The sequence below is a fragment of the Camelus dromedarius genome, chromosome 1, assembly GCF_036321535.1.
Source record: "Camelus dromedarius isolate mCamDro1 chromosome 1, mCamDro1.pat, whole genome shotgun sequence".
Classification (NCBI taxonomy): Eukaryota; Metazoa; Chordata; class Mammalia; order Artiodactyla; family Camelidae; genus Camelus; species Camelus dromedarius.
Genome location: NC_087436.1, coordinates 118,008,971 through 118,564,124, shown reverse-complemented (window position 1 = coordinate 118,564,124; position 555,154 = coordinate 118,008,971). Strand labels below are relative to the sequence as shown.

Sequence of the window (555,154 nt, the reverse complement as noted above, 5' to 3'; positions counted from 1 at the left end):
GTCTATTTTATGGTTTCAGTGTCCTCTCCCCCTGCCCCACTGGGTTAGGACACTTTGGTTAAGACCCAAAGAGGTGTTGGCTCAGGGTCAGTTATGAGTTTTCTCGAAACAAGGCTAAATATGGAGAAAGGTCAGCAAGGGAAGGTAATGGCTTTTGATGTTTGGCCTTGGCCCATTGGGACTCCCAAAAGGCAACACAGAAGCTCCTAGAAGAGTAAGATTGGCAGCAATAAGGTACCCACCCTGCTCTCAGGAGAGCGCTTCCTGGCTCCCGCATCACCCCCAGCCCATCAGGGGCAGAAGCTGAAGCAGGAGCAGCCGTAACATCCTCCCTCTGAGAGCAACGCCGAAGTGGCCTTTGCCTCGCTCCCAGGTCACAGGGCCACTGTCCAGTCGGCATAACCTGGTGAGGGGGCCAGCACCCCCCTGTCCTACATCAGGTTCCCTGGGACCCCCAGGAGGCACAGTCACAGGGGTCCTGGCAGCTGCAGGACAGACAAGATTCACTTTTTCCTGGAAGCCTGAGCTGCAGCATCCTTTCTGAGGAGTATTCTTTTCATTCATCTCTTGAGATGGTGGGATGGCACTTCAGGGGGAGGCTCTCCATCCTCTCGTTCACTCAGCTGCACCCTTGCTTCCCCTCTGCCGTGTAGCATGGCAGTCACGGGCCCCAGGGGTCAGAATGCGGGTGCCCTGGGGTGGGGGCGCTACTCTGCCACTGCAATAGCCTCAGTTTCCTCCCAGAAGTTTTGTCTTTGACACTTAGGTCCCTGACCCATCTCTCATTAATCCTTGTGTATAATGTAAAGTAGGGCTCAAGGCTCACTGTTTTCCATACAGAATCCGATCGGCCCAGTGCCCTTGACTGAAAAGACCAGACCAGATCGTCTTTTCAACCAAGGGCACTGGGAGGATTAGATGCTCTATGGAGAAAATGCAGCTTTGCCCCATTAAGTTGCAGCGGAGCCTTTGTTGCAGATCAGGTGGCCACAGTGAGCAGTCTTCTCATCCAGTGGTCCTGAGGTGCGCTGTTCAATGTTGGACACCGGGCTGGGCTGGGCTGGAGTGGGAGCCGTTTGTAGTGTCTGCTAACTTCTGTGGTGCAAATACTCTCGCTGTAGCAAACTCCAAGCTACCAACATGGAGCCTGGGAGCTTGCAATCCATACAGTGTGAGTCAGCCCTGGTGTCCCAGTAAGGGCCAGTGCGTTCTCAGTGTCACTGGCCTCATGTTCTCCTCCAGTGATGTCAATTCATGGAGTGAGAGAGCAAGAAAAGGGGACTCCTGAACAAAAAGGACTTCTACCAAGTTGAAATGTCCCTCCTCCCTCCTTCCCTCTTTCCTTCTCAGACACCAGGGTCCGAGCAGTGCCTGTTTCATACCAGACAGCATGCTAGTCAGGGGAATGCGAGGGCTATACATTCCAGCAGGAAGGTCACATAGTAACCAAACTGTTACCCAAAGCATCTAATTGCACACGTGTTAAGTGGGCTATAAAGGAAGCATCTTGCAGCGAGTTGAGAATGTTGACCTTCCTCTCCTCATGTCTCCATAGAGGGAGGGGCGTGCACACTGGGGGAGAAACACAGGACTCTCCTGGCCCCTTGCTCACTCATTCCTCCCCAGGGCAGGAAAAGCACCTGATTTCTCAGAGCTGAGCGTGCCACGTGGCTCCCTACCTCCCTCCACAGAGATGACTGGCCCATAGGAAACACATCTCCTCTGTTGTGAATTTACCCTGAAGTTAATGATGTTCAAGCTTCAGGCCCCTCGTTGCACAGATCCCTCCCTGGGCACCGGGGGCGGGCTTGGTGACAAGTCCGGGGAGTCGGATTTACCTGAGTCGGGGTTAAGAGCACCAGCACCTTCCACTCTCACGTCCCAAGTGTCGAGTGGCCCCGGGAGGCCGTGGGCCTTGCTGGGATCTGGGTTAAGGCAGGTTGAGCTGGATTTAGTGGGGTGGGCATGAGGGCGGTGGAGGTGCTGCTGGCCAGCCCAGGCACAAATGGCCACTCCCAGTGCCAACTCCCCTACATAGCGACAAGGAGTCAGCCAGGAGCCAGGACGCAAATGTGTCCCACGGTGCCCAGCACTGGAAGTGCTCCCAGACCGGAAGTGTGCCCAGCACGGAGGAGAGGGAGTGCTGAGGCCAGTGTGCAGAGTCAGAAGCGGGTCCAGGGGAACCTCCCAGCCGTCAGATGCAAGGAGCAGTGAGGGGAGAAATCAGTGCTAGGACAAACGATCACAGAAGTGGGTCAGGCAATTCATCGATTTAAAAAATTACTTTTTTGGTGAGGAGGAGCTGAGATTTTGTGAAATTCATCAGGCTTTAAAAATATAATTCGATCTGATCTCCTCTCTCATTCTAAATACATATTCACTTTATACCTTCTATAATTTTGTCTTTTATGAAACTCTCCTCCCCAAATGTAGCCCCAGGCCACCCCTCTGGCCAGCCCCCAAGTCCGGGTCCCCTTGCTGCTCCTCTCGGTGTGTTTTGGGGCATTCCCGCTGTGGAGGCTCGTGAGTGGGGCCACGTCTGTGTCTGTGTGGGGGCGGGCAGGTTTGGCTCTGGGGAAGGCATGAGCAGGCTCCTTGTGGACACGGTCCCCCAGAGGGGCCTCATCGGTTACAAAAATGATATGCAGATCTCTGTCTGTCTGTCTGCCTGCTTGGCCTCTATCTCAGCTGGTTCCAGACTTGGACAGGAAATAAAGGAATGCTATTTACCATCCCCTCCCCCAACCCAGCAGCAAAATACACAGATAGTACTAAGAGCAAAAGAGAGGGGGTCGGAGTTAGTTGTGGGGGCAGGGAAGGGTCTGGAAGCTGTGAGCCCTGTTGTTGAGATAGGAACAAGGACTAGGAGCTAATGAGGCAAAAGGGATGGGAGGGTGCGGGGGTGTTCCAAGCAGAAGAATGTCACATACCAAGGCCGTGGTAGGCAGGTGTGACAGAGGCTGCGCGCTGGGTCAGGGCAAGGCCATCAGCTGGGCTACAGAGTGGCCGCTACCAGACCTCACAGGGCCCTGCGGTCTGTGTGAATGATTCTGCTGCTTCTCCTAAGAGCAAGGGAACATCACTGAAGAGCATCAGTCAGAGCTGTGTTTTAGAAAGTGCGGGCAGATTAGAGGAGGCTGGGGCAGGGCAGGAGGGAAGAGGAGCAGCAGTTAGGAGGCTTCTGCAGCAGCAGCAAGAGGTAATGAAGACAAGACAGACCCCAGGCTGGCTGGAGGAGCCCTAGGAGTGTGTTGGCCTTATACATACCCCGTTGACTTCATCCTAGCAGCTCAGATCGGATCAGAGGCTAAATGTGCATTAAAATCAATCCACTAAACTCCTTGCTACATCATCACTCATGATTCCCTCCCATCTTCACCTCCTTCCATCACTGTAACAATTCACAGCCCATAATGAGAACTGGGAACACAACCCCAGCGGAGGGAGGGCGGCTGGGATGTGTCCTCGGGGTCTTCTCGCTGGTCCTCCTCCCCCACCGGCCCTGGGTGTGCTGGGCGCATGCAGCTCAGTCCCAGGCCTGAAAGTCCTCATCCTGGGTGTCCCAGAGCCTGTGCTGATGGTCTGCTGAGTGTCCTGTGGCTTCCAGGTTTATTTTGCCCAAGGAGTGAAAGGGGCCCCTCCACGTTCCTCTCACGGAAGACACAACCCACAAGGATTTATAGAGAATTACGTGCCTCACACTGTGCCAAGCAGTCCAGCAGCTTGTAACATATGACATGTGACATACTCCCTTGGGCTAAGGAGCTGCACTTCGGAAGCAAAGCCACTATCCACGCAAGATGGGTGGACAATGGATCTAAACTGCCTGTTTTTCCAGAGATCCTGGTGCTGCCGGGGCGTCTGCATTTACCAAACTTACGTCCCCAAGCCAGACATTCCCAGCATAGCAGCTGTCTCCCTCCAGAATGCCTCTGTGCAGGGGACCCAAGTGACAAAAGCAATGTCTATGTAAAACAGGTTCTCAAAATACTGCAGCTTGTCCCTACTCTGCAAAATAGTGAAATGTTTTATTTAGCCACAAGAGGGCGCTGTTGGTTAACTTTGGAAAGCCTGCCTGGGGACCAGTCAGGACGAGGATGCTATGTTAAGCATGTCTAACAAATGATGTAACTAGTATGGATTCCTTCTTCTGTTAAGGGGCAACTCTTTCCTGACTAAAGAGAATTTAATCTAGGCTTTAAAAAATAAAAATGCAGATCACAGATGGCCCAGAAAATCCCTGAAACAGGGGCTCCCAGAACCAGGTGCCCCCTCTGTGACCGGCAATTCGTGGGAACACTGAGCTTCCATCCCAGACCTTCCCCAGGGCTGGCACACTTTGACTCAGATCCATGGGTGGTGCCCCTGAAGGAACATCTGGCAGTGTCTGAGGCATTTTTGGTTGTCACAACATTTTGGGGCACTAGGGGGAGTGCTCCCAGCATCTGGTGGGAGAGGCCAGGGACGCTGCTGAACATCCCATAATGCACAGGACTGCCCCACCCCCCCAGACAGAGAGTTGTCACACTCAAGATGTCCAGCGCTGAGAATGACAATCCTTGATTTCAGTGAAACAAGTCATTTTCCTTCCAGGTGGGAAGGGCCTCTCCTGGCAGTGGCTGATCTGGAAGCTTCTGGATATCGTCACCATCCAGGGGACAAGCATTTCTCCTGCGGGGTCGGGGGGCTGCTGTCTGGCAAAAGAACTGATCCCTCCAGGGGGAGTCCAAGGGCTGGGCAGGGCCTCCTTCCTGGCACTTTAAGTGTCTCCAACAGAAGACACAGCTGCAGGTGTCATTACGTCTCTGTGGGTCCTCAGGTCCCCAGGGTGGGTGAGGACAGGCCTGCAGGTCAGGGATTCCATGGTCTAGGTCAGGATCGTGGGGCCCTGAGACTCAGATTCCCACGTCACGACCAGGCCTTAGCTGCTGGCTCAGCCCGAGAAACGAATAGGTCCTGATGAGAATTCATGCAGCCAGTGGTCACGGGACAGAGAGAACGGAGGTGATGGAAATGGAAGAGAAAAGATCTTGGGCCCAGAAAACACCAGCAGCACCTGGAGACCCCTTCACTTCCCGCAGAACTTCACCCGGAGGCTGGGGAGCGGAGGCCCCGTGGCGGGAGTGAGACGACGTCGCGCTCTCGGGGGGCGGGTTCGGTGCAAGCGGGAGGGGCGGGGGCTACAGAGATCCAGGAGGGGGCGGGGTCCCCAAGGGACAGAGCCGTGCCTCGAAGCCAAGGAGACACAAAACTGGAAAAGACCTGTTTCCAACACGGTGGTTTATAACTGACACAGGCGGGAGGGTCCGCCACACTCATTTATGCCTTTTCTCGGACTTTTATATCCATTCTCCACCCCGCACAACAAGCCCGTGCGCAGAGGGGAGACCCCACCGTCCCCCAGGGCGGCTAGGTTTGCCTTCACCAGCTGGGGGAGGGGCAGCCGGCGTTCAGACTCAGTCTCCAGGTTCCATTCCCCCACCAGCCGTGAGCTACAAATTGCTTCTTCTCTTTAGCATCTTCTTGGAATTTTCACCATCCCCAACTGCACTTTCTTGCTGGCTGAGCCTTTTGCTGCTTAAAACAAGGGAGAAATGCAGCTGTTCAGAACTCTGAGCCCAGGTCTGTCCAGATGCAACAACTCATCCACTCTGATCACACGAAAAGGCAGTGACAGGAGATCAAAACAATTTGCATCTGGACATAGATTGCTAAGAAACAAATGAAGAGCCCGGCTTCCCTCTGTTTGGTGGGAGGTCATCTGAGCGCCAGGAGGAAAAAGAAACCCACGCTCAGACGATTGAAAACATATCGGGATGTCCCCCGGACGGATCCACCCGGCCGCGAACCCCAAAGCCTCCGTAGCCGGCGGGGCCCTGGGGAGGCTGGGAATTGCTGGCTCTTCAGGCTGGAGGCTGACGGGCTGTGCAAGTGGGCTGTGGCCAACCTTGCCGAACTGGACAGTAGCAACAGCGATAATAGTAATGCCAACACTGCCCGTTATCCTCCACCGTTTCTTGGACCCAAGTCAGCACCTCCCAGAGGTGCCAGTTTTCCTGCCCAGGCTTAGGTGGCAACAAGCGTCCGCAGACAAGCAGCCAGGGCCCCGCCGCACCTGAGTGATCCCGAGCAGGGTCCTGTGCAGGCAGGGTCCTCGTCCTTGGGCCCTCCAGTGTCCCCTCTCTCCCGGGATGCCGGCTTCCTCCTTTTGGTCTTTAGGGGTTTCTCTGCAGGAGACACGTGAACCCAGACACTGGCTCTGGGACTTTAGGTAAGTGACAGCTTCTCTCGGGCCAAGTGTGCACTCGGTGCCTTGCTGCTCTGACACCCACTTAACTTGGGAGGAAACTGAGGCTAGCAGGGGTGGTGAGTAGGGTGCATTTCCAAGCCCGCACGGCCAGTAGAGGGCAGTGCTGGGACTCAAACTCAGCCGGCCAGGCTCCTGCTGTGTTTCACCACGCCCGGCAGATGGAAGCCTTCGCAGCACTGAGAACCTAAGATCACAGCTCCTGTACCGTAGCTTTTATTTTAATAGCCTTCTGCAATTTCACACACTTTCCTATCACTATCCGGTTAGCAGGATATGACACCCTGTGATGTCACTGAAGTTCCCACTGGCAGTGGCAGAAGGGCTAATTAACCCCCTTTTACAGATGGGGAAACAGAGTCAGAGACGAGAGCTGGCTGGTGAGCAGCAGACCCAGGGATTCGGAATAATCAGAATTATTGAACGTTGGTGAGCCAGGGGCCCAAGGGGCATCCTAGCCAAGCCTGCTCATCTGCAGACAAGGACACATACGCCCAGAGAGGGGAAGTGTGGTGCCAGGAGCCACAGGCTAGTTAGCGGCAGGCCTGGGACTAGAACCCACCCTCCCAGCCCAGAGAGCCTGCAGGGCACCGCCTTCTGCGACTCACCTGACAATCCGCGCTTGTTTGCAAATAGTTTGCTCTCGGCAAGGGGCACCCGGGCCAAGGCCGCCAGCTCTGAGATGAAGCTCTGCTCAGCTTCCTGGATGCGGAGAGAGAGGGTCAGCTGGGCCTCCCCCTGTCCTGCTCTGCCTCTAAGTCCCCTTCCACCAGAATGAGGCTGACACTGAGAGTGGTTGACAGGACTGAGTCCCCGAGTGGAGGACAATCCTGCAAGCAGCACCCGGAGGGGCCAGGAGCAGCAGGGGCAGGTGTGGGGGGGCCTCACCGCCCGTCCTCGCTCACATTGGCCCATTTTACAGGTAAGATCACTGAGGTGAGTGGGGCTCAGGAAGAGCCAGCTGCAGAACCAGGACGTGACCCACCTCTGCCTAACTCTGGAGTTGAAGCCCTCAATTGCCAACACCATTATTCAGACAGACAGACCTTATTCCACAACTCACTCACCATATGACACCGGGCAGTGACACATCTCTGGGACCCTCAGGTTCCTTATCTGTAACTGGGACCCTGAGAGTAACCTGCTCCTTGGCAGTTGGGTTGGGGGACATTGATGGTGCATGTAGAGCTCTCGGCTCAGTGACTGACTACAGCAGACTTGGTAAATAAACGTCAGCCACCATTACTGTCTGATCATTGTCCCAGCTGTTACTGCCACACTGGTGGTGAAGCCTCATAAGGGGCCAACGCTCCACTCAGTGCTTCCATTCTGGAATTTTTTTTTTCTTAAAGGCAGGCACTTTGCGTCACAGCCACATCTAATCTCACGCGGATGAGCCTTTCCTGTGAGGAAAGCTGGGCTTCCTGTACGTTCTGGGTGTGAGTGGGAACCTCGGTCCCAGCAGCCCTGCCTGACGTCGGCCCCGGCCCCGAGGGGCGACGTGGCGGCAATTCCCACCCAGGACGACGCTCCCTCCTCCGGCCCCGCAGACACGCCGAGCAGTGGTCGGGGCCCGGCCCCGAGCTGGGCACCGCAGACGGGCGGGAGGGGGAGGGACCCAACTTCACAGCCCAGCGGCGAGGCTGACGCGTCCTCAGCCAGCGGGGGCCGAGGGGGTCCCGACCCGGGGCGGGTGGTCCTCGCACAGGCTCCAGTGCTGACCTGTGACCACGAGCTTGGCCCTTTCCCAGTGGAAGAAAACTCCGTAAACCACGGCCCGCTTTGCGAGGGCCCATTTCTGAGAGCTGTACCTGTAGCTGGGTCTCAAGCTGGGCTTCCAGATGGTCCAAAACCCTCGCCTCCTGCTTCCGGGCGTCCAGGCGGATCCGCTGGTGCACCGTGAACTGGGCCAGGAACCCTTTCTGCTGCGCCAGCATCCTGGAGGAAGGAACGCAGGGCGTCCGTGCGGCCCTTGCCTCACCTCTCCCCAGGGCCCGCCGCGTCGCGGGAATCGGTGACTGACAGCCGTGCCCTCGGAGCCGGGAGGAAGGCTGGCCACCGCAGGCACGATTTGCAGGACACAGCCTGAGTGCCCCCACTAGCGGCCGACTCACAAAAGCAGACGCCGTCTGGTTAACACCTGGGAGTTTACAGAATCTCGCACACACGTTTTCACTTGCTCCTGGACTGGCTTGCTGACCCCAGCAGGACCGAAAGGAGAAAAGCTTGTGAGAAGCTCAGGGGGACGGGGTATCCCTGAGGCCCTCCAGCTGCAAAATAGTTGAGCAGCAAGTGGCAGCTTCGTATGAGAAAATAATTTTAACCCTGGGTGGTGGCTGGGGGATAGTTTCCTGAAAGGACCCATCTTCACTTAAAATGTCAGAATTGCCCCAGCCCCTCCCTTGTAAAGCAGAAGCCTTGTTTCCTAGGATGCAGAGTCTGAGAAATCCTGAACACGGCAGCCTCGTTACTGCATGTGGCGGAGGACAGAGCTGGGGCTGCAGCTGGGACCTTGACCTACAGAGAGCCCCACCTCCTTCTCAGGAGCAGGGACTCCTCCCCTCCTGTTTTGAATACCCTCCTCTCCCCAGCCAACCTTCCTCTGGTCCTCAGCAAACAGAAATATTCAATACCACCCACTCCATCTCCATTCTTTTCAATCTTTTGTGACTGATTCTCTGAAAGAGGCTGAATGTCTAGACCTGAAGGCAGAAGCCACCTTTAGCATCAACAGGCAGCTGTCCATGGAGTGAACCTGAAGGCACAAAATTCCACTTGCTTTTGCTTCATCCTCTTCCTTCTACCAGTAGTACCATTCCCTTCTTTATCATTGTCTAGCAAACTCCTATTCATCCTACAAGACCCCATCATCCATCACCCATCCATCCATCCACTCATCCACTTATTCATAAAAGTATTTCTGGGCTTCCAGGTGCTATGCTGGGTTTTGAAGACACAGCTGTGAATAAGAGACTCAGTCCCTGGCTTCCTGGGGCCCCACTCGGAGCTGGATGGGGATAGATATTGAACAAACACAGCTGAGGTCAGTGCTCTACAGTACTCTCTCTCACACCCTCAAGGAGGTGGCGTTACTTTCCTGGGGCGGCTCTAACAATGACCACAAACTTGGGGGCTGAGAACAATAGAAATTGATTCTCTGATGAAGAGCCTAGAAACCTTCAGTCAAGGTGTGGACAGGGCCATGCTCCCTAGGGAAGCTCTAGAGGTGAACCTGCTCCTTGCCTCTTCTGGCAGCTGCAGGCAGCCCTTGGCTTGTGGCTGCATCTCTCCAATCTCTGCCTCCTTCTTCACATCATCTTCTCTGTGTGTGATCAAATGTCCCTCTGCTTCCTTGGTCATTGGGTCCAGGGCCCAATGGGACAACCCAGCATGATTGGGTCCTTTCCTCAAGATCTTCAACATAATGACATCTGCAAAGACCCTTTTTTCCAAACAAGGTCACAGGTATACGTTCCAGGGATTAGGATGTGGACATAGCCTTTGGGGCCCCCTTTCAGCCCACTACTGAGGCTGCCTGGTGGCTTCTTGCTGTGAGCAGCCTCCACCCCCTACCTGCTCTGTCACCAGTCCTGGTCACTCCCGGCTGTCATCCTGCTGGTTGGTCTGGCTTCCCCCATGGATTTGGCTCTTGGAAATTCTGGGAGGTGACAGGACTGCACGGCAAGGGCCTGGGGGTCAGGGGTTGGGCTTCACCCTCAAGGCTGGGGGAGCCCTGGGAGGGTCCAGGAGAGTCTAAGACATCGGCTGCCTTGTGTTTCACACAATGCCTGGCTGCAGCGCAGGGAGCAGAAAGGATGGGACCACACAGGGGTCTGGCCGGAGGCTGCAGTTCTAAGCCAGGAGGGGAGTGACAAGGACTCGCTTCCAAAGTTGCACAGACACATGCAACATTGTAAATCAACTCTACTTCAATTTAAAAAACAAAATCTAGTAGCCACCATTAAAAAAAATCTTTCAAAATAGGTATTTTAAAAATATCCATTTCCAGAAGCAGGGAGGTACAGCTCAGTGGTAGAGCGTGTGCTTAGCGTGCACAAGGTCCTGGGTTCAATCCCCGGTACCTCCACTGAAATAAATAAATAATAGACAAATAAATAGAAAAGCTCAATTACTCCCCCTTTCATAGTTAAATTCAAGTTCAAACATAAGGCGTCCATGAGCTTAGGCACCCGTCTAGGTGACTCAGACCCCTACAGCCAGGTCTACAGCCAGTCCCTCCCTCCACAGGGTGCCCCGAGGGGCAGCAGCCCTGAGCCGGGGCAGCAGCCCTGAGCCAGGGCACCACCGGGCGGTCCCAGCACAGCCTCTGTCCTCTGTGAGGACTGTCAGAGCGTGGCTCTCCTGTCCTGGGGCCCAGGATCCGCATGTTCAGCAGGAAAGTCAAGTGAGACGGATGTCCCCAAATCTGAGAACCACTGGACCGTAGTCTGATGGGTGTACGACAGTCAGAGCAAGTCTCAGCCTCAACCCACAGGCAGGGCGTTTGCTGAGGCTGTTAACGGCAGAGGGTCTATGGAGGGGATGCTGGACTCGGCCTGACCTGGAGGATGCCGCGGTTCCTGCTTCCTAAAGGAGCATCAGATGAGGGCGGGGCTTGCACTGCGGTGCGGAGCCCTCCCCTCCCCCCGTGGGGCGGTGGCCCTGCGGCTGCTTCTAGTTGGTGGGATGCTCTACTTAAGCAGGGGACCACCCCCCCGCCCCTGCAGTTGTGGTCCTGCAGCGCCCCTCCTCCGTCACAGCCCCGACGGGGACTTCCCACTGTCTCTGCTTGTCCATTTCTCCCTGCGGGCTGTGAGCTCCTGGCTGGGAGGTGCTGTCCCCTGCCTAGCTCAGGATCTGGGTGTGTGCTTACAGGGACACGCTGGTAATGAGCTCACATCCCCTCAGCCCACTGGTGGCCGTCTGCCCTTCGGGGGACAGATTCCACGTACGCCAATGGTTTCTTACAAGCACCTGCAACCAGGTCTCAGGGCTTCTTCTGGCCACGGGGAGGCGGGTAGGGGCTTGGCTCAAGGATGGCTGGGAGGGCTGGCAAGTTAACACTCCCAGGGCAGACTCTTAGCCAGTGTGGAATGAGGGCTGGTAGACAAATCCCCTATTTCCCTCGCCCTTTGCTGGTGTAATTGGAAGTTGTTCTACACAGAACGTCCAGACTGGGGTTGGGCCTCAGTTGCCATGGAAACCCCTCATTATCACAGGCCTTACAGGCTTTTCTCCCATTGTGGTAGGCCACACAGCGCCCCCCACGGGTGTGCACACCCTAAGCCCTGGACCACGTGAAGATGTTACGTTACATTGCAGTCAGGACTTTGCAGGTGTGATTAAGGTTATCGATTTAAATTCAAGATTAGCCTGGGTCATCTGGATAGGTCTCAATCACCGAAGACCATAAAAGCAGAGAAGTTTCTCCAGCTGGGGTCAGAGAGATGCAGCAGAAGACATTCTAAGTGTGGGCAGGACTTACTGCAGCGAGATGCAGAGGCCGCGTGCAAGGACCAGAGAGAGGCCTCTAGGAGGTCAGGCAGGCCCAGGTGACAGCCACAAGGAAACGGGACCTCTGGATTCTGCTGACAACCTGAACAAGCCTGGAAGGGGTTCCTCCAGAGCCTCCAGTGAGAGCCGAGCCAGCTGACACCTGGACTGCTGATCCGGGAGATAACATACCATGTGGTTCAAGGTTGGTCCTTGTCAGGGCAGCAGCAGGAAACCGTCTTCCTCCTCCCTTCCTCCTCCCTTCCCTGCCCCCTTCCTCCTCCCTTCCCTCCTCCCTTCCTCCTCCCTTCCTCCTCCCTTCCTCCTCCCTTCCCTGCTACCTCACTATGCTTCCTGGGGTCGCCTCCCCAGTAAACGATCTTCCCCTCTGTCCTCAGCTCAGGGTCTGCCTCTGGGGGAACCCGAAGTACAGATGGGAGGGAGGTGCCCTGTCAGGGCCACGAAGAAGACCAAGACCTGGAAACAAAGCCCCCACTGCACCTGGACGTGTGCCCTTGTGCCTGGTCCCTTCTGGGGGCCGCGTGTAGAGGGGGAGCCGGACAGAGGCTCGGGGGCTTCCATGCGAGTTGGGTAGGCAGGTGATACCCAGGTCAACGGCCGAATGCATGCGAGGTCAGAGTGTGACAGAGAAACGTGTGATGCACAGGGGCCGGGGATGCCCGCCTGGGTACCCACAGACAGCAGGGAGACCTCACCTCCGATGCACGGCTCCGGAGGCTCCCTGAGCTCCACCTGCCATCTGGCCCCCTGAGGAAGCGTTGCCGAGTTCTTGCTTTTTCTGCAGCTTGTAATTTTCCATCCTCTCCCCTAGACCATGAAACACACAATGATCAAGGTGCGTGTTTGGAGGATGGACGCAGTGCCAGGTCTGGGCCGGGTGCTGGGGTGCGAGGATCAGCAGGACAAATGGTTACCAGCCCCCGCGGTTCACCCAGGGAAGGGCTTCGTGTGCGTGAGGGTGCCGTGGCTTCCACACACCACATGCCCTGAGGAATGTACCCCGACTCTCCCTGCAACGGCTCAGCCTGGCTTTCTTGTAAGAATCAGGAGAAAAGGGAGCTGAATAAGAGTTAACACTAAGAGGCCACCACAAACACCTCAATCTCCACACCAGAGAGGAAAAGCCACTCACCACGCAGAGCTGAGGCGTGTGGTGAGCCCTGCAGCCGTGGGTGCTTTCCAAGGAGCTGGGATGTTGGGCCTCCCAAGTCCGAGGTGCACTGGCCTGCATCTCAGAACATGCTTATACTTAACTAGCTGCTACACTTACCAAGTTGCATTTAACTAGTTGCCCCACTGACCCAGGTGCGACACCTGCCTAGCAGTGCGGTGTCAGCAGGCCGCTGACCTCCCTGAACCTGAGCCTTCTAGAGCTAACAGAGAGGTTTCACCTGAGGATCCCCAGGGCATGGCTGTCTATAACTCTTAAATAAAAAAGAGTTGCCTGAATTTAAAAAAAGAAAAAAAGAGCTCATGTGATTAAGTTATGTCACTTCAACGCATTTGCTGAGAAACCCCCTCCCTGGAGTTGGGGGATCAAGAAGCAGGAAGTCAGAGCTGGGAGGATGCACGAAGGGAGAGCCCACCCCGAGCCTCACAGATGGGGAAACTGAGGCCCAGAGAGGGGACGTGAACACCCCGGTTCCCGAACGTTCTGCAGAGGCGATCAATCTCGTCTGTCCCCTGCTGAACGCGGCCTTACGTTGGAAAACCACCCTGAAGGATCTGTGGCCAGCTGGCGTATTTCTGGCTTTGCCCCTGATTTTATTTGAATGTAGGGCTTACCTTCCCAGGCAAGGGGAAGGTAAGAGTCGCAGACAGATGCGCTCGCTGAGACGTAATACTCATGGAAGACCGGCCCCAGGACCCACTGGCCGTCCTCCGTCCAGAGACCTCGGACAACCCAGACAAAGCCCAGCAGAGAACGTGGGACCCCACCCTGTTCCAAAGCCCCAGACGTGGGGAGGGATGTTACAAGAAGAGGCCTTAAGAAACTGGCTTTTGTCTGTTACTACACGATGTCCTTGCTGGCCTGGGGATGTCGTCCGCTCCATCTCCCCGGTGGCTCCTTGCGAGACCCCACAGGGGAAAACCGTCTGGGTCTCAGGCACGTTGTGGGCCACCGGGCGGTCCTCACTCACGGTCACTGTGACAGCTTTAATTGAGGGCGTCTCTATCTCTTTGGCCACCAGAAAGCCCAGAGCCCTGTCACCTCTAAGCAGGGATCTGATGACGTCTGTCCCAGACGATGGCCTATCCCTAACTCCATCCCACTGTCCTGTCCTTGTCCTGATTCATCTACTTTGAAAAAACCCTATTTACTCCAGGGACGTGTTTCTGTAAGTGCTTCTTCAAAAGCCTTTTGGGGCCAAGGCAGAGGATAACTACGTACATAAAACAGTTAAAAAATTGAATTCCCCCAGGTAAAATTTGAAACACCTGATGCTTCATTCTGTCCCGAACTAAGAGCACATCTGGCTGCTTGTGGGCAGGGCCGCCGCTGGGGGTACCATACCCTGTAGGGTCTTCAGATGCTGCAGCTTCCTCTCCTCGTGGTCCTGCATGGCCCTCCCAATCTGCTGGTAATACGCGTGCACGAGCTGGCCGACGCCTGCGCTGGTCACGTAGACGCTCTCGGCCGCCGCCTCCATCAGTGTTCCCTGCGGGCAGGAGGAGGACTCAGCAGGGAGGACGCACGCAGAGCTGGCCGCGGCTGACACGGCCCCCTGCCTCCCCTGGCTCTGGCTCCCATATTCCACCCACTCCCAACCTTGGCTGGTCAGGGGCAGGCAGAATGCATGGCTAGTGTCAATGATCTTATTTCCCTTGGGAGGGATGGTCTGAGACTGGCTGTGTGACACAGTTCTGGCCAATGAGATGCAATACTACAAAAAGCCTACTGAGGACCTGCCCTTCCCGAACATTAAGGCAAAGCTTTGGTGTGGATGAAAGACTTTGCTGTTTCTCTCTTCCTGCCTGGAACGCAGACTTGATGTCTGGAGTGGCAGTGGCCATTTTGAGATCATTAGGCAACAAACCAACACCCAGAATGAGGGATCAGAAAGACATCGCCTGGTCCTTGATCACATCACAGAGCCTCTGAGCCAGCCTGGAACCACCTACTTACCCATTTCTTGTAATGTAAGATCAGTAACTTCTATTTATTTGAGTACAAATTTCTGTTACTTGCAGTTATAGGCATTCCTCAATGATACACCTTCAGGCCCAAAGCGAGGAAATGTGGAGACGCCCCATCATCGGGGACATGTGGGCTGTGCACGGGCCAAGTCACCATCTTTTACTTCATAAAGTGATGACCAAAAGGCAGGTTCAGGAGCCCTCATTTCAACAAACACATACTGAATGGCTCCAGGCTTTGGGCAAGGAAAACACCCACTGGTTATCGAGTGGCGGTGCCTGAGTGGCGGTGCCTGAGTGGCTGGTTATGTCCCAGCACTGAGAAATGGGCCCTCATTTGCAGGTGTGGACAGAAGCTGTGGAGGCGAAGAGGGTGGTGGCCCAGGATGCAGAGAAGGTGTGAGCGTGTCTTCTCGCTCCCCTGCTCCTCCCTGACTGTGGCCGGTTCTCCTTCCTGCTCTGTCCACATCCACGTCTGACTCCACCCGCCAAGGACTCTGAGCTGTGGCCTTGCACTTCCAGTCAGGAGCTCCCACGCAGACCCCAGGCTGCTGCTCGGCCCTAAGCTTTCCTCTCGTGCACGCCTGCCCACCCACCCCGCCCCAGTGCCTCTTGTCCCTCAGGCTCCCCAGGCTAGGTTGGCTCGCACCTTGAAGCCATCCGTGTCCTTGGCCCGGCTCCTGGATGCCGTGGTCCTCGCGTGCCCCAGCAGCGCCTGCCCGATGGCTTGCTCTGTGTGTTGCTGCAGGAGCTGCCCGACCCCCTGGGCCTCGGCCACGAGCTGCTGCTGAAGCTGCAGCCGCACCTGCTGCGCCTCCTCCTCCAGCCTGCTGGCCTCCTCCAGGACGCGCGCCTCCTGGAAAGTACAGGGCAGGGAGAGGTGGGTGCCCAGGCTGCGGCCCTGCAGAGATGCTCTGGCCAGGACCATGACCAGGATGTGGGGTCAGCCTTGCTGGGGTTCCAGGGAGACTGGGAAAGGGACGGAGAAGTGGAGGAAAGTGGTGACTCCGGGCTGGCAAAAGCCAGTACGTAGTGGATGAGCCTGGGTATCTTAAAGACCCCCCAACGCATTTATTGGGCATCAATTGTGTGCCCAGTGCCATCTGCGGCTTCTCATATGTACAAGAACTTCCTCATTCTTCCAGAACACAGCGAGGCCTGAACACCAGGAATGATGAGGACATAGAGGCTCAGAGACGTTAAGTAACTTTCTAAAAGTCACACAGAAGAGCTGGGTTTTGAAGTCACATCTGAGTCTGAGAGTAATCTGATACATCATGGAAGCCAAGGCAGGGAAACTGGGGCCCAGAGGTTTCCTTTCGTTGTAGGAATGAGTCGGAGAAGGCGGTGAGGGGAGTCAGAGGCAGGGCAGGAAGTCCTGCGTGCGTCCCCCCAAGCCCTCCTGGGCAGGGCAACAGAGGCTGTGAGCTTGTCCCTCCCCAGTGGGTCAAAGACATCAGCTGCTCCTACAGCTCAGCGGCTCCGTGAGACCTGGAGTCAGCCTGCTTGGGTTAAAATCCCAGCTGTGCAATTTGCAAAGTCTTTCTTTCAATTTGTTAAGACTTTAAAACAGACTACGGAGCCCTTTTCTCCCAACCCCCAATGATGACTCTACCTGTCTGTGCCCTGACTTCATACGCTTTTTTAGTGTAACTCTCATGATAATGTACACTAGAAGCTTTGGGCACAGGTTGTCCCCTGACAGGAGGCTGCCACTGTCCCCACCACACAACAGGGGGGTGGGTGGGGGGCGGGGCAGAGCTGAGTTTCTGGCTGACTGGGCTGGAACCTGGAAGCTGAGGATGCAGCGCTCCTGCCTGGGACGGGCGGGGGGCTGGTGCACATCTTACCAAGGCTCTGAGCAGCTGCCACTGATGCTCGTCCAGACACTGGGAGGAGCCCTGCTCCAGGGCGTGCTGTTCACGCAGCTCCTGGAGAAGGGTCTTCTTCCCGGACAGTCTCATCTGGGTCAGGGTGGTGATGGCGCTGCCGCGGAGAGCCAGCCGCCGGATTGCTGAGCGCAGGAGCAGCTCACGCCCCTGCAGGATGCACTGCGTGGACCTTTGGAGAAAGTGGGTGGGGGAGCCGGGGGTTGGTCATTGCTCTTGGCTTCACTGAGTGTGACGGTTAATTTTATGTGTTAACTTGACTGGGCTCCGGGATGCCTGACGTCTGATCAAACATCATTCTGAGAGATTCTGTGAGGGTTTTTCTAGAGATTAACATTTGAATTGGTAGACTGAGTAGACTGTCCTCCCTAATGTGGTGGGCCTCATCCAATCAGTTGATGGTCTGAAGAGAAGAAAAGCCTTCTTACTCACAAGTAAGAGGGAACTCCTCCTGCCCAACTGCCTTGAATGGGTCGTGGGTTTCTCCTGTCTTTGGACTTAAACTGAAACACTGGCTCTTCTTGGATCTTGAGACTGCTGGCCTTCAGACTGGAGCTTGCACCATCAGCCCTCTTCATTTGTCACGTCTTCAGACTTGGGAGTGAAACTATATATTGGTTCTACTGAGTCTCCATCTGCAGGTCTTGGGACCTCTCAGCTTCTAAATCTCTATCTATATCTACATTTACTGGTTCTTTTTCTTTGGAGAATCCTGACTAATACCTACCAAGAAACACCCCAAACAGTCACAGCCCACAGGGAGCCTTTCCAGAAGTGGTTAAGTTGGAATTATCCTGTCCTCTGCTGACCATCCTCTCAGACATGGGTGCTTACCTCGGTTATATTCAGCAATCTGTTCTTTTATTAATCTTTTCAACCTTATCACATCTGTCCCAAGGTTCAGATGCATATATGCAGCTGCCTTCAGTACATCTCCACTCAAATTTCTTACATAAATCTCAAAATTAATACTTCCAAAACTGAAATCATGAGCTATTTTTGAGTTCCCATCTCCATGAGTCAAGTAGAAAACCTTGGTCCACCAGAGAAGCTCAGCATTTGGTTTTATAATTGCAGTCCTTTCTGACAGCCCAGAAAGCTGAACAGAGCCCTGGCAGTCTGCTTCCCAAGGAGGAGAGACCTGGCAAACACCCCAGGCTTCCAGCTGGGGGCCCGCATCCTAGGAATAAGGAATCGCCCCTTGCAAAGACCTCACTTTGAATCAGATAAATTCACAAATGGAGTGGTTGATCTGCCACTGTCTGAAATCCCTACTAGAAGTAATTCTCTCTGGAGAAAGATTCCATCACTCAAAGTCTTAAATTATCTCCACAATTTTTAATAAGAGTGTGCAGCATTCAATAAAAATGAGTAGATGTGCAAACAGATAAGACCCGACCAAAAATAAACAGAAAAAACAGACAACAGAAACATACCCACAAGATATTGGATAATCAGCTATGATGAACACGTTTAGGAAATTGAATGATAAGATGAATTTTAGCAGATAACTGAAAATGATGAAAAAACTAAAATGGAAATTCTAGAACTGAAAACACAGTAACCAACATTAAGAATTCAGTAGATGGCTTAACAGCAGATAAGACACAGCTAAAGAGAGAGTGAACGGGAAGACAGCTCAAAATAACCATCTAGACTGAACCACAGGGAACAAAAGAATGAAAAATACAGAACAGCATGTAAGAGACAAATGACATAAGGTGAAAAGTTCTCATAAATGTGTAATTGAAGCCCAGGAAAAGTAGGAAGAACACGGACAGAAGGAATATTTAAAGAGATAATGGCTCAGAATTTTCGAAAACTAATAAAAGACAGCAAATCACAGATTCGAGAAGCACTGCAGATTTATTCAAAACAAGCAAGCAATATATGCACACACAAAATAACCCACCTCCAGTTTAAGCATATCATCATTAACAGATGAAAACCAAAGAACAAAAGAAAAATTTTAAAGTAGCCAGAAACAATTGAAATCAAAAGATAAAAGATTATCTTTAAAAGTATTTAAAAGATAACAACTAGACTAGGATTCTATGCCCAATGAAAACATTCCTTAAAAATGAAGACGAGACAGATATTTTCAGATAAACAAAGCCTAAGAGAATTTGTCACTAGCAAATCTAAAACAAAGAGATCCTCCATGCAAAAGAAAATAATGCCAGATGGAAACTTAAAGATACAGCAAAGAATCAAGAGCAACAGAAGGGGTAAATCTAAATAAATACTGATGGCATAAACCAAAAATAATATCTCAGTGAGTTGAAAATAAAGAGAGATGTAAAATACCCAATAAGAAAAGCATAATCTGTGAGGGAGGAATAAATGGAATTAAGGCGTTCTTAGGTGTCTGCACTGTCCTGGAAGAAGGAATATATTAACGTACATTAGATTGTGACACATCAGGGATGCAGTTCAAAATCTCTGAACCATTAAAATCATATAAATAACAAGCCAAAAGAGAGATAAAATAGGAAATAATAAAATAACTAATCCAAAAGAAGGGAAGAGAGAAGAGAAAAAGGAATATAGAGCAGGTGGGACAAACATAAAACAATTAGTAAAATGATAAATTAAAAATCCAAATACATTACCAAGAAGTTTTACATTAAATATAAATGGATTATGTATTACTACAATGAAAAGACACAGGTTTTGAGGCTAGACAAATCTTTTGATTGCTCACTATTGTCCTTAACACTGCTCACCAGTTTTTATTCACTTGTTTTCATCTTCTTCTGATGCTTTCCCTGTATTATCCAATAATATAGCTATCCATCTGCTTCTTGATGTATACAAAAAATAGTTTCCTGGAAAAGGCTGGGCAACTAGAAAATTAGTTATATCAAAATAATTTTTCTCCTATGAAATAAGGAAAATAAGTAAGCTTGCTGAAAAATTATACCATACTAATAACTGTATAAAAACATTTAAAATATATTAAATGTATTAATAAATGGAGAATGATTGAAATGGGCACAAGAGGTCTTTTTTGGGGTGATGGAAATGTTCTAAATTTGGATCACGGTGATCAGTGTAGAACTCTGTAAATTTACTGAAAAGCATTGAATTGTACACTTAATGTATGTAAATTGTACCTCAAAAAATATGTCTAAAAAGTTTTTACAAAAGACAACTCTATGAGGTAGGTATTAGTAGTCCCATTTTATGGTTGAAGAAATTGGGGGTAAGAACTAAGTCATGTGCCCACATCAATTCTGACAGCAAGCTTTCATCCACGGCCTTCTGTTGTCACTCTATTTCACAGCTATAGTTACAATTCGGTTGGTCTCAAACCATGCTGTCAGGGAGGCAGGAAGGCAGTTACAACATCCACCTTACAGATGAGGACACTGAGGCTAGCATGGAGTCTCACACAGGACACAAAGCCCCCACCCTCCAGAAAGCCACACTCACTCTTCACTGAGGCCGCCAAGGTGGCCCAAGACTCGGTGGATGATGCTCTCATGGTCGTCCCGCAGGTGTGCCTGCAGCACAGTGGACAGTGTGTGCTCCTCCATCCACACCTAGACCCCAGGACAGAGGGACAGGGGTCAACTCAATTTCATTTCATTCATCATTACTTTGTTGGATCAAAGTTTTGTTTCTTATTTTTAAAAATCCCCTTCTCCTTTGATTTAATTAAATTCTCTCTTATACTTTCTTCTAAAGTTTTAAAAAATTTCCTATTTGCATGTACATCTTAAAGCCATTTAATATATATTTTCTGTGGCATGAGGAAGGGATTTAATTGTCTCTGGATAAATGGATGCTAATTGTCCCAGCACCATTTATCTTTTTTATGACTGGCCTGTCGACGCCACCTTGTCTGATAGTTTCCATATGTACATGAATCTCATTCCAGACTCTTTTATTCTGTGGGTCTGTCTGTTCATTTCCGTACCAATAACTCCCTGCTTTAATTCCTGTAGTTTATCGCAGGACTTCACCACTGCTAGGGCGAGTCTTCCCAGGTTCTCTTGTACAAAACTGTCTTGGCTGTTCTTGGTTGTTTTTCTATACATGTGAATTTTAGAATCAGTTTATCCAGTTTGGGTAAACAACTCTTGGATTTCCTTGTAATTTGATTGAATTGCTAGATTAATGTGTAGAGAATCGCTGTCTTTCCAAAACTGAGTTTTCCTATCCAAGGGTCAGGCATTTCTCTCAATTCTTTCTTTATCCCTTCAATAACGTTTTATAATTAAGCTCCATCAGGCTCTTATAAACATCAGTCAGACTTATTTTACTGGTCACCATGTAGCTTTTATTCTGAAGAAAATCTTTATTTCACTATTGTCCTCTACTGCTTTGAAAGTTACCTTCTATTCTATTTCTATTCCTTCCATAGTTTTACATTTTTGACATATATTCCTGTCTCCACAAATCTAAAGTTAATCAGCATTTCTTTTACCTTAGGGTTTATGACTGTCAGCACGTCCGAAAATTCCTTATCCCTTATCCCTTTGAATATTATCTCTCCTCCACTCTCTCCATCCTTTCTTCCTAGAATTCCTGAAAGATTGAGGAGGTCCCTCCAGGACCTTCTCATTCTGTTCCTGTCCCTTCACCGCTCACATTCTCTATCTCTTTAGCTCTCCTGCTGTATTCTGGGCCACTCTCTCACACGTAGCTTCTAGTTCACACACTGCGTCTTCAGCCATATTTAATCTGCTGTTTAACTCATCCATTACATTTCTGTTTTCTCAACTATAATTTTATTTTTTTTAAGAATTAACTTACTTTTACTGAAGTATAGTTGATCTACAGTGTTGTGTTAGTTTCACGTGTACAGCAAAGTGATTCAGTTGTACATAAACATATGTGTAGATTCTTTTTCAGATTCTTTTCCATTATAGGTTATTATAACATAGTGAATATAGTTCCCTGTGCTGTACGGTAGGTCCTTGCTGTTCAATCTGTTTTATATATAGTAGTGTGTATTTGTAACAACTATAATTTTCGTTTGCAAAAGCATATGGTTTTTCGTCTGCTTTTTTCAGCATGTCTCGTTTTCATGCTAATCATTCCTTCTGTTGTTTTTTAATGTTTTAAACATAATTCCTTTTTAAGCTCTAACAGTCTCTTCATCTGAATTCCTTGGTGCTGGTTGTGGTCTAAGCTTGGCGTGCGCTGGCCATGCTGGCTCTCACCTGTGGTGTGTTGTTCCTTGTGTGTTTTGTAATTTTGGATGTTAGCTCGTCTTCAGGAGGCTTCACCTGTGAAAATGCTGTGAGGTCCAAGGCCACACAGCTAATACATGAAAACGTGGGGCAGAGACTCAAACTTAAGTCTGTCTGTCTCTAAAGCTCCTCCCTGCCTATCTTGCACCACGAGGAGAAGCAGGCACCTGGAAACATGTAGCTGGCTTGTGTTACACCAAGGACCCAGTCACCAAGAGGAAACTCTCACCTTCCCACATGTGTGGCTTTTCAAAGGGCTCTCCCTCCAGCAGCCTGGAGATGGCCGTGCTGCGTGCAGGTGGAAGGCAGAAGCCCGGACCTCAGCTCCCTGGGCCTGGCGATCATAGCGCTTACACTGAGTCCCACAGGATCACACCGTGCCACCCAGAACTTTTCATTAAACTCAGTCTCTGGCTCCTCTTGGGAGGAGTCTCAATCATCTGTCGAAGTGCTTGGGAAACCGGAACATTCTAGAAAATTCTACACAGTCTAGATTTTCTACAAGGTAAATCAACATTGTCACTAAGGGCCATGAGGGTCTTCGGTGTGCATTTTGAGAACACAGTTAAAAAAACTAGCAACAGGATCCAAAGATGCTGAAGAGGACAGAGATCGTCAGACTGGAGGGCACCTGCCACTGTCACCACCTTCTTCAACATTAAAGAAGGCAGGTTTGTGAACGCTTAAATTCAGAGGCAAAAAGCTGCTTCAGTGGGCTAGAGTGCTGGCCCTGTTCAGTGCTACCGGGTCATTTTGTGGTTTCCAGTATGTTTACTCTGTTTCAAATTTTCACTTACTAAGGAGAGGAAGGGAGAAGGAACCAGTGGTCGGTGCATGGCTGCTACACGCTAAGAGTTTCGAGCACTTTCCTACTAACAGTGTGGATTTACAGGTGGGGCAGGCGGTACAGCCAACAGCTGAGGCAAACACTGGAGGGCTGGGGCAGGGAGGCACTGCAGATTTAAAAGCATGGTCAGAGCAGGCTTCATGGTGAAGGCGGGACAGGAGAAAGACCAGAAGCAGGAAGAGCGAGGCAGGGGCGCCCAGGGAGCTGGCAGAGCACAAGGACACGGGGGAGGCTGGCGTGGAGCGAGCTCGGGGAGACAGCGAGGAGGCCAGAGGACAACCAGGTCCTGACACGCGGGACCGTGTAGGGCACGGCGAGGACGCTGACTTCCACGCTGCATGAAATGAGAAGGGAGTTTCGAGCAGAGAAATGTCACAATGTGACAGTGTCTTTTACCCAATCTAATGTGCCAGTGATTATGAGATGCAGTTATTCTGGGTACCAAGTAGAGACAGAAATCACTGCCAATTAAATTAAGATGCAGCTCAATTTCAGAGACGTTAAAATGTTATTAAAATCTGCATCTTAAAAATGAATGATACAGAATATGTTTTAGAAGTTATCACTCTGGAGCAGGGATTGGCCAAGACGGCAGAAGAGGAAGGCGCCGGGCTCACTCTTCCCACAGGCACATCACATTACAGCTATTTACAGAGCTGTACCCACTGATGAGGAAGACCAGAAGACTAGCAGAAAGCATCAACAGCTACAGGTAAAAAGAAGGAACCACAACGAGATGGGGAACGGGGAGCATCACGGTTAGTCAAGTCCCACACCTGCAGGTGGGAGACCCATGAGCAGGAGGTTGATTACAATTCTAGAGGCTCTCCCCAAGGAGCGAGGGATCCGAGGCCCACACTGGGCTCCCCAGCCTGGCGGTCCTGCACCAGGAAGATGAGCCACCAGGTGTTTGGATCTGAAGGCCAGCAGGGTTTACTTTCAGGAGACCCAGAGGGCAGTGGGAAATAGAAACTCTGCCCTTACAGGGTGCACACAAAATCTCACACATTCCAGGACCCAGGGCAGAAGCAGGAATTTTTTTTTAAGATTTTTTTTTCTGTTTTTGTTTTTGGGGGGGGACGTAATTAGGTTTACTTATTTTTGAAGTGGAGGTACTGGGGATTGAACCCAGGACCTTGTGTGTACCAAGCACGCACTCTACCACCAAGCTATACCCTCCCCCAGAAGCAGTAATTTGAAAAGACCCACCTGTTAATCTTGGAGAGCTTCCCAGAGAGATAGCAGGCAACTGGAGCACAGCCCGGGACACAGACACTGGCAGAAGCCATTTTGGGAGCTCATTCTACCAGGCGGACACTGGTATGGGTAAGCCCCATTCTGGAGGCCTCCCTTCAGCCCACCAGCTCATCAGCACCAGGGCTGGGACACTTCGGGCCAAGCAGCAGCGACACAGCCCCACCTACCAGCAGGCCAACTGGCTGAGGACTCCCTGAGCTCCAGCTGGCCCAGGACCCGGCCACCTAAGGACTCAGGACCCTGCCTCACCCACCAGCAGACCAACACCCACTCAGGGACCCCCGGGGCCCTGCAGCCAGAGACCCCAGGACAGGACCTGGCTCTGCCCACCAGTGGTCTTAGGTAATTTTTTGGATATGTCTCCTCAGGCAAGGAATACAAAAGCAAAAATAAACAAATGGGACTAAATCAAACTAAAAAGCTTTTGCACAGTGAAGGAAACTATCAATGAAATGAAAAGGCTGCCTACTGAATGGGGGAAGACATTTGCAAAGGATATGTCCCATAAAGGGGTTCATATCTAAAATATACAAAGAACTAACATAAATCAACATCAGAAAAACAAACAACCTAATTAAAAAATGGGCAGAGGATCTGAAAAGACATTTTTCCAAAGAAGAAATACAGATGACCAACAGGCACGTGAAGAGATGCTCAGCACTGCTAATCATCAGGGGAATGCCAAATCAAACCTGCAGCGAGGTGCCACCTCGCACCTGGCAGAGTGGCCATCATCAAAGAGACAACAAATAACAAGCATTGGTGAGGATGTGGAGAAAAGGGAACCCTCATGCATTACTGGCGGGGATGTAACTTAGTGCAGAAACTGTGGAAAACACTATGGCGATTGCTCAAAATATTAAAAATAGAACTACCTCTGCAATCCAGCAATTCCACTCCTGGGTGTTTATCCACATAAAATGAAAACACTGATTTGAAAAACTATCTGCATCCCTATGTTCACTGCAATCTTATTTACAATAGCCATGATATGGAAGTAAACTCAGTGCCCATCTATAGAAGAATCGATAAAAAAGATGTGATATATGCATATGCATACACACACACACACACACACACACACACACACAGTGGAATACTACACAGCCATTAAAAAGAAATGAAATCTTGCCATTCATGACAACATGGACAGACCTAGAGGGTATTACACTAAGTGAAGAAAGAGACAGAGAAAGACAAATATGGTATGATTTCACTTATATGTGGAACCCCAAAACAAAACAAATGATCGAATGTAATGAAACTGAAACAGTGATAGATTAAGAGAACAGGTGGCTGACAGAGGTGACAGGTGAGGGAGATTAAGAGGTACAAACTTCAGCTGCAAAATAAATGAGTCACAGGTATGAAATGTACAGTGTAGGGAATATAGTCAATAATTAATGTCTTTGTATGGTGACAGGTTGTAACTAGACTTACCATGGCAATCATTTTGAAAGGTACAGAAATATCGAATCACTACGTTATGTAACAGGAAATAACAGTGTTGTAGGTCAATCACACTTCAAAAACAAAGAAGCAAACCACCTTATAATAAAAAGACACCAGATTGCGGTCACCAGAGGTGAGGATGGGGGAAGGAGGAACTGGATGAAAGCAGTCAAAGGATGCAAGCTGCCAGCTGTAAGGTAAGTAATGCTAGGGATGTAATGTGCAACACGATAAATGTAATTTGAACCACTGCATGTTATATATGAAAGCTGTTAGAAGAGTAAATCCTAAGAGTTCTCATCACAAGGAAAACAATTTTTTTTCCTTTTCTTTAAATTTGTATCTACAAAGATGATGGATGTCACTGAACTTATTGTGGTAATCGTTTCATGACGTATGTAAGTCAAATCATTATGCTGTATGCCTTACACAGTGCTGTGTGTAGATTATATCTCAATAAAACCGGAAGAAAAAAAATTTAGTGACAGCATCACTCTGGCTAGGGGTTAGGAATAGACTTCAAGGGGTCAGTGGATTCAGAGACACCAGAGTGCCAGCTGTCATAGAGATCCAGACGAGAGGTGTGGTGGCATTGACCAGGATGCTCAGAGTGGAGGTAATGGAAAGAGGTTACAGTCTGGATCAGACTGAAGGTAGAATCATGCAATTCCCTGTCAACTGGATAGAAGCTGTGTAAGAAAGAGGAGTCAAGGATACCTGAGGTTGTCTGTCCAGCCGAATGGAAAGATGGAGAAAGACAGTGGGCAGAGCAGGAAGGTCAACAGCTCTGTTTCAGACACACTCAATTTGCCTGCCTATCAGTCATCTAGATGGAGACCACATTAGAGAGCTGAGTTCAGGAACGGATTCTTAGCTGGGGATATAAATGTGGGCATTGATGGTCCTCGGTCCAACAACCCTGGAGGAACTGAATCCTGCCAAGAACCACAGAGCAGGCTTGGAAGCCACTCTTCCCTGGTCCAGCCTTTGGATGAGACCCCAGCTGCAGCCCTGACTGCAGCCTGTGAGATTCCCCTAGGAGAGAACTCAGCTGAGCTGTGCCTGGATTTCTGACCCACGGAAACTGGGACAGAAGAAGTATGTGTTGTTTGTTTTAAGCTGCTAGTTAGGCAGGTTGTTACGCAGAGAGTGTGCAACTGGGTGAGATCACCAAGAGACTGCACATAGGCAGAGAAGAGGACCACGGATTGCATCCAGGGCTCTGGTGTCTGGACATGAGGGCGATGAGAAGTAATCAGCAAAGGAAACTGAGAAGAAGCCACCACTGAGGAGGCAGGACAAGCAAGACAGTCCAGCGAGGGTTTCAAGGAGGAGGGGAGCCCAGTCTGCCCAACGCTGCTGCCGAGGGCTCAGCACAGGTGAGATGAGGCCGGGCGAGGGCGAGCTGCCTGGAGTGGGCTCCAGAGAGCGCGGGAGGAGTGTGAGGAGGGGAGCCAGGCTTCAAAACCTGCTGGACGGACTCTAGCGTTGGCGTTCTTCACCTTCATGCCACAGACTGCATCACCTGCTGCACTCCTTGTTACAAATGCAGACTTTTGTGTGGTGGTGCGTGAGTTTCCTATTGTTATTGTAACACATGACCACAAACTAAGTAGCTGAAAACAATGCAAACGTATTATCTTAGAGTTCCGGAGGTCAGAAGTCCAAAATGGTGCTCAAGGCGGGTAAAATCCAGGTGTCATTGGGTCTACATTCCCCTGGAAGCTCCAGGGCAAAATCCCTCTCCTTGCCTTTCCAGCTTCGAGAGGCCACCTGCATTCCTTGGCTTGTGGCCCTTTCCTCCGTCTTCAGATCCAGCGATGGCTGGCTGAGTCTTTCTCACATCGCATCATTCTGACACCACTTCTCCTGCATCCCCTGTAATGACCCTGGGCCCACCTGCATAATCAGGACAATCTAGCCATCTCAAGACTCTTAACTTACTTCACATCTGCAAAGTCCCTTCTGCCACGTAAGGTAACATATTCACAGCTTCTGGGAATGAGGATGCGGACATCTTTGAGGGGACGCTGAGCATCCCTCTGCCTAACTCAGCAGACTGGGGAGAAGCCCAGAAACCTGCGTTAGAACTGATCACACTTTGAGAATCAGCATTCTACAACTTATTCTAATTGTGTGACTGATAAATTTCACAAAATTTAACAACTTTCCTGAGTAACAGGATATGAAATCATCAAGGCCTTTTGGATAGAAAATACATGGAAAATGCAATTCATTGGGTGTGTGTTTGATTTTCCGTGAATAGTTTTGTTGGTGCTTTTCTTCTCATGACTAAATATTCCTCTGACCCACAGAAAGTTCATCTCTCATTTGTACTATCAACGAGAAAATATGGAAAGTAAGAGAGAATATGGATCTCTAAGTACCGTGTGGTAATTTAAGGCAATTAAACAATCAATCAGTAAATTAACTATGACACACACACTCTGAGAACCAGTCTTGGGTCATACTTATTTAATCAGTTGATGAGGCCATTAACTTTCCTGCTTGCTTCTTGCATGCAGAACTGCCCTGGAACTTCTGCACCAGCAAAGGAAAATTAACCCGCATGCATACACTCATAAAGTAAGTAAATAAATAAAAAACCTAGAAGTTATGAATCGTCTGATATCTGCTTAAAATAAGACTCATAACTAGAGGGTTTTAGATGAATCATGGGTGTTTGCCTAATAATTTATCAGAAATGAAACCCTGGAGTTTTTCAATGTCAATGTCATTAAGCGATTAAACAGATACTGTGCAATCGGTCTTAACCTGCATTATCCCACAGCCCCCGTTGGGTATTTTAATCTCTATTTTTCACATGAAAGCTGAGGTTCTGAGAAATTTAGCAAGTTGTGCAAAATCAAAGTTGTGGGTCAGTGAACTGGCTAAAGTCACCCAGTCCTTTAATGGAGTTGCTCTGGTTCAAACCCAGGTGATCAGTTTCCAAGGCTAGAAGCCCGTCTGCAAACCACAGCTGTCTCTAAAAGACCTCACTCCATTTGAGGAGCCAACATCAGACTCACTTGGTGAATTTTCCAAATCACCGAGGCCCAGGTTCCCCCTCTGTTCCCAGAAACTAAATTGTATGGTCTGGGGCCCCGGATTGGTATGAATCACCTTCATTTACATCCCTGGGTAGAATACAGGGTCAAGGTAACCCTGCAGTAATTTCCAAAGTTGCACCATTGTTGCTGGAAAGGCAGCCAAGTTTTTCTGAGCATTTGCTATAACCCAGTTACTGGGCTTTGAATGAGGAAGTGAAAATAAGAGAAGCAGGGCTGTTGTCCTCCAGAACATACAGCCAAACGCAGGGGACCACGGGCTACCGATGACAGGGCAACACGATGCCGCCGACGGAGGACTGGAATTAACTAGAAGGAGGTCTAACAAATCAGACAGGCAGGAAACTAGGCCCTGTGCCTGCCCCGCGGCTGGGAATAGCCCAGTGTTTGCATGAGGCTTTCCTTTATTTATTGGTACTTTGGACAGCTCCCATCTGTTCTGTTCCGTGCATCCGTTGTGTATCTTTTGTAACTAACTGAACACTCAGCGTAAAGAGACAGGGTGTTTCTTATAACAAGCACCCAGGGCTGGGCAGTCCAGGGCTGGGCAGTCCAGGGCTGGGAAGTCCAGGGCTGGGACAGTCTGCCTCTCTGCCCCCACCCCGGGCACATCAGCCTCTGTTCTGCATCCTGTTCTGCCTGTAAGTCAGGAAGGCAGGCGCACCTCCAGGCCTCCTGTACGTGCTCTAGGCAGGAAGAACGGGAATGCTGGTGAAGAGGATTTCTCCTAGCAGCACCCGGCCCTTGTAACAGGGGAGAGAAGCCCTGTGCAGGCACCACACCTTGTCTCACAGCCAGAACTGCATCACTCAAAACACCGACAGATACCAGGATACTGACCATGTCACTTCTAGAGCCTCTAGCGTGCAGGAAAGCAAGAGAGATAGGAAATGCGGGCACTTTTGTGTGTCACATTTGGAATTTTGACAAGTTTCAGGATTTTAAGAATAAAGTTGACATGCATTAATTTCCTGTAATACATTGCCACAAACTGTGACTTAACACACATTTATTATCTTACATGTAAGTTCTGGAGGTCGGACGTCTGAAGTGAAACGGAACAGGCTGTGCTCCTTCTGGAGGATCTGGGGGGGATCCATTCCTTGCCTATTCCAGCTTCTCAAGGCTGCCTGCGGTCCTGGGCTAATGTCCGCATCACTCCAGCCTCGGCTTAGGCCATCACACCTCCTTTTCTGACTCTGACCCTCCTCCTTCCCTCTTAAAAGGACCTTTGTGATTATAGTGGGCTTACTCACATAATCCAGAACACTCTCCACATCTCCAGATCCTTAATGTAATGGCACCTGCAAGGCCCCTCTTGCCCTGGTAGGTAACATATTCACAGGTTCTGGGGACTAGGATGGGGGCATTATTCTTTTGGGAGCATTATTCTACCTACCGCGTATGTACATGGTTTTAATAATGGAATAGACTTTCACTGAAAAACAGGAGTCCTGTGTGTGCAGCTCCTCCCCGAGTCCACTCCCCTGAGAAACGCCTTCTGTCGTTTATTTCTATTGTTCTCAAGCACAGACTTTGCTGCCTTTGTTGGATCAGCTGAAGGCATTATCTACTGACTTCCTATCCCACCAACCTTGGTGGGCGGTTGTGAAAAGTTGGCTACCAGAATCTTGGCAAAGCCCCTAGCACAGGCACTAGGGGATGCTCAGAGGGGAAACCTCTCATTATTCTTCCTAAGTTAAAAAAAAAAAATGCAGACTCAAGACCCACGTTTACAAAATGCCGCACCTGCTTCTCTTGCTCCAGGAGGTCTTGGAAGAGTTTCCACTGCTGATTCCGGAAGCGATCCGACTTCCCCAGCTGCCGGGCGGCGTTCTCCTGGGCCTCCTGCCTCAGGTATTCACACTCTGCCTGGGAGAGGTTGGTCATGCGGGGGAGCGTCTGAAGGAACAGGGCGTCCACGAACTTCTGGAACGTTTCCATGGTGCTGCGGTACAGCTCCTGAAGGATGGAGTTATAAGTCATGTCCTCAACCCGGGCAGGGCCGTGGGCTTCCAGCAAGACACAGAGGAAATCCAGGAAAGGAAATTCTCAGATCACGCACACACGCGCGCACGCGCACACACACACACACACACACACACACACACACACGGAGTCGCTGCCTTCCAGCCCTCTCACCCCCACCCAGTCAAGCCCCAGCCCCAGCCCTGCCCTCCTGCCCCAATGAGCCCTCCATCACTGGAGTCTCCTCTAAGCCTCCACCCAGATTATTTTCACAACCCTCACTGGTCCCTCCGCCCCCCTCGGCCCCCTTCATTGAGGCGAGCTATCTGCACAAGCACAGAGCTTTGGGTTCCAGCTCAGTAACTTGGAAGGTCTATCTTTCCATCACAGTCAGAGTGCCTCCCAGGGTTTCCAGATGGTCCTGCCTCGCTTCTCTCCATTCTTTTCCCTTCAGCCCACTGCCCACACTCCATTCTCTTTCTAAAATTGTATTTTTTTTTAATCATGAAAACCAAAAACCCATAAATAATAATATATTAAACACCTCTGAATCCACCACTCAGTTTTCCATTTCTTTTTCAGATTAAAACAGTAAACATTATAGATTAAGTTGGAATCCTTTGTTTTCCCTCTGCTATTCTTTTCCATTCCCTCCCAGCCTCCTCAGAGACAGCCATCTCCATGAATTCATCATCTCTGCTTCCAATTTGGATTTCTATACTTTCACCGTATTTTTTGTCCATAAATGTGGTTTCTGATGTTTGTGTTAATTCACATAAATGACATCTCATTGCACGTTTCATTATAGAGATGCTTTTTCAAGCCTCTCCCCTGGCCCCACCTCCAGGCACTTTCATACCTTAAACGGACTCCTCTTCACCCTGCAAAACCCCTGCAAAATAACCCATTCTCTGTGAAGTCCTGCCAGGGCTTCTCAGACTAACATGGGCATTTCTGACCCGGGCTTCCACAGCTCTTTGGTTTGCCCCACCAGGGCATCAAAACTACAATTTATCTGTCATCCTTTCCGGACCACAACTAACCCAGAGCAGAGGCTGCATCATACTCAGATCTGCATCCATGTCTCATATCCTCCTGGACCAAGCACCTGGTGGCAGTTTCTGAAAGCATCATGCAGCAACATGATACAGAAGGCCCACTCCCCCGTCTCCATCAAGGACCTCCCCACACATGTTCCAAACTCAACTTGAGGTCTCCCCTTCTGGGAAGGCCTCCTGACCACATATATTTTTGTGGTCACTGGCTGTCTGATTGTCCTTTTCATGGACTAGACCATGAGGTTTCTTAAAAACAAAGTCTTATTACATTAGCATCTGTAGGGCCTAGAAAAGCACCTGGCAAATATCAGGTGATAACATTGTAATTGTTAATAATTACAAATCCTTACTGTGCGCCAGGGAGTGTGATAAGCACTTTTCTTGTATAATCTCATTCATCCTTCTAATAGTCCAATGAAGATGTTCTATTATAATTACCATTGTTCTACAGATGAAGAAGCTAAGACCCAGAGAAGATCAGTAACTGGACACTTGTAGAGGGTGGGTCCTGGCTGTTAGACTATATTGGACTCATGCTCTTAACCTGTATGCTCCAAGGACAATAGTTCTTTTCTGGGAAAAAAAATTCTCAGCTTTTAGCTTGGCATACCTAGGTCAGAGCTGGTGTGCTCAATGGATGTAAGTTAAACTCAAATCAATGTTAATTAAACCCGATGGATGCCAGGCTTTAAAAAGCTCACGACCAAGCTGAAGTTTGCTCAGGGTAAAGTGATCATGATGGGGCACAAGGACACACCCACTTTTAAAGGGTTTAGAGATCCCACGTTTGATAGTGGCCAACCAGGTAATTTGAACCCATTCTTCCCACTGAGGATGAATTTTTTTTTTCTTAAAGCTAGACAAAATGTTTATTAAATCATCATCAAAGTCCCGAAGAGCTAACAAGGTAGTGTAATAGGGAAGAACAAATCTGACTCCATATTAGCTCTGTTCCTTTGGCTCTAACCCTGTGATCTGTTTCCTGGGCTCAGTCATGCTGGTTTGGCACCTTTTGTAGAAGAATCTTACCTAGAGCTTGAAATATACAGGCAAGCCCATTCTCAAGGCTCTGACCTTTAACGGTATTAATACTTTCCTATTCATATAAAGATAAAAAGTTGCAGAATAGAAAATAACATTTGCCTTGTTAGAGGTTTATAGGGACACTATGACCCGACCCACGTGGACAGCTGCAAGAACAAAGGATTCTGACACCAAGAAGTTTGCACCAACCAACCAACCACAGCCTGTTCCTTTTTTAGAATAAAAGGAGCCTGAGCTCTGACTTGGGGAAGATGGTTCTCCAGGATGTTAGTCTCCCACCTTCTTAGTCTGCCAGTCTTTCTGAATAGTTTCGTTATTCCTCGCCCCAACACCTCGCCTCCTGATTTACTGGCCTGTCGGGTGGCGAGCAGAATGAGTCTGGACTTGGTAACAGTAGTGCAAGTGCAGGGGCCAAGGTCTCAGAGAAGACATAAAGACAGAAATGTGTGCAGCCCTTGGGCTGCATGAAGGGGTGGGGGTGGGGGTGGGGTCAATCCAGAGGACAGCTGCACGGCTGAGTGCACTTCTGACCGCCTCCAGCAGCTGAAGGGCCAGAAGGTGGAGCTCATGGCTCCCCGTGGGTTGGGGAGCCCACGGCTGGAGCCCAAAAAGCTGCAGCAGAGAAACATGAGTGAAATGGAAGAAAACTAGTTCAGACTGGTTTAAATGGACTGCAACTTGGAGTCTGTTCATGTGGAGATCCATGATATTTCAAGTCCTGACCTTGAACTAAGGTGACTCTGGATCATGAGAGACCCAGTCACCTAGCAGAAGCAAAGGAAAATTCTCTTTGGAGGAAGAGAACATAATTCTACGTTTGAAAATGATTTTACAAAGGAATATACAAATGTGAGATAAGGCATACAATAAAAAATAGACAGGTACATGAGGAGACAAGAACACAAACAACAGGCATGAAAAACACGCCCACAGGTGGTCCAGAGAGTGCAGTTACAAGACATGGACTTTGAAGTATTGACGCTTACTGTGCTCAAGAAGTTAATAGCCACTCTTAACCCTTAACGCAAAAAGCTGGGAATTATAAAAAAAGCAACACTACTTAGTTAAAAAAATAATTAGAAATTCTGGAATTGAAGGACATTGTCCGATAATAAGAACCTAACGTATAGATTTCATTGTAGTTTAGATGCAGCTGAAGAGAGAATTATTGCTGGGAGATAGATCAGGAGCAAATCCAGGACAAAGTCAGGAGACACTGAAGGATGGGAAATATGGAGGAGATAAAGCTAAGATACAGTGAGCAAGTTCGACAAGTTCAACTGGATTCCCAGGAGGAAAGAAGGCAGAGTCCAGGCAGAGTAATATTGGAAGTGATAAGACAGAAATGTATCAAAACTGATGAAAGAAATACAGAGATGAGGAAAGTGAGGCTGCACCCGGACGTGGAGAAGAGAGGTAAGTCAGCTCACTCTCGGGGCCCTGGCGGTCAGGCTCCGGGTCTCATGATGTAACCAGGATGCTCTCTGGTAATTTTTTTTTTTTAAACAAAGAACAAATGAATGAGAGTATCACCAGGACCTAATAAACACAAGCTCATTCTGTGTTACATTAATAGCAGATAAAAGTCTCTAATGAAGAAAGCACTTTTAGGGATTAAGGGAATCAGTTCACGGTACCAAAAGGTTTAATTCACCAGAAAGATGCAAAGGTTCTCAACTGTAGGCACCACATGGCATTACCCAACTGATGCAATCTGTCATGCCAACAGAACAAAGCAGAAAAATATCTGATGATTTTGTGAATAAATGAGAAAAAAGTCTTTTACAAAATTTAATTGCCATGCATAAGACACACACCTGGCCAAACAGGAATGGAAGGAAACTTCCTTAATCTGAAAAAACAAACAAACAAACAAACAAAAAACCCAAAAAACTATAGCAAGCATTATACCTAAGGGCGGAAACTACGAAACAATAGTAAGAAAAATTAGTAAGACCTAAGTAAATGTAGAGATATACCATGTTTCTGGATTGGAAGATTTGATATTGTAAAGGTGTCCATCCTTATAAATTCAAAATACTAACCAAATTGGTGTTCATAGCAACAGTGATGGAGGATGCGGACTGAAGGTACACACACCCTTTAACCCAGCAATTCTGCCCCTTGCTACACGCCCGAGAGGGACACGCACGCGTGTGTCTCAAACACCATCTGCAAGAAAGCTCCTATCAGCAGAAAGGGTAAATGGTGGCATGCTATGCAGGGAGATCCTACAGACCAATGAGCAAGAATGAACTACTGCTACACACAACACAGTACAACAGTATGTATAAAATTGAGAGACGGACACCTGACCTACAAAAGCGCATGCTATATGATTCCATTCATATAAAAGCAGGGACTTGAGTTCCACATAAGCCAGGATATGGCTCCTGTGAGCAGTGAGGGGAGGGGGGTTGGGAGGAGGTGTGAGGGGGCTCCCGAGGTTCTGCCATGATCTCTTTCTCAATCTGGATGGTGGTTACACAGGTGTATTTTTGCCTCTAGGGACATTTGGAGGTGACGGTCCCGAGCATCTCAGAAACGGAAGAGGCCTCAGATACGACCTGGTTTCTGCCTGGGTCACTCAGACAAAGTGTGCCAGGGTCTCAGGGTCCCCAGCCCAGAAGGATGTGAGGTTCTCACGCATGCCCAGATCCTGGGGTTTCTCAGCCGATCCCACCTGGAGGCCACGTACCTGGCAGAGCGCGGCCGCGGCCTCCGTGGCTCTGACGTTCTCGTCCTCCTCCAGGCCACTCTGCTCCAGCCTCTGCCTCTCCAGGACCTCGTGAAAAGCCTGGGAGCAAAACAGGATGCTGAATCTGGTAGAAAAATGCTGACTTATTCTTTCCCCAGAAACACCTCCTCCACTGACTCTGCCTCTCAGACTGGAGGGACGTTCACCCTTGATTTGTACACAAGGAAAATGGGGTGCGGGGGGTGCCACATGACCTCCACTTGCAAATTGTAGCCAAGGCCAGGACCAGTGAACCTGACCTCCAGGAAAGCCAGACTATTCCGTTGTCCACCCGTCATGAAGAGGTGCCACTGGCCCCCTGTCACCCTTCTCTCTTGGCCACAAGCCACCCAGACCTCATTCTCTGACTTCAGCTGCGGGGGACCACCACCCAGGCCGTGGGAGGCCCGCCCAGTGGAGCCCGAGCCTGGCAGGGGCCACTAAGGGTCAGTGTGGTCAGTGGCCACCAGGCCTCTGTGATCACATGGCGAGGCCCTACCCTGAGGAGCCCAGCAGAGTGACAGGGAGGTGTGCACCTGATGCCCCAGACACAGTCAGAGAGGCCAAGAGCACAACCCCCCGGGGCGGACTTCCCTTAGGGGCAGCGTCCCCGTTGCTGGGGAAGCATGTAAGCCAAGTCTTAAAGGACCAGGAGGGGTCCCTGGAGGGCAGATGGGCCAACACACTCTCCTTCCAGGCTCAACAGGCAACAGCAGCAGGACCAGGCAGTTAGAACCCTCTGGCCTCGGTGGGGGCCGGGCGGGAGGTAAGCAAGGGGGTGGGGTGCAGGGACCAGAGAGGGAGGGGCTGGTGCAGGGCCAAAGTCCGTGTTTATTCACTCATTCTATTTTTTCTTTCTTTAACACGGAACCTTCATGAATTTGCATGTCCTTCCCGCGCAGGGGCCATGCTAACCTCTGCATCGTTCCTGTTTTAGTACACCTGCGGCCGAGGCGAGCACCACCCACTCGTTCTTTGTTCATTCGGCCGTTTATTTGTTGTTCGTTCGTTCTTCATTTAATCATTCAATTATTCGTCCTTTTGTGTACACCATCCATCCATCCGTTCATTCACTCTTTTGGCTCTCACGCAGTCATCTGCTGCTCGTTCATTCATTCATTCATTCACGCATGCTTTGCTCAACCCTTCCTTCCTTGGTCCCATGTCTCCTGAGCACCAGTGTGTGCCGGGCTGTGCTGAGATCCTGGGTCACAGAGCTGATGCTGTCACGTCCTCCACACTCAGGATTTGCGCTGAGCAATGTGACGTCAGGGAGAAGGGCCTGGAAATCTCACGGAGAGCTGTATAATCATATCTTTCCACTCTCATTTCAAATGTATCTTCCCAAGACAGAAACAGCCCCCACCCCACTTTATGACAAACCCCAGAACCCCCAGGCGAGGGCCGTGCAGGGAGGCTCTGCGGGTGGGGTGGGGGAAGGGCACTGGACCAGGGACCCAGGGATGTAAATGCCTCTCCTCTTCTTGGGGGACCCTCTGCTGGCTCGTCACTGGGGTGTTGCTGCCGTCACCACCACGCTTGCCCCCAGGGAGCACCTGTGCCTGTGCTCTGGGCTGAGCCTGGACCCAGATTCTGTCCTGCCATCCCCTCGGCAGAGCTGAGACAACGTGTTCCAAATGCTAACTCAGAGCAGAGGGGCCCAGAGAAACAGTCGGGTTGTGGCTGCCCCTTACTGGCTTTGGCCGAGTCCTAAGAACCCTGTATCACCCAGATGAGAAAGCCAGAGGGTTAGCCACGTGCCCAAGGTCACTCACAGCGGCAGACTCACGTCCAAACCCAGGTCCCGCCGCCCCAGCACCCAAATGCGTCACTCCCATGGGGGATGCCCAGGACAAACAGCCCCTCCCCCAGCCTCCCCGCCACCCCGCAGGACAGGCAGGGGCAGAGATCTGTCCTCTCGCCCTGACAACTGCAAGTCCTGGGCCTTCCAGCCTGTGCTGGCGCCAGCGCATTCTTTCCCCTCAAGCAGGGTGACTTCTTGCTTCCTGTCCTCCTGCAGGTCTCCTTGACCCCTGCCCAGTCCAGACCAGGACGGCTGTCCAGCTGGTCCTCTCTGGTCCTGCCCACTCAGCTCCACAAGCCGGCTCCTCCCCTGACTCGGCACCTGTCCCAGCAAGGGGCCCCATCCCCTTGTGAGAGCCTGCCTCACACCTGGGACATGCCAGTCCCTTCGGGTCCACATTCCCCACTGGCTCCCATGGTAGGTAGGGACCCCGTGGCGCGCCTCGCTGGCCCCTCCCACTCATCTCTCCAGCAGCCCGGTGAGGACGTGCTGCTTTTATCAGAAGCAAGATGGGACGCAGAACTCAAGGCACTTGTCTAAGGTCACTGGGCTGACAGGTGGGAGGTGAGGAGAGACCTCCTGTCTGCTGGATGCTGAAGCCTCTGGCTTCTCAAGCGCAGTAAGAGGGACCAGACCACCCCGCTCCGCCCACACGGCTCTCCCAGGACGGCCGCGCCTGAGGACGTGGGGGCGATCGGGAGCAGGGTCACCTGCAGGAACTCCTCAGGGTCGGCGGTCCGCGGCAACTCGGCCAGGAAGCACCTCCGTTCCTCCTCTTGAGCCAGCGTGAGCTTTTCCGTCCTCTCCGCCTGGCGAACCTGGGAGGCCTTGACCAGGTCTTTGCCTCGCTGGACAAAGTCTGAAACCGACATAGAACAGGGACATCGCCAGTTGCTCTCCTGGCAAAGCGTCCACTGGCTGCGTGAGGAGCGTCAGACACTCAGGGGCAAGTCCCATTTTTATTTTCCTCTGATCACTCAGGCACAATGGCTTCCCAAAGTCTGGTATTAGGAGCCCCTGGCCCCTCAAAGCCCATGGGTCCCCGTCATTTGAAGGGAACCCCACTTTCCCTTGGGCCGAGGGCCCAGAGGTTTTGTGGAGCTGCGGTACAGGGCCGGGCCAACCTGACCAGGAGATAAACAAACGGGTGTTTTCCTGGGGAAAAGAGTGTAGGGGACAAGTAAGTGGCATGGGAGGGACAGAGGACAGAGAGCCCGGGTCTGCAGGAAGATGGTGACATTTCAGACTGGAGTTGAGACTTGAAAACTTCGAGGGTGAATTGTTAGATCAGCAGAAGAGGAGGAGGGTGAACCCAAGGGCAAGGCCCCCTGGTGTAGGGGAGGGTAAACTCGACTGGATCTAAAACAGCCCCTTAGCACACCCAGGTCACAGCACTGGGGGCTGGGGTCTACCCGTGAGCAAGATCCAGCCCAGATCTCAAGATGTTCCTGGTCCAGGGAAGAGGAGAAACGTGGAAGGAGAATGAATTATGAGCTGGATGAGGGTTGGGGCAGGGGGAGGTGCAGGATGAGGAGCCGGCAGCATGGGACCCCAGAGACGGCTCCCGGGAGTAGAGCTGATGAAGAAGTCGGCCCGATTCTGCTCCCTTGGGTTTTGAGGAAGATGCTGTGTGAAGAGGCTGGAGAAGCAAGTGAAGGCCAGGTCACAAGGGGCTTCTGCCCTTGGCGACGTTGGTTTCAGCATCTCCCCACCCCCCTCTTACACCCACACACGTCAGAGTGCCTTCTGCACGTGTCATAATGCAATCACACTTCCTTGGGTTTGATCTGAGGATCTGTTTAGCCTCCAGCACCAATGGAAAGAGTGTGTTCAGGTGCCCAGGAGAGACCAGAGTCTTCCCTCTGCCCCTGACTGTCTCCTTGCCTCCCCCGTCTTGTCCAAGATTAACAGACTCTGACCAATGGGCACCGTTTCAGCATCCCATCCCAGCCACTCTCTGCTCCTGGGGACTCTTTCCACTAGTCAAGTCCCGGCCACCGTGTGTGATGACCCTCGAGCCCAGATGCAGTCAGATTCTACATGGTCCAGAATTTCAGTCAACAGCAGACTTCCATATGGTCACAGAAGCCATAGCGACAAGTGACACAGACATCTGTGGAAGGGCCTGGCTGGAGTCCTGAGGTCCCAGGATTAAACGACTGTCCCCTGGCCCCATCTCCAAAGGGCAGCGGACAGGCATGGCAGAGGGGACGTGAGCAAGCATAGAGGACCAGGTCTTTGGCTGCAATGGAAACCTGGTGCCAGGGACCGGACTGTGTCCCTCCGAATTGATGTGCTGAAGTCTGAAACCTTGCGTGACTGTCTTTGGACATGGGGCCTAGAAGGTTAAGTGAGGTCAGAAGGATGCAGCCCTCATCCCACAGGGCTGGTGCTTTATCAGAAGAGGAACAATGCAAGAAAGCTTGCTTTCTGCCATGGAAAGAGACTGCGAGAAGGCGGCCCTCTGACAGCCCTCACCAGGAACGAAACCGGCTGCACACTGATCTTAAACCCCCAGCCTCCAGATCTGTGAGAAAGAAATGTCTGTTGTATGAGCCCCCCCGTCCGTGGTACCTTGTTAGGCAGCCCCAGCAGACGAAGGAGGCCCAGACTCTACTTCCACTCAGCCCTGGCCACACGTGCAGCCTTGGGTCAACACTGATGGGCTCTCCTGCCAAGGGTGTGAGGAAGCTGGTGCAGAGGCGGTACCCACCCTGCAGGTGACAGACCTGGGTTTCTCAAGGGTCCCACCAATGGTGTGACCTGGACCAAGTCTCAGATGCCCTTGACGTCTTGAGCCCTGACCCTCCCATCTCCCAGGGTCAGCCCCGGGGGGCAGTACCCTACGTGGGAAACAGCCACGCCGGGTTCTGTCCCGTCCCGCGGGCCCGACCACTGCCCACCGTCGTCGCCCACCCGCAGCTGAGCAGGACCTCATGACTTCGTGCCCGGCTTCTGGGTGTTTCCACCCCTTTGCCCTCTGCACGTTCCAGGTGGTTCTCGGTCAGCCCGAGTCACCGGTGACTGCGTGGAGCAGGCAGCCCCAGCTCCGAGGCGGCGGCCCTGCTTACCTCTGCTTTATGGGAAGGCAAGCGAGGCTCAGAGGAGTTAAGTGACGGGTCCCCCAAGGCAGACCTGGTGCGGGTCCTATAGGGGCCGCTCCACGTCTCCTGACACCTGCAAGTGCGGCCACGCGCCCCGGCCCCGATGCCCAGCAGCACGGGGGCCCAGAAGGATGGCGCCCTGGCCCGCTCGCTCACCTCGGCGGAAGCGCTCAGCCTCCTCCCAGAAGGCCTTGTGCTGCTGGGTCAGCAGCTCCTCCTTCTGTCGCCCCGAGAGCTTGCCCTCGACGGCCAGCAGCTCCAGGCCGCGGGAGATGGCGGCCAGCCGGCACTTGGTCTCCTCCTGGATTTGCAGCTTCAGGAACTCAATGGTTTTGGCCATGTGCGCCCGCCCCATTGTTCTCTCCAGGGTGTCCTAAGAAAAGAAACCCACAGGACAATTGGCTGGGACACCGTGGGTCAGCACTTGGCCGTGAGGTCTGTAAACAGCAGTGGACTCCGTCCCAGGGCCCCCACCTCCCAGTGAGCAGAGCTCAGATGAAGCTGCTCTCCTGAGCCTCCTGTGTCTGCTCCTCGGATGGGGACAAAATCGCCCCTCAGGGACGGGGCGAGGCTGACACTGGATAACACACGGAAAACGCTTGCTACATAGTGAGTGTCTACAGAGGGCTCTCTCTTCCGGGAAGGAATCTAATAAATGCACACGATCAGAGAGGAAGGTCCACCTTTCCCATAGTCATCCCTCCCCACTCACTGGGGCCTCTGGCCTCCACAGCCCTGGAAAAGCAACACCAGGAGAAATAAAGGTCACAGGACTTTCTGGCTTTTGAGCCTCAGAGAACCTGTGTCCTGGGGATGTAAGATATTTTCCAGGTCGGATTTGTAACAGGGGACAACAAACCTGACTCCGCATTAGCTCTGCTCCTTTAGCTCTAACCCTGCGCTCTGTTGCCTGCGCTCAGTCACGCTGGTTCCGCACCTTTTGTAAAAGAGTGTTCCTGTAGCCTGAAATGCACAGGAGAGCCCCTTCTCAAGGCTCTGACTGTTAAGGGTAGCACCCTTTTCCATTCATACAGAGATAAAAAGTTGCAGAACAAAGAACATTTGTCTTGTTGGAGGTTTACATCGCGACCCGACCCAGGTGGACAGCTGCAGGAACAAAGGATTCGGACACCAAGACGTTTACAACAACCAACCACACCCCTCCCCTTTTTAGGGTAAAAGGAGCCTGAGTTCTGACTTGGGGAAGATAGTTCTCCAGGACATTAGTCTCCCATCTTCCTGGTCTGCTGGCTTTCCAAATAAAGTCATTTTTCTTTGTCCCAACACCTCATGTCCCGATTTACTGGCCTGTTGTGCGGCAAGCAGCACGAGCTGGACTCCGTAACAGACTGACGTGGAGGGTTATCCCAGCCATCAGACTTCGGAACAGGCCCACCTGCCCTACCACGTGCTCACTCACTTGGGATAGAACTCTCGGATGAGATGCCTCCCCGTGCAGGAAATGTCAACCAGAGACAGAGGCAGACCCTGTAGGTGTCCATCCCTTGTCCTTATGTCTCAGAGAGCAGCTGCTCAAGGATCGCGTTAAAGATGCAGGTCCTGCATCTCAGAGGAAGGACATCTTTCCCCCTGGGGATGGCCCCACTGGCCCCAGGCATAGTACGGTGGAGCCTGGAGTCAGCCTTAGCCCCTCTCCTCCACCACGCCTGCTCCTGCCCCCTGCACATCCCTCCTCTCCGTTTCCTCCTTGTTGGCCCACAGCCATTCCCAGCTCAGGCCAGATCACTTCTGCCCTGGGCTACTGCCTCCCACCAGTCTCCCTATGCTCCGGCCCCACCTGGCAGACAGGGGGCTTTTCTGCGGTGCAGTCTTGGCTCTGTCATCCCCTGGTCCAAACCCCGCGGTCACTGCCTCCAAACCGAGTCTCTGCTCCTGGGCGCAGTGCATGAGGCTTCTTTGGTGGCTCAGTCTCCAGCCTCATCCCACATTCCTCCTTGCTCCTGGCTGCCCAGCACGCCTGACTCTCAGCTCCACTGGGCCTTTGCACACACAAGGCCTCGCACCTGGAACCCCCTCCCAGCCTCCTCTCACTCCCCTGCCTGGCCAGGTCCTACTCATCCTTACAGGCTGTGCAGTGTCTTCCCAGACCTTCCCCAGCCCCACAGTCCCCTCCTCCAGGCTCCACGGCTCCTGTGCCTCTGTCTTTAAGGAGCTAATCATGAGGGACAGTCCCAGGCTGGACTGAGAGCCCTTGAAGGCAGGGGCCGCACCTGAGCCATCCACTAACCTGCCCTGGGCCTCACTGTTTGCTGAGCCACAGTGGACTGTGTTCTGACAATGTGTGAACAGATCTGGGACAATGCTTCCCCAGTTACAGACAAGAACGCTGAGGTTTATTCTGGAAGGCCACCTAACTAGCCCAGGGACAGTGGCTCTGAACCTTCCTCTCTTCCAAGTTAGCCCGGCAGCCGTCAGCGGGCCCACGACCAGTAGGGGGCACAAGAGGATAAGCGCTCAGAGCGGGTGTGGGTGGCCAGGGGCCTGGGCACCGGGCGAAGGGGTGAGGGGCGGCGCCTGGCAATCAGAGCAGCCACCTCCCTGGGCAGCACCGTGAGGCCTCCAGGCTGCGTAGTGACAGTGCACCCTCTGCATTTATATTCAGGGAAGAGGAGTGGAGAGAGGTGAGCAGGGGTGGAGGGACTTGGATGGGAGGTGACGGGGCATTGCTGGCTCTGAGTGTAGCCAGTCCTCAAGCGTGCCCAGGCTCAAACTTGGCTCCAGACCTGCACGACCCTGGGCACCATGTCCTCACCTACACCCAACTTACAGAATGGACGCGAGCATTAAATAAGTTAAAATATGCGAAACACTTAAAATAGCAGCCAGAAGATGGTAAGTGCTCTTGAATGCAAGCTGTTGTCATAATTATCCGCAGCAGGTCCCCACACCTCTCCTGCCATCTGCTTTCTCTTGAACATCCCTAGAGACGGACTCTGATGACGTCTGGGGCCCTTTCCAGGGCTCCTGCGGTTCTGATACTCAGCAATACCACGTGATGCAGTCCAGGTCCAGCTGCTGAGAATTTAAATTCTTCTGGGGTTCATCAACAACATATTCCGACATAAAGAAGCTACATTTTTTTCTTCAGTTCATGGGATGCAGGCAGAGCTAACTCCTCCCTCGACTGTGTAAATAAATACAGGCTGTTGCCCTTTCCACACAGCATTACAATGACTTGTTAATGTCTATTTTGCTGCTGACACATGGCCTGCCAGAGTCTAATCACTAACATACTGAGCGTCCCCTGTGCCAGGATCTGTCCTAAAGGCCGTACATGTTGTCTACTTTCTAACACTCTCAGAGCTGATGTTATTCTGATTCCCATTTTAGAGACGATGCAACTGAGTTACAGAGAGGTTACGTAACCTGCCCAAGGTCACACAGCTAATAAGAGGTAAGACTATAGCATGAGCTCAGGTTTCTAGCTGGAGCCTGCAACATTGTTTCGCTAACAGAATGTGGCACAGAGTAGGTGCTCATTAAATGCTGACTGAAGAAAGGGCGTACCGAAAACCTGGATCATCCTTTCCCTTCTTCCTCTTTGGAAGTGACTGACTAACACTGTGGCCAGTGTCAGCTAAGGTTACATTTTTTTCCTGCATCAATATCTTGCTGATGGAACAATAATAAATACCTAGGAAAAAAGAATCAAAGGAAAAAAGTCTTTCTCCTTTGATGAGCATTAATACCTGCAGCCTTATCAAATTAAAATCCAATTTAAAGGGGCTTGGGTGGCAAACCAGGAAGTGTAGGGGGGCAGGCTGAGTGATGTCATTAGACAGCACGGAGGTCCTAGATGAGTCACTTAGCTGGCTCCTCTGCTCACAGGGAGGGAGATATCAGCAGTGCCTGTCTTTCAGCAGTGCCGAGTAGGGTACACGATTCTGCATTTCAAACCAGCTCTTGGGTGATGCTGATGCCACGAGTCTGCAGACCACATTTGGAGGACCAGAGCAGTCTGCGTAGAAGCAGTAGGGATCCGCTCAGCTCAGCAGGGCCTTCTCCTCAGGTCTGAGATGCTGAGGCTCTGAGGTAAGGCCCCTGCAAGTTTGTGAGACAGGTATTACTTGGGTGGATGCACGGGTCTGAAATATAATCCACGAGTCCTCGAGGTCAGAAGAGGACACGGGTGCGTAGTGCCCTGGGCTTTGCATACAGCAGGGAGAAACCATGGCTGATCCCCACGGTGACTAGGGTGTGGCAGGTCACCAAGCACTTCCCCAGCACTGCCTGCGGCAACTCCTGAAATCAATTTTTTATAAATAGAGTAACTGAAGCTCAGAGGGGTGAAGTAACCTGTTTGAGATCACACAGCTCCAAGTGGCTCAGCCGAGTTTCAAAGTTGGATTTGGATTTGTGGATTCCTGTGCGCCAGGGCCTTGTACACCCAGCTATACATCAGAATCGTTTGGGGAGTTTTGAAAACAGCAGCGCCAGGGCCTCCACTGCAGACCAGGCAGACCGGGTCCCTGTGCGGGAGGCCCCAGGCGCAGCACAGGCACAGTTTCAAGCTCCCAGGTGACTCACGGGGCAGTCAGGAGACAACCGAAGTTCCATGGCTGTCAACCATGACTGCTCAGTGTGGTCGCCTGGAACCTTAAAAAGCCCAGACTTGATTAAGTCAGACTCTCTGGGGCGGCGGCTCATCTTGGACCCAAGCATCAGTACTTCTGCAGCCTCTTCAGGTAACTTCAATGTGCAGCCAGGATTGGAAACCAAGGCTCTAGGCCGTAATAACATGGAGCTGGCCAGCATCTCCATTAACGGGAGGGAGGGAGGGATGGATGGATGGACGGACAGCTGCACAGATGGATGGACTCACTGCTTTTCTCTGGCTTCTATATCCTCATCTACAACATGCAGGTGTTCAACCTAATGGTCCCTACAGCACGTCAAGCTTCCAGAATCCACATCCCTACTTTGAATATCACGTTCCCTCCCCGCCCCCTCCAGCGTTACCAGAGCCTGCAAATCCTGGGAGTCACGCAAGAGCCCTTCGGCTGCAATCATTCTTTCTGTCAGAGTCGTCAGGAGCTGTCGGGCTTTGGTGCTGGAACACTTCAATTGGTCCACAAGAAAGTGCTGGATGTTTTCCATCTGTTTCCAGAAAGCTTCCATCTGTGAAATGAGAAACAAGAGGTGGGGTGGGGGTGGGGGAAACTTACTTAAGAAAGCTACAAAGCTGCGCGGTTCAGCTTGGGAACTACTATTCACGCCTTATCACACACCGAGATTCTAAACAACTCTCCACCTCGAGCCCGTTTATCTCAGCAATAATCGCGTTCTCCTGAGGTTCCTCCCAGTCCCACTGTGGGTGCCTGTCGGTTTCGAGGTGGCTTTTCAGCCAGCACCAGTGCGCTGCTGATAAGGAAGGAAAAGCACAATGAGATCATTCAGCTTACACAGCTTAAAGTCTCTTAAACAGGCCGTTACTGCTGCCTGGAGGGGTGCAGGAAACTCAACAGTGTGCTCCTGGAAGCTTCCAGATCTTTGAAAAAGATTAAATGCATCCTGGCAATACAAGCAGGAATGGCCATTTAAGTATTAGTTATTGTCCTAAAAGTACAAAAGGGCATCATGGCAGAGATGAGGATGACCATGAAAACATTTTGCTTTAAAATCTTTCCCCTTTCTGCCCCGTCTTCTCAGGAGCAGAGTAGGGAATCACCAAGGGGTTGAGCAGGTTAGGGCTGTGTTTTTGTCACTGCAGCCTCTCAGAGCTCTGGAGAATAACGATGCCGAAGTCATAACAACTTTCCTTTATGTGTGTAGTTTATATGCCAAGCTCTGTGCTCCACACATTTTATTTCTAGATAAAATATCTATCAGAGCTGTCTCCGTTATTGGAGGTCACCAATACTTTAGAGAATCTTATGAGAACAATGAATCCTGTGCCTGAAAGATGCAGACACGGACAAGATGCGCCACTGCTTTAGGGAGTCCCTGGACCACTGGACTCCCGGGTGAGCATCCGCCCTTAGTCATCTCATCCTAAGAATATCCTCGCTCTCCGCTGACCTACCTGAGCTCCGTCAGACTCCATCTCCAGGCATCTCTAACTCAAGCCAGAACACACCGTCTCCCCTCCTAACTTGTTCTCATTCTGGGGTCCTTATTTCTGTAGAACTGATCCTCTACACCCTCTTCTTTTTTTTCCATTTTCAAAAATTGAAGTATAGTCAGTTTACAATGTTGTGTCAATTCCTGGTGCACAGAGTAATGTTTCAATCATACATATACACATTCCCTTTCATATTCTTTTCATTACAGGTGACTACAAGATATTGAATATAGTTCCCTGTGCTATACAGTAGAAACGTATTGTTTATCTATTTTACATACAGTAGTGTGTATCTGCAAATCTCAAACTCCCAATTTACCCCTTCCCACTACCTTTTCCCCCATAAATTTGTTTTCTATGTCTGTGAATCTGTTTCTGTTTTGTAAATAAGTTCATTTGTGTCCTTTCTTTGAGTCCATATATGAGTGACATCATATGGAATTTTTCTTTCTATTTTTGGCTTACTTCACTTAGAATGACAATCTCCAGGTCCATCTGTGTTGTTGCCAATGGCATTATTTGATTCTTTTCTATGCCTGAATGGTATTCCATTATATATATTTATTTATATATATATATATATATATATATATATATATATATATATACACACACATATATATATACATACACATACATATACACACATACACACATATATATATACACATCTCATATCTTTATCCAGTCATCTGTTCACGGACATTTAGGTTGCTTCCAGGTCTTGGCTATTGTAAATTGTGCTGCTATGAACACCAGGATGCATGTATTTTTTTGAATTAGAATTTCCTCCAGGTAGATGCTCGGGAGTGCACCCTCTTCTTCCCACCACCACCTCCCCATCCACCACCCTATCAGCGCTCCCATTTTTTCTTATCTCCCCATCCCTATTATAGCAATTGCCTTCATGAAATTCCCACCGAACTAGCATAAAATCTCCTAACAATGCTCCACACAGCAGCCTGGGCAGTTCTTCTAAAACAGAACGAGGCCAAGCCAACCTCTGCTGCTTCAGTGGCTCTCATCTCCCTGGCATGAGATGAAAACCCTCCAGGAAGACCTCTGGCTTTACTTGCTCTGCCTGCGTCCCAGCCCTGGCTCCCTTCTCTGCCCACCTACCGGCCAACATCCATGCACACTTCTCTCCAAAAGCCTCTTGATGTTTCTTTTTTCCAAGAAGACTTTTGTAACCCTGGGGTAAAATGAATTCCTCTCTCCACTGTGCCTCAGTCTTCCCACATTTTCCTCTGTCACGGCACTTGTAACCTACAATGTCCTCAACTGCTCACCTGTTGGTCCCCCCACCTGCCTGGCCTGAGCATCTTCCCTGAAGAGCCAGGTCTAAGTTCATTTGGAATCCCCAGTTCCCAGTCCAACACCCGGCTGCCAAGAAAATATTTGTTTAATTCGTAACATATGAACAGGGGGGCAGCAGAACCCCAAAGCAAAATAGAGAATTGGAGGGAAGCCATCCTCTCTGGAATTTAAAACATGCTTTTATGAGTGATGCCTGGAGTTTGAGAAGTTAGCAGCTAGCAGCTGCTCTAACCCGCAGGGTGGTAATGACACAGAAGGTTAGAGCAATCTTTGCTTTGAATGATAAAAAGATCAATCTAAAATTTGAGCAAGGAGAATTCATTAAAAAAAAAAAAAAAGACTCCTTCCGTAAATCTTGGCCCCTTAATTACACCTTCTCTATAGCTTAACTTCAGAAACCGGATCCCTGGCTCCAGGGCAGAACGTGACAGGCAGGGAATTCGAGTATTAAACATGCTTCTAGGTAGCATCTCTTTAATCTCACCAAATGAACTGTCCCAGAAACCACGGTTTTCATACAGAAAAGAAAATCCATCACATACGTTATCTATTAGCTGCTCAGAATATTCCCGCTCTTTCTTTTCCACGTCTGCCAGGGTGATGTATTCTGAGTCACCAGCCCCCAGCATCTCCGTGTTTGAGAGTCTGACTTGAAGTCTCTTTTCCAATTCTTCCAAGTCCTGGAGAAAAAAAGAAAAAAGCAAATAAAAAAAAAAATCTAATTGTATCTTAAATTTTAGAAAAGAGATGTTTTTATTTTCCCCACTTTATCGTAAAATATTTCTTAACTGTAATGAAATGCTTTGGGTGTTATCCTACTGAAGGTTTGATGATAGAAATTGATTTTTTTCTCATTAAACACAGAGCCTCAGAATAATGGATCATGTATTTCCTTATATATTCTTCTTTTCCCCTACTCCCCCCAAATAGGCCATACTTTAAAAACAATGAAATAGTATTTTCCAATCTTTATGAAGTTTGGGAAAATGTCATGACACCTGGGGTGTTGGGACGGAATGTTTCTTCCCCACTCCTCTGGTTTCTATGGGGAAGGATTACCTGGTACACCCCAGGGAGGAAGTGATATGTATTTGATTGGCGGTTCAAAAGCAGGAAGTGAGCACAGCCCCTAGCTTGCCCAGCTTCCTCCTCCCTGGGATGGACCATTCAGGGGAAGCCATTGCTCTGCTGTGGCCTCAGCCCAAAGGGAGCTGGACAGCAAAGGTCCTGCTTCTGTGTGGGGAGGCCTGAGGTGGCTCAGCTTTGCCAGTAAGTGATTTGGCTAATCCTAGGACTCAGTATTAGGAAGCCATGACTGCTATGCATCTAAGCCACCTCCTCTAGGCTGGCCCCTCCCAGTAATAAAGCTGACATTTCTCTGTCTCCCCAGCCCTTTCTCTTCATTAATTCAGAATGTGGAAGGAAGAGGGGAACCCTATGTAGGGAGTCCCACAAACCCCAACATGGAGTGTGAGTGGCAGTTCTGTTTTCTCTAGAACTGTGTGCACTGACATGTAATCATCACTGGTGTGGGTCCAGGTTCATTAGGAAAAATAACATCGATAAGAAGTGCTATTGATTATCCAAGCCAAGGCCATCTGTGACTTCTAGTTCTCACAGCATCTCTACAAAAGAGAAATGTTTCTTTTCCAGATGAGGAACCTCATTACAGGAAGCTGAGACATTTTGTCCAGAGTCTCCCAGCAGGAAGTGGTGTGCTGGGCTGGGCTTGTCCCTGAGGCCACTGCTCCAGAGCCCCGCTCTTCTAACTGCAGGAATCATGGTGCTTCTCTCCAAAGCAGCTACCCTTTCTGAGCACTTCTCATCCTCTTCTAGAAGTTTTGAGGCTGTTGTGAGCATTAAATGAAAGTACGCATTTAAAGTACTTGCCCAGACTAAGTCCAATGAATAGTAGCCACTTCCGTTAATTAAGATGCTCTGTAAGTGGTAGCAGTGGGATTTGATTCCAGGCCTACAAACACCGAAGTGCTTATTCTTTCCATAAGACATATAACACTGTTTCTTACTAGTATAATTATGAGTGTCACAACCATTATCATTATTTTTGTCATTGGAGAGTCATTTAAACTCGTTGTGCCTCCATTTCCTCAGCTGTAAACAGAAACAATTATGACCACTCGCAGGGCTGTTGTGAAGATTAAATGAAATAATGCACTGTGTGCATTGCCTGAGGATGGTGATCATGGTGGTGGTGACACCGAGAATGATGAGAACGATGATGATGGAGAAGATGTAGCACCTTCTCCTTGGGATGGAGTGATTAATCCTCTTCCATGGAATAGAAGAGTGAGGAAGCATTCCCTCCCAATCCCCCAAACCTCATAGTGATGGTGACAAGGATGATACCAGTGACTATGATGAAGATGACAGTGGTGGCAGCAATGAGGAGGATGAGGATGACATGAGAAGGAAGATGAAGGTAGTGATGGCAGTAGTGAGGGTGATGAGGAGGACGGTGGAAGTGGTGATGGTGGTGGTAACAAAGATGATGATGACAATATGGAGACGAGGATGATGGTGGCAATGGTAGTAACAAGAACGATGGCATCAATGATGGTGGCCATGATGAAAATGATAGTTGTGGTGGTGGTGATGAGGAGGAGGATGGAGATGGTGGTGGTAATGAGGATAATGAGAATCATGACAAAGAGAATATAATGGTGGTGATGGTAATAATAAGAATGATGATGACAATGATGACAATAATAAAGATGGTGATGGTGACAATGATAGTGGTGGTGATTGTGTTGTTAATAAAATGATAATAATGGCGATGATAATGATGATGATGAAGATAATGGTTGTGGTAGTGATGGTAATGGGGATGATCACAGCTTTCATGTAACCGTTGGGGTCTAACTGTTACTTTGCTAGGTGCCTCATATGCATTTTTCTTATCATTTCTGTAATCCTGCAGGACAGGAATTACCATCCCACTGCACAAAGACCCCAGGATTCTAAGAGTTTGTGAAAGACAGAACCAGGGTATCAAACTCCACCACTCTGACTCATAAAATAATATAAAGTTTGTATAAAAGATTGAAAAGAGAAGTATGCAAACTAGCATAAGGAGTTATAACCAATAAACAAATTGCACATTTAAAAATACCCCAAACTTGTACAGACAATAACATCAAAAGCGGTTCTCTTAGAGGAGTGGATACGAGCCAACATTCTCTTTTTTTCTATTTCCAATGTTTTTCCACATTTTAATAATACATTGTTATTTTTGAACTTGTACATACTTTTATTTATTTATTTTTAAGCATTGCTTTTTTAAGGTTTTTTTTTTTTTTTTTTTTTTGGAGTGGGAAGTAATTAGGTTTATTTATTTATTTATTTATTTGTTTGTTTGTTTGTTTTTTAATGGAGGTGCTGGGGACTGAACCCAGGACCTCGTGCCTGCTAAGCATGCGCTCTACCACTGAGCTACACCCTCCCTCCAGTACATATATTTTTATATATCATTATTTTGTATTGAAAACTGTATATTGTAATAAGCTTTTAATACATAAAATCCAAAATACTTTTATATCATAATATTATGTTTTATGTATTTTAATAAACTATTTTTAAGTTACCTCAAAATATATGTTGAAGACTTACATTTTCTTGTTTTGAAAGAATTTTCTGGTATAATTCATCATCAGACTTCTTTTTAGGAAGAAGGTCAAGGAGGCACATCTTAAAAATGTGAATAAACATCTATTGCCAAAAAAGAAAACAACAAAGAGAAAGATATAAACAATGGTATCTTCCTCCCTCCCTCCCTCTTCTTCCTCCTCCCTCCTTACCTGTCCACACACACACACTCACAAATACACACATACACACAAATACACACACACAAACTTTTTGTCTTGGAAAAGACCTCAGATTAAAAATCATGACAATGGCCTATAATAGACTGCATTTTCTTAACCTTCCAAAGAAAAACGCTTCATTTCTTCTTTGTTCATTTATTCAGCAAAAATTCATGAGGTGCCTACTCTGAGGGAGGTCCCCCACGTTCTCCATTTTTATGTGAGTCAAGGACACAGACAAGGCAAAGGTGGGAGTGCTTCTTTGTGGAAAAAAATCAGAGGGACAGTTGTATGGAACCGGGATGTGTAAAGTCATCCACCCCAGGCCTCTGTCTCCATAGACAGACATGTCCTCTAAACCACTCCGTGAGCAGGGACACCCTGGCAAGTCCAAGCGTGCCAACTCCATAATTTGTTTAACCATTTACCTCCTGCAGGATGTCTGAATATCTTCAGTTTCAGGCTATTACAAAGCTGCTATAAACTTTGATGTACAGGGCTTTTATTTTTTAATTCTTATTTTTTTATTGAAGTGTTGTCGACTTACAGTACATACAGGTTTTTGAGTGAACACGTTTCTCTGGGATGAATGCCCAAGAGCCCACTCACTGGATCTTCTGGCAATGGCATGTTTAGTTTTATGAGAAACTGCTGAACTGTGTTCCAAAGGCATTTTACATTCCCACCAGCAATGTCTGAGTGACCCAGTTTCATCACATCTTCACCAGCATTTGGTGTTGTTGCCATTTTTATTTTAGTCATTCTGACAGGTGTGTGGTCCTACCTCTCTGTGGTTCTGATTTGCATTTCCCTAATGGTTTAATGGTCTTGAACATCTTTTTATGTGCTTTTGTGTGTGTTTGCTTGCTGACAATACATTCTTTTTGATGAAATATCTGTTCATGTCTTTTGCTCATTCTCCAACAGCATTGTTTACTCATTTCTATTGAGGTTTGAGAGTTTCTTATATGCTCTAGGTACTAATTCTTTCTTACACTGTGGTTTGCAAAATATTGCCTCAGTCTTTTCCTTCTGCCCCTGTGCTAAGACATTTTTAATGCAGAGGTTAGAAAAAGGTTTTTGCTGAAAATGTCCACATAGTAAATATTTTTGGGTTTGCTGGCCACACTATCTCTTTTGCAACTACTGAATTCTGCTGTTACAGCAGGAAGGCAGCCATGGGCGATAAGTTAAAAAGACAGGCGTGGCTGGATTGGCCCAAGGGTCATGGTTTGTGACCCTTGTTTTAAGGTCTGATAAACACTCTTCAGTGCCAGACTAACATATATATTATCTCAGATGATCATCATAGCACGCGGGAGGTTGGTACAACCTCTCCCATTCTACAGCTAAGGAACTCTCAGCCGAGAAATCTGGACAAATGGCCTCATGTCACAAGGGACATCCATGAGGAACAGAACCCTTCACCAGACATCAGCATGCTTGCCAACACTAACGAGCTCTAAGAAGACAAACGTCGTTTTGGCCTTCTATCCATTGACGTCTAAAGCTAGTGAAAGTGACATTCTTTTCTCAAGATGTTAGTCTCAAATCCATTTTCCTTCTGACCCTAAATGGAATTGGTAATGTTTACAAGTCTTGTTACATTCCTGTCCACTTTTAAAACTTTTAAATTTGGAATAATTACGGACTTACAGGAAGGGGCAAATCATACAGAGTTCTATGTGCTTTGCCCCCAGGGTTGATACCTCACATCACTGGGGCTCAGTACCAAACCTGGAAACTGACATAGGTCCAATACAGTGCACTGCGGACCTTACTCAGTTTTCACTCATTTTATATGTCATTTGTGTTTACATGTGCGTGTGGTTCTGTGCAATTTTCCCCTGCCACAGATTCATGGAACGATGGCCACAATCAAGATAGAGAATCTTCCAGCACCACGAGAAACCCCCTAGTCCTAATGCTCCTCTTATGTTAGCCTCCCCCAGCATCCCCTCCTCTGTTCTCATCTCTGCCCTTCTGCTTTAAAGGTTACAACTGTGGCTTCTCTCCATGTCCTAGACAAGTCCAGCACTGGTGCCGTCTTTCTCAAGAGCCACCAGTGAGCTCTAAGCTTCTGGGCTGCTTGATGGTCACATCTGGTCTGAGTCACTTCTGAACCCTGACCTGTGATGACGGACCTCTACCAGAGAAACAAAATGTGAAGTCTTTTGTGTCACGTGGCTCCCACCTGCTCCCCGAGTTTCTATAGATCCTGCACGCAACAAAGCCATGCTCTGCAGTGAATGAAAGGCCATGCTTAGAAAGCAGCTCTCCCAGGACGGGGCCGCCGTCAGCCGGACCCATTTCTACAGAGCACTGTTCTAGGCTCTGAGGATACACAGAACTTGCACTCAGACAAACCTCATTTGGGTTCTGCCATTTACCAGCTGTGTGACCTTGGGCAACTGACTCGACCTCTCTGAGCCTCAGGTTCCTCATGAGTGAAACAGCAGTGAGGGTTTCATGAGATCCGACATTTAAAGCAGAGTACCTGCACTTAATAAATGGTGTCATGGTGATGCTGGTCACATAGCCCAACAGAGCCCAGAGCTCTGCCCACAGAGATCTTTCAAAGAGGGACAACTTAACTTCCTAGTAGTTCTATGGAGTGAGTGTTAGAAGTGTATTATTTTCACACCTTTCCTAAAGTGGCTCAGAGAGGGGAAGTAACTTATGCAAAGTCACACAGCTCATAGGTGTCAGAGGTTTCTGACTCCTAATCTGGTGCTCCTGGAACTTTCCTAGGTTCCAGTTTAAGTGTCTCCCTCCAGGGAAGTGCTTCCACCTCCCTGAAGCCTCCCTCACTCAGGTCCTCTCTTACACACCCTCACAGTGCTCCATCGCTTGCTGTGTCGTACATTCTGCCTCTGTGTATTCTGGGCTGTCTGCTGACTGCCATCTCTCCCCTGGGCAGTGGGATCCATAAAGGCATGGTTGTTCCCAGTACTATGTCCAGCAGGGCGGGGAGGCTGCCCACAGGGAAGATGGGCAGATGAGTGACGATGAATGCTCTCTCCACGACAGCAGGCTGCTTCTCTGTGGGCACTGACTGGCTGCTCCGGGGGCAAGGCCAGCCAGGACCACATCACTTGTTAGGTGGATGGGGCTCTGAGCACAGAAACAATCACCCTCCAGGGAGCAGAGCCTTTGAGGAAATGGCCAGGGCCACCTGCCCCCAAGCAGGACAGGTGTGGCGGAATGAAAGCAGGCTGTGGCTGCAGGTGGGCTGCTGCCTCACGTCCCTGGCCCTCTGCAGGGGCGGGGTCCAGGGAGCTGCAGGAACAGGCTCTATTTCTGGAATCCTAGGATGATTTATGGTTTCAGATACTGGCACCTGTTTATGAGGCCCATTCTGCTCACACAGAGCAAAATAACCTTCTGCTGCATCCTCAATTTAACATTCTTTTATTTCTCTGGTTTATAACGAAGCCCCTGTGGGATATCTGTCTGCGTCTGCTCCTACCCCGCTGTCACTCTTTTCATCTGCCCCTTCCCGTTCTCTTCCCAACAGGCCTTCTCTCTCCTCCCTTCTCCCTGTAGGTCCCCTCCCTCACTAGAGGATGTGTCTCAGGGAGAAGTACTTCCTCTTTTTTAACCCCAGTGGTCTTGATGGCTGGCTAACTCCACGGGGTCCTGTAGCAACCGAGGGACTCACCCCCCTGACTTCCTGGGTCTTGGATCCAGTGTTGATTCCCTCAGAGACCATGTGCCTCCGGCAGAGACCAAACTTGTTTCCCGCTGTCCGTGGTCCTGATTCCTCCTTCACTCACTTAGAGAACCCACGCCCATAAAAAGGTGCTCAACTTCCCGTCTCAGGTCCAACTTAGAGCTTTGTGACTTGGGGCCAGTCCGCCTCTCTGTGCCTCAGTTTCCCCATCTGTAAAGTGAAGATAATAAGGGCCCCCACGTGGCTGGGTTGTGTGAAGTTTAAAATGCCCACCTGTGTTAACACCTTCAGTGCCCAGTACGTAGTAGGCACTCAATAAAGTTCGTGCTCATAGATATGATTCTCACTATTATCATTCCTCCAAAAATACCAGCAGGTGCTCAGCTTTTTGCTTAACCCCCACGGCTCTGGGCATAAATAAGCATTGATTAATACTTATGCTGCACCCTGTCTACGGGCAGGAATCCCTCTTCCATTCTGTGGTCTGATGCCTAATGCCACTCTACTTTCCTCTTGTGGCGGCTCCGTTGTCACTGATACCCGTTTCCCCAGGGTCTCTGGAACCCCGTGCACATGGAGAGCCTGACCCTCAGGTCCTGACCTCTCCACCTACCAGGTGCTTCTCCTGCCTCAGCGCTGCGTCCAGATGCAGTAGATCTTTCAAGTGAAGGTTGTAGATGCACAAGTCAAGGTCCACACTGAGAAGTTCAAAGAGAAACAGAAGAGACTTTCAGAGTGTTTGAAGTGAGGGGTGAGGTTACTGAGTTATAAGTACAGCCCTGCTCAGGACAAGACTCCAGATTTTAAATTCTGCAGCCTGCAGAGATTGCAAACAGCCACTCAAGGCACAAAAGGAGGAATCAAGGGAGCTATTTGAAACCCATTTGTGATCAGAAGGAACAGCTGCCTGAGACATCACAGACAGAACACAGGAAGAGATAGAAGGTGAGAGAAAGAAAAATAACAACCTCCCCCTGCCTCTGGCATTTTCACATCTAATGTCACGTGTCACCCTTCCTCTCTGCCCTCATATACACATTCTCATGCCCATTTTACAGATGAGAAAACTGACTCAGGAAATCAAGGGTGAGAGAAATCAAGTAGCGGTCACACGGTCACTGAGGCAGGTAAACAGCAGGGTATAAATAAACGCCTATGACCTTTTCTCCTACAGAGGCAAATGCACTTAAATGACTACACTCCCACTGAACTGTTACAAGTCCTCTCCATCCGAATGCTCAGAAACATCCCTTCCCAGCCAGGCGGGCGAGCCAAGAAGGCTGCAGTTCAATGAAGCCCCTCCTTCCGGGGGCCACCTGCAGGGCCAGTACCATGCGCAGGGTTCTGAGCTCACTCTTTCCCCAGCCCTGAGCTGGGCTGTGCCCGGTTCATCTTACCCAGGACCCCTTGGACTCACGCAGGTTCACAGCCGAGAGGCCTGAGGACCAACACACACACCTGATGGGTAGTTTCTTGAGCACTTACTGCATGCTGAGCCCTGCTCTGGCCTAGATAGTGTGGGGATAGACAGCATGGGCTGCAAGATCAGGTGGCATGTCAAACCCAGCTCCATCACGCACATGCTGTGTGACCTCGGGCAAGTCACTCAGCATCTCTGTGTCTTGTTATTTTCTTTGTAACATGAGGGCAATATTAGCCTCTACTTTACAACCTTAACAACCTAGGGCTGTTAAGAGAAATGAATTCACTGACTGATTAAGACTTATTCATCACTGCGCCTGTCCCAGGCTCCCACTGGGCAGTAAAACAGTGGTGACCAAGACAGACCTGGTCCTCGTGTTCATGAGATAATGAATCCCTGTAAAGTGCTCAACACTGCCCTGAACACCAAAGGCACTTAACCAGAGCTAGCGGCTGCTGTGTGATGCCCGGGGCACATCAGTGATAAAGGAGGCCCCATGACTTCTCTCCCCAAGGCTCAGGCCTGGCTCCCTAGCCCCGAGGCTGGCAACACCACACGATCAGCGTCAGCTCTGACACTGGGTCTCTGGGTGTCCGTGGCTGAGTCCTTAACCTCTCTGGGCCTCCATGTCCTTTGTTGACAATGACACAGCCGAGCGGTCTCCATCCCACCCCCACCTCACCTCTCACAGGTCAGCGCCTCGGGGAAGCTGCTCGCCTGGAGGAAGGTGCGGCCGAGGAACCTGTCGTCGCTGGTGGCTGAGTGGATGCTGGACGAGGAGCTGCAGTCGTCCTTCTCAGCCTGGCTCAGGCTCCCCAGGCTGCTGGAAGGGGACGCCTCCACCGGCTGGTTCGGCAAGACTGCCTGCTTTAAGTTTTCGTGCAGAGATGGGTTGGAGGAACCGTCGGCCAGAGGCTGGGGTGGCAGAAGAGAAAGCCCGTTCTCAGTCCACGTGACCTGTCATGCGTGTGTTTCCACAATTCCACCAGTGACACGTGATGGTGGCTCCCAGGCAGACCAGACTGGGGAGGCCTGCGAGTGGACACCTTAGAGCTTCTGTCCCAGGGTCACGGCCACACCCACACACTTGTGCCCCAGGGACCTGTACCACAGCTCCTGGCACATCAGTTGTCCCGGAGGCCAGCCCCTCGGCACCAGGCTCCTCCCCCCGCAGCAACTAGCCTCCGTGTCTTCCCCAGTGGCCCCCTGCACCCACACTGCTGCGGGCTCTGACCTCCTCCACAGCAGCCTGCCTGCCCTGCCCCCTCTCTCTCTGTGTTCTCAGACCCCCGGGCCTGCTCTGCCCACTAACCTGCCCTCCAGAGGATCGGGGCCTTTATTAAGGAACTGAAGCCCCACGCACCGCCAGGACCACATGACATCACAGCTGGAGGGCTCAGCGAATGTCTGTCGCCCCTGTGTCCAGTCTCATCCCCTGTGGCTCCCCGAGGCGCATGCCCAGGTGGTACTGAGCTGGTGGTCAGCTCCAAACTCTCACCATCCTTCCATGCTTCTGCGCTTTCCCAGACTCTGGTCCCCCGCCAGAACCCCCCTCACTCCTCATCCGCGGGGCTGAAGCATCCTTCCCTCCAGACACAGACCCTTGAGTTCTCCTTCCCTGGTACCCAGGCCCAGCCCACACTGTGCTCCACAGGTCCCCGGTCACTTCTGTCCTGCCTGTTATCATGGGCCATCCTGCAATCTGCCCCAGCTGTGAGGGCCTCCGGCGTGAGGACAGTGCTTTCCTGACCACTGGCTAATCCTCAGTGTTCACTGCAGAGCCTGCCCGGCAGGGGTGCTGACGGTGAGTAATCCCCTGGTCTGGGAGCTCTACCCCTTCACCCACCCACCCGATAGTGAAGGAAGTGGTTCCCAGCGTGTGTTCTGGGGAGCAGTTCCATGAACTGTCACCAGTGACTGCTCGCTGCAAGGGTTCCACAGAAAAATTAGTTTGGGAAAGTCTCCGTAACAAGGTAGAATCATCTCTCTGGGGCAGGAATTCTCAGAGCCTTTGATATGGTCTGGCTGTCCTCAAAAGCAAGTAAGAATTTCAAAACCTGAACAGGCATTGAGTGCTGAGACATCACACACTGTTCTAAGCCCCCTGTCTATCACCCCATATAACCCTCCAAATAGCTCAGTGAGGCAATAGGGCCCTTTACCCCCATTTTATAGATGAAGAAACTGAGGCCCTGAGAAGTCAAGGAATGGTCAAGGGTTAAAGGCTGAGATGGGAGTTGGGTCTGAGTCTGTGACACAAGAGCCTGTCCTCTTCACGGCCAGGAGAGCAGGCAGCACCTTCCTCAGCTTACTTGACCAGGAAACTTTCTTTCCTGGAGCATCTCATAGGTTGCGGGTTCCCTGAGCATCAAGGAACACACCGCTCTCTGCAAAACTCCCGGCCGCAGGTGTGCACTCCTGGCTTCAGGTGTAAGACCTGAGGGCTTGACTCTGCCCTGCCCCTTCCAGCTGTGTCACCTTGGGCAGGTCATTAGCTTCTCTGGGCCTCAGTGGCCTTATGCATTAAGTGGAGATAACAATATCGTTTACCACAGAGGGTTGTGGCGAGGAATATCGAAATGCCAGTGCGAGACGAGCGCTCAGCACCGCCCCAGCCCCGCGAAGTGTTCAGTGTCAGCTGCTGGCATAGTCCCGGCCGGTGAATGAGGGTTAATGTTGGGAACTTGTGTCAGCATCAGTATTTGTAATAGCGTTAAAAGAGCAGGGCATAAAACGTACATACATATATAAATATATGAATCTATATATAATAATTGGGTCACTATGCTGTGCACCAGAAACACCGCATTGTAAATCAACTATACTTAAAAAAAAAAGAGCAGGGCAGATGTTGCCCTACTGTGCTGTCAACTGGTGTCCCTGGGGATACCTGGCTATACCATGGGCATACCCTGTCCCTGACAACACTGTCATCAAATGGATTAACCTTAAAGTTCTGCTCCATTACAAAGCCACAAAATGATCCTATTAAAATGACTTGCCATAAAGTCCTCAAATAGAACCCCAGATTTACACACTGAAACCCTCTTCTCCTACCCCGACCTCAAGCACATTACTGGATAACTGGATCTCAAGACAGAGCTCAGGAGTCTCACCCGGAACTTCTGATTGATGGGATAGACGACTTTTGCCTTCAGTGCAAACGCTGTGATATTGCTGTTGAAAGACGGGTCACATTCCTGGGAAGGAAGAAGAACAAATGGCATGGGGGAGCTTTCTGTAAAATGAAGGACAAACCACCAAGAGTTTCCAAAATGCTACATGCCACTTGCAACAGTGGCTTTGGGAAGGGACCGTAATAGGCATATTTAGATCCAAGTAAGTGCTCACTTGCTAGAAGGATGGGTGGATGGAAACTCGGGTGGATGGAAACTCGGGTGGATGGATAGATGGATGGGTGGGTGGGTGAGTGGACGGATGGATGGATGGATGGATGGATAGATGGATAGAGAAATGGAAAAACAGGTGAATGGATGAATGGATGGATAGGTGGACATATGAATGGATGGGCAGGTGGATGGATGGATGGACAGAAAAAAATGCATGAATGGATGGACTGATAAGACATATGAATGGACAGATAGACAGGCAGGTGGATGGATAGGTGGACAGACAGGTATATGAATGGATGCAGGAGGGAGGGATATACAGATGGGTGGATGGATGAATGAACAGATGTTAAATAGCACATTCTCCACTTAATTCCAAGTCTTCCACTTTGGGAGAACTAAGGATTTAAATAATATAATACCAAAAAATTTCCTAAAATTGTGAACTGCCTTCTGGTGGAATAAGAAAACACAGAATAATTTTAGCACTCCCAGGTGTACAAACACATCCATGTGGCAATATTCATGCAAGACTTTCTATTACACCCTTCAATGAAAAGAAGTGGTTGGGCAGATCGTTTCACTTTTCTGAGCCTCAGTTTCCCAGAGAGTAAGCAGGCAGTGTACCCGCCCTCAAAGATGGCGCAGATAAAGCCCCCGCAGAGGTGCCAGAGCAGAGGAGAAGCAAGGCAATGGACGGCTCTAAGTCGCGGGAGGAAAGAGCCACCCCAAACCGTGCTCAGGCACCACCTCCCCTGGCCACAGCGGGACGGATGGTCCACATCCCCACCTCTCTGCATCCTTAGGGCTGCCCCTGCCCTTCACACGGTTGGTACAAACAACCAGGAAGTGGATGCAGGTGAGCAGGCAGACGGGTCAGGAGCCTGGCACCCTAGACAGTGAGGAATCACTGCTCAGCGACTCAGAACAGACTGCCAGGTGAAAACCACACCTACGTCAGGTCTGCTGCTCCCAGTGAAATCCTAAAGAAACCGCTGTCACAAAGGCCCGGTTTCTGACTGCTGAGCAGACCTTGGACTCACACAGCCTGTTGGGGGGATGCGGGAGAATGTGTCACTCCCCCACGAGATGCGGTGTTCAAACAGCACCTGAGCCTGCAACGTGGCCCACCTCCCTCTCCTGAGGGGGTTTCGCTGTGATCCCTCTGAGGAGGGCGGGCGGAAGCCATCTGGCCAGGGACCCAGTTCTGCCATTTCTCTCTCTGTCTTACGACTTAGAATGCGGGAAGACCACCAACTTACGCTACCTCCTTAAATTTCCAAGGACCTTGCCATTCCCAGCTGGGGAAGATGACACAGAGAGGTTCAGCCATGCGCCCAAGGTCACACAGCTACTAAATGCCAGAATCAAGATTTGAACTCAGATTCCCCGGCTCCGGAGTTCCTCCTGTTTAGCTGACACCATTCTGTCTCCTTCAACACGACACAAATAAGAACAAGAATAAGAGCCACGCGATTAAAAGGGGAGTGGGAGTCAGTGGAGAAGGCCCGGGCTCGGCTCCACCATGCCCCAGGGACACAAGTCAGACCCCGAGATGCTCTGCCACTCCCACTCCCCACCTGCCACGTCCCATCAACCACAAATCCCACCAACTTCACCTCCTAAATATCTCTCAAATTCACAGCCCTGGCCCAAGCCGCCATCATATTTACCCTAAAGACCTGCAACAGCCTCCTAACTGGCTCCCCTTCCATGTCTCGAGGGCCTACTATGTGTTAAGCGCTTTACGCACGGTTGTTCATTAAATGATCCCACAGCAGTCCGCTTGGGGAAGTTCACGCTTTTATGATCGTGCCCATTTGATAGAAAGACAAAGCGAGGCTCAGAGATGGACACCTTCCAATCCATTCTCCAGGTGGCAGTCAAATCACCTTTTCAACATACAATTCCCATCGCATCCTGGCTTCAAAGCCCTCCTGGCAGACCACCGCCTGCGCCCGGCCCCCGGCTTGAGTCTTTGCCAGAGGACAGTTATAAAAACGCAGCGTGGCTGTGAGATTAAAAAGGGTGACTTCAGAACTGGTGATGTCCTCTTTGGGGCCCAGTGCAACATGAAAGCGGTCGGGGAGGTCTTACGCAAAAGTGATTCAGAACTTCAAGACATCAAGGTCAAGAAACTAGGGGGAAAGGGTTACCGGGCAAGGGAGACACCCCGATGAAGCCAGCCCCGGCTGGTGTCCAGTGAAGACATACTTTTTCAAGGAAAGACGCAAAAGCAGGGAGGACATTGTGCATTTCTAAACTTCTTCCAAACAGAGGTGAAAAGAAAGGACAGAATGAAAGGGGTAGAAAGTGAGAGGAAGGCTTGGTCTCTGCCTTCATCTTCAAAAGTTGGAGAGTTCATCTTCAAAAGGGAAGACACCAAACCAACATCGCTCTTCAGGTGACAAACGAAATACATGAAGAAAAGGACACTGACGCAGGCCCCCCTGAGCCGTAAGGAAGCAGACACTGAGGGTCGGGAGCCTGGCCTCTTTGTAGTTTTCACAGCTCTTCTAACTAAATTCGGTGTCCTCCACGTTCTGATCATCCAACCATAGTAATAACAATTATTCAGCAAATTGGCTGCAGTGCACATTTACAATGTAAAGCTTCCTCAGCTGAAGCAATGCCATCACTCAGAAAAATTAGTTAAAATATAATTGGAGGAAGAGAAAAGCCGTCTCACCCACGGACAAAAGGTGCTCTTTTTAGCCAATGCACACACACACCCTTAGGGGAGCTATGCCCGCCCCCTCCAAAGCCAAGGGATGGGAGGAGGCTGTGGAGTAGCATGCCTCAGAGCCTTCTGGAATCTGCTGTTTGGTTTTGGCCGACGTGAGCTGTTTATCAACAGAGTTCATGCAAGGAGCGGCATGAACCCCAAATGCCTTGGTTTTCTGTGCATCCGAGGACATCGGGGTTACAGTACAACTCAGCCTGTCGAGATCGACCCTGCCCACATTCTTTGACAAGCTCGCACTGCAGAAGGCAGGGGCGTTTTGGCGAGCCAGTCACCGGAACGGGCAGATCTGTAACTTAACTCTTGGCAATTATTAGCTTGATAATGGGCATGGGTGAGGCACAGCTAAATAGTTAACAGGTAAAGCATGCAGAAGAAATGGGTTAGCCTTCCGGGGAGGCAGAGAGACTTGTCTCTCCCACAAACAAGGGCCCTGAGCACTCACCCTATGGTATAAATGTTCGCAGAGTTGATTCATGGGTGATCCCAGGGAGTGGCAATCATTACTGTCATCATCAAGCTGAGAACCCTGAGGCTCAGAGAGGCTGTGTTTCTTGCCCACCATCACACAGCAAACAGACAGAGCTGGCCCTGGGTTCCAGGATTCTGGATCCGAAAACAGTGTTGTTTCCATCCTCTCTGAGGCTACCAGCTGTCGGAGCAGGGCTTTTAAGAATAGCTTTATTGAGATGGAATTCACGGAGCATGCAATTGAACCATGTAAATTGTACCATTTAATAATTTTTAGTATATTCACAGATATGTTGACTTTAGAATATTTTTATCATCTCAATAAGAAACCCCAAAACCTTTAGCTATCACCCCTAGTCCCCCTGTTCCCATCCCCAGCCTGAGCAACCACCAATCCACTTCCTGTCTCTGAAAGTGTACCTGTTCTGGACATTTCTGATGAATAGATCCTGTAACATGTGGTCTTTTGAGACAGGTTCTTCCAGTGAGTGTACAATTTTCAAGGTTCATTCATGCTGTTTTTATGGCTGAATAGTATTCCACGGTATGGACAGACCATTCTGTTTATTCCATCAGCTGGTGGACATTTGAGTCTCTGCGTTTTGGCTATTGTGAAATGGGCTGTCGTGAACATCTGTGTACACATTTTTATGTGGACATATGTTTTCATTTCTGTGAGCAGGGTTTTAATAAGATGTCATGATGGGAACAGAAAGCTTGAGGCCAAGTCTGAGTAACAGAGGAACGAATGCCCGATTCGGGCTGGAGCGACGCTGCCCCGGACTCCCCTCCTGGGCCTCCAGGAGCTGCCCTCAGTTTCCTTTCATAAAGGAGAGCGGTTTCCCCAGTCTCCCCTCTAATAAACTGATTTCTCATGGGAAAAAAAACCCTCAAAACTGTCACTGTCAGACAGGTATACACAGGCCCACAGAGATGCATGCGGAGAGAGACACCAAAAAAGATAGGCTCACAGAGAGATGCACTGATACACCCACACAGACGTGGACACACGGGAGAGACAAGCACCTAGAAACAGAGAGTCCAAGAGTAAGGGCCAGAGACACAGAGCACAGACGAAGTGCCGACTCATCTCCGGGAAGCCACCACTCTGGACTGCCGGGCACTCTCGCTTCCTTGCCAGCTCCCCACGTCGGCCCCGGGGAGGGCGGCCAGTCCCTCCACGGGGACTGCCCAGTGTGGGCAAGGGAAGCCCTGTCTCCAGAATCCTTGTGAAGCAGCAGCAGCAGATGACTGTCGAAAATGATTTTTCAGATCGCTAGAAGCTTCCCTTACTGATTTCAAACTTCCTTGTGAAATTCGTTTTAAAACACCCAGCCCACTTTCCGCCCGTGGTAAGCAGAGGCTGCAGACCAGGACTGAAATGTCAGAGGCGGTAGGCGGTGGGGAGGGCTGCCCTCCCGGGCAGGGGCTGACTGGACCCAGGTCCAAATCTCAGCCACGGGACTCGGGACAGTGACCGAGCTCCCTGAGTCTTGGCTTCCTCATCTGGACAATGGGTGTATAAGCCAGGCCATGGGGTGCTGAGAGGACTGCATGAAAACAACTCACGTGCGTGTTCACATCACTTAAAAATGACACACGTGAAAATGCCTGGAATTCAGCAGGTGCTAAACAAGAAACTTAGCTCAATCTTTCCCCTTTTCCCAGCATCTCTCTCCCTCTTTCTCTCTACCTACCTACCTAGATACCTGTATTCACCTTTGGACAATTGAGGCAGACTGACGGTTGTCTGTGGTACTTTCAGGGGCCAGGAAGTGACCGGGAATAACACATCTCTGGAGGAAACCCCTCCTCACCCATGGAGCTCACACAGGAGGTGACGCCCTAGGAACCGGCTCAGGCTGGACAGAGAGCAGAGGGGACCATAAGGAAGGTACAGGGGCCAGCTACCTTTTAATATCGCCTTCAGAGGCCCAGAAGTCCCATTCTAGATTTTAACTTAAAAGAAATAAAACAAAGAATGAAACAAACTTATACACAAACGTTCCCAGAAACCCCACACTGTGTGCACATTCCCACAGTGGATGGAGCGAGTCAAAGAATCACTGATGAGTGAAACAAGGACACGGACAAGCAGGCACAAGGAAGCATATGCTGGCATTTACAGAAGCTTTGAGAAGAGCAAAACCAGTCTTGGAGATGGAAATCACAACAGCGGCTGCCTGTGGAAGGGGCGCTAGAGAACTTTCCAGAGTTAGGAACATTCCTGATTGGGGTCTTGGTTACAAAGGTGGAAACATTTCTCATTCATCAAACTGTCCACTTCAAATCCGTGCATTTTATTACATGTAAATTACACCCCCAAAAGAAGCCTGTTGGGACATGAGATGCCAGTGGGTTGTCTGGACGCCATGCAGGTAGGACACAGGGACACCCAATAGGAACCTCCTCCAACACCCCCGACACCCAGCTTACATCCAGAGCCTCCTCGTCCTTGGACGTTGGCACTTCTCTCTTCCTCCTCTGGGATGGGGAGCCAGTTTCCGACGGGGTCTGTACGTTAGACTCCAAATTCTTGAGTAGGCTCTGAGTGTCGTCTTTCTAAAATCCAAAGGCGGGGCAGGATGGGAGAGCACATTGAATCGGTCAACCATGGGGTCATTGCAACTTTAGCCATCAGCCCCCACCCCCAGCAGTCATGTCTGCTCATCTCCAGGCCAGTGCCTGGACCTCTCTGTGCAGTGCTCCCATGCCCACCTGTGGTCAGCTACATCCTTCAAGACTGTCCAGGTGTCCCCTTCCTGAGAAACCCCCCAAAGCCCCATCTCAGTGTGTCCTCAGGGCCTGGGGGCAATACTTGGAACGAAGCTCATTCCATTGTTCTTCTGAGTTGGTGCCCGAATCTACCCCCCACCCCCGCCACCCCTGGAAGCCTGTGAGCGCCTTCTGGGGCGGGGACAGGGTAACAGCTCAACATGGAGAATGACCCAAACATATTAATACTCTTGTTATTTCCAATAATGGCATTGCATGATTTTTAAGAAAATACTTTAGGTAACCTTAAACTATAGGATGGCCTCTAGGGTGAACTATAGTCGATCCTCATTATTTGTGGACTCTGTATTGGCAAGTTTGCCTACCTGCTATAACTTTTGGCCACCCCCAAATCAGCACTTGTGAGCTGCTGTGGTCATTCCTGGACATGAGCAGAACTGTCAAAACTTTGAGTTGCCCAACATGCGATTTCCAGCTGAGTTTGAACAAGGCAATGCTCTGGTTCTGCCTTCTTGTTTTCAGCCCATCCTGCAAGCAAGCGTCCTTTCCAAGTTCGATTTAGTGCCATTCCTTTTTCACATCTCTGTGCTTTTTGTGGATGATTTTGTTGTTTAAAATGACCCCTGAAGTGTGCTGAAGTGCTGTCTAGTGTTTCTAAGCACAAGAAGGCTGCAATGTGCTTTATGGAGAAAATGCATGTGTTAACTGGCTCTGTTTGGGCGTGTGTTACAGTGCTGCTGGCATGAGTTCAAGGTTAATGAATCAACAATACGTTAAATAAGGTGTCTTTCAACAGAAATACATATAAAACAAGGTTACGTATTGATGGATTAACGAAAAGGTTATGACCATAATCTTATAGAAGCCCCACCCTGCGTCTCCCACAGGAGCAATGCTTCCGTATCTGTTCTGTAAAATCACTTGCAGAATTATCAACTGTATTTAAAATCCTATTATGCCAGAGACACTTCTCAAACCTCTCCTTGGCCACTGGCTGCTTCTGGGTATGAAGAAATATCACCAGTTTGTCACTCTGTTAAGCAGCAACTGCCACACAGCATCTATTCAGTGCCAAGCGTTATTCTATTGCTGGGAATAGAGTAATGAACAAAATGAGTAAAGCCCCTGCCTTCAGGGATTTTACATTCTAGAGACAGAAGACAGGCATAAGCAAACAAAGAAATAAATATATAGTATGTCAGAGGCGGTAAGTGCTGGTACTATAGGGAAAACTAACAGAAGATGGGGGAATGGAGAGTGATGCGAGGGGAGGGCCTCTTGGACAAGGCGGCATTTGAAAAAAAAAAAACTTGAAGGAAGTGAGAAAGCAAGTAAGCCATTCAGGTATCTCAGGAACAAGCATTCCAGGGCAAGGGCACAGCAGGTGCAAAGGCCCTGAGGCAGGGGCATGCTTGGCACGTCCAGGGAAGTCCATGTGGCTGGAGCCGTCTGGGGTGAGGTAGACAGGGTTAGATGATGAAGCCAGAGATTTAAGGGTTGTTTGTTTGGTGGTTGTAGCTGACCAGTCCAAGGCGTCTGCAGGGAAGAACTCAGTCACATCACCCTACAGTAAAGACTCCAGGAGAAAAACCTCATTCACCTTGTGGGGGAGAATCAGGTTTCTGCTCCCCAGTTAAAAAGGACCAGGAGGTCAAGGGTCACCAGCCATTTGAGGACAGACTCCAATATGAAAGACAAACCCCAAAACAAACAAAAGGAAAAAGCAAGCAGAAAATAGACACTGCATGGACCCCCAATGTGTCCAAGAAAACTGAAAACGAACAAAAGTAATGTCCTCAGAGAGATAAGAAGAGATACCACATTCACAAAATAAGAACAGGATAGTGTAAACATAGAATGTTCTGAGGACAAATAAGAACTCTTGAAAATTAAAAATGTGAAAAACTCATTACAAGTATAAAGTTGAGAAAAGTCTCCCAGGAAACAGTGTAAAAATGTAAGGAGATGGAAAACAAGCAGAAAGAAAACTTCAGAGGCCCAACTCAGCCAAAAACTGATAGGAGTTCCTGAAAGAAGCAACAGAACATTTAAAAGGAAAAGAGTCATCAAAGAATCAAGAAAATGAGTTTCTAGAACAAAAACAGAATGCACAGTACAATGGACGGCATTCGACTACCACCAAGACCCACCCTGGTACACTTCACATACTGGGAGCAAAGCCAGAATCTTTTAAGATTCTACAGAGGAGCAAAAGAAAAAAAAAAAGATTCCATGCAAAGTATTAAGGATCAAAACACAACCCAATTTCTTAACATCAACAATGGAAGCTCTAAGATAGTGAAAAATGTTCAAAATTCTGCAGAAAGATTATTTTCAACCTGGAGAATTAAGTATAAAGACAGAAGAACATAGATATTTTCAGACACAGAAATTCTCAAAAGAACTTCTATTCATCTTTTTCTCAGAAAGCTACTAGAGGATGTGCTGCAGCTGAATAAGGAAATTACCCAAGAAAGACAGTGGAGGGGATCCTGAAAGAGGGTCCATCCCAGGAGAGAGGTGCAGAAGTTTCCACCCAGTGGCCCTGAGAAGTCCCAGTGGTGGCAGCAAAAGCCTACAGCGGCTGCTTCTCGAAATTCAGGAACAGAAAGGTCACGGGAGAGCTTGTTAAACTCAGCTTGCTGGACTCACCTCCAGAGATTCTCATCGGTGAGTCTGGGGTGGGGCCCAAGAACTAGTATTTCTAACAAGTTCCCAGGGGATGCTGATGCTGCAGGTCTGGTCCACACTGAGTGCAGCAATGGTCTAGACGCAACCAGCTGAGATGGGAGAGGTCAGAAGCTTTTTGGAAGAGAAGTTTTTCTAAAAGATAAAACTGATCAAATACCTAATGTCTTAAGAGGAGATGTAGACGAATAGGGAAGAGTTTATTGTGAAATGAACGGTAAGTATATAGAATCTAAGGAAATGAAAAAACTGGGTAATTATTAATTTCAGAGAAAACAAAATATTGTGCAAAAAAAAGAAAGTAACCATAATTACAGCTAATCCTTGACTTCCAGTGAATTAAGTTTACAAAATTGGAATAATGAAAACACCAAATACTGATTTAACCAAAATTACCCTATAACCACACAGGGAGGTGGAGGTTGCAGTGGTGGACAGTGGGAGGGGGATATAAATATGAAGGAGGGGAGAAAAGAAAGCAAAATCACTCCCCACTTCCATAGTGGGAAGTCAAGCAGCCATGTAAACAAGTTATTCAGAAATGGAAAGTAAATGACCAAAATAGCCAGCTGAACAAGAATTGAACAAGGTGGCTTCGCAGAAGTGGGAAATGGGTGGGGTGAACATTTTAAATTACATGCATGTGTCACTTTGATGTCAAAAAAACGTTTCAATGATGAAATAAAGAAAACTAATAAAATAAAACAAAAACCGCAAAAGGAAAGTGGTCCAAGATAGAATTGTGAGCTGGGTGACTTGGACCAGAGGAGGACAGAGTGTCCAGGACCCATGAGAGAGGAAGTGCTTGATCTAGCCTGAGGGTTGGGACACTTTCCTACGTGGATTTCTCTCTGGGTCCTGAAGGATGAGCGGGACGAGAGGACAAGAGGACGAGAAAGGTTTCGGCTGGCAGAGAACAGATGAGCACAAGTGCAGAGGCATCTGGGGACCAAGGGGACTCTGGGTGGCTGGATGCCCCGGGGACGGTAAGCCACCTGATGCACCATGCTGGGAAAACGGACATGAGCTTGAGTGGGCAACCAGGAGCCAGTGGAGCTTTTTAACCAGGACAGTCATATTGTTGGATGTACATTTTGTAAATGGAGACTAGAGGCAGGAGATGAAATAAAGGAGGATACGTAGGAAAAAAGAGTTGCCAAGGTCACATCCACACCATCAGAAAATCCCACCAGCCCCACCCTTGAGCCAGAGACCCCCCTCATGGCTACAAGCCTAGTCTGAGCCACCACCACCTTCAGCTGGACTAGTGTAGCTGTTACGGACCAGCTGTGCAAACCCAGGCAGCTTGTGAGCCTCTGGGCTACCACTAAAGTCTGAATGTTTGTGTCCCGCTGTCCCCACCCCACCCCACCCCACCCCGGCTGGCTTCTTATGTTGAAATCCTAATCCTCGACGCAATGGTATTGGGAGGTGGAGTCTCTGGAAGGTGATCAGGTCGTGAGGGTGAGGTCCTCATGAATGGGATTACTGCCCTGATAGAAGAGGCCCCTGCAATCTCCACTGCCCCTTCTGACTTGCGAAGACACAGAAGTCAGCTTTCTGCAACCTGGAAGAGGACTTTCGCCAGAGCCCAGCATGCTGGCACCCTGACCTTGGACTTCCAGCTCCCAGAACTGTGAGAAATAAGTTTCTGCTGTTCAAAATCTACCTAGTTTATGGTATTTTTATTATCACAGCCTGAACAGACTAAGACAGATACCACGTGCCGCTTCAGCAGGTAGCAGGTGGTTAAAAGCTCTGACTTAGGGGTTCAGACAGGCTGGGCTTGAAGTCCACCCCCCCTGCTCACCCCTTGTGTGCCCCTGGACAAAGAACAGCCTTCCAGAGCCTTGATGTCCTCACTGGAAAATGAGGATAACGACAGTCAACACGCAGAGGCTTGGAGTGAGGATCCAGAAGCAAATGCCCACAAGCACCTGGCCCGGGGCCTGGCACCCAGGAAAGACTCTGACGTGTTACTTCCCTCTTCACACAAGGAGCCTGTCTCAATCACCAGCAGGATGCGACAACCTCAAACCTACCTACAAGCACCTTGCACGTGGTTAGTTTCAACCTATGTCGCACGAACTCCGGAAGTCACCTGCCAGGTGAGAGAGCCTGGCTTACCATTGCTGGGTTCATCTCCTTCTCACGTGGGCCAGGAGTAGGGGAACAAGACCATACTACCTTATCCCAGATCCCACCACACTTTCTGCTTCTATGAGGTCAAAGCTGCAGGGTCCTAAAACACTGATCATATCACCGTTGATCGAATGACTGTCGGATGCTCCACATCTCCACACAACATCTGATTCTACAACAGCTGTATGAAGCATCCGTTAATTCCGTCAGGTGGCCACCTGTGACCCATTCCCTCCACCTCCAGTATGGTGGCTTTGGGGTTAGACACACACCTATCCTTTTGGCAAGTTATTTTAACTTCTCTGTGCCTCAGTTTCCTCATCTGAAAAATGGGGACATTAATAGCACAAGCTCACAAAGCTGTCTTGGAGATTCAGTGAGATCATTCAGGTAGAGGGTCAGTGCCTGGCATACAGCCAGCATTCAATAAATGCTAGTATTTTTCATTTCCCCATCACAGAACTCATCAGGCTGTTATAATAAAATGTTTACTTGGAATCTGTCCATCTCTGTCTCCCTCTGAAGGCTGTGAACCTCCAGGGGCAGGCGCAGGGTCTTCCCCGCACATTGATGGGGCGTCTAAGCCTAGTGGCAGGCAGTAGAAGGTGCTCAGCAAACTTTTGGGTAAGTGTTGAGCGCATGCTGATGTAGCAGCGGGGGCTCCTGAGGGGCTAGCTGGGTGATCCACACAGCAAGGAAGCAGAACGGGCACCCAGGGGTGGGAATCCCCAGTCCTCCTGTCCACCGCGCTGAGCGGGACCCACCAGTCCAAATCCTTGCTGTTACAGACGAGGAGACAGGCTCCCGGGCGTTCAGGGGCTAACGTCATCCAGCGCTGTTGGATGGTGCAGACACCTCTGGGGTACCCCAAGCCACAGCCTTCCCTCATTTGGCCGCTTCCCTCTGAAATCACAGTCTCCAGCCGCCTCTGGAGCACCCGGGGAACCCTGCCGCACAGGGCCCATTGCGCACGATGCCCGCGAACACGCTCAAGTGGACGCAGAGCCGGGGCTGGAGCCCGGACCCCAGAGCCCGGACCCCAGAGCCGAGGAGGACCGCGCCGCGTGCACCCTCACACCCCGGCCTACCTGGTGCCGAGGCCGCGGGCGGGCGGCGCGGCAGCCCAGCCAGAGGCCGAGGCCGAGGCCGAGCGCGGCGCCCAGCAGCACGGCGGGGGCCAGCAGGGCGGGCGCCGGCCGCACCGCGTCCCGGCCCAGCAGCAGCCGCGCGTCGCTCCCGCAGGTCGCCGCGCCGCGGGCCATCGGGGGCGCTCAGGCGGCCCGCCCGCCGCATCCTGCCCGCCGCCGCGCGCTGCCCGGGCCCGCCGCCCGGGGCACCATCCCCGCCAGGCCCGCGACGCCGGATAGGGCCCCCCACCGTGGGCCAGGGGCGCGGGGCGCGCTCCGCCGACTTCTCCGGCCTGCGCAGCCTCCTTCCTCCCGCTCCTCTCCCCCTGCCCAGCGCGGCCCCGCGCAGGGCGGAGCCTGGACCCGCCGCCCAAACTTTGAGCCACCCCCGCCCCAGCCCTGCCTTTCCACTGAGCATGCCCCGCGGCGAGGGGCGCTTCTCAGCGAGGAGGGCCTTCGGGCAGGAGTCTTGTTTTGCATCGGCTTCTTGACTTCCAGCGGGGAAGGGAACCCCAGCTACGGAGGAGGGCGTTGCTCAGTTAAGTTGCGTGCTTACGCTTTGTTAAGCTGTTAGCCTGACGACCTGAGTAACTTTAAAAAAAATTTTTTTTTTAATTTTGGGGAGAGGAGATAATTGGGCTTATTTATTTATTTTTAATGGAGGTACTGGGGATTAAACACACGCATTCTACAACTGAGTTTTGCCGTGTCCCTACTCCCCCCACCCCCCTTTCTTCACAGCCTTCTGAGATGGGTACCATTTATGCACCCATGCTCAGGGTCAGAGCTAAGTGACCCAATCAGGTCTGACTCAGCCTTACTGCTGACCTCTACTGATTGGCCATCCTTGGGCCACACAGCCTGTAAACTTGTTTGCCTGAAAAACTCCTGTTTTAATACTTTTTTTTTCCAGGGATAGTCACTGCTTTCTCCTAAGACAATGCATTTGGAGACTGTTACACCCAGCCCCTGCTGGAGACACTGCCGGGTCATTCCTTCACTCAGCATTTACACAGAACCTACTGTTTGAACCAGCATCAGGCCAGTGACCAATCAGACAAGGCCCAGGCAGTGAGGAGCTGACGGCTCTGTGGGGAGATAGTCAGATGAGTTCAGCATCTCTTCTGTCTTTTAGCAAATTTACTGATGCAAGCTCTTGTTCTGGGTCCTGGCGTACGTACACACACACACACACACACACACACACACACACACACCCTCCTACCATTTGGAGCTTAATTTCCTACAAGGGCCAGAGCATGGGGATCTGTTTCAACAGAGAGGGTTTTTGTGTTCTTAAACTGGACGTCCAGCTCAAGTTTCTGGGTTTTTTTTTTTTTTTCAATCATTTCCTCAGCAACTCTTCCAAGTTGGCAAGATGAGAACATCACATAGATTTACTCTTTATAGATGAAGAAGCTGATAACTAGAGAGGAGAACGGCTGACTCAGTATGGTGGTAGGAAGTGGGACAGATAGATGCACTCACACCTGTGTTTGTCTGGCTTCACACTCTCTGCCACACTGTGCTTCTTAGATGTTTCCTTAGGCACATCTTCAAGGCTCCGGGGAATGTGTATGAGGGCAGTAACCTGAAGTTCTTACTTTATGACAGCGATTTCTTTGGATGCTCAAGCTTCAGTTTTAAAAATGTAGTGTTCTTTGCATTTTTCTTTATTATAAAGCCGTTTGAATATCGAAACCATCCTTTAAACTACTCACTAATAGAATTCGTGCTCCAGCAATATGCCAGCATTTAGCCTTTGGTCTTATCTCACTCCTGGCCCACTGCTTAGTACCCCCAGTGTACCCCACATGGAAAGCTTGGCTAATAAGTTCTCAGATTCCCAAATCCCATCGTCTTGTCCCTGTTGAGTCAGGGAGTCAGAGAAGGCCTGTCCTTGGAGGGACAGGGGAAAAAAAGGCCGATAGGTGCCAGGCTTCCTGGCCTGAGGCTGCCGACAGTATAACAGGCCCCGTGCAGGAGGCTGAAGAGGTGTCAGCTGTCACTGTGGGCCCAGGGGACTGACAGCCCTACCCTATGGAGAGTTCAGGGAGTTTGCGGAGCTGCTGCCTGCTGGCTCAGGAGGCCAGGTTCTGCAGAGAGGTCTCACAGTGCCCGGACTGACTCCCTGCTCTCCTCCACCCTCCCGCTCCCAGGGTGGGGGTAGGTTCTTGGGCAGGTGCAGGGGCGAAGCCATAGCAAGGGCTCAGGCAGTGGGAACCTGACTGGGTTGAACTGAACCCAACAGGACACGAAAAGTGGCCTTTCTCTCTGGCATCTGAGCTTCCAGTTTCCCTCCCAGCCCAGCTGCTCGCTGTTCTGTACCCTCAGGGCCCTCCAGGACACGCGGCACTGCCTCTCCAAAAGTTTCTCAGTTATTTAATCGGGGGCTGGTGGGCCTGGGGAGATGCGCGATTCAGCCCGGTGTGTCTCAAGGAAGGCTTGCTGGAAGAGGTGAGTCTGAGTTGAGACTCAGAGAACTGAGTAGGCAGTACTGGAGAGGCACTGGGAGCTCCTAAAGTCTTTGGGAGCAGGAGTCACCCGATCTGATTTTGGGAGTGTCCCCGGATGGGGCGCGAGCAAACCGAAGTGCGGCCGCGCCAGCCTCGCTCCCTCCCTCCCGCGTCCGTCTCGGTCCCGGGCCGCCTCCGGGCCCGCCAAGCCCAGAGGCCGGAGTCTGTTCCAGAAAACTTTCCGCGGAGGCTCGCACTGAGCATGCTCGGCGGCGGGGCGGGCCTGGGGTCCGGAAGCTGCCCCGACTCCGCCTGTACCCGCGAATTTGGGGGTCGCTGGTCCCCGGCGGGCGATGGGCACCCGGGGGCGCGCCACGTGGGTGCTGGCCGGGGGCCTCCTGGCCGCCGCCTCGGCGCTGCTCGCGGAGCCCGAGGACCGAGGACGGCCCCCCGCGGGCCCAGGCCCCTTCCGGCGCCCCCTCGGCGCGCAGCCTCCCGCGGGTGCCCCCGCGGCTCCCGGGGCGGGGCCCGAGCGCAGCGCGCAGGTGAGGAGCGCCGGCCCCCCCATCTCAGGTCTGACTCGGGCGTTTTGGCTTCACCCACACCGGGGGCGGGGAGGCCCCGTCGGGTGGGGAAATTACCCGAAAGGGAGGGCGGGATCCGAGGATGCGTCGCATGTTCCTTAGTGGATCCCGCTTTGGGCCGGAAAACTCCCCGGTTGGGCGGAGACAGCGATGTGGCAACTGCGGGCTTGGACTTTGTTGGCGGCCGGTTCGAGCCCGCTCTGCAGCCCGAGGGCTCTGTGACCTCGGGCAGGTCGCTTCGCTTCTTGTACCTCGGTACCCTGATCTGTAAGCCACCGCAGGGCCTCCCCTGGAGGGTCAAGGTGAGAGTTTAGAGGAGTTCATGCGTGTTGAGCAGCTTACACAGGTCAGTGCCCCACCAGAGTGTAGCGGCTGACAAAAAACAGCTGGACTGTTGGCCGGAGTTCTATGTGACTGCAGATTTAACCTCTTTCCCCTTCACCCTGCCCCTGCCTCTGTGGTCCCTTACTGGGAAGGCTCAGAGCTCTGGCTGTCACCCTAGATTTCCCCTCCTCCTCCACCCAAAACTGGTCACCAGTCCTACTGCCTTTTCCTCTTAATCAGCTCTGATACCTGCCCCTCCCCCTCCTCCACTGCATCCCTAGGTTCACTCCCCACCCCTCAGCCTCTGGCCTTTGAGGTTGGTTCCTATGGGTCGCCCCCACCCCCTAATTTGTGCTTTTTTCCATCCATTTCCCCAGGCCTCTAGGTGACTTGTCCAGGGCGTACACCTGACTGCTTCCCTCCCCTGCTTACACACCTTGCACCCTGACCCCTGTAACAAACCCAGGCTTCTGTTCCCGGGAACATCTGTCCAGCGATCTGGCCCATCGCTTCCCCAGGGTCCTCCCTCCCAGCCCTCCCCGAGGGCCTGGCTCCTCTTGTCCTGTTGAGTTCTCTACCTTTAGCCCCAGTACCTGCTACCCTTGCTAGAGGTTTTTTAGGTCTCTTAAATGAAATTTCCCCTCACTTTCTATTATTGTTAGATTTTCAGTAGACAAGGCAAAATAATAATACTCTGTCAATTTACTGAGCTTTTATAAAGCTCACGACTGAATATTTTCACAAAGTCCTTTCACCTACTCCTGTCCAGTGAGGTGGAAAGTATCTGGCCCATTTTGCTGATGAGAAGACTAAAGTCCAGGGGGCCTGTCCGGTTCTTTCCTTTGGGAAGCCAGTGCCAGTCCTTTCTGGTGAATATTTGTTGCTAGGCTCTTCAAGACAGTGCTTTGAACACCAGAACACATATGCTCATGTCAACATATTATCTATCCTCTCCTGCAAAGGGGGAGCCAATAGCCAGTTACAGCCATCTCCCAGATGTTCTAAAAATGCTATGACCAATACAGGAGCCCTGGCCACGCTGTTTCAGGTCCTCCAAGGCCCCGTGTGCTGGCAGCTGCCGTATTGGACAGCCCAGACCATAGAGCGTTGCCAGGGTTGCAGGAAGTCCTATTGGAAACTCCTTGCAAGGAGAGAAGCAGTGAAGGGTTGAGTAGACAAGAGGTTTCTGAGTGTTTATGGAAGGCCCTGTGTGTCCCAGACTCTCTTCTGGGTGCTTGAGATAGAAGAGAACAGGCAGTCTCTGTTCTTAAGGAACCTGCACTCGCGGGGCAGGAGGAAGACGCTAACGGCATTAACCTGTAGTGTGGCAGTTGTGGTTCAGGCTGTGGAGAGAAATGCGTCGGGCAAAGTGGGCTGAGAGAGAGGGCCTTGGTCCAGACGGGGTGGTCGTGGAGGATGCTTTGAGGAGCTGACAGGTGAGCAGAGCCCTGGATGGAATGATGGAGGGGCTTGGGTGCTGCTGCGAGAAAAGCATTTCAGAGTGAGATGGCAGTGAGGACAAAAGGATGTGCTTCGTGGGGTCCAGGACCAGCCAGGAAGCTGGTGTGGTAGGGGCAGAGGGTGGGGTGGGGGGGAGGGGAGGGGGAAGTGCTGAGGCCAGAGGGTAAGGAGGGGCCAGATCAGGAGGCCCGGTGGGTCATGTTTAAGACTGGTTGTTATTTTGAATTAGATGGAAGCCAGGGATGGGTTTTGAGCAGAAAAGTGACCGGCTCTGAGTCATCTTTTTAAAGCATCCCTGTGGCAGGTGTGAGGACAGAGGACAGAGGTAGAAGTAAAAACCGAGAGAGGAGGCAGGTAGGGGACCAGGCAGACAGTGGAGATGAAGAGGACCAGGGAGATTCGTGGAGAGAGCTGCCGAGAAGTTGTTGAATTTGGGGTATATTGTGAAGGCAGAGCCGGGGGAGTGTGCTGGGATTGAATGTGAGTTGAGAGAGAGAAAGAGAAGTCAAGGATGAAACCAAGGACTTGGGCTTCAGCAGATGGAAGAACAGAGATACCATTAACTAATATGTGGAAGCCTCGGGGAGGCAGCCAGGAATTCTTATTTGGTCCTGTTGAGTTTGACAGGCCTGTGAGGCATGGAGGTAGGGGTGCACAGGAGGGTGGTGGGTGAGTGAGTCTGGATCTGGGGGAGAAATCTGAGCTGGAGAGCTGCTATACCGGGGAGTGGTCAGGGTACATGCCTTTAACCCCGGAGGGCCTGGCTGAGTTCCCTGGGGGTAAGTATTGATTGGGAAGACTGAGGTCTTTGGACAGGGCCCTGGAGAGCGCCTGGGCTGGGCTAGGCCAGGAAGAAGAAAAGATCGATCGAACAAAGGAGATGAGAAAGTGTGGCTGATTTTGCAGGAAGGAAACCGAGGCTGTGACCCACAGGTCAAGGGAGGAAGGTGCTTCAGGGAGAGGGGCTCGCAATAGGCAGCACAACGGCTCCCCTACCTCCTGACCCCTGGAGCCTGGGAACGTGTCACATCACAGGGCAAAGGGAGACAAACGTTGCAGATGGAGGCTGCTAATCAGCTGACCTTATCACAGGGAGGTTACCCTGGGTTATCCTGGTGGTCCCAGTGTAATCCCAAGGGTCCTTACAAGTGGAAGAAGGAGGCAGGAGAGAGTCAGAAAGAGATGTGAGATTAGAAGGTCAGAGGGATCCAATGTGAGGCCTCAACCTGCTGCTGCTGGCTTTGAAGATAGAGGAAGGGCCATAAGTTAGGAGTGCAGGCTGCCTCTAAGGCTGGAAGAGGCTCTCCCAGAATGCAGCCCTGCAGACACTTTGATTTTAACACAGTGAGAGCCACGTTGGACTCGTGACTTCCAGAACAGTACAGTAATAAACGTGTGTTGGTTTTAAGCCACTCGGTCTGTGGTGGTTTGTTACGGCAGCTGTGGGATGCTAAGACACTCACACATCCAGGGCTGCTGGTGGTGAGTCGTGTGCAGTAAGAGTGGAGACCTGGCCATGACATGAGGCCTTATAGACGTTATGGTGACCTTGTCAGGAGCTGTGTCACCCTGGAGAGAGGGATCACCAGGAGGGGAAGGCTGGACACTGGAGGATGATGTTGACTGGCAGCTGGCATGGTCTCTGTGGGAGCAGGCGGCTCACGGTGGCCAAGGAGCCCCCGGAGAGGCACCCTCAAGCTAGTGACCGCTAGGAACCTGTGAGACCTCAGGGAGCCACAGCCAAGTGTCCCTGGCACTAGGGCCACCAGGGGGCTCCCTGGGAACCTGGGATCCTGCCCCTCCCCCTCGAGTAGAACCTTCTGTCGGGAAGGAGGCCTTTGTCCCTCTGGGGGTCTGGGCAGCGTCTGCTTTGCTCACCACGTGGTGCCTAGCACAGAGCCTGCTGTGCGTAAGATGCTGGGTGAAAAAATGGATGGAAAGTTCCAGGGGCAGGGGCGGCACAGGTGGATGGTTGTGTGGGGGCGGGGTGCACCATGGCGCCACCGTTCACCCCAGAGACCTCACAAATGAATTTTAGGTGTTTGTTTTTTTGTTAACAGATTTCAGTTTTTAGAACAGCTTTAGATATTAGAAAAATTGTACACATGGTAAAGAAAATTCATATGTATCCCCTCCAATGCACACAGTTTCCTTTATTATTAACATCTTACATTAGTAAAGTACATTTATTGCAGTTAATGGTCTAACTGATTGATATAATTGATATATTATTGTGAAAGTCCATAGTTTATTTGGATTTCCTTAGTTTTTTTTTTTTTGCCCAACGTCCTCTGTCCCAGGGTCCCATCCAGGACATGCATCCCATGTAGGCGCCTCTCGGCCGGGACAGTTCCTCAGACTTTCTTGTTTTGATGACCTTGGCAGTCTGGAGGAGGACTGGTCAGGGATTTTGTAGGGTGCCGTCTGCTGGAATTTGTCTGAGTATGTGCTAGCAACCTGATTCATTACTGTTGGTGTTGACCTTGAACTCTTGACTGGACTAGCATTTCTCCACCATGAAACCAGCCTGCACTGTACTTGTTAGAAGGAGGTCAGTGTGTTAGAAGGAGCAGCCTGGATGGATGTTCTTAAGATTTTTTTCCTGCCAGATGGCAGCAAAAACATATTCCATCCACATCAGTGTCTGACACGCAGCATTCTTCTTCTGAAGAAGAGGCACCTCTTTCTACCTTGTGGAAGACTATAGACTAGTGGTTGTCCTGGCCACACACACCTGTTCCAGAAGGACTTGGGGACAACGTTTGCATTGGGCATGAGGGACCTGGGAGACCCCAAAGGAACAGGCATGACTCCCATTGTTACCCTAAAAGAGGAAGGAAAAAGACCTCAGTTTTTGTCTTACCTGAAAGAGAAGAATTCAGACGGGAGCAAAAGATTTTAAAGGTTTTCTTAGCAAAGGAGGAGTACGCCTCCAAGAACGGGGTGCGGGCTGATCCAGGGGCCGACGGCAGTGGTCTTTGTTTGGCCCCCTGTCTTGTACCCTCGCTTAGAGGTGGTCTCTTGGTTGATTGGCAGCTCTTGCCCCTGGAGTGCTTGGTCATGATCGTCCCGTTTGGTGCATGTCCTTACCCATGATGCACATAGGAAAGCCCACAAGGGGGCCCAAACCGCCATGCTAATTACATTACAGTGAGCATTAGGTCATGTCCGGTTAGGTCCTCAACGCTACTGCACAGTGAGGGCTTTCGGGTTCTAACCAGTTTCTTGCTGGCACTCATTTAGTGGAAGTAAAAGTTCCTTTATGCTGAAGGTAGGCATACTGCCATCCTCCAGACCATCCTCCCTGACCTCCACCTATCTGCCCGGTGCCCCCACTTATCTAACTACCTGACACCATCACTTAGTCTTTGTTATTATTGTTGTTGCAATGACGCATGGGTGTGATTCTCCTCCTGCCAGAAATGAAGCAATACGGGTGGCCTGCAGGCAAGGGAGTCTCCAGCCGCTGGCTGCTCACACCCTCGTTCCCCAAGGTCCCCAAGGCTAACACTTCAGCGTACACCTTGCTAGGCTTTTAAAAATAAGTTATGATATATGATATTATATTTTATACTGTTAAATATGTAATTACTTATTAAATGTATAACTAGTATTAAATATGTTATTAAATATCTATATACATCTTCCAAATTATTAAATACATAAACACATAAGTATATATAATAAAGTAACTATAAACAAATGTGATTTATATGAAAAGTATGTGAGATAAATACATAATATATAATTGTAAATGTATGCTAATATATTCAATGTATAAAAATGCCATTTTTCTTAAACAGCATCATATTAGTCATAATTTTTCAACCTACTGACTTCACTTGACATATGTTAGAGTTTCCTCTAGGTAAACATAGATCTGCCACATTTGTTTATTTGCTTATTCATGTTTGTAAGTGTGGTAAAATGCACATCACAAAATTGACCACGGTAACCGTTTTTAGGCGTGTAGTTTAGCACCGGTAAATACATTCACAGTCCTGCACTCGCATCTCCAGAGCTCTTTTCATCTTGTGAAACTGAAGCTCTGTCCCCCTTAATCAACAATCCCCCATCCCACCTCCCCCAGTCCCTGGCAGCCGCCATCCTATCTCTGTCTCTGAATTTGACAGACCTCCCGCAAGCGGAGTCATACACTCTGTCTTTTTGTGACTGGCTTATTTCTCTTGGCCTGGTGTCCTCAGGTTTCATCCTTGCTACAGCAGGTGACAAGATTTCCTTCCTTTTTAAGGCTGAATCATAGTCCCTTGTATGCCTGGACCACTTTTGCTTATCCATCTATCCTAGGTTGCTTACACCTTTTGTCTTTTGTGAATAATGCTGCTGTGAACATGAATGTACAAATAGCTCTTTGTGGCCCTGCTTTCAGTCCTTTTGGGTAAGTCCCTACATGCTGTAAGGAATAATCATGTAGCTTAAATGGGGTGTTTTGATGATCAGTCAGGTGTGGAGACAGAGTAACACCCCGAAGAGGCGCACGAAAGTGGAAGATTGATTACATCCACCACGCCTAAGGCATACTACACCCGGGGCCAGGGCGGGGCTGGGGGTTGCTCAGCCAGGAGTGGAGGCAGCTGGAGGACCTGTGGGCCGGCGCCTTTATCGGGGGTCAGGGGAGTGTGTAAGCAAAGGGCAGAAGGGTGTTTCCCTGGTGCCTTCGTCACGAGACCGCAGTCAAGAGGGCAGGAAGGGGAGCTTGTGGCCGGACCCGCCTTCTCACCCTGGTGCCGCTGGGCATCTGGGAGGGGGCTCATGATCTGATCGTGGGGGTGTCAGGGCAGCAGGAAAATGTGAACTTGTGTTTATTTATTTATCTATTTATTTATTACTATGATTACACATATTATATATTATTTTTATTTTACTATGTATTGATATATTAGGAATTATTTCTTATTTCTTATGTAATATGTTACTACGTTATTTAATTTTATTTTTATTGTTATTTATGTCATGTCTTATATAATATTTTATATTATATTATTTATATCATATAATATGCAGTATTTTATTATGTTATTAATATTATAAATATTATGTATCATTAAGTTATTCTATATATTTATTTATATACTTATTTATTCAAAGTTTTAAAAAAGTGCAGTACACCCTGGAAGGGGACTTGCTGGATCATACCACTTCTTCCTTTTTAGCAGCTGCATAGTACTCTGTAGGAGAATTCACTCTTTTAAATAGGATTCTTCAGGCTGCCCATCCCAGAAGCACCATATGAACGAGCTGAGATCCAAACTCTGGCTCCGTAAACTGGGAGTCCTGGGTGGGTTCAGGGCATGACTGGCTGGGTTTAGCTGCACCCTCCTCCTCCTTGTTCTCACCTTAGGCCTGTGTCCTCACCTGTGTGTCCCGTCACTCCATCTGCGTCCCTCCAGCAGCGGGTGTCATATTCCAGCCCTGTGGATGGGCCTGGTCATGCAGCTGGGAAAGCTGCTTTCGTCAGCCCAGCAGAGTGGCCTTGGCTGGGGACAGTCCAGGGACTGGGGGCCTGTGAGGATCCGGCCAGAGCACAGCCACTCTGTGGCCAAGGGGACAGGCTTACTCAGACCACGAGCAAGGCCGTGGGGAAAGCTTTCTAAGCAGACAAACACAGTAGCGCAGAAATTCCCTTTCAATCCCACAGAATCTCGTGCTTTCCACAATGTCTGACCCCCTCTAAACATCGGCCACGTGAATCGGCATCGGAACCAGACCCAAAGCCAGGCCTGAGCATCCCCCTGAGCTCTCACCATCTTCCCTGCCTGTGTGCATCCTTTCCCCTTCCATTACGTAGATCCAGCATGTCCAGAACCAGGTTGTCTGGGTTCAAGGCTAGTCTCCACCACCTACTACCTGTGGGACCTGGAGTGAGTTGTGAGACTTTATCATAAAATGAGGATGACACGCCACTGGGTTATCACGAAGATCACTGGTAATTCACCTGGAGTGCACGGTGCTGGGCCGGGCCCATTTCAAGGGCCCTAGCCACGGCATCCTAATGGTGATGATGATTACTGTTATTATTGCCATTTTGTGGTGGAGGGGTCTGGGCCTTTCCAGGGCTCAGTACTGCACCAAGGTGGAGTGGAGGGGTTGGCTGGGTCCCGTTTGGACAAGTTTTCATCATTGGATGAGGTGAAGCAAGCTAGGAGGAGGCTTCGAGGTCCACACTTTTCAGAGGAGGGATCTGAGGCTTGCAGAGGTTGTGAGACTTGGGCAAGGACACACAGCGAGTAAATGGTTCCAGCTGGAATCCAGTTCTCCGGGTCCTCAGGCTAGTGTTTTACGTGCTCCTCCATGAAAACTTGCAGGGAAATTCAGAGCCTGAGGTTCCCCCAGCATCACAGGGTTAGTGAAAAGCAACTGGGGTGCAAACCCAGGTCTGTCTGATTATATGGAATTTCCATGGCTCAGTGCTGCCTCCCTGGACAGTGCCCAGAGATGAAGCTATGTAATCTGTGCTCAAAGCTCGGGGGGTGGTCAACTTGGAAAAATTTACATCAGATTCTGGATAAAAGAGATGCAACTCATCTCCTTTATAAAAGTGACTTTAACCACTTATTACAAGCATGTCTTCATTCATGCCTTTGTGTCTTTTGAATTATTTTAGGACTTGCCCCCTATGATGTGGCCCAGTGTGGAGAGCTCTCACTTTAAGACGACAGGTAAATTCTCCCTTTGGTTGATTTTTCGTTGTTTTAGCAGGACAAGGGGATGGAGGGAGAAGCTTCCGGGCACATGGCTGCCCTGAAGCGAGGGAATGAGGGTGCATCCAAACACTTGGGCAAACATACAGATGACCCGTGTGACAGTGGTGCTGGAGGGGAGGCCGCTGAGTGATGACACAGTGGCTGGTGAAGGGCACTTTACAGCTTGACTTCCTTCTATACTGACAGCAGGGCCTGCCCTCCTGCAAGTCTTCATCAGAGGCTATGGCTGGGCCTTCTGAGGGCCTGGAGGAGCCTGGGGCATAGATGCCCCAACCAGAGGTAACACCTGTACTGACCTTGAGATTTTACATCCATGTGCTGATTGGACAGCATTTGTCCCCTAGCCTGAGCGGCTGGGCTGTCCAGAGGCGGGCGTCCAGTCCTGCTTATGCGATTGACCGAGACAATCCTGACTGAGCAGCTGGCCTGGGAGGGCACCTGCCTGTTTCCATGGCGAAGGCTGTCAGTCCCTCCATGCTTACCTTTGTCCCCATTCCGACGTCCTGAGCGGAATCAACCACAGATGATATTCTAGGGAAAAAGATGTTGATTTTATCTAGGATTCAGTTCCGTGTCTTTTTTTTTTTTTTCAAATTTTAATTTTTTCTACACATATTTAGAAACTCTGTAAAGAAGGTTTCAAAAGCACTTCTAAAGACCTTGCTATCAATATGCTGTGTGAGAAAGACTGAAAAATAGACTTCATGCTCAGTCAACATACAATTTGTATTTGGATAGAAGAGAAACGTCGAAAAGGCACAGCTCCACAACTCAGGTCCCTTCAAAGCATACATTTCTAGCTTTATTTTTTTTTTTAATTAAAGTTTAGTCAGTTTACCATGTTGTGTCAATGTCTGGTGTACAGCATAATAGTTCAGTCATACATATACACACATGTATTCCTTTTTATTATGGGTCATTTTAAGGTATTGAATACAGTTCCCTCTGCTACACGGTAGAAACGTGTTGTTTATCTATGTTATATTTCTGCAAATCTGCAAATCTCGAACTCCCAATTTATCCCTTCTACCCTCTTTCTGCCGGTAACCATAAGTTTGTTTTCTATGTCTGTGAGTCTCTTTCTGTTTTGTAAATAAGTTCATTTGTCTCATTTTTTTTAAAGATTCCACATATAAGTGATAGCATGTGGTATTTTCCTTTCTCTTTCTGGCTTACTTAACTTAGTGTGATGATCTCCAGGTCCATCCATGTTGCTGCACATGGCATTATTTTATTCTTTTTATGGCTGAGTAGTATTCCAGTGTGTGTGTGTATCACAACTTCTTTATCCAGTCATCTGTCATTGGACATTTAGATTGCTTCCAGGTCTTACACATAGTGATGCTAGAAACACTGGGGTGCTTGTGGTTTTTTGAAGGAGAACTTCCTCCGGATAGATGCACAGGAGTGGGACTGTCTAGTGTTAAGCATTTAGTGCTCATAAGCACTTTCACACACAGTGTGTCATTTCCCTTCTCCTTAGGCTGCCCTGTCTGATGGATGTTTTCACCACATTCCCAGTGAGGGAAACTGAGGCTCAGAGCACTCAGCTGACCTGCCCAGGGTCACACAGCTGATTAGCATTAGAGCAGCTTTCACTCAGGACAATGCCTAACACCCCAGCCAGCACCTCTTAAGCGACATTTCTGTGCTACACATGGTGCTTATGAATTTTCAAAATTCTAGAGGAAGCAGTCCACATGGGGTAGTTCAGCAGGCGCTGTGTCTGGCAGTGGTCAGACCCTCCTTGTAGTAATGATCAGTGTCACTCGCAGAAGAGACAGGGCCTCCGAAGGACAAAGCAAGGTAAAACTTACCGTTCTCTCCACTGTGGAGTTAGGGAAACTGAGGCCCAGAGGGGTTAGCTGGCTTTCCCACCGACACAGCTGGGGAGAGGCAGAGCCAGATTCGAACCCAGGGCTGTCTGATGCCAGGTGGGTAAGAATCACCCAGGACACCTCCCTTGCCCAGTGGTTCTGATTCGGCAGGTCTGGTGTGGGACCCAGGACGGACATTTCAGCATACAGCCCAGGGAAGGAGCGCACACTGGGAGTGACATTCTCCTTAGTCTCTAAGCCTCCCAGTGAGAACATCTCATTTCCTTGGCAGAGAAGTGGTAAGGCATTCATTCATTGACTTCCTCCGCCAAGGTTTTCCCAGCGCCTTCTGCGGGCCGTGCGGTTTGCCTCTGGCGTTGAGCCGCTGCGTCGCCCTGCCAGTCTGCGTTATATAATACAAGTTCATTGCTCTTTGCAGTGGACGCACCATTTGGACTGAAATTCAATAAGAAAATTGAGGTCTCGACCCCACCCAGGACTTCTGCAGCCACCAGTGGGTTGTGGCTTCATCCCGTGTTTGCTTTTACAGCCTTCCTGCCCAGGAAGACCTTGTTTAAAAGAGAGTCTGCTGTAACACATCTCTTGGTAAGTAACATGTTCGATACTTTAAAAAAGACATATCAAGTTGTAAAGAAGCCAATTTTGTTCCAAAGATGTAGAGAATGTCACAGGCTTTTGTTCCTCAAGAAAAGCTATTCTTTCACTGAATACAGTTATTAGGAGGGAGCAAATCCATTTTTCTTTCGGGAGAGCTGCAGTTTCTGCACAACGTACAGCATTTTGCTGGATGGGACGTGTGAATCTGATCGTCAGGCGGCCTCGCCTGCTGGTTCTAAAGCAGGGTGAGGGGCTGTGCTCTAACCAGATGGAGTCACCAGCGCCTGTTATAAAAACGCTGCTACCAGTGGTCGTGGCGAGGGTTTAACAAATACTTCCAACTCGCCAGGCACGGGGCTTCGCACTTTCAACGCGTGATCTCATTGGAGCCTCATTGCAAGTTCTGAAGCAGGTACTATTTTTGCTCCTGTTTTACTGACAGGAAACTGGAGATCGGAGAGATTAGGAGGCTTGTTCCGGGTCCCACAGGTAGAGGTGGCGGAGCCGGGGTTTGGAGCCCCTGCTCGACTGCTGCTCCTGAGGCTGCTCGCATTCTGTGTGATGTGCTGGCTCCACGTCGGGCTGTCTCTCACCTACGCTTCCATGACTTAAAAAGGCTTGAGAACCACTGAGTTCAGCCAACAGGCTACCATTGCTACAAGCCCCTTCTTGGCCGCCGGCTAAGTGTTTGTACTAGTTTCCTAGGGCCGTGTAACAAATTACCACCAACCTGGTGGCTTCAAACAATGACATTATTCCCTTCCAATTCTGGAAGTGGAAGTCCAAAGTTAGGGTGTTGGCAGAGCCACGCTCCCTCCGAGGGCATGTCGGGGAAAATCCATCTTTGTTTCTTTCAGCTTCCGGTCATGTTCCTGGCTTCTGGCCGCATCACACCAATCTCTGTATTAGGATTCTCCAGAGAATCATAACCAGCAGGATGTGTGTATATACACGTGTTTACACATTCACACACGCACACGTGCACGTATATATATATGCGCATATGTGAGGGAGACAGCGGGGGAGATTTATTTTAAGAAATTGTTCATGTGGTGATGGGGCTGGCAAGTCCAAAATCTGCAAGGCAGGCCGATGTTGCAGCTCAAGTTGGAACGGTGTCTGCCACTGAGTTCCCTTTTCCTCAGGGGACCTCAGTGTTTTTTTGTGAAGTCCTTAACTGATTGGGTGAGGCCCACCCATATTATAGACAGTTATCTGCTTTGCTCAAAGTCCACTGACCTAAATGTTGATCTCATCCAAAGAGCACATTCACAGTGACATCAGGACGCATTTGACAGCCAGCTGGCCCTAGCCGCTCACTCTCACACTCTGTTTCCGCCTTCTCATGGCCCCTTCTCTCTGTGTGTGTTTTGTCCTTTTTTGTCACTACTAAGGACCCCTGGCATTGCATTTCTGGCCTGCCTCAATCCAGCCCACCTACATCCAGAATGATCTCGTCTTGAGAGCCTTTGCTTAATTACATCTTCCAAGACCTTCCAAATAAGGTCACATTCTGTTCCCAGGTTCTGGGATTCAGGATGTGGAGTAGCCACTCACCCCACCAAGGCGGTCCTCTTATTCTGTCCAGTCCTCTCCTGCGACAGGTGGCGCAGCCCCTCCCACGGCAGCACCTCTGTGCCCCATCACCCTCCTCTGTCTGTTCAATGGCTGTGCTTCTTCAGTTGTTGTTTGCAGGATGCTGTGTGGGGACCAGAAGGATAGAAAGCCAGATCTCTGTTCTCAAAGACTCATCAGGGTCCTGGCACGTCAGAGCATTAGGGTGGGGTGGGGGCCAGAATGCTCAACCGGAATCAGAGGCCCGGGCAGCTCGCGCTGCTGTCTGTGGTCAGCGTGTTCTCGGGAATATCACTTCCACTCTTTGTGTCTTCGCTCATTTCTGTCCAATGAGAGGCTCATGCTTTGGGGAGGGGATGTGCGCTGTGGAGGAACCACAGGATATGGAGACACACTGGTGGGGATGGAGTCCAAGCTTCCTGCCTGTGCAGCCTTGGGCTAGTGACTTAACCTTCCCGAGCCTTAGTTTCCTCATCTGTAAAATGGGAGAAATAGAATTCATGTGTGTACAGGGATGGGCATACGCCTTGCACTTGGGAAAGAATTGCTGTTGCTCTGATTGTCGGTATCACTGAGAGCTGCTGTGGTCTGTGATTCAGAGGTGGGGGTGGGCGGGCAGAGAGCGGGGAGGCGAGGCAAAGGGAAGCCTCCTCGGTGAGATTAGGGTCCTGCCTGGTTTAAATGGTGTGTCTGTACCGCAGCACTGGGATCTCAGGACACACGGCAAGGGCAGAAAGGAGCCAGCATCCGTTGTGATTACAAGGGGCCGCGGGAGCTAGGCCAGCCCTGGCTTTCTGTTGATACCCCTCCAGGGCAGTCATCACAGGGTTGGAAGAGGCCAAACCCAGATTCTCCATTCACTGATGGTGGATCCAGCTCCCAGGAGGCTCCCGGACGTGCTGGGGTCCATGTTCCTCTGTCCCCACTGTGTGGCTGATATGCTCCGGCAGTGACAGCCAGGGGACACACAGGATCTGTGAGTGGTCATTAAAGGGTTTTTCCATAGCTCTGCAAACACGCTTCTTACTGAAATGTAAGCCCTGGTTTGCTGAGTCCCTGTGACAACAGTGTCCTTTACCCAGGAGCAGGACATAGCCCCAGTGTCAGCACAGGTCCACATCCTTCTTTCCTCATAGGTTTTAAGTTCCAGTCCTTATACACTCTTTTTGAAAAAATCTTCAGGATTGAAGAAAGTTACTGTACCAGCAGAAGCAACCCTGCTCACCCTGCTTTTAAAAGCTTTATAAGTGTAGCATGAAATATTTTTCATTTTCTAATAATTTCTGTATTTGATTGTAGTATGGGGACATTTCAAGAGACATTCAAGGAACTTCTGAGAATGGAGTCATTTTTCAGAAATGTGCAGTGGTAAGTGTTCATGGGTGGCTTAGACTTAAAGAGGAAATAATTGAATTTGCCCAAATCATGTATTAGCTGGGAGCTGGCAAGTCACGTGGTTATCCAGCCACATCTGAGCACGGGTGAGGAGGGGCTGACCCGTAGGGACCTTATATTTTATATGGCAGCACCAAGACTGAGATTTTTTGGTAACAGTATAATTATTGTGAGTGAAAATCCTCTGTCATTGTTTAAAATGGGAAAGAGAGTGTATATTTTCTCTGAGATTTTAACATTTATATGATGCTTGACAGCTTAAAAATGTATTTAATGTCTTTTAGGTCTTTGATCCTTACTAATCTCATGAGATGGCTTTCACATTGTCCTTGTGTTGGGAGGTCCCTAAGACCACCCTCAGGTTCAGTGGCTCCTTCAGAGGACTCAGCTCAGAACAGCTGATGTCGCAGTTACAGTTCATTACAGCAAATGACGTAAAGTCAGCAAAGTGAAAGGCACATTAGACAGAGCTCCGGAGACGCCGGCCCAAGACGGCCCTGTCTCCTCCTGGCGGAGCTGCAGGGGCAGCATGTAGGTTTCCCAGCAGTGACATGTGACATAACTCGGGGCGCTCTCCTGAGCTGTGGAGTCCAGGGCTTTTACTGAGGACCAGTCACGTTGGTGCGGAACGCCCATGTCGCTGACCTCGGTTATTCAGTCTCCCTTCCCTCCAGAGGTCACGCTGGGCCCAAGGCCCCCACCACGAATCACACTGTTAGCGTAGACTCCTGGTGTGGCCCAAGGCCATGGGTATATGAAGACAATCTCACCAGGTAGGACGTTCTGAAGACTCTAGAGGTCAATCTCCCAGGAGCTGGTCCAGGACCAGCCCTCATTTTGGGATGCGCAGCGTTTGGACAGTCCCAGCCTGCTGAGTTAACCCTTTACTGCACAAACGTCATTTTCTTTTCTTTTCTTCTTTTTTTCTTTCTTTCTTTTTACTGAAGTTTAGTTGATTTACAATGTTGTGTCAGTTTCAGGTGTACAGCAAAGTGATTCAGTTACATATATGCATATATATAAACCTATTCTTTTTCAGGTTCTTTCCCACCATAGGTTATTACAAGATATTGAACATAGTTCCCTGGGCTGTACAGTCAGTCCTTGTTGGTTATCTATTTTATATATAGCAGTGTGTGTCTGTTATTCCCAAATTCCTAACTTATCCGTCACCCCTTTTCCCCTTTGGTAACTGAAGTTTGTTTCCTGTGTCTGCATAACCCTCACTTTAACCCAGGCTCTCAGCTGTCTGGCTCCCCTCCCTGAGTACAGTTGGTGCTACCAGTTTCTCGTGTCCTGGAGCTGTTTTCTGGCCCATGCGTGCAGTTACGAGCATGTGTGTGTACATGCGTGTAGATGTGTGTACATGCACACGTACATACACGTACTTTTTTCTTCCCCTTTTCTACACAGGTGCCCGTGCATCCTGTACACCAAGTTCTACAACTTGCTCTTTTCACTATTACATTTCAAAGCTCACTCCCCTTGGGACATGCGTGGCTTCCCTCTCTTAGCTCCTGCATCTCTTTCAGCAGAACTGGGGTGAAGAAGGGGCAGGAGAGCTGGGAGATGTGGCCTAGAGAGAGGGGGCAGGGCAGGGTTGCAGAAGCCTGTTGGGGAGCCCAGCGGCTGGACCCCTGGATGGCTTCCACCAGCTGAGGTACTCGAACACATGGCCGGGCAGAACCTGGATGGGGGAGACTGGCTTGGAGGCTGGAGTCCAGCTTGGGACCTGCGGTCCTGGAGATCAGATGGCAGTCAGAGGCCCTGACCTGGCTGGGGCTGAATCTTCAAAAGAATAGAGTAAGAGGGAGCCACTGTTTGCTTTCCTTGGTGACCCCAGTTGTCAGTTTCCCCAGCCTGCCTGTGGGTCTGTGCTCGGGTGCTTTTTCTTCAAAGTTACTCTGGGGTATGATTTCGCTGCATTTCAGGGCCCTGGTTTCTGTGAAACAGCTTGGCAAGCAGAAGTCAAAACTCTCCTGGGGCCCTTGAAGTCAGACCTGAGAAATCCTCAGAACCTTTGTGAGACCATAATCCTCCTGCCCTTTAAAGATCTAACGGGCGCAAGTCAAGCCGGAGACTCATTTTGGGAAGTTGGGTTTGCCGGCAAGTCTGGCCTCACTTCACCTCCTGTCTTGGGTGTCCTCGCAGAGCGAGTGGCCGGTGGCCCACATACAACTGCTGGTGAACAACACCAGGACGCCCGCGGCCGCCAACCTCTCTGATCTGCTCCTGTTGGACAACATCACTGGCCTGACCGTTAGGGAATCGACTGGTAACCAGACCTCAAGAGGGTTCCAGGCTTTCAGGAAGAAGTTTCTGCAAGGTAAGAGCGCCATGTACAATGTCAGGGGTGGAAAATGCTGAAAATACGCACCGATGCTCGCAGAGCGTGGGAGATGTGGCCAGCATAGCCTTAGACACATGACGTGTTCACACAGTGCATCCTCACAACGGATGCTGCTCTCGGGGTGTCAGAGGAGACTGCTGCTCAGTGTCTGCAGCCAGGAAACTGGGTTTGTCACTTAAGTTAGAGGGAGGTGGGATTTGGGGGAAGAGTTTTAAAAATAGATATACTCAATATTTATTATGAAAAATTTCAAACATACACTAAGATCGAGTTCATAGTGCATGCCGGCATATCCATCACCCGATGACCAAAATCTCCATCACTCACTCAAAGGAAGAGCTTGTTTTGGGGAGTGCTGGACAGAGGGGTTTGGCATCGGCCCTGGAAGCTCGCTCATGACACGTCCAGGCACTGTCAGGAGTGGTCACAGGAGCACCTCCACTGCTGATTTGTTGCCTTTCAGAGCATGATGCTGTCCCTGGTTGGCTTTCGGAGGTGTGTTTCCTGAGGCGAATTGTCATTATTTCATTAGGAAGACTTAAAACCAATTCTGGGATTCAGTTGTTCCTCTGTCTCTAGAGCTGTCAGTTTTTCTGGGAAGGTGAGACTTCTTTTATTCTGAGGGGGTACCTCGTCTACAGATGAAAAGACCCAAGCGGTGAGGAACTTGCCTGAGGCCATCGGGCTGGCAGTCAAGGCTGTTTCAGACTCAGACAGTCTGGCTCCCCCATCCAGGCCGTGACCATTACGTATGGTGGATCTCACATCTCACGTGCCGAGGACTCGCTCCGACCTCCCCGCTTCCACACGTGTGGCCCACGCCGCTCATCAGTCCCGCCACTCTTTCTCTCTGAGCCTAGACGAAGCCTCAGAACCCTTCTTAACACCACCTTGTTGACGGAAGCTGCCAGTGGAGTTGGCCCACAAGTGGCGATCTCTGCTGGCTCTGGTTTAAGCAGTGTCAGAATGTTTCCCAGCTAAGTGATCTTTAGTGCCTTTCTTTTCAATGATGTCAAAATAAATCCCAGCCCCCAACTCTTAAGGTAGTATTGGCCTTTAGAAACCACCTAATTTCTCTGACCTCCGGGTGTCACACGTGATAATGAGAACCAGCACTTTCCTCCCTGAACCCCTGAATTTGGGATAAGGGAGTTTATTCATGCTTTTTTCAGTTTTTTTGTTTTGTTTTTTTGGCGGGGAGTAATTAGGTTTCTTTCCTTTTAGAGGAGGTACTGGGGATTGAACCCAGGACCTTGCACGTGGTAAGCCTTCGCTCTGCCACTTGAGTGATACCCTGCCCCAGAGAAAAGCACCGTTGCAACACGATCTGGCCTCTGTAAAGTGCTGCTGAGTCAGAGGCTATTCTGTTGTGATTATTTTTATGTGTGTGTGTGGTAAAAACACACATAGCATAAGAGCTGTCGTCTTAAAAACTTGTAAGTGTGCAGGACGGCATTGTTAGCTGTACGCCTGTGCTCAGTGGAGCTGCACAACTTTTCCATCCTGTGTAACTGAAATTCTCTCCCCACTGAACAGCAACCCCGTCGCCCCTTCTCCTAACCCCCGGCAACTGTTTTCACTCTTACTACCGTATTATAATTGCTACGTATGCCCGCATGCCTCTGCCTCCAAGGCTCTACGTGCCCTGAGGGCAGGATCCCAGTTGTGTTCGTGAACTCACCAGGATCTCAAGGGATCTGACACTGGTTTTCAACTTAGTGGGCAGGAAATTTTTTCCCAAAGGATAAGTATAGAAGTGTAGCCTCAGATGACCGATCCGACCCCAGCCTGTTGACACTCTGGCAATATTGTCATCCTCATCATGGTCATTTGCTTTTTTTTATCAGAGTCATGGTCATTTAGAGAAAAGATGACAGGCCCAAGAGGGTAGGGTGGCTTCCCACTTGTTTACTGGGTGACCCTAAGCGAGTCACTTCCCCTCTCTCCGTCTCACTTTCCTTTTGTGTCCGCAGCAGGAAATACTGTAATCTCCGTCCGTCTCAGGGCATGGTTTGGAGACCAGCTGGGCTGACGTCCTGCAGATGCTTTGAGGGTGATAGAGTCTCACGCCAGGGAGAGGTCTGATGAGTGGCCTTCGCCTGTGTTATCGCTTCATCAGCTTTGTCTTTATCACCGTATCTTTATGATCCTAGCTTTTATCGTTATATAAAAATAAAATGTAAATGTTGAGGACGTTTAAAACAAAAATCCTAAGGATTCCATAGCCTAGAGTTCTGGGTGGGGGCAGAGGGGCAGGTAAAGCTCCTTGCACCTGCTGACACCCCCTCCTAGTGAAAAAGGAGGGGGTGAGCATGCCTGCCCAGTTTATTCTGCCTGCTTATAAGTATGTGAGTCAGAGGGGCCTCGCTGCGCCGTCGGCCGCGACACGGGCCTCCTCTGCGCGGCTGTGTCTGGGGTGTGACTGGGGCCCCTCTCCTCACCCGCATGTGCTTTCTCTCTGAACAGTCGGGGACTCCTTTTCGGTCAGCTACACAGCCTCGCTGGAGGTGGAAGACGTCGAGGGTGGAGAGGTCCTGATGCTGCCTGCCCGGCTCTCCTTCCAGACTTCATCCCCGGTATTGCCTTTGTTCCTCTGATTTCTGTCCTGCTGCTTTAGAAACTGTGGGCACAGTATCTGCTAGTTCATTCTTTTTTTCCTCCCTTCCTCCTTTCCTTCAGTGATACCGAATTCTAGAAGTGCACGGGCTCTGGGACCTCACACACTTTACCGTGAACCAGGCTCCCTCGGAGCTCCTGGTGACCTTGAGTAGCTACGTACCCTCTCTGGGCCTGATTATGAAGATGCGTGATCACTAGATGTGAATTTCTCAGCACTGTGTCCCGTGCATGACGGGCACTCAACCAGGAGTTCCCATTGGTGTTGGTTCGCTCAAGCTGCCGAGGCACCGTGGACCAGGTGGCTCAAAACGCCAGAAATTTGTTTGTTCACCATTCTGGGGGCTGGAGGTCCAGATCCAGGTGGGGGCAGGGTTGGCCCCTTCTTGAGGCCTCTCTCCTCAGCATGTAGACGGCCGTCTTCTCCCTGTGTCCTCACGTGGTCGTCCCTCTGTGCGTGTCTGTGTCCTGGTCGCCTCCTCTCAGGAGGACCCCGGTCAGATGGGATTAGAGCCCACCCAGCCTCTGATCATGTCTGTAAAGGCTCTGTCACGAACACAGTCACATTCTGAGGTTCTGGGGGCCAGGGCTTCAGCATACGGGCTTTAGGGGACGTTATTCAGCCTGTAACACTATTACTGTTAGCACCTTCATTTTCCAGTCCGCTCTCTGTTAATCCATGTGGGCGGTGAGTGTGGTTGGCTGTGTGGCCCATGCCCGGCGCTGTGCCCTCCTGGGGATGCAGAGGAGGAGAGCCGTCCTCGTCTTAAAGGCGCTCGTGCTCTAGTTACTGGGGCCACGTGGTTCCGACTTCAGCCTCTGGGGAAAGTACCTTTTAATAGATCAGGAAAATGAGGCTCCGAGTGTGACTGCCCCAGCCACGTGACAGAATCAAAATCGGACCCCCCAGTGGCCACAAGGCCGAAGGGCCTGTGTGTGGCATTTCTGCTGCCGTAAGAAAAGAATTCTGGATAAAATTGAATAAAATGAAAAATACCACAAAGATGAAGACCAGATACAAGAAAACTATACAAAACTGTCAGAGAAGACAAATGTCTCAGAAAACGATTAAGTGTGGAGTGAAGAACAGAGGACAAAAAAGGATTTAAAAAATGGAGAGAAGATGGCCCAGAAGAGATACCTAACTGGTTTCAAAGGACAGGAAACTGAGTATGTTAAAATCAGACTTTAGGATAAGGCACCAGTCAGAAACCAACAGCGAGAAACTCAGGAACCCAGTGGCACCGGGAGCCTCCACCTCCTCTCAGGGGCATGAGGACGTCGGGCCAGGGTGGCCGCACGCCTCCCAGAGGTGCCTGGTGAGGCTGCTGGGGCAGCGGGAAGCGTGCGGTCCAGGAGCCCCTCACTCACGCCAGGGCGACCTTCCCGGCATCCCGCCCTGACGGCTCCTGCCCATTGCTTTGCTTGGTGCCTGTCTGTGTCTATGGACTCCATCCCCTGGAGCCCCCTGCTTCCCACTGGAAGGTCGCTCCGTGAGACCAGGGACCTCGTTGGCCCTGTTCCCAGCTGTGTTCTCAGCGCCTGAAATGGAGCCCCGCACACGCTAGGTGCACAGTGAAAATGTGCTGAGTGAAAGAATGAACAGATCTGTGAACTAATGATTCTTGGGCAGGTGTGCTTTCTCTTTTTTAACTTCTCTGAGCCTCAGGTTTCTTATCTGTAAATGGGAAATTGTCTCATAATGCCTCCAGTCTTTTGTGGGCATAAGAGAAATGATTTTCTCTTTGCAAATGGACTGCATTCTCCTTCCCCCTCCAAGCCTTCAGGGGCTCTCTGGGCAGTTCTCTGGACAGAGTGGAGGGTCCCCTAGCCCCCCTGGAGTTTCCAGAGCTCCAGGCTTCATGGCATGTGTTCCAGGCTCCTGCCTGCCTGCCCGTAGAGCGTCAGCGTCTCCCTTCCTTTTGCTGCTCAGCAGCAGCTCATGGGAGGCCAGCGTTTGCTGAGGGGTAAGTTTAGGTGACAGTGAGCGCTCCCGTGCCTCATTCTCTAATCGGTTCACCCGGTTGGACTTCGGTTTCCTTGAGGGACCCGCAGGCCTTCCTACATGATGACAAGAAGGCCAGGTGTGTTTGGGGCTGAAACTGGTCAGACCCAAAGTCTGAGTGAGGTTCATGTCCACCCCAGGTGAGAACCCTGGTCTGCCCTGCGTGGCGGTCAGCCGTGCAGAGGCTCACACTGCAAATGGGAGAATAAAGGAGCTATTTAAAACTACAGGTGCCCAAGGGGATGAAATCCTCCAAGTCGGTGTGTGGAGGTGTCTGGGATTTCAGGGGTGGGAGCACTGCCCTGGTGTATTATCAGAGGCAGTTCCACATCTCTGGGCTTCAGTAACCCAAACCCGAAAAAGAGAGGAGTGAGAAGACCCCCCCCAAATCTCTTCTTGTTCTGACAGCTTAAAACAACGTGAGAGCGGTGGAGAGGCAGTAAAGACAGTGGCCCCTGACTCATCGCCAGAGCAGGAGGCGGTACCGTCAGAAGTGCCCTGTGTCGGGTCTGGAAGCTGCTTTCTCACACACATGTGCACAAGTGCAGACCTAGATGCACGTGGACATGGACACATACATACACACGCACACACGCACGCACCTCAAATTCATACAAGGTTAGAGGTCGAGAAGGAAAAATCTAGAACATTCGTCTCAAGTTTCTTACAATATATTGTAGCAACCGCACGCCCACCTTATGAAACCATCACTGTGTCTCACATGGCCCGTGGCTTCTGACTCCAGGCTGTCGTCTGAAACATGTTTCCCGAGCCTGGAAGTTTATGTAGGAAGCAAGGGGCTGAGGATTTAGGTTTTGTAAAGAGGTGGAGACAGCTCTGTAGATCGCTTTCGGCCCCTCTCGGCTTAGACCCTGGGAGTCAGTGAACGCAGGGAGGAGGGACCCAGAGGCAGGAGAGAGCAGCAGAGGCAGCCGAACACGGGCCTCGGTTTGCGGGTCAGGAGAGCCTGGAGCTCGCAGGGCGCTGTGGACGTTCCGAAGCCCCGACAGCTCCGGAGCAGAAGGGGCCAAGCGGTCGCTTCCTAGTTGTCTCTTCTTTAAAGGCTTGTTTTGTTTTTTGTTTTGAATTTCCATTTCCCTCCTGGAACAAAAAAGAAGCTGGTAGTAGTTTGATTTCCTTCTGGAGCCTCCCTTAGCTTGTCCTGCTGGCCCATGATGCGTCTGGGATACTCCAGTGTTCCCAGTAGCAACTGCAGGGCATGGATCTGGGGTTTCCTACTGGTCCACCAGGGCCCATCAGGTTAGGGGAAAATGCCCTGGAGTGGCCATGATAGGATTACACGGGGGGTGCCTAGCCCACTGGATGTCCAGTTGCAAGTCCCCCGGCCAGGTTATCTGCAAGGAGAAGACCGCCACCGCCACCGCTGCTGCCGCTGCCACCACCGCCACCGCCATCTACACCAATAGCAGTAATACTTTCATAGCACTGCCCCCTATGTGGGAACTCTTCAAATGAATTCTCACAGCCACCCTAGAGTTGAATACAATTCCCATTGTACAGATGAAGACACTGAGGCCCAGAGAGGTCAATACCTTGTCCAGAGACAGAGCGCTGGTGAGTGACGGGCCAGCCCTGACCTGGGCAGTCCGCTCTCAACACAACCCTGCATGGCTTTTCGGTTGCAGGACATTCTGCCTCCACGCGTGGGGAGAAGTGTGTGCTCCCAGTGGGCCTCCTCAGACCACCCGGTCGGACAGATGGCAGTCACAACGCTCACCCCGTGTTTCCTGAGCAGGGGCGGACTGGAAGCCCCGCCTGACCCCAGCCCCGTGTGTTTCACCCCAGGGGCCCACTGCCCGTGCTGTCTTGGCAGTGAGGGAAGCTGCTGTTTGGATTTCACACGTGCCTCCGGGAGAGAAGGAGGCATCACAGTCACATAGACCTTTCCCCCAAAGGGACTCTGAGGCCCCAGCAAGCCCCAGCCCCTCAACAGCCAGAGGCCCGCTTAGCTCCAGGCACGGGGGGCGGAAACACACCAATACTGCCCGTGTGCCCCATGCCGAGACCTGCTGACTGATGTGCTTTCTTTTTTTCTTTTTCTAGAATAGAATACAGCTAGAAGCCCTTTTCACCATAACAACAGAAGAAAAGGTAACGGTAAGAGAAAGTGTGTGACCCGGATGCCCGCCTCTGCCCCTGGCGTGTCTCTTTCTGCCAGTGATGTGTGGCCTCTCACTGCTCTCGGAGCTGAGGGGAGGGGCCCCCGCTGGCCTTAGACTCCAGGTGCACATGGAGGCTGGGGTCCCCTGGCCCGAGACCGCCCGGCTAGTTTCCCGGGTGCCCCCTTCATCGGGGCGGGCCGGGTAGGTCAGCGCCCAGACAGGCTGAGGCCCTGCCCACCCACCTGTGCGCCTGCTCAGCTGTTTCTGCCTGCCCTGCAGTGTTCGTTCCGGGGCCAGTGGGTGGTCACGCCTTGTCTTCCCAGAGTTTCCCAGATCTTCCCAGGGCCGTCCAGGGGCAGCCACGCTTCCTCTGCTGTTCACCATCAAACTTCTCCATCTTTGTTCACCATTCGATCACCCGCGGCTCGTGCCTTCACTCATTTGCTTGCTCATCAAATGTTTATTCACCAAATGATCACACTTCACATTTCTTAAGTGCCCTCTCGCTGCCGGCAGCCTAAGCAAAGGACACAGGCTGAATCATGTCGCCTTCAGCACAGTCTTGGGGGACAGATTGTACTTTTAAATCCCCTCCATTTCGTGGATGGGGAAGCTGAGGCACACCTAGTTCAGGTAGTCTGCCTGAGGTCACATGGCTAGTGTGTCAGGGTTCCCAGACCACCCCCAGGTTCAGTGGTTCCCCAGGAGGACTCACAGGACGGCACGCGTGGTTGTACCAGGCTGGTTTATCACAGAGAAAGGATGCAAAGCAGAGTTGGCAAGAGCACAGGCACATGGGGTGAGGTCTGGAGGGTACCAGGTGCAGGCTTCCAGAGTCTTCTCCCAGTAGAGGCACGCAGGACATGCTTCATTCCTCAGGCGTCAAGTTGTGACAACATATGTGAAGTGCCATTCCATTCCCAGGGAAGCTCAGGAGAGTCCCCAGGATTTGTCCTGGGAGCTGGGCGCGAGGGCACCCTCTGCCTGGCACATCCCAGGACTCCAGACTCCCCGAAGGACAGCAGGTGTTCAGCGTAAATCACATCGTTTGCACAACAGTTTAGGCCTTGTGAGCTGCTTTTATGGGGATGGTGGGAACCCTTCGAAATTCCGGTTCCCAGATGCCAGCTAAGACCCAGCCTTGGGAGCAGCCCCTTCAAGGGATGGAAGTCTTGAGCCTGCTGTGTGAGTCTTTCTGCACAGGTAGTGTTAGAACAGGATTTAACCCAGGCGCTTTGGCTCCAGTGGGCCACACTCTCTCCCAGAGAGTCGATTTCTTGCCCAGAAAAGGTGGGAACAAAACCAGAGTTAAGGACACAGGCAGACGATTCTCCTGGCTGATCCGGGAGCTCCTGCCGGGTGGGACCGTGTCTGATTCATTCCTACGACCCCCTCTGTGCCTGACACTGTGGGTGGCACGCGACAGGTAGAGATCCCTTGATTGAGTTGATTGTCATCAGTGTCATCAGTGATTGCCCTGCAGTGGAGGAGATGGCTGGTCACTGCGTGACTGCAATAAAGGTCAGAGAACGTTCATTTAATTAGTATTTATGAGCCCTTCCTCTGGGCCCCAGACCCCCTCACGTAGATAGAGACAAACCATTCCCAGGACTTTGGGGTGTCTCCAGCTCGCACACTGCCTGCAGAAGAACAGGAATAGGTTTCTCTGGGCTGCGGACCCATGGGTGCAGGGTTTGGCAGTGGAGCAGTGGGCTGGATGTGAGCCCCATTGGCCCCTGGGCCAGATGACCTCTGCCTGTGGACCATGTTCAAGGAGGTCACTGAGGGGGAATTTTTGTGTGTGATCTTGGGCACGGTGCTTACCTCCGTGGGTCTCAGTTTCTTAGCTGTAAAATGAGAATAATAGTAGTTCCCGTTTCATAGGGTGGTCGTCAAAGTCAAAGGTGCAGGTAAAGCACTCAGCACAGGGCCTGGCCTCCTGTGAGTGCTCCGTAAACGTCGCCGGTATTATTACACAAGTGCACAACACCGCTGTGCGAGGGTTCCGTGTGAATTGTGAATGAACGTTATGTATCAGGGCCTCAAGCCCAAGTTCCCTTGGGGGCCGCACAGGTGCTCCCAGTGTGGGAGTCAGGCCCAGGCAAGATTCTAGGGCGTTGTGGAGTCTGGGGCAGCCTAGAGACTCAGCTTGCCCATCACCCACCATTCCTCCCCCAACACTGAGACGTTAAACCAGGGGAAAAAAGGCCAAACAGTGCACATCAACTGTGGCTGAATTTGTGAGGTTGTGACCCAACAAATAACCACAGGTGCTGGGGATACTGACAAGAGAGACGGGCTGCTGGGTGGGCTGGCTGGATGGCAGGCCTCCTGGAGGAGGTAAGAATTCAGCTGGATCTTAAAGGAAGGACTTCATTAAAACGGAGGAGAGATGTGTGTAACTGCATTGCTTTGCTGTACACATGAAACTAACACAAATAGACTGTACTTCAGTGAAAAATAAGAATTAAAAAAAGATGAAGGAGAGGTTCCTGAAATACGCAGCTGAAGATCTGACATCAAGGTTAAGCCTATTTGACTGTGGGTTGGACATGAACCGAGATAGACTGGACGCATGCACAGTGCCTAGTACCACTAAGGACACGAAAGGACGCAGCAAGGCCCTTGCCAGCTGTAGCGTATATTCTAGCAGGGCTGACTTGGGCGCCTGCAAAGCTAGCACCATTATGCTAGGGAAGTGTGACAGTGGTGAGTAGCGGGAGCTCGGCGGCAGGGTAGGCACTCCTCTGACACTTTCATCAAGCAGTTAGAAAACACAAAGTAAAGACATTAAGTTATCCATCGTGTAAATTGGGGTCTGCAACACTTGGAAGAGACCCCATCATCTCCTTGATTTATTATTAATTTCCTGCCAGCGAAAGTGACGTATGTCCACTAAGGCCCCAAAAAGTCTTCTTACCCTTTCTGTCTCCTGGATGAATGGAGTCTCTTTGAGAGGAAAATAATCTCTCCACCTCTTGCTGGACATTGAATTCAGGCAGTCCGGGGAACTGGACTTCCCTCCAGCTGGGCACTGTGCCAGGTACCAGGGAGAAGGCCGTCATACTCCGCTACAAGGATCTGGATCTAATCAAGAGAGGGACATTTAAACCAATTGTTGCGTCACCCAGATTCATTTAGAATGTAGTTCCAGTAATAATCATAGTGGAATTTTGCAGAAGGATGTGATCAAATCATAGTTTCACCTGAAAATATAAACTTAGGAAGCTAGTGAGACCATTTTGAAACAAAGAGTAACGTGGAAGGATTTGCCCTAGCAGATTAAAAAAATCAGAAAGCTACATTAATGCTGTATGTATAATGGTCCCGCAAGAAAAGTCAGACCAGTGGAATGAAGTAGAATGTCTACATGTATGTATGTGATAAAATGCTATTTCAATCAATGGGAGGAGAATGTTTCACTCATAAATTTGGAGGCAACTGACTGGATCTTTTGAAAGAAAAATGAAGATGAATTCCCTAAACAGATTTAAATCTAAATAGACAAAACAGTTTGTGGAAAGTAAATATTGGTTAATACGCTATGAAAAAAAACCATGGAGGAAAATCATGGATTTGAGGACACAAATAGTTGAAAACTTTACATTTGAAAACAGCATTGGGAATGAGAAGTGGCAAACTTGGGAAACTATTTGCAACACACATTAAAAAGGATTAAAGTCTTTAATATAGAAAGATCTTGTATTAATTACTAAGATAAAGAATGCCTCAGTACATAACTATGTACGGTATGAGAATTTCTCAAATACGAGGATTTACAATGTGTGCCCTTGAGCACAGTGGAGAGAGCATGTAACTCTGTGGGCGGAAGCATGTGGCTTTGAGTTTGACTCGCAGGATGGGAGGCATGTGGTCACATATCACATTTGCCTTCTCGGGGTCACGTCTTGTTTGGATGAGTGCACCAGCCTCCTGCCCGTCCAGCCCTGCTCCCCTCCAGCCCATTGTTCTCACTGCAGTAATCTTTTTGAAGCACCAACCTGCTCACTTTCTGTTCTGGAGGGGCTCCCTATTGCCTGCTGGAAGAAGGATTCAGTGTCCACCAGGAAAGGGGGCCTCTGCTGGCTCCCTGGGCTGTGGGATTCCAGTGTTTTCCACGTCGCTCTGATCTTCTCTTACTTGTCCTCTGGGCAGCTTGTAAACATCCTGCAGGACCCTGACCAACTTTCTTCACTTCTGATTGCTCTGCATCCCCAAGGCATGCTCCTGGCACCTCTTGCTGGAGTCCCATGACATTGGGACATCTGATATACCTTGTCACTCTGTGATACTGAGATTATTCCCCTGGTTGACACTTAATACATTTTGTTGACCTCAGAATAGAACTTTTGCCGAGGGAGAGACTTTAAATATACAGTTTTACTTCCTCCTTTGAGAGTAAAACACCCAGGTCCTTAGAGACTCTGGGAACTGGCCAAGGTCCTGAAGCTTGGTGACAGCATTGCGGAATGGAATCCTGCTGTACGGTTTGTTCTGTAATCCAAGCCTTGTTCACTAGGTTGTAACTTACCAGCTCTATTAGTAAGTGTGATTGTCTCCACCGGTGGTTAACTCCAAGCTCTCGCTCTTGCTGGAACTGTCCATCTCTGCCCTCAGAGCTGCCCTTCAAAGGCTGTGGGACAAGGGTCAGCAAGTCACTGACCCTTCTGCTTCTTCAACAAGAATTTCAGCTAAATTGCTCCTAAAATCTCTTCCAGGGAAGTCATTCTGTGTGATGTCCCCTTCAAACTCTTCCTGTTTGGGAAGGGGTGAGATTTAATATATGTCCATGTGGACATAAACAGCCTCTCTAAACACAGAGACAGACAAAATAGCATTACCTCATGTCCCCACCTCCAGACAGAACAGTTGCTAACACGATGGTTTCTTGCCTTCTGCAAGTCTATGAATATATTTATTACATAGTTGAAGCCAAACTGTATAAACAATTTCTCCTCATGTTTTTGTAACTTGTTATTGGATTTTAAGCATTTAAAGCATTTCTTTTGAAAGTTTTTTTTTTTGGTCTGGCATCACTCTTCCTAAACTCAGTGGTGGAACTCATCAAAGGAATCTGCTACCAGCTAATGTGTGATTAAAGGGGTGGTAGTGACGGCTGAGTCTTTTTCAGAGACAAGAGGGAAAGTTAGCCAGGGGCTCTGAGGATAAGAAAGCTGGGGTCCCTGATCCCCCTTCTTTTTCTTTATTCTTAGATAATGAAATTTAAGATAAATGGGCTCTTTGAAATCTGTACTTACAATGATTATCAGTGGAATTCGTCTGCAAGATTTTTGCCCTCATTTTACAAATGAGGAAACTTCAGCTTAGAGAAAGGAAGGCTCGGGGTCCCGCAGTGTGGTAGGGGGCAGAGCTGCGAGCTGAACCCCAGCTAGAGCCTCAGTCCATGGTCTTTACGAATATGTCCTACTGCTTCTGACAGCCTTGTTTCTTGTCTTCGTCATTTCTCCCTTGGCTGTGACATCCAGGGTTATCCTCCAGACTGAAGTCACACAGTAGCCAGATTTCTTTTTCTAAAATACTGGTGTTACTGTGTTACTTCCTGGCTTAGAACCTTGCAGTGATCCCCGCCTCCCCAGCCTCCTCTTGAAAGCCCTTTGGGACTCAGGCTGTGTCTCTTGCCACCTGCAGGTCCCATTCACGCCATTTCCTCTGCTTGGCTGACCCTCCTCTTGGTCTGGCTTGTTGTCCTCTGCCCATGGGTCACCTCTTGGAAGGTCTTCTTTGTCCTTTGAGCCAGTTTAGAGGTTGCACATCCTCCCACCTTAATCCTCGGGCATCCCCCTCACCCCAGCCTCATGTCACCCCAGCCTGCGTGCCTAGCCATTCCTCCGCAGGATGCTGAGCTCCTTGGAGCAGAGTCCAGGTCTCTTTCCTCCTTGTCTCTCCCACGCCTGGCACTGGGCTCATCGAATCCATGAATTAACTTGATGTCACAGAAAGTCACAACCACACGCAAACATCAAGTCAAACCTGCGAGCCATTGTGATGTAGCCACTTAATAGAGTTTCAGGCAGAGGGGATGATAGAGAAGCTTGGTTTTGCACACGTGAAGTGTGAGTTCTGAATTTAAAGCATAGTTTGAAAGATCAAAAAGGAAGTACTTGTCCTCTGGTGAAAGTTCGATAAAAATGTTGATAGTTAAACAGTTTTGATGGGACTGTGAAGGCGTTTGGCCAGAGACTCAGGAATTCTAAAACTCTGCCCTGCTAGTCACTCACCACAAAAGGGTGAGTGGTGTGCTCAGGGTGGGAACCAAAATGTTCACGGTGGCACCGGCGCCTGGTGGGCCCATGCAGGGCAACAAGTAAAAGGCCAGGCTGGAGTCTGGGGAGGCAGCTGTGGCGTGGAGGCTGCTTGCCTGAACTGCTGGGTGTGAATCCTGGGTCTGCTACTTAACAGCTCTGTGGCCTTGGGCCATCTGTTTAATTTATTTGTACTTTGGCACAATAATTTGAAAGTATGGATTGAAATAGTGCCCACTTTATAATATGGTCACGGGGAGTAAATGGATAATGTGTGTAAAGCATGGCAGACACCCGGTAAACACTCCTGATTAAATAGATGAGCCGAGCTTTGCACGGGGCCCCTCCGCCTCAGGGTGTGGTTTAATCTCCTTGCTGTGGGGTATTTTTAGCCCCATATTACAGATGAGAGAACCGAGGTTCCCAGAAGTCAAGTCAGTTGCCCAGAGCATCGCAGCTATTTGATAGAAGAGGCATTTGCATTCAGGTCTAAATGATTTGCAATGCAGAGCTGTTTTTATTTTTGCTCAAAATGTCTTTGGGAGAATTTAAGGAGTTGATTGTTGTGAAAGCGTCAACCCAGGGGTTCTCAAAGTGTCTGGTTCCCAGACAAGCAGACAGCAGCATCCCCTGGCAACTTGCCAGCAACGCCACTTCTCAGTTCCTGCCCTGGGTCTAGTGACTCAGAAACTCCGAGGGTGGGCCCGGCGATTCATGTTGCCACAGACCCTTCGGATGACTGTGGCGTGAGCTCCAGTGTGAGCCCACAGCCTGACCCATCCCGAGTGCTTAGCAAAATGGCAGCTGCTGCCGTCATTGGCACCACGTTCCAGATCCCCCAGAACTGGTGGAGGGAGGGGCAGATGGGGAGTGTCTAGAGCATCTTGCTTCTTACAGTTGTTTTTTGCTGCCAGCCACTCCTGGCCCATCCGTGGACTCACACTAGGCCCAGGCTGTCGCTGATTGGGGCCCAGAGGAAGCCTTCGAGGAGAGGGAAGTAGGCAGGGCACATCAAAGTAAGCTCATGTGAGCTCTGGAGTCCACCGTGCCTCGTCGTTCATTGGGTTGCCTGGCAGCTGGCCTGCCTCCGCCTGTGTGGTGCTCCCCCCACCACGTGCATCCTTCAGAGTGATCCTGAGGTCCAGAGTGGGCCACACCTCCCAGGGCAATAGCATCTGCAGATTTCTGCCCGACTCGAAGTATTTCACAGATACTTCATGCTGCCTTAGGTTTGTTATGTATTTGAGTTGGGAATTTAACCTTCCTGAGTGCCTGTGATGTGCCAGCCTTGGGGTGGATGGTCCTACTGTATGCATGCCTCCATGTTCAGCTCCTTGAAGTATTTGCCCCATTTAGCTCAGGCCCAGAGAGGTCCAGTGATGGTCTCAAGGTGACCAGCTAGTAGGTGCCAGAGCCCAGTCCAAACCCAGGTGGGTCTCGCTAACTGTTTGTTCCACTCTCCCTTAGTCACAGCTTGATTTGAGAGATGGAAGGCATGACCACGAACAAATCTCTCTCTGCCTCTTATCCCCGTAGGTCCTGCCAAACCACGGCCTCCACGCGGCCGGGTTCTTCGTGGCCTTCATCCTCTCCCTTCTGCTGACCTGGACTGCGCTTTTCTTCATGGTTCGATATCGGTGTTTGAAGGGAAGCCTGCTTACCAGACATCAGGTGGGAATCCATCTGCATCTTCTTCCTGGCGGGTGGTTGGCTGGTGGTAGACATGGGGTGGAAGTTTATCCTTCAGTTCGGTGTGTTTCAAGTCTGGACAGATGCCGGAATCCCCGGGGGAGCCGCGGAGGCACGCTCAGACCCAGGTCCTCCTGCAGAGGTCTGACCGCTTTGTCCTGGGTGCATCACCATCCTTAGTAGTTTTTAAAAGCTCCCTGGATGACCCTAATGTGACCAGGACGGAGAATCCCTGCATTCTGGCCGAATCACTGAGCACCCACCTGTGTGGCCCACTTTGTATTCATGCCACATCCTAATTCAGGCCCTGGTCCACACTGTCCTCTGAAAAGACTTTGAAGACTCACTTCATCCTCAGGGTGAAGCCCAGACTCCTTAGCACAGCTCATAAGGAAAGCCTCCCGTGGTCCAGCCTCACATGTCAACATCCCGCTCTACCCATGACTGGGTGTCTCCGAGACCCCCGAGCTCTCCACACTCACCTCGGATGCTTTTTCGATCCTCTCTGTTCATCAACAAGCAGAACTCTGACACATCCTTTAAGACTCATCTTGGACTTTGCCCCTCCCTGGACATCATTACTGGCCATCTCCTGGCTGAGTTAGGGGCCCTCTCTCTGGGTCCCTGCGCTAGCTTCCGGACCCCACGCAGCATTTATCCTAATGTATTAGGCCCATCTGTGAACTCCTCGATCTCGGCTTTCCTGTCTTGCTCTGGGTTCCCACAGAAGCACATCCTGAGACCAGGATCCACATACAAATAGTTCCTATGGGGAAGTGATCCCAGGAAATAATGAGAGGGGTGGGGGAGTGAGGCCGAAAGGGAAGGCAGCCAATCAAGTCATGACTGTGGGCACCCGAGCTTCATCCCCCATGGGAATGGAACACTGGGGCCAGTGTCGATCTAGCTTTGGCATCAGCCCGCCTAAAGGGAGATGGAGCTGGGGCACTCAGCCATCAGATCCCACTGGTCATTGGTTGAGGACAAGAGGGCAAGGGGGCCAGGCCAAAGGGTGATGTTATTTCCCCGGCATGGGTTCTGAAGGCCAGCAGGAGCCTTCAGGGAAGGAAGCGTAGGTATTGGCTGGTGGATCTTGGGTGAGAGGGCACTGAGTGGCGAGGGTGAGGGGACATGGTTGGAGGATGAATGGTGGCTGCGATATTCCATCACCTGGTACAGAGCCCTGTGCTTAGAAGGCATTCGATGAATGTGTGAAGGAATGAATGCACCCTCGGCCAATCAGTAATGGACAGACAGAGGAAGGTGAGAAGGCACTGAGGGGAGTGAGCCCCTGGTTGGGCTGTTCCGTCCTGCAGGGCCACCGGGGCTCAGCTGCTGCGATGCAGTGTCACCCAGAGGTCCAGCACCGCCTTGAAAGGAACATCTGTTATCTTCCTCCCTCCCTGGATGGTGAGGGAACTGAAGCCCCTGAAGTTAAACAACCTGCTTCAAGTGTGAGCGTAGGCTGGGACCTGGCTTCTGAGGAGCCCCCGCCTCCCTGGAGGCTGGCAGTCCTGCCCTCACCGTTCCTTTTGCCTCTGCTTCCTGGAGGAGAGAATTGTCATTTCAAAATGAGGTCAGGCCACCCTCTCCTGGGCAGGCAAAAGGCTTTGAGAAGGAAAATGGCCCAGCTAATGAGACATCCTGCTTCCTCTCCCAAAGCTGTTATCGATCACAGAACAAAACTCACCCTGCTGTTTTGATGAAGGAACAAGGATTCATTGCTCGGAGATTAAAGTCTGATTGTTACAACCGTGGGAGGAAAGCAGAGTATGAATCTGATTTCAGGTCTGAAGACCCTTGTAGTATTTTTTTTTTTTCCTGCATCACAAAATGAACTCTTTTCACATTTAAAAGAATTTTTCCACTGCGGTGGTGATCAGTGGGGCCACGTGCTGTAAAACAGAAGATAGCCTTTAGAGGTAGGTAGACTTGGGATCAAACACCACCGAGGCTCTTTATGGGCTGTGTGAACTCAGATGATGTCATTTCATCAGTCTGAGCTGCAGTTTCCATACATGTAAAGCGGGGGCGTCAGCACTTCTTTTGCGTGACAATTTCATGATATAACACATACAAGGCACGGGGACAGGAATTCTTAAATGTGAGTATAATTATCACCCATTTCTGCAGAGTTAATGATGTTGGTGCAAAACAGGCACATCGTCCATCCGGTCGGAGGGTTGAGCTTAATTATCTCTGATGGCACTTCCATCTTCCACATCTGTATTTTGATTAGAAACCCAGTCAGATCCATGATGTTGAAGTTCATCTGCCAAATGTAATTTTCCCCTGCACGACGATGGGGATGCTGTTGGGGATGATCATGATGGTGATGGTGATGATGGTGGTGGTGATGATGATGGTGATAATAAGATGGCGGTGATGATGATGAAATATTTTTATTGGGTCTTTATAGTTACGAAGGTCTTTCCAGCCATTGCTTTGTTTTAGCCACACAACAAGCTTGTGCACGGCTACCAGAATTGTGATCCTATTTCTCTGACAAGAAAATGAGGCTCAGCAAAGTGTCTTGCCTGCTCACCAGTGCTGGGGCCAGCTAGGTTCTCTGCCTGGGGATCCATGACTTTCCTCCATGACTTTCCCAGCCCGTGACCTTCAGAAGAAGAGCCACTCAATTGTTGTTTCTGAAATTCTCCTGCAGGGCCAGCATCACGAGAGCAAGCTGGAGCACTCCCAGTTCACAGCGGATGGTGTGAATGAAGACCTTGCTCTGAATGACCAAATGGTAGACATTCTGTCTTCAGAGGACCCCGGGAGCATGCTCCAAGCCTTGGAAGAGTAAGAATTCCAGGTCCCATTATACTTTCACGGATATGATGAGTGTTCTAATGACAGCAGTAGGAGAGCAAACACTGAGTGCGTTTCATCCTTTAACTCACTCCAGGGATCATTCATGTGTCATCAGCAGTCATAATCGAGTAACTGCCACGCACTGAACACTATGCTTGGTATCTGAGAAAAAAAGATAAGACATGGTTTGGGCTAGGAGGTGATCTGACCTAGTGAGAACACATGAACAGAAGTGACCACACAAGTCTGATGAATACCACGGTAAGACTGGGGCTAGCTGAGCCCAGGAGAAAAAGTAATTACCTCTGAGCTGCTCGTGGAAATGCTTCCCAGAGGAAAAGAGATTTTCACTAATTCCTGAAGCATGAGCAGAAGCTTTCCCAGTAGATTAAGGGAAGGGAGGCTTTTCGGGGCAGATCCCAAGATAGGAAATGAGCAAGACACATACATTTGGCAAAGTGTAAGCAGCTCAGTACGACTGATGTGTGGGTTGGGGTGTTGAGTAGGACAGTGAAGTAGAGAAAGTGACACCTGGAGAGAGAGGCCAGACCAGGAGATGTGATTTTGGCTAAACTGAATTCAGTTCTTTTTAATTTTAATTTTTTGTCTATTTATCTGTTTACTTTTAAGGATCATGATCTGAATGTTTTTATTTTATTTTATTATTATGGGGGCAACACTGGTTTATAGCATTATGTAAGTTTCACGTCCACAACATTATATTTCTACTTCTGTATCCCCTACACTGCGCTCACCACCAAAAATTTAGTCTTCATTGGTTACAGGGCAGATGACCCCCTTTACCCATTCATCCCTTCTCCCCACCCTTTCTTTGGTACCCACTATTCTGTTCTCTGTATCTACATGTTTGCTTTTGTTTGGCTTGGTTTATTCATTTATTTTGTGTTTTCGTTTGTTTTCTGTGCTCCACATATGAGTGCAGTCATGTGGTATTTTCTTTCTCCATCTGACTTGTTTCACTTACTAATACTGTCACAGTCCATCTATGTTGTTGCAAATGGCAAGACTTCATCTTTTTATGGCTGAGTAATATTCCATTGTGTATATACATTTCTTCTTTATCTTTTGTCCGTTGATGGGCACTGAGGTAGCTTCCATAGCTTGGCAATTGCAAATAAAGCTGCAGTGAGCATAAGGGTGCATATATCTTTTCAAATTAGTGTTTTCACATTCTTTGGATAAATACTCAGAAGTAGGGTATATATATCCAGTAGCTGGATCATACGATAGGTCTAGTCTTATTTTTTTGAGGAATCTCCATAGTGTTTTCCATAATGGCTGCACCAACTTACATTCCCACCAACACTTGTTATTTCTTGCCTTTTGGATAATAGCTATTCTAACAGGCATGAGGTGATACCTCATCATGGTTTTGATTTGCATTTCCCTGATAACTAGTGATGTTGTTTTTGTGTGCCTGTTGGCCATCTATGTGTCTTCTTTGGAAAAATGTCTGTTCAGCTCCATCTATTTACTGATTGGGTTGTTTCATGTGGTTGTTGTTGAGTTGTATCAGTTCTTTATATATTTTTGGATATTACCACGTATCAGATATATTATTTGGAAATACCTTCTTCCAGTCAGTAGGTTGTCTTTTCATTTTACTGATGGTTTCCTTTGCTGTACAGAAGCTTTTTGGTTTGATGTAGTCCTATTTGTTTATTTTTGCTTTTGATTCCTTTGCCTGAGGAGACATATCTAGACAGATACTGCTGAGACCTGTGACCAAGGATGTATTGCCTTTGTTTTCTTTTAGGAGTTTTATAGTTTCAGGTCTTACAGGTAAGTCTTCAATCCATTTTGAGTTTATCTTGGTGTACGGTGTGAAATAGTGGTCTAGTTTCATTTTTTTCATGTGGTTGTCCAGCTTTCTTAACACCATTTATTGAAGAGACTGTCATTTCTCCATTGTCTATTCTTTGCTCCTTTGTTGTAGATTAATTGCCCATATATGCATGGGTTTATTTCTGAGCACTCAGTTCTATTCCATTGATCTGTGTATCTGTTTTTGTGCCAATACCATGCTGTTTTGATTACTATGGTTTTGTAATATAGTTTGAAATCAGGGCATGTGATACCTCCAGCTTTATTATTTTTTTTCTCAGGATTGCTTTGGTTATTCAGCGTCTTTTGTAGTTCCACATAAATTAAAAATTTTTTGTTCTCTTTCTGTGAAAAATGCCCTTGGGGTTTTGATAGAGATTGCATTGAATCTCTAGATTAGGTAATATGAACATTAAAAATACCTCATTCCATCCATTAACATGGGGTATTTTTCCATTTATTTGTGCCTTCTTCGATTTCTTTCAGCAATATTTTATACTTTTCAGCATACAGATCTTTCACCTCTTTGGTCAGATTCATTCCTAGGCATTTCATTTTTTTTTGTTGCAATTGTAAATGGAATTTTTAAAATTTCTCTTTCTGGTAGCTCATTGCTAGTGTGTAGAAGTGCAGCAGATTTTTGTAAGTTGATTTTGTATCCTGCAACTTTACTGTTTATTATTTCTTTTAGTTTTTTTGCTGGAGTCTTTAGTGTTTTCTATATATATACTTATGTCATCTGAAAATGGTGACAGTTTTAATTCTTTCTTCCTAATTTGGATACCTTTAGTTTTTTTTTTTTGCCTAATTCCACTAGCTAGGACTCCAATACTGTGTTGAATAAGAGTGGTGAGAGTGGGCATCCATGTCTTGTTCCTGATTTCAGAGGGACAGGTTTCAGTTTTTCACTGTTGAAGATGATGTTAGCTGTAGGTTCATCATATGTGGCCTTTATTATGTTGAGGTATGTTCCCCCTACACCCATTTTATTGAGAGATTTTATGATAAATAGATACTGCGTCTTGTCAAATGCTTTTTGTGCATCTATTAGATGATCAGATGATTTTTATCCTTCATTTTGTTAGCGTGGTATATCAGTTTGATTGATTTGAAGATGTTGAAGCATCTTTGCCTCCTTGGAATAAATCCCACTTAATATGGTGTATGATTCTTTTAACATATTGTTTATTCAGTTTACTAATATTTTGTTGAGGATTTTTTCATCTATGTTCATGAGAGATACTGGCCTGTAATTTTCTTTTTTTGTGTTGTCTTTGTCTGCTTTTGGTATTAGTGTGATGTTGGACTTCTAAAGTTAGGAAACATTCCCTCCTCTTTTGTATTTTGGGAGAGTTTGATAAGATAGGTATTAAATCTTCTTTTAATGTTTGATAGAATTCACCTGTGAAGCCATCTGGTCCTGGACTTGTGTTTTGGAGGCTTTTTGATCACTATTTCAATCTCTGTACTAGTAATTGATCTATTCAGATTTTCTATTTCTTCATAATTCAATTTTGAAAAGTTGTATGATTCTAAGAATTTGTCCAATTCTTCTTTGTCAAATTTGTTGTACACTGTCCATAATATTTTCTTACAATCCTCTGTATTTCTGTGGTGTCTGTTGTTATTCCTCTTCTTTCATATTTGATTTTATTTATCAGTGCTTTCTCTCTCTCTTTTTTAATCTAGCTAAAGGCTTGTCAATTTTACCTTCTCCAAGAACCAGCTCTTAGTTTCATTAATTTTTGTCTTTTTAGTCTCTATTTCATTTATTTTCACTTTGATGTTTATTTCTGTCCTTCTACTGACTTTGGGCTTCATTTGTTCTTCTTTTTCTAGTTCCTTTATGTGTATAATTAGATTGTTTATTTGAGATTTTTCTTGTTTCTTGAGGTAGGCCTTATTGCTGTGAATTACCTCTTAGGGCTGCCTTTGCTGCATCCCATAGATTTTTTGGTATGTTGTATTTTTGTTTGTCTTCGGGTACATTTTTTAATTTCTCTTTTGATTTTGGCATTGACCCAATAATTGTTCAGTAACATGTTTTAGTCTTCAGATATTTGTGATTTTTCCAACTTTCTTCTTGTAGTTGATTTCTAGTTTCATACCACTGTGTTCAGAAAAGATGCTTGGTATGTCCTTAGTCTTCTTAACTTACTGAGAATTGTTTGTGTACCAACATATGATCTGTCCTTGAGAAAGTTTCATGTTCACTTAGGAGAATGTGTGTTCTACTGCGTTTGGATGGAATGTTCTGTACAAATCTATCAAACCCATCTGTTCTACTGTTTCCTTTTTGACTTTCTGTCTCCATGATCTATTCATTGATGTAAGCAGGGTGTTAAAATGAATCTCTCATTATTATTGTGCTGCTGTCAGTTTCTCCCTTTAGGTCTGCTAATACTTGTTTTATATATGCTGGTGCTCCCGTGTTTGGTGCATGTATATTAATAGCTGTTAGATCTTCTTGATGCAGTTTCCCTTTTATCATTATACACTGCTCATTTTTGTCTCATTACCTTTTTTGGCTTAAAGTCTGTTTTGTCTGATATGAGTTTGGCTACACCCCCCCTTTTTGGCTGCCATTTGCTTGGAGTATCCTCTTCCGGCCCTTCCCTTTCAGCCCATATTTGTCTTTAGAGCTGACAGGCAGCATGCAGTTGGGTCTTAATCCATTCAGCCACTCTGTGTCTTTTGATTGGTGAATTCAATCCATTTACATTTAAGGTTATGATTGATAGATGAGGACTTAGTTCTACCATTTTGTCTTTTTTCTGGTTGCTGTATATGTCCCTTTTTATTTCTGGTGTTTCTATCTGCCATTTTGATTTGATGGTTTTCTATGATGTTTTTCTCAGTTTCCTCTTTTTTATGTTTCATGTCTTTGCTCTAGATTTATAATTTGTGGTTACCGTGATGCTTGTATAAAACTTTTCAGATAAAATAGTCCTTTTTCTGCTGATAGCATCTTATCTTCATTTATGTGTACAGAGTCCATCTTTTTTTTTCTTCCCCTTTTGTGTTTTTTTCCCCTCAAGTTATCCATTTTTATGTTGTGAGTTACCAGACTGAAGTAGTTACCAGTATTTTTTCTGCTTTTTTCCCTCTCTCTAACTTTTATGTTATAATAAAGTGTTTTAAAACCTATTCTGGAAAAGAGTTACAATTTTCTGGTTCTGTCACCTTACTCAAACTTTTGAGTACTTTTCCTTTCTGTTTCTGGTAGAAGAACTCCTTCCAGCATTTCTCATAAGATAGGTCCAGTGGTGATGAACTCCCTCAGCTTTTGTCTGTTTGAGAAAGGCTTTATTTCTCCTTCAACTCTGAATGATAACCTTGCTGGAGAGAGTATTCTTGGGTGACATTTTTTGTCTTTCAGTATTTTGAGGAGGTCATTCTGCTCCCTCCTGGCCTTTAAAGTTTCTTTGGAGAAATCTGCTGAGAGCCTAATGGTGGTTCCTTTGTAGGTTACCATCTTTTTTCCCTGGCTGCCTTGTCATTGACTTTTGACAATTTGAATATAGCGTGTCATGGAGATCTTTTTGCATTGGGGTAATTAGGTGTTCTCTTAGCTGCATAGACTGTGTATCCAATTCCTTTCCCGGGTTTGGAATTCTCAGTTATTATTCCTCAAGATAAACTCTCCACTCCTTTTTCTTTCTCTTCTCTGGGATACCCATTACCCTAACGTTGCCCTTCCTAAAAGAGCTGGATAGCTCTTGTAGACGTTCCCCATTTTCTAATATCTTATTTCTTTTCCCTCTTCTACCTGTGTCATTCCTAGATCTCTGTGTTTGAGCTCGCTAGTCCTCTCCATAGGGGCTGCTCTGTTTCCAATGTTTCCCAATGCGTTCTTTACCTCCTTTATGAGCTCTTCAGCTGCAGAATTGCAATTTGGTTCTTTTTTTGAGTTTCAATTTCTTTGATAAAGTATTCCCTCTATGCATTCATTTTATTCCTCAGCGCATTGAACTGCTTTTCTGGGTCTCCTTGTAGCTGGCCAAGTTTCTTCCTGACAGCTGTTTTGAATTCTCTATCAGTTAGATCTCAGTATTCCATGGCTCGAAGCTTGGTTTCTGGAGAATTGACATTTTCTTTTTGTGGTGCAATGTTGCTGTGGTTCTGCATGACGCTCGATGAAATGTCCCTCTGCCAGTGCACTTGTAGTCTTGAACACCTTTCCGCTTGATTCTGAGCTGCCTCTAGTTATATTCAGGAGCTGGCACTTCCCATCCTCCATTGCCGCTGTCAGAGGTGTGGCTCCGTGCTCTCATTATCGCTTCCTGTGCCTCTGAGTTTGTTGGTACCTTGCTGTCGCCATTGTCACTGGTGTTGCTTCCTGGGACACCAGGATGGAGGGCTCGTCTGGAAACCCCTGAGTTGCAGGCTCTGTCACCACAGGGGAAGGGGGAGGGTGGGGGGAGCTGGCTTCATGCAGGCACCTCTACCATGTCCAGTGTTGTGAGGTTCATGGGTTCATCTGCTGGGAGTGGGGAGCAAAGTTGTGGGTGCCTCAGTGGCTGGAGAACAGGGTTCGAGACCCCACTGCCACTGCTGGCCAGTTACTTATGGCTAAAGGCTCTGCTGCGGCTGGAATATCAGAGTCTTGTGCATCCCCTCCCCCTGCTGCTACTGGGATGTTTGGGGCTGGGGGCTCATCTGGCATGGCTTGGGGGGCTAGGACTGCAGGCACCGTCTCTGCTGTTCCCCCAGTTCTGCCTCCACTATGTGTGCCAGTCTACTCACCTTTAGATGTACAAATGTGTGGAATTTTCTGGCATCCTGTTAGGCAGGGGCCCCTTTGTTGTACTGTGGGTGTTTTACTGGTTATGGATTAAAGGAGGAGACAGAGAGGATGTCTCACTCCACCATGATGCTGATGTCCTCCACTATACCCATTCTTTTTATGTATTTAACAAATACTTATAATTTCTATGTATGTGTAACAGAACATAGAGCCAGATGTGGTTCTGAGAACTTTACAAATACTTACAATCTTCTTAACAACCCTAGGAAGCAGGTACTGCTGTCTTTACCATCCTACAGATGAGGACTCAAGGTTAAGGAGCCTGCCCCAGGGCACACACAAGTAAATGAGAGAGCAGGTTTCAGACCCACGTAGTGTGGCTCCGGGATACATGCTCTTGGTCAGGGTCCTGCGCTGACCGTGGTTTCTCCTGCCAGGCACATGGCTCACAGTCTCCTGGTTGTCACTCTAAAATTCATCATTTTAGCTTTTCCCTCTTTCAGTTCACAAATGTTGACAGATGACTTCTTTATGTTTCCCTTTTTCAGTTGCTGCCAAAATTCTCAATCTCATCTTTTGTTTCCTCAAACATATTAAGCAGAATTATTTTTATGTCTCCATCTGAAAACTTGACTGTGTTTACCCCTGTTTGGCGTCTACTACATGTTGTTCCTCTTAGTTTGTGATCATACTTTCCTGTCTCCTTGTATGCCTGTGTAGTTTTGATTGTGTCCCAGACATTGTAATGAAAACTGAGAAGACAGTTTGAAGACTAGGATGCTGCTGCCTTCTTCCAGGTGGTTAAGGGTGTGCTTGTGGGTTACCTCGATCTAATCAGAGATGGAGTTCGTTCAAAGTCGGGCTTCATTTCCTTCAAGGTCTGGTCTGTTTCTGGTACATCTTTACTCCTGAGGTATGAATACCAACCAGAAGGCCAAGGGATTTCATCATGGTGATGTCTCCTCAGCAGTGTTTGAACTCCAGGTTTCATCTTCGGAAATTCTGCTCAGCTTTTCAGCCCCTGCCTCTTCTAGATCTACCAGATGCTCTTAGGAACAGTGTCCCCAAATATGGGACTCTCTGAGCTTCCTGGTGCTCCTAGATCTTGACTTCATGTTTATTTACTGCCTTGTTAGCCCTCAGATACTTTCAAACAGATTTTGTTTCTGTCCAACTTTTCTAATTGTTTTCAGTGGGAGAGTTTGTCAAATTTACCTTGGCCACCCTCAATAGGAACAGATCCCATCTTTGTGTAAACCGTCCTCTGGGCAATGAACCAGATTCAGTCCTTGCTGTCAGTGGCAGCGTATGACCCTGTGTTTTCCAATGTAGATGTGGAAACAGGCATGGCTTAAAATAGCATAAAGCAACAGGGCCACCAAGTGCATTGGTTAAGACCATGGTCCCTGGAGTTAGATCAGGGTTTAAATCTGGGCTGTGACACCATGTGGCCTTGGTTAAGCTACTTAAGTGAAGGCTTAGGATGGAGAAGAGGAGCAGGGTCACAGAGATTTCTGGATGTCAGACTCCACAGTAGGTACTGGAGACCCAGGGAATTTTTTTTTCAATATGAGTAGATTGTGTTTTAAAAAACTACTCTGGATGCAAATAGAAAATGGCTTAGAAGGGAGAGTGGGGAGACTAGGGTCGGGGATGTCGAAGTGTGATGTAGGGTGGGAACGGTGGACTTGAAGGGAAGGGAAAATCTCAGATGACTCCCCAGGGTTCTGGGTTTTGTTTGTTAGTTTATTGATTTATTTTTGAGGGGGAAAGGTGGGGGCACCCAACAGTTCCAGCCTCTCAGTAGATCCCGAGATTGCAGAAGTGTCCAGGAGCATGGAGGACAGAGGGGGTCCACCTTCATGACAGCAGTTAGATGCTGAATCTGGGGCACAGATCTTTGGAAGATTATGCCAAATACACCATCTGAAGGGACTGGATTCTCATTTGGTTATAGCAGCATTTCGTTTTTACCTTTTTTGCTTTCTTATTATTAATAATGGGACCATGTTGGAACCCTTCAGACTGGATGCCATGTACAACAAACTTTTCCTGATTCTAGAGTCAAGGTGCAGAGCGTCTTCTGCCCACTTCCCCCTGGGGAGTCATTGCCGTGAATTTAGAGTCATCAGCATGCTGATAAGCTCTAATGCTTTATATTTTTGTGTATTTGTGCAGCGTATAAAAATGTACAATCTCTTTCCCATGCCATAGTTAACCTGGTCCTTACACTGATGCTCTATTGCACATCTAGCTTTCAGTATTGGATAGTTGAAGAATCTGCTGCTCGGCTAAGTCGAGAGGTTTATCTGTAGTCACGCATCTAGTAAGTGACAGAACAGGACTTGAGCTTTCTCAGTATTTAACATCGGGCACACTGGATTTTGCAAATATTCTCTGAACCTCAGTTTCATTATTGCTTATCTGGGGAAACTGTGACCCACCGCCGGGGGACACTGTAAAGTGTAGCGATACAAAAGAGACGTATGATAGCGTCCTTACAGCAACGTTGCCTCTGGGTCAGATTTAAAGGGAGATGAGCAGATCCCAACAAGAAGCGTTCAAGACGATCAGCACTTCCTTGAGTCTTTCTCCAGACCGTTGCAGGCAGCAGCTGAAAATGGAGGCGCTCCAGAGGCAAAGCTGAGCAGCCCTGTGACCCTGTTTCCTGGAACCTGCTAGCGGTGTCCTGCGGTGAGGAGAGACAGGCCCAGGTTAGAAGCAGAAGCAGAAGCAGAGAGTGGCCTCCTCTTCAGAGGGACTGCTCACCGAGCTGGAGGGGAGCTCCGCTGTGTCTGGCTCACAGCGCCTTGTGAGCCGAGCGGGCGTTCTCAGCAGAGAGGGCCTTTCCTCCTGCTTGGAAGGGGGCTCCTTCCCAGCTGAGTGAGCGCCTCTAGGCAGGGCCAGCCCGTCAGCTTTGTGACTGCCTTGATGACCTCGCACCCAGCTGGGAACCGGGCCTGTGAATCCATTTCTGGGTGTCAGGCTTCTGTGGTCATTCAGGTGTGATCCTTCATTTTAGCTTAATTCCCTAATCACAATGCCAAGGGTGACAAATTAAAATTCACTGCACTGTCCGAGAGGGCGAAGGAAGGACAGGCGGGTGGGGGGGGGGGGGGCGGCTGCTTCCTGGTGGGGAGTAATAAATGTTTCCAATGATAGTAAGTGGTAGGAGCAGGGGATCACCAACGTATTTCGTAGCTAAAAGTTTGTTTTCTTCCAATACTTGGAAATGAGTAATAAAGTGAAAGGACTTGATTTGTGTGATCAGCACCCAGGTATTTAATTTGCAAGAAGGCCATGCCCCATCACCTTCTGACCTGCGTCGTTAGTGCTGTAAAATAGGAAAGTGTTGGTCATCCCGGCTTTGTTTTAGACTCAAGAAGTGATGACCTTTGAGAAGCACATCTTCCTTTCTCCCAATGTTTTATGAAATTATTCTCAGCCGCTGCCATTTGCTGGTTTTGGGCTGTGAACGTGGTTCAGGAAAAAGGGGGCTGAGAGGATGGCTGTGTCCCAGGTGTCCCAGGTTTCCCAGGCGAGTCCCTGGGACCACTGCGTCCAGCCAAGTGAGTTCCTTGGCTTCTCGCAGGGAAGAACTCAAGAGCAAGCCAGAGCAGAGTGAAGGCAGATTGATTCGGAGAGATGCATACTCCACAGACCAAGTGTAGGCCCTCTCAGAAGGCCAGAGAGGCCACGAGGCGTGGGGGTAGGTGTTTGGTTTAAAGTGAAAGTAAATACACTGTCCATAGACAGAGTGAGGGCCATCTCAAAAGGCGGGAGAAAGGCCCGAGGAGGTGTGAGGTTGTTGGTGCTTATGAGTGCGGTTATTTCATATCCTAGCAAGGGGGAGGGTTATTCCAGCTGCTTTGGGGAAGGGGCTGGGATTCCTAGGAATTGACCCTTATGGTCAGCCTCTGAGCCGTCCTGGCACCTGTGGGAGGGCCATTTGGCAGCTACTGTATTACAATGAGCCTATAATGAAGCTCAAGGTCTCCTGGGAGTGGAATCGTCTGCCATCTTGGTGCTAATGGCTGTGTCATTCTTTTAATCCTTGTGCCCTGCCCCCTGCCCTCCTATCTCAAATGCGATAAGGATATTAAGCTTCACCAAGATTTTATCCTTGCAAATCACTTAGTAGCTCTGGCTGGAATTTTGTATTTATTTCTTCTTGGGAACCAATTGTATTTTGCCTGAAGAGTGTTGCACAATGATTACCATGCATGATCTGAAAGCCCCCAGCTGGAGAGCTAAGGGTCCTCCTCCCTTCCCCTCTGCCAGCTCCTCCCTACCCCCCGCCTCATCCCAACACTCAGTATTTATTGAAAACCAGCTCTGTTTCAGGCACTGTGGTTGGATGCTCATTTGGGGACTGGGTGATGGTTTGAAAAATTGTAGCACTGTCAATTACTTTTAATCTTTCCATCTTGACTTATGTCAGGTGTAGAAGCTCCCAGAAAGAACCTGTCATTCAGAGTGTCAGGAGCTTGGGACTCTGTGATAATCTCCCCACCAAAAATAGCACTTTTCTCTAGAAAATAATGGATCCCATTTGTAATTCTTCCATTAGGTTTAGCTGGGATTCTAAACATACCATTTGGTGATTTGATTGTCACCTCATTTCCGAGACCCATCAGAGCCGCTGCTCTGCCCTGTCTTGCTGATTTATTTTTGACAGAGCATTTCCTTGGTTTGCCAGGTTGTCTGTCTTTTACATCGTTTATTCATGGGCTGCCTCTTATGGACAGGATTTGAGGAAGGAGTATTTCCTTTGATTTCTGTCAGACTCCCTCCCTGTTGCCCTAATGGAAGCGGCTCAAGCCCCAGGCGTGGGGGGAGGAGGGAGGAGCAACAGGGCACTGGCTGGTCCCGGAAGCTTCTGGAGGCACGGGATGCCGCAGGGTCTTAGCTCCGGTCTTGCTCTGGCCCTCACGCCCGCCGAGTATGTCGCGCCGGCCATCTTATTTCATTCTCTCAGCAAGTTTCCCAAGGAAGCTGGTGTTCAGGAAGGTTCATTGGTTTTGCCTGAGGTCGTACAAGTGGTCGTGGACTTGGGTCCAGGCCTGAGCGCTTTCAAACAACTTTTTAAAGATTGAGCTTAGATTTTCCTAGAGAGGGAAAGAAAAATAAGAAAGGCCAGCCTGTGTTTACTTTCTCTGTGATTAAAGGTGGGCTCATTGCTGTCTTTTGATGCTACCAACATCGCCTTGTAAACGGCCTCAGAATTATGTTTTGTACAAGGTGGGTGTTCAAAGAGTATTTGTAACATTGAGGCTTTTGTTTGTTTATTTTGGGGGGAAGGTAATTAGATTTATTTATTTAATTATTTTTTTAAATGGCAGTGCTGGAAATCGAACCCAGGACCTTGTGCATGCTGAGCACGCACTCTACCACTTGAACTATACCTTCCCCCCGAACTGAGGCTTTTGCATTCTTGTCCGGGTACACCTAGGAGATAGTGTAGGCTTGCTTCCAGCCACCACAGTGCAGTGAGTCACATGAATTTTTTGGTTTCTCAGTGCATGTAAAAGTTATGTTCATATTATACTGTAGTCTGTTAATTGGACAGTGGCATTGTATCTAAGAAAACAACATTTATACCTTAAAAATAATTCACTGCTAAATATACTTTTTCTTTAAATTGAAGTGGAGTTGATTTACAATATTGTGTTAGTTTCTGGTATACATCATAGTGATTCAGTTGTATATATATATATATATATATGTTTTTTTTTTTTTCAGACTCTTTTCCCTAATGGTTTATTACAGGATATTGAGTATAGTTCCCTGTGCTCTACAGTAGGGCCTTGTTGTCTATCTATTTTATATACAGTAGTTTGTATCTGCTAATCCCAGTCTCCTAATTTATCCCTCCTGCCCTTTCCCCTTTGGTAACCATAAGTTTGTTTTCTGTGCCTGTGAGTCTGTTGCTGTTTCATAAATAAGGTTTTTTGTGGGCTTTTCTTAGATTCCACATATAAGTGATATCATATGATATTTGTATTTCTCTGACTTACTTTGCTTTGAATGATAATCTCTGGGTCCATCCATGTTGCTGCAAATGACATTATTTCATTCTTTTTTATGGCTGAGTAGTATTCCATTGTGTATCTATACAGACCATAATTTCTTTATTCAGCCATCCGTTGATGGACATTTAGGTGGCTTCCATGTCTTGGCTCTTGTAAATAATGCTGCTATGAAGATAAAAAATGCTTTTGATTTAAAGTGAGAAATGTGTAACTCTTCCTCTCACTTGAACATGTAAAGGCCACTTTGGGGTTATTAATTGGCCTCATTTCAGTGTTGTGTCTCAGGAAATAGAGAGGCTGGAGGAGAGGGAGCAGGTAGGACACACAGCATTTATCGGTTAAGTTTGCTGTCTTGTATGGGCACCGTTTGTGGCACCTGAAAACAGTTATAATAGTATCATCAGAGGTCACTGATGACAGAGCATCATAACAATTATAATAATAATGAAAAAATTTGACAGATTGTGAAAATTACCAAAGTGTGACGCAGAGGCAGGAAATGAGCAAATGCTGGTGGGAAAATGGCGCTGAGCGACTTGCCCGACGCAGGGCTGCCATAGACCTTCAGTTTGTTAAAAACACAGGCTCTGTGAAGCTTGGTCAAGCAAAGCAAAATAAAACGAGGTCTGTCTATATTGAGTAGTTTTTTTACAGACCCACCATATAATATATTTTTTCCAACTTCTGTTGGTTAATTTGATAACAAAGATTAGGAGAAGGTGCACTGTTACTCAAACTGGACCCCCTGGGATCCAGGTCTGTCCGACATCCATCCTGCAGGCTTCATATGTGTGTGTGGAATCAAGGAATGAATGAGGGAGATTCATCAGGACCTGCCGATGGTTTGGGAGTTGGGTATGAGGGAAAAAAGCCATTAAGGATGGTGCCTACATTTCAGCCTGAGCAACGGGGAGAATGTGGCGTGAATTCCCAAGATGATTGCGTTTTGAGGAACAGATTAGAAGTTAGTTTTGGGCCTGGTGACTAAAATATGCCTTTGAGACACCAGCATGGAGGGGTAAAGCAGGCAGGCAGATGTGCAGGTCTGTTATCAGGTGAAATCTGGGCTGGAGATGCTGAGCAAGGCAGGGGTTGGTGCGGGAGCCCAGCTCTTCTGACACCAAGGCTGGTGTCCCCGGTGCTTCCTCGTTGTCTGCAGACCATTTGATGGAGATTCTTCTTGGACTGAGCAACGGGAGGGAGAGGGGCCCCGTCCAAGTGGGGGCGGCCTTGCTGTGACTGGGGCAGCTCGCCCGCTTCCCTCAGAGTGAGTGGGGTGAGGGGGCGGCCGGCAGGGGCAGGGGCTCGGGAAATACTTGTGGCCTTGAATAGTTTCACCTGGGGACCTGGTGCTGCGTGTTGCGCTGGGGACTCGTGGGGCGGTGGCAGGTTTGGGAGGCCAGTAAATAACTCCCGGCTCTTTTCTCCCCCAATTCTGAGTGACTCTGAGGAGGCCCTTACCTCCCCCTCCCTCTCTTCCGTCTTCCCTTTCTCTTCTTTCATTGTTCCCTTTCTGTATTGACTACGCACCTGCTATGTGTCAAGGACCCTGCGACACCGTGGGGACACAAACGAGAGTCCCGCGTGCCCTTGTCCCTGGGCCTCCACGGGCCCTCACCACGTGGTTTTGCGACGCTCAGGTTGTGAGTCTGTTTCCACGTCAGACCGTGAGCCCTGGGGCAGGGGCGGGTCTGGCAGCACTAGGTGAGCGTCTGTGTCCGTCTTGCGAACGGACGAGCGGGTGAAACTAGAGCTGGGTGTTGGAGGGTCACAGGGACATTGTCGGGAAGTGGGTGGATGGGGGTGTTCTCGGCAGGGGAGCGATGTGTGTGGGTGTGGGTGTGAGAGGGAGTGTGATGGCCTCACCAGGCGTGGAGAGACTTCAGGAGGCTGGACACACAGGAAGGAGTTGGGGAAGAGGCTCATGGGCCCTCCCTTCCCTCCTGACCCCAGCCCCCCGCACGGCTAACTCATGTCTAGGCTGTTCCCAGATTTCTGGGAGGATCAAGTTCACCTCGAGCACCAAATGGCCAAGCATCGTGCTATACAGGCCACCTGAGCAGCCTCACCCCTGTGCGTCGCTGCTGGGTTCCACCAGTGCCTGTCAAGCTGGTGCAGGGTTTTTATGATGGACACAAGGAGACAGCTGCCAAGCAGTGCAGAGTGGCGATAACGCCAGTCTGGTTTCCATGGCAGCCCGCACTCATCTTCTCAGCAAGGTGAGGGTTTGTTGGAGAAGTTCTGTGTCCAACAAATGCCTTCTGTCAGCAAGTGTTTACCGAGCTCCCACTGAGTACTTGGCGCCGTGCTGGGTGAGATGCTGGAGAGGAAGCCAAGCAAAGCGAGGACCCAAGATGCCCACGGTCTGCTGGGAGGAACAGCTCTCACTCAGCGCAGTGAGATGGTGCAGGTGGGATGATCACGGAACAGCACCCCCACTGAGTGGTCCCACGCCCACCATAGCGCCCTCTGTGTTTGGGTGACTTGTAGTGGTCCATTTAACCTTCACAGGATGTGACGGCCATGCTCACTGACCCAGCGCCTCACCTTCCCCACACAACCTTCCAGACCACAAGGTTCAGGCATCCTCTTAGGAATTTCTTAGACATAAAAGGAATCATCTCAACAGTTGGATGTATCAGAGGGGTCTGTAAAGAGCTCCCATCTCCCCCCACCGAGTTCTGAGCCAGCTGGCAAATCAGACATACATCAGGCATCTTCTCCAGACCAGCCTGAAAAGTCACCCATCACGTTTGTTACTTAGAGAAGCCAGGCTGGAGGGTGTGGCCTTATCTGGAGGCATAACCAGCCCCAGAGTTGGACACGGCGGGCCTCTTCCTGACACTGACTACAGGGAATCCCTGCTCCAGGTCTGAGGTCCCTCCCCCAGTCCTCCATCACTCCCACTCCCGGAGCCTCCACTCAGGAAGGGCCATCAACAGAGGGAAGACGCATGTGGTCCCTCCCCAGCCCTGGCCACTGAGATCAGTCAGCGTCAGTGATGGACACCAGTCACAAACAGGAAGTAATATGTGCGTGCTGGCAGGTGAGCTGGGCCAGCTGCTCTGGGGGTGATGGTGCTTCTCGCAGACTTTTTTGGCCCTGTCTTGGGGTACCGTCTTGACGTCACTGTACACATTGGTCTGGCACCAGCCACAGAGAGCAGCCAGAAGAGGGTTGTCAGAAGCAGCCCAGAGACTCATTCTGTCCCAGACTCTCAGAATGCCCATGTTTGCTGTTTTTTTTTTCTGTTTCTTGACTCAATTTTCTGAATAGTAAATAGTCTACATGGCAAAGAATTAGAATGACATAAAAGTGGCATAAAAGGCCATACCGTGGAAATCACGTTGTCTTCTCATCGCCTGGGGTTGTCATCCCCGAAGGCAAAGGCAGTCCATCACCCATGTCGTGTATCCTTTGGAGATCATCTCTGCCCATAAGCAAGTTTACACGTAGGCTCCTTTATTAGAATGCAACATGACGGCTACTTCACTCACTGTTTGCTCCCTTCCCTCCCACTGTGCTACCGTCCTGGAGATGGTTGAACATCTTTACCTACAGGACTACCTTGCTCTTTTAAGTGGCTGCCTAACATTCCAGTAACACTGATGATAACTGCAGTTTTTGAGAGCTTAATGTAAGTGAGACACTGCTCTGATTGTTTTATCTACATTAACATATTTGCTCCTCAAAGCAGCCTCTGAGTTAAGTGCTATTTATATGCAAGGAAACTAAAGCAGAGAACTTGTCACTTGCCCGGGGGTCACAAGGCAAGCGGTGGGGGGCCGACAGGATGTGAGTTCAGGGCCCAGAGCCTCCACCACCGTGCTGCACAGCCCCTCACTGGAGGGGATGGGTCGTGTCCAGCCCTTTGTCCCCTCGGACGATGGTGCTGCAGGGCTTATCTGGGCCCATTATGCTCATGTGGGAGGTCATCCGTAGCATGAATTCTTCCAAGTCGCATTGCTGCATTAATGTGTATTTTAAAAAATTTTTGCCCGCTGCAGAGGCCGGACACCCCCAGTGCACGGGAGCCTCTCTTGCCCACGCCCTGGTCGTGCGGACTGCTGATCTTTCTGCCTGCGTCAGTCTGATGGGAAACCGCGGCCCCTCCCTGGAGCTTTCTTTCTGCCCTTTTCTTCTAATGTGTGTCTGACAGCTTCTCCTGTGTTGAAGAGGCAACTGTGGTTCCTTGTCTGGTTGGCAGAGGAGGTGGCCGGGCTGAGCGCTGGACCGCTTGTGTTGCAACGCTCTCCCCCAGGGCTTGGCTCTGTTGCTTCATCATCTGGTGACCTTGACCGCCCCCGCCCCTCCCCGTGCCTCGGTGTCCTCATCTGAACGTGGAGATGACGCCGGTGCCCAGCCCCCGGGAGGCGAGATTTCACGAGCTCACACGCCCGGGCCTGAGAACAGGGGTGCTGGCTCATCGTGAGTGTTTCACCCACTTCCGGTCACTTTAGCTCTTGACTCTCTTCTGCCCTTTGAGCCCCATGGTTTCTTTCCGTGGCTCAGCTTCCTGGATTTTGCAGAAATGGACAGCAGTTCCTCGGTGACTCCCGACTCCTTATTCCTTGCTTGGCCCATGCATGCCCTGCAGGTGTTCAGTCCACAGTAGGTGACGAGGGGCTGGAAAGGCGACTGGGAGCCCAGCAGGCCGGGTCCTGCCCCTGGGGTTTATATCCTAGTAAGGGAGAGGGGCGTTCATCAGAGAATCCCATGGAAAAATATGTGATTACATACCGGGCTGAGCACCCTGAAGCTGCGTCTCCTTGCCCTGAGCACAGTTTCTGCCCTGTAATCAGCGCCCGTCCCAGGAAGTGGAGAAGTGATCCCCAGTGCTCAGTCGGCGTCAGAGACCAGCACCGTGGATCAGCACCGTGACTGTGTCCAGTGCACATAAGGCAAAGAGGACAGAAGTCAAAAGTCTTCAACTCTCTGCAGGTGTGATGATAAAAAGCCCAGAAGTTCATTCACCCCCTGAAACGGTGATGGCTGCTCTCGTGAGGAGCTGGACTTCCCTTGGGGCTCCCAGGATGATGGACCTGGGAGGTGGTCATCCTGAAATGTTGGGTTGTGGTGAAGGTTAAACAGGAAACGAAGGGCACATTTTATTTGTACGCATCAGTGAGTGGAGGAGAGACCTTTTTTGGTTATGTAATAGTACACCCTTGTAAACCGGGGGGAAGAACAGACATGGGATGAAAACCATTTTCACAAATTGCTTATCATCTGTTAGCTAACTCCAAGTATAGTGTGATTCCTGCTTTCCTGGGAGAACCGAATCTTAGACTCTTAATGCTACAAAGGCTCTTAGAGGTCATCTGGTCTAAATTCAGGGCCAGAGAATTATTCTCTCTAACACACACAATAAGTGGTCAACCCATTTCTACTCGGATATCTCATTGACAGTGAGGGATTTCCATTCTTGGGAGATTGCTGTTATGGCTTGAGTTTTGTACCCCTCCTAAAGATATGCTGAAGTCCTGTCCTGAGTACCAGGGAATGTGACTTTACTGGGAAATAGAATCTTGGCAGATGTAATTAAGTTAAGATGAAGTCATTCAGATGGGCCTTCACCCAGCATGACTGATGTCCTTGTAAGAAGAGGGCAATTTGGACACAGACAGACATCACATGAAGACAGAGGCACAGGCTGAAGTGATGCATCTACAAGCCAAGGGAGGCCAAGGGTTGCCGGCAGCACCAGAAGCCAAGAGAGGTATGGAGTGGATTCTCCCTCCTGGTCCTCAGAAGGAACCAACCCTGTGGACACCTTGATTTTAGACTTCTGGCCTCCAGAACTGGGAGAGAAGAAATTTCTGTTGTTTTAAGCCACTCAGGTGGTGGTACTTTGTCAAGGCAGGCCTCAGAATTCCTTCTGAGGAGTTCCCATTCCTTCTGAAGCTAAGTGAGTAGTCCTGGGAAGATGCATTTTAATATGACTTGGAGTCATTCTGGTCATTCTGATGCCTAATAGTTTGAGAACTTCTGCTGGAGACCAGTGTGCCCAAATCGTGCGTCCTCTAGTTGGTTCTGGGCTGACTCACAAAGTCACAAAGGTTGTGTGAAACTGCAAACCCTCCAGCCTTCTGTCTCTGGACCGTTCGTCTGCAGCTCTAAGCCTTCACCAGCGGAAGGATGCTCTTGAGAGCCTTAATCCCCCGGCACTGCTTCCTGCCTCTTGCGTGGCCCAAAACCTTGATCCAGAGCCCTGGCCTCCAGAGCTGCGACACTACATTTCTGTGGTCCTGAGCCATCCGGTTTGTGACACTTTGTTACATTAGCTCCAGGAAACCAGTACCTCGTCCATCTCCATGTGGGCAGCTTGTTGTCCTTGAAAGGTCCTCCTCATCTTTAACCAGGAATCCTCATTCATAGTCCCCCGTGTGCAGGCAAATGGCCAGGTGAATTGTGGGCGGCATCCTGACACTTCCTCTCCTCAGGGTCTCTCATCTCTCTGTCCTGGGGTTCCCATTTTCTGTCTCACCAGCACCACACAAGTCCAGCCATCACCATGTCTCCACTGGGCACCTGTGCTCACCTCACGTCCATCCCTGACCCTCGGTCCTCTCTCCACACACCAGCCAGAGGGCTTCTTAGGGACCCTGACTGGAACACTTGTTGCTGAAGCCCTTTGCCAGCTTCCTGCTGCTCATGGTAAACCCTGTCATCTGCCCCAGATTGGAGACAGTTCGTGCATGGGCTCACAATTGTCAGACATCTGTAAGATCGTCACGAAGAAGGTGGTGGAACTTGGGACAATGATGGGAATTTTAGGAAGGTGGCTTTTAGCTGATTATGAAGAAGGCTTTTCAGACAGTCAGACTGTCAGAGCTCACCTGCTTCCCCCTCAGTGGAGACCCTGCCAGAGAATCAGGTAGCCCCCCATCACCGTGGGTGTGCAGAGTTGAGGCTGGACGCCCCCCTCTCCGGGCAGGAAAGATATTGAGGAAACCTGAGCACTGGGTGGAAAGATGACTTAGCTGCCATCCAAGGTTTATCTCATTTCTGAAGTCATCTTTAAATATTCCATCTTATAGTTTCTTTCCTATTACCTTCATCTAATCTCCAGACGGAGCAAAATCTATCTTTTCAAGTAAGAGTTTTAAATGTAATCCATCTCTAATCCATCTCTTTATCTAGCCATTCATCTATCCACGTGTTAATGTTTCCTTTGCATTTTCTTTTCTTTGCTGCAAAGAATAACACCAAGGATGACCATGATGGCCACAACCACGACAACAGCAGTGTGGAGTGTAATATTTTTGGGGCATCTCTTCTGTGTGTGTTAGTGTGAGACAGTGGGACAGAGTGTAGAGCAATGGCCCTGAAGCCACATGTCATGGCTTCAAATCCCACTTCTGCCACCTAATAGCTACGTGACTTTCAACAAGGTACTTTCATTTTTCTGGGTCTCGGTTTCTTCACCTACCTTATGAAATCATCATGGTAATTACATGGCTTGATGTATATAAAGCTATTAAAACAAAGGCTGTGCATAAAAGTCACTGCTGTGAATCCTCTCAGTGACCTTCATTTGACATGAGTGATAATATTCTCATTAACCAATTGGGAAACTAGGCTCAGAGACATCAAAAAACTCGCCTGAGTCACCCAAGGCTTGGCTGGGGGAAGCTGAGATTGGACGTTCAGTTGGTGTGGCTCCAGGCTCATCGCGCCTTCAGATGTCACGAAACACTGTCTTCTTGGGAAATGGCTGTTAGCGTGTGCTTAAAAGGGAATTGGGAAGAAAGTTCAGGGAGGATCTGAAGTGGGGAGAGGAACTCTCCCTTCTCTTTTTGGTCTATTCCGGAGCTGACTGTCCCATTGGGGTCTGAGTGGGGTGGGGAGTGGGCAGTGATACGGAAAGGCCAGGGCAGGAGGGGTTAACGAGCCTCCGTCAGCATCTGTGCTCAGGAGCAGCTGAAGCCTGGAGAGAGAGGGCCCCGTCTGACTCCTAAGCAAAGAGACTTTTAAGAGGAAAAATGTCAGACAAAGATGCAGACTGCTGACCTTGTATCTGACAGTCTATTTGAGTTTATGCCAGAAAACTCAAGGCCGATCATAATTTCACCTGGATGTTTCATATGTATGTGTATATATATTTAACTCTGATTTAACTTGATTTTGACAGTGGAGATACTAAGGAGGTATGTTCCTCTAGATTCCCATGGTCGAGGCCCTCAAATTGACCGGCTATAAATGCGATCTATAGCCCCGCATGGAACCTTGCTGCAGTAAGAGTCCGTGGAAATGGGCTCCCATGAGGAAGAGTTTCGGTGTCACTAATGTTCGCTTGGCTTGTGTGGGTCTGTTACGCTTACAGCAGCTGACTTGAAGATGTCGGGTTATAATGTAAAGTGTCCGTGGCCACCGCGTTTCCCTTCGGATTAATTACCCTCCATGTTAGCGCGTCCTCCTTCACATTCAGGGGAACACTTACTGCCTTGTGTATCCAGTCCTCTCCTAATTTCATTCTGACACCTTGCTTGCCATGTGGTGAGAACATGATTAATTTTTATATGAAATGAATAAAGGAAAAGACATGTCTTTCTCTCACTCTCTCTTTTTTTTTTCGCTCTCTTTTTTATCATCGGTTGCTAATCAAATTATTAATCCATTCTTGGATAATTTAAACTGTGCAGTTTCTTTTAGAAAGATGTTGTGCTGGGCAGGCCTACTAATAAATGTTCATGGCTCACGTCTGTGAAGTGCTTCCTCTGGGCCAGCCTTGCTCTGACTCCTGTGTGAAGTCACACAATGGCAAGAGGGCTGTGGCTTGTACAGGAGGTATCTGCAGCCAAACCGGCCTAAGCAGATACAGTCCTCTCTAAAGTGCAGCGACGATATTTGGGGGGAGGGCACAGCTCAGCGGTAGAGCACGTGCTTAGCAGGCACGAGGGCCTGAGTTCAGTCCCCAGCCCCTCCATTTAAAAAATTAAGTAAATAAATAAAGTGCAGTGAGAAGATGACATTCCTGTGACCGGAAAAAAAGTGAAATGTTCCCTAGGAAAGCAGTGTTTGAATCTTGCAAACGTGTTGAAATAGTGAAGAAGCTGAAGAATCCGAGTGCAGCTCAGAATGTCTCTGTCTCATAGAGGCTTTAGGGACTGTTTGGAGGGCTGGGAGGTGGGAAAATATATGTATTTCATTGTTGTCTAAATAATTAAAAATGCCATAGGGGCAATGAGAATTTCACCAGTGGATGCAATCCTGTATGCAGACTCTGCCTTCTTAATGTGCATTTTGTTCTTCTGTGGCCATTTGGGAAATTAACAGATGATGGCTTCATTAACTGCATGGTATTTTAATTGGTTTAAAGGGACATTTTCCTTGCTTTTGTGGCTTTGGAACACCCTTACAGTTTTTATTGGTTGCCGCTTCTGGCAGTTTTATCCATGACAATTAACATTAATACTATTAAAACAGAAAGTACGTAGGAGCTTGTGTTCCCAGGCACTGCAGCCAGTTTGAGGGGAGAGAGAATAGGAAAGATAAGGAAACACTGTGATCTAGAACCAGCAAAAGCCAGGTTCCACGCCGTGCCTTTTCTGCTTCTTCTCCCTTCTAACCCTGAATGACTGCCTGAGAGGATGGCCTGCTTCTATGTGGTGGCAGGGTGGGTGGGGTGGGGGGACGACCAAATCCTTTCCTGACGGCCCTTAAGCTGGGAAATGGTTTGACAGCCCAGAACTTACAGAAACTTCCTCCTGTTCATTTCAATCCTCATGTACCCAGTGAAACACTTGCAGTTTACCCAACAGTCAGCCACATGTTTTCTTATGCAAGTTAATGAATGAATGAAGACTAGAGTGGCCAGGAAGGGTGTATGAGTTTTGTATTCAGCTGTGACAAATGACCACAAACTTGGTGGCTTAAAACAACACAAATTGTATTACCTTACCATTCCAGAGGTCAGAGGCCAATGAAAAGTCAAGATGTCAGCTATGGGGAGAACCCATTTCCTGGCTTTTCCAGACCCCTGAGGCTGCCCACATTCCCTGGCTCATGGTCCCTTACTCCATCTTCAAAGCTGACGATCCATCACTCCTGTCCCGCCTCCTTTGTTGCATCTCCCTCGGATTCTCACTCCTCTCCTGCCTCCCTCTTGCACTTTAAAGACCTTGTTATTAATCGCTGCTGTAGGGCGGGCTGCTTAGCTGCCTGAACTCCATCTGCAGCCTTGTTCCTCCTTGGCCACGTACCCTAACAGAGTCACGGTTTCTGTGGATTCTGATGTGAATTATTCTGCCTACCACTAAAAGCTTCATTAAAGGTGTGGAATCTGTTTTGTCTGTCTCAGTAGAGAAGTCCTTTTTTCTGAGCCTGTGGACCATAGTTTGGTTGGGTCCTTGGGTACTGAACCAGGCACATGCCACCTTGAGGCATCTCTTGTGCGTCTTTCTTGCTTTGTAACCTGCAGAAAGCTCTCTGCACCTGCCATGTTCAGTAAGAACTTGTTGAGGAAATGAAAGAATGAAATGGATGAGCTGTTTAAAACTAGACTAATTTGGTTGTATCTAAGGCCACAGGGGCCGTGTTGAGCTCAGATGGTAAAATTTGGGCATTAAAAAGAATAATGGCTGCAACTGATTGAAACCCAACAACTATATTAAAAAGCCGCAACTTGAGAGAGATTCTCTGCAGAGGCAGGGGGGCTTCCTAGGCTCAGTGCAACATTTGGACTCTTAACAGTCCCACAGGCCACACTGGACCCCATCTGTGCGAAAGGGTTGAGGGTGGGAACGCAGTGCGCTTTTTAGACTTTCTTCTGTGGTTGCCCTTGCCTCAGGTCACACCCGACCTACAGCTGTCCAGGAGGTGTCTTACCCCCAGGTCACACAGCTCTGGTGCAAGGAGATGCAGTCCACATCAGGCCGGTGCGGGAGCCTTCCTGGCTTAGAATCTTCCTACCCGGCAGGGGCTGACGTCACAGGCACAGCCTCCAGCATCGCCCGAAGGGACATGCGCAGGTTCAGAACCACTGCACTCAGGGAAGTTTGAAGTACCTTCCTTGTGAGGGATTTATGGTTCCTTTACAGGCCCTCCCATCCAGATGTAATTTACCATCCAGGCGTCATTTTTACCATAAGCTGTGTTGCCTAGTAACACACTTGATGTTCTTGCCCTTCGAAGATTTTCCAGTAAAAGTTAACCAAAGCTCAGATTCTCAGGGAGTCAGGAAAAGTTTTATGAACCTTCTGTTTGCATACCAAAACACAACAAGCAAATAGGCCAGTAAACAAACAGACCCAAAGTCATTTGTTACCGTTGGAGGTTGCGATGACACCAACTCTTTAATTAGCAAAGAATCAAACTTCTCTTATCTCTGAGCTTTATGTTAGAGTAACTGCATTGTTAAAGAGAGAAAGTTCTTTTTGAAGAATTCCAGCTTCAAAAAATGCAGATGAAATGAGAGAAAGTGTGATTTTTCAAACCCTAATGATATTGTGGATCTAGGTAACAATTACAGTGTATACTAAAACCCTTAGGTGAAGGTTGGTAGGAGATTTTATAGTGTAGAGATGATGATGGCACTGTTGAACTTATGATCCATCTTGTATTTACCCAGAGTACAATCCCCCAGGAAGCACATGGTACCACTTATGGTGCATTTCCAAAACAAATCGAATCTAACTCTAGTCAAGACCTTAGATCTAACTAGTAGTTTATGGGAAATATAGAAGATGGAGGAACAGTGAGGTCCCTTGGAAGCAATCAGCCAAATCCAGAACGCGGGACATTCTGCAGGATGAACTGGCCTTGTTTTCCCAACAGGTCAATGGCATGGAAGGAAAAATGGAAGGGTAGAATGATCTAGAAGAAAGTGAACTTAATCAACATTGTGGGATTTTATTTGCTTCTCGAATTAAGCTTTCAATTGTAAAAATCATTTTGGGACTCTTGAGGTAGTTTGGATGACTGAGATTAATTTTTGGAATTATTGTTAACATTTTAAATATGATAGGATAAAATGATGTATCATGTGATAATGACATCAAGGTTGGGTAAAACTGATATACATATAGACATATGTAGATATACATGTGCACTTGTGCGTATGTATGCGTGGACTTGTGTGTGTGTATATATGTGTGTGTGTACACACATCTCCTTAACAGTTAGTGATGCATACTGAGGAAATTAAAGGTAAAATGAAAAACCTGGGATTTGCAGTAAAATGCTCAAACTTTGAAGGGAGTAGCTGTAACGAGACTGGTAAATATTGACAGTTTTCGAAGCTGAGTAATGATTACATTGGGAGTCCTACTAGTCTGTCTACTTTTAAATGCTTGCAAATGTCCGTGATAAAAGTATCTCAGGACCCTTATATTTTTAAATGTCAGATGCCATTTTCTCCTCTGAAATTATCAAAGATGTTTAAACACTGTGAAGGGAGGGGTGAACTAAGGACCCGACTGCATTGCTGGGGAACTTTTCTGGAAAGCAGTTTGGCAGGATGTTCTCAGAGGCTTAAAAATGTCGCTTACATTTGAGCCAGGAAATCACTGTGGATATCAGAAACTCTTTACAAAGATATTTACTTCAAGATATGTTAGATTTGGGGTTTTTCAAGTAAGCCGGACGTGCACCACTGGCATTATGGTGAGCTGAACCATGGCTCTCTGCGTGATAAAGGAAACTTTTGCAGTTTTTTTTTTTAATTTTTAAAAGATTTTAATAGTTTATTAAACTTTTTTTTTCATTTTTCTTTTGGACTTTTTTTTAGGGGGGTAATTAGGTTTATTTATTTATTTTTTTAAGAGAGGTACTGGGGACTGAGCTCAGGACCTCATACATGCTAAGCATGTGCTCTACCACCGAGCTCTACCCTCCCCTCCTTTTACAGTTTATAAATCCCCTGGAAGACGCCTGTTACAATGTGAACCAAAAAAAAGGACAAAATTGTACGTGCATCTGTGTAAACAATGTATATCTATGGAAAAAATATGTGTAGAGAACGAGACTGGAAGAAAGACAACGAAGTGCCTTCATTGGCTCTGACTGAGTGGTAGACCTGTAGTGAAAGAACTCTTTTTCTGTGTTTCTTTATTTTCCAGAGTTTCTGTCATGAATGTAAATTAATTTTGTCCTATACGTCTTTTAATAGTTTTGTAGAGGTATAACTAACGTACCATGGAAATCACCCACATTAAGCGTACAGCCTGATGTCCGTGTGTACGTGTAAGTACATACAGTTGTGCAACCCCCACCACAATCAAGTGTTAGAATCTGTGACCCTGTGACATGTCTCACACAGATTTCTTGAGTAGAATTCACTTTTAGAGCAGTTTTAGATCTACAGAAATATTGAGAAGGTAGTACTGGGAGTTCCCACATACCCTGTACCCAGTTCCGCCTACCATTAATATCTTCCATTACCAAGTACATTCATTACAACTAATGAACCAACAATGATGCATTATTATTAACTAAAGCCCATACTCTATTCATATTTCCCTTGTTTTTACCAGATGTCCTTTTTCTGTTCCAGGATCTCACCCAGGATGCTACACTGCATTTAGTTGGCAGATCTGTAACTTAATTTTTAATTGGAAAAAAAGTAAAATAAACTTCATTTTCAAGTCCTCCAAAAATAGTATTCTATCCATCTTTCTCCTCATTTTCTTCTTCTTGTTGACTTGTTGCTGGTCGACAAAGACCATGTCTTATATTAATTATATTCCTTGTGGTTTCTTTCATGGTACCCTGCAAATTGACTACGATTCTGCTAATTTTGTCACTATCCTTCAGTGAGTGGTTGGAGCAGAAGAGAGAGAGAAAAGGAAGAAAAAGAGGAGAAAGGAACAAAGAAAGACCTTACCTACAAGTAACTTAACACCTCAGAGCGCTAAGGGAACTTTGGTTTCTGCTGTGATTTGATGTAATGGAATTCTCTTGATCTTTGTGCTTCCCAGGTTGGAAATTGCAACCCTGAATCGAGCTGATGCAGATCTAGAAGCTTATCGAACCCAAATCAGCAAAGATATCATTGCCCTTCTACTGAAAAATCTGACCAGCCGTGGTCACCTCTCCCCTCAAGTGGAGAGGAGGATGGGTGCTGTTTTCAAAAAGCAGTTCCTGTTGCTGGAGAAAGAAATCCAGGAGGAGTATGATCGGAAGATGGTGGCCTTGACAGCTGAGTGTGATCTGGAAATGAGAAAGAAGACAGAAAGCCAGTACCAGAGGGAGATGGCGGCAATGGAGGAAGCAGAAGAGGTGCTGAAACGTGTTAGTGAGAGGGTAAGGCAGCTTTGGAAGGAAGGTCTTCACTTGCTTCTCTTTCCTCTTGGGGATTCATCGTTTATCCATCCATCCATCCATCCACCCATCTGCCCACCCATTCCTCCATCCACTCATCTGTCCATCCACCACCCTTATCTACCACCCTTACATCTGTCTGTTCATCTATTCATCCATCCATCCATTTATTCACCCACCACCTATCCACGCATCCATCCATCCAACCAACCTTCAACCTATCCAGCCATCCACCTACCACCCTTCTATCCACCTGTCTATCTACACATTCATCCATCCATCAACCTACTACTCTTCCAGGTACCTGTCCATCTACACATCCATCTATCCATCCAGAATTTATTTAGGAAGCATTTACTGATCACTTACTGTCTAGGCAGTGAAAGTACAGAGAAAAATGAGACATGGTTCTTGCATTCAAGAAGTTCATAGTCTAGTGAAGGATCCTCACATATAACAAATGTGGTGTCATTCAACCACGTTATAATAGAGGTATGTTCACAGTGCGGTGGGAGGTCACAGGGAGCATCGAAAGGCTTCCTTCATGGAGGAACACATCCGTGAGAGCATGTCGTGATGTCAGCGTGCGTGTGTCATGTGATGTCAGCGTGCGTGTGTCATGTGATGTCAGCGTCCATGTGTGTCCATCTGGACTGAACTGAGCTAGGTCACAGTCTCTCCAGCACGGGCTCTGGACTCACATCTAGTACATTCCAGCTCTGCTCCTCAAGGCCTCAAATAGCCTCTGAAGTCTGTGAGTCAAGGCTGAGGGCGTCCTCCTCTCGGGTGGCTTGGAGGAGTGATGCAGGAGCCCCAGGGCCTGGGCTGCAGAAAGTTCTCGTGCACGGTGCCGGTTCTGGGGGTTCTGACCCCTCAGCCTTCCCAGGGCTGGCCTCTTGATCAGAGATCAACTTCCCTTTTTCTAAGAGAGTGTCAGTTGTTGTCTTGAATCGTGCCAGTTTTTTTGCCAAGTGCACCAAATCCACCCTGATTTCCACCTTCCTCCATGAAAGGGATGGCTTGTTCAATCTGTGTGCCCACATATCTTGTTCTGAAAACCTGTCATCCTAGGGAGGTTTAACACCTGCTTAGGAACAAGCTTCTGAACTCCTAACTTCCATCCCCAGACTGGATTCCCCTGGAAGTGAGTGGAGAGCTCCCGGAGTGACAGCTCCTGGCTCTAAGGTGGTCGCCTTTGGCCAGACCGTGGGCTGGGTGGTAAAGCAGAGAGGTGGGACCCACACTGTCTCACCCCCGTCTGCTCCCTTGCACCTGGGCACCCCCTACCTAAACACACATCTCATTTTGGGATGTGACTTTTTCTGTTTGGCTCCTGTATCAACTTCCTGCAGCTGCTGTGACAAACGACCACAGACTGGGTGGCTTCAAACAACAGTTTCTTCTCACCCAGTTCTGGAGGCCAGGAATCCAAAATCAAGCTGTCAGCCTGGCATGCCCCCTCTGAGGCCTCTCGGGGAGAACCCTTCCTTGCCTCTTCCAGATTCTGGGGGCTCCAGCCATTCCTCAGCTTGTGCCTTCATCACTCTGGTCTTGGCCCTGGTCTTCACGTGGCCCCACGACCCTCTCACCTCCTCTTCTGTTTCTATAAGGACATGTGTCTTTTGATTAGGACTCACCCAAATAACCCAGGATGATCTCATGAGACCCTTCATTACATCTGCAAAACCCTTCTCCTAAATAAAGTCACAGTCACAGGTTCTGGGGTTGGGATGTTGGCTGTGTCTTTTGCGGGGAACGAGCCAGCCCACCGCCCTGCCCCTGGCTGACCCCGCCCTCTGATCTCCATCCATGACTAGACTGGTCACACCATGTCTCCTTGAGCCGGGCACTTAAGAAGAATGTATGGCACACACTGTTGAGCGATTCAGCCCTCAAACAACCTCACTCTGTCTCTCTTTCCCCCTTTGATTCCCTAAATTTGTTACGTTTTCTCTCTGGTAAAAATAATACAAGTTCAATGAGGGAGACTTGGGAAGCACTCCAAAGCGGAGTTCATCAAACTAGGATCCATGAGCCCAGTCCGGCCCGGCCTGTTTTTGTCTGGCCCTTGAGTTGGGAACAAGTTTTACATCTTTAAAGGAATGTAAAAAATAAAACAAACAAAAAAGAATATGTGACAGAGATCTGATGTGTCCTGTAAAGGCTAAAAAATACTTACCTGGCCCTTTACTGAAAAGTTTGCTGACTCTTGCTCCAAAGCATGAAAAGAAAAACCCAGGGAAAAAATGGAAACCCAGCCCCTCAGTACTCAGCGGCAGACAAATATTCGTTTGTCCTGTTTATTGAGTTCCTACCGTGTGTCTGAGCCAGCCATGCTAAGGTGCCCCCAGCTCATGTCCTTGGATTCGCATGTATTTGTGTATGTAAAGCATAAACCTTTTGCTTTATACATACATATTTTTTCGACAGAGTAAGGTTTATGCAGTTTATAAAACTATGTCATGGTTGTTTGCACTTACCCTCACAATATAAGCACTTTCTGATTTCATTAAACGCCCTCACACTTACTTAGCGTTCACTGTGGGTGGGGCATTGCTCTAAGCATGTCACCAGGACCTTCTCTTCAAATATTTACACCAACTCAGTGAAGCGGGAACTGATAGGACCCCAAGTTTACAGGTGAGGAAGCAGATGTGGAGAAGGTCACCTGCCTGAGGACACGTAGGCGGACCACGACCCACACCCAAACAGCCCACTCTAACCACTGAGCATCACAGCCACCCCCACACAACGGTGCATCAGAATCCTGGTGGGCTCCACCTGGGCAGAGCCTTGGTTACCAAGACTTCCTGGGGCAGTGCAGTGTTTTAAGTTTTTGCTCATTATTTACACTGGTTGTTGGGGGCGTGGAAAAGGGCTGACAGCACAGAGTGTCTGCGCCCGCTCTGTGCGTGGGAGGGCACCACCGTCCTGGAACTGACAGGCCACCCTGTTCAAAGACAAGTCTGCTTATTTGAGCCAATGTGCTTCCAAAAATAGCATCTGAACTGCAGAAGTGAACTGAGCTCTTTCCTTTCCAGGCTGTGCACACCATTCCATCTGACATAACTTTCGATCACTCTGTGCTTATCCACACATTTATGTCAGTCATCTTTAAATAAAATGCATGGAAGGGTTTTGGCCATAGTATCCCACTGAGAATTCGTTTTTTTAAAAAAAACTAAATGAACAGTATCAGTTTTTAAAGTAAAGTTTAGGGATTCCAGTAACTATTATAGAGGTGAAATGTGTTCCCATGTAAACACCTATATAATCCCGTACAGTTTTCAAGATGTTTCTCCATTAAGAGGCCCTTGGGAGGTCGTGATGACTGTAGACTAATGGCAGGTGGCTTGGGTTTGGATCCTCACTCTGTTCTTCCAGAAAGTGCATTGCTCAGTCTCTTTGGGTCTCGGTTTCCCCATCCTTAAATTGGGGCTAATAATGATGTCTGTCTTAAAGGGCTGTTAATACTTGTCTAGTCCTTAGACCAGCGCTCGGTGGTGTCGGTCCTGTTCTGTCCAGCTTTTACTATGCTTCATCATTTACTGTAATCTTTAAAGAAACCCGTGACATAAAACAGTCAGAATATGAATCCTTTCTACTTTCATTACTGAGTCCAGATTCGTTCTGCTCACTGTACCACAGGTCAGTAAATTGGGAGACAAGGCGTTGGGGCAAGGAATAATGACTTTATTCTGAAAAACAGCAGACTGAGAAGGTGGCAGACTAATGTCTTAGAGAACCATCTTCCCCAGGTCAGAATTCAGGCTCCTTTTGTATTAAAGGGAGGAGGTGTGCTCTGTTGTTGCAAACTTCTTGGTCTTGGAATCCTTTGTTCTTGCAGCTGTCCGGGTAGGTCAGGTCATGGTGTCCCTGTAAACCTCCAACAAGACAAATGTCCTTTCTTGGGCAAATTTTTATCTCTATATGAATGGAAAAGTGTTACACCCTTAAAGGTCAGCTTGAGAAAGGGCTCTCCTGTGTCTTTCAGGCTGTAGGCAACGTTCTTTTTTACAAAAGGTGCAGAACCAGCGTGACCGAGCACAGGCAACAGAGCACAGGGTTAGAGCCAAAGGAGCAGAGCTAATACAGAGTCACATGTGCTCTTCCCTGTCACAGAGTTACTGACACTCTCCTGTAACAGGGGTCTTGAGTTCAGGGAGTGTGGATACAGTAGGACTCAGTGACAGTTTGTCTCTTCCCTCCTCCCCGCCCGCTGGACAGTATAAGGTGCAGGCACCCCAGTAGCCTTTCCTAACCCCTCTGCGCCTCCCTTTTTACACAAATGATCTCCGCTCGGGTCTGATTACTGGCGTTGTTCTCTCCGACCAAGTTAAGAAGGCAAGGTGGTGGAAGTAAGCGTGAGAGCCTGACAGCACAGCAGTCCACTGATGTTCCATTTTGAGAGGTATTTTCAGGCAGTTTGATTTGAAAATTTCCACCTCTGTGGATTTCCTTCTTTGAGATTGTTCTGAAAAATGTTAATAGGGAGGATGGGTTACAACAGCAGCTCCCAGAATTTAGCTGCTTCATCATGGCCTCCTTGGGACATTGTGTGTGTTTGTGCGCACATGTGTACTACACAGGTATGTGTTCCATGTGAGTGTGCACAGACGTGCTTGTGTGTGCGTGTGCACTGTGTGTATGTTGCTGGATGTGCATGTGTGCCTGTATCTGTGTGCACGTGTGTGCACTGTTTGTTGCTTTGTGCATTTCTATGCACTGCATGTGTGTGCATGTGTGCATGTGTGTGTGGTGGTGCAGGTATGTGTACATGTGCTTGCATGCTGCATGCACGTGCCTGTGTGTGCCTGGGCAGCGTGTCACCTCCCACGTGCCACCTCTGCTCCCGCAGTCCGCCGCCGAGTGCAGCGGCCTCCTGCGGAGCCTGCACGGGCTGGAGCAGGAGCACCTGAGGACGTCGCTGGCTCTGCAGCAGGAGGAGGACCTGGCCAAGGCGCACCGGCAGCTGGCCACTTTCCAGAGAAACGGGCTGCACAGCATCTTTTTCACCCAGATAAAAAGCGCTATTTTCAAAGGGGAACTGAAGCCGGAGGCCGCTAAACTGCTGCTGCAAGATTACTCCAAAGCACAGGTAATGCCTCAGATACGGCTCTGCCGGCGGAGTCGTCCTCCTGACCTGTGTCAGCGACCGCCTCCTCTCCCAGATCCGAGTCCTGTCCCTTCTGTGCTGTGTTCCCCTGCACGAACCTTCTCCCTCTTGACGTGGGGGTGCGTCCCAGTACGCAGGGCAGGCGGCGGCTTGAAGCACAGGCCTTGGACTCCCCTGGGCTTGCATCCTAGGCCCACCGCCCATCAGCTCTGTGAAGTTCAGCAGATTGCCTAACCTCTGAGCCTCAGTTGCCTCCCCTGTAAAATGGGGGTGATGGAGTGTCCATGTTACCGAGTCCAGACTCATTCTGCTTGCCACATGTCAGGCCAGTAAATCAGGAGACAATGCACGGGGGCAAGGAATAACGACTTTACTCAGAAAGCCAGCAGACCAAGAAGATGGGGGACTAATGTCCTGGAGAACCATCTTCCCCAGAGTCAGAATTCAGGCTCCTTTTATACTAAAAAAGGGACGGGTTGTGGTCGGTTGTTGTAAACTTCTTGGTGTCAGGATCCTTTATTCTTGCAGCTGTGCGTGTAGGTCAGGTCACGGTGTCCCTGTAAACCTCCAACAGAACACATGTTATTTTCTATTCTGCGACTTTTTGTCTCTATGTGAATGCAAAAGTGTTATACTCTTAAAGGTCAGAGCCTTGAGAACGGGCTCTCCTGTGCATTTCAGGCTGCAGGAACATTCTTTTACAAAAGGTGCGGAACCAGCGTGACTGAGCACAGGCAACAGAGCACAGGGTTAGAGCCAGAGGAGCAGAGCTAACGTGGAGTCAGGTTTGTTCTCCCCCATCACACCCACAGTAAAAGAGGCGTGGTGAAGATTTAATGATCTAACTCATGGAAAGCCAGTGCTTGGCGCAATATATGTTTAATATATACAGCAGTTTACAATGTAAATATGTATGTGTGCATACGCATACGTGTGTGTGCACACGTGTGTGTTGCTGTCTGATCTCTGTCTCCATGTGCTTGGGGGAGTTTGTGTGTGCTTTTGCACGGAAGCTTGTGTGTGAGCGTCATTAGTTCAGACCAAATACATTCGTAGATGACTGGGAAAATCGTTTATGTGAGACGGTCACTATCTCTCACACGGCCTTCCTGAGGCATTTGACCTGCCCGCGTACACACAGAGGGAAATCATTCGTGTGCAGTAATGCACCAGATTTCCGCTGCTGGCCCAGGCCGGTGAGTGAGGGCTGTGAAGGGGCAGGGCCACGCCAGCAGGAGACCAGGTGGCCTTTTGGGAAGAGAGAGCCACTCTCTGAAGGCGCTGGGTGCAAAGAGCAAGCCAGCCTCTACGTCGTGCTCCAGGTTTGTCCCACGAAAACTTCCGGGGAGTAAAGAGGGTCATGATTCTGTCGCATTCCCGGTCAGGTATTCGACTCCGCGGCATCGCTCAGTTGGTAACAGATGTTGCTGTCATTTTACCAACCCCTCACGACGGGCAGTGGCCGATTCTCAGTATTGGAAGGAACACGTGTTGTTGTTCATAATACTTGGGACCAAAAAGGAGCAGCCACGGCGATGATAGTCCCAGAGTGCAGGCTGCACCGGCTGGGGCTGTTGGAGTGTTTGGGGACGCCAGCTCACGGGACGGGCTCGGGTCAGCCCACTCCCGTGACCCAGCTCCGCAGAGGACAGACATCTCACCACAGTGTTCCTGCTCCGTTGAGCCTGCTGCCAGGGGCCCTCAGAGCGAGGCCGGCCTTCAGCACGTGTGCCGGCCCATTCCACTTCTCCCTGTCCGGAGAGCACAGATTCTCAGGTGTTGGAACTGGACATACGATAGCTTTGCTGTGAAAAGGACACTGCTCATGGCATCGTGTGTTCCTTGTTGAACCAAGTGCTGATCTGTCGGGTAACCCATTGCGTGGACGGTAGTTCCCAGATGGAAAAATCCAGCCGAGCCAGTCGGTGGGATAATACCAGCGAGTCTGGTGCTTGAATTACCGCTGGCCTCATGACTGCTGGCCTAATGGCTGCACTGCTGGTTCCGCTGGATTTTGGAGGCAGTCCGCTATGGAGTGAGGGCACAGGCCCTGGGCTTAGACGGCTGAATTCAAATCCCTGCTCAGTCACTTGCCAGCTGTGTGATGTGGACTCAGTTTCCTCATCTGCGAAATGGGAATGACAGTATCCTCTCCCTAGATTAGGAAAGACAAGAAACACTCTGGGTCCAGTGCCAGGCCCAGAAAAACACCCGGTGTGTGCTAGACTGTGATCGTTCTCCTGTGCTTGGTTGGGTTTTTGTGCGTTTTGTAGGTTGTAAGAACGTCATGCTCTGATGTGACTGGGCTCATCCCATGGCCCGCGAGAGTGTGGGAGTTCTGTGGGTCAGAACTGGTGGCTGATTCATCCCAGAACTTCTGCACGTGTCCTGGGGATGGGTTCTGGGGACTCCACAGGTGTGCGTGTGCACGTGGGTGAAGGACACCTGACTGAGTGAAACGTACCTTCCGTTTCTAGGGCAGTGAGGGTGTCTCGATGACTCTTTACCACCTGGGTCTCGAGCGCACTTTGCAAAGCCTGCATTTCTTATTAGTGTGTCATTTTCTTCTAAGCCTTCGTTCAGGGCAGGGACGTTTAAGGCGCTCGTCCTAGTGCTTCTCCCTGTGTGTTCTCTTCGGGAAGGAAATGTAATATTTTAAATGACTAGGAAGAATTTTCTCTAAGTTTAATTAGGAATATTTTCTCGATTTTTTTTTTTTCGTAACAGGAGAATGTAGAAGAGTTAATGGACTTTTTCCAGGCCAGTAAGAGATATCATCTAAGTAAAAGATTTGGTCACAGGGAATACCTGGTCCAGAACATACAGTCATCAGAGACCCGTGTGCAAGGCCTGCTCAGCACTGCTTCTGCTCAGCTGAGCCTCCTCATCCAGAAACATGAGAGGTAAAGCCTGAACCGCCCCCCCAAATGATGCAGAAACATGAGTGGCAAAGCCCGAAGTCCCCCCGCAGATGATGCAGACAGACGGCCTTCCCCTGGCATTCCTCATCCAGGACCACCCCCTTCTGTTCATTCACCCAGTGCCCTGGCTGCTCCTTCCTTATTTCTTCTTGAGAATTCTCTAGTTGCAAGAACCCTTTGCATTCTAGGATTTTAAAAACATACATCATCGTCGAGACAACCGGCCAGTGAGCCACTGTGTGCTCATCATCCAGCTTTAATAGGTACCAGGTTGTGGCCAGTCTTGAGTAGCTGAACATCCCCGCCCTGAATTATTTTCAAGGAAATGCCCAGCATTTCATTGAGAAATCAGTGGTGGAGACTTACATGAACTGTGTGATGGGGCAGCCCACTTAAGCTCCAGCTCGCTGCTGGCTCTTACACTCACCTTTGGAATGAAGTATAAATACACAGGGGCTGACCTTGCGGTCTGCGTGTTTTTTTCTTTCTCAGCAGCCCTGGGGGTGCCGTGCGGTCAGGTAAAGGGTCCTGGTGCGCACGCTCATCCCTGCAGCCTCCGGCTCTGTCCACATCCTTCTCAGCCGGCCTCTGAGGCGCGTAATTGTCAACAACGCAGTTTCTTCTGTTTAGGTTACAGGAAGCTCTAGAACAAACAGCGCCATGACTATAAGGTTGGCTTCCTCAGGATGCGCTGTGATTTTGTGACTTGGTTCTGCTACCTAGGTAATTGTATCAGGGCTTGGCAGCTCTCTTGTCCTATTTAATAAGGATTCTGTAAGGTGTAAATTATGTGAACACTACCCATCCAGAGATGCTAATGAATTTGTCACTGTGGTTGACTTGGCATTCCTGATTCATTTTCACTCGAGTGAAAGAAACAGCTCCTTACCTTGAACTACAACAGCCGACAGCAGCTGCACTGCTGTGAGCAGTTACCAGGGAAATGTGTTTTACCTCTGATTTTTAAATCCCATTTGAAAAGGCTGGCACAGACCTACATTTCTCAAACATATGCCTACCATTCATTCGGTCACCTCTTCATTCCTTCAAGAAGCGTTTCCACAGAGAATCTACCGTGTGCCAAGCAGGGAGCCCAGCCCAGGGATGCAGACAGACTGGGAATGGTAGTGGTAATACTGGTCGTAACACAGTTTAGCAGTCAGGAGCTTCTGGAAAAATAGAACCTATGAGATATGTATGAGGAATTGGCTCTCGTGACTGTGGAGGCTGAGAAGTCCCACGACCTGCCACCTGCCAGCTGGAGACCCGGGGAAGCCAGTGATGTGATTCAGTCCGAGTCCAAAGGCCTGAGAATCAGGGGAGCCAATGATGTAAATTCCAGCCGTAGAGCATGGGAAGTTGAGATGGGATGTCCCCACTCAGCAGTGAGGCAGGAAAAAAAAGGCGGATTCCTTATCCTCTACCATTCCTCCTGGATCAGGCCCTCGGCAGCCTGAGTGATGCCCACTAGCCTTGGGGAGGACCATCTGCTTTCCTGAGTACACCCATTCAAATGCTATTCTCACCCGGAAACACCTTTGCAGACACACTCAGAGGTGATCTTCAATGTGGGCAGCCTTGGCCAGTCACGTTGATACAGAGAACTAACCCTCACACCGAGTTTTCCCTCCATTGACCTCTTGGACTTCACTTGTACCATTCCTGCCGCCAGGAGCTCCTCATCCACCGTCTTTTCTTGGAAGATTGTATCTGTTCCACAGTGGTCCCCTGGGCTGTTGTTTCCTCCCAGCCCTCTTGCCCAGTTTCTGCCCTAATGGGTGATTCATCTTGTTATGTTGAGCTTTCTCTGCACATCTCTAAAAATGCTGACCTTACCCTTCCTGCATTTTAGTGATGTCGCAGCTTCCCATTCCTCTGCTCCTTCTGAGAACGAAGATCTCTCTGATTCAGACCAACTCATGTGGAGACACACATTCAACCACAGTACCGTCAGGCTGCAGGTGAGTCTGGACAGCACATTAACTACGTGCATCTTTCCATCCAGGGCAGGCTACCTGGATGAAGATCAGATGGAGGTGCTGTTGGAGCGGGTTCAGACAGAAGTCTTTTCTATCAAACAGAAGTTGGACAATGACTTAAAGCAGGAAAAGAAGAAACTCCACCAAAAATTAATAATGAAGAGAAGACGGGAGATGCTGCAAAAGGTATATAAGAAATTATGCTGTTTATTCTTTGCAGAACCATTTAAAATAACCAGCAAGGGCCAGGTTCCACGCCAGGCACTGCCACCAGAGGGCGAGGATCTGAAGGGCCACCAGGCCGGCATCACCATGTGCCATCTGCAGTTGATTGGTAGTGACTTTCTGGAATGTCACGGCAAGGCTTCTCCGGGTCCTATCCAGCCTCAGTGAAGCTGAGGGTTGTGGTAGATTAGTAATGTCTGCCAGGGCAAGGGGCAAGGAGTGCAGGCTCGAGTGCATAATGACTGGGGTGGGTGATACCGCATTTACTGAGCATGTACTTGGCAGGGTGCTGGCTGTGTTTATGAGGCACCTTGTTTAATCCTGGCATTAACCCTGTAAGGTAGCTGCTGCCGTTTTCTCTATTTTTCCTAGTGACGACACTGAGGCTGGGAGGGCTTATGTGTTGTGGTCCGCGTGGGCTGCCAGACAAATTACCACAGACTGGGTGGCTTATAAAGAACAAACATTTATATCTCACAGTTCTGGAGGCTGCAAGTCCAGGATCAGGGTGCCGGCGTGGTTGGGTTCTGGTGAAGGCCCCCTTCTGGTTCCAGACGCCTGACTTCTCGCTGTGCCTGGAAGTGGGGAGAGAGCTTGGCGAGTGGGTGTGGGGTCTTTTTCTATCAGGGCATCATCCTTGCTCTTGGATTGGAAAAATTAATATTGTTAAAATGGCCATACTACCCAAAGCAATCTATCTACAGATTTGATGCGACCCCTATCGAATTACCCAGGACATTTTTCACAGAACTTGAACGAGTAATCTTAAAATTTATATCAGGACACCAGTCCCATTCAGGAGGCTCCACTCTCGTGACCTAAGCACCTCACAGAGCCTCCCTGTCCTGACACCATCGCATCGGGTGTTAGGTTTCAGCACACGGGTGTTGGGGGGACACAGACATTCAGAGCCCAGCATTAAGTACTGAGGGCCAGGTCAATAGTGAATGGCAGGCCTGGGATTGAGCCCAGGCCTGTCTGACTCAGGGCCTAAGCCTTGTCCTTGACACAAGCTGCTCAGCTGTTTGCCCACCCCCAGGAGCAGAGACCAACCAGCAACCCTGCAGGGGCACCCACCTGCTTCACACTGCGGTAGTGCAGAGAGGAAGTCACCGTCTCCTGGGGAGGGCGGCCCAGGGCAGGTGCAGCAGAGCCTGAGTCCTGGGGGACAGGCGAGCATTCGGCATCCACAGAGCGGTGAAGCACTCGGGCGAGGATGTGCCGCTGTGTTGGGAGCTCCAGGACCGTGGGAGCTGAGTGTGCGGGGGGCCGGGGGGAAGGGGTGGGGGGAGGCACCCCCTGGGAGCAGCACCACAGCAGTGAGGGCAGCGTGCAAGGCTGGCGGCTTACCTGCATCCCAGGACAGTGGGGAACGTCGTAGGGTTTTCAGGGGGAGAAGTGTTACTGAACGCCAGTTCAATGCACCCTGAGGCCAAAGAAACCGAAACGGAGTTTGGAGCAGAGGAAGGTTTACTGCAGGGCCGAGCAAGGAGGACAGGGTGGCTTATGACCAAGAAAACCCCAAACTCCCTGAAGGGTTTCAGCAAAGCATATTTAAAGGCCAGGTCAGGGAGGGGGTCGCAGGATCTGTGATCAGCTCATGCACAATTCTCTGATTGGCTGATGTGTAGGGAACAGGGCGGTCAACACTGTCAACCCCTGGGCACCAGAAGGTCTGGGGGCCGTGTGCTCTTGATCATCAAGTAGTTAATTTCTTTCCTTTGGTGGTGGTTTTTAGCATCTGCAAAACTCAGGAAATACACAGGAGATACTATTATCTGGGTACCTCAGAGAGGAGCTGCAGCAGAGGATACAGAGAGGGGTCTGTCCCAGGAAGGCCCCACAGGGTCCTGCTCGGTTACAGAAGGAAGATCAGATTTGGGATTCAGGAAGCTCACGTGAGCAGCCCTACAGATAGATCTGGAGAGCCCCAGCGCGTAAACCCATGGGAGGCTCTGGTGCTCGGCCAGGTCAGAACTGAAGAGACCAAGCCCTGAGCACGGAGCAAGGGCAGATGCAGAGCAGATGTGGGATGCTCGGGACGACCTGGGTGGTGGTCTGGTGCCACTCAGGGAGGAAGGCTGCAGAATAACTGAATTGGAATGATAGAAACTCTGCTTCTTACTACCAAGTGTTGTGCTCCCTAGAAAGCCATGATTCTCACCTTGACCGTTAACCTCCACCCCATCTCAGCATCATCTCGTCCACGTCCACTAGCTAAAGGATCAGAACAGCAGGGCCCCAGGACCACTCTTCTCTGATGGTCTGGCCTGGTTCAAGGTTAGGTCTGGAAGGATGGATGCGCTGCAGAGATTCCAGCAGTCCTCCGTAAATACTGTTTCTTCCAGCGGCTTTGTTAAATCCTGTGAAGGGCACAGAGTTCGGGAGTCCCTGCACGATCAGAGGTCTGTGTTGTAGCCCCAGCACTGAGGACACATAGTAGCTCAATGAGCATTTGTAGAATGAAGGAAGTGACACTCTCTGCTCACTCGGACCCGTAAACAGAAGGTAGACCATCCCGTGTTCTCAGAAAGTGGAACCGGGCCATCTGCAGGTGCATCATTATAAATAACAACAGAGCTGACATCTTTGTGCAGGTCAGCTTTTTCCTATCACAGGGCCTCCACACTTACTGCGTTTTCTCCCAGGAAAAGCCTCCCTCCCACCCCCTGTCTTATCCTGATTGAGATATGACCTCATCCCTCAGGTCTCGCTTGGATCTTTTTCCTCAAAAGTCCTGTGACCTCCTCATTTAAATGGTCTCTCAGGGATCTCAGAGGTTTTCCCCTTACAATATCTCGGTTTTCATTTGCCATGTATCCGGGACGTGGTCGTAATACTGGCAGACATTTGTTGATGGGAACCCTGCACCAGGCCCTTCTCTAAGAGCTAGATGTGTGTTAAGCAACTCATTGAGTCCTCACAACTGCTCTATGAAGTAGATCCTGTTATCATGCCCATTTTACAGATTAGGAAGTAGAGGCACAGAGAGAACAAGACACTTGTTTGGCGCTGCTCAGTGCACAAGGGGAGGAGCCAGGATCAGAACCCAGCCGGTCTGCCTCTCGGGCTTTGCTGCCTCAGTAAATCCATGTTCAATAAACGCTGAACAAGTGAAGTTCCCACTACCTACTGTCATTTCCTAACTGTGAGAGCACTGGGGAGAAGACTACCCACATGCTGTGGCTCCCGCAACCAGTTCCCAAAGTGTTTTCCCAAAGAAAGGACACACCGAGTCCTGTGCCCCTTTTTAACTTTCCCTTCTGGGATTCCCGCCAGCACCGGGAGCAGCGGAAGGAGCAGCTGTCCGTCGGCGAAGCCTTTGGCGCGGCCGAGGATGCCGGCCGGTACCTGGGCCGGTGGCGGAGCCTGGTGGCCGAGCACAGCGCCGCCCTGGAGGAGCTGCAGGAGCACCTGGACCAGGCGGCCCTGGACGAGCTCAGGGCCCTGAGCCTCTCGCTGTCCGAGAGGGCCACGGAGGAGCTGCGGCGCCTGCAGACCTCGGCCGTGACCCAGGAGCTGCTCAAGCGCGGCGTGCCCTGGCTCTTCCTGCAGCAGATCCTGGAGGAGCACGGCAGGGACCTGGCCGCCCGAGCCGAGCAGCTGGAGGGCGAGGAGCGGGACCGGGGCCAGGAGGGCGTCCAGGGCGTGAGGCAGAGACTGAAGGACGACGCTCTGGAGGCCGCCACGGAGGAGCAGGCGGAGCTGAGACGCTGGGAGCGCTTGGTCTTTAGGTGAGTTGGGATGTCTGTGTGATTTCATCACTCCCCTTCACCCGGGTTGGGGCGGGATTCTGCCCCCTGCTTATGCAGATGGCCGACCTCGTGCCACCTGACGCTGGACAGGTGAGCCTGACAGCAGTTCATTACTCACTGATGCTCACAGCCCCGGGGAGAGGGACCCGGCATGTCCCCCAGGGCCACTCGGGGGCTGCAAACAACCAGGGCCTGTGGGAGGCAGGCTGTGTAGTAACAAGAGAGTGAGGTGCCTGGTTCCCATGGGAGGATGCAGTGGGCTTGTTTGAAGAACTGTACAGGCTGGCAGGGAGCCGAAACCCACTGCTCTCGGGGAAGCAGGGCGGCACCTGGTCCCCTTGATGGGAGGTGTTCCTTGATGAGAAGCCCTCGTCTCTGGGAGCAGGGTGGGGAGGGGAACTTGTGATCAGGCCACGCGAGGCCCTCCCCGTGTCAGCAGGCGTCAGGGAGCACGTGACGGTGGCCTTACCCCACACTGCACCCTCTCTTCACCTGGCCCCTTCACTCATTGAATTCAAGAACCATGGAAAGACACCCACTTATAAACAGGATGTTGTAGGCGACAGCCAGCCGACACTCTTGCTCTAGTAACTAGAAAAACATGGCTAATGTTTTTAAAGACACCGGAGAGCCGTGGAAGTGATGAGGACAAGTTGAAGTCAATTCCGGAGGGACCAACGTTTGAAGGTCCTTTACTCCCTGCAGATTTGCCAGCTGTTGGTGCAGACTGAGATCGATGCGGCCCAAAATTGGCCTTTAGTTGTGTGATAGAGACCAGCAAAGCTTTGGCAGCCGTTTGGGGCTGGCACATCAGATTGGAAATAGGAGGAACCTCAAACATGGCCCTTATGGGGCTACAGAGAGGGATGGAATGTGGGCAGTGTAGACCGAAACACCTGGGTTTAAATCCCAGCATCACCACCAAGTGTCTGAGTGTAGGCAAGTTACTTAGTCTCTCTGGGCCTCATCTTTCCTGTCTATAAAACATGATGCCAGTACTAAGTCATTTAGGGTGCTTCAGCCGCACATGATACTATCGGGTTGTTAGAAGGTGAAGAAAACATTTTATAAGAAGTCAGGAGGTCCATTTACAGTTTTGATTCCATGACTCAATGATACTACCAAGGATCCAGCTCTCAACATCTTTTTGCTCCACTGTACTCAGTGGGCTGCCTTGGTCTTTAGGCTCATCCCCTCAGGGTTTCAGGATGGCTGCTGCAGCTCCAGATGTCACACCCATCATCTCTTTTTAACATCTGAGGCGTTAATCCTTCCGATCCCACTGGGCAGGACTGTGTCCATCACAAGCCCATGCCTAAACCGTTCACCAGCAAGGAGAGTAAAATGGCCATGATTGTCTTATCCCAGGGGGCACTTCTGTAAAGTGCCAGGTGGTAAACACCGGAGGCTCTGAGGGCTGCATGGCTTCTGTTGCTACTATTTGGCTTTGCTGTTGCAGCAGGAAAGCAGCCACAGACGGTCACAGATGAGCATCACTTTGTTCCAATAAATCTTTATTGACAAAAACAGGCAGCAGGGCCAGACTTGGTCTACAGGTCACAGATTGCTAGTTCCTGCCTCAGACCAATCAGGATTCTCTCTATGGGTCTGCGACAGGTGTTTCTATCCCCGCCGTTGTTGGAGACAACCCCTGTAAACGAAAGCTGAGCTGGCAAGAGGCGAGGAAGTGCCTCTAGGTTAGGGCATCACCCATGTCTAGCAAAATGCCAGCGTCACAGCATTGATGAGGAACTGCGTATTTAAATCTTCTAACATAACCCTTGGTCTGCAATAAGGGGGTGATAGGTGGTAGCTGCCATCGTCACCTCCATCATTCTTGTGCTGGAAGAACTCAGAATATCAGGAGGAAAACACCCCAGAAATAGATGATTGTGAGAAGCGAAGCACAAGCGATTAGCCAGGTAACTGCGTGGAGGACCAGGATCCTTGCCAAGCTCTGCAGGAGGTGCGTTTTGGGTGCCAGCTGCTGACCTGGCACTGGGAGCCAGAGATGAGAGGACTCTGCCCACTGGTGCTTTGCTGAGGGGCGGCAAGACTAGACGGTGGGGAAGCTTGAAGGTCCTTGCCTGGGTGGGACACTGGGAGACCAGTCTCATCGGAAAAAGAACAAAATTAAAAAACCCCACCAACAGCTGACGGTGGAGAGAAACACCATCTACCTTGTCTGTTTGTTTCGAGTGGTAGAAACTGTTTGCATTTAAGGACATAATTGTGCCCATTTGGCAGTAACCTCGAGCCTCTCTTCCCTTTAACCAGCAAACCTGCCAATCGATATCCCTTAAAGATGCTATCCTGTCAACAAACAAACGAACCCAGAAAACCTTATTCAAGCAAAGAAACAAAGCCAAAGCCCTTTTTCTCTTCTTTCCTTGGTATGGACACTCCACAGTTTCATTTGGATCTTGGTCACAATTTAAATTCTGAATCTGTAGCCTTTTTACTGGAAATGGTTGCACCGACATAGGATCGTGAAGGCGATGTTGTGGGTCAAGGGTGGGGCAGAGGGAAGGAGAATGAGTCCTTGTCGGTGTATCTGCTCAGTCTGTCTGTCCCCATCCTTTCTTGACCCCGCATCCTGCTGGCTGGACATCGGTGGTCCTCTCCATCTGAACCCTGTCAGAGACACCAGACATCATTCTGCCCATCCTTTCTTGGTGGCAGTTACATCCGGTGGGAACAGGGTCTTCCTGGCCTCAGCAATGCAGCGCCTCCTCCTGCAAATGCTCTTCCCTGGGGACCGACCTTTCTAACGGGAGGGTAAGTCCCAGGTGTTAGCAGAGTGCGAGATTGTCTCGATTTAGACTATAATCTCTCTCCTCTTCCTCATCTCTCTTTTTTTATGGTTCTGTTCTCGTTTATTTCCCAAACTCTGTGTTTGTTTCTTTGAGCAAACAAGATGCTGTCTTCTCCATGCCCATGAACATCAGATCCTTAACTGCCACTTCTTATTGCCGTGAATTGTTCTCAGCAGTAATTACTCAGCTCAACCTCTGTTCCAACAAAGTGTCTTTACTCACTCCAGCCGGCTTTGGACTCTTCCAAATGAATTTGACCTGACGTTTCCATTCCCAGATGGCCATCTTCCTCCCCTTTATTTGGTTCCATTTTGCAGGGAGTATTACTAAAGCCAACCCTGATTTAGTGGCCAGAGAGGAAAAGAGAAATCTCAGCTTGCTATCAGAAAACTTGATTTTCCGAACGGTTATAGAGGGTCAACTAGCAATACACAAGACGTGAGTCTGCTGATACACGTTGCTTATTTAAGACTCGAAAAGGTTGCAGCCTTTATTTTGAGGCATTAGGTAGAAATGACTTTGCACAGTCATTTTGAGACATATTTTTATAAGCTTCCTGATTGCAAGCAAGATGGAGTTGCTGTAAATCTGGTCCCAGAAAGTAAGAATTAATAAGGATGTGTATTTTGTCAGGGAAAGTGTGTCTTTGAGACTTCTTCCCTAAACTCCTGCCTGGGTTTTAAATTCCTTCCGGGCAGAGACCCCGTGTCCTGTATTTCTACGTCATCTTGACCCGCCTGTGCTATCCCGTATCGCCTACCTAGTGGAGGGTGAAGGCCAGACCACCCGGGGTTGGCCCGATTTGAAGGTGGGCAAGACCAGAGGCTGAGGTTCATTTCGGAGTTGCTCTCACCCGGATTCCATGTAAACGGCAAACACGTGGGGCAGAGGTTCTCCGCCAGAGAAGGCACAGAGGAGCAGCTGCAGCTTCCTGAAGCTGTTTCAGGACAGCCATGGCCACTTTACTGTCCTTGCTGGAGGACGGTTAGGCCTCCACTTGTGATGACGCATAGTCCTGCTGGACAGGATCGGAAGGATCAAAGCCTCAGGAAAACTGATGGGTCCCATGGAACCCAAGACGTAGGCCAGGGGCCTTCTGGTTGGGGGCCCGCTTCAGCCCTGATGGTCTTACTCTGTTTCCATGAAACTTCCTAGCTGAGCCGCAGTCCCACCCACTCACACTGAGATCCGGGCCCGGTGGGCCTGGTAGGCCTGGCACGGCCCTCCCACAATAGTGTCCTGCGGCTGTTTCTGAATTTTAAAGCATCCACAAAGCATATTTTATGCAGCCAGAGCTGACGGAACATTACCGGAATAACCAAATGGATCTCTGCTTGTCTCCGGAAGACATGCTGGTGATCAGCGAACAGACACACATGGCCCCAAGCAGGAAGGAAGGCGAAGGCCTCCCCCTGAAACGCTGGCTCCTGGGTCTGGGAGGATGTTCTGTCCAGAAGTCCCAGCGGGCTTCCCCTTACATGTCCTCGGCTGGAACTAGGTCCCGAGAGGCAGGAAAGTGAGCCTGCGGCCAGTCTCCCCGTAGAGGGGCTGTGGGCCTTGCCTCGGAGGAAGAGGGGGGCGTTCGTCAACGTCCTCATCTATGACTTGGCAGGATCAGCAACGATGCAGCTGAATGTATTGGCTTCCTGAGGCTACCTAACTGGGGGCATCAAAGCACGGGAAGGTCTTCCCTCCCTGCTCTGGGGGCCGGAAGTCTAAATCGAGCTGTTGGCGGGGACGCACTCTGTCCAGAGGCTCCAGGAGAGAATCTGCCCCCCGCCTTTCTCTTCCCTTCTGGTGTTGCCGCAGTCCTTGATGTTTGCTGGCTTGCAGGCTTGTCAGTGTCGCAGGGCCTTCTGCCCGCGTGTGTCTGTCTTGTCTTCTTTTAAGGACACCAGTCATACTGGGTTGAGGCCCACCCTCCAGTATGACCTCATCTTAACTTCCTTCTTAATTGCCTCTGCAAAGACCCTATTTCCAAAGACGATCACATCACAGGTCCCGGGGGTTCGGACTTGAACACACCTTTTTGGGGTGACACAAGGCAACCCTTAACAGTCACTCACTCAGCCTGGTTTCCAGCACGGAATCAGTTTTCTCGAAATGAGAGCTGTTAGTCGTCGTCCTTTAAAGGCCCAGTGCGAGGTCCCCCAGCCCCTGACTTGCTGAGAGGGGCCTCTCTCCTCCGGGCCGCTGGTCCCCCTGACAGTCTGCCGCTGACCAGGCTCAGTGCACAGTCTTGTTTCTATGTCTCTTCTAAAGGGAGACCAGGTTATCTTCAGGCCATGAGTGCTGGGAGGATGGTTGCCTCCTCACAGTCTTGCTCACAGACTCGTCTCATTCAACTGGATTCTCAGCTCCCAGATGACGTTTGTGTCCAACGCAGCAGACATCAGGGGCTCAGATACACTGGTGGAATGAACGCTTGATTAAGGGGAGGCTGGGTTTTTTCCAGATGTGGATTTAACTAATGGAGCTTGAGCTCTGAATTACCGCTCCCCGACCCGGAGCACCTCCCACCCCTCACTGTTCTCTCTCCACAAAACCACATCAACGTTCTTGCTTCACCAGGAAGCTCTGCTCCTCCCCCTTCTCCCTGTCCGAAGAGGAGCTGCTCCGCATGAGGCAGGACGCTCACGGCTGCTTTGCTCAGATGGACAGGACCCTGGCCCTCCCCAGAATCCGGGCCCGAGTCCTGCTGCAGCGATTCCAGACCGCGTGGCGAGAAGCAGAGTCCTCGAAGCTGGACCAGGCCCTGGCCGCCCCTGAGCTGCAGGTAGGATGGGTGACTCGGGGCCTCATGGTGCAGTGGCGGGGCCTCGCAGCTGCTGAGGCTGCAGGACCCGGCCCTGCCCTCAGCTTCCCTCAGCTCAGCCTCTCCTGCCCTCCCCTCCTTAGCTGTGTTGGCCTCGGCTGTGCCTGGGACCACCGAGCTCATGGTGACCTTCAGTCGTGTAGTGGAGACGCGGGGCCTGGGCTGTGCGCTGTCCACCAGCAGCCTCGAGTCTCAGCCCCTCGCGGCTCACAGCCCTGCCCCCTTCCTGGGCGTGACCCTGGGAGGTGGGAGCCATCTGGCCTGGGAGGTAGCTCTCCCTCCTGCTCCCTCCCTCAGCCATAGCCAGTGAGCCGCTCAGGGTACAGAAGGCTGGCCCCTCTGTAAGTGGTGTCAGGAAGATGCTCACCTCAGCTCAGGTGGGTCAGGGAAAGGGTGTGAGGGAAGCCATTCTAGGTTAGGGTAATAGAGTTGCAAAAATTGTGCAGTTACAGTAGCACCTGCTACATTCATTCCTTCAGCAAATCACAGTTTACTGAGCACCTACGACCTCTTCTGAGGCCCCTCTCACCCTTGCTCCGGGCTTCAGGTCTTCAGGGTCTGGCACCCTCTGTGCCCAGGAATTCACACTCCTGGCACCTTGTCACGCGGGGCTCAGTGGCGGGGTCACTCCGTCACATTTGTGAAGAAGCAGGTACGTGTGCAGGTGGAGCACACTGTCACTCCGGGGGCTGGGCTGTGTTAAGCCCTCCGCGCCTGGTGCCTCCTAGGATGGACGCGTGTGATCATCCCTGCAGGTGTTTCCCCGTCCACCCAAAGTAAGGCAGTGCCCTTGTCTTCTGTGGGCTCGCCGACCCTCTGAAATCACCTTCTTCAGTTACTTGTTCTCATGTCTGCGATTGTTTCCTCTGCTGTTTTGTAAGCTTCACAAGGGCGGGGACCTCTTCCATCCTGTGTCCTGCTCAGAGAGGCTGATGGGCAGAGGCGCCCCCGCTGGGGAGGGGGTGGACGCAGGGTGGGTCCGCTGCTGTCTGACCGCAGAGCCCTGGCTCTGCCCGCGAGCGGGCCTCGCCTCCCCCTGCGGCACGGGCCCGAAGGCCCCTGAACGGAGCTCGTGCCAGGCCGGCGTGCGTCTTCCTGCCCCTCTCCGGCAAAGGCGGCTGAGCTGGGCCGAGACCCGCAGGAGCTCCTGTGGGCGCGGGGAGACCAGGGGCTGCATGAACCTGCCGGTCGGCACTCTCCTGCCAATGTCTTCTGCCCCCTCCAGCTGCAGTCCAAGGCCAGAAAGCCGCGCTCCAAGAGCAAAAGCAAGATAGACCTTCTGAAGAAGTGCATTGAAGATAAAATTCAGCTCTTTGAGGAGCAGGCCCCCGAAGACCTGGCTGAAAAGGTCAGTGCTGCCGCCTCACCTGTCACACCTCCTGGCACGCGGCAGGGCTGGCGGCTGCCCTGCATGAGGGCGCACGGAGCCCGGGGTTCCACGGGGAAGCAGCCGCGGGGCGGGCGGGGCGGCCATCTCCAACACGCTGCTGGGTGGCCCACGGTCAGACCCAAGGGGATGTTGTCGGAGGAGGACAAGTTGGGATTTGGTTTGGCGGAAGGAATGGATGACCTAAGCCATGGCCAAGGACACAGTGAGGGCTCTGGGGACCCCAGAGAATCTGCAGCCCCGTGAAAAGGCTGCTTTGCTGAGGTGCTGGGTCTCCCGTGGTAGCAGACTCTCAAGTGCCAGGCTGACAAGATGGGCTGAGTCTCACCACCACCACAGAAGGAGGGGGGACGGGAGGAAGGACTGGGTGAGACGTTTCCAAGATTCCCTGAGCCGGACTCAGCCGCCCACCCTGCCCGGAGCTCTCCTGACCCCACGTCCCGGCCACTCTTCTGGCCGGTCTCCTGTTCAATCCATGATGTGTTGTGACTTCACTAAGAAATAGGAACATTCTCTCCCCCATTGTACAGATGCAGAAACTGAGTCTTAGAGAGGTTCGCGAGTCCACCCGGGGCTCCCGCAGCGGGGGCGGCGGGCGGATCCCGCACTGAAAGCTAAGGCTCTCTCTGTTCTTGGTCTTCAGGGCTGACAGAGAATATTCTCACACGACATGGTTATTTCCCCGAGTTGTATTGATGTGGGACAGACATGCTGAGGCCCCCGCCTCTATAAAATGCGGATTGAGACGAGAACCCTTTGGTCCCTGGGTTTTGTGAGGACCTAATGGGTTGGAAGGGCCTTTTAACTTGGAGGGGGCTCCAGGGCCCGTTTCCCCCTAGTGGAACAGCTCTGGCTGCTCCCCAATCCAGGCTTCACCGAGAGAGGCAGCCGACGGTCATTTGTCAGCTGTGACCTTTGAATGACAGGCTGTCTTCACAAATGGCTATTTCACTGTGGCAAGTGCCAGTAGACTAGGCCCTCTCGAGACAATGGCTTTGATGTTCCTCCCGAAATTGATCGACTGCATCTCTTAGCACCGGAGCGGCAATTGTTCAGAGTCTGTTATCCGCAAGGTACTTGCAGAGCAATGATAGCCCTGGGGGACACAGGCCAGCAGCTGAGAGTTGTTCAGTGGAGTTTCAGGACTGGGACGCCCCTCCAAGCTCATGCAGCTGTCACGACGGAGCTGGGTCTTGCTGGCCAGCGCCCCAGGATCCCTGGGAAAGCCTCAGCCTGGCTGGCAGTGTGCTGTCCCGTGGGGCTGAAGAGCTGGAAGCACCTGCAGGGCACCGCCTTTCTTCACCTCTACCTTTCTTCTGCATTGGATACCACCCCCCACCCCACCCTCAGCTCCAGGCTGATGTGTCTTCTGTCTGGACTCTCCCATCTGGAGGGGTTGGGGTCCCTGAAGTCACGCTGGTGGTGAGAGGCAGAGCTGGGGCTCCACCCAGGCGCATCTGCTTCCATCACCTGTGCGGCTGTCATCACGGTGCTGGGCGGCGAGATGGCTTCAGCCTCCCAGCATGACCGGTGCTATTCCCCACGCCCCTCCCTTCCTTCCCCTTGTTTTCTTTTCCTTGCCCTTCTCAGCTTCCCCCTCCCCTCCCTTTCCTTCACTTCCTCCTTTAGGGAGCGTTTTCTGGCCTGTTCTCTGCGCCAGGCACTGTTCTAGGATCTTGCTCTTGAGACGCTCACTATCGCAGACCAGCAGTCAGTTCTGTGCTTCCGCCACTTGGACCTTGGCATCCTGCTTTTGCAGAGAATCCTGCAGACTCAACCTCAGCTCTGACTTGAATGAGTGATGTGTGACTCATTCGGAAAGAGCTGTATGACTGGTTCTGGGAGGAAAGGAGACAGGCAGAGGGATGAAGGTGGGCTTCCCGCCTGCCCCCCTTCTCTGTCCAGCTGGTGGGTCACTGGGGTGAGGGGTCAGCTCCGGCCAGAGGCAGCCGTCCTGCGTGGCTGGGGTGCGCTGTTGCACCCCACAGACGCCCCGCCCTTCTGCTGGGCTCACTGCAAGTGCACAGATGCTCCATTTTACACCTGGAAGACTCTGCAGGGCATGTATGTTTTAGAATAAGTTAATCAAGTTCCAACATGAATTTCTGTTGTGATTGAACTAAAATCACAGGTTAATTTGACAATTACCTTCCCTCCAAAAAGGTGGAATGTTTCTTATTTTATTTGGATCTTCTTTTAGGACCTTTAGTAGATTTTACATTTGCTTCCATTCAGTAGAGTGAACACACATCTCGATATGCCTGGGACAGTCCCAGTCTCCCCTGTCATCCTCACGTCCCTTCCCATTAACTCTCCCTTTTACCCTCAACTTGGGTGAGAAATCATTTGGCCACTTTATCCACAAGGGCTGCCTCAGGTCTCGGGTGTTCCTTGTGGTGATTCTCGGTACGTTGTAGGTTTGGTTGCAATTGTGAATGATTGGCCTATTTTCAGTGATATCTTGGGCTTTTATGATGCTGGGATAAAGAAATGTTACTAGTGTTTGTGTCTTTCCTTTGTTCTATCTCTGGAGCCAGACCACCGGGTCCAAGCCCCTCACCCTGCCACTTTCTAGCTGTGTAACCCTGAACAAGTTACTTAACCACTCTGTGCCCTTAAGTACTCATCTTTCCAGTGTGGATACTAGACACACCGACCTCTTAGGATCATTGTGAGAATTTGTCTGTTGATTTTTTGCATAGTCAGTCATAATGCCTGCAAATAATCACAGCTTTGTGGCCTCCCTTCTGATCCTTACACTTCATTTCATTTCCTTATCACTGTTTCCATGTCCTTGTCTTCTTATTCCATCATCGCTCTCATGCCCATTGGTTGGTTTTTCTCTGGACCATGGATCACATTTTACTGCTGCTTCGCATGCATGGCGATTTTTGATTGTAGATGTTACATGTTGGGTACGGGATTTTGTGTTTTCTTTAATAGTGTTGTAGTTTGGGCATGTAGGTGTGTTATTCGGGATTCATTTTATCCTTTCAAGACTTGCTTTTAAGCTTTGTTGGGCTGGCTCAAGAGCTACTTTAAGTCGAGGGCTAACGTATCCCCACTGCTGAGACGAGACCCTCCTAAGGACTCTGCCCATACTCGGTGTGTTAAAGGGTCTTCTCATTCTAGGCAGTGGGAGCACAAGCTCTTCCCAGCTCTGTGTGAGCTCCAGAAATTTTTCTGCCTGTTATTTCTGGCTCTTTCCCTAGCCTGGCAGAGGTTTGTTTTTTTTTTTTTTCAAGTATACACAGGACTCAAAGTCTTGAGGGCACCCTTGCAAATCTCTGGGTATCTCTCTGTGTGTGCAGCTCCCTCCTCTCTGGGACTCTGCCCCACAAATTCTAGACTCAGTGGCCTCCCAACTCTGCTTTAGTTTTCTGAGCCCACTGGGCCCGCTGCCCGCCCCCTGGGTTTCTCCGCACCCTGTCGTGGTCTAGGAACTGCCTCCGGGCTGCGAGCCGGGCGCTGTGGGGTCACCTTGTCCATCTCCTTCCTCTCAAGGACCCCATCCCTGTGCTGCCTGTTGTTTGGTGTCCGGAAACCAATGCATCATGTAATTTGTCTAGTTTTCTAGTTGTGGGAAAGTGAATCTGGTTAAAGGGTAAATTTGTTCCCTGTTCCTCTGCCATGGTTGGACGTAGCTTTTAACCTTTCCTTTTGTTACCGATTTTTAATTTTAACGGCTCCTAAAAAAAAAAAAACAAAAAAAAAAACCCTTAGCCTTTTGTTACCGAGTTCTACGTTTATTCTGTTTCAGTTTGAGAACAAAGTACCTACGATGATGATGCTTTGAATTTGCTGAGGCTTCGCTTGTGGCTTTATTTGTCCTCAAAAAGGCTGCACGTTTCTGTTCGGTGCAGGAAAGGAAGCACTTAGGAGGCAGGGGAGACCCAGGTCTTGCGAAGCCTGGAAGGTTACTGTGAGCTGCTCGGAGCTTTTGAGGCAAAACTGAGAAGATCAGGCGCTTCGTAGACACTGCTCGGAGGGCCGCATTCATGAGTAGTTCTGGAAGGCGGTCTCTGTTGTCAGTCCTCCCCTCCTGACCGCTGCTCTCGTTGGCCCTGGGGTTTGGGGGCCGGGGCTCAGTCTGATCTGTTCTTTTCCTTCTGCTTGTAAGCGTGAGATGGAAGTTAAGGAGGCGGCCCCAGCCCCTGTCGAGAGCCAGATTGATTTCTGTGAACTGAGGGGCCCGCGGCCAGACGCCTCAGCTGGAATGAGGACCCAGGGTGGGCTTGCTAGGCAGTCAGAGGTCGCTCTCCACAGTGGCCGGCCAGGTCAGTGCCACCGCCCTCTCCTGGAGGGGAGCCAAGGAGGGCTGCGTGGAGGTGGGGGTCCAGTTGGTAAAGGGACATTCAAACGCCTACCTTGACATCTAGGAGACTCAAGAGCTTGGGTAGTTCGTCGGATCTGCAGGATTGGAAGGCTGCCACTCACAGTGGCCCCCGGCCAAGGGCTTACTTGCTCAATGCCTTGACCGGGACAGAGAAAGTGTCTTCTTCCTCCCGCCTTGATGGGGAAGCCAGTCCACAGAGCAGAGCAGGTGCGCAGCACAAACCGTGAGGCTCATTTTGCTTTCCAGCTATTAGAAATAGATCTGTCTGTCTCTCTACATTTATCTTCTATCTGTCTGTCTGTCTTTCTGTCACCTCTCCTTTTTATTTAACACTGAAACCTGAAGGTTTTCCGTATCGGTTCATCAGAGCTCCCTCACTGCTTTTCCAACAGCACAGCGTTTCACGGTGCACGCGAGCCTTCAGTGATTTAACCAGCCCTCAGTTAATGGACTTTTGGGTTCTTTTCGACCCCTCGCTATCCCGGGTGGTCCTGGAACCTCTGTGTGCGCCCCACCCCCCACCATGGGGAGGCAGGTAGAGCACCTCTTACTGCTTGCAGTTCACAGGTGCGAATGCTGGCACTCAGAAAGGCTGAGGCTTGTCCAGGACCCCGAGGCTCCCGAGTGGTAGGGCGTAAGGCACAGGTCTCTCGATGCCCGTCCCCGCATCCCATTGGCAGACTCTTGTTTGACGGCAAATGAGGGCAGTATTTCAGTTAACCGTGGGTGTGTTCTCTTGTTGTTTTTGCACAGAGTGTATCTAAACTTCGCATCAGTGCTCCTGAGGGACATTTAAATAGAGACGAACTTGACGTGACCGTGTCTTCTGCTCACCGGTACTTCTGGTGTTGTTGTCGTGATGTTGCCCTCCGTCTGGGCGGCACGTCGACCGCATGCCCACTCACCCATCCACTCTCCATCCACTGCTCCCAGGTCTCGCGATCTGCCGTGTTTGCACACCTCATAAGCAATCCTTCCCCAGGAGCAGATCCCCTGCACTGCGATCGACCGCGCGGCTTCTGTTGTGTTGCCTCGGCGGTTAGGCAGGGGCGGGTGGCACTTCTGTCAGAAACAGCCCACCCCTGTCATTTCAGAAGAGACTAGAGTTTAAGGATGCAAATCATGGGCTCATTTTCAGGTGACCTGACAAGAGAGAAAGCTGATGGTACAAATCCTTATAAAGATTAGGGAAGAAGGTACATGGACAGGGAGAGCATTTTAGGAACAGGTGGGAAAATCCGTCCATCCACCTACAAAGACTGGGAAAGCCTCCGGATGGTCCTCTTCCTGTCTGCTCGCGCCCCGGTTTCATCTCTCAAGGCCTACCTGTCAAGGCCATCTCCCTGAAGCCTCGTTCGAAGGGAAGTTTCACAGCTTCCTAAAACCGCAGGCCTGAACAACTCAGTAACCATCTTGTTAGTTTTCTACTCTTTCAAATCTTTTTCTACATTGTGGATTTTTTAAAATTACAAATGAAGAAATTTTTAAAGGAAGAAACAAAGCTCCCCATATTGTAAACTGTTACTTTTATCTCTCTCCTGATCCCAAAGGCAACTCTATTTAACTGATGATAATAATCATAATAAAAATAATAGTGGTAATAGCATGATGCCACTATTTATTGGGGGCTCATTAGATACCAGATGCTATGCTACACGTTGTCTCCTGTCATTTTATTGTTTGCTTTTCTCACACAAAACTGAGACTCAGAGAGCTTAAGACACTTCTCTAGGTCACACAGCTGATGCAGGAGAACAGATGTGGGGCGTGAGAAGGGCCGTGTCCCAGGCTTCGGCTGAGCCCCTGGAACGTGTCCCGCCAAGTGTGGGTCCTTGGCTTCGCACAGGGAAGAATTAAAGAGTGAGCCACAGTTGAGTGAAGGTAGATTTATTCAGAGAGATAACATTGAAAGGCAAGAGAAAGGCCACGAGGTGTGGGGGTTGGGTGCTCAGATTTAAAGTAGGTACATACTCCATAGACAGAGTGTGGGCCATCTCTGAAGAGAGAGAGAGGGGGCGGCCACGAGGCATCGTGTTGCTGGTTTTTACGGGCCTGGTGGCTTTATATGCTAATAAGTGGAAGGACCAGTCTAAGAGGAAGGGGCTGGGATTCCCAGGAAGTTGGCCATTTCCCACCCTTTGACTGCCTGTGGCCAGCCCTGGGACTCCCATGGCGCCTGTGGGCGTGTTATTCACCATGTTAATATATTGGGCGTAGAATGAAGCTCAAGATCTGCTAAAAGTTTAATCTCCCATCATCCTGAGCCTCAAGGCCTCCTGGGGGCTGAATCTCCCACCATTTTGATGTTAATTGCTGTGGCCTTCCTTGAATGGCTGTGCCCTGCCCCCTTCCCTCCCGGCTCACAGCTAGTTAAATGGTAAACGTGTAGATGAGAGATAACAGATCTCCATAAACAAAACAGACAAAACTATGCTGACTCTTAATTTGTTTGAGATTTTTGCACTTTGATTAAATAGATGATGGGGTGGGTGGCAGTGTCTTTCCAGGCACAGAATTCAATTTTTCTATCTTAAATTTAAGCAATAATGACGTTTCTTTAGCAGGGTGCTATTTCATTCAGCAAATACTAACCCAGCACACCTTTACTGAGTCCACGCCCCTCCTGGTGCAGGATGGAGGAGAGGGTCTTAAATTTTGAACCCATCCGGCAAAGCTTGGTTTAAACTGACCTGCCTTTTGGGAGGGCCAGCCACGTGAATACAGCTGGCTGCTTATATTTAAAGAGCGTTTCATCAGCATCTCCTTCCAGCGTTTGGACGAGCTATTCCTGATGTGACTCCTCTCTGCTCATGGGTGACATCCTGGCCTCTCTTCCTTCCTTGCCCACTTCTCCCCAGGGAGGGGGGTATCTGACTGGTGGGGGTAAAGAAGGAACTGGGCGTGCTCAGTGCGGCTCCCGCCTCTCTTTGGAAGCCAGCCTGCCTGCAGGAGGCCCCATTCTCTGCCCAGGATGTGGTGAACCTGCGGGAGGCCTGCTGTTTGGGGAGATGTCTGTTCATTTGCAGACACATCTGAGCCACATGCTCCAACCTAGTTTTCATCAATATTAAAGCTGACGTTTGCCATCTGTCTGGCTCACCCACATATCCAGTTGTATTTGCTTCTAAACTTACACAAGGAGGAGAGGTCTGATGTCTTGAACTTGGAATCCCAGTAACTCTTTGCTGGTGGTCAGGTTGATTTTATGTTTAAAGGACATCACGTTGCAAGTAAGAAACTAGGCCTTCGAAAGGCACAGTCTGTCAGGGAAACTAGCAAGGAAGTTGAACTTCACGTTTAAAATAAGAGTATTTAGCGGCATATTATTTTGCAAACGAATTTTTATTACTTTAGGTAGCTTGAATATTTAACTAAGCCTGTCATTAATACCTCATAGAAATTCAAAGCTGTATCTTCTCCCGGGAGTTCTTTTAGACAAGGACGAAAGCCCTCCTTAGCCTCACGTTCTTATGGTGCGAGAACTAACAAACTAAGCTGCCGAAGGAGAAAGCGATGTTGGAGAGTCTTTTCTTCACTTCACTGTCGGGGTTGTTGTTGCTGCACCTACAAAAGGCTTCACACTTACCCGCATTTTAGGAAGGACGTTGCAGAAATGAAAGGAGCTGTCCCTCATGGCCACCTCCCCCTGCCCTGCACCTCTGCAGGGGACTAGGCTTTACGGGAAGTTTGAGCCACTGCCTGTCCAAGGGTGGGGAAGATAGTGACCACGTGGAGGTAACGTGAAAATCTGAGCTCGTGGCAGGTGTGTCATGAAGGGACTTTGCTTCCATTTCTCGTTCACCTGCCCAGCACACATGATTTCCTCTTAGGATCTTTAATAGACGTGCCGTAGCCCTTTCTGCGCCCTCCAGAGCAGGCTGCCTACTTTCACTTGGCAGCGAGGACCTCTGTGATGTGGTTTCTGTCTGACCTCCATGGCCTTGCCTTCCACTCTTCAGCTTTGGTCTAATTCACTCTCTCACTAACCCTATAGGGACCCCATGCCCTCCTGCCCCAGTGCCTTTGGTTGTGCTGTTCCCTCTGCCTGAACCCCTGGATCCTTCAATACTCAGTTCAAATGCCAATGTCTTCACAACTGTCCCTTACGCCTCTCCCTGCTCCATCCTATAAAATATCATAGCACTATATATGGACCTCCTTATGGCACTGACCATACTCTACCTTTAATAATGAAATTAATACCAACAATAACTGCACTTAGCCATTATTCAGCACTCCAGTGTGGTGGGCACTGGCATAGGCAATTAAAAGAGGTAGATTATTAAGTAATCAAAATAACCCTACTGGGAACTTTTCTTTTGCTTCTGGCCAAGATGGAATTAAAGGGTCAAATTACCCCCTCACATAAAACAAAACAAAGAAAAAAACCAAAAAACAATGAACAAAGTGTATAAAACAATGGTTTTTAAAATATTGGACAACAGTGAAAAGTCCCCTGAGAAACAGGAACCGAATGACATGAGCCTGTGAGTGTCCAGGCCTGAGAAAGTAACAGGCTGTCCTGGCCGTGTCCCAGCGCTGCCAGAGGGTGGGTTCTTGTCGCCTGCGGGGAGGAATTCAAGAGCGAGGCCTCGTGAAGGGACAGTAAGGTTATTCAGGGAGATGCACACTCCATTGACAGAGTGCGGGCCGCCTCGGAAGGCCCGAGAGAGCCACGGCGAGGTGTGCGGTCAGTTCCTATGGGCTTGGTCATTTCATACGCTGATGAGTAGGAGGGTTATTCCAGCTACTCTGGGGAAGGGGCAGGGATGTCCAGGAACTGGGCTTCGCCCACTTTTTGGTCTTTTATGATCATGGCAGCTGTGGGTGCACCGTGAGGCTCCAGGTGACCTGGAAGTCGAATCTTCTGCCGTCTTGGTTGTAACCAGTGCATCCTGTCCTCAGTTGCTGTGTCATTCCTTCAGAGGTTGTGCCCCGCCCCCCTCCCTCCTATCTCATCAGGGAAGGGGGCCAGGCAGAACCTGGCTGACGCCTCAGTGAAGAAGACAAAGCTTGGGATTCGGGGAAGGCAAGTTGCTAGATTTCACAGGACAGAGGACCGGAAAAGAAAGAACCGCACCGAGAGGCAACTCGAGCTATCCACTGGGTCCTCCGAGCTCTCAGCTGAGAACTGCTCTGCCCACATTTGGGAGATTACCCAAAGCCAGGAAAGGGACCACCCTGAGGTTTAGAGGGAAGAGTTCCCAGTACTCACACAGGGCTGGGAACAGTAAGGGTTCCCTCCACCCAGGCTAGAAACCCTCGTAATTCATGAAGCATCTGATACAGTCCTCAGAAAGGTCTTTCTTCATTAGCAGGAATTATTGGACCTAAACGTAACTCTGCTCTGGTCCTACCTAAAAAATTCTTTGAAACATGACCAGAAAAGATCAAACTTTTCAAGTCACTTACCTGCTTCCCAGAACAAAACTCAAGAATTTTCTGTACCATATAGACAGACAAAAATACCCATGACTGACAAGATAAAATTCATAATCCCTGGCACCCAGTTAAAAATTACCAGGAAGGCAACAAAGCAGGAAAATATGAAACCAACCCAGGAATGACACAATGTCAGAATTAGCAGAGAAGAGCATTAGAACAGCCATTATAAACTGTTTCATGTGTTCAAAACATGTTAAGTAGAGGTATGGTAGATAGAAAAGACCAACTCAGACTTACAGAGATGAAAACTATGAATTTTATATATATACACACACACAAACATGAGTGATGTAACATATATATTTCAAATAGGATTAACTGCAGAATAGAGAGTGCAGAAAAAAAAACAGTAGCTGTTGGCTTGAAGACATAGCAATATATATACTACCTAAAATGAAAACAAAAAAATGCGCAGAGCATCAGTGTGCTGTGGGACAACTTCAGGTCACCTGTATACAGCGGAAACTGGATTTGAAGGAGAGAAAAGAGAAGACAGAAAAACATGAGAAGAAATGATGGCCGAAACATTTCCCGAATTTGATGAGAGCTATAAACCCACGATTCAAGAAGCTAAGCACATCCCAGACGTAGGCAACATGAAGAAAGTTACACCAAGATACATGGTGAGTAAGCGAGTAAGTGACCGAGCTGGAATTCACAACCCAGCGTCTGGCCCTGGAGCCCATGCCCGGCAGCCTGGTGCCTACCTCCTTCCCCAGCCCTGAGCTCCTTCAGGATCAGACCCACGTCTGGTTCATCTTTGCCTCCTCTCTGCCCTCTCCCCATCCCCTGGGTGCATCACACACTCCTTTATATTAGACATGTTTGGTGCTCATTAAATTTTTTTTGGATTAATGAACAAAGGTGTAAGTATATTTTCTGTTTGCAAACTTACTGTGAAAAAATGACTGTGGGAAAAGGGAGTTTGCTGGAAGACTGTCAGCATCTGTAAAGCCCTTTAGAGGCAGCTTCCAAGCGTCCCCGTATAGAAGTCAGCAGACACACTGTTGAGTCTCCTTCTCATCGGGCGTTGCCCAGTCTTGCAAGGACCTTGGAGCACCGGTATGAGCTGCGCAAACTTCTTCCTACAAGCTGAGTACCGCTGCGGGCCTTTGAAGAAAGCCCACCATGAAGGCACAGGCCAGTGATCTGCAGTTACCATGGAAACTAATCATTGACTGTCATCTGGATCTCCAAACTAGGGAAAGATCAGGGTCTAGTAGCATCCTTTTGAGAACAAGACTTCATGTTCCCTTTCAAGCCAGGAAGTGAACCTGTTTCTTCCAGAGGCGCTGTTTTCATGCTGTGATTCTGTGCATCGTTGTCTCTGAGCCCTGATGGGGGTGGGCTGTTCTGTGAACCAAATACGCCCACAGCGTGTCTTGGAAGAACTGGCCTCATTTGTAGTTCTTCCTCATTCTCCAAGGCTTGTGGCAAGCACCACCTCTCTGTGAAGCTTTTGAAGGTCCCCAGCAGAATTTTCTTCCCCAGCCAACGACACCCAAAGTGGGCTTTTTGCTTCTTTGGGGCTCTTTTTTGCTTCCTGCTGCGTCCGAGTTTTTCCTCCAAGACAGATCAGAGAGGTTAAGTCTGAGCTTTCCAAACTGGGACTTGCATCCCCCTGAAGTTCACACGATGGGCGCAGTGAAGTGGTGCAGCCGCGGGAGAGCTCGGGCCACCGCCTCCTGCCAGCCTGTGCTTCATGTCAGTATCTCTCCCTGTGTCAATGACACTAAAACCTCTGAATATAAACATGAATCTTAAAAATAGGTTATGTGGCAGGACACAAAATTCCACAAACTTTTTTTTTTCAATTTTTAAAAATTGTGGTAAAAGATACATAACATGAAACGTCTCATCTTAACCTTTGTTAAGTGTCCAGTTCAGGGGCATTAAGTGCGTTCACATTGTGTGCAGCCATCAGCACCATCCACCTCCTGAACTTTTTCATCTTCCCAGCCTGAACCTCTGTCCATGTTAAACACGAACCCCCATTCCCTCCTCTCCCTGGTTGCCCCTGGCAACAACCTTCATACGTTCTGACTCTATGAATTTGACGATTCTAGGGAACTCATGTAGCGGTATCATATAGGATTTGTACTTTCATGACTGGTTGACTTCACTCTGCATAATGTCTTCCATGTTGTAGCATGTTCTTGAATTTCCTTCCTTTTAGGGCTGCATAATATTCCATTCTATAGACCATCTGTTGAGGGGCACTTGGGTTGCTTTGACTTTGGGCTCTTGTGAGTATAATCCCGCAAACCTTTAAACATAAAATGAAAGGCTTCAGTGAGATACTGTGTTTGTGTAAGCTATTCTGGGGGTGGTAGTTTAGCTCCCTATGCAAGGGAGAGGGGTATATGCTTACAGGAACCTGTTTTTAGGGTCTTAGGTGGTGACATCCGAGAAGTGTTAGACTACATCGTTCACGATAGCAAGTTTTCTAGAGAGAGCATTGGAGGTAGTGGAAACAGGGCTGGGAAATGCGTAGATGCCGGAATGAACTATTTAGTTGAGTGAATGAGTGGAGTGAATGGATTCACTCATCTAGAAGCTACGGGACCTTCAGGTGCTGCTCCCCTGGGAGGAGCTCTGTCCTGTCGGGGTAAGCAGTGTGGTACCAGCTGGGGGGAAGAGCGGGAAACAAAGGAAACAGGGAAGTGGGCAGCAAACCTGCAGGGTGAGGATGTTTCAGAGGCTATTTGGGAACCAGAGATCCAAAGGACAAATAGGAGACTTTCAGGAGGACGAGGATGCTGGGAGTTTCAACCACAGCAAAGAGCTCAGACAGTTGACGCAAAAAGCATGGTGCGTATGGCCATGAGCCATCAGGAGGAGCGAAGTCCCAGGCGTGGGGGTGGGGGTGGGGGTGGCAGGAGAACACACCAGACCCTTCCAGCTGTGCCCGAGCTGGGATCTGGGTGGGAGGGCCTCAGAGCCCGTGTTAGGAAGACTGGACTTTCATCCTTTAGGTTGGAGAGTTTCGACGGATTTTGCGCTGGAGAGCAGCACAGTTTGATTTACCTCTGAGAGGGATAAATGCGGAATGAACAGCTAGACTCCAAAAGCCTCGCAGAGCCTTTGTAAGCAGAGATGCCCTTGCGTCTTCAGTTACACACCGTGGATTTCGGTGCTGCTGCTTTGTAACTGAGACCGTCCTCAGCGTCCAAGTTCATAACAGGCACACGGGGGCTGGTTGTAAGCTGTGCGCTCCCTCCTCCGCCTCCCTCCACTCACCGCTCTCTGATCTTGGCCGGCCCCTCCCAGGTCCGAGGAGAGTTGCTCCGGGAGAGAGTGCAGCAGCTGGAGGCCCAGGAGGGGCGCTTTGCCGAGTCCCTCGTCTCCCTGCAGTTCCAGAAGGCGGCCAGGATGGCCAAGACGCTGTGGGCCTACACCGCCCTCCTGACCCTCCAGGACCTGCTCCTGGAGGAGCTGAGCGAGTCGGAGACCCTGACCAAGGCGGCCTGCGCACAGATCCTGGAGTCGCACAGCCCGGTGAGTGCAGGACCCGGGAAGGAAGGGGACGGAGGCCACATCGCATCCCTGGGTGGTTCATGCTTCCATCTCTCCCACTGTCAGATGGGCAGTCAGCTGTCCTGTCTCCGCCGTAGGTCCCGGGGAGGGTTAGGTGAAGTAACTTACACGCGAGCCCGAGGCACTCCGCAGCCGGAGGAAGCTCATGTTTTGAATTTTAGCGTTTTAACATCTGAGAAACCCGGATGCATCTGACAGCCAGCAACAGTATTGTTTCTTTTATCGAGCTCTGAAAAATAGCCATCTAGCTTTCAAATAATGGCACCTTAGACGCAGTGAAGCAGCAGATTACTTTTTATTGTCATAATTCTAATTATTAGCTTTAGTCTCCATGCTGCATTTTTCCCAAGGCATTGAGAGGTATATTCATAAAACAAAAGCTATCGACATAACTGTTTTGAGGACCAATTTTTAGTCCTTTATGTGTAATTTTAGAATCTTATACATTATCATAGTTGCTTCTGTCGAGGAAAGGTAGCTCACGTTTGCTGAGTGCGGCGCGTGCGGCAGGCAGGCACTGGTGCACTGGGAAAGCGTGTACTCCCATTTCAGAGTGAATATTCTTTCCTTAATCATGCATCTTTAAGGTGACCCTTTAAGCATGATTAATTTAGCTTCAGTTTTATGCCGCTTGGCAGTTATGCTTTTTGTCAGACATTATGACGATTAATCACTGAGCCATGCTGTCAAGTGGGTACTGTTCCCGTGCCGTTCTCAGGTGAAGAAATGAGGTTTGGGTGGCAGGTCAAGTTCTTTCTGAGATCTGCGTGGCTAATAAGAGACGGGAGCTAGAAATGCATCTGTTTCTGACTTCAGCCCGCCAGGTCACGTTCACGGGCTGTCCTGGTTGATCTTGCTAACGGGGGTTCCCACGTTTCCTTCGAGAAGTCATAAATGACGTTAGCCGCTGAGAAGTCCAAGGCTATTTTTCCAGTAAACACTGTGCGTCCCGCGCTCGGACAACTGTTCTTAGGGATAGGAAGGAAGGGAGCTTTGTTGATATTCCAGCACAAACATCCAGATGCTGGATAAATAAAAATAAACAGGCTTTTTAGTGCTCTGTGAGTTTGCAAGAGAATGTGAAAATCCCCCAGGGCCAAGGGTAACCTGGAGAAACCTGAACTCACAGAGGGAGAGGAAAGCAAATTCAGGGGCTGAAATCCGAGGGGAAAGGGTGAAACCAAGAACCCAGGGACCTGGGGATTAATTTGAAGGCACAGGAGGGGTTGCTGTGGGATGTCCTGAGGAGACGGATCACCCAGTGAGGGAAGGAGGAGAAAGCCACCTGTGGTCAAAAGCCACCAGGATAAAAGCTGCCCGCGTCCAGCTCTGCTGGGGGCGCTCCCTTCTGTGAATTTGCCATCAAAGCCTCTCCTGACAGGAAGAAGGACTCCAAAAATACATCAGCCCATTCAGTAAGGAAATCTCCAAAGTGATAAATTTAAATGTAAGTGGTTCCAGATTGAATGGCTGCCCCTGGTGCGTGGCTGAAGCTACCAGATACTGCCCAGAGAAAGATATTCTCCATCCGGGTGCTTCAGCATTTCCACAGATTAAGTTCAGCCAGATATGAGTTCTCAGTTAAAATTTAAAAGGTCACTGAACACAGGAAGAAGCCAGGCAAGATGACCTATGCACAGGAGAAACAACAACAAAAAAACCCCAACAGATTAAAATCTTCAAAGACTTTCGCCATCTGAATTATCAGCACAGGATGTATAATGATAACTTAGGAAATTATTAAAGAAATTAAAGACAATGCCAGAATGATGTAACGATTTTATTCCTCCGGGGAGCAGAGTGATTCTAAACTTGCACAGATGTCATAAAAGACCCAAACTAACAAGAAAGAAAAACTGACAAAACAGCAGGGAGAAACCGACAGACCCGCCGTCGTAGCGGGGAATTTCCAGCACAGCTCGTTCTGTGGTTACTTGTTCATCATACGAAACACGAGCGAAGACACAGATGAACCGAATCACACATTTAACAACTTGGACTTAATGGACTTGTGCAGAATCTCACAGCCAACATTTAACAAACATACGTTCTTCTTCAGCACACTGGGACAGTTGAAAAGTAATTGATCGTGCAAAATCACGGTGACCGTCTTTTTGAAAAGGGGCAATTAAGTTTAAATCAGTTTTTTAAAAGATGAAAACATCCATACTTTGGAAGTTGTAGAATATACTTCTGAATAATTCATGGATCAGAGACATCATCACGGAAGTTTCAAAATTCAAAGAACGAAAAATAATGTAGATACAAACGTATCAAAACTTGCAGGATTCAGCTTAGGCAGTTTTTAGAGGGAAATTTTGCCCTTAAACTTATATGAGAAAAGAAGAAAAGCTCACAATTCAAATCATATAAGAAATTAGGGGAAAAACAACCACAAAGGAAGCTTTAGAAAGTAGAAGGCGGAAAGAGTGTAAACAAAATGCAAAGCCTCCTGCAGAGAGAGTCAAGACAGTGAGAAGTTGCATTTCTTGATAAAAGTCTAATAAAATATACAAATATCTGGCAAAGAGTGATCATTTAAAAGAGAAATAAGGGAGAAGGCTAAAAAATAACACAAGGCAGGTACAGTCGAGTTTTAAAAAATAAGAGAATTCTATGAACAATAGTTCTGTGTGGATGAATTTAAACACTGAAAATTTTTCGAAAAAAAATAGCTCGCCAAAACTGACTCAAGTCAAAAAAAAATCTGTGTCGTCCTGTTACGATGAAAGAAACTGATCCAGTAGTTCTGAAATCTTCCGATACACGTGTACAAATATTTAACTTCAATAGTTTTATAGGTGAGCTCCACCAAACTTTAAGGTAGCACATTTTTCCAATCTCATATGCAAATTATTTTTGAACTTTAAAAAAAATACGGACTAGTCCTCATTTCATGAAGCTCAGATAACTTTGACACCAAAAGCAGACACGAATAGTATGAGAAAGTGCAGAGTTCAGTCTTACTTATGAACATAGATGTACAAGTCGTAAATAAAATGTTATTAGCATAATCCAGCGATCTGTAAAAAAAAAGTAATGCAGCACGGCCAGATAGAATTTTCCCCAGGAATATAAGGTTGGCTTAGCATTAAAACACCCATGTACAAAGTTAATCAGATTAACAGATTAAAGAAGCAGCTCCTATGATCACTTCGGTATACACAGAAAAATGTTTTATTGAATTCAGCACGCATCCAATATAAAACTCCTTAGCAGATAATAACAGGAGGAAATCCCTGCAGGGTATTTACCCAAAACCCACAGCAGATCTTACTGCCAGGTGACTGGTGTGGAGGTGAGTGCCTGCCCGGGATTACAGATGAAGGAGGTGAAGGCTTCAGAGGAGGGGCAGGTCCAACGTCAAGTATCAAACAAATTGGGAACAAAATAAGATGCTAGGAGCCTCTGGCCGTCAGTCCACAGTTCATCTCCTCCTCATAAGCGCTCTGAGAAACTCCTGGATGCAGCCCTAAAACACCCAGTTGTCCTTTTCACTTGAGACGACCTTCATTTCTATCAGAAATTCTGTTGCACGCTTACCTTTTCAGTTTCATCTTAAAGCCCTGCCGGGTAACGTCAGAGCTTGTTCATTCTCAAGTGTGTTTAGAATGAAAGAGTTAGTGCCCCAAATTAGAGGCAAGGATAATAAATCAGAGGATGCTGCATTACTGAGTCCCTGGGAAGGCGATGGGTATGTTGCCAGTTTTTCCGCTCGATTTGCATTTAGAGGGAAGACCAACCAACCTGTTGTTTTGCTCCCGGTGTTAGACTTTCATTCTGCGATTTGATCATTCTGTGAAAACCACTTTCCCAGTGGGAACAGGCTTTTAAGCTGCTACACATTCAGGAGAATTTTAAAAAGCATGAAATGAAATGCTTTGGGAGAATGACTCCTAAGAAAGCGATACCAAGTTCCCCTCACCTGGTGAAAGATGTGGGCTCACTTCGTGAAACTGGACACATGCAGGACATAATGGAATTGCTGGGCCGAGTGGCGAGCACGGGCAAGTTTAAATCAGGTGGACTCACTCGTAACAGATAACGTGGCCCCAGACTAACTGTTCGCGCTGTATTTCCATCTCGGTTTAAACTGCTGCATATCCCTTTTTCCAAGCCCGACTGGCTTCTTCCCCTGTTCTCCCCTCTGCTAGTCTGCGAGGCAGCCCGTCTTCAGTTCTGCCTGACTTCTCTCCCTTCTGACGTCTGCTGCCCAGGTTCACTACCCTGACAAGCCTAAACCTGAAAAATAACACACAACTGAGCTCGCATCAGCTGAGCTCTCAGTAAGCCCAGGGCATCGAGTTAAGTTTGTACACCTTCCGTCTCCCTGCTGGTATTTTTATTTCCATTCTACAGATGAAGGACTTGAGGCTTAGGAAGCTTAACTCATTTCACAGGATCCCACAGCTGCAGAGCAGAGCCGACACCCCTGCCTGCAAAGCCCATCTCCTGCCCTAACGTCGGCTTCCACCTGCCTCCCTCTTTCCTGACTCGGGTCTCCCCCACCCTGTAGCCAGAGGAATCATTCTGGAGACTAAAAATGATCGTTGACAGCCCCATTCCCAACTCTGTGTTTTAACATCTCACTTCGGCCCCTGCCTCCCTCAGACCCTGCATGTTAGCCCCCGGGCTGTCTTGCTGCTCCCTGAACCCTTAAGACACATTCAAGCCTCCGCTCCTTTGAAGGGCCTCTGCCTGGGATGCTTCTGCAGCACCTCCTGCAAACTCCTGTCCGAATTCTAAGACAAGCCAAAGGCCGCCTCTTCTGTGAAGCCGTCCGTGATTCCCTTGGGCAGAGTGGGTCTCTCCCAGCTCTGTGCTCAAAGGACCCTCCATTGCAGTTCCCTGAGATAGCAGATGACAGCTGTTGCCTGTCACTGTGACTGTGTTTGCACAGCGGTCTCCCACACTAGACTGTGAGTTTCTGGAGTCTAGGGACCTTGTCTCTTTGCCCCACAGTCCCTTGTGCCCAGTAAAAGGCCTGAGATTGTCTGTCTGTCTGTTTGTCTTTCCGTCTCCGTCATCAGCATCGGCATCATCTAACCCATCTATTCATTCATTCGCCAGATGCCTACAGAGCACTTACCAGAGACAACAGAACCAAGAAATGGGCCCAGAGTCAGAGAAACCTGAACTCACTCCTCCCCGGGGCTCTTGCCCTGCTCTGGGACTTCCAAAGATTTATTAACACTCTCTGCGCCTCAGCTTCCTTATCTGTAATACGGGATATTAGCAAATTTTCTTACTCTGTGCTGTTTTGTGAAGATTAAGTAAATTAATTCATGCAAAGATGCCCTGAATCGAATCTAGCACCGTGTAGGCATTCAGTGCATGCTGACTGCCGTTATCATTACTAATAATAAGATGATAGTGACTACTGTTACGTCCTCGACAACCCAGCCTCCGAATCCCTGCTGGGGAGAAGGGTGAACAAGACAGTCCCAGAGTCGTGAATAGAGCAGACATGAAGGAAGACAGTTCTAGAACCAAGTCTTGGATCCCAGTGGTGCTAAGTGGCAGGAAGCTGCAGGGGTGCGGCCAGGACTTGGGGGACAGGACTGACCTTTGGGAGAACCTGCCACCTGCAGCTTACAACCTGCAGGAGACTTTCGTTCCCACCTGATTTCCTGTTCCTAACCAGGGTTCACCTGGTCTTGGAAAATGAATGTGACCCGCCAGCTCTCTGTGCTCTGCCTGTTTGGTGGACGCTGGCAGGTGAGGGTTTGAGCCTTCCCTCCCCGTGCGGTGGGCTGGGGCCGACATCTTGGTGGAGGTCTGGTCCCAGACCAGGCTCCGGGCACACAGACAGAACATGCTGCTGGAAACTCACTAGCGCTGTTGGAAGCGCTTTGGTTATGTTTCCATGTGGAGCGCAGTGATGAGGAGGATGGTCGTAATCAGACACCTCAGCGTGCTGGAAGTCCGTGCTCAGAGCCCCAAGACTGCCGCAGCCCTGGGGGCGAAACCCACGCGCCACCCACACTATGACTTCATTCGCCCTCCAGCTGTTCTCTCCTGTCCTGGTTTTTTGAGCAGTGTCTCTGGGCCTTGGGGGAGCTTTGAGATGCTTCTGAGAATCTGAGGCCAGCTTTGCTCCTCTGCAGAAAGGCAGACTGTTTTGCACAAAATTTAGGAGGACCAAGGACCACCGTCTCCTGAGGATGCTTGGACAAAGCCTGTTGGGATTAAACCCCACCCTCACTCCAGCCCCACGCAGAACGCTGGCCAATCTGGTGGCTAACGGATTCAGCATCTCTGCATTTTATGAGGCCTGGGACCTTCCTGCCAGTTTCTCTTATGTACTCACCTAAGCGGGCAGCGGACAGGCTCTGGCAGCCAGATTCTCTGATCCTGGTGGGCTCGGAATGCACGTTTCTTCTCTTTGGCCAATGAGAGGCCGCATAGCCTGGGGGTGAAGGACACAAACCTGGAGCCCCCTGGCCTGGCCCCCTATTCTGGCTCTGCCACTCAAAGAATTGCATGACCTGCAAATGACTTTGTCTCTCCGCCTCAATTTCCCCATTTGTAACAGAGAAAGTAAATATGTATTCGGCACAGTTGGTATAAGGATTCAGTGAGTTGAATATATGCGGAGCCCTTAGAGTGGAGGCGGGCACGGTCTGAGTAGGCTCGGTGTTAGGTGTCATCCCCAGGCGCTGCTCCAGCACAGCCTTCATCGTGCGGGATGCGAGCTGACACCCCACGGATGGCAGCGACAGGTGCAAGCTGCCAAGCGTGATGCTACGTGCTGCAGGTGGGGTGATGGAGACACAGCCTGCCCCCCTGAGAGGTCACACTCCTGCTGCTGTATCCAAGTGCTAGGGACTGCACGGCTTAAATGACAGACATTTCTGTTCTCACAGTTCTAGAGGCTGGGAAGTTCAAGATCAAAGTGCCGGCCAATTCTGTTTCTGGTGAAGAATCTCTTCCTGGCTTGCAGACGGCCGCCTTCTCACTGTATCTTCACCCGACAGAGAGAGGGAGCTCTGGTCTCTTCCTCTTCGTAGAAGGGCACGAATCCCATCATGGGGTCCCACCCTCATGACTTTATCTAAACCTGAATACTCCCCAAAGCCCCCACCTCCAAACACCGTCCCACGGGGGATTAGGTGTTCAGCATGTGGATTGTGAGGGACCACAAACGTTCAGTCTGTAGCAGGCAAATACGAGCGGTGGTGAGTGGACAGTTGAGTCTGCATCTCCCAAGGGACCGAGGGACTCTGTGGTAAGCGCCTGATGGTTAGCTCTTTTGATTGTGATGTAAGTGCCTGGCATTCAGCTTTTAATTGCGGAGGCATCTATTTCAAAGACATCCATCTAAATAAACAGGTTGCCAACTAGACAGCCCCATAAAGCCAGTCTGCACCATCTGTGAAGTCCCTCCTTTTGGAAAGCTCTGGTTGACCTACTTACCTGACCGCTTGAGTGACCTTCTTTTCTCTCTCTGAACCTTAATTCCTCTTCTTACGATTTAAATTCAGCATTTCAAAGTGACCCAGTGAAACCCCAGACACCCGACCCTTGACTCCTAAAAAGGCAGAGCCCCAGGTCCGTGTTCTCTCTCTCTACTTGTGACCCTGCTGTGTGGCCTGGCTGTGCCATGCACCCTCCAGGACATGTGAGTAATAAACCTGGTTTTCTCAAGGTCCTTGATGGTTGTTGCTGGGGCAAGTCTTGCCATCATAAGGAGAACCACAAGGACCAGTCCAACCTCAATGGTGGCAGGTGGGGGAAATGTCTGTGGGGGCTGCCACAAGGAGTGTGGGCCCAGGTGAGCACCCCCTGGCATCTCCAGCCAGTAGCATCATGGTCCGTAGGCTGGGACCAGCACAAAACAGAGCCTTTTCCTGAGGAGTTTCTTCTAAAGCCAGCGCTTGAAAGAAGACTCAGAATTGGCCAGGCAAACAGGGAAGGGCTCTGCAGGCGGGGGCCCAGCACGTGCAAAGGCCCGGAGGTGTGAGGCCCTGGTGCAGCCTCATCGCAGTGTTTGGCACAGCTGGATGGCGGAGGCAGGCAGAGGAGGTCCTGCCGGGCTTCCAGTGCCGCGCTGAGCAGGGCGGATGTCATCCTGCCGCCCACCTGCCGTGTGCTCACCTCCTGTCCCTCTGTATGCAGGAGCTCCAGGAGCTGGAGAGGAAGCTGGAGGACCAGCTGGCACACCAGGAGGCAGCCCAGCTGCAGCGGGCCCTGGCCAGCCGGCAGCAGTGGGCGGGCGAGGGGCCCGGGCTTCTGCAGGAGCCGGAGGAGACGGACTCTGAAAGGCAGGTCTCCGCGGTCCTGCGGCGAGCCCTGAGCAGGGGTCAGAAGTTACTGGAGCACCACCAGCAGAGGTGAGCGAGGGCCCGATGGCACCGTGTGGTGTCGGTCCCTGCGGGCCTGGGGGCGCCTGGCCTCTCAGACTCAGCGGGACAAGGCCCACCTGGGCTGTCGTGCTCCCATCTGGCTGTCATCCCAGCACCTGGGCACGAGCTGCCAACTTCATAGCATACTTCTTCCCTGACATCTTTCTATACTTGATTTTTTTAAATCTCTATTTGATATTGATTCCTTTTTAATATTTAACATTGAGGTTTCACAGAAGATTATATTTTTCAACTTTCTTATTTTGAAATCATTACAGACGCACAAGAAATTTAGCACAGAGGTTCCATGGGCCCGTCACCCAGCTTCCCCCAATGGCACCATCTTACATGGTCGCAGCACGTGAGGCAGACTGGGGATCAACACTGGGACCAGGCAGTGAATACAGGACTTACTCAGGCCTCACCATAAACATAATATTTTATATCCTGCTTTTGTAAATTATAAAACAGACAGAGCCTCAATCTTTGTTCTTGTTTTTGGCCTCCTTTTTCAATTAACATTAGATAATTAGCCTTTACATCATGGCATTAAGAGCTCTTGAAAACATAAATTTTCCCCTTTATAGAGCCTAAGTCTCTTTATTTTCGAGTTATGATTAACATACAAGATTATATTAGCTTCAGGTGTACACCATAGTGATTCAGTATTTTTATACACCATGAGGTGATCACTGAGGTAAGACCAGTTACCATCCATCACCATACAAAGTTGTCACAACATTACTGTGTTCCCTGTGTGTCCATTGCATCCCCCTAACTTCTTTGTTTTAGAGCTGGAAGTTTCTATCTCTTAATCTTCTTCACCCATATGAACTATCCTTCCACCCCTTGTTTCCTCTGGCAACCACCAGTTGCTTCTCTGTATCCATGAGTCTGTTTCTATTTTGTTTGATTGTTTGTTTTGGTTTTTAGATTCCATATATAAGTCAAGTCATGCAGTATTTGTTTGTCCCTGACTTATTTCACTGAGCATAATACCCTCCAAGTCTATCCACGTTGCCCCAAATGTCAAGATTTCATTCTTTTTTACAGCTGAATAATATCCCATTATATCTACACCTACACCACGTCTTCTTTATCCGTTCATCTATGGATGGACACCTAATTGCTTCCACATCTTAGCTATTGTAAATAGTGCTGCAATGGATGTAGGGGGTCACACATCTTTTGGAAAACCTAATTTTTAACAGCTTCATAGTTTCCTACTGTGAATATAATATTGATGTGTAAAGGATAGGGTGCATGATTCCATTTTTGAAAACACACACAAATTAATTGGAAGAATATAGGCTAAACTGTAATAGATGTGATTTCTGGGAGGTGAGAATACAGGTGATTTTAACGTACTTAATGTAATGCTTTTCTGTGCAAAGACAGCATCAAAGTGCAGTTCTGTTTAACTGAAATAATTGTGTAAAGGACTGAATCTGTTTGATCAGAGCTCAGAGAAGCTGACTTTATTTAGACCCGATTGAGGATTTTAGGGTATTTTCTACCCTAGTATATTCCATACGTCATGGAGGAAATTGCTGATGATCAAGCTACTTACATGAAATGTACCTGCAGAGGGTTTGGAGTGTATTCACCAGCGAGAATGCAGGATGGATAGCCCGGGACGCCAACTTTAATCGGCCAGGTGATCGGCCGAAGACCCCCTGTGGGGGAGTCGGGAAACCGATGGAGACCTCATGTAACAAGGTGTCACCGGCCCCTGTGCAGAGCCAGGTCCACCCCTGGGAGGTGGTTCTGGGCCCACTTCAACAAGGGCCCATGGTGGACAAAGCCCCGGATCTTGGTCTTCTTGAGCACAGGCATGGGAGCTAAAGTGGAGAGTTTAAAGTAGGATCACTGTTGGAGGGCAGAGGGGACGAAAGTGCCCACCGGACTGAGAAGGCATCTTGAGACCAAAAAACAAGGCGGGCAGCTCCACGTAACCGATGGCTCTGTTTATTACAGGGTAACTTACAGGGTGGGGTCAGGCAGATGGCAATCCGGAAGCACTCACAGCTGCCCCCAACGCCGCTGAGGAGCCCCTGGGACAGGTTGATAGTTAACCTAGAGTAGGTGCTTAGAAACAGGACGCACATTCCTAAGTCAAGACTTGTGAATGGGTCACCAGCCTCAGGGGCACTAAGACTACTCAGGGAAGGATTCGTCACTGGGGACTAACAGAGCACAGAGGCCAGCAGGTCCGAATGATTATCAAACAGTATCTATTAACTACAAAGCCCTTGATAACGGAGAAGTGATTCACAGCACCATCCTGGGCGGGTCAGCAAAGGAGCAGGAGAAACTGTGAGCACCCAAGATGGCCTCAGTCATGCTAACAGCCACACAGGTCACAGGTTGCCCTGCAAAGCCACAGGAAAGTCTCCCCACGGCTCCTACAGAGCTCCTCACTTCGAGGAGCACTGCGTCCTGTGGGCCCTGCCTCATCCATTATTTGCAAAGTAATCTGGGGAAGAAGAGGTACAAGCTTCTTCTGGCTATAACGTTTGACGGATTTAAAAAATATATATTGTAGATTAGATTTATGATCCTCTGTTATTTAAGTAGCTAGATGATCTGCTCATCGGGTCACTTTACAACAAAACTGGACGCATACAGACTCTGTTTTCACCCTAGTTTGAGAGAGGAGCAAGAGAGCAGTGTTGTGCTTGAAGACCTGCTGGAGAATATGGAGGCCGACACCTTTGTGACCCTGTACGGCCAGGTGAGACCACGTTAGCCACGCCCTGGCTCCACCCCTTGCCAGCACGTCACTTTACCTTTTTCTCAGAGTCCACATTTCCTCACCTGCCGGACGGGGATGAAAACACGAATCTTGGGAGCTGCCAAGCAGATGGGTGAAAACCCCGGCCCGGGGCCAGCACGTAGAGGACATTCGATCAGGGGTCACGGCAGCTGCAGTGACCACGATGATTATTGCCCTGGTCAGTTTCTTTTCTGTGATGGACAGGCACCCAAACCTTCTTCCCAGTCTTAAGTAAGTTTAATACAGAGAAGGATCCCCCAGGAACAAAGTTGGTCACTGAAATCTGGGCCATGTAAAGGGGCCTATGAGATTGCACCCACCTTTCAACTTTTCTGTGTTGAGCCCGGAGGTTCTGGCTCATTCTTGGCCAGAGCTGCAGCAGCTCTCGCCTCCCTTCCCGAGGCCGAGCCCCAAGGCTGTGCTCACAGAGCCACATGCAGGACTACTTACCTACGTCTGCTACTAGCTGTGTTTTCTGTGCATCCTAAGGTGGGCTTCCTGGTCTCTGTGAATCCCAGCAAACGTGATTTGTGACAGTGGCTTATGCTAATCACAAGCCGTCTGAAGGTGGATGTCACTGACCTTGCTTCAGTTCAATGACATCATCGTCACACTGTGATTCTTCCCAGCTTTCCTTCTTAGAGTTCCAGCCACCGTGTCTGTGTTCAGGTCAAGAAGGTATAAGTAGACAGTAACCCTGCTGTCTTTCCTTTCCAAGGAAGTACATGCCCTGAAGTCCCTGAAGTAAATTTTTCTCGTGTCCTGAGGAGCCCTGGCCCGTGGACCCCCTGCCACTGGTCAGGGCCTGCAAGACCAACACGTCCTCCTCAGTCTCCAAAAAGAGGGCCAGCAGGGAGCAGGGATGGGGGCGCCTTCAGGTGTCCAGCCAAGCAGAATCGGCCAGGCTGTCCACAGGCACACACAGCTTGCCACTTGTATTAACTTCTAGCAGAAGTATCAGCAGAAGCTGCTGTAATAAATTACCACCCGAACACAAATATATTATCGTACGGCTCCGTAGGTCAGAAGTGTTACGTGGATTTTGCCAGACTAAAACCCAAGTGCTGGCAGGGTCGCACTCCTTCTAAGGCTCTGCGGAGAATCTGTTTCCTGCTCATTCAAGTAATTGGCAGAATTTGGTTCATTGTGGTTGTAGGACTAAGGTCCCCATCTCCTTGCTGGCTGTCAGCTGAGAGCTGTTCCCAGCTTCTAGAGGTGCTTGCATTTCTTGGCTCATGGCTCCCTTTCTTCATCTTCAAAGCCAACAAATTGCATCTCTCTGATGCTTCTTCCATTGTCATCACATCTCTCTCTGACCTACCACACTGGGAAACGTTCCCTGCTCTTGAGGACTCAAGTGATGATGAGGTTGGACACACTTAGATAATCTAGGGTAATCTCGGCTCAAGATCCTTACACTCAATCACCTCTACAGAAAGTCCCTTTGCCGTGGAAGACAACGTATTCACAGGTCCTGGGCATGGACATCTTGGAGACCCTTATTCTGCCAATCACACCAAACAGGAAGCCAAGATCAATGCCAGAAGTGTGCAGGTCACTGGTGAACCTAATGTGGCTCTTTCCTCTTTGACATGAGAGCTGATCTGGGCTTTCTAGATACTGGCAGCGAGGGAGCGCCTACCCAGGACGGGACCCAGGAGAGTACTTGCCCCTCATCTCACCATCTGGCAGGTTCTCCCATAACCTCCTCACAAGCAGGTCACGCAGAGGGGAAATTACTGCTGCAGTTCACACTGAGGGGCCAGGTGGAGCTAGGATTGGAGCCACGTTCTTCCTCCCCCACATCTGCTACAGAATTACCTGAGCTCAAAACGGGATGGGGGAGGGAGCTGAAGTTTTCGGAACACCTGCTGTGCTCTGAGTGTCGTCCCAGCCCTTGTGTCTGTTATTCACTTACTCCTTGCAGAAAGCTGGGACCTGGGGACTATCTTTTCCATTTTAGGAACAGAGAAACCAAGGCGTGAGGGCACCAGGGCTCATCTCCGACCCTTGGAGCTCAGGATTCAGCCTGGAGTTGGTGACTACACAGGGTGTACTCTTCCTGCTCGGTTTCCCCGCCGAGCAGATAAGGCCCCTGGCCTGGGGCTCTGTGCGAACTGAGCCACCTCCCACCCTCACTTCGGTTACCCCTCTCTTTCTTCTTCATTACTAAGAGACTTGACAGATGGTCAAAGTGTCACACGTGGAATTTCATCCAGGTTCATTTCTAGTTTGTTGGCTCTTTTAAACCGTGAACTCTGCTGAAGAATTGGTCCTATAAAGATTAGATGCTGCTGGCGTGGAAGCCCTGGACCGCAGGGGCCAGTCAGGGGGTGGCGACTCTTCTCACCGCCCTGTGCCTTTTATAGTCCCCCCAGCAAAGTCTAGTCAAATGTATTTCTTTCTTTCCAGGCCCTGTGTATTACTGAGGGTTTTCTAGAGAAGCAGAACCACAAGGACTTGGGTGGGGGGTTGGAGAAAGAGAAGGGGGAGGGGGTGAGAGAGAGAGAGAGAGAGGTTTATTTTAAGGAATTAGCTCATGTGATTATGGAGACTGGCAAGTCCAAGAGGCTGGCAGGGTAGACCAGCAGGCTGGAGACCTAGGGAAGAGCCAGTGTTGCAGTTTGAGTCCAAAGCCCCGCTACTGGCAGAATTCCCTCTGGCTCAGAGGTCAGTCTTTGTTCTATACAGGCCTTCACCTGATTAGATGAGGCCCACCCACAATGTGGCGGGCAATCTGCTTTAAGCCCACTAATTCAAATGTTAATCTCATCCAAGAGCTCCTTCACTGAAATATCCAGAATGTCTGTCCAACTGTCTTGGCTCAGTGACCCAGACAAGTTGACATATAAAATTAACCATCACCCTCTATGTGGATTAGTCCTGTATTTTGCCTGTTTCTTTTTTGTATCAGGCAAAAGAATAACCAGGGAAGCCCAGTCCTCCCTCCCTCTCTTCCTGCTCCTCCTAATCTTTCTCATTCCTCCTCCACCTTCTTCTCTCTCTCTCCTTCTCTGTCTCCTGATTTATTTCTTGATGATTACAGTGCCTTAGGGACAACATAGTTTGAATTACAAAATTTGCATGAAAGATACTTTCCACATTAGCATCCATGTCTTCATATTTATGCAACTTTGCCAGCTCCTTTTTTTGCATATTTATGACGATATCAAGATAACACTCTGAAAGCCTGCTCTGTGCTAGATACATCACACATCATCCTGGTTAATGCTCACTGTTGCTCTGGGGACCCTGGCGGTGGGGAGCGCCTCCCCCAGGCACTGCTGTACATCCATCAGCCTTTCTGTGATGGTGATGGTCCCAGCGGCAGCTGATATTAGCCCACTGATGACAAAAGACATGGAGGGGACCATGACTTGACAGATGAAGAAACTGAGGGTCAGAGAGGTGATGTGACTTAACCAAGGTCCCAGTCAGTGGTGGAGCTGATTTTAAATCAACTTTTCTTCCTTTAAATGCTCTGCTTCACTCCACTTCAGGCTACTGCACAATTCCCTTTGAAGCAAAGTATTTCCTAATTGCTTCATGAATAAAATGGGCAGGGTGCTCATTTAAAAATGAGTGGTACTAACTCAGCAAACGAGAAGCTTCCCTGTGCTGAGTTAGGGAGAGGCTGGACCCCCTCTGTGCTCCTCCCTGAACTCATCTCCTTTATTCCCTCAAGGCTCCAGCATGACTGTGGCCACTTGTAGACAATAGAGTGGAATTCTTTTTTAACCACATAAGGTGTGACTTGGAGTCAGCTTAACTACAAAGACTCCGACATCCTCTGAAGAAGCTTTGTTCTTACGTAAATGTTTACTCTGTTCCTAGTAAGCGGCAAGGGCTACCCTAGGCACCGGGACTTGAGCAGCAAACAGAAAAGATGCAGTCCCCGCCCTCGGGAGCTGACATGCTAGTGGGAAGGGCAGGCAGTCAACAACACAGATACATAGACTGAGCAGTGTTTTATGGGGATTATGATCTCATTTTTATAGTTATGCCCCTCCGTCCATCAGTCCATCTGTCTGTCTATCTGTCCATCCATCCACCTACCATCTATCTGTCCATTCATCCATCCATCTATTTACATATATGCCTAGAAAGAGTCCTGGAATGTAGTGTGCCTAATTTTACTGATAATTATTTCTGGATAATGGCACTTGGAATAATTACTTTAACATTAATCTTTGTGCTTTTCTGCATTGTTTGGATTCCTTAAAATAAGTAGTATTTCTTAAAAATAAAGACAAGGATGAAATATGCCAAGATACACTCAGACGATGATAATCTTTGCCGAGTCCCATGGTGGTGAAGCAGAGCAGGAAAGAGGGACAGGCAGGGCCTGCTGGCAAGTGTGATCTTCCTGCCACCCTCCTCTGCGTGGACATCTGGTTCCCGTGTTCCTCTGTGATTCATTTCAGTCTCTAGAAATGGCTCCGGATCTTTAAAGCAACGTGGTCCACACAGATGCTTTCTGTGTCACCGCCTTCGGGAAGACTTGACCCAGTGACATGGGCTGAGGATCATTGGTCAGTAAACTTCCGGGCTGGGAAGGCCATGGCCATGAGCCTGTGGCTCCCCACATTCACCGGGGGGAACCCCAGCTATGCAGGGTTAGCCTCTGCCTCAGGGAATCTGCAGGGTGTTTATGAAGTCAAGGTTTATCCATCATTTATTCGACACACATCTGTTGATCTCTTTCTCTGTACCAGAAACTGGGTCAAATGCTGGAGATAGAGGCATATGATACTGACTGCATCCTGAAACCTCACTGGAGACACACATAAGAAATTGTACCGTTGTAGTTGAGTTGATTAAAACCAATGAGAGATCAGAGGAGAGGCACTGTCCTAGCATGTGGGGTCAGGAAAGGCTTCCAGAAAAGCCAACACTCACGCAGAAACTAGAAGAATGAGTTTGAAGAGAGCCAGGCAGAGAGCAGTGTGGGGAGGAGGGTGTTCCAGGCAGAAGGAAGCGCGTGGATGGTAAGGAAGGAGGTTTGGTACTTATAATACACCTTTCCCCAACACTTCACTAAAAACATCGGTCAAGCTCATAAGCAGCGCCATGCTTCCAAATCCAGGGGTCAGGTCTCTGTCTTCTTCTTTCTTGACCTCTCTGGCACTTGGCCGGCCGCCCTCTTCTTGGGTATGTTCCTTGGCTTCTGATACCAGAGACACCTGGTCTCTCCCGGCCCCAGGTTGCCTGTGGCCAGGCCCCCCGTTGGATGCTGCTCTGCGTCATGGCCTTTAGATGCTGGGGTCCTGAGGACTTGGTCCTTTACCTCCTTTCCTCTCAGCTACATTCACTCCCCTGCTGGCGCCATCAACATACCGGTCACCATCTAACCCCGCCTCCAGACGCCTGCCCTGCACGTGAGACGACATCTCCACTAGGGCACCTGTGAAACACGTGACATAACCTGTCCAAACAGAGCTACAAGTGACTGAGGGTTCTCTCCCCCAAACGTGCGCCACCCATCTCACCAAATGGCACCTCTGTTCACCCAGCAGCCCACGTGAGAGGTGGTGGCGTCATCCTCTATTCTCGTCTTTCAGTGAAGCTTGCTGGCTCTGCCGTCTTAGTGTCCCCCTCCCGTCACTTCCCACCACTCCCTCCGTCATTCTGGCTCAGGCTGCCAGCATCTCTTGCCCGAAATGCCTCCGTCCTGCTGCCTCTCTTTTTGCAGATGGTCCCCTGTCCCTGTGTCATCAGAGTAGTCTTTTAAAAATGAAAATCAGCTCATGGCATTCCTGCTGCTTAAAATCCTGCAGTGATTTCCCATCTCATCGTGAAGACAAGCCAAAATCTCGCTTAGTGAAAAGGTCCTGTATAATCTGACCCCAAGCCACCCGTCCCACCTTATCCCCTGTCACTCTCCTTCTCACGCCGGCCACACAGGCCTCCTTTGCTCTCCATCAGACGTGCCGAGTCATCCTCGCCTCAAGTCTTTGCTCTTGCCTCCTCTGCCTGGAAGGTTCTTCTCTTCCATGGGCGTGTGGCTCCTCACTTCATCCAAGTCCCTGCTTAGACGACACCTCTCAGAGGAGCCTTCCCTGGCTACCCATCTCAGACATCAGCCACCTCCACCCATCACCCTCTGGCTCTTTCTCTTGCCTTGTTCCCATCCTGACACCCACGTACCGCTACCTGATAGAGCCTACCTGTAGGTTTACCATCTGTCTCACCTGTGAGCCTTGTGAAGGCAGGGACTTTGTGTCACTTACTGCTCTGTCTCCAGTGCCTGGAACAGGGTCTGGCCCCCAGTAGGACTCCATCATAGTGTTAATTGAGTGAATAAATGAATGTGTCCTCATCATTTGGCATAATGGCCCACCAAACAAGTCTGCATCCTAATTCCGGGAGCCTACGAATAGGACCTTTTATGGCAAAAGGGACTTTGCAGATGTGATCGTGGATTTTAAGATGGGGTATTAGCCTAGACGACTGCCGTGGGCCCTCAGTGTAGCCGCAAGCAGCCTTAAAGAAGGGAGCAGGAGGAGTCACAGTCTGAAGAGAAGGCCACGTGGCAATGGCAGATGCAGGGACTGGAGGAAGCACTTTGAAGACAGGGAGGGGCCATAAGCCAAAGAACGCAGGTGGCAGTGAGAGGCTGGAGGTGCCCAGGAAACGGATTCTCCCCGGAGCCCCCAGAAGGAGCCAGCGTGGCTGACCCCTGGACTCTAGCCCAGTGCCACTGATTTCAGTCTTCCGGCCTCCACAGCTGCAGAACAAACGTGTGTTGTCTGAAGCCACTGCGTGTTTGTGGTGATGTGTTACAGCCGCAGCAGGAGGCTCATAGAAATACCATAACAAAAGCAACAACCAGCACTCGCTGAGTGGCCACGATTTGTTGAGCGCGGCGCCTCGGTGTCTTGTAAAGTCAGAATTCTTTTTAGGTGAAAGTAACAGAAATTCATTTCAAATGAGTCTGAGCATAAAGGGAATGGATCGATGCCCTGATTGTTCTCCAAAAGAGCAGGGCTGAGCTCTAGGGGCCCAAGTGACAGAGGACACTTGGTGGGTCTCTGCTTCTCCGTCTCTCTCCCGTTGCTTTGTGTCCACTAGTAAGCTGCTTCCCCACAGGAAGGGACGTGGTAACTGGCAGCCTTGAGCTGATGGCCCTTCAGCATCCAGCTCTCCTGGCTTTGCTGTAAAAGTGCTTTCTGTGTTGTATCTTCCTAGCGTGGAACAGTTTTACACCCCCCAGTTCATTTTGTCCTTCAAAAACCCTTTGACGCAGGTATTATTGTTACCCCATTTTACAGATGAGGAAGTTGAGGCACAGAGGAAAATAAAGGCACTACCCAGAGACACACAGTTCTGTGCAGCGGGGCTGGGAGCCAGCGCAGGTTTGGGGGAGTGGAGAGCCTGCACTCTCTTTTTCTAACCATTAAAAAAAAAATACTTTTAGATTCACACGAAGTTGCAAAGCTAGCATCGAGAGTTCCAGTGCCCCGATCCGTTTCATGGTTTCCCCCAGAGGTTGCATCTTACAGAACTCTTGTACAATATCCAAACCAGGAAGCTGACAGTGATGTAAAATGTATGTACAGTTCAGTGTCATTTTATCACATGTCGTTTCATGTAACCGACACCACAGTTAAGATACAGAACTATTCAGTCGCCACAGAGATCTGCTTTGCTCCCCCTTGCTGGTTGTATCCACTCCCCGACTCCATTACCACCCTCCCCAATGTTGTCAGCTCTGGAATGTTATTCACATGGAATCCTACAGGGTGTGGCTGTGGACGCTGGCTTTTTTTGTGCAGTGTGATGCCCTAAGGATCCTCCAGTTCTTTCTTTTCATCACAGACAGGTGTCCCATTTCTTTAACTGTCCACGGGTTTAGGGACATTTCAGTTGTTTCCAGAGCCTGTGCTGTGTCCCCTGAGCCCCATCGCCTCACGGAACATGAGTAGGAGGAGGGAAAATTACTAATCGGCCCTGCTGCAGGCCAGGGCTTTAGCTGTGACGAGTGAGTCGGAAGGGATGGGTGAAGGCTTTGAGATCACCATGGGAACCGAGGCTGCTGACCAACTAGGGTTTTTTTGACAGCTCTGTGAATTTGGGAGCATGTTTTCAAGACTGAGCCACTAAAATATTTATCTCCCTGGGACAAAAAGTCCTAAGACCTTAATCCCCGAAAACTTGTTGTCCATCAAGGTTAGAGCGGTGAGGCTCTGAGCTCCCTGTGTTAACCCCTCTAGGAGCTGAGACTGGCCTCCTACCTGTCGAAGCTGACGATGGTGCCGGGGGGCACGCTGCGCCGGCTCCTGAGCGTGGCTCTGCCCGCAGCCTCCCAGCCTGAGCTGCTGGCCGTGCTGGACTCCATCGGCCAGAAGCATCAGGACCACGTGGTGGAGAATGATGGCGGCGGGGTGCAGACCGACCTGGGCAGGAGGCGGTGAGTGCAGGGTCGGGCTGCCTCTGGAAAACAGTGAGTGAGGTCCCATAAGGAGAACGGATGGGGGAGGGAGCAGGACCCCGAGGGCACAAGCACACGCCTTCCCAGGGGAACTTCGTTACAGCATCCAAGAGATGGCGCAGACAGCATCCAAGTCGCCATGAATCCGCTTTAAGTCGCAGTAGCCCAAGTATTTTGCCCACAGCTTCTCTTTTCATCACCAATTGATTCCTCCAGTGGACTTTTAAGAAAATAAGTGTCCCTGAGCTGTAAATATGCCATATGCGCACAACAAGTACATAAAGGAAAAAGAAGACAGAGAAACAGCCATGGTTCTATCAGCTGGAGAAAACGGCTGTTAGCATTTTGTTACAATTCTTCCTCCAGAATGTGTCTGCTGAGTGTGTGCTGCGTGCGTGTGTGTGTGTGTGTGTGTGTAGGAGTCCCAGTACATACAACCTGACAGCCTGCTTTTCAGAACCTCACAGCAGAAGCAAGTTTGCATGTTACCTTTCAACTCTTTTTCATGTGTAAACGTCTTTCTCATTATCACACTATCTAGACTATATTTCAGCTGTTTTTATTAACAATTTAAAATTCATACTTTTGAAACATCTGCATAGATACTATTTTTAATGGCTGCCTGTTATTCCACTAGGTGTGTAGGATAGTGTATGTACCTGCTACCCTGTTACTGGACATTTAGTTGGGTTCATTTTTCCTCAATTACGGGTAATGCTGGAGAGATGCTTTCCTTAGGGTCAAGTTCCAGGTGTGAATTTGGGCAGTAAAGCCTCTTTGCAAAGAAAGGCAGGAAGTGGGGCTGTGGACAAGGTGGGTTTGGGGCAGCCAGCGGTACCACTTGAGAACAGATTTTGGCAGCGGGAGGGTTACCAGGACAGCCACGACCAGACCTGAAAGTGCAGAAGGCCGGGCAGTGAAGCCGGCGCCTCAGCCAGGATCCAGGGGAGGCTGGGGATGGGCGTCTCGGAGCCCAGGAGTCTGTTGAAACTGCGTGATTGCATCGATAAGTGTATATGTACGTTATTTTTCCTGACCCATAGGGGTCCCTGACTCAGAAAGGTCAGAAGCACTGCTGAGGGCTGAGAGTGGTCCGGGCTGGTGCAGGTGTGAGAGAGCTGGGTGAGGGCGTGGTCAGGGCAGGTGTGGGCGTGGTCAGGGGCAGCAGGGCGTGGTCAGGGTGGGTGTGGTTGGCGCTGGGTGTGGGTGTGGCCAGGGCTTTTGTGGGCAAGTCAGAGTTACAAGTCTCAGCCTGGTCTCTCCCAGTGCACAGTCAGGGAAGAACATGCTGAGGGCAGGTATTGGAGTTGACCCTGGAGCTGGAACATGTGTGGTCACAGGGAAGCCACCTGTGCCCGAGAGCCACTCATGGGGACCTTGTTTATGGAGTTCCCCTTTGTTCAGTTTAGTTTGGGAGGCTGGTGAGCCGGGATGGGCAGGCTGCTGGGGGACAGAGCAGGAGCACCCAGGTGGCTTGTCACCATGAGCATGACACTCCCTTTCTTTGCCCGACCGCATGGCCAAGTGGGCTGGATGACTTCTGGGTCCCAGGCCACTCGCCATAGTAACTGAGGGCACGGCTGTCACTACTCTAGTGTCCCAAGTGCCTGGTGCCTGGTCACACCATCAGTCCAGGGTCTTGGGTTTCAAGCAGCAGAAACGACTGACTAAGCAAGAAAGGGTGAGTGAGGGGCCCGTCAGAATCCAGGAAAAGCTGGACGCTGGGTCCCTGGACAGGCAGGACCGGGACAGGATGAGGGCCTTCCTCTCTGGGTGTGCCCTTCAGAGGACCAGCCTCCTTTGCCCAGGAGCTGGACTCCTGGGACAGAGAGCCTGGCCCAGCCTGTCTACCACCAGGCAAGGCAGAGTATGAACTTGGCCAGAGCTGGGCACAGACAGGACTCTCAGTCCCACTCTGTCTTACTGACTTGAGTCCAATCCTGTGAACATCTCCCCCCTCCCTCTCCACTAGGATGTCCCTTCTTCATTCTAGAATCACACTCCATCACGTGGCATTAGGGCTCCCTGCCTTGCCCACCTTCCAAGCTTCTACTGTGCTTCTCAACTTTCTTATTCTTATATTTGTAAAACACTTGCTGAGCTCCTTATATGCCACTGTCCTGGGCGCTAGTGTATGTGGGAGAGTGAGGGACAGTCCTGCCGCGCGGAGCGTCCCCTCCAGTGGGAGAGCTGGGCCATACACAAGCCAGCGCGTAAAGCCCATTCCTTCACGTAGGCTGCCTGCCCTCCCTCCGCTGGGACGCCGGGACTCAGTTCAAGTGTCCTCACATCTAGGGAGCCTTCCTCTATCTGACTGATGTCACCTGGTACCTGTCGGGAACCCCTGGACTGGGGACCCCTTGCGGGCAGAGATCGTGTCTTGACTAGGCTGCTAGATCAGTGTTCATGGAGTGAGTGAGGGAACGAACAGTGAAAGGTCAGGGTTAGGGTTTCTCCTGTCACCGAGAAGAGAGAAGTCCCCTAGGGCTTTTTAGGATTACACATTGCTTGGAGATTCTATTCTTTTTGAAAATATAAGCACACTCCCTTCTCACCTTCAGGAAACACCAGGGCTGGTGGCAGGACTTGGAGAGCAAACTTCGAGGAGAACTGATAAGCAGAGGATTAGAAAAGATGCTCTGGGCTCAGGAGAGGAAGGAGCGGTAAGGAGGGCGTCTGCTGGGTGGGCTGGGAGGGGTCAGCCAGGCTGCCTGTGAGCCTGAGGGGAGGTGGGGGGGCCGCGAAGGGAGGGTTACTGCAAACTCACCAACGACACTCCTTCCCTAAGGACCACAATCTTTATTCAAAGCAGGCTTTGTTTAGAAGCTGAAGATAAGCCTCTGGCTGTCAGTGGGAGCAGATTCTCCTGATTTTTATTAGCATTTTAATTGCGGGATTTATTTTAACTAATGGCTCTTTTTAAATGGGCTCCCATTAGATGGAGAATAATTCTTTATAGATGTGCGGACTCCATAGCTGACAGAGCCATCTCCTGTCTCGCCGCATGGAGCCTCCCCGCTTTCCAGAAAGTGGGGAAGGTCCCACCGCCACTGTTCCCCAGCTCAGAGCAGCCCGAGGCAGAGGCCCAGCCTGCAGGCGGGAAGTCGTGGCCTTACGTCCCCGCTCTTGTCCCTCAGTTTCCTCTGCCAAGTGCCCTTCTCTGTTAGCTTTGGTTGCTGCACATCTGGAGAACAGAGGAAGGTGAGAGGCAGGGTGGCTTCAGCTCGCTACAAACACGAGACCAAGCAACTCCCCCGTTTCCCCGTAGAGGGGACTTGGAGGAAGAGTCACATCAGGCAGATTGGGAATAGGTTAAAAAGTGATATCCAAAGGGTGCTCTGGACACAGCCGATGTCCAAGGGAAGTGTCTGATCCGAGTCCTGCCCCTTCCAAAGTGTCTCAGAGCTCCGGTGAAGGTGCTAAGACCAAACTTCCTGAACCGTCCACGATTAAAGTCTAGGAGCCATTGATCACAGTAGGCTGGGAATCAGAATTTAGTCCCAGAGAAATTAGATGCGGTTGTTGAGCACAAAGCAAGACAGTGAAATTCAAGCCGTGTAAATGTGAAGCGCTCCACCGAGGAACGGAGGTCAGCTGCTCAGGGTGGAGGTGGGGACGCAAAGGCGGTCCTGGGCGCACAGGCGTCAGCGGCGCGGGTACAGGCCAGGGGGGCGCTGGCCGCACCGTCCCGGTTCCCTGTGCTCCTGGCAGTGTCCTGCTCTCCCTCCAGGCCCTGTGGACGGATGGTGGGAGGAGGAGAGTCTGTGAATCCTTACTCAGATTCATACCCGCTGCAGAGGCAGGAGTCAGTGGTGGTGGCGGTGGAGCCTGATCCGCTACGTCTGTTCAGGAAGAGCCCACAAGCCCTCCAGTAGCCTCCGGCAGATCGGCCCCCAGTGACCTGGCCCCGTCCCGCACTGCTTGGGCAAACAACCCTGTGGCTTTCAGGCTGTCCAGGGCTCTCAGAGGGAGTCAGAGCCGTTAGCAAGTGCAGCCGGGATCTAGGGGCTGGACCGCTCACGGGCAGGATCACGGCCGTCCTTTCTCGGGATATTTCCAAAGCCTGTCACTCTGTTCTATTTCCAACACGTTTTACCTAACTTCTGACTGGGCTTTATAATCAGGTTCTATCCATCTGCTTTGAGTGGGAGGCCCACGGGCAGCAGTGTCATAGTAAATGTTTCACACTCGTCCAGGACGGTGGGGGAAGAGAGGAGCTCTGATCTGTAGCTCTTGCCAACTTCCATCGTGTGAAACCCTCCCACCCTGGCTGGTTCCAAGCTGCTGACAGGTTCACAAAACTCTGGAAAAGTGAACAGTCCTGAGTCGGTGAGCGCTGTCTGCAGCACACCACAGCCACAGGCTTCAGCTCATCCCGGGGCAACCAAAGGGAAGAACCTTTATTTAAAATGACACTTGACTGAGGACCTAGGGACCCAAAGGGGTTTTCCTTGAGGAAGTTTTTGGGACACTCGGTAGGGTCAGTTGCCAAAAATGTCGAATCTGATCTTCTGTTCTTTCTTTAGCATATTAAAGAAGACGTGTCCCACTCTCAGAGAGAGGATGGCATTCTCTGGAAAAGGAAGTTGGCCGCACCTGTCCCTGGAGTCCGTCGGCGAACTGGCCCCAGTGCCCATTGTAGGGGCAGAAACCATTGATTTATTCAACACCGGCGAAAAGCTCTTTATCTTCCGAAATCCCAGGGAGCCGGAGATCTCACTGCATGTCCCCCCCAGGAAAAAGAAGAACTTTCTAAATGCCAAAAAGGCCACTTGGGCCTCAGGCATGAACTAGCCCAAAGGAGTCTGAAGACAGATTTGCTTTCTCCTGCCCGTGTGTGTGTGTGTGTGTGTGTGTGTGTGTGTGTGTGTGTGTGTAATGTACAACCTGCAGATGTAAACTGCACGTGCAGAAGACACAGACACCCCCCAACCCTCGCCTTCCCTCCACGGCTCTCAGTGACTCAGTTTAATCTGGTCTTGTGCGTTCCCAGATGGGCCACTCTCTTCAGCATCACAAGGGACATGAAGAGACAGAGGCCCAGCCTGTGAACGCTGGTTGCTTTCAGTCCCACCTCGCCGAGGGTCTGGAGGAGACCCCAGCCCCCACTCACATCCCCGCAACGTCTGCCTGCAGGTTGGGCTGTGTGTCAGAGGCCACGCTCTCCGTTCTTACGTTGTATGTTTCTTACATGTTCTTTTTTTATCAAGGGAACTTCTGAAAATAAATGCATTTGATGCAAAGCTCTTCTCGGTGAAGCTCGTTTTTGCTTTCTGTAGGGACTGTTCATTTTTAATCACTTCTTGTGTTTTGGCCCCACACTGTGGTATTTGACAGAGATCTGCTCTCTGTGTTTCCAGTGGCCAGAAGATGTGCAGGCCACAGGGCGGTACCATCTCCAACCCACATCACAAAACTCAGCGGCTTAAGAAGGTGAGGTGATTAGTGCGAGATCATAAAGCCAATAAGTTAACCAAGAAGGACTCCCACTATAGCCCCAAACTCCTGTGCCTTCTCCTGCTCCATCAGTGGACACTCCTGTCCTCACCCGTTTGCCAACAAACTGACTACACACAGGTCCTCATGTGTCTCAGTGCTTTCCTGTGCCCTGACCCTCATCATCCTCACGGTGGTAGTTGAGCCAATGAGGTCCCACTGGGGCTGGACCGGATCATGGTCTCAGCTTTCCTGAGAGCCAGGCAAGGAACACAATCACAGCAGGCCTTTCCTGAGGACACAAGGTGATTGGGAGGGGAATCGGGTCACCAGGGAGAGGAAGGCAAGGAATCCTGATGAAGCACGTGTTCCTTGAGAGCGGCTGCTAGACCCTTCCAGCTGCTTTAACCCGCATCTTAATCCTCATCAACCCCCCAGCAGGTGGGGGTCACGACTCCCATTTTACAGCCAAGGAAGCTGAGACTCAGAGTTTAAGTAACCTGCCTGTGATGGCACCATTAGAAAGGAGGAAGTCTGGCTTTGAGTTCAGGTGTCCTCACTTAAAACCCTTCTCTGCCACGACTCATCCCATTGCTTTTGGCAACCGGAAGGTCAGGTCTTATTTGCGGTTTCCTACCAGCAGGCACGCAGCGCGGTGAGCGGGGACCTCTTCTGAGGATCGCATTTCTTCTGGGAGGTGGCCGTGTACCGTCTTAAGGCTGCCAGTGGGTTGTATGACTGCATTAGCAGATATGTACAAACAAGAAGTTCAAATCCAAGAAAGAAGAGCGGTCAGTTTTCCCATCTGAAGGTCAGAGTGAGCAGAGAGAGGACAGGAAGAGCAGTGATTTTCACACACAGGATCGTGGAGTGGAAAATGCATGGTCTTTGATGTAAGTCAATTTAAGTTCGGGTCCTGCTTTCTTGCTTGTGAGCTGTGCTTGCTAGGCAAGTCACCTGACCTTCCTGAGCTTCAGTTTCCTCATCAGCAAAATGGTGGTGAGAACCCCTTGTTAGGAGGATTGGATGAAACTGGGTCCATAAAGCGCTTGGTGCAGGTGTGGGCTGCCCACGTCTGTGTCCTTACGTGGTCCTTGAAGGTGACCCACCTGCCTTTCTAATGATTCCCTGGTGCTAGAATTATGTACAGTTGAAAGTAGACTGCACACAGATTTCAAAAAATAACTCAAAATTATGGGCTGAAGACTGATTGAATAGACTATTCACAACAGCGGGAGGTGCTCAAGCTGTTCAAAATACAGCATCTGAACCTAATTATAACTCCCTAAGTTAACAGACAGGAGTCCAGCTACTGATTTAATTCTCTAAACTCACCACACGAGAAACACGAAGACGTGTTGGGGAAAGCCTGTGCTTTTGGAATCAGGTAGCTTGGGTCTAAATCCTGGCTCTGCAACTTTTGAACAAGCCCCTTTACCACTCTGAACCTCAGTCTCCTCATCTGTAAAACAAGAATCCTAATACCTGCCTTAGAGGAGGGATGGCAAAGAGTGACGACATTGGATACTGTGTCCACAGAGTTCAGTAAAAGGTTGGTTGCTGATTTATGAATGAACGTTGCTGATTTACTTATTATATTTCTACGTCTTCACAAAATTCAGCTTTGTGGTCCAAACAGTGACCCTGCTACAAGGGCTGCACCTGCCACAAGACACAGACGCCTATTTGTGAGAGAGAAGCTCCAGGGAACTTGAACTGAAAGGACCTGAGCTCAAATTTGAGCTCTAATTTCTTCTTTTCCAGGAGTGACTACTTTCAGTTGTTTAGCTGTTTCTGTGCCATTAACATTTATATTTTTTGGAACATACTGCAACTTCTCAGTGCTGTATTATCCATAATATATATAAACTTTCTAGTATAGAAGATGTGAATTTAGCTGTCTTAGACACACATACGCACATACACACACAGACACCACACGCCCTTCCTCTCCAGTTATGTAATGCGATTAAAACACAAATTCCAGTAAATACTCAACATTTTTATTATTATAACTACTAAAATTTTATGTGGAGCTGAGTCATGTAGGCCATTTTAATTAATTTCTTTATTGTGTGTGTAACTTTTTGTTTTCCCTAGAATTAATAATTGGCTAGAACTGTATAGTTATGTTTAAAAAAGAGAGACTCCATTATCTTTTGGAGAAACATACTGAAATATTTATGGAAGAAATTATGTGCTGTTAGAGATTTGCTTCAAGATAATATGGAAGGGCTGCTGGCCATGATAAGGTAACAGAGACTGAATTTAAACTCCCAACTTAAACAACCAGAGAGCTGGCCGACACATAGGCAAGAACTACCTTCAGACACTGAGCAGCAGGCGGCACGAGACGCTGACACCTGAAGGAAGGGAAGTAAGTGGAGGGCCCCCCCCCCCCCACACCTGCCTGCACTTGGTGCCTGGAGGCAGTTTTAAGGCCGCCGATCAGGGAGGGGAAACCCAGACAGAGCCCAGCAGTCTCCTTGAGTTGAGGAGACAGAGAACAGAATTCAGGGAGACTGAGGCAACTGGAATTTATGAGGCAGAATATGGAGAGGAAGGAGAGACACAGAAAGGGGGGCAGAGACAGAGAGAGAACAAGCCAGTATGGACAGAAGGGTCCCCTTAAGTCTCTTGTCTGAATACGGAGCTGTGTGCACAGGAGGGAAAACTGTCAGGGGGAAGAAAGAACCACCAGAAAGAATTTCCAAACAATTCCCAAAGCTTCCCAAGGGCTGAGAACAGGTCTCACTCCCACCAGCCAGAGGGTGATGCGTCAGCTGGTCCTCTGATGGGCACTGCCTTGGTAATGGGAATAAATTACCCGCTCTGTACTCACCAGAACAAGGCTTAAAAGCAAGTCTCAACATATCTGTAGAGAAAGAAAATAGATTAGTGGTCGCCTGGGGTCTGGGGGGATGGGCAGGAGCATGGGGATTATGGAGAGTAATGGCTGATGGGTACATTTTTCGGCAATGAAAATTTTCTAAAATTAGATTATACTTATGCTTGCACAGCTCTGTAAATACAATAAAAACACAGTGAACTGTATACTTTAAGTGGGTGAACTTCATGGTATGTAAATTCTATCTTGATAAAGCCTTTAAAAAGAAAAAAAAAGAAGAAAACAAGCCTCAAACAATTTAAACTGATCTCAAGTGACTTAACAATATGCCAGAACAAAGTCCAAAGCCACTTAAAGGAATACAATAAAATCCAGCGCCCAGTAAATGTAAAATCACCAATGTCTGGCATCCAATCAAAAATTACCAGGCATGCAAAGAAGCAAGAATATAAGACTCATAAACATGAAAAAAAAAAAAAACCCAATCCATTGAGACTGACTGAGAAATGACAGATATGAAAGAATTAGCATATTAGGACATTAAATCAGCTATTATACATTCCCTATATGCTCAAAATAAAGAAGGAAATATGACGTGAATAACAGAAATGGAAAATATAAAAAGTGTTCAGAACACGTCTAGTTTCAGTTCAGACACATAAAGAGCTTAGAAGTCAGAACGTCTGTATTTCTAACAAGAAGAAAAGCTGAACAAACTGGAAACCTTTGTCTTTTCTGGGGCCCTTCAGAGACCTGAGGTCACAGGGCAAGTCCCCACCCTGAAATCTGGAGGGACAGGCCAACCGAGAGAGTTTAGCCAAGACCCGAACTCAGACAGATGCTAAGCACAGGGATGGAGACAGACATTCCTTGTGGTTTGTACTGTAGAGCACTGGGAAATATCTTCAAGATCTTGCAGTAGCTCGTGGAGAAAAAAGAATATGAAAATGAATATATGTATAGTCATGTATGACTGAAAAATTGTGCTGTGCACCAGAAATTGACACAACAGTGTAACCTGACTATAACTCAATTAAAAAAAAATTTTTTTTTTAGAGAAAGCTGGAGCTATACAACCTGAAGCAAATCAGACTTCAGAACAAAAGAAATCATTATGGATAAAGAAGACATTATGTATCAGTAAACAGGTCAATTCTGCAGGAAGATATAGCAATCCTAAATATATATGCACCTAACAATAAAGTGTCAAAATACATAAGGCAAGAATGATAGAGCTGCAAGGAGAAATACACAGTTTAATAGCCGCTGAATATACATTCTTCTTAAGTTCACATGCAAAATTCGCTAAGGTAAACCACATTCTGGGCTGTAAAACACAACTGAAAAATCTAAAAGAATAGAAATTATTCAAAGTATATTATCAGACCACAGTGTAATTAAACCAGAAATAAAAAAACAGGGAGACAGCTGGAACACCACACAAGTATTTGATATTAAACAGCACACATCTAAATAACACATGGGTTAAGAAGTCTCAAAACATTTTAAAATATTTTGAGTTGAATGAAAATATAACTTAACAAAATGTATGGATGCAGCAAAAGCAGTATTTGTGGAGAAATGTATACCGTTAAATGCACGTAGTAGGAAAGACAAAAGATCTAAAATCAACCAACCAAGTTTCTGCATTCGGAAGCTGGAGAAGGAAGCGCATCGCCTGAGACAGACCTGGATTAGATGTGAGGCCCCTCAGTGCCCCTGCTGAACTGTGGGATTGTGGATGCGTCTCTCAGCCTCTGCACTACTCATTTTACTCACCTGTAAGTACAAGGGTGTGACCTAGTGCCTGTCTCACAGGTGCTGTGAGGGTGAGAGGACAAAGCAAACCCCCGTGCCTGGCATGTGTTCAGGGCCCAAGAAATGATGGCTGGTGGAGCTGTAATGATGCTTCTGCAACAGTGTAAGGTTAAGTGCTCTGTATTTGTTTTATTGTTCCCATTCAGTTGTGTAGTGGGGTTGATGAATACTTAATGACATGGGAGAGCTTTAACAAATAATGTAAGCTAAAAGACGCAGACTTAAATGAGGTAACAGTGTTCAGCATTCAATCAATGTTTGTTCAGTAAATAAGTTAATCGATTAATTAATGAAACAGGAAAGAAGGGAGGGGGGAGGAAGGAAGGAGAAAAGGAAGGAAGGAAAGAGCCTTGTTTTTCAAGTGAATATATAGAAATATGAAAAGAACTTGAAGTAAAGCAAACTGTTAACATTACTTACCCCTGGAGAATTGATTACAGATGATTTTCTTTGATTTTTCCCTCTATGCTTCTCAGTAGCTTCCAAATCTGTTAAAATGAATCTCTATTGCCTTTGTAATCAGATAAGAGCACAAAATGATATCTAAAAATCAGAGATTTGACATAAAGAAAATAATTTTTATAATTTACCTTCTAATCATAGTTCTGGTTTAGGAGTATCTAAAACCGACTTCACATAACAATAGTAAATCATAAAGTTAGTTCTTCTTACCAGTTTTCTGCTGAGCTGTGATTGGGTAGATGTGAGTGATCTGCAGACACTTGTAGTTTCAATTAGAGATTGCCTCCTGCTGCCTGTAACAGAAGAATCAGACATTAGTGGGGAAAATAAGAGAGGAGCTTTATTCTCTCTCACATGGCACACAATCTAGAAGTGGCATTTGGACATTGTTCCTGGGTGTCGCAGACACCAAACCTGATCGTCAGACCCTTTGGAGAGTGGGCAGTCTGGGAGGTCTCTAATGTTTTTAAAGCGGTGCTGGGAGGCCCACTGGGTATTACTCATTATTTAAGGCTTGTCAGGGAGGAGACGCATTTGAAAGTTGCAGCATCTTCACAGCTGACCAAAGCAAAAGAGGGAGACAACTAAGAAAAATAATTCTTTCTTGTTTTCTTCAGAGCATGGAGACGAGAGAAAGTAAAAGCATCCTGCTAGGGACACCCACCGTTCTCTCTGTTCATGTGAAAGGAATCCAGCGTTTTCTATATACCAGATGCTGCGCGAAGTGACCGATCTCTATGAGACACAGGAAGAAAACCAGGACAGCAAAACTCTGCGGCCAACGGAGTCACCAAAACCAATAAAAACCTTCATCACTCACTGCAGTCGCGTCTGGAAAATAATTCCACACAGGCTGCACGGGGTGAGATGTTTGCAGTTACTGAACATGAAGCCCAAACATGTTAATTTGATAAATTAGCAGGATGCGATTCTATGCCCCACTTCCGACAAGATCACAGGAAATTTATTAGCCCAGAATGACAATCTAAGGAAGAAAAATTCCCAGAAATGATCTTTAACCCCTTAGTCCCCATTGCTATGAGTTAGGTTCTCCTGGCCAAGCCTTTATTATTATTTTTTTATTGAAGTATAGTCAGTTACAATGTGTCAATTTCTGGTGTGCAGCATCACGTTTCAGTCATACAGATACATAGATATATTCTTTTTCATTGTAGGTTACTACAGGATATTGAAAATAGTTCCCTGTGCTGTACAGTAGAAACTTGTTGTTTATCTATTTTATATATAGTAGTTAGTATCTGCAAATGCTCAAACACCCAATTTATCCCTCCATCCTCTCTTCCCCCACTGGTAACCATAAATTTGTTTTCTATGTCTGTGAATCTGTTTCTGTTTTGTAATTAGTTCATTTGTGGCTTTATTTTTTAGATTCCACATATAAGTGATATCATACGGTATTTTTCTTTCTCTTTCTGGCTTACTTCATCTGCAGATCCATCCATGTGGCTGCAAATGGTATTATTTCATTCTTTTTTATGGCTGAGTAGTATTCCATTGTATGTATACACCACATCTTCTTTATCCAGCCATCTGTTGATGGACATTTAGGTTGCTTCCATGTGACGATGTTTAGGGTGTACTTTCGGCAGGAATGAGCACACAGTCTAGCTGGGTTCACGTGTCTCACAGCATACACGTCGGAATGTAAATAGTGAGTTGCTACCGAGATTCACAAGTGGGTAAGATCACTGTGTGCTGTAGAAATAAGAGAAGACTTCTTTGGGAAGGTGAAAATTAAGTTGAATTTTATCGTGACAAATTTGTGGTTATCTTGGAGGCAAAATAACACCCAACTTTGAATTAACTAAGACGCAGGCTTGTGCCAGATGGAGATGAAAGCATAGGCTTTAAAGGCTGGACTGGTCCCTGGACCCGACCTGAGTGGCCGCATGGGTGACCTCCTACTTTACTCCCTGTTAGGCAGACTGCCTGCCCCCATCACAGTAAGTCACACATCTGAGATGAGTTCAAATCTAACCCAGACCGTCAGTGGGGCTGTTCGACAGGGCACACCGGACAGCTCACTGAGAAGGGGGGTCTGAGGCGAGCACTCCCAGCTCAGCGACGAGGCAAAGAGAGCTGAAGTCTCCGCTCTCGTGACTTTTCCTCCCTGGGAGTGGGATGGACATTCTCTTGCCCTTATGGAAATATGAGGAGTAGGGAATAAACTTCTCCTTGCAAAGTCATGGCTGGCTGAAGTTTAGACTGACTCGGAAACCTGTAACAGAAGGAGTGACTTCACAGGTCTGTGAGCACCAGCACCATCAGCATGTCAACAACAACAGTAACGGTTCCAGCAGCACCTCAGCAACAGAAGCCGCAGCCCCGCCACCTCCGGCCCTAGGGAGCTGCGCAGCGTGTTTACTTAGCCTGCATCATCTCACTGAGCCCTCCCGGGATTTGCCCGAAGAGCTGGGATGAGGAGAGGCTGGGTGAGACCGCATCCCTAGGATGTTCGCCACCCAGTAAGAAGGAACTCATTTTTGAGGTCTGGGTTCTTTCAGTACCTGAACAACCTCAAGCAAGTTCTGTCACCTCCCTGGATTTCAATTTTTCAGTCTCTAATGGGGGAAGAAAATGACTCCCACATTTGTTGTGAGGACGGAGGAAGGTAATGTGTGAGGAGCGGGGCCCCCTGGAAGGCGTCTTGTCAGATCAGACTGTAAGGGGAACTACGGGGGCTGAGCTCCCCGCTCAGCCCCCACCCCCCTTCTCTCGCGTCCTTTACCTTTTCATCATTTCGCCTCGTCTCAGCTGGGAGCCGTCAGGAAAGGCAGAAGGATGGGAAAAGGCAGCTTTTATCCACTACGCTTGTCATCTTCCGCTTTTCACTGATGCTCAGTTCTGTTTTCTTAGGAAAGATTTAAAAAAACCTTCACAAACACAAAAGCATCAAAACAAAAAAACACCTACTTCTTCAAGGCAGACTGTCAGAAGACAGAGGGAACTGGACCTCTCTCCAGCTGAGAGCCTTGTTTGTATGTTGGCCTCTGCTCTTTGTTTCCAAGAGAAGTGACACAAAGAAGGATGCTCAGGGGACCTTTGGGTTGTGGGCCACCTGCCATTGAACATCCGCCCACTTCCTTTAGGCGCCACACCTGAGGGCAGATCAGTGCATTTGAGAAGCAGGCTGGGAGTGGTCCACGGAGAATGCGCATCTTTGGAAGATGGCTGAAGCAACCCCCACCTTTGGCCAAGAGTCGTGAACACAGGCGTTCACCCTCCCTCAGTCCCAGCAATGGTCACTGAGTCTGCCCAGGAAGCTCAGAAGGCTAAAGGATTATTCCCAACACCTACCACCACGCCAGTCTTAATCAGTGGTGGGAGAACAGTCTCAGGATTGTCTGTCTCAATTGGCCGTTTAAATTTACTGGTAAGAGACTGGTTAATGATAACAATGCATTGTAAAACCTTCAGAAGGAAAGGAGAACGCTTTGTGGACCATTTCTTTTGGGTGTGGCAGTTTTAAGTTACTAGTTTTTAAAATCAGTACTTTTTAATGGCAACAACTTGACCAAAAATCTGTCACAGAGTTTTGAGATCCATTAAAATGAAGTTTAATGCAAAACAAAAAACAACACCAACCATCAACGTCCATCAACAAAATCACCCTTCTCAGCCGGCTTCCTGAAGTCAGGGACGCATTGTTTGGTTCACCGCATTCCTCATGACTGTTTTCTTCGCTTGGACCAGATTCTGATCGCAGGTGAAGCGCCAGCCGCAGCCACCCCCCTAGAGGGGGTGCTGAAGCAGACTCCATCTCAGGGGTGCCCCGCCCCAGCTGAAGGTACGGGCTTTTATATTCCCTGACTGGTGGGTTATTGGCTCTGGGGTGAGGGGTGGAAATGGCCAGGGGAGAGTTCTCAAGCTCTTCTAGCAATCTGTGCCAACAAGAAGGCTCCAGTGCCCAGGGGCTAGCCTGTGACAGTGACAGGGGCAAACCTGTGACAGCAGAGCACACAGGCCAGAGGATCTAGGGATGGATGCACATTGCTGGCGAGGGGCTCTGAGGAGGTGGGCTGGGCACAGGAAGGAATTTAGTGCTTTTCTGTGTATGGGAAGGTGCAAAAGTCTGGGCTCACTGAGATCATTTCTTTCATACGCACCTTAGCTGTCCAGGGCCGGTATCCAGTGCTTTCCCATCCTGAGTCCCCTCAGGTCACCGCTGGGGGTGGCTGCAGGGGCTAATGGCTTGATGGCAGCACCACTGGGGGCAGCTGCAATGTGATGACTTGATGGCCGCAGCATCCTTTGTTTACTACTGATGTGGCAGGCAATGGTGTTCACTCACAGCACCCACTGTGAAGGAAGGAGAGGGCAAAGGGGGTTCAGGGCTGGACTGAGGCCTCAGTTTCCTCATCTGTGAAGTCGAGATCCTAGCTGCATCCATCTGACCGGGCTGTGAAGGTTCCGTGTGTGCCCACGCAGGGTAGATCGCTCAGCGCGCCTCGCTGTTCCTGTTACAATTATTGCCCTTGTGTGTGTCAGCCTCATCATCTGATTTCGCTCTTATTCTCTTCACTCTCAGTTCTGTGACTTGTCTTCCACTTGCTGCTCCAGGCCTCTTCTTGCATTTTACATTTTGGCAATGATTTTCACTTCCAGGAACTCTTTCATTTTCTCCCTCCTCTTTTCAGAATAGCTTGTTCTGTTGTTTTATGGCTGTAATATCTTCGCAGATCCCTCTGAGAATATGGATTCAATCTTCCAAAGTTCTCTTCTCTCCCCTGAGCCAACTATTTCCTTTGGGGAGAGTTGTCTGTGCTAATCCTGCCCCGCTCCTCGTGATCTGCTTTTCCCCAAGGTTTGCTTGTCCTGGTCTGTTCTTATGGTTTGTCAATAAAGGACCAGACTGATGGTCGAGGTGGCTCAGTGGGTTTCTGCCAGATCTGTGTGATGCTGTTTGATCTCTTGGCTTCCCCACAAAGGAAGGCTGACATGGGCTTTGACCTGTGGATGGGGTCTGTCAGCCAGTGGCTTGACTTCAGCCTGTAGGGCTGGTACAGACAGACAGAGTGCCCCTCCTCCAAGAATAGGATTCCAATTTTGGTCTTGGAAAAAAAATGCAGCTACTGCTGGGGTCGGGGTTGGGGAAACAGTGTTGGGAGGGCAGATATCCAGCTCTTCTGCAGACATATTTAAAAAAATTTTTTTAAGATACATGCACCCCAATGTTCATAGCAGTGTTATTTACAGTTGCCAAAGTATGGAAGCAGCCTCAGTGTCCATCAACAGATGAATGGATAAAAAAGATGTGAGATACACACACACACACACACACACACACACACACACACACACACACTTTGGAATACTACTCAGCCATAAACAAGGATATTTTGTCATTTGCAGCAATGTGGATGGACCTGGAAGGCATTAAGCAAAGTGAAATAAGTCAGACAGAGAAAGACAAACACTGTATGATATCACGTATATGTGGAATCTAAAAAATACAACAAACTAGTGACTAAAACAAAAAAGAAGCAGACTCACAGATAGAACAAACTAGTGGTTACTAATGGGGAAATGGAAGTGGGGAGGGGCAATATAGGGGTAGGGGATTAAAAATAAAGCATTATCATGGGATTATATGAAATCATATGTGTGCAACTTTTGAAAACTGTAAAGCACTACAGAATTTCAAAAAAATAAAAAGAATTTTAAAAACCTCTTCATTTTATAATAATTTTAGATTTACAGAAGAACTTCAAAGACAGCATGGAAGAGTTCCCACAGATCAATCATTTACCTCTCCCAGTGTTGACCCCTTACATACCCACAATACATTTATCAAAGCTAAGAAATGAACATTAGTGCATTACCATTAGCTAAACTCTAGACTTTATTTGGGTTTCACCAGTTTTCCCACTACTGTCTCCTCTCTGTTCCACGAGGCCACCCAGAAGCCTCATTCATTTAGTTGTCATATCTCCTTAGTCTCCTTGTAATCTGTAAATTCAGTTTTCCATGTCTTCCGTGGTTCTAATAATTTGTTGAGTCAGGTCAGGAACTTAGAGTTGAGATTTGTCCAATGTTTTCCCACGACTCCACTGGGGTTGTGGGTTTGGGGGAAGCACACCGCAGAGAGGTAGGGCCTCTCTCATCACATCTAACTGTGGGCACATGCCATCAACATGACTTTTTACTGGTGGTGTTAACTTTGATCACTGGGTTAGGTGGTGTCTGTTAAGTTTTTCCTCTGTAGCATACTGTCCATCCATTTCCATATTCTGTCTGTTAGACATGAGTCACTAAGTCCTGTCCACAAGGTTCTGGGATAATTGTCACGCTATTCCATGAACCCCCCACCCCGGCCACTCTTCACTGGTGGATGAATTGGTATCTCAACCAATTGTGATGCATTCTCTGGGCCTTTGCATTTGGGAGATACAGAAGGTCAGGGCAGTCTTTCTCACCACCTCCTGATTCAGAGATTCCTCCCCTCTGACCACCCTCCCTCTCCCCTCTAGAGCAAGGGACCACAAGCAACCAATGGACTGGGAAGTCTTTTAAATCCGGTTCACAGCAGCAGGTAAACAGCATGGAGCATCACTTAAAAGCTGGAGGCTGGCTGCTGTCCCCACAAGAAGTTTCTCTTTCAGGTGCTTTTCCTGGTGGAGGACAGAGTTTCCTTGTAGTGACAAGGGGCAGGGTGGCTCCAGGATCTCTATAGAGCAGGGACACAGGGCGCCAGCCTGGCTTGGAGGGATGGGGGGAGCGGGAGTGGAGAAATTGCCTTAAAGCTGCTTTCGTTAAGCAGCACCCTCTGCTTCGTTAAAGAGCTGGGTTTGTGATGCTGAGACAATTCGGGAAGGGGGCCCCCAAGACAACAATGCGGGGTCACTATTATGTAATAGGAAGTTCATGAAATTTGGATCCTGGCAGAAGTTTCAAATCTTGACTCTCCCACAAAGCATCTGGGTGGCCCCAGGCAAACTGTAGGTCATCTAAGAAGTTAGTCTTTCTCGTCTCTAAAATGTACACACTCCACAGAACGGAAACCGTACCAAGTTCCTTCCTGGCAGAGAGCGGGCCCGGAATGAGGGAGTTTCCCTCCCTCTTGTTCCTTCTAAGCTCTGGCCCCTCTTGGGACTCCAGGGGGAGGAGCAGGCTGGGCATTGCCCACTGGGCTCCCTCCATGCCTGGCCTTTGCAGTGGCTTCTGGGAAGGTCACTGGCAGCTGTTTGACCTGAAGCCTGAAGTTGGCTGAGGGAGGAGGGGCAGGGATGGAGGGCTTACGGAGGGGGACGCGGTGGAGACTGCTTTCTGTAGAGATCAACTCGGACATAAAGCTTCCTGAAGCGGGAAGTGATGCCTCGCTTGGTAAGGAGCTCCGGCTCCTTTGCTTTGCACAGAGCCCCACGCGTTAACATGTGCACTCACGTGTAGCCCTGAAATTGACCTTCATAACTGCTCCGTGGAAAAGAGAGAGACGGAGTTAACCAGACCCCGCTCATGGCTGTGGGAACTGACACTCAGAGATGTGGGGACTTGCTCAGAGCCTCCCAGTGGGGCCACGTGGTGCATGGTGGGGCTGTGATTTGAAGCCAGGTCTCCCACTCCAAAGTCAACTCTCGCTGGGCCAGTCTCAGACTGGGCGGGCTTGTGCCCGTTCCAGAGAGGACCAGTGTACCCAGAGGGGAGCAGCCTCCCAGCCATCACTGGAGACTTGGGCACGTGGAAGCCACTGCAGGCCTCATGTGCTGGCTGCGTGCTGGCTGCGTGCTGGCTGCTTGCAGGCCGAGGACCCTGGAAGGGGAAGGGGACCAACCCATGACTGGAGCAGAGGTGACTCTGATGGACGGAGTCCCTAAAGGAAGCTGAGAGGCAAGTCCTGGCATGGAGGCTGGGAAGCATCAGGAGGCAGGGACCCCAGGGTCAGTGTCACAGCATGGAACCCTCCCAAGACCAGCCCTACCTCGTGCTCAGGTGCTTTGAGAAGGTGAGGGAGGAGGCATAAAGGAAAGAACTGAGTTGTCTGCAGCTCAAGAGCTCTGGGTTGGATCCACCATTAAAAGAGATTATAACAAGTCAAAGCTGTGTCCCTAATGGCTGGAGAGAAAAAAAAGGGGTGGAGACAGACACCTGGAGGTAAGGGTCACCGTTCATGGTGGCCAGGAACCACGATGGTCAACACAGCAGAAGAATGACAACAGCTGTGGGCACTCAGCTTCATGGGGCGCCACTTTTCCCCGCCAGTGGGGACGGGGACCTTCTGGCTAACATGAAAGTGCGCTGCAGTTACTCAGGTCATGCAGCTTAGCGTTTACTATCACTACAAATGTCAACCCTTTTTAGTTACTGGCATGAGAAGCCAGATATATTTTGGTGGAGACAGGAAAGCCCTATTGATGTCACCAATTTCCAGCTTCTCTTGTTGCACCTGAATCCCACATCAGAAGGCGAATCCTAATGCAGATTCTTGCTTGGGTACATATTTCTTTAATCAGATTGCTTTTTCGACAACAAGACTAGGACTATGCACTCTGGGAATGGGGGTTGGATGAAGGAGAAGGGAAAACTCATTTGGAACTTGGGACTCAGGAGATATAGCTCTTAAGGGGGTGGGTGGGGACTGGGCACTTCTTTGGTGGGTGGGGAGAGGCAGCCTTTGGGAAATCACTGAGACCAGAAAAGAAAAAAGGTCTGGGAGTGGCGGTGGGGCCACAGGGGATCCTGCCAAAAGGAAGTTTCACCCACTCAGAGGCTCTGTGCTGGGCTCACTCTCATCTAGTTCATTCAAAATAGATTACCCCTCATGAGCCAGGCACCGTTAGGACTGGGAGACAGGAGTGGGAGGAGGAGACAGACGTGAAGATCTGGCTTCTCTTAGGAGTTTGGAGGCAAGGAGGGCAAGCCATGGGCAAAAGTAACCTTGCTGTGCAGTTGGCAGCAATCAGAACCATGAGAAGTTTACAGAAAATGCATGAGCGAGTACATGGAGGAGATCCCACCTGGCTTGGGCTAAGGTTACCAGGAAACCCGGAAGTCTTCATGGAAGAGGTGGAATTGGCCCATGAGAGGCACATATTTCGACATGTAGAGATGGGAGATGAAAGGCAGCTCAGGTAGGGAGGGCTGGGTGGGTAAAAGAAGGGAGGCGGCAGGTCAAGGCATCTGTATAGTTACCGTTCATCGGCACCCATGTGTGTGCTGTATGAAGGCTTGAGTGGTAACTTGAGGAAATTTTAAGTGTTTTTCCTTAGGTGGAGAATTTTCTGTATTTTCCTCTATTGAATAGATTGTTATCTTTTCAAGTGTAAAATAATGATGATGATGATGGTGGTGATGATGATGATGATGGTGGTGGTGGTGATGATGGCGATGAGGATGAGGATGACAATAATGGTGATGATGATAATGACGGTGGTGGTGGTGACGGTGATGATGAGGATGAGGAGGACAATAATGGTGATGATGGTGATAATGATGAGAATGATAATAACAAATTATGATCAAGTTGCATAGAGCCTTGAATTGCCAAGTTTGGTTTTATTCTGTGGGCAAAGTAATCACATCGCTGACTTAGACCCTGCCCCATGTCTGTATGTTTTTCATTACACTTGATTCTTGACTCTAAGGGTACATCGCCCATCCCACCCAACCCTGAATAAGAACAAAGTTGTGAAAAGGAATGTCCAAGAAATAGTTTATTCTGAACAAGGAACAAGGCTGATTTGAACAGAGCCAGGAAATCCAGCATCTTGGGCCACTTCCAGCTCCTGCCCCCAGATGCATGAACTCAGCCCACTGAGGGATCCTAAGTGCTGCCAGCGTCACAGTGAAGAGAGAAGCAGCCCCGTTATTTCCTGGAGGAGACAGGATGGTGCCAACAGCAACAAAGGATGAAAAGTGTGCAAGACAAGTAGACATGTGGGCAACACCAACTAGAAACAGCCTTGGTTGAAGGAGGAATAATGATAATTTCTTTCCTTTTTTCAAATAAAAATATAAAACCAAGTGGCACATTAAAAAGTCTCTTAAGAAATCTAAGAGATGGCACTGAGAGTCCCTAGGGTTGATTTATGATGTGAGTTGAACTTTCACAGGAACGTACAGACATCAGAGACTCCAGGAAGGAGAGTTCAAAGAATCTTAAACACCAGGCTTGTTTCTACAGAAAGCTGATTCACCAAGTGAGTAAAACAGGAAGGTTTCTTCAAATGATGGTGATGACGATGTTGACGAAAAACCGCTACCGTTCACAGAGCAGTATTTGCTGGGTGCATAACACACGGGACCCTAGTTAGCTAGTTTCATGATCCCCGTTTTAAAGCGTGGAGACAGACACTCAATTACGTGATTTGCCTGAGATCTTCTGGTTCGTAAACAGCAGGGCTGGATTCTGAACACAGTCCTGATTCCAAGTCTAAGCTTTATCCCTGATAGCATCTCCCAATTCAGACAAAGGGCTCCCTGAACAGACCATAAAGTAGCTTGCTCTGTGTGAGCCCACCGTCCGCCTCGAGCAAACTGTCTAACCGCCGGGGCTTCCAAGCTTATCCACGCGGGGCTGCCTTGCTCATGGCAGCTGGAGGTCCTCTTTGAGACAGTGCTGAGATGACTTCTCACCCTTCCAGAAAAGAAAACGTGGACAGGGACGGCTGTGGGAATGCGTTTTGGGAGGAACTCTGATGACACTCTCTGAGACTGACTGATGGTCCCGCCACCCCAGCACCGGGCGTGGGAGTGGGGCGGGAATGGAGACCTGCTGAAATTGGAGGTGCATCAGGGGAGCAGTGTCTCTGCTGCCCCAGGACCTCGGGGACCAGGCTGGTCTGCAGGCCACACCACCTTGGAAGGTCAGAAAGACTGGCCTGGCAGAGGATGCGAATGAAGACACTTCCAGTTTTGCTCCAGGACTGGGGAATGGTGTTCCCACAGGCTGAGCAAACACAGCAGATGCTGAAGGGCTGTGCTTTCAAAAGTACTGTCTTAAGAGCCAGGATGGACCGAACTGCGACGTTGTGATGGTCTAATTGCTTTGGGAGATGGGAGTGCCTTTCAAATATTAAGGTTATATTTTGCATGTGTAAACAATTGTACACATGTCAAAGGTTTTGCAGGTCTGCTACCCAACTGGAGTCTTCCAATAACCATGCGATCAGAGGTGGGGCAGAGAGCTGGTTCACCCCTCTGGCAGATGTGGCATATGGAGGCACGGAAAGGGCAAGGTGTCCACCGTCGTGCAGGGAACCAGCCAGGCAGCTGGGACCGGAATCCAGGCTCCCCAGCTCCAGGCTCAGGACTCTCTGCATCTGATGTTACTGGGGGTGAGACAGGGCCATCACGGCACAGAGAGGGGCTTTGGGCGGTCAGGGCAGAGATGCTGCCATCTTGCCGGGAGCTGCAGCGGCGGCTTAGCTGCTGCAGCCGCGGGAGCAGGCGTGGGCGAGGATGTTGTTGTTGCGCCCGTCCTGGAGCTTGCCCTGGGCCTGGCTCCCAGCTCGGCCTTCTGTGTCCAAGAGCTGGCCGCCCTGGCCCTGCTGCCTCCTCAGCCTGCAAACAAGCACAGCACAGCCCGGAGTTAACGACGCAGAGCGGGGACGTCCAGGGACACGGCCGGCCAAGCAGAGTGACGGGGGAGCCCTCCGCCCACGCCCCCCGCTGGCTGGGGAGGCACACCCTGTGACCGGAGCCAGGCAGGCTGGGGTCGGCGCCCAGCTCAGCGGCCTCTGATGAGCCACTTAACACACGGAGCCTCGATTTCTCCATCTGTAAAATGGAGCTAATCATTCCTACCTCATGGCTGCTTGTGAAGTCTAGGCGATCATGTTTGTAATCTGCCTAAGTTCTCCCAGCGGGTAAAGGGGTGCGCCCCCATCATCTGTTCATATGACACTGAGGACCAGCTACCGTGCCAGGGAGCAGAGGAAACCCTGGAGAGCAAGACAGTCAGGTTTTCTGTGCTCATCGAGCTGACGGGGCAGACGGACACTAATCAAATTATCCCACAAATAAATATCCAAACAGAATGAGCCCCCAGGTTAGAAAATACCCCATGACAAACTGCTGAAGGAGTACGAGTCTGAGCACTGCGTTTCCTAACAGCCGGCCGCTTGGCCACCTCCCACCTGACAGCAGCTGTCAGCACCCCTCTCCCTCTGGTTCTCGAGGTCAGGCCTTGCGCTGCCCCCCCGTGCCCCCACCGCTGTAGCTGCATGTGGAGGGTGCAGGCAGAAACTGAAACTGAGTGTTTAAGGAGGCAGTGAGGCGTCTGAGAAATGGGAGGAACTCAGCTGAAACCCTGGCTCTCGGCACCAGCCACTCGGGTCAGGGATCAAGGGGCTTCTGAGCCTCAGTTTCCCTAACGTTGGGGAAGATGTCCATCCCTTGGCAGGAGGCTGAGGGGAATCAGAGTGTGCATGAAATGTCTAGTCGAGGGCCAGAAATAAATAATATTTCTCCAGTTTCTGCTTGTTTTGAAAGACGCGTTTCAGCTGGAATGTGCTTTTACATTAGTAAGTTCTGTTCAGCAGAGCGCAGGCCTACTGCCTGGCTTAGAAGAAAGAGCCGTTTTACCCCACAAACATCCGTGTGTGCTTGTCACGTGCAGGGCGCCGTGGACGATCCCCAGATGCATACAACACAGTCCATGGCCTCGGATGGATCACAGCTGTGTGTATGCATGTGTGTGTGTGCGTGTGCACGGGGGGGATGCTTGTGTGTGTGTGTGCCTGTGTGCACGCGTGCATGCACGTGGTGGGGAAGTCTGCTGTTTGGGACTGTGCCAGCATCTGAGCGAGTCCTTCAGGTGATGCTGAAACACCAGCAGCAACACAGTGTAAGACAGTGAACTTGGTGGCCACTGGCCCATGTCCTTTGTCCACTCAGAGGGACTAGGCCGAGGTGTGCAGTCCCTCTGCCTCTGAGGCTTGCAGCTGCCCGGGTAGGGGAACTGGGAAACGTGGCCGTGGATAAAATAGATGACATACATCATCCTAGAAGAGGATGGGCTAGGACCCAGGAGAGAGCAGGGATCCAGAGGACCAAGCGTGCGGGGCGGGGAGAGGCTGGGATGAGGGAGGAGGTATGGGGCTCCCCAGGCAAGGCTGGGACTGCCTGGGGATCTTGTTCCCCTGTCCCTTTACTCCTTCCCTTCCATTCTAAGGACTCTCTCTGGCACCTCTGGAGAGAAAATCAAATCAAAAGTAGGGACAACTCAAATGACTAAGAAGCCTATGGGAGCGAAAGGGCAATGCTTTTACTTCCAAAGCAGGACGCTGGCGTTTGGCTCACAGTCCGTAGCGCTGCATAATTCTGTGGGTATACTGCAAGATAAAGGTGAATGCCTTCACGGGTTTCTTTTAAAAGCCCAAGCACAGCACAGATAGCACGACTATCTCTAGACTTCTGTTCTTCTCTGATGATAACGCAAAATAGAGTTTCAAAAGCTGTATAATAAAGAGTGGAGCAAAGATGAGGGAGTCCCAGTGAGGCAGAGATGGATTCTGAAATGTTGTATAGATGTGTAGATCTGGGAAGGCTTCCTGCAGGAGGCAGCATTTGAGCTGGCTTTAAGGATTGGTATGGAATGTGGGTAGCTGGAGGGAAGGAGGAGACTTGAAATGAAGGGACCAGAGTGAGGTAAGGGCAGGAAAGTCACAAAGAATATTGCAGGGTGGATCAGAGGCCTTTCTGGAGCCAATAGTTTGAGCCACTTCAGCTCCTCCTTTTGGCCAAAGCTATTTTAGAGTAGAGCTAGCTGTTTCGGGTCTCCCCGCCTCTGCGGAGGGTCGTGCATGGAATACCGTGACCACGAGGACTGGAGGCCGAGAGCAGTGACTCCTTATAACTTACCACCCGGCTCAGCATGAGCCAAGGAGGCAGAAGCAAAAAGGAAGGACCTCTCTAGGGAGCCCCTATCCACCTACAGGTCTAGAAGACTGGATTCTAATCTAGTTCTGGGAGCCTCCAAAGCATTCTTCGCACTACATCAGCTCACTCAGCCACCCACCAACCACTCACATCCAGCCCCCATCCATCCATTTCCTATCTGTCTATCCATGTATTCATCCACTGACACAGCCGTTCATCTATCCCATCCATCCATCCATCCATTCCAATATGTCCAACCATTTGTCCCACCCCCACCCCTCCTGTCCATCCCTACTCACCCACCCGTGCACCCATTATCCATTCATCCACCCACCCACCTCCCATACACACAACCATCCATCGACCTCATCCATTATCCACCAACCATCAGTACCTCCCTCCACCCACCCATCTACTCCTCAGTCACCTGATTATCCACTTACTCACCTCTTCACCCATCCATTTCACCTATTCACTGTCCACCCATCATTCACACCTCCATAGACCCCCTATTTACCCAGCCACCTGCACACCTATCCCCCGCTATCATCTATTCATCTACTGTCCATCCACCCATCCACCCATCATCCACCCACCACCCTTCCGCCTATCCATTCTTCCATCTATTCCCATCCCTCCATCCAGCATTCTACCCAGCCATCTGATCAGTGCCCACCCACCCCATCCGTCCCCTCCCCTTCCACTCATCCTTTCCACCAGCACTATCTGTGTGCTGGGCTCTATGTGCCAGGCTCACCGTGAAGGTTTGGGAAGAAGGACAGAGAGCAAACAGTGAACATCCCCTGTCCTGAAGTCTCTGCAGGAAGGACTCAGTGTGGCACAGCCTTCAGGGCCTGAGCTTAGAGCCAGGCTGTCTGGGCCTATCCCTGCATCTGCCACCGACTAGCCTTGTCACTCTGGGAGGCTGGGTTCAAACCCAGGGCTGTCTGTCTCCAAGACCCCTGCTCTTTCCACTGAATCCTATGGCATTCAATCATTTCCTAGAAGGAAGAGAGGATGGAATGACTTTTAAACTCTCTGAAGGGATCAGAAAGGCTCATTTTGCTCAGACAGGAACACAAACACCCAGACAATGCTATGAAGCCATATGGTTGGCCCCAAGAGCTCACTTCCGTGACTCGCCCAGAGCCCAGTTATCTATAATTCAGGAGGAAATGGAAAAAGGTTTTACATATCTCACTAGACGTAGCCCAAGCCTACGGATGCAAATTGGCGCATTATCTCCCCGATGGCAGGGACGTTTAATCTGCTTGGCCAGCTTATCAAATTAGTTGTCAGCTCTGTGACGGGAATTCTGAGCGACGGATGTGAACACGCTCACCCTCCCGAACTCAGGCACTAGACATCGGGAGGAAGCGCCCTGTGATGGAGAGCCCCATCAAGGAGAGCAGGGCGCATTAAAATTCCTAATAAATCGGGCTGGAGGCACTTGCAAAGGCCAAGCACGACACAGGAATAAAACAAAACGGTGAGCAGTCAAACGAATTTCAAACAAGCTATTTCACACACCGAGGATGGAGTCAGTTTAACTCTGACATCGATCTGTAGCCATCAATCTGGAGGTGAAGGCTGGCCTCCTGGACGAGACAGACCAGCTTTCCTTTGTGCTGCGTGCTTTACGAAAGGAAAACATTTCAAGCTTTCACACCTATTCAGATCACTTCACTGGTTCTTCCTTGTGCATCTCCTGAGCTGGGTGGCATCACTGAGTGACACTGTGGCCTGTGGGGAAATGCAGGCTTTGGAGTCATCTGGGATTCATTCAGGACCCCAGCTTTGCCGTCACTGGCTGAGTGGTCTGGGGGAACTCACACAACTTCTTGAAGCCTCTCTTTCCTCAGCCACCTCATGGCCCCAGCATCACCTTCTTAAAGGAGAAGATGAACTAAGACGCGGTATCCAGGGGCCTTGTGACAGGCACCTTCACCTTATGAAGGGCAGCCATCTTTAGGATGTTGATCAGTGTGGAGGTACTCCCATTCCACAGATGGAGAAACTGAGGATCAGGAAGTAAAGCTTAACTTCCTGCCATAGTTCTGATGAACATCTCCCAACAAGGAGGCTACCAGAGATGATTCTGCAGAAAATCAAGGCATAAGATCCTGCGGAGTGAAGGGTACTAGAATGGGGTAGACATGAAGTGGCCGAGCCAGAAGTGGGTGAGACAGGACAAGAGGCTCAGGGGGCGGGAATCCAGCCCCACAGGTCACGGCGGGGTCCACAGGGGTCTGCAAGCCAGGGAAGGCCAGGGCATGGAACTGAAGACTGGAACTAGGTCTCTGGCCTGGTTACTGGTCTCTCCTCCTCTGGGCTAGGGCCACAGTGTGTTGTCTCCGGCTTCATGGCAGCCAGCCCGGCGGCCAGCCTTGAGCAGATGCACAGCCACAGTGTGCTGGAAGGATGGGCAGATGAGAGCAGGGGTGAATGCCCAGGCACGTGTCCACCGCTCATTGGCAGCATGTCTGCACAGCTTGGCAGACTCTGTCTCAGCCCACTGAGGGGAAAGGATGCCGGCCCCAGTGAAATGCGGTAACAGGTGTCCGCGCTGGGCAGAAACTGGGTGACCACTGGTGGAACTGGAGAGCTCACAGCCCTTGTGGATGACAGATTACGTGAGTCAACACTCAGGGAGCTTTTCTCTTGTGGCTAAGGGAGGTGGGATGGGTTGTTATTTGGTGTGTACCTGTGCATGTGTGTTGGTTAAAAAGTTAAGGCAAGCTGATATCTGACACGGCACTTAATTGCCATCATACCCCACTGGTGTGCCAGCCGCGTACGTAGCTACCACTACTGGCAAACACCTGGGCAGTGCTGACTGACCACGGAGCAGGGGCTGCTAAGTGCTTAACACCTGGTGACTCAACGGTCCTGACAGCAACCCGCTAAAGTAGGTTTTAACACCCCATACTACAGATGAGGAAACTGAGGCACTAGTGTGAGGTCCGAGGTCACAAAGCGAGCATGGATTAGGATTCAAAACCAGAGGCTGTGCTCTTAGCTGCTATGTATACTGCCTCTCTATGGTCCATAAAAAACCAGAGTTGAAATTACCGGGAAGTTCTGGAAGGGCACACACCAAATGGAGCGATGGTTGTCTGGCTGGGGATGGGGGTTGGATATTGAAGAGAAGAAAGCCAACGGTCCCCCGCTCTACCTGTTCGTACACTGCAAGAATCCCTTCTCTGGCACCACAGCGTCTTGACCCAAAACCCACTGCCCACCTCCCAAGACAGCCCCCTTCATGTGGGAACTGCTCACATCCTTAGAAAGTTCTCCTTCATATAGAATTGGGACTGAGAAATCTGCTGCCCGACAGCTCCTCCCCACTGGCCTTCGGTGTGCTTCCCGTAATTATTCAGATGATTCTAATTCCTCTCTCAAGGGACACTCCTTCAATTCTTAGAAGGCCCCTGAGCTGACCATCTTCCACTGTTCCCCAGGTCGGCTCTCCGCCGCTCTCCGCCTGCTCCCCTGCCTGGGAGTCTGACTTGTAGGAATCATATCAAGGGCTCCCAAGCCCTTGGGCTCCCAGCTGGGCGTCTTGGTAGAAATCAGGAGCAAGAGCGGTCAAGTTTGGGCAGCAAGTCCGCAGCCTCCTCCTCGCACTGTTGGCCTGAGCTGCTGGGAACGCTGGAAGGTTCCTGCTCCGATAAGGTAGCCTCCTTGGATGGCCTCCCTCTCCTCGTCTCTTTCAGCCTCCAGGTGGGAGCACCTTGCCTTCGCTGAAGCCCCAGTGTACCGTACAAACCTCTATAACGCCCTTATACCCGCAGCTTTGTAAGCCAAATGCCCTTGGAGCGTTTCTTCTGCAGCTCTGACCGACACGACAGCTTCCTCGTCTCCCGTGAGATGTCTCCTCCTTAAGTCGAGACACAGGATGACGGGCTGTTCCACTTTCGAGCCTCATCACTTACTGGGAGATCACGTTGTACGCAACACTTATCTCACACACTCAGTTACAGCCTTTGGCCAGGAGCATTCCAGTTCTGTCTGTTTTATCTGCTGTTGCCTGGAAGGAAACCTAGCCGAGGGGACTCTCCGGGTGGGCTTGGCTCCACCACGGTGCGATACAGCAAACCGCAGAGGGTTATCTCACTGAGCGCTCCTCTCCCTCCTACACCCGTGTGCAAACAGATGAGCTCTGCAAAACAGGAGAGCCGGCAGCCCCAGGTTTCTGAGCGACGGCGGCTGAGCTTTATGGACTGCGTTCCCACTCAGCACCTCCTCACTTAATACGTACGCCCACCCTTCCAGATGGAAAGTAACAACGCCCATCCTCAGGGCGAAAGAGGGTGAGTAATGGTGGTAGGTCACACAGCCTTTGTGAAGGGAGTCAGACCCAAATGGGGGGCTTGGCTTTCCCTGCTTCCCCAGCTCAGTGTGCCTCCCGCCCGCACGGGCAGACTTCTCTCTAGAAGCAGAGGTGAGGCCTTTTCTGTCTGGGCGAAGGATGAGGCTTGCTGGGCCCTCACTCATGAGAGTGGGGGCCTGATGGGTGGGTCGTCACTAAAGGTGTTCACCACACATTCTGATGTGCCCCTCCGTGGGCACCCGGCAAGACCACGCTTCCTGGCTCCCCAGGACTAGGTGGAACCATGGGACCAGCTTTGGCCAATGAGTGAACGGAAGTGCTGCCATCAGGCTGGAGCACTGCCCCTGCAAGGTTCTCCTGAGGTCTCGTTCCCTCTGTCACGGTCACTGCGGTGTTCCAGAGATGCTCCTTCAGTCTGGGTCCTGGAGAGAGGAGGGGGGTGGGGGGGGGCAGCGCCCCCTGGCTGACCTGTGGACACACAGTGTGAACAGGAAACAAACCTTGGCTATTGTGAGCCACCAGCACTGGGACGTTTGTGCCTATTTAGGCTCAGAGAGGGGAGTGTGGAGGTCCAGACACTGGTCTGTTGGTGAATAATGGCCTCAGGCCAGTTCTGGGCCAGAGAGATCCATGGGGAAACCCTGTGGCTGCAGATTGGAGTGAGCTCTTTGACGGCCAAGGGGCCTGAGTCAGAGTCCACTTCGGCGCTGGTACCTCCACACCTGGGCAGGTAGCCCTCCCTGTCCCCCGTGCCCATCCCCGTACTGATACCATGGTCCACCTGCCCAGAGGAAGAGAGGTCAGACAGGAAGCCAAGAGGGACCACCTGCCTTTTCCTTATTAGCCTCCCCCTGCCCTCAGCTTCTGCCACTCCCTCTCCTGGACTCTAGTTACTTACGTCCTCACCCTCACTTTCCAAGTGGAGGGGAGTGGACTGTCATTATATTGCCTTTTCAGTGTTTTTATAAACCTTATCTCCTTCTCATAGCTACTGATTGGTCTAATGACAGGCACATGACCCAAGCAGCACCTGAGTTCTCCAATAGCCAGATTTGATTGGTCCAGGGAAAAGCACATGACCCAAGCTGGACCAATCAGAGCCATTTCCTGGGATACTTGAATTTGAGATCAGGAAAACATTCCCCTTCTTGTCTTTTCCTGTTTTATCTACTTTCTTGAGTTAGTGGCAAAGCGGGTCGACTCTGGAGCTCTCAGTACCCACATCTTCCACTGCGTAGAAAGAACTGGTTTTCAGTAAAAGAAAATGACTCTGGTGAGCAGGGAAGAAAGACATGCCAGGAGAAAGAAGGAAGGAAGGTTTCCAGCCCGGGGCCCAGGCACTCTGGGGCCACATCGCACCCCAGCACTTCCTGTGGGTGCACGAGCCCCCCAGTAAGCTCTCATGTCACTGAGGCTGTACGCTTGTCGTTTCCATCCCTGCAGCCATGACAGTCTCAGGGGCTCACTATTTACGCTGGTATCTGTCTCTCCAGACCCCTAGAGCCACAGCTTGTGCAGATTAAGCCACAGGACGCAGGTGTACGTTACACACACACACACACACACCCCCGATAAACCTCTTGTAAGCTAAAAATATTCTAAGTTGAAAATGCATTTAACACACCTAACCCATTGAGTATCACGGCTTAGCTTAGCCTACCTTAAATGTGCTCAGAAAGAACGCCTGCATCAGTTCTACTTGGACAAAATCATGTAACACAGAGCCTATTTTGTAATTAAGTGTTGAAATACCTCATGTAATGTATTGACTATTGTCCTGAAAGTGAGAGAGCAGAGTGGTTTCCGGGTAGGTGCCCTGGTTGTTTCCCCTCCTGACCGCGTGGCTGACTGGTGACACCCGCAACCCCGACGCAGCACCACGGGAGTGCTGGACCGCATGGTCAGCCTGGGTACGGACCGAAAGCCGAAATTCGAAATACGGTTTCTACTGAATGCGTATCGTTTCACACCATCATAAAGTCAAAGAAATCATGAGTCAGCCATCGTTAAGTCGGAGACCGTCCCCATGTATATGTATATGTGAGCAATGGGGTACAAGCACATTATCACTCAGTTCATTAAACTGCCACTAATGTATTTATGTAGCAATCGTCAATACTTTGAAAATGAGTATAATTTTGTTTTGCATTATTTATTTGTAAAATAGCTTTTCTGAGAACGATAGGCAGGCTTACACTTTGGTTAAAATTTGAGCAAAATCAAGAGCTGGATGAAGCGCCAGCACGGCCAGTCTCCCGGCGCGTGGACCACTCACTGGTCCCTGGCAGGCGTCTTCACTTCCCAGGGCCACCTGACGAAGTACCACCAACCAGGTGGCTTAAAACCACAGAAACTTATTCTCTCGTGCTTCTGAAGGCTGGAAGTCTGAGACCAAGGTGTCAGCAGGGCTCTGGGGAGACAACCTTATCGGCCTTTCCCTGTTTCTGGTGGTGGCCTGCAATCCTTGGTGTCCCTTGGTTTTTGGCAGCGTCACCCCGACCTCTGCCTCCATCCTCACATGGCCCTCTTCCCTTGGTCTGTCTGTCAACCTCCCTCTCCTTACAAAGACACCAGTAATTGGATTTAGGGTCCACCCTAATGCAGTGTGACATCATCTTAACTTCATTACTGTTGGAAAGACTCTATTTCCAAATGGGGCACACTCATAGGTACTGAAGGTTAGGACTTCAACATACCCTTCGGGGGGACACAAAGCACCCCGCAACAGGGGAGTCTCCGGCAGAGAACCCAAGGCTTTCTCATAAGAAGCCTGGGTGTAAGTAAGATTACAGCTGGACTAAGCAGTGGAAATCCACGTTAAGGACCAGAAGAGAAGTCACCAATTGTCCCTAAGCACTTATTTCAGGGCATCATACTGTTTATCTTCCACTTTTTACACACATTTCTAGAAATACCATTTGTTCACTTCACTTGGATAATTGAATAAAAGGCTCTAGGTTGGGACAAAGCTAAAATCGAGAGTCGGAGTGGTACAGTAGACAGAACATGGGCTGGAGAACCCCCTAGCGTGGGGTGGAATCCCTGCTGTTAATAAAACACCGACTGGTGGCCTCAGGCAAACGACTTCTTCTCTGCAGAAGTTAATACTTACAAATCAACGTAGTAGAGAGGATTTACTTTAGATAAAATGTAACTGTATATAAAGCTCCAAGCAGAGCGGATGGCATGTAACAGGTTTTCAATATACTGAAAAAAGACAGCCCTATTTCATTTAACTGGCAAGCAATGAGTTTTATATGTAACAGGGAGAAAATCAGACCACGACCACCACCCTCCAAAACAGACCGTTAGATCCTACGTATAATGTTCAAATTTGCACACAGCCTCATTTCACAGAGGACTTAGGAAGGCCTATAAATACTCACATAAAAAATCACGGTCCCTCTTTTTTGCTAGAGAAAACTGAAGGGAAACAAAGATGGGCCTTTCAGTGATGTAAGCCTGACAGGCCAATGACAGCAGGTGCTTCTTAGACAAACAGGGTTGCATCCACTCGGGGTGACCTGTCAGGGTCTGCATGTCTCCCTCAGTCTACTGAAAACCAGCAGCATTTTATTTTCTGTGTCTTTTGTTGGCCAAGATGAGTATGTCAGAATCAGCCTGCTTTTTAACCTGGCTGCCATTTCCTTTGATTGAGACCCGAGAGGCATTGACAGAGGATCCTGATTCCCGTGTGATTTGATTTAGAGTTTTCATGGAGCTAGAATTTTCACGAGGCCACGTCCACCTGGGGCTGAAATTCTTCCTGCTGTTCCGGGTGACTGAGCTGATTTTCCCCGGCCCTTTTCAGCTACTTGGGAAAAGCAGCCTGGCTTTGCGTATCAGGGTTTCCAGAAGGCAGCCTGGCCTCTCCCTCCTGCCTGCCTGGGAGACACCACTGCAGTCAGAGTTTTGTTTTTTTTTTCGAAATCAGTTTCCCAGACTGCAAAATGGGCATGAAGACACCTTCCCATAGACCAGTGATGAGAGTTGGGTGAGGCGACGCCCCGACGCCCAGCACACAGAAGGTGCTCTCAACTGTTAGCTGTCGGCCCTGTTTACCTTCACCTCTAAAACTGAGGTCTGCACCACACCTGGAATCTCGGAGACTGGAGGGAACGTAAATGTGCTGGGCTTGATTTCAGAAGCTGGATTCTGGGAGTTGGCGGAAAAAGCCAGTAGGAAAGGTTCTCCCCATTTTACAGATTAACCTGGGAAAAGTGAGCGTAACCCCTTCCTTCTATTCCTAAGGGTCGCTGATGAGCTAAGAAGGGTGTCAGAGTTCTTTGCAAGTGGCACAGACTCTGGTAAAATCAAGAAGCCACTGAAACACAGCCTGGCCTTTGATGGCACAAATAAGGAACCCAAGGCTCCAGGGGGCTGGGACCCCGCCAGGATCCCCACCAAGAGTGGCAGGACCAGGACCTGCCCCATCCACCTGCTTCCCAAGCCTGAGATGAATGGAACTCTTCTGCCTCTTTGTTCCCAGCTCTCAGTGGCTCCAGGGCACTGTGGAGGGTCCCTATGTAACTACCTGGGGACCTCCAAGGCTGGCATCCTCCAGGGAACCACCTGGGCAGGTGGAGTCAGCAAACTTTACGTTTTGATTGTTGGCCTCGTCATGGTCTTTGTCTAGAACCCCCACCCCCATCCTCAGCTGAGTGTGGCCATGGCTTGCTGCTGCTGTGTTTCTTTGGAGGAGTGAGGACAGACTGGGTGTACCATCCTGCACCTGCAATGTCCAGGTTCACCAACAGATGGCGTCAAAGGGGCCGCGGTTATTCTCCGCCCAAAGTTTAACATGCGCAGGGAGGGGCCGTTTTGCGTTTTGATGCCGTGCTTGGGCTCCAGAGCCAGACTGTGTTTCCCCACCCTCCCTGCTGCCTCTTAGCCCAGTGCTGTCCACCCACTCTGTGCCTGCCCTTCTTCGCCTGCGAAGGGAGGGGATAAAAGTAACTGGCTCACAGGACAGATGCTCAGACTGAATCTCATCAAGCAGGGGCCCAATAAAAATGAGCCCTGATGACCGTCTGCTCTGTGCAAGCCACTGCCCCACCAGGAGGCACTGGAGAGAAACCCCAAAGACACCACTGTGGAAAGAACTCCTTCCTTCATCTCACAGAGTTCTTTCCACCAAAATGGGAGCCCCATGAGAATGGGGGCCTTGCTCCCACTGTCCCCTGGTACCCGACCCAATGGGGATGCTGAATTAGCACCTGCTGAACAACAGGGGAACACACGGAGTAGTCAGAGCCAATAATCCAGGGGATGGAAGATTAGCTTCCAAGTCCTTCATATTCCAAGTAAGGGCTGCAAGAGCTTGGGAACGGCGATGATGGTGGTAATTCTCTCAGGGAAACATGGTGAGTTAGGCGGATCAGAGCAGCAGTTCTCAACTGGGGTGACTTGCCTGCTGGGGAACACTTGGCAGTGTCCAGGGTCATTTTTGGTGTCAGAACTCTGGAGGTGCTACTGGTACCTAATGAGCAGCGGACACAGATTCTGCCAAACACCCTACAATGCACAGGACTTTTCCCACATCAAAGAATTGATGTCAGCAGTCATCAAGTGTCAATAGCGCCGAGGCTGAGAAACCCTGGATTAAAGGAACGTGCTCTAAAACCATAAAAGCAAGTACGATTAGCGTTAATAGTATTATTAACTATGACACATGCAGTATTTGAATTTTAAAAGGTAATGTTTTTAAGGGCTCCAAAAGGTAGCGTTCATGTGAGTTTTAAATGTTTCTATTTCTTTAAGAGAGGACACGGATATAAAATTCAGCTCCTCAAACCCCTTTCTCACCAAGGGCTTTTTATGTTCGGCAAAACTTTTGTCACGTCTGAGAAGACCTTTTGGAAAAATCATCCCAGCTCAGATCTTTGGCTGAAAATAGGAGGTCAAGCCCCACGGTGCATTTCTCAAATGGATGGAAACTCAGCTGCGCAGGTCTTGGAAGTCCCGGCCAGTCTCTGGAAGCAGACATTCCACCTGGCTCGGTGGCCTTCTGCCAGTTGAGACCATTAGCCAATAGCTGCACTTCCACAAAATCAGGCAGAGCTCATTTTAATTTTGTTCTCTGTTTAGAAACTGACGTCCAGAGAGGTCAGACCCAGGGTATCTCCTTCGCGTCCCCACAGTGACCCGCGCATGTCTGCATGCCAGCATCTCCTCTGCAGGCTGCAGGCACCCCGAGGACACGGGCCCAGCTAGATCCACTTCTGTGTCCCCAGGCCCCCGTCCAGGATTATGACACCTGTCAAAGGACTGGATGAGAATCTTCTATGGGAGCTGACGCAGAAGTTGTCCTGCCCCGTCCCCTTGGCACTTCACCCCTGCGGCAGCTTCCACGTCCCGTGGGAGGAGGGGAACCTTTTCTTTGCTCAAGAGCTTTCTCTAGTTGCAGAAGCACACTTGGTCCAGGCAAGACACATGTCGCTGTGTGGGGAAGGGGCAAGTAGGAGCCTTCAGTAGCATCCTTCAACCCAAGAGGGCCTGGAATTGTAGATGAATGGTCCAGGGCAAAGGGGAGGAAGTGCTGAAGGGTTTGCAGTTCGTCTGGCTGTTAGCACAGCAGACACCATCTTGGGCCCATTCAGCTCCTCCTGTCCTCCCACTGACCCTGCCTGGGGCTGTACTGTGCCATGAATCTCCTCTCTGTCGTCAGGGGCTTTGCAGTTAGTAGATACTCTTTAATGACCACCAGGTCCAGATAGCTTCTATGCTCTGTTAGTCTCCAGAGAATGTTCAGGACCTTCACTGACGTACTCCTGGCACCCATGAGACAAGTCGCCCATCATAAACCAGATAGGGCCTTGACTTAGAAATGCAATCCCCATCTCTAAGCACGCACCCCCATACCTTAGGTTAACTGTACAATTATCCGCATGGCCCCTCGGAGGTGCAGAGTTCAGCTGCAGACGCTGCCACGTTGCCTTATGCCCCATCCGAGCCGCGTGTAAGTCACCCACAACACACATCATGTTGCCTGCCCTGTTTTTCAGTCTCAAGGCACCTTCTCAGTTCGGTGGGCACGTTTCGTTCCCTCGGTCCTCGGGCACAGTTTTAGATGAGGATTCTTGTGACTCAGCCCAGGACCAACCAGCGGATACAAGGTTTGGGCACACTGGTCTCCGGCAGAAATTCTCAAACTTTTGGGCACCAGAACTGCTTGACAAACATGTGAAAATGCAGGTCCCCACGCCCATTCTTGCAGCTTCTGATTCAGAAGGAGGCTGTACTGGTTTCCCAGGGAGGCTGTGACACAGTACCACCAGCCAGGTGGCTCACAACAACGGAAGTGTATTGTCTCACCGTCTGGAGACCAGAAGTCTGAAATCAAGGTGTTGGCAAGGTTGGTTCCTTCTGGAGGCTCTGAGGGAGACTGTCCCAGGCCTCCCTCCTGGCTTCTGGTGGCTGTGGGCCACCATTGATGTTCCCTGGCTTGGAGATGCATCGCTTCAGTCTCTGCCTCCCTCGCCCTGTGTGTCTCTTATCTTCTTAACAGGACACCAATCATGTCGGAATAAAGGCCCCCTGCTCCACTATGACCTCATCTTAGCTAATTATATCTGCAACAACCCGATTTCCAAATAAGGTGCAGTTCCGTGGTACTGGTGGCTAGAACTTCAGCATATTTTGGGGGGGCGGACATGATTCAATCTGCGACAGACATAGCAACTCTAAATGCTAACGACTCCTGCCCACAGGAGATTCTCATAGGTACCCTTGTGACCACTGACTTCCTTCCAGTCCATCTTTGCTGCACCCCCTGCAGAGACAAGCAGGACCGCACACTGGAGCGGGACCACTCTGTTGCCAATTGACGGCCAGGCGAGTGGAGAATGAAAGGAGATGGAACTGCAGGAGGATGCTGGGAGAGGGCAGCGTAGTCCCCCGGAGCAGGAAGAGAAGCCTGGCTCAGCGTCCCGCATCCCCCACTCTCATCCCACTGGCTGCGTGGCTGATGTCGGAAAGAAGATACTTGACTTAATTTTCCCAGATACTCAAGTGCCAACACAGCAGGTGCTTCCAAAACAGGATTGCAGAAAGGAGTGCAGGATGAACAGTGCCTACTTTTTTCCTGGTTTTAAAGGAAAACACTTGGTTTCAGGCAGATCATGCCTCATGCACTGACGTCTCATAGACATTTTTGCAGATGAGAATCCGCAGCAGGGAGGGTTATGGGTGGATGCACTGTGGTCCCTTCCCGTGGACATCGTGGAGCAGGGATGGGGTTTGACGTGGAGGGGTCGACGCGATGCTCAGACCAAGCCCTCCACCTGGATACTCTTATATGGCAGGTGGGGAGAGGCTGGGGGACAGGAGAGGCCTGTCAGCCTCAGGGCCACCGGGGAGTATCTCAGGTGAGCAGAGAGGCAGGGACGAGAAAGCGGGAACCACAGTCCGACCCACGCACAGCTCCCACCTTGAGCGATTTTCTTCCCTGCCTCCTCTTTTCCATATGCTGATCCCTGACCCCCCAGACTGGAATACGACTTCCACCCTCTCTCTTTATTTTGCTAACTCCTGTTAACTGTGCCAGCCTCACTTCAAAATCCACGACCCCAGATCTCAAAGGGGTCCTCAGCCGGCTGGGCAGTCCTACTACATTTCCCTAATCAGTTCACTTTTCCACGCGAGAAAGAAAATCTAATTGGCTGAAGCCACTGCAGAGTGGTGCTTCTGCTGAAGGCAGCCAGATGCAGCCCCTGAACGACACAAGGCGGGGGGTATCTCTCATTTTCATTTTCTTTGAAAAGGAAGCAACTTGGATTCTTCTGATTCCAAGTGGAAGCATCTCCTGGCGTGCAGCCCAACGCGCAACGCAGTCGCTACTGCCTGGGTTCCTCGCCCGTCTGCCTTTTCACGCGCTCACGTTTGCTACCCAGACACTCTCTGAGGACCCTATGGACATGCCTGAACTGGTGAAGGACCCCAGGCAAGGCTCCCTGGAGCCCACCATCACTTTGGTCCAAAGCACCCAAGCTGATTTGGGCAGAAGTTCCCAGGACTGGGTATCCATGGCAGGGAAGGAAGGGACGTGAGCGTCAGAGAAGGCAGGACCACAGAGAAATGGCGATGAGCTTTGAAACCACTCCCCACGTAAGCCCTCGCCTGCCCCAAGTTGGACGGGCTGTGTCACAGAGGCCCTTTCCGTTCTGCTGGCCAGAGTGGGGACCAAGGAGACGTGGTCTTCCAGTGGCTTGGTGCGTGTGTCTGGGCCAACTGGGCATCCAGTGGCCCTTGAACCATAGCCGCCCAGGACAAAGGACAGGCCGCCACCTCCCTCACTGCGAATGCAGTGCTGCCCTGCCCACCAGCCCCGGGGCCAAAATCTAAATAACCCCGTCCCAGGTCCTTCACCTCCTGTGCCCACCTCCACGCATGCTTGGGAATTCAAACTTCTTAATCAGCTGTTGGTCCCTGCATCTGCCCAGCCGTCTCACTCCTCTGTGTATTGTCCTTGTTCCTGGACCACCACACCTTGCCCTCCTCGATCCTCAGGACTCAGCTGGGCATGACGCTTCTAGAAGCTTCCCTGACACCCAGGCTGAGCCTGGCGCCTGCTGTGGGAGCCACTGCCTGGGCTGCCCTTTTCCATGGCACACATCCCCTCTGCTGCTAGAAACCGGAAACGGTGGAACACTGGTGACTGCCTAAGGGTCAACCCGGCATCTGTCCGTCTGGCCCTCCTGGAAGGAGGGACGCGTATCTGACCATCTCTGCAAGGCCAAGGCCGAGTTGAGTGTTGGCCCAATGGGGCTGATCTGCTGTCAGTCCTGCCCGCAGGGCTTCAGCGCCTGCTGCACAAGCCCACCGCTGCCCCTGCCTCTGCCCTGACTAACCAGCCTCAGGCAGATGGGCTCCCAGATACTAAGGGCGGCTGGGACCAAGCCTGGGCCTTTGCTTCCTTTGCTGGGCAACCCCTGGAAGGGCAGCGGTGCGGCCAGGTCAGAGCCCCGAGGAGCCCCTCGCAACACAGCATCACCCTGTCTCCTGCCTGCCCGTGATGCTGGGGTCCTGACACAGCCCACACCACCTTCCCTCATTAAATAATAGCAACAATAATAATAATCCTTTCCATGAGTACTCCTACTGCCGGGCATTGTATCAACAGCCTCGTTTCATCTTTTTTTTTTTTTAAATGGAGGTACAGGGGATTGAACCCAGGACCCTGTGCCTGCTAAGCATGTGCTCCACCACTGAGCTATCCGCACTCCCAGCCTCACGGAATCTTACAAAAGCCACACTGCAAGGGAGCGATTTCCATTTGGTCACTGCTGTACATGGGGCTCAGTGACATTAACTAACTCGCCCCAGGCCACTCTGGCAGCGGCAGAGCCAGGACTTGGTCCCGGGTAGTTCCACTCTGGGGCTCGGCACGCAGCCATCTGCGGGCCTGCCTCTGCGCCTGCACCGTGAGGGCCAGCTCCGTCCTGCCGTGGCCGCCCACCGCCCACTTCCCGGGAAGCCCCTGCGGCCCAGAGAGGTGAAGGGAGCGCCTTGCTCAGGCCGCGTGGCTGACGCAGGGTTAGAACAGTGGGGGCCGCCTGCTGCTTCCCTCCCAGCGCCACAGCTGGCTTCGTGGGGCGGGGGCCAGGGACCCCGATTCTCCCGGGGAGACCTTCTGCTCGTAGACGGGCTCTGCCCAGCGGATGCCAGTGGAGGGACTTACTTCTCTCTGTTGAATATGATGAATTCCTTCCGCACCGTCTCCAAGCACTGCTGGAGGTGTCCGTTCTGTCAAAGAGCAGAGAGGGCACTGTCAGTGACAGAGCATCATCCAGGGGATGTCAAGGCACAGAGACTGACCTATAGGGGACCATGGACGCTTGGGGCTGGGGACAAGATAAGTGGCTGGGACAGTCCTGATCATACGGGCAGCTATGCCATGGGCAGGGCCGGGGGGGCTGGCAGACAAAGACATTTTTCTCCATTTTAAGCCATTAAATCCAATTGAAAAGCCATGTTAAAATGGAATATGAACGGAAAATCATGACCTTGGTTTCCTGATCACTAATTAAGAAGCATAGTGGGGGAGGGGGAGAACGTCAAGACTATCGTGCAAAGATGCTCATTCTCTTCAGAGCAGGTGCCGAGGCCCATCAGTCTCACAGACGCTCCGTAACACACGCCTCGGAAGCCGCCTGGATGCTGGGCGCGTACCGCTCGCCTGGGCAGGACCCCCGCCCTCTTGTGCGCCCTGATGAATGTGCACCCAGGCTTCTGCCTTAGTCTCCACAGGCACAGTGGAGGGCCCCCGATACTTTCAGGGGCTACAAAGATGTTTTCATTTCTCTCACAGTCGGAAAAAAGTGAACAGTGAGCGCTGAAAGTTACATTCAGTACGGTGCACCTTCGTATCCATGTCACCAGAAATGATCGTTTTTAATGTATTTTTTTATGGAGGAAGGGGCAGTCGCGGGCTGAACTGTGCCCCTCAAAAGGATATGTAAAAACCCTAACCCCGAGACCTTAATTGGAAACAAGGTCACTGCAGGTGGAACTAGCGTAGATGAGGTCACACCGGAGAAGGGTGGGCTCTAAATTCAGTGACTGGTATCCTTAAAAGAAGGCCACGTGAAGACGGGGCAAGAGACTGGCCGCTGCAGCTGCAAAGGATGCTGAGGGCTGCTGGCCACCACCAGAAGCCAGGGGAGGCCAGGAAGGGCCTTCCCTACAGCATTTGGAGAGAGCAGAGCTCTGCTGGTACCTTGATTTTGAACTTCTGGCCGCCAGGATTGTGAGAGAATACACATCTGTTGTTTTAAGCCCCCAAGTTTGTGACACTTTGTGATGGCAACCTGAATTAATGCAGCGACCCACAGAGGCTCAGGTGCCCAGAGCCCCTCGAAAGTCCCTGCCCCCCTCAGCATAAAACCTTTGCAAAGGGCACTGGGGGCTACTTGGCACAGAGCTGAGGTCACGCAGCGCTGTTTCTTCTGCTCCTGCTTAGGGATACGGAAGCTCCTGCACTAGGAACAGTGCTACTATGAACGGTGAGAGCTCCATACGTCCCTCTCCAGTGATGCTTTCACAGTGTTGTGCTATGAAAGACCACTTGTTCCACAGATGCATCTGATTTACTGCAAATGAAGGTGTTTGGGAGGGCGAGGTGACAAGCCCCCATTGGGCAAAGCAGCAGCCTCGCCCAGCCTCATCTACTGCACATCGGATTCCCTTCACTGGGGTCTGCTCCCACGACGGCTCTCACCAGAGGACAGCTGTCCTTCGTGCCGTCTTTGGACCTGTTCTTGGCCAACCTCTTCTTCTTTTTGTGAAGTGGTTTGGATTCGAGAATCATTTCTTCAAGTTCAAATGTAGGATCGCAGTTCAATCTTCCTTTCTGAAAAGAGGTGGAAAAGAAAACATGGCGTGTCTTTGTTCTGCCGGTCACTGAATTGTACTTTCATCCATTCCTTCAATCACTCCTTCAACAAGAAACAATTAACTACCCCCCGGGACACGTCAGCTACATTCTTTTTTCCCTGATGATGAACAAAGATGCGTCCTCGCTGCCTACGTCAGTCATTCCTTGACCCCCATGATCCCCGCCCACCTGCCCACCTTGGGCAACCCCGCCTGTGATCATCCGTTTCCTTAATCTTCTTATGTATGTTCATTTCAGGAGGTGGAGTTCAGTTTCCCAATCTGGTATTTCCACTTATTTTATTCTACACCCCTTCTTATGTCATTCCTAGCTTTTATAGAAATACATTTTTAACAATTCCATTTAAAGACGCCATTTCTGTCCCAGATCTACCCAATTCCCCATTCTGGCTCCCTGTTCCCCTGCAGCTGGGGTCAGCTGACCCCCAGGCCCGGCCCTGCTCCAGCCCGGGCTCCAGCCACTCTGGTCAGAAGCAATGTGGGACTCCCTGACTTGTCCCAGGTGGCCCTTCCCCCCCGGAGACCCAGCCCAGGACGCCAGACCTCTCAGGCAGTTCAGTCTCGTGATTGTAACGTCAACAGCTCTGAAGGGGCACAGAGAAAAAGCCCAGTTCTGCTTGCTGACCTTGGACAAATTCTTTATTTCTTTGGGACTCAGTTCACCTTCCGTAAAGTCTGGGTAAGAAGTCCTCCCTCTTGGGAAATCAGACAAATGAATAAAGCCCTTCACGTAGGGCCAGGTGAGGAGTGAGTCCTTGAGGGGATGTCCCCGCTCCTGCTGGGATGGGAGCTGGGGAGGAGGGGGCTGGGCACAGCCCTGAGGACCAGCCAGCCTTGCCACTGAGTCCTACATCCTCACCTTTCACCTGTGTGGCTTTGAGGAAGACGTAGAACCTCTCTCTGCCTCAGTTTCCCCAGCTGTGTAAAACGCAGCAGGCTCAGAGCACTGATGAGTGTTAACTGAGTACCTGTGAAGCTTCTGGCACAGGTCCTGCCTGGTCCCTGGCAGGCCTGCAATGACTGGCCATTCCCTCTGCGGCCCTGCAGTCCCAGCCGTCTCCCGTCGGAGCCCTGGTCTTAAACTCCAACTGAGAAGCGAGGGTCTTGCTACCTGCAATCAAACTTGCCTTGGCCAGCCTGCCCCACCCCCGGACATGAGCCAGTCCTGTCACGGCCGTGGCAGGAGGAAGAAGGAGGGCTTTGCAGACAGAACTGGGGCGCGGCCTGGCTGCTCCGCTCACCACCACGTCACCCCGTCTCTCTGGGCCATAGTTTCCATAACTGGAGAATGAGAGAAGTTCTGCAAGCGTATAGCTCTTAGGCCAGGCCCTGCCCTGGGGGCACCACCAGCTGTTAACCGCGGTGATTATTATTGCTGTTTACTTCGTGGGCTGCTGGGGGCAGCACTACGTCCTTTCCCCTTTCCTTTCTTCACCACGGAGAGAGGTCCCAGCAGAACGGCCCCCACGGGTGTGTCAGAAACGACAGCCGCCTGCCTGCGCTGGGCTCCCCCCAACACCAACCTCTGCAACTCAGCTGGTGTTCCCCTTTCCCCCGGGGGCACATCTGTTCCCCACCACTCACCCTCTCCCGATGAACAGGTCAGATTTCAGGCCCCTGTCTTTCCTGGCCTGATTTATCTGCCATTCATTCATTCATTCATTCCACCTCAGGCTCCAGGTCCAGACTGACTGAGGTCAAGTCCTGGCTCGGCCAGTTTCTCCCTGAGTACTGGTGGGCGGTCACCCACCCCAACACTGTTCAGCTAAGCTGAGAATACTAACAGGACCCCCTTCCCTGCTGTGGGGCTTATATGAGGAGTTTTGGAACATGCTCAACCCTGTTGACTATTATCCTCAGTTCATCCAGACCCACGTGACAAGCACACACTGAGGGCTTCGAGTGGCTTCTAGGGTCACCCATTGCTCTAGGGTCTCTCTCAGCCCACGCTGCATGGCCCCTGTTCTCTGCAGCTCTCCGGCAGATGGCAGGTACATTGTAACAGAATGGCACTGGCTGCTAACGTAGACCCGGGCGCCTGTCCTGGGGAACCAGCGAGGCTGTGATTCACTGCAGGGAAGGAGCCAGAGGGGCTGCCCAGGAAGGTGCCCAGAGGAGGCAGCATCTGAGCTCGCTCCTCATCCAGAAGGCAGCTACCAAGACCCTCCCCTGGACCGGCCGCTGTGTTTTATGCTGAGTCTGGAAAGAGGTGGAGGAGATTTCCAAGCGGACAAGGAGGGCGTCCTTGGAAGGAGAAGCAGTGTGTGCGAAGATATGGAGGTCAGAAGCAGCGCGGCCAGAGGGGACAACTGTCAGCATCTGGGTGTGGCTGGGTGTGGGCCCAGTGCACGCGTGTGTGTGTGTGTGTGTGTGTGTGTGTGTGTTGAGTGGAGCGAGAGAGGGGCAGCAGGGGATGGCTGCAAACGCAGGTAGCTGTCCTAAAAGATAATGCCACGTGTTGGCTCCACGTGTCCCCCAGGACATCTGCACACAGCCTTGGGGAGGCTGAGACGAGGTAGGGGGAAGAATTCATTAGACAGTTTGCACCAAGATCCCTGGGCTTCATCAGTCTGCCCTGAGCTTGGCAGAAGAGCACACGGAGAACGCAAGCATCTCTCTCTGCACATCCAGAGTGTGCATTCCGCATGAAGTCAGCGAAGGGAACTGAGAACAGCCCTCCAGTGGGTTTGTTAACACAGCAATGGCCCAGGTGGCATTTACTGAGGCTCACAGTGTGTCAGGCCCCGTTTGGAGCCTCTGGAAGCCCCTGGGCAGTTGCTCCTCCCAAGATCCGTGAGGGGACCCCATCTTCTCCCCAGTTAACAGGCGACGAGCCTGCTCCTGGAGCCTGTGCGCCGGGGATCCCAGAGGCAGCGGAGGGGACCCAGCCTCCAGCTGCTGCAGGCCTCCTAGGACGCAGCCCTGGTTTATTACACGTGTCTTTGTACGGAGGGGATACTTGGCAATGTCTGGAGACACTTTTGGTGTCACAAGTGGGAAGTGCTCCTGTCACCTCGTGGGCAGAGTCCTGGGATGCTGCTTAACAGCCTCGATGCACAGGACAGCACCCATCACAATGAGCTGCCCAGCCCTGACGCCCGCAGAGCACCCGTGAGGGGCCCTGCTCCGGCCTGCAAGCTCCCTGACAACTGGTGCTGTGACTTTTCACTACCAGGGATTCACCGGGTACTGTGCACAGCGTCTGCATATGCACATGCTCCGCGAGCACAGGCTGCACGGGCGACACACCCCGCACAGAGAGCCCACAGCTGGCCAGGCAGAGCCCCCGAACTCCTACAGTGGGAAGAGGGGAAAGGGCCGTAGCTGAGCAGCCACTTTGTCACAGCCTCGGGCACCCGTCTCCACACAGCTGTCCAAGGGGCTGTGAGGAGGCAGGGAGCCCCCTGAGGCGGACAGAGGCAGCTCTGGGTTGGGGACTCGGAGAAGGCAGGCTTCCCCTGGTCAGAAATATGCACTGGGGTCACAGCACAGAGGTGGCGGCGCTGGACTGTAGCCCAGGACTTCTGTCCCACTGATCGCTCCTCCTTCAGTGCGTTCTGCAGACTCCCGGGGAAATGCAAGACCAGCGCCCACCCCAGCCCCCAGCTCCCCTGCCCCCGCCCCAGACCTGTTTCCCACGGGGTTTCACCTCCCCGCAGACAACAGTCCGGTGTTTGGAGGACATAGTCTGAAATCCTTATTCCGGCCTCTGGAAGCCTCCAGGGTACGGGCTGTGGCCCCTCCCACCCTCATTCCCTATTATTTTCTCTCTATTTTATTCAGCTCCTGCCATAAAACCTTTTCACTGTTCCTTGAAACCCAAGCTTTGGCTGCCCTGAGGCGGCATGTAATCTTGCTGTTCCCTCTGCCTGGAAGGCTCGGTCCCGTCCCCGTCCCCGTAAGCCTGGTTCCCTCGCCAAGTTCAGATCTCTGCCAACTCTGCCTCAGAGCAGCCCTTGCCTCTTCAGCCTTCATCCTGGTCTCGTTTGTCTTAGTTCTTCTGTGCATGGTAATCACCCACATCACTACCTGGAGTCAGGTTATACACTTACTGGTGGCCCAATGTCTTTCTCTACTGGACAGTTGGCTCCATGAAAGCAGGGCTCACTCTGCTCCTGCCAGCCCCCCTCCCCCCGGGGCCTGGACCTGTGTGCATCATGGATGTGATTCAGTAAGAGATGGGAGGTTCTGTGCCCACGAGGACCTGCTCCAGGGAGAGAAGCTGCCCAGCTGGACATCAGAAATCAGGTTCAAATCCATCTTGAATCTCAGTGAAACTCACCCCTCTGGTGCTCAAGTGACCATGACCAGTAAGGGCCCCACTGGCCAGCTTGTAGGCTTTTCCTGCACGCCCAGGCGGGGGACCCTGCAGAGGGCAGCATGCCACCGGACGGGACCTCACTCACATTGGGCACAAAGCCAGGTGTCAGCGCCTTCTCAAACACCGCATCCCAGTTCATGTTGGCCAAGTAGGGTGTGCTCTGGACGTCACCGAGACTGGACAGGCGGCTCTCGGGGTCCTTGGTCAGGAGCTGCAGGCAAAGGGCAAACGTGTTAGCTTGGGCGGTGCACCCCCTCCCTGAGGTTAGCGGGGACTCGTGGGAAAATGAAGGTGCCCCTACTTTTCACGTTCCATTAATGTCATGCCCTGTCTGGGCTGCTGTGGTTGGAAGCGTCACCTACACCCATCTCTGTACAGCCAGGAACTGAGGGGTCAGGCTGCTTGCCCAAGGTCATCCAGCCAGGGGCTCTTAGGCAGGGACCAGATTTTCAACCACTGTGCTCCCTTCAGGGACTCACACCCTGTGACATGTCACCTCTCACTGATGTCTGCAGAGGCTTCCAATTAAAAATAAAAAGAATTAGCCACCTTGTTTTAGGACTTTCAGCTCAGTAACGGGATACACAAAAGCATTATCAAATTTATCCCTGAACAGCTCTGAGGTGACCTCTGCAGCCTGATGGAGTGGCCCTCATTTGTAGCCAAGGGGACAATTTTAGCCTCTCCTCAAATAGAGTTTCTGCTAACAACCGGTGATGCTGTTAAGAACACAAACAGCTATACAATATTCTCCTGCATCCAGAGGGGATTATCCGGTGCAAAGAACACCTGGGCTAAAGATGAAAGCTGGGGTCCAGCCCTGGGACGGCCACTTGGTAGCCAGGTGAGTGGCTGCTCTGCGCGATTCCTCCTCGGAAAGCCGGAAGAGTAAAGGTAACTCTTCCACCTCCAGCTCATGACTCGGACGAGACCCGACGGGGACTGGTCAGCACCCGGCATGTGGTAAGGCAGGATGCCACACCCAGCTGCTGGCAGGTGCGGGCCAGCATCAGGACCCCCTACCAGTCTTCTCCCTCCTATCACTGCAGCCAGGGGGCTGGAGTCACACCACGTGAGGGACACCGGGCAGGGTCCCACCTGCTGATGATCCTGGTGGCCTCTCTCTAGGGGCTGCCCCAGGATGACAGATGCAGATTCAGAGATGCCACCTCAGTGCCCTGGGCAGGGTGGGGGGTTTCACCTTTCAGGGCAGCAGCTAGTTCCCTGACTCTCTGGGTGAGCGGGAGGGGAAGGTGTTAGCATGTGTAGGGACTCCAGATGATTCCATTAGCAGCTGGAGTTCAGGACCACTGACGGCCAAAACCCAAGCGCTGAAACTCCTCTATAGCAATTTAACTCAGGAGTAATCCCACAAGTCATCCACAGTGGTGCAGGGATTAAGAGCTGACATCCGCAGTGTGGAGAGCTAGGATTCAGTTCCTCCCCTGCCCTCTAACAGCCCAGTGTTCTAAGCCGCAGCGTTCTCATCTCTGCTAAGGGGGTAATGACAGCACTCCGCTCGCAGGGCTTACTGAGTGAGCAGAGCCGCCGCGTGGCCCGGAACTTAACGTTCCCCCAACCAGTGCTGGCGGCTGTCATTCTTTTATTAAAGGTGACTGGTGCCAACCACATGCAAGGCTCGACCCTGTGTCTTGAAAGGTTCCGAGCGAGTTTAGCTGAACACCAGCCTCAGAAGGAGGGCGCCACGACCCATGGCCTGTGGGAACTCCAGCCCGCCCTAGGACCTAGGACCACCCGGAGAGCTTATCAGAACACAGACAAGCGGCCCGCCCCAGTTTGTAATTCAGAAGGTCTGCAGATTCCAGATGAAGATCTGCATTTCCGATAAGCTCCCAGGTGATGCTGGTCCAGGAACCACACTTGGAGAACTTCTGCTTTATTCTAACAGCAATAGTTCCTGGAAAAAGTCAGGAGATGCCCAATTTCTTAAAGCTCAGTGAGTTAAAAGACTATAAAATTTTTAAGGAACCACGTGCATTAAGTATTTCTAATTATTCAGAGCTTGGAGCAGAGTGAAAAGAGCCTGAGGGCTTTGTCGCCGACAGGACGCCACGCCACACCCCACTGTCCAGCAGGGGCTTTGCGGCCTTCCTGCGAGACGGTGAGAGCAGACAATGAGGCGATGAGGCGCCAGAGCCCTGCTTCCTTTATCATTTCCACTGCTGTCAGGCCATTCGTCCTCTCACTCCTTAATTCGCTGGTGTGCCTGTTTCTGCACCCGGGGACCAGCTCCCTGGCCAGGTGGGCTGGCGGCTGCCCTCTTACCTTCTTCAGCAGGGCGACCATGCCCTTGCACCACGTGGACGAGTAGTGGACACGCTCCACCTTGAACATGTTGAGGACCTCGTCGATGGGCGTGGCCGAGTGGATTTCATACGGTCTCTGCAACCCAAGGACAACAGGTGGTATCAGAGAGAGCGTGCGCAAGTGGAAGAGGCCACCGACGTGGTTAAAGCTGTCATTACCCGGCATGATTTGTTCTTCCCCTTCAGGTAACAGGGGTATTCCTCTTACATGGCTGATCCCTCCGGCCCCAGGAGGGTAGGTGACCTGGCAAGGTCACACAGGCTGTAACCGGCGGAGACAGGACCCACACCCTCAGCCTAGCCCGAGTCCCCACTCCACGCCCAGGCTCTCACCATCCACAGCCCCCCACCTACCGGCGGGCCTTAGCTGTACCTTCCCTGCCGGGGCCGGGGCCGAGGCAGCCCGGAGTGAGCAGGGCCGGGTCGGGGGAAGGGCATGGGGAGGCTGGGTCTCTTCCTCCTGCCATCCCCTCTCCCCTCCGGGGAGGATGCATAAGCCCTGAAGCCCTGTTCTCTCCCAGTTCCCCAGCTCGGTACAATTCCCCAGCTTGGCAGAGCATTAAACCTTCTGAAGAGTTCTCCTGACATTGCCTCGGGCAGTTTCTTGCTTGTAAGCACCTCTCAAAGCTCCGGAAGACTTTCTTGACCGGGACCCTGGGGAAGAGGCTTGGACAGTGTCTGCACGTCGCCTCACTCCCTCCGACACTCCCTCCCCCCCCAGAACACCTGGCTGCGTGGTCCGAGATGCTCTCAGGTTTGCACCGTGGTCACACGACTCAGGGCGAAGGCAGGAAGTTGTTTCCTAAGCAAGTGTGTTTCAACAATAAACTGATCCTGGAGAAATCTGGAGGACTGAGCTCACTGTTAACCCACATGAACTTACTCTCTGGTGTGGAATTCCTACTGGGGACCCCTGAAAGGTGGGACTATATCACCCCACCTCTGTGTTCTCAGGACCCCGAGCAGTGTCTGCCATCCAGCAGGTCCCAGAGCACAACAGTGACACGGATGATGGCCAGTCCACCCACAGCTGTTGACTGAACGCTGACCATGAGCCTAGACGCCATCTGGGCTCCCGCGGTGTGTAAGGTGCCAGCTCCAACCTCATGGAACCTGGACTCCCACGGGGCTGCTGTGAAGAGGAGGGGCCAACCCAGGGAGGTGAGGCAGTTTTGAGCCCTGGGTGGGCTACGATTCCCAGGAATGAAGGAGCATCTTTATCTGTACCCGGGGCCACCACCCACCCCCTGGGCCCACGGAAGATGCCCGCCCACACGGGTGTGCCTGTGCCTCCCGAAAGGGGCCTTTTCCTGAGGGGCAGTTCCTCCCTCATCTGTTAATTGAATCGGGCATCCCCCTTCTGCCCAACATGCAAACCCCAAAACTGTGGGCTCCCTAGAAAGTCCAATTAGCTTGATACGCTAACATGCTTTAACGATTTCTGCAAACATCTTTTCATTTAATGAGAAGTGGAGTATGGTTTCAGTTTTAAAATGTTCAAATTTCCGCCCAGAGCTGCTGCCTGCTTTTGTATGTGCGAGATCCCTTCGCATTCCACCAGTAACAACAACCGTGACCAGAAATCAGAGTGAACGTGCATTGACAGTGCTTAGCGCGAGGCCCAGAGCTCCCGCGTCTTCCTCAGTTCGCTACCATGAGTATGACTTTACAGAAGACGAACCGGCGCCCCAGAGCTGGGATGTGGTTGTGGTAGCACCGAGATGAAAGCTCAGGCAGCGTGAACCCCCAGCTCGCCCGACCACTACCGTCATGGGCGTATCATCTCCCCCAAATTCGTGTGAACCCCAGCACCTCCAAATGTGACCTTACTTGGAGACTAGAGTGTTTACAGAAGTAATCAAGTCAACATGAGGTCACGAGGGTGGGTCCTGATCCAGTGTGACTGCGGTGCTTATCAACAGGGGAAACCTAAAATGGGGACCGAGGACATAAGGGAGATATGTAGAGGGGACACCCCACAAAGAGACACAGGGGGAAGATGGCCGTCCACACGCAGAGACAGCCTTCAGAAGGAATCGACCCTTGGACAGCTTGACCTTGGACTTCCAGCCCTCAGAACCGTGAGAGAACAAGTTTCTGTTGTTCAGCCACCCGGGCTGTCGCGTTTTGTCTCAGCAGCCCCAGCAGGCTCCTACAACCCCCACCCCCCCGTGCCGTCCACACAGAGTTCTGATCAGAGGTGTCTGATTCCCACGTCGCTCCTGGGATGTGCTAGTGTCCTCTGTAGACTGCGCCCCCGGTGCGAGCAAAACAGCAGAGGCCCTGCCCACCTGGGCTCGCTGCCTTGAGGGAGACAGCAGTACGAGGCTTCGGGTGCGGGCTGGGTGCTGGGAGGCACTGTCGGGGGTTTAGGGCGCAGCGCAGGGGAGGATGCTGGGTACCAGGGCTTGGCCAGCACCTGAAGACAAGCCGGGGGCTGAGACGTGGGTGTCTGAACCACTCAGGATTGCTTCTTATCATCTTTTTGCCTCTCAAAAGGCCATTTCTCTGACTCCCATCCCAGCCCCGCCCTGGAACACAGTGACCACAGGTGGAGGGCTGTTGGGAGATGACGCAGGCTCACCTATCTAATTTGTTTGTTTGTTTGTTTATTTGTTTATTTATAAGTCTATTTTTATTATTTTGGGGGGAGGTAATTAGGTTCATTTATTTATGTTTGGAGGGAGCATTGGGGCTTGAACCCAGGACCTCGTGCACGCTAAGTACGCACTCTACCGCTTGAGCTATCCCTTCCCCCTTCAGCTTTTCATTTTAAAGTTTGGGAAACTGAGGCTGGGAGATGAAAAGCGACTTTCCCAACGTCCCACCAAGACCCAGATTCTCCTCCTCTGCCCTTCCTACCAGAGCCCGGGAACCCAAGCACCCCACTGGAGAACCAGCTAGCTACACGTGTGAAGACGTTTATCATTTCCGTCTCATTCTCTGTTTCCTTCTTGGTTACTTCCAGGCATCCGCGAATTCTGCTTTCCCATCCGACCCTCGCATCACTCTCTGCCTCTCTGTGGTTCCCTCCAGAGGTGGAGAGAACCAGACTAATAAAAATAACCACGACGATGATAATGGTAACTATAATAAGCCATGAGGCCGACGGAGCCCTAATCCATTTGGAAATGGACTTGGAACACTATGGTTAAAACCAGCCCTGCCCCTTTAGGCTCCAGGCTCAGCCTTGACCTCTGTGGGTGGCTGTGGAGAAACCCAGGTCCTTCTACAAGAACACCAGCAAATGTGAGGATCGATACTCCATCTGCTTGTGGTAGAGAATTCTGCTGATGCTTACTTCTCACTGACTGGCCTTAGGATGTGTTGACTCAGAAAACCAAGCGATACTCATAAGGTAAAGAGACTACACGTCCTGCGGTGAAAGCGGCTTCGGCAGCAGGGCAGCGGGCGCACCCATTACGCGCTGCGGGCGTCTCACTATTCCGGGAAACTCAGTTTACAGAACAATTGCCAATTTACCAAGAAATAGAAGAAAGAGGACAAGGACTGCCACAGACCTGTACTTTTAACTGTTAGAGCTGAGCTGGGCCTGGGGGACCATCTCACCCAGTGTTTTTTCTCCCCAAATCATTTTCCCCAAATCCCAAACACAGAATGGATGAAAGGGAAGAGCAGGTCCTCAGGCTATTTATACCCCCAAAGTCTGGAGAAATATTTCTTCCCCATGAATCACCCCCTGCAGGGTCCTGAAGTTTCAAGAAACATGGCTTGAAAAATTGAAAACCCTTCCCAAATGCAGACAGCCAATCTGGAGGAACGAAATCACAGAGTTCACGTCCATCCTGGTTTCTGACTCCTGGCACAGTGTTCTACCAAAGATCAATCAGACAGTGCTCAACCCCAAGGCCGCTCCTCTCCCTTGGCTGGGCTGATACACAGACTCCTTGTCCCTGTGGTTGAGCCCGCCACCTGGCATGAATCCAGCACCCTTAGTTCTGCCCTCCGCCTCCAGGAGCTCTGGACACCTTCCCTCTACTACCCACCGGCCTCTCCACGCCCCCACCTCCTCTGTCTGCCCAGCCCTAAGGACAGGCGTTGACTGAGGTCAAAGGCAAGGGTGACACCAGGTGCGGGAGGTGGCTGGGGAGATGCAGAGGCGGTAGAAGTCCTGATGGCACCACAGTGCTGGCTTTCAGGGCTCCACCACCGTCCGCATGAAAACTACACTCTGCAAGGTCACGGGCCGGTGGCCTGACGTCCAGGATCTCCTTGAGTCACCTTGATTGCTCTATGACAGTGGTTCTCAAGTGGGGATAATTTGTCCCACAGGGGACATCAGGCAATGATTGGAGACATTTTCGTCATCATAACTGTGTAGGGGCCATTCCTACTGGCATCTAGTGGGTAGAGGCTGGGGACACTGCTCAACATCCTATAAGAAATGGGCTCACCTCAGCCAAGCTAGGATTTGGCCCCCGAAACATGTGATTCCAAAGCCCAGCCTCTCACTTAACCTCCCTGCTGATGCTTCCGTGGACGGCACCGCACTACGTATGGCGTGAAGCCAAGTGTCTCCAGCTGACCTCAGGGTCCTCCCTAGACAGTTCCCCGACTGTCCTTCTGACAGCTGGTCAGTCTAAAGCGTTGGCTGTGTTGGCCTCAGCTGCTCTTCCCGATCTCTCCTCACACGGTTCCCTCCAGCAACTCATCTGTGACCCCACATAAATGCTTCCTCCCTCCCAGAAATTCTCCCCTGCTCATCTAAGAATGCCATCAGCACTTTCTGTGCATCTGCCTGTCTCAGAATCATCCCCATGTGCCTGTTTATTGAGAGGTCAGCATGCCTCCGGGGTGCGGGCGCCGCCTGTGCACTGCGCACGTTCGCTCCCATAATCCCCCATGTAATGACCCGCGGGCCGGCCTCATCGTCCCCATTTTATGAAGGAGGCAAACAGGGCTTAGATGAGTTGAGTGACTAAGGTGCACGGAGTGTGGAAGGGAGCCCAGACCTCTGCTCACCGGGCCCTAGGACCTCCCCACTAATGGTCAGCAGCCAGGCATGACTCAGCCTCCACTCCTAGGACCTGCCTCCAGCTTGAGAGACGCTGGGTTGGAAAGGATGCAGGCCCTCGGGGTAGGCATCAGAGAGACCAGGGGAAGGCAGCCGACAATGACCAACTGCTGACCGTTTATCAGTCCCGGTGCTGGGTTCCCATCATGACTTTCTTTCACCTTTGGGAGTTGAGGAGCCCCCTGGATCCTGAGGGAAATCAAGGAACAGATGGGTGATCACCTGTCAGGGATGCTGTCACAGACATGATGGAGGAATTTCAAGGATGAAGGATCATTTTCATATAGTCCATGTATAAATATGAGTGTTTTTCAGTTTAGCTTTTTGACTAAATGGGATTGCTTCTGGCATTAAAAACAGAACCAACTACCTGCATAAATCCATACTTCAGCTGAAGATTAACAGACCAAGACACCTGGGAGTAAGACACACCAACACTGACCCCGAGCAGGCATTCCTGTTCCTTTGTCCCCATCCCACCACATGCCCCGCCCTCTTCCACTGACAGTGGCATTTGGATCCTTGAGCAGAAAACTCAGATAAATTAAAAATGAAACATTTTATCTTGAAGCCCCTGGGGCTTTTTGCCAAGTCATCTTTGGTCATTCTGACCCGGGAGGAACGACAGAGAATATGCTTTCTGCTGGCAAACGCCCAATCATGCTCAGGTCAGCTGCTCGCCAGGGTCACTTGTATGACTGATCATGTAAGATGAAGAGCGTCTGGTGATGTCTGCGCCCTCTGGTTCATACAAATATTCTGCGGACCCTCGTGTTCCGTCCTCAAGCGTGTGTGTCAGGGAGGCAGCACACGACAAAGCGACCAACCAGGAAGAGGCCGGCCTGAGGGAGAGGAGCCGTTTTCATTCAGTGCCTGAGAAAACTCACAGCTGTCACTCATTCATTCATTCATTCATTCATTCCCGCCCATTGTCTCCATGCACTGGGAACCCCTGCCCTCAAGGAGCACTGTCTCCCCGCCCTGAATACGCAGATGACCCTGCGGCAATGTTAAAACTGCAGCCAATGGGAGGAGCTAGCTCTCTGCCGGCTGTGTGCTGGGCACTGGAGCTAGAAGGTGAGTTACATGCAAACTGTGCGTCCCTCTCCCGGGCCGCAGTAATCCCATGATAATGTCAGCTCCCCAGAGCAGGCTGAAAGGAGGTTAGTCGCCCCACTGTACCGAAGGGGAAACCCTGCTCCTGAGAGGTTAAGTGGCATCATTTTCAAATGATACTTGTGTGTAAAGAAGACATGCCTCAAAATTAGTTTGTCATCATTCTTTCTGTTAAAATAAAACTGTGAGTTATTAGTTGCCAAATAGCCCTGTTAGTCAACTTCGGCTATCAAATTTAAATGAAACAAAACAAAATTATGTTGTACTGAATGCCCCATTTTTATAGGACACTGAGCTACATACTGGAGGAAGACTGGAACAAAACCCAAACCAAACAAAAAAAAGAAAAATCCAGCTGGAAAGTCACACACGGGTGCACTGTGTTGTGGGTGGGAAAGAGGTCAGTGTCTGAATTCACAGGACCAAGGGGCCTTGGGTGTTTGAGCTGCCACTGATCGGCTGCTGGGCTTTGTTCCAGACCCTTCCTCTCCAGACATCCCTTTCCCCACGAATAGAATGAGGGCTGGATCGGAAGCTTGCTAAGACCTTCCTAATGCTCAGGACTTTGGACCTGGCACACAGGCAATCAGGACTGACATCTGGGCTCCTGTCCGACACGGTGCGCGGACCCAGAGGCGAGGCCGGCTGACTCCACCCACGCCTGGTAGGACCTGAGCCCCGCCCCCACAGCCCCGGCGTTCACCACGCAGGTGCGCGTCTTACCCAGCCCCGCAGCAGCTCGTAGGCCGTGACGCCCAGAGACCACCAGTCAACGGGGTATGAGTACCCGGGGCCTCCGTCCACGTACACCTGGAACACTTCCGGAGCTGCCAAAGACAGGACAAAAGAACATCACTGTACACCTCACTTTCCATTCATTGCCCATTGGAGAGAGGATACGGGGCCTGGGACCCCGCATTTTGGATGGCAAGGCCAGTATTCCGTCCACTATGCCATGTGGTTCCTGCCCTCCGTAAGCCACGAGCCAGCTGAGAACAAGATGCAGGCATGAGAGGAGACACCGGTGTGACACCTGGGGCAGAATGCAGAGCATCCCGAGGAGGGTTCCACGAGGAGAGTCAGGGAAAGCCCAGGAGGACGTGGGTTTGCTGGACCGTGAGTCACGGTCAGCAGAGGGTAGGTAACATCTGAGTTAAGATGAAGAAACTGCGCCCCTAAGGGGTTTAGAAACTTGACAAATGTCCCTCTGGCTCTGGTACCGACATGGGATCAGACGTCCTGACAGCCAGGATGGTTAGAGCCCTCTGTGCCTGGCGCCTGACTCAGAAACAACCTTATTTTAGCCCAGGTGGCACCTAATAGGAAACACCCAGAATAAGAAATTCCACAGAGACAGAAGGCGGGTCAGGGCTGCCAGGCCTGGGGGAGGAGGGGATGGGGAGTGACTGCTCACTCGGGTTCCCCTCGGTGATGAAAATGCTCTGGAACTCGACAGAGGTGGTGGTGACACAACACTATGAATGCACTAGAGCCACTGTGTTCATTTCAGAACAGTTCATTTTACATTATGTGAATTCCATCTCAATTATAAAACAAATGGAGGGTGGAGGCCAGGGTGTGGTGGACACTCCCACTTCAAGGGACCGCCGTTGTCCTGGGGGTCTCCTGGCCCTGCCGCATCCTAAGCTGCTGGGTGGTGGTTCATCTCACTGCCTCAGCCCCAACTCCTCAGGCAGGAGCGCATCCCAGGCTCTGATTGCTCACACTGGCTTCCAGGAAAGTTTTGGGAAATGTGCTTAATTTCTAGCAAGTTAATTTGTAGACATACTTCCCTTTCACAGGCGTCAGAGCAGCCAAACTGCCTCAGAGAACCAGGACACGTTGTGATTAAAGATGTCTTGACTCAGTTTTCAGACAAGCATTCGGATGGCATGGGAGCAGGACGGGTCAGACAAGGCTGATGAGGGTGGACGTGGATGCTCGAATCTGGACTCTGGATTGGCACCTGGACACTTGAATCCAACGGATGGCCAGATCTCAGCTGCCCTCCAGCGACCCTCTCCACTGCCTTTGTATTTTATAGCACATTCACCCGAGGGTTCTCCTTTCCTCTTCTCAACAACCTCAGGGTCATATTTTCATTGGACCCATTTCACTGAAGAGGTTCAGAGAGGGACAGCAGTGTCCAGGAAGTCACACAGCAGGGAGGAGCAAGGCTGAGGTGTGCCTTACACACTGGCCGAACCCCAAGGTGAAATAGGTTCGTAGCAACATTTAAGTGCAAAAACATCCTCAGTCTACATCAGGGGGACGTTGGGACTGGGAGTTGGAGGAAATATTTCTTTGGATTATTTGAATCTCACAAAGAAAGCAAGATGTTGTGCTGGGAACCAGGAAGGTCAGTGTGGCCAAAGCTGAGTGAACAAGCCTCTTTGCCTCAGTTTTGTAAAATGTGAGCAATAGTAACAGTTTATTCACAGGGTTCTTATGAGGATGAAGGAAAAAATGCATGCTGAGCGCTAAGCCCGGTGCCTGGCTGGTCCACAGTGAATGCTCCAGAAATCTTGGGCCTGGTTTTAGTAGCAGAATTATCATTCAAACCTCACCTTCTTAGCATACTTGGCCTCCCCACGGTCCACCCAGGCAGCCTAGGCATCAGCCAAACTTCATCCTTCTCAGCCTCCTGACCTGTCAGTCTTCAGACCCGCTGAGTTTCGCATTTCCAACACCTTTTTGTCCATTTCTTCCCATCCATCCTAGATCAACCTGAATTCAAGGGTGGTGAGCGTATCTGTTCATTAAACACCCGGTGAGCAATCTGCACCAACATGGATGGACCTAGAGATCATCCTACTAAGTGAAGTAAGTCAGACAGAGAAAGACAAGTATCGCATGTTATCACTTACATGTGGAATCTAAAAAGAGAAGCCAAATGAACTTGTTTACAAAACAGAAACCTACTCGCAGACAAGAAAACAAACTGATGGTGACCAAAGGGGAAAGAGGGAGAAGGGATAAATTAGGAGCTCGGGATTAACAGATACAAACCACTATACATAAAATAGATAAACAAGGTCCTGCTGCACAGCACAGGGAACTATATTCGATGCCTTTTAATAAGCTATAATGAGAAAGAATACGTACACACATGTATAACTGAATCACCATGCTGCACACCAGAAACCCGCACAACACTGCAAATCAACTAAACTTCAATAAAAAGAAAAAAAAACACCCAGTGAATAAATACTTGATTTCCTAGCATGCTCTGGGTTCTGAGCTGGGCTATTTTGCATCCCACGGAGCCCGAGGCTGAGCTCCAGCCTAGAAGGGCTTCCTTCCCCGCATCACAATCTGCGCACTTGTCCTTCCCGCTGTGCTAAGGGTTCCGCGAGAGAAGGAGGCGCATCGTGCTTGACAGCTGCGGGCCCAGCCCCCGGCTCACACAGCGCAGCAGGCAGGGACGCGCCCTCGAGTGCAGGGGTGGCGGTGTGCCCGGGTGGTCCCCATACATCCTTGTCATGCCTGGCAGCCCCAAGCCCATTTGGAACTCAGGGTAGAAGCGGCCACTGAGCCCTTCTGTTCCGGCTGTCATGACCAAGTGAGACCTGTCTGCAGCCTGTGACCACACTCCCCGAGGGGGTGACAGCTTTTCCTCTGCTATACACTTAGGGCTGAGAGAACACCAACATTTATGTCATAATCCCTATGCCACCAACACGACGGCTTTGGTGGCCCGGATCACAGTGCTTACGGGAGAGGGTATCATACAGGTTTGGAGCTGGAAGGGCCGGTGCCGGACACATATCTGTCGCCATCAGTTCACATATGGATCAGAGAGTGTGGAGACTGCATTGGGCAGGTGCGGTGTTAGGGACTTACTTTATGCACACTACCCTCTTCATCCTCCCAGTCAGCCAATGAGACAGGCACCACAGTGCTCTCCACGTTTCGGACGAGAAGGCAGACATGTGAAGTGGGGATGCAGTGGGTGACGAGTGTCCCCAGAGGCCATGTCCAAGTACTAAGCCCAGCACCTGTGGATGGAGCCTTATCTGGAAACAGGGACATTGCAAATGTAATTAAGTCAAGGACAAGAGATAAAATCATGCCGGATTCCTGGTGGACCCAAAATTCAATGGCGGATTGCTGTATCAGAGAGAGAAGAGGGAGATCTGAGACGCAGGGGCGGCTGTGGGAGGAGGCAGAGCCTCGAGGGTGGTGGCCACGAGGCAAGGAAGCCCTGGAGCCCCAGAAGCTGAAGAGCAAGGAAGCCTCCTCCCCGAGAGCTCTGAGGGGGCCTGGCTCTTGGGCACCTGGATATTGAACTTCCGGCTTCCAGAACTGCAAGAGAATTAATTTCTACTGCTTCAAAGCCACCACGTTCGTGGGACTTTGCTGTGCAGCCCTAGGAGACCAGCGAGAGGGGCTGGGAACTTGCTCCGGGTTGTGCAGCTGGGATGGCAGAGCTGGGATTGGCCTCTCTCGGTTTCTGACTCCCAAGTCCCTTCTCCCACACTGAGGGGACGGCCGGGGTGATGGACTTACCTGGGGTGGGTCCTGACGCACTCTTCCACCCTCCTCTCCTCCATCCCGGGGCCCCACTACACAACAGACACCTAATCAGCACATGTCAAGCTGCACGCCAGTTTCACCCTTGCTGCCACAGAGCTGGTCCAGCTCAGCACTTGTTGGCTTCAGAAGTACACGGCCTAGGAGTGCCAGCTGGGCAGAGGTGCAGGGTCCCTTGGAACCATCACGTCCTCGTCCCTCTGTGTTAGGACTGGCTGCCAGGCTTGAGGGACAGGAGGGGTCTGCCTTGGTGACCACTCACCAACCCTGGGCTCATGTCAGAACACCCGGTCCTGACTCCCAGGTTTCAGGGAGTTCCCATTATTGTAACAGTTAAATTCAGTCATTGATGCCAGTTGACCCTACCTCCTTATTAACTCCTGTACCCTCTTCTTCCTCTTCATTGACATGGCCTGCGTTCAGGTCCCCATTCTTTCCTCCTGGTCTCCTGTACCAGCTTCCCTACCAGTCCTCTGGCCTCCAGAGTCCCTTCCTCCAGTCTGTCCTTCTGGCTACTGACGGGGAAGTTACCTTTCTGATACGCAACTCAGATCACAGCAGTACCCTGCTTAAAGATCCTCCTCTCATGATGGCTGTTTCACAGTTCGTGCCCCCAGGAATGCTGCCAGCTCTGTGTGAGGCTGATAGATTCTGGTGGAGAAAGGATCCTGAGGTCAAACATGTCTGGGAAATGATGAGGTTCAACTATATTCTTTCTTGCAGACGCCTCAGGGTCTTTAATGACTCAATAGCAAGCATGGCTTGGAAACTGACTTGACTTGATCCTGGAATCTTTCCAATTTCTCAGTGGACCAGTACCAGGTAGCAGGGCTGGAAACCCATGTGGCCTAGAGGGTGGTCTAAATTCTGTGGTCCAGCACTCAGGCACCTCAGCCCCTGCCTGCAGATCTTCCAAGCTGTTACCATGGCCCTAGGCTTGCCCATGGCCACCCTGGGCTCCAGCTGCACATGGTCTTTGCTGCTCCTAGAACCCCCTGTCTGTCTGTCTCTTGCTTTCTCCCTTAATCCACCAGGCTCTCTCACAAAGGGTGGATCTCCAGAGTCAGATCTTCCAGGAACTGACTGTGTACCAGATACTCTGTGTGCTTTTTTTTTAACTGAAGGATAGTCAGTTACAATGTGTCAGTTTCCACATGTGTCTTGATGTGTGTCATGTACCCCTAAAAATACATCTCCACTATTATTATCTCACAATCCCCTCCCTCCTGATTAGAATAGGGCTTCCTCTTTACTCCCAAATTCCCCTGGCACCTCTCCACGGTACACTCCTGCTGCATTTTTGCTTATTTGTCTGCTTCTTGCTAGACTCTGAGCTCCTTGAGGGCAGCGACTGTCATGTTCTGCCTGGCGCCCCCAAGCCTTGTCTGGCATGAAGACGTAGGAAAGGTTTGTTGACTGACTAAAGAAATGAATGATCATAAAAAAAATAGCGCCCCTGCAAAGTGCCAAGCACTATTCTAAGCTCCTGAGCCTCTGCTGCTAAGAACCGCTCAATACCAGGCATCTGTCGTGAGCCAAACCTTGTTTTAAGGGTTTGGCAAGTATTAACTCATTTAATCTTCACAATGGCATGGAATTTGGGCCAGCTGCTGCTGAGTCTCGCCGAGGAAGGAACCAGGATGCTCTGGGCCGACGCTGTTAAGTCTAGGACTGGGGGTCCCCGGAGCAGAGTGAGGGATGAGGGCTCTGAAGGGGGAGCTCTCACTGCCCAGAACAGTAAATGACAAACCAAGTAGATAGTTGAAGTCAGCTATGGCCATGCCCAGAAAGGATGTTCAGGGTCTCAGGTCTGGGTACACCTGCAGGGGTAATGGATGAATGAAATTCTCCAAGGTCTTCCAGAAAAAAAGCAAACAAACAAGCAAACAAAAACTTTTGCAATGCCCTCGTGGCCGAAGGGCCAACCCTGAATCTATTTTAAGTCACTGGAAATGCCAACTGTAACTGCCATCATCTTGCACCAAACAGTCGTGGAGCTTTCAAGGGCACGGAGACTCCTTTAAACCACCCCACCCATCCTAGGCCCCAGATGACAAAACGGAGGCGCACAGAGGTCAAGGGGCAGGCTCAGGGCCGGCAGTGAGAGGAACAGTGTGGATGGGATGCTGTTCTTACAACTTTTAGGCAGGGGCTCAACACAGCTGTTCCATTATTGTCACGAGCAATGGCTTCATTTATGACACCAAGAGTTGCAATATTAATGCGGCCATTTATTAAACATCTACCGTGTGTGAGAAGCTCTTTAAGCTTCTTTATGCATATAACTTACTGGTCAGGAAAGCCAACACTTACAGAGCCCTTACCACAGTGTCCCGTGTATTACCTCATTTTATCCTCAGAAGGACTTTGTGAGGCAAGTACAATCATTACTTCCATTTCAGGGAGCCAGGCTTGGAGAGGTTAAGGGACATGTCCAGGTGACGCCGTTACCGAGGCTCTCAGCCTCATCTGAACCCTGGCCTCCCCTATTCTCCAGTGTCACCCAAAATGACAATCAGAATCGTGCTCTCCTTCAAAATTCAGATTTTCTGCCAAGTTATACCAGCTTTGTGAAGATGCTGAAAATATAAATAATGTATCAAAATATATATATATATATATATATACACACACACAATATACACTTTATATGTCTTGTATTCCAAAATCTCTCTAGGGTCAATATATTAAATCTGCGAACTCAATTGGAACCCAAATCAAGTGTATTTATGAAGGTCCAGTAATTCTACATTTGAGGAAAGGTTTTGACATCATCCAAAAGAGAAAAATGTGTGGTCCGCCATTAGGATGCCCATTAACAAGAGGGGCCCTCCAGTCACACTCCCCGGCAGCTCTGCTTCCCTCCCCGCTCCGCCCCCGGCACCCTCGCTGGCCGCCGCACACTCCTAGGCATACTTGTGAGCCCGCGAATGCCTATGCTGGGCTGGGCGGACACCCGGCTCAGCGGGAGCTGCCTCCCCAGCCCCGCCCAGTGAGGTGCGCAGATCAGCCTCATCACCCGCTGATCTTTTCCACCAGGAGCCAAGCAATTCTGCAGATGCAGGTTTTAAATGGAAAGTGAGTCTTGATATCAAAGCACATCACAGAATTGGCCTCCCAGAAAAGCCAGAACGTGGGGCGTCGACCAAAAGAGATGGCGATACCGCCCTGAGGAAGTGTAAGTACACATTTGCTGGAATTTGCCACCTTCTGCTCAGCAGAGTTTATGTCCTCTTTAGACGAAAAATATGGGGAGAAGCGCACGGAAACCTCCTAAGAGTGATTATTAGCCTGCCGCTTTAGTCCTGTGATTACCCTGAAGGCTGTGATTGCCGCAGCAGAGAGCGACCTGCTATTCCACGTCTAGCTTTCAAGCTGACTGGCTTGCAGGATGGGTCTGCATAGCGAACGCCTCCCTCGGGCCCGGGAGTGCAGCATTACCGCGTGTCAGCCTGCAGGGTAATTTCCTTCCCACCTTACATTTTGTAGGTGAGGAATCTGAAGCCGCCAGGATCAGTGACTTCCAGCCCAGCTGGGGCCACAGCCCAGGTCTCCTGCCCACTGAGCCTGTCTTCATGGCAAGATCCGTCTCCAGCTTGCCCAGCCCGGCTGGCAGGATGGCCAGATCCGTGCAGCCAGCCACCTCCTGGACACCTCCAGCTGGAGGCCCCACAGGCATTGCATATTAAGTCCGTCCAAGCCAACTGCCCCTGGTCTCCGCTGTTCAGTTTCTCAAGTCAGAAACCTGGGAGTCTCATAGACTTTGTCCCTCCCTCAGACCCTGCTCTTCATCATTCGATTGATTCTCAAGACTCATCATCTTTCCCTTCCAGAATCTTCCTCTCCTCTCTGGTCCTTTTTCATCACTGCCTCCACTCATGACAGGCCCCCACCTACGCCAGCCCGGGGCTCTTTAATCCCGCTGTACCTGCTCCTGAGATAGCATTCTAAGTCAGTAGCATCAGTGAAACGGAGGGACTGAGTGTGGTGACGATTCAGACCTGCAGCTTAACCGCAGCGCCGGGGCAAGCTGCCTATCCTCTTGCTGGTACCTCGGTTTTCCTCATCTGTGAAGGGGAATAGTAACGTCTGCTACACGATGTTATCGTGAAGAGAAAACTGACATTCTGCATGTTTTACTGAGCACAAAGTTCTCAATAAATGCAATCTAACGTTGTTGCATTATCATTCACATGTTCACATCACTTAATTAACATCACTCCAAATTTTTCTACTTACTGTAGAATAAAGTTCAAACTCCTTAGCGTGAAAACTTCCCAAAGCCAGGCTCCAACCTTCTCATATTTTGGCCACTGTCATTATTATGCCCATTGGGCCAACCTCAAATAATAGGGCATGCTTTATTTTTCATCTTCTGTGACTTGCCTGGTAGTCTTTATCCTAGTCTTTATATTCATGAACTCCTACTCATACTTCAAAATCCAGTCCAAATTTTCTGCCCCCCTGTGGAGTGCTCATCAAGTCCGCTCCTGTTCCTCAGCTCTCCTATTTTCCCCTCTCCTGACCAAGTACATCCATCTATGTTCTCAATTCTCACCAAACCCTGCCTGTTCCTCCCCTGCCGCCCTGATCATGCCATATTGTAATCAAGGATGCACATGTCTGCCTTCCTCACTGGACTGTGAGCTCTTTGCACAGGGATATGACTAGGTCAGGGCCATAACCTCAGGGATTAGCATGAAGCTGGTCTAGAAGTAGGTGCTCAGGGGATCAGAGTAGCCGAGGCTGAAGTCACAGAGTCCTGGCATTGGGTCTCAGTGGCTCCCTTTGCTGCTGACCCCTGGGCAAGCACTTAACCTCTGCAGAAGTCTCAGAATTCATGGAATAATAATAGCACCCACCCCATAGGGAGATAATGTACATGACTCAATTAAAACATAGACTGATGTATTTAGCAAGGTCCCAACAGATGTGAGCAAGTTATTATTATATCAATTCATTATTGAAGGAGAAATGAAATGCACACACAAACCGAAGCCCAACTCACAGAGGTACGTGTTTGTATATGTTCCTCCGGATGATTTAAGAGCTCTCTCATCATTCTTTGCATTAAAGATGTGCTGAAAAGCCGTGGGAGCAGGGATCGGCAGCATGCCTAGCCTCTGTCTGGACCCCTTGGGGGGAATTCATGTTTCTTTGGCTTTATATCCTGGTAGGTGAACTCAGGTGTCACACACACATTCATCTGAGATGAAATGAAACTGCTGCATCAGTCTGACAATTTCTCTCTCTCAGGGGATGCTAGTAGCATTAATAGCAACACAAGACTCATTTCATTAAGGTATATAAGACACTGCTCAGGTGTGGATCAGGAGGACCTCACATGTCTGCATGGGAAGAGGAAGAACAGGGGAAGTTTATCTTGTTGAGTAAATACAGAGGCTCTGATGAGGTGCGGAAGCAGCAACTGATGCACCAGCACCAGAGAACTACTCCAGACTACATGCCAGACTAACTTACCTGATTTTTTAAAAAAGACCTTTGCATACTAAGTAAGTCAGAAAGAGAAAGAAAAATACCATATGGTATCACTTGTATGAGGAATCTAAAAAAATAAGACAAATGAACTTATATACAAAACAGAAACAGACTCACAGATGTATTCTGGAGATTCCTCAAAAGAGTAAAAATAGACTTACCATATGGTCCAGCAATCCCACTCCTGGACATATATCCAGAGGGAACTTTAATTCAAAAAGATATATCCACCCTAATGTTGATAGCAGCACTATTTACAATGGCCAAGACATGGAAACAACCTAAATGTCCATCTATAGATGACTGGGTAAAGAAGCTGTGGTATATTTATACAATAGAATACTATTCAGCCATGAAAAAGAATAAATCAGTGCCACTTGCAACAACACGGATGGACCTGGAGACTGTCATTCGAAGTGAAGTAAGCCAGAAAAAGAAAGAAATATACCCTCCCCTGGATGTCCAGTTTTTAACCAAAAGTTACAAGACACATGACAAAGCAAAAGGAAAAACAAAAACCCAATGTGAAGAAACAAAGCAACCAGCGGAAATATACTCAGAGAGGGACTAGATATTAGAACTAACAGACAAGGAATTAAAACTATATCAAAATCTCTTAATGGAAAAGGTGGGCAACATGCATTAAAAGATGGGGATCTCAGCAGAAAATGGAAATTATTTTTTAAAAAAAGGTGTAAATGTTAATTAAGAAAACCCAACGTACTGCCAGAGAGGGGGCATGCCTTCAACAGGCTCATCAATAGACAGTAAAGAAAAGGAGTGAACTTGAAGATAAATCCAAAGAAATGACCGAAAACGGAGCATTGAGAGAAAAAAGTGAAAGAAAGAGAAACACACAGAGCATCCAGATGCTGCGGGAAGATATCAAAGGTCTAAATTATCATAATTGAAACCCCCAAAGTGGAGGGAAGAAAGAGAGAGAGGGAGAGAGAGAAAGAGAGAGAGAGAAGTATTTGCAGATAATGACAAAGAATTTCCCAAAAATGAGCCACAGATCTAAGCTCAGAGAACATCAATCAGGATAAACATCAAAAAGAAAGAAAAACAACACACTTAGGCACATCTATCTAAAACAAAGGGAGACAGAAAATCCTGAAGGCAGTTGAAGAAAGAAGGTCTATTACCTACAGAGGAACCAGGGTATTACAGCAGATTTGTTGTTGGAATCAATGCAAATGTGGAGTGACATATTTAAATGCTGAAAGAGAAAACAGCTGTCAACCCAGAATTCGCTTAAAATATCTTTTAAAAATGTAAGGCAAATAGAGAATTTTTTCCCCAACAAATACAAACATGAAAGAATTTATTGCCGGTAGCCTCTCCCTGCAAGAATCGCTCAAGGAAGTCCTTTGGGTAGAATGACTACGATATCAGATAGAAATCAAAGCTACACAAAGAAATAAAGAACACTGGAAATGGGTAAAAGGAAGTTCATATAAAATCAATTTTTCTTATTTTTAACCACTGCAAGATGTAACTGACTGAAGCAAAAAGAAAAGTAATTAATTATGTATTTATAGCACAATAAAACAAAAGATGGATTGCAAGACTTGGGAGCATATTACTATAACATTCTCACATCACACATGAAGTGGTCTGATATTTCAAGGTAGATTCTGATTAACTGAAGATGTATATTATAAACATAGGGCAACCTCTAAGCTTATAAAAAGTATAAATACTAAACCAATAGAGAAGTTAAAGCAGAATCATAAATGATGATCAACTAATCCAAAATAAGGGAAAAAAGAGGAAAAAAACCCCAAATAGAACAAATAGAAGAAAAGAGTGAGATGATGGACTTAAATCCAACCACGTCAATAATTTTATCAAGTATAGATGGTCTCAATCTCAATGGAAAGAGAGACTGTTGGACTAGATAAAAAAGACTGCCTACAAGACATGTACATAAAATATACAGATACAGATGGGGTAAAAATAAGGGGATGGAAAAGACCTAATCAGGTTTTGCTAGAAAGGCCTATACTGGTTCATAAGGGCAGACTGAGAGCATCTCTTCCCCACTCTGTGTTCGATGATGTCCCATTCGTAACTTGAAATCAGCCATGATGAAAGTACTTCCATCATGAAAGTCAGCAGAATCTGCAAATGAGGGCTTTATTTCTTATTTATCAGATTGCTAGTTATTAAACATTCCCCAGCACACTGCTGGATGCACTGTGTGAACGCTAACCAAAAGAAAGCTGAAGAGGCCATATTCATATCAGACAAAGTAGATTTCAGAGCAAGGAATGAGCTGGACATTATATAATGATAAATGAGGCAATTTATCAAGAAGATGTAACAATCTCAAGTGTGTATGCATCTTAAAACAGAGCATCAAAATATGTGAGACTGAAATGCAAGCAAATATGGACAAATACCCCCAACTACAGTTGGAGATTTCAACACACTTCTCTTAGTAATTGATGTAACAAGTAGACATAAAATCAGTAAGAATGCAAACAAGACCTGAACAGCATTATCAAGCAGCCTGGCCTCATTGACATTTACAGAACACATGCCAGATGAGAACAAACAGGTGCCTTGCAAGTAAATATGGAATATTCACCAAGATAGGTCATTTCTAGGCCATAAAACAAACTTTACCTATTAAAAAAAGAAAATAAATTATACGGGGTATTTTTCTGACCATCACAGCATTAAGCTGGACATCAACAACAGAAAAATACACAGACAACTCCCGAATATTGTTGGAAATCACAGAATACATGTGTAAATAACCCTGAGGAAGTCACAGGGAAGTTAGAAAATGTTTGTAACGTAATGAAAATGAAAACATACCAAAATTTGTGGGATACGCTAAAGCTGGACTTAGAACAGAATTCACAGCATTTAACACTTTTGTTGGGAAAAAGAAGTTTCAAATCAATGATCTAAATTTCTTCCTTAAGAAACTGGAATAAGAAGAATTAATTAAACCCAAAGTAAGCAGAAGGAAGGCAGAAATAAAGGTAAGAACAGAAATCAATAAAGTAGAAGATAGAAAAATAATAAAGAAAAATCAATGAAGGTGAAAACCTGTTCTTTAAAAAGGTCAATACATTAGATAAATTTCTAGCCAGAATGACTAGGAAAACTCTAGAGGAAATCCAAACTACCAGTTCAGGGATGAAAGAGGGAACATCACTGCAAAATCTATACTCACTAAAAGGTTAATAAGGGGTTTTACAAATAACTGTAACCGAAGTCCTTGAAAAGTGAAGTGAAACGGAGGAATTCCTTGAAAGATATAAATGACCAAATCTTACTTAAGATTTGTTGACTTTTTCTTGTCTAAGAAAAAAACAAGTAAACAGAATTGACCCATGTTTATTAAAGAAATTGAATTCATAGTTAAAAACTTTCCTGCAAAGAACCCCAGGCCCAAATATCTTCAGTGGCCAACTCTACCAAACATGTGTTAGAAAAAATGCCAATCTACACAGGCTTTTCTGCAAAGTAGAAGAGGAGGGAACATTTCCCAACTTACAGTGCCAACATTACTCTGATACCAAAACCACACAAAAATGTTAAAAGAAAACTACACATTTCCTCATGAATGAAGGTAAAAATTATAACTGAGATGTTAGCAAATTGACTCCAACAGTCCATAAAAAGGAGAGTACATTATGACCAAGTGGGATTTACTCTGGGAATATAAGGCTGGTTCAACATTCCAAAATCAGTGTATTTCAAGGGACTATGGAAGGGAAACCATATAATTATCTTAATAGACGCAGAAAAGATATTTGACAAAATTCAACATTCATTTATCATGAAAAACCTCAGAAAATTGGAAATAGAAGGGAACTTCCTCACTCTGATGAAGAACAACTACAAAACTTGTAGCTAATATCATACTCAGCAGTAAAAACAAAACAAATAAACAAACAAAAACCGAACTGACTTCTGGCTCAGATCAGGATCAAGACCAAGTAAATGAAATGTTCTAGCCTGGGGAACAAGAAAGGCATGCAAGATTGGAAAGGAGGAGATAAAGCTGCCTCTATTTGCAAACATGATTGTCTACATAGAAAGCCTAAAGAATTTACTAAAAAAACTGATAGAACTGATATGTGAACTTAGCAAAATTACAGGACAATACAAGGCCAATACACAAAAATCAGTCATATCTCTATAGATTAGCAATTAATAACTGGTAACTAAATTTTTAAAAAATGTACCACTTGGATAGCACCAAAAATTCGTACGACAGATATATATGTAACAACGTATTTTCAAAACTGATTTGCTGAAAATTATAAAGCACTGATGAAAGAATCCAAAATAACCTAAATACATGGAGAGAGGTTCTGTCTTCATGGATTGCAAGAGTCAACATTGTTACGATGTCATCTCTCCCTAAACTGATCTATAGACTCAGTTCAATGCTAACAAAAATCCAGAGGGATCTTTTTTAGTAGAAATCAACAAACTGATTCTAAAATTTATGTGAAAAAGCAGAGGATATAGAAGAGCCAAAATAATTTTGAAAAGCAGAAAAAAGCTGGAGGACTCTCACTACCTGACTTCAAGTATCAGTGAAGCTACAGGAAAGTGTGAGATCAGCTAAAACATACACAGACAGATCAGTGGGAACGAACAGCATCCAGAAACACTCCCGCACGTTTATGGTCGATTGAGTTTTGATGAAGTTGCAAAAGCAGTGCAGTAAAGAACAGTCTTTTCAACAAATGGTGCTGGAACAGGTGTACAGTTTTTGCAAGTAAATGAAGCCTCTCTTACACTTCACACCATGATCAAAAATGAACTCACAATGGACTATAGCTCTACATGCAAAACCCAAAGAAAACAAGAGGAGAAAATCTCTGTGACCTCATGTGAGGAGAACCTGTTTAGATACGCCCACCCCCCAACCCAAGGTTAATAAATGAAAAAGGAAAACTGGGGTTCGCTAGAATTTAAAACATCTGCTTTTAAAAAGACTCCGGTAAGGTAAGTCAGTGACTGGTGAAAATATTTGCAAAATACATGGACTTATTCCCAGGATGTATAAAGAATGATCAAAACTTGATAATCAAAAAGACAGTCCAATAAATCAATGGGCAATGATTTGAACAGATACTTCACAAAGAAGGTGTGTGGATGGCAAATAAACAAATGAAACTATGTTCAACACTTTGTCAGATTCTTAGAAAGTTAAATGTACACTTACAAATGACCCAGGAATCCCTCTTCTACGTAATTATTCTAGAGAAGTAGAAGTTCATATAAAATGAAGTTTGAATTAAGTTCATATAAAAATCTGTATGCAAATGGATTATTTATAATTTTATAAGACTAGAAATAACTCAAATCTCCTACAGCTTCTGATGGGGAAGCCAACGGTGTCTCCTCATCCCACGGAGTTCTGGCCAGCAATCAAAAGGGAAGCTACTCACCCGCACCACACGCCTAAATTTCAAAAGCGTCATTCTCAGTAAAAAAAACAGATTCAAAAGGTTCTCAACACTATGATTCTGTTTTTTAGACTTTCTGGAATAGTTAGAAGTATAGGGGTAGAAAATTAATTACTGGCTGCCAAGGACTGGGATGAGGGCGTTTTGGAGGTGATGGAACTCTTCTGTATCTTCATTATGGTGGTGGTTATAATGACTGTATATGTTTGTTCAAATTCATAGCACTATACACTAAAAGAGTATATTTTACTGCCTGGAAATTGTTCTTCAAAAAATAAACATCTCAAACTATGTATTTATCAGTTTGATGATTTGTAAAGTGATTGTCTCCCTTGCAAACAGCTATACCAATAAGGGCAAGAATATTTCCTGTTTGTTCAAAGATGTATCAATAAATCTCTGTTGAGTGGAAGGAAGGATGGATGGATGGATGGATGGATGATTGGCAGGTTCTAAGGAAAGACACTGGGCCCTGGAGCCTCACTGCCTGGGTCTGAAAGCTGGTTCTGTCGCTTTCTCTGGCACGGAGGGCAGCAAGCTTCACTTTGCTTAGCCTCCATCATTTCTGCAAGGAAAGTCCATGCAGGGCCACCCATGGTGTCTCCACAACCATCCATGTTTGCTCACTGCAGCATCCTGGGGAGAGGACTCACATTTGGTGAGTACTGACAGGGCACCAGTGCCATCTGTACCCGCCATCCCCAGTCAACCCAGATCCTATCACGAACTAGGATTTGTTTGGGGGTCTGGTTCCGCGACTAGACTGTGGGCTCCATGACGCAAGGGAATAGCAGACTTGGCTGTGGGCTCCAGTGCTTGGCTTAAACCAAATCATCAGTCATCCAAATAATAACAACGGCAACAATAACAACAATGATAATATCAGCTACCAGCTGGGTGCATCTCCCAGGGGCCAGGCTTTACATCATGCACCTTCCACAGTCATGTCACAGATGACCTTCTAAGGCAGACTGAATAAACACTAATGCCATTTCTCAGAGGAGAACACCGTCGGGTCGGGTGGTCTGGCGTTCACCATGCTGGGCACCTCATGTGCATTACGGTGGGTACAGAGATCCACCTGAGTTCACCCAGCGGAGATGTGGAAGACACTCACGTCTCCCCATGCTTCACCAGGACCCATTCGTGGATGTCCAGTTACCCATTTGCTTCTCCAGGGCCACTCATGAGACCAACCCTGCAAATCTGATCACCACCATCTCCCGCACTGAGCTTTCTGCTGTTCAAAGACCCCTGGTGCTTTGGCCAGCCGGCCTCACCCTCCTGCCCGCCCTCTCTTGCTCTGTAAGCCATAAAAACGCGGAGCTGCTAGAGTCCCCGGCACACGGTGCTGGTTCACTCCCCTGTGCCTTTGCACGGGCTGACACGGTCTCTCATCCCCACACGGCAGGTGAGCTCCCAGTCTAACTCAGGTGGTCACTTTCTGGGGCATCCGTTTTGACTGGGACCTGTGTGTATCCCTGCCTGCACAGCTGTCCGCCCTGCAGATGCTGCGCTCCCGAGGCCCGGGAGGGCATCGCTCCCCCCTGCACCCCAGTGCCTGGCTCTGGGCCCCGCCCCCCATAACACTCCAGGGTTTGCTGAAAGGACACTCCAGCTCTTCACTTCACCTCCGATGAACAAACTCTGAAGCCCTGGGCGGCTGCTGGAACGCCTCTGACTTCTAATCTGGCACCTTGCAGGCAGATCTCTTCCCCCTGTTTGTGAATTCCATCTGCTCTTTTAATTAATGAAAATTCAATTCTGTGCAAATGTTTCTTCTGGGATCATCCTTCCTGAGCAACCTGTGGGAGCTTACTCATCAACCCGTTCCCTGAATCCATGTTTGGAACATTCTGGGAACTTGTTATTGGGCCTTTGAACTGAGCAGCTCAAGTGAACGAAATCAGCACGCCTGTCACTTGGCATCAGGAACTGACAGCCTGGGATCTGCAGGATGTGACTTTATCGAGAAGGCGCCCCTCAGCCCCGTCTTCCCCCACCAACCTCCCGCTGCCTGGCACTGCCAGCCCCTATAGTCTCTGAAAATATATCCATTTGATAAACTGGTTGTGCCCTCTAAATCCCATAAAAATCTCTCTGGTGCATTAGTTCATTAATTCTGTACTGAAGCTCCTTGAATTAAAAGGACACCAGAAGCTCTCAATCCTGGGTACAGCTGAGACAATACACTTTTTTATTGTTTGAGAAATATGGCTTTCTGATACAAGAACTAAGTGTTAAAAAGGCAGCTTGGCATAGTGGTAAGATCCTGGACTTTGGACCCAAAAAGACATGGCTTCAAATTCTGGCTCCTTCATGTGCCAGCTGTGTGACCCTAGGAGGTTAACTAACCTCTCTGAGCCTCAGATAACTCATACATAAAGTGAAAGAGATGTAGATACATCACGTGGATCTTCGCATTTAATCCAACGCAATGACAGATGTGGTAGGGTCTCAATACATGTTGGTTTTCTTCTCTTTTTTGAAGGTGGGACCACTGAGGAGAATGGCCAACTGGGTCACCACTGGCCTGCTTTCCCAGAGGCTAAGAGCCAGGATAGGGCTGCCTCAGACATCAGTGGGAGGCCAGGGCATGACACTGAGGCAGTCTGGGAGAATCTGCAGCGCATGGTGGCAAAGAGGGGCAAAAAGGTCAGGGCTGGGGAACGCTGTCTTGAATTTCTCCAGTGGTCCAGACCCTACTTTCCTGGAGATCAGTTTGCTTTTTAGAAACAGCCCAAAGGCAGCTGGAACAAATGCATAGGCTAACGGAGGAAACTGCAAATGGGAGAGCGGCCCCCGCCTTCCCTCTGCAGGTGATGACTCTTCCTGCCTCTACCTGTCCCTCCTGGCGAGGCGCTCCTGGCTCAGAATCGGTGCTCTCCTCTCCTGTGTCCGCCCTGGGGGGTGCTGTCGCTGCCATGGCCTTGCTGCATCTCTGTGCTGGCAACTTCCCAGTGCACAGACCCGGTCCACATCACCCTCCAGATGCTGGAGTGCACCTGACTACTCTGAAGCTCCTCCAGGCACCTCACATTCAAATGCACCCCCCTCCCACCACCCCCCACCACCCGCTGCTCCTGCGGTGTCCCCTACACAGAGAACACCACTGGGACCCACTCCACGGCCCCACCCAGAAGCCTGGAGGCGACCTTATCCCCTCCTTCACGCCCATTCTCCATCTCCGAGTCCTGCCCATCTGATCTTGAAATCATAAAGCAGTGACCTCCACGGATGGAACTACCCCAACTCTGGATCCTTCTGGAAAGGGGTTTCAGAAAGATCATCAACAGTGAAAGCCTTATCGGGGTCTGTATTCAGCATCCCAAGAGGACTCGAACAGACCCACTCGTGTGTGCGCCCTCTGGTGTTCACACGGACCTGGGCCTTTCTCACCACCGGCGTCAACCTGGGCGGGTCACCCAGCCGGTCTCCTCAACTCTAAAATGAGAGTAAATAATTGTGCCGACTTCGTGTTTGCAAGGATTAAATAAGGTTATGGGTAGAATGCCTGGCATAATGTAAATACTAAAAAGTATTGTTTCTACCATTATTCACCGCCAAACTTCATTCATGTAACTTGGTAAGTTAAAGATGAATGACACCTTTATGATGCTGTGGAGTCTGGGGAGATGATGACATAGTCTTTGAATCTCCACAATCCACACACTGAAAACTGGCGGAGCAGGTACATGGCTAAACCAAAATCCACAGGTGACACTCACTACAAAACCAAGTCATCCCCCCAAATCCCCAGATATAAGCAGGTGGGGACAAACCAGCAACAGTGACAAGTGCTCCATAGCGGTGATTTCTGTACAGAAGGAAACAGGAAAGACAAGGCAGCATGTGCTGGACCAGAGGACCAAGAACTGCGAGACAGCCAGCGGGCATTAACTGGGAAGCCAGCTGGCCAACCTGAGAATGGTGGCTGGGACCAGGAAGCACGTGTCCAGGCCCACCCCAGGAGAGAGGAAAGGGCCCTTGGTGAGCCCTGCAGGGGCAGGAGAGTCTGCGACACAAAATCCCTTCCATCAACCCAGCCGGTGCTTCCTTCTAGGAAAGATCCCCAGGAGAAACTGTTGAGACTGAAACCAAAATTGACCAAGACGGGGACCCTACAGGTCAAAGAAAGAGGAGGTCCAGGGAGAAGCGGGCAAGTGGAACCGGGCCAGGAGCTCCCAGGTAGCAAATTGCCTTGGGTTGTGATCCTTCACATACAGAACAGAAGAGGCAAGTCTGTTAAGTTGGCAAAGCCACCCCGAATGACACCATCTTCCAAAGGTTTAAGAAAACTAGTATTACATGAAAATGAGCAACAGCAAAGTTTCAGGAAAGTATCAAAGAGAAGGGAGAAGAAAAGAGCAGAGTAACAGTGTACAATGGAAGTGCATCAGAAAAGACAGTGCGGTGGACTGTTTTGTTAATGGCTCCCCAGTGGATCAGGCCGACTGGTATCCGTGCCCAGTGCAGTCCCCTCCCACGTGGTCCCTGGTCTTCATCATGTGACTTGCTTTGGCCAATTAGACGTCAGGAAAGGTGAAGCAAGCAGAGGCTTTATAAGCTTGTAGGAGCTGGGCTCTCCCTGAAACTTCTGACACCATGTAAGCAAACCCACTCTGGGCCCCTTGAGGATGAAGGACCACACAGAGAGAGGGGCCCGTTCATCACAGCAGTCCTGGCTGGTCCAGCAGCTGCATGCGCGGGCCCAGCCAAACCCAGCAGAAGAACCGCTCTGTCAAATGGCAGAACTGTGATGAATAATAGATTGCTATTATTCTAAGCCACTAGGTTTTGATTTGGTTTGTTATGTAACAACTGATAACTCATGACATGAAAGAATACATCCATTATAATTTAAAAACGCAGAAATATGGCAAGAGAAACAAAGGTAAAATTATTTCAGTAATAAATACTTTGCTAGAAAGCACGCAAAGCAAATAAACACAACAGATAACGCTTTAAAATAAAGAGAAGGAAAAAACTGCGAAAAATTTAAACAGATGAAGAAAGAGATATGGAAGATTTGAAAATGCCAAGTACTGAAGATGGGCAAAGAAGATCCAACATTCAGGTAGTAGGCATCCTTAACAAAGAAAACTACAGTAAGGGGACAGACTGTATGCTAAAAATGACATTTTCATCAAAAGTTCTAAAGAGAAACAACCTGAAACCACACATTGGAGGATCACTGTGTACCTAAGATATAAATCCCAAATGACCAACACCAACATTATGTTCCCACAACACTATAAGACTTTAAAGAATAAGGGTTTATTGTTTGTTTGTTTTTTTCCTAAGTTGGAGCCAACTTTTCTGGCTGGGTAGGAGTCCTCTAGAAAACACAGGAGAAGGTCCTCCTGGCAGGAGAGACAGACTGGGTGAAGGTCAAAGGTGTGAGAGAGCATGGTACAGACAGGGCATGGCTGGAACCTGGTGAAGGGGTGGGACTGGGTGAGTGAGGGGTGGGATGATAAAGCAGAAGAGGAATGCTGAGGCCTGAGGGGTCCTGGAACACTCACCCATGTAGGGCTTGGTCCCGGCCATGGAGGAAGCCTTTTCTGCTCCTTTCACGATCGTTGCTATGTTGAAGTCTGTGATGTGAACGTGCCCTGGAGATAGAGCAGAAACAGCAGTTAGCAAGAGCTGCAGGCAGATGGGTGACTTTCTTGCCTGATTTAAAGCTGTGGTTTGTGAGGGTGGGTACAGGACGAAAATACCGCAGCTTCTATTTACACTAGCATGTTATCAGATACTTTCAAAGTATCTATTTTTGGCAGCATCATTCACAGTAGCCAAGCAACAGAGACAACCTAAATGTCTATCAACAGACGAACAGACAAAGAAAATGTGGTACGTATATACAATGGAGTATTACTCAGCCATGAGAAAGGCCATCCTGCTATCTGGGACAAAGTGGATGGACCCCGAGGGCATTATGCTATGTGAGGTAAGTCAGAGAAAGAGGAAGACTGCATGGTATCACTTCTATGTGGAGTCTCAAAAACCGTCAAACTCATAGAAACAGAGAGCAGAAAAGTGGTTGCTGGGGCTGGGGGTGGGGAAGTAGGAAAAGGCTGGGAAAAGGCAACAAACTTCCAGCTCTCAGATGAAGAAGGTTCGAGGAGCTAGAGTAAAACATGCTGACTATACTTGATAACACTGTATTGTATCATTAAAATCTGCTAAGACAGTAGAACTTAAATATTCTTACCCTCCAAAAAAATATACATACATATGTCAGATGAAAAATACCTATTTTATGTGCAAATTTTATAATGTAGATTTTTGGTGGTACATGCATGTTATTAATAAACAAATAGACTTACACTGAGGACATAATAAAATGTTCATTGATTATAGTTTAGAGGCACTGGACCAGAGATTTAAAAAAGCTCCTGATAAATAAAGACAGGTGAGTCCAGTGGAGGGAGGGTATAGCCCAGTGGTGGAGCACGTGCTTAGCCTGCACCAGGTCCTGGGCTCAGTCCCCAGTACCTCCATTATAAATAAGTAAATAAGAACCTAATTCCTCCCGCCCCACAAAAAAGGCAGGTGAGTCCAGAATCCCTGTCTTAGGGAAACACTGGGTTGGGGGAGGGGCATGAAGCGAGGGTTCTCATGCTCTGAGGACATCCTTGTTCTGTGGTCTGTCTGCTCTTCCGTGGGGGCCATAGTTCTGTCTCTGATAAACTGAGTGGTAAGTGGGCTTAGAGGTTGAGACCCGTCTTTCACCCAGCCTAAAGTAATGGCTGCAGATGAGACATGGATAGACTGAGTGTACCTGTAAACAGGTGCTCAAACAACCTGAGAGGGAAGGAAGAGGGACAGAGAAGAAGGAAGGAGACAAGGAGATGTGAGGGTAAAAAGAAAAAGTGACACAGGAGGGTGAGAGGTGGGGGCGGGGCGAATCCCAAATGGGCGGTACTGGCTCTCTGGGGGAACTTATTTGATATAAAAAGAGCTCTGCCCATCAACAGATGAATGGATAAAGAAGGTGTGGAATATATATATACATATACATATACATATACATATACATATACATATACATATACATATACATATACATATACATATACACAATGGAATACTATTCTGCCATAAAAAAGAATGAAATGTTGTCACTTGCAGCAACATGGATGGACTTGGAGGGCATTATGCTCAGTGAAAACAAGTCAGAAAGAGAAAACAAATACTGTATGATGTCACTTGTATGTGGAATCAAAAAAATACAACAAACTGGTGAACAAAACAAAAAAGAAGCAGACCAGATACAGAGAACAAACTAGGGGTTACCAGTGGGGAAAGGGAAGGTGAATGATATAGGGGATTTTTTTTAAAAGGTTATTACGGGGTTATATGAAATCATGTGTGTGCAACTTTCGAGAATTGTGAAGTACTATAGAATTAAAAAAATAAACAAAACAAAATAAAATAAAACCAGCTCTCTGAGACCCTTGAATACCTGATATACATGCATTCACATTTCTTTCTGTTTGTCATCACATCATGTGAAAATGGTTGGATTTTCATCATATCTGAGAGTTGTGTTTGGGATGGCAGGACTTAAATACATAGAGGGGTGGCATATACAAAACTGGAACATTGGGAGGCCCTGGAGGGCACCTCCAAGAGATGGACAGACCGCCGCTGGAGCAGCTGTAATGAGGCTGTCTGAGCGTCTCCCGGGAGAGGCTGCCTGATGTGATCGGTCACAGTGGACAGAAAAAGCACCAGCAGTTTCATGTGCAAATCTCAAATCTCAGGCTCAGCTGCCAGCACTAACGTGTGAGCGACCTGCTCTGCCAGGCGCTCTGTCCAGTGCCCCCAGGTGAGATGCAGCAGGAGGTACTCAGTGATGATTTGCAGTACCTTTTAGGTACTTGCAGATAAAGCTTAAGTCATTGAGCCAGGACTTTGTTGGGAACTCTTTCTGGCCAGACACACAATGTCCCCACCCAGGTAGCATCCCTACAAACACCCAGCCTGCTCCAGCCCCTGGGGCTGGGCTGAGCATCCCTCCCACTCAGGAACCCGCGGTCCTGACGGCAGAGAGGCAGCGCGGCGCAGGAGCTGGGTACACAGACGCTGAGTCACACTGCCTTGGTCTGGGTCTCAGCTTTGTCATGACCAGTTATGTGACCTTGGGCAAATAACTTAATCTCTTTGGGCTTTGGGTTTCTCATCTGTAAAATGGGGACGATGACATAGCAAAATGCCCAACTCAGAGGGCTGTTGGGGAGTTAACACACCTGAAATGGTTAGAGCATATCAAAACACAGGCATTAGAGGATTTCTTACAAGTATTTGCTCTTAGCAGTACTGTCTTGCCAAGGTGTGCTTCCGATCTCATTTTCTTCAGCCAGGGCCAACCCACCCCTTCACCCTCTCATTTCCTCATTTCTTCTTCTCCTTTTTTATTTTTCAAATTGAAGTAGTCAGTAACAATGTGTCAATTTCTGGTATACAGCAGTGTCCCATTCATATATATACACATATTTGTTTTCATGTTCTTTTTCATTAAAGGTTATTATAAGATATCGAATATAGTTCCCTGTGCTATACAGAAGAAATTTGTTTTTTATCTATTTTTATATATGGTGGTTTTAATAGGGGGAGAAATGACAGAAAACCAAATAAATGCCACATTCGAAGATTGCAGAACCCACTCCCAGTGGTGCTGCTGTGTTTGGGAATGTACAGGTGTGGGATGCAGATGTGACTCAGATGTCCACCTACTCTCACATACATCACAGTCTAAAACAAGACTGCGAATTTATTGGAATGTGGTGTTTACTTGGTTTTTATCATTTCTCCCCCTCTTATAATTTTTAAAAATATTTGCAGTATGAAAGTAATGCCAGCTCATTACAAGTCACAGAATCTAAATGTGTTTGAATCTGTCCTTTCAACTCCCCAGCGTCTCCTCTCCTCGCCATATGCACTCACTGATCCACTCAATCCTCCGTTATTTCTCCCTTTGCTTATGCAAATTACATCCACATATGCTGGGACTCTAGTTTGTTCTTACAATAAAGAGATTATATTCCATGGGTTATTCTAAAAGTTACTTTTGCATTTAACCGTTTATCAAGGACATATTTCCAAATCAAGATACATAGGTCTACCTATGAGACCCACAATCCCTTATCCTGCATTCTAAATCCAAATTTTTTCTTTGTTGTCATTCCCTTGGTGATAAACCTGACCGAGAACTTCTCTTCATAACTCTGTTGATTCTTAGGGTGAATATTCATCTTCTGCTATAGAAATATTTATATATTTGATTACAAGATGTTCCCTAAGCCTTGATACATGGTATACAGTATATATTACATTATACATGGTATACATTATTTAAAATATTATTATATATTAGACACTTTATTTTCAGATTATTATGATATAGTATTTAATGTAAGTATATTTTCAAATCTGAAAACTTCTGAGTTGTGAAAGCATGTTTGGCCCCAAGAATTTCAGGTAAGAAACTGTGGCCCTGTACTCGCCAGTGTTCCACAGTGCGACTGTATCATATTTTATTCAACAATTCTCCTATTACAGTGCTCAGGCTGTTTCCAGCTTTGTTTGCTTGTTTGTCTTGTTCTTATAAAATATGCAGCAATAGCATTCTTGAGCATATCTTTATATACTGGTACTTTTATTTCCTGGATAAATTCCCAGAGGAGGGAGTGACAGATCAAAGTGTATGCATTTCATGTTCCAAAAAGTGACTATTGATGGTACTGTAAACAGAATGTAAGAGTGTTCTCTGCACTTTTACCAACACTATCAATAATCTTACTTGTTGATTGTTAGCAGATGGTGAGAGATGGTATCTCAGTGCTGATGAGGCCTCACAGTTTTCATGTGACCAGTATCCCTGTGAACTGTCTAGAATCCTGGTCAGTTTTTAATCAGAGCTCCTTGTCCATTCAGTACATTTGCCCTGTTCTCTGCTTCATCTCCAGCAGATGCAGTCTCCTAGCTTACTATCTGTTCTCTGACTTTGTCTGTAGGATCTCTCCCATACGAAAGTTTAAAAAATTCAAACAATATATTATGTTCATAGTTCCCAAGTATTATTTTTCTTAAAACTTTCCAGTTTCCAGAAACCTATTCCACTTCCAAGATTTTACATATTCTTTGATATTTTCTTCTAATATGTATGTAATTTGTCTTTTATACTTAAATCTTTCAATCATATTTTTCTATATATTATGATAGAGCATTCTGATTTTATTTCTTCCAAAAAGATAGCCATTTGTCTCAACAACATTTATTGAAAAATTCATCCTTTCTCAATAACTGTGATGTGATCTTCACTTTACATGAAGTCACACATACATGTGGATCTGTTTATAGAGTCTCTCCTCTGTTCCACTGACCTATGATTTATTGATGGACCAGAACTATTTTCACTCACTTAATAGATGTGTAGTCCATTATAATATTAGATGATAGTTTTTTTTTCAGTGTTTTCTTGGTAACTCTCCGATATTTATTTGTTGGAGATGAATTCTGTCCAGCTTTAGGAAATACTTCCATTAAGATTCTGATAGGAATTAACTTTGTTACACATCTGTGTGGGAAGCGTGGACACGTAATCCACCCAGGGTCATGCTCTGCCTTTCATTTAATCCTTGCTTTATTCCTTCAGTGTATGTTTGGTGTTCTCTTCATTTAGACCTCGTAAATCCCTGGGTAAGTTTCTCCCTAGGTATTATATAGTTTTGGTCACTTTTTTTTTTCTATCTAGTTGTTTTTACTATAATAAAAAGTTATTAAGTTTTGCTTATTTATCTCAGATTTGGCTATCTATTAATCTTCCATAGCAGAAGCTGTTAGTTATCTCCCAATATCTCATCTCCCCTTCTCAGACAGTAAATAAGATTTTTATCTAAGTCCATGGCTAAAGACTACATTTCCCAGCCTCCCTTAGCAGCTGGCTATGGTCATATGACCAGGTTCTGACCAACGCGATATGAGAAGAATGGTACCTACAACTTCCTGGCTACTTCCTTAAAGGGCATGAGAATTCCCTCCTTCCCCCACCCCTCCCCCACTCTGTTGCCTGTTATGTGGACTTGGGGGGATATTTTAGGCCACACAGATGAGAAGCAACAAAACAGAAGGAGCCTGGGCCACAGTAAACGTCCATGAGGAGAAACTGGACTTTAAGAGAAAAAAACTTGTGTCGAAAAAAATTTTTTTGAGTCTTTGAAAAGCAGTTAAAGCTTGTCTCTCAATCTTTACAGCCGCCTCTTAATTTGCACGGCTCTTTCAGTTGAGCCTTTCGGCACTTCTGGGCTTAGGAGAACATCATGTGCATACAATAACGGTGCACTTGCCCCAGCTGAGAGGCTTGGAGCAAGGTGGTTAGAAACATCGCCTTTAGGGTCAGATTGCCCTGGGACAAACAGCTGTGCTACTGCGGAGGCCATTTGCTGCTTGTGGCCACTCAGATTCCCTTACCTTAGCAACTACTCATCTCGGCACCTCTGGCTTTGGGCTGGGGCACGTGGCTCCAGCTGGGGCCAGCCAGGCTAACCTCACCCCTTGGCTCTAACAGTTGGCTCAGGTTTGGGCATACGACCCAATTGGGACCAATGAAAACCGGGGAGGTGATTTTCCAGGGGGGTTAGGGAATGAAGAGTTTTCTTTCTCTTTCCCCCTGGGAGCTACCTGAAGCGATATTCTCTGCCTTTGGCCGATGTGATGTGGGGTATGACCCCCCAGCACTGCAGAAGGCATTGGCTACCACAAAGAAAGGCAACCTCAAGTTGAAGGCTATCCTAGGATAAGGCTGAGACTGGTGCCTGATCAAACCCTGTCTGAAGCCGCAGTCCCCTGGGCCAAAGCGATTCAAGCTGAAAAACACCCTGTATTGCTTGTGAGTATTTGGGGTGGGCTCCCTGCTCCTTGCCACACACCACTGGTGTCCTGGTTGATGCAGCCACTTACTATGGGATTTGGACAGTTATTTCACTCTATAAGCCTCTGATTCTTCCGATGGAGAATGGAGCTAATATTACTAAGTACCTTGTAGGGTGGTTGTCAGCATTAAACAGTGTGGTTAGGGACTGAGGATGTGACCTGTGAGCAAAGACTTGAAGAAGAGAGGCAGCAAGCGGTGGGGAGGACTGTGGACGATGGCAGAGGGAGCCGGTGGGGGGATGAGGGGAGGACAGCGGTCCTGCCAAGGACCAGTCAGGCGCCGGGCAGACGGAGGAAGAGGGAAAGGGGCTCAGATGGCTTTCACTCCAGTGAGAGGGTTCTGAGAAGGAGAGGCATGACCCGACTCACTTTAGAGAATCACTCTGGCTTGTGAAGATCACGAAGATCATGCTGAGCCTTGAAGCACTCTTGTCAGGAAGGTATAACTACCGCCCCCACCCCCACCCCCTTTTTTTCTAACAGAAGAGTAGCCTGAAGTTCCAGAGACTGAGACAGGAGAGCAGAGGGCAGGGCACAACCATTAAAAGAATGACACAGCCATTAGCACCAAGACGCAGAAGATTCAACTCCCAGGAGACCTTGAGCTTCAATATACGCTCATTGTAATACAACAGCTGCCAAATGGTACTCCCGTAGGCGCCAGGACAATTCTAAGGCTGATCATAAAAGGTAAAAAGGTGGGCGATGGCCTAATTCCTGGGAATCCCAGCCCCTTCCCCACTTGTTAGCATGTGAAATTAGCGAGCCCATGAAAACTGTTGGCTCCCTCTTCTGAGTGAGGACACTATCTATGGAGTGTGTATCTATTAAGCACCCAACCCCGACACCTCCTGGCCTTTCTCTTGCCTTCTGAACCAGCCAGCACTCTGTCTATGGAATGTGTATCTTTGAATAAATCTACCTTTACTCCACTGCGGCTCTCTTGTGAATTATTTCCTGCTGGAAGCCAAGGACCCGCTTTTGGCGGGGTGCTTCCCAGGGACTCAGCCGAGGCCTGGGACACGACCATCCTCTCACCTCACATTCATTTTTCCTGTATCAAGACCAGAGAGCCGTCCACCGTCAGCAGCGGACACCTGGGGAGCTGTGTTTGTCTCCAGCCTCTCCGGGCCGGGCACTTCCCTCCCCCTGCTGTCCCCTTCAGGCCCTTGGGGACGGAGGCTCTGGGGCAGTCCTGAAGCAGCCCCACTGGTGGACACGCAGGCGTTCACGTACAGCAGGTGCGCCAGACAGCGGAGCCCCACTCCTGGGGTCTGTCCCGGCTAGCTGATGAGCTGTAACTTCCCGGTGTGCCTCCTTTAACGGTTGAGTCAAGATGTGGGAAAGTGAAAATTAGTGCCATACAAGGTCTCCTCTGAGTTCCTTCTCAGGAGAGTGGAAATTTACTACAAAACGTGCAACTACGAACTGAATTTTCGGCGCTTTGCTTTCCGTATCTGTAAAACGTTCAAAACTCAGAGGGAGAAGGTGCCCAGGATATTGCATGAGGCCCATTAGTAGAAGTTTTAATGAGTGTATCAATAATCAATAATCAGCCCTGCTGATACATCCTGCCCTCCAGCCGTGCTTCCCTCCTTGCTCTGAACACATGGAAATTCATCACACCTCCAAGACTTTGGCACCATTTAGAATGCTTCTCCCTCTCCTCTCACTGGCAGACCTGTTCTTTCTTCAGAACCTGGCCGGAGAGTTGTATTACTGATGAATGAACATCTAGCCTTTGCTTGCTTCCAGTGACAGGAAACTCACTACCATGATGGGTTTGTCCCAGCTGGCTCGGCCTGCCAAAACAGAATACCCTAGACTGGGTGGCGTAAACATCAAACATTTATTCCTCACAGTCCTGGAGGCTGGAAGTCCAAGATCAAGGTTCTAGCATGATCGGGTTCTTGGTGAGGGCCCTCTTCCTGGTTTACATGGCAGCCTCCTTATTGTATCCTCACATGGTGGAGAGAGAGAGAGACCTCTGGTCCTTCATCCCCTTACGGGGCAAAATCCCATTATGGGAGCTCCAACCTCATCACTTCTTCCAAACCTCTTGACTTCCTAAAGGCCCCAGCTCCAAGTGCCATCACACTGGGGGCTAAGGCTTCAATATATCAATTTTGGTGGAGACACATTCAGTCCATGGCAACCTGACTGGTCTAGGCTTCTCCCCTGGGCCCCCCACACCCCAATCCCCTTCCACTGTCATTCCCAGCCTTGCATCCATCCACCACGGATTCCAGCACGGGGTCCTTAGGACTTTAAGACATCACACTGTGCGGGATCCTTTCCCTCCCAGCAGCCTTCAGAAAGAACCTCATTACAACCCTCCCAAGGACACCAGAATAGCATTAAACCACATCCCTATCCCTTATCCTTAAGCTCCTGGAATCCCGTCTAGAATAATGACACCTGCTCCCCAGGCTCAGCAGAAACAGCTCTGCCCCCCACGCTTGCCCGGGCGGCCTTCTCCACGTCCTCCTCAGCTGCCCCAGTCCCTGCATCAGAAGCTCTGGAAACAACACATGCCGGACTTGCGCATTTCCCGGAGCCTCTTGCCGGCGTGGTGGAGACGGCACAGACAGTGTTTTGACAAAAGAGAAGGGGGTGTTGCTGCTGCTGGCCTCTGCGATTCTGGGGGGCACTCATCGCATTTATCAACAAATATGTTAGCGACAGATGGAGAGACAATTCTTTGAAATACCTCCAGCTAATAAGGGCTCTGAAATAAAGTCTGTTCATAGAAACTTTGAGGGACAGTAAGACCAACAGATTAGGAGACAATTGCCTTGGAGAAGAGAGTTACTCACAGATCCCAAGAGGAGAGGGCACATCACGCTGTGTGGGGGCCACCAGGGGAGGCACAGGGGTTGGTCATGAGACAGAGGGAGAGGGAGAAAACTGGGGCAAGAACTTTCTGGTGGTTTTTGTGAGAAGGAGCAGGTGGGGTAGGGCAAGCAGGCTTAGGACTGGCTAGTCTGAATAATTTCAGGGGTTCTGGGCACAGGAACTGTCCCTGGGTGTCTGGTGCCTGGGCCTGGCACTGGGGGTGATTAGGGCAGGTGGATAGTGGCCTGAAGTGTGCAGAGATCAAGCATCAGAATATATAAAGTAGAAGACACGGTTAATATAACAAGAAAACAAATTCGTTCTGCTGGCCTGGCTGTGGGTCACCTGATCCACAGGTCAAGTTTACGATCCCCAGGTGTCCATCCCAAGGCCATGAGAAAAGAGTGAGTTCTATACTTCACAGCGAGCTATGAAATAGTCAAAAACGTGTGGGGTCCTCATGGCTTCCTGCCAGAGGAGCATCTCACTTGCCCTCTGGGATGCTCTGCTCCCCAATGCTGCGTTGAGCCCACTCAGGCTGCCGGATCCAGGAAGCCCTCCTGCCCTCCCCCTGCCCTGGCCTTGCTGCCCTTCTGCTATTACACAGCCTCACCCCGGCCCATCCCAGCACTGACCCCACTGGGTTGGAATCACCTGTTTCATTTTCTGACCCTCCCTCAGCCCTGGCTCCACCTTAGAACCACCTGGCTTTTAAAAACTTTAAAAATCTCCCCCACTGAGTACATTCTCCTGCAAGATGAGTCAAACCTCTGCGGATGACCCCCCGGCTTTGGCACTTTTTCCAGTTCCTGGTGATGTGCAGCCGTGGCTGAGAACCGCCACCCTAGACCACGAGGCCCTTGACCACAGGGGTTCTGTGTCCTTCAGTCCCTGGTGCAATGCCTGGCCTGTGGCAGGTCTGCAAAACTGAAGGAATCATTCCTGCACATAGAAGAGGACAGAGCCACAGGTGTCCTGTGGTACCTGCAGGGGATTGGTTCCAGGACCCACGCCAACACCAAAATCTTTGGATGCTCAAGTTCCTTATATAAAACAGCATAGTATTTTCACATAACCCACACACGTCCTGAATACTTGCTTCTAATACCCAACACAATGCAAATGCTACATAATAGTTGCAAATACACATGTACATGCTGTGTAAATAGTTGCGGGCATGCAACAAATTCAAGTTCAGCTGTTTGGAACTTTCTGGAATGTTTTCTCCCTCTAAATGTTTTCGAGCCGAGGTTGGTTGAATCTGAGAACATGGAACCCCCAGATACAGAAAGCTGACAGTACCTGGTCAGTGAACTTTGGGCTAGGGCCCTCAGTGACACACAGGGCAAAACGCAGGCACTGCCCTTCTGTCTCTCTCTCCTGGCTCTCTGCCCATCTTTGGGGAAGTCGATCTCCCCACGTGGAAAAGCCAGGCCCTCCCCCAGGCAGGCCCAGGTGACCCCGGAGGCTCCCCGAGGCGCCCTGCCTCAAGGTGAAGTGGCTGAATTAGTCCTATTCCTGGTGTTCCTGCCTTAATCTTGCTTCCGAAAAGCTGCCTGGGGCCTGAAAGGTCTTTGTCTGAAAGTCTCTCTCAGTCACTAGGCAGGGCGCTGAGGGCTCTGCCCAGAACCCTGCCCACCAGCGCCCTGGATTCGGGGACTGCCCTGCCACGGGTCCTGCAGAGCCCAGCCTGTGCCTTCTCCCCCCTCCATGTCACCTGCTTCTGTGACCTGAGCAGAGAAGGGACAGGAGAAGCTGAGTAACATAAGCCAATATTAGCCCATCCTGAGCACCCTTCATGTCCCGGGGCTGTGACAGCAGAAGACCTTCATCGTCCTGTCTCAGACCTTCGCCACCCTGTGAGGTGGTGATACTTCTGTTCTGCAGCTTGCCTGAAGACTCACACCTCGTTGGGGGGTCAGCTGAGATCCAGGCCTGGGGATCCTGACTTTTAGATACACACTGGGGACCTTGATTGGCATCCTCAGCCCTGCCCAGTTTCCCTGGCGCCCTGAGGCCACCCTTTCAGGAGCAGAGATCCCGACGTCAGGGATTTCAGCTCACTGCTCCAAGCGCTCCGTCTGGCTTCAGCCCCTGGCAGGAGATGGGAGCTCAGATGGTCCCAAGCAGCACTCCGACCCTGCCTCCCAGTACCAAGGGGTTTACACAATGAGTAGGACTCCCTGAGACACACTGGTGACACACGCAAGTCCTAGGAAGGCTAGGCCGTGAGCAGGAGCCACGGCCTCAGCCCGCGGGGCCTAGGGGAGGGAGGTCCAGGGGAACCACACAGAAGAGGCGGCAGACTCACCCCGAACGACTCAGCAGCACTCAGCTTTCAGAGAGATCCCCACCCGCTCACTCCAGCCCCCACTCCCCAAAGCCCTCGGGGCACAAGTCCCTGAAGCAACGCCAGCGACTGTAGTCTTCAAGGCTGCCTGGTGGTTGTCGGCAAAGCTGCCGCTGGCATGGGCGGCAGTGACGGCCAGTCATTGCTGGGCTGCGCTCCTGACTCAGTCCTGACTTGGCTGGGTACCGTGTCCCGGGGACTGACCCAGAGCAGAGGCCCAAGTGTTCTGAACAGGACACGGTCTGGCCTCTGATTCTCACCAAGTGCCCCAGGAGATCCCAGCAAGACCAGAGTCGGGGAGCCCCTGACACGGAGCTTCTCCAGGAACCAGCCGTCTCAGCCTCATCCGGGAGCTGCCAGAAAGGCAGAACCCCAGGCCCACCTCCAATCTGCTGAATCAGGGAAAGAAGCCGCCAGACCCCACCTGCCCCTGGCAGCTTGGCAAGCCTGGCTGAGGGACGGCTCCGCAGATTCCTGACTACTGATGTCTGGTTTGCCAAGCACGCACTATCTCATTTGATCCCCGTGACGATCTGGAAGGTGGGCACCATTTCCCCTGTTTCACAGAAGATGACACTGAGGCTCAGAGAGGTCAGTGCCTTTTCTGAAGCCTTGGGTTCACAGGTCAGGGAGCTGGGGGTGGAGACTCGGAGCTTCCCAGCCCTCCACTCCCGCTTGTGCCCGCCCGTCCCCCCACCAGGACGTGAACAGTGTGACGTCTCCAGATGTGACACCTTCAAATACGTTAGACTCGACTCACGGCAGCAGAACATGGGCCAGAAATTCACACGGGTGTTCATTCACCAGGATCGAAATCCAAAAAGGCTCTCTCATCACCCGACAATCCAGCTCCCCAGGACCCCCGCTAAATTCCCGGAGCCTCAGCCTCCCACTGAAAAGCACTCACAGCAGGCTTACCGTGTTCATCGAGCAGTATGTTGTCTGGCTTGATGTCTCTGAAAGAGAAAACAAAGAAGCTGAAAATGTGAGTCCTGGCGCCCACTGAGGAGAACATGACACGCACGAGCACTGGGGACAGACGCCTGCCGACGCTCGGCGAGCTCGTCTCTTCCCTGGCGTGAGGGCCCAGACAGAGAGCAGGAGAGTAGTTCTTACGCTTGTGGAGCCCGAGTTCTTACTTCCTTTGCCTTTCCTTTTCCTGGAACTGCAAGTGGATTGTGTGAATCTTTTTTTTTTTTTTTCTGGAATGTTCTTTTTTTTTAAATCAAAGTATAGTTGATTTACAATATTGTGTTAATTTCAGCTGTAGCGCACAGTGATTCCGTATTTTTGCAGATTATACTCCTTCCAAGACGATTATAAGATAACAGGCGCACTGCCCTGTGCTGTGTAGTCCGTTTTTGTTGCTTATCTGTCTCATGTATAGTAGTTTGCACCTGTGAATCCCGCACCTCTAACTTGTCCCCTCCCCCTTTTCCCCCTTCTTCGGTAACCACAAGTTTGTTTTCTACATTGCTGAGTCATTCATTTGTAAAATATTTATTATCCGGTCCTTTAGAAGTTTGCTGATCCCTTCTTAGGGTAACACAGTGAGCCACAGGCAGCAAAATGTGAGCTGGGGAGTGTCTCGAAAGTTCTACTGTATGTCACCACTATAGCAAAAGGCTCCCAACTCCAAGCTGTAATGTTTAAAGGCAGGGGCTTTCCTTTCCTCACCTCTGCATCCCCAGCACGGTGCCCATCATAGCAAACACCATCAAAGAAAAACCAGAGCTGGACAGTACTTAAAGCGGTAAAAAACAGATTTTATTCAACTGCAATCACCAAAGGCAAAGAGACCTCAGTACAGAACCAGGCTCAATTCTGAACACAATGTGGGCAAGTGGGGTTTTATAGCCAAAGAGCAGGTAGGGATCAGTGGATGGAAAGTTACTAAGAGGAGACGTCAGAGGCGAGGGGGGTTCTAGCTGAACCAGCCTAGCAGGATTCTTGCTGGAGGCTGTCCAGGGTGATCAAACCATCCAGGGATGAACAACCTGATCAAAGGGTGATCGGGTCTGGAGGATGGGGGGCTCTGGCTAAACCGACTTCGCAGGTGCTTGCTAAGATCAGACAACGCAGAGACTGATACTTTTGAAAGTCCAAAAGATGAGGTCCAGTTTCAAAAGAACTCAGAAGAAGCTGAGTAGAGTTTGGTGGAGAGGAGAGTCTTTGTCCACACACAGGAAACACGGGAGAGAGAGGGACAGAAGAATGACCGTGAAAGAGGCACAGCGGTGAAGAAACTCAATTCACATCTTCAGCCCTGATTTGCGCCTCATTAACATGCACACACTTCCCAAAGCTTCATATTAAGATCACGGATTTTACTTATGTATTTACATACATTTTCAATGATGTTTGTATTTATTTATTTTTAATTGAAGTGTAGTCGATTTACAATGTTGTGTTAGTTTCTGGTGTACAGCATAGTGATTCAGCTATATATATATATGTGTGTGTGTGTATATATATATTCATTTTCCTATTCTTTTTCATTATAGGCCTTTACAAGGTATTGATTGTAGTTCCCTCTGCTGTATGGTAGGACCTTGTGGTTGGTCTATTTTGTATATAGTAGTTAGTACCTGCAAACCCGAACTCCCAATTTATCCCTCCCCACACTCTTCCCTCCCCTGCCCCGTACCATAAGTTTGCTCGTAAGTTTGTGGATTTGTTTCTAAAACCATGGATTTTAAAACTGCAAGCCCCTCACTCATTTGCAGTAAATGCCAAATCGTTTGAGACTGATGACAGCTTTCTTGGACATAAAAAGCGCTTGCTCCTGAGCTTATCACATAGCAATTCTACCTGAACACATTACGGTTCTTTGTAGCAACATGAGGCAATGTCTCTGGCTTTGAGGATGAAAACAACACTCAAGTCATATATTTAAATGTTCATTTTCACTGTGACTTTTCGAGCCCATGAATATTGACAAGCATTAAGCAAATAGACCCCCGCTGCCAAGTTCACAAACATCCACGGTGAACAGAGATTGACTGTTGGCGAGCCCCCTGGGGAGGATGAACTTGAGAGCTGACACAATCAAAACAAGAGGAAGAAGTCCCAGAGTCGAGTGTTTGTGGGTCAGATCAGCAGACACTTGGCCCCCATCCAGGGCCTCTCCCAGGAGGGTTTCTCCAGAAAAGGTGAAAAAAGGGAAATGAAAACTTGTCAAGGATGAAAACACAGCAGCCAGTGCTAAAGCACACCCTTTCTTCCGGGTGTCACCAGGACTGGGATGACCTTGTCTGGGGCATAGGGATCCTGAAGGAGGTGGCCGTGGACCAGGAGCAGGAGCCCAAAATGACTGCAAGGGCCTTGGCCTGAGCTGCCACTTCCCCTGATGCTGAAAGTGCCCTGCCTCGGGTTTTCTCTGTCCCCTGCCTTTTCCCTCTGGGATGTTACTCAAATGCTTCCTCCTGGCAGGTCTGGGCAGAGAGCTGGAGTTGCAGATGCCCGGGACATAGTCCCTCCCCTCCTGAAGCTCAGAATCAGTGGAAGACAGAGACACAGGTGGGGTGGCACAGGTGCCACAGGGCAGGGGACAGTTGGCTGTGGCATCTGGGAGTGGACGGCCAGCCGGAGACTGCAGGGACCAGAGGGGAGCAAGCTGTCGGAGCCAATAAAAGGTGGGGTGGTGGTGGCAGACCTAAGGAGAGGTGGCCTTGTGTAGTGGAGTGAAGAGTGTCGTCTCCCCCCTCCCCCAAATTCATGTCTACTCAGGACTTCAGAATGTGACTTATTCGGAAACAGGGTCTTTCCAGATGGAATTAGTTAAGGATCTCAAGAGGAAGGCATCCTGGGTTTGGGAGGGTCCTAAATCCAATACCTGCTGTCTTTGTGAGAGAAGGGAGATGGAGGTTTGGACACAGACACGAAGGAGAGAAGAGGCCACGTCATGACAGAGGCAGAAACTGCAGGGATGCGGCCACAAGCCACAGAGAGCCAGGAGCCACCAGAAGCTGGAAGAGGAAGGAAAGGGCTCTCCCCCCAGAGCCTCCGGAGAATCCTCGCCTTGCTGGCATCTTAACTTCAGTCCTCCGGCCAGAACTGTGACGTAATAAATTTGTGTTGTCTGAAGCCACCAATTTTGTGATAATTTGCTACAACAGCCCCAGGAAGCTCACGCACCTGGCGGAGCAGGAGGGCTAGTGGAGGAGGGGGTAAGGGTCAAGGGGCAGCCAAGGTCCCCACTGACCACGGTGTGATCTCGAACGGTCCTGTGGTCCATCCGAGCTTGTGTCCCCATCCGAAAGGTCCCCCCCAAACCCGTTCATGGTCTCTCATGTCATGAGGACCAAACAGGGCATGGATAAGAGTGGCTTGGTAAACCAGATCCCCGGCTCCAAGGAAAGAGGCTGTCTTGCCCTGGCAAGTCCACTCAAACAGACTGTCTGAGTTCCCACCCCGGCCCCTCCCCTGCCGCCAGGGCTCCCCTCCCTGTGCCCTGGCTTCCTTTGTGGTGCGGACTAAACATCTGACCCACGCCTCTGGGTCAGCTCTGAGCACGGAGGGGAGTCAACGATCCTTAGGCATTTGGGGGGTGACCCCTCCACAGTCACCAGGGCCACGCAGTGAACAAGGCAGACCCCGCCAGGTGGAGCTTGTTTCTAGGAGGGGACACAGGCCAGAAAGCACACGAATTCATGACCCGATCTCAAGCAGCGACAAGAGCTCTGAAGAGTACGAATCAAGGTCTGAAAGAGACCTGTTTTTGGTAGGTGGCCATGGAAGGACTTTCGGAAGACATGACATTAGGCTGGCATCAGAATGACAAGAAAGAATCTGTCCTAAAAATCCCGGGAGCAGGCTCTCATTTTGTAGAAGAGGCCACAGAAGGCTGGAGGGTGAATGGTTTGACCTGCGATACGCTTCTAGCCAAGGGAACACGACAAAGGTGGCTGGAGTCATTCCCGTGATCACAGCCTATCAGATGCTGTCCCAGGGGGCTGGAGTGAGGGAGCCTCCCTTGCTGGCTGTCCCATAGGAATGGGCCATGGAGCAGGGACGGGCAGGCACCTCCAGGAGCTGAGCTCCAGCAAGGAAACAGTGACTTCATCCCTGAAGCCACAAAGGGCTGAATTCTGCCAACAGCCAGGACAGCACTGATCCAACCAGATCCAGATAGGTCCATAAAGGAATGCAGCCCAGCGAGCACCTGGGCCACAGCTTTGTGACACCCTGAGCAGAGGAGCCAGCTAAGCTGTGCCCAGACTTCTGACCCACGGAAACTGTGAGGAAGTAAATATGACTTGTCTTAAGGTGCTAAGTTAGTGGGAATTCATCATGCAGTGGTAGAAAACAGCTATGATAGCTACATGATCTTGGGCAACTTACTCTGAGTCTCATTCTCATCTGGAAAATGGGAATGATGGTCCCTATCCAGCTGTGACTGGGAGGATACAAGGAGGTGTTACCATGCAAGGCTCAGCAGGGCTCCCGGTGCATAAGAAGCACTGAAATAAATGATGATGAGGGTTCTATCACTGCTCTCAAAAGAAGCAGCACTATTTACAACAGCCAAGACATGGAAGCAACCTAAATGTTCATCAGCAGATGACCAGATAAAGAAGATGTAGTGTATACATATAATGGAATACTATTCAGCCATAAAAAAGGATGAAATAATGCCATTTGCAGCAACATGGATGGACCTAGAGATGATCATACCAAATAAGTCAGACATAGAAAGACAAATACCATGTGATATTACTTATATATGGAATCTAAAAAAAGGAGACAAATGAACATATTTACAAAACAGACAGACTCACAGACATAGAAACCAAAATTATGGTTACCAAAGGGGAAAGAGGTGGAAGAGGGATAAATTGGGAGTTCAGGATTTGCAGATACAAACTACTGTACAGCACAGGGAACCGTAGTCAATATCTTGTAATGACCTATAATGGAAAAGAACCTGAAAAAGAATAGTTATATATATAACTGAATCACTTTGCTGTACACCTGAAACTAACACAACATTGTAAATCAACTAAACTTTAATTTAAAAAAAAAGAGCTAAGGAGGACTCGGGGCTTCTTGAGCTTTTAGCAAAGTGAATTAGATCTCTTTCATAGGAGACTCACCAGGCAGACTCCTGCGAAGCCGTACAGAGGAGATGGGGAGCCTGAGTCATCGGGATTTAATAAGAATGGCATTTTATGGGCAAGCATCCCGTCGGCGCCTCTGGGTTCATGGGCCCACGACCACTCTCTCCGGTTCTACTCTTTGCATTGGTCGTATCTCCGCTCAAGCACATCATTTTGCCGAAAATGGGTCCATGTGTTCAGAAATGGCATTAGGAGCTTTGTGAGGATGGGCAAGTCTGTGATGATGTTTTCTGAGGACAGGCCCATAATTTTGGAGCCAGGCAAAATGACACTTTGATGGGAAATGTGCCTGCAAGGCTATAAAATCTGGTTCTGCTTTTGAATTATTCTTTAGCCCCCAAATAAAACAAAGCATAAAATGTCAGCTGGGGTATTTTAAAAAAACAGCCCAGATATGGCTGTGGTCCAGACTGAAAAGCAGGGCCGTGGGGACATTTCTGCCTGAGTCTCTTTGCAGGGGTTTCTGAGTGTTATACGTCTACAATCTTACGCAGCAATAAAGACAAATAAAAACCTTGTGGGAAAAGTGCCACATCTGTGAAATGAAAATCTGTGGATATTTTACCCCGACAGAGAGACACGCTGCTGGCATCACAGAGGTGTCAGGAGAAGGTGGACAAAGACAGACACACCGAGGCTGCACTCCAGTCCTGAGTCTGCTGCCCTGCGGGCACGGCACACCGCCTGGTGTGAACGCCGCTTCCTCAGCTGTGAAGTGGGCAATAGCACGTGCTCTGCGTCACTGCGGTGAGGGTATGTTTCAGTCATCTTTCCTGCTCGTTGCTAAAGCACCTGCACCTACATCATAACTATTACAGGGAATTATCTTTATCACGTCCTGAAGCACAAATTCGATGGTGTCAGTTGTCTGATCCAGAGACATCTACAGCTCCCCACCCCTCATCTGGTAATTGCATGTATGGCTTTACAGGCACGACTGGGGAGAGGATTAAGAACGGCCAGCTCGGAGAGGGTGTGGAGAAAAGGCAACCCTCCTGCACTGCTGGTGGGAATGTAAATTGGTGCAGCCACTAAAGAAAACAATATAAAGAGCCCTTAAAAAACCAAAAATAGACCCACCATATGATCCAGCAATCCTACTCTTGGGCATATATCCAGGGAAAAGTTTAATTTGAAAAGATACATGCACCCCAGTGCTCACAGCAGCACTATTTACAATAGCCAAGACATGAAAGCAACCTAAGTGTCCAACGACAGATGACTGGATAAAGAAGATGTGATACATACACACACACACAATGGAATACTACTCAGCCATAAAAAAGAATGAAATCATGCCATTTGCATGGATAGACTTAGAGATTATCATACTAAGTGAAGTAAGTCAGAGAAAGACAAATATCACATGCTATCACTTACATATGGAATCTTAAAAAATGGCAAAAATGAACTAATTTAGAAAGCAGAAACAGACTCACAGACCTAGAAAACAAACTTAGGTTACCAAAGTGGGAAGGGGTTGGGGAGGGATAAATTAGGAGTTTGGAATTAGCAGATAAAAACTACTATATATAAATTATAACAGATAAACAGCAAGGTCCTACTGTACTGCACAGGGAACTACATTCAATATCTTGTAGTGGCCTCTAATGAAAAAGAATATGAAAAATAATATACATATGTGTGCGGAATCACTTTGCTGTACACCAGAAACTAACACAACATTGTAAATCAACTACACTTCAATTAGAAAAAAAAAAATAAAAAAGAACGACCAGCTCCAAGGCTGGAGAAGGCGGGTAGTGGCTTCTGGAGGAAGGGAGACGGGTTTGGCCAGGTGGGATGAGACCCCTTGCGAGGGGCTGTATTTGATCACGGAGCCCACTTCAGGTGGTTAGACTTAGGAAGCAACCCTTGGGATTTTCTTCCAGGCTGGCTGAACAGTAGACAGTGCTGTCTAATTTCGGTGAGGATTTATGAGAGCAGCCAGCACAGCGCCAGGCCCGCAGGACGCTCCTTGTTATGAATAACAGAAACAAAGGTGGTTCGGTACTGAGGCCGAGCTCACAGAACGGGCCCTGGAAGGGAAGGCTGGAGACAGTGACTGAGCTCAGGGCTGGACTGGTGGGATTCAGCTTGGCCACGGAGCGCGTGGCCAGCCCGCACCCACCCAGCAGCAAGCCGATGTGGGACTGGAGGCTGCTGAACTCAGGGCTCATGTTTTGGAATCTCTCACCTTGTTGGCATGGACTCTTCTTCCAGGAACTGGGTAACGATTCTGAAACCACACATCATTACTACGGGTTAGACATCACTTCCTTCTCCTGTCTCTTTCCTGCTTCTGATGGAGGATGGGGACCACGGACTAACTCCAGCCCCCAACGCGATGCCCCAGAGGCAACAGAAGCAGTGGAACTATTAGCAGCTGCCCTTCCCTGGGTTCCGGCTGGAGCCAGGCACCAAGCAGGCAGGTCGCGCGGGCTTCACGAGAAGGGTGGCCACTCTGGGTCAGGGGTTACTGAACTAGATATGTCACCTCCCTTCATTTATGTGTCACCTCTCTCAGTTCTGACACAACTCTTAGAGCTTGCTACTCCCATTTTATTGATGAAGAAAGAACTCTTTATAGAAAGTAGATTAACAAGTTTATTCTGTATCGCACAGGGAGCTATATTCAGAATCTTGTAGCAACCGCTAATGAAAAAGAATACACGTATGTGTATGTACGACTGAAACATTGTGCTGTACACCAGAAATCGACATATTATAACTGACTATACATTTAAAAAAGCTATTTTCAGAAGGTCAAAGGTCACATGTTAGCAAATGAGACCTGCTCTTGCCTCTAGATCAACGAACATTCCTTGCCTGGGGGAAAAACTCAAGAAGAAAATGAATTAGAAAAAAAGATTCACCACTTTGAAAAAAAAAAAAAAAAGAAAATGAATTAGAGTTCCTGGAATCTAAATCAGGCAGTTAATAATTCGAGGAGCACGCTTACAATAAATATCTGATTTGATAAACAAAATTATGCTACTTGTATTTCAGGGTGTGTTTCTTTATTACAACACCCACATACAAGGTTTCATTTCTTTTAAAATATGATCCGAATGCCTTTCCGAAGCATGAATCTGTTCCTTCTTACGTAAATCCCCTTAACGGCCCTCTGGTGCCTACAGCGCTGGTGGCCAGAACTCTGGGATTCCGTGTTCTAACATAATCTCAGAAACTGCAAGTGAACACCGAAATGCGGTTGTCAACTTTTAAATCCATCAGCTGAGGGCATCGAAGAGAACTACCAAGTCCTACCACTGGACTTGAGCAAAAGGATTGGGAAAGAGGCATTTTAGCCCAGAAGCAGCATGAGGACACAGTTTCAGAAGAAGGCACAGTGGTCACTGGCCCCAGGCACGTTCCCAGACGAATGTTCAGAAGCACTAATCAAAGGCCAGAGGCCTTAGGGCCCTTCCTGCTCCCGCCGGCCAGCCTGGCCCCTACACGCTCTGTGCTCCGGGCACCCCAGCCGTCCCCGGCCCCCGGCTTGCCAGCAGCACGTCCGCCTCCCTCTGCTAAATCTTCTGATGCAGGTTTTGGGACACAGCTCAGTTACAGTCTCCTCCTGAAATACTGTAGTGGGTCGAGCAGCATCTCCCCAGATTCATCCTACGCAGTACCTGTGAATGTGACGTCCTCTGGAACCAGCATCTTTGCGGGGGTAATTAAGAGGAGGTCGTACTCAGGAGCGTGAGCCCTGAATCCAATGACTGGTGTCCTTACAAGAAGAGGGGGAGAGACACAGATCCCCGCAGGGAAGAAGGAGGTGAAGACAAAGCAGAGATCTGAGTGATGTATTTGTAAGAAAAAGAAAGACTGCCCGGAGCCACCAGCATCCTGCAGAGGGCTCTAGGATGGATTCTCTGTGAGAGCCCCCAGAAGGAACCACACATGCCAACACCTTGATTTTGGACTTCTGAACTGGGACAGAACGCCCAAATGTGGTTTTAGGCCCCCAGTTTGTGGTGTAAGTGCCTCCTCTGGCCCCACGGCCTGTCTGCTTCCTTGTGACCTGGCGGAGGTCACAACTTGGCAGTATTCATTTATCTCCCCGAGGGCTCCAGGCCCTTTGCAGGAGCTCCTTCACTGATGCTCCTGGGACCTGAATCAGGTTCCCAGGGCTGCGCTAACAAGTGACTACAAACTTAGTGACTGACAACAGCTTTTTTGCTTACAGTTCAAAATGAGTCTTGAGGGGGGGAAATCAAATGTCAACAGGACTGAGTTCCTTCTGGAGGCTCTCAGGGAGAATCTGCTTCCCTGCCTTCTCTGCTTCCAGAGGTGCCTGTACTTCCTGACTGAGCATCCCTCCAGCCTCCTGCTTCTGTGGTCCCATCTACCGCCGACTCTGACCCTCCTGCCTCTGTCATATAAGGACACTTGCAGTGACACTGGACCCACCTAGATCGTCTGGGATAATTTTCCTGTCTCATAATCCTTAACTTAATTACATCTGCAAAGTCCCTTGGGCTTTGTGAGGTATCGTGCGCACAGGTTTGGAGGGGTTTGGACTTGGCATCATGGGGGGGCCATTATTCAGTTTACGTTGTGTCTCCCGTAATTACATATGCCGAAGTTCTAAGCCCCAGTACCTCAGAATGTGACTGTATCTGGAAAGATGATTTTTAAAGAGATAATTAAGCTCAAAAGAGGTCACGAGTTTGGGCCCTGATCCAGTCTGACTGGTGTCCTTACAAGAAGAGGAGATCAGGACAGAGACACACACACAGAGACACGTGAGGACACAGGGAGAAGGCGGCCATGCGCGAGGGGAGAGGCCTCAGAAGAAAGCAACCTTGCTGACACTCTGACCTTGAACTTCCAGCTTCTAGAATCATGAGAAAATAATTTCCGTTGTTTAAGCTACCCACTCTGCGGTACTTTGTATGCAGTCTGAGCAAACTCATACAGGTAGGCAATATTATTAGCCCTATTTTACTGGACAATAAAACTGAGGCTGCGAGCAGTTAAGCATCTCCCCGAGGTCATAGAATCCATAATATCCCAGTTAGAGGCCCATGGCTTGATTTAAAGACATGGAAGCAATTTTTCAAATGTACACACAGCCTCGTAAGTTAGTTCTTTCTTACATCTGGCCTCCAACCCCATGCTGCCACCCAGATCATTTTCCTCTCGCTTTAACTTTGGGGGAGAGAGTGCATCTGGTCAAGCCATGCTCCAGGCTTGTTGGTTTTTCTTTAATCCTACAGAGAACAAACATCAGCACGGTTGACACTGATTAATTCAGTTCAAACGCCATGTTTCTCCATGGGGGCTGGATGTCAACTTGGTTACTAAGGAAATTGCATTCAGCTAATTATTCCCAAGTACATCTCGTGGAGATTTTGAAGCTTTCAGGATTCACAAACATGTTCAGGGATGCACAGGGTTCAGTGAATTCCTTCAAGGATGGGTTAGCCCAACAACACAGAACAAGGTGGGTCACCTTCCCAGGCAGGTCGGATAGGGTCTGTGAAGGCCTTGCAGACTCCCCCAGCCCAGGTTTTTTTTTTTTCCAGTTGCTCTAAGAACACTGAATCTCAAAGATCTGTCCATGGGTCAGTCTGTGAACTCCCCAAGGCAGGAGCCACTGCCCAGTGCATGGAAAACAATAAAAGTGTTGTTTTTATCCTTGGGACAGGATGGGAATGATGGGATGCTTGCCCACACCCCGAAGTGACTGCAGCACAGCCTGTGATGATGGATAAAGCTTTGAAGCCATTCACACCTGAACTCAGTTACTGCCTGGGGCTCACTTTTCCTCATCTGTAAAATGGGGATGAAATGAAATAATACATGTAAAGGACCTAGCTCGGTTCCTAGCATACAGTAGGTGCTCAATAAATGGTGACTATTTCCCCCACCTTGACCGGCCCCCACTTCCCAGAGAATTTAGAGGAAACAGGAGGTAGAAGAAAGGAAGATGGAAGAGCTGGTCCAAACGGTGATTATGACCATCCTTCACACGTGTGCGATCTGACAGTTCACGAGCCCCCTTCCAGTACTGCAACTTGTTGAATTCACCTGACAGCCCAAGAGAACCAGCGTTGTCTTCTTTTTATGGACAAGGAAAGTGAAGCCTAGGGAGGTGAAGGGACTTCACATGGTCTGAGTTAAAAGAGGCAGCCATGGGATTTGAACTCAGCTCCCCTGATGCCCCGTGTGCTTTCCTTTCCATCCTGGGTGGGGCAGAGACGTTGGGGGCAGAGCCACTCGACCAACTGGCCCTACCTCAACTGCCCCCAGTCCCCGTGTCTGTGTGCACACTGTGCCCCGTGCCTGGGGCGCTCCCCCTCCGCCTGCTCAGCCCCCTGCATCTGGTAGCTCTTGCTTGGCCGTCCCTCCCTCTGAGAAGCCCTCCTTGACGTCCTGGATGGCCCAGGCTGCGGCCCTGCATTTCCCCGTTCCTGGAACTTCACTGTCACAGCAGTGACCTCAGGCTGGGTGTGGGTTTGTGTGACCATCTGAGCAAGGCTCTTCTTTCCTAACAGGCTCTGAGTTCCATCGAAGGGGTGCTCCTGCCTAGACGCACAGCCCAGCATGGTGCTGAGCACACGTTACATTTCAACAGCTGATTCAGCTCCTAAATCTGTAAACTCATTGTGAGGCACCGGGTAAACGCGGGCCAGACCCCTAACATTGGAGCCCAAAGGTCCTGAGAGGACCAGGTGCACACAGCCACTTAGTGTCAGGTCCCCTTTGGGGTTCAGGCAGGGCCCCCCATGCCTCTGGCTTCCTCAGAGACTGTGGCTGAGCTCTTGTTTAATTTCACTCAGTTTCGGCAGCTTGCAGATTGCCACAGTGATATGGTCTTGCATTTTCCTCCTGGATTCTGTAATCGTGGTGGGCTCTGCATGGCTGCGCCGAAGACGCAGTCGCTCTTCACGAGCCCCGTGTCCCCTCCCCCAGCTCCCAACTCTTTGCATTTCCCTTAAGATGCTCAGACAATGGACCTACTTTCTGGGGAAAATGCTGGAAAGAGTAAGTCCATCTCAAGGTCTAATCTTATTCTATCCATGTAATCCTACTGGAATCTGAGAGCACGGGGCGGGGGGAGGCCTGACGCACCTCAGGAATAATTCTGTCATTTTCTAACATTCAGAAGAGGTGAGTGACTTCCTTGGGTCACCTGGTAAGTTAGCCTCAGAGCTGGGACCTGAATTTTGCTTTCTTAACACCGTGGGTTTTACTGAGTCAGCGAGAAAGGTACCGCACAGCTGAAAGGGAGCCGGGAAGTAACCGCGTAGCTCCCTCTCTTTAGCTGGCTGCAGGTCCGGTACGATCTTTCTCCGTGGCCGGTGCTCTTCCTGCCACCGAGAATGCGTCTTCCTGCCTCTGCTGTTTTCCTCTCACCGCCTCCCTCTGGACCACAGTTTACCTTCGCGCATCACGCAGGGGCTCTGGGCTCACATGGGACGAAAGTTTTTTCAGGCATTCACTGCACGTTTACCATCACCTCCCCTCTGCTAGCAGTGGTCTAGGTGCTGAGTCAGGAGAGGGGACAAATAGGCAAAGATAAGAACGGATGAGCCTATGGGAGGGAGAAATACAGGGGAGTGATGGAGGGTGCTATTTGAGAGAGAGGATTGGGAGGGGGCCCCCGGAGGACACCAAGGTCCTTGAGGTCAAGAAGCCCAGGGGGACAGGGAGGGGAGTGCACGGAAGAGGGGAGAGTGAACGGAACCTTGTGCATTTACTCTAAGTGGGATGAAATGTCCTGGGGATCCTGGAGGAGAAGCTGCGATCTGATTACACGTCACAGCTTGTCTCCACCATAGCCCTGGGTGAGTGCAGTTACTTCCACTTTCTAGGTAAAGAACCCAGAACCTAATAATGTTCAGTAACTGGCCCAGAACAAGGTCGGTCTCTGGAAAAATCCCCCTTCCCTGACATACTCACCCCCATTTGCAGGAGTGAAGAGGGGGCCTCAGAACTCCTGGAAAAATGCCGCTCCCCACCCCTTCCAAGACTCCCAGCTCATCGTCATGGTTACCTGCCTTGGGACCACTGCCCTTTATCCCTTTTCCGTTGGGTGGGCCCAGGATGCTAGCCATCTCTCATCCCCTGGAATCTAGTCCCCTACTCTGATCTCCTCCTCAGCCCCCAGTCCTTCCCACTGTCCCTTCTGGAATTCACGGCCAGGATCAGCTCCCCCTCTTTGAACATTCCCTCACCTCTCGCTCTAACCCACACTTAGTTGTGCTCTGAGGACACCATGGTACCCCCATCCCAGCCCTCTCTAGCGGAGACTTTCCCATCACTCCTGGGAGCTCCAGGCAGAAGGAGGGCAGATATCTCCTTGCTCCCCACTGCCCTGCCCCACCTTCTGCCTAAACTCCACCACCTTTGATGATGGGCAACACTGTCTCCTCCCTGCCTGGCTGCAGTCCCCTGTGGATGCCCAGGACAGAGCCCCCACGCCTGGAGGACCTCGGCTCTCCCTGCAACCTACTGCAGGCTTCGTGTCAGTGAAGCAACAGCACATGCCTCGGCACCCGGCCTCTGTGGTACTTGACCTCGCTTCCTGCAAAGGTCTCCAACCTCACTCTGCCTCACCTGTTCACTCCCATGGTCACACTTACACCTTGTCCCTTCCAGGGACCGCCCCCTCCCAACGTCTCAGGCACCCCACTCCCAAAACGCCCACAGCCACTGTCCAGCTCACTCCTCCTCCCACCCCGCCTCCGCCCCCACTTCTTCAGCGCTGGTACTCAGATCCAGTGACAACACCCCCTCTTCGCTGCCATCAGTCCCGCACCCCCTCTTCCCCAGCCAGCATCCTGTGGTCCCTCATCCACGTCGCTTTCCCACGCCCTCAGCGCCTTTGTGCATCTTGCCAGGCAAACCCAAGCGCGGGTGAAATCCTGCTTTCTGAGGACCCCAGTCCTTCCCCGACGCAGCTGAAGAGAAATGCAGCGCCAGGAGTTCCGCTTGGTCCCCGATCCTGACCACTAACAGCGTTCCAGCCCCGAGGGCCCCGCGGTGTGCCCCGCCCACGGCCTCCTCCTGGCCCTTCACTCTCGCTGTGTGTCTTCTCTCTTCAGACTCCCTACACCCTCTGCCCGAGACTCCTGTCCTTTTCACACTCCACATCCAACTACTTCTTCTCCCTTCAGACTGTTTCCACCCCTGGGTCCTCCCTTCCCTCCGGGTCCTGCTCATCACAGCAGCCAGCGGGGTGGCGCTCCCTGCTCACAGCTCTCTCGTGACTTCTGCGGCATGAGAGCCACCCACTTACAGAGACCTCCTTGCCCGAGATGGGGGGGCGGGGGCTGCCACCTCCCACCCTCCCTGCACTCACTCCGCGTGGCCACGCTGGTCCCTGTGCCCAGCAAGGTCCCCTCCACAGCCTTGGCCTGCTGCCTGGGAGCCCACTCCCCACATCCACGTGACTCCCTCCCTCGTTCTGACCCTCACCCTCCTCACCACCTGGCGGCTTACTTGGTGATGCGGTCTCCCTCCCCAGGTGAGGCTGCAGACCCCACGACAGCAGGGATGTTCCCCGCCACATGCAGTATTACCAGGACCCGGAAGAGTGTCTGCCACCAGATATTCAGTAAGACTGGCTAGTTGGATGGATGAAGGCCAAGCATCCATACTGCCTGCCTCTGTGATTCCCCTTCATCTATTTCTCAGGGTCGGTCCACAGCCTACCTCTGAGCCATGCAGCTTCTCAGGCCCCTCCCCGCCCCAGTGTCTGTGAGCAAGGCCTGGGAACCTGCATTCTGACACGCCCCAGTGGGATTCAGATGCTGCCTGGGGTTTGAAAGCCCTGCTCTGTTTTAAGTGGCAAGAAGGATATCGGAGTTGGCTCACCCTGGGAGGCTGAAGTCAGGAGAGGAATTTTCCAGAATTCTTCGCCTCCATCCCCTGGCACGTAGGTGTCGCTTCATTAAAACACAGGGTTCTGGGCATGGGCTCTGATTCCTCTGGGAATCAGTTAGGATGATTGTGTTATCGCGGCTGAGTCCCGTGGCCCCCCTCAGGGGCAGGTCCCCTCAGTTTGATTGGCATGATGGTGCGAGGAGAGAATCACCTCAAGTGTCGCAGCCTGGACGTGTGTGCAGGAGAGAGATAAGCAGGCTCCATTTAGAGGCGTTCTGAAGCAACCAGACATGGCAGGTGCTGACCGGCTGGCACAGGAAAGCAGCAGTCACCTCCTGACACCCACCCACCCTCGGCTGGTGGCAGGGCCCAGAGTGGAACCACAGAAGGAGGGACTTCACTAGGAATGCGGGAGGCCTGGTTAGAAAGCAGAGTCTATGTGGAGCAGTATTACAATGAATTAATATTTTAAGAGTTGCTATTTTTAAGACCTGATCTCCCTGGGAGTATTTTATCCGAGGGAGCAAGCTGCCAAAACGTGTCAGAGTCACAGAGTCTCAGCCTGTCAACTCCAGAAGGGATCTAAGTCTGTCTGAAACAAACTAGCCTGGGTCTTGTAGCCTCTCTGAGGCTCAGTTTTCTCATCTTCAAAGTGGGATAATCATCACATCCACCTCCAAGCGTTGTTGTGAAGATTCAAGGCAATGATGCATACAAAAAAAATTAGCCCACGGCTGGCATATGGTGAAGTCTTAGTTAATACATCAAAGAATTTAAATCGCTTAATTTAGAAATAAGACGACCTTGGTTGGGAGAAGGGAAATGCCATAGAAGGCAGCAGAATGGGGACCAGGATGAAAAGCTGGGGCCTTTTGCCTCCAGGTTGTTAAGAATGACACTGTTAGGGCAGCCTTAGGAAGAGAGCATGGTGAGGGACTGAGGGGTCCTCTGTCATGACTCCTTCTGTTCCTTCCACTCAAGGGAAAGGAAGACAAAGTGAGAGGGAAGCTTAATAAGATTTGAATAGAAGGCCTGCATGTTCATTTTGCGCTGGACCCCTCTAATTATGTAGCTAGTCCTGCTTTTAACTCCTATCATGTAATTCCTACAATATTCTGCAAGGTAGCTTAGTATCTTCATGATGTGGTAAAGAACTTGAGACTCACAGAAGTCAAGAAGTCTGCTCATAGTCCAATAGGTCATTGGTGTCATCACCACCACAACCAACATCATCACCACCACCATCATCGTCATTCTCACCATCATCACCACCATCAACACCATTACCATCACCACCATCACCATCGTTGTCATCATCACAATCATCACCACCATCAACGTTATCACCACCATCAACATCATCATCCTCACCACCATCAGCATCACCATCACCATCATTGTCATCATCACCATGTCCACTAGCCTTCCCCACCCCCAACTCTCTGTCCTGTCACCCAGGACACATCTTGCACAGCAACACAATATGAATGACTATATTTATCATCTGTTTTCTTTTCACTCTTTGTCTCTCCCTATTGGGATGTAATCTCCATGAGAGTAAGCACTTGCCTGCATTTGGTCCACTCTATTCCAAGTAGGGAGCAGTGCCTAGCACACAGTCAACTCTGAATACGCTGTGGAAGGAACTGGTGATGATTTCCCAAGATTCTGTTGCCTGCCAGAAACTGTGCTGTTACTTTACGTCATTTATCTTAATTAATCTTTCCAGCTACCCCTAAGGAAGGACAACTGTTCCCATTTGATGGGTAAGGAAGCTAAGACAGAGCATTTAAGTCCTCGGGTCACACTGCTCATTAGTGGCAGAGCCAGACTTTGAATCTGAGTCTCGCTGGGGCCATTGGAGGGAGCAGTTGCCCATGGTGTCCTTGGCCAACTGGGGACCACAGACAGCAGCAGCCTCTCATCTGCAGTATGAGCACAAACCCCATACCTCTGTGGGGTTTCACATTAAATGAGGTGATGTGTGTGTGGCATTGGTGCCAGGCGGCATGTTAAGAGGTGGTCAACACACGCTAAGTGTGGACCACCTCTGCCCCCACACCCGCCCACCATCCTATACGGGGCTCTATTACCTCTTGCCTGCTCTGCCCAGTGGTGGAGATTTCAGGAAATAGCACATGGAGTATTTATAATAAAATTCTTTTTCTGGAAGATGCTCTGACCCGCCGGCCTGTGCCTTATTCCTCCCTCATGTCCTCTAGGCATGGTGATGGGCACGGGTTCGGGCAGCAGGTTCTGGGTGTGAATCCTGCTTTGTCACTCATGAGCTGGTGCGGGGGCGAGAATGACACTCCCACCACCGACACCCCCTGCACCCATATGGCCCCGCACCGTCCACGGCCCTTTCCACCTGTGATCTCATTGGATTCTCACGGTGGTCCTGCGTGGCAGAGGTCTTATGTCATCTCATTTTATAGATGGTAAAACTTCACAGAGACTTTGAGTGACTAGCCCAGGATTACCCCGTGTGATGATTAATTTTATGGATCAACTTGGTTGGGCCATGGTATCCAGACAGTCAGTCAAACATTATTCTGGATGTTTCTGCGAGGGTGCTTTTGGATGAGATTAACATTTAAATTAGTGGAACTTGAGCAATCAAGCAGATGACCCTCCAAGATGTGGGTGGGCCTCCTCTAATCAGTTGAAGGCCTGGTTTGAACGAAGACTGTCCCCTTCAGAAAAAAGAAACTGCTTCAGATGGCCCTCAGACCTGAACTACAACTCTTCCTGGGTCTCCAGGCTGCTGGCGCACCCTGGAGATTTTGGACTTGCACCTCCACAGTCATGCAAGTCAGTTCTGTAAAATAACTCTGTTGTCCTCATCTTAAACATGAGGCTTTTCTTTTGATAACATCTATTCACAAAATTAGACAGAGCATCAGTACAAGCCCTGTATATTTCCCAAGCCACACCCTTCTACTTTCTAGCATGATTTCAATACAGAAGTTTAGCCTTTTGAGTTTCCTTGGGTAGCATCGAAGAGGTTTGGGAGGGGAGCCGGGAGGGAAGTGAGGACCCTGGATTAGACCTAGGGAGGAGGAGGGGTGTACACGGCCACAGGACCAGGGTTACTATGATACAACCCACTCCATTCCATTTTCTTTTTTATCTGTTGAGTGAAGAGATAATGAAATAGCTCGCAGCCAGCTGCAGGATAGGTCTTGGGGCAGCATCAACAGAATAATAAACATATTCAGATTGTCCCCGGGAAAGAAGCAGTAGGCTGAGCAGATGCCCTGTGCACGGGATGTGGCCCTGTGATTCTGGCAGCCTCACGTGTGTGTGGTTTCATCACGTCCTGTCTTGGACGCTGGTGGCTCCAGCTGCAATCCCGGCTGCACTGACGCAGCAGCCCCGGGGCATGCTCTGCACTGTTCTCAGCATCAGTCACCTCCGGGATGACCCAAAAGTTTCCTCTTGTGCACAAGGAGGAGAGTACGTGTTCCCTGCCTCCTTGGAGGAAATGACCTCAGGCACCTGGCTTTAGGTGGGGCTGGGATCCAGGGGTTGCTGGGGGCCCCAAGGATGCACCGGAAGGACCATCAGCCCTTTGTATAGTCTGCTTGGGCTGCTGTGACAACACACCGCAGAGAGGGCAAGGAGGGGGTGCTTAAAAACCAGGAATTTACTTCCTCATAGTCCTGGAGGCCACAAGCCCAAGACGAAGGTGTGGGCACAGCTGCTTTCCTCTGAGGCCCCTCTCCTGGGCTTACAGACAGGCGTCTTCTTGCTGCGTCCTCGGATGGTTGTCCCTCTGTTCACGTCTGTGTCCCAAGCCTCCTCTTCTTGTAAGAACACCAGCCATACTGGGTTAGGACCCACCCATACGACCAGTCCGTCTCCTCTATAAAGGCCCCATCTTCAAATGCAGTCACATTCTGAGGTACTGGGAGTCAGGATTTCAACATATGAATTTTGAGGGACACAATTCAGCTCACAACTCCTCTCATGGAGTTACGTGAAGAGAAGAGAAGCGTCTTGAGCTCTGAGTGGAACAAAAGATGATCTGCCTCCTCTGGGAACTGTTACAAGGCAACAGAGGTCCAGGAAGAGCCAGGTTCCCTGAAGTCAGAAACGATGTATGTGGTCAGCACAAGGATGAGATGTCAGAGAGGGAGGACCCAGTGATGGAGTTCAAGGATGTTGGAGAGAGGGAGGACCAACTGATGAGTTAAGAGATGTTGGAGAGAGTGAGGACTGAGTGATGGAGTCACGGGGGCCCTAGAAAAAGGTCTGGGAAGAAAGGGAATGGGGTTGGGGCACCCAGGGGCAGCATAGAAGCTACTGGTGCAGGTCTTGGGGACCTGGGTTTGAATCCTGCTCTGCCAACTACCTCATAAGAAGTACAGGAATATCCATTTACAGAATCTCAATAACTGGTTACTCTCAATCTCGCCATTATCACTTACCAGAAAATGTGGGGAGGAGGGAGCTCAGTTCAGGGCTAAATCCTGAGGTTTCTTCCCCCTGATGCTCCCTTCTCCCTACGCTCTGTATCGACCCCTGAGATCTCTCCAAGCACTCACTATCAGCATGGCCCCGAGCTGCTCAGGGGCTTTACCTCTCTCTACAGAGCCGTCATCAGCCATCAGCCACAAAGGCCGGGCAGAGCTGTCGCTGCTTTTGCAGAGTAAGTGTCTTCTGCACAAGGAAAGGGAGTAACGTGCCAAGGTCATGCCAAGATCAACAAGCTAGGGAGGGTCAGAAGCACGAATGAAGCCTGGAGCTTCGGGATGGGCTCCATGAACACTTGCAGTCCCAACCCCACGTGCTAAGCCAGCATTTCTCAAAGAAGTCTCCACCAACTCCATCATCAGCACCACCAGCAGCGTGCTTGACTAAGTAAAAATGCAGACACCAGGGACCCAACCCAGGCAGGAAATCAGACTTTCAGGGCACCTGGCTGGTGGTCTGTTCTGTTGGTGTTGACTTGAACCCTCAAATTTGAGGACCATTATGGTGACCATTTGTTTCATGCCCCATCCACCAGTTCCTTCCACGCCCATGTTCCTTTCTGCTCAGCCAGGGCTTCACAGAGCATGTGCCATCACCCATGGGGTGCTCCCTGGACAAGAGGACACTAGTGGACATTTCACTTCCGTTTTAATTATCCAAAGTCAACCTGATACGTCTTGCATCTCTCTGACACTTGCTCATCTTTTAATACAAACAGAGGAGGGCCCAGTTCAGACCTTTGGTAGGGCTCTATAATATAATTTTGTTTTCATTTCTTTTTCTTTACAGTTACCCTCTATTTAAAGCAAGTGATATTAGTTTCCCACTTAAAGGAGGACTGCTGTAAAGTTCTCCTTGAAAATAAACACATTAAATGAAAGAAAAATAAATTGACAAATAAAAATAATAAGGAGGCATTTGGTTGGTGGGGTGATAAGGCAAATATTCTGAGGGCTCTTCGTGGATCTGAAGTTGGGGCCCATTCCCCTGTTGACTGGGCTGTCTGTCTGTTTGGAAAGCAAGCTGAGAAGCTGAAGTTTATGAAGATAAGTTCTTCATGTTTTACCCCTTGGGTTGCTGTTTTAGATTTGAGCTCTTTGCTATGCCTAAATGAAAAAATATGAATTTCCACGGTGAAACATCAGGCATCAGGGTCAGGGACTTTTCAGTCTGAGGGAGTCTGGAGATACAGCACATCATATGGACACCCAGTGACCCCCTCAGATCAAGACTGATCTGGTAGACGGAGCGGTCCTGTCCTCTCAGTCAGCATAAAGATGCCGAGAGCCGGCGGGAGGCAGAAGGGCCAGGGGTGCAGGGGGCAGGAGCCCCTTCTTCAGGTGGGAGGACTCAGAGCAGACCTCCCGGAGCTGAGAACCCACTAGGAGCAGGGGGGTCAAGGGGCTCTGGGCAGGCGGGACACACCAGGGAGCCCAGTGCGGGGGGGGGGGGGCATGGTGGAGGGGGAGGAGGGTGCAGAGGGCGGGATGGGCGGGGTACACGAGCTAAGTTGCGGGCCAGCAGCAGCTGGTTATGAGGAACGAGGCCCCTGAGCCTGAGTCTGGGCTTTCTGACGAGACTGGAGGAGAAGACACTGGAGAATTTCTGACACAGTCGCAACTTATTTATTTAGCATTTGAAAAAGACTGTGCTGGACAGAGTGTGGAGGATAAAGGGGGAGAGAAAGAAGGCGGGAGACCACTGGGAGGGCTGTCAGTGAGATGGGTGAGAAGTGGGTGTGTGGGTGGGTGGGAGAGGAGGGGACAGACACTGAGGGGTGGAGCTGGTGGGGGAGGGGGAGGGAAGGGGAAGAGGTTAGGAGGGGGAGGTGAAGAGTAGAGGAGGGTGGGAGGTGGTGGGGGAGGGGGAGGGGAGGGGAGGGGTGGCTGCAGATTCTGACCAATAACTTTTGAAGGGGCTAAATGTGCCCTGGGGGCCTCTGCTTCTTCCCACCTTATTTTTAATCAACCTGAAGCTGACAAACAGCCACATTTGTGTCAGTTCCCCAGGATCCGTGAGCCCTCACAGAGGAGAAAAGAGGTAAATCTCTCTAAGCGTTGGCCTTTCTAAGACAAGTAGGATCCCAGCTGGCTCCTGGGCCTTGCCAGTGCTCTGAGTGGTCAGTTCCTGTCTGTCTGCTCTGACAGATGGTGAGAGAGAGAGAGAGAGAGAACACGGCTCCGTGCCCTCCTAGGCACACAGGCTCTCATGAGAAGGGAGAGAGGTGGGAGCCAAGGGAACGTGTGATGTCCAACATCCCCCTGGAACCCAGCTAGCTTCTCTCGCTCACTTTGTGACCCGACCTAACTTGATGGTTTGAACTTTCTAAGTCTCACTTTCCTCATCTGCAAAGTGGAGGCAACGATTTCTGCCTCCAAGGAGCCCTGTGAAGCTTAGTGTGATCACAAATAAAAAGAGGACAGCACGTGCTGGTGGGGCTGAAAGTCAGGCGTGAGGATGCGGGAGCTTGGAGAGGGTTTAGGGGAGCATCAGGGTGCACTCCGGCCGGGGCGAGTCTAACTGCAGTGTGGGGGTCCTGCAGGGGCTTCCACTAGGGGTGGGACATGGTCTGACTTACATTTTGTAGAAGACGGTTTGACACTTTCTAATAAACATGGGGGCCGGCAAGGTGCGTGGGGAGCACAAGAACGTGTGCTCCAAGCGGACAAGGGTGCTGGGTTTCTGCTCCTCGCTTTGGAAGAGCACCTAGCACAGGGTGAGCGATCAGTAAGTATTCATTCGGTGACTGAACGAGTCCCCGAGCCAGACAAGGAATAAATATAGTATGAACCACTGGGACAAAGAGACCCAGACACTTCATACCAAAGGATGAGCTGTCATCCCATGTTTAGAAAGCAAAGCAGTGGGGGAGGGTACAGCTCAGTGGTAGAGCGTGTGCTTAGCATGCATGAGGTCCTAGGCTCAATCCCCAGTACTTTCATTAAAATAAATAAGTAAATAAATAAACCTAATTACCCCTCCAAACAAACAAACATATATAAATTAATTAATTATTAAAAACATTTAAAAAGCAGCAGAGCAGGCGGAGGAGGTGATGGAGGAGCAGGAGGAAGCTCTGATGTCAGTGCTCCCGGAGAGGAGCCCAATGAGCTGGTCACGCACAGAACCTGGGAGACTGTCTGGCCATGGAAGGACCGGGGCCACTGAAGCTGGGCTGCGCTGGGAGCCGGGGAGCCTACCCTCTGCACCTGGAGCAGGTGGAGCGCAATCCACTCCCAGCCCTGTGCTGTTGGGGCTCCCACAGGGGGCGCAGAAGTGGGGAGGGGATAAATGAGGGTCTGATTCATCGACTCCTGAGTCCTGGCCCGCGGCCCATCCTCAGAAGCCAGGCCAAGGTGAACATCACTTATGAGACCGAGGAGGCCCCAGAGGGAAGCCTTACAGACACTGACACGGCCTGGTCGTCCCCCGGCTGACCCTCTCCACCAGCTCTCGCTGTCGGATGCTCCGCTGTGGGGCCCTCCACCCCAGCACCGACCAACCAGCTTTTACTGCCTCCGTCTTCAATATCAGTGAACAGTCATCAATGATCAGTAGCCATCTGAGAAAAACCTTCAAACTGAAAAGCAGACGTAAAATAAAAATATAAAGGGACCCCAGAGGAAACAGAAACAAATGAAGGGAAGAGAAAACTTTAGAATAACTATAATCAATATCCTCAGAGAGGCAGGAGAAGATATTGTGCCCAGAAAACACAATAAGGTGCTATGAAAAAGGAACAATCCGAAAGGAGAAACAGCTCTTGGAAACTGAATATCTGACAACTGAAGAAAAAGAGAAAAGAATCAAGAGAAAGGTGGGGGTGATGAAGTCAGGGCAATTTCCCCGAAATTAGAATGAAAAGTCCCAGAGATGGAAAATAAGAACAAATTTAAAACCATAGGGGGTCATTCTAGCAAATCCAATATCCAAACAAGAGAGTTCCAGGAAGAGAGCACACAGACAGCACGGGGGTTCGCGCTTTCCTGGGAAGGATGTGCGGACACTTGCCAGGGGGCCTGGGTGTGCAGAGGCGCGGTGCTGCAGGACAGAGGGCTGTCCCCGGGAAGCTGCAAGTCAGTTAGGAGGGCAGACAGGTCCAGTGTGAGCGGAGGGAGTGTGGGCGATGAGGCTGGACAAGCAGGTGGGGGAGGTGGAAGGGCGTGACTAGCAGGCTGAGCGAGTGAGCCTGGAGCTCCGGGAAGTGAGACCCTGAGCACCACAGCGGGTGGGCGGTGGCTTTAGGACATCCACACGACCTCTTCCGGTCTCACTGGACCACAGAAAGAGGAAGTTAGTCTCTATAAATTCCTGTACAGTCCTTCTAATCAGGTCAGAGAGGTGTCTCCTTTTGCGTCTCGTATCTCTTTAACAATGGACACTTGCGAATATCCCTTTTAACAAAGAAAGAGCAGAAAGCGGGATGCGCACCTTTGACAAGGGGAACATCATTCTGATTTCACTACATCCACGCTCATGGGCACCTTGTATCTACGACAAACAACACTGTAAACAGGAGTATATCCTCTCACAGTTCAGGAAGCCACAAGTCCAACGTCAGCAGGGCCAAACTCCCCCCGAGACCCTAGGGAAGAGCCCTTTCTTGCCTCTTCAGCTTCCGGGGGCTCCAGTTCCTTGGCCCCTGCAGCACGCCAGTCCCTGCCTCTGTCTTCGTGGCCTCCTCTCTTCTCTGTCTCTGTGTGTCCTTTCTGTCCCTTATAAGGACATCAGCCGTTGGGTTGAGGGCATGTGAAGGTCAGTTTTATGTGTTAACTTGACTGGGCCACGGGGTGCCCAGATATCTGGTGAAACACTGTTTCTAGGCGTTTCTGGATGAGGGCAACGTTTAAATTGGTGGACAGAGGAGAGCAGACTGCCTTCTACAGGACGGGTGAGCCTCAGCTAATCAGTCAAAGTCCCAACTAGAATAACGACTCACCCCCCGGCCCTGAGGGAATTCTGCCAGCGGGCTGCCTTCAGGCCCAGCCTGCGACACCGGCTCTTCCCTGGGTCTCCACCCTGCCAGCACATCCAGCAGATTCTGGACATGCCAACCTCCATAACTGCAGTGGCGAATTCCTGCACAGAAAGCTCTTTGTCTGAGAGCGAGCGCGCGACCTTACTGATTCTGTTTCTCTGAAGAGCCCTGAGTCATCGTGACGGAAGTGGGTAGTACTGGATGTGCTTGGACTTTGGGAGTTTGGGATGCTGGCGAGTTGGAAAACTCTGAATATCTGGCTTGAGCACTTGCCACTGTCCTCCAGCTTCTTGAAGCTTCTCTCCGCGTGTGGCTGCGTGCCGGCGGGGCTCTCTCACCGCTGCCTGTTCTCATTCCTCCGCTGTCGCTCTTTCTGCTGCGCTCCAGGCGAAGGGGCTCGGGTCAAGGCTTGGCTCTGGCCCTCTGATTTTCCTTTTAAACATTTCCTCCGCCATTCTGTGAATCTTCTTTCCTCTGATTGCCTTGAATTTTTGATTTCCAGAGTTGAACCCTTACTAACTTACTAAGTTGTTAAGTTAACTTACGGGGTCTCTGAGCAGATGTCTGCTAAGCAGCACCTACTACTCCCACCTGGACGGTGAGCACTTCGGGGAATAATACAGCAGAGCAGAGCTAGGGGCCAGCCTAGCATCTTTGCCACGGGTAGAGGTTACGCTGGAAGATGAGGCTTAGCGGGAGGGCCGAAAGGGCCTAGGAACAGAAGACCCACCCACACAGTCTTGGGTAACTCAACCAAGGAAGGTCCCCCCACAGAGAGAAGACCTGCTCGACTGAACGGAGAACACAGAGAACAGAAGAGCACGCATGCTCTGTGGGCAGAGCTGAGCAGGCCACGACCAGTAAATCTTTCCAAATTACTAATCAGATGAGTCACTTGACATTGGAGTCCAGAGGCTCAGAGAGATTATGAGTGACACGAGCTAAGCCCCCTCTGGAGGCAGAAACATCAAGGCTGAGGGAAGACTAGGCCCACCGATGCCCTGATGCCAGTCAGCTGTCCCGACATACATGCTGTCCCCTCTCTGCCCAGCTGCTGTCTCCAACAGTCTCAGCTGTCACTGGTCAAAATTCCAGATCAACCCACAGACCAGCCACCCTAGTGGGAACGATGAATGGGTGGTGTGATGGCAATTTTAATGCATCAACTTGACTGAGCCACGGGGTGCCCAGATACTTGGTCCAGTGTTATCCTGGGTGTGTCTGTGAGGATGGCTTGGGATGAGATTAACCTCTGAGTCAATGGACTGAATAAAGCAGATTGCCCACCCTAGTGTGGGTGGGCCTCACCCATCAGTTAAAGGCCTGGAGAGAACCAAAGGGCTGACCTTCCTTCTTGTAAGAGAGATTGTTTCCTGCCTGCCTTTGACTTTGAACTGAAGTATCAGCTCTTCCTGGGTCTCCAGCCAGCTGGCCCTTGGACTGGTACTTCCACTGGCTCTCCCGCATCTCCACCTCAAGGACTCGCCTGCAGATCTTGGAACCTGCTCAGCTCCACAGTGAAGTGAGCCAGTTCCATATGCAGGTGGTCCCCCACTTACAGCGGTTCAACTTAACGATTTTTTGACTTTACAATTGTGTGAAAGCAATTCGTATGCAATAGAAACCCTACTTCGAAGTTTGGATTTTGATCTTTTCCCAGGCTAGCGGCATGCAATCTCCTGATTCTGGGCATCCGTGAGCCACAGCCACCAGTCAGCCAAGCGGTCTGATGTCAAACAACTGAAGCGCTTACAACCGTTCTGTACCCAGACAGCCACTCTGTTTCTCCCCCCAGTACAGTATGCAATAAATTACACGAGCGACTCAACACTTAATTATAAAGTCAGCTTTGTGTTGGATGGTTTTGCCCAGTTGGAGGCTAACAAGTGTTCTGAGCATGTTTAAGGCAGGCTAAGCTAAGCCATGATGTTTGGTAGGTTAGGTGTATTAAGCGCATTTTTAAAAAACTTTTTTTAAGGCTTTTTTTATTTTGGGGGGGGATTAGGTTTATTTCTTTTTAATGGAGGTACAGGGGATTGAACCTAGGACCTCGTGCAAGCTAAGTATGATTCTACCATTGAGCTATACCCTCCCCCACAAATGCATTTTTGACTTAAGATGGGTTGATCAGAACATAACCTCATCATAGCTCGAGGAAGATGTGTGTATCTATCCTTTTGGTTCTGTTTCTCTGGAGAACCCTGACTAACCCGAATGGTAAAGCTGAACCCATGAGGACTCAGACACTGCGGCTTCATCCTGTTTCTCTGGTTTCTGGGTGACTCCTGCTCATGCTCCAAATCTGCCTCCTCCCAGAAAGCTTCTCCTGGCTCCACAGGCTGATCCCCCGCCACTGAGATCACATCTTCCAATTACTGTGAACAGAGTGCTGGACTCCTCGTCAGCATCCAGCTAGTCTTTGTCGGCCTCAAGCAAGTGAAATGAGGATTCACCATTAGGGCCGTGGGTCTCACATCTTGAAGGGCCTCTGCCGTGCTGAACCCAATCTTAGACTTTATCACGCTTATGGCAGAAAGCTCAGCTTTCCCAAAAACCAGTGTGAATTCAGGGAAGAGGTACAGATGTGTGGTGCAGAGGAAGAGCGGGGAGCATCAGGCTGGTAGGATCCACTTTCTCCTGCTGAGGTCTTGAGCACAGAGTGTGTAGATGCAGTTATTATTGTAATGATAGGGATGAAGCCGAAATCTTATTAAATAGTCCACTGACCCAGAAAAGATGAGAGCAGAGCTGTCGTCTTCTCCTTTTTAAAAATTCTGAATTTTTTGGTCTAGCGTAGGATGAAACATGGGGTTACTGACAATCTCCTTGGTAGGATGCCAACACGGAACAGAAATGATGATGTCCAGAATGCAGAACCCGAGCTAAGGGGAGCCAGACACCAGGAGTCCTGGCCAGGCTGGTGCTTCAAGGCCCCTGGAGGGAATAATGGACGGCATGGTGTTCTCAGTGGATTCTACGAACAACCCGGCTGGACAGAGACGGCAGGAACGAGGGGGCCCAGGTCTGTGGCACCCCCTCCACCCCCCAGCTTCCACATTTTCTAGTCTCTTGCTGGTTACTCTGGTCCCCAATCCTTTGTCTGTATTTCCTTAAACGTAAGCCGTTCCAACTCCTTGGCTCCTCTCTCTTTCACAGGGTCAGCCTACTACTGGGTAATTGTATTGTGTTTTCATTCTGGTCCATCTGCTACTGTCTGCAGGGATGAGTGGGGTCAACTCAAGTGCAGCCCACATCCTGGCCTGTTTCCAGGGGTGAAGTGGAGAAATGGCTTGTGCCCCCAGGAGGACAGCTCTGTGTTCGTCTGGGTGTGTCCTGCACAGAGGGGCTCTCCTCCCCATTAGATAATGCCACCTCCTGGGACCCCACCCCTCCCTGGTCTCCCTGCCCCAAGTTCCATAGACCAGCATCTTGGGAAGGTCACCCACAAAAATGTATTTGAAAATACTATATCCACTGTATTCCAAAAAGGTTTGCAATGCAGCTCACACTGAACACACACTACCACTGGACTATGAAGGAAATCATAGCTGATAGTGTGAGGCAAATGGACCGCAAGCCCTATGAAACCTGCACCCCCAGCCTACTCGGCACTTTTGCGTGGACTGGACGAGACGCCCCTCCAGATGGAGGTCACCACCTATGTCTCAGGCACAAATCCAAATCTTTTTGTAAATGACGTTTCACTGTAATGCAGTCACCCCGCTCGCTGATGCACTGTCTATTCCTGCTTTCACGCTACGAGGGAGGAGCTGAGCAAAGAGACGAGGACCCCATGACCCACAAGCGTAAAACATGCATTAACTGGTCCTGCAGGTAAACATCTGCACAGCGAGCTGAGCGCAGCCAGGGCCGGATTCCGGCTTCCCCTCTCTCCGTCTGTGGCCCTGCCTCGTGTTGTTTTCACAACAACTCTGCAAGGGACTTAGGACAACAGACAAACTCAAGAATGACAAAGACTTGGCCAAACCTCAGACAGGATCCTCTGAGCCCCCTTTTTGCCCGGAATTCATCCCGGGGCCCTCTCTTTGGCATGCCAAGTTTTATTTTAGGGAGAATCCTGCAGCTACATTGGTTCAGGGAGAAGACCCCTACTCTTGACATTTCCTTCTAGCAGGCTCCCCTCTGCCATCCTCCATTCTGCTCCTCGGCAAGAGTCCCCGCTTGTCTTTGCTGTACTTAGATCTGACCTGATCTCTCTCCTCTGTGGCAGTGGTCTTGACCCCACTGCAGTGGTCCTGAATAAAGTCTTCCTTACCATTCCAGCAAGTGTCAAACGATCTTTTCTTTAACAGAGGTGAACACCTCACTGGAAGTTCCATCAGTCAGTGATGGCACCAGGGCTCCAGTCCCGGCCCTGTGGCAGCCAGCCCAGCATCTTGGCCCTGTTGCACCTGACTCTCCAGGGGGGAATCCAAGCTCAGGTGTTGCTTGTACACGCTGAACTCCGGACTTGAGTTTGGGGACCCCTTTGCTTGAATAAAATATTATTTCTTATCTCAGAAGTGTAAACACACCTCTGATTCAGTCTCAATCATCATCTTTACCCACTGATGCCATTAGTCACTCTTCAGAATTAAACTCTCTCAAAAGGGCTTCCAAAGAGTTCATTCATTCGTTTATTCATTCAAAAACACGGCGCTCCTCCAATGTGGCAGGCGTTGAGTCAGCCAGTGAGAATCCCACAGGGAACATGAAGCTGTCTGCAAGAACCTTATGACTGGTGAACTGGTCCAATCAACCCTGGTTAATGTGCTTGTTCATAGCTACTTGGCCCATTTGGCTGGTGTCTAGGAAACACACCTAACAGGATCATGACTGAGATCTCCACGTGGCCTGAGAACTGGCCACCAGGTCCAAGAAGTGGACTCAGCAAGTGTGGGCACAGTTGGTCTGACCTCCAGCTGCCTTTGCACCCCGCCCCCCAAATCCTCATATAGGAAGACGGGTGAGGGTAGATAGTGAGACCCCTCACGCATGACATGCCAGCTTGGAGAAGGAGCCCACGAACATGGGAAGAGGTGCCCCTATCTTCTGAAGCCAAGAAAGGGCCCAGGAGACCCACAGCAGAGATCAGAGCTGCCTGCAAGAACGGGTGAACGAACGGCATTTTGGTGCCCTGGTTGCAGGTCTGCTCAGACAGTGAGCCTGCTTCTTGCCCTTGTGCTGACCTGAACAGGGGCAAGAATGAGAGTGAGAGACATGGACCCATTAGCTGGATTTAGGTTTGGCCCCTAGATAATGATGGCTGGACAAAAGAAAGAAGTTTCTTTCTCTGCCGTGTAGAAATCTAGAGGTAGGCGACTGAGAGCCAGCACAGCAGCTGGGCGTCGTGAAGTCTCTGGGGAACCAGGTTCTCGGTAGCTCCCCACTCTGTCACCCCCAGGGCGTGGATTTCCATCCCCTAGGATGGGGCTCCAGGTGTCCTGTCTCCATCAAAGCAGCCAGGTGGAAGAGAGGTGGAGGAAGAGGCAAAGAGTGTCAACTGGCTCATCAGAAGGTTCCTGGAAGTTGCCTTTGATATTTCTGCTCACATCTCATTGGCCAGCGCCCAGTCCCATGATCACAGCTAACACAAGGCAGGCAGGCAACGTGGTGTTTGTTTGGAACAGCCACGTGCCCAGCTACCACTGAACGCCGTGGGCCACGGGAAGACCAGACACTGGGCACAATTTACCGATTTTGCCACAGCGGGAAAGAGGAAGAGAATAGTGGGCGGGCAGCCCTCTCCCTCCCAGCGTCTAACACAGAAAGGATGCGTGAGTCTCCTGTGCAGTGTCCCCGGGGGACACCAGCAGTGAGTTTTGGGAATGCCCTTCAGAGGACAGGAACAGAAGGAGGGGGAAGAAGGAAGGGCTGCTCTGAAACTCCCATGTCAGGGCCCTGCCAGACCCTCCAGAGGGACTCACTCATGCCCATGGGAGACGAGGCCACCTGCCACCAGGCCGGCCTGGGTCACCTCCCTTCTGACCTTGGGCATCGTGCTGCGCCTCTGCCTGAGTTTCCTCATTTATAACTTGGGGATAATGACAGATCTAATTGAAGGGGGTGTTGTGAGCATTAAGTAAGTTCTTGAATGCAAATCCCTTAGCACCCGACCTGACCCGTGGTGAGCCTGCTGTGGTTATTATTAGGCACCTCCATGGAAGGAGGGCCCATGGCCAGTCAGCGGACAGCAAAAGGACTAGCACAGCCAGTCAGTCCCTTTTTATCCCCCTCTTCTCTGACCTGATGCACCGGAGAAGTGAGAGACTTCAAAGAGCGAGGAACTGGGGGTGAGCATCTCCACACTCACATGCCACGGGGAGAGACAGGACAGAATGGAGAGGGCATACAAGCCCCTCCCCACCTAAGCATCCGGAGCCATACCTGGACAGCGACTGAGGCGGGGAAGCCTCTGGACCTTAAATGAGATGAGAGTTTTAAACTGGACTGTATTGGACTTTTGATTCCCAAAGTTTCCTAGAATGTGATGGGATCTACCCCAAACGGGATCTGCTATGCAACAGAGAAAGATCACTCATCACGGCACAAATGGGCAAAGATTACAGAAAATGGAAATAATTTGATTTAAACAGCCCAACAAGCAGAAGTAACACAATAAACTAGTCATGCTCACATTTCCCTCCTAAAAGTTGACTTGTCCTTGGCCAAGCGTAGCATCTCCACAGTTGGTTCAAGTGTGACGTGACTAGGCTGAAGGAGTTTCCATGCTGGTGCAGGGGAGCTGCCAGCCCTGCAGCCCGCTGCTCTGTCCCTGGATGCGTCCTCTCGCCAGCATCCTGTTCAGCGGTCCTCCAGCCTCCACTGAAAGGGGGTCCATGAAAGGCAACTACTCAGTGCCTGGCTAGGCTGTTAGCCACAGGTTGGACAGCTCTACATGCTTCTTCACGTGATGGACACCAGCCTCCCCATCACATCCACCCCTCTGCCCTCCGGGACCACACAGTTTAAGTACCTTTCCTCTTCCATTTGACAAATCAAAAGGCATAAAGAGCTTTTCCCAGAGCTGCCCTGGAGCATTTCTGAATCCTGAAGAGTGAACGGCCTTTCGTTGTGCATTGACAAAGGAATCGTTAATGTCTTATTAAAAAAAAAAAAACCCATGTGTTACATTTCTCTCTTAGCTTAATTCTAGGGAGAAATGTGAATTCTTTCCAGGTGATAAGGGTGTTTTCTTTTTTGCTTCTGAAGTTAAAATCTAAACGTAGAGCGAAGGGACAGGGGCAGGACACTGAGGTCTGCAGATGTGGGCTGAAACTCCTCCCACCTCTTCCTGTCCTCATAAATCCCACAAGTGATTGAGCCTCCTGGGCTAGCGGTGAATAATACCTAACGGACCTGATGGCTGTGAGGATTAAATAGTGTGCATAATGCGCCCAGCTGAACCCTGTGGCGAAGCAGGCACGCCAACACTGGCAGCGATCGTCAGGGCCACAGTGGGTAGTATTCACTCCAATTTGCCTTTCAGACTTAGTAGTCCAGTAGTTTGGCACCAACTTCAACAAAGACGAGGTCAGGATTTGGACCCAAGTCTATCTCTGTGAAATGCCAGGTGCTTCTGCTCAACGCAAAACATTACAAAGAAGCCACCAAGAGTCCAGGTACGTCGATACCATTGGAGTCATCACCTGGGACGGGTGACTGGGCCATTCATGCCTCCTGACGAGCAAGTTTCCTTTTCTCCCACACACTTCGGCACCTCCCTGGCACCGAGCATCTTCTTATACGCTATTTCACCCCATCTCCACCATCACCAATGAGTGACATATACTCATCTCATTTGAAAGATGAGGAAAGTGAGGAATCGAAGAGATTAACCGGCTTGTTCCAGTGACTTAGGGAGCAGGTGGCAGAGCCAGGCTCCAAACTCAGTTTTATTTAATAAATATTTCACTCTGTTTTAATTTCTCTGCCTTGTTAAATCCTTCAGGAAGGTAAGAGGTGGGTAGATGTGACAAATGTATAGAGGGACTGAGAGGACACACTCAAGGCTTGGCACTCTTGGACATGCTCTCTTTATTCTGCACAGGATCCTTGTGGCTGTCATCACCACCCCGATTTCTGAGGAAGAAAACTGGATTGAGGCTCAGGGGAGTGAAGCAACTTTCCACCGAGAGCATGGCTAGGGATTCTATCTCAGAACCTGGACTCTGGGCTCACTGCCTTCCATGCCCTCAGTCTATTAATGTCATCCCAGGTCCTTTTGGAAGTAGATCTGGGGTATCCCTACATCTCAGAGAAATACACACTAAGCAGGGGGGACCTGTCTAGCGTCTGCTCAGCTGTGAGTTGCCCACAAATTTTCATGCACATCTGCAGACATCACTGAGCGCAGCAGTGCCAGGCCACAATTCTAAATCAGCCCCTGTAACACTGCCCTTTAAAATCCCTAGCCCTCAGCCATCTGATTCACAGCAGCACACCTTTGCAGCACACACACACGTACACGCACACACACACACTCACTCTTGAGAACTTCCTCTTCCCCAGTGACTCACTAATCAGTCTCTTTTGAAAAATGAGTAATATCGACACCGAAGACAGCTCCCCAGCTGACTTTTCACCGCCCCGCAGGGAAACGTGTGCCGAAACATTAAGAAATACCACCCGCTGCCAACCTCAATAGAAACTCGCTGTGTGTTCATACAATTGGTGAGGCTGAAGGTTTTCAAACACGAACATCTCTTCTCCAGCCCAGCATCTAATTTCACTGCTATAGAACAGAATCTTACTTGATATGCAGCTTTTTAAGAATGCAGGGAAACAGGATGAATGCTGAAAACAAGTACAGAATTTTCAAATAGGAATGAAACCAGGTATACTTCGGGTTTAATTTAGAGAACGCTTAGAGGTCCTTATTATTCAACTTAGTCACTGCTTTGAGATATGTCAAGAACCCACTGTGTGCCAGGCACCGCGTTAACCCTTAAAGGGAGCAAGATGCATCACAAGAGGCACATGAATAAACCCACAGTCTGGGGAAGGAGGTAGAGAGGACAGGCACTTCTACGACTGGAGTTGCCCAAGTTCAGCGGAAACACAGACCGGGAAATAACTGTACCGTTACGAAGGAAGGCTTTTCAAGGAAGGAAGTATATTTCCCAGGAAGAGCTGATAAGAGAGTGGTACTCAGGCAGACAGCACACGGAAAGTATGGAGGCCTAAAAGGGTTCGTGTGGGCGCCGACTAGAGCAGCGTGCTTTTTTCTACTCAGCAGTTTTCTGCCTCCTTCTAGCTCCTTTGGGGAACCCTTCCCCCATCATGAGGGTTGTCCATGGGGCTCAGACCATGGGTACCACAGCTCAAGTATCAATTAGACTATTTCATTCTTCTGCCTATAGGAATTCAGTCAGGAGAGCCATGTGACCTGAGCAAACCAATCAGAAGTGTCTTGGGGATAGTCACGTGATTCAAGCAGAACCAATCAGGGGTTTGTCTGGGACAGTCATGTGACTCAGCAGAATCAACCAGGCTTCTCTGGGGTTGATCTGTGAGTCTGGTGAAGGACAGGACCTGCTTCCGCTGTGGTGGTCCAGCTGGGCACAGGGCAGCGTGGGGCTGCTGGCAGCCACAGTGCTCACCCACTGGAGAGAGCTTGTTTGCCAAATGAAGTCGGCAGACAGCTACAAAACAAGACCTACCTTTCTCTCTCTCTCCCTTTCTCTGAGACAGAGCTTCAGCCATATCAGATATGCTCAACTTCTAAATTTTTTAAGTTAAAATTCCTTCCTTCTTAAACTGGTTCAATTTGAGCCTCTATCACTCTGAATTGATCTAAACAACTGTGACAACTCCCGACAGCGTGGAGGGACTAGTGGGCAGAGTGAGAATTAAGGGTCAAAGTATGAACAACAGGGCAAAGGCATTCAGACTTTGTTCTGTGGGCAATGGGGAGTCAGGGAGCATTTTTAAGAAGCAAAGTGACATGGTTTGTTTTGTTTTAGAAAGATGTCTCCATCCAGGGAATGAGTCAGGATGTCTTCCATTCATTAGTTCATGCAAATATTACAAGAGCTTCTACTGAGTGGGAGTGGAGAGAAAAGGATGCGTGTTTTGAAACTGATAATTTCATCTGAATATGCCAGGAGGCAGTTTCCCTCTTTAGTAACTAAGAGTATTCAATTAGCGATGAATATTGAATTTTTCTACGTCAAACAATGGAGTAAACACAGGAACATCTCTCACAGAGCCAAAACCCCCATAGGTACCAGGACACGTGTCACGATTAGCTAGCACATCAATAAATTAAGGGACACAGGAACAGCCACAATAGGGAAGCTGGCCAAAAACGTCTTTCCACATCTAATTCTTTGGCTGGTCAGCGCAGCTTTGCTCTGGATAATATCTTCATAGCCCTGAACTAAAAGTCATTCTGTTTTGGTAGAAGCCTCCACCTCTGACAATTCTTATAATACCTAAAAGAAGCAATGCCAGGCAGCAGGGCGCAGTAACCGAGCAGAGGCCGCAGGGCGAGCACAAGGCTGCAGTCTGCCTTTGGTGTGCAAGTTCTGCCCAGAGCCCACAGGAGAAGCATCACTCAGGCCTCGGTCTCTGAGCCCGAACACCACCAACAAGACCTGCTTCCAGCCCTGGCTGACCCTGCCCCCTTAACAAGTCACAGCCTCTCTCTGAACCTCCATTTTCTCCATCTATAAAATAAGTAGACCCATAAGATACTGTCTATACTAAAGAATTGTTGCATGAATTATATGAAACAATACAAGACTCTCTAAAGTTAAAATGTTTGAATTTCAAAATATTTATGTAGAAGATGTATTTATACAAAAGATGTATAGTATAATCCTGTAATCGGGGAGAACAAATCTGACTCTGGATTGGGTCTGTTTCTTTTACTCTAACCTGTCTTCCACCGCTTTTGCTACAAGTTCATCCCTAAAGGGATGCTGCCGTGAGCTTAAATGATACATAATGGCCCATCTCCGGGAACCCTGCCTCCCAGAGTTTAAATGATACACAGTGGCCCATCTCTGGGAAGCCTGCCTCCCAGGTAATGAGCATTAAGCTAAAATACCTTTGTGTAGCTCACAGTAAACACCCTTAGCAGGCCCACCTGTGACTGACCGCAGGCAGGAAGAAACTAACACATCCCTTCCAGAGGCCGATGGGAACCAAGAAATGTCTGCCTTTACTCCCTCCCCTTTTAATATAAAAGAAGCTTGAATTCTAACTCAGGCAAGATGGTTCTTTGGGACACTGGCCCATCATCTTTTCGGCCTGCTGGTTTTCCGAATAAAGTCACTATTCCTTGCCCCTACAACTTGTCTCTCGATTTTCTGGCCTGGTGCGTGGCAAGCAGCATGAACTTGGATTTGTTAACAATATTACAGGCATTCCATGGTCACCTGTCAAATGGTCTTGACAGGCCCTGTGTTACAGGCACTGGGACTGAACTGATGATGATAACATGGTTCCAAGTTTGTAGGGACTGAAATCAAGTGGGAGAAATATACTAACTGAAGACTACAGGGATGGCCGCTGTGATAGTGGAGGTCTGTATGAGGTACTTCAGTGGCGGAGAGGACAAAGCATGGAACGCTAACATGCTTCCCTCTGAAGTCATAGTAGCCGTCACGGGGGGGGGGGGGGGGACAGTGCTGGAGCTGGCAGTGACATCACAACAACAGTGTTACAGGGAAACCACCAGGAAGGACGGAGGTTGGAGTGATGGAAGCCCGAAGCATAACCAGCTAGACCAGGAGGCTGTGCCCACCACGTGCCTGTTGGCGGTCTGCTCCACTTCCTGTTCTTTTCTGTATCACAGGGACCACATGTCCTGGGTATCCTTGTCTTCTGCTTTCCAGCTGGTTTGGCCCTATGGCGGAAGACTGGAGGGTGGTTGTTGGGAGAAGCGAGGATGTTTCTTTGGGTGGCACCCCTGGCAAGGCTGCATCTTCTCCATGTTGTTATTCTGACTTGTATCACACAGTCCCTGCCTCCACCTTACTGCCCAGCTCCAGCTCTCACTGAGCAGATCCTCTGAGGGTTTAGCTCCACTGCAGGAACCTGGCTCCACAACTCCGTGACATCCTGCTCCCTACTTCCCTGCCCCCGTGTCCCTCCAGCTCTGGGTATGTAGCAGGTACCTGCTGCTGCTATCTCTTTGTTGCTTTATCATCCCTTATTTGCTCCTCGATTCAGAAAGCATACATTCACGTCATCAATTCCTTGTCATCTGCCTGCACCCTGGCCTATATATAAAGGCCCATGACTTAGTCCAAGTGAGAGACGGTGATGGATGGAGGCAGAGAGATGAACCAGGAGGATTTTGAACTTCAATGGATGTGGGACTAAAAGGAGATTTGGGGGATGGTTCCCCAGATGACAGGACCTGGCAATTTGCAAATAGATCATAAGTGCATAAGGGCTTAAATTTATTCATTCCATTCCTGGGGTTCAGCTGACTGTCTGTAATTTGTTTGTGTCTTCAGATCTGCAATTCCAACCTGAAGTCAAGGAATGGATGTAAAATTTCCACCTCAGCACTAAGGAGAGTTCCTGCAATATGTAATTTTTATTGCTTTTTCGAAAAAATAATTAACAGTGTTCTATATATCTTGATGTGATTTAACCTTTCATATTAAAGAAAGCTTGTTTACTTTTGAGAAAGAAAGTTGGTTTCTGCATTAAAATATTCAGAATTTGCAAGTGCCTCCCATGGTGGTGGAAAGGAAGCAAACTCAATTCGTGTGAGTACTAGAGGTTAATTCTAATGGTTAATATCCTCCAAACTAAAATACTGATCTCAATCTTTCCTTGTAAATTGGTATCACATGACATTAACATCTGTAGCCGTCTCCCAATTGGCTGCCTTGATCTATACCTCTGCCCCTTAGAATGCCTGCTGTGTAAGGATGCTATATGTTCTCTTCTGAGAATACGCTTCCCGTGGTCTGCAGAAGAGTGTGAATTCTTTAGTCCATCAGTTGAAGTTCTTCAACATAAAACTCTAGCCCAGGCAGTTCCTCAAAAAATTAAAAATAGAATTATCACAGGACCCAGCAATTCCACTCCTGGGTCTGTGCCTCAAAAAATTGCTTACAGTAGCATCCACCACAATATCCAAAAGGTGGAAGCCAACCAAATGTCCAGAAACATATGAATGGATAAACAAAATGTGGTTTATACAGACAATGGAATATTATTGAGCTTTAAAAATGAAAGAAATTCGGACACGGGCTACAATATGGGTGAACCTTGAGGATATTATGCTAATAAGCCAGTCATAACAAGACAAACACTGTAGGGGTCCACTGATGTGAGTTTCAGTTTGGGAAGATGGAAGAATTCTGGAGACTGGCTGTACAACAATGTGAATGTACTTAGCGTGACTGAACTGTACACTTACAAATGGTTAAGGTGGTAAAGTTCATGTTATGCGTACTTCAACACACACACACAATAAACAACTCTAGCTCAGCTTTTCCAGCTTCATCCTCTCCATCAGCTGTGGGGCTAGCAAGGTGATGTCTACCCAGCATACCTGAGCTTCCTGCACATATGATCAGGCTGGGCCCTGCATCAGTTACGCCTTCCCATGCACAGCAGCTGCAAGGATTAGAAAAGGCTAGCCCCTCACAGCAGAATACACACCCCTCCTAATGCACAAAGGGTCCTCTAATGCCTCCTGGCACCCCCTCCCTAGGGCGGGCTCACAGTGCCATTGCCCCTCACTTGGGAATTTTTCCCTCAAAGTATGTGGGGCTCTCTGCTCTGTTTTACTGTCATTTGTAAGCATACCTGATCTCCTCTCAACTGGGCATGGAGTGCTCTGAAGATTGCTATGGTTCCACCCCAATCATGTTACTCCAGAACAAAGCATTGGATCTGGCACCTTGCAGTGGAATTTGTCAAATGGGCAACAAGTGATCTTTGAGTCTCTTTCCAGGTAACTGAACTGAGGTTGGTTTGGCCAAAAGAGGTACTAGGGCAGGTTATCCGAGTTTCCATCGAAATGTTTCTCTGATCTCCAGCAAAAGCCTTGGCTTCTCTTCATCTGTAGAGAGAGGAAGCCCCTCCCTCCTCCTCCCGCCTACAATCCATCTTCCGCACAGCAGCCAGAATGACCCTGTGGGAAGCAGCCAGTGTGCACCTCTATTGAAGCCATAGATCAAATCATGTAACTCCTCTGCTGAAAATGGGGCAATAGCTTTCCACTCTGTCAGGGTAGAAGCCGAAGACGATGAATCCCTACTGCCCTCTGTCTCATCTCTCCCCTGGCCTCACCTCCGCCCCCTCCCAGATGCTCACGCAGCAACAGCCACGCTGGTCTCCTCCCTCTTCCTGAGACACGCCGAGCACACTCCCATCTCGGCGCCTCTGCACCTGCACCTGGAAGGGTTGCCCTGAGATAGCCACGTCCCAGCCCTCATGTCCTCCAGCTCTGCTCACAAGCCCCTGAATCAGAGAGGTCTTTCTCTGACCACTCTCCATAAAGCAGCAGCAAGCCAGACCCCCGCCTCTGGTCCTCCCTATGTTGCCACAGAATCTGACACTTATCATCCCCTAACATATTATGTACACATCTGTTTGTTGTCTTCCTCTCTCTACTAGAATATATGCACCAAGAAGGCAGAAGCTTGATCTGCTGTTCACTGCTGCATCCTTAGCCTGAAGTGATGTAGGTACCTGGTAAGTCACTACTGAGTGGTTGGATGCATGTGTGCATAGATGGATGGATGGATGGATAGATGGGTGCACGGATGCACAGATGGAGGGACGAATGGACAATGAATGAATGAATGACTGCAGAGGTATCACATCCAGCCCAAGGAAGCTAATGCAGAGAGCCACAGTAGGTCTCACCAACCTGGAAATATGCAAAACCTACACCACCTTCCTCTCTTCTTTCTTAATCTCAACCCCCAACTGACTTCAAGGAATTATTTCAACAATCCTTGTCACAACTGTCGTAAGAGAAAGCCCAGGTTTAACACCCTTGGGCTCAAAGTCCTGCCCAAGAAGACCTGATGCAAGCCGACCCTGTTCTGGTGTCAACCCCCCCTGCTGGAAAAATGTTCTCCACCACCCGTGCCTGTTAAAATGCCATTCGGACTCAAAGCCCAGCTCCTCCGTAAGCCCAGGCAAGGCATGAAGCGTCTGACCTCTCATTTCTCAGAACTATCGGAGTACTTTGTGCCCCCTCCCTCTCTCATGATTCATATTCTTTCTAGCCCTGTATTTCCTTCACTTGCTAAAAGGCAGGGGGAGGGGAGGCTGCACTGCATTGTAATAAGATGTATACATCTTACTACATCTTATATATATCTCTGCAACTGTGCTTATAGATTTGTAAATATATATAGCACTAAATATGGTATTGCTTCTCTCACCAGGAATAAGGTCTTGAGTCGTTTTACTGTCTTAATGTGTCTGTCCTTAATGCCCAAGAGTTGAAATTTCTCCGTTATTGCGTATTGAATGACTTCATGAAGGAATAAAGGATTCTTCTCAGGGAAGGGATTCAGAGCTGGAGGGAACAGCTTGGGAATAAGGCTTCAAAAACCTTCGTGTTCTCACTGCAGGCTGACATTTCTGGAAATGTCGACCCGATTTCCTGACACTGCATTCATTGTCTTCCTTTTGAACATCTTCTGTAAAACAGCCTCTAATTTATTGGATCCTTTCAGAGATGTGTTTTCTGCTTTCAAATTCGGCTCCCAGATTTCATTCTAGTTTCTTTGACGTTAAGTTGAGACCCAAGTCCTTATTTCTAAAATTTATTATCTAACATAAACACTCTCCACCCAACTGCAGGAGTAATTTATACCCTGGAGATGGAACAATCCCTTTAAGGAATAAATAGGATTCTCTTGTGTCTCACTTTTTTTATCATCACAAAGCCATAAATTCTCAAAATGCTTGCCCGTAACAGAAGGGAAAGCAAGCTTTGTGCTTAGAAATAACGAAGTTACTCCTGAAATTGAATTGGAATTTCCATCCTAAATGACACTTTTGCATGTCTTCAATTTTTTTTCCCCATCTGAAACTTCCTTTCTCATTGCTATGACCCTGGTCCCAAGGGGAGCGGAGAAGGGTTGCTGAAGTGTTTCTTCTTTAACCTGATAAGAACTGGCAGTTTATTCTGGGCGCAGCGTTGACAGAGAGGGGTGTGGAGGATATTTGCAATACAAAAATAGGTCTTATCAGTTTTAGCCTTTCTTTATTAATTATCATTATTTCATTAGGGCTCTCACTGAAGGCTTAGGATGTGTGAGGCAGGCATTACGCTCTGAGTGCTACACGGGTCATTTCATCCCTTCTCACATAAGTCCATTTCAAAGATGACAAAACTGAGGACTGAGAAGACAAACTTTGCTCAGCTCTCACATTTGGCTTAAGTGGTGGCATTAGGATTTTCCAATCCAGGCAGTCCAATCTCAAGCTCATGTTTTATAGACCAATTGTAAGTCTAAAGCACCAAAATTTAGGACGATGTTAAAGTGATGTTTATAGCCCTGATTTTTAATCAAATGTTTTTGCTTTTCTAAGATACTTGCCCCCCACAACCCAACTATATAGTTTTCAACAAATATCTAGAAAAACATATATAAGGGGAACATCAGCTAATTTAAATCAGTATTAAAAACACACTAATTTCTATAGAAAATTACTAAATTGCACATCTGAATATACAAATGCTTATGGATGTAGCCATAAAGAAAACAGCACTATTATAAAAAAGTCAAAATTAGCAAAAAACAAAGTCAAACACCTTCCCTTTAGAGAGAAAGTTATGCTTTGATTTTCTTCATTAAAAGGATGACATGCTCATTAAAGAAACTTTCAAACTAGAAAAAAAGGAAAGGAAAATCTCCCTCCAATCCCAGTGCGTTGGAAAACTGAGTCTTTTTTGTTTTCATAAACAGACATTTCTTTACATAGTCATGCAATTTTATAAGCTATAATTTTCTTACAAGATCATAAAAATAACCCCTTTTAATACTACAGGAGTTTCATAGTGAGACCTATATATGTGCGTGTATCATAGTCTCAAGTCTCTTCAAAACAGGTATACAACTGGCTGAGCCGATTTCCTTCCTTTAGCTTTTTTCAAAACTATCGGTTACCATAAGCGATGCTGTAATAATGTGTCTTCATGCGTAGAATTTTTTATGCCGGCCGGACTGGAGCCTTCTAGTGCATTCCAAGAAGTGAAACCAGTGGGTCAGAGTGTCTGAATGTTTTAACAGTACTTGATTCTTATTGCCAAATATCTTTCCAAAAGGGTTCTCACAATTCCTACTGCTGCCGGCACACACATTCACAATGCCCAGGGAACATTCTTCTAGAATGCTCTGTCTTGGGGACTCTCCCCTTCTCCCCAGAGCAACGTCCAACCTAGAAGCTACATTTCCCAAAAGCCTGAATGATCCCGAAGCCAGTTTTTATGACTCCTTTATGTTCCCTATCACTTTATTTTGTTTTTATTTTTCTTTTTTTGTCCAGGGGTGTGGGGGGGTAGGTAATTAGGTTTATTTATTTATTTTTAATGGAGGTACCGGGGATTGAACCCAGGACCTTGTGCACGCTGAGCACACACTCTACCACTGGGCTCTCCCCTCGCCTCCAAGTGTACATGTGAGTGGAGAACTTGACTGCCACTTATTATCAGCACGGAGACAGTGAGAGCTTGGTGACTTGCGGTGTCCACTTACTGTTCGCGCCCAGGCAAAGTCTCACCTGTAAAGCGGGGCTGATAACAGGCCCCGCCTCCGCTGGCTGCTGTTGGGATTGGAGGAGATCACACCTGCCGAGCACTTAACACAGAGCCTGGCACATGCCGAGCGCTCAGCGAAGGTCAGTCTCCATCACGGGCGCAGCATCTTACAGACAGGGTGATTTCTGTTAACTTCCAATCACAGATTCCAAATATGGGGACGATGCTCTGCATTTAAATTCTTACTGCACATAAATATGCACAAAGCTCAGTTCCAAGCCCTGCCCTGGGGAGTGCTCCGCTCCTCACACTGGTCCCACCCAAGGATTTAAAGGGTCCCAAATGTCGTGTGTGTGTGTGTGTGTGTGTGTGTGTGTGTGTGTGTACTTGCATGTGCATCATTTACTTTTTATATGTTAACATTTTAGAATTAAATTGTCCACAGGGAACACAAAGGGTGAATTCAAAGGGGCAGTTTGAAGCATCTGCTTTCAATAAGTGAAAATATTTAAATTTATAAATATTAAATTTCAATATTTAAGTATAAAATTTATCTCCTCAAAATAACGGGAGGATCAGCACTAATTTTCCCCTTACACACCTTCGAACGTTTTTAACTTTACAGCATGTACACATACGATCTACTAAAAATTAAGGTCTGGACTTAACTCTATACTTCATAGCAAAAAAATTATTACTTCTTTATTTTCTCAGTGTATGCAATAAAGTGCTAAAAATGATCAATTTTATAAAACTTAGCATTTGTATACTTATCTTTTAGGCAATTTGTGGTGAAATGAGACGGGACTTTGAGAAGCTTGATCTTCTCATAGAAAACGCTACTTTAAAGAAATTGCCTGCTAGTGTTTCAGGATTAAACTATTATTGTTCCTAAAGATAGAAAGGGGAAAAAATCGATTTCTGACAAAGTTTATAGAGAAACCGCCCTCAAATAAAATTTATAATTAGCTTTAACGATAGAGCTTCCCGAATACCGAACTCATTAAGCAGACATTTTCTCCAGGCTGAATACTTTCAATTAACAACTCCAAGGCAAAGCTGTAGCTGTTTCTCGTCTATCTGATGAGATTCCTGCCTTGGAAAGGAAGGTTGTGAGGCCAAGGCAGTGAAGGATCACTGGGACCACAAACCTTTGAGACTGTGAGCTCATTTACATGGGATGCAAATTCAGGGCTGGAAGCAAAAGAACGTGCGCTATATAAATAACCAGACTTCATTGCCAGATCTTCCCGCGGGAGTAAAAGACACTGCCCGCGGGGTTTCAGGCATTTTCAGACCACAGTTTGGTAGAAATAACCTCACTGCTGAAAATTTTTTCCAAGAGACGCTTGAAAATGTTGCCCCAAACCCACTCCAATTATCATTTAGAGCTCTGCTCTGTTCAAAACAGTGAACAAGCTTGCTGTTTAGAGGCTCATATTTATGTGATTGGATTGGATCTAAAAATAAGACGAAGGAGAGGATGGCTGGTGCCCTGAACCTCACCTGAGCCGTGAGCTCTCTTCCAATCAGCCCATTTTCCCTAAATTGTCAGATGTAATGCAGCCGTGCCTGCCACTGACCAAGGAGACGCCAAGAAGCCTTCATTGTTCCTTTATTTCCTGATGAAATGTGGTTCCTCAAAGCACACCTCATGTACCAAAACAGTCAGGACTCTGTACTGGAGGGGGATGCAAAGCTCTGAGACATTTTTAACATCCCACATGAGATTTCAAGGGAATTTCATGCCTGTGGCAGGCTGCTTTGGGCCCCCCGAGAAACCGTCAAGAGGCTGACTCCTCAGACATCAAGGGAAATTTGGCAGACAAGTTACAGGAGGCAGTGCAAGACACGGGTAGTGACTGATGGAATCTGAACTCGTGTTTTCAGGTCATTTCAAGTCAGGCCTGTCTTTCCTTTCTTCCTTCAGTGATTCGTTCTTCACTGACTCAAGGAGGGGTCTGGAGCAGTTACTCTGGGCCGGGCAGTACGTCAGGTGTGAACTTGGGCGGCGGGCGTTACTGCCAGAAGCCTGCTTTCTTCCTGCCCTCTGCTGGGATAGAGCCTTCCTCGGGGTGGTTGTGAGGAGTCCAGGAGGTCCATCTGTGCTTATTTTTCTGTTCAGGTGCGCAGGCAGACAAGCGCTTAATAAGCAGTTCAATGCACTTACGCATTCGAATGATAAGAAAGCCAGGACAGCGCGTGCGCACCGGCAGGGACCTGGTCTTGGTGTGAAATCCGGTTCCGTGACCAGCCCGCTGTGCGCAGATCACCTGATTGCTCTGAAAAAACGGCGATAATTATAGCACCTAGCCCACTTTTTTTTTTAAACATTTTTTATTGATTTATAATCATTTTACAATGTTGTGTCAAATTCCAGTGTAGAGCACGATTTTTCAATTATACATGAACATATATATATTCATTGTCACATTCCTTTCTCTGTGTGCTACCATAAGATCTTGTATATATTTCCCTGTGCTATACAGTATAATCTTGTTTATCTATTCTACAATTTTGAAATCCCGTCTATCTCTTCCCAACCCCCACCCCCTTGGCAACCACAAGTCTGTATTCTATGTCTATGAGTCTATTTCTGTTCTGTATTTATGCTTTGTTTGTTTGTTTTTAGATTCCACATATAAGCAATCTCATATGGTATTTTTCTCTTTCTGGCTTACTTCACTTAGAATGACATTCTCCAGGAGCACCCATGTTGCTGCAAATGGCATTATGTTGTCGGTTTTTATGGCTGAGTAGTATTCCATTGTATAAATATACCACATCTTCTTTACCAGTCATCTGTTGATGGACATTTAAGCTGTTTCCATGTCTTGGCTATTGTAAATAATGCTGCTATGACTAGACCACTTTATTGATGTGAGAATTAAATGAGACACTGCTTGTGTGTGTGTGTGTGTATAAATACACACACACGTGCATATAAGTGCACACACATAACACGTGTGTCTATGTATGTATATAAATACAGTTTAAAGTAGCACAGACACGTCAGTTTAATAACACAGATTCACCACCACTGTTGCTATTCTGATCTGATTTTGTATGACCAGCCCCTCTGGGGTCCTAGTCCGTCCAGGGACCCGCTCTGGCTGAAGGGCCCTCTGGGGAGGTGTCTTCAGGAAAGGTCATTCTCGATTACCAGTTGGATCACATCACTCCCAAGCTTCCACCGATCAATGAGCGACAGGAGCAAGGGTCTCAGGACGTGCTCCCCGCCACCCTGACCCACGCAGGCCCCGCCCACCCAGGCCGCTCACGCAGGAGCCCCTCTGCCCAGTGCCGCCCGAGCTCCTCTTCTCTGGGATGACTGCTATTTGTCCTGCAAACCACAGATGCACATCCCATAGGAAGCCTCGCCAGCCTCCTGTGTCCCCGCCCTGCCCCTGCCTCAGTCAGGGCTGGGTGTCCTCCTCAGAGCCCCCGCCGGCCGCTGTGCACTGCCCCGGCTCAGGTCCTCACCCTGGACTGCAGTCATTTGGCCTCTAGAGTGGTTGCCGCTTCCAGCCGAGGACCTGTGCACATGCAGGCAAGGGTGCCATCCATCGTTTTCTTCCCAGGGGCTGGCATACTTCTGGCCCAGAGTGTTTTGAAACAATGAAAGGCCAACTCGAGTGCTCTAAAAAGTAAGCCCTTCTAATTGCTTTACAACAATGATTTATTTTGAACCCACTATGGTATTTCCCTGCGCGGGCACTTTCAAACTCACCTGGCTGTACTCTGGAGTAGCTTTTATTCTCTACAGACCTACAACACTACCCTCAGAGGATGGAGATTTTGTCACCGCTGAGTATAAATAAACACCTGGTTTCAAAGTCAATTCCGCGAGATGAAAGAAAGCGGAATGAGGGACTTCAACGGCCCTGGGCACAGGTAAGTCCTTTATGAACTTTTTCTCAGGGAATCTGCATGGTAGCCCAGTAAAGGGGGTGTCATCAGGCTTATTTTACAGATTAGGAAACAGAGGCTCAAAAAGTTAAGCAGGTGAAGCTGAGTAACATTTCCAAGTCCAGCAAGATGGAAGACAGAAATTCTCGGCAAGCCAACTCAGGCTTGCACTTGTGAAATGATCCTGCCACTTGCCAGCGTGGCTACTTTGAAAGAAGCAACATTCATCTGTCTGTATAAAATACGGCATTGACAGTGTCGTGTACACATGCAGCGGGGGGCTTCTGAATTCAGCTGTTGAATTAAGGCAAAACATTGCATAGCACTGTCATATACCCCTATGCACCACGTGTACAGACACACATAATTTCAAGTCTGTACCCATAGACACAATGAAAAAGATTTATTGAACCATATGGGAGGGAAAGAAAGCCCAACTCAAACCTCTGCCAAGTGTGCAATGTTTGAAATGGTAAGGGAATTCCATTTACTTAGTGGATTTTTAAAAATTCCCCTGTATTGTGGGATAGCTCTCGTTCTCCACAGCAGATCTAGAATCCAAGGGCCAAAGGCCCCACATAGAGCAACTTAAAAACCTTTGTTGAATATAATGAAATGGTTCCAATCATCATGCTTTTATGGGACATTTAGTTCCATTTTCTGCCTGGCCTTTATCTCATCAATGTCCCCATGACTCAGGGTCTGGGGGGATTTGGGCAGGTCATCTACTGCACGCCAGTGGAGGAGCGACCATGGTAACTGATGAATGACGCTCGTGCCATGGATCGGTACAGAGCTCGCTCCTTCCAGCACCTTCAGAGAAGCCCAGCCAGCCCCCAGAGGCTACTCTGGTATGGGGTGACCTTCCTTAACAAATGGCGCACAGAGCTCACAGACCCAGATGGCAGAAGCTAGTCAGCGGCGGTGTGAACCAACGTGGGCCGTCGGGAAGCAGCCTCTGGGTTACGCTGAGCTCGCTCCCACCTCCTGCTGCTCCTACTGCTGCTGCTCCACGGTCGGCACTACTGCTGTTCCCGCTCCGGACGTTACACTTCCTCCTCCCCCCACCTCCACGTTCTACTTCTTCCTCTCTTTCTCCTCCTCCTCAGTTTTCTTTTTCATTTTGTTGTGTTTGTCCTTATTTGTGTCAAAACTATACGTGCAAACAACTCGGAGCATCAAGCCGTCCTGAACGCGTTGTGACAGTGTAGCCACAGTCCCTGTCACTTTCTCCCCCATTTCTCCCTCTCCACCCGTTCATCTTTCTCACGCTACAACTTTGGTGTTTAGCTCCTTTTCTTAAAATGATAGATGTATAGGACTCCTGCATGTTTCAATTTCTGGCTCTGTCTGTTGGCTTCCCACTATGGGAGAGGAGGGCGTGCTGCAGTAGGCAGAGGGTGGATATGAGCAGAGGAACGGGAGCACGGGGCAAATGGCGGGAAACCGTACATCATGTAACAACTGGTGTTCTTGGGCAGACAGAGAAAAGCAGGAACCTCTGGACTGGTAAGAAATCACACATTTTGGGGTGACAAGTGTCCTAGAGGCAGGCAAAGAAAGGTGGGAAAAGGCAGGAATCTCCAGTGTCTGAATGTAACCTTTTGCGCCTTATGCCCTCATCACAATAAAATTAGCCTTGCAGATTAGAAGCACCCATCACGCACTGATGCCATGACACTCCAGATCCAGACTAAATAAGGACAAAAATCCCTCCTCCCTTCAGGAAGGTAGAGCAGGGATGAAAATCAGGGAATATGACTCCAACCCCCTTCCTCCCCGATGAATATTCCACCCCTTCATTTTTTACACCCTCTGTAACCAACCTCCCAAGAACTTCAGTGCAGCCGCTCACCCGAGCCCGCCCGCTCTCCCCTTGAGGGTGGACTATCTGCCCCTTAATACATCCTCACTTTACTCCAGGTCTCATCTCTGAGTTCTTTCTCCATGAGACACGAACCTAAACGCTGGCAACATACGTACCAGTCTTTCCTTCTCCCTCTCCCCCGAGACACACTCACCTGCCCATCCCCTCATTTCCCCAAGGGGGTATTATTGCATTTTTGCTTAGGTCAGTTTTCAGGGTTTAGGTGATTAAGTATTGCTATGTAGAGACGATGCATGTAATAAACTACTAGACACAGCGTCCTGTCCAGCCCTTTTATTCCTTGGAGTTAAAAATCACCTTGTATTTATTGTTGAGTCTCCCCCCCCCAAACTTCTCATCAGTTCAACTTCACATTCTTACCAACTAATAAACAAATCTCTCAAGGTGTAATAGGGAAGGACAAATCTGACTCCATATGTTTCTTTTACTTAAACCTTTGTCTTCTACTGCTTTTGTTACAAGGTAATCACTAAAGGGATGTTGCCTATAAGCTTACATTATGCATAATGGCCCATCTCTGGGAACCCTGCCTCCCAGGTAATAAGCATTAAGCTAAAATACCTTTGTTTAGCTCACAGGAAAACACCCTGACCAGGCCCACCTGTGACTGACTGCAGGAAGGGAGGAATGAACACATCCCCTCTGGAGGCTGATGGGAACCAGGAAAATGTCTGACTTTACTCGCTCCCCTTTTTGTGTAAAAGATGTCTGAATGCTAACTCAGGCAAGATGGTTCTTTGGGACACTAGTCCACCATCTTCTCGGTCTGCTGGGTTTCCAAATAAGTCTCTATTCCTTGCCCCAACACCTTGTCTCTTGATTTATTGGCCTGGCGTGTGACAAGCAGCCTGATGCCTCAGGAATTCAATCAGCTCACCCTTCCTGGAGAAGTCTCTTCCAGAGTCTTTTGATCCAACTCCAGTTAGAACTGGTCATGGTCCCACCTTAGGCACAACTGACACCCTGAACCTCCCATCACCCTGGAGATTTCCTCTTCCTCTCTCGCTCCTCTGCCAGAGCTCCAGCTTTCCTATTCCACTTCTTCCTCCTTGATTTACTCTTTCATTTAGTGGAGGCCATCTCACTTTCTAATAGCTACTCAAGAAAAGGTATATGAGAGGTACCTTGTTTAAGACCTTGAACTTGTGAAAGCATGCATCTCACATTTGATGGATTAGCCTGTCTCCGCTGCCTTCTAACGTATGATAATCCAGAACTGTTCTGATTCCTCAGCCTTTGTGTCCTGCTGTTCTTCTGTGGAAGCTTATCAGATCTGAAGTGTTCTCTTGGTCTGGTTTTGGTTTGGATGTGTGCCTGTTTCTAGTCGTTACCCTGCATCCTGGGCAGAGCCTTCACCTTGGAAGTTCATGTATTTCAGGCCTGGGAGATTTTCCTTACTTCACTGATGCTTTCTTCTCCCGTGTTTTCTCACTCCTTTCTCTCCTTTTTCCTTTCTTTCTTTTTCTTTCTTCCTTCCTCCTTCCCTTTCCTTTCCTTCCTTCCCCCTTCTCTCTCTGATGTTGAATTCACCGTACTGGTCCTCTAATTTTTCTTCTATTTTCTATTTGCCTTTTTATTCTCCTGTATAAGGGATATCCTCAACTTTATCTTCCATAACATCTGTTGAATTGTTCATTTTTCCTTTCATATTTTTTAATTTATAAGGCCTCTGATTTGATGTTTGTTCTCTGAATTTTAAGTAAACATAGTATTTCTTATTTTACAATTGCCAAAATCTCTTTATCCCTCTGAAAATGCTGATCACGGTTGACTCTGTCAAACCTGGCAGAGTCTCTGTTTATTCCAAGCTTTTTTTTTTCTTTCTCCATTTGACTGTGCAGCTCTCGCTGTCCATGTTAGAAGGTTTCTCTGGATGCCTGACGAGCTTTGGTGGGTACTTACCCTAGTTGGGAGCTTACAGCAAACGAGCAGGGCTTGCTGAGTGTGAACTACACTCCAAGGGTCTTGGGGAACCTCAGATGTCACAATCTCTTTCCTCCCGGCTCAGCCACACCCCTACAGAAATCATTCCAGTCTCCAGACTGGAGGAGGAAGGCCCGGAGAGGCCGTTTCCGGAGCCCAGCTGGAGTAGGGAGGGCGTGTTACTTCAGCACCTGGTATACATGTGTCTAGTCGGCCTTGCTCTTTTCAGTCCCGTATCCCAACTCAAGAGGCTTGCTGTCCTTCAGTCCAGATGCTCTCTTCAGGGGACAAACATTCTGTCTTCTGCTTGGAGGAGGAAGGGACAGCCCTCCAGTCACTCAGGATGGGCCAGCAGATCTGTTCTCCAGACTTCTTAAAAGGTTTTCAAACAATACACCTCATTTTAGCCTCTTTTTTTACCCCCTCTTCCTCCTTCCACAAATGTTGATGGCTGTCAATTCCTGAGCCTTTGGGGGATCCTCCAGTGTATGCCAGCCCTTGGTTCTCCCTAGTGATGACTTAAAATCCAGTTTCTGGTGTCCTAAGCCATTTACTACTCTGCCTCTTCTCTCTAATCTCCCCTCCCCCATCATGTTTTGCTATAGCCTCCTCTTTACTTTTCCCCATCCTTGTGAATTTACCATTTTTCAAACATTCCTTACTGTTATTTTATGGAGATTTTAGAAGGAAGGGAATGTAAGTGTGTGTGTGTGTGTGTGTGTGTGTGTGTGTGTGTGTGTGCACACGCGTATGCTTAATCTGCCATCTTTACCTAGAAGTTCTAGTCCCTGTCTCTCCCAAGTCTTCCAAAACCGTGTAAGTCAGAAGAAGACCGGCTAGACCCAGCGCACAACCACGAGTGAACAAATTACAAGTCATTCACACCAACCCCCTCCTCTGGGGTCCGTGAGAAGACCTCATTAACAGCACCACTGCTTTCTGAAGCCTCTCGCTGGCCCCCTGACTCTGCAGTCAAACTCACCTTGCTCACCTGGCTGGCTGTGGTGGTGCGGTGCTCAGAGAAGGAGAAGCCAAGGCCCCGAGGAGGCAGCAGAAACTCAGAGCCTGAACCCGAAGCCCAGAGCCAGCTCTGAAGCTTCCCAAGAGGAAGAAATCCTCCAGGGTGCACAGCACTGATTTCAAAGTATGGAAAAGAAGAGGGTAGAATCCTTCACATTCCCAACTAACGCCACTGTGACCTTTCAGCCTGAGACTGGAGGGTCAGGACACTCCAGCCTCCCTCAGACACACTGGAATGGAAAAGTGAAGGGCAACCACCAGCCACGTCGCTAAGCAGGGGGTGGGTGGGGGTACCAAGAGAGGTGCGGACACAGGCAGTGGGAGTATTCCGCTTGCTGCAGGTAACAGGGGAGTATGCTGTCCGGAGAGAATGTAAAAGCAATAATAAAGTTGTTCTCCACGCACGGCCGCTTCTAAAGAATGTCAGTGAGAAAATACTCTCCCCAGCAGACTCCTGCTGCTCCCTGCGCCCAACGCGCCCCTGTCCCCAGGCATCCCGCCAGCAGCCGGTTACCTGTGGATGATGTGGTGCCTCTGCAGGTACTCCAGCGCCAGGGCCAGCTCGCAGATGTAGAGCTTCACGGCCCCCTCCGTGAAGTGCACATTCTGCTGCAGGTGGTAGCGCAGGTCCCCTCCCAGCAGCAGGTCCACCACCATGAACATGTCCTCCTCGTCCTGGAAGGAGTACCTAGGGGCACCGAGGGGCAGGGGAAGTTAGGGATGGAGATGGCTCCAGTGTCTGCAAGACAAATGCCCCCAGACCAATGCCCCCACTTTACAGAAGAGCAAACTGAGGCTCAGAGAGAGGCGATGATGCTGCCCAAGTCACAGTGGTCCTCAGGCTCTGGCTGACAAGTGGCATTTTAATCAAAACTAGACTCCAACATATTACTTTGTTTTTAGTACTTAGTTTAATTCGATGTTGCCAGAACTTCAGCACCTCGTCCCCTCAAGCTGCAGCCCCTCCTTAGTGACGCCCCTGTTCTCCACATGCGGGGCTTGCTTCCCTTCAAGGCAGCAATGTTCTGGCAAGACACACCCAGGCTTTATGCGTACTAGCTATTTCTACTCACACTGCTTCCTGGAACCTGGCCAGAGCCCAAGCCCTGTGGAGAGGCCATGAGAAGGAAAACCAAGGCGCTCTGCTCAACAGCCCCAGCTGAGCGCCCAGGGACAGCCAGCACCAACCGGCAGCCGTGACAGCGAGCCATGCTGGGAACCAGGATATTCCGCTGCAGCCCCAGCTGACATCACGCAGAGCAGAACAACTGCCCCACTGAGCCCAGTCCACCCGCAGAACATAAGATAATTAAATGGTGGTGTTTTGAGCCACTAAGTTTTGGGGTGTTTTTCCCCCAAAGTAATAGCAAATGCACCTGAGGCTTTTAAGGGCAGAAGAGCCAACCTATAAACTCTGAGAATGATGTTAAACAACTGTAAACCAGAACCGCAGCACCACAAAGTGCTGTCACATTCCACACAGAGCCACGGAACACAAGAAGGGCGTCACGGAAGCTCAGATCTGTGTCCCGGATCCTGGACTGTCAGACCTGGGCCAGGCGGGCCACTCCCCTCACTTGGCAGACGAGGGAAGAAGGAACTCAGTGGGTCAGTGTCAGGGAGGGACAGGCACCTGGAGCCCCGGCTCTCACAGTGCTCTTAGGACGACACACCGCTGGGATGCGGCTGTGGTGTGCACGCGCTGTGTTTCCCTGACGGCCCCGGGGAGGGAACCTGACTGGGCCACAGGAGAGGTGACAGACCATGTGCTCACAGGATGAGGAATTCCAGGGGTGGAAGGAACCTCAAGTGCCATCTAGTCTCGTCAGCCCTGTTATTACAGATACTGGGATCCAGAGAGAGAGGAAATGGCCGCCGCAAAGTCACAGTCCTGGTACATCTCAGCCACCGTTTCTATGTGTTCAGAATCAAGGCACGGGGGAGGGGGGCGGTTTATTGTGACCCTGAACTGTCAATTGACCAGATGTGTTCAGAGCACCTGTTCTGTGACACACTGGGCTGTGTGCTGGGGACACTGGGACAAAGCAATTGTCCTCCCTCTGAAGGAGTACACAGTCCCAAGAGAGGAAGGCAACATGCACTGGTCACGCAAGGGCACACGTGCTGTAGGCATCTGTACGGAACGCAGTGGGGTGTGTGGAGGGAGGAACTCAGCTCTCCAGCAAGAGAAGGGCGTGGAAAGGTCTCTGCAGACGAGCGGCACACTGGGTCTGGAACACACAGGGACTGTGAATCAGACAGAGGATGGTGTGAAGCTTCTGGTGCTTGAAGTCCAGGACTATAGGGTCTTGGGGACAGCATCTCTCATCTCCCATTTTGAGCATCTTAGCCAATGACGATCCAAAGGTGGTGACCCAGACTGGCTTCTCCCCTCCTGTCTCAGCCTCACTTCAGGGGTGGAGGAGTGTCTACCTGCTCAGGCAGGAACGAGGTGCTGCAGGGGCTCGTGGGGTTGTCCAGGGTCACCTGGAGGGCACCCGCTGGACTTTATGTCTGTTTCAGGGCAAGTGTATGCTGAGTCTGCCACGTGATCACTGCTTCAAGTGACGCATCCCAGGAGTGGCTGGATGCCAACGAAGCTTGCCCAATGTCGGCTCACAGGCTGGCGGTACTGGCCTTTCCAAACAGGGTTGTTCCTGGTGGGTCCGTCTGAGTGATGCTTCTGGGCCCACAGAATGCCAGAGAGAATCAAACAAGGAAGTTCCTGACACACTAGAGCCTGGAGCAGGAGACCAAGGGCCTCCACAGCTGATAGCGTGAGCACCACGCTTCAAACCCTTCTTTCAACATGGTCATAGCCATCTGCGTTGGTTAATCTTTACTCTTTCATGGAAATTTTAGAATAAATGTATTTGGTGTCTTAAAAAACTCTGCTTTGACTTTTGTTTGGAATTATGTTGAATTTACAAGTGACAGAGAATTAGTATTTTTATAATGCTGAGCTCTTCCAGCCTTTCCATGAACATGAAATATCTGCTTGTCCTGGTCTTTTTATGTTTGTCATTATAGTTTTATAATTTTCTCCTTAAAGGCCTGGCATGCATGCATTTTTATTCTGATATTGTAACATAGATTCTATTGCTATGGTGAAGGTAATCTTTAAAGGAAGCTGTACTAAATGGTCCTTGCTTGGGGAGAAGCGCGCTCCAGAACTGCTTATGTTTGACTTAAATCCAGCAACTTGGCAGATCTCTTAGTTATTAGTTCAGATAACTTTTCCACCGATGCTCTGGGCTTGCTTATCATACGAAGATGATTGTATCTTCTACAAAAAACTGCTGTGTTTACATTCTTCCCATCCTTATGCCTCTTATTTCTTTTTCTTGTTTTATTGTACTATCCAGGGCCTCCAGTAAAGCATTCATTATAAGAGGTGGTGATGGGAATTTTAAATCTTGTTCTGGAATGTAATAAACTTTCTCCATTAAATAAATAGTTTGCTGTAGATATTTGGTGGGTATCATTTATTCAGTTAAGAAAACTGCTTTCTACTTTTGCACAGCAGAGGAAATCAACAAATCGAAAAAACAACCTGCTGAATAGAAGAAAATATTTGCAAATGATATGACTGGTAAGGGATTAATATCCAACAAATACAAATAGCTCATACAGCTCAACATCAAAAAAACAAATTACCCAATTATAAAATGAGCAGAATTGAATAGACATTTTTTCTCAAGAGGAAAAGCAGATGGCCGACAGGCACATGAAAAGATGCTCAACATCACTAATCATCAGGGGAATGCAAATCAGAACTACAATGAGGTACCACCTCACACCTGTCAGAATGGATGTCATCAAAAAGAACACAAAAACAAACATTGGCGAGGACGTGGGGAAAGGGAACCCTTGTACACTGTTGGGAATGTGAATCGGTGCAAACTAAAACTAAAAATAGGACTACCATATGACCCAGAAATTCCACTCCTGGGTACATATCCAAAAAACAAAGCAAGGCAAAACAAAAAACAAAAACACTAATTTGAAAAGATACATGCACCCCAATGTTCATAGCAGCATTATTCACAATAGCTAAGATACGGAAGCAACCTAAGTGTCCATTAACAGATGAATGGATAAAGATGTAGTGAATATACACAATGGAATATTACTCAGCAGTAAAAAAGAAAATCTGCCATTTGCAGCAAATAGGGGGACTTGGCATTGAGCTAAGTGAGATGAGTCAGACAGAGAAAGATAAACACTGTATGACATCACTGATATGTGGAATCTAAAAAATACAACAAACTAGTGAATATAACAAAAAAGACACAGACTCACAGATAGAACAAACCAATGGTTACCAGTGGAGAGAGGGAAGGGGAGGGGCAATGTGGGGGTGGGGGAGGGGGAGGCACCAACTATTGGGTGTAAGATAGAATCAAGGATACATTGTGCAACACGGAGAATAGAGCCAATATTTTGTAATAACATCATAAATGGAAGTTAACCTTTAAAAACTGTATAAAAATTTTAAAAATTTAAAAAAGGAAAGTTGCTTTCTAGACTAAGAATTTTTATCAAGAGTGGGTACAGAGTTTTTTTGTTTTTTAAATATTAAACCGTCTTGACGTTTCCAGACAAAACCCCTCCTGGTAGATAATATGTATCATGTACAATAAACATACATATATTTCTACTGGATTCAGGTTGACAAATTTCATTTAGGATTTTTGCATCTAATGTTCCAAGCGACACTAGCGCATATTTTCCTACCTACCACTGTCCTCACCCCGTTCTGGTGTCCTGGCAATGCTGACTTTGTATGATGAAGCGGGTTTTTTGGGTTGATTTCAAGAAGAGTGGCCGAGAGGCGTCACTTGCTTGTAGAAAGTCTGGTCTCAAAACGCTCTCCGTCCTCCCGTTTCTGATTCATTTTGGATTCTCCCTCCTCATTTCAGGTGGCCCTGTTGGAGCCGCCTGATGATTCCTGCTCCTCCTTCTCCACAAGGAGATGAGAAAGTGACCAGGACGTGCAGGCACCTCCCCTGGCCACTGGTGTTGGTTCACCAGGACCCCTGGGGCTGTTCCCAGAATCAGTGTGTAGATGCTGAAAGTAAAATCTCTTCCTCTGGGTGCGCCAGGCTAGAGGCTGCAACTAAGGGCTGTCTAGACCCTGCTGCCCAACGTGAAGATAAGACGCATCTGGAGAGTGAAGATGCAGGAAGTCAAGCAGGGCTGAGAGCTCAGAACACAGAGAGGCGCTGCCGGAGTGAGGGCTCCAGTCTGGGCAGAAGGGTGCTCCGTCCCTGAACTGCATGGGCAATGACTGTATTTTTTGATGGAAACTACTTAACATTGTATTTCCGTCCCTTGGAACTGAAACAGTCATCCGATACATCTTTCCACACATTTGCTCCTGGAGACAAGGATTCAGATGCTCAAAAATAAATGACAGGAATCAGTTATAATAGGCCACCTACAGATGCTCAATTTGTGCTCTAACAGTTGATGGACTATTGAAATGTTATGTTAATAACCAGTGAGTTCTGCACCCTCCATGCGCAGCTCAATATTCCATTAGAACACTTTGGAGGAGAATACGAATCTTCAGGCGAGAAAGCTGCAGACCAGGATGAATTCTAAAGAGGAAATCCAAAATGCAAAGAGAACCACAATGTAAACAATAACTTGGGTTATGGCTTTTTTTTCTTTTTTTTGGCTACAGATCTGTTTTCGCCCTGGGCCGTGGACTCTACACTCCCAAGGAGACTCAATGTTATCGTTGGAGAACAGAGAAGGACCCTGCACGTATCCGTCTGTGGTTGGGGCCGCTCCACAGCTCTGTGCCATTGTTCTTCTTGCTTCTTCTTGGACTGGAATTGTAACTATGTTCTCATGATAATGCGGCAAATTGTCAGGGGAAAGATGGAGATCATGAATGAGCAACCTACACTCAACTGCAGTAACACTGATCATGGAGAAATCTGGGTAATTAGGCTCAACGTGCAGGACCAAAGAAGGACCGGAGCTGGGGAGGCACCACTGCTGGCCTGGATGTTGAAATAGGCCACCATGCAGAACTCAATGTCTGTTACGTTTTTTAAAAAGATGTATTAATTTCCTACCTTATTCCAAAAAGGTTTAAAAATGACTTGCAAAATATATATAACACACTACAATCAAAAACAAGTAAGCCACAGATCAAGTCAAAGAATAAAAAAGGTATTCAGGAAAGTGGATGCAGGTAAAAACACCCCAATTCAGGCCCAAAGAACTTGCCTGCTTGCCTGACGTCGGCCATCAAGGTGTCTCTAATCTTTCCAGCAACCAGAGCAAAGTGAGAGACACAATCAGCTTTAGGATTCAAGGGTCAATGTGAAAAAAACAAATCAATTGTTCATTTTTATGTTTAATATGTTTCTTGCTGACGTAGAAGCCAGAGGGAAATCTCTCCCACGGGATTCTTTAGAGATGGCATTCTGCAACGTGAACAATGAGCCAGAGGAAATAGCTCTGAATAGAGTCATGCGTTTAACAGGGGATTTTTGTATGATGTTCCCGAAAGCAGACAGAATGCATCAAAGTCCAACTCCAGAAAAGCGGTGCTTCATGGGGCAACAGCTAAGTGGTCTGGACATCATGTTCCCAGACGAACTTTCTTAATAAAAGGATAAATTTAGAGAACGCTGGCGAATGCCCTCAGGGGCGACGTCAGAAATGCAGTTAGTCGCACGTGCACACACCAAGGAGCACCCTGTTGGCTTCCCGCGCACCCAGCCCAGTGCCAGAAGCTGGAATCCAGGGGGAGAAGTTGCCCCACACAGTTCAAGGGAGTTTGGGACAATCATAAGGGCTGGAGTTTGATGTCCTGTGCCATGACAAGTGGCCCGGACGATCCACTCCTGAAGATCCTCTTTTGCCCCGGGCCCCGGACCCTACATCCCCAAGGAGACTCTGTTGTCACTTTCTTACCCCTACCTGCTCACCCATGATGTCCCTAGTCCCACCTCTACCCTGGGCCATCATCCCCTTCTTGGATTAGAGCAGTGGTTTCCAACCAGGGGCAACTTTGCTTCCATAGGGACATTTGACCATGTCTGGAGACATTCTGGTTGTTATAACTGGGTGGGGGCGATTCCTGCTGGCACATAGTGGGCAGAGGACGGGGGCGCTACTAAATATCCGGCAGTGGTCAGGACGCTCCACCACAAAGAATGATCTGGCTCAGGTGTCCACGGTGCTGAGGCTGAGCAACGCCGGAGTAGTGGGTGCTCCTGCTCCTAGGAGCCTTCCCCAGCTCTGGAGTACTGAGCTGGGTGACCCTCTTTTTGTTCCTTTGCGCCCTATAGCAGTTATCACCGATGTGGGGCCCACCGCATGCCAGGCACTGCTCTGCGTGCTTTGTGTATGTAACTCGTTTCAGCCTCCCAGCGGCCCGCCGCGGTAGGCGTTACCATGACCTGCCTTTGATCGATGTGGACACTGAGGTTCCGTGAGGCGACAGAACAGCTCCCAGGTAACAAGACAGCCCAACTCCGGAATCTAGAATTCCCGCACGAGGCTCTGGGAAGCACTTCCTCATGGCACAAGGGACCCTCTCTCTCCTGCTCTCTTCTCTCTGCCAGGCAGCCAACGGTCGGCCACAGGGACCCGGCTTGTTGAGTTTTGTCCCCCCTGCATTTAGCACAGACCCACTCAGGAATGAAGGGGTCACAGACACCCAAAATACCCCGTCTGTGTCGGTCTGTCAATCTGCAGGGCTGAAGGGTGGAGGAGGGGAAGGTAGCACACAGAGGGAGACGGGAGGTGAGGGTTGACGGGGAGCGAAGCCCTGCGTCGGTACCGGGTCCGCATGCTGTTCATGCTACTGCTTCCAGGAGCTTCCTTTGTCTCTGCCCTCTTGTCACAAAGACCGTGCTCTCCCATTAGCTGACGGTGCCTCTGGTAGACTCTCTCCACAGCTGTCTCACTCCCGCGCAGGAAGCAGGTGTGACCTATGTGACGAGCACGGGGAAGGAGTTGTGAGTGTGCTCAGCTCGGCCCCTCTGCTGTCCCTCCGGGCTTCCGGATCTGCTTTGCCTCTTGCCAAGCCAGGGGCCAGATTGTAGAGTGGGGTCCTGCGGGTGTCCCCTATTTCCTTGGGGGTGATTCCACTTCAAAGCTGAAGTGTTAGCAAGCCCTTCTGGATGCAGAACTAAAGCCAAGTCTATATATAAACGTATGGAATATATTATATACTACTCAGCCACAACGTGAATGAAATAATGCTGCTTGCAGCAACACGGCTGGACCCAGAGGTTACCACGCTAAGTGAAGTCAGTCACACAAAGAAAGATAAGTATCACATAACATCACTGGAATGTGGAATCTAAAAAACTGATTCAAATGTACTTATTTACAAACTAGAAACAGACCCACAGACACAGAAAACAAACTTTTGGTTACTGGGGGTGAGAGGGAGTCGGGGGTGAAGGGAGAAATTAGGAGTTTGGGGTTAATATACACACACTACTACATATAAAGTAGATAAACTACAAGCACCGACTGTATAGCACAGGGAACTATACTCAGTATCTTGTAATAACCTATAATGGATAAGAATCTGAAGAAAACATAAATATAATGTATACACGTCACTGAATCAGCATGCTGCACACCAGAAACTAGCACACCGTTATAAATCAACTATCCTTCAATAAAAATTTTTTTCAGAAATACATAAAAGCTGTATTTATGCTTGATAAGCTTTCCAGTAATAATATAAAAATGTGCTTCCACAGCAAAGAACTAAAGCCAAGGTCGTCAGTAACTGTGCCAGCAACAAAACTGACACTCTGACCTCCATGACCCCCACGTCTGTCTCTCAACTGGTTCCAAACTCACGTAGGAAAAAGACGTGCCATTTGGAGACCCCCACCGCGGGCCCTCCAGGCGTATCCCTGGGAGGGGGACTTAAAGGACACCGAGGCCAAGAGAGGCTGACTTGTCTCCAGTCACCAGGTCAGGTCCCTCCTCCCACAGTGCGTCACGTCCTCTGACACCAGCCTCGGGAGGCGCACACTACAGGGCAGCCACGTTACCCAGGCGTGAAAACGCAGGTGAGCACACAGGAGAGAGGTGGTGTGTACGTGGGGAAACATCCGAGTGAGGACACAGCACTCAGTGCCCCCTCGCTTCACCTCACCTTGCCCAGCGCCTGGACCCTGGAGACCTTCAACCAGCTGCATGCTGTTAATGGCGGGGGAGGCTTGGAAAGCAAAGGGACCTTCTGCAGGAAACCCCAGACCTTTCTTAGTCTTCCTGCACTGCGATGCCACTTGACCATTTAAAACATATGCCTTTCTCCACTTCTTAAGACAAAGGAGCCAAGTGCCCAGAGATGACTCTGTGGGACAGTCATTCTGGAAGCCCTTGCGGCAGGACAAGCCACATGTCTGATTCGTCTCCCTGAGTCCTTACTGTGTCCACCCACAGGGACAAGGAGCCAAGCATCTCCTGAGACCATTTCCTGTCCAATTCGATCTCTGATGGGGAGCAGACAGAGAGTGGTCCCCTCACCATGCTCACTTCCAGTGATTCTCAGAGACTTAACACCCAGCAAGAGAGGAGCTAAAAACACTCTCTTAGGCTATGGAAATCCAAGAATGGGCTGCCGAGCCTTCCATCAGCTCACAGCAGACAAATAAAAAGGAATTTATCAAACTTGAATTGTGCTTCATACATATGCCTTTAACAACATGCACAACAATAAGCCAGGTTTTTTATTATTATTATTCGATTTGAGCTACAAGAGTCTTCAAGCCATTCCAACATGCTGACCCTCGGTGCTCTGGCTCTGTCTCTGTCTCTGCCCAGGAAGTCAAATGTGGCTGGTTGGCTTCCATCTGCCTCCCACAAGCCAAGTACCAGGAAGGGGAGACTCTCACATGCCATCCAGCTCTCCAGGAGGTTTAGGGCAGGAGAAATCACAGGATGATGCAAAGGCAAGATGCAAGTCCACGTCCCTCCCCATCTGCCAGCTACACAGCAGGTTCTGCAGACTCTTAAGTGCCACCCCTCTGCAGAAATGCTGAGCACTGTTCTTGTGGCTTGTTTCATTTAATTTATAAATTAAATTTACGCTTGCTTCTGCATACCTCTAAAGGTTTTGCAGTGTCTAACTAATGAAGACAGATGGAAGCGACGGAGAGGAGAAACGCGGAACAAGGGAGAGGTGAATGTTTTGTTCATGTGGACAAGCTGATTGCGAGCACGGAGCAGTAGCTCCGACCTTCTGTGCAGGGCAGAGAAGGCTGTACTTGTGACAGATACTGGCCTGCAGTTTCCTTTCATTGCACTGTCTTTAATCTGCCTTTGGTATCAGGGTAACACAAGTGTCATAGAATGAACTGGGAAGTGTTCACTTCTCATCTGTTTCCTGAAAGAGACTATTGAGAATTGGTGTTAATTTTTAAAATATCTGTTAGAACTTTCTAGTGAAACTATCTAGACACAGAATTTCATTTTTCTGGAGTTCTAACTTTGAATTCAATTTACATAAGTTACAGGATTATTTAAGTTAATTTTTTCTTGGTTAGGTTTTGGTAGTTTCTAGATTTTGAGGAATTGGTCCCTTTCTTCTAAGCTATCAAACTTATGAGTATAAAGTTGTTCAGATAATAATTCCCATATTATCCTTTTAAGGCTGCATAATCTGTAGTGATAGCCTCTGTTTCACTCCTGATTTTCATAGTTTCATAGTGTGTTCTCTCAGTTTATATCTGTCAGCCTTGTAAGAGTATTATCCATTTTTTTTTTTTTTTGGAAGAACCAGCTTGTAGTTCCATTGATGTTTTTTCTACTGCTCTCCCATTTTCAGTTTCATTGATTCTACTCTATTTCTTTCTACTAGCTTTGAACCAGTTTATTTTTCTCATTTTTCAGTTTTTTGAGATCAAAACTAGATTAATTTGAGACATTTCCCCTTTTCTAATGTAAGCATCTGGAGCTATAAATTTCCCTCTCATCACAGCTTTAGCTGAATTTGAACCTACACATTTTGATATGCTGTATTTCCATTTTCATTCATGTGTATGCATTTTATTTCTTTTGAGGCTTATTCTTTAACCCAAGGATTATTAGAAGTTTGTTTAATTTCCAAGTACTTGAAGATTTTCCTGTTCTTCTGTTACTGAATCCTAGTTGGGTTCCATTATGGCCAGAGCGCAGACTGTCACGATTTCATTTTTTTCAAGTTTGTTGAGGTTTGCTTTATGAACCAGGAATTGATATATTTTTGTGAATGTTCCATGGACACTTGAAAAAAAAAAAGAAGTTCTTTCTGCTGTTATTTGGTGAAATGTTCTTTAAATGGCAATTGGGTAGTTCAGTTCTTTTATATCCCTGCTGACTTTCTGTCCAGAACTTCTATCAACTGCTAGTAAGTCCCCAACTATAACTGTGGATTTTTTTATTTCTTCTTTCAGTGCTATCGATTTTTATTTCATTTATTTTGAAACGGCAGTGATTGAATCATGTATGACATATTATTTGAATCATTTTAATACAGTATCCTATATCATATCATCATGTATACATTTTATTTAATATTTACAAAGTTTATCTATCTCTTACTGAGTCTCATCATGGTTGTTTTTACTTTTCCCTTGTTGTAAGTCATGCTGCAGAGACTCTCCAGATATTTCTTCTTGTGCTCACATGTGCAGGATGGTTTATTAAACAAGTATTCACTGAGCACCAGCCATGTGTCAGACTCTGGTCTAGGGGCTTCAGTTACATAAGTAAACAACAGAAACTGTGTTCCTGCCTCTGTGGGATTATCTAAAGTGAACTCTGCAACTAGCACAGTGGGCCGCACATAGGAGGGGTTAAGGCATGCTGATCATAAGAATGAGAAGCTACATGAATAAAGCTCACCTGCTGATGTTAAACATACTGAGTGATTAACTTGTATCACATCCTTACTCTTACAATACTTGCAACAACTCCAGGGGAGTACACAATTATACCTATTTTGCTAAGGCCTAAACAGGCACCTAGAGAGCTTAGCTAACTTAAAGTCATGGTTCTGCGCCAGTTGTACATCCATGTGGAGAAAGATGAATTCTCACTAATACTGCATATCACACACACCTATCAATTTCAGATGGATTATAGATCTCAATGTGTAAAGTAAAACCATGAAGCCTCTAGAAAAAAATAAAGGCAAAGATTTTCATGACTTTGGTGGAGACAATTTCTAAAAAGTATATTAAAAGCACTAATCATAAGAATGCATTGCTAAATTGTATTTTATTAAAATTAAGAACTTCAGTTCTCAAAAATACACAGAATAAAAATGGGGTTATAATGTTAACAACTGGATCTATGTTTAAAGCATATGCAATTCTTCATAATATTTTTGCAATTTTTGTAACTTTGAAATTATATCAAAATAAAAATTGCCAGCAGACACACACACACACACACACACACACACACACACACACACAAATGAGACTGCTTTAACTTAAAATTTTAATTATTACCCTCAGGGCAACAAGTAAGAAATTAACTCAAAGATATAATAAAAGAAGTAACAAGGACATTAAAAGAGTATGCTAGAAAGTATTGGTTTTACACAAATGATGGAGGTAATGGAGGAATAGAGGGGAAAAAACATAAGACATTTAGAAAAAAAATAGCAAACTGGTACATGTAAATACTATCTTATCAGTAATTATATTAATGCAAACAGACTAAACAATACAATTAAAGGGCAGAGATTGGCAGCATGGATTTTTTTAAAAAACGATCCAATGACATGCTGTTGACAAGAGACAAATTTTAGATTCAAAGAAATAATTAGGCTTAAAGTAAAATAATGGTAAAAGTTTAAACATACAAACAGTAATCAAAAGAGAGTTGTAGTGACTATACTGTACCAAAATAGACTTTAAGATTAAAATTGTTTCTAGAAACAAAGAAATATATTTTATAATGATAAAACTGTCAATCATTCAGGAATATATATATATATATATATATATATATATATATATATATATATATATATATATAAATATGTATACACATATGTGTATATATAACATTACAGATATATATGTACCTAAAAACAGAGCCCCAAAACACATGAATCAAAAACTGACAGAACTGAAGAGAAAAATAAGCAAGCTGACAGTAATAGTTGGAGACTACAACACTCCGCATTCAACAGTGGATGCAAAGACTAGGAAAAAGATAAAGGAATAGAAGACTTGAATTACTTTACACAGCAGAAAACCAAAACAAGCAAGCAAGCAAACAAAAACACTAACATCTATAGAAAACCCCAAATAATAATAGCAAAATACACATTCTTCTGACATAAACATGAAACGTCTGCCAGGATAGACCATATGTTAGACCACAAAACAAGTCTCAACAAGCTTAAAATGACTGAAATCATGTAAACTATGTTCCCTGATGACAAAGAAATAAAGTAAGGTCTCAATAATAGGAGGAAATTTTGAAACTTCATCAATATGTGGAAATTAAATAACACAATTCTAAACAGCCAGTGGGTCAATGAAAAAAATCCCGAAGGAAATTATTTTTAAATTTATAAAAATAAAACATTTTGAGGTGAATGAAAACAAAGCTGCAACGTATAAAAAGTGGATAAAGCTCAAGTAGTGCTTAGCTATAAACACTTGTATTTAAAGAGAAGAAAGATCTCAAATCAACAGCCAAACCTCTACTTTAAGAAAACAGAAAAAGAAGAGTGAAATAAACACTAAGCAAGCAGGAGGGGAAAAAATCATTTAAACATTTAGAAATAAATTTAACAAAATAAGTACAAGACTTTTACACTGACTATTACAAAACATCATTGAAAGAAATTAAACAAGACACAAATAAATGGAAATGTTCATGGATCAAAAGACTAAATACCAAGAAAACAATACTCCTCAAGTTCATCTGGAAATTCAGCACAATCCCTATCAATAGTCCAGCTGCAGGTTTTGCAGAAATTGCAAACATACTAAAATTTACATGTGAATGCAAGAAACACATAATAAGCAAAACAATCTTTCCAAAGAACAAAGTTAAGGGATTTACCCTAACATTTTCAAACTTATTATAAAGCTACAGTAACCAAGACAGCACAGTACTGGCACGAGAGACACATAGATCAATGTAAGATAATTGAAACTCCAGAGGAAAAAACCCTTTACATTTATGATCAATTGATTTTGATAAGAATGCTAAGATAACGCAATAGGGGGAAAAATAGTCTCTTCAATAAATGATGCTGGAACAATTGAATATCCACACGCAAAAGAATGAAACAACCCTTACCACACACAAAAATTAACTCAAAATAGGTCACAGACCTAAGTGTAAAGATAAAACTTTAAAACTCAGAAAAAGCCACAGGTATAGATCTTCATGATCTGATCACTGGATTAGGCAAAGATTGCTTAGATATGACACCAAAAGCACAAGTAACAACAACAACAACAAAATAGATAAATTGGATGTTATCAAAAGTAAAAGCTTCTGTGCCTTGAAGCATACCATCAAAAAACTGAAAAGACAACCCACAGAATGAAAATTATTTGCAAATCATGTATCTTATTAAGCACATTTATTCAGAATAGAGAACTCTTACAATTCAACAATAAAAAGACAACTCAGTTTAAAAATGGGCAAAATATCTGAACAGCCATTTCTCCAAAGAAGATATAAAGATGGCCAACAAGTACATGAAATGATGGTATTAGTAGTCATGAGGGACATTTAAATCAAAATCACAAGAAGATACAGTTCCACACTCTTTAGAATGGTTACAAAGAAAAAGATGGATAATAGGACACATTGACAAGGAGATGGAGAACCTTCATACGTTGCTGCTGGGAATGCAAATGGTGTTGCCACTGGGAATAACAGTCTGGCAATTCTTCAAAATATTAAACATAGAGTTACTGCATGACCCAACGCTTACACTCCTGGATATGTGCCCAGACAACTGAAAACATAGGTCCATCCACACAGAAACCTGTACACAAATGCTCAGAGTAGCATTATTCAACATAGGCAAAAATGGAAAAAAACCAAATGTCCATCAATGGATGAACGGATAAATAAAATGTAGTCAATCTACATAATGGAAGGCGAATCAGTCATAAAAAGGAATGAAGTATTGACCCATGTCACACTATGGATGAACCCTCAAGTATTAGGCTAAATGAAAGAAGTCGGTCACCAAGGCCACATATTGTGTGGGTTCCATTTTTATGGAATAGGCAAGTCCATAGAGATAAAAAGCAGATTAGTGGTTTCTAGGGACCAGGGAGAACCGGAACTAAAGACTGACGCTTAACAGATATAAGATTTCTTTTAGGGGTGATAGAGATGTTCTAAAATTAGATATGTGTTATATATATATACATATAAAAATCTCTGGAATTATATTCACAAGACCGATGACTGTTATCTGGGCAGGATCACCAGATGGCCTGGTTTCAGGACCAAAAGAAGGAATTTTCACTACATACCCTTTTGCTTTATGAGCCATATGAATACATCCCTTCAAAAGTGAATAAAATTATATTAGGTTCATCCATTTAAACTGAAAGAAAAGTGAGCAAGAGATTTGAAGAGGTGCTGTGCATGTGTGTGTATATATAAACACACACACATGTACACAGTGTTCAGTCTCATGAGAGAATGCAAATCAAAATGAAAATGTGATTTCTCATCATACTCAAAACAAAAAAAAGGCTAAAATAAGAACTACTGACAATGTTAGGAGTTGCTGAAGGTGTGTATCAGCCTTGACTCTCATACATTACTGGTTGGAGTGTGAACTGGCCAACCACTTTGGAAAAGTATGTGGTAGTTTATCTACTCAGGCTGACGTATGTATGCCCAATTATCCAGCAATTTCTTTCCTCTGTATCTACCCAGCAAAAATGCTCACCAAAATACATGCAACAAAATATTCCTACCAAGAGTATTTGATTGTGAGTGCATGAGTTTGCAGGGATACCTTAACAAAACCCCATAGATAGGGTGGCTTAAACAACAGAAATTTATTCTCTCATAATTCAGCAAGGTTGGACGTCTGAGATCGAAGTGTTGGTCTGAGGTCTCTCTCGTCGGCTTGCAGATGACTGCTTTCTCCCTGTGTCCTCACATGGTTGTCCTTCTGTGTGTATCTGTGTCCAAATTCCCTCCTTTCATAAGGACACCAATCAAATGGATTAGGATCCACCTTAATGACCTAATTTAACCTTGCTTACTTCCTCAAAGACCCTATCTTTGAAATCAGTCACATTATGAGGTACTAGGGGTTAGGACTTCAATACATTAATTTTGAGTGGACACAATTCAGTCCAAAACAATGAGTAAGGCTGAGGATTTATCCACAGATCCATTTTCCACTTGGGCCTTGTCCTCTGTGCACTGCTAGTTCTTATTTATTGTCCATTCATGTATAGGGCTGTTTGATCCTTTGTTAGTTATTTGTAAATGCTATTTATACATTGGAGACTAACCTTTTGACATTTTTATATCCTGATAATACCTTGTCCAATCCAGTGCTCTGACTGTTCATTTGGTTTCATTCAGAGTTCTATTACCCTGCATCAGCTTAAACTAGTTAATTGAGTCTTACTTACTGTCCCTTTGATCTGTCTCCCCATTAGAGAGGTGTGAGTCTCTCACCATATATTTGACTTATTTTCCTTATAATTCCAGCAATTTTTAAAAACATTTTTTAATTGAATTACAGTCATTTTACAATGTTGTGTCAAATTCCAGTGTAAGCACAATTTTTCAGTTATACATGAACATACATTCATTGTTACATTCCCTTTCGCTGTGAGCCACCACAAGATCCTGTATATATTTTCCTGTGCTACACAGTACAATCTTTTTATCTATTCCACATTTTGAAATACCAGTCCCTTCCCACCCCCAGTCCCGTGGCAACCACAAGTTTGTATTCTATGTCTACGAGTCTGTTTCTGTTTTGTATTTATTATTTTTTTTAGATTCCACATATGAACGATCTCATACAGTATTTCTCCTTCTCTTTCTGGCTTACTTCACTTAGAATGACATTCTCCAGTAACATCCATGTTGCTGCAAATGGCGTTATATATTGTCAGTTTTTATGGCTGAATGGTATTCCATTGTATAAATATACCACATCTTCTTTATCCAGTCATCTGTTGGTCCTTCTTCTTAAAGTGGGTCTCTTGTATGCAGCATATGGAAGGTTCTTGTTTTATTATCCAGTCTGCCACTCTATGTCTTTGACTGGAGCATTTAGCCCATTAACATTTACAGTAATTAATGATGTGTGTTTATTGCCATTTTGAACTTCTTTTTGCATTTAATTTGGTATTTCCTCTTTGTTCCTTTCTTCTTCCTTTTGTGGTTTGGTAATTTTCCTTTGTATTATCTTGGATTTTATTTAGTTTTTGTGACTAACTTGTAAGTTTTTGGCTTGTGGTTACCCTTTTTTTGTAAGCCTATTAACCTATTACTATAACTGTTTGTACTAAACAGATAGTAATATAATCTCAAACCCATCCTACCGAGAACAAAAAAATTAAAAAAAAAAGAAGAAAAAAAAATTCCATATTTTCTTGCTTCCATCTCCCACTCTTAATGATTTAGATGTCTTCTTTTACAATTTTGTGTTTATTCTATTTGTAATTCATGGTAGTTATCAACTTTCCAGTTACGAGTTTCTCATTTTTGTAGCATCCTGCTTCATTTCTATTTATAGTAGACCTGTCAATATTTCTTTTAGCATGGGTTTAGTGTTGCTAAACTCTTTTTAGTTTTTGCTTGTCTGTGAAGTTCTTTATTTCTCCTTCTATCCTAAAGGATAGCCTTGCTGGATAGAGTATCCTAGGCTGCATCTTTTTTTCATTCAGGACTTTGAATATATCTGCCACTCCTTTCTGGCCTGTAGTGTTTGTGTAGAGAAATTAGCTGAGCGCCTTATGGGGGTTCCCTTGTAACCCACTCTTTGTTTTTCTCTTGCTGCCTTTAGGATCATTTCTTTATCCTTGACTCTTGCCATCTTGATTATGGTATGTCTTGGTGTGGGTCTGTTTGGGCTCTTCCTGTTTGGGACCCTCTGAGCCTCCTGTACTTGGATATCCGATTCCTTCTTTAGGTTTGGGAAGTTTTCAGTCATGATTTCTTCAAATACCTTTTCAATCCCCTTTGTTCTTTCTTCCCCTTCTGGAACCCCTATTATGCGTAGATTGGCATGCTTTATATTATCCCATAGGTCCCTTATATTGTTTTCATTGTTTTTTATTTGTTTTTCTCTCAGCTGTTCTGATTGGGTGCTTTCTGTTGTCCTGTCTTCTAGGTCACTTATTCGTTCCTCTGCATTATCTAGTCTGCTTTGTACAGCCTTTAGGTCAGCTCTCAGCTCAGCCAATGAGTTTACCAATTCTACTTGGCTCTTCTTTATAGCTTCAATTTCATTTTTGACATATTTTATATCTCTAAACACTCTCTCTTTTAGTTCCTTCAGTACTTTGATCAGTCCTTTTTTGAAATCTTGATCTAGTAGGCCATCAATGTCTATTTCATTGATCGTTCTTTCAGGGGATTTCTCTTGCTCTTTTAATTGGGAGTGGTTCCTCTGCTTCTTCATACTGCTCATATCTCTCTGGCACTGTGGCTTAAGGATTATCAGTTATCTATTGTGGTCCTTAAGCAGTTTATTTATTTACCTATCTAAAGCCTATGCGGGAATAAAACTTTAAAAAAGAGAGAGAGAGAATTTTAAAAGAATGGAGGAAAAAAAGGTTTGAAAACAGTGTACGATCAATAATAGAAGAGCAAGTTGAAGTAGAATAGCAACTGAGTTGAGACGTCTTTTAAAAACCTTTAAAAAAGGAGAAAAGATCAGAAAACAATACTTGAGACCTACGTATAATCAATAACAGGAGATCAAAACCAAGAGAAATAAAAATGAAACGAGGTGGATTTTTAAAAGTAATAAAAATAAAAATATTTTAAAAGAAAAATTTTAAGGGATTAATACTGGAGACATATACATTGTTTACAAAGTAAATTTTTAAAAGGTAATAGAAAATAAAACAGATAAAAAAAAATTAAAAAAAAAAAAAAAAGGATGTGTTCTCCTGGTGACTGTGCGCCTTAATGTTTTATCGAGAAGTCTTTCTGTCTTAGCCCTGTTTCCCGAACTCAGCTTGCTGTTTCCAGAGGCCCTCCATTGGTGCCCTGGTCTGTGCTGCTCCCAGTGGCTGTCGGCAAGCAGATCGCGCCCCTTCCCAACACTGGGTCAGGTGCTGCTCTCCTTCATGGTGGGTGGGTGGGTCATTCCCCCTCCTGATACCACAGTCATGCTGCGCTGGGGGGAGGCAGGCGGGTGGATCACGCCCCCTTCCAGCACCACGGTCAGGTGCTGAGTTCCTGCCAGGATGGCAGGTGGCTGCCCACCCTCTCCCGGCGCCTGTCGCTCCGCTGCTCTGTGCAGCTGCCCGCTCTGCTTCGGGTGGGCGCTCTGAAGGCGGGCTCGGGGAAGACTGCAGAACGGCCCCGCCCCTGCTCCGGGCCAAATCTCAGCTCCTTGTTTGTCTTGGCAGCTCAAGTTCTCTGAGGTGCCAGGGCAGAAAGATCCTATCTGCCTGGGGCTGTAAACATGTCTCAGTCCTGCCTAGGAGGTTGCGGAGCCCCCGGGTGCGGATTCAGGGCTTGGCCCCACCCCCGCCGCAGCACTGCGCACAGGAAGAGATGACGGCTGTGGCTGCGCCCTGCCTCTCTTCTCGGGGGAAGTGGCAGTAATGGCGCCACGGGTCTGAGGAGACAAAGGCTATGGCGCCCCTCCCCCCAGGGCACACCAGCAGTGTTGCTTTGCTTTTTCCCCGTAATTTATGGGGGGCCCAGGTTGTTCTGCTCTGTATCCCCTCCCAACCACGGCACGCAGCACCCTGCAGTCCCCCCGGGCTGCCTCAGTGCAGCCACCTCAGTCCTCCACTTGGCTTGGGCAGCCTGTCCCGGCCCCCAGCTGCCTGCTCGTGTCTCAGGCTGGGTGTCGCAGGGACCCTTTGTGCCCATTTAACTTGGTTCTGTCGGTCAAGGGGTTTTCCATACAGATCCAAGCCTCAGAGGCTCCCCCTCCGGTCCTGCACTGTTTTGCCTTTTCTTCTTTCTTTTTCCCTTTCCTCCTACCAGATTTTTGGTGTTTTTGTCTTTCAAAGAGGGCGAGGTTCTGTTGGAGTTCGGCAGGTGCTCTGGTTGGCTGAGTGGGTCCGTAGATGTGAATTTTGGTGTATTTGTGGGAGAGGGTGAGCTACGAGCGTCCTTCTACTCCACCATCTAGCTTCTCTCCAGCAATTTTTGCTTCATGTATTTTTCAGTCTTATATCAGCATACAAATTCAGAAATGAGAATTTTTCTTACTTATCATTTTGTAGTTATTCTCATAATCCTGAATTTTTTTTTTTTGCTGTGACATCAATTTTATCCTATGTTCTTTTCCTGGTCTACCTTTTTACAACTCATTATGTAAAGTTTTTCACTATCTTCATGGTTTTTGCTGTGACTTTTGTAAACAGGCTATATATAGGTTTTGTTACTGAAGTATAGTCAGTTACTATGTGTCAGTTTCTGGTGTACAGCATAATGTCCCAGTCATACATATATACACATATATTTGTTTTCATATTTTTTTCATTAAAGGTAATTACAAGAAATTTAATATAGTCAGAAAGCACTGTACACAAAGATTACAATAATTCAAAATATATCAGTTGCTGTAAGTATAAACATATTGAATTTACTAGAGTATCCAACTCTCAGTTTGGATATTTTAAAAATCTTTATATAAATAATCTTTGTAATCTTTGTGTACAGTGCTTTCTGTCTATGATGCTTTTTTCCTTCTCCCCCTTCATACCTGCTTTCAGGTAAGTTGATTAAGTTTCTTCAGTTCTGCTCTTGGCTATGTATTCTATTTCTAAACTTTTAGTCCTTACATTTAAATTTTAACATCTATACCTTACTTACAAGGCATTGAACAGTATTTCTACTTTCTTTTTTAAAAACATACAAGTAGTATTTTACTATGATCACCCCTTCTTTTTATCCTTTATGTTATTGTTACCTAGTGTATTTTAAATCTGGTTTTTAGAATTAAATTTTATTTATCTTAATCTTGTTCAATTTTTTTGTCATTTAAAAATATTTTGAATAAGAACTAATATATATATAATATACACACACACACATACACACATATACATATAAAACATGTGTACCTGTGGTTTGTAATTAATAATTAAATACACTCTATAGCCACTATGTAACTTAGTAAACAGAACCTGACTCTGGGAAGGCAGTGGAGTAGGAAGCACCAGGAATCTCTAGTCCCATCTGGACAACAACTGCACTGGCAGAATCTGTCTGATATAATTATTCTCGAAGTCTGGAGTCTGATGAGGGCTTATAACTTCCAAGGAAAGGTTTGGATGGTAAATTGAAGTTAATTGTGGTCAATTTCAGCTCTTAGTACAGTGGTAGCTACCCATCCCTCACCCTCAGCCCCAGAGCAGGCAGCTGCGCATGTGTTCCAGGAGCAGCTGGCACACAGCTGGTAGGAGTTGGGGCAGGGGGTTGCCAAAAGGACGCAGTCTTCCAGATAGTGAAGATCTGTGATCTGATTGCTAATTGCTGCTTCTGATCACAGAGGTGCAGACAAAGAGGTGGGTGGCCATTGTTGCACCTCCCCCAATTGTTGTGAGCCCTTCCCCTATAGGCTGAAGGGATTTTTAGGGGAATTAAAGGGCCAATGCCCATTCCCCGCAACCCCTGCTTCATTTTTTTTTTCTTTTTCTCTTTTGGAGCCAGACATTAAAGACTAGTATGTTTAAAACCACATATGTGGGGAAAATTAGAAAGTCACCATGCATGCACAGGAAAAAGCTCAGGCTCAGAAAAAGAACTTGAGAAGACCTTAAGTTTATACCTCAGGCTGATCCTTGGCACAGAGACAATGTACAATAGCAAAAACAAAAACAAAAACAAAAAGCAGCAAATCCTGAGCAAGGAAAAGAATCTAATTCCAGAGTTACCATATTATTAGATTCAAATATCTAGCTTTCAACAACAAAATCACAATACACACAAAGAAACAGGAAAGTATGGCCCATTCTAAGGAAAAAAAAATAAACCAACAGAAACTATCCCTGTAAAAAGAGCTGATGGCAGATTTACTAGACAAACACTTTGAAATAATGGTCTTAGAGATGTTCAAAGAACTAAGGGAAAATATGGAGAAAGTCAAGAGAATAATATATGAACAAAATGGAAATAACAAGAAAGAAGTAGCAAATCTAAGGAAAAAAACTCAAAAAGATATTCTGCAGCTGAAAAGTATAACTAAAACGAAAACTCACTAAAGAGATTCAAAGGCAGGTTTCAATACGCAGAATAAAGAATCAAGCAAACTTGAAGATAGACAGTGGAAATTATTGAGGCTGAGGAAAAAAAAGAGTTGAAGAAAAGCAAACAGAGCATCAGGGACCCGTGAGACACCTTCGGGTAGAGGGATATACACATCATAGGAGTCTTTGAAAGACAAGAGGGAAAGAGGCAGAGAGAATATTTGACTATATAATGGCTGGAAACTCCCCAAATTTGACCAAACACAGGAATATAAACATCCAAGAAGCTCAATGAACTCCAGTAGGATGAACTCAAAGAGACACACACTGAGACACATTACCAGCTGTGAGAAACAAAGACAAAGAGAGAAACTTGAAAGCAGTGAGAGGCAACTTGTTACACACAAGGGATCCTCAATAAGAGTATCTTCAGATTTCTCATCGTCAGCTTTGGAAGCCAGAAGTCAGAGGGCTGATACACTCAAAGTCATCAGGAAAAAACAAACCAAAAAAACCTGTCAACCAAGAATCCTATATACAGCAGTCTTTCAAAAGTGAGTGAGGAAATAAGACATTCCCAGATAAACAAAAGCTGATGGCATTCATTACCTCTAGACCTTTCCTGTAGAAAGTGCTCAAGGGAGTCCTGCAGTTTGAAACAAAAGGACACTGGACAGTAACTTGAAGCCATAGGAAGGACTACAGATCTCAATGAAGGTGGATACTTGGGCAAGTACAAAAGCTAGTATTGTTATAACAAGTGTGTAACCCCATTTTTCATTTTCTATAAGATTTAAGAGATTAGTAATTTTTTAAAAAGCAATGATTAATCTAAAGTTAGTATTATAACTTTTGTTTGTAACCCCATGTTTTGCTTGCTACCTAATTTAAGAGAACAACATATTTTAAAAATATTAGTTAATATTCTTAGACACACAATGGGTAAAGATGCAATTTTGGGGCATCAGCACCTGAAAGGAGTGGGAATGGAGGTGTAATGGAGCAGAGTTCCGGTGTGTTATTTAAGTTAAACTGGTATAAATCCAAATTAGAGTGTTCTAATCATAGGATGTTAAATTTAAACCCCCATGGCAACCACAAAGAAAACAGCTACAGAACACACACAAGAGGAATAAGACAGGAACTTGAACATCTCACCACAAAAAATTAAACACAAAGGAAGACAGCAATGAAAGAAATGAGAGACAAAAAGCTCTAAGGTATGAAAACACATAGAAAAATGACAGAATGGAGGACCACCTTGTTAGTCAGCCTTAAAAAGGAAGGAAATTCTGATTTATGTTACAATGTGGATGAACCTTGAAGACATTACGCTAAAGTGTGAAATAAGCCAGTCGCCAAAAGTCAAATACCCTATGATTCTGCTTTTAGGAGATACTTAGATTGGTCAAACATAGAGACAGAAAGAAGAATGGTAGTTCCAGGGTTGGGGGAGGGGGCAATGGGAGTTGTTATTTAATGGGTATAGATTTTCAGTTTTGCAGGATGGAAAGAGTTCTGGAGATGGACGGGGTGATGACTGCACAACTATATGAATGTACTTAATACCACTGAACTGTACACGTCATCATGCTTACAGTGGCAAATTTTTATATACGTATTTTGCCACAATAAAACAAATTTTAAAAAATCAGAATCTGACCAACAGCACCTAGGTCTTTGCATACCTCTCTTCAGTTACATCCTCCTCCATCCCCCAGATGGAACCACTATCTTTTTACTTTTTATTTATCCTTGTCTTACTATTTTATAGATTTAGTACAGTTGTGCATGTACCTAATACGTGTTGCTTGGTTTAGCAGAATTTAAAATGTATACAGTGGTGTTTCTTATACAGCAGTACTTCTCTGTAACAATACTGGTAATACGTAGTCAAGACCCAGCCCTGGTGAGGCGTATACTTGAGATTTAAAATTCACATGTGAAATTTTTTTTTCTTTCCAGAGCCCATCAGAGACTTCCTTGTTGTCTCCTTTGCTCATGGACAGATTTTTTTTCCTGGTTGACTTCTCAATGATGGCACAGCCTTCAGAAGGTTCCCAGTTTATGTGGAAGACTCAGTTCATACTCCCTGTCTCGCATTTGCCCACGGTCTAATCTTCTACCCCTGTGGGTGCTGAACCCCAAGTCCCAGTGGAACTGAGACCAGTGTCCCCATCTGCCCCTGGGCAGCTGTAGTGCCAGCTCACATCTTTCATGCTCTGGTTGTCAGCGGCTGCCTTATTCCTCACACGTGAAAATTTTCATTTCTTTCAAATTAAGTTCTGTACTTAAAATAATTTTTAAAATCCGTTTTGTCCTGCGTTTCTCAGTGTTTTTATTGGGAGGCTTTTCATGTCCTTTATTAGTGCATTGCCTTGCCTTAAGGAGAGACCGCCATGCCATCTTGAACAGCAGCCTTTTTTCTGGTCACTCACCACCCCTGGGACCCTTTGTCAGTCACCTCATCTGCCTCATCACTGGCCCGCAGCAACAGGCACTGCAAAGTGTGGCTTCTTGATCAGTCTTTCTCATGCAGGGCATCCTAGAGACGGTGGATATGTGGCAGGGTGTCACATCAAGCTTAGAAACAGTCCCTAGGTCACTCACTCATTAACTCACTGAAGAAACAATTAAAGAATACCTCAGTGACGGGCAAGGCTTAGTGTGGCCAGAAATACTTTTATTGATGGTGAAAGAAATGTTAAAAAGGCCCCAATTACAGGTTGTCCATACCATACCATCTTTAAAAATCTGTCTGTGCATCCTTTTCAAATATGAAAGGATAAATACAATTTAAAAGCTCCTAAATAATTTGGCCATCTGAACACTAAAAGACCATATATGGGTGCGCTACAGAGATATAAACTATGAGGTGCAGCCCTTTATATCATTTTTTTTTTGAGTGAGTAAAACACCTCCCTTTAATTTTCACATCACAGCCATGGAGGCAGGTGGAAACAGATTTATCCACTCGCTACAAATGGAGGCAATGGGTCTGAGAGCGCACTTATAAGTAAAGGAAGAATCAGGCTTCAGTGTCTTGACATCTGTGTTAGCTGATCCACTGGCACTGAACTAAAATTGCCTCTGATTGTGTTGCTCTAAGTCTTCTACGGCAATTTTAAGAGAAAGAATTGGCTGAGTAAGAAAAAAATGCTCCAGACAGCTTTCTTGTTCTAGAAATGACTTATTCTTTAATAGTTCCTCCACTGCCCTGTACTGAAAATTACAAGGGAGATTCACACTTGCACAAATAATGATTCAAATGAAGTCGGCATGTTGAAGTCCATCCTGCCCAGATGGGCACTGAGTCTCTGCCCTCTGCCATCTGCAACACAACCGTCCTGTAGTGCAGAACTGAACATGCTTGCTATACACTATCTTTAAAAAGAAACAACAAACAAGGACAAAAGCAAACAAACCTGTCTGGCTCTCGAATGCTCCATGTTTACTACAAGGATTTGGAATGGGGGAGAACAAACTCAGTGAGAGAAGGATCATCTGGAGCAATCCAAAGTCTGGCACTCATACTCACTGGGAACTAGTCCAAACGAATGGCAATTAAACACGTATTTATAGAGTACCCTCCATATGAGTCAATCAGTGAGGGAAGTGGAAAACCCCACAGGCTCCTGCTCTCACTGTGAGGCCACGTGGTTCTGCAGAAAAACACCAGAGCTGGGGATCTGGACATAGCAGAGGTGGAGACCACGTGCCACCACGTGCCAGCTGTGCCTCTCCGGGGAAGTGTTTCAAGTCTTTGAGCTGCACTTCCTTTCTTTGTGATACGATTACTGTAAAAATAATAGCACATCGCTAAGTATATGAGAAGATGCATGGGGAAGTAGTTTGAGAAATAGATGCAACCCCTATTCCATTAAAATAATACATGAAAGGGAAAAATCTGCCTGTCTTTTAAGACGTTTTGTTTTCTTCTCAGCAAAGAAGCTGTTACATGATGTACAACAATCCTTTCAGTGAATTCCTCCAAGATTTGACATCAGAGACCCTGGAAACATCAAATTCTCTGCCTTCAAGGGGCAGCCCAGGGGATGTACTTGCAATGGATCCTTTGCTTGGCAAGGGCGGTGTATCGAGAGAGGGGCCCTCGCTGAACTCCCCAAGGTAGGATGTGCATTCTAATAAGTCTGTATACTTTTTAAAGGAATCAAAAGTTGATAAAAATTCCTTTCAAATGTGAGCTGTGTTCTCACTTTGTTCTTAGGTGGAAAGAGATGCTTTGGGGTACGTACAACAGATGATAGAAGTGACGTGCTGGGGCATCTGGAAGCGTAGGGGAGACTGATGCGTGGCTGAAAAGTAGGTTCTGTTTAAAATGCTGAAAATTCTTCACGAGGTTCTCCCTGACTTCTCAAGTGTGGGCCCTGCCTTTTCTTCAAGCCCACCTTTCTCTTCACCCCACCAATGACCCGGGTCCCAGCCGTGCTCAAAGTGAACAGCTCAGTGGTGCTTCTTCCCAAGGCGGCTCGCCCAGAACATCTCAACTCAGCCCTAAAGCCCCATTCATCCCTCCACGCATTCGTCCAACGTTTCCAAAGCACCTACTGGACAGCAGCTGCTGCAGAAACTGATGAGTATACAATGGTAACAGCCACAGAGACGACATCGTAGCTACAGTGAGTTAGCAAGGGAAGGATTCGTGGAGGGTTTGCAGGGATGGCAAAGCGGCAAAGCAATCTTGGGAGCGAGTGCACCTCCTCCGAGAAGCCTTTTTCTCATTCCCCTCCCACCCAGACATGAAGAGAGTCAGAGAGCACCAGACAGGAACCACAGGAAGAAGATATCTGCATCAACGTTGATTAGTGGCAGTTTTAAATAAAATGAAAACAACAGACTCTTGAAATCATGGCTAAACATAATTATCATAAAATATGATGACAAACTGGAACAGGATCAGTTCACTCTCATGATAATGAAAGAACACGAAGGTTAGACAGGCAGTGACTAAGGTGAAACCACGTCACTATTTAATGTTACATAATCGGTGTATTTGTTTTACCTGAATATAGTCCACCCCCTCCCATTAGAAGGTTACCCATGAGAACAGAGGTCTTGTCAAAAACCAACTGACCATATACTTGTGTATCTATTTTTGGACTTTCTATTCTATTCCATTGATTTGTCTGTGTTGATACCAACACAGTGTGTCTTGATTCCTGTATATTTGTAAGTCTTGAAATTAGTTTTGTAACTATGCTCTTAATTTTTAAAGTTGTCTTGGCTATCCTAGGTGCCTTCCATTTCCACATATATTTTAGAAGCAGTTTGTCAATTTCTACCTAAGAGCTTGCTGAGGTTTTGACTGAGATTGTGTTGAATCTGTGGATCCATTTGGCAAGAATTGACACCTTGGCAATACCGAGTTTTAAGACCCATGAGGAAGATCTATCTCACCATATATTTTTAGTCTTCTTCAGCAATGTTTTGTGGTGTTGGATGTATATGTCTTTTACATGTTTATTCAGATTTATCCCTAAGTATTTCATATTTTTGATACTATTATAACTGGTATTTAAAAATTTTTTAATTTCTAAATGTTTGCTGCTAATATATAGAAATATGATACATTTTTAATTGATCTTGTCTGGAAGGATCCCTACTAAGTTCACCTATTAGGTCTAGTAATTTTTATGTCGATTCTATCAAATTTTTGATATAAACAACATAATCTGTCACTTGCAAATTAAGAGTTGTTTTCAATCTTTCCAATCTGAATGCTTTCTATTTCTTTTTCTTGCCTTATTGCACTGGCTAAAACCTCCAGTATAATGTTTAATGTAAGTAGTGAGAGTAGATATTCTTGTCTTGTTCCACATTTTAGGGGGAAACATTCAATTATTCTCCATTAAATACAATATCTATAGATTTTCTATATATGCCCTTTTTGGAGGTTGAGGAAGTTCCCTTCTACTCCAAGGTTGTTAAAAGTTTTGTTTGTTTGCTTGCTTTTTTTTTTTTAACCAGGAATGGATGTTGGATATTGTTAAATGCTGTTTCTGCATTTCCTTTTCAGCATTCTTATATGGTGAGTTATATTGGTTGCTTTTCAAATGTTAAACCAATTTGGAATCCCTGGGATAAATATCACTTGGAAATTAGGTATTACCATTTTATGTATTACTGAATTTGATTTTCTAAAATTTTAAAATAATTTTTGCATCAGCATTCCTGAGAGACATTGGTCTGCAATTTTCTTTTCTTGTAATGTCTTTGTCTGGTTTTCACAACAAGGTAATGTTAGACTCAAAGACTAAACTAGGGAATATTCCCTCTACTGGTATGTCTTCAAGTTCACTAACCATTCTTCCTGCAATGTCTAATGTGATATTAATTCTATTCAGTATATTTACAACACAAACAGTTTAGTTTTCAATTCTAGAAGTTTGATTCAGGTCTTTTTCTTTTTATATTTTCCCTGTCTCCACTTTGAACTTATGGAATACAGTTACAATAACTTTTAAGGTCCTTGTATGTTTCCTATAATTTTTCCTTTCTTTGGTTGTTTCAGGCAGGAAGATAAATTTGGTCTCTCTCACTCTATCTTGGTCAGAAGTAGGAGACTTTATCCTGCATTCTGGATGGAATTCATGACTATGGAATGTTCTAGGTGCTAGGAATGTATAGTGAACAGGGTAGAAGGACCTCTGCTCTCATGACTTTAGTCTAGTGGGGGATGACAGCCAACTAACATAAAGCAAAAAAAAAAATACATAAATGAGACAATTTTAGATAGTGTTAGGCAAATGAGAGTGATCAACAGGGACTGAAAAGGATCTTACAGAGACTGGTCAGGGAATGCATCTCTGAGGAGGAGGGGATCATGCAGAGGTCCTGGGGAAAGGCACTGCAGGCAGAGAGATTCAAGCACAAAGACCTGAGCGGGGAGTGAGCTCAGCACACTGCAGTGCAGAACGAGAGCCGGAGTGACTGGCAAGCAGCAATAGAGAGAAAGGCAGGCAGGGGCCAGATCAGATAGCGTCTTATACGTCAGAGGCGAGGTGTGGAGCAGAGTGGGGAAATGGTACTCAAACACACAGAGATATCCATGTGAAACTTTCTTTACTTTCCTCTCTCTAGAATGAAGAACGACAAACATTAGAGAAATTGGCTCACTCTTCCTTGCATCTATCTGCAGAGTGTGTTCAGCCCACAGGCTGCTGGCAATCTGGACGGAATGGCTCCTGAACCTACTGCTGTCCTGCACCTAGTCCAAGGCATCCTCCCAGCGTCACACCCCAGGCCTTGCTGGCAAGCCGCTCCCGTGGAGCCCAGCCATCCTCCTCACTCTCTCGCCCCAAAAAGGGAAACGACAGAGCTGCAAGCTGTTTGGTGGCTGCCACCATTTCCTTCCAGAGATGATGGGGCACAGAAATGGATGCTGGATTCAGATGTTTTCTTTCCACGACAAAAAGCAGTACACACAGTATCTCTTTGGAGTGGGTTGCCATTTACAATAATAAGCGGAACCATTTTTCAGTTTCCTTCCCCCACATTCTGGTGTAATTTGTTCTCTCCACATTTGGCTGTGAGAAGTGCATTACCAGACTACTTGGATGAACTTGATTTCTGTCCCAGCTGTGTGACTTGCTGTGTGATGGTGGGCAAGTCATTTAATCTCCCCGAGACTTTGTTTCCTTTCCTGAGATAGGAGGAAGCTCTCATCTTCCCACTCTCTCCCAGGGGAGCTGCTGTTAGCCATGTCAGTGATACAGTAGCCCTTCCCTCCCCAGACATCAGTCTTAGGCACACACAATCCCCTCCTTGTCAAAGAATTGGGCCCTCTGCTGAGAAACCTATGGAAAATGGTGAGTGCGAAGAAATCAAGGTCACAGTCTGTAATAAACACTTTTATTCAACTTTAAAAATTAAAGATTGGACTGAATTTAAGAGAACGTCAGTGGCGTTGCACCCACTGACTCAGCCATAATGGATACTGGACCATTCATTCCTGTTTAGTACCTACTACTCACTGGGAATCTTTCAGATCTTCCTCACTCACAGTTTCAACAAGATGATTAAAAACGTGGTTTGCTCTTTAGCAAACAAAACACATTTTCTGTATAAAGTCCTCCATCCAGGCATTCTACGCCATCTTGGCTTCATGGTTCAGGAACCTATCTCTTAGGTCCCATCTTGGTCCTATGGACCCCAGAGAATTTGGGCAATTGAGATAGGGAGCTCTCTGCTTGGTCTTTATTTTCTCTAAAGTGGGCAAAATATATTTAAAACTATAAAGTCAAAGTTCATAAAAAGATGCCAGGGGTTGAAAAAAATTACAAGCAAAGTAACTTTAGAGTTGACCAAGCAGTTTCACCTTCCTCCTGTTATTTCACTGTGCAAAGTCAGTATAACCATTACCCGCAGTGTACAGACAGGAGGCTGAACCCCAGACAGGTCAAAGGGAATTGCTGGAGGTCACAAAGGTGGAGGGAAGGTCCGTATACCCAGATTGCCGTTCCAGACTCAATGCTCCTTTAAGCAAACCATGCTAGAAGAGAGCTGTGACTGGGGCAAAACACTGTATTAATATATGAGATCAAATTATTCTGATTCGGACTACTGCACATTTTCACTTTCACTCTGTGCTCCTTGGCGATTGCAGCGGAGTTCTTTATCTAATTTCTTCACCTTTTCCCAGAGTTCACACCACCTCCCAGTTGAGTCCCATCTGTCAATTTAATTAACCAGCAGCTGTCCCAGTCTTCCAGATCATTAATTAAGATCTTCTTTGAAGCCAGACCTAACCCTTTTACCCTCAGGTCCTCCCTGGAGAGCTTCGTGTGGCTCTGAAGATAACTGTTTACGTTAACCCCACATTATATGCTCAGTTTGCAAAGAGAGTTTTGTAACTGTACTATCTCAAAAAGTTAATTTCTCCGGGGACAGACTTGAGCCAGCTCTGAATATGTTTTGTCAAAATCCAAACACAATAAGCTGTCTCCAAATATTGTTGATGTCTTTGTTATTATTGACATTAAGTAATTAAAAATTATTAATAAAATTCACTGTAGCATCTTTGGTTTAAATCTAAAACCCGCTGAATGCATATGTATTATCAGGGGACTACACGTGTATCAGCAGACTAAAGTAGCCATCTGTCTATCCTTCCCCTGCAGGAATCCAAGAATTAGGAAGTTGCCCTACAGAACTAAGTCAAAATAAGAAAAAAAATGTTTATGTATAAAGGTGCTCATCATTTTATATATTATCAAACATTGGAGCTGATCTTATTGTCTAACAACAGGAGAATGGGTAAGTACATTTTGGTACATCCACATTATGGGATATAATGCTGCTATTAAAACTGACACTATGTAATTACAGGGAAGGCACTTGAGATATACTGTCAAGCGGAAAATAAAGAGAACAAATATGCAAAGTCTAGGACAGTCACTCCACACAGAAGAAGGTCTGTATGGGCACATACTGCAATGAACAGGAGCAAAAAAATATCAAAAGTCAATTTGGAGTTACGAGATTGTGGGGAAATTTGATTGCACATTCAATTTTAAGTTAATACGTGCCAAGACACCTTAGAAGCACCTCGATGATCATGGTGCGACTCAGGATGTTTGCACTATAGTTCTCTAGTAAATGTGTCAATGCTCACCTGTAAGCCTTGGGTCCTTCCATTTCAATTAGTCATGAGGTACTTCTAATGGCCAGTATCTGTACTTCTATGCCTAAGAACAATGATCTGGACCTGCAGGAGGCCATGTGTACAGCAGACTGGAAGATCCAAGAATGAACACTTTCTTAGAAGCAGCCTTCAACTACTCTTATGAGTCACACAAACATTCTCACTTTTCAGGTGGTATAATTTTGAGATGGTAGCTTTGCACCATCTCCCAGATTCTAACAAAGAGCCAAAGAAAGTCAGTGGAGAAAGGAAAGTTTTTCAACATTTAGGGCTGGAACAACTGGTTTTCCATACGAGATAAAAGAAATATCAATCACTACCTCACACCATACATAAAAGATAATCTGAGGTAGATAGTAGAGCTACACATTGAATGTATATTCTAGAAGAATCCCGGAAAACTCTCTGTGATCTGCGGCAAGGAAGAATTCTTAGGGGATAAAAAGCAATGAACATAAAGAAGGAAAGCTCCTCAGCTGCAGTTCATCAAACTGAACTCTTACTCATCGTTAATACTAAATGGAAAATAGAAAGCAAGTCACAGACTATGAAAAAAATATTGGCAGTGTATAACTGACCAAGACCTCCCATCCAGAATTTATTAAAGAACATTTATAACTCAATGATTTAAAAAAACAAATAACTCAATTTTAAAAATGCAAAAGACTTGGGCAGACACTTCACACACAAAAAAGAGAGCTATAAATATGAATAAGTAGATGAAAAGTTCCCAACATCATTAGTTATCAGAGGAAAGGAAATTAAAGCCATGAGGAAATACCAGCACACACGTGCCTAGAACAGCTACAGTTAAGAAGACTGATGACGCCAAATGTTGAAAAGGACGTGGAACAAGCAGAATGCTCATAAACGGCCACTTGCGGTCGTCAATTCACAACGTACGTAAGTCAAGTCAGTATGATGTGCACCTTCAACACTCAGCGTTGCAGACCAATTACATCTCAACAAAACTGGGGAAAAATTGCCACTAGTAGTGACAAATTTTACAGTAACTTTGGAAAACTCTTTGGCAGCTTCTTATAAAGTTGAACGATTCAACTCCTTCCTAAATGTTTACCCAATAGAAATGAAAGCATATGTTCATGAAAAGACCTTTACAAGAATGCTCAAGTAGCCTTTCTCATAATAGCCCCAAACTGGAAACAGCAAATGTCTCTCAACAGAATAATGGACAATCGAGTGTGGTATTTTCGTACAGCAGAACACTAGACAGTAACAAGAAGGAATGAACTACGTTACACACCATGATATGACTGAATCTCAAAAGCATGTTGCCTGAAAGAAGCCAGGCACAAGCTTTCCGTTCATATGAAATTCTAGAATAAGCCAAACTAAACTATGGTGATAGAGAAAAGAACAGTGATTTCCTGGAAGGTACTGATGGAGATTGACAAGGGAGGTGCATAAAGAAATCTGGGGGTGATAGCAATGTTCTGTATCTTGATAAGAGTGTGGGCTACATGGGTACCTTTGTCAAAACTAATTAAACTTATTAAGGCATCAAAATCCAACAGTACACTTAAGATATGTGCACACTGCTTCAGAAAAAGAAAAGAACAAAGCCATCCCATATAAAGACACGCTCTCGTGACCACTGTTTACTCTCCGTGGCGTGGTGATTCGCAGGCCAGGGGATCTTGCACAAAGGGATGGAGGTGAGCTCTGTGGCACTTGTGTTTTGCGGCTAATAAGTAGAACATCTTCTGCATTTCTCTGAGGGGACAGACATCATTGATGCTGCAACAAACGCTGACATGTCACAGAGTTCCGCAGGGAGAGACGGATGGAAATGCACCAGCTGAGATCCCCGCCCTGACCTCAGGAGACCGAGTGGAATGAGGTCTTCTAATCATCTAGGGTGACTGCCCAGTGAGAAGCAAAGCCAAGTATGAGATACACCCTGATGATACATACGAAACAGATGAGCCCGTGTTGATCCAAGTGGGTCCAGTGAGACGGCTCTCCTTCCTCACTGCCTTGGTGAGCATCAATTCACATCAGTAAACATCTTCTGAGCCCCTAGTCGTGTTGACACTGCCCTTCAGGAGCTCACTGTCCAGTAGAACAGGGCTCCACCAACCAGGTTAATAAAGTGCTAAAACAGAGGTGTGGGCAGGAGACCACCAACTCCTTAGGGCTGGTGGGGAGCGGCCAGGGAGGGCTTCAGAGTGGGGCTGACATTTGTGCTAAGTCTTCACAAAGGTGTAACTCGATGGCTTTGCTCTGATGATTAAAGTAATAGAGGTTCATTGTGGAAAAAAATTAGAAAATAGAAAAGCACTGAGTATTAAGTGAACCCCAACCTAGAACCAATCATTCAGAGATGAGCTCTGTAACCATTACGACTGTGTCTTTCCCGCCAGACCTTCCCATGCTAAGTCCTCTCTAGGCATCTTCCACGAAGGTGGGATCCTGTTACACATGTTGTTCTACAGGACGTTTTCTTTAATACTTAACCATGTATCCTTGCCAGCTCTTCCTGCGTGTCTGAGTCCACGTAGCCATTTTTAACATTGTAAGTTGTGTTCTACATTTAACCGACCTTCTCCTGGAACGTTCACCATCGTGTTAAGTTGTTTACAATTGTTACAAGTGTTTAACCACGTCTTAGAGAGGGAGGAGCTTCCACGAAGATGAGGGAGGGAGAAAGGAAGAGATGACTGCAGGCACGAAGGTCAGGGGAAAGAGCACGAAGAATTTGGGGAATGCGAGCAATGCTGAGAGGCTGGGGCACAGGCTGCGTGCAGAGCCAAGACAGCAGAGGGGAATACGGTCAGACTGAAAGGGTCTTCTCGGCCAGTCGAGGGATTTGCACCTGAGCCCCAAAGTCTTGGGGAGCAAATTAAAAGCCTGAATCAGCAGAGTGACACCAACAGATCTGTGTTTGTGAAAGGCCACTCTTCCCTTGCTGAGCATTCTGTTGCCTTGGTCATTCTCATCTTGGGTATCTATTCCTACCGGTTCAGGAAGCACATTCCCACCCAAGACTGCAGGGGCTGAACACAAGCCAGAGGCGGCAGGCGAGCCCCTTCGCCGAGTTCTGTTCCCTGTGGACACCTCAGCCTTGAAGAGCTCTCCTCTGAGGTGCGGCGCAGACTAGTCCTCCTCTCAGGTCTGAGCCCCAGCTTCTGGATGGCTTGCTTGGCTTAGGGACACATTGCAGGTTTGGGTGTATGTGGTTTTGACCGACATGCTCTAGTTTAGGGGCCAAGAGCTGCCAGTAAGAAGTCTACTGACATGAAGAGAGTCTGGGGCACCGAGGTGAAGTGGGGTGAACTCTCTCGCACTCCAAGGATGTGAACATTCTGGATAAAAGACAACCAAACGATCTAAATCATCTACCCAAGCTCAAGTGGGGAAAGGAGATGGGGGTTGGGCCCAAGATAAGCGGGAGAAGAGGGAAGTGAGTGCTCCACGGATGCAGACTGAAATGACTGGCAGACAAATGAAGGCGTGAACCGAGGCAGCTCTGGCCCCCGGGTGCCCAGCGCAGGGCCTGACACACAGCGGCCGCTTAGTGCTTGTTCGAGAAGACGATTCTCATTTTCCATGAGCAGCACCATTTGTCGGCAAAAGAGAGAGGACACCAAGTTCTCCGGCTGCTCCTGCCCGCCAGCCCCAGGCAGGCTGCGGGGTAGCTCCTCTTCTGAGCCAAAACCAGACTCATCCTGGCTCTGAGAGAGTCCAGCTAATTAGGCTCTTGTCTGCCAACAGAGAGCGTGGACGATCGCGGCGTGGAAATCGTTAGCGGCGAAGAGGAGGAGAGGGCGGGAGCGGGGGGGCGGGGCGGCAGCAATTTGTTAGAGGCAATGAAACGGAGCGAGCGGCTATGCCTCCCGCTAAATTACCATGTGTGCTAAGTGTACATGCACCAGTAATTGTTGGCTGCTGCTCATTTACATTTGATTAGTATATTTGCGGTTTTTAATTGCATTTGAATATGTCTGCCCCTGACACTGTCAAGACCATCGCAGCTGTCAGCAACCCTCGGTGCTTTTTCTGCTCATAAAATGCAGATCTGCTGCCCAGGTCTTCGTCTTATCCAGATAATGACGGTGGTAGCCATGACAAGAACAATTCTGATGACTCCTGTTCCGAGCATCCACTATGTTTTGGAGGCTGTTCTAGGTGCAGAATTTTAAGTTGGATAAAATTGGGTTTCATTCCTGGTTCTTTTCTTTACCACTGTGTGATTTCAGGCAAGTTTCTTAACCTCTCTGATCCCCAGTTTTATCCTGTGTAAACATGCCTGCTTTGCACGAACTGCTGTGAAAGCTGACGACGACGGGTTAAGGAGCCTGGTGCGCGGCAGGGGCTGTGTCCGTGATGACTGTTATTACTCTCGTTTACCAGAAAATCTCCTCTGTCCCCACTGCGATCTTTGCCACAGGCCTCATCACTGCTTACCTGGACTGAAGCAATGGCTCCCCTAACGGATCTGTCTGCCTCCAACCTCTCTCCTCCAGCTGCTCCGCACACACGCAAATCTGACTGCACGTCTTGTCCATGTTCACAGATTGCGGATGGCTCTTTGAAGCCCGCAGGACAAGTAAGTTCCAAGCCTCATAAAAAGACACACAGAGTCTTCATGTAAAGGGTCAGGCTACAGTGACGGAAGCTGTGGCCCGTCACCTAGACCCCTGAGCAAGACTGCAGGCTCACTCTTCAGCGGCCGGCAGAGCTGAGGGTGGACAGCCCTCAGACATCAGCTGCTTATAAAATTACCTCAGCTTAAGAGAGCTGCCTTGGCCAAGGTCACCCGCCTCTTCCTGGGCAGCCCACAGCCACTGCCTGGCCAACCTGGGGGTCGAAACTCCTGGCCCTGTCACCTCAACTCAGGATAACTCTGAAGAGCTGGCCAGCTTCAAAATGCCCCCGGGGCCATCTGAGGCTTCCCTGAGACTCCACCAGGACCAGCACTGCCTCCTCCCTTCTGCTCCCTTCTCCAGGTGCTGGTTCCCAGGGCACTCCCTAATGAGGCGCTCCCTACTCACCACACCCCCAGCTTGCTAATTCCCACTTCCTGCTTCCCAAGAAACCAACCTGCAACCCAGGCAACCTCTCTAGATCGGGCCCCCACCTCTCTCACATGTCTCACATATGCCAGATGTCCTTCCTCCCTCTAGGTCATCCACTGACCCAGCTCCCTGTTCCTACTCTCACTTCTCTCCCTTTCTAGAAGGTCCTTTTGAACTTGGCAGCCTAGAGAGCTCCTACTCCTTCAGCAGGTGCAGAGTGAACGGCACCTCCTCCAGGAAGCCTCTCCTGATTGTCTGGGGGCAGAATTCGGGTGTGGGTCCTCTGGGCCCTGAGAGGCCTGTCAGTCTCTGTACGTGCAGGTTGCACTGTATTCTAATCGCCTGTTTGGTCTCTGCTCCCTACCAGCTGTGCTCCTTCAGGCCACATCTGGGGCCTCTCAGTGCCCCTTCAGGCCATATCAGGGCTCAGCCAGGATCTGGTACATGGCAGGAGCTTAGCAAATTTCTGTTTAATGTATGGAAATCCCACCATGCCCAGGACTGGGCACTAGCAGACATTGGTAAGGGTGTTGTTAATAGCATTGTTGTCCTTTGAGAGGAGCTGTTTCAGGAGAGGGCCCAGAGCTCAGCTTACACATGGGAAGTCTGACACGGGGAGGTAGGGTGCGGGTCCTGTAGCCCTGTTGGGGTATGGAAGCTAATAAAATAAACACATGCCAGCAACATTTACTGAGACCTAAGTGTGTGCTGGGCACTTCAAATTACATTAATACATTCAACCAGGTGATTCTCTCAAAACCTACAAGCTACAATGATTCTCCCAACGCACTATGAGGAAACTGAGGCTGAGAAAGGGTCCATAACCTGCCCAAGGTCACACAGCTGGCGAGCGGCAGACTGGGACATGAGCCCAGCACTGCACGGTCTGCACTTTTAACCCCAAGGCTGAGTCACTTCTCAATAACATCTTCATTTTTGTTTCTGTTCCCTGACTTGACCATCACAACACTAATACTGACTTTATTAAGTACTGACTCTGCTCTGCCACTGCTCTCAATGCTCCTTATGAACCGACTCACCCAGTGTTCTCCACGAGCCCAGCAGTGGGCACAGAGATGTGAAGCGACTGAGCAGAGTCACACAGTCAATACAGAGGACCTGGGATCTGGACTCAGGAAATCTCACCCCACGACCCACACCCTTTCCTACTGTAGTGTTAAAATGAGATGGGAGCCACTGAAAGATTCTGAGCAGAGAGTAACAGAGTAAGCATTCAAAGTGTCCCCCTGGCTGCTGTGTTGAGAAGAGACCGCAGGGGGCCAAGGATGGGAGAAGGAGATCACTGAGGGGAAAGATGGTGGTGGTCAGAGGAGAGCCATTAAGGTGAAGTGAAGAGGAGCTGAAGGGTTCCGGGCAGAAGTCTGCATTCATTCACTCACCCATTCCTTCATTCACCCACCCATTCATTCATTCACTCACCCATTCATTCATTCAGTCACTCATTCATTTCCTCATTCACTCACTCACTCATTCATTCATTCACTCATTCCTGGAGTGCCTCCTTTGCATCTTTCATAGAGGCAGCTCCATCCTCCCCTGTGTGAGACCCCAAGCAAGATGCCGAGAATCCTGGGTTCGAGGCAGGCACAACCCCCACCTTCAAGGAGCTCAGCACCTCACCAAGAAAGGAGACAGCAAACACAAGACTGCACAGCGCATTCTGAATGACAAGGTGGGGCTTATCTCAGAGGAGCCCATCCGCTGTGTGCCCAAGCCGAGCTCAGCTCACGCAAGGCTGCTGGAACCCAACGAGAGAGCCAGTCACTCAGGGGACAGGATGTCTGCCCTGGACCTCAAAGTTAGAAAAGTAGTGAAAGGAGGCTCAGACAGACGGAGAGAGCGGCGTAAACATACACTTGGCTAGCGTTCAGAGAACAGTGGTGCTCGAAGTCTGTGCCGAAGGACGCAGCTGTGCCACTTCACGGGGAAGCAGCAAAGGGCTGGGGCGGCTCGGCCTGGGGAGGGAGGGCCTCTGACGGAGGCTGGCCTTGAGCCTGCTCTTTCAGGTGCCGTCCCCTCCCGGCTCTGTGCTCTGGCCCGCAGAAAACCCTAGGTCCTCCTCCTGGGAGTGCAGCCTGGGACACCCTGCCTGCAACAAAGCGTTCCGTCCATTAAACTCCACACGCGCTCTGAAAGAGAGCCTCTGGCTTAAAAGACATGCAGTTTGTAAGTTCCAAGTGTGGTCCCAGGAATAGCACGTCCTGCCTCTGGGTTCAGTGTCTGCGTCTGTAGCAGATGGGAAGACCCGATGAGCTCAACTCTAGAGCTCAGAGCCCACGATTTCCTTCTAATCTCAGGGTAACCACCAACCAAAGCAGCCACTTACAGGCAGCACAGCCCGGGATTTGCGACATCCTTGCACACTTTATGTTCCCTGTATGTTATACTTCAGTGCCCCACGAGGGGCAAACTGCCCGGACACGTGAGAGCATATGTTCACCACAGACAGGAGTATTCCTAGCAGCCTTGTTAATAATGGCCCCAAATTATAAGCAACCCCACTGTCCATCAGCAGCAGAATGATTAAGCAAACTACAGTATATTCAAATAGCAGAATGGTACACAGCAGTGGTACACTTCTGAGTGTACACAGCACAGCAACTTCTGAGATACAACAGAAGAATGTCAAAGGCCCTGTTAAATAAAAGAAGCCAAACATAAGAGTATTTATTCCATTATTCCGTTCATATAAAGTAAAAAGAGACCACACAGTCTTCTAGGGACAGAGACTGGAAGAGCAGTAACCTCTTAGTGGGGCACTGACCAGGAAGGAAGGAGCATGAGAGAGTCTTCCAGGGCACTGACAATGTCCCATATCTTGATTTGGGTGGCTGTCCCTAAGGTATATACACATATAAAAATCTGTTTACCTGTACAGTTAAGATTTATGCACTTTTCTATATGTATGTTACACTTCAATTTAAAAATAAATTTAAAAAAATCTTATGAGGTCAGTTATTAATTAAGGGAAGGAGAAAGTCAGATGACTGTGATGGTGTCAAAATAACACAAGGACTTTGCTGATGCAAGACATTCATCTCGACCTTTAGACACCAAACCCCATTAGCTTTCTACATACACCGACAACTTGATATGTGGGTAACAGACGTGCCCCGCTCTAATCCTGAACAGGCAAGATCCCTTAGGTATGCGATCTCAGAGAACTTGCCTTCATTTTCCTCAGGGCACTTATCTCAGTTTAAAATAACACGCTGTTGCACTGAGTATTTGATTAATGTCAGTCTGCCCCACTGGGCTGTGAAACCCGGAGTGGTGTCTGAGTTTACTCACTGTGGAATCGCCAACATTTAGCTAAGTGCCGACTGTGCAGAAGATTCTCAGTAAATACTTTTTAAGTGAATGATGGCAACTGGTAATAAACTAGGAATTTTCTATATGGAATGTTTATTGATGCTTGAGGATAACTCAAAAGAAAAACCAAGACCATCACATCCACGTCATCTGATAAGCGTTTACCTTTGTTTTTTGTAATCTTCTAAAAAATGAGCAAAATTTCACAAACTGCATCAAAGAACATGACACACATGAAGTTCGAAGGTAAGACCTAACTGAGGATTACATTTTGGTTACAGTTAAATTAAGCTAGATCTTAATCACAAAATGTTAACTAGAAAATCCCCAGATGTTCGGAAATTTAAAAATACACTTCTCAAAAACTAATGAGTCAAAGCAAAAATTACCATGGAAATTGGAAAGTAATTAGAACTGGATGATAATGAAAATATGCTGTATTAAAGTTTGTGTGATTCAGATAAAGCCATGCTTTGAAGAAAATTGTAGCTTTGAAGAAAATTGTAGCTTTAAGTGCATTGTGAGAAAGAAAAAATAATGCTGGAAATTAATGATGCATGTATACATCTAAAGAAATTAGAAAAAAATTTTAAATTGCAAACTAGGAAGTGATTTTTAAAAAGTGCATAATCAATGAAACAGAAACAAGTGTACAATATGGAAAACCAGTAAAGCAAAAGTTACTTCTTGGAAACCTCTAATAAAGTTAATAAACCCCGGTAACGTTGATGAAGAAAATAAGGAAAGACACAAAGTCAGGAGCAGAGAGGCATCATTACAGATCCTAGAGACAACCCGGCTATAAGAGGTACGGTACACTGATTTATGACAACAAATTTGAAAATTTAGATGAAGTTAAAAACTCTAGACAGGCCTGGCTTACTACATCTAGCACATGTAGAAACAGAAAACCTGAGTGATCCTATAGCTGTGAAATAAATTACAGGGATGTGCCAGGTTCTGGGGATTCTGGATGAATACGCCACCACCCTTGCCCCAACACTCAATCTCAACAACATGTCCAGTTGGAGCACCAGGCGTGGGTTTAATGTAGGCTTTCTTCAGGCAGAGGTGGAGGGGTGCTCCCTCTAGGCAGAGAAGAACAACGTAAGTCTACCCAGGAAGCCACAAGGCAAGTGGATGAACCCTGTGTTCCTGGAGCCGGAGGCACTGGGGGCTTTCCAGGAGGCAGCACTGCAAAGGGATGTTAAGGCCAAATTTTGTAGCCAGAGTGAAGAGTCTAATTGTTCCAGTAGGTGTTACGGAGCTTCTGGTGATGTATAAACGTGGAAAAGACGAGGAAAGGGTAAAAGACAATTGACACAGATGTTTCTAAACCAACGCTAGAAGGAAGAGAAGAAAAAGGAAACAAGATTCCTGGCCGCAGACCAGGTGTTTTCATATATGCTGGCTGATCGGGTTCATTCCATCAGGAGGATGTCTGTGATGCCCATCACCGTCTTCAGAGGAGACAAGTGATGCTTAGAGAGGTTAACAGAGAAGTGACAAGGGCCACCTGTTGCGTGAGCAGCAGAGCTGGGACCAAGCAAATGTTTACATGGCCGTAAGTCCTGTGCGGTTCCTTCATGCCACGGGCAAAAAGACACTTTGAAACAGACAGATTCAGTAACAGTCCCTTTTGTTTACACTTCCTTCTCCCTACGCCCTGAGGAAGGCCCCTACAAGGACTCCCAGCCCTGTGACTCACACTGGCCAAGGTGACACCAGTGAACACGAGGATGTGCGACGTGCAGCACGCCTGCGCTCCGGGGCTTACCCTCCTGCTGCTCTGAGAACCTGGCACCGCCCCGGGAGGGAGGCTGAACCTGCGGTGGATGATGGGAGACACAGGGGTCAGTCTCCCAGCCGACAGCCAGCCAACCCCAGGAACCAGAGCCACTTGGCTGATGGGTGGCTGATGGCAAACACATGAGAGCCCAGTGGAAACCAGCAGAGAGACAGCTCAGTTGGCTCAGCCCCAAATTCTGACCCACCCCAAGAATCATGAGCTAAGTAAACGGTAACTGTTTTAAGCTGTACAGTCAGGAGGGGTCTGTTCTGCAGCAAAAGTTAACGGTGACACACGCAGGAGCTCTGCCGGCTGAACTGCCAAAGTGTATAGATTTTGAGTCCTTGGAAAATCCTCCCCTGTAATTTGACATTCTGGATAAAATTTGACTTTGGAAGTTTTTCAGCAGTGTTTTGAGAAGCAATCTAGTTGTCTAGGCAGAAAGGGGTGAGCCCTGTCCTGGTGATCTGAGAGAATTCTATCTTCCCAGCCCGGGGCTTGCTTTGCCTGCAGAGCTGATGCCAGGTGGATCGTGGACCATGGACCGTGGACCATGGACCGTGGATCCTGAAGAGCCCTCAGGGCCTCTTGTGAGAGAGGATGCTCTGACAGATGGGCAGTACCCCCATGCTCACTAAACCACGGTGAAGCTCCGCACGTCACCCGCATAGAGCTGCTTCCAAGTCTAGGAGCGATTTGATTAACTTTTTATTTCCCAAGGAGTCTGAGACATCACAAAGGTTTGATCAAGTCACCATACCCTGTGGTCTGTAGCCGGTCTCCCTCTGCAGCCCCAGGGCCTGGCACACAGTAGGTGCTCAATAATTGCGGGGTTTCATAGAAATCACTTCTGCTCTCTGAGCCTCTGTTCCCTTATATGGAAAAAAGGATAATAATAATGATTATAATAATAATAATGACGTTTATACCCCGAGAAGATTTTAAAGAGAAGTAAGTGAGGTCAGTGTGTGTGAAACAGCCCACATAAGGGTTATTTCCAAAGTGATGCACACCAGCTGTTATTTTTAATATTTTAATAGGGAAAGGAGAGGGCACAGGGGGGAGATAGACCTGGTTTCAAATGCTGTTTCTCTCACTTAATACCTGTGTGTCCTCAAGCAAGTCCCTTAAACTTTCCTCTCCTGTTTCTTCAAATATAACACGTGAAAGGCAATACCCAATGAGCAGAAGTGTCAGAGGGTTTAAAGACAATGTGTACAAAAGGTGAGGGATAAATGTAAATGAAAACCTCACACCCATGAGGATGGCTCTGATCAAAAGGAAAAACAACAAAATACAGTGCTGGTGAGGAAGCGGAGAAACCAGAACCCTGCGCGCTGTCGGTGGGAAAGTGAAACGGCGCGGCTGCCGCAGAAAGCAGCGCGGTGGTGCCGCAAAGCATTAGGAACAGAAACACCCATGACCCGGCAGTTCCAGTCCTGAGTAAACAGCTGGTATCCGTGGGGGGCTGGTAATGGTTCCAGACTCCCCTCCCAGATACCAAAACCCACGGATGCTCAAGTCCCATAAATAAAACATCACAGTATTTGCATTTAACCTACACAAATCCTCCTGCCTACCTTAAACCACCTCTGAATTACCTCTAATACCTAATACAATGTAAATTCTACGTAAATAATTGTAAATACAATGTAAATGCTATGTAAATAGTTCCTGGTGCCCGGCCAATTCAGGTTTGCTTTTTGGTACTTTGTGGAATTGTTTTTCACATATTCTTGATCTGTGTTTTGTTGAATCCAAGGCCCTGGACCCTGTGGATGCAAAAGGCTGACTATATGTCCAAAAGAATGGACATCAGGGTCTTGAAGGGATGTTTGCACATCCATGTGCCCAGCAGCCTTAGTCACAATAGCCAAAGGTAGAGACAACCCAAGTGTCCGTCAAGGGACCGATGGATAAATGAAATGTAATCTATATATGCAACCAAATATGATTCAGCCTTTAACACGAAGGAAATTTTGACACATGTTACAACACGAATGAACCTTAAGGACATTATGCTCAGTGAAATAAGCGAGTCACAAAAATACAGCTGCTTTGAGTCCACTCATATGAGCTCCCTGGAGCAGTCAGATTCATAGAGACAGAAAGCAGCATGGTGGTTGCCAAGGGCTGGGGGCAGAAGGAAAGAGGGACTTAGTGTTTAATGGGGACAGAGTTTCATTCCCAGTGTCCAGTTTCACCAGAGGAAAAGAGTCCTGGAGGCTGGCTGCACACCATTGTGAATACAGTGGACAGTACTGGACTTTACACTTAAATATGACTGAGATGGTAAGTTTCATGTTATGTGGGGGGTTTTTTTCTTATCACAATTAAACAATCAAAAATCTAGACACAGTGCCTGGCTCACATAGGTGCTCTGAAGTTGCTTATTAAAGAAAGAAAGGAAGGCAGGAAGGAAAAGAAAGAGGGAAGGAGAATAACACCAGGTCACTTACAATTCATTCATTAATCCATGTACTCAACAAACTTTTTTGAGTCTCAGCTTTGACTCTTATTAGCTGTGTGACCTTAATAAAGTTAATCAACCCCTCTGGGACCCCTTCTGCACATCTGCTATGTTTAGGTGCCACTACCCAATGTCCAGAATTCTAATGAAGGTAGAAGCCTTCTGTAAACCACAAATTCAGTAAGCGTCTTGCCCACAGCAGCAGCAGGGGGAGGCGTGGCAGCAGTAGTGGTTTTACACTACAAAATACTGGTATGAAAAGACACGGTATTTTTATATTCGTATTTAGGAAAGCCTCTAAATGAAGCCATTGAAGAGTATTCCAGTGGTAACTCTCATTACGTGAAAGGCTGTGTCTCTCCCATGACTAATTCAGCTGTGAGCTAAACGAAGCTGACCAACACAGTTCTGCAGTAGTGGTCCTATGTTTGGAAAGCAAAAAGAAAAACACGGCAAGGGTCTCTGTCTTACTTAGCAAAGTAAGGAAGATTTCCGTAAGATACACGAGGCTACACTGTCTCCAGGTCCCTTTCTTTGTAACCTGTGAGCTCCAGAAAAGCATCGCAGCTGCCCTACTGACGAGCCTGAGGCTGAAAGCTTGGGGTATCTGCACCTTTGAGCTCCTCAACGTGGAGACCAGCACCCATTAGCGAGGGCTGGGATTTTGGAGACTCAACTGCGTGAGTCTGAATTCCGGCCTCCCGCCCCGACTCACTGGCTGTGTGACACTGAACAAGGCTCTTCGTGTCATCTTCGGGCTCATTTTCTCACCCGTAACATGGGCTCACTGGGACCTGCCTTTTCAGTGATAAGGCAGGTTGCATGTCCCGAGCACCCCCGCGACACTTCCCTGGAAACGCTAGGGAAAATAAACCCAGTCCCGTCTGAGGCTGCCAACAACACAGAGGGCGGAAAACAAGAGAGCCTGCCCTGGGCGCCTCTGCTGGGGCATGTGCTTCAGTCGCCCGAAGCAGGGAAAGGGGGCACAGAGGAAAATCCCTCCTTGGCCAGGGCTCTAGAGGAGGGAAAAAAGGACTTCTAACCACACACCTGCCCTCCTGCAGTTTCATCCCACCAGCATGATCTCAGAACCCCATCCTCAACAGTCAACTTAGAGTTGCCCCAAGTCGTTTGAACACCCTGGTGCCTGTCAGAAGAAAGGAAAAACATCTTTTGAAGGGATGAATGATAAAGAAAATTAGAATTGCAATTTACGTAAGTTTTTGTAGAAGGAAATAGTGAAATATGAGCGACCAACCCTCAAATCTTTTCATGAGACTGGTGTGATCCTGATACCAAAGCCCAGATAAGTGCAGGCTTATTTACAGTTAACACAAAGCTCCTGAAACAGACATCAAAAATAGCAGTGTATAGAAAAATAACACATCAGGAACAAGTTGCGGCTTTCCTAGGTATGCAAAGATTGTCTAATATTAAGAAAAATCCATCCATGTAATACACTACAGTAGTGGAACAAAAAAGAAATAACTATGATATAGGTTTTTTTTCATACCATATTTCTTTTGTTTTATTCTTTTAAATTGAAGTATAGTTGCTGTATATATTATATGTTACAGGTGTACCATAGCATGAGTCACAATTTTTAAAGGTTATACTCTATTTATAAGCACGATAAACCATTGGCTATACTCCCCATGCTGTACAATATACTCTTGGAGCTTATTTTATACCTAATAGTTTGTGCCTCTAATGCCCCTACCCCTACATTGCCCCTCCCCGCTTCCCTCTCCCCACTGGTAACCACTAGTTTGTTCTCTATATCTCTGAGTCTGCTTCTTTTTTGTTATATTCGTAATTGTATAGTTTTAATAGATGTAGGAAAAAATTTGTAAGATTCCACATTCATTCATAACAATAACAAACTATACACTAGGAAGTCACCCAACAAACAACATTGTCTGAAAACCTACAGCAAACATATTAAAAACATTCCCTTTAGGATTAGGATGAAGACATTGTACCGAAGACCCCAGCCAAGGCAGTGACATGAGAAAGAAAAATGAAAACTATAAAGACTGTTAAAGACGAGACGAACCATCCTTACTTGCAGATGATATGACTGCTTAACTAGAAGAATCCAAGAGAATCCAATACAAACTACAAGAATATCTCTGCATATAAGATCCATAAGCAGAGTGCACTGCATTTATCACCAGCAATGAACAATTAGAATGCATGATTTTTAAAAGATACAAAATAAGTTACCTTGGAATAAATTCCACAACTGATGTACAATTGTTCATGGACAAAATTACAGCGCTTCGATGACAGGCATTACACAAGACCTAAATAGGCAGAGAGAAGCACCATGTTCCCAGATTCAATACCATAAAAATGTCAGCTCTCCTAAAATTAATCTATAAATTCAATGTGTTTCCCGTCAGAGCGCAATAGTTTTAATAGACCTTGACAACTTACGCAAAGCCTGTATGTACGAACAAAGAGTAAAGATATCTAAGATAAATTTTGAAGATGAACAGGATGCAGACTTACCAACCAGAACCTAAAACTTACTATAAAGTTATAATTAAAGACATACTATATTGGTAGAGGGCTAAACAAAGAGATGAGACCAGAGAAACAGACTGGAGAGCTTAGAAACAGACCCAATGGAAACATGACAAATGACAGAGGTGGCATCAGTGAAGAAAGATGCAAAAAATTACAACTACAAATGAGAAGACTGAGAAATCTATTTTAAAACTAAAACTTCTCTGTGTCAAAACTCATTGTTAAAAAGTAAAAAGATATGCCACAGACTTGAAAAATTTATTTCCAATGTATCTGACTGATAAAATATTAATATCCAGGTTATATAAAGAACTCCATGTGTTAATAAAAAAAAAAAAGCAATGGGCAACTATATATGGCAACTATAAACATACCAAAAAAAGTCAAGGACATCCTCTTTCTGGTGGGGTATGGAAGGTCACGAGAGACTTCTCTCAACCCAACGATCAAGAATAATCCATGAAATTTTCTGCAATTTATCTTTTAACAAGGTTAATATGTTAAAATGTATGATAAGTATTAAAAAGACGGACTGCTTACTTACTAGAGATAAAATTACAAGGCAGGAATTCATTTGATTATTGGGTCCAAGAAATGTTATATAATAGCTCAGCAAAATGTCTCCACTTCACTTTTCTCTCTTTCTTGATGGATATAGTTACAAACTCGCTTCTCTTGATCTCATTATTTGTACACCTCAATAGAGTGTCATTCCCACAAATTACAACCCAGTTTCAGACTTGACTCATTCTGCAAATAAATAGCGTAAGAGAATTTACAATTAAAATGGAAGTTGACAGTCTTGTTAACCAGCCTCCCACTCAAGGCAGAAATTCACTGGCAGAAAGTCATCCAGCCCAGAGTTATACCCTCTAGACACAGACTCACTCCCAGCCCAGGGAAACCACTCCTGCCCTGGGCTGAGGTGCCTGCGAGAAGATTCTTTCTTAATCTGAGACGAAAGATGCTCCTGATTAGCAGAATGCCATCACTGCGTTTAGTTATTTATTCATTTATAACCTTACTTCCTCACTTCCTGATTCACCCACATATTCAAAAACATTTACTGAGAACCTAGGCTCAAATCACCGCTTCAGTCACAAAAGTAAGTCCCGGTCCCTGGCTCCAGTGCACTTCGAGTCCAGGGGGTTAGAGAGAAGTAGACAAACAATTTCCTTTGCATCTGCTAAGTGCTGTGATGGAGAGAAGCACCCATCAAGAGGGGAGCACAACTGAAGCATCTGGGACGGCCGGGGTGTCAGGGCAGGCGCTCCACGAGGAAGTGAAGACTGGGCAGGAGGTGACCTTGCGGAGATGGGGTGTCCAGGCGCAGGGAACAGCTGAGATAAAAGTATGGAGGTGTGATGGAGAACGGTGCATCTGTAACAGACCACGCTGTTCATATTGCTGGGACCAGATGTGCAGTTGGGGGATGAAGTTGGAGGAAAAAAAAGAGACTTTCAACATCAGTCAGAAAAAGAGTAAAATCTGCTTTTTATTTAATATAGTCAAAAGAATATTTAACGTGACAGTTAACACTCATCTGCTTATCTTACTTTTGAGTCTTTTTACAGCACCTGCCTCACCCCCTCTGGACATCTGAGAATGGGCGCCGCCCGCAGGCTCAGCCCTGCCTGGCGCCTGAGCGGACAGGAAGCCCTGCACATGCGCAGCACCTCCATCTGGAGTGCCCCCACATCAGCCTCACTCTCCAGACCGCCCACCTTCAGCACGCTTAGCGGGACGCAGAGCCTGGTACTTCACTCTGGCCACACCTCCCCACGGGGGCTGGATCCTGTTACCCATAACCATCCCCCCACCCCCAGGCTACAAGCCCAGTACTGCCGGGTAAAGGACACATCATCTGGAAAGATGTGATAACTGCCCTCCTGCCCCCAATTCTGTCGGTCACTTGACATCCATCCGTCCCCTGGTAACCCTGCTTCTTAACCCCAACCCACTCCAATCCGTTGTTCACCCAGTAGCAGAGAAATCCTTCTAAAAGAAAATGTGATCTCTCCTTGCTAGTTAAAACCTTTCACTGGCTGCCCAGAATAAAATCCAGACAGCTGCCCCTGCTCGCCTCTCTCACCGCTGCCTCTATCTCCCTGTATCGGCGCTCAGCTCCAGTAGCACCCGCCCTTCGCTGTGCTGTCATGCTGGGTCTGCCACCTGCTGCTCCTGCAGCTTGGCATGCACCCCCATCCCCAAATGCCTCCTCTGATTAATCCCTACCGCTCATCTTCAAGATTTAGGATAAACATCATCTACACCGAAATCTCTCCAAAAGCACTAAGCAGTTCCTTCCCTATGATCCACAGTATCTTTTTCATTCTCTATCATAGCACTCAGTTTACTGCTTTGTACTGATCTACGCATCCATATTCCCCTATAGGCTCTGAACTCTTGAGATCAGAGATGCTGGCATGTGCTTATCTGCGCCCCTTGGTGCTGGCACAATCCCTGGCATACATTTGATGCTGAGGCCACAACTGTTGAGTGGATGAATGAATGAATGACTGGTCATGGCCCACCTTCCAGATGCTACCTTTTCCACTTGCCTAAATCACGCTTGAATCTGTGCCATCCAGTGGCACATCAGGCACCACCAGGACCATGCTGCACAGGGGTCCACTTCCCCAACCCCATCTCACCCGGGCCTGCTTTCTGCTCCTCGCACTGGTCTACGAGGCTGCCCTGCCCACAGACCAGGTGTTCTGGTCATCTCCATCCCATTATCATAGTATCCTGACTAACCTTGGTCCTCTCTTACTAAAAGAGAGGCTTAGATTTCTTGGACATAATTTGTAGCCCCTCATCACCCTTTACTCTCCTCTCAGTGCAGTGCGCTGACACAAGGCTCCCTGGAGTTGACCCCATTACCACCATGATGGTCGTACAGAGCAGAACCCTGTAGGATAGTCACTGACCTTGGTCTGTCTGCCACTCCCCCACCTCCTCCCCAGGAGGACTGATGCCTGCCTCCTCTGTGCACAGACACTGTGATACGGAAGAACAAACCTGACTCCGTGTTAGAGCTCTCTTTTGGCTCTAACCCTGTGCTCTGTTTCCCATGCTTAGTCATGCTGGTTTTGCACCTTTTATAAAAGAATGTTGGCTATAGCTTGAAACTTACAGGATAGTCCATTCTCAAGATTCTGACTTTTAAGGGTATAACACTTTCCCATTCATATAATGATAAAAAGTTGCAGAACAGAAAATAACATTTGCCTTGTTGGAGGTTTACAGGGACACCATGACCTGACCTACGTGGACAGCTGTAAGCACGAAGGATTCCAACAGCAAGAAGTTTGCAACAACAAACCATACCCTCTCCCCTCTTTACTATAAAAGGAACCTGAATTCTGACTTGGGGAAGATGGTTCTCCAGTACATTAGTCTCCCATCTTCTCGGTCTGCTGGCTTTCTGAATAAAGTCGCTATTCCTTGCCCCAAAACGTCATCTCCCAATTTATTGGCCTGTCGTGCGGTGAGCAAGACGAGTCTGGACTCAACAGCAAGATGAACCCTCACGATGCCTCCTGCAAACATCAAATGCAAATGTATGCTGCCTTGTCTGTATCCACTCCTAGACCAGTCTCCTTAATTCAATATTCAGCCAACAAACCTTGTTGAATGCTCCCCACCACCATGGCAGGCAAGAACCGCATGTAATTCCCTCTTCTTTCTCCGTAAGCTTGCCCAATGTCTGGCACAAGCTGGTATCAGAACATATTTATTCATTGAATGAGTGGATAACCACTTACACACAATGATGGTGGGTGCCAATTTTTTGGTCAAATTAAACGTTTTATGAACTGTTGCCAAGTCAGGTCTTCCCACAATTTTCTGAGTAATTAATTGTTTGATTCTAAATGCTGAACTTTCTATTTATCAGAATAAATTTCAAATTGCCAGGTTTGAACCCAGGATGTAAGCCAAAACAGATAAAAGGAAATCGAGATTTTTGCCATCCACAGTTTGAGCAATCCCTTTAAAAAGGATGTCACTTAAAACGTTTGTAAGAGGTTGAATGATGGCACCCCAGAAGACGTGCCCACTTGGAATCCGAAAGTGTGAACTCAGGTGGAAAGAAGAGTCTTTGCAAATACAGTTCAGTTAAAGATCTCACAGTAAGAGCATCCTGAATCAGGGTGGGCTCAGAATCCAACGAAGCATCCTCAAGAGAGACAGAAAAGGAGAGAGTAACAGAGAGAGGACCACGTAGGAGGGAGGCAAAGACTGCAGGGACGCAGCCACAAGCCCAGGAATGCCTGGGGCCACCAGAAGATGGAAGAAGCAAGGAGAGATCCTCCCTCTAGAGCCTTCAGAGGGAGCACAGCCCTGCAGACACCTTGACTTGGGACTTCTGTCCCCAGTCCAGAACTGTGAGAGAACGCATTTCTGCTTTTTTTTTAAATTGAAGTATAGTTGGTTTACAATGTTGTGTTAATTTCTGGTGTACAGCATAGTCTTCTTTTAATTCTTATTTTATTCTTATTTTTTGTTGTTTTTGTTGTTTTATTTTAGGGTAGGAAATTCAGTTTTTCTATTTATTTAAACTTTTTTTATTGAGTTATAGTCATTTTACAATGTTGTGTTAAATTCCAGTGTAGAGCACAATTTTTCAATTATACATGAACATACATATATTCATTGCCACATGTTTTTCTCTATGAGGTACCATAAGATCTTGTGTATATTCCCCTGTGCTATACAGTATAATCTTGTTTATCTATTCTATATTTTGAAATCCCAGTCTGTCTCTTCCCACCCCCGCCCCCTTGGCAACCACAAGTTTGTATTCTATGTCTATGAGTCTGTTTCTGCTTTGTATTTATGTTTTGTTTGTTTTGTTTGTTTGTTTTTGTTTTTTTTTAATTCCACATATGAGCGATCTCATATGGTATTTTTCTTTCTCTTTCTGGCTTACTTCAGTTAGAATGACATTCTCCAGGAGCATCCATGTTGCTGCAAATGGCATTATGTTGTTGGTTTTTATGGCTGAGTAGTATTCCATTGTATAAATATACCACCTCTTCTTTATCCAGTCATTTGTTGATGGACACAACCTTGTATATTTTTTAACTCACTTATTTTCAAATAAAAAACCTAAGACATAGAAAAAGGAGTATTTTTTTTGGAGGCAGGGGAAGGCCTCTACCTCTGATTTGGACCCAGGTATTATGATTCTCTTTCCATCTTCTCATCTAAGTCAGTGTTGAATATTAGTGAGAGAGGACAAAAGAGTCCAGTGGTCCTTTACCAGAAAGCCCACTTTAAATTTCCAGTGTCAACAAACACAATGTCTCTCCTGGCAGTGGAGACGTCTAAGGTAGACTTCGCCTTGACACGCTCCTCTCTGGGGGAAAGGGCGAGTGTGGCAGTGACGTGTCCTTGGGTGATGACACGCTGCTACCTGCTTCTCCCCTTGGTCACACGCCATCCTTCTTGTGGTCCACTCTTGGTAAGGGTCACATTCCTTTCCAGCTCGTATTTCTTTTTTCTTTTTAGTAAGTCCTTTCCATCATCCTAGATTTGTTGTCTTAATATTTCTGTTAAGTCCTTGGAGAAACCATCTGCACGCTCTTCATTCCGCAACAATTCAATCCAGCTGGGCCCACAGACCTCACTGAAGATGCCAGATTCTTTCTTATGATTAATCTTCTGAGTGGGAAAAACTCTTCACAATCATGGATGAAATGGAAGCAGGACATTAATAACTGACATCTGCAGATGTTTCCCTTGTTTGCACAGCATTTTCACATCCAGTTCCTCATGTGATGCTCCCAGTGGTCCCCCAAGCAGCAGCCTCGGGCAGGTGGAGAAAGGGAGGGGCACCCTGGCAGTCTGATGCCACAGTTCCTGTGACAGGAATGGTCTGGCCACCCAGCATAGTTGCCTTTTAGCCTTTGGCTAGATGCTCACACAGAGGAGCAGTCTTCCCTCCCAACAGGACTGTCTACCACCATGTCCCACCCCTGGCAGAGCAGTAGGGAGCCTGCATGACAGCCAGGCTTCCTAGTCAGATGGTCCCATCCCCCTGGTCACAGGGAGTGGCTCAGGCACCTGACCAAGCCTGACCACAACACCCTTTGAGGGGTTGCAGAATTGAGACTTAACTCAGTCCCAATGACTCCTGGAGGTTCTGGACAATCCTTTCTCTCCTTCTCAGTCACATATTCCAGCTCTCCTACAAATCTAGTTCATCAGAGAGCTTCCTACGCAGCGCAATCAGTAACAAATGTGTGAGGAGGAGATGGTGCTGGTATAGATGCTTTGGCAAACGGTTGGACAGTATCTATTCAAACTACATGCGAGCATTTCACCTACGCGCTGTGACCCCGTAATTCCACACCCACGTTTACACCCAGCAGAAGTGTGCATATGTTGACACCAAAAGCCCTGCAGCAGAATGGTCATAGCACCACTGTTTTTTATAGCCCCAAACGAGAAGTAACTCAAAAGCCCAGCAGCAGCAGAATGAACTAGGAAATGTGGTGAATTCACACAAGGACTCCGGCTCCGTCTGGGGTGCGTTTAATCTACATCTCATACTTACTGTTTGATTGCATTTATACAAACACAAATGCAGGCAAAGCCAATCTATGTTGTTCCAAGTTGGGATAGTGGCTACTTTGGGGGATAAAGACTGAAGGGGACCGTGGGGGTGCCGGTATGTTCTGATTCTTGTTCTGGGTGCTGGTTCATGTGCACTTTTCTGTCTGCATTTAATTTTTCTAAAAGCTAAACGATTGTAAAGAAAGAACAAAGGCTATTCATCCAGGAAAAGAGGAGACTTGGAGGGGAGGCACAACTGTAGATCTTTATAGATAGTGTCTGGGAGCAGAAGGCGTGGAGTCCAGAAGACGGACCCTGGAACAAGGGGAGAATGACCAGGAGTGTCCAGGTGATCTTTTGGAGAATTAGAACTTCCCCTTGAAGCTTCACCTCTGGAAGATGGTCAAAAGGCCCAAACTTCCAGTTATGAAGTAAGTCAGTCCTGGGGATGGAACACGCACGATGCTGGCTACAGCGCATAATACTGGCTACAGCGCATAATACTGTGTTGTAGATTTAAAAGTTAAGGTAGTAGATCTTGAAAATCCTCATCACAAGAAAGAAAAATTGTAACTCTGTGTGCTAATGGACGTCAACTAGGCTTACTGTGATCATCATTGCACAATATATAAAAACATCAAACCTTTATGTTGTAAATCTGAAACTAATATAATGTTACGTTTCTGCTGTATCTCAATAAAAGAGGCCACATGTGGCTTCATCACGGAGAGGGAAGGGGAGTATCGTAGAAGGTAAAAGTGGAGAAGTGAGCAGGGACTGAACTGTCTGTGGCTTCATGGGTCATGTTAAGGATTTTATGCCATCTTCTAAGAGTAATGAGAAGCCCCTGGACGACGTTAACCCAGAGAATGATGTCAGAAGGACTGCCTTTAAAGCATTTAACCATGATAGCAGTGGGGGAAATGAACAGAAGAGGGGGTTAAGCATGCGTACGACAAAAATCACTTAGTGGGGATGCTGTGGATGGATGTTCAGTTGACAGAGAATGAGAGCTTGGACTCAGGTGATGGTAGTGGATGTGGAGGGAAGTGGAATGACCAGAGGTATGTTTTCCAGTAGGGTAACAGGACTTAGTAACAGATTGCATGTGATGGGTAAAGGTTACGGAAAAGATGTGAAGGGCCAGTGAGGGCAGGTCACGACCTGCCTAGCCATCACTGCATCCCTGACATTCAGCGCGGTCCCCGATACACCGCTGACACACAACAGGTGTGTGTCGAATGAATGAACAGGCGTGCCAGTGGGCGAGCTGCTGTCCTCTTACGGACCTAGGAAACTGCAGAAGAAAGATTTAGAGGCTAACACCAAGAATCCAGCGTTAGACGTAGTGAGTTTGAGACGCGTCTCACTCACGAAGAAAGAACTGTAGGCCCTGCAGCTTCGAAGATCAGGTCTGCCCTGGGGAGCCCCGCGTGGGCACTGGCGGCACGTGCGAGGGGAGGGCAGCAGAGGAAGAGAGGGAAGGTGTTAGAATGAGAGCGAGGGGGGCCCGGAACCCCAGCCCTGAGGGACGCTAGCACTGAAACCTCAGGCACAATCTGCCTCCAGTCTCCAGCACATTTTTCTGAGAGTGAATTATCTTGTCATGCTGGCTACCTCAAAAACTTTACATGGAAGACTATTTTTGTGTTATTAGTGAGCATTTATTGAAAATCTTCCTTTTCTCAGATAACCTCTTAGGTGCTGGAGGTACAAACCTAAGGCATATTCTCTGCCTCTGAAGAGCTTAGTGATTTAACCGGCCATGTGATTACGTCCTGAATTGCTCTACACCCTACGATAGCCAAGAGGAAGTAGCCAGGATGAAGCATTTTCTGCCGTTATCGTAAGGAGTGCTCTGGGCTTAGCTATAGAAAAATGAATTTTATTTCCAAGGAGGGCAGGAGAACTTTCCTAGTACAAGCCAGCCTGGGAGGCAGTGCTGTCCAACACAGCGCAGCTGACTGCCAGGAAGAGTCCAGACACTCCCACAAACTGCCCCCACCGTCACCCCACCCCGTCCCGGTTCTCCCGGCACCTAATTCCGCCCCGTCCCCTCCTGCAGGTCCCCTGGCAGCAGACGCTCAGTTTCACCTTGTTTGTTGAAGAGCTGGTCAGTGACAAGGACAGGACTCCAGCCCAGGTCTGCCTGCCAGGTAGCCCACCTTCCTTCCTCTGCGTCCCGCCCCTCTTTCCTCACTTCTGCAGACTCACTCTAGGGAGGAGGAAGTTATACCCAGGACCTGCTGTTGTCAGCCTTGTTAAGAATCTGAAGTGCTGTTGGGTTCAAAGGTTCCAATTGAAGATTCTATTTTTAGCCAAATGAGATTGGAGTAGACTGTTCTCAACAGAATCTCTTCCTCAGTGACAAATACTTTATCCCATAAAAATAACAAGTTGTGTTATAATTTGGATTTGGTAAATTATGATGCCAACTTGTCCAATGTAGGCAAATTTCTGACATATCTGACATATCTTAAATTGTCTTCACAGGGACAAGATCTTGGATAAAGTTGCTGGGTTGAGTTTGACATGCAATCTGGGATGAATAATCTAAAGAAGGAAGACAAGGTTCTTCCTGTAGACACATGTTCAAAATTCTTCCTAGCCTCTGAATGGTCCAAAAAAACCACACCATGTACAGTGCTGTAGGAAAACCTTTCCAAGGAGAGGGGAAGCCTTGAGAAGAACAGCAGTGACTTACAGAGCACGTCCCCCCACCTGCACTGTGCGAAGCACTTGCTGCATCCCACCCTGGTCCACCTTCCCCGTAACACTGAGAGGGACACGCACTGTCGTTCCCTTTCTGAAGAAAGGAAACCAAGGCACAGGGAGATTAGGTAACTGACCCCAGGTCACACAGCCAGTAAAGGATGGAGCTGAGATTCCGAACCAAGTATGGAGGGGAGCAGGGGGGACCTCGGTGGTAGAGCGCGTGCTTGGCAGGCACAAGGTCCTGAATTCAATCCCCAGCACCACCTCCATTAAAAAAATCAAGTATTCAGGTCCACCGGGCTGTGCCACCCAGCAACCACCGGGTGCTAGACACGGTACACAGCACTTCGCACAACCACCTTGTGCGGCAGACAGCAAAGAACCTGCTCTGTACGTGAGGAATCTAGAGTTTATGCGGATGGAGCTTCTTGCCCAAAGCTACCCACTAGTAAAGGATGGAGCAAGTCTACTTCATCTCCAAATCCACACATGACAGGGACACACCTCCATCCTTCTCTGGCCCATCTCAAGCAACCACGTGAAACTGTGCACACGGCATCCAGTTACTATTTGATGAATGAGTGAGTGAGTGAGTGAGTAAGTGCATGAATGAACTCTCACCACCCTTACGATGGGCTTCGTCTGCTCGTGTCTCTGTTCTCTCTCTCTCTGCTCTTTCGTCCCAGCACAAGGTTCTGCTAATCCTTCCCCTGGAAACAGATATCCTCTCTGGTCCCTACATCCTCATGGGGCTATTTTTTTTAAACTTCTTTTTTTTAGGGGGGAGGCAATTAGGTTTATTTATTTGTTTATTTAATGGAGGTGCTGGGGATTGAACCCAGGACCTTGTGCATGCTAAGCATGCACTCTACCACTGAGCTACACCCTCCCCCACCTCGTGGGGCTGTGAATCCCCACTGATTCCTCTTTGATTCTTCACAGCCAGGTTGCTTTAAATATATGTTTACAAGTGTTTCTTCTCCTCCCTCCCTGACTATCAGTCTTCAGCCCTTTGTAATCTGGTTTCTCTTTTCCACCCACAACCAGTCCTTTGGGGACTACCCTTTCTAAGGTCACATCCAGTCATTCATTTAATCAGTCAATATTTATTGAGTGTCTACTGTATGTGAGGCACAGCAGCCAGAGCACGGAAGAAGTCGTTTATGAGCTGTTTACCTCCTGGAGCCCAGGGAGGCACAATTAAAACAAGTAGTTACAAGTGTGATAAGGAACAGGGCAGAAGGGCAGAAGTTCCTCGTGAGAGTCACAGCGGAGTTTCTCGCTCCTGGCGGTGACCTTCCCCACTGCTGCACAACCCGACAGGGAAGCCTGGAGGACCCAGGACACTGTACCTACCTTAGCAGGCTTGCCTGATTATCTCCTTTTGTCTTGTATCTGTCTCCAGAAGTTTCCATGGAGCGTTCCATAGACTCTGCCATAGACTCAGGTCTGCTGGCAGTTTCCCACCCATCACTATGACAACCACTCTTTTTTTTTTTAAAGATGTTTCTCTATTTTAAAAAAAAGTATTAAAGTGTAGTTGATTTACAATGTTAGTTCCAGGTGTACAGCAAAGTGATTCAGTTATACATATACATACATACATGTATTTTTTTTCTTTTCAGATTCTTTTCTGCTGTATGTTATTACAAGAAATTGACTAGTTTCCTGTGCTCTATAGTAGGCCCTTGTTGTTTACCTATTTTCATGTCTGTTCACCTCCAATCCCTAATTTATCCTTCCCTGTCCTTTCCCCTTTGGTAACCATAGTTTGTTTCCTATGCCGGTGAGTCTGTTTTTGGTTTGTAAATAGCATTTGTATCATTTTTTTACATTCCACATATAAGTGATATCATATGATATTTGTCTTTCTCTGACTTACTTCTTGTGATAACCACTCTTTCTCAATTTCCTCTACCTCTGCTGTTCCTGTAACTTCTTTTTTTTTCCAATTACAACTTTTTAAAATTGATGTACAGTTGACTTGGAATATTACTCAGCTGTAAAAAGATGAAATAATGCCATTTGCAGCAACATGGATGGACCTAGAGAGGATCATACTAAGTGAAGTAAGACAGAGAAAGACAAATCCCATTCGATATCCCTTATACATGGAATCCTGTAACGTCTTGATAATCCATCTCTTTCTTAAATATTGGTGTTCCTGAAGGCTCCATCCTGGCACTCTCCTCATCGTATTCTTCTCCTGGGGAAGTTTTCCGTAGATTCCGGTCTGCTCTGTAATAACAGCAGCTAACGTTTCTGGAGTGCTCTGGGCCAGAACCTGCACTCGGTGTTTCACATGTATCCATGTGCCTCCGTGCTCTTTTACACAACATCACTAGCTCAAATAAGCACCCTAAGCTCTGCACCAGTGGTTCTCAAAGTGTGCTCTTTTAAGGATCTCCAAGACTTTCTCAGGGTGTCCACATGGTCAAAATTATCTTCATACTATTAAGTCTTGATTCGCCAAAAACCTTCATACTCTCAGGAGTGGGTAGTGGAGTTTTCCAAAGGCCGCATGACATGTTACCATGTCAGATTAAAATGGAATGTACGCTTGTATATTCTTATGTTGTCTAGAGCTTTCTAAGGCAGCAGGCTTGAGGTATACATATGTGCACTTTCAAAGGTGATCTCAGTTTGTTCTCAGAATTTCCACTGTGTTCTTATTAGCCATCTTTGGTTACATCTTGCTTAACATCTGTAACCTCATTATCACCCAATAAATTGTTCATTTGCAATCCTGAAGTTCTCCTCATTCTTACTCAGAAACATAAAAACTATTCTATGTTGTCCTGTTTTGCAATAATATTTAGGAAATAATTTCAAAATGATTTCTAGAAAATAAAGATTAACAATTTAAAATCTTATCTAAAACTTTTGTTATTTTATAACTTAGTAATATTTTACTCTCATGTAAATGAACATTTATATTTTTCTTATGTTTAAGGATAGATCGTCAGCTTAACAGATTTAGACAATTCACCTCTTCGCCCCGCAGCTGAATCATTTCTGACTAACATTGCTGAAGAAGACGAAACTGACATATCAGACTATTCTGACTCATGGAAGAGAGGACTCTACTCCAGAGAAATTAAGTAAAAATACAAACAGAACAAAGGAAAACAAACAAAACTACTTTAGTTCCCTCAGCTTCACAGATGTTAATAATTTATCTTACTGTGCTTTACGGAGTAGAGCACTTTAGAATTAAACTGTGGTTCCCATTAAATTATGGTACCAACATTCTGTAACTAAATCATTCAGAGTCTAAAGAGAAAGGAACTAAATATTTTAAACAGACAAAACAAGTTCTTTAAAAGGCAAAAAATAATTTGTTTGTTACAGGTTTTCACGGTATAAACGTAAAAGCCACTCAAGCATGTGACAGGGTAAGTCGCTACATTTCATTGGCTGAGGGAGCAGAAATGATAGCTCAGAGGCAGAAAAAGCCTTGTACCTCTGACATTGCTGAATGTCTGCTGGATGGCAAGCCAGCAAAAGAGATCACAGCATTGCCAGGTTCCAACAATGCAGTAACCTTTTGAGTTACGGTGTTGGTTGCAAACACGAAGACCGAGTGAGCCAATCAACCGCAGAATTGTAATTCTGTCTTACAAATGGATGAATCTGCAGACATGGCTGGACTTGCAGCTCTGCCTGTATTCCTCTGGTATCAGCACCAACCAATCATCAAAGAAGATCTTTTATGTAAATGCCTTGCAATGGTCGTGCTGAAATTTTCCAAGAGCTGACTGGCTTTTGAATCTTGGAATGTGTTCTCACTGACAGGGCAAATTCAATGATGGGTAACACAGGTAGCACCTTTGCACGAATTACAGAAGTGGCACCAAACCGTACCAGTGGTCACTGCATTTCTCACTGCCACACACTCACAAATAAAAATCAAATTCACTTAAGAGTGGCATTGATGACACTCCTACACTGCTGGTAGGAATGTAGTTTAGTGCAGCCATTATGGAAAGCAGGATGGAGATTCCTCAAAAAAACTAAAAATAGACTTACCATATGATCCAGCAATCCCACTTCTGGGCATAATGTCTGGAGGGAACTCTAATGTGAAATGATACATGCACCCTAATATTCATAGTACCACTATATACAGTAGTCAAGACATGGAAGCAACCTAAATGTCCAGCAACAGATGACTGGATAAAGAAGTTGTGGTATATGTATACAATGGAATACTACTCTGCCATAAAAAGAATAAAATAATGCTATTTGCAGCAACATGGATGGACCTGGAGAATGTCATTCTAAGTGAAGTAAAGTGAAGTGAAGTGAAGAAAGAGAAAGAAAAATACACATAATATCACCCATATGTGGAATCTTAAGAAAAAAGGACACTATGAACTCATCTACAAAACAGAAACATTTGCAGACTTAGTAAACAATCTTACGGTTACCTGGAAAGGGGGTGGGAAAGGATAAATTTGAGAGTTTGAGATTTACAAATGCTAGCCACTATATATAAAAATAGATTTTAAAAAATTTCTTCTGTATAGCACAGGGAACTATGTTCAGTATCTTGTCATAATCTCTAATGAAAAAAATATGTAAACGAATATAAGTGTGTATATGCACAACTGGGATACTGTGCTGTGCACCAGAGATTGAAACATTGTAACTGACTGTACTTCAATCAAAAAACTAAAGAATGGCACTGATGAAGCAGGAAAAAAACTTTATTAAATTCATATCCTTTCTTTTTGATATTCTGTGTGGCAAATGGGAAATTTGTTTAAAGCACTTCTCTCCAGAAAACAAACCAACTTTTTGCAGTTAAATCATAAGCAGAACTAAACATTTTCTTCATGGGATGCCATTTCTACTTCAGAGGTTAACCAACCTACAAACCTGAAGAAGAATGAAGTAAGCCTGTCATTTCAAGAAAAAAAAATCTGTATTTGTTGTTGATAATAAAATTTGAGTTTTCAAGTAAAAAGTAGACTTTTAGGAAACTTACGTCTGTCATATGAGTTTGACAGCTTTCTGACACTTACAGATGTTTCTGATGAGTTTGGCAGTGATATTAGTGAGTGTGATTTAAAAATATTATATAACGGAGTGTGTCAACACTTAGAAGGGCTGAATAAATCAGTGACTATTTTCCAAATGACTGATGTATTATGTTACAAAATAATGCATGAGTAAAATATCCACTTATATTTCAAGGGAGACTAAAGGATTTTAAGGTCACAGAATATGAAAAGTTCATTGACATGGTTTCAGATTTCATACCACAACTGATCTTTAAGGAAATGCCACTCATTTGGTTTTGAAATAGTATCAAAGAAGAATATCCAACATTATCTGTAAAAAAAAAAAAAAGGCTATCAAAGTACCCCTCCCTTCACCAACTACACACTTGTATGAGACTGGATTTTCTTCATATACTTTAAACAAAGCATCACATTGCAATAGACTGACTGTAGAAGCACGTATAAGGATACTGCTTTCAATAAAACCAGATATTAACAAGATTTGCGAAAATGTAAAACAGTGGCATTTTCTCACTTTATTTTTGTTTTGGAAAAAATGGGTATTTTTACTAAAAATGCTATTTATGTTAAAATGTAGGAGATCTATTATTGTCTTTTAAAAATACACTTATCATAGAAAAGCAAAAAATAAAAATGCATTTATAAATCAATCTTTTTTAATATCCCAGCTTTCATTCTTAAAATTATAACTGTAAGTAGATATGACCCACATAAACAAAATCTCTTTAAATGTCCTCAGTAATTTTCAAGAGTGTAAAAGGGAACCTGAGACAAAACATTTTGAGAATGACTGAATGGTCTATTTGATATCCACCTGGATGAGAGTGGCCCCCTCAAATAAACATTTCTGAAATCCCAGTTTAAAAAACATATGAGCCAACAGTTCTTGAATGTTGACTATGTGCCAATCATTGCAATAAAGTCCATCATAAGTATTATTGTATTTAATCCTCACAACTCTATGATGTAAGTATTATTAATTGCTGCTCTCAGTCTTCATTTTGGTTCTCCAGAAACAGGCCCTGAGATGAGGATTTGTCTGAAAGTGGTTTACTACTAAGGGTTTCTAGGAAAACCAGTCAGGGAGTAGAGAAGTGGGACACAGAACAAAAGGGGCCAAGGATAAACGTGAGATGAAGCAAAGTACCAGGCGCGCTCCCAGGGAAGCCCAGGAGCCTGTGAGAACCCCTCCTCAGATGCCCCTGATTGAGTACAAGGGAGCTGGAAGATTCACACCTCTGCACCGAGGTATCTCCAGGAGGATATAAATTCCTAGGCAATTCGAGCAATATGTGCATCGGCAAAGAAGGTTCTGGAAGGCTGAGAGCAGCCCAGCAAAAAAGACATGTCGGTGCTGGTAAACTGCAGGGAAGTACGCTGGGAATCAACAAGTGGTAAAGGGATCCAGTCAGGCACGGGCAAGGGCAGAGCCCCGACAGCATCTGCTACATGCCCATATCACAGGTGAGGTAAGTTATCTTCCTTCCCACCGAAATAGGTCTTCTGTATTACCCATCTCAGTAAACAACACCACCCTTCCAAGCCTGAGTCACAGGTACTACTAAGATTCCTCCTCTTAACTCCTCTCTCTTGTAGGAATTGGGTAACCAAGCCCTGCCAATGTCACTTCCTTAACATCTCAGGAATGCACACCCATTAAAAATATGGGATGCATTTTATTGCTGTAAAGTTGGGTGAAGAATACAGCTTATTCTACTGGTGAAATCAGAGACAACATCTCCTACCTCCTTCCAACATCAGGTGCTGGAACCTCAAGAGTTGGATCTATAGAGCAGATCCTTAACCCACCATCCTAGTGGATGCAGGAAGTAACAAATAGAAGGACGTGAGCTACTCCTAAGCAGGACATCCCTGAGGCACAGAGGGCCAGGCACCCTCAGAGGAACACTCACCTTCAATACGCCAATTATTTTCCATAGAGAAAGGAGGTGAAAGTGATGTTATATATCCAATCACTCAGAAATCCAATAAAGTTACGAGAAGCATGAAGAAGTGACAACAGCTTATTCTCTAGTAATTTTCTTGAACGATGGACTGGGGATTTTTTAGTAGAAATTCCTATTTGAGGTGTCAACTTGATAAAGAGGAGAGGGCAGAAATGGTTCTCCACTGCCACTGTTTTAGTTGATTACTGCAACAGAGACTTCACTTGCTTCTCTGTCTCCGCTCTGTCTCCATTCAATGCCACACAGAAATCTAGCCAAAGTATAAATCATTTTCTGCCCCCACTCCCTCCTTAAAACCCCGTGTCTCCTCCACTGCCTCCAGATGAAATCCAAATTCCTAAGCCTAGAACGTGATGTTTTCGGTGATCTACTCCCTGCCTTTTTAGCCTAGCTGCAACTCTAGTTGTTTAACATTTTGCATTTTATGTTTCTGTTACTGTAATCTGTTTATGCATGAAATGCCTTCTCGTAGCCTCACACTAACCTGCAACCTGTCACTCACTGTTCAGTATTCAGCTCAGAGATCAGCTTCACCAGAAAGCCTTATCTGACCTCAACAGGCTGACTTGGCCTTTCTATCTTAGCACTCATCACCCTGTCCTGGGATTTCTTGCATCCTTGTTAATCATCACAAAAGGACTGTGTGCTCATCGAGAGCTGGAACCCTGTCCTACAGGTCTTTATACTCCCAATGCTTATAGCCGTGCCAAAGCCAGAGGTCTTTGGATGGATGAACAACTGAGTGATGCTTCAGGACCCTGGACAGTTCCCAGAGGGCGCCTTTGTTCTGATGGTTCCTGAAGCCATACCGAGTGAGGATTCTGAGGTTAATCCCAGCTTCTCTTTGAAACTCTCAACTGTCAACGACCCCTCACATCCTCTAGGCTGTCCTTTGTAGTTCTTACCCTCGAGACACAATCCATTATCTGGCTCTACACTCAAAACGTATCTCAAATCCATCTACTTTCCATTTATTTATTACAAGCTTAATCCAAGACACTTTTATCTCTTTCCTGGGCCACCACAAAAGCCTCCTAAATAAGCTGTTTGCTTTCTCACAATCTATCTTCCCCACAGAAGTCAGAATGAACTTTTAAACATACAAATCAGCATGGTGGAATAGAGGTAGATACCAAAATCTTTGCCACTGCTCCCATCAAAACGTGTAATCTACTTATTACTTCCTTTGAGTCTGTACTGGTCAGTGGCTTGTGTTAACCAGCAATGCAGCAGAAGTGTCTCTCTGTGACTCCCAGGGCTGGGTCCTGAATAACAGTAGCAAAGATTTAAGCCGTTTATAGAGCCCTGAAAGGCTGATAACGAGGCACCAGACCTACGGATACATCACATGGGAAACAATAACAACGCCAATAGTAACAGCGATCACAACAGCTTCCACTTAAGAGGAGTCCTTAGAAGGCCTGAGACCTTCTTAGAGACATAAATCTCACTGTGTCTTATGGTCCTGTGAGGCTGGTAGTACTATCTCTGTTTCTCAGATGAGAAGACTGTAGTTCAGCAGACTAATTTGCTCAATAAGCCAATAGTCAGCATTCAAACCTAACCTAACTGATGCTGACACTCTTGTTCCTTGCTGAAGTTGAACTCCTCGAATCATCTTTCCTCTAGATTTGGGGACTATGACAAATGCCCTTCCCCAAGTACAGATACTATCATTAAGGGACAAGTCCAATCAGAGCTGAGATCTTATTTTCCCCCAATTATTAGAACAATCAGTCAGATGGCTCTCAGATGCCACACTCTATCACTATGATATCTGTCCTGCCCTCAGAAACTCCCCTTAAGTACCAGGACTAAGTCCTGTAATTGAAGCCATATGTTATCTAGTGCCCTGAGCTTCTTTGCACGTTTCCTCCTTCCAAGTTCCATCACTCTTCAAAACACACTCAGGAGGTAGAAATGGACTAGCGCTCCTCCATCATCGCTCCAATGGCAGCAAAATCCGTGATCAATGCCACTTTCCCACCAGCTTCCCACCCCCTTCACCTTCGCAGCTCCCACCCGTTTCTCCTAGAATGCAGAATGACCTACTGGCAAGGGAGAATTGAAAATATTTCAGTTCTGTAGATCAGAGGTTTTTTTATGAACCTTAAATTAGATCAATCAATCATAATCTTGCCTTTAAGTCAAAGAATGCAAAAGTGTGCCTCCTCCAAACCAATTTAATCTATAATTTAAATTACTGTCTGCTTAAGGGGGCCAGTGCCACGGCATTATTCACAGGGCCATGCAGTCAGCCTCAAGGAAGCCAAGCGTTGGCAGTTTTATGCTACTGTATAAGCTGGGTTTGCTGTGCCTAAGCTATTTATTTCCAGTGTCACTGGGGTACACACACATACACAGAGATGTCCTAAAAAGCTGTAGTGTTCAACACATGTGTTCAACACATGTGTACACACACACATACGCACACATGTACATGCCCATCCACCACCTGGAGCACTCACTATGCACAAAGCAAAGAGCATGTAAGCATCCCCCAGCGTCTACAATGTCAGGCACTGGAAACAGAGCCAAGTAAGGCTCAATTTTATAAATTAGTAAATCAATTTTACAAAAAATTGAGTAGTTATTTGTAATTAATTTTATTAAAAAACTAGTAAATTGTATTAACAAAACAAACTTCACACCCACTGCACCTGGTTTAAAACCCCATGGGGTTTTAATGGTTTCTTATCGACCTTGGGATGAAAACAAAATGTTTTAAGCTAGTTCAGAAAGCATCTCCAACTCCTCCAGCCCGTCCACCACACTGGCTGACTCTCTGAATCTCATATGGACTGTGCTGTTCATCTTTGCCCTACCTGTGCCCTCTCATGGACTGACTCTTCCTCACTGCTCCATCTTCCTTCTTCTGCAATCTATATTTCAGCTCACAGCTCAAAAATGACCTCTGCAAGGAGTCCTCCCCGACTCTGACCCATTAACTGGATGAGGTCCCCCCTTTATATTCTCCGAGTTCCCAACCTTTCCCTGTCATAACTCATGTTTTCAGCAACTTCCGCTGGACCAGAAGTTCCCTGAGGGTAAAGGCTGTGCCTATTTTATTCACTTATTCACTCATTATTTTATTCATTTATCCTTGGCAGATAACAGAATGCCTAGCACTTAGATCAAGGGATGCTATTGGTCTTTCGCAGAAGTTCTCCAAGTGTGGTCCCAGACCAGCAGCATGAGATCTCCTGGAGATGTGATAGAAATGCAAATTCTCTGGCCCCAGCTCAGACCTACAGAATCAGAAACTCCAAGGTAGGGCTGGAAGCCTGAGCTTCAGCAGGCTCTCCAGGTGATTCTCATGTGCACTGGAGTTTGAGAACCGCTGGTCTTTAACACTAAGGCGCTCACACTCTAATAAGCAAGACAAAATTAACACTGCGCCACCACAAAGTGCAAGACTAGAACCAATGGGTGGATATTCTTTGCAGGCTGGTTTCGAATAAGGGACTGAAGGGATTTCTCGTCACTGGGAGAGTTCTGTAACAGAAAGCACTTGAGAAAGTGAGCCAGGCATAGCAGGAACCTAACCATGCAGGCCCATTTTCAGGCTTAGAGTTACCACTCAAAAAGTGTTGACTTTCATGCTGGCAGAGAGATTCCTGAGTCAGGTAAGACTAGCTGTTACGTTCCCATTCATCTCTAAGGCTCTCGCAGACACCACAATTGCGCAATTGAAGTTGTGTAATGAAGCTTGGAGAGGCTTAGGTTAAAACAGCATCTAATGTTGAATAAATATAGCAAAACCCATAAACAGTCCTCTACCCCACTCCAGGAGAAGCCAAGCAATGAGGATTTTATAAATGGCTCTAAATTTAAAAAAAAAAAATTAAATCCAAACGGGAAGCTGTCTGACAGAACAAAGGCAGCCCATTTCCAGGAGACCTGAACGGGAGAAGCTGCCTCTTTTGGAAATCAAAAGGAACGCGTTCCCTGTGAAAGTTGCTCTGCATTTACACACGGTCTCTTAATTGAAGCTGACTGAATAGATAATCATTTGGAGAGGAAATGGTGTCGGAAGTCCTGCAGTCAAATTAGAGAAAGATGTAAATCTGATTGAAGTGACTAACATCTTTAAACACCTCCCAACAACAATCAACACACCAACTCCCTATTTAGAAATTGCATCACACCATTTCCCATACAGACTGCAGGATGGCTCCCATTTGAGTTAGAACTTAGTTATTAACAGCCTATGTTCTCCACAGTTCTTCACTCTGGAAGGCTCTTGATTGACACCACAGAAGGGAAAGGATTCCATGTATATTTGTGTCATTGTTCCCGAAATAAATAGTTCAATGATGATCCCATGTAATAAATGTCTTGCTTCTGTCTAAAGGACCTGAAAAATGATGGTTAGACTTTTCATGCATCCATCATTCCCAGATGTCTTTGTGTCACAGTTTTGAATGGATGATCTAACTCTTTCCATATATTGTTACAGTTCATTCATCAACAAAAAAAGAACTATCAAGAGGGTAGTTTAGAGACACAATATCTTTCTTGATTTCTCCCAAGATGAAATGTTTTTTCCCTCTTAAAATTTTAACACTTTGTTCATACCTCTCTCATAATAAAAACAAATTTGGAGCATTTACCAATATGCATCAAAATATAAGAAAAAAATGAAAATTTCTTCCTTATAAGGAAGCAATGAAAATTTAAATCTTTAAGGGTTACAGATATTAAGGAAAAACAAAAATGGTGTTAAGGAAAAATGAGATTTCTTATCTGTATACACACACAGTCTCTCCTGAACATATAAAGATAGGCTTAGGCAAAAGACTAAAGGAAAATGTCAAATTGAGACAGATAGTCTTTAATTGATAGTATCATAAGAGATTTAAAATTTCTTCTTAATTTTCTCGTATTATTATCAGGTTGTCACAATATATACAGTGTGACTGTGGTGCAGGGTTGGACAAACAGACCATTGGAACAGAAAGACAAGGCAGAAACAAACCCGCAGGTATAAGAAAATGATATATGACTCTGCGGGTCATCAGAGAAAGGGGGGTAACTCTATCCCTGCAGGGCTACAGTAGTGATGCTACAATAGTGGGTTCTCAATAAGGAGCAAAATAAAACTGGACCCAGATATCACCGCATACAAAAGTCAACACCTCACACCATACATAGAAACCTCTGGGATTTAAGAATGAAATGTGAAAAGCCAAACTTAAACCACTAGAAGAAAATATGGGGAAATCTCATTAGGACCTGGAGATAGGAAAAGAGTTTTCAAAGCAGACATAAAATACATTAACTTTACAAAGGAAAGATTGGAGATTGGTCATTTAATTTAATAGCCTATATATGCCTATTCCTTAAGATAAGTTTAGATAAAAGAAGAATCTAGAGCAAGAAAATCACACATTGTAATAGATATGTAATTGGAGCATACTGCTCACTCTTTCAGTAATGAAACCATGCTTACCCAGTGGCATACTGCTTGAAGCTTCAGCTGGGTGGAGACCACAGGGCTGGAAACTGACCAAGTGTGTGACAGCATGTATGTCTTCTAATATCTCTAAAAGCTCATAGTAGGATAAACTTGGGCTTCTCAAAAAAAAAAAAAAAAAAAAAGACTAAGACCATTTTACCAGAAGTCATCATAACATGTAAATATAAGCTACAAATTGTAAGATATTCAACATATATATATATACCACCCCCCCAAAATCAATAAGGAAATAGACAATCTTATTAAAAATGAGCACATGGCATGCTTATAGATGGGAGAGTGGCAGCCTGAAACAAGAGACAGAGAAGGCTTCCCTGAGAAGACCACACTTGTGATTTTAATGAGACAGGCTTCTATAAAGGGGGAGAAAGTTCACTTAAAGGGGGCAGTACTGAAGCCCACTCGTTAAGGAGACCAGGGCTCTGTTCCTCCACCACCTCTTTATCAGTAATAAACATGATACCCGCATCTTCGCCAGACACACTTCTGGGATCATTTCTCAGTTGGTTCCAAGCTAGGGCGTGTAAAAGAGAGGGAATGCCATTATTTCTTAGACTCAACTCCCAACAGAAAAGAACTTGGATTTTATTCTGGATGGTTTTGAACAAGTATGACATGACCTGACTTCAGTTGTTTCTTAAGTTCCTCCCGGTGGCTCTACGGAGAACAGACTGTAGCAGCAGAGATGAAAGCTGAAAGATCATTAGTTGACTTTCACCAAACCCAGGACAGACATGAAGGTGGCCTGGGGACAGGAGTGGAGGACTAATAAGCTGTCAGAGCCAACGGGGGCTGCTGCCGTACGGAATGGGGGAGGCGGAGGACGAGAGGGGACCAAGCACGGGCCCTAGAAGTAATCAGAGTGAAAAGAAATAGTGGATATGAAGGGTCTTGAAGACAGCGGTGCTAATTCACAATGGCTTTTCAAATATATATGTATATATGTTTATTACATATTACCAATAATATAAAGGGGACATTCGTATAGATACATGTATATGCGTTTTAAACAAGTGAGTGACATTCAGAGCAGGAGGATGGAGGGAATAAATTTTGCAGAAACGAGATAAGAAAGTGCAAAGAGGACAAACACTGGCTCTAAAGAGCACAAGACGGCCTTCTGCCTGCAGCGGTCAATTTGTCTCTGCCTGGGTCACCGAAGCTGCCTTCCTCTCACTCGCGAAGACCTCCTGTAGGTCTGCTCATCACACATGCACATTTCACCCTTACAGCCAGCAGCCCCACCCTAGTGCAAATACGACATTTATGTCCAAATGCAATGTGCATAGAATGTCATCCTACCCTCGGCCCACCACAGCAACTCCCAGTTATATCATGTTTTAAGGGACAGTGACAAATGCAGGGGAGATCGCCTTGTGGCCTTTGCTAAAATAACAAAATTGGAACCTTGGGACTGAATCGCAGCACGTTGAGGGCATTCTGACTCCAGGGAAGCCAGCTAACTTCGATTAAGCAACCACTGGGTGGCTGCTTCAGAGGGACCCTGGGGGGCTGAGGGTCACCCACATCTTCTATACCCTTCAGGGTCCACACAGTCACTGTCCAGCAGAAAATCATAAGTGTGTCCTGAGAGCTCTTTATTAAGCTGATAGCTAGGCCACAGGCTGTGGGGAAGGGACAGCTGTTTGTGAGGTGTCACATCTGAGCGTTACTTGGCCATATAACCCGGGCTGCCCACGACTGGACCCTGCCACTGGAAGCTGCATTATTTCAGACAAGTTCTTCTGAATCTTGTGCTTCAGTTTTTCCATTTGTTAACTGTGAACACTAACCCCCTCCACTTCCCTTCTAACTGTGAGGATTAAAAATGATGACCTGTATAATTTACTATGTCTTAAGAGAAAGACAATTATGGCATGATATCACTTATATGCAGAATCTAAAAAATGAACTTATTTACAAAATAAAAACAGACTCACAGACATAGAAAACAAATTGTGGTTACCAAAAGTGGAAGGAGGGGGAGGGATAAATTAGGAGTCTGGGATTAACAGATACAAACTACTACCTACAAAAAAGATAAACAACAAGGACCTACTGTGTAGTACTGTATAGTATATTCAATAGTTTGTAATAACCTATAATGAAAAAGTATACACATATGTACACACATATGTATAACTGAATCATTTTGCTGTGTACCTGAAACTAACACAACATTGTAAGTCAATTACACTTCAATAACTTTTTTTTTTAATTTTAAAAATAAAATTAAAAACACAAAATAAAATACTATGTCTTAGTCAGCTCCGGCTGCTATAACAAAACACCACAGATTGGGGGCTTAAACTACAAACTTTTATTTCTCTCAGTTCTAGAGACTGAAAGTCTGAGCTCAAGCTCCCAACAGACTCAGCGTCTGGTAAGCGTCTGCTTCCTGGTTCACAGACCGTCTCCCTGCTGTGTCCTCACATGGCAAGGGGCGAGGGAGCTCTCTGGGGTCTCTTGTATAAAGCACAGATCTCATTTATCACCTCCTAAAGACCTCACCTCCAAACACCATCACACTGGGGGTAAGGTTTCAATATGTGAATTTGGGGGGATACAAACATTCAGTCTACAACCTGCCAGAACACCGCCTGATGTGCAATTACAGTAATGGAGACTAGAGGTAAATACGGTCTTTCAACAGAATCAATGTATTACTGTATGTGGCACACAGCAGGTAAACAATCATTTGTTGTGAGGATTTTTTTTATAACAGGAGAGCTCTAAGAATTTGGGGGGGGGGCGGTAATTAAGCTTATTTATTTATTTATTTTAATGGAGGTAGTGGGGATTGAGCCCAGGACCTCGTGCGTGCTAGGCACATGCTCTACCACTGAGCTATAATCTCCCCCGTTGCAAGGATGTTGAATGGATGATCATTATGCCCTCAGCTTCAGTTTCCTCCTTGGTAAAAGGGGAGAGTAATGTTAACTCCCCAGGTTGTCACAAGAATGAAATAATATGGCAGATTTCAAATAAATGGTTGATATAATGAACTTCAAAAGCTCCCTTCACTGAACTAAAAACAAAATCGGAGAGACTGGCCACTTGTTTGTTCTGATTCACAGTTTAAGATGCAAGTTTGTTTACTTTTCAAATGAACAGATTTGCCTTTTACACTGTGAAACAAGACTGTTGGTTTGTTTTTGTTTATTTCTCTCTGGGAGGGACCGATGCCTAATTCATGGGGTCAACATGCAGAGTGAGTGAGTTCACATAAAGGAAGCCTGGCCTGTAGGAGGTGCTCCATATCTGTCAGTATCCCCTTCTCTAAACAAAAAAAACAAACGTCCCCCAGGCAATCACAGCTGTCAATCTCCATCTCCCTCCCTCTCCTGCCTGAATCCCATCAGCCAACGGACACATGGCCCCCAGCTCCTCCCTGGGCCCTCCTGGTGACCGACCTCCTGTGGTCTGAGCTGTCACTGGAGGGGAGGTAGTTCTTCCTGTCACCCCACTGTTGATGAGGCCCATTTATCTGCTGCTGAATGCCCGCCAGTGGCTCCTGCAAGGCTGCGCATGTGATAGTGAACTCCACACGGGGTCTCTGCCTTCACGGAGTCTGAAGTCTAACAAGGGAAAGACTGACAAGCCAGTAAACCACGAGTCGAGTGCATATAACACACACCTCCACGGATGCAGAAGAGCAACACTGCAGGCTTAGTCTGAGGCGAGGGCAAGAAAAGCCTCCGCGGAAAAGGTAGGATTTGTCATTTTGATGACTGGCTGAGGTTTGAACGTGCAGAGATGGGTGGAGCAGAAGGAACAGCACAGACAAGGACAAGAAGGCTGGAGACCACGGGCCCAGGTATCATGCAGGCACGAGGTGGGGCAAGGTGAGAGGCAAGGTGTGGGTGATGGGTCAGGGCATCCTAGGGAAAGCCTCGATGAAGATGAAGAGGAGGGGAGGAGGAGAAGGGGGAGGAGGAAGGGGAAGAGGAGGAGAAAAGCAGCTATTTTGCACTTGTCCTGTAACCATAACGACAAAGTACTTCTACTGCCATGTTTGTACCCCCACTTCATTCTAGCCCCTGGAACTGCCGACATTTCAGATTCTGTTTAGACCTCCCAAGAACCCTATGAGGTAGGGAATCCAACCCCTGTGGCTTAGCGAGGTGGTTAAGAGCACAGGCTTTGAAAGCAGAGAGACCTGGGCTTAAACCTGGCTCCACCACCCACTGGCTGTGTGACATTGGGCAGTTTGCTTAATTTCTCTGAATCTCAGTCTGTAACCTATCCCCTGGTCTTGCTGGGACCTGACAGACATATGGAAAGTGCTTAGCCATGTACCTAACACTTTGTAAGTACTGGCTAAACATACCCTGATTGAAGAAACAGAGGTCCAGGGAGCCTGAAAGATTTGCCTGAGGCTACACAGTTAATATGTGATCAAGTGGACATTTGATCTGCAGGCTGCCTGACTCCTAAGTCAGTGATCAGCTCATAGTGAACTTATTGCACTGTGACAATGACAATGATAATAAACAACTAATATTCACTGAGTGCTGGCTCACTGCCCTGAGCACCTCATGTATTAATTTACCTAACCTCTGCAACAACCCAAGGAAGCAGTACAATTATTACATCCATTTAATAGATGAGTAAACTGAGGCCCAGGATGGTCAGATGACTTGAAAAGCCCAGAGGCACCCATCTTCCTAAAAAGAAGGAAATGGCTCATTGCAGAGTGATCCAAGGGCCGCCCCAGATTCATCTGTACTGAGCTACAGTGCAGAATTGGCCCCTTGTGTTGGTGCCACATGTCTGGAGCTATGGAGGAGGGGATGCCTCAGCCTTCAAACTATTGGTCCTGACCAGACTCCATTCCTTTCCTCAGATGCACTTGGAGAACATGCATTTGCATACGTAGGCTGGAGAGTCAGTCTGCGACATTACGCCTTTGTAACAAGGTGCTCTTTTCAAGGAGATGGCTGCGAGATTACATATGTGCTGAGCTGTGGGTGTGTGTCTGACATTTTCACTTTCCAATGGAAGTGCTTCGATGATGCATAATTTAAGTCTTCTAGGAATTGTGCTGTTACATCCAAACCAGGCAGTCAGCCTCTAAAAATTCACAAAATTGACCAAAATTCCTTGTGTCGGCAACTTGAAACATATTGTCCTTGGAGAAGTAATGGCATTGATGAAATGGTCTGGATTTTGGAGGCAGACAGCTGGGGGCAAGGGAGCACATCTTGATTCTATTTTCTTTTCAGCTTTGCAACTTTGGACGAGTCTTTAAAGTTTCTAACTATTTTCTCCTCTGTAGGAGAGGGTATTGTAAATGCTTCCTAGGGGTTTAGGATAATCAGGTAAGATAATGTAGATGAGGAATACAGCATCGAGACGAGCATATGGTAAGTGTTCAGGATAAACTGAGGCTACCATGATTATTATGTCATCATCATTAGTTCAGTTCAGGTTACCAGCTAGGTACCGAGTGCATGGTCAACTACGTGTCCGGCAGTCGGTTCTCTAAAAAGTCAAAAATACGAGAGACAAAGAGTTAGAAAAGGCTGGTCCCTGCCTCCCTGAACACAGGAATGGGTGGGGTAAAGCAATGTCATGAGCCGATTCTCTTGCGCACTGTTACTCCCCTCACTGTCTTTAGAATTTTGACTGTTGATTGCCCCAGTCAAGCAAGGTAAACTTCACTTCCAGATACACAGTCTCCCAATCTCTCTCTCCTCCCTCCATCCATCTTACCGTCAATGTCTTAAGTCCAGATTTGCATCCTCTCTGTCCTCAACCTCTGCGTCTACAGAAACACTGGAGGGTGGAAGCTGGGAGAAAGATGGAGCTCGCTGAATAAGGAGGAGGGGCCGTGAGGAGGATGGGCGCCCAGCTGGGCAGAACTTTGAAAATCAAACAAAGACATTTGGGCTTTTTCCGAAAGGCAATCAGGAGTCATGAATGAAGCTCACAGAGGGAAGGAAGTGGTTTCTGAAGATGGAGTTTAATGAAGGTTGCTTGTGAGGCATTATGATAAGTTATCAGACATTGGACGCAGCAATCGTATTTACCAGATGGGACTGATCTGGGTGAATCAAGCTGGGATTAGTCTCTCTCATCTCTTCCCTACCCACCACCAGGTGATCAGTGAGTTCTCCTGCCCCACGTCAGTGACCAGTGGCTGGAAGTCACAGACAGGAATCCAAAGCCAGAGCTAGAGCAGGGAGGCTGGGAGCCCTTGGAGCATCGTGGACAGAGCTCCTATTCTGAAGCCAGAATCATGCCTGCAAATCCTACCAGCTGAGTGACTTTAATGAAGTCAGTTAGTCTTGCTGGGACTCAGTTTTCTAACCTGTAAGTGGGAAAATTTCTCATGACTGGTGTGAAGATCAACTGTCATAAAAACTACACAGTGTTGTGTATACAGTAAGAACTCAATAAATCATATACGAGACCCAGTTCTCCAGAGAACACATAGTGGTTTGTTCTTACTTCTCTCTGTATCACCAGTGTTTGATTATCATTCATTCTACTCAGCAATATCCGGTTCTCCTTCCTACAGGCTGGATGTACTGCATACAGCATGAACAACAGACAGACTTTTGCTGTTTTAAGCCCTTGAGAATTGGGGGGCTGTTTGTTACTGCAGCATAACTTAGCCCATCCTGACCAATACAGCAGTGCTTGTAACATAACAGCAACTCAAATAATGTTCTCTTTTTTAATAAATGTACATTAAAAGAATTGGGAATTAGAAAGTAGGAGGTGGGCAGGAGAAAAAGGAAAAGGATGAAAGGAAGTATCCAGATAAAGGACAACAAACGTATGTCAAATTCCACATGGCTGTTAGTCACATGGCTAGAAAAATACAAGCCTATTTCCCCTCCAGGGTCTACTCCCACTAGCTTGGGCTGGGATAAGTGGCAAGATCAATCTGGGGCAAATCAAAAGAGGTTTTAATCCTCTAGGAAGTTGGAGAAGATGGAGACACAGTGGGGGATGACAGGGGTCAGGACAGGTGCTGTGGGGTAAATATTTTAGGCACTAAGGGCCATACAACCCTGCTACAATTACTCTGCCTTGTCATGTGACTACAGCCAGACCTGATCCCCAAAGAAATGAGCAAGGCTGTGTTCCAATAAAACTTTATTTACAAAAACAGGAGGCATGCCAGATTTGGTCCATGAGCCATAATGTGCCAACCCCACCAAGACTGAAAACCAGAAATATCTAAAGCAGTTCAGAATTAAGTGGGTCAAGAAGGGATTGAGTCTACAATGGCACCTTGACCCACGTAGTAGCCAGCATGAAAAGAATAAAATAAAGGGAATTACAGAGAAAAGAGCAGAAGAATTCGTGGAAGCAGAGAGAAGGGAGCCCAGCCCCCAGCCCCACGCTCTCCCTGACCCGTGGCTCAGGCTCCTACCCGTACGTGTGCCTGTCCTCGTGGGCGCAGGATAGTTCTGGCGGATGCTGTCTCGTTTCCGCAGAAACAGATCTGGGCTTATGCAAACACTCCACAAATGGGCCTTCCACATCCCCCTCCACAGCTGCTCCCCTCCACTCTCATGTGCATGACTCATCCTCAGTCATCTCAATTACCAAGCCCTCCACTTGCCGGCCCCTCCATCTGCCGGTGCTCTTCCTCGCCAGGCCACCAGCCGCCACCACTGAGAGGCAGTGACTCAGTTATCAGCTCCAGGACTAGAGAATTGTGTGATCTCTCCCAGCCATAACCGCCATCGACTACTGACCGTGTTACTGTTTCTAAGAAGTACGGCAGCTCTGTGGAGGAGCAGCCAGGAAGCGGGGATACTGAAAATGTTGATTTTATTTTTTTTATGGAGGTGCTGGGGATTGAACCCAGGACCTCATGCATGCTAAGCATGGGCTCCACCCCTGAGCTATACCCTCCCCCTTGAAAGTGAGTATTTAAAACGATCTTCCTGCAGATCCACTTAGACGGAAGCTGCTGCCCGCCCCACTGTGAGGGCCATCCTCTGCTGAGGGAAGTCAGGAGTCAGAAGGAAGGTTCTGGTGAATTACTACGAGAGAGAAAGTCACCGCTTTCACTGGTGTGGAAGGGAGTTTGCTTGATTTTTTGCTTTTCTGCTAGGCATGCTGCCATGGGAAGATATCTGACCAGAAACCCTGTCTCTATCCCTGTCACAACTTGAGAAGAAAAAAACACAGGGGACACCCTAGACTAAGTCAGTTGGTTTAACACCATAAAGCTTGCTGACCCAGCCCCCCGCTGGGAAGTCTCGGTCCGTCCGGGACCGGACTGGCTGGGCCTCTGGTGCCAAGGGCATCCTTCTGACTTAGGCAGAGCCGGAATTACAGCTAGCGCAAGCTGCCCTTTCCATCCCTTTGCCACAGGGCTTCACCCCAAACTTGTGTCCCAGTATCTTCTGATGGCGGGAGGAGTGGGGTAAGAGTAAGGAGGGATCCTCTCTATGGCAAGATGGATTCTCCCCAAGGCCCAGGGTAGAGGATGAGTGCTCTGCACAATCCCAGGCTGCCCTAGTCTGAGCCACCCTAGACATACGTGGTCCACCGCCATCACTGCCACCAGCTCCCCCACTGTCATTTCCCCGCTTCAAGCCTGAACCCCTGAAATTACAACTTAAATCAGATGAAAAACTGCCCCGGCCATCAGCAGAGACCACAGAGGCGGGGAGCAGCCAGCCAGAGTGGCCCTCAGGGCTCTGGCCACCCAAAACATAGTCTAGTCGAATCCAATTAGGCCTACGGGCAACATCCCTCCTTCTCCATGTCTCCGTGTGCCCTGGACCCTGCCTTGTATTTGGAGAGAATGAGGGAGTGGAAGCAAGGGAGGAGGAACCTCAAGGGCCCCCAGCCCACCCAAAGCCACCAGTGGTCCACCAAGGAAGAGGAAGAACTGTATTTTGCATAAGAACCCAAAGATGTGGGTTCTTACCATGTCTCTGCAAGCCACCTCCCCTCTCTTGGCCTCAGTTTTCCCATCTGCAGCCCATCATAGTCCCACCAGAGCACAGTCAATAAAATGGCCACCGAAATGAATTGTGGTAATCTCACTAGTTAACCTCCAGGACTCTGTCCAGCTCTAGAGTGCTACACTTCTACCCTTTCAGACATGCACCTTTCTGAGCTGGGCTTTTGCAGACGCAGACCCCGAGATTAGGATTCATCAGCAAGCGATCCGTTGAGCAGTGTTCCTGGGGGGACCAGCAAGATAGGGAAGCAAGGGTGTGATGTCAGGTAACTGCAGCCTCAGTCTGATCCTCAGGGAGCTCTGGATGGCACAGACCTCAGGGCAAGAGAGCTGGGCTCTCACAGTCCTGGGACCATCAGTCACTAGCTACAGGGTCACCTGAGAGGGCTGTGAACTCCCAGGCAGGCACTTCTGGCTGTGCAGTAAGTTGCCAAAGCACTTCCAGGAGCACAAGGACAGCTCTCTGTAGAAGGCTGTAAGTGGTGATCCTTGGAGGTCATGCATAAGGAAGCTGGGCAGTGGGCAGACAGAACTGATAGGAAAGATCAAAAGGGTTCTGGATTGAGAACCACCAGATTTAGTTGTAAATATAAAAATTAGAAATGCAGACACAGAACTTCTAGGTTGCAATGAAAAATTATTGAGACCTACTGTGTGCCAGGCAGTATGTTAGGCACTGAGGATCTAACAGTGAGAACAGAAGAATCTTGTTTCCATCCTCATGGAGTTTACAGTGAAACAGGCAGTGGTCCCAAGCACGGCCCACATCCATGTGAAGTCACGACAGTGCTAAGTGATACAAGTGTGCTTACAGGCGTGTGTCAGGAGAACATGTCAGTGGGGGGACCGGGGGAAGTGGGCGATGAGCTACCTGCCCTTGGAGAGAGGAGACGGCGTTAACAGGCACAGCTGCAGCACGTGGGGAAGGATCAGCGCTGCAGACGGAAGGGAGGGAACGTGCACAGTGTTTATTAAATGGAAGTGAGAGAACGTCAGAAACAAAAACTCCAGCATTTTGATCATTCAGGGAAGAAAACACTAAAAGATAATCTAAAGAGGTGGATCTGGGGAAGACAGGGACACCATCTTCTGTTGAACGCCTGGGTCCCAGGTAGGACACCCGATACGTAAGTTATTTTACGGATTCATCACAGCAACAGAGCCTTCATCTTTCTAGAGAAAAGTGCATTTGAAGCCATAGCTCACATGGATTCCTACTAGAGCCAGGATTCCATTTCAGATTTCCTGTTTGCCAAAGTCCAAGCCCTTTCCATAATTCCATACAGTGGATTTGTTTCCCAAACCAAGGTATATATTTTTTTCCATATGGGGCACACTAAGCAGAGGTTAATTTTTAAAGGCTGAAATTTTGTCCCTTTGACTATCATCTCCCAATCCCCCCCAGCCCAGCCCCCAGCGCCACCATCCTACTCTCTGCTTCTATGAGACTGATTGTTCCAGGTTCCACATACAGATGAGATCATATGTATTTGACTTTCTCTGTCTGTCTTATTTCACTCAGCATAATGACCTCTAGGGCCACCCATGTTGTGGCAATATAGCAGAATTTCCTTCTTTTTAAAGGTAGAGTAATATTCTACTATACGTATACACACATTTTCTTTACCCGTTCATCCATCAATGGTAATTTAGTTTATTTCCATACCCTAACTATTGTGAATAATACCTCAGTGAATATGGGGGTGCAGATACCTCTTCAAGGTCCTGATTTCAATTCCTTTGGATAGATACCCAGAAGTGGGACCACAGGATCACAGTTTTAATTTTCTGAGGAACCTCCGTGCTATTTTCCATAATGACTGTACCAATTTATACTCCCATCAGCCTTCCTCCACGTCCTCACCGACACTTGTTATCTTTTGTTTTTTTAATAACAGCCTTCCTGTGAGAAATGATGTCTCACTGTAGTTTTGATTTGCATTTCTCTAATGACTAGTGATGAACTTTTTTCATATACTTGTTGGCCATTTGTGTATCTTCTTTGGAGCAATGTCTACTTAGGTCCTCTGCCCATTTTTTAAAGTTGAATTATTTGGCTTTTTCTGTTTAATTGTTCCTTAAACATTTTGGGTATTAACTTCTTATTACATCTATGGTTTACAAATATATCCACCTATTCTGTAGGTTGCCTTTTCATTTTGTTGATTTTTTCCCTTTGTGGCGCAAGTGTCTTGTTTTTATGTAGGCCCACATGTTTATTTTTGCTTTTTTGTTGTCTGTGCTTTTGGTGTCGGATCCAAAAAACCATTGCCAAGACTGATGTCAAGGAGTTTTTTTTCCCCTATATTTTCTCTTAGGAGTTTTAGAATTTCAGGTCTTACATTTAAATCTTTAAACCATTTTGAGTTGAGTTTTGTATATTGTTTCAGTAAGGGTCCAATTCTTTTGAGTTGGGATATACATAGTTTCCCCAGTGCCATTTACTGAAGAGACTATTCTTTCTCCATCGTGTATTCTCGGTGCACTTGCCGATGATTAATGGTGTTAGCTGCAGGTCTGTCATATACGGCCAACATTATGTTGAAACATTTCTTCTGTACCAAATCTGAGACTTCTTATCGTGAAAGGATGTTAAACTTTGTCAAATGCATTTTCTGCATCTACTGAAATGATCATATGATTTTCATTACCTTTCATTATGTTAACATGGTGAATTACATTTACTGATTCACGTGTGTTAAACCATCCTTGCATCCCAGGGATAAATATCACTCGATCAGAGTGTATGGTTCTTATAATGGTCTTTTGAATTTCGTTGGCTGACATGTTGTTGAGAAAATTTGCATCTATATTTGTTAGAGATATTGGCCGGTAATTTTCTTTCCTTGTAGTGCCCTTGTCTGGGTTTGGAATCAGAATAATGCTGCCCTTGCAAAATGAGTTTGGAAGTGTTTCCGCCTCTTCAGTTTTTTTTGGAAGAGTTGCAGTAGGATTGGCATTATTCTTTAAATTTTTGGTAGAATTCACCAGTGAAGCCATCTGGTCCTGGGCTTTTCTTTGTTGGCAGGGTTTTTATTACCAATTCAATCTCCTTGCTCATTATTGATCTGTTCAGATTTTTACCTTCATGATTTAATTTTGAAAGGTCATATGTTTCAGGGAATTTATTCATTTCTTCTAGATTATCCAATCTGCTGAGGCACAATAGTTCATAGTAGCTCTTACAATCCTTTGTATCTGCCGTATCAGTCATAACAACTCCTTTTTCATCTATAATTTTATTCATATAAGATTTTTTCCTTTTTCTTAGTCTAGCTAAAAGTTTTACAATTTTATCTTTTAAAACTCAACTCAGTTTCTCTAGTCTCTATTTAAATATTTCTGCTTTAATCTTTATTAGTTCCTCCCTTCTACTAACTTTGAGTTTAGTTTGTTTCTTTTCCTAGTTCCTTGAGATATAAAGTTAGGGTTTTTATTTGAGATCTTTCTTTTTTTCTTAATGTAGACATTTTTCATTATAAACATTCTTCTTAAAACTGCTTTTGCCACATCCTATAACCTTTGATATATTGTGTTTCCATTTTTATCTCAAGATTTTTTAAAATTTCCGTTTAAAATTTCTTCTTTGACCCATTGGCTGCTCAGAGGTGTGCTGTTTAATTTCTGCAAATTTGCTAATTTTCTTCCTGTTATTGGTTTCTAATTTCATACCATTATGGACAACCAAGACACTTGATTTGATTTCAGTCTTCTTAAATTTCTTAAGACTTGTTTTGTGACCTAACTTGTGATCTTCCTGGAGAAGGTTCCATGTGTTTCCTTGGGAAAAAATACATAAGCCAGTTCTGCAAAGAGCCACAGAGCTGGAATTGGGAGTCAACTCCAGCCAAGATAATTTGGCACCAAGCTCAGTTGTCCATTCCCAAGATGAACGTTAGGAGTTGAATTTTGACTGAAGTGCCTAGAGGAGACTCCTGAAATTACAGGCATTGGGAGGAGACGGAACAACCAATAGCTGGGGCTGAAGAGCAGGTACCAAGGCCTGAGGCCACTCTGTTTCAGGGTGCAAGTCCCACATCTAGGGACAGCTCCACGTTTTTTGCTGATCAGCTTAAGCAATGCAAGAAGATGGGTAGTCACACTGGCTTTGCCCCAAAAGCACCCTGCACAGGAGAACTTTGCCTCCTTTCCTCGTCCTTCTCTGTACTTTAAGACTGGGATACAGCTAACTGGGGGGAGGGTACAATTGACGCCTCCACCACTGAGCAGTGTTTGAATATCAAACAGAACTTTTCCTAAATAAAGCAAGATGCTAGGCTGCCAACTTCCTTAGTGGAAACCCACAGAGCTGGGGTCTCCCATCTAGGTAGAATGCAGTAATGCTCACTGCATCCTCAGACGCAGGAGCAAGGGCAGGAGCACAGTTGCCTTTCTGGACAGAAGGGAGCTGCTGCCCCTCCCACTCCAGAATATCTCTAAAAACACTGTTTGTCTCTCTCCCCGCTCACTCACATCTTCCTAAAACGAGAGGAGAGGCCCACCCAGTTGATCAGATCTTGACACTTATTTGCTGAGTCCCAAAAAGCAAACCTATTACAGATTTTCCTGCCAGTTATTCTTCCATCCACAGGGTACCAGGAGGGGTCTGTCTTCTGCTCCCTGCACCCATTTAAACATACCTCCTAGTGCTGAGGGGTTCAGCAGCTCACTAGTTTCAACCCTGGCTGTACCTTAGACTAACCTGGGGAGCTTTCAGACCACTGATGCCTGGGCCTCGGTCTCAGCTCAGTCACACCGAGTGGGGTCCCAGCCCCATAATTGGCAAAGTCATGCAATGATCTGATGCTCAGTAAAGTCTGAACCAATGAGAGGCTATGTGGTTAAGTACATTTGGGGTTTGCTGGCCACAACTCTTCTTAGTTCTGAAACCACATCTGGGCTCATGAATCCCCACATCTAGCTTTCAGCTGGAGGAAAGAGGGTTCCATTGTGGCCTCAAGTCCAAGCTGAGCTTTCCAAACTTGCTTTCTGCAGAATCATGCAATGAAGCCTAGCAATTTTGCCAATATATTAGTAAGACCGCCCTCACCCATCTGGCTCTGCACCCCCATGGATCTGTTGCATCGCCCCAACCTTGGAGGAGAAGAGCAGCGTGGGAGGACCCGGGTGCCATGACTCCCTCACACACGACGTGGGAAAGCTTCAACCACTTTAAAAATAGAATAGCTTAGTTCACGAGATCTTGGCCAGTCCCACAAGTGACTTTAGGTGGCTTCAAACATAAATAAAGAAAACAGAATGGTGATAAAAATAGACAGATTTGAGACCAAGGAATTTTAATGTCAAGTAGAAAGCAAAGCAATAAAAAAAAAAGCAGAGAAATGCATATCAGAATGAAGCAGGAAATGAACTTACAAATACACAGTGAAGAATGAATGTCCTTCAACAAGAGAAGAGCTCAGGCACTGTGTCATTTAATAACATATATTTAAAGCCTAAGAACTAGACATTGGTCCCATTTTACAGATGATGAAACTGAGTCCCAGTGGATTATCCCAAGTCCCACAGTCAGTGACTTTAAACTCAACTTCAGGTCTGTTTGTCTAGGGGTTCTTTCTTCTTAAGGCACCATGTAGCTTCTCTAAAATGGTTTAGCTCTGAGCTTCCTTTCAATCATAGTGGAGAGGATAACACAGTCAGACACACAATTTTCATTATCAGAATAAAGATGTATTCCAGTACCTCAGGGAAAGCAAATTTTTTGTCCAAGCACTGTCCAAGAAAGGCATCTCTCAGATGGAATCAAGAAAGGCTTCACAGACGAGCACTGGGCAGGGTTTTGTGGTACAAATAGGAGCTCTCCTGGTGAACAGGAGAGAAAGAAAATTCAGGAAAATGGAACACCCCATGCAAAGACCTGGACAACGGTCTGAAACCACCTGGTATGGGAGCTTGGCTCCAAGGAGTCTAGTATTCGTGGAGCTCAATGTGAGGTTAACTAATTTAATAACGTTGTAAAGTTCAGTCAAGTTGGAAAGCCAAAGAGCAGAGAAGAGAAAATTTAATTTAAAGAAGTAGAACAAAATCTTATTAAGGTAGGCTCCACTAATTTGGAACATGTAGCAATTCAGAGAGGTAAAAACAGTGCATTCAAGGACCTGATTTATAATGTAAGCAAGATTGGAGGCACCAGTTCAAAACCACCTAGGCTATTAATAGGTTTTCAAATATTCGAGAGTACGTGGTCACATAGCAACAAAGATATGCTAATGACAAACACTCAATATATTCATTAAAATAGGTCCCCATGGTATCGCTCCTGTCTACACCTTATTAGACTTTCTATTTCATGTACAATGTTGATGGACACAGACCTGCCTCACTTGAGCTGTTTTTGTGCAAATCACCACCAAGCATCCTTAATTTAAATGACACTCACTGCACGCCCGATGTTTGCTGGACTTGTGCCACCCATCTTCATTTTAATGTCCCATAAAGGATCTCCATAAGGCCCGAGACTCCTTTGAGTTTAACATCCAGACGCAAAACCTGTGACTGGCTCAGGCATTGTCAGAAATCTCATTACTCCCGGTACAGATCTCAAGGGTGCAGACAAAATGGAAATTGGCAGCGTGGTGTAGACCGATTTTCCCTCTCACTGCACCTCATACAGAAGTGCATGATTTGGAGGGAAAGACAAGATTCACCACCTCTGTATAAACGCTGTGCACAACGGGAATTCTAAACCAGCCCAACACCAAGATCTGCCACTGTACCTCCCACCCAAACGCAACGCGAGGACCCGGTGTCTGGACTTGACGTGATGAGAGGGCCAAGCTCTTGCGCCTTTGCTCACACGGTCCCTCCACCTGATTCTTCCTTCTTCCTCTCTTCTGCTTCCTGAAATCTTGCCTCTTCCTCGGGACGGAGTGTGACATCATCACCCCAAGGACTGTCGGGGGAACGTGGACCACGTGGCTGGAGGTGCTGCGATGGAGGTGCATGGGGCCCAAGTCCATCCCTCTCTCCTGCTAAACAGATCACTCCCCTAGAGAATGAAGCACAGTGTCTTTCTTCTACTTGTCTCTCAGGACACAACTCAAGCACTTATTCAAAAGCCTTCACTGAACTAATGCCCAATAATCTTGAAAAAAATCAGTCTTAATGGGACTCAAAGACACAGGTATTAAAAAAAAAAAACAACTAGGTGTGGTGGGTATAGCTCAGTGGAAGAGCACAGGCTTAGCATGCCTGAGGTACTGGGTTCAATCCCCAGTACCTCCATTAAAATACATAACTAAATAAAGCACACATATAGTGCACCAGAAACTGGAAAAAAAAAAAAACCCTATGTGGTACCATCTTGTTTTGCCCATTAAATTAGCTGGTGAAAAGGTGACGAAAGAGGCATTTGTAGAGACTGCTTGTTCAGTGGTCGTATTTTGAAATGCCATTTCATAGTATGTCTCAAAAAAATCTTTTGGTCTAAGGTGTTGATTTCTAGGAATTTATATTTTAAGCAAATAATCAAGGAGGCAGACAAAGTTTTATAATCATAGTAATAGCTAGCTTTGAGATTTAACCCATCGTTGGGCACCACGTCCTCATTTTGCATGGATTTTATGAAGTTCCCACTCTATGAACAGAAATAATCCATCACAGGGCGTGGGCAGGATGACCCGGGATAACACACGTTACAGAGAAACTGACGTGCAGAAAGAGTGTAGTGACTTTGAGACAGCGCTAGGACTGCCACTGCCACTTGCTGAAAACACAACAATACCACATGTCCTGCCACGAAACATAATCAAGTGGGATTTATTCCAGGCAGAAAGAGGCACTGCTGATAAATGTAATAATGTAAGTACCCATACGTCAAGACGAAGGAAACCAAACATCTGAGCACCTTGATGATTCTTCAAGAGGCATCAGATAAAATTCAAAATCAATTCCAAAGACAAAAACTCTTAGGAAAACAAGAATGAAAAGATAACATCCTTAAGGTTTCAACGCAACCAAGCCAAGCAGCTGGTTAGGACGTGTAACTCCTAGAAAAGTCGGTTCACTCTGCATTCACGTACTCACCCATTCTACCAGTATTTCTGGAGTGAATTCTTCGTGATCACGTTACGGTGGCTCAGAACTGAAGCATTCAATTTAGAGGAGGAAGTAAATAAAACTCTACATGAATAGGATAATTTCTGGTGGTGATTTGTGCTATGACAGAAATGATCCAGGGGATTGAGAAACAGACAGAAGGACTGAAGTCACTAGGATCTTCCCACCGCACGTGCTCCCTCACTCCTCCCTGCAGCGACTAAAGGGACTCCACAGAGTTAAGCCTGGAAACCACTGGTCTACCTACCACCCTGCCATGTAGCAAAATGAGGCCAAGAAAATGGCAAGAGATGAGAGACGGTCAGCCCCAGACAGTGTGTGACATGCAGAACTGGGTGCCTCCTATCAGCTCCCCCACAAACCCTGCCCGTAGCATCCCCACAGGGTGACAGTGGGCCAAAGGCCACCAGCAGTCTGCGCTTTCTGCCAGCCACAATCCCGACTGCCCCCTGACATTCCTCACACCCAACCCCTTTCTTCATTTGTTACCTGTCTGCCCCTGCAGGCATTGGAGTTTGGAGTCCTGATCTGGCATGGTTCCCGGTCCCAAGGACCTAAGGGTAAGGGCCATTTCTCAACCCCACCTGCTCACAGGAAGATACCAACTGAGTTCCTGGCAGGCTGGGTATCTGCTGCATCTAAAAAGGTCTGAATGGAGGAAGAGGGGGGTCTTGTCTGCCATGGCGTCCACCATCACTGACAGTAACACTGATCATTGTGACCCAGAGCAGTGGAGCCTTACCTGAACTCAGACTGATTCCTCATTGCCTCCATCCCCCACCTTAATTCTTCCTTTTGTTTTCTCGCTTAGTAATAATATATCTTATCTTGAATTTTAAAAGAATGTGTGTTAGTGGCTTTAAGTAATTTTTGAAATTACTTGAGAATAGAAAAGGAACAGAAAAAAGCAGAGCCGGGGAGGGAAAAAGGAAGAGGAAAAGAACCTTGCAGAGCGGTACCCAGCTCGCGGCAGGCTGTCAGCATCCAGTATCATTGAGGATGTGGGCCGTGTATCACAGATGCTACCAGTGAGGTGACCCAGGCGCCTCTGGCAAGGCATGGAATGCCATCAAATGCAGAGCAAAAGGCCACTCACTTCAATTCCAACTGCATTTCCATCCTGATTACATGGAGGAGAAAGCCTAGATTTGATACTAGCTTCTCTTCCACACTCTCCTGCTACCTGTCCGTCTCCATTTCAAGCAATGAAAGACCTGGTCTCGGATTCACAACCTCGGCAGGCAACAGTATTTAGTCAGAAGTTAATGACACTGTCTAAGTTTCACGGTATAAATTCTTAGGGCTGTCTGCTATGCAAGACAACAGGAGATAGCTTTGACTTTCAGGGTAATACCAAGATGGAGATCTTGTTATTTTTCTGATCTTAATAGACCTGGTTAATCTAAGTTAAAAAGTGAGCTGATATAAAAATTTAGAAGTCCACAATATGCACGTGGTTCACAGATACAAATGACCACGAGGGACCACTGTGGGGCCTCTCCAGCCTCCTTCTCCAAGATGTCACAGAATTGGTTTCTCATCTGGAAAGTGGATGATCACTTTTCAAGGTCATTTCAACATTTTTTAACTGGTTGAAACACGCCCAGGCAGTTCTCGATTGCTAGCCTAAGGAGGAGGACACGGACGAAGAAGGGGTAGCAGCAGAAAGGCTGGAGTAAACACGAATCTGCTAACAAATGCCTTTTAGAAATGCCTCACTTCCCCGCTTCAGTGTGTGCCAACATCCTGAGACCTGTCTTAAAGAACGTACTGGCAAATTAAAGGTACGGCGGCAATCAAAAGGAAAATGCACTCTGTTATGAGTTATGGAGAAAATAATTAGAAATGAAAGCCAAAAAGGATTTCTGAGATCAAGAAGCATTTAAGTGCACCGTTCCACTGCTGGGGCACGTGCATTCGCATGTTAAACCCTGCGGGTTATGGGATTAATTTATCCTCCATGCAAAGTGTGTCTTCCTATGCTGGAAGCTGGGGATGAAGACATGAAAAGGCACCATCATGACCCTCAAGGACCCACTGTGGAGGATAGGAGGCTCCCTATTTCTTCCAAACTCCCCTCCCTCCCTTTTCTTTTCCATTCATTGAGAAACTACTATGTCCCAAGCCATGGACTGGGTGCAAACATCTAATTCAACCTAACAAATACATTATTAAGTGCCTCCCTGTTTCAAGTCCTGGAAATAAACTCAGGAGATAAACTGGACCCTGGCCTCAGAGAACTCATATTCATTCTGGGAAAAGTCTATGAAGAAATGAGCCAGCAAGCTAACAGAGGCAGAAAGGAGCTGCGCTTTATACGTAAAATATGGCAACGTGACAGAGAAAGCCCGAAAGATGGATGAAGCAGGTGGTCCAGGACGGCTTCTGGTGACCCTCTTTCAAGATGCTCAGATGGAACAACGATGGTGCAGACTCTGAAAAGGACCACACCAGAGCACTGGCCACGCACTGGCCAGACAAGCGTGCAGGGATTTCTGTGCTGGATGGGGGTACCCGGCTGGATGGCTGTGGTGTGGCTGCCCTTGTAGGTTTCCAGGTCAAGGTGTCAACAGTCCAGCAAACACACTTGGCTTCTAAGTCAGCAAACGTCCTGAAAGCCCTTCTTGTCTGTATGTCAGGAATGATGCTTCTCCTCTCACCACCTTTCAAGTTTATTTCTCCTAATTGCACAAAGGCCTGATAATGCGGCTGGAAATTTTTTAAAAATCTCATCTATGAAGAAGTCTCTCTGAGAGCTATGAGTGAGTCCGTGCAGGGCAGGAGCCCTGGGCAAGGCTGTTGACACCCCGGAATTCAGAAACCAAGCCAGAAGGGGGCTCATGGGGAACCAACAGGTAGACCTAGGATTCCTGCTGAGAATACACATCAGCTGGACAGCGGCAGAGGCTTCTGTGCAGCTGGGGAGGCCGGGGAAGAGGGTCAGGCTTTGGATCGAGACAGACAGGGGTTAAAACTGATTCCTCAACTTAATGGCCCAATGACACTGTGGAGGTCACTCCACCTCTCCAGGTCCAAGTTTTTCCATCTATAGATAGAGCTAAGGGTGCTCACTGCCTCCCTTCCTCTCACCTTGCACGGGAAGCAGGCTCCTGATATACTGGGGGAAGGGGCTGAGGGTGGAGATGGGGGAAGGAAATCCAGTCTTGCAGAAGCCAAGCAAGTCTTGCAGAATACAAGCAGAGAGCAGTGGCCAACCCACTGTCAAGGTCAGGTTGAGACAGAGTGTCAGGAGTCATGGAGGGGAACGAGGGTCCACAGAGCTCTCTGGGACAGCCAGGAAGGCCCTGGGGACCAGGCTACTGCGTTGCAGGAGAGTGTGGAGATGTGACAGTCCCCTGGGCAGTGAGCACAGCACCGGTCTCCCTGGGGATCTAACGGCAGGATGAATGGCCCTCAATGTCCCTTGTGATTTTTTTTTTTTAAAGAAACTATCATCACTTTGGACTTAGGGACTTGCAAATCCCCAGCCTGGCCTTTGTGAGTAACGCGGCCCTTACACTGATACCGTCACCACCATCTCTCCAACAGTCCTCACAGCAGAAACGCGAGTGGCCATTTATCAGCGAAGCGCACATTCTCGAGAGTCGACAATAACTACGTTGTGTTTCTAGTGTGTCTTTACGGTCCAGACAGAATTCCTGACTTGCCGAGGCGCTGCGAGGCGCTGGTTGGGTGGGGACCGCGTGTGGCGGGGGAGCGTGGGCCGGCATCCCTGCCCGTCTCCTGGCGGGGGGTGTTGCTGGCCTGGGCACAGCAGTTAGCACGGACGTGGAACAGAACATTTTTCTTTCACCGTGATTGCGCTGCCTTTACCTTCACAAGTTGAGATTTATTTTCACATCACCCCATACTGCTTGACATTTGATCACGGAGCCTGGGTCATTCATTCTGCTCTGCTTCTCAGAGTTCGCTGTGCTGGGGCCCAGTTCTCAGTCCACGAAGCAGGCAGGGAGTTGTTAAACCTCAGACTCCCAGAGCAGGAGAGACAGGTCAGGCTACTGGCTGTCAAAATGGTTATACAGCAGAAACCCTTCGTTCAATGAAACCCACTGCAGAATGCTAGGAAACAGGGATGCAGAGTGAGGCGGGAAGAGGCCTGGTCCCTCCGCATTCAGCCCCATCAGCCCTGAGTGACCTCTGAGGAACTCCCTGGACCCTCCCCCCTTGCCCCGCGGCTCCATGGAAACCAGGGGACGACCATGGACAGAGCCTAAGGCCTTAAGTCCACAGCCTAGAAAACTACTGCCCAGAGAAGGGAAGTGTCAAATTTCGAGTGAGAAGATAAGATCCCAATGGCAGGTCTCAGTTTCCCTCATAATTTCCAACAACTTTCATTCAATCAAGCTAGAAAAATGAAGGGGGAACCCTGATCTGGAAGGTGTAGGCTCTGAAGTGACAGGCTGGGAGTGAATCCTGTCCCCACCTTGTTAACCAGTGGTGGGGTCGGGGGCTATACAATCAATCACTCAGCTCCTCTGAGCCTCAGTTTCCCCAGGTATAGTCACACCTGCCATGGGGACCTGCTGTGAATGTTTGGTGCCGTGAAATCCCCAAGGTGCCCCTCACTTGGGGAGCCTCCCTGATGCCATGAAAAGATGCCAAGTGTCCTCCTTCACAGTGTCAGAGTTTCCTGGGCACATGCACTCCTTCCCCAGCACTTGCCAGAATCTTGACTTGTCCATATTTTTGTATTATTGGATTTTTGCCTGTCTCCGGTCCAGACCAGGAAAGGGGACGCTCCACACAGGTGAGGCCATGCCTGTTTTGCTCTGCATGTGTTACCAGCACTTTGGACCATACACCATGCATCACAAGTGCTTAATAGCTCAGTGCTTCCCCAGTGTTCACAGCAGCAACATTTACAACAGCCAAGACACGGAGGCACCTAAATGTCCACCAACAGATGACTGGATAAAGAGTTGTGGTATATATACATAATGGAATATTACTTGGCCATGAAAAAGAATGAAACAATACCATTTGCAGTAATATGGATACACTTATCATGCTAAGTGAAGTAAGTCAGAAAGAGAGAGACAGATATCATATGATAGCACTTATATGTGGAATCTAAAAAAAATGTTACAAATAAACTTATTTACAAAACAGAAACAGACTTACAGACACAGAAAACAAACTTACGGTTACCAAAGGGGAAGAGGGAGAGAGATATATTAGGAGTTTGGGATTAGCAGATACACAATACTACATACAAAATAGATAAACATCAACGACCTACTGTACAGCACAGGGAACTATATTCAATATTTTGTAATAACCTGTAATGAAAAAGAATATTTATATATGTATAATTGAATCCCTATGCTGTACACCAGAAACTAACACAACAGTGCAAATCAATGTACTTCAATTTAAAAAGAGACTAGGGGGAGAAAAATCACTTTACAAAATAAATACCTACTGGCTAAGATCCATCAATCAATCAAATGGATCAATCAATCAGTGCTGAATCAATGAACGCATGAACCCAAAGGCAGGGGGTGCTGGTGCAGACCACTGGCCTGATGTGCGGTCCACTCGTTTATAAGCCACGAACCCCCCTCGGCCTCAGTTGTCCCTCTGCCAAATGGAAAGGCACAGGGCCACTGGACAGGACACTGTGGGCAATAACTAAGATGACCCATGTGGAGCGCCCAGAAGGTACGCAGCCAGCGCTTAATAAGGGTTTGCTATTAGAACCGCCACCACCATCACCCATCAGAATCTAAAAGGTCACTTTCCTTCCTTAGCTTTACAAACTGACGCGGGATCAGAGGTTTGGGGTGGAAACACCATTTGTTCAGATTAGCAAAATACCTTCTGTTGGGCTGGGAAGACTAGAGGGCTCACTTTTGCTTTTAGTTCTGACCGCCACATCAGTGTGGGTCAGCGCAAGCTGGCCGGTTACAGCCTCTGCATATCCTCTGCGGGGCAGAGGACATGGAGTCGGTCAATCATTCATTCAGCAAGCACTTACTGAGCCTCCACCCCATGTCAAGACAGGTTTCCGAGTGCTGAGGAAAGCGGTGAAAATGTAGATGAGTATGCCCTCTGGAGCCCTTCCCTCCTTCACGCATGTGTGTGTGAAGGAGGCATAGAAAATAAACAGGATAAATAAGTGAAATGTATTGCATCTAAAGTGGGGAGGAGGGTTAGTGGGTTGAGACTGCCAGGATGGGGAGGAACTGACCACTTACAATCGGGTAGCCAAGAAAAGACCTCAAACAGCAGGTAACGTCCCCTGCAGGTGCCTAGGGGAAGTTATCCCAGGCAGAGGAAACTCCAGTGCGATGACCAGGGTGGGTGCGTGCCCAGCTGTCAGAAGGACACCGGAGCTGCCGTGCGACTTTCAAAAACCCGAGGAACAAGGGAGCTACAGTCTCCAATTTAATTAAGCTCACCACAGTGGGTATATACTTCCCATTAAAAGGTATGACACTCTATGGCAATTTTTGATTCTCTCTGGGACACAAGCTTAACAGAGAACTGCTCATCGCTTAGCATCCGTCGGCTTTACCTGCAGTTCGCACAGTTACAACCACATTCACTGCCTCCCCCCGGAGATTTCAGGCCCATAAACCATTCATGGGGTTTACAGGCTACGACCCGTGCTTCAGTTCTCCTCAGAAGGAAGTGCAATAAAGTACATCTCACTAACAAATTATCATTTTCACAGAACCTTCATCCACTGGATCCCATTTGATTTGGACTTTCACAAAGCCTGGAAAAGAGGGGGGTATTATCCCTGTTGTATAGACGAGGAAACTGAGGCTTTCCAAGAGCACAGTCCTAGGAAAGGGAAGGAACACTTTTTGCCTGGTATCCAACCACCATATTTCCTCTTTTTAACTGATCTCAAAGCATCACTCTCATTGCTTATCCACCTTCAGGTCTGTGAGGTGTATCCTGGCCCTGGCTCACTGAAGATGGGTTTAGGAAGAATCAAAGCTTCGGCGTTAGATCTGAGTCTATCAGGGTTGTGCTGGAGCTGGCTCCTGTTGCCTCATGAGAATGTCTCAGTTTTCAGAAATTTTGCAAGCAGGCTGACATGCTGTTAGTTTGAAATCAACCATGTCTTCGTCCGCTTATGCTGCTATCATAGAATGCGATGGACTGGGTGGCTTAGAAGCAACAGAAATTTCTTTCTCACGGTCTGGAGCCTAGAAGTCCAAGATTAAGGTGCAAGTGGATTTGGTGTCTGGTGAGCGTCAGCTTTCTGGCTCATAGACAGTTGTCTTCTGGCTGTGTCTTCACGTGCAGAAGGGGAAGGAGTGAGGGAGCTCAGTGGGACCTCTTGTCAGGACACTAATCCTGTTCATGGGGGCCCTACCCTCATGACTCGATCCCCTCCCAAGGGCCCACCTCCTGCTACCATCCATCACCCTGGAGGTTAAGGCTTCAACATATGAATCTGGGGAAGATTCATACCTTCAGCCTGTAGCAGGCCATGATGGGAGAGCTGACACCACGGAAATCGGCCGACTCTACCGGCCAGGGCTTGCTTTCTGTCCCTTGGACAGCTTGTTGTGAAGCATTACTGGCACGTTGTTGCCTCTAGTCCCGATGCTGCCTCTTGTCAGCTACATAATCCCCCACAAGTTACTTAACCCACCAGTCCTCAGCTTCTCCAGCTGTAAGCTGGGGGTGGTAACATCCACCATGGAAGATGGCTCGGAAGACCAATCAGGGTAAAATAGGAAAAGAGCCGTGCACCGTAGGAGATCAGTCAAAGGGGAGTGCTACCAGTACTTTAGGCACTGATGAAGTGTAGGAAGACTTTAATGATTCCCCAAGGACCCAGGAGAGTCCTAATTACAGAAAAAGCATGAGAAGTCAGAGAAATGGGCATAAGAAGGCACTGTGTGGGTGGAAGATGGGGAGGCAGAGCGCTCCAAAGACTGCAGGCGGGTCCAAGGGGGTCCTGGCTTTCCCATGGACGTTGGGCAAACTCCATGCCCTTCCATGGATTTCTGGATTCCCACCCCCATTCACCCGCAGGAATTATCTGATACATGAGGGCCACTGCCGGGCCCAGTTCCACCCTCCCCAAGCCCTGGTTTTTGCACAGCACATTCTCTGGGTCCTCACCCATCCCTTTCCACAGTTCAGGGTTGACCCTCTGGATGTCAGAACGCAGCTGGTACATCTTGTAATCCACACTCACCCGCTTAAGTATAACAAACCTATACCACTTAAAAATAAAATTTGGTGGAGGGAGGTACAGCTCAGTCGTATAGTGCATGTTTAGCATGCACGAGGGCCTGGGTTCAATCCCCAGTACCTCCAGTAAAAATTTAAAAAAAATTAAAATTAAAATTAAAAAATAAAAATAAAAATAAATTAATAATAATAATAAATAAAAATAAAATTTGGGAAACCTGGGATCTTGAAAGCACAAACCTGACAAATCCTGGAATAGTAAGGGATGAGAAAAGGACCCTGGACGAGGCAGCATCACCTCTTGCTCCCTTTTATTAAGGGAGTTACCATGATGATGGAAACATAAGATGATACTAATTGGAATTTGGAAGAACCTCACAAGCATTTCCCATCTCTGAGCCCCACGACATGGTGGATGTTTGGAATCTCTATGTTTTTTAACTTAACCAGGACCCCAAAGGACCGTGACTACTCAAGATGTAAGAAGAGAGCAGGGGTGCAGAATCAACCGCTGGCTGAGGCTGAGGGTCTGTCCTCTCTTATCTGTAAGCTCAGTAGAGATGGCGAGCGACCATCTCACTCACTGTTCTATCACCAGGGCCAGCACGGTGTTTGGCATGTTCTAGGACCTTAACAAACACCGAATGAATTATGTACTGAACAGCAGGTGCTGGGAATACGGAGGTGAGTAGGGCGTGGTCCCATTCCCCAAGCGGCTCCCTGCTAACAGAGGAAACAGACATACAAACAGATAAAAGTGGCCGAGCTGCCTTGTGCTGCGACAGAGTCCAGAAGCAAGCACGGCCAGTGGGGGCCTGGGCAGCCGTCCTGAGGAAGCTTGATGGAGGGGGTGGTGCCTGGTCTGTAAACTCCAAGAGGGCAGGAGCCATACTGATTCTCTTCTTCTCTGTGCCCTTAGAAATTAAGACAGCACCTGGTACCCAGGAAGGCTCCAATCAGTACCTATTAAATGAATGAATACTTGTGGGAGGATGAGTGGAAGTTCTCACCGAAAACCAAGGGGAGTCAGCGTTCCAGGCAGAAGGAACAGCATGTGCCAGGCCTGGCGGGATGAAAACAGCAAGATGAAGTACAGGGGGCACTCATGAGTCAGAACGGCTGGACAAAAATGCAGCAAGATGGTGGCAAGGGTGGGTGTCAGGAGGAGAGACTGACATAATGTCAGGGGTCAGCTCACGGAGAGACATATATTCCCTGGGCCTTGTGGTATTCTACTCAGAGGAGGGGTGGGCTTGGATATGCACTTTGATAAAGTTTGCCCTCCTGTGGACTAAATGTCTGTGTCCCTCCAAAAATTCCTAAAGTGAAACCCTAGTCCCCAGTGTGACAGAGGCAGAGCCTCCAGGGGGTGATTAGGTCATGAGGGTGGGGCCCTCATGATGGAACAAGAGAGAGCTCACTCTCTCTCTCTCTCCCACGTGAGGGCCCAGCAGGAAGACAGCATCTCTACCCCAGGAGAAAGGTCTTCGTCAGAACTTGACCAGGCCAGCACCCTGATCTCAGACTTGCCAGCCTGCGGAACTGTGAGAAATACAGGTCTGCTGTTAAGCCGCCCGGTCTACAGCAATCTATTACAGCAGCCTGACCTGACCTAAGGCACCCCGTGTGGGGCAAACTGGTGCGGCTGAGTGCTGAAAGGTGAGCTGGGATGCTGCAGCAATATTCAAGACCAAAGATGATTATTTTTATGGAAATGAGGCTACTCAGTAACTGGTGATTCTTTGCAAAGGGTTTCTATCCTTCATCAAAGGTTCCCCGAGGGCCTTCCTGTCTCTGTTGTCCCTCAGCTTCCTTTCCTGTCCCCTTGCTTCAGACAGAGCAGCTCCACCTTTCAACACCTTAAATAGTTTTACGTAGTCGAAGTTCTCAATGCTTAAGAAAAATCAGCCACTGGTTTAAGTGGTTCTTTCTTGGCTTAGAGTGTTTCGTAAAGACTTGTGTCTTGAACCAGCCCTTTGCTACTCAGGGAAGGTTCTAGAAACAACACAACACTTGCTATGAGAACTGTTTAAACTGACTGCAGGTATCTGTTCTCATCCCATCCTACCCGATCTCCATTCCCACAGTTACTTCAATGGCAAACTGGGCAGGGGAGGCAATGGACCAATTATAAACAGATCATTTTAACAGCTAGTCTAGCACAGTCAATCTGGTACATGGAATTGGATTTTGAAAATACAGTCTGACCTACCTACCCATTACCATGTAATCAGGATGAAAATCTAGTACTGAAAACTCAAGACATATCTTCCAACAGTCAGCATGTCCTCATGTACACTGCTGGAAGAGGAGAAAACTGGTCCAGCCAGCCCAAGGGGAACCTGAAAGACGAGTGTTACCATGACAACAGCATCAGAGGTGCCGGATCCAGCTGGCGCCCTGCCCGGGACCCTGTGGATACTTGTTATATATGACCCTACTTGGTCCTTAGAGCAACCCTATGATGTGGTCATCTTTTCATCTGCATCTTACACATAAGGCAACTGAGACACAGCACGGAAAATCAAATGACTCTCAAGGCCTCTGTATTAGTCCACCTGGGCTGCCATAACACAAACCACAGCCTGGGGGGCATTAGCAGCAGACGCGTACTTCCGCAACGTTCCCGAGACGGCAAGTCGGAGATCACATCCAGGCGTGGACGTGATCTGGTGAGGACTCTCCTTCTGGTTTGCAGATGGCCACCTTCTTGCTGTGTCCTCACGTGGCAGAGAGACTCACCCTCTCTCCATCTTCTTAGGAGGCCACCATCCTTTGGGATTAGGGCTCCACCCCAACGACTTCACTTTACCTTATTGGCCACTTAAAAGACCCTGTCCACAGACAGAGTCACACTGGGGGTTAGGGCATCCACATGTGAGTCTGCATGGGGTAGGGCTGGGGGATGGAGGAAGCACAATTAAGTCCAGAGCAGCCTCACAGCCGGGGACATCAGACCTCAGAGCTGAGTGTTGAAACTCTCCCCTCCCCATCTCTCCCCTCCTCTCCTCCCCCACTCCCCACCTCTCCAGGGCTCCTGCTAATGTACCAGCCCCTGTCCCTGGGGTGATTTTTCACTCCCTTCTTCCTTTGCCCTGGTATCCTGAAGCCCAAGAGAGCCAAACAATTTCGCTTCAGAACACATGAAAATATTGCACTTGACAACTCAACCTGGATGGTCACAGGCCTGGGAGCACCCATCATTTATTCCTTAGAGGCCAAACTGTCGTGAAAACTAATCAGTGCCTGGTCTTTGCCTCTGCCGGTTATAGAGCATGTCAGCAAAAAAGAAGAATGAGGAGGGGTACAGGCAGGCTTTCCAAGGCTGTGATAATTCACCCTCCGTGTAATGAGATGAAAAGCTGACGTATCATTAATTTAAAGCAGTGGTGTCCTTACGAATCCAACAAGCAATTCCACCCTGTGCTCCCTGCCAGCGGGGTGAGAGGCAGCCAAACAGAAGCCCAGCAGGAGGGGCTCCAGGCATGGAGCAGGGGGTGCAGCTGGCTAAGCAGGGAAGGGCCAGGGCCTTCTCACACAGCTGTGGGAGAGGTGCTGTGAGTGTGGCCCTTGAAGCCAGACAACCTGGGTTCGAGTCCATCTCCACCACCTACTAGTGATGTGACTCAGTTTCCCCATCTGTAAACAGGCATAATGATATTAGGAAGATAGTAGGAAACTAGAGAGGCCATTAGGAAGATTAATAGGAGTTAAAGGAGACACTTACCAAATACCCAATACACGCTGGTGGTCATTTCCCTACAAGAACTGGAAACCTTAGGGCACAGTGGATGGTCTTGAGTTGGAATTGCAATCTCATTGGTTCAGGTACGGTCATGAACTGCTCTGAGCCTCCCTTTCCTCTCGGAGAAAGGGGGCCCAAACCCCTCCTTCTGCAGGCCTGTTATGAAGACTGCAGCATGAGGATATAATGTGCCAATCACGTGGCAGGCACGGTCACTACGGTGCTCTGAAAACAGCTCCCAGTCTCCCTCTGCAGATTCCTGAGATTCAGGTGGGGCCAACCTCCTAGCCCCTCCCCCACTGCTTTAGGAATGGGCACATGACCAGGTCAATCACACCAGTGACCTTCAGCCTCTGCTGGTGCTGTTCAGCTTGTAGGAGGAACAGGAGCAACCAGTGACCAGCATGAGTGACGGCTCTGAAAATAAAGTGAGCACACGGGAGAGCAGGAGATCGAGAGGGAGAGCGAAGTCAGCTGGAGTACTAGGCCTTTTAGTTACAAGCCCCGAGGAACCCCCTGAGGCAAAGTTTAAGTCCCCATAATAAAAAAAATCGTGAGCCATGCAGTATGTAAGGTACTCAGTACCGGCCAACGGATTAAGGACCCTCTCCTTTCCACTTAAAGCTGGAAGGGGCATTATCTATCTCTCTCTCTATCTATCTATTTATCTATCATCCATCTATTGTCATACGTAGGCATACACACACACACACACATAGAAAACCTCTTAGAGTGAATAATATTTTCATTTACAGAAAATACACTTTCATATCTTTTGCTCTCAGTAATTCTCAAAATAGTCCTAGCAGTAAACAAGGTAGTACTATCACCATTAACATGTAAAACACTGAGGCCAGACAGTTTGAGAGGTTCTCTCCTTTCCTGCTTATGACGAGAAGGCAATGCCTTCAGAGGCCAGTGTGTGAAGGGAGTTTTGCTACTGACCCAGCATTTACATGGAATTAAAGGTGGTCTGTCTTTAATCTGTTGGCATCTTAGAGACCATAAACAGCGTCAAAAAGTGGTACCCAAAAAGGGAGGATGCCGACACAGCCTCCCTCCTTCAACACCCATCATAGCCCACATGTCCATCCCATCCCCTTGACCCAATCCAAGCAGTCTCCCCTGAAAGAGCTGAGGCTCGGAGATCTTCATCTCAGCATTATTTACATTGGCAAGATAATCAGAAGCAGCCTGAAATAACCTATGTGACAGGTTCAAGATTAGATGTCTTATTACCCTTCTCCAGAGTGGAAGGTTATGTAGCCACTAAAAATGATTCATAAGAAGTTTGTCATAAGGAAATTATGCTCCTGCCAGACAATTAGTTTGAAAAAGCAGAATCCAACACTGTTATATATGCTGTTTATATCGATTAAATTTACAGTCCTATTGACATGAGAAAAGAAGTACAACAAGAATTACACACCAAAATGTAATCTGGTGCAATGAACATAGGTTGCTTTTCTGATTAGAAATGGTGCAGCCACAGTGGAGAACGGTATGGAGATTCCTCAAAAAGTTAAGGTTATAACTACCATTAGATCCAGCTATCTCATTTCTGAGTATGTATCCAAAGAACATGAAGACACTAATTCAAAAAGATATTTGCAATAGAGGGCCCAGAAATGAACCCACAAACTTTTGGTCAACTAATCTTCGACAAAGGAGGCAAGAACCTACAATGGAGTAAAGACAGCCTCTTCAGCAAATGGTGTTGGGAAAACTGGACAGCAGCATGTAAAACAATGAAGCTAGAACACTCCCTTACACCATACACAAAAATCAACTCAAAATGGATCAAAGACTTAAACATAAGACAAGATACAATAAACCTCCTAGAGGAAAATATAGGCAAAACATTATCTGACATACATCTCAAAAATTTTCTCCTAGAAGAAATAAAAGCAAGAATAAATCAATGGGACCTAATGAAACTTACAAGCTTCTGCACAGCAAAGGAAACCATAAGTAAAACAAAAAGACAACCTACAGAATGGGAGAAAATTTTTGCAAATGAAACCGACAAAGGCTTGATCTCCAGAATACATAAGCAGCTCATGCGACTTAATAAGAAGAAAATAAACATCCCAATCCAAAAATGGGCAAAAGACCTAAACAAGCAATTCTCCAAGGAAGACATACAAATGATCAATAGGCACATGAAAAAATGCTCAATATCACTAATTATCAGAGAAATGCAAATCAAAACTACAATGAGGTGTCACCTCACACCAGTCAGACTGGCCATCATTCAAAAATCGACAAATGACAAATGCTGGAGAGGCTGTGGAGAAAGGGGAACCCTCCTACACTGCTGGTGGGAATGCAGTTTGGTGCAGCAACTATGGAAAACAGTATGGAAATTCCTCAAAAGACTAGGACTAGACTTACCGTATGACCCAGGAATCCTGCTCCTGGGCTTATATCCAGAAGGAACCCTACTTCAGGATGACACCTGCACTCTAATGTTCATAGCAGCACTATTTACAATAGCCAAGACATGGAGACAGCTTACATGTCCATCAACGGATGACTGGATAAAGAAGATGTGGTACATTTATACAATGGAATACTATTCAGCCATAAAAACCGACAACATAACGCCATTTGCAGAAACATGGATGCTCCTGGAGAATGTCATTCTAAGTGAAGTAAGCCAGAAAGAGAAAGAAAAATACCATATGAGATCACTCATATGTGGAATCTAAAAAACAAAAGCAAAAACAAAAATAAAAACAAAAAAAAAAGCATAAAAACGAAACAGAAATAGACTCATAGACATAGAATACAAACTTGTGGTTGCCAAGGGGGTGGAGGATGGGAAGGGATAGACAGGATTTCAAAATTGTAGAATAGATAAACAAGATTATACTGTATAGCACAGGGAAATATACACAAGATCTTATGTTAGCTCACAGAGAAAAAAAATGTGACAATGAATATATATATGTTCATGTGTAACTGAAAAATTGTGCTCTACACTGGAATTTGACACAACATTGTGAAATGATTATAAATCAATAAAAAATGTTTAAAAAAAGATAAGAAAAAAAAGATATTTGCACCCATGTTCACTGCAGCACTGTTTATAACAGCCAAGGTACGGTAATAACCTAAGCACCCATCAGTGGATGAATGGATAAAGAAGATGCGGTACATACATACAACTACTCTGTCATTAAAAAAAAAAAAACATGAAATGTTAGGTATTTTGATTGTGGTGGTAGTTTTCATAGGTGTATACGTGTATCAAAAATCACGTAATTATAATCTGAAATATATGTAATTTACTGTACAGAAAGTATACCACAATAAAGTTGTTTTTAAAAAAAGAAGTTGTGGTATACACACACACACACACACAAATACAATGGACTATTATTCAGCCATAAAAAGAATGAAGTATTGTCATTTGCAGCAACATGGATGGACCCAGAGATTAATACTAAGTGAAGCAAGTCAGATAAAGACAAATATCACATGATATCATTTATATGTGGCATCTAAAAAAAAATGATACAAATGAACTCATTTACAAAACAGAAACAGACTCACAGGCACACAAAACAAACTTATGGTTACCAAAAGGGGGAGGGAGAGAGGGATAAATTAGGAGCATGGGATTCACAAATACACACCTAACTATATACAAAAAGGATAAACAGCAAGGATTTACTGTATAGCACAGGGAACTATATTTAATAGCTTATAATAATCTACAATGAAAAAAGAATACAAAAAAGAATATGTATATGACTTGATCACTATGCTGTACACCTGAAACTAACACAATATTGTAAATCAACTATAGTTCAATAAAAAAAGAAGATGCAAAAAAAGCTAGATGAAATCTTGCCACTTGCAACAACACAGACAGACCTTGAGGGTATTACGCTAAGTGAAGTGAGAGGGAGAGAGACAAATCCTGTGTGATTTTACTCATATGTAGGGTATAAAGAACAAACAAAAAGTAAATGAGCAAACCAAACCAATCAAAAACAAACACGACCATACCGAGACTAGAGCAGTGGCTACCAGAGGGGAAGGGCGGGTGGGGGGAGTGGCAAATGGGTGAAGGGTTAACTTAACATCGGCTGTCTGGTGAAGGACGGAGGGTTAATTTTTGGTGGTGAGCACAATGTGAGGGCTACCGGGGTAGAAACATACTGTGAACATGAAACTTATATAATGTTATAAACCGAATGTTCCCTTGATCAAATATGAATTTAAAAGATTCCCTTGCACAGCAATCAAAACATGAAGGGGCTGAATTCCCCCCAGGGGTTTGGACGGTTGCCTGGAGACACGACGCATGCGCACCTGTTACTCAGACGCCTGTGTACGACGTGCAGTGTGGCTTTTCCCCGTAGAAACACCCGAGTCTGGGGCACCTGTCAGGCGCACCTGGACACCCTCTCCTTGCTCTGTCACCCCCTGTTCACAGAGCGCTTCTGAGTATAAAGGGTCGTCGAAGCCATTGGTGACAGTAGGAACGTGGGCTTGGCTAGACATTCCCATCGCAAAAGATGCGCTTAAATCACAGATCCGGCCGGGTGGGAGGGGCTTTCCCTCCCGGAACCACGGCCCAGTTTGCTCGTAACCTCGCGGAGAAAGCCCAGGCGCTGCTCAGCGCCGCTGACTTCCTCGAAGCCGCGACTGGCCACATTTGGGCACTATGCCAAAGTAGGGCTGCCCCCCCCCCCCCGAGATCCCGGCAGCTACCCAGAGCTTGGAAAAATAGTCCACGGTGCCCAGACTGGTAGCATCAAACAGCTCTCAGTTACAGAAGCTCTGCTGAATGGTTTGGTGGCCACTGAGGTGTGGATGTAGTTCTGTGTTGGTGAGGTTATAGGCAAGCGTGGCGTCGCTGGCTATAATGTCTGAAGACCAATCTCTAACGTGATTATATTCAGTTTATTATTTGAGTGTGATCAGACTGCAGTTTGGATAAAATGTTGTGTCAAAACAAAGATAAAAAATCTGTCAACTGAGATGCAGAATGAGACAGTCAGAATTCATTTCCTAGAACAGCCTGTCCCCTCCCCTTCCACAAAATCCAGCTCAGGAAACACTTATTAAGTGTCTCCAGCCTGTTCGAGACTGCATTAGAACCACAGAAACAAAGGACCAGGAAACAGCCCTTGTATTCAAGGAGCAGGTGACTTCTCAGCCAGGACAGACAAGTAAACCAACAATTCGGGTTCAAGGCGGTGCAGGCTCTGTTGGGTCAAGCACAGGTCGAGGTTGGAGACATGAGGGGCACACACCCAGCCTACGGAGCAGCAAAGGGTCCGGGCTTAAGTACCTTGAAAGCTGAGCCAAAGGAATGCACAGAATTTGGTTAGAGAAAGCGGGGGAAACACAGAGGTGGAAATTTCAGGAAGAGATGGCACAGGCACAAGCACAGAGGCAGGGAAGCGACCAGCAAGGCAGCAGTCAAGGACATAAATTAAAGCAGAGCTGATAGCCGAGGACGGGATGGAGAGAAAGTTCCAGAGCATGGGTCCCAGCGGGCCTTGTGGTCCAGATTCAGAACTTGGAATTTAGCATGTCCACGCTGGGCAGCCATCCAGAGTGGAGTGAAACATCAGCTCTGAGAAATCCTTCTTGCTATCAACACTATGGATGTGATCTTCCAAAACCTTGAATCCCCCACAGAAGACTTTATTTGGAATTGTCCTACAACAACCTGAATGTGTCCTCAAACACCCATGAACCTTCTCTTCTAAATCTATTTCAATTTTGATTCATTAGATAAGAGAGCAGAATTTAAGCACATGCTTAAAGATTTCATCAGAAAATGTGCTCTACAACATATTCATCAGAAAATGTACTCGACGAAATATTCAAAAGAATATTTGAACCTGGAAAATTTCATTTCTTACTCTTTACAGTGTGGAAGCCTCCCTCCAGCAGAGCCGTATTTGCATGTGGCTCCAGAAGAAGGAATTCACAGGAGCCCCGGATGGAATCACTCACCAGAGGTTGACCAGGAAAGGATGCTCCAGTCCCTGCATGATCTGGAGTTCCCGGAAGACGTTCCGAACTTCGTCTCTCTCGATACACTTCTGCTTGTTCATGTACTTCATGGCGTACATTTTCTTAGTGTCTCGCTTCTGCACGATGCAGACCTGAGCAGCAGCCAAAAGGGAGAAGATTCAGGCCAACATTCCAAAGGAAAAAAAAAAAAAAGGCAGCCCATCACTGCGATCCTACTCCTCGGTTCAAGCCCTGGTCCCGAAATCTTGGTAGCGGAGCAGCTCTGGCTAAGCCACAGCCTCCCCACGTCTGCAGAAAGGAGGAGCTGGACCAGGTTCGCCTGTTTATGGAGCATTCACACTAAGTGCTGCCCATGTCCTAAGTGCTGAAAAAGCAGCTGCGGAAACAGGAGACGAAGAGAAGCAGCCCTGCCCTCAAGGAGCTCACAGCCTGGGAGGAAAACAGACAGACGGACCAGTGTCCACAACGCTGGGACATACAGTGTCTGTGCCCACTGCAGCCCTGGCCCTCCCCACTTGCGCGCCCACCTTCCCTCCACCAGCCCTGCTTCTCTTTGGCAAAGGACTCTGTCTTCCAGTAGAACCCGCTCTGCTGTGACAGACGGGCAATGCCAGAGAGCTCAGGCCCACAGAAGCAACCTACGACGGCAGCTGGGACATCCGCACCCCAGCACCCTTGCCCATCCCCGGGTAAGTGTGAGGATCCCAGGGCTCCCGGAGTTTGAGCCTCTGCTCTGCGGGGCTGGGGGGGACTGGCTTGATGGTACAACCTGACCGGCAGCCTCCTGCCTTTCCTTCCCTGACTCACTTTCCAACCCTACCTGTGCTTTCTTCACCTCTCCAGGGCCCTTGGGTTTGCTCCTGGGGAAACCCAAACTAAGGCACACGGGCACTGGGGAAGCAAAGGAGAAGTGGTGACAGCGACAGTGGCAGTTCTTGTCCTGAGCACTTTATTGTGGAGACTGAGAGAATTGTCTTCTCCATGATCCCGTGTGATCCCCACGAGAATCTTGCGAATAAAGCCTCCATCCTCCCTGGAACGCGAGGGAGCAGTTACCCCGAGTGCGCTCATCAACTTGCCCAGAGTTCAGCAAGCCCCTTGGTGTCAGGTTTCAAACCCACAGGAGTCCGACTTCAGAGTGACTCCCTTACTCACGGTGGGGTGGGGGACACGCTGTCAGGAAAGGCTCTCAGTGCTGGAGGGTGGGCATGAAAGGATGGAAAGATGGCAAAGGCAAAAAAAGAGGCTTTTAGGGGAAAGGAATGATGCCAAGGAGGACACGGAGCTTTAGGACACACGGCAAGGAGGACGATGTGGCTGGAAAAATTAGCAGGACGAACAGGTACTGGGTCCCGTCATCCTGCCGGGGTATCGTATTCGTTTCCTCAGGTGGTCATAACGAAGTACCACAAAGCGGGGGCTGAAAACAACAGAAACGGACTGTCTCAGAGTTCCAGAGGGCCAGAAGCTTCCGATCAAGGTCGTGCAGGGATGCGCTCCCTCTGAAGGCTCTGGTGGAGGGACCCTTCTTTGCCTCTTTTAATTTCTGGGGGTCGCTGTCAACCGTTGATGCCCCTGGCTAGCAGCCACATTGCTTGGATTTGGCAAGGGGATACTGCTCCACCCAGCACAGTAACTACTATTACTAGCCTCACTTGACAGACGAAGGAAGGTTTGAGACCTACCTCACAGCTCGGGACTCCAACCCAGCCCTCTGCCTCCCCGGGTCCGGCACCTGACACCAGCGGCACTTCCTCCCCGGGCACAGGGCATGTGACAGAGAACGCCAGGGATACGGTTACAGGCTGGGAGCTGCGGGTTCTCTCTGCGCATCCCAAGTTGCTCTTCTGTCGGAAACTGGACCCCTTTCGGCTCCCACGTGCTGTGAATCTGAGGCAGATTCAAGACAATGGGGAAGAGCCTGAATCCCAACTCCCACTCCAGTTCTTGCTGCCTTTCCAGCCTTGGTCTCAGCACCTGTCTGAATGGAATTAGCCAAGCCCACCTTCCCCACTGGGGAGAAACTAAGTGGGACCACATGAGACCGAGGAAGTGGGAGCACCTGGCAGTGTTAGGACTGGAATCTATTTTCTAAGACATCTTAGAAACACGCTCATGTTTCTCAGGAACACAGAGCTAAGAAGGCTGGACCTGGGGTCAGGAGGCTGGGCCCTGCCCCTGGCCCTCCTGCAGACCAGGAGTAGGGCCATGCACACATCTCTGGCCCTCTGGCCTCGCCTCCTCGTCGGCCAAGTGAGGTGGGTAGCAATGGCTGAATCAACCTGACCAGGAGACAGAGAGGCTAAAATGAAAAACAGACCTAAGAAAAGTCAAAGGCACTGGGTAGAGATGAGGGTCTGCTGGGAAGTCACAGAGATGCAGGAAGTTCGGGCTCTGGGGCCACCCCAACCAGGGCTTCTACTTCAGCTCCACAGTGGGGCCACCCTCCCTGAGCCTCAGTCTACTCATCAGTGAAATGGAGCTAGTATGTTCTTCCTCCGAGGACATGGGAGGGGATGCTGTGAAGGGTGTGGTGCTGTCCCACTGCAGGTACTGAATGCAGGCGCCTTTTCTTTACTTCTCGGGGTTTCAGGCATATGACACTCCCACTATAACAGGCTCTCAGCAAATGCAGTTATTGTGATCACTAGCACCGTCATCACAACCATCATCAAGGACTCGTCTGAAGGAAGGGCAGGGTGCCCGGAGGGACGTCTGCTTCCCAGGACACAGGGTCACAGGTATTCCTGGTCCTATGGCCGGAGCAGGCCTGGGTAGCTGGGGGAGACAGTTCCTACTGACTGGTGGGTGGCTTGAGCCAAGCCCTTCACCATATAGATTCAAGGAAGATTCTTCACCATACAGATTCAAGCTCCCAGGCTCTCTGTCAGGCAGGATGATGGGGGCCCAGGGAGACGAATGCAGAAAACCAAAGAGGAGGGGACGAGCAGGATGCAGTCAGGGCTGAACAGCGCTCCTCAGAAGACACACCCAGGCCTGACCCCCACTGCTGCGAAGGTGGCCGCATTTGGATAAAGGGCCTTCGCAGGTATAATTAAGTCACGGATCTCAAGATGAGTCATCCTGAATTAGGGTGGGCCCTGCACCAACCAGTGTCTCTATAATGAGAGAAAAGAAGGCAGAAGACGCACAGAGGAGCGGGTGGTGTGGCCATGGAGGCAGAGACTGGAGAGACGCTGCATCTAGAAGCCAAGGGAGGCCAAAAATTGTTGCCAGGCCTGTGGCGGATCCTCCCTGGGGCCACCAGAAGAGTGGAGAATAAGCGCCTGCTGTTTGAATCCCCCCAGTTTAGGGTTCTTTGTTACAGCGGCCACAGGAAACTGATACAGTCTGTAAATGCCCATCGTGGGCACCCACCTCTGGCTGACCAACTTAGCCGGGCACCTCTGTGAGCCCAACTGTGCGATAGGTTTCACCTGCCCCCCCGCCAGGTTCGCTGTCAGGTGTGCACGGAGCCAGGGGAGGAGCCTAGCAAGTGCCCGGGAAACGTGGGCAGGCTGGGGGGTGCAGGGCCAACTGGCGCCTGGGACCCAACCCTGAGCCCTGAGCACGTCAACTCCCAAAGCAGTGCCAGGCTCGAGTCTGTGCGTCCCAGACCCCACGTTCCAGCCCAAGCCCCTGGCCTGTGTCCCCTCCACCTGAGCCCGTGACCAGAGCAATCTCTGGTGTGTAGAGATTAGAGCTGGAGATTTCAGAGTCAGGAACATCTCTCTGTAACAGCCCCTCACCGGCCGACGCCACCTCTGCTCCGGTCTCCGCAGACATCATGCCCAGCGGTGCTTCCGAGACCCCGGAGACGTGAGGCCCTACAAGGCTTTCCTTCTCCTCCAGAAAATGTTCAAAGTCCTCCCTGCCTCTGTCACTCTGACAGCATGTGTGTGTGTGTGTGTGTGTGTGTGGTGTGTGCTCACACACCTCAAATATATACACACACACACATACACATCACACACACACCACACACATAGACACACATTCTTATCCCCACACGTAGACACGCCACACATACCACATATATATGTACACATACACACCACACACAAATACACATACCACACGTGAGACACACACACACCCTTCATGCCAGCTACCTCAAAACCCTTAGAATTTCCTTAAAGAGTTTCTCTACCGCACCACCTCTTTCTACCCTTCTCGCCTCCTCCCCGCCCCCTCCCCCTGCCCTCTCCCCCACTAACTGTCTCTGCTGGCCCAGCACTTCCTGTGGGAAGCTCCCCTTTATCTGAGGGCTGCATCAAGCCCCTTCGCAGTGGGCTCCCACAGCCCCTCCATCTCCCGTGTTTCTCCACGACACACCATTAATTCCGTGCTGCTTCTCGCTGGGTCTTCCCTGTTCCTGTCTGACAGTCAGACCCCGGACAACGTGAGGGCAGGAGCCAGGCCACCTGGTTCCTGATCGAACCCCAGGTTTTTAGGGGCTCAGACGTGTGAACTTGGCACCTTGACTCTGGACTCTCAGCACCAGCATGCTCTGTTCCCTCTGCTTAGAATACCCTTCCCACCAGCGGCCCCCTGCCGCACTTCTAGCAGGCATCACCACTCCTGACCTGAGGGCCTCCCTGGCCCTGCCCTCCAGGCCTGAGCTCGAGTCTGCCAAGGAGCTGGAATTTCAGTTACAACAGGGCCCACCAGGCCCCGTGTGGCCGTGGGAAGGGGGGTCCTTGGTGCCTGTACTCAGCAGGAGGTCCCTCCGTTCCTCCCAACTTGAAAGCCTGCGGCAACCACATGACTGAGGGAATCCGCTGACACTACAGTATTATTACGGCCTTCCGAGCTCATGATGGATGTTCTAGAAAGTCCGTCAGCACATCTCACCACCAGGCAGCTCTGCCCAGCTCCCGGGAGCCTCTGAAATAGAAGAGGAGGGTCTGGAGCGGCCCCAGTGTCCTCTGCAGGGCAGCACAGAGCACCCCCCCACCATGAGAAATCACAGTTAATGAGGCAGAGAATGAGCAATTCGGCCAAAGTCACCCAAGTTGCTGACAGGCAAGCACCCAATTAACATTCCTCATTAGTCTGATTCAATTAGGAACTGATGTCATCACTATTAATTACAATTTATTGGGACAAATAAATAAATGCTAGCTAGCGTGGATTGCAGGAGATCTTCCTTAAGAAAGACATGTGTCAAGACACAGGGTGTCAGAAATTTGGGAACTGACTCCAGGTCAGCAAAGAAGGAGGCTGACATGTGTTGAGACCCTAGACCATGCCAGCATCGGGTGGGCCCCAGCCGGACTTCACCTTCAGAACAGTGACGTCAGATCTGCGGCAACCCAGAGGTCTGGGAGGGCCCTGGGATGCTGTACTCTGTAAAAGCTCCTGGGGGAGTCTGATGTGCAGTCAGCTGAGACTCACTTTGCTGCTGGACTGGTAAGGAAGGTCCTTGTCTGGCTGCAGCTTCAGTAACCTTGATGGGCAAGACTGTAACCCCTACTTTTCAGCTCGGGCAAACCAGACTCTGGGGGACAGGTGACCCCAGAATCAGAGAGGCCAGAGCCATGCTGGGAATGCACAGCTCTGCAGGTACAATGGCTGGCGCTGCCCTTCCGTGGCCCAGCCTGGGTGCCCCTTCTTACCTGACTCAGTTGACCGCCACTGCCCACCCCCCCCCACGTGAGTGTGCACGGATTGCATAAACAGCTGTAGTGTGGCATTAAAGGCCACGGGTTATGCTTATAGGAGCAAGAATCTGGGAAACAACCAATTTGGGGAAAAGCAAAATAAATAAATAAATAAATCAGGAATAAATAAGGTCGCTGAAAGAGAGTGATCACGCTGGGTACCATTGTTCAAACATCCTTATCTGACAAGAAGACTGACTTTGGCAGACAATGATGTTAATTACCCAAGTGCATCCTCCCCTTTCTTTCTCTGTAATAGGACAATTTTCTTCCAGAAGGCAAAGTAATCCATTAAATACTCACTTGCAGCCAAGAGTAGCCATAGTTCTGGCCAACAAGATATTAGTCTGCTACTGGCTTGTAAGAAAAGTCTTACATCTAAATAAAAGGGACTAGCTATAGATGGTTCCACTTTTCTCCCTTTCACCATTTTCTGGTCCTTTCTATCTTGAGCACATACGCAATGTCTGGACCTGCAGCAGCCTCTTGTGACCATGAGGTTATGAGAGTCTCAGAGATACGGAACCTGTTATTATGGCACCACCTACCTTCAGACTTCTTGTTATGTGGGAAAAATAAACCCTCCTTGTTTATGCCACTATGATGCAAATTTTCTTTTTCTCACTCCTGAGAACATCACCATTAGAAAATTATATGATCTGACTTTTCCCCCACAGTCCCTTAAAGAGCAAGCACAGGAAGCTCAAACTACTTGGTACTTGATTCTAAAGTACCTGTCCCCAGTCAGCATATAAAAAGAGAGAGCACCATGGGGAGGCATGCCATGACTGGGGCCCAGCCTCACTGCGTGTCCAGCTATGCTCTAAGCTAAGCCAGCCTTTCCTAGAGATGCTGAGAACAGTGCACCCACTCCGTGGACCCTTCATCTCTGAGTTCTGACCTGTATCAGGTGACGCTCACTGGTGTGCACCTGAGGTGTCGCAGGCAGACATCATGGAGATCGTGGGGGAATATGAGACAACAAAGGCGAGTGAGAAGCAGACAACGGATGGCCTTGAATGACATTTTAAAGGGTTGGTGTTGCAGGTTGAATTATGTTTCCCAAACCAGTATGTTGAATCCCTAACCTCCAGTACCTCCGAATATGATGCATTTGGAGATAGGGCCTTTACAGAGGCAATTAAATTAAAATGGAGTCGAGAGAGCAGGCCCAAATCCAGCAGGTGTCCTCTGGCTTCCAACACTGTGAGGCAATCCCTCCTGTGATTTAAGGCCCCAGCCTGTGAGATTTTGCCAGACCAATACAGTTGGCTTTTGTCCTGAGGGCGCTGGGGAGCTACTGTGGATCCTAGGGACACAACGGTGAGGGAATGAATGCATAAAGGAAAGAACATACAAACAAACAACAGGGAAGGTGTGGGCTTTGCAGGAAAAAGAGCTCTTTCTGACAGTGGAGCGGAGGAGAGTGTGAAGGTAATTCCAAGAGGTGATCGTGGGTTTTATAAATAATTTAAAACTGCTTACACACACGGTTTCTCTCTAGAGTCATAATGGACACTGCAGTCAAGAAACGCCAACATGAGTCATGGGGACGAGACCCCAGGACCAGTCCTGGTGCTTCGGACACCCTTAGTGCCAGAAAAGTATCCTATAAGGTAACACAGGTTGGAACCACTCTATAGACATAAAAAGACCTGGGAAGACTCATCCAGAGGATGGAATGAGATCTCACTGTGGGAAGATGGGAAATGCAAATAAGCAGTGACGTCATCAAGCTGGGCAGTGATGGGTCATCTGCTCTGGCTGGTGTTTGAAAGCCATTCGCGAGTGAGCCTGCCTTTCCTGTGATATTTAGCTCTTGATAAAGCAATTCCTGGGAGCCAGCAAGTTCCTTCAGAGTATGCCTCAAGCCAAACACAGCCTAATTAATATGAAAGGAATAAATGTTTCATTAAAAAGAAATGGATTCCACCCTTTATAAAAAGATGTCTGCATGAAAAATAAAAGCATCTAGTAAAAGCATCATGTTTGAAAATTCTAAAAATGAATAATAAAATAATGGCATTTGCAGCAACATGGATGGACATGGAGATTGTCATCCTAAGTGAAGCAAGACAGAAGGATAAAGAAAAATACTATATGATATCACTTACATGTAGAATCTGAAAAAAAAAATGGCACAAATGAACTTATTTACAAAAGAGAAATAGACTCACAGACATAGGAAACAAACTTATGGTTACCAGAGGTGGAAGAGGATGGTGGAGAGATAAATTAGGAGTTCAGGATTTGCAGATACTAACTACTATATATAAAACAGGTAAACAGCAAAGTCCTACTGTATAGCACAAGGAACTGTGTTCAGTATCTTGTAATGGCCTATAATGAAAAAAATATGAAAAGGAATATATATGTATAACTGAGAGAAAAAATTCTAAAAATGATTCTTACAGAAGAATAATAGTTCACTATGGAGACAGAGAATTTAGGCACCTGGCCCAGAGTCACCGGAGGGACCAGAATTCCAACTCAGCTCTGTCAGGCTTTGAGCCGAAGACCCTCTAGCCATTTTGGTATGCACTAATTAACTCTTGCATTGTCCTGAAAAGAGCAAACATATATTCCAAGTCCCTGCCTGCGGTAGACATCTGCGCTATGGCCCCATCATTAACTCAGTCCCTGCCACAGGACCTTTGCATCTGCTGTCTCGTCTGTCTATGATGTTCTTTCCCCTAGATCTCCACATGGTATTTTTCCTTCTTAGCAATCAGGTCTTGGCTTAAATGTCTCCATCTCAAAGAGGCCCTCCCTGTTGCCCTCTGCTCCAAAGAAAGCAGTCCTACCCTTCCAGGTAGTCTTACCCGCCCAAGCACTACACATTTTCTGCAGAGCAATTATCATCATTGAAACCATGTTTGCTTATTGTTCGTATATTTGTCTCCTCAACTAAACTGGCAGCTCTATGGCATCAGGGACCTCGTACATCTTGTTTGCCACACCATCACCAGTACCAAAAACAATGCCGGGACAGAGCAGTCGGCACAAACATTCACTGTCTGACTCTAAAGCCTGGCACGCTTTGCCCCGTAGCTACCCTTCTCCTGGAGGATGGGCAGCTTAAAAAGATGAAAAAGATTCCAAAGACCACATTTTAAAAAACCACCTGCCACATACTCTTTCTTTTTAATATTTAGGGAGTTTCTTTTTTATTTTTTGGGGGGGAGGTAATTAGGTTTGTTTGTTTGTTTATTAATGGAGGTACTGGGATTAAACCTAGGACCTCATGCATGCTAAGCATGTGCTCTACCACTGAGCTACACCCTCCTCACTAAGATTACATTTTTAAGGGGGAAAAAAACACGCTGACAAGTCAAATGTTTCTGAACATTTAAACTTATAAACTTATACATAAAATTGAATCCCCGCTTAATTCCAAAATGGATTTGTTGCAGTCTGGGCACTCAATTGGTTAGTTTGCTATTAATCAATTTTTTTTCACGCTATGGATTCACATGCAGATGTGAAAGTCGGAAACGTGGAACGAGACGGCTAATAATATGCTTGCGTGTGGAAGTGATCACCATAGCATAATAAAGTAGTGTTGGGTCTGGGATTATCATTTGTGCAGCTCTTGCTCGATTTTATCCAGAATCTTCCTTTGAGGGACGTAAAGAGCCATGATCACACAGCCGTGCCACTTTCTGCTCTCTCATGCGCAGACTGCCTCTGGCTAGTCCACGAATTTTAATTAACTCCCTGTTTCTTTTGTTTCAGCCCTATGGCTCTCTAAGCAGAGGGCCCATTGGCTAGTTCAAGAAAGACATCTGAAGCCAAGTTCTCAGAAACTTCTCCCAGAGGTAGCCTCCTCCTTCCCTTGAAAATAATTAAGCCCTGTCGACATCAAAGTTAACTCAGAGGAGAACACTCCAGCCCGGTCTCTCTGCAGGCGCAGAAGCAACATGCCCCCTGGCTCCACCGTCCAAGGGGTCAAGAGGAACCTGTGGAGGATGGAGAGTGAGGCTGGAGAGGGAGGTGGTAATTGAAGAGGCATTTGTCAAAAATGAAATTTTGTAGCAGGGGAGATGGAGAAATTCTTCTCAGGACCTTAACCCAGAGGCAGTCAGTATAAACCAGTCAACTAAATATTATCAGTTGATCAGCTAATTGTCAAGTTCTTCATTCATTTATATAATATTCATTTATTTATATTATATATAGCACATATATCATATGCATCATATATACATGTGCATATATAAATATATGTGAATTTATATACACACACTGCTCAGTGGGTATGCATTTATATGCATATATGTGTATATATGTATAAGCATATATATGTGGAGATTTACACACACACACTGTTTTGTGGACTTACATATATACATATACATATATGAGTGTGTATATGTATTTGTATACCATATGTGTGTGGTGGATATACGTATACATGCCTATACACATAAAATGCATAGTGGGTGTATATATCTGTATATACATACACATGTTTACGTCTGCTATATGTGTGTATGCATATATACATGTACACATGTCTATGCACATACATGTGCTCATATACACTGCTTAGTGTGTGCACGCATATCTATACACTGCTAAGTGAGCTTGTATATGTTCATGCATTATGCATACACGTGTGTGTAAATACACGTGTGTATGTATAGCCCTTATACATACAGAGTTGCTTAGTAGGTGCTCAGGATACAACTGAGAACAGTGAGGAAACACTGCTGCCTCGCAGACCGTGTGTTCTGGTGTGTGAGGCCAACAACCAAGAGGACAAATGAACAAGCATCTAATGGAGTTACGGGTAGTGATGGGTGCTCTGAAGAAAAAGGGACCAGAAAGGGCACAAGGATATGAAACGCCTGGGGTGGGTCAAGTGGCGTTCAGGGAGGGCGCACGGAGGGGACGTTGGACCAGAGTTCTGTACGGTGTGAGTGACCCTGGCAAAGGTCTGGGGGAAGGCGATCAAGGTGGAGGACACAGCAAATATAAAGGTTCTGAGTTAGAAATGAGTTCAGCGTGTTCCAGAGAGGGCTGAACAGGATGAGCAGGAGGACGGAGCGGGGAGAGGGGTGTCAGGAAAATGGGCATGAGCCAGACTGCAGGGCCCTGCGCGCTGGCTCCAACAGGTGGGCACTCATTCTGAACAGGAGGGAAGTGCTGGACATGTGAAGCAGCAGCAGCCCCATGACTGAATTCACGCTTGGTCTCTTCGCCGGCTGCCACGAAGACCCGGGCTTTCTCTGCTTTCTCTCACTCACCCACTCCCTAGGCAGCCTTTACTGAGCTTTTACCACGTGCTGAGCACTGAGCCAGGCGCTGATGAACGTGACCCATCCCAGCCTTTCAGGAATCTCACAGTCTGATGGCGGAGGCAGACAAGCACCCTGAAGACTACCCTTCTGCCAGATGTGCTGTGGGAGATGGCCAGACAAGCTAAGAGGGCCAAGTCTTCCCCCAGCATCCCTCCAGGTGCTTGCCCAAAACTTCCCAGAACCTACAACGTCACCCAGGGCCAAGAAGACACTGGAGGCATTTGAAAAATGTTAACCATATGCCAACTCTGGTGCTGGGGGCTGCATAGTCTCTGCCCCTTATTTTCACAGTAATCCTTTAAGATCAGTCTGTGCATTCTTTTTTAAAAAGTCTTTATTTGCTTTCATTCTGGAAGGGTACTTTTGTTCAGTGTAGAATTCTAGGTTGATAGCTCTCTTTCATCACTGGAAAGGTGTTGCTCCATTGTCTTCGGGCTTGCATGGTTTCCATTTCCTAACACCATGTGTCCTTTTGTTCTCTGGTTGCTTTGAAGATGTTCTCTCAATGGCTTTAAGCAATTTGATGATGCTGTTCTTGGATGATGTTTTCTTTGTGTTTCTCTTGCTTGGGGTTGACTTGAACTTCTTGTATTTGATTTTATCATTTTCACCAATTTTTAAAAGACATTTCAACCATTATTTCTCCAAATACATTTTCTATCCCCCTCCCTCCTTCTGGGCCTCCAATTCCACACGTGGTAAACCACTGCACTGTGTCCCGTAAGTTGCTGAGGCTCTGTTCATTTTTCCCCCTGTGTTTGTTTTGTGTAGTTTCTACTGCTCTGTCTTCAAGTTCACTAACCTTTTCTTCTGCACTGTCTAATCTGCAGTTAAACCCCTCCAATGAATTTTTCATTTTGTATATTGTAGTTTTCACTTCTAGTAGGTCTATTTGAGTGGTTAGCACAGGGGAAGAAGGTGAGGGTGAGAGACACAAAGGGGAAAGGGGATTAACAGGTACAAACTACTAGGTATAAAATAAGTAAGATACAGGGATGTAATGTACAGTACAGGGACTATAACCAATACTTTGTAATAACTTTAAAAGATGTGTAATCTATAAAAATGCTGAATCACTATTCTGTACACCTGAAACCAACATAACATTATAAAACACCTATACTTCAATAAAAACAAGTTAAGTAACTGAGTAAACTTGCAATGTCCAGTATCCAAACTAAATTAGTAGACATGCAAAGAAGAAGTAAAATATGACCCGTAAGCAGGAGAGAAATTAATAAAGAGAAACAGGCCCAGAAATGGCACTCGAGATGAAATTAGCATACAAGGACTTTAAAGGAGTTGTTACTAATATGCTCTATGTGTTCAAGGACTGAAAGGAAAACGTGAACATAGTAAGGATAGAAATGGGCATTCCTGTTTTTCAGAAGAAGAAAAAGACGTTTGCAGAAGCTACATGATTGGTCCAAGACACATGGTTAGAAGCAACAGGACCAGAATCTGAGCCCAGACCTCCCCATCTTGAAAGCTTGTGTTCTTTCTTCTATACTATGCTACTTCCCAAAACAAATGCACTGTGTTGTTGGACACTGATGGACACTCTCCTCTGGACCCTCATGGTTTCCTGATGATACACAGGTGACCTAAAAACAGTTTCAATCTAATTTCTGTATTTGGAGGGACAGGTGGAAACAAAACAGGCTATGTGAGGCAGTGGGGACCTCTCCAGGCTTCTGTTCATCATACATAAAATGAGGATAATAATGCCCAGTACACTGAGCTTTTAGGAGGACAAAGATGCTAAGAGGGGTCCGGTATCTAGGACAATGACTGTGAGTTTCTGACTGGCCAGGACTCTCCAGGTTGCAAATACTGGGAGCCCAATGTGATCCTGCATAAGCAAATCAGGATGCCAGTCCCCGTAGCTGGTATAGCTCATATAACTGGAAGAGAAAAAGGATGGAGGCACTGGTGGTACCTGCCCACGTCCCCTCTTGTACACCTGCACACACCTGAGGCTGCTTACTGTGGACACCTGTGACTCTCTGCTGAGGGTCTTTTTCTGGCCTGAATGGGGCAAGCCCAAGTGCAGGAGGGGTAATGCTGCTTAAAGCAGCCCGCTAGCAATGCTGACTAGGGAACTGTGCATAAAAACATCATCTCTGACCTTCAGCTGCCTTCAAGGCACCCTCCCTATGGAAGTCCCGCAAGGAGGTGAGTCCAGATGCCTGCTGGTGAGTGGTTTTATCAAATGCCCATCGCTGGCTTCCTTCCTTTCTGTATTTCACTCCTTCTCTCTTGCAGGTGATTCCTGGGATCAATTTTCCAAAAAAAAACTGCTTGCACTCAGTTCTTTCAATTTCAGCTCCTGGAGGAACCCAAGCTCAGACAGTGACCAGCAGTGCCAGGAATGGGGTCTGGCAAGTGAGGGGGCAAAATGTAAGGAAGCAATGCTGACCCTGCACTTGGAGGACCCTGGGAGTGATGTCTCCTTAAATTTTGCCCTCCAGGTGCCTCACCTGCTTACCCCAGTCCTGATCCTACCCAGCAGGGCTCCATCCCTCCACCCACCTTTGACATCTGTTTCTGTTTCTTCACTTTGAGCCTCAAGAATATTCTTCCTTCTGCAGATGGACCTTCACCTTCATGAACTGCTGAAGAAAAGGGTCACCAACTCATGCAGACCTGTCTTCTTACAGGACATCATCCATGCGAGGAAGAGAAGAAGCCTTAGACCTCTGACTCCATGGAAGGCTTCTGAATGGCTGGGTTTGACTCACCAGCCAATCCTTGGTCCAAGCATTGGTCTAGCTGAATATGGTCCAAGTGGCTGGCACAGACATGTCACACGCCCATCTCAGAGAGTAAGTGGGGGACACGATGAATGCCCGTCCCCCGTGCCCACATGGGGTAGCGAGGTGTTTTCCAAAGAAAAGAAGATGTTATCGTGATAAGAAAGGGGACCAAAAAGCATGCTGCAGAGTCAAAAACGGCAGCCACCACAGTCACGGTGATTCCCCATTCTCTCTTCTTTTTACAGGTGAGAAAACTAAGCTTCAGGGTGGTTAGTTTCCTTTCCAGGAATCCACAACTAACACATATCAGTCAGCCTGCTTCCCAAGTCCAAAGTGTTTCCACTGGATACGCAGAAATTAATCTGTTGTGCCTCAACTGTCCCAGAATCCAGTCATCAAAGGGTTATAAAAGTGTTCAGAAAATTCCTGCTAAAATCAGTTCACTGCCTGCAGCTGTTTACTTTGGTGCTGCCCTGGCTACGTGCAAGTTCTCCCAGCGTGAAAGTGAAATGAGGTTTCTGTGAATCCACACGTGCTTTTTCCTGATAACCAAGGCTGTTGTCATACCTGAACAATGAAAGGTCTTTCTCGAACACTCGTAATAAATGCCAGATATCAAACTTGACAAAGGCAGAGAGCAAAGCCAAAATAACCATTCAATATTAGGAGGGTGTCTTCCTTCATCCTAGTCCAGCCCAGCTCCACCCTGAGTTTCATAATAGTCACGTAGATTCAGCTACATTTATCACGAAAGGCAGAGAATATTTGGTATTCTGAACAGAACAAAGCTATGTTCGAGTGCCTTGAAGTAAACTAATCTCAGCCTGAATACTAGATGTTTGTGCACACTCTACATGACTTTGGGTGTCATCAAGAAATTGCTACAACCTAAGAGTGACTTAAAAATAGAGCCTCTAACTAAAAATAAACCCACCATATGATCTAGCAATCCCACTCCTGAGTGTATAACCAGAGAAAAATATAGCTCAAAAAAACACACGAACCCCAATGTTCACAGCAGCACTATTTACAATAGCCAAGACCTGGAAACAACCTAAATGTCCATCGACAGATGACTAGATAAAGAAGATGTGGTACATATATACAACAGAATACCACTCAGCCATAAAAAAGAATAAAATAATGCAATTTGCAGCAACATGGATGGACCTGGAGGTCATCATTCTAAGTGAAGCCAGAAAGAGAAAGAAAAATATCGTATGATATCACCTATATGTGGAATCCGAAAAAAAAAAAAAAAAGACACAAATGAACTTATCTACAGAACAGAAACAGACTTACAGACATAGAGAACAGACTTGTGGTACCAGGGATATGAGGGTGGGAAGGGGTAAGTTGGAAGTTTGAAATTTGCACCTCTGGGGAGTGACGGAAATGTTAGGTATCTTTATTGTGGCAGTGGTTTCATAGGCGCATACATCTATCAAAGTTCATCAAACAGTACATCTGAAATATATGTAGTTTACTGACAGAAACTGTATGAAAATAAAGTTGTTAAAAAACACAGAGCCACTAGAAAACTTGCCCTCTTCAAAGCATTCATTACAAACAGAGCTCTAACACATGTATGCTCTGGATACAGGTTCCGAGAGCCAAGCCAGCAGGCAAACAGCAGCAGGTGTGGGCAGAAAAGGAACATGAAACTTTCAAGGATGATGACAGGATATAATCAAATAATAACTCAGGAGGGCACATCCTAACAGGCTTGGCAGTATCCCAGGAAGGGGTGCAGAGGGCTCAGGACCAAAATCATCGTCATGAGGATAAAAGTGAAGAGCTTCTATGTGGTGTCAACTGTGCTGTGGATTAAAAGAGTTGCTTCAATTTTCCTTCTGCTATGAAATCACTCGATATTTTCCTTCTGCTATGAAATTGCTCAACAGAAAACAAAGGATTAGCAGGATTTTAAAATAGTTGTTGTTAAGTTCAGCCACTGTCCATGAGACTACAGGCAAACTTCCTAAATTCTCTGCGCCACAACTCCTCTTCTGAAAAATCTAGAGGAGGGAACCTCAAAGGTGGCACATACACTCTGCCCAAAGCTCTGGCTGACCTGTAAAGGTCACAGGTGTGGAGCAGACAGTAAGCGGTACAGCGAAGAACAAAGAAATGGACAGAGATTTATGTGCCTGCCCAGGGGGGTGGAGCAGGTAGTGTAAATCCAACCAAGTTAACTGCTTGTTAAAAGGATATTTTCAAAGAAATACAATACAACCCAAAGTCTATACAACATAACATTCACAATACCCAGGATGCAACCCAGAACTACTCAACATATAAAGAACCAAGATAATGCGACCCATCCTCAGCGGAAGTGAATCTTAACGAGACCCAGATGTTGGAATTAAGGTAAAGGACATGAAAACAGCTCTTCTGTCCACGACTACACTGCATGGTATAAAGGGCAGCATGCTAGAAATAAATGAAAATACAGGGAATCTCAGCAAAGAGCGAAAACTATTCTTTTTAATTGAGAGTTTCCACCTAGACACATCACACTCAAACTGCTGAAAGTCAAAGATTAGAAGAATATCTTGAAAAGAGAGAGATGAAAATGACACATGAGTACCAGACAATAATGATTCAGTTTAACGACTTCTCATCAGAAAGATCAGTTGACAATGGTACAAAATATTTAAAGTAATGAAGAAAAAACTATGACCCAATCATCTGTACCCAGTAGAAATATTCAAGAAAGAAGGTGAAATAAGCACATTTCAGATAAGATAAAATTAAGAGAATGAATTGACAGGAGACTTGCCCTAAAGGAAATTCTCCAGGATGGATGGAAAGGATACCAGAGGGAAATTCAGACCTTCGTGAAAGGTATGGGTAAATACCAAGGACTATTTTCCTCCTAATTTTTTTAAAAGCCAAAAAACTACACATATTTTAAACTACATATAAATTATACATACATATAATACATATATAAAATACTTTATATTATCATTTACATTATTTTATTTTAAATATTTAACATTTTATGTATATATTATACATGTATATGTTTATATATATTTAAAGCAAAAAACTATAATACTGTAGTAGAGATTTATGATTTAAGAAGCTGTAATACACATGACAACTATAGTACAACGGCTGACAGGGGTGGTAAACAGGCCTGTACAATTGCCCAGGTTTTACATTCTATATGAAGTACAAAATAATAACTCTAAGCAGACTGTGAAATAAATTGAGGATGTTTATCATAATCCCTAAAGCAACAATTTAAAAGCATAATATAAGGAAGTGTAGCTATCAAGTCATTGATAAATTAAATGAGGATTCTAAATATTCAATTATCTAAAACAAAATAGGAAAAGAGAAATAGAAAAACAAAAGAGAGAACAAATAAAACCATGCTAGACCTAAATGAAGCCACATCAGTAATTACATTGACTATGAACGGAATAAAAGGTAGAGATTGCCAGATGGATTTAAAGAGAAGCAAGACCTAATTGTGTGCTATTCTCAAGAGATTTATGTCAAACATAAAAACACAGATAGGATGAAAGAAAATGCGTGGAAAATATATGTCATGTAGTTTGGAATGGCTATATTAATCTCAGAGGAACTAAGCTGCAGAAAGAGATTATTAGCAGAGATAGAAAAGAACATTTCACAATAAGGTCAATTCATCATGAGGCCATAATGACCATAAATCTATATGCACCTGACAACAGACCTTCAAAGTGTAAGAAGCGAAACTGACAGAATTAAAGGAAGAAGAAACAACTGCACAATCAGAGTTGGAGCTTTTACACAACTGTCTCAGAAATGGATAAAAAAACTAGATTGTTAAAATCAGGAAAGACAGACATCAAAATGGCAGTTCAAGATGGCAGCTTGGGGAGATCCTGAACTCTCCTCCTTCTGTGGACACGCAAATGTACATCTACATGTGGAGACGTTCCCTATGAAAAGGGCCTGAAAACCAGCTGAACAGCTCCTCTGCGACAACAGACGAAAGAGCCACACAAGACGGGAAGGAGACGCAGAGGTGTGCTTCCCCCCCAAACCACACCCCCAGCCAGGTGACCTGAAACTGGGTAGGATCTCACAAACACGACGCTTCTTCCTGAGTAGCCAGGGGTTTGTGCCCATGTCAGGCACCCCAACCCTTGGGATCTGTATTGGGTAGATGAGCCCCCAAAATGTGTGGCTTGGAAAACCAGCAGGACTTACATCCGGAAGAACCACAGGGCTGTTGGGAACAGAGAACGCACTCTTAACGGGCTCGCAGGCAGATTCACTCACCCTGGGACCCAGGCCATATGTGAAAAAGATTCATTAACTACTCTTAGCATCTGCTGGAGGGACAGGAATCTGTGGAGACTCTCCCTGGGGATGGAGATGCTGGCCGGTGGCAGTTTTGTATTCTCCCTGTGTCTTGATAGCACCAGCGCTGGCAGGTGCATTTCTGCACTGTCCCTCTCACTTGCCAGCCCCACTGTGCATCCCCCCTCCTCCTGCCACTTCTGCAGCCCTGTCAAAGCCAGTGGGCACATGCAGCCCACCCAGGGGATGCCCCTTGAGTACCTGCTCTGGTGGCCCCATGGTTCTGAAACAACCAGAGAGACTATTCTTAGCAGGCTCCCACACTCTAGTCACTGTACAGACAGCCAACTGCAATGCACCCCAGTCTTCCTGTAAAAAGGCCTATTTACCTGTCTTGGAGCTTCAGCCTGAGGGGCAGGCTTCTGGTGTTCCACACATCTAGAGGTTGTGTAAGTGCTCTCAGGGAACGTGGGCTACAGCTCACTGGTTCCTCCCAGCAAGGAGCTCAAGCACACATCTGAAGCCCCAATTTTTGCAACTATCATCAACAGGACACCCCTAGATCGCCTGCTATGGAGGTCAGCAGGGTTTACAATTGTGGTCCCACGGTACTATATATATCTGCATCCCTTAAAAGCTGCTGCCTGCAGGTCTAGCTTCGAATCAGACGGAAACTAAGGGCTAACAGAGATCCCACCCTCTGAAACATCCACAGGTCTTGGCATAACTTCAACAACTGGGAACTACCAAGAATAAATCAGTGTGCTAAGTAAGACAATCACAAAGGTTCAGGATACAGCCAAGAGCTGGGGTAGGGTTAAACAGTAAGGTTGATCTCCTATAAAAGGCAACTACTTGAAGACTAGGAAAGACAGCTGATTTGTCTAAAACATAGAGACAGACACAGAGAGTCAAGCAAAATGAGGAGAGAAAGGAATATATTCCTAATAAAAAGAAAAGATAAAAACCAGAGGGGGGAAAAAACCCTTAATGAAATGGAAATAACTAATTTACCTGAAAAGGAGTTCAAAATATTGGTCATTAAGAGGCTCACTGACCTCAGGAGAAGAATATATGACCATAGAACTTCAACAGAGACAGAAAACATAAGAAAGTACCAAATATAAGTCACAGAGATAAAGAATACAGTAACTGGGCTGAAAAATACACTAGAGGGGTTCAAAAGCAGACTAGATGAGGCAAAGAAAGAATCAGTGATCCAGAAGACAGGTCACTGGAACTCAAACAGAGCAGCAAAAAGAAAAAAGAATTTCAAACAGTGAAGATAGCTTAAGGAACCTATGAGACAACATCCAGTGGAATGACATAGAGTTCCCAGGAAGAGCAGAGAGAGAAAGGGGTAGATGACTTATTTGAAGGAATAATGGCTGAAAACTTCCCTAACCTGGAGAAGGAAACAGAGCACATTCAGGAAGCCCAGAGAGTTTTAAACAAGATTAACCCAAACAGACCCACACCAAGACACATTATAATTAAAATGTCAAAAGCTAAAGACAAAGTCATAAAGGCAAAAAGGGAAAAACAACTTGTTATGTACACAGGAACCCTCATGAAACTATCAGCAGATTTTTTAGCAGAAACTCTGACAGCCAGAAGGGAGTGGCATGGTATATTCAAGGTGCTGAAATGTGGATAAAAAAACCGAGACCCATCTCTATGCTGCCTCCTACAGACTCATTTCAAATGTAAGAATACACACAGAGTGAAAATGAAGGGATGTACATACTTAGCCATTTGTCATCGCTTTCTGAGTAATGAGGAGCAGACTGGGGCTAAATTGGGGAAAACCCTTTTCTCCTTCTAAAAGTCCCTGCCACCTCCTCATTTTTTTCTATCACCTTTAACCGAGAACAATCAAAGATCACGAAGATTCACTTACCAAAATCAAATGTCAAAACTTCCAACAAAGTAAAGTCCAATAGAGTTGGCTTCACTATATAATTTTACCAAATATGTAAGAAAGAATTAACAACAATTTTCTCAAAGTCTTTTTGAAGAGGAGGCAGTATTTCCACTCGTTTTATGGGCCCTGCATTAACCTGATACCAAAGCTGATACCAAAGCCAAAGACACCACAAGGGGAAAAAATGAAAACTACAAGCCAATATCCCTTGATTATGGATGCAAAATCTTCAAAAAAATACTAGCAAATTGAATCCAATAACACATTTAAGGGATCATAAGCCATAAGTAAGTGGGATTTTTCCCTGGAATGTAAGGATTGTTTAACATATGACAATCAATTAATATGACATACCAAATTAACAGAATAAAGGATAAAAATCACATGATTGTCTCAATAGAAGCAGAAAAAGCATTGGACAAAATTCAACACCCTTTCATTATTTAAAAAAAAAGCCCTCAGCAAGCCAAGAATAGAAGGAAATTAACTCAACACAATATAGGCCATATATGAAAAGCTCACAGCTAACATTATATTCAGTGGTGACAAATTAAAAGATTTTTCTCTAAGATCAGGAACAAAGCAAGAATGCCCATTCTGACTACTTCTATTCATCACAGACTATAAATCCTAACTAGAGTAATTAGCTAAGAAAAAGAAATAAAAGGCATCCAAATCAGGGAGGAAGAAGTAAAATTGCCTCTGTTGCAAATGATATGATCTTGTATATAGAAAACCTTCAAGATACCATAAAAAATTAGAACTAATAAATCAATTCAATATGACTGAAGTGTTGTACACCAGAAATTGACACAACATTGTAAACTGACTATACTTAAATTTTATATATATATATATATATATATATATATATATATATATATATATACACACACACACACACACACACATATATATAAATTAATTCAGTAAAGTCACAGGGTACAAAATCAACATACAACATACAAAATCAGTTGTGTTTCTATATACTAAGAATGAATTATCTGAAAAGGAAATTAGAGAAATCTCATTTATAATGCACCAAAAAGAATAAAACACCTAGAAATAAACTTAACTAAGGAAGTGAAAGACTTGTATATTGAGACTTGTATACAAAACATTGATGAAAAATTAAACAAGACACAAACGGAAAGGCAGCTGTTTCATGGGTTGGAAGACTTAATATTGTCTAAATGTCCATACTACCCAAACTGACCTACAGATTCTATGTAATCCCTAACAGAATTCAATGGCCTTTTTAAAAAGAAATGGAAAAAATAATGCTAATTCATATGGAACCACAAAAGACCACAAATAGTCTAACTGATCTTGTGCAAGAAGAACAAAACTGGTGGCATCACACTTCCTTACTTCAAATTATATTACAAAGTTATAGTAATCAGAACAGTGTGGTCCAGGCATAAAGACTGATAAATAGACCAATGGAAAGCCCAGAATAGAAAGCCCAGAAATAAATCCATGCACATATGCTCAATTGATCTTTGACCAGAATGACAAAATAAACAATGGGGAAAGGGTAATCTTTTCAACAACTGTTGTAGGAAAATTGGATATCAACATGCAACAGAATGAAATGGATCCTCATGTCACACCACACACAAAAAAATCAACTCAAAATGGATTAAAGACCTAAATATTAAGACCTGAAATTTACTGTACACTGCTTAGAAGAAAAATAAGGAAAAAGCTTCATGACATTGGGCTTTGCAATGATTTCAAAGATATGACACCAAAAGCCCAGGGTAAGTGAGGCTACATCAAACTAAAAAGCTTCTGCACAGCAAATAATCAACAGAATGCAAAGGCTACCTGTGGAATGGGAGAAAATATTTGTAAACCACATATCTGATAAAAAGTTAATTTCCAAAATACATAAGGAACGCCTACATTCAACAGCACAAAAACAAACAAACAAAACCTCTAAATAGCCCAATTTTAAAATGGCTATGGCTTAAATAGACATTTCTCCAAAGAAGATGTACAAATGGCTAACAAGTATATGAAAATGTGCTCAACATCACTACTCATCAAATCAAAGTCACAGCGAAATACCACCCCATATCTATCAGGATGACCACTATCAAAAAACAAAAGACAACAAATGTTGGCAAGGATGTGGAGAATTTGGAGCCCTTGCACACTGTTAGTGGGAATGTAAACTGGTGCAGCCACTGTGGGAAACAGTATGGAGAGTCCTCAAAAACTTACAAATAGAGCCACCATGTGATATGATCCAGCAATCCCATTTCTGGGTTCATTCTCCAAAAGAATTGGATTCAAGGTCTCTAAGAGATATTAGCACTCCTATGTTTGCTGCAGCACTATTAACAACAGTCAAGATGTGGTAACAACCTACGTGTCCACTGGCAGATGAATGGATCAAGAAAATGTGGTCTACAGGTACAGTGGAATACTAGACAGCCTTAAAAAAGAAATTCTGCCGTATGCCACAACCTGGATAAATCTTGAGGACATGATGCTAAGTGAAATAAGCCAGTCACAGAAAGATAAATACTGCATGATTCCACATATATGAGGTATCTGAAATAGTCAAATTCATAGAACCAAAGAGTAGAATGGTGGTTGCCAAAGGACTAAGGCGGGGGGTGGGGGGAACTGGGGAGCTGCTAACTAATGGGTATCATTTCAGTCAAGCAAGATGTCTAAGCTCTAGAGATCTGCTGTACAATGTTATATTGATCTATAGTCAATAATAATACGTATCACTTAAAAGTTTAAACAAGTAGACAGTGTGTTAAGTATTCTTCTCACAATCATTTTTTTAAAATAAAATGCCTACATTGCAGGAAAGAGCTGCTGTTGGCCATCACATAAATTCATGGGATTTTTTTCCACTTTCCGTATTTAGATGCTGAAGGAAGAAACAGCATTAGCAATCTTGAAATAATTACCATTGTAATTCACCTAAAGCAGGGCTGCCGTGGTAATTTAATTTTCAGAATGAAATTACAGCGGATCCAAAGGAAACTATTCAGACTTCCTCTCACATTTCACATTTGGCAAATTCGAATCTTTCTGTCAAACAGGAAATTCCCAGTGCCCAGCAACCAGCGCAACAACAAACCCACAAAAGTGCACATCTGCATAAGCCTGGTGGGCGGGGCTTTTATATTTGATGATTGATGTTTTTGTAAAAATCCAGCATTCTTACCTTTCCAAAACTCCCTTTACCAATGGCCCGCAGAATCTGAAAATGGTCAAAGTTGACTGTAAAAGAAAGAAGAGAAAACAAGAACCAAGTCAGATTTGCCAAACCTCGTATTGGTCCTTGAAAGTCCTTACCGGCATACTCATCCATTTATTCCAAATGGCTTCTGGCTTACTGCATTATGTTTGCCATGGTGGCACTCCACCACCGAATGGATACTTCTTGGCATATTCTATTCTTCCCTCTTCCTCCACCCCAAAACCCCCCATATATTTGGCAGTTAATACTTCACCAATAGCTATATAGGAAGAGAAACATCTTCCAGGCCCAGGGGAAGGGATGGCAGAGAAAAACTTGGACACTTCGATTCTCAGATTCTTGTACTTGCTGTGTTTCCTCTGCAGGATGACCCTTCCCTACTTCTGGTCCCTGTCCTGTCCACCAAGCACTCTTACCTTACATGCTCAGACAGCCACAAACCTGTCTCAGTGTCCAAGGAGTTAATCCTTCCTGCCTCCTTTATGGAACCTCTGAACCCCTCAGCGTCATGACCACATACATCATGGTCCTTTCCTGCTTGGACGTCTGTCTGACTCCTGGAATCTGGAGCCCGGAGGTCAAGGATGATGACCTCACACCCTCCTCCTGGTACTGCCCTGCCTCATGCCTCCCCTTCCTGATGCTCCTTGATGGGACTCCCCATTCTTGTTCCTTCTGTTGCCTTATTCCCATATGGCCTCCACCCCATCCCCACAGCACAACAGGCCAACAGTGTAGGGCCATGCCGCTTGAGCCAATGGACACCTTTCTGTCCCCCTTCTGCTTGGCCACGCTCTCTTTTCTGAAACATCTGTTTGGCTTCTATGGAAGTGCACCCTCTCAGCTTTCCCCTTCATGCATCAGCCCTTTTGCACACTCAGCTTCATCCTCCCAGCCACTGAATAGTGGACCATGTCAACCACCCATCCTACGACTTTCCTCTTCTAACTGGCCCCAAAAGCTTCAGCCTCCACCTAATGACCAATGACTTTTCAACGTATCTCTTCTCTGGCCCCAAGGCTCTGTGTATAGATTGATGCCTACCTCACAGCCACTCCTGTAGGCTTCAGAGCCATCTTGAACTCAGTAGGTCCAAAACCGATGAGTGGTTCAACATACATCCGACCTCAAAGCCTGGGACTCACCCTTGACTCCTCTCTCTCCCAGCCCCACATCTCCTCCTCCACTAGGTCGGGTCCTTTCACCTCTTCACTGTCTCTCCCACGTCCTTCCTGTGGCCACCTTCAGTCTAACCCACGTCATCTGTTGCCTGGATAACCACAGTGGTCTTCCAACATCCTCTCTCAGGAAGGGGGTCTTGTTTATCCTTTGCTTACACCCCTCCAGCGCCCCCTCCATTGCTTTTGGGGAAAAGAGCAGTTTCCTCCCGTGGCCACGAGGCCCTACACACCTGGGCCCCTCCTTCTTCTCCTGCCTCACCTCCCACCACGCTCCCCACACCCTCTGAGCTTCAGACACATGAGCTTTCTCTCTGTGCTTTGAACAGCCATTCCCCATACCTTTAATGCTCCTCTCTGGCTCCTACACTTGTGAACTCTGCTTCCTCTGCAGACTTGTGTGTCCGGAGAGGGCTGCCCTCACTGTCCAGCCTAAGCCTGCTCCCCTGTTACATAGTCCCCCAGCACCACAGGACGTTCCTCCCAAAGACATCATTCTGTATGATCGGACACATATTTGATTAAGATCATCGTTCCCCCACTAGACTCTAAGCTCCCTGAGGTCGAAGGCCATGTTTGCTTCTCTCCTGCACCCTGGCAGCTAGGGCAGTGTTAGTGCCGTCAGTGTTGGACAAACACTCATCAGCTAAAGGAATGATCCAAAGCAGATCTCCCCACACACGGTGCCAGACACAATTCCCTCCCAGCACATAATGAGTGTTCCATAAATATTTCTGAGTTAGATTGAATTACGGCCAGTTTCCAGTAACAAGGAAAGACACGCTATTTACAAAAGATGAAGTGAACTGATTAGTTCACTCCATTATGGGAGGGGCGGGTGCGGGATGTGGGGAGGTGAAGAAATACAATTAGTTCCCTGTGTGTTAAACCCAACGATGTGGAGGATAATTGTGTTGAACTGTGTCCCTGCCAAGCCAAAGTCAGAATCCTGTGTACCATCTAACACCTAACGTGCTTAGAATAGAGAGACGGGGTTAATGGTTAACTTAGCAAAACCTTGGTTCCTCGACCTAGATAGGTTTCCTTTGCACATAACTTGCCAGGAAGAGAAATTCCATATTTTTTCTGCTTCCCCGCTCACCAAAGATCAAGGGAGGAGAGGAAAGCAACGGGCTTGGACTGCAATGAGCTAGGAAACGCACACATCCTATCACGAGCCCCCCAGGTCCCAGGAGGCGGGCACCACTGTCGGCATGTGCCCCCTGCCCCCCAGTTAGCCATGAACACCACCACTTCCCTGAAGGCTCCACATGGCTTCACACTGCCTTGTCTCTGCGCTCTTATTTCCCCCGCCTGGAAAGCCGTTCTTCCAACGCCCTTTATTTTGGGGAACACTCCTATCTGGCTTTGGACACATGGCTCACACGTGTCTCTCTCTTACGAAGATTTTCCCCACTCCCAACCAATCACTGTCTCCTTAGTGCGATCTCAGAATCTCCCGCAGACAGCTGTCCAGAGATCAGGAGAACCCAGCCTGCAGTCAGATGGCTTAGGTTCATAAAGCAGCTCTGCCGCAGTCTGAGTGGCCTTAAATGAGTCACTTGGCTTCTATGTGCCTAACTTACCCCATCTATAAAATGGGAGCAATTCTGCCTACTTTCCGTAAGAGTGGAGAATAGTGCTGGGCACAACAGAACCTCTGAGAATGCCTGAACTGTCTGTGCCGGGGACGAGGAGTAAACCTCCCACTCCTCTGGGCTCTCGCAGGAGGGATGTTTCACTGAACATCCTTGGCTTCTTGTTCCACCAAAGGTGGAGTGAGCTGTGGGAGAGCCGAGCTGGAAAGGGAAGTGCACTGGTGTACTTCTGCCTGTCCAGCTCTCTGTCTGTCTGCAGGGAGCAAGCTCTCCCTCTGCTCCTTCTTGCCAGACGCTTTTCAGGGCTGGGCACCGTGCAGAAAGGTCTGCGGGACCCTGAGTTGTTGCCGAACAGGAGGGTGAGCCCGGCTAATTCTCAGCTTTGGAATCAGGAGCGCACGGCGGCTGCCCTCCTGAGTCCCCCTCCTCAACCCTACCTCAATTCCTCCTAGAGGGAAGGCTTGGTTCTCCACTGGCCTCCTTTTTTGTCTTGACTCATAACTGGGAGGGGTATTAATTACCGAGCAACCTGGCAAATGTCAAAAGCTATTACTGTTTTAATAATTAACATTATAATGCTGTAAATAATCTCACTCACCCACATCCCTTAAAGAAAGACGTGTTCATAGGTGGAGGCAGGGTGTGTAACATAACGTACAGGGCAAACAGACACCTGTTTAATGTTTACTTGCTGATTGGACTAGACTGGATTTAAGTGACTGAGCATATGGCCTGTATTTCCCATTTATTTGGAATCTCCCTGAGACTGGTATACTGAAACTTACATAATAGCACCTCCAGGAATACACTTAAAAATATTTTATTTATTGTTTTGGGGGTGGGTAATTAGGTTTATTTATTTACTCATGCATTTTAATGGAGGTACTGGGGGTTGAACCCAGGACCTAGTGCATACTAAGCATGTGCTCTACCGCTGAGCTCTACCCTCCCCACCTCCATGAATACACTGTGAATAAGTGAAGGGTTTACACTTCTTGAGAAGCAGGCAGAAGAGGCCTCAGTTGATGCAAGTGCCAAGCCAAAGGCGGAGCCTAGAAATCGCACTGTCACATGGGGCTGTTGGCCTCCAGCCAGAGGCAGTGGCGGGAGGACGTGAGAGGGTTGACCAGTGGGTTTCTTAGGGTGACATCTTGTCCTGGTTTGACCAGAACCTTCCTGGTCTTAGTACTGAAGATCCTACATCTCTGGAAACCCTGCAGTTCTGGGAAAACCAACACGGTTGGTCACCCAGAGGTTTGGAGATCACTGACCTGACCCACCTGAAGAAGTCACAAGCACCACCAGAGCTGGCGGGGACAGGAAGGTGCATTCCTGAAAAGCAGTGTCTGTTCAGGGAACCAGCTGCTTAGAGAGGGTCACCAAGGGCGACACTGCAACACGTCCACTGTGAAGGCAGAAACAGGCTGGCTAAAAGCAAAGCCAGGGGGTGCCAGCGACCCCACCCAAAACACGAGAGCAGTGACACCTGCCTGAGTGCTGTCACACGGATGATTAAATGACACACGACCCATTGAATAACTGGTTCTCTGCCCAGCCAAGCCCAACTCTCCCCTCCTCCTCGGTAAGGAAACCGCAAGTCCAATAGGGAGCAGTGTGGCCAGCCCCAGCAGTGGGTCACAACGGATCTAAATCCAGTGTGTTCATCAGGATCCCCTGGAGGCCGGTTAAGACAGATCATGGGCCCCACTCCTGAGTTTCTGGGGAGGGGCCAGAGAATGTGCATTTCTAACAAGTTCCCAAGTGATACTGATTGTCCACTGGACAGTTCTGTTCCCCATTCTCCCAGACACTCAGACAGCTGGCAATGACCATGTGACACAGGTCTAGCCAATGAGATCTAAGCAGAAGATTATTTCTGAGAAAGCATTTTTTTTTCCTGATTAAAAAGAGACAGATATACAGCTGGAGTGGCTCTTCTAACCTTCCACCTCTTCCTGCCATGAACGTGGATGTAATGGCTGGAGCTACAACAGCCATCTTGTGATCATAAGACAACAAACACTGTTGTTGGTCTCTGAAGCCATGCCAGCAAACACCTATCTCTGGACCTCTCATTATATTAGAAAAAAGAACAAACAGTCTTATTTGTTCAAGTTACTGTGGGTCACATTTGCTACTACTGGAAGTTAGAAGTACTCCTTTCTGATACACAAAGATAGCCACATAGTAGGAGCTTAGTAAATGCTAATTAGTTTATTGTTGAATTTCTAGTCTCATTTCGACTTTACAGAAAGGCAGAAGAATGAAGTTGTATGGGGTATAAGCATAGGGGCCAGGCTGCCTAGATTTGAATTTTGAATTTCCAACACTCACCAGCTAGGTGACCTTGGGGAAGTCACTTAACCTCTCTGTAACTCAGTCTCTTCACTTATAAAAATGGATAAGCTAAAATACCTACCTGGTATTGTTGTGAATATTAAACTAAGTGAATCCGCATAGGTTACGTATTTAGAACAGCGCGGAGCCTGCCAACACCGGGTATTATTATCATCACTGTTCTGTATGAGTGGCTTTTTCCCATTTTCCACCTTTCACTCAAACACTAGTCTGATTAAACCATGACCAAACATCGCACGGGCAATAAAGCTGGGACTGTATTAGCGCCCATCAGCTACTGATGGTAATTATCACACCGGATAAACGTCGTTGCTCTACCTTGCAGCCACTGGGTTCTTTTCTCATTTCCATCAGGCCAATTATTTCTAACGAATTTCATAGCACTCTTTCAACATGCAATATTCATGAAGCAGTTTATTCAGAGAGCCAAGCGTGGATTCTCAAGATGCCTAGTTACTCTTTAAACAATCTCTGATGGAAAGTAAACCCAATAAATACCCTGCAAAAATACACACATTTGAGCATCATCTGCATTAAGCAAAGAAAGCAAGCAAGTGTCCCCTTTCCTGTCTCCCTAAAAAGCTGAAACCTGGAGTTTGTTCCGTGTCCCATTGGTGCTGCACACAGATTGCACTTGAGCTGATCACGTGTGTAGGAAATTTCACCCCAAAATACTGATTCCTGACATCATTTCAAAAATTAGAAGATCTGCCAAAACTGGCCCCATGATGCCCCCAGAAAACAGGACAACAGTCTTCTCTGATTCACCTCTGTCCGTGCCTGCCCAGCTCAGGTATCTCTCTTTCCTGCCTGATCCCCTGAGTATTTGAGGTTTTGGTCGTTGGACTGCAGTGGAAAAAAGGCCTATCAGATGAGGGAGGTGGTGAGGGGCAGAGGTGGGAGGGAGCGTTTGGTGTCCCACACAGCTATCTTTAAACCTAACCCCACCATTTTTGTCATTGTGAACCTGAGAAAATAAATTAACTGCCTCAGCCTTGATTCTCCCATCAGTAAAATGGGGGTAGTGATGCCTGCCTCCCCAAGTCAGGGTGAGGCCACAGGCAATGACAAGGCAAAAGGCAGACTCAGCAAACAGGAGCCACCAAAGAATATCCATCCACTCAGACCCCTGCTGTAGCTGTGGACCCTGAGCCTGGTCACTGAGCACCTCAGAAGCCAGCTGCCCATCTCTAAAATGGGGTAATGCTCAGCAGGTGGAATTTTCCTCGGGACAGCACTATGCTGTAATCAGCACGCAATGCCGGTGATTATTCGGTTTGGGTTCGGTCCCTCATTAGCACAGAGGTAATGCACGTATGCAGGTGACTCCTTGGGAACAGGCAGGAATGAATGAACTTTGTAGTGAGGTAGGAGATCAGGAAGGGGGCACTCCGGACCCGGGAAATGAGATCATTTTCTTTGCAGGCCATTACTGACCTCCACACGGAAAGAAGGGATGACCCAGGGGCACAGCAGCATCGCCACGAAATGCTTCTGGCAGGTCGCTTCCTCAACACATACTTACTGGGTGAAAAAATTGTGATCTATTGAGTGGATATATACTTCCTGAGGTGACGAGTGAGTGCATGCTATGTGCCAGGCCCGGTTCTAGGTACTGGGACGCAGCAGTGAACAGAGCACAAAATGACCCTCCATCCATTCACGGAGCTGCCATCTTGCCCTCGGCCTGGGGCCTCCTGGCCTCTCCCAGAGCATCTCACTCCCACCCTCAGGTTCAGGGTGGATGTCAGCACGCAGGTAGCAAGGGCCCTGCCTCCACCCCTCCAGCCCACCCAGCAATCGCCTCCTTCTAGCCCTGGGGGCCCAGGATGTAGATATTACACAAAGGTTTCTAAATCCCTTCTCATCTTTTTTTCAAAAAATATTAAAACATAATTTAATAAAGGTCAAACTAGAAGTTATGTATGAAAGCATTACAGTAGAAACATTTAACTTTGCCTGGAGGGATAAAGCTTCACTTTTCATCAAATGTGACATAACAGCTCCAACTAAGAGATGAACAGGTGTCTGCCAGTCAGACACTGTAACCAGCTTACAGGACACCAAGTTTTCTGTGCTTTCTGAACAGTGTAGAACAGCACTTGAGATGGCTAGACAATCACTGAATGCTTCAATAAATAGCTAGAGAAAGGCTGAATGAATGAATGATTTTACAGAGCTTGCCAAAGATTCACAGCAACAATAAGAATTTACATTCTCTCTCCTTTTAGTTTGTTGTTGTTGTTGTTCTTGGCTTCATGCATAGACTGTTTTCCCTTCTTCTCTACGTACTTTTGTATTTAAGAGTATGGGATCCCAGGAGGGAGCATCCCACCATAAAGTCTGTCCATGTTTGGAAAAAAAAAAAAAGATACTTTGGAAACAAAATCGCATCACTTCCATCCTCTTTCTGGGAAAGTGGAATCAAAACTCGCCAGCTCTGGGAGAGGCAGGCTTGGTCACTCTCCAAACCAACTCCCAGCTGTGCGACTTTGGACAAAAAGTGATGCCATGAGGGTGCCTGCTAGAGCCGTGCCAGCTCGCAACACCGTGACTCAGGGAGAAACTCTGCATGACCAGACCGTGAGCACTTCTTCTGGAGATCAAGTGAGCAATTTCTTGATTTTTGAGAAATGTGAAAAAACAATTCCATGAAGGAAGGATGGCCATTCAGTAAATCGTGCTGGAGCAACTGGACACCCACAGGCAAAAAAATAAGCCTCGGCCTAAGTCAAGGCTGGAGTCTTTGGCAGGGGGCTGGGGTCAGATCAGCTCCCGGGACGGGAACAGGACGCAGCCCTGCAGGGAGGTCGGGGAAGAGCTGGGGCAGCCTGGGGGCAGCTCTGCAGAGGTGGTGACATTGATAAGTCTGCAGCAGGGGGTTAAGAAGCTGCCATTTTCACTGTGAAGGAGGAAGAGGGCTCCTTGATGAAGGCAAACGGGGAGGTAGGAGCAGAGGCTCCGGGGAAAGCCTGTCCTACAGACATAAGAAGGGCCTGTATTAGTTTTCTATGTGCTGTAACAAATATCACATACTTGCCAGCTTAAAACAACACCCAGTGATTAACCCACAGTTCTGTAGTTCAGAAACTTACCCTATGATCCAGCAATCCCACTCCTGGGCATACAGCTGGAGGGAACTCCAATTCAAAAAGATGCATGCACCCCAATGTTCACAGCAGCACTATTTACAACAGCCAAGACATAGAAGCAACCTAAATGCCCATCAACAGATGACTGGATAAAAAAAAAAGTGGTACATTTCTACAATGGAATATTACTCAGCCATAAAAAAGAATGAAATAATGCCATTGGCAGCAACATGGATGGACCTAGAGATTATCATACTAAGTGAAGTAAGTCAGACAAAGACAAATACTATATATCACTTATAAGTGGAATCTCAAAAAAAAAAGGATGCAAATTTATTTACAAAACAGAGACACACTCACAGACAGAAAACAAACTTATGGTTACCAGGGGAGAAAAGGAGTTGGGGGAGGTAAATTGGGAATTTGGGATTTGCAGATACTACTATATATAAAACAGATAAACAACAAGGACTTACTATATAGCACAGAGAACTATATGCAGTATCTTGTAATGGCCTATAATGAAAAAGAATATATATATATATATGTACAACTGAATCACTATGCTGTACACCAGAAATTAACACAACATTGTAAATTGACTATATTTCAATAAAAAAAAGGAAAGAAAGAAGCCTGTGTGGGAGCAAGTGGATTCTCTGCTTAGGGTCTCACAAGGCCAAAATCCAGGTGCCGGCCAGGCCGCTCTCACTGGACACTCTGGGGAAGAACAGGATTACTAGCTCATCAAGGTTGCTGACAGGATTCAGCTCCTTGTGGCTGTAGGATGGTGGTCCCAGTCTCCTTCCTGGCCGTGAACCGAGAGTTCTCAGCATCTAGAGGCTTCCAATATTGCATCAGATCCTTCTCATGCGTCAAATCTCTTGTTTTCCTTTCTCTAACTAGCTGGAGAAATCTCTCTGCTTTTCCGGAACTCCTGTGATTAGATTTGCTCCACCTACATAATCTCCTTTTTGCAATATAACGTAACATCATCACAGAAGTGGAGTGGCGGACAGGATGTTCATGGGGCTGTCTTAAAATTCTGCCTCTTACAGGGCCAAATAAATGATGAATTCATTGCTGTGCACTGCCAACGATTAGGGATGGCCCCTAAAACACACACATGCACACATGCACACACGCGCACACACACACGCACACACACATGCACACAAACACACACGCAGGCTCACACACACCATCTTATTCCCTTACTAGCCCAGTGCAAACCAGAACGATAGATGAGAAGCCTTGTTGAAGCTCTTTATATCCATTGCCTGTGGTTTCCCTTTGGGGTTAGAAGATCCATTTATTTTGTATTTCCTTCCTGACCTTCACAGAGATCTGATTCTATTTGATTAGGCCCTGGGCCAGACACAAACCAAACCGGGCCCCAGCCATCCAGGCTTTCCCCTTCACAAAAGCTAGAATGGAGGTAAGCGAGCCCAGGAGGCCTCGGTGGGGGCAGAGCTGGGACTGGCCACCCGCTCCGAGGGCTTCAGGAGGCTCCGGAGCCCAGGAAGTGCTGACGGCTTTAGGAAGAGCTGACATCACACAGCTCTCGACAAGTACAGTGAGGTCCTCTGCTCGCTCAGAGAGCTGGTGAGCTTAGAGATTTCAGGACTTTTCCTCTCTGTCAGAGCCAGATTCCAAAATCCAGAGAAACAGGATGGATTTCCAAGGAGATGGGCTACAGGGCAGCCCCCCGGCCCACAAACCGGAGGGATGATGACTTTTTGGCAGAAACAGGGCATGAGAGAAGGGTTTCTTGAGTAAGCAAAGCGGGGGCTTACCTCACCTCTCTCCCCCTCACTCCTGTGCAGATTAAACGAGGTCATGCATGGAAAGATGGAGGTCAGACATACTAGTCAATCAATGAGTGGTAGTGGGCTGCGGGAGTGATGGGGATGACGACAGAGGTGACATGGCCGGAGATGGTAGTTATGGGATAACCTGTGTCCCCTCAAATTCACATGAAGTCCCCAGAACCTTCGATGGGATTTATTTGGATACAGGGCATCTGAAGAGGTGATTAAGGTAGAATAAGGTCACTAGGGTGGGCCTCAACCCAACGTAACTGGTGTCCTGATAAGAGATTAGGACAAGGCACACACAGAGGGCTGACCCGGGGAGGACACGGGGAGAGGGTGGCCATCCACAAGCCAAGGAGAGGCCTTGGAAGAAACCAACCCTGCCGACTCCTTGATCTCGGACTTTTAGTAACCTCCGGGACCATGAGGAGTCACGTGACCGTTGTTTAAGTCCCCTACTCTGGAGTGCTCGGTTACGGCGGCCAGAGCAGACTCACAGTGATGATGACGATGTTGATGTCACTGGAAAAGCACAGGACGAGGCAACATGAGGGGCCCTGGGTTAGAGAGGGAAATCCCCGTATCCAACCGTCATCCGTGCCCGCGCGCTGCGTTTTTCTCAGCCTTCCTGGCCTCTCTATGTGGCTGGCTGCCACGTGGTGGCCAGGACAAGTTTCCCAAACAGATGTCCGTCCCCTCCCTCTTTATCAGGGACAGCAGTCTTCTCAGCTCTTCCAGAGAGACCCAACCCAGACTTGGGTGCAGGCAGGCCCAGCTCCAGGCTCCACCCCTCCACCCTGCCATGTGTGACCTGAGGCTTCCTTAACTATTCTGGGCCTTTGTTTTCATGTCTGCAAAATGGGGACAGTAACTTCACTACCTCTGAAAGCCACTGGAAAAATGAGAGATAGTTTACAGAAAACATCCAGCATTCTACCTGACAAGAGCTGGCCAGCTCAGGGAACGACGCCCGCCGGAGCCCTTTGTTCTGGGTGTCACTGCTACCTGCACCGTTGCTCCTGGCAGCTGCTGACACTGTTTACTGTCACTGTAATGACATCATAACTACATACGCAGAATCTGAAGCCAGCTCTTCCCCTTACAAGTTGTGGGACCCGCTTCCTCCTCTGTAACAGGGGAATAATAAGAACCTCTACATAATAGGATGTTGTGGGACCAAATTATTTAATATTTGTAAAGTGCTCAGAATAAAGCAGGGCACCAGTTAGATTCCCGAACAATGTCATTGGTCACGTAGTCATTTTGTCACAAACACACAGATCTCAAAAATTCTCATGATTTCATGTTATCTCTAAACATTACCTTCATTCATTCAAGCATCTATCTGTATGCAAGTCTCAGATCTGTGTAGCGATTATGAAATGATTGGATACTGAAATAAATGCACGTGGATGAGGGAGAAACCATTAAAACTTTAAGGAAATAATGGAGTCTACACCCAAAAAAGCGACTTTTATAGCTCCAGTCACCACATCAGATTCAGAACATGAACACATGTTATTTGCAATTTGTTAGCTCACATAGGCTCTTCCCTCCTCACCTTCATAAGCTGAATGCATTCTTTCAGAACTGAGAATGTCCTCATCTAATTTATTTTAAAAATGGAACATTTTGTAACAGAGTCACACAGCCATAATACAAATCACTGAGTGTCTGCTTGGGTTTTGTCAGATTCTTGGAAGGAGATAAAATCTTGAGAACAGAAGTCTGAAAAAACTGACAATATCTGAGAAAAAAAAAAAAGGAAATGATAACCTTCTGGAAATCTGATGCTTGCCACCACCCAGCAGAGGTCCAAAGCACACATTATCAGAAATCTGCTAAGAAAAAGACCAAACCACGTCCTCACTTGCCCAGGTGGAAACTGAAGCTGTCCCAGCCGGGTGTGAAATCTTCCTAGCACCCCGGCAGTTACACACACTCCTGTTCCTTCCATGAGTTTTGCCAGCCGACAGAATATCAATTTCTCATTTCTAACATCAACAGAACTTCGCACACAGGCCACGGCACAGAATGTGCTCGCTAAACTGAGGGAAGGACACCAAAGTCAGTCTGCCTGAGGGGCAGAAGCGCCACCACCAGGAATGCCCACAGCAGGTGATCCCTGCAAGAGGGTGGAAATCGGTTCTGGGGGCAAAATTCTCTTACTCTTTGATGTGTACAGCACAGGTGTGGAGAGAGGGCGTGTACGAGTTTACAATATATCTGAGGTGTCAAAATTCCACCGCAGTCATTCAAACGTCCACAAACAACAAATGCCGGAGAGGCTGTGGAGAAAGGGGAGCCCCCCTGCACTGCTGGCGGGAATGCAGCCAGGTGCAGCCACTGTGGGAAACAGTGTGGAGGTTCCTTAAAAAACTGAAAATAGACTTCCCATATGATCCAGTGTCAAATGAAATAAAATGCACAACCTAAAAGTTAAGAGTTCTGTATTATTCGGCGGACATTTCTGAGGACTCGAACCCCTTGCAGCCCGGGATGACAGCCTCCCAGGTCGCTCTGAGGGACTGCTCCGACGAGGTAGGAGAGGAGCCAGGATGTATAACAGTTTCACAACAAAGACCAGGCAGTCGGAACATTAAAGATTATTGTTAAAGAAAACCAGACATCTCAAGTTGAAACTTTTAGCGCTTTTCTATGTATGGGAGGGACCACATGTCTGGGCTCATTAAAATCACTCCTTTGACAAGCACCCAGCTACTGAGGGCCAATATCCTGTCCTTTCTTATTCTGAGTCCCCTCAGAGGGCACTGAGGTGGCTGCAGAGGCTGGGCTGCCTGCTTGTCTGCACCCTGAGCTCACTATGGGGGGTGGCGGCAGTGGCTGACGACTTGATGGCTTCAGGATTCTTTGTTTACTGATACGGCTTGCAGTATTTTTCATTCACACCAGCAATCCCACTCCTGGGTATATACCCAGAGGAAACGCTAACTCACAAAGTTACATGCACCCTAATGTTCATAGCAGCACTATTTACAATAGCCAACTCATGGAAACAACCTAAATGTCCATCAACAGATGAATGCATATATGCATATATCGATGTGTGCGTGTATACACACACACACACACACACACACACACACACACACACACACACTAGAATATTACTCAACCACAAAAAAGAATGAAATAATGCCATTTGCAGCAATATGGATGGACCTAGAGATTATCATGAGATTATCATAGTAAGTGAAGTAAGTCAGACAGATAAAGACAAATATCATATGATATCACCTATATGTGAAATCTTTAAAAAATGATTTATTTACAAAGCAGAAAGAGACTCACAGACATAGAAAACAAACTTACAATGACCAAAGGGGAAAGGGAGGGGGGCAGGGATAAATTAAGAGTTTGGGATTAGCAGATACAAACTACTTAGATGTGAAATAGATAAACAACAATATAGCACAAGGAACTGTATTTAATATCTTGTAATAAACTATCACCAAAAGGATCTGAAAAAAGAATATCTATATCTATATCTATTAAAAACTAAATCACTATGCTGTACACTGGAAAGTAACACAACACTGTAAATCAACTATACTTCAACAACAAAAAACAACTTGGTGGCTTGTAACAGTAAATGTTTGTCCTGTCACTCACACTGCTTGTCCACGCAAATCGGCTGGAAGCCCTGCCCACTGCCCCACTTCCCCTCCCTCCCATGTTTCCTGGGATCGCCTTCCAAATAAACTTCTAGCACCTGGGTCCTTGCATCAGGGTCTACCTCTAGCAAAACCCAAACTAAGACAAACCCCATCAAGGAGATGCACACACACCGTTTTCTAATAGAGGACCCTGTGTACTTCCTTCCTAGCATATAGCATCTTCTCTCATTTCTTATGTAGTCATTTATTAGCTCACTGTCCGTCTGTAACAAGGGCGCTTGTCTGTCTCTGTTTCCCTTGGGCCAAGTGTGAAGTAGTTGTTCAATAAGTATTTGATAAACATCAGCTGAGTAAACGGATGAAGGACCAACCCTGGACGTGCCTTCTCCTTCTGGACCTCAGCTGCCTCATTAGGAAGATGGGGCCGTGGTGTGTGGCACCTGGAAGGCTGCTTCTGGGTGTCAGATCCTTAGGTTCTGAGACACCAGGGGCTGGCGGAATAATGAAGCACGTGGTCTTGCTGGCGGACAGGCTCTGGGTAGGAACGTGGCTTCAGCCTGCATTGATTTGACAAGGAGGCTGGCGAGAGCACGGCAATTAGGAGGGAAGAAAGAGGGAGAGGGAAAAATCCTCCTTAGCGGTGGTCTTTGGCAGGCTGATGACGGAGAGGAGCCTTGTGCAGAAAGAACACTGGAAGTGTTTGCATATAAATTGCCTTTTAAGGTTTCCATTCTTCAAGACTAATGAGCATTTCAGGTTTAAACATACCTACTCCCTTCTAATCACTGTTTGTTACTCTCCTGTTTTCCCTCCTCATTTCGACTTGCGATTCTACCGGGTAGAATGATGCGTCCACTTCCTAGAATCAACGCCTCTCAGCTTGGGCAGATTGAAGGTTTGCAGGTGACGCTGAGCCTGCTATAGTGGACACAGAAGTAAAACTATAATACTGTACACATGGAAAATAATAATAATGTTGCATTTTAAGAAAAGCAAAGCAAACTGCTGCTCAAAGAAGTGGAGCGATGTTCCCCAGATCACACAGCTAGGAACTGGTAGGTTTGGGCTTTGAATCCAGGGGTGTGTGGACTGATGAATTTTCCATTACCAGATCTGCTAGCCATTTAAGAAACAGTCAAAATTCCCAGAAGCAGAAAAGCTTTAAATTGTAAGCCACTGACTCACAACAGCAGAAAAAGGAAATAAATAAATTAAATCGAAGGCCACTCTCAAGTAAAAAGCAACGTGAATTATTTCTTAAAGAAACATACATGACAACTAAATGCAGTATGTGACCCGGATTGGCTCCTGAACTGTGGAAATGGTTTTCTTATGAGATGAAAGACACTCGTGGAAAAATTGATAAAATATGAATAAGGTCCACTAACTTAATTTTTATTTAATTTTTTTTAATTTTTAAAAATTTTTTTGGGGGAGGGATAATTAAGTTTATTTACTTATTTTTAGAGGTGGTGCCAGGGACTGAACCCAGGATCCTGTACATGCTAAGCAAGCTCTCTACCACTTGAGCTATACTCTCTGACATCCACTAACTTAAAAAAAAAGGATGTGTAATGCCAAATGAACATGAACTTGATTCACTCATTCTGCAATTGACAGACCAAAAAAAGTAAGGAATTTTACAGTTCCAGGTCTTATATTTAAGTCTTTAACACATTTTGAGTTGATTTTTGTGTTTGGTGTGAGGTAAGGGTCCAGCTTTATTCGCTCACATGGGGATATTTAGTTTTCCCAATACCATTTGTTGAAGGGACTATCCTTTTCCTATTGTGTATTCTTGGCACCCTTGTCAAAGATCAGTTGACTTAATATGCATCAATTTATTTCTGGGCTCTCTAGTCATTTCCGTTGGTCTGTATACAGGTAAAGATACAGGTCTTTATGCCTGTATCATACTGTTTGGATTTCTATAGCTTTGTAACATATTTTGAAATCAGGAAGTGTGATGCCTTCAGCTTTGTTCTTCTTTCTCAAGATTGATTTGGCTATTTGTGGTCTTTTGTGTTGATATAACTTTTAGAATTTTTTTTCTATTTCTGTAAAAAATGTCATTGGGGTTTTGATAGGGATGTTATTGAATCTGCAGATCACTTTGAATAACATGAGCATCTTAACATCATTAAGTCTTCTAATCCATGAACAAAAAATGACTTGATATTTTGTTTTTCTTGATATGAGCAGTGGTCACACAGACTACCTCAGGCTGTATATATTAATGATTCATGTAATCATCCAAATGTAAATTATGCTTCAATAAAAGCATTCATAAAAATTAGACTGCAATTTACTAAAATACATGGGCTATATGGAAAACAATGAGCTTATAATTAGCTTTGATAAAAAAAGGAGAGAAACAAAACTCACCAGATGGGTAACATTGGATCTTGCAAAGACACCAACTCCTCTGTAATTTGATAAATAAAGGGAAAGAGTTGTGCAGTTATTCTGCCATTCTATTATGAATATTACTTCCGAGTAACCAAATATCAAAGAGGATAGAGTAAAGTTCTTTCACTTACTAAATACTGAATGAATGGATTAAAATTTACCATTTTGCAATTCCTCAGTTAATAACTGATTCAGACAATGGTCACTGATGAATGGTAAAATTACTAGGTGGAATGCTGATGAGAGATTTTACAAGAATGGAATTGTCATTACCTCAGCCACTTATCAACCTTAGTGCCACTAAACATGAAAACCCAAAATGGGACATGAGGCATCCATGCCAAAAATAAAGTTAAACCTAATCCATACTTTACATCTAACTGAAGATCGACAGGATATATAAGGGCCAAGAGAACAAATTAAATGACATCACAAGGAAGCAGTAATAAAGCCCAGTCATATAAAACAATTTTTAGGAAAACTCACTTCCTTCACAAGTAAACAGCATGAAAAAGTCCTTTTTAAGAGAACCCTTGTTTGGAGCTCAATTTCAACAAACAATCTACAAAAGGCATATTTTAGGCAATGGAGGAAATTTGAATCTGGACTGAAAGATATTACATAATTACTGTTAATTTTATTAAGTCTGGTAAAGACCCCTATCTTCTACCTTAGACAAAAATCTTATTCCAAGTAGGTTATAGATCTGAGTGTAAATGGCAAAACCATCAGTTCTCTAAAGAAAAACTGGGAACATAGTAAATTTCCTTAATATGGTAATAGGTAACAAGTAAAAACTTGAAACAAACATCATTTTTAATGTTGAAATTTGAGAAGCATTTCCACTGAAGTCAGGAATAAGGCAAGGATACACTCTACTACTAATGCTAGTCAACAATTGGAAAAAATGGGCAAAGGATACAAATGGACATTTTTTGCCATTTGAGATATCTTCATGATCTTAGAGTAGGCAAAAATTTCTTAAGCACCAACCTTAAAGGAAAAGAGTAATAAATAAGGTTAAATGTAAGAATATCAGTTCATCAAAAGATTCCCTCAAGAGAGTAAAAATGCACAATACAGAATAGAAGCTATTTCTATCACAGACCTAAAACCTCTTTGGTAAGCTGATACCCAGAGTATGCAGGAACTCCTATCGGTCAACAAGAGAAACTCAACAGAAACACTGGTAAAGAGACTTGAACAGGTATTTTGCAAAAGGGTATATCTAGACGAAAACAATCCTATAAAAAGGTATTCAACATCATTCATGATAGAAAGTGTAAATTAAAACTACAGTGGAGTGTCATTACATACTTACTAGAACACCACAAATTAAAGTGACAGACAATGACAACTCTCAATGAAGATTGGGAGGATGTGGACCAAGGAGGCTCCAAGGGTTTGGACCAAGGTGAGGATCCAAGGACGTGGACCAAAGCAGAAATGTAAACCGGTGCAACTGCTTTGGGAAGTTGAGTGCAGACCTGTCCTGTGACCTAGAAATTTCACTCCAGGGCGTATACCCAAACAACGAGTTTCATTCCATTATCATTATGTGCATCGAGCTCAGAATCCAAAGAGATAATGTAACCCAGTCATACAGTGGAGCAACAGCAACAATGCAAACAAACTAACACTACGTAAAACAACACGGATGAACAGTGCAAGCAATGAGAAGAACGAAGCCAGACCCAGAACAACACAAATTCCTTGATTCTCTTTATATAAGGTTCAAAACCAGGCAGAACCAATCTATCATGTTAGAATTCATAAGAAGGATTACTTTGAGGAGCAGATAGAGGGTAGAGACATGAAGGGTTATGGGTTACTGTTAATGTTCTACCCTTTGATTGGCTCTGTTTACTTTCTGAAAATGTATCAAGCTTTACAGTTTAGATTTGCTCACTTTATATAGGTAGTATTTCAAATTTCAAAGAGAAAACTAGCACCCATTCATACTGCTTTATAAAACTCTTAGTAAACTGGGACTCTAGTGAATTTCATTAACAATCAAAAACCTACAACATGTTAAAACTTGAGAAGCATTTCCACTCAAGTCAGGAATAAGACAAGGACACCACCTCTACTGATGGTATAACAACAACTCAACCTACTGGGAAAAAAACAGGCAAAGGATACGAGTGGGCAACATCTTTTCCCATTTTGGAAACCGGAATGAATGATAAATATTTCAAAGGGGTTCAACTTCACTAGTATATCAGAATATGCAATTTTTAAAACTCACCATACTGGCAAAACTTTAAAGTTTGATAATACCAAGTGCTGGCTGCGTGTGGGCAAGCAGGAACTACCAAGAATTGCAACTGGAAATGCAATTCTTCTCGGGAGTCAGCTGTCACTGACTTCTAATTTCCAAGCTGGCAAAGTCTATGACCCAGCAACTCCACTATTTCTCAGCCTGTGTGTATCCTGTGGAATGTGCCCGGGAATGTGCACATGGGAAGCCAACCAAGAACGCTCACAACTACATTACACCTACATCAAGACAGGAATAAGTCAGTAAACTGTGGCATAATCCTGCAGAACAATGTAAAGCAGTTACAATAAATGAACTGCATCGTAGGAGTAAATACAAAAAATAATGGGGAGTGAGAAAAGCAAGTTGTAGAATGATCTAATTTCACTCGGGGACAGTTTAAGAGTAGGATCTATTGCTCTGGGTATCAAAACATTAGGCAAAAGGATAAAAAACCCAGTGGAAATGTTTGTGGTAATCTCTCGGGAGGGAAAAGGATTATGGTGTGAAAGACAAAGAGACTTCAATTGTATCGAAGATGTTTCATTTTTCAAACTGAGGGAGGATATGCTGGTGTGCGTTATAGCATCTCCATACTTGTCTGTGCTTGACATATTTCATTTTAAAAAATTGTCAACAAACGAGTGACCCTATTCATGACTCCTCACATTCATGAAGGGCTCTGGACGGATCTCTCGCAAGGGTCGGTTGTACCTGGGCAAGCATGAGATGTCACAGTTTCCCCACAACTGTAGAGAGAGCCAGTGGCCAAAATGAGCAACACGTCTCCTGAGTTGGTCAGTGCAGCCAGCCAGCCAGTGGCACCGCGGCAGAGAAGAGCCTGAAATACTTAAGGTACACAATTTAGCAGCTGTGTTTTCTGAGAACTCCTAATCTGTGGTTGCCTGAAGCCGATTTTGTTCCTTCCTCCTGCAGCTGCTCCAGGGGGTATCACTTGCCGAGTAACTTGCCCAGGGTCACAAAGCCATGAGGTGGTTCTATCAGGAAAGGGCAGGGATGTGTCTGTTGTGTTCACCATCTCCTCCCTCTGGGCTTCAAGAGACATTCAGCTTAGACTTCAGCGTTTAAACAGGAAGTGACTTCTTTACCCACCCTCACCAGGATGGAGCCTGCGGGCCTTGAGCTGAATTTGGAGCCTGTTTCTTATTTTTCTTGCCTACTCTGTCCCTCCTCTTTCTTCTTTTAGGCCCTGACTTTTCCATGTTGCATGAGCACCAGAATCGTGCTCCTTCCCACAGTGGAGGCTGGGCCCACCTCCCGCCACCCTCCCTGCCTACCTGTGCCCACAGTGCCACAGCTTAGCTGGCCTGGCCTGGCTCCTCCCCATCTCCCAAGCTGGCAGCCTCCGGCTTTTCCAGGATGCTGGTCCCTCCTCCCTGCCTGCCCTCCATCTTCTTCCCTCTCCCTTCTCTCTGCCTCTCCCAGGCTCCCCTCCATCTGGGAGGCAGAGTGGCTATGGAGGGGCCAGCAGCCCAGGGCACTAAGGTATCTGACTTGACTAGAAAGCTCCACAAAGTGGCTGGCAATTTAGAGGGCCAGCTGAAGCTAGGAGAGTGGTGCCTGCTGCAGGTAAACACCCAGGATTAGCATGACCACACCCTTCAGTGTTAGAACTAGGACACTTTTGATAATAAAAGGAGACATTAAATTGAGGGTACCCTGGAAAAACAGTGCAGTCCTGGAAAAACTGGAGGAAAGTTTACTTTATTAACAAATATCTGATTAATGAACGCAGGCCTTTTCCACTTAAGGGCTGGGATCTTAATCACCACGTAACACTGAGCAAGACATATTTGAGAAACTAAATCGTACTTATAGGGGCATTTGCTGCAAAAGCAGACTCCTCGATGTAAACGTACACCAGTGCCCATCACACAGGAATTTCAGCTGCAGCTTTATCTTTGCACAGCCTGTTATTCAGACCCAGAGCGTAGAAATGCAAAATAAAGAAATGCTTTGTATTAAAAAAAAAAAAATCCCTCAGAAGATTAAGCCATTATCATCCGTAATTGGGGTACAAGATGGGATAAATTTCTATTCTATCAGAGATGACGATTAAGGAATCATTTCCATCGTTTCATTCTTGAAAAAAATAACGGAGTTTCCAATGAAGTTTCCAATCAAAAATGATCTTAATTATCCATCCCCTTTCAGTGAGCCGAATGCCTTTCCTTTCGGCCTAAACAAAAGAGGTAATTTTAGTTTTTCTCTTCTTCTGTTTCTTTCTGCTCCTTCTTTCCCCCCTCCCTTCCCCCCTCCCCACCTCTCTCTTTCAGAGAAACAACTGCAGGATGTAAAGTCCTGAATCAGTGTACCAGATCTCATGCTGTGCAACAGTGCAGACCCTCCGGGAAGCCACATGTCGGGCGCCAAATCTTCCTGGAATTGCAGCTTCGCAGGGTTGAAAGAAATCTTGTCCTTTTGCCCCGTGCTCCTACAGTGCCATCTCGCTGATCAGTGGCCATCGTCTCCTGGCTTTAACACCCTCTGTGGCCCATGACAGTGGCCCATCCACCTCTCAAGAAGATGCTCACTATGGCTGAGTAATTTGGAGCATGTTATCAAGAACCCAGGGATCACTGACAATGCTGGCTGGGTCACTTCACAGCTGTGTGGCCTTGGGCAAGTAACTCAGTCTCTCTGTGCCTCACATCAGAGGTTACAAACAGAAGCCCTCTGATTCCTACATTTCTCTATTCAGTGTGGGTTTTATTTTGTTTTGTTTTTTATAACTGAATTAGACTCTCACTTTTAAAACCTTGAGTACTTCACATAAAGATCCAGATTTCTGGCTTCTGTAGAAAAGCTACCATCTGGCCACCCCTGGAAGAGGTTCCTGCAGGGCAGCAACTTGCTGGAGATGGGCTGTGGCAGCCAACTCTGGCTGGGGCGGCCCCCTCCTGAAAACACAGGAGCCAGCAAGTGGGAAAAGAGGCTCCTCTCTTTCCTGTGACTGCTGCCGCCTGGAGGCAACTGAGCTGGGGACCACGGCACACACTTCCAGCACGGCAGTCATCCTGCTGGTTGTAGCTGTGATTTGGGGTCAGTCCCCTTGCCTAAGATGTTCTCCCAACCCATGTTGTTAACTTTTTGAAATTCTATCCATCCTTCAAGGCCAAGTTCATAGACCACCTCCTCCATCTAGCCCCCCAACTCCCCAATCTGAAGCAACCTCCAACTCTCACTTCCTCTAACTCCTAGACTCAACCCTGCCATGTCCCTTTTCACATCCTGCCTGTTACGCCACTTAACTGTGAACACACCCACCCCCCCCAGACTGTAAACTTCTTGCCGGTAGAGGCCCTAATTCATCTGTGTCCCCCATTGTGGCTGTCTCTCTATGGTGGGCAGAATAATGTACCCCCTAAAATAAAGGTCCAAATCCTAATCCCTGAATCCTGCGAATCACATTACACGGCAAAAGTGGACGAAGGTAGCGGACAGAACTGAGGTTGCTCATCAGATGGGGAGAGTTTCCTGGATTATCCAGGTGGGCCCAGTACAATCACAAGGGTCCTTAACTGTAGAAGAGGGAAGCAGTAAAGACAGAGTCAGAGGGACGTGGTGTGAGAGGGCCTCAACTGGCCATTGGTGGCTTTGGAAACAGAATGAGGCCACGAGCCAAGGAAGGCAGGCAACCCAGAAAAGCCAAAAAAGACAAGGAACAGCTTCCCCCCTAGAGCCTCCGGAGGGAAGCAGCCCTGCTGTCAGCTGGATGTTGCCTGGTGAAACCTGTTCTGGACCTCTAACCTCCAGAATACGAATAGATATGAACTGTGGCAGCAATAATAAGCCCCAGAGATCTGTGGTACAACACTGCACCCAGAGTCAGAAGCAAGGCACTGCACACTAAAAATTCGTTAAGAAGGTAGAACTCATGTTAAGTGCTCTCACAATAGTAAAATTAAACACATACACACACAGGAGTATAACAAAAAGCAGCATTTGTACCATTTTTAATGCATATGCATCCAAAGTCTATCATTCGTTCATTCAGCAAACACTGATGGAGGTGGGACCACAACCACTTAAGGCAGCAATCAGGCAGGCTTCCCTAGTTAGTATAATAACAGTCTGGATGTTCCCTTTCCCGCCCACAACAAAAGTACCCTGGGCAAGAGAGCCAATGTGGCTGAGATGTCATCTCCACAGAGCAGTCAGGACAAGAAGAAACAAGGTAGAACTGGATTGACTGAGGTTCCAATCTCAGCTTTGCCACTTACAAGCTGGGTGATTTCCCTACTTTCTCATCTTCAATTTCATCTTCCCCAGAGCGGGAATAAAAACACTTACCACCTAGGGTCAGCGTGGTGGCTGAATGAGCTTCCACATGGAATGCGGCTGGCACTTAGCAGGAGCTCAGTAGATGTTAGTCCTTTCCCCTTTTACAAATGGCCAACATCATGAAGGTCAATCTTGGTTGCTATGAGAGCTAATATTTGCTCCTAGAATGCTGCCCACTGGCAATCATCGAGGCTCCTTACGTGGCAGTGCAGAGCGCCCATCTTCAAAGGAGGTAGGCATTTTTTAACTGAAGTATAGTCATTTCACAATGTTGTCTTAGTTTCTGGTGCACAGCATCACGTTTCAGTCACACATGTACATACAAATATTCCTTTTCATATAATTTTTCATTATAGGTTTCTACAAGCTATTGAATATAGCTCCCCATGCTATACAGTAGAAACCTGTTGTTTATCTATTTTATATATAGTAGTTAGTATCTGCAAATCTCAAACTCCCAATTGATCCCTTCCCACCCTCTCCCCTCCACCAGTAATAGGTGTATTCCCCTCTCCCAGCTCCCATAATCTCAGGTAAACCTCAACTAGATGTGGCAGTTGCCAAAGACTCCAGGTTTCTAAAAGCTACCAAACAATAAAACACCACCAAGACTCATAGCCTGATAAAAGGAACTCCTCTAACTCAAACTGAAGATCTAAAAATAAAGCAGCCCCTCCATCAGATCCAGGGTGAGGACGGGGGAGGCTAACTGAGCAGGATGTGTGCTGTGACTGCGTGAATGTTTTATCTGTGTTGTCAAAATGCCATCTGGAGCGAAGGAAACCTGGAGATAATTTTCTCAGATTACGTGGTCACTCCCAGCAGCGGGTGTGCAGAAACGCTGATCCCTGCTGGCTCCCCCAGCACCACAAGCAGCTAACCATGCTGAGAAAGGAGCGGATGTTTTATCATTATTATTTTCAATGGGAAAGTCCCAAAATGCTAAAGTGCTAAGACAGTTCTCTTGTTATGCCTCACGCCAGCTGTCTGAAAATTCTAAAAAGATGCTTTAGTGTAGGCCCAAATGTTTGGCTCTTTTAGGAATATTCTAAAGGCATATTAAACAATTTTTTACTGCGTGAAGGCACATGCTCGTTGTAGAAAATATTTCCCTCCTTGGAAAGTGTAGAAAAATAGAGAATGCAATGAAAGTCACTTATAATTTCACCTCCCCATGAAATATATAATTCAATTCCCAGCAGTAATTTTTTTCAATTCATATTTGCAACCAGCTTTTTCACTTAAATCTTAAAAATCTCCCATTAAAATCACCGACAAACATTACTTTGAATGATTAATAACATTTCATCGTATTATGTCCCCTAATTACTTAGCCATTCTATTGATTGATTACTGAAATTATATTATTTCACTGTTATTATATGCGTTCTCTATTATAAATCATGCTGCCATGAAGACTTTTAATCACACAACTGAAGGGCCACGTGAGCAGTGACGGTGTCTCTTTTAATCACCAACATTTTCCCCAAACCAAGTACAGGACCTGGAACAATGCATATTGTTTTAATGGATGAATCCTGTTATATTTTTAGAATATAATTGCTAGTAATATTCTTAAAGCCCTGTCTCCTTAAGCTTAGCATTAATTCACTGTCTAAACCCCAGCCTGGCATCTGAGGTCGGCATGATCTCTTCCCAGAGTGTCCTTGGCCACCTCTGCCTGGACCCCATCACTTATATGCTCTCAGACTGTCCCCTCCTAGTGAAAATGTCCCTAGCCCTCATTCTCACAGCCCTTTTCTCCCAAGCAAAGCTAGTCTCTGCCCATAGGAGCACCTGCCTGAGGACCACGAGACCCACCTTACATGTCTCACCTGCTGAACTGTGACCTCAAAGGAGAGCCTGAGCCTCATTGCTCTCTGTACTCCTGGTACTCAGCTCAGGGCTGGCAGCCAGTGGGTGTGCTGTAAATCCAGGCTGGATGAACTAATTAATTGCAGGACTTGACCTAAGATCGCACCATTGATTCTGAACTAAGCTGGGGTGGAACTAAGTATATGGTTTTTGCTGATTTTTCTCCTTTGTTCTGGCTGTATTCATCAGGGTTCTCCAGAGAAACAGAACCCACAGGATCTTTATGTATAATTTACTATAAGATACGGGTTCATGCAATGATGGAGACTAGGAAGTCTCACAATCAGCTATCTGTAAGCTGGAGACCCAGGAGGACCATGGAGTTGGAAGGCAAGAGAGTTAATGGCATAGATTCCTGAGAACCTGGAGCCCCGGGGACAGGAAATGATGGATGTCCCACTTCAGTAGTCAAGCAGAGAGAGGGCAAACCCTCCCTCCCACCATCATTTTATTTATTCCTCAGTGGACTGGATGATGTCCACTCACACTGGAGAGGGCAGTGTGCTTTATTGTCTACTGATTCAAATGTCAATCTCTTCTGGAAACACCAACACAGACACCCCTGGAAATAAACATTTACCCAGATATCTGTGCATCCCATGATCCATCAAGTTGACACAAAATTAACTATCAAACCTGCTTTATTTTTTACAATACTCTTATTGCAATATAGTTCACATAACATAAATTCACCAACTGAAGATGTCTAATTCATGATTTGAGTATATCACAATGTGTGCAATCACACCTCTACCCAATTCGAGGAAACGTCTATCACCCCAAGGAGCAGCTCGGTACCTGTTAGCAGTCACTCCCAACTCGCCCCCCCTTTACCCATCCTCTAGGCAAGCACTCACCTACTTTCTGTCTGGATGGATTTGCTTATTCTGGACAGTTCAAATAAATGGAAGCACACAAAATGCGGCTTTTTGTGACTGATTTCGTCCTTTTAGCGTACTATTTTCAAAGTTCATCCATGCTTTAGCGTGCATCAGTGCTCCTTTCATTTTACGGCTAAGTAATATTCCATTGTGTGGACAGACCACATTTTGTTTATCTATTCATCAGGTGATGAACATTTAGGTTGTTTCCACTTTTTGGCTATTATGAATAAAGCTTTTATGAGCACTCGTGTACACATTTTTGCGGGAACATGTGTTTACAGTTCTCTTCAGTATAAACCTAGGAGAAGAGCTGCTGGGTCACACTGCAACCCTATGTTTACGTTTTTGAGGAATTATCAAGATGTCTTTGCTCACACCTGCAACATTTTAACATTCCCACCAGCAACTGAAGTTGCCAATTCTCCACATTCTTGTCAACATTTATTATTTTCCATTTGTTTAAAAAAAGTATCATTATACCCATCCTAGTAGGTATAAAATTGTATCTCATTGTGGTTTTGATCTACATTTCCCAAATGATTAATGATCTTGAGCACCATTTATTCCCCATTTGTGTATCTTTTTTGGAGAAATGTCTATTCAAATCCTTTGCCCAATTTTTAAATTGTGTTATCTTTTTAATTTTGAGTTGTAAGAGTTCTTTATATATTCTGTATACTAGATCCTTATCAAATATATGATTTATAAATACCTTCTCCCACTCATGATAGTGTCCTTTGATGCCCAAAAATACTGAGGAAGTCCAACTTCTTTATTTTTTCCTTGCTTGCTTGTACTTTTGGAATCATATATAAGAAACCATTGCCTAATCCAGCTTCACAAGGATTGACACGTGGTTCTTAGAGTTTGAAATTTTAGTTCTTACATTTAGGTCTATGATTCATTTTGAGTTCATTTTTGCATATGCTGTGAGATAGGGGTCCAAATACAATCTTTTGCATATGCATATCCAGTGGTCCCAGCACCATTTACTGAAAACTTTTCTTTCCCCATTGAATGATATTAGCGCTTCTGTCAAAAATGACTTTGTCATAGATGTTTATTTCTGGACTCTCAATTCTATTACATTGATCTATATATCAATTCCTACGCCAGTACCAAACTTCCTTGATTATTGTAGCTCTGTACTAAATTTTAAAGTGGTAAAATGTAACTCTTGCAACTTTACTCTTCTTTTTTCAAGATTGTTTTGGCTATTTCAAGTCCCTTTCACTTACACTAAATTTTAGGATCAGTTCACTGTAGCTCTGTAGTATTGTCTGAAGTCTGGGAGAGTTATTCCTCCAGCCTCTTTCTTTTCCTTCAGTAATGCTTTGGCAATTCTAGGTCTTTTGTGGTTCCATATCAATTTTATTATGATTTTTTCTAGCTCTGTGAAATACGTCCTGGGTAATTTGATAGGGATTGCATTAAATCTGTAGATTGCCTTGGGCAGTGTGACCATTTTAACAATATTGATTTTTCCAATCCAGGAGCATGGGATATCTTTCAATTTTTTAAGTCTTCTTTAATTTCCTTCATCAATGGTTTATAGTTTTCTGTGTATAATTCTTTCACCTCCTTGGTTAGATTTATTCCTAGGTACTTTATTACTTTGGGTGCTATTTTAAAAGGGATTGTTTCTTTACTTTCTTTTTCTGTTGATTCATCGTTAGTGTAAAGAAATGCAACTGATTTTTGAACGTTAATCTTGTAACCTGCTACCTTGCTGAATTCTGCGATCAGCTCTAGTAATTTTTGTGTGGACCTTTTAGGGTTTTCTATATATAGTAACATGTCGTCGGCATATAGTGACACTTTTACCTCTTCTTTTCCAATTTGGATCCCTTTTATTTCTCTCTCATGTGATTGCTGTGGCTAGGACTTCCGGGACTATGTTGAATAGGAGTGGTGATAGTCGGCAGCCTTGTCTTGTCCCAGATTTTAGTGGGAAGCCTTTGAGGTGTTCACCGTTGAGTGCTATGCTGGCTGTAGGTTTGTCATATACAGCTTTTATTGTGTTGAGATAGGATCAGTTTCTCCATTTCTGCCAAAGAGGCAGTTGGATTTTTTTTTATAGGAGTTGCATTTCTCTTGTATATTGACTTGGAAACTATTGCCATCTTAACAGTATTAAATCTTCAGATCTATGAACATGGGATGTCTTTTGATTTATTTATGTTTCCTTTAATTTTTTTCAACAATGTTTCGCAGTTTTCAGTATACAAGTCTTACACTTTATTCCAAAGTATTTTAGTATTTTTGATGGAACTGTTTTAATTTCATTTTCAGGATGTTCAATTGCTACTGCAGAAAAGTAAAACTGACTTCTTATGGATCTATACCATACAATTGTGCTGAACTTCCTATTAACTCTAAGAGCCTTTTTTTGTGGATTTTTTGGAGGTTTCTGGATATGAGATCATGTCATCTGCAAATAGAGACAATTTTACTTCTTCCTTTCCAATCCAGATGCCATTTATCTCTACTTATTTACTCATTTATTTTACATTTATTTATTTATTTGTTGCTTGCCTAAGTGTCCTGGCTAGAATCTCCAGAAAAAGCTGAATAGAAACGGTGAGAACAGGCATCATTTTCTATTCCTAATCTTAGAAGGAAAACATCCAGGCTTCCATCATTAAATATAATGTTACAGATACAATAAAAAAGAGTTACAAACAAAAATGCACTCATACTGTCCTCTGTGTTTAGCTGTGTAGTTACCTTTACTGGTGTTCTTTATTTCTTCATGTGGGTTTGAGTTACCGTCTAGTGTTCTTTCATTTCACCCTTTAGCATTTCCTGCAGGGTACGTCTGCTAGCAACAAACTCTCAATTTTTGCTTATCTGGGAATGTCTCAATTTCTCTTCCATTTCTTTAGGATAGTTTTGCTGGATACAGAATATTTGTCGAGAGTATTCTTTCAGTCACTCTGGATATGTCACCTCACTGCCTCTGGCCTCTTTCTGACGGGAAATCAGCCATTAAGATAACTGAGGCCTCCCTGCCTATGATGATTCCCTTTTCTTTTCTCAAGATTCTCTTCATCTTTGACAGTTGGATTAATCTAGGTGTGACCTTCTTTGAGTTTACCCTATTTGGCATTTGTTTAGCTTCTTGTAGGTATAGAGCAACATTTTAAAATCAAAATTGGTATGTTTTTGGCCATATCTTCAAATACTCTTCCTGCCATTTTCCTCTGTCCTCTGGTTCAGAGGCCCCCGTTACATGCATGTGCTGATGCACCTGATGACACCCCACAGGTCTCTGAGGCTTTGTTCATTTTTCTTCATTCTTTTCTCTTTCTCTTCCTCAGACTGTGTAATTTTAATTGACCTGTCTTCAAGTTCACTGTTTTTAATCCACCCAGTTAAATCTGACATTGAGCCTCTTTAGTTAGTTTCTCATTTTAGTTATTATACTTTTCAACTCCAGAATTTGTATTTGGTTCCTTTTTATAATTTTTATCCCTTTATCAATATTCTACTTGGTGAGACATGGTTCTCATATTTCCCTTTGGTTATTTAGGTGTGGCTTTCTATAGCTCTTTGAACATATTTTAAATACTTGATTTAAAGTCTTTACCCAGAAAGTCCAACCTCTCAGCTTCCTCAGGGACAGTTTGTATTGATTGCTTTTCTTTACCGTGTAGCAACTATACATTATTGTTTCTTTGTAATCCTTGCAGTATTTGGTTGAAAACTGAATACTGAATATTATATTGTGTCAACTCTGGAAATCAGATTCTTCTCCCTTCTCAGGGTTTGCTGCTGTTGCTATTTGTTGTAGCTGTTGGTTTGCCTCATGAGTTTACTAAATTAATTCTGTAAAGTCTGTATTCTTTGTCATGTGTGTCCACTAATATCCCAGTCCCATTAGCTTAGTGGTTGGCTAACAATCAGAAGGAGATTTACTTACACTCTTGGGCAGAAAAACCCTCACTATCTTTGCAGGGGGCTCTGTGAGTACATGGGAACACACTCTTTAACATTCAGCCATGAAGTTGACAACACTGCCTTAGCCTTCACTTCCTGCTGGTACAGACCTTCAAGGTCAGCCAAAGGTGAGATCTTTAAGGCCTTCTCAGGCCCTTTCTTGTGCATGTTCATGACTAGAAATGCATGCGGTATTCTAGATTCCCAGGAATATTTACAAACTGTTCAAAGCCCTTATTATCCAAAGCATCTCATTCTCCAGCCTTCCCACTCAAGATTTCTGGTGAGTCCATTATTCACTCCAACTGTTATCAATTGCCCCATGCAGCAATGACTAAAACATTTTCCTGTAAATAATTTTTACCAACACCCAACACCCAGAACTTGTGCAAGTTCCAAGTCAGGTGAAATAAAGATGAGACTTTCCAGCCAGTTTTCTTCCTCTGGGGAGCCAACAGACAGGTCAAATAATGATGCTTCTTTGTGAATGAGGTCTGGACTGTTCCCTCTTGTACTGGGAACATAAGATGCTGATATCAAGGTTATTGCTGAGGTAGGAAGTGGGAAATGGGTTTAAGGTAAATTAAAATATCACAGAGTTTGCTATTCTTACTAAGATTAAGCTGTCTTTCTTGAGTAAGTGCTCCTTGTGTTTCTACAAGCCTTTGATTAATTTCCAGAGTTCCAAAAAGTTCATCCTGACAGTTTTGGCCAGTTTTTTCAGTATTTCAAAGTTCCTTACTCTGCCACTTTCACTAATGTCCCATTGATGTTTGTTTTAAACATGACTGAGTATGCATTTGAATTTTACAATTTGTTCCCTTAGAATTATTCTGAGCTATGTTTCCAATGTGTGTTCTCCAAAACTCTCCGTGGGGAGACAGCTGGTGCTATATTCTTTGGCGAAATAAGTTTGGGATATGCATGTCAAAGTTCAGCATATTTCCTTACCATAGTGTTACCAAGTCCAAGCTTGTACTACCAGCTGCACGACTGGCCAATAATTCAAGAGACAAGCTGCTGGGGCAAGGAATAGCAACTTTATCCGGAAAGCCAGCAAACTGGTAAGATGGTGGACTAGTGTCCCAAAGAACCATCTTAACTCAGAATAAAATTCAGGCTTCTTTTATGTTAAGGGAAAGGGGAAGCAGGAGGATTCTCAATTAATTGTCCAGTTGTGCAGCAAGCAGTATGAACTTGGACATGGAAACAATAGGATTTTTCCAAATGCACAATATGTTCTCCTAAAGATGCTGCACAACTTCAAGAGAGAAATACAATATAAAACAAAATAGTTGCAGGTAACTTGCAGGCCAGGAACAGTGCTTGATACTTCTATTTATTATCTCATTTGATTCATGCCATCATATAATATTATTCTCAATTCATAGGCAAGGAAACTGAGGCATAGAAAGTTGATAATTGTAATTGCCAGAGTTGGGAATTCAATCAAAGCAATTTCCAGCCTTTGCCCTAAGTCAGTACACCATACTGCAGGATTTCCCTAACTTAATTTGGCCACAGAAACATTTGTTCAGAGAAACTTGGAGAACTAATGTGCCTCAGAATACATTCTGGAAAATGCTGAGCTAAAGCACACTCCATAACTGAGAGACTGATCTGTGCTTTTCTCGACACTTCTGCTGTCATAAATCATGCCACAAACCCTTGCTACAAACATTAAATATTGATTGAAGATGGAACGTGGAGTCCTCCAGCCTATAGATTACCAATACACAGAAGCTTCTGAATTTTAGTGTCTTCTTGAGGGTAGGCATTAAAAGTTAACTTAACAAAACCAAAACCAAAAAATTCTACCCTGAAGCAGGGTTTAACAATATAATGTTATTTTTATAACATTGTAAAAGAACTATGTGAACTGAGTCCACCTTAAAGATTTGTTTTCTTCAGTTTTTTGCACAAGTTATTTTTTCCAATGAAGAAGGTAATTTGTTCTCAGCATAGGAAAATTTGTAAAGAAAATAGAAATATGTAAAGGAACAGAAAATAAAAACCTTAATTCCTTCCACTCAGAAGTAATTTCTGTCTTCATAGCTCTTTCTGGCATTTTGAGTATCTTATTTTCTTTTCATCCTTGGAATCTTGCCATAAATTTTTATTACTGCAATTATTTTTTCATACCATTGCAAGTTTTCATAAACATCTTTTTTTTTTGCATGCCTTCAAAATATTCCATTCCAGGGAAGTAGCATAACTTACTGACTCTTTCCACTCATGTCAACTATTTAGTTTGTTACCCATCTTTCACTATTTTAAATAATGCTGTGAAAAAACAGCTCTGGAAGATACACAAAATGCTAGTGTCCATCTTTTATACAGAGGTTGATCCAGACAGAAGGTACACAGTGAAATAAACATACAGCAGTGTCAACTGACAGGCTACAGTCTCCAGCCACAGTGAAGTGAAGAAAGGATAAATACAACACAGTGAGAGATTTGTGGAAATGAATCCACAAATTCAGCAAAGAAAATTGTAACTAAAATATGAAACATCCAATATAACCGCAAGGATTTAAAAACAGAGTTGAAGGGGCAGCTATTACTGGAAAGCACAGTCTTGTAGAGAGAAATAGGCATGCAAAAGTTCAACAAATCAGGTGACAGGTGAGGAGTGTTCTAGAGCTAAGGAACCAGAATAGACGCTATCCATCCTTTTGCTATTTAAATACTTGATGAATAAACATTGTTCTAATGATTATATCTGTATGTAGTAGACTTGGGGATAATTCTAGTCCTTTATTGCTTCAAATAGTAGTGATGCCCATGTCCACTCACTGATCATGAGCTGTGTGTCAGTGTCTGGGCAAAGGCTATACGTACTTCATCTCAGTTAAGCCCAGCACAAAGCACATACAATTATATGCAATTGACTAAGGCAGAAAATGAGGCTCAAAAGTTGAGTAACTTACCCTACGTCTTTCAGCAACCAGAGCTGAAAACACATCTCAGCCCAGAGCCTGTTACCTGCCACAGGACCAAGTGGCACCTCTGTGACAAACTCCACAAGCAGAAATGAAAACACCTCAAAAAGCATTTGAAGCCAACAGAATACAGATTTCCAAATATACTTTGAAAGGGAAATATTAATTGAAGCTGAATTTTAGCCATCTCAGTTGACAAAATGTTAGAGCCTTAAAACTATTCATACATTGTTTTGACTTTGGAAAATCCAGTCCAAGAAAATGATCTGAAAGGCAGAGAAAGGAACATGCACTAGCTAGGATGTTCCTCACAGTATTATTTATAATAAGAGATAAAATGAATATAATAGAAACAAAGGAAAATAAAGTAAGTTCATTTCATGTAATATTTTGAAATCACTACAAATTTTATGTAAAAATTGTTATCATTACATGAAAAATACAAACAAATCAGAATAAGTAGTGGAAAGGTTGAATGCAAAATTGCACTGTATAATGAATACATTTAAAAAGTACTTATGCAGAGAAGAAAAAAATCACCCCAGGAAATAAAGTAAAACTTAACATTGGTTTCCACTTAAAGTCAGGACTACAGCAGTGATTTTTGAACTCTTTCCATTTTTTTAAATTCCTGTATTAGTTTTATGAAAGAAAAAAATTAATAGGGATTCCAAACAAATAAATGCCAAAAGATCAGGGCAGACAACACACATGTATTCATTCATTCACGTATTAAGGCTGCTACTTACCTTCCCAGCAGGCACTGAGGCTGGGAGTAAAGGGGTGAGTCAGAAAAACAGAAATCCCTGCCTTGCTGTAGTTTAATTTCAATGAAGATGCAAACAACAGTTAAGATAAATAAGTAAACCATATAGTAGCTAGATGGTGGTAAGCACAATATGAAATGTCAAAAGGGATGGAAAGTTTAAAGAAAAAAAGCAGAGAAAGCCTCACTGATAAAAGACATTTCAGAAAAGACCTAAAGGAAGCTAGAAAGCCGGTCATGCAGCTATCTGGGGAGAGAGCATTTGAGGGAGTGGAAGCAGCAAGTACAAAAGTCCTGAGGTCATGTGGAGTGAACACACAGCAGCTCAAGAAATAGCAAGAAGGTAAATGTGGCAGGAGCAGAGAGTTAGTGCCATGGTCCTGAGGCAGGCATGAACCTGGGATACTCAAGGGCCAGCAGGAGAGTGATAGGAAAGTAGAAGATGGTGTCTGAGAGGTAACAGGGGGTCTGATCAGGAAAGGCCTTAGAGAATCTGAGCCTCTGACTTTTTCACTGACCACAGTGGGGAGCCACAGAGATAAGTTACCTGAGTCACAGTTTAATGGGCTGACCCTGGCCGCCCTGCTGAGACCTGGCTGTAGGGCAAACAGTCTGAGGCTGCTGCAATGATTTGGAGAAGATGCCTGGGCCAGGTAGGAGCAGGGGGACGGGTGCAGGAGGGTTTGTTGCACCCAAGTGAGGGATGAGATGGGGAAAAGAAATAGAAATGTCAAGGATGACACCAAATTTTGACTTGAGCATCTGGAAGAATAGAGTACCCATGATCTGTAGGTGAGGGCTGTTGAGGGAGGAAGTTTCAATTTTTGACACATAGCGAACAAAAAATGTGTAAAAATATGCTAGCTCACTAAGCAATAACAATCCCGATGTAAATAATGAGATTAAATATTTGCCTTTTTAATTAGCAAAGATGTAAAACACTCTAACTTTCTTTGCTTGCTAGGATGTGGTAAGCCAAGCACTGGAATACATTTTCTGAAAAGTAATTTGGGGATAAAAATCAAGACTCTTAGCAATGCTCATAAATTTCACCTTGTTAAGCTCCCTTCAAGTAATCTGTTCTAGGAAAACTGCAGAAAGTACAGACGAAGATTTATGTACGCAGTCTACACGTTCTTATTTCTGTAAATAAAAAGCTAGAAAGAGCCCAAAAGTCCAACAGTGGAGACACAGTTAAAATATTATTGTGCACCCACCCACACAATGAAATACTGTGCAGCCAATAAATATTTGTATGAATTGTTTAAAACACAGTTTTAAAAGAAAATGGCAATATAAAATGTAATACAGTGTAATATGGTGTTAAAAAAATGAATACTAAAAAAAAGTTTGGCAAGGAATCACTAAAGCATAACAGTTGTCTCTGGGCGATGAGAATATTTTTTCCTTCTCATTGCAGGTTTTTCAACATTTTAATTTTAACTTGATGAGGAAAACCAACTGTATTTTTAATGAAGATGATTATTCTGCTCACAGGTAGCGATATAAAATGAAAGACCCTAAAACCTGTGCTAACACCAATCCCATTTTTTTTAATTTAAGTATAGTCAGTTACAATGTGTCAACTTCTGGTGTACAGCATAATGCCCCAGTCATACATATATATAGATATATACATATATTTGTTTTCGTATTTTTTCATTAAAGGTTATTAGAAGATATTGAATATAGTTCCCTGTGCTATACAGAAGAAATCTATGTTTTAATCTCTTTTTATATACCAATCCCATTATAATACTCCCTGCTTCGTGCTGGCCCCACCTCTCAAAGGCAGAGAGAGCTGGGTCATCTGGGAGAAGTGGGCGGGCAGGGAGATTCGGAGGGGACTGAGGCCAGTCAGCGAAATTCTGGCCAGCTTGACTTGAGAAGCTGGGAGGTGGAGGATTGCTCCCCAGATCTTCAATATCCTCCCCCCTCACGACAGAAGGCACCCCGGATGATATTTAAGACAGAGTGGACAAAAGCTACCAGGAGATGCCAAATGGAATCTGGAGCTTGGGTAGATTCAGACCTAGGGCCAGGACCTCCAGAATTCCAGACTCCCAGAATTTCCTACTAGACGGCTTATGGGAAAGGCAAGCCCTACTAATGTCATTAACTCCACTGTCATGTGGCCTTGCACTTTACGTGGTTTAATTTTAGCCCCCACTTTTCACATCAGGGCAGATATTTTGTTGGGTTTTTTTTTCTTGTTTTAGGCTGTGGCAGATACTATAGTTTGTCTACACTAATGCCATTCTATCTTCTCCATGGCAAGTTCTCGTTTTCTTTGGCAAGTCCAGGGGAGTGAACCCATGTTGATCCAGCACAAAAACAGCATCCCAGTAATTTTTGGCCAATGATTGGTGGAGGATGAGGACATGTGACCTAGTTACAACCAATAAACTGTGAGAGGAATTCTGTAAGTAACTTCCAGAAGTACAGTTGACCCTTGAACAAAAGGGGTTTGAACTGCATGGATCCACTTATACATGGATTTTTTTTTCAATAAATACACACTACAATACTGAAAGATCCTCGGTTGGTTGATTCTAGGATGCAGAACTAAGGACATGGAGGGCCAACTGTAAAGTTATAAGGTTTTTTTTTTTGTCTTTTATTTTTTATTGGTATGTAGTTGATTCACAACATTAGTTTCAGGTGTACTGCAACTCAGCTATACATATACATACATATTCTTTTCTTATTAGATTCTTTTCCATTATGTTATTATAAGCAGTTGAATACAGTTCCCTGTGCTCTACAGTAGGTCCCTGTTGTTTATCTGTTTTATATACAGTAGTGTGTATATGTTAATCCCAAACCCCTAATTTATCCCTCCCCTGCCCTTTCCCCTTTGGTAACCACAGTTTGTTTTCTATGTCCGTGAGTCTGTTTTTCACACAGGGATTTTTGACTGGAAGGGGTCAGTGCCCCTGATCCCCACATTGTTCAAGGATCAACTGTACTGTCCTCCCTGATAAGAGAAGCAAGAGAAGAAAAAGCCCTCTTTGCTCCTTCACTCCCTTCCCGCTTTGGACAGTGTCACGTGGGGAGATACTGAAGTTGTGGCAGCCATCCTGAGACCCTGAGATGAGCGTGAGGTGGGGGAAAAAATGGGAAAAGGGTGGAGCAGCAGGACGGAAAGAACCAGGGTCTTCAAAGACAGTGTTGCATCCCCAGGCATTCCTGGTCCATTCCCGTCTGTACTTCTGGTTAATCACACAAGCAATGTCTTCACAGTTCAAGTTACTATTTGTTGAGTTTTCCATTACCTGAAGCTGAAAGCATCCTACTGGATACCGACAAAGATTCTCTCCTTGGCCAAGCTCTATTCAGCCTTCTCTGAAATTTTCATCTATGAAAAGTTAAGCTTCCATGTTCATCTCTGCACTGTCCAATTTTAGCAAAAATCCTGTCAGCTGGCTTAGCTAGAATCCCCCATCCTCCGTATCAGATCACCCTCAGTATCCAACTGGGTTCCTCGTCCTCCACCATCCTCCAGGTAATGTCTGCTCACCTTGGCCTGCCTTCAGCAAGAATCCTGTTAGTTCAGTTTATCCAGAATCCCCCCTTAATCCTGATGTTCCTCCAGGTAATTTTCCATCCCCTGACCCCACCTGCTCCTTGGCTTTAAATTCCCACTTGCCCATGCTATATTCAGAGTGTAATCCAAGCTGTCTCCTCCACTGCAAGACCCCATTGCAGTGGTCCCTACACTTATTAAGATGCCCCTCCTGGAATAAAGTCTTCCTTACCATGCTTTAGCAAGTGTTCTTGAGTAATTTTTTTTTCTTTAACAATACAACATCCTGACACAGAGTCTGTCTCAAAGTAGGCTTGGAACTGCCACAACAGTGTGGGTGCTCCAGGGCCCTAAGACACCCTGACGTTAGAAAGGGAACCCAATTTCCTGCCCTCCCGCAGCACCTTTGCTAAGGATCACATGGAACTCAGGTCGTTGTACAAAACTGCCAGATGTCTTAGACAAGGAAACAGGTAAGAGACGATCACTTAGCCTTGGGTGGAAGGAGGGAAGAGGTCTCGGAAAGAGGGCTGGGAGGTGCACCCAGAGGACGTCTGAACAACGGGTTAACCAGGGAGAGGTTTCACCTCCAGCGCCTGCTCTGGTCACTGGAGAGAAGCTGCTGGGGGTGTCTTGGCGAGGACTCTGAAGCTTATCTGGGCTCGGTGGGTGTGGTGCCATTAGTTAGTGCCCTCGCAGTTGATTAGTTTAACTGGCACACAGCAACGTAATATGGGTACTCCTGTGTATTCTGCCATGCCGTGTTCTAGCTGCTGAGTGTACAGAAAGAAACGCGGCGGACAAAGCCCACACAAGTGGAGCTGACAGCCCAGGGATACAGCTCAGAAGGGCGGGAGTCCGCCAGCAAGACAGAGCCACTCACCTTGCGGGCATCACTGCAGATGGCGAGACCTGGGCAAGGAAGCACCCCTTTCTCTCTCCTTGCCTTTCTTCCCCCAGTGCCCTAGCCCTTTCATAACAATTCAAAGGAGAAGACAAAAACCACTGTGCAGTAAAATTTTACAATGAAGGAACAGATTCCCCTTCTGACCCACACCCTGTTACAGAAAAGGTCCAAATACCCTGTGATATCAATATCTCTTCCCATGATTGCTGCCACTGTAGCCGTGGTAAAGATTTACACAGGCAGTTTATCATCATTATCATCTTGTAACTTGTAATTACCATGCACAGGGTTCATCAACTTAAAATTCAACATCTTTTTAGTACATTTTCCCACAGCATTAGCTGCTAAGATACAAAATGCAGATTATGTCAGTCGAGATCAGCCTTGTGAATATGCAGTATTTACTAGTGTGGTGTAAACCCCGACAGTCATTTGGTTGTTTTTATTTTTTCTTTTTTTAATGCAAGTGCCTGACTTTAGGTTTGATGGCTGAGGCATCCACTTCAAAGACGGCTATCTCAAACAAACATACTGCCAGCCACAAGGCTAGATAAAGGGCCAGGCTGCCCCCTTGACTGGGGCCCCTTTGTTCTAGAGATCTTGGTTGATTCTGATAATGGACTGTTTGGGCCACATGCTTCATTTTTTTTCTCTTCCCATACTTTAAACTCCCACTTTTATGTTTTAAACTCACCAACACAGAATAAGCCCGCAAATCCCTAGGCCCCCATCCTCAACTTCAGTGAAAGTGGACCCCCAGGCCCACATGCACTCTCTCTCCCTCCACCTGTGACCCCGCTGCGGGGCCCCACGTGTGCTGTGACTTCCAGGTCTTGTAAGTAATAAATAAGCATTATTCACTACAAAAATAATTTCAATAGTGCACTAGAACTGAACTTGGTTATCATTCAATTTATCCAATGATAATCTTAAAAGGAAGAGAAAATAAAATTAGATACAAGGGTTAATCAGTGAAATGAATTAAAAGCCTATTCAGATACATTTTTAATCAAAAACAGAATGGAAAAAAATGGGCAAATGTACAAAAAGGCAACTTTCATAGAGAACATATAAATAATGAATAAAGACCTGAAAAAAAGGGTTCATCTTTCTCAGGAATTGATATCACAAACATTAATGAAATCCTCAAGTTTCATATCAAATCCATTTAATTAAGAAAACAGACTTATCAATGCTAACACTTTTGGGGAGACGTTCTGGTAGAACTGTTATACTTAAGCTGTGCTGGTGGCAACAAAACTTAAGAAAAATGTTTTGGAATGCCCGTGTCTTACAAGTTACAAAGATATTCACACTCTTTATTTCAATAATCACACTGTTGAAATTTATACTAAATAAATAACTCAACAGTACACAATTGATTTTAACATCCCAAAACGTTCATACAAATTCCCCTCGGAGTCCTGAGTTGACTCCCAAAATGAACGTGGGTTGGGCTGAGACTCCAAGGAGCCCAGCGAAATGACAGATGAAAAACTGAAAGAGGCGAGCAGAAATTTCAGCAACTTTGCAGTGTGCTCAACAGTACAGAGTCTGGAATTCAAGTTAAGCCCAGTAAGAGTAAGTACCGAGTCCCAGAAGCAAAGGCTGCACTCTAGGATGAAAAGCAAAACCACAAGACATCCTGCTGAAGCCCAAAATCAAGACTCCACAGATCAAAATTAATAGCCAGTAATTTATCTTCTTGGTGGAATAAAACTCATACTCTTCAGAGGAAGAAAGCAACCAAGTGGAAAACCTAGAACTGAAAAACACAATACCTGAAAGTAAAAGTTAATTGGATAAAGTGATGTAATATTCATAAACATTCTAAAATAATGCTAGATAATATTTATTGTGCCGGGAATGAATTCAGTGCTGTACACGTGCCATCTTTACAATGTACCATCTACAACGTCTAGCATATAAAGAAAATTACTAGACATGTGAAGAAACAAGAGAATGTTTCCCACGGTCTAGAAAACAACATCCATAGAAACAGACACACATTAAGATGCTGAAATCAGCAGAATTACTAAATAGTGTATAGAAAAAATGAATATAGTGAATATACAAGCATATGAAGAATTTCAAGAGAGATATGGAAAATCTAAAAAAGCAAATGAAGATCCTAGAACTTAAAAATATAGTATGTTGAATTTTTAATTCATTTACTAGAAAGAGCAGACTGGACAATGCAGAAGAGTCTGGGAACCTGAAAACAGACCAATAGAAAAATATTCGGAAGCAAAATGAGAAAATATATTTAATATACACAGAGAAAAAAAATGAAACAGACTCTCCACTAACCTGTGGAAGGCTGTCAAGTGGTCTGACATACATGTTACTGAAGTGCCATAAAAGAGAGAAGGGAGGGGAATACTGGTCCCAAGTTTTCCAAATTTTACTTAAAACAATCCACAATCCAAGAAGTTCTGTGTACCCTAAGCAGGATAAGTACAAAGAAAATTACATCTTGACACATAAGACACAACTATAAAAGTCAAAGATAATACTCAAAGCAACCAGAGAAAAAAGACACATTAAAAACAGAAGAACAATTATTTGAATGATGGCTGACTTATCAGAAACAGTAGAGTCAAGAAGATAACAGAATGATATCCTTAAAGTGCCAAAAAAAAGTCAACTTAGGATTTGTATCCAATGAAAATACCTTTCAGAAATGAAGGTGAAGTAGAGATACTTCAGTTCAATAAAGGCCGAAATGATTTGTTACCAGCAGAACTGCATTACCAAAGGGGTAAACGCAATTTTTCAGGGGAAAAAAAAAGTGATATAAGATAAAATTTTGAATCTACAGTAAGTACATTGGAAATCATATGCATGTAGGTAAATATAACATATTTTTTCTTCAAAATAATTGATATTTAAAGGAAAAATAATAACCACGTACTATGAGTTTTATATCATACATAGAAATAAAACTATATGACAAAAAAGTACAAAAATAAGGGAATGAAATTACACTGTTGTACAATTCTACCATTATACCTGAAGTGGTAATTCAAGGTAGACTGTGATAAGTTAAGAACACATATTATAATTCCTATGGCAACTTTTAAAAACATATAAACAGGTTTAGCTAAAAAGCCAATAGTCAAGATAAAACAGAATATTAAAAAAGTACTAGATTTACAAAAACTCAAAAAAGAAAAAAGAAGCAAGAACAGAGGAAACAAATAGCAAAGTGGTAGGATTAAACCCAGATACATCAAAAATTATATTAAACATAAATGAACTGAATATTGCAACTAAAAGGCAGAGGTTTTCAGACAAAGTAAAAAAAAAAAAGGAAGATTCAACTATATGCTGTTTAAACTACTGCTTAAACTCAAAGACAGAGAAAATTGAAAGTGAAAAGAACAGAAAAAGATTCACCATGCACACAGTAAGCAAGAAAAAGCTGCCGTGACTATATTCATAGCAGCCACGTTGAATTCAAAACTAGCAGTACTTCCAGAGATAAAGATGGTTTCACAATGATAAAAGTGTCAGTTCATCAAGAAGACAAATGCATCCTAAATGTGTGCATGACTATTAATATATTTCAAAATACATACACATGGACAAAACTAAGAAGAATAGAAAGATTCACAATCAAACATACAGACATTAACACTCCACTTTCAGTAACCAATTCAATTTTTCTTACAGCAGCAAAACTCATTAAGGATACAGGGGATTTGAACAAACCTACTTGGTATTAATAGAACACTACACCAATCACAAAAGGATACGTATTCCTTCCAAGAGGATATGGCAGGTTGACCACATGCTAAGATGTAAGTCTCAGTAAATTACAAAAGATGGAAAATAAACAGAACTGGATGTGGAAGCCTGAGACGAATGGCAGAGGTGAGTCTTTGAACCCCTGCTCAGATTTCTCAGTGTCTTGGTACTGAAATGGTAGGCATGAGACATGGGAGGACAGGACAGGAATGGGAGGACTACAGGTAAGAGGGTAGGTGCCAAGTGAAAAGAAAACAAGGGGGACTCCAAAGTGTCGGCCTTCACCACTGGAAGAATGTTATTACTATGGGAAGACGGGAAGGGGCAGGTTTGGAGATGGGGCAGGGGAACAGGAGTCCACCTGGGAGGCACGAAGAGTAAGAGCCCCACCGAATACCCATGTGAACCTCTGGGCTGGCAAGTGAAAATTTAAGTCTGCGGGGCATCGGCTGTGCCTAGGAAAAAAAATGAGGCCGTTGTCAGCATAAAATATACCAGTGGTATTTTAACTAGCTCTTACTTCCAACTCATCTGAAACCAACATCATATCTGAGACCCTGTGCCCTACAGGCCTCCACCAGAAATCTCTGTCAATATGTAACACAAATGTTCCCATTACTTACAAACAGATAAACACATCCAGAAAGATGGGGAGTAGGGACATCTTCCCCAGAAGCAACGCAGAAGCATAAGCCAAAACACAAACCAAACTCACAAACTGCCTACCAGGGCCTGTTTCTTGAGTGTTATTTGCTGGCTAAGAGAGAAAAAGAATCATAAATTATAAGCCTTGTTTCTCTCCCTGTCCTTCACGCCACAGAAATTAAAGGGACTGGCAAACAGAAGCTCTGAAAGATTTATAACCTCAGTTTAAGACCAAGAGACCTCAGGAAGATGAGAAACATTTGTTATTTTCTGGAAGAAATAAAATCCCAAAGCAAATCACTCTCAAATGCATCTCCAAAGCAAGCAGAGATCCGGTTAAGGCGTGAAAGGCGTGTTCTACTCAGCTCCCTCTGATTCTCCAGGGAGACTGATGGAGTAAGTAAACTCTGGAGAGGAGGGTTCGGAACCTGGTGGAACTTGTTAAATACGACATGCAGCAACTTCCTGACTTTGTTTAAAAAGTATGCTTAAAATTAATTACATTTTAAATGGAATTTATAAATATCTTATACCACTTAAGTGAATGGCAGAAAATTCTGCTGTGCTATGATTTTGTGGAATTTGATCAACTATCTTGCTGTAACTGGGAGCTCGCCGGCACTATTCACAGGGTAAAGGGGTTCGCCTGTTTAAATATCAGTAGATACATTTGTGTTTACATGTATATCTATACATAGTGATGAAGGTAACTGTCTACCCGCACGCAAACACACACGCAAATGTACCCAAGTGTGGACACATACACCCCTCCTCCTCTTCTCATGGGTTTTTATACCATCTTCCTAGCCACCAATTTCTCCCCCTGCCAACCCATGCTTCAGTCTGCAGGCACCATGAGCATCCTGATATGGGAACTGGTCGCATCACTCCCCAGATTAAAACCATTAGTGTCGCCTCATCTTCTACTAACGGGGCCGGCTTGCTGGGCAGGCGGTCGTACAGCGCTCTGCGCTCAGAAGGGCCCTGCACTTGGCCGAACGCTCTGGAGGTGCCATCTTCCATCCTGGAAATGTCGCCTTGTAAGGGGTTATAACGGGGCATGCGCGTGAGCAGAGCTTCCACATTCAGTGTGTGTGTCCCTCACTTCCACTTGGCATGTGCAGTGCTCCGTGAGCAAAGGATTCTGGTGGAGGTTCAGCAAGACCCCGGTAAGTGTGTTCTGTCTACACCTGAGTAAGCAAGAGAACTGACAGCCCCTAGGAGACTAAACACTCTCCTCCAACCAGAAGTGACGTGCTTCAGATGCGGGAAGCAGCAACGGTGTTCTCAAGAGACTGCAATGGCCGGGGAACCCTCTCCTTTCCTTCTTGTGTTACTTCCCCGTGTTGCCTAATCACCGATGCTGAAATGATGACATGGAAGAAAAGGCAAAGATGAGAACCCCAGTTCCTCCTCCCCTCAGTCTCTCCTCACTCAGCAGTGAGCTGAGGCGGACAGGCTGGGTAGGCCGTGCACACACCGAGGAGTGAAATGGAAACTGTTGAGTTAATTTTGTGCATTGTTTCCAGTGACCTGGTCAGAACAAAATACGTGTGCATATACATACACTGATGTGTGAACTGTATAATTTCCATGATTCTCCACACAAGTTAAATGCTCTTAATTTGCATTTAAAACTGGCATTGTACAGTATAGAGATGAACAGTAAAATTCTAGAGGATAATTTAAAATTTTAAGTGTTATTTTTCTAGATTGCTATTACATAGCAGATTAAAAAACACCATGACCAACCAAGGAAAAGAGACTATGGAAGAAAGAAAAGCTTTATAGTTTACTATCTTTAATAGCATTTTTCTGATTTTTGAACAAGGGACCCCACTTTTATTTTGCACTGAGTCTTGCAGATGATGTAGCCGGTTCTGACAACTTTGTGAATAAAAATCAAATTCCTTAGTATACAGACATGTGCAGATTTGTGTCCCCCCAAAACCTATATGCTGAAACCCTCGCCCCAAGGAGACGATGGTATTTGCAGGTGGGGACCTGGAGAGGTAGTTTAGATGAGGTCAGGAGGGTGGAGCCCTGAGATGGAATTGGTGCCCTTTAGAGAGGAAGAGGCTAGAGCTTTCTCCCTCCACCCGGTGAAGATACAAAGAGAACACAGCTGTCTGCAAAGCAAGAGAAGGTCTCACCAGCACCGTGATCTTGGACTGTCCCAGAATCCAGGACCGTAAGGAATAAATGACTGCTGTTTAAGCACCCAGTCTGCGGTATTCGCTGTGGCGACCCGGGGGATGAAGATGTGCAGCAAGGCGCTCTAGGCACTGTAATGCCTGGCTCTGCCTAAGTCCCAGCCCCATCTCCACGGCTCTCCTCCCCCTCCTCCAGCACCCCGCTCCCCATTAACTCTGAACCGCCCTGCTCTCTCCACCCATCTCCTTCTGCACCTGCTGCTCCCTCAGCCTTAAAGGGCCTCCCCAGCCCCACCTCCCAGCTCTTTTCCTTCTTTCCCAAGTTACTTCTCTTCAATGCTTCCTGTTCCTTCTGAGGACTGGCCTCAGGAACCGCCCCCTCTGCACACACTTCCTGGATCTGATCTGCAGCCTCCTCTGGAATGCGGCGTAGAAGTTACTACACAATGGTAAAACTCAGTGCATTCATCTCTCAGGGACACCATAACAAAGTACCACCGACTGGGCAGCTTGAAACAACAGAAATGAAACAACAGCTGTGGAGGCTGGAAGCCCAGCATCAAGGAGGCGCCTCTCTCCCAGCTTCTGCTGCACTGCCGGCAGCTTGGGGTGAGCCCTGGCTTGTAGTCCCACCACCCAGCCTTTCCCCTCACGCGCATATGGCACTTCCCTTCTGTGTGTGTGTGTGTGTCTGTCTTCGTGGTCATATCTCTTTTTATAAGATTAGGGCCCACGCCAATGCCCTCTTTTTAACTTAATTACACCTGTGTCTCTAAATAAGGTCACCTTCGGAGGTACTGGGGGTTAGGTTTCAACAGCCTCATTTTCGGGGACTCAACTCAATCCACAACACCAGGCATCCTGAAGTCATTTTCTATTTTTCCCTCAAGTACCTAAGATGACGGACATTTTTTAAAAGGCAGGGGCCCAGTATCTAATTCTCCCTGAAACCCTACTCCAGCTCCCAAGCCCTCTGTAGGGGTTGCCAAGAGATTCAGCAAAAGGACTCGAACGTGCTTGATGCACATCAGTGGCATCAACCACCAAAGTGGGGCCAGCTGCTCCCCGATTGCTGGTTCCCCACAGCTCGCCGGTCAGGCTTCTCAAAACAGGCCTGGCACCTTACTGACACGTAATGAGGGCTCAGGCAAGGAAGCTTGGAGGGCAGAATCTGTCTGAACGGGCTGTTTCCTAGGAGAATGGAAATGAGAAATCCCTTGGGAGAACAGGGGTTGAAAGCAGAAATCACTTTCTTTTTAGGGCTGAATGAAGCAGCAGTCCTCACCTGACTGCCTCATGCTGCCAAGTGTCCAGCCAGGTGCCTTCCTAAGGGCTCGCCACTCAACACACATCACCTCACTCCATTCCCATGGTGACCAGGCCAGACTGCATCCCATCCTCCAGAGGAGGAGACTGAGGCTCAGGAAGGTTAAGGCATTGCTCCACAGTTACCCAGACAAGACAGAGGAAAATCAGGATTTAAACCTGTGTGACCCCAAATCTGTGTTTTAACCTGTCTGACCTTCAGTCGCAAAGTTTAATCTTATTTAATAAACCTCACACAGCACTTAATCTGTGCCAGACTAGGTAGTGAGTATTTTACATACAGTAACTCATTTACTCCTCAGAATCTTTTATGAAGTAAGGGTTAAGCCTCATTTTACAGATGAGGAAACTGAGGGTCAGGGAGGGGAAGAAACTTGCTTGAGGTCACTCAGCTAGTCAGTGGCAGAGCCAGCGTGAAACTGCAGGCAGTCCGATTCCAGCGTCTGGGCTCCTAACCACTGCGCTACGGAAGGGGAATCCCTGCTGGAAGAGTTCATGGTGGACCAGCGGGGGGCCTGGTGTGTCCCAGAGACACACAAACCCTGAAGCCCGTATCTTATCTCTAAGCTGGGCTGGAAAGTGGAGCGAAGATGGAGAGAGAAAGAGAAAGCTTAAAAGAGCGTCAAGCTGCAGCTCCAATGCTGGGAACTAAGTGGGGGGCTCATTTCCCTTCAGGGACCGGTCGTTCCATTCAAGCTCGCATGGAAACGCCTGAGGGCGGCCTGCCCTGCACATCTCCACACGGCCCAAGCCCGCATCCACATAGCGGCAGCCCAGGACCAATGCGAGTTCGGTCATTACAAATCCACCCAAAAAATATCCACTGAGCCAGTCACTGACGAAGGGGCTACAAAAGGTTAACACTATCTTGCGATGCTGAATATCACTGTTTTGCATCTATCTTCCTGTAGCTTGACTTTATCTGTCTTCCTATTTATAGACTTCTTCCTCCATTTTCAATTTAAGCTAGAAATACCAAGTGCCTTTGTAAAAAGTTCTAGTCAAGTAAAATCATTCAAGACAGAGAAAAGTATTAAGTAAACAACTATAGGTAACATGTGGCTATGATAAAAAAAAAAAAAAGTTCTGCATGTGGGATGCAAATGGCTGCATCTTGGCATGAGAGAAAGAGCTTTCCAGTTACACAGAAAGAAGTGAGACCAAGGACCACAATTTTACCACCTAAGAGAAATGAGACCACCTCTCCAAACTCCAACAACCTCGGGTATGAAATGGAGCTAACGTTACCTCTCGTACTCTGAAGTGTTATTCTGAAGACCAAATAAAATTGTGTATGGAAAATGTTTGGCCCACAGTAGGTGTTTCTTAAATAGAATTTGTTTTTCCCTTTCCCCAGTCTCTCTCCTTCAGACGCCAGGAGGGACCCTTTCACAGGTTCCACGGAGATGTTTCTTTGTCTCTTCTGACAGACACTCAAGGACAAGCAGCTACAAGACAGACACTCTGTAAAGCCCTGGGGCCCACGCTAGACGGGACAAGCGGTCCTCAAAGGGACTCTGGTCTCATGGGGGAGACAGACATTAATAGAGCTAACGAAGCACTGAACTACAGCCATGATACGTGCAATGATTAGCATGTGGTAGTTTGAGGGAGGCTCCCTAGGGGTCCTGACCCAGTCTGGGAGTCAGATAAGGCACCTTGTAGAAAGATGAGTCGGGGATAACTAAGACCACTGGGGGGGGGGGGGAGAAGCAACAGGTGATATGGCCCTGGGCAGGCATGCAACTTACAAGACACTGAAAGACTGCTCGTGTGGCTGAAGAGTATATATAGTTGCATTGATTACAGGAAGAATGAGGAGAGTAACTCACCTGATGGGCGGATGACCACAAGCCAGGTACCAGGCTACGAAGTCCAACTGCGCTGTCATTGAACTGGTGCCGTGAATTAAACTCACGCGAGATGAGATTAGCTGGGCGAGATGAGTAATCAAACTCACGCAGGGAACTGAACTCACGCGAGATGAGATTAGCTGGGTGAGATGAGTAATCAAACTCACGCAGGGAACTGAACTCACGCGAGATGAGATTAGCTGGGTGAGATGAGTAATCAAACTCACGCAGGGAACTGAACTCACGCGAGATGAGATTAGCTGGGTGAGATGAGTAATCAAACTCACGCAGGGAACTGAACTCACGCGAGATGAGATTAGCTGGGTGAGACGAGTAATCAAACTCACGCAGGGAACTGAACTCACGCGAGATGAGACGCCAAGGGAGAGACGGGCAGGTTGTAGACCCTACAGGGTCTTGGAGGCCTCGTCACGTTCCCAGTCTTCACTCTGAGAGCAGTGACGCCATTAAGGACCACTGAGCACAGCACGATTGTACTTGTGATTTAAAGCTGTAATTCTGGCGGTTGGATGGAGGTGCTGAAAGGGCAAGGGGGAGCATGGAGACCAGCTAGGAGGCAGCACAGGGGGCCCAGAGGGGCGATGTTTGAATGGAGGTGGCGGCGGTGTGGCTTCGAAGAAAGTGCAGACTGGGGAGATGTTTGGGAGGTAAAGTCAACACAGCCAAGCGCCTGACTGGATTTGTGGGGGTGAGGGAGATGGAAGTATCAAGGAAAATCTGAGACAGTTGGGCTTCTGCAGCTGGGTAATCATGGTACTGTACACTAAGCTGGGAACAATTAAGGAACATGAATTTTACTGAGGTCGTGTTGAAATTTGAGGTATTAATTCTCTTGAGACGTTCGAATGGGAAAAAAATACACAGGAACACAGATTTGGAGCCCGGAGGAGAAACATAAATTAAGGGAATAAATTACTGAGTCACTGTTATACTGGAATATGCACCAATTATTAATGTATCGTCTCAGCTCCAAATCCACTGCTGTGTGACGCTGGACTGGACCCTGTAGACATTTGTTTCCAGCCAGCTTCGTGTTAGGCATGGACAATAGAGGGCGCAAGAGAGACGCTGCCAGACCCGAGTGGGAGGAAGGGACATCCTTTCCTCTGGTGTGCCGTTTTCCACCCTGCAGCAGTAGGCGGGCGTGCAGGCGGCCCTCATCGAGGAGCTGCAGCCAGCGTCCTGCGGCAAGTTTCTGTGCCACCCAGTAGGATGCCTGTCCTGCTGATAACCAGGGCCTGGCCAAACAGATGTGAAATACAGCCTAGGTGGAGAGGGAGCCCCTCTTGACTTCTGAGTTCCTTCCTTGTTCATGCACCCTCAACCCTAGGGAAGCAGCTGTTTTGCCAGAGTTGCTACTTCTGAATCTCCTGAGTCCTGACTTCTTTTCATAGTTAACGTTTTTACTAGATGACAGTTCTTTGTAGTACTTTTTGCCTTTGTAACGCTGCTGTGGCTTTGGTCTCTTGACTGCACTCAGACTGTACAGGGTGACTGAACACGTAGGGGCTGACAGGATCACCTGCGGAGACAGTACAGAGCACTAAGGAACAGGTCCAAGGACTCAGTCTTGAGGAATTCCAAGATTTATTGCAAGGGAGAGGAGGCTGGTCTTACCAGGGAGACGGAGAAGGAACAGCTAACGAACATCATAAAGGATTCAAAAAGGGAAATCACAAAACAGGAGACAATCTTTGCAACGCTTATAACTGACAAAGAAGAGTCATCTAGAATATGCAAAGAACTACAAATCAATCAAAAAAGGCAGACTTCTAGTAGGAAAATTAACCAAGCTATGAACAGGTCCATCACCAAAGCGGGAACTAAATATATGAAGAAACCTCAACCTTGTGGATGAAGGAATGCAGTTTAAAACAACAATAAGATACCATTTTATACTCATTCAATTGGCAAATATGAAAAAGCCCACAACACTAAATATTGGCCAGGAAGTAGAGGTGTGTTGTCCTACAGGGTAGCTGCAAGCCACACGTGTCTTTTGAGCACTTTAAATGTAGCTAGTCCAAATTAAGATGTGCTGTTAAGTGTAAAATCCACACCCAATTTCAAAGGCTTTGTATGAGTAAAAGAGTATAAAATATGTCAATAATTTTGACACTGAAATTATAATACTTTAGTTAGGTTAAATAAGATGTATTATTAAGTTCACATAGTTCTTTTTATCTTTGTAATGTCACTACTAGAAAATTTGAAATTACAAATGTGGCTTGATTTGTGGACTTCATCATATTTCCTTAGAACAGAGCAGATGCAGAGCAATGGAAGTGTCTGTACATGGTTTCTCAGAGTGTAAACTGATACCACCACTTTGGAAAACCATTTGCCATTATCTTACAAAGTGGAACATACACCTATTCCATGACCCATACATATGCTACAGAAATTCGTGCATATGTGCACCAGGAGGCATATACAAAATTGTTCACAGAAGCAGTGTTCATAATAGTCCCAAACTAGCAAGAATACAAGTGTCCGCTGTCAGAAGGAAGGCTAGAATTGATGGTGAAGTCACGTAATGGAACATTATACATTAGTGAAAGTGAAGAGAATGCAGCTATACACGGCATGGATAAATCTTAGAAACTCAATCTTGAGCAAAAACAGCAAATCACAGATGAGAACTAAAACACGGTACCATTTTTGTAAATTTCATTGAGCAGTAACAAGTGAACACTGTGCGGTTAGGAATGACAAGGCGTGGAAAAGTGGGTGGGGTAAGGGAGACATGCCCAGGGTGCTTCCAAAGAACTGGACATGCTCTACTTCTCCACTTGGATCATGGGTTCATGGGTGAGCTCATTCTCTTATTTTCAAGAAAGAAAGACTTACAATCATATGCTAGTTCTAAGAACCAAATGATCACAGTGACTCTAGTCAGAGCTATTTCGCTGAAATGATGAAGCCTGATGTAGTGATTTGAGGCACAGGTTGTCATGAGAATTTGAGGACCCCAAGTGATGACTGCTTTCTCAGGAAAGATGGTCGTGAAAGTGAGGAGGGTTGGGCAGGAGACCTAAGGTGACGTGGGTATCAGGGAGAGCTTATTTTTATTTTTATAATCATAATTTAGTTGATTTACAATGTTGTCTTAGTTTCTGGTGTACAGCATAGTGATTCAGGTATACATATTATTTTTCATAGTTTCATTATAGATTATTATAAGATATTGAATGTAGTTCCCTGTGCTAGACCGTAGGTCCTTGCTTTTTATCTCTTTATATAGTACTTTGTATCTGCAAATCCCACCTTCTAATTTATCCCTCCCTACCTGTCCCCTTTGGTAACCATAAGTTTGTTAGCTATGGCTGTGAGTCTCTTTCTGTTTTGTGTTCATTTGTGTCCTTTTTTTTTTTGATTCCATATAAAAGTGGTATCATACGATATTTATCTTTCTCTGTATGACTTACTTCTCTTAGTATGATAATCTCTGGGTCCATTCATGTTGCTGCAAATGGTATTATTTCATTCTATTTTATGGCTGAGTAATATATATATATATATATGGTATGTGTGTGTGTATATATATATACACCACAACTTCTTTATCCAGTCATCTGTCGATGGACATTTAGGTTGCTCCCATGTCTTGGCTATTGTAACTAGTGCTGCTATGAACACTGGGGTGCGTGTATGTTTTCAAATTAGAGTTTTCTCCAAATATATGCCCAGGAGTGGGATTGCTGGATCATACAGTAGTTCTGTTTTTAGTTTTCTAATAAATTAGGGAAAGTTTGCTTTAAAAATAGAAGTCACTATGTACAGATTAACACTGAGGAGAGGACTTCTGCTTCTGGTCGACTAGAGTGTTTTTGGTCAGCCTTCCTGCTAATAAAAACTAGAATAACTATACAAAATAAATCTTTAGAAAATCTGTCTGAAGGACTCATAGAGCTGTCAAGGGAGTAAGGAACTGCGGGTTGAATATCTACAAAAAAAAAAAAAAGAAAGAAAGAAAAGGGAAAGAGATGGGTCCAGCATTTGGGGTCGCTCTTCCTCAAGAGGCACCTGCCAAATCTGAGAGCAGCTTTCAGGAGGCTGAGAAGCCAAGCAAGGTGTGGAAACCCTCACCGGCTTTAGGGCCAGGACATACACTAACAGCCAGAGCCTCCCAAGGAAGAAGAGGCTTCATAAACCCAATGCTTCTCGTAAGGACCCCCAAGGGCTTCATTCCAGGAGTGACTGTGAAATGGATGAAAAGAGTCCTCACAGGATGTCTGATCATCTCAAGCTCTGTGAAGACTGAGATGAAATGTAACCCCTGGCACTCCAGCTTAGCTATTTACAAAAAGCAAAAGGAAAACATTTCTGAGGAAACAGAGCATCATCCAAAGCCCCAAATTATCTCTATACTGTTTCCTAAATAATGCCCAGCATGTTCAAAAAAAAAAAAAAAAAAAAAAACTACCACCAGGCAAATAAGAAAACAAGAGATGTCTAAAAGGAAACAGATGACAACAGAAATAGACGGTTACCAAATAATGGAGTTATCAAACATGTCTTCTAAGTAAACATGATTGATATGTTTAATTAAAAAGCCAGTTCTGAGAATTTCAGCAGCAGTGGAAAGCCATTAAAATGAACCAAACGGTGGTTCTAGAACTGAAAAGTGCAATAAGCTATGTTAAGAACTTGATAGTTATACTGCATAGCAGACAGACAGGCCTGAAATGATTACAAAAGAAATAGGCTAGAAGAAAATATTTGATCAGAAAGTAAAGAGAAATAAAAGAATCTTTAAAGATACAGAAATACTGTCAGAGCCGCGTGGGGCACAGCGCTAAGGCATACAATACCTGTGCAATTTGAGTTCGACGGTGTGAGGAGAAAGTGTCACAGTGTTACTAGAAGGCTAAATAAGAATCCTGCAAAACCATCAGTGCTGTTCAGGCACAGTCACCAGAAGCATGAGCCACAGCAGAAAGTGGCCGGGACACCACACCTATGCACACTGGAATTAAATTTCTGAAAACAAAATAGAAACTCTTAAAATCAGCTAGATAGATGAAACGTATCTGCTTAGTACTGACAGCTGTCTTTTAATCAGAAACAATAAAAGCCACAAGACAACAGAATTATATCTTCAAAATGCTTAAGGAAAAAGCTGCCAACATAGAACCTGATATCCAGAAGAATCATCCATAAAGTTTAAATAAAGACAATTTCAGAAGAATGGTAAGTGAGAAGACTCATCACCAGAAGGCATACACTAAAGGGAATGCTAAAGAAAGCACTTCTGGCAGAGTGAAAGTAATTTCAATGGGAACTTCTAAGTGAAGGAAGAAATAAAGAACAGAATATGTGAGTAAATATAATCAACGATCTAAGATTCTGTCTCAGAAATCTAGAAAAAGAACATTACATTAAACCTAAAATTACAAGGAGAAAAGTAAACTAACAAATCAGTGAATCATTAGCAAACAAATAAAAATGAACAAAGCCAAGGCTATTTATAAATTTAAAAAACTGATAAACTCAGGCAAGACCAATGAAAATAAAGGAGAGAGAAAACACAAATTACCAAAATCAGTACTGAAAAAGAAACATCACTACAGATCCTACAACCACTGAAAAGATTAAAAGGCTGTTATGAACAAAGTTATGCCACTACATTTGAACTTAGAAATAGTAACAATCCTACACAGACTCTTACAGAGAATTGCAAGCAATGGTATACTTCCAGATTTTTTTAAGGAGAACAATATAACCTTGATACCAAAAAACTAATGAAGACATTAAAAGTGTGCTCTTGCTGTTCTTTGGAAGAGTTTGTGGAGTAGTATTATTTCTAACATTTGGAAGAATTCACGTAGACATGAATTCATGAAGACACCTAGGCTTAGACCTTCCTTCGCAATAAAGTTTTTATTTTTATTACAGACTCAATTCTTTAATAGATACAGAACTACTCTAATATTTAAATTCTTGTAAGTTGTATTTTCCAAGGTAGTTATTTTATCTAAGTTTCAAGTGTATTGGCGTAATGTTTGCAATATCCTCATGAAAAATTTAGAAACAAAATATTAGCAAATCAGATTGAATAATTTACCACTCATGAGAAAGTCAGTTTTATGCCAAGAATGAAAGGTTGATTTAATATTTTAAAATGCTCTAAAATTTTAATTCTTCACCTAGTCAGAAAAAGGAGAAAAACCACATATCATCTCAACAGGTGGAGAAAAATCATTTACTTAAATTCAGCCCTCATTGATAATAAAAACTCTTAAGCAAATCAGGATAGAAGGGAAATAAGGTGATAAAGGTGTCTACAATAACAATACAGCTAACATAACAATGGTAAAATAGCGAACACGTTCTGTCTGAAGAAGGCTGGTTTTGGTAAGTGTGCCAACTAGGACAGACTGTGTTATGCTGCATAACAAGCAGCCCCAATCTCAGTGACTTAAAACAGCAGAGGTTTCTTTCTCACTGATGCCATGTCCCAGATCAGGTTGGCTGGTTGTGGGTGTGGCCTCCATTCCACTCTGGGCTCACTCTGGGAACCAGGCTGAAGTCATTTCTACCCTCCAGAGCACTGTAGTTGCCCAAACAGAGGAGGAAAGAAACAAAGTGACATCTGGTTCTTAAATACTTTTTCCAGGATGTGACACACATCACCTCTGCTGACACTGATCCAAGCAAGTCGCACAGTCCCACATAACTTCAAGGGACAGGGAAGTATAATTTTTTTGTATGCATAGAAATGAGCAGGGACAGGATAGGGGTGAACAGCGGTAAAGTCCCACAGTGAGTGAATGGGATGTTATATCACTGACTTCACAGATGGAGTACTTCTGGGAGATGAACCAGATGCCAAAATCCTCAGTGAATAAAGACACTCCGAGGAGGTCATACAAATTTGGCTACTAAGCCTGATTTTCTCTTGCTGGGTAGTTCTGTTGTGCGAGGCCTCCCTTGGCATCCTGAACTGTTTGTCCCATTGCTGTCTGCATGAGAATATCCCTTTAGGGTGTCAGGACCCTCGCTGCTCTTTCTAGAACACTTTCTCCATCTCTGTGTACAGTTGCTCAGAGCTCAGATTTTAGATAACTTGAGTATTGTTAAGAATATTTTGTTCCTTCCAATTCTCTCAGGAAAATGCCTAAGCTCAGTGCTAGCTTATGCTGTTTGATCCTCCTAAAATACCGATCCTTTTTCCCTCAAAGCATTTAAACCCTTCCCTCAAGACTCAACAGAAACCTGTCGCCACCCTAACACCCTATTCACTCCAGCTCGTAGCATGAGAGCCATCTCCCCTCTCTCCACCCTTTGGCTCTCCCCCGCAAAAGGAATTTTGTCTTTCCCGGAAAGCAGTGGGGAGAAGCTCTGCCTTTTCTCTCACTGGGAAGAGAAGTGATACCCCAGATCACGATCCATAAGAGTCTGATATCCACTGACCATTACAGATTGTCATTTAAAAAAAATGTCTTGGGTGTTCTCTGCGACTGGGAGTCACAATCCCAGAGCCCACTTTACAGACTCAAAGTTCTCTGCCCAGGCAAGTCTCAAAAGTTGAAATGAGGGGGAGGGTATAGCTCAAGTGGCAGAGCACACGCTTAGCATGCATGAGGTCTTGGGTTCAATCCCCAGTGCCTCCATCAAAAAAAAAACCTAAACAAGTAAATAAAACTAATTACCTCCCCTAGCAAAAAGCAAAAAAAAAAAAAAAAAGTTGAAACGAAGGGACAAGAGCAGAAAGGCCATTCTGGACTCAAATCCAAGCCAGTTCTCTAAATCAACTTTACTGGTAAAGAGTCTGAAATTTCTGCATTGGTTTTTCAGTAGCTTCTGAAAATAATGTAAGAATAATGTAAGAAATTACATTACATTACAGAATTACATTACATTACAGAATAATGTAAGAAATCGGCCCCCAATAAGTGATGACTTTCATCTCTCATTCAACAAAGAGCTGCTCTAGGCCTTCCCTGGCCCCATTCTAGGCCATGCAGACACAAGGGTGAAAAGGGAAGGATGACTGCTCCCTAGTGAGCCACAGATCAGTGCGGAAGTGGACATGCAACCTGGCAATTAAATAAAATAAGCTGAAGTGTTCCCACCATGTTTCAAGGAACACAAAAATAACAGGCGCCGGAGAGGACAGCTGTGTTTGCTTTCACCTGCCCGCCCAGCGTCCACGGCCCTTCTTCTAAAGATACCCCAGTGTTCTCTGAGAGTATTCTGCACATACCTCCTTAGTCTAAATGCCCCAAGGGAAGCCAACTCTACACCCTGAATTCAAGGGTGGGCACGTGGTCCAGCCTGGCCAGTTAGAGCTCAGCCTCCCTGGTCACAGCCACTGGTTCAAGACGGGCCCACGACTTCATCAGAACCCATCAGAACTAACCCTGGGATGTTTCCTGCAACAGCAATGAAAAAGATGCTCCCTTTTCCAAACTTGGAGCTGTGAGGTTGCGAGCCGGGGGCTGGAAGGGCCCCCAGAGGAGAGAGCCAGCTGTAGCCACACAGGGGAGGGAAGCCAAGAAGGAAAATTCAGGAACCTGGTTCCACCCCCGGCCAATAAGAGCGACACCTTTGTTCATTCATGTAGCCATTCATCCATCAAAAATCTGCTGGGCACCTGTTACATCCCAGGTGTTCTTTTCGGCCTTGCAGACACAGCAGTGAATAAATCACACCGCATCTCTACTTGAAGGAGCCTGTAATCCCCCTGGGGGAGATAAATACACAAAAAATGACGCCCACTTGAACAAGATTGCTCTGGCTGCTGCACTGAGGTGCCACTGAAGGGGTAAGGGGAAAAGGAAGGTTACTGTAGTAACCTAGGTGAGAGATGTGACCCTGCCTGGGACCAGAATGGAAGTGATGCAGGTGGTGAGAAGTGGCCAAAGCCAGTTCATTCCCTTCAAAGGCACTCATGTCGCTTCCCTGTCACCTGCAGCTAGAGGAGGAGAACATGCCATGTCCTGTCTACTTCCGGATGCCACCCACATCAAATGCCCTGTTACTTCAGATACCACTAAGAAGAGAGAAATGCTACCAACTAATCTGTGATGTGATTCTTTCTCATCCCTTGAAAGCGCTCTAAGTAGGAACAGCTATGACCACATGCAAGCAATAAAACTACATCACAAACACCGCCTTGAACAGCAGTGACCATAAAGCACATCCCGATGTCAAAACCATTAAACCAAGAGAAAACGTGTGCCTTATAATCAGTGAAACAGAACAGTGTGCATACATATGTCTGACGTTACAGAGATGATGGATGCATGTTTTATCCTCACGACATCCATACTTATTTTTATGAGGGTTGAAAGGTATAAACGCAACCTACAATTCATTTCTACTTAACCATCTCAGACTGATTTATGGCCATTTTCTTCATCCCCCATGTACAAGACAAATCAAAATGAATTTTTAAATGAGACATGGATCTTAAAATCTAAGGTTTACCTCCTAGACTCTTGCATTAGACACACACATGCCTCATACAGATGTGGACACCAAGCCCATAAGCCCACATCCCTCACATGGCCACCTCTCTAGCCTCCATCCCTGTACATATTCTAGAGACAAGAGCAAAGCTTATTCAAAGCAATTCTAAGCTTTCTCAGGATATTTTTGGTTTTCACCTTCTGCACAGACCACAAGTGATACAGGTTGGAAAACCAGGTGTAACATGAGTGAGCTTGCCTAAAGTTTCAAAAAGAGTTGAAACAAAGTTGGAAGTGAATCCTGCAGCCTCAGAGATTTCAGCCACTTTGTAAATCACACCGACACAGACACCCTGGGTTCAAAGAACTGTCTCCGAGTAAAGCATGATTGCAACTGAGGGGAGTGATTTTTTCATTTTCATTGCCAGAATACGTGTGTGTGTGTGTGATCTATTTATTTAAACCAAGAAGATGCTTTCACGTTCTAGACTGCACGTGAGGTTACCTGGCCCAGTAACACTTCTTTTTAAGTGCCCCTGTAACCCACAACAATCTGAAATGAAAATACCCAGAGCTGGTTCTGAGGTTGTGAAATCAATATCCTCAAATGTGGACACTGGCCATAAATTGGTAAAATGTTGTTTAAAAAACCCTTTGGAAACACAATTTAAGAACATGTTTCTGGAATCCTAAAAAGTAATCAATCCTTTGATCCACTAATCTTGCTCCTTGCACCTCATTGAAGGAATTCACTTAAAAGAAGAGAAATGCTGTATGTACAAAATTTTCAAACAACTTATAAGGATGAAAAGCTGATCTGGGTGCCTCCTCCAGAAAGAAAAAAGAAAGAAAAGCTGAAAGCAGCCTGCACATCTAACAAGAAAACATTTAAGTAAATTATGATAGTTCCATCTGATGGAGTATTACAGCTCATTAAAATAATAACTGTGAAGACATTATGGCAACATAAAGTACTTAAAATCTGATGCTAAGAGAAAAAGCAGAAATCATTTTATTTGTGGCAAGTGTACTTTTATATAAAAATGTCTAGACGTGGATAAAAACAGGAAAGGAAAAAATAACTTCAAAACAGTTTTGACATGAATCTGGAATGGTAGATAATTTTGTTTTCAGTCCCAGAACTAGTATTTATGATATGACTGCTCAACAAATGTTTTTATTTGCATTCTTTTTTATTGAAGCAGTCAGTTTACAACGTAGTGTCAATTTCTGGCACACAGCATCATGTTTCAGTCACACATGTACATAAGTATATTCCTTTTCATATTCTTTTTCATTACAGGTTACTACAAGATGCTGAATATAGTTCCCTGTGCTACACAGTACAAACTTGTTTTTTATCTATTTTATATTAGTAGCTAGTATTTGCAAATCTCAAACTCCCAACTTATCCCTCCTTACTCCCCTTTATCCCCCAGTAACTGTAAGTTTGTTCTCTATGTCTTTGAGTTTCTCTCTGTTTTGTAATAAGTTCATTTGTGTCTTTTTTTTTTAGATTCCACATATAAGTGATATCCTATGGTATTTTTCTTTCACTTTCTAGCTTGTTTCACTTAGAATGATCTCCAGGTCCATCCATGTTACTGCAAATGGCATTATTTTATTCTTTTTATGGCTGAGCAGTATTCCATTGTGTAAATATACCCCAACTTCATCCATTCATCTGCTGATGGATTTTTAGGTCGTTTCCACATCTTGGCTGTTGTAAATAGTGCTGCTGTGAACACTGGGGTGCATGTATCTTTTCAAATTAAAGTTCCTTCTATCCAGAGTGGGATTGCTGGATCACATGGTAAGTCTATGTTTAGTTTTTTTAAGGAATCTCCACACTGTTTTCCATAGGGGCTGCACCCATTTACATTCCCATCAGCAGCACAGGATGGTTCCTTTTCTCCAGTCTCTCCAGCGTTTATTATTTGCAGACTTCTGAATGATGGCCATTCTGACTGGTGTGAGGTGATAACCTCATTGCAGTTTTGATTTGTATTTCCCTAATGATTAGCAATATTGAACATCTTTTCCGGCGCCTTCTGCAAATGTTTTCTGAAGGTGGTATCTGAGATGCCTGTTGCTAACGACCGAGTGCTGTCAGATGTGTCGTTACCATCTTCCTGTAGGTATCTGCACAAAGAGACCTCCATCAGAGCCTGGTCTGTGTAGTGGTCTCAGTCGGCGTGGTCCTACATATCTGTGAGAGATGCATTTTCCTGTAGGCCTCCAGAGGTGGCACAAGGAAGAGCGTTAGGTGCCAGACACTGGCGTTAGGCAGGCCTGTGTGTGATTCCCAGCTGATCCATACACAGGCCATGGGACCCTGGGCAGTTTTCCTGAGGTCCTCTGTAAACTCTCTAGCAAAATGCAGGTTCTGAGACTTCCCTGGCTGAGCTGTGATATTAATTCCCAGTGAGGTATGAAAAGTTGTCCACAAAGGCATCAGTAAGTTACAGCTGCTGTTAATATTATGTGGATGCAAGTTAAATGTTTGCCGTCAGAATTTAGATGGTCATGGTACAGTTATGCAGTGGCATATTTTCAGCTCTCGTTTAGCTTTAAATTGCTTATGAGACAGATCTCCAGGCAGGTGTCTGCATCATCAGCCACCCAATAACTGGTTTGGGAGAGCGAGTTCTTTCACTGGACCATGTCACTGCCCTGCTTAAAATCCTTCAGTGATTACAGATGCCTATAAAGTCAAGTCCAAACACATGGCCACTGGGCCCTTTCAGGACGGCCCAGCACTCAGTGTTCATCTCCTGTGACTTCCAGCCTTACACTCCACACTGTAGGAGTACTCAAGCCCCTACGATCTCCGCAGTGAGTCATGATGACTCTTTACCATCTGTCTTTGCACATTCTGTTCCCCCCCCCTCAAAACACCCTTCCGCTTCTACTGACGTCTCCTTCCTGGGAACTCTTACCATTTCTACAAGACCTAGTCTAAAAGAAAGACTTCTCAGACCCTCATCTCTGCCCCTGGGTTAGGGCCCCTCCTCTAGGATGCAGGATGCCAGTCGCCCAAGTTCACTGCACTGTCTTGGCTGGCTATCTGCTCTGTGAGCTCCCTGAGGGTTAGAGCTTTACCTTCATCCTCTCTGTATCCCTGCTGCACAGGGGTGGGTGCAGAAAGGATGATCAGTCAACACCTACGAAATCAACGAATCAGTTGGCAGCAAATAGCAGTGTTTTACTTGCACCGGTATTGAGAAAGATGCTGGCAAAAATCAAACAAGTTAATGTTTCACTGAGCTGGAAGCCGGCAAAATGGGAGTCCTAACCTGGTATTTCAACCCGCCCCAAAACAGGTAGTTGACCTTGAGCCTGACCACTCTTGGAATGAGGAACAACAGCAGAAAATCAAAAGGTTGGCTACGCCAGATATAACTATATTGCCAATAAATATGTGAAAGTGTGTATCCTGGGATGAAGGATCGAGACCATTGTCGATACAAGGGAGGCAAATTTCCTCTGCAAATTCAAGACAAAGATGCTAAGAAAGTTACCTAAAGGATGACCTTTGACCCAGGCTGGTACCATGAACCTCTAACACTGGGGCTGGTATATACGTTTGTGCTTTCTTCTGGGAAAGGAGTCCCCGGCTTTCATCAAAGAATCCTGTTACGGGCTGAACTGCGTCCCCTCCAAACTTCAGATATCGGAACTCCAACCTCCAACATGACTATATTTGGAGACAGGGCTTTTAAGGAGATAATTCATGGTCACCAAGGTCATAAGGATGGGGCCCTAATCCTATGGGACTGATGTTCTTATAAAAAGAGGAAGAGTCAGCAGAGCTCTGTCTCCTCCAGTGCACAGGGGAAAGGCCATGGGAGGACCCAAGGAGAAGGGGCTGTCTGCCAGCCAGGAAGGGGGTTCTCACCAGAACTCAACCCTGCTGACACTTTGCTCTTGGACTTTCAGCCTCCAAAACAGGGAGAAAATACATTTCTGTTGTCTAAGCCCCCACCAGCAACAAACTCTGCTTTTTACGCATCTGTGGTATCTTGTTACAACAGCCCGAGCAGACTAATATACATCCCTTCCCCAGAGTAGACAGGAAACCTTTGACTTGCTGAGAACAGAGAATTTCTGGCCAGGTCCTCCTCTCCATCTGTCAATGAGTGTATCTTCTCATAGGGTCTGAGCAACTTGGAATGTAACCGCACAGGACAGAAGTGCTTCAAAAGGGCCAAGCCTGTCCTACATCCACCCCAAGAAGACCATCCCATAGCAGAGCACACATCTGAATACTGATTTCACTGTCAAGATCACTTTGAAGGGGAGGGTATAGCTCAATGGGAGAACGTGTGTTTAACATGCACAAGGTCCTGGGTTCAATACCCAGTTCTTCCATTAAAAATAAATAATAAATAAATAAACCTAATTATCCTCCCTGCACAAAAGAAAAATAAAATAGTAATTAAAAAAAAAAAAGATAACTCTGATTTCCAGAGAGCAGTTCAGGATCACTGTGAACTTGGCTGGGGAAGAGTTCAGCTACATGGTGTCCAAATGCATCCTGTGACACACAGGAGCCTCCACCACCCGTCTACCTCTTCTCTGTCCTCTCCTGGCTCTCCACCTGCCTGTGCTCCAGACTAAACAACCAGGAAGGGCTCAGCCCTCCTTGCGTCCCCAGGTCCCTGCACTGGCCCCCGTCACTGCCCTTATCACCACGAATGGTCCCTGGTGATTCAGTGCCACTAGACTAGGAGCTCCTTTAAGAAAGGACCAAATGGGCCTGGCTTATTGAATTACATTGACTGTATTCAGGTGTCTTTTGAGAGGGACTGCTGGGATAAGCATCTGACTATCACCCTCAGCCTTGGTAGATCTAGAGACCATGATCTGTGCCCACAAACCTATGCCTGGGCACAGAAAGCACTGCCTTCAGGGCAGACTGTCCAGCCTCAAAGCCAGCTCCAACCAGAGCACATCCCTTTCTCCAACTGTAAAAAGGAATAACGAAAGTACCAACCTCACAGATGACCACAGACAAAGCCCTAGAATGGTGCATGGTACCTGGAATACGCTCAGTAGTCCCAGCTCTTGTCTGGGGCACAGCAGAGGCTGGAGAAACCAGTGCAATAGGAAACAGAGCTTTTCGAGGCAAGGAGTTAACAGGTAACACTCTGTGCGGAGCTCTGTACTGATTATATTTACAAGGCACTTCTCGCATGAATTACCAGCGGTTACTAAGGCAGTAGGTGGTATCACACGTCTCATCTCCTGGGTGAAGAAATAGAGGTTTCAGAGAGTTTAAGTAAGCTGCCCACAGACACACAGCGCTGGAAAAGGGATTCTGCTAGTTCAAATAATGAGCTCTACCGACCTGAGCAACCAGGAACCCCAGCTCTGGAGTTCTGATGAGGTTGGCCCGCCTGCACCACTCCTCCACCTGGGAGGCTGCCAGCCGCGGGACGCCTTCCGCCCAGCCACAGAGTTTAACCAAGAAAAGTTTCCTGAGGCCGCCCTGGGCGACTGAGGACAGCAGCATGGAACCTGCCCGAGCACGAGCCCAATGCATAGTGTACACACACACACACGCACGCACGCACGCAGCCTCCTTCAGTCCGGGCTCTGAAGGAGACCTCGGCTTCCTCGGAGCCCGAGCAACATCCAAACTCGCCTCTGAAGTAACTCATCCCTCCTGCTCCCCCAAGTGAAGCCTTCGGATTCAGTCTCCTCTCGGAATCCGCCGCCCGGGCCCGCGCCCAGCACCGTCCCCGCCCCCAAGGGGACCGACACGGAGGAGTTGGGTAGAAGCCCGGCGCTCGGCCAAGGGTGATGGAAGGAGGGATGTCCGGCCGATGCCCAAGGGGGCGGCGCGGGGCGGGCGCCCCTCGCCCTCTTACCTTCCTCATTCTCGTCAAACACCGGGGGCTTGTGGGAGTGGTTCCCGCCCATATTCCGCCGGGGCGGCTGCCCGCTGCTGCCGCTACCACATGCCCGGCGGCCGGGACGCGGGGTGCGGGGTGCGGGGTGCGGTCGCGGGATGCGAGGCGAGCGCCCAGCCCAGGCTGCAGCGGCGCGCCGAGCGGGAGGGAGCCGAGCGCCGCGCAGGGGCGGGAACCGCGCCCGCCGCGCCCCCTCCTCCCGGGCGGCGCTCTCCCGCGGCGCCCGCCGCGCCCCCGCCGCGCTCGCTCGTCCGCCGCGCCCCGCGCCCGGGCCACCGAGCCGCGCTCCTCGCCAGCTGCGGCGGGCGGGAGATCGGAGGCGGCGCGGGAGTAGGAGGAGCAGGAGCAGGAGGGGAAGGAGGGAAAAGGAGGGGGCGCGCGGGCGAAGCGCCGCTGGGAGCCGGGGGCAGCCTGGAAGAGAAGGGCGCATCCGGCGAGCGCAGCACTAGGGGTCGCCAGGAGGAGAGGGCGCGGGCCGCCACCTCCCCCCCGCACCCACCCAATCTGCGTGCAGGGTCAGCCCAGAGGAGTCGGGGTGCTCCGTCCAGGCACAAAGTGAGCATCGTGAGCCTCTACTACGTGCTGGTCCCCAGCTAAGCACTTTATAAGCACGATCCCAAGTTACCGCTCAACAACCCGATAGTTAGAAAAATCATTGTTGTCCATTTTCGAGTCAGGTAGACTGAGGTTCAGGGGTAAAGGAGCCGTTCGGTCAGTAGGTGGTCTGTCGTGGCTGCGAAAGGAGCCCCCTCAGTCCCCATGGGCTTTCTTTGCCTACTCGGGCTGAGACCCGAGCAGTGCTGTGTCCGCCAGTTCTGCAACAGAAGCTTTTCTTCGCAGTGTTTTTCTAAATGTTTAATGAGCAAGAGTCTAGACCCTTTTGGACTCAATCTGACCTCTTCATTCTACCGGGGAAACTGAGTTTCAAAGGGGGCGTGGTTTGCTCAAAACCCCTCCGTGCGAGCGGTTGTGCGTGGGCTGCGGGATTCCCCCAAAATTGAGCCAAGTGGCCTGAGTCTGATAAAAAGGCGGTTCGCATCCGGGTCCTTGAGGCCCTGGCGGCAGGAGCTGGGGACCCTAGTCCAGGGACAGGTATGCTAAGGACGGGGAAGCGATGGGGGCGCCCCGAGTCTCGTGGGGCAGGCGTGGACTCTCAGAGGGCGCTCCCTAAGGGAAACGCAGGTTACCCGCGCCGTGCAGGCCTCCCCGCCCTGCGCGCCACGCTACGGGAAAATCTTTGGCCACATCCTGCCACCTGCTGGGCACCTTAAGCCACTGGCAGTGCTTTGATAGAAATTGGTGTTCCTTTTTATGTCCCCATCGTGTCTGCCCCACCCCTAAATTCCCCCCCCCGGGGGGGCAGGGTTGATGGGAGGGATGTCTCTAACACAGCAAGAAAGCTCCCAGAGACAGCTGGAAGAAGTTGAGAAGATGGAGCCAGCCCCATCCAGCTGAAGTTTCAAATTGCTAGGCCTCAGTTTGAGTCCTAGCAGGAGTCAGACAAGCCTCATTAACAGAACTGGTTCTACCACTTACAGGCTACGTGTGTCCCGCCCCGGAGTTCTCATCTGTTGAATGGGGAGGTTGATACTGTAACAGAAAAGAACAAATCTGACTCCATATTAGATCTGTTCCTTTGGCTTTAACCCTGTGCCCTGTTTTCTAGGCTTCCCCTTGCTGGTTCTGCACCTTTTGTACAAGAATGTTACCTTTAGCCTGAAATATGCAGGAGAGCCCCTTCTCAAGGCTCTGACCTTTAAGGTTATTAACACCTTTGCACTTATATAAAGATAATAAGTTGCAGAATAGAAAATAACGTTTGTTTTGTTAGAGGTTTTACAGGGGCAGCATGACCTGACCCACATAGACAGCTGCAAGAACAAAGGATTCTAAGAGCAAAGAATTCCTACACTAAGAAGTTTGCACCAACCAACCACACCCGTTCCCCTTTTTAGTATAAAAGGAGCCTAAATTCTGACTTGGGGAAGATGGTTCTCCAAGGCATTAGTCTGCCATTTTCTCAGTCTGCCAGCTTTACGAATAAAGTCACTATTCCTTGCCCCAGCCCCTCGTCTCCTGATTTATTGGCCTGTTGTGCTGCGAGCAGAACGAGTTTGGACTCAGTAACAATATTAACTCCTCAGCATTGCTATAAGGATTATATCAAATAGTATTTATAAAAGCGGGCAACAGTGCCTGGCAGAGAACAAATGATCAATAAATACTCCTTGCTTTCCAGTCTGCACACAGCATTGACTGGGTGGCCAGTCTACAGCAGGCAAGGTACTGAACCAAGATAAAGGAGACACAGCCCTTAGATCAAGAGGCAGGAGAAGGGATGGTGAGAGCTGTGAGTGCTAGGCCCTGTTCTGCCCAGATTTCATGCCACTTTGCCACTCCCTGGCAAGCTTAACCTCTGTTGGCCTCAGTTTGTCCATCTGTAAAATGGGGATAATAATAGTATTTCTCCCTCTTGGGTCGTTATGAGGAACAAACCAATTGATGTTGGTGCCTGGAACATAATAAGCACAACACAGCTGTTATTTATCATCCTGAGTAATGAGCTATGGTGTAAATTGTACTATTTGCTCACAATTCTTCCTTCTCCCCCTGTCCTCAACATGGCTCACTGAGATGAGGGGGCATCTCCTACTTTCCCACGATCAATGTGGAACTTGCCATAAGTTTTACTTTGGCCAATGGTCCATGGGAGGAGGTGATATACAACGTGCCACGTGACAGCCTTAAGATGACACGTGTTTCAGCTCTCTCGTCCTTTTGCTGTCTACCATGAGAAGAGCTGGCCCTCAGTAGCCTCTGTTCCTAGAGTGAGAGACCCAAGGAGTACACCTAAACCCACCTGTATCCCTAAGTAGAGCTACAAGTTCATAAGCAAGAAAAATATGGGTTCGTGTAAGCCACTGAGATTTGGGGGCAGGGGGTGGATTGTTTCACAGCATCATCACAGAAAGAGCTGATGAATACATATATTAAATTAACAGTCCTGCATACAAAGACTATGAGTGTGATTTGTGCTGTGTTGAAGGGATCCCAGGAGGGTATGGGAACACAGGAGGCACTTGTCCCAGTCCTGAGTCAGGAACAGCACAGGGTACCCCAGAAAGCAGTCACAAGCATTTGTTCCTTCCCTTCCTCCTTTCTCAAACAACCACTTCCTGAATACTTACGGTGGACCAGGCTCTGAGCTGGGTGCTGGAGATGGACCCAACTATGAGTAAGTCAGAGTCAACTTTCACAAAGTTGATGTTTAGAAGGCTGGTACAGGACAAAGGCAATATTCACAGAGTGGGTCACACTTTGATTGGGGGTGGGAGAGTAAGCAGAGGTGTGAGGAAGGCCCCTGAACTGTTACCAAGTCCAAGATGGTAATGCTCGCTGCACAACAGGCCAATAAGTTGAAAGATGAGTTGTTGGGGCAAGAAATAAGGACGTTATTGGGAAAGCCAGCCAACCCAGAAGATGGTGGACTAGTGTCCCAAAGAACCATCTTCTCCAAGTTACGATTCAGCTTCTTTTATATTAAAAGGGGCGGGGGTGTGACTGGTTGCTGCAAACTTCTTGGTGCCAGAACCCTTTGCTTTTGCCACTGTCCAGTAGGTCGGGTCATGTTCCTATAACCTCCAGCAAGGCAAGTGTTATTCTCTGCCCCGCAACTTCTTCTGTCTATATGAATGGGAAAGTGCAATACCTTTAAAGGGCGGAGCTTTGAGAATGGGCTGTCCTGTATATTCCAGGTTCTAAGCAACATTCTTAACTTGCAGCAAAAGCAACAGAATACAAAGGTAAGTGTAAAAGAAACAGATTCAATATGGAGTCAGACTTGTTCTTCCCTATTATAGAACCACGCTCAACGAAATGCCCTGGAGAGAGATGGTGCATGAGCCGAGGCGAAATCAGCCAGGGACAGCTGGGCAAAGTCCCAAGGAGGAGAGAAAAGGGCGCCTGCAGAAGCCAGGGCTGCTGCAGGTCTTTGGAGCACAGTGACCCAGTACAGGGGTCGGCGCACGCGCGTGCGTAGGTGGGCACTCTGTGTGCCAGGCTCTGGGCCAGCACTTTTGCAAGAGGCAGGACCCTCCAGGCAACCCCTTCCCTCATCCTTTCCCCATTTACAGATATTGCGCTTGGCCTGTTATTTCAAGTGCTTTTCATGGATCAAACCTCACAAGCAACCTGGCTGGTGGGCATGACCATCACCCCTGTACTAAGGGAGACAAAAGCATAGGATGGCTAAGCCAAGGCCAAATGTTTGCAAAGGGGTGAAGATTTAAATCCACAAATTAAACATATGTATTAGATCTGTAAGAAAGGACATAGGGAACAGTGGCTATTTCTGTCATTGTGAAATTCAGATCATTTTTATTTTATTTTTGAAGTATTTTTGTATTATTCTACATATTATTTTAGTACTCAGTAAAAACAATGATAAATATCTTCATTTTGAAAAAAAAATCTGTGGACGCTGAACCACACCTGATTTTGTAAGGTGGGTTTCACAGTTCATCACTACATTACTGTGATCATCCCCATTTTACAGATGGAGAGAAAAAGGCTCAGAGGGTCAAATGGCTTGTCCTTAATGTCACCATGGTTATATCAGGTTCCTCTGGCTGCTGTAATAATTTATCATGAACTTGGTGGTTTAAAGCAACAGGAATATATTTTCTCACTGTTCTGGAGGCCAGGAGTCCAAAATGAAGGTGTCTGCAGTAGGGATTCCCTCTGGAGGCTTTGAAGGATCAGTTCCAGACCTCTTCCAGCTTCTGGCCATTCCTTGTCATAGGGCTGAAGAAATTCAGTCCCTGCTACCGTCTTCACGTGGCCTTCTGTCTCCCCATGTCACCTCCTCCTCTGTCTCTTGTAAGGACACTCATTGGATTAGGACCCACCTGTACAACCCAGGATGATCTCATCTCAAGATCCTTAACCACCTGCAAAGACTCTTTTTTCCAAATAAGATCACATTCAGTTTCTGGCCAGGGTTAGAACTTGGATGTATCTTACTGCGGGCCACCCTTCAACCATCGCAGTTACTCAGTAGCAAAACCGTCTCCCTCCAGGCATGCGTGGACCCATCACGTGGCGCTGCTCCCTCCTTCTACCCTAGGTCTGTGTGCTGGGGTCTGTGTGCCGGGATCTGTGTGCCCCAAGGTCTTGTTCAGTACAGAGCTGATGCTCACAATTATTTACTGACAAAATGATGAATGAGATGGTTGCAGATGAGTAGAAATGGAGGTTTGGGTGGGAAACACAAACAGAACTCCTTCTCCATTGCCACCAATCAGGCGTCTAAACTTTCAAGCGGGGAAGTCAGGGAAGCCTCACTGGGCAGACATCAGAGCAGAATGCGGAGGCAGCGGGGGAGTTGGCCGCCCGGACGCCTGGGGCGAAAGCCCCACAGGCAGCAGGGGCAGCTGGCACGGCAGCCCAGCGCAGCGGGCTTGCTCAGAGCTGCGCGGGGCCATGGAGACAGGAGAACGCGAGAGGAAGTGAGTATGGAGCAGGCGAAGCAGAGACGGGCGGTGAGCTCTCTCGGGCAGGGCCTGGGGGGCGACTGCAAAGCCTCGGGGCTTTAACCTGAATGAATGGGGACACACTGGAGGGCTTTGAACCGAGCAGTGGCATGACTGCATGTTTTAAGAGGATCCCTGTCACTCTGTTGAGAATAAACTGAAGCAAGACAAAGTGCGAGCAGGAACACTGGTTTGGGGCTATCGCAATAATCAGGCAAGCGATGGCGGTGGTGCGGACTCAGCAGGGCACAGGTGGCAGGAAGAACTGGTCAGGTCCTGGACATATTTCAGCGGTAGATTTCATGGGATTTCCTGGCACGTTGGTTAAAGGAAAGGAAAAGAAGAGTCAAGGATGCCTTTGAGGTTTGGGCTTGAACAACTGGAAGGGAAAAGTTGACTTCAACCAAGTTGGGGAAAACTGTGGGCGGGATGGATCCCTGCCCTGGGGGGTGGAAGGTAGCAGGAGGGATGGGAGGGGAAGCGGGGAGATCTGCAGTCCTGTTTGGGACGTGTCTGCTGTGGCCGTTTACCAGACGGATGTGTCTGGGGTTTAGGGGAGAAGTTGAGACTGGAAATGTAAATTTGGGAATCCTGAGGGTATAAATAACGTTTAAAGCCCTGGAATTGGAGGAGATCATCTTGGAGATGCCAAGGAAGAAGGAGACACCAGAATCAAACCCCAGGGCCTCCAACCAAAAGGGACTGGAGAGATGGAGTGGCAGTCACCAGCGCAGAAGAGGAAACCAGAAGTCTGCAACATGCTGGGAGCCACGTGGAGGAGGCACCTGAGGAGCAGAAGGTGATCTACGGCAGCAAACAGAATACCTGCGTCGGAGGGCAGATGTGAGGATTAAGCAAGCTTATGTGGGGACAGCGAGCAGTGCAGCACCTGGCAGATTGGTAGCGATCGATCCATGTTTATTACTGGCCGTGAGGACAACACAAGAAGTGGGCCTGATAGAAAGCTAGTTAGAAATGATGTTCGAACTGCTTCTGGCAAAAGGCTCCCTTGCTGTTGTTTAGTCCTTTGGTTATCATGCCCTGAGCTTGTGTTTTGTATCAGATGCTGGGCTTGGAGCACTAAGGAGACCAATTCGTAAAAAGCACACCACCACCAGCTTGTATGATAAAAGGCTGCCCCAGGCACCCTGGGCCTTTATGATGGTTCTCTGTGTCTAGTCATCCACATAACGTCGTCATTGTTCCCAAGGATTCTGTGATATATATAGCTCTAGATTTATGAGAGATGTAAGTGAATCTATATGCATAATTAAGAATAACATCTAGTACATAGGCTTAAAAGCTAAGTACAAGTGTAAGTTCTCATTTCACATAGAGGGCTCAGTTCTTAACTGTTCCTACTTACAGCTCCATAAAATACCCTTTACAGAAGGAGACTTTCTAGATGTTGTTCAGGAAGCTTGAGACAGAGGACACTTCACTGGAATTTGTAATCAGACGTCCACTGCCAAAAAAAGACAGATGGGAACCCTATTTTCCTACTGGTGCCTGAGGGAGGGCCTCTTTGGTCAGGGGGGCAGGGTCACACATTTAATCTATCACCCTCCCCGGGGCTGCTTTCCCTGCCAAGGTGCATTTTCAGCCAGGAAGCTCTCCAGGTGTAGAGAGGGAGGAGGGATGACAAGGGGATACCCGCCATTTCCCAATCTGGTCTCCCTAGCGGATGGCTGAGGGTGTGTTACCAAACACAAGTTTGGGTGCCTGACACACAGTGAGGCCAAACAAACTGAAACGTCGGAGTTTGGAGCAAAGAAAGGTTTACTGCAGGGCCGAGCAAGGAGAATGTTGGCTTGTGCACAAAAACCCCTGAACTCCCCAAAGGGTTTCAGCAAAGCATTTTTAAGGGCCAAGTGAGGGAGGGGTGCCCCAGGGCTTGTGATCAGCTGTGCACAATTCTCTGGTGGGTTGACGCTGAGGTGACAGAGCGGGTGACATTATCAATCTTTAGACAACAGAAGGTCTAAGGGTTACACGCTCATGATCATCAGGTAGTTAATTTCTTCCATTTGGTGGTGGTTTTCGCATCTGAAAAACTCAGGAAATACACATCAGACACTATTATCTGGAAGTTTAATGGGGAGCTGCCGCAGTGGGAGGTATGGGGGGAAGGGTCCTGTCCTGGGAAGGTCCCGCAGGGGCCTGCTCAGTTGCAGGCGGGAGCCTCCAGAAACCCTCGTCATGCCTCTTCATGGCTGTAGGAATTGGTCACATGGTACTGGCACAATTGGACTGAATTATCCTGCAGTAAGTGCCCTCCTCTTCTACCTCCTGCAGAAGAGGTTGAACTTGGTTTCAACTGTGTTCTGGACAAAGCCAGTTCCAGGTCTTGGCCTCTCGCCTGGTTCACATACCGGTAAGGCTTTGTATGGCCTTCTAACCAAATGCAAAGTAAATAAAGAAAATAAAAGCCATCTGCTTCTCTGCCCTGAGTGTATCTGGCTTTCCCAGAAGTTTGACCGTGGAAAGACCGTAGATGTCACGGTTTAAGGGTTCTCCTGTGACTCTGACAAGGGATTGAGTATATAACTCTGTGTCACGTCTCAAATCCCAAATACAGACACAGAAAGAAGAACTGGGATTCTTTTTCTGACCTGAGTTTTTGTGAGTAGATTCTTGGGGCTGCTGGTCCCATCACAGAGAATGATTGAGCATTCACCAGACTTGCATTTGGAGCTATAAACTCTAGCGGCTGTAACCTTTAATTTTATGTAACACGATCATGCTGGAGAGGCTAATGTAATTCTCCGAGGCAGGGTATCTTCTGTGCCAAAATGTTTTTCAGAGTCTGCTAGATCAGATTTTGTTAGCGTTTCTGTTAAGCCTATTTCATTTCAAACTTGATTCTGGTTCACTTAGAGTAAATACCGTCTGCTTGCACTCTCATTCAATATGTTCTGCTTGGCAGCGTTGCACATTATAAAGAGAAAGATGATAGAGGCTGTTTTGTGGCACACCAAGATAAGGAATAGTTTGCACAGCCAGTTTGTCGTTGAAAATCATCTCATTCAGATAGCAAATGATCCCTCGTGATTTAAAAAAAATAGTAATTTCAAGAGTAACTTTTGGAGAAAGGTATAACTCAGTGAGAGTGCATGCCTAGCATGCACAAGTTCCTGGGTTCAATCCCCGGTACCGCCATTAAAAAATAAATACATAAATAAAAATAAGTTAAGAGTAACCTTTGATCATTAAGAGTCTGTGTGTGAGTGCATGTGCACACCCTCACGCAAAATAAATGTCCGTCAAGTGCTAGTATTGTGGTATGTCTGCCCTTCTTGGCATGATAAAATTTCCCCAGAGGCATTTTTATAATTTGGAACTTGGTAGCCCAGTAATTCTGAGCTCCTCATTCTTACATTAAAACAACTTGCATAGTAGCTCCACGGTGACCTTAGACTGAGCGTTTGCAGGGACTTGCAGCAGTGCCACGGGGCAGGCGGGGTCAGGAGGAAGGCTCTGCAGCTGCCTCGCACAGCATCTGCGGAGAGTGTTACACTGTGTTCCCGCCTGGCTGACAGGGGTGCTTGGGGGCAGAAGAAAGTGGTCGTAGTGAGTGCTCTAAACTGGACTTGAACTTGTGTTTGTGGTGTTCGTGTGCGCGCGCACACGTGCCCACATGCACACACATTGGAGTGTTTCTATAGGGAGAGAGTTAAAGTCTTTTGTAGCTCCTTAAAGAGCTCCGTGGGGAGTTTATCTCTTACCCCAACAAAATGACTAACAACCACGGGTCTGTAAAACGGTCCGTATCAGGGAGAGTAAATCCTTCTCCTAGAAAGCAGAAGCCACGTGGAGCAGGAGTAATAATCACGATCTACTAAAAGGCACCATGTATTGAGGTGGAAAGTGTATGGCAGAGGCGGGAAACAGGCCTTAAAAGTTCTGCTGCCGCTGCCTCTTCCGTGGCCTCATCCCTCTCCAGGCCTCAAGTGTAACCCAGAGGAACGGAGGCACTGGGCTGCGCGGCAAAGGCCACGACTTGATCTTTGGGATTGATTGGCCCCTTCTTTCTTTTTAAAAACAGAACATGCACACACCCAGTTTTAGCTGAGCACGTGGCTCCCGGGCTCAAGACTCCATTTCCCAGTTTCCTTTGCAGGTAGACATGGCCATGTGACTAAGTTCCAGCCAATAGCATTGAGAAATGATGTGAATAATGACTGCACCCTCCCTTCCCCCTTCTGTAGGCTGTGATACCAGCAGGAGAGTGTGAGCCAGCTTCCACCTTTTGGGCGGGGACGACATCCTAGGGAGGAACAGGAAAACCAGACAGAAGGAGCCCAGAACACCCTGCTGGCCTTGGATGGCGGCCTGCCCACCTCTGCACTATTAAGAGAGGATAATACGCTATCATAGTTAAGCACCATAGGTGTCCTAGTTTCTTTGGTTCAGCAGTTTAGCCCGTTATTTAACTCCTACAGACTGGATGTATCCCAAGGGCATCACCCTCCCTTACATCCAGAACAAATGGGCACTTAATAGATGGTCAGCAAAGTGAAAGAATGAATGAACAAATGAATGGGTTTAATGGGCATGTCAGGATTATTATAGGAGTGATTCATGAACCAGACTGGCTGTGGATGAGAGCACGTCCAGGTATCCTTACAAAACTAAAATTCAACCCTGCTGTTTCTCAGAACGGAGGGTCACCTGGGAACACGGAGGTGACTGGCACTGTCTTAGCCAAGTGGCCTCCAAACAAAGGGTGGGGAGGGGAGGTCTAAGAGGGATCAAAGAGATGTAACACACACTCCTTCCCTTCATCCTCTCTCCTGCCTCTTTTCAGTTATTCATTCATTCACTCAACAGCCATGTGCTTATTACGTGCCAGGCACCAGAGGGTATAGAGGTGGACAAGCCCACGTGCCAACCCTCACAAGCCAGTGAAGAAAAGGGAGCAATGGTAAATAAAAGCAGTGCAGTGGAAGCTGAAACAGGCTGAAACGTGGTCACGTCTTAATCGTTGAATGTTCAGAGTCTTCCTGGACGTGGTCTCTAGAAGGGAACTATCTTTACCTCCAATGACTTCAACGGGATCAGGAGTTCCTGGTTTGCTTCGGGGAAGCTCACCTGTCAGAGCTAGTTCTCAGGGTCCTCAAGGCATCCTCCGTCTAGGCCCCCTTCCTTCGTCTGCAGAGTGATTGAGATTGATTAGCAATGAACCTGGGGGTCCAGAACAGTCAAAGTTCCAGCCTGGGAATGCGAAGAGCTAGTTGAGGTCTGAACCACCACGGCTATGGGACCACTCACTCACTATTCAGCCACTCTGTTCAAACAAGCCATTTCCTTTTTCTTCATTTATAAAATGCAGATCATTTTTCCTATCTTATAGCATTATTATGAACTTCAAATTTAAGTACCTAACAGCGTGTCTGCTGCTTACCGAGGGCCCAATCCACATGAATAGATGCTGGTTTGGTAGCATGAGAACTATTACTCTGGCCTGGTAGTTCTCGGTCAGGGGGCTCCCCACCCAGGGGCAATGTGGCAATGTCTGGAAACATTTTTAATTGTCATGACTGGGGTGAGGAGAAAGCAGTGCTTCTGGTATCTGGTGGGTAGAGAGCACGGAAGCTGCTACACATTCTACAGGGCACAGGACAGCTCCCAAGAACAAAGAATTATCCTTCCCCAAATGTCCAAAGTGTCAATGAAGACAGACTCTGCTCTAGTCCATCAAAATACCAACCTCAACATGATGCGTTCAGACTCTCGCTAGAGAACGAGAGTATGCAGTTTAAATGCCACCCCTGCCTTGGTATTTCATATAAAGTTATACAACAGCATTTCTGTGACTGTCAGCTGGAATTTTGGAACTCTGCCTCAAAAATGGCAGCAGCACGAGCTTTACTTTTTTTCTGTCCATACGTGAATTGTCGCCGGCAGAACCTGATCCTGCTTTCTCAGGTCCACTTGATGCCTCATCGGGAAGCAGCACGCCTTCTGGTCTGGTCTGCAATTTTGGAGTTTATTTTCTCACTTCAGAGACACCTGGACCCAATCCACGTGACCAGAACTGTAATCCAGAGCAGGGAGAAGGAGCAGGATGTTGATGACAATGATTACTAGTGTACATGGTGATGATTTTAGCATTTTTTTCAGCCAAAATTCATTGAACACCTACTACATTCTAGGCTCTCAGTGCTAAGTGCTGGGTATTCAGTGGGAAATAAAACATTGCCCTTAACTGCTTTCAGAGAGCTTTAGCATGTATTATTATATTGACACAAGTCTTTGAAATAGTCAGGAATGGTAGTTGTTAGAGGTGGGAAAGTTACACTTATAGACAAGTGCATAACCAGGATTCTTAGTTGCAAAGAGCAGAATAAACCCTAGGTCATATAAGCTCAAAAGGAAAGTATTAAAGGATATTCATTAGCTTACACAATCCCTGGGATGCCCAGAGAATTGAACAGGGTATGACGCAGTCAGTAACCAAGTGATAACACTGAACAGGCTGCAGGCGCGATCTCATTGCTTCCAGGCACTGGCATTGGAGATACTGGACAGGAGATGCGATACTGCCACCACGTCCTCTCTTCTGAAGCCAAATCTCTTTTGTTGCATCTAATTGGTGGGATCTACGTCACATCCTTTGTCCTAGCTACAAGGGAAGCTGGGAAAATTGAATTCTGGTTCTCCATTGCAGAGGTAAGCAGGATTCACAAAGTGGAAATTTCCTTCCCTAAAAAAAAAGGACATTCAGAACCCACAAACTTTTGGTCAACTAATCTTCGACAAAGGAGGCAAGAACATACAATGGAATAAAGACAGTCTCTTCAGCAAATGGTGTTGGGAGAACTGGACAGCAGCATGCAAATCAGTGAAGCTAGAACACTCCCTTACACCATACACAAAAATAAACTCAAAATGGATCAAAGACTTAAACATAAGACAAGATAAAATAAACCTCCTGGAAGAAAATATAGGCAAAACATTATCTCACATACATCTCAGCAATGTTCTCCTAGGGCAGTCTACCCAAGCAATAGAAATAAAAGCAGAATAAACAAATGGGACTTAATTAAACTTACAAGCTTTGGCACAGCAAAGGAAACCATAAGCAAAACAAACGACAGCCTATGGAATGGGAGAAGGTTTTTGCAAAAGATGAAACCGACAAAAGCTTGATCTCTAGAATATATAAGCAGCTCACACGACTTAAGAAGAAAACAAACAACCCAATCCAAAAATGGGCAGAAGACCTAAACAAGCAATTCTCCAAGGAAGAAATACAAATGATCAATGGGCATATGAAAAAATGTTCAATATCACTAATTATCAGAGAAATGCAAATCAAAACTACAATGAGGTGTCACCTCACACCAGTCAGAATGGCCATCATTCAAAAGTCCACAAATGACAAATGCTGGGGAGGGTATGGAGAAAAGGAAACCCTCCTACACTGCTGGTGGGAATGCAGTTTAGTGCAGCCACTGTGGAAAACAGTATGAAGATTCTTCAAAAGACTAGGAATAGACTTACCATATGACCCAGTAATCCTGCTCCTGGGCATATATCCAGGAGGAACCCTACTTCAAAATGACACCTGCACCCCAGTGTTCATAGCAGTGCTATTTACAATAGCCAAGTCATGGAAACAGCCTAAATGTCCATTGACAGATGATCAGAAAAAGAAGATGTGGTGTATTTATACAATGGAATACTATTCAGCCATAAAAATGACAATATAACGCCATTTGCAGCAACATGGATGCTCCTGGAGAATGTCATTCTAAGTGAAGTAAGCCAGAAAGAGAAAGAAAAATACCATATGATATCAGTCATATGTGGAATCTAAAAGAAGAAGAAGAAGAAGAAGAAGACAAATTAACTTAAATATAAAACAGAAACAGACTCATAGATATAGAATACAAACTTGTGGTTGCCATCAGGGAGTGGGGTGGGAAGGGACAGACTGGGAGTCTGAAATTTGTAGATACTGACAGGTATGTATAGAATAGATAAACAAGATTATACTGTATAGCACAGGGAAATATTAACAAGATCTGTGGTAGCTCACAGTGTAAAAGAATGTGACAGTGAATATATGTATATTCATGTATGACTGAAAAATTATGCTCTACACCAGAAATTGACACAACATTGTAAACTGACTATAACTCATTTTTTAAAAAAGGCCATTGAAAAGATAATGGGAAGCCACCACTATGACCACTATGACATATGTCCATTTGCAGGGAAACCACAATGCAAAGCCCCAAATCCTATGGTGAGCAAGGCACAGACCATGAGTGGATTAAGTAGGTAGATTATTGCGGTAACAGCCGCCACTTTGTTCTTGTCTTTCTGCCTTCCTACCCTCATCAGCCTAGACTTCTATGGGTGGTGAAATTAGCCTTCAGAATGAAGGAGCAATTAGATTGCCTCAGACAAACAAACACAGTGGGAAAATCAGACCTGCCCCACAAAATACGCTGAAAGGAGATTTCCAGGGAGAAGGAAAATACACAGGTCGGAAACTTGGGCGTATGCAAAAGAGGGAAGGGAATAAGAGAAGGAGCACATGAAGAGTAAAATCTTTATTTTTCTCATTCTTCATTGATCTGGAAAATGACTTTTTGCTTAAAGTAAATAGAGTAATAACGTATTGGTGATGATAAGGTACAGACAATGAGGCTAATGAGAAGAAGAGCACAGGTGTGGGAGGGAGGAAGCAGGAAGGGAAGAAATCAGGGCTCAGAGGTGTTACCAGCCCAAAAAACACAGAGCTGGTAAACGCTGGGATGAAGACCCAGATCCTGACCTCTGTGATCCAAATCCCATGCCTTCTCCCTAGGAGAACCTTGAGAATACGTGGGAAGCTCCAGGTCTTCCCTTCTGGGCCCCATTTTCCAGTTAAAATTAGGAAAACCTCCAGCTTTCCCTTTGTTGACGAGGACGTTCCTCTGAGCCACACGTCTATGTGACACCACCTGAGCTTCCATCTCCATAAACAACAGCTCGTTTATCATGAAGCCTTAGAAATACCCATGGTCACCTGGTAGACCCAGGGCTCTGGCCTCGCTGCCTGATCACCCCACTCACAGGATCCCAGCCACCGTGTACTAAGGGCATACTACGTGCCAGGGCGCGCTTTAAGCATTTGATGCGTATTTTAGCATTTAATCCTCTTAACGGCCTTATTTTCATCCCTATTTTACCAAACGGGACAGTGAATCCGGAGAGGACAGGCAGCTCACCTTGATGGGTGGCACTGTGTCCTCCAAAAGGGTATATTCACGTCCTAACACATGCAATCTGTGAATGTGACCGTGTTTGGACATAGGGTCCTTACTGCTGTCATCACGTTGAACTGAGGTCATACTGGATTAGGATGGGCTGAATCCAAGGACTGTTCTTACAAGAGGAGGGGAATTTGGACGGAAGACACACAGGGAGAATGCCACGTGATGACAGAGGCAGAGACTGGGTGATGCCTCTCCAAGTCAAGGAAGACCGAGGATGGCCAGCAACCCCAGCAGCCAAGAGACGCATAGAGCAGGTTCTCCCCTAGGAACCTCCCAGAAGAAGCCTCTCTGCTGATACCTCGCTTTAGACTTCTGGTCTCCAGAGCTGTGAGAAATAAGACCCTGTTGTTTTAAGCCACCTAATTTGTGGTACTTTTAAGGCAATTGCAGGAAATGGACATGCCATCCAAAATCACACAAACTAGTCAGATGGGTAGACTGAGCTTGAACACATATCTGCTTTACTTTGAAGTCCATGTCCTTCCTTTGAATCCAAGTTACTCTAGGCTAAAACCTAGAGAGGATATTTAAATGGGTACAGTTATATAGAAAACTCTTCTATCCTACCCACTATAATTACACAGAAATCAGCATAAGTAGGGTTTATCTACAATTTATTTTTAATAAGAAAAAAGAAGTAATTTTCTCATATCAGTAAATTATTCTAAAAAAAAGTAGCTTTTAGGAAATGTTATAGACTCCTCCACTAGACTGAAAGCTTCTTCCAAAGAAGAAAAATTGGGTCCCTGGTAATTTCACAGTGGTTGTCACATAACAGATGCTTAGAAATGTGGAAGAATAAATACTGCATGAGTGAATGTAAAAACAAAAAGCAGTGTGTGCTGTCTTGTAGAGAGAAAGTGAAATTGGTAATGTGCTGAATGAATCAAAGACAAATTAAACAAAGTTCAATATATTTAAAAAAAAAAAAAAAAAGTCCGTGCCCTTCACCCAGCCCTGTCCCACCTGCCTCGCACAGTGAAGAATTAGCCTGGGATGCTGGAGCAGGAAGGGTTTCAGCGATCAACCCACCCTAGTGTTCGGCAAACTGGAATTCCTGGAGCACAGTTTGGGAGGGTGGACATAGGCAGGTCATGATGTAAATCTGGTGTTTAAGAAATCGTAAATCTTAGGCTGGGGCCCCCAGAAGCAATCTCCAAAAGAGGATGTGAACACAAAATTATATTGGGGAGGTGACCTCAGAAAACACTCACAGGGGAATAAGGAAGTAAACTGGGGAAGAGAAGTGTCCATGGTGATACACTCAAGTATCACCTCCTCTGGGAAGCCCTCTCTGGTTGCCCTGGGCAGAGTTCATCCTTATCTCATGCTTCCCTCAAAATGTGTTCATTCCTATGTTATAGAATTTATCATTCTATCTAGAATGTGTAGCTTTACATAGTGTCTCCCCATGAGCATAAGTTCTTGAAGAGCATTTTCTTTTTAAATTCTCCAGACAGCAGAGAAGAGAGTTGGTGGAGGTTAATGATGGACAGATTATTATACCACGGAGATCATGAATGCCCTACACCTGGTTTCTAATGAAACGCTACAAAGCTGTGCGATTTGGATGAAGCAATCAGCTTTATGGGAGAAAGCAAATCTCACAAGGCCAAGGTTGGCAGGAGGGGTGACATCCTCCCACCCTCTCTTGGAGAGGTGTGCTGGGCCAGGGTACTCTGCTGGATGCCCAGACTGGGTCTACCATCCAGTGGAGGGACCCTGCCCCCTGTTGCTGTCCTTCTGTGCGGGGACAATCAAAATGGGAACCTTACAAATGGAGGAATAATTTAACACTTTGGGTACCAACCTGGATTTTGGTGTCCGCTCTTACAGTTGTCCAGGAACGCTGGCTGCCCAGCACCTGGGTGCCTTGAAGTTGGCCATTGGAGGTAGAAGTCCCTCTGGTCATGGGAAGTGGAGAGAAAGTGCAGCCCCACCCAGGAAAGGGGACCCCAGGGCCACTGCCAGCTCTGTGTTCGGCAGCCTAATTAAGCTCCAGCGCTGGGGTTTTGTTTACTGCTCCGCGCACCGCAGAATGAGGGGCAGACGCCCCAGATCAGTCTATTTTAGGATCAATTGTCCTCTGCTTTGCCAGGCTCCACGCGGGTCCTGAGTGGCCCCCACACAGTGGCACGCGGTGGAGCAGTCGAGGACCCTGTGTCAGTTTTGCAATCATTCACTATGTATCCTTCAAGCTCTGACTACATGCTGCTCAAGGCACGGAAGAAAATGAAGAAAAAAATCTCCATTTGTGGAGTTTACATTCTAAGAAGAAAGATAAACAAGAAAGTAAGCTTTTTTGTTTGTTTTTGGACAACAAAATATTTCAGGAAGTGACAAGTACTCTAAAGAAGTGAAATTGCCCTTAAACTCAAACTGAAATCAGCTGATCTAGGATGCGGTAACTGCCCACCATCAGAATCTGATAGAAGAGTGTATGCCCCTTGGACCAAGGCATGAGGAGCTCGTCTGCTCTTCTCTTTTTAAGGACCTGGGAGATCATAAAAACACCTGCAATGTGTTAGAGCCCATGGGGGCTCTGTTCCCTGGGAGGTGGCACAGAACATCCCATAATCGAAAAGACAGGTCAGGAGCCCGGGAACGCTTCTCGGCATCTCTGGCATTATCTCCCAAGAATAAAACGTGGCTGCGTGCCCATGCTTCCAAGATTTGTAAGCTGACTCGCTGCTGATGTTCAAGACAGACACTGCTTCCAAGAGTAAGAAGGATTCAAGAAGACAAAGGGTTTAGGTACAAGAAAAGGCAAATCAGTGAACACGTGGAATCCCTGCCCTGGGGTACTTGAATGCAGCCGATTCCTGCATAACAGAGCACTGTTTCCCTGCAGGGCTGAGTGTCCATTTCTTGCCTCCTTTTGGCTCCAAGACGTAGACCCAGAGGCACTCACGACTCGGCCAGGAATTGGCACGAAATGCTTGGGGTTAGGAACACTTTGCCTTAGTGAGTGTTCACCTGGTGCTTATTGGGGTATGTGTTAAGTCCAGCTGTAACTTGTCCGCAGCGCGACACAGATTCTTTATGTCTGCAGCTAGGTGGACGTCGAACACTTGAATCAAAGTCGTTTTATTTCATGAAAACAGTCAATGAGATTTCATTACATTTTTAAAGGGATAAATCAACTTTGATTGGTTTAGAGTATTAAAAACTTTTTTGCTTCTACTATCATTTATATTCTGCCTTTTCCTTTAAAAGATAATTTTGAATATTATAAAAGAAAAATAACTTTTTGAAAATATACATGAAGAATAATGCAAAAAAATTTTACAATCACTTTAATTTATGTGTCTAATGCAAATATATTTTAATTTCTCAAAGATACTTTAGCTCACAGAAATTTTGCTGGGAATGCCCAGCCTCTCTTTCCTACCTGGCTCCCCGCCCCATACAGCCTCAGTTCAGGGCTCAGTTCAGCCATCTCCTCATGTGGAAATGCCCCCTTCTTCCTGGCCCCCCCGACAAAGTGATGAGCTCCTTTCCCACCCTCCTGCAGCCCTTAGGACATCCTAGGTCAGGCACCACGTACCTGGAAGGGGGTCACCCAAAATAGTGGGGAAGGAAACATTGTGAAATATATTGTCTCCCTTTTTATAACTCCTTCCTCCTGTCTGCATGACATGCCAATCCCTCCTCCAGTCTCCACAAAGACCAAGAACATAATTCACCATTTACCCATTTATTGAGCAATTACTATATGCCAATTTGTATCATAAGCATGTTATACTCACTCATTTTAACCATTTTTTTACATTTTTTATTCAGTAATAGTCATTTTACAATGTTGTGTCAAATTCTAATGTAGAGCACAATTTTTCAGTTATACATGAACACATATATATTCACTGTCACATTTTTTTCGCTATGAGCTACCACAGATCTTGTATATATTTCCCTGTGCTATACAGTATACTCTTGTTTATCTAGTCTGCATTTTAAAATCCCAATCTGTCTCTTCCCACCCTCTGCCCCCTTGGCAACCACAAGTTTGTATTCTATGTCTATGAGTCCGTTTCTGTTTTGTATTTATTTGTTTGTTTGTTTGTTTGTTTTTAGATTCCTCATATAAGCGATCTCATATGGTATTTTTCTTTCTCTTTCTGGCTTACTTCACTTAGAGTGACATTCTCCAAGAACATCCATGTTGCTGCAAATGGAGTTATGTTGTCAGTTTTTGTGGCTGAATAGTATTCCATTGTATAAATATAATACATCTTCTTTATTCAGTCATCTGTTGATGGACATTTAGGCTGTTTCCATGTCTTGGCTATTGTAAATACTGCTGCTATGTACACTGGAGTGCAGGTGTCTTTTTGAAGTAGGGTTCCTTCTGGATATATGTCCAGGAGCGGGATTCCTGGGTCATATAGTTAAGTCTATTCCTAGTCTTTTGAGGAATCTCCATACTGTTTTCCACAGTGGCTTTCCTTGCTTCCCTCTCCCACTCTTAATGATTTTGATGTTTTCTTTTACAATTTTGTGTTTATTCTATTTGGAATTCATGGTAGTTATCACCTTTCCAGTTTTAACCATTCTTGTAAAGATTACTTTTTCGTTTTTGACATTTTCAACAGTAAGGCTCAGACACAGATTCATCTACTCATTTCTTTGATCAAACTATATTGAGATTTCCTCTGAAATGGTCACTGCTAGGTGCCACAAATAAAGAAGGAAAGATGTGTGATGCACACAATTTAATGGCGATGTGAAGATGCATGGTTCTGAAATGCCACAGCTGGTGAGAGTTGGAGCCAAGCACATCCAGCAGTGGCTGTCGGGCTGCAAACTTCGGATGCTCAGCCATGAGCTAAAATCCACCCACTGCAGTGGGATCTGCAAATCAGGGCAGAGGTTTCCAGATATCTGTGGGACCCTGGAACCAGGGTTACATCTAATTATGAAAAAGCATTTTCATCACCATTCGAAGGAAGTCACTGATCACCAGTGGGGGGAAAAGCAGGCGTCAGCTGGGAAAAAGTCCATGAAGACTCTTGCTACTGACACGTGCAGGACTTCTGTGACAAAGCTGCCAGGAAAATGCACCTTGAACCCAGGTCTGTTGATGGAGCCTGAAGAAGGACCCAGGGTGCCCCTCAACCTAACTGACAAGTTTACTCCAGGGCTGAGACCAAGAATCAGCCAAATGAACGTAAAGATGTAAGGATAGTTTTATTTTGCTTATTTTTGAACAATAGGTCAAGCAGGAAAATATGAAGATTCCTCTGGAAAACATGTGACACGTTCCCAACAGGCAAAGTTGTGTCTAAGTGCGTAGATTGATTTTGACAAAACATCAGGCAGAAACCTTCGCTTCGGGACATCAGTAGCGAAGATGAGAAGGCTGTAGCCGGAAGTCCTGCAGGAGTGTGGCGCTTACAGAAGCTACTGATGAAATCCATTCGATCTGCCATTCATTCACCAAATACAGAGAAGGAAGGGAGCATGTAGAATATTTCTGGAGTCAGTCGCTGCCCTGCGAGCTCAGGAGCCAGCTGTGAGCAACGCAGAAGGTGTACAGGAAAGAAGAACAGTCAACAAGCAAAGATCTTGCCTAATGTCGGGACAGGTGAGCAGAATTCAGCAAAGAGAACACAGCAGGTGGCTCATCCTGCCTGGGGTCAGAAAATGCCTTGTTAGGGAACAGACAGTCCGGGATGCCTGGTAGCCTGAGCCTGATTGCAGTAGTGCTCAGAGCAGGGAATGGTGTTGTAGGCAGGGGAACAGCATGGTCAGAAGCCCAGGCATCAGAGGGAAAATGACACATTTGAGGCATGTGGTTTGTAAGTGATGCCCGCGTATAAGAGGTTATTGTTACAGTGTATTCAGTGGGAAAGGCTTGATGAATTTCCATACCTCTTCTGGTTCATTTTTCAAAAGACGAATTGTGCAGTTGTCAGAGACCCAATTGCTACTGAAATCTCTGCTGAACCAATGAATAAGCAAATAATAAGAGCCTAGCCCTCCCCAGAGTTGAGACAGAATTAGGAAGAACTATGTGGCAGCGTGAAATTGGCGTGACCTGTCTGGAAATGTAGATGATATTCCTTCCTCTGCCTTTTTGCCTTTTCTTCTTTGTTCCGAAATGTTTCAAGGGTATAATTCTATAATTTTTTTAGGGCCCCGCATCTCCTGTGCATCAGTGAATTCCACTCAATTTGCAAAATACCCTGAAAATATGTGATAAGTAAACATAGTCCATGTGAGGGTTGGCGTGTTTGGAGACCCCCAGCGACAAAGATGCTTTAGAGACATATTCATACCATCAACTCTGGGACCCGGACCATCAATTACCAGCAGTGTAATTTTGGCAAGACGTGGCCCCTTTGAACCTAAGAGCCTCAAGTTAAAATGAGGATTTATACCCATCTCTCAGGGGGGTTGTTTGCTCAGAAAGTACTGAGAGCAGCAACCCTACGTGCTCAGGACACGTCCGTGCCTTCCTTACCTTCCTTCTTCTGTGCCATAAGCCAGCCTCCCTCCCTCTCAGAAACTAGGGCCTCTTCATGAGGGAAAAAAGGAACCATTCAAAGAAAAAAGAAAAAAAATAGTAGGTCACACTTAGCACGGCTCCCCGTGCCAGCACCGGGGCCGCACAGCCAGTTTCAGAAACGGTTTCTGCAGAGGTGAGATGCCTCCCCCCAGGGTTGAAGTCCTTCTCGCCCACTTCCTGCCCGGGTGTGTGTTGGCTGCGGGGCTTCCTGGAGGGATGGAGCCAAAACACTCAAAGTGCTTCCCGCGGGAGGAAGCCTTCGCTTCACAGAAGTTGGAGTCCCTGGAACAGGAAGGCCGACGGGGGTTTCGGGGGCCCTGGGTTACGGGGGCCGCGCTGCGATGCCGGCCCCCCAGGCTTCACGGTCCGGGAGGGAAGGCAACAGAGGCACCATTTACTCCTGCATCCCGCCCGCACTCCAGGTCCAGGCTGAAGCGCGGGCCCAGCTCCCGGGGGGAGGTGTCCTGTCCCCGCGCCCCGGGCCCCTTCTTCCGGTGCGCGTGTGCGCTGGGATTGGAGGTGGGAACTGTTTTCTGGGGCTGGAAATCACATTAATAATGATAATAGCAAACCCACAATGCTTTCTCTCTACCACACACTGGCTGGTCTCAGGGGCTGGCAGTGTATTAACCATTCAATCCCCCCTCGGCCCTGGGCGGGGCGGGGGGGGGGGGGCGGTAACCGACGTTGCCTCCACTTCAGCGGTGAGGAGACAAAGTCACACAGCTAGAAAGTGACAGAGCTTAGGTCTCTGGTTTGAGTTTGAACCTCTAAATCAAGCTGGCCTCTGAAAGAAAGTAGAATGGTGAGGGCCAGGGGCTGTGGGAGAGAAAATGAGGGGTGAGTATTTAAGGGGTGCAGAGTTTCAGTTGGGGAAGGTGAAAAGGTTCTGGAGATGGATGGTGGTGATGACTGTACAACAAAGAGAAAACACTTAATGTTACCAAACTGGACACTTAGAAATGGTTTAAATGATTTGCATCAACGTGGAGGGAACTGGAGATCGTCATTCTAAGTGAAGTAAGCCAGAAAGAGAAAGAAAAATACCATATGAGACCATTTATAAGTGGAGTCTAAAAAAAAAAAGAAAGACATAAATGAACTTATTTACAAAACAGACAGACTCATATAGAAAACAAACTTTTGGTTACCAGTGGGGAAAGAGGGTGGGAGGGATAAATCGGGAGTTTGGAATTTGCAGGTACAAATTATTATATATAAAAGGATAAATCACAAAGTCCTACTATATACCACAGAGAACTACATTTAATATCTTGTAATGGCCTATAATGAAAAATAATATGAAAAGGAACATTAATATATATGTATATGTGTAACAGAATCACTACACTGTACACCAGAAATTAACACAACATTGTAAATTAACTATACTTCAATTTTTAAAAATTTAGTAAGTTTTAATGGTTGAAATGGTTTAAAAAATCTATCTTACGTATGTTTTACCGCAGTAGAAATTTTTTCCATGGGCGAAGGGAATATAGTGTAGCTCTAGAAATACTCATCCCATTGCATGAGACATGGACCATCTTTCATTATAAAATAAATCATTAAAGATGGAAATGGTGGCATCGACTTTTCATAGATCAGGAACCAGAACCGGCTACGGGTCTCAGTTTTTAAATTTAAAAGAACTCTGGTTGTATAAGGCCTGACACCAATGCAACAAGCACCTTTGCTCAGCTAAGTCAGTTCTCTTAATGTATTGAGAAGAATCAGTTAAGTGAAGCATTTGGTGTCCTATCAACAAAACAAAGGGGAAAAGATCTGGGCCTCTGAATACAATTGCTAATACAACACACTCTCTGCTAGCAACCAGGGAATTTTCCAGGTGCCCTGGAGGCAGGGTCTGGGAAGGGAGATCGCTCTCCAGTGAGCAGCTCCCAGTCTGCCTGAAATAGGTGCCCCACTTAAATCATAATGACCACCTCCCTGTGCGGGACCTCAGGACACCGAGAACCAGGCGGACCAAGCACGTGGCCGAGAGGTGGACCAGAGCCTACTTTGCCCGAGAGCCCACACTCAGGATGCTGTGGCCCGCAGACTCATCCACGGACCCCTTAAAATCAGCGCATCAGCATGTTTAGAATGGAGGAAAATCCAAACATCACCTTAAACATAGTCATCTCTCATTTCCCAAGGAAATTAAGGTTTGGAGATAATGAGTTGTCCAGTATCATACGGCTTGTTAGCGTGTAAGGAAGTGATTTTCTTCCTTCTCTCCGACCCTCAGCAAATATTTACAGAGTCCCTTCCCTTAAGTGGCAGCATAGTGAGGTGTCAGGAACACAGACTTGAGCCCGCCTGTCTGGTCTGAACCTGGGCTCCACTGCGAGTTAATTGAGCAAGTCACTCTCCTTCTTGTTTCACTCGTGCCTCATCTGTGAAGTGGGGAGCTGATGATACCAGCTTCCACCCGGCAGGGCTTTAGGGGGGTCGCCGTGGTTACACGGCGCAGTGTAACTGAGAAAAACACCAAGCACTCAGCCAGCTCCGTATCCACGTTAGCTGTCATTAGTTCCCAGGTCCCCGAACCACGCATGATGGGATGTGGAAGTTGGGCGGAAAATTCGCATCAACTTCACACTTTTGCCAAGTGTCACCCTTACCTCATCTTACAGCCTCCAGGGACACAGAGACGACCAACTCAACTCCTCAACCAGGAAATCCTGAGCCTGATACAGACACTGATGAATACACCACTGGAAGGCAGCCTGGGGAATCTTACATATGTGTTATTAAACTGAAAAATTACAATCCTCAAGGAATAACCTCAAGTGATCAGGTGTCTTTCAGTGTATTGTTTTCAAGTGCTGTGTGATGAATGACCGCAAACTTCAAGGCTGAAAACAACACTCACTGATTAGCTCCTGGCCCTGGGGGGCAGACGTCTGGGTGGGACCAGCTGCGTTTTCCGCTCTGGGTCTCACTGGCCTGGTCCCCTCTCTGGGGGCTCTGGGTCAGAATCTGTCCCCAAGCTTGTTCAGGTAATTGACAGACCCAGTTCCTTATGGCTGTAGGTCTGAGGTTGCCACCTCTGTGCTGGAGGTCAACCAGGGCCCCTCTCTGTCCCTAAGGCTGCCCCCCTGCTCCTTCTCATGCCCCCTCTGCCTTCAGACCAGCGGTGGCTGGTCAAATCCTTTCCACACTCGGAGTCTCTCTGACCTCCTCTTCTGCCACCAACCTGAGAAAACTCTCTGCTTTTTAAGGGTTTGTGGGATTGGATCAGGGTCACCGAGGTAATCTCCCTTTTGAGTAACTCAGAGTCAACTGATGAGTGACCTCCAGGACACGCACACCACCACTGTTGCCCTATAGCTAACCCAACCACAGCAGCGGTTCCCCATCTGCCACAGGGTCTGCCCACACGCAAGGGGACAGGGCTCCACGGGGATCTGGAGGTCGGGGTAGAATTCTGCCTCCCACAGTCAGGCTGGGCTCTGTTCTGCTCCGATAACGAGTCCCAGTCCACACACAGGTGGGCTGAGGCATGGCTCCGGGTCTCCACCTTGGGGTGAGGCCGGTGGAACGGTCACTGTCTCTGACTTGGTGGTCCCACAGCAGAGAGCGAGGGAAAGCGGCTAGCAGGCTCGGGCTCTTAAAGCTTCTGCCCGGAAGCAAAACGCATCGTGTCCTCTTCTGCATCACTGCACAAGGTAACTCACTTGGCCACACATCACTTCAAGGAGGCGGAAAAGCTCAGTCTTGGTGTGCGTCTGGGAGAGGGCAGACTGGGCGTGTTTCAGGACCAGCACCAACGATCACCACGAATAGGGACTCAGCAAAGCGAAAGCAGTAGTTGTGAGTGCAGCTCTATGCGGGCGCTCTGCTGGGTTCTCCATCAGTCAGACCTCTTCTATTTGCAAGAGAGAAAAAGTCTCACTGAAAGCAGCTCTAGCCAAAAGGAAACACTAGGTCTGTAGCTAGAAATGACCCCAAGGTGACTTGCAGAGTCTAAGGAGGAATTCCAAGTCTGGGCCTCTGGGACTAGAGTCGGAGATGCAGACTCTTCCTCCCTCCATCTCCCAGCTCTGCTTCTGGCCTGGCCTGCTCCTCCCGCAGAGAGCTCCACTCCAGGGCAGGAGACACAACTGCTGGCAACCACAGTAGGGGCATTGTTGGAATGAGAGTGCGACTTTCTTCCCATACCCATCCGTTCATCCCAGGGAAGGATGCTGATTGGTCCATCCTGGGCCATGCGCCCATCATTATTAATTAACATAGTGGGGAGGTGAGAGTGGGCCTGAGATGGAATTAGTGAACAAGGTCCACAACCAGAAAAAAAAAAAAAAGAAGAAGAAGAAAGAAAAAAAGTAAAGAAAATGAAAGCCACAGCCTCCACTGTCACTCACTCCAGCTGTTTCATATTTATTTCATCTTCACAAAAATGCTGGGCGATGAAAGCTGTAAACCCTGTGCAGCAGAAGACGACAAGGGCTGGTGAGATCTGCACCGTCACGTCATAATAGCAGAACTGGGTTTAAACCGAAGTCGGTGTTACTCCAGAGCCTGTGCTCTTCCTGCTAAGCCATGCTGGGGCTCTTCTGGAAAGACTTTTTCTGAGTCTTTTCCACACAAACAGGCCATAGGAAAACATTCGGGAGATCTTGTCCTGCACCCTGTTTCCCATTAAAATTTGAATCTTTTGAGCTTATAGAGGGGTCTCTATTCTGAAACGTGGGATTACTTCCATAATCACTGTCCCAGAGCAAAAGCCAGCCTCAGTGTTTGTCCTCATTCCTTTACTCTGGACCATGTGGGCCAACTTTCCACTTGGCTTTGCCAGGAGAACAAGCTCAGAAACACATCCCATAAACAGAGGCGATGTGTTGATTTTAACCAAAGGAACACTGCTGTCAACAGGAACGCTGGAGGCAACGTTCCGGCTAGTTGTTCAACCTGCACCCCCTCCCTCCAGTGCGGCCTGGCTGTCCCTGCTGGGTCAGGGGGCACAGGCATCCCTGGCTCCTGGCTTCTGACCTCAGAACACAAGCAGGAGCTGGAAGCGCAGAGGTGGCCTCTTTGCTAGAGAAGGGGCCTCCTGCACCAGTCCCTGATGTCAGCATCTCAGGCTCCGGGTGTCTAGTGTGACTGATGCTTTCCACAGAATGGAAACTGCTACTGGACTCTTCCACCCACTGGCAAAAACAGCTCCTGGCTGGATGCTGGGCAACAGAGGAGGTCTGAGATTGGCCGTGGCCTTTTCGGCTTTGGCTGCCATCACAAGCAGACCCAGGACAGGAACATAAGGAACAGTCAGGAGAGGTGTGATTCTGCGTTTGAGCCACATAACAAGGGGTCAGGAAAACACTGAGTGCCTATTTTTTATGACTTGCTCAGGAATTTCCCATAAGCCCCTAAGGCTGGGAGCAAAACATATTTCCCTGGTTACGTGCATCACTGACTGGAAGATGCCAGTCTGCACAGCCAGAAAGAAAAGGTTAAATGCTCTTTATCTAAAAAGGAGTCTCTGACTGTGAAAATATGAGGTCACAAGACAGACAGGGGTAGGGTCTGCTACTAGCACAAAGCTCAGGATTTCTTTCAGTGCTTAAAGGATGGGCTAGCATGTGTCCTGGACTCTAGTGGCAGCCACGTTGTGACCGAATGGGGACTCACTTGGCTATAAGATGGAGTCAGTAATATATATGTCAGTTCAGGTTCAACTGAAGAAACAGAAGCAGAGACATAGTAAGATATTTATTTTATTGCAGAGGATCAGCTGACATGGCTGTGGAGGCCGGCCAAGAAAGTCCAAAACAGCAGGGCAGGCTGTCAGGAAGGGCAGGCTAGAACTTGTGGGGACAAAGTTACTCCACAGGCAGGGTTTCTTCTCCCTCAGAGAAATTCTTCTTCATCAGCTCTGCCCTTCACATCATTCAGCTGATTGCATCAGGCCCACCCAGAATATCTAGGCTATTCTGCTATTCCTTAGAGTCAACTGCTTATGGACTTTAACCGCAGCTACAAACACCTTCACAGTAACACCCGGAATAGCAGTTGATCGAGTAACTGGGACGGTAGCCTGACAGAATTGACACATCAAAGGCTGTCACAGTATGGAATACAGAGACAGAATAAGATGGTTTCTTGGTGACTTTGTTGATTTCCTGGATCAAACCGTTCCTGACCTCCACCCTGCTTCTGCATGCTCCAGTTGCACTTTCCAGAAGATCCAGCTATGGAGATCTCAAGCTGTGTTTTCTGTAACTCCCAACCTACAGTCCTAACTGACACAAGAGAGGCCCAAACCGAGGAGGTGACAGCCTCGTTCTGACCAGACCTCTCAAGGAGGGCCGTGTTCCAGTCTGGATTCTAGCCAGTGGGAGACACACTGACACACCGCACGGTGGCTAAAGGGGTGGCCACCTTCATTTAGCAGAGAGGTACCTATTGAACACCTGCCCTGTGTTGGACCTGGCCTCCATGCTGTGGACACAAAGACGAGGGGGACTCTTGCTCTGCCCATGGGGGACAGACAAGCAGACAGGCAGTGGCCAGAGCGGATGATGCCATGACAGAGCAGAGGAGAGGGCAGGGGCTGTGGGAGCCTATGCAGGCAGAGGGCACCCAATCCAGCTTCTGGGGGTCAAGACAGGCTTCTTGGACAAAGTGACATTTCAGCTCGGTCTGGAAGGGTGAGAAGGAACAAATCAAAGTGACTAGGTGAGGGAAAGATGTTCTGAGAAGAGGGAACAGCATGTATGAAGGTCCAAGGCCAGTTGGGTGCGGTAACCACAAACCCTAGGGATTGCTGATGCTGTGTGATTTGGAGCAAGTCACTTCACCACTCTGTGCCTCAGTGCCCTCGAATGATGATAGTAGAATAAATGCATTAACCCTTGTGCAGCTCTGGGAGCAAGGCAGCACTTCCAGGATTAGCTATCACCCACCACCACCACCACCACCATCATCATCGTTACCTGAGTACCAGTGCAGGGAAGGATGGCAGAGATGTCTGGAGAGCTCAGCTGGGACCAGGCCGCAGACCTCAGACTATCTTCCAGGCCTCAGGAAACCAGGGGAGAATGTGAAACAGGGGCTGGCAGGTGTGGATTCCTGCTTTAGAAATGGCCACCGGCCAGAGAAAGGACTCTGGGCAGAGAGATGTTAATAGTGATGCTAGCATGGAAGAGGATCTTAAAGCCATTTCCCATGGAAAAAGGCCAAGAAATTGGAGTGTTTGCTCTGAAGGAGCGCCGGTTTTGTTTAAGGGCAGGGATGAGCAATGGTAGGCAGACTGAGGGAAGGAAGAATCACTCAGGGCTGTTCTGTGGAAGAGTTTTAGGTCACAGGCGGCAGCTCCAGGGAGTCAGCACATCTCACCTTCACCTTAGGAGGAAGCTGTATTGTTCAGAGCTGCCCAGAGACTGGAGAGTAGCCTTAGGTGGCAGTGAGCTCGCCGTCCAGGCTGGCATGCAAGCAGACTCTGGATGAGTGCTTGGCAGGGGAGCAGTAAAGGAAGCACAAGCTCCAGGCAGGTTGATTTCTAAGTTCCTTGCAGCCTTAATTTCTGTTATTCTACCGAACCGCAGAGAGAAGGTATCAATTTTCTGAGGCTGCTGACCTTGAATCACCACAAACTGAGTGTCTTAAAACAATGCAAATGTATCCCTCACTGTTTTGGACGTCAGAAGTCCACCACGGGTCTCACTGGACCGAAGTCAAGGTCTTGGCAGGGCTGCATTCCTTTCTGGGGTCTCCAAGGGAGAATCTTTTCTTAGCCCTTTTCAGCTTCTAGAAGCTGCCTGCATCCTTTTGCTTGTGGCTTCTTCCTCCATCTTCAAAGCCAGCAACATAGCATCTTCCAAATTCTCTCTCTCTCATACATGTTCCCCACCCCCCATGCCCGCCCCACTTCCCCACGGCGTTCCTCAGCTTGTAGATGGAGCCACCGCCAGGGAGGGGTCCTGGGGCACCAGGATTTCCACCGTCACGCCACTTACCCTGTGTGTTTGGTGAGTAAATGGCCCTTTATTTTTTCCCGTGAGAATAGCATCTTCTTTCCCCTCATTCACTGTTTTATTCCTACTGTCCATCTCAAGTCTGCACACAGTAGACGCTCAATAAATAGAGTGTCCAGAGAATGAAGGAAGAAGCCATTCAAAGAAAATGGCTGGTATCCAGCTGAGAAATACTCACCCACCCATTAGCTCCCACTGTCTGGCTCCCCTGGCACCCCGTGATGGGGCCCCTGCTCCTCTCACTGATGGGGATGGGAGAAACCTTTGGGAGGAGGCAAAGGCTTTAGTCTGCAGGGAAATTCCCACCTGGATTTTTACCATTTACCTTCCAGAGGGAGCAGGCTGATGCTGAAGGAGGCCGGGGAGGGGAGCGGGGTGGGGGCAGGGCACACCACGGGTCTCCTGAGACCGCCTGCACCTAAGGCAGGGTCTCTCTGGCAGCCAGTGAAGCTGGTGCAGGCTGTGCTCTGCGGGTTTCTTAATGGGCTTGTGCCTCGCCCTGAGTAACAAGATTCACAGCCATCAGGTTAGTTCAGCAAGGCTCTCCCGAGCATCCTCTCTGCTCGGCTGGGTGCTGGGTGCTGGCAAACCGAGATGCAGAAGGAGTGCACAGGTGGGTGGGAAGGCAGCCGGGATCCACTTAGCAGGATGTCTGGTGCTCAGGGCACCGGGGAAGCTTTTGATTTGCCCGAGGAGCCCCATCAACAACCACACACAGGTCCGGGGTGGAGTGAGACCGGACCTCCCAGCGACATGTTTGTCTCACCGGTAAGTGCACAGAAACGCCTGTTTTCCAGCACAGCGGCGTTCCCTCGATCGGATGGTCCAAAGACTTGTTTTGGTGCCTGGGCTTGTTTTCCTTCCCTGTCCTGAATTTGAAGCTCCTTCGACAGCACATCCAGAAGCCCGGGAGCACTTCAAAGCAGACTGGAATCCCCGGCTGGGGCCAGTTGTCGGCCAGGGAGGGGGTGAGGAGAGCCCTTCATCCAGAAGAAAAACACCTCTGTGTTTGCCTCCAGCACCTCCAAACGCACAGAGTTCTGCCCTGTCTGAGAGGGCGCCCACGAGGCGCGCCTCCGGTCATCTGGCTAAAGGTGTTTAGAGAACATGCTCTTACCTGCAAAACAGGAAGGCAAGGCTGTGATCCCTGCCCAGGGCTTGAGGACAGAAAACTAGAAAAATAGGTCGTCAGGGCAGGAAGGGACCTCCAACTGCCCAGGGTGATGCTGGCTCTGTTTACAGACAGCGAATGGGACCAAGATCAAGAGGGGATTTTTCTGGGCAAACAGAGCGGGAAGAGGCTGGAGACAGAATTTCATTCCGGCTGTTGATCCTCGATCCTGCCCCATGTCCAGGACACCACACTCCGTTCCTTCAGCCCTCTGGTCCACAGCTCTGGTTGTTTTGTTCTGGGAATGTGTGCACCACCCACCGTGGGCCTCTCTTCTGCCCTCCCCTGCAGTGAGACAGGCTTTGGGGAGGAGCAAACACAGGTCCAGAGCTCTGTTCCTCCTTTTATTAGCCTTGTGACCTCAGCCAGTTTTATATCCCCCAAGACCCTTAGTCTCCTCATCTGGGAAATGGGAATAACCCCACCCTCTTCATTAGCACTCTGTGAGGCTCAGGACATCTGCGACAACAGCTGTGTAGCTGATGTATAAATGAGGCTCGTGCATCACTACTGGTACACTCCTGACGCTTGCTGTTAAGTAAGAACCTTCCTCTCTTTTGACAGCTTCTTCTCCTTGCTACTTCCTTGGTCTTGGGCAGCCCAAGAGCCCAGACTCATCTCTGATTGTGAGTCCTGCTCCTCCCGAGTTCTACACTGTGGAGTGGGAGGATGGAACAAAGACAAGGCACGGAGCGCCACTGGACCCATTTGTGACCTTGGAGAAGTTGCTGCAACTCGTGAGCCTCAATTTTCCCACCGGAAAAATGGGGCTGTTTTCTGCGACACCTGCCTCACAGGGACACTTGTAGGAAAGGAGGTAGTGACGTTAACTCAGACTGTGATAATAGCTCAGTGTCTTTCACTCCTCACTGTGCTCTTATCACCCCCACTTCACAGATAAGGAGAGGAAGGAAAGAGCTGAGGAACTTGTCCAAGTTCATTGAAGAACTGAGTAACCATGCAAGCGTCTAAGGGGAGAGCTTCCTCCTATAACTGGGACCCACTGTCCTGTAAATACAGAGCAGCGTCCCTCAAAGAGATGCCCATTTGGAGAACTAGCCCTTCCTGTGGGTCTGCTCTGTACCAAAGCCTGTGCTGGGAGTTTGAAGTGGACTAGCGTGGGGGGCGATCCCACTTCCCCCCTCCACGGGCGCTGGCTCAAGCCTGTCTTCCAGGTGCAAAGGCACAGCTGCTCAGAGGGTAAGTGACTGCCCAGAGTTCCCCTCACTGGTCAGGGGTGGGTGGACACTGATCTCCAGGCTGCCTGACCCCAATCACTTCCGGTCCTTCTCCCTCCCCCAACTCTGCTCCAGAAGATCAGCCAGTCTTTACAAAACAGTCCCCATTCCAACTGAAGGGGCTGACTGCCCACCCCTCCCCTCTGACCGAACCTCCCACTCGCCCCTCTGCCAGCTCTGCCACTCCAGGAAGAGCCCCTGCCGAGACAGAAAGCGCTATTGCAAGTTGTGAGAGAGGAGGGCCTCGCTGCCCTGCCAGGTGTCCCTCACCCACCCCCCAGGCGGCCCCCCCTCAACAAGGGGGGCTTTCAGGTCTGAAAGGCTCCAGTGTCCCCAGCCAGGTGGGCGTGCTCTTGGCCTTGGCGGGGCCCCACAGGAAACGGAGGCGTGGAGGACCACCCCCAAGCTGCTGCTTAAAGGGCGACTGGCATTGGGCTGCAGTCAGGCCACCTTTGCACCATGCCGCCCCAGCTGCTCCCCCTGCTGCTGCTGCTCCTGGCCGGCCCCCCTGCCGCGCGGCCGGCTCCCCCGACCTGCTACTCCAGGATGCTGGCCCTGAGCAGGGAGATCACCGCCGACTTCCAGAGCCTGCAGGCCACCGAGCCCTCGGTGAGTGCCCTTGGATCCCCCAGAGGCCCGAAGCCCGAGGCCCGAGGCCCGGGAGGCCTGTGCAGACCCAGCTCTCGAAACTTGCCTTTGGACCAGAAGGAAAAAAGCGCTAGTTTTCTTTTCTGGTCAATGTTAATTTCAGGGGTATCTGTGCTTTATTCCATCCTTTGGAATACTATGCCAATGGTTTGCACTTCCTTTGAAACACAAGGAAAATATGGTCAAAGACATCACAGTTTTTGTTTATAACTAGCTAGCAGATATCAGATTATTTGTTGTAAAATGTAAAAAAAAAAAAAAAAAAAAGAGAGAGAGGGAGAGAGTCTACATAGAGTCTACAAAGAACAAAGAATTAAGCTTTTTTTAGTCTCTTCACTAGCCAGCACACGCTAAGGGGGTGACGCCTAGAACAGGCCCCACCCCTTACTTGCTTAGGACCCTGGCCAAATTATCCAGCCCCGAATCTGAGCATCCTCAGCTCTGAGAGGGGATGGCTGAGCCCCTTCACCCTCTTCAGGCGGCTGGAGAGTCGAAGGCTGGGTGCAGACACACCCCGCTCAGCAGAGCCCGCGCAGGGGAGACCCCACTGTGTTCTCACCATTGTGTTAAGAAGGAGACCCAGGGGCTGGGAGTGGGGAGTCCCAGAGCAACCACCCAGGACCAGAATCCGGCCTCCTGGCTGCTTATCCAGGGTAGAAACAAAATGAATTAAACTTAAAAGCTCCAGCAAAATTTAAGTGTCTTTCCCCGCTTGGGAGCACTTTAAATAAAATGCACGGTTCCCAGACGTCCCAGGCTCATGATGCCCTAACAGTGCCTTTGTATTTTCTCTTTTAAAGTTAAATAATGGGTATTTTTTTCAAATTATGAAAGTCATATACTTTGCAAATGGTTGGAAAAGGCACAAAAGACAAAGAAGAAAATAAATATTACTGCAAGCCTACCACCTAGAGGTGGCTGCGTCTATCACACGCCGGAGGCCGGAATTTCCGCTCTCTGTGCGGGCTGATCGTGTGCGTGCGTGCGTGCATGTGTGCATGTGTAGACAGACTGGGTCAGACAGCGCAGCGGTTTTGTGATTTGTGTTTTAATGACACCGTCAAATAAATTAATCTTCTTTTGTAACAACGCTTGGTTGTACCGTTGCACTCTGATTTATCCACAGATTCCTTGCTATTGAATACGTAGAGCCATCACCTTTTTTAAAAAATATGTTTTTAAAGCTGAAAAAAACGCATAAGCTCAGAACTGCAGGGCTGGAAGGAAGTGGAGAGATTCTGTGTTCTAACTCTCTGATCTCACCCCTGGGACACCGAGTCCCAAAGAGGAGGGAGACCTACTCCAGGTCACACAGGGAATTTCTGGTCTGGTAGGACCAGAATCTGGGTCTTCTGGCCTTCAGGCCAGCATAGAAGCAAAAGTGAAGTGTAGTAACATAAAAGTATACACATATATACGCTTGTATATTACTATACACTGTATATTGCTGTGTCTAGATTACAGCTATCGGACCGTTTAAACACACACATAGATGCATATATAGATATAGGTAGGTGTCTATATAGGAGTGTGTGTCATAAATATATATATATATATAACTGTTCCCTAACTTATAGTAAATGATAAAATGATTGCATTCTAAAAGTCAAATTCTAGTTTTCTGGGGGCAGCCATTACGGAAAACAGTGTGGAGTTTCCTTAAAAAACTGAAAATAGACTTACCCTATGATCCAGCAATCCCACTCCTGGGCGTGTATCTAGAGGAAACTCTAATTCTAAAAGATACACACACCCCAGTGTTATTTAGCAGTACTAGTTACAATAGCCAAGATGTGGAAGCTACCTAAATGTCCTCGACAGATGACTAGGTAAAGAAGTTGTGGTATTTATACCCCCCCCATATATATAGGAATACTACCCAGCCATGAAAAAGAATAATGCCATTGGCAGCAACATGAATGGACCTAGAAATTATCATACTGAGTGAAGTAAGTCAGACAGAGAAAGACAAATACCATATGATATCACTTATCTGTGTAATCTTAAAAAAAAAGACACAAATAAACCTTTACAAAACAGAGACGGAATCACAAACATAGAAAACAGACTTATGGTTATCAGGGAGGAGTGGGGAGGGATAAATTGGGAGCTTGAGATTTGCAGATACACACTACTATATATAAAACAGATAAACAACAAGGACCTACTGTACAGCACAGGGAACTATATTCAGTATCTTGTAATGGCCTATAATGAAAAACAATATTAAAAGGAATATATATGTGCATAAATGAATCACTGTACTGTACACCAGAAATTAATACAACATTATAAATCAACTATACTTCAACTAAAAAAAAAGAAAAACTCTTTAAAACTAAAAGTCAAATTCTAGAAGAGCAGTTTGCCTTGAAGGACTGTGGCATGAGCTATAAGAAAGTACCGTGCGTGTCGGCATCAAGGAGGGCCCCGGGGATCTGGGGCTGGTCTGGCAGCTGATGGGTTGGCAGGGAGCCTTCTATGACCAGGTGGAGGATGTGTCCCTGTGGGCGTCAAGGCAACCTGTATCCCTTTCTGCAGGAGCCATGTGTGAGATACCTGCCCAGACTGTACCTGGATATACACGTAAGAGGGGCCTGCCTGCCTGCCTGGGGGAGGCATGGGGGTGGGGAGAGATCCTGTGCAGAAGGACCAGGAGTCCTCAGACCCGGCTACAGACTTCTCCTGTGAGACCCCTCCCTGTCGTCCATTCCTAGAATTACTGTGTGCTGGCCAAGCTGCGGGACTTTGCGGCATCGCCCCAGTGTTGGAAAGTGACCCAAGTGGATGCCCTGAAGGAGAAAGTGAGGAAACTATACACCATCATGAACTCGTTCTGCAGGAGAGTAAGTGCCACCAATGAAAATTCTTTTTCTACTTGTTATCAGCCAAGACTTTAAGAGAAGGGTTAGGAGAAGAGGGGGACGTGGAGGAGGAAGAGAAGTAGTCATGGGCTGCTTCCAGTTCACAGAGCCCTTCCTCAACCCTGTTGGCCTTGGTAAGGGATGGGGACTCGGGACAAGGCTCCTCACCAACACCAGCTCCACGTTGCCTGGGGACAACCCCCAGCACCACATGCCAACCATACAGGACAGACTCAGCCGGGAGCCAAATAGGGTGGGGACATGGGGAGAGGGCTGTGGAATTCTGAGAACCCCCGGAGGCCCAGAGTCAAGAAGACTTCCTGGGAGGTGGTTTCGTGCACTCTGTGATGGGAGGGTTCTGGCAGGAGAGGGGAAGAGACAGGAAGCGTAGAGAATCAGCGCTAGTTAAGATGGAGAAAGTAGTCATGTGGTCCTGGGGGCACAGGCTTCAGCATCACGCAGAGCTGAGCTCCTGTCTTCATCTCCCAGCTTCCCACGTTGTGAGCGTCCCCTCAGCTCTCTGAGCCAGTTTCCACTTCGTGAATAGTGCCCATCTCATGAGGCCATTGGAAGATACTACAGTTACTCCCTGACCGTGTGTGCGGTGGGCACTGTAGTAGCTCCCTTGGTCCTAAGTACCCTGGCAAGGTGACCACATAGAATTCCTAGAACCAGGCCTAGCCCAGGACACTTTAAGAAGTAGCTATTAAGCTTTTTAGTTTTAATTTTTATTAAGATTTCTTTGTCACTATGCATCAAAGATTAGACATGCCTTTCCTCCCACACCCACTTCCCTCCTCATTCCCCTCTCCCCTTGGTCGTGATGGGGAGGCAGGAAGAAAATACAGTTGGAAGTATGGTACAGTCTGAGCAGTGCTGTTATTGACGCTGAAGCGTCTGAAGGTGAGATCGAGTGCTGTCCCTCATGGTACCCCCAGTGCCCGGCCCAGGGTTGCTCCTCAGTAATTGAAGCTTGTTTATTCAGTGACTTCCTCACCCATCTATCTATCTACCCATCTGGTCGACCAGTGTATGCGTGAATTCAGTAATAAAAGGATATGTGAGATTCTACAGGAAGTTGAAGAAAGATGTGACCAGCTCTCCTTGGGGGATGAGTGATGGGAAGGTTTCCCACAAAGGGGAACAACTGAGCAGTCTTTGAGGATAACCAGGAGTTCTACAATTGTGCGTGGGCTCTGTGGCCACCTTCAGTGACATTCCTGCTCATTGCATATCTTTTCCAGGATCTGGTGTTCCTGTCGGATGACTGCAATGCCTTGGAATACCCAATCCTAGTGACGGCGGGCCTGCCAGGTCATCAGAGCTAAGGCAGCTCAGACCAGAGAGAGAACCCAAGGGGGCCGAAGTTATGTCAGCTGCCCAGACACAGTGGGCCAAGGCCACGGCCCCCTCGAGTCTCCCTGAGGTTGTTACGTGTCTCTCCACCTTTTGGGAAGCAGGGCTTGTGCTCCTACCCTGGAACCGATTTTGAACATAGTTAGAAGCCTTGCTTTTCACCCACCTTGGTTTTGTCTCGCCAGGGTGGTTAGATACACAGGTACGTGTATTTGGTCACTAAGAAGGAAAGGGCTGACCAGCTTCTCTTTGCTTCTCTTTGATGAACAACTAGCTTGAGAACAAGCAAAACAGAACGTTTGTAGTATGACTTTAATGGAGTAGTGGTACCATTTTTCTTTCTTGATAGAAACCTGCTTACATTTAACCAAGTTTCTATTTTATACCCCACTACAAATTTTTCTTACAGTTATCTTTCATTTTTAAAGAAATTTCACTGCCTGTAAGATGTATTTGCAAGGTTCGTAATTACATAGTGCTAACGGAACCACTCTTTCATTGAAAGATCAAATAAAGACTATCTTGACAGTGAGAAACACGTGTCCTGCTGAATTGGTCCAAGGTGGACGGCGGGGTGCTTCCTGCATGCCGTCTGCAAGTTGCTGCTTTCAGCAAGATGCACCTTTCTCCCTCTGTCCATCAAGCAGGGGTGTTTCTGGGTCTGCTTCAGTCGCCCTGTGTGAATGTCTGTCCTTGAAGTATTAGGAGAAGCTCCGATTTGTGTTTGGGGACAGGCTGTACGCACGGCAGCCTAGTACCTGACACTTAACACAAACAGCAGTCCCCTGAGTCCTCACGACAGCCCTAGGAATGGACGTCATAGGCGGCTGAGGCTCACGTAGACTAGGTAACTAGCCTCAGGTCACCAGCTGGTACATGGGGAGCCTAGACTGAACTCAAAGGCTCCAAGGCCCACACTCTCCCCATCTTCTCCAGCCCACAACGATCACTCTTTCAAGGAACAACCCCTTCATAAAGGAAAATTATGC

General features: G+C 47.5%; 4 protein-coding genes and 1 pseudogene across 17 annotated transcripts; 3 read left to right on the top strand and 2 right to left on the bottom strand.

The window, feature by feature from the left end:
• Positions 1-5,265: 5,265 nt before the first annotated feature.
• Positions 5,266-72,114, bottom strand: EVC (EvC ciliary complex subunit 1). Of its 4 annotated transcripts, none has more exons than XM_031437594.2 (21): positions 71,926-72,114; positions 65,708-65,833; positions 59,824-59,907; positions 57,390-57,622; positions 55,898-55,982; positions 51,415-51,513; positions 48,330-48,467; positions 45,369-45,527; positions 40,545-40,761; positions 37,995-38,143; positions 35,442-35,540; positions 30,423-30,635; positions 20,284-20,393; positions 16,810-17,020; positions 15,609-15,815; positions 14,337-14,481; positions 12,517-12,628; positions 8,119-8,245; positions 6,916-7,009; positions 6,116-6,227; positions 5,266-5,577 (listed from the first exon to the last, which is right to left on the bottom strand). In XM_031437594.2, exons 1-21 carry the CDS (start codon positions 72,097-72,099, stop codon positions 5,493-5,495), a joined length of 2,979 nt encoding a protein of 992 aa, XP_031293454.2. In that variant the 5' UTR covers positions 72,100-72,114; the 3' UTR covers positions 5,266-5,492. The 4 variants fall into 4 exon arrangements, 3 of the variants coding, with proteins under 3 accessions (XP_031293454.2, XP_064344237.1, XP_064344241.1); XM_064488167.1 differs by having other exon boundaries at positions 5,266-5,574; XM_064488171.1 differs by lacking the exon at positions 5,266-5,577 and adding an exon at positions 11,793-11,971.
• Positions 71,400-194,797, top strand: EVC2 (EvC ciliary complex subunit 2). Of its 9 annotated transcripts, none has more exons than XM_064488136.1 (22): positions 71,400-71,461; positions 83,415-83,469; positions 85,771-85,937; positions 88,824-88,892; positions 91,071-91,245; positions 93,736-93,845; positions 97,955-98,008; positions 105,813-105,947; positions 108,631-108,767; positions 135,323-135,647; positions 140,524-140,763; positions 143,509-143,684; positions 145,708-145,867; positions 149,186-149,640; positions 155,049-155,253; positions 156,518-156,640; positions 169,731-169,958; positions 178,116-178,330; positions 180,989-181,076; positions 189,332-189,528; positions 192,111-192,212; positions 194,076-194,797. In XM_064488136.1, exons 1-22 carry the CDS (start codon positions 71,408-71,410, stop codon positions 194,341-194,343), a joined length of 3,738 nt encoding a protein of 1,245 aa, XP_064344206.1. In that variant the 5' UTR covers positions 71,400-71,407; the 3' UTR covers positions 194,344-194,797. The 9 variants fall into 9 exon arrangements, with proteins under 9 accessions (XP_064344206.1, XP_031293387.2, XP_064344225.1 ...); XM_031437527.2 differs by lacking the exon at positions 71,400-71,461 and adding an exon at positions 72,354-72,502; XM_031437566.2 differs by lacking the exon at positions 71,400-71,461 and adding an exon at positions 74,446-74,965 and having other exon boundaries at positions 85,882-85,937.
• A 14,969-nt stretch (positions 194,798-209,766) lies between these two features.
• On the bottom strand, positions 209,767-517,691 carry STK32B (serine/threonine kinase 32B). Of its 3 annotated transcripts, none has more exons than XM_010975336.3 (12): positions 517,554-517,691; positions 454,990-455,045; positions 431,828-431,979; positions 328,450-328,623; positions 277,000-277,037; positions 264,479-264,568; positions 244,201-244,304; positions 237,286-237,402; positions 235,085-235,210; positions 230,503-230,634; positions 228,964-229,028; positions 209,767-211,633 (listed from the first exon to the last, which is right to left on the bottom strand). In XM_010975336.3, exons 1-12 carry the CDS (start codon positions 517,603-517,605, stop codon positions 211,495-211,497), a joined length of 1,245 nt encoding a protein of 414 aa, XP_010973638.2. In that variant the 5' UTR covers positions 517,606-517,691; the 3' UTR covers positions 209,767-211,494. The 3 variants fall into 3 exon arrangements, with proteins under 3 accessions (XP_010973638.2, XP_031293364.1, XP_031293360.1); XM_031437504.2 differs by lacking the exon at positions 517,554-517,691 and adding an exon at positions 502,223-502,330; XM_031437500.2 differs by lacking the exon at positions 454,990-455,045 and having other exon boundaries at positions 517,554-517,594.
• LOC116148429 (ATP synthase subunit g, mitochondrial-like) lies at positions 430,221-430,875 on the top strand (annotated as a pseudogene).
• Positions 517,692-549,709: 32,018 nt separating the features above from the next.
• On the top strand, positions 549,710-554,647 carry CYTL1 (cytokine like 1). The gene is made up of 4 exons (XM_010975338.3): positions 549,710-549,906; positions 552,487-552,531; positions 552,663-552,791; positions 554,054-554,647. Exons 1-4 carry the CDS (start codon positions 549,757-549,759, stop codon positions 554,135-554,137), a joined length of 408 nt encoding a protein of 135 aa, XP_010973640.1. The 5' UTR covers positions 549,710-549,756; the 3' UTR covers positions 554,138-554,647.
• Positions 554,648-555,154: the final 507 nt, after the last annotated feature.

Bases quoted from the DNA above. Each gene is read 5' to 3' on its own strand.
- EVC (XM_031437594.2), bottom strand. From the start codon at position 72,099: ATGGCCCGCGGCGCGGCGACCTGCGGGAGCGACGCGCGGCTGCTGCTG. The intron at 55,983-57,389 runs GTGAGGTGGGGG...TGAACTTCTCAG, and splicing joins GAGGCGCTGACCTGTGAGAG to TGTGGACCTTGACTTGTGCA. The intron at 14,482-15,608 runs GTGCGAGCCAAC...TCCTGCCCGCAG, and splicing joins AGGACACGGATGGCTTCAAG to GGAACACTGATGGAGGCGGC.
- CYTL1 (XM_010975338.3), top strand. From the start codon at position 549,757: ATGCCGCCCCAGCTGCTCCCCCTGCTGCTGCTGCTCCTGGCCGGCCCC. The intron at 549,907-552,486 runs GTGAGTGCCCTT...CCCTTTCTGCAG, and splicing joins TGCAGGCCACCGAGCCCTCG to GAGCCATGTGTGAGATACCT. The intron at 552,532-552,662 runs GTAAGAGGGGCC...GTCCATTCCTAG, and splicing joins GACTGTACCTGGATATACAC to AATTACTGTGTGCTGGCCAA.
- EVC2 (XM_031437541.2), top strand. From the start codon at position 74,774: ATGGGCACCCGGGGGCGCGCCACGTGGGTGCTGGCCGGGGGCCTCCTG. The intron at 156,641-169,730 runs GTCAGTGCTGCC...GGCCCCTCCCAG, and splicing joins CCGAAGACCTGGCTGAAAAG to GTCCGAGGAGAGTTGCTCCG. The intron at 178,331-180,988 runs GTGAGCGAGGGC...TTTTCACCCTAG, and splicing joins CTGGAGCACCACCAGCAGAG to TTTGAGAGAGGAGCAAGAGA.
- STK32B (XM_010975336.3), bottom strand. From the start codon at position 517,605: ATGGGCGGGAACCACTCCCACAAGCCCCCGGTGTTTGACGAGAATGAG. The intron at 277,038-328,449 runs GTAACCGGCTGC...TTTCTCTTTCAG, and splicing joins AGGCACCACATCATCCACAG to AGACATCAAGCCAGACAACA. The intron at 211,634-228,963 runs GTAAGTCCCTCC...GCTTGTTTGCAG, and splicing joins ATCATATTCAACAGAGAGAA to GCTGAGGAGGCAGCAGGGCC.